Source organism: Neofelis nebulosa, chromosome 18, assembly GCF_028018385.1.
Source record: "Neofelis nebulosa isolate mNeoNeb1 chromosome 18, mNeoNeb1.pri, whole genome shotgun sequence".
NCBI classification, from domain to species: Eukaryota; Metazoa; Chordata; class Mammalia; order Carnivora; family Felidae; genus Neofelis; species Neofelis nebulosa.
This window is the reverse complement of record NC_080799.1, coordinates 15472666-16049381: the sequence shown is the minus strand read 5'-3', so window position 1 is coordinate 16049381 and position 576716 is coordinate 15472666. Positions and strand designations below refer to the sequence as shown.

The following is a 576716-nucleotide window of genomic DNA, read 5'->3' as shown; positions in this document are numbered from 1 at the left end:
CGGATATCTCTTAACCTTGAGCCTCTTCCTGTATTTTCTTGTTTTTCTTTCTTTATTTTTTTTTTTAAAGTTTTTTTTTTTTTCCAACGTTTTTTTTTTTATTTATTTTTGGGACAGAGAGAGAGCATGAACGGGGAAGGGGCAGAGAGAGAGGGAGACACACAGAATTGGAAACAGGCTCCAGGCTCCGAGCCATCAGCCCAGAGCCTGACGCGGGGCTCGAACTCACAGACCGCGAGATCGTGACCTGGCTGAAGTCGGACGCTTAACCGACTGCGCCACCCAGGCGCCCCTGTTTTTCTTTATTTTATTTTATTTTAAGGTTATTTATTTATTTTTGAGAGAAAGAGAAAGTGCAAGTTGGCGGAGAAAGAGAGGGAGAGAGAGACCACTCAAGCTCTGCATGGTCAGGAGAGATCTCATGAAACGTGAGATCATGACCTGAGCCGAAACCAAGAGTTGGAGGCTTAACCAACTGAGCCACCCAGCCTCCCCGTTCATTCTTTTTGTTTAATGTTTATTTATTTTTGAGAGAGAGAGAGAGCATGCATGTGAGTGAGCATGAGTGGGGGAGGGGCAGAGAGAGGGGGAGACAGAGGATCTGACAGCACAGAGCTGGATGAGGGGCTCCAAAGCACAAACCGTGAGATCATGACCTGAGCTAAAGTCGGATGCTTAACCGACTGAGCCACCTAGGTGACCCCTCTGCCTGTGTTTTCACCTCAAATTAATTCATTCTCCACACTTCAGAGTGATTTTACTGAAATAAAACCTGATCTTGTCATCCCCCGACTTAAATTCTTCAAATGGGCTCATATTTTTTACAGCAGTGGGTTCCTGCATCCCCATCAATAAAATGTTTTTGATCGTGCAACCACAATATATGAATATAAAATATATACAAAAAGAAGAATGTAAATGGCCAAGGTAAAAATAAATATAAATAGAAGTTCTAGCATTTTCTTTCTATCCCTCAGTAGTCATTTTTGGAATCTCCTGGGGGAGCATTTGCCTACTCCAGATATCACTAATTAATTGGACAAAAGAATTGCTTAGCTTGACATACAAAGCCCTCATGATGACTCTTATTTGACATTAAAACTGGACTTAAAACTTGTGCCACCTTCTTTACGTTTCCAGTTGAAGTTGGAGACTTCTGTCCAAGATCCCATAGTCCTTTTTTCATATTTTTTTCCATACCAGTTTTCATCAGTGGCAGCTTCAGAATCTCCGCCTCAGACAACTTAGAGGCAGAAATTGGGTGGGGGTGGTTGGGTTTGGAGGGGGTTGCAGCTACCTGACTTGTCTTGAAGTTATGACACACCCCTTTCACTTAGATTATAGTGACTTAGGTTTATTCGACATGACTTTAGTGAGGGCTGTTAAATAAAGGTGATGAGGGTATCGAAACTTCTCAGCACCCACCTCCTGGCAAATCTGGGAGATTGGTGCAGGACTGTCAGGGTCTGTTAACAAAGAGCTCATCAGGAGGAAAGAGCACAAAGGCACAAATGTCTGGTTCAAAAGTGATGGGCCAGGGTCAAGGAAAAGTAAGTCTGAGAGGTCTGCTCAGTATGTTCCTTTAATCATCCATTTTCCTCCAGCACACAGTCATATTAAACTTGCTAGACAGACAGATGGGATCAGACCTTGCAAAGTCTTACAGGCCATGGCGAGCCATTTGGGATGTATAATGGAATGCCTCTGGAACCAGGGAATTCATGTTTTACATATACCACTCTGTGGAAACTAGATTGTTGGAGGGACAGGTGGAAGTAGGATTAGCTTTGTGTGGATACTGTGGCAGCAATGGGGTCTCAGGTGGGCCATGACCCTGGCAACCATTGCTACACTGGGCCCCACAATGCCAGAAGACATAATTAAGAACGTGCATCGGAGGAAGATCCAATGGAGTAGCCAAGAACACGTGTGATACATGCCCAGGGCAACTCAGGATTTTATAGCAGATGGAGTTCCCAGAAAACAGGTGTGTAGGAGCAAACCCAATGGCATTCTCCTAGGGCCATGGTGGTAGCCTCAGTTTTCATCTCCAGGCTAGAGTTAGCATGGCCTGGGAGCATGGGTTACGCTTTTGTTGCTATTTGCTTTCATCTGTCATTAAGAATTTACTTTTTGATTTGTGTATATATATCACACAAACATTCATTGTGGAAGGGATATTTGAATACCTAGAAATTGATAAGCTCCCTTGGGCTTTTGAAACCATCTTAGAACAAACACTAAAGAACAAAATAACATCACTAATGAAAGTGGACAGAGAGGACCATGAGTCAATAGTACTTTGCACTTCAACCACTTGCCAGCAGAGCATCTCAAAGGGCTGGGTATATCTGAATATCATATCTTTCCACACAGAACAGAAGGTCTGTAATTACTACTTCTCTTAAGACCTAAGTATGACCCTTTTCAGGGTGAAATCAGCAGCTATTTCCCAAATCACAGAGATAATGAATAATAGCTTTGGTCAGGAAATGGGTTATTGCATTTGGCTTGTCATAACAAGTTCCTGATCTGGGCAGATGGAAATGTGTGTATGTGAACATTCATGTGCACACAGTGGGGGTGGGGAGTTGAGTTTGATAAAACCACCAGGAGGCAGGCCAGTGGGAGGGACACTGGCTTTGGCATCAGGGCAAGTTCTGACTCTGCCTTTACTAGCTGTGTGACTCTAGAAAATTAACAAATACCCATGGACCTCAGTTTCCTCTTCTGGAAAATGAATTTATAATTCCTACCTTGATGAGTTATATGTGGCTTAGATTATCCAATATGTGCAAAATATCTAGTGTGTAATAGGTGCTGAACAAATATTATTGCTTGTAACTCTTAATATCTGCTTTCATTAACAAATTTTTAGAATGACTATTGTTTTTAGAAAAATAATTTGTAATTATATAAAATTCAAGTCATATACAAAAGTTCAAAGGAGAAAGTAACAAATCATGAAATCTCCTACCACCAACCGGCCCACCTGCCAAATCTGTCTTTAGCATTAGGTGATAATCATTTCATACCTCTTTCTGTGAAAATATGTAGTTTAATAGATATATAGACAAATAGATAAAAACAATTTTACATATTTTACATGTATTTTAAATATATATCTTAACTTTAATTTTGCTTGATATAGCAGAAGCTAATGAAACTAAAGATAGGGGATTTTCTGAACTTCAGATAAATGCTTATGCACAAGTGATATTTGTTTCTTCAAGATTCATTTAAGGTTATAAAAAAGATAATGAAAATATGATTATTCTTTTTAATCTGCAGCTTCCATTTTAGCTCATATGTGCTTTATTTCCTGAGTTGGTGTTTGAGAGTTTGTGCTTAATGATTTTATACTTGGATGACATCTTTATGAGTGGAATATTCTAGATTCACTGTCTGTTTCTTCTTCTCTTCCTTTGAGCTATGACTCTAGATTTCCTTTCAAGTTATGACTTTAGTATCACCTGGGACTGGCTGTGGATATGGATAGCTCTGAGCCTACCTGAAGATTCTTCTCATGTGTAGGTCATGCTTTCCTGCCCAATAGCTTAGCCAGGATTGGCTCTGGGCCAGTCATTCTATATTAATTTTTCCAGGTATATGGTGTGCCCTTTGACTGCTGATTACATTCTTTTATATCTCTGCACACTTTTCCTGTTTCATGTTTTATGTTCTCTACCTCGGGGCCACCGGTTAACAACCTGGATTGTCTCTTTGTAATTTTCATAATCAATAATTTGGGAGGAGTGCTTTAATCTTTCTTTTATCCTCTAAATTCACTATGGTTATCTCAGGATTAATTTTTATTTTTGATCATGTTGAGTCTCTTCCTTGTTTCTAATTGATTAGATTTTAATAGTGGTATTTTGGTCTCTCTTGCTTCCTTGCTTAGGTCTATAATCTTCCTTTTTATCTCATTCTGTGGTATTGTTTTCTTATCCTTGTGCTCTTATTTCCTAATTAATCTGTAGTGCAAAGCACTTTTAGGGGCACTTTCTTCTAAAATGAGGCTATGTTTTCTTCCAAATAGGGTCCTAAATGTTGTAGCATCTCTAGGATTAGTCATCTTGTCTGACTACATCCTTTGGATAGGTGATTTCTTCTATCCTTGACTTTGGATGCTATGTATATGTTAATAACTGGCATATTTATACCTTAAGAGTATACCATCTCTTGAACTTAAATTAAATTTCAATTGATTCCTTGCTATTTCCACTTGCATATCTAGTATGCATCCCAAAAGCCAAATGTCTTATAGAGAACTCTTGGTTTTCATCTCCTGCCTCCCAGTCACTTGTTCCTCCCTCAATGTTCTCCATAGGAGTAAATGGCACCAATACTCATCCTGTTGTTCAAACCAAAGGCCTGAGTCATCCTTCTTGTGCTCCACATCCAACCCACTACCAAGTCCTGTTATTTGTACCTCCCAAATGTGGCCTAGTATTCTGCATGTCTTTCATCTCCAATCCATTGTCATTTTTTCCTGAATAGTGCATTGATGCCTAGCTGTTCTCCCTTCCTCCACTGTTGTCCCCATATAATTTATTTTCCACTCAGGAACCAGGATGTAGTGGTTTAAATCATGTCTGAAAATTCTTTGACACTCTGTCATCAAGAGGTGGAATCCATTTCTTTTTCCCTTGAACATGGACTTAGTCACATGCCTATGACTTCCAAGTCCAGGTCATAAAAGATGATATGACTTCCACCTGGCTCTCTCTCTCTTGGCATTGTTTCTCTAGCAACTCATTTTCCATTACTTAAGAAAGCCCAGGCCAGGGGCGCCTGGGTGGCTCGGTCGGTTGGGCCTCCGACTTCGGCTCAGGTCCGTGAGTTCAAGCCCCGCGTCGGGCTCTGTGCTGACCGCTCAGAGCCTGGAGCCTGTTTCAGATTCTGTGTCTCCCTCTCTCTCTGCCCCTCCCCTGTTCATGCTCTGTCTCTCTCTGTTTCAAAAATAAATAAACGTTAAAAAAAAAAAAAGAAAGCCCAGGCCACATGGGCAAGTTACATGTAGGTGTTTCATCAGAGCCCCAGCTAAGGTCCCAGCTGATAGCTCACGTTAACCACCAGGTATTTGAGCCAAGAAACCTTCAGATGACTCCAGTCACAGTCAATATTTAAAGACAACTACACCAGGGGCGCCTGGGTGGCGCAGTCGGTTAAGCGTCCGACTTCAGCAAGGTCACGATCTCGCGGTCCGTGAGTTCAAGCCCCGCGTCAGGCTCTGGGCTGATGGCTCTAGGCTGATGGCTCGGAGCCTGGAGCCTGTTTCCGATTCTGTGTCTCCCTCTCTCTCTGCCCCTCCCCCGTTCATGCTCTGTCTCTCTCTGTCCCAAAAATAAATAAAAAATGTTGAAAAAATAAAAATAAAAAATAAAGACAACTACACCAGAGACCTTGAGCAAAACCACCTAGTTGAGTCTAATCAGCCTCCAGAATTGTGAGACTAATCATGAATGTTGTTACTTTACACCACTAAGCTTAGGATGGTTTGTTATACAGCAATAGATAACTGATATACAGAGTGACTTTCAAATATAAATGATATTATGTCAGTCCTACACTTGACAGCATTTACTGGTTTAGAATTCAGTTACATAAAAATAAAATAAAATAAAATAAAATAAAATAAAATAAAATAAAAGTAAAATAAAAACAAGACCAAATCCTAGATCTGGTTGGGCCTGTCCTCTTCTAACCCTTGCCTCTTGTTCATTGTGCTCCAGCAAAAGGGTTTCTTTTCTGCTCCTATAAATACCAAGTATTTTTCTTCCATAGGACCCTGGCACATGCTCTTCCCTGCATGAAATGGACTTCCATGCTATGGTTAGATCTTTCTTGTCTCTCAGGCCTCAGCTCAAGCATCAGCTCTACAGAGGATTTCTCTCTCATCTTGTCTAAAGAAGGAACTCATTCTCCTTCCCGTAATATCACCCTGCTTAGTTCCCTCAGAGCATATATCACATTAAAAAGTTAGCTTGTTATTTATTTTTTAAATTGTATGTCCTCCTCCCCAAATTAGGACCTAAGCACCATATGGCAGGAGTCTCATCTTGTTCATTCTCAGAATGTAGTTGGCACATATTAGGCATACAATAAATGTCTTGAGAATGAATGATTATCAATGGAGGGAGATATTGGGATTTGCCACCTTTATATGGAGATCCTACCTACCATTGAAACATTTCATCTGATGGCATTTCCTATTATTGAATCTGAACTAATTAAAAGGGATTAACCTTTCACTGGTTATCATCAATCACTCTTTTCTCATTCATTCATTCATTCATCAAGTACAAGATTCCTTCTCCCAGAAGGTGAGGGTAAGCAAACAATAAGCATTAAAGATATAATGTAAGGTTAGGATATGATAAGTCTATGAAGAAAAAGCAGGGCAAGGGGATAGAGAATGAGGGCGTACTGCTTAGAGGAAGGGTTAAGAAAGGCCTCTCTGACAAGATGAATTGAGCAAAGACTTGAATGAAGTGAGAAATGGAGTCACATGAAGATCTGAGAGTCTTCCAACACAGAGATCAGCAAGTACAGGGTCCCTGAGAAAGGAATGTGCCTGATGTGTTTGAGAAACCACGGAGAGACCAGTGTGGCCAGAACAGGAGAGAGAGGCAGAAGATGACTTCAGAGGATCATGGGGGCCTGTCAGAAAGAGTTTCTGAGCCCCTAGTAAGGTCTTTGGTTTTTATTCTAAGAATTTTGGAGGTTGTTGGATGGTTGAGTAACTTGTCTTTGTTTTAAAGAACATTCTAGCTGCTTGTTGAGAAATTGAACATGGAGGGACAAGAGAGGGAGCAGGACAATGAGGAGGAGCTACGTCAACTTCCTTTGATCACTCCAGGCCAAGTTTTGAGCAGGGACTCTGAGAAAATATGACCCAGCCCCAGATTCCTTCACCTTCACATTCAGTGCCTGGGAAGGCCCAGTGGGGTCAGGCTGTGGAGGCTTCTTGGGAAATCACTGGCTTCTCAAACCAATATCTTCATTCATTCCTTTGATGTTGGAGACAATGCCTGTCTCTCCTACTACATCTGCTCCATCCAATTGCAAAAAGAGTGGAGTGTCTTTAGCTCAGGAGTGTGTGTTGCTCAAGAGTTCACACAAAGAGAAATCATTGTTACAGGCTCCCAGTTGAAGTGTATTAGTTATGACTCAACGTAGCCCTTGGGCAGCAGTGGATTTCTAAATAATGAATGTTCCTTCAACACCTCTTTCCCCAAGTTTGTCAATGAAACCCACACTTTGAGAGGGACAAGAAATGGAAAAGAAAGGACAAGAAACCAACCATACCGGTCTGTATAAACACCAAGTTCCTTAAAATTGTTTCTGCTTTCTCTAATAACATTTAATTGAGCTTTTTTTTCTTTTTCAGTTCCTTTGACCTATGTATGTTTTTTTTTAATTTCCAAAATTTTTAATTTTTTTAAATGTTTATTTATTTGTGTGAGAGAGAGAGACAGACAGACAGACAGAGCATGAATGGGGGAAGAGCAGAGAGAGAGAAAGAGACAGAATTTGAAGCAGGCTCCAGGCTCTGAGCTGTCAGCACAGAGCCAATGCAGGGCTCGAACCCACGAACTGTGAGATCATGACCTGAGCCAAAGTTAGGGCACTTAATGGACTGAGCCACCCAAGCGCCCCTCCAAATGGGGGGTTTTCCCTCTCAGTAAATTTGAACATTGTCTATTCTGTCATTGAATGAAGCATGTATTTTACATTTGGGAAACTATTTTTAAATTATTGGATTATAGAAAGGAATGGACAAGAGTGAGGCAAGGTAGACGAGGGTGTCACTAGGGCTGTGTCCCTCTGTTCCTTGCCACCTTCTTGGTCCCCTGTCCCCCACCCCAAGGACCATTCTCCCAGCATGCTTGTTAAATGGTATATTGTGCATAATGAGGGATTACCAAATGAGATATCCAAAAGGCATAATTCTTTTCTTCATGGAATTCATTTTATTTAATTTGTTTACCCATAAAGTTCATTAAATGTGTACATTATCTGGGGGCTTCTGAATATCTACACCAACTGTTAAACACGATGTGAGCAGAGTCTTAAAACAAGCTTCATTTTGTAACCGTGAAGACACGCAGCCAGGGCAAGTGAGTTGTCCATAATCTGGCAGCAATCTGGAGAACACACAGCCCTCTGCAGTCACTTGGTCAGAGTGTGTTGACTGGCTGCGTGGTGGCACTGCCCCTCTTTCATCTGCCAGCTCAGTGACTGAAGCCTCATGCCAAACCTGGCCATCTAACCCAGGGACCTGGGAGCCCTCTTTTGATTTTCCTTTCATGCTCCCCACCTGATATGCTTGCTCTCCCAGTCCTATTTGATTGTACCTCTGGACCACGTCTTCTGTGTGCCTCCCTCTCCTTCATCCCACAACCACTGTTTCAATCTCGCTATCATCATTTCTGTCCCAGAGTACTCCTAGGTAGTGTCTTTTAAACTCCTTCTTTTAATCAAAGAGAGCTGTTATCAAAACAGCTAAATTTAGACACTTAGTATCATCACACACTGACTTTTAAGTGATCCAGGTAGCATTTCTGAATGTTTAAAATGTTTAGGCAATCTAATTACTGTATAACCCCAAGAAGACACAATTTGACTCCTAAATTCACTGAGTGGTATGCATTAAGTATGTACAGCTTTTTGTATGTCAATCATGCCTCAATAAAGTGGGGCTAAAAAAAGACACAACTTTAGAGAAAACAAACTATATAGGCACCCTTTTTCATTAACTTTAATCGTTATTAACTTACTTCAACCGTGATCTCATTAGGCCATAATGAAAATGATCATTTGTAACTCATCGGATTTGCTTAGACCCAAGCGCTATTGCTAATGTATTTTGCTATATCTAGAAGTGGAAAATCATTTTCTCTTTCCACTTTGCTTAAGTTGCTTCACAGCATATTTAGTTAAGCTTCATTCTGGTTCACCAGAACAAAGGCATCCCTGGCTGCCCTGGTGTGAATGCTCGCATTGTCTGACTTTATTGTGTCCTATTTCCGTGGGGAAAATTCCAGAGGTGGTGGGGGAGCAGACTTTACCAGCTCACAGCTTTCCTCCCTAACTAAATACTTGAGGAACAGGCATGGATTTAAGAATATGAGAGATAAGCCAAAGTAGGGCTGGAATCCTTTCTTGTGCCAATTATAGAATTGGAAGGGAGAGCAGAGAAGCAAAAGCATGGACCTGCCCCCCAACTTTCTTGAAGACTTACCCAGTTCTCACCAAGTCCTTCTTTCTCTCCTTCCTCCCCTGTTTCCCTCTCATCTCCTTTTTTAGGTGTTCTGGGAACCAAAGGGAAGAGATACTAATCTTATTTCCATAAGCAATTTTTTTTTTTTTATGGAAGGGAGTCCAATAAACACTATTTCTGATTAAAAAAAAAAAAAACCTGCTCAGCTCTCAAAATGTTGCTTTCTTCACTCTCCATTTTTTTTCCTTTTCTTATCTCTCAGCACTCAATTTCATGGAACACCTCTGGATACAAATTTCCTCCTTTGACTCTTGGGTCTTTTCAATGTGCTGTCTTATATTTCCATGTTGTTTATTTTGCATTTGGAATTAAAAGCTGTTTCATTTGGGCTGAGAGAAAGCATAAAGAAAAGCAGATGAATTATTTCTGTCTCCACTAGAGTTAACATCAACTATCTTTTCAGGTTTCTCCCCTATCCCACCTGTTCCATGAGAGTTGGCCAGTTGTAAAGTTTTATACTGAGTAGGAACAGTCAATGTTCTCCTCAGGTTTGAGTGTTTTTCATTTACTTCAAGAATAAAGTCACTTTCACCTCTATTTGATGAGCCTGGTCTCTATTCACCCAACTAGGAAAAGTACATGTGTTTTTTCTGTCCCCTCAGGCCTCCGAGGAAAGAGTTTGGAGCAGGGCCAAGCTATCCCAGCCTTTGCCCTCAATTGCACACAGAGTGGAGAGTCTCTTAGCTCAGGAGTCTGTGCTGCTCAAGAGTTTGCATAAACACAATGTTGAGAAATACCTCTTGTGGAGTCGGTGCAAAAGGCAAAGGACAAACTGGTTGCCCCCTGAGATAGAGACATTACCAAGCTGGCTTTAGTTGTTTCATATTGGACCCCCTGTGAGAATAGCTGACCTAAGTGTCACTCTGCTCTAATTACTTGGTGAGTTACTTAAGTCTCTTTGGAACCCAATTTCTTCAAAATTAGGGATGACACCACATGTTCCCTAAGATCCTTGCATCTTGGCTATTCTATGAGTTAATTAGTGAGTTTTGTTTCCAATAAGCACACACCCAAAATAGTGCTGTGGTTCTCAAGGTAGGCCTTATGTGAGTTCCTATAATCTTGTAATCACCCAAAATAAGGGAGGAGTATTCAAGGGAAAAGATCCTTCCTTCCCTCCCTCCCTCCCTCCTTCCTTCTTTCCTTCCTTCCTCCCTCCCTCCCTCCCTCCCTCCCTCCCTCCCTCCCTCCCTCCCTCCGTCCCTCCTAGCTTTATTGTTTTCTGATAGTTTATAATTACTTTCTACAATCTTTTCTCTTTTGAGACTAGAGTTGACATTTACAAATAGCCATTTGAGCTAGCTCTTTGAAGAAGTGAGTGATCGAGCATGATGCCACAACCTTGGCTACAACAGTTTCCCAGAGAGCAGTCTGTGAACTCTGAAATGCTGTCTGCCAGTCATGAAGCCACAGTTCACACTTCTTGCCAAATTCAAAATTCCATATGAAAAATATCCTTAATGTCAAAGGAGTAAAGCACTAGGGCCTTCTCTTCCTTTTAATCTGTTTATTGTCTTAGTTCTGAAATTTTTAGCTGCTGACTTTGATGTCTGTTTTGGTAATATTCAATACTCCCACTACTTTTTTCTTTAAAACTTACTGACTTGTCCAGCTTCTTAGGAAGATCTTTTGTGTTTTATATGTCAACATATATAAACTAATAACTGGAGAAACATTCTACATGTTCCAGGTTACTTTAAAATTAGACCAAATCTTTATTTACAATTTACTTTTTAGCTTTCATCAAAGCAGTTAACCATTAAAGAGAATAGAATCTTCTGACCTTTCCACCATTTTCATGGGTTATAGCGTGCCTCTTGGGCATGGATGAATGTTATAGGCAGGTGGTTTCTAGCCCAGTATAACCAGGATTACCATTTCTAACTACACCATTGTGCAGATGTAGAGTGAAAAGCTACTTGACAGGGAGCTATATTAGGAATTCAGGCAACATGCAGATGGCTGGATTTATTGGGCCCCTTTCATTTCAATCAGAAAATTCTATACTTCTGTGGTTCTGACCCTTTTCCTACCTTCTACATACCCCTGTTTTTGCAGGCAGCTTCTGACGTGCCTCCCAATAATCTTGCCTCCTGGCATTCACTCCCTTGTATAATGCCTTCCTCTTAAGTATAGGCTGGACCTGGTGAGTTGCTTCTAAGGAACAGAATACACAAAGGTGATGCGATGTCACTTCTAGGACTAAGTTACAAAAGATTGGGACTTCCATCTCATTAGCACATTCTTTCTTGCTGGCACCCTCTCTTGCTCTTTCTGCTTGCTCACTCTGATAAAGCGAGCTGCCATATGGAGAGGAACTGAGGGTAGCCCGTGGACGACAGCTTCAGAGAATTGAGGCCCTCAGTCCAACAACCAGTGAGGAAGTGAATCCAACAATCAGAACAATGTAAGGGAGCTTTGAGGCAGATCCTTCTGCAGTCATGCCTTCAGATAAGACTGCAGCCCTGGCTGACAACTTGATGAAACCTTGTAAGAACCCAGAGAGACAGGACACAGCTAGGCTGTGGGTTCCTGGAAGCCTGGACTCCTGTCTGATAGAAACTCTGAGATGACAGGTATTGTCATTTAGGCCACTAAAGATTTGACAGTTGGGGGTCATCTGTTGTGCAGCAGTAATAACCAACACTTCATCCAGGACTATCAAGAACCCTCAGTCTCTCTCTCGCTCTCTCTTTTTCTTTCTTTTTAATGTGTATTTATTTTTGAGAGAGAGAGAGAGAACAAGCAGGGTAGGGGCAGAAAGAGAAGGGACAGAGGATCTGAAGCGGGCTCTGTGCTGACAGCAGAGAGCCCAACGTGGGGCTCAAACTTATGAACCGTGAGATCATGATCTGAACCGAGGTTGGATGCTCAACCAACTGAGCCACCCAGGCACCCCAAGAACCCTCACTCTCTTAAACTTGCTTCATCTACCAGGACTCCTTTCAGTGTGTCAAGTGTTTCATTTACAGATTTAATTTTACTGAAATTTGCTATCAAAGGGGTTGGACTCAGTCATCTCAAAAGATCCCCTCACCTATAAAGTTCAGAGTCAACTTCTTTGCTCCAAAAAAATAATCACTCACTTTTCATCCTCATGAAATAAGAAGGGTTAATTGGCCACAGTTGCTGGCACAAGACTAACTGGCTGGCTGTAAGAGGGCTGCTGGTGCGAGTGGGTTCAGGAGCAGGGTGAGCCGTCATGGCCCCTGCAAGCTCCTCTCACTTCCACCCTCTGGAGAAGCTCTGGTCCTCACTGCCAGCCACCCCCTCCCCACTGGGAGGGCTCCGACTCAAAAGCTTACCGTTTGTTCTTATTGTGGTTCCTGTCTTGTAGCATTATAGATATTTCTGTGATTTCTTTTTTGTTTCTTTTGAAAGGACACTTGAACTTATAGTAAAAAAAAAAAAAAAAAAAAAAAAAAAAGTGCCTGAATTCTCCCTTCTCTTCTTCCTTTGAGGGCACTGAGACAGAGACAGTTTAAGTGGCAGCCAAGCCCTGGACTCCTTCCTTCAAATGGTAGGGCATTGTTAACCCTGAAGTACCTCACTGGGAAATGAACTTTAAGCCTCCCTTAGAATGGTGACAATGATAGGGGCACACCCTGGATGGCCTGACATCTCATGCTGCCGCCTAAACCCTGCAGAGATGTGTGAAAGTGACACTGCTGGCTTGAAATTCTTACCTATTTCCTTTTCTCTTATTTTCCTTCTTTTCTGTCCCCTTCTCCCTCTCTTCATACCACCTTCCTATATCACCTGCTATAGGCAAAGGCATTAAAAGAGGGTTTTTTGTGGAGGGAGGGAGCCTGGGTGGCTCATTCAATTGAGCATCTGACTTTGGCTCAGGTCATGATCTCCCAGTTGGTGGGTTCGAGCCCCATGTAGGGCTCTGTGCTGACAGCTTGCTCAAAGCCTGGAACCAGCTTAGGATTCTGTGTCTCCTTCTCTCTCTCCCCCTCCTCCAATTGTGCTCTGTGTCTCAAAAATAAATAAATGTAAAGATTTTTTTTAACTTAAAAAAGAGGGTTTTGGTTTTGTTTTTTATTTTTTCTGTTTTGTTTTTACAAAAACCATACTGATATACCTCAATTAAAAACAAACAAACAGGGGGGCCTGGGTGACTCATTTGGTTGAACATCCGACTCTTGATCTCAGCTCAGGCCTTGATCTCACCTCAGGGTGATGAGTTCAAGCCCCTTGTTGGGCTCTGTGCTGGGTGTGAAGCCTTCTTAAAAAAAAAAAAATATATATATATATATATATATATATGTAGAGAGAGAGAGACAACATATATATATAGAGAGAGAGAGACAAACAACAAATTCCAGAATTCTTTCTCTCTCAGCCCCAGGCATTCTAACAAGCTTTCATGATCCCCATTTTGAGGTTACAGTCTGTGTCCAGGGCCTGGTTGACAGGTTCCCTAGGGTACAGTGGAGGTTGTTGTGGAATAACAGATTTCCTGGGGCTACACGGGCCTGGAGATAAATGGAAGGTCACATCGACAGTCATGAATACGTTAAATGTCTCTCTGGGTCTTACTCTCACCTGCTGTGGTAGGATCGTCCTTCCACCATTAAGGCCAGTCTCCTAAGAATGTTTTACAGGTGAGAACTGGCAACTTTGCTACCCCAGGGCATCCAATGCATTCTTCCCCAGCCCCCACCTCCCAGCCTTGGTCTTCTTGGTTGATATCCACAGCCCTTTGACAGGACTTACCCCTGCTGGGCCAGTGGGACCCTTGTAGACATTGGTATCCCTGTGGAGAGTACTGTGCCCTGAAGTCTCTAGAGTTAAAAATGTTTAAAAGTGCCAGTATTGGTCAAAGTCTTACGGGCAAGCATCATATCAATTCAGGCTAATTAAAAAAAAAAAAAAAAAAGGAACGAGGAGTGCCTGGGTGGCTCAGTTGGTCAAGTGCCTGACTTAGGCTCAGGTCATGATCTCATGGTTCATGGGTTCAAGCCCTGAACTGGGCTCTGAGCTGACAGTGCAGAGCCTGCTTGGGATTCTCTCTCTCCACCCCCTCCTCGCTCAAAACAAATAAAGACAGAAACTTAAAAAAAAAAAAAAAAAAAAAAAAAAAGGAAAAGAAAAGGAACTTCTTGTTAAAATGATATTGGATAGTTTTCAAAATTCCTGGATAACCAAAGAAAACATGATGAGGATGTCTCTAGACAGAAACAAACGTCCAGATCCTATCTGGGGGCTATTTCAGTGAAGAGATCCCTCTCCAAGATGCCCTGGCTGTACACCCAGACTGTCCCACTGACACCAGAAATCTGTCACTGTCACCTCCAGAAGAAATGACATGGAGATGCTGCCACTGCATCTACTTCCTGACACAAGGCCCGTGGGTCTCCCCCATACATTACCTCCAGCAAAGCTGAGAAAAGCAAATGTCTAATGTTTTCAGCTCTTTCAGTGGGAGGTGGGCTCTGTCTCCTTAGGTGGGGATTGCCAAGTGTAAGAGCACTTTAGATCCTGGGTACCCCTGGGTGAGAATAGATGTCGACCGCAGTGGGGCTACATCCACTTGACACTTGAGTCCCCCAGCCTCCCCTGAGCCGCACTGACATTTGTGTACCAAAGTGAATGGTGTGGACCCCAGTGCCCATAGAATCACTTGTGAGAACTGCTTCTTCAGCCTGAGCTGTGAAGTCTGACTCCTGGTGACCTCTGTATGCCCCTCCTCATCTCCTCTAAAACACCTGCTGAAATCTGTTCCTGGAAGGGCTATCTCGCCCATCCAGGGTAACAGGCCCCCCACCACAGCCTAAATCAAGGAAATCATGAAAACTCTTTCCTAAATACATGGAACATTTTGCCTATTTTCTAAACAAGCAAGTGGTTGAGGGGGTCCTGGTAGGTATGACAGAGTATCCCGGCAGGCAGAGCTGGGATTTAAATGTGTTCCGTGTCTGGGCCTAAGTGGTTCCCTTCCTCCCAAATATCTATCTGCATCTACTGACTTGTATGGGGAGACTCTGGGGGAAAATCAACTTCAGTCTTGTTTACAATTTACAACTACACTTGTCGGGACCAATGGAAGGAGACTATGGAAACTACCATATTCCTCATGGCACCTGGTGTGATAGCCACATGTTTAAACAGGGCCAGGGTGAGGAGGAAAGAGGAGGTGTATGCAGGAAACAGCCCTGGGTCTGATGTCAGAACCCATTCTAGGAGTGTGTTTTGTTCCAGGGAGAACAGCCATGTCTGTCAGTTGAGAAAAGGTTTTACTACAATATGCCAGTTTAGGGCCCAGGCAACAGTGTTCCAGCCTCCACAACTTAGCATAGTACTGAGGGAGGGAGTTGTTTTGTTTACTTGTTTGATTCTGTTACTTGCTTCTCAATGGACATTTGTGGTGGGGGGAATCAGCAGGTATTTGCCCCTCAGGTATGGGGTGACAGAAAGAGGCGGGGGGGGGGCAGGTCACTCAGAGGTGACTCCTTTGTGGAAATGTTGGGCTGCCTGCTAGAGTTTGGGATTGGTGGCAATAATGCTGCTGAGGCAGTGGCAGCAGTGGATTGCTGCCAGTTGGTGTGGGGTCTATGCACTGGAATATCTGAGAATGTGTGGGGACCGGCGGCTGCAGGGTCTTGGCTCAGCCAGCATGACACTAGCAATGGTGGAAGATTTACAGACAGTGAGGGTGTTTCAGGGAAATAGAGGCCAGAGGCAGTGGTGTATTTGGTCTCAGAGAGGCAGTTCTGAGGACCTGTGGGGCGATGACTGCACAGTGCCCATTCAGTAAGCAATAGAAAGAGTGATGATGATAATGGTGATAATAATAGGTAGTATTTATGGAGCATGGTGGCTACTATTCTAAGTGCTTTCCATGTATTTCTTCTCTTAGTCCTCACTGCAACCCTAGTGAGTAGATATTTTTATCATCGTCCGTCTACAAGTCAGGCTTGGACAGGTTATATGGCAGATTGCATTTTCCAAAGATGGCTGCCACAATATGTCCTAACCCACGTGTTATTTTGCAGTGTGACTTTGACCCTCCTACCATTGAAAGATGGGGTCTATTCTCCTCCACGTGAATCTTGATCAGGCTTCTGAATCTCTTGTAACCTATGGAATGCAGCAGAAATGAAGCAATGTGACCTCAAAGCCTAGGTCACAAAGGAGATGCACTTTCCACCTTCTTTACAGAAATACTTATGCTGGGGGTGCCTGAGTGGCTCAATCAGTGAAGCATCTGACTTCGGCTCAGGTCATGATCTCATGGTTCATGTGTTTGAGTCCCATAAAGGGTTTGCTGCCCACTTCAGATCTTCTGTCCCCCTCTCTCTCTTCCCCTTCCTTGTTCATGCTCTCTCTCTCTCTCTCTCAAAAATGAATAAACATAATGTGGCAATAATGTTTATTCATTTTTTTAAATTTTTTTTTTAACATTTATTTATTTTTGAGAGAGAGAGAGAGCACGAACAGGGGAGGGTCAGAGAAAGAGGGAGACGCAGGATCTGAAACAGGCTCCAGGCTCTGAGCTGTCAGCACAGAGCCCGACGCGGGGCTTGAACCCACGGACCGCGAGATCATGACCTGAGCCGAAGTCGGATGCTCAACCGACTGAGCCACCCAGGCGCCCCTGTTTATTCATTTTTGAGAGAGAGAGAGAGAGAGAGAGAGAGAGAGAGACAGCAAGCATGAGCGGGGGAGGGGCAGAGAAAGTGGAGACAGAATCCAACGCAGGCTCCAGGCTCTGAGCTGTCGGCACAGAGCCTGATGCATGGCTCAAACCCACAAACCATGAGATCGTGACCTGAGCCGAAATTGGACGCTTAACTGACTGAGCCACCCAGGTGGCCCAAACATTCTTTTAAGAAAGAAATACTTATCCTTGAACCCTGAGCTACCATGGAAGCAGTCTGACTGCTGTGAGGCCACCATGCTGTGAGGAAGCTCAAACTTACCCACAAGGAGTGACCACATAGAGAGGTCCTGAAACTACATGAAGAGGGAGAGATATCCAGCAAACCCCAGCTCCTCCACCCCCTGCTATTCCAGTTCCAACCACTGTCTGATTGTAACCACATGAAAGACACTGAGCCAACTCAAACCCTGCTGAAACTCCCAACCACAGAAACCATGAGAAATAATAAAATGATTGCTGCTGTTTTAAGCCACTAAGTTTTGGGATAATTTGTAATGCAGCAATAGATAAATAACAACTTGCCCACAGCATGTAAGTGGTGAGGCTGAAATTTGAGCCATCAGTCTGTTGAACAAAAAACACACATACACATGAAGGCACTTTTTTGAGATCTCCGGATATATACCTGGAGAGGAGAACTGATTCTTGGATAATCATCTAGTATTCAAATTTCACAAGATCCATTTATAATTTTATTGTGAAGTTGTTTGTACCTACAAGTTGAGGAGGTCTGAGATGTTCGAATTACATAGGAAAGTCAGATTTAAAAAATAGCTATGTCTGTTTCCTCTCTAGCATGTGAATGACAAGAGTCAAAAATGCTTCTCAAAGACTCACCCTAGAGGGGAGGGGCTGGTTAAAAAATGCTGATTCCCAAGTGCCACCTGAATCTCTGAATCTGAATCTCTTAAAGGTAGGACTAGGAATCTGAATTTTTACCACCTCTCCAGGTGATTCTTAAGTACATTAGAATTTGAAAACAGCTGCTCAACAATATCACTTAACCTGGAAACTATTCAAGGTGAGGCTTACTAAAATGCCCTCCTCAGGAAAATCATACACTCCCCAACCCTTCAATCAATGTTACTGCCTGAATTTGCCTGATCATAAGGATCACCTGGAGGGAGGTTTCACAAAAGTGCACATTTCTAGGCATCTTCTCCGATGGGAATCAGATATGAAGCAAAGCCCAGGAATCTGCATTTTGCATTAGTTGTTAAATGTTCTTCTAAGTAACTACACAATTTGATGTGTTTCATGTAGTTATTGGAATACAGATCAGTTAAATTTGGGATAGCATTTACCCAAATGATAATCTTAGTCTTCAAATAGCAGTTTATTTTAAGCCATTGCTTTTGGGAAAACTTTCACTGAATGCTGCATTTTTCTTTTATACATAGAGACAAAGATTAAGATAACAAGAGTTAGCATTCATTGAGCACCTGGTGTGGGTCAGTACCATGTATTTAAACCTTCCTCAAACCCTCTGAGGCAGGTATTACTGCCACCCCCATTTTATAGATGAAGATACTGAGGCGAAGGGTGATTAAAGCTTCAATTCCAACCTATGCTCTTAACCTACACAATCCTGCCCCTCTACTCTTATTCCAGACCAATTCCTTTGATGCTCAAAATGTGCCTTTATTCAACACTTTTGGAAATGTATTTCTTATATAAAAGAGGTTTACCTTGTGTTGTATCCAACTCATGGCCAAAAAGTTGCTAGAAGTCTCCTTGTTCCTAAACACCGAGGCATCTTCTAAAAAATATTTTCTATACCAGCAAGAAAAGATCACCAACACAATTATTAAATAAAGTAAAGATTTTTGTTAATGATTTTTTGATAATTTATTCTTGGGCTTCCTGTGAATTGTTGAGTTCAGAGTATCATGGGAAGTCTCTAATCAGGAAACAAAATTATAAACATTCATAAGAGTTGTGTTTGAAGACAGCTGCTTTTAACACATGGTTCCACTAAGAATTCGATACCTTGGCAGGGTTAATTTATTATGTATTTTGCTTTAAACAGAAAGCATGCACATTGATTAGATCAAAAGTATTCTTGCTCTCATATAGCAAGGAGAGTGTATATAAGAAAAGAAAGTGTGGTGTGCAGGGACAGCCAGGTACTGCTGGCATGTGGCTTCACTGCTGGCTGTGATATGGTCTGTGAGCAAATTAACTCACCTCTTTAGGGGTGGCATTTTAGCTTCCTCAGAGAATCTCAGAAATCCTTAGGGAGGGAACCCTATAGAACCAAGACTTGCTGCACTCGTACAGATTGAATATTCTTGGTGATAGAATGCGGGAGAATGCAGAGACATTTAGGTTAGCCAAGCAAGATGAAAAATGGTCTGGAAATGGCCATGAAAAGGAGAAAGATGCCCCAACCCATCTCCTGCTGTGTCTATGGGGAAAACATTGATTAGGTCACAGCAGGTTTCCAGTGAGAGACTAGGTTTGGTGCATAAGAGAACTGGAGAGCTAGAAGGAAAAGAATGTGTTTCAGTTACTTTTTCTGCATAATGTATAACCCCAAAGATTTAGAGGCTTAAAACATAATCCTTTTTTTTTTTTTTTTTTTTTTTTTAATGGTTCTGGTATAGTTGACCGGATTCGGCTAGGTGATTTTCACTTGGGTTGCTCATGCTGTTAGTATGGTTGGGACTGGAGTTATCTCAAAGCCATCTTCAGTCCCATGTTGGGTGACTAATATTGGCTGTCAGCTGAGACCTGGGGCTGTTGGCTGGGAGATCTAAGTGCAGCCTCCCTGTGTGGCCTGGACTTCCTCCCAGCGTGGTGACTGGGCTCAAAGAGCAAACATTCCAAGAAGACCATGAAGAAGTATCACCTTTTATGATCTAGACTTGGAAATACAGAGGGTCACTTCTGCCATAGTTACAGACCCTCTTGGCTTCAAAGGAACACAGACTCAACCTTGACAGGAGCAGGGTCAACATCACAGAGAAAAGTGTGTTGCATGGGGGAATCTCATTGCAACCATCTTGGAAAATACAATCTGCCACAGAGGGTGTGTACAAAGAGCAGAATATTAGAGCTCAAGAATTCAGAAATCTGGACGTTTGAAAGGATCGCAAAGGCCGCTCCTATAGGCAATTTAGGTGGAATGGAAGCAAAGGTCATCAGAGTTGAGGGAGATCTGGGACAATGAGTCAGGGTAATTGCATGGCCATTGGATGGACACTGACATCCTCAGGAAAGCTAAGGGCTTGAGAGAGTGTGATAAAAGCAGAGAGAGCAAACAAAATCTTCTGAGTTTTGCCTTTGGGTCTGGGATGGTAAAGAAAGTAATCTCTGTGGGGAGGACTTCTCTTTTATGTGGGGAAACATATTTGCTGTGGGCCTATTTTTTTGTGCAAAGACACTAATGGTTAACATTTTTACAGTACTCATTCATTCATTCAAAATGTACTTCCTAAGTACCTACTCTGGTCAGGTCTGTCTTAGATGCTGACATAGATGCTGATACAGTGGTGAACAAAATAGACAAAGATCTCTACCCTTGTGAGGCTTATATTTTAGTGATAGAGACAAACATAAAAGAGGTTTTTTGTTTTAATGCTTAGTTCTTTGTCTTGAGAGAGAGATAGAGAGCAAGCAGGGGAGGGGCAGAGAGAGAGACAGAGAGAGAGAGGGAGAGTGAGGATCTCCAGCAGGCTCCACACCATCAGTATGGAGCCCAACGTGGGACTTGACCCCACAAACCATGAGATCATGACCTGAGCCAAAACCAAAAGTCGGTTGCCTAACTGACTGAACCACTCAGGGGCCCCTAAAATAGTTTCTTTTCTTTTCTTTTTTTTTTTTTTTTGAAGAATAATGCACATTATATTATACAGTGATAAATACTAAAGGAAAAAGTCCAAATTCTCTGTGCATCTTAGATCATAGCACAGGAGTTAAGAGCATGGATCTGGGAACCAGACTGCTGGAGTTTGAATCCCAGTTCTGCAACTTATTAGCTGTGTGATTTTTGGCAGGTTACTTAGCTTTTCTGAACCTCAGTTTCCTTATCTGTACACCATTGAAAACAATAGTTTTTGCATCAACAGTTGTCGTCAGGATTAAATGAGCTAATACAGTAAAAGAACTTAGAACAGGATGACAGGGACAGGAGGCCCGGAGGGGGAAGTCACAGGCTTCAGAGTTCCTCCTGAAGCTCAGGGACCAAGCTTATCCTATCAGTCAGGGTACCTGTGCTGGGGTTCATAGATCTGGGGAGGAACAGATCTCAATGAAGACATGTCACAGGGGCCTCAGGCTGCCCCAGGGTAGTATGTGGGATGGCAGCGTGCAGATGAAATCTCAGCAGACTTCAGGATTTAACCCTGGGTTCAGCCTAGTTCAGACCACAGGGAAATATCTGTTTTCACCTGGATGCAGAAACAAGACCTTGGAACTTAGTTATACTGATAGAGTAGAATGGAAGGGGAGAGGTAGTGAATAATCCATTCATTGCATCCTAGTAACAAACAGAGCATCCAAGTGAAATTGAGAGGTGGTTTCCCACAGGGGAGCTACATAGGTGGAAAGCGGGAGACACCTGAATCAGACAGGCCTAGGTTTTAATTGAAGCCCTCCCCCCGCCTTTTTTAAAAAAAACTTCCAGTTAGTTAACATACAGTGTAATGTTAGTTTCAGGTGTACAATATAGCGATTCAACACTCCTGATACGAAGTTCTACCTCTTAAGTAATAGGGCGAGTTACTTAATCCTCTCAGACTTACTTTTCTCCTGAAAACTGGGGATAATGATACCTACCTTATACAGATCGTATGAAGTTTAAATACAACATATCAAGAGGCCGACAGTGTCTAGCTCTTAGATGTGTGCTCAGTGGATGGCTTCATCGCCTAGTGAGACAGCGGGTCATCCATGTACATAGGATGTTTACTGGTCCACTCCTCATCATTTAAAAATGAGCATTTCCTCTGTACTGGCAGTTATGAAATGATATCAGACTCTACTATCCCTTGAATGAGAAAATGACACATCCATCCCCTCTCAGTAGGACACTTACTTTCAGTGGTGTTTTCCTGAAGGGTCCTGGGAGGCTTGGGCTTTCACAGATCCTGCTATAGAAAGATTGCTGGTCAGCTACTTCCAGTACTGTCCTGCTATATCCTTGCTGTGACCTTTTCCCAAACAGAAAACGTAGAGTCTAGCGTTCTAACTCAGCAAAGCTAGTTTGGGGTCATGAACAAGCTTATGAAAACCTTTTTGGATTTCTGGTTCTGGCATGGTAGATTGAGCCAACACAGAAAATGCAGAAATATTGGATAAAACATGCCGGGAAAAAAAGCTTAACCACATAGCCATGCTTGGCAGGAAGAAAGGCACATCTTCAGGTGTTGATGAAAGATAGGCCTTCAAACCAGCCCAGGGATGGAACTGCAGTGGCCCAAGGGGATGTGGCCATGGATGCAGAGGCCCCAGAAAGCAAGGTGACGAGCTAGAGCAGAGATCCCTGCCAAGCCTCCATGAAAGGGAATGGGGAGGGGTGCCTGGGGAACTCAGTCGGTTAAGCCTCTGACTCTTGATTTCAGCTCAGGTCATGATCTCGTGGGTTCGTGAGTTTGAGCCTCGAGTCAGGCTCTGTACTGACAGCTCAGAGCCTGGAGCCTGCTTTGGATTCTGTGTCTCCCTCTCTCTCTGCCCCTCCCCTGCTCGTTCTCTCTCTCTCTCTCTCTCTCTCTCTCTCAAAAATAAATAAACATTAAAAAAAATTTTAAAAATAGAAGGAATCATACAATACATAGCCTTTTGTGTCTGGGTCTGTCTTCTTTCATTTAGCATGTTTTCAAGGTTCATCCATGTGGAAGCATGTATCAGTACTTCATTCCTTTTTTTTTTAATTAATTATTTTGAGAGAGAGAGAGAGAGAGAGTGCACGTGCATGTGTGCACATGCACGCACAAGTTGGGGAGGGGGAGAGAGAGAGAGAGAGAGAAAGAGAGAGAGAGAATCCCAAGCAGGCTCCTTGCTGTCAGCACAGACCCCAATGTGGAGCTCAGTCCCACAAACGGCAAGATCATGACCTGAGCCGAAATCAAGAGTTGGACACTCAACCGACTGAGCCACCCAGGCACCCCTATTTCATTCCTCTTTATGGCTGAATAGTAATATTCCACTGTATGTACATACTACATTTTGTTTATCCATTTATCAGTTGATGGACATTTTTGGCCATTAGGAATAATGCTCCTATGAACACTCATGGATAAGTTTTTCTGTGCACACATGTTTTCAATTCTCTTGGATATGTGCCTAGGAATGGAATTGCTGGGTCACATGGTGATTCTATGTTTAACATTTTGAGACACGTTTTCCAAGTGGCTACACCATTTTACATTCCCCACCAGCAATGTATGACGTTTCCATCTGTGTATAAATTTTGAAGTTTACATTCTTGAATTGGAAATCAATCTCCCAGAGTTTTGCCCACCAGCCAGTGAAGACCCTGGCTGTCTGCTGGTACTGCGGAAAGGCTGTTGAACAGCTCTACCTGCCTGGGAGCAGAAGACCTTCCTCTGTACAACAACAGGGGCTCTTCTCTGTGAGCCCTCAACAGGAACACCTAGCTTCCCACACAACAGCCTCACCTAGCTTCCCACACAACATGAGCTCTGTGAGGCAACGGCTGTTGCTCATCTTCTCTATGGCTCCAACCCTTGCAATTGTTCCTGGCACGTTGTAGGTACTCAATAAACATTTGTGAAATAAGTGAATGGATTAGCCTCCTACTTTGTCTGCCTCGTTCCCTCTTCATGCATTTGAGAATATCACTTTTTCATTCTTTGGGAGGACTGCTCCTTTACAGAATCTCCTGTGGGTGTGTGGGTTTGTCATAGCCAGCACTCTTTCTAGCTACAGGGCCCATGAGTGACCTAAGGCTGGTCAACCTGGAATTCTTCATCGGGATTTTTAAAATTGGATTTAAGGGATGGCAGGCAGTTCCCTTCTGGTAGGAGAAAACAAAGATGCAAGATGGAGGAACCAGTAGCCACTTTTCCTTCCGAATGCACACAGCTGGCCTGAGAGAACAAAATCAACACACAGAGGTGGGAAGATGGGCAGAGAGAGTCCTGATGGGGTTTGAGTCCCTGGCCTGGTGAACTGAGTTTGTATTACCAGAATCCTCACTATTACAATAGAGGTGGAAAAGCCTTCCAGGAGAAAGAGATATCTAAGCTGTGAATAAGTAGGAGTTTGACATTTCCAAGGTGAGAGGTAGTGGAATGTATGCAAGGAATTCACAGTCCCTTCTCTTTTTTTATTTTTTTATTTTTTTTTAACGTTTATTTATTTTTGAGACAGAGAGAGACAAAGCATGAACGGGGGAGGGTCAGAGAGAGAGGGAGACACAGAATCTGAAACAGGCTCCAGGCTCTGAGCGGTCAGCACAGAGCCCAATGCGGGGCTTGAACTCACGGACCGCGAGATCATGACCTGAGCCGAAGTCGGCCACTTAACCGACTGAGCCACCCAGGCACCCCAATTCACAGTCTCTTCTATTGTTCAGCAACAAACACAATTAAAAAAAGACAAGTTCAGTTGGTTGAGCATTTGACTCTTGGTTTCAGCTCAGGTCATGATCTCACAGTTTGTGGGTTCAAGCCCCACATTGGACTGTCTACTGTCAGCATGGAGCCTTTGGATCCTCTGTCCCCTGTTCTGCTCATATGCATGTAATTTCTCTCTCTCTCTCTCAAAAATAAACATTTAAAAAAAAAGACACAGTGTGGCAGAGGATATCTCCAATACACATATGGACTCGTATCCACAATATATAAAGAACTTCTATAATCCAATAAGAAAAAGACAGACAACATATTTTTTTTCTTTAAGTGGGAAAAAGACCTGGGTAGGCACTTCACAAAAGAGAACATTTATGTACTCAATAAGCATATGAAAGGTGCCCCAATTCATCAGTCGTCAGCAAAGGCTATTTTAAAGCCATAATAAAGGGCACTCGGTGGCTCAGTTGGTTAAGTGTCCAATTCTTGATTTCAGCTCAGGTCATGATCTCACCGTTTGTGGGGTTGGGCCCCACATTGGGCTCCTCGCTGACAGCACAGAGCCTGCTTGGGATTCTATCTCTCCCTCTCTCTCTGCTCCTCCCCCACTTGCATTCTCTCTCACACACACACTCTGTCTCTCAAAATAAATAAATAAACTTAAAAAAAAAACACAATGAGCTCCCTCCAGAGAACCACCAAAATGTGTAAAACTAACAGCATTGGCATTTCCAAGGGTTGGTGAGAACGTAGAGTATAAAGAAATCTCAGACATTGCTAGTGGGAGTTTTAATTGGTATAACCACTTTGGAAAACCGTTTGGTAGCTTGGTGGCCCTAGTGATACACTGTTCAGATCTCCCTTCAAGAGAGCCTGCTGCAAGGAGGCTAGTTGGCCAATAGCTCCAGCTGCCACACTTTTAGACCCACCCCAGTGTTCATGCTGAGGCCATGCTTTTTTCAGGCTGCTCCCGGCCCGTGACTGTGCATGGCAGAGGTCCTAGTTCCAGGCCATCCTACACTGCACACAGCTCCTATGATGGACAGTTTGTACACTGGGCTCCCTGTGAGCCTGGCTGAGACTGTGGAGTTTTCACAGCAGTCAGATCTGCACTGTGGTCTGGAGGTTCCCCATGTCTACTCTTCCTCCCTCTCTCCTTTAGCCTTCACGGGCAAGGCCCCCTGGAAATGTCTTGCATATCTAATTCTACCCTGGCATCTTCTTTATGGAAGACCTGAATTGACAGAGGCAGTAATTACTAATTCTGTCTGACTCTAATCCCACTCATGGGGTTATTACCAATAGAAATGAGTGTTTATGTCCACCAAAAGACGTTTATAGAATGTTCATGGCAACTTCATTCATAACAGCTAAAACAGGATAAATGTCTATCAACAGTGGGGAGAGAATGGACAAATAAAACTGTGGTTATTCATATAATGGACTATAACACAATGAAAAATAATAATAGCTATGCGCAATTATTAATAATAAACCTCATAGACATCATGATGAGTGAAAGAAGCCAGATAATCAACAGATCTCATCAAGTCAGGAAAGGGATACAGAAGGAGAGAGGTTGCAGCAGAATGAGTCCACTCAGATTTATGGAAACCACTAGAGAGAGTCATGATTTTTTGAGGACTGTGGTAGACAGCCTGTAAGATAAACTCCCAGTGATTCCCTCTCCTGGTTTCCATGTTTTTGTGTAATCCCCTCCCTTTCATTGCAGACTGAACCTAGGGACTAGCTTTCTTTTTTTTTTTTTTTTTTTTTTTTACCTCCCAGCTTTATTATGATATAGTTGAAATGTAACATTGTGTAAGTTTAAAGTGTACATGATTTGATCATTTTGTGATCAAATTGATTGTGAGATGTCCACCGCAATGAGGTTAGTTAATGCATCCATCACCTCACATAATTTGTGAGTATTATGTGGTGAGAACATTTAAGATTTACTCTCTTAGCAACTTTCAGGTATATAATACAGTATTATTAGCCACATTCACCATGTGGCACCTTCGATCCCCAGAACTTATTCATCTTATAATTGGAAGTTTGTACCCTTTGATCAACATCTCCCCATTTCCCCTAACCTCTTGCGCCTGCCAATCACCAATCTATCTGTTTCTGAGTTTGGCCTTTTAAGATTCTACATACATGGGAGATCATATAATATTTGTCTTTCTCTGTCTGACTTATTTCATTTACCACAATGTCCGCAAGATTCATCAGTGTTGTCTCAAATGATAGAATTTCCTTCTTTTTTATGGCCGGATAATATTTCATGGTATATATAATACCACATTTTCTTTACCCATTCATCCCTGATGGACACTTGGGTTGTGGACTAGCTTCTAAGTAATAGAGTAAGTAAAAGTGATGGGCTGTCTCTTCTGAGATTATATTACAACAAAGACTGTAACTTCCATCTCCCTCTCTTATCCCTTGTCTTAGGGGAAGATAGCAGCTTTTTATGGAGGGGTACATGTAGCCAGGAACTAATAAAGAACCAGAGGCCTGTGAATGGCATTTGAGTGAGCCCGAAAGAGGATTCTCCAACTTTGAGATGCCTGCAGCCCTGACTCACGAGTTGAATGTGAGAGACCTTGAGCCAGAGGACCTAGCAAAGTGGTACCCGCATCCCTGCCCCACAGAAATTGTGAGAAAATAAGGGATTTTTGTTTTAAGCTGCTAACGTTGGGGTAATCTGTTACCAACAAGGACATTGCTTGTTACTCAAAATCACTATGTAAAGCTCCTGAAATCTCTGAGAACTGAAACCAGGGAAAAGCTGGCCATCCCCAAGAATGGTGTGTTTCTTTCTTCTTAGAGACCGTGAGAATCACACACACATGTTCTCCTTTTAGTTGTGATCACCAGGAAGCTCAGAGCCAAATTTATGGTTCAATCTTAATAATTATGCAAGACTCTATGGCCTGCTTACCTGTGTTCTTACTCCTGGTCTTTCTTTTTATTCTGATTTATCTTTTTCTTTTTCCTGTTTTTTTAGTTCGTTTTTATATTTTTCTATATTACATTAATTATGTTAACCCATCTCAAGTTCAACTTACAGAGAGGCAAGGCATTCATAACTTTGTTGTTTTTGTCATAAATAATTTAAAAAATATTTAAGTTTGCACCTGTTGAACACGGAGGTGCTTGGAGGTTGTGGGGAATATCAGGTAATGGAAGCATGGTTCTTGAACTCCAGGCATTGGCCCGGGTTAATGTGGATTGGGTCCAAAAATATCAAATGATGACAAAAAAGGAAAAAGGGATGGCAATGATCGCCACCCCCCAGGGGGAGGGGCCAAGGGCTTACTCAGTCACACGTGAAATTTATTATTCGCTGCACCCAGTCCCCTAAAGCCCTCAGGCACCTCACCGCCCTCATGACCCCTCCCCTCCCCTCACCCCTCCCCTCCCCTCCCCTCCCGGAGCCCCGCCCCTCTTTCCTCTGGCCACGCCCCTCCACTCTGCCCCGCCCGCCGCGCGCGCCGCGCCGCCTCTGTCTCCTCCTGCCCGCCCGGCCTCCCGACGGTTGCGCGCTCCGCCCCCTCCCGCCGCGCCCGCGCGCGCCTTCCCCGCCCCGCCGGGCTCTCTCCTTTCGGGGCGGTTGGGCCGCGCGCCTGTGGGGGCGGGGCCCAGAGGAGGCGGTCGAGCCAATGGGGCGCGGCGGCGGCGGCGGTGGTGGCGGCGGCAGCGGAGGCGGTGGCGGTAGCGGCGGCGGCTGGGTCGGGCCCCGACGGGCGGCGGCGGCTGAGGTGGAGGCGGAGGGAGGCGGCGGCGGCGGCGAAGGAGGCGGCGGCGGCGGCGGCGGAGGGGGGAAGATGGCGGCGCCCGTCCTGCTGAGAGTGTCGGTGCCGCGGTGGGAGCGGGTGGCCCGGTATGCAGTGTGCGCCGCCGGGATCCTGCTCTCCATCTACGCCTACCACGTGGAGCGGGAGAAGGAGCGGGACCCCGAGCACCGGGCCCTCTGCGACCTAGGGCCCTGGGTGAAGTGCTCTGCCGCCCTTGCCTCCAGGTAGCCCGGTTGCGGGGAGCGGGCCGGGAGCGGCCGTGCGGGGTGAGGGCGGAGGCTGGGGGTGGGGAGCGCGCGGCGGGAGCTCGGGCCTGGGGGGCGGCGGGGACCGGGCCGCGGAGGGACCGACGGCGCTGCGAGCCTGGCCGCGGCCGGGGGCGGCGGCCGGGGGCTCCGGCCCCGGGGACGGCCCGAGTTCAGGCTCCCGGGGTGGAGGCGGCGGGGCCGCGAGACCGGCGAGGAGGGATGAGGTGGCAGAGTGCAGCCGGGAGGCCGGAGCGGACCGGGAGCAGTTGGGCCGGCTGGGGCCGGGCTGGGAAGGAGCGAGAGGGGTTCGCGGAGGGTGGGTCCCGGCCGGCTTGACAGATTTCCTGGTTCTCGCCGGGGAAGGCGGGTCGAGCGTGTGGGACCCTGCCGTGGGAGCGGTGAGGTCAGTGTCCACCCCTCGTCCCGGCTCGCTGCAGCCGGAGGCTGTGCGGCCGGCGTGGGCTTGGGTTGCATTTCCCACTGTCTTCTCAGTGCTAGGACAGGTGTTTCTGTGGTCAGGCCTCTTTGTACTCTATAGCGCTAATGAGAATTTGCAGACTTTTGAGACGGTGACATTTGTAGGCAAACACGAATTTGACCCTACTCTGGAAGAAGATACCGGCACTTAACATATCTGATTTCTTGGATTTCCCCTCGTATATTTCAGTGTGCCTGAGAGGGGGAATTGGCCTGAGTTTGGGTCTAGTTTAAGCTTCATTTGAGTAAAAGGGAGTATGTCATGTGTAGTGGTAGTGTTTGGAGCATTTGGTGACTTTTAAACGTTGCTGATTAGTATAATGGGATACCCATAGAAGATTAAAAATACACGCCTTGCCTAAGTGGAGGGATTGTTTTTGTTTTTGTTTACTGATAACTTTAGGTTTTTTAAAATGTTGTAGTGATTTATCTGTTATATTTTATTTTCTGCGTTAGATTTTCCAAGGCAAGTTACTTTGGAAAAAAAGAGGAATTTACATCTTAAAGTGGCGGCTTTTTTTTTTTTTTAAATTAGTGAGGGGGGCTCATTAAAAGTAGCAAAAGTGAAAATGATTTCAGAATTGATAGGTTACAATTTTTATAAAGACATACGATGCTTAGTATTTGCATTTCTTAACAGTAGTCATATTTGAACAGTTTCTTCCCCTCCTGTTGATCCGTAATTGCTAGGTAGATGGTAATGTATAGCTCACTAGTTTATTTTGACCTACATATTGGTGATTACATGAAGAAGCAAGCATGGGAGTTTGTCTTGTTACTATTTACAAACTGCAGGCAGCCAGTCTTTTCCAGTTAGACAGCTCTATCTCATTTGCCCTTAAAATCCTGTTGCGTTAGTGAGAAAATAGTCATCATTATTGCTACATTAAACACAGTGCGTTTAAAATGTAGATATTAGTTAACAGTTAAAATATATCAATGTGACAAAAGCTAACATTTTTGATTGGGTATTTTGAACCAAGTTAATAGACTTAATAGACTCAGCGTCTCTTTGAGAGCCACTGAGTGTATTTTATGCAAACATTTTTATGTTATTTTCACTTCCATTGGAAAGGACTTTTACACTTAAAAGTAGCTTGCACCCAGAGTTAGTTGAATAAATATATAGTGAAAAGACTATCCAGCAGTATATTTTAAGTAATTTTTAAAAAGAAGAAATAAAAATAACTTTTGAGGGGCGCCTGGGTGGCGCAGTCGGTTAAGCGTCCGACTTCAGCCAGGTCACGATCTCGCGGTCCGTGAGTTCGAGCCCCGCGTCAGGCTCTGGGCTGACGGCTCGGAGCCTGGAGCCTGTTTCCGATTCTGTGTCTCCCTCTCTCTCTGCCCCTCCCCCGTTCATGCTCTGTCTCTCTCTGTCCCAAAAATAAAATAAAAAACGTTGAAAAAAAAATTTAAAAAAAAATAACTTTTGATATTAGGTGAGTATGGAGTTTAGGCAGAATTATTACTAGTTTTAGATTTTGCAAACACTGTAGTCTATAATAAATTTAACTGGGCCTTTTAACATGTGGGCATGGAAAGACTGCTTTATGTTACCCAAACTGTGTGGTTAAGTTCTTAAAATTGATTTTCCTTTGAGAAGGCATGTTTTGAACCATGTAATAAGTGCAGACTCTAGGTATTTTCAGTTATATGTCATTTAAGGTCCATGTTTTTGTGCTCTTTTTTAAATTTTAATAAAGCACCATAAAGTAATATAAAAGTAAGACTAAAAATAACTGGATCTTAAAAACCATAGTTTTAAATGTGAATTTAATACGTTGTTATTGCAACTAACTTTTAGTTACATAAAATAAGTTTGATGCTTGCTAAAGGAGGATAGGTAAGAAATAAAACGTGGCTAACAAAAGGAGTAAATAACTTATTTGCCTTATACACAATAAAATTATTTTCAAGAAATTTATCCAGTTTGATCAGCCTGTTTATAAACTGCTTACAAAACTATGTGTGTGTGTGTATATATATATATATATATATATATATATATATATATATATATTTATGTGTGTATACCGTGTGTGTGTGTGTGTGTGTGTGTGTGTGTATTCAATGGAGGTACAGAAATTTGGAAATTAAAGTGGCTTGAGTCTGATTTATAGACCAATTTTTTTTGTATATAGTTAGAATAAACATTGTTAAAATTTTTTATTTTTTCAGAGAGGCTTTAAATAAAATCAGATTATTGGAGACCTCAAGTAATTCTTTTTCTTTGACTTAATTGTTGATTGCCACTTAGTAGAGGTATTAAAAATGTGACTATTTTAGGAAAAGGAAGTCTGAGCCCGTGTTAGAATGAGTAGAATTGCAGATAAAAGATGAGGAAAGTTACCTGATGAATCCTAAAGTAAGCCCCCCCCCCCCACCCAGTGTTAACTCATGTGACTTTGGATTGCTAAATCCCACTTTATTCTCATTTTTCAGTCCTTCAGTGTCTTAATCCAAACAGAATAGAGATTAAAGAGAGAATTTTAGGTGGGGATGTATCTGTGTTTATAAAGTCCTCTAGTATTTAGGAAGGCATCATTGTCTTAAGGGAATAGTTTCCAGACTTTGGATTTCAAAGGAAATTATTGGGGCACCTGGATAGTTCAGTTGGTTGAGCATCTGACTCTTGTTTTCATCTTGGGTCATGATCCCAGGGTCATGGGATCCAGCCCTGCGTTGGGCTCTGTGCTGAGCATGGAGCACAGCCTTAAGCCTGTGCTTAAAATTCATTCTCTCTCTGTCTCTCTCCCTCTCCCTGCCTCCCCCTCTCCTACTCCCCCTCCCCCTCCTTCAGCCCTCCCTCCCACTCTCCCTCTTCCCCTCATCCCTGAGTGTGCTCTCTTTCTCAAATAAAAATTAAGCAAAAAAAAAAAAGAAGAAGGCACCTGGTGGCCCAGTTTGTCGGGCATCCGACTCTTGGTTTTGGCTCTGGTCATGATCTCAAGGTTTTGTGGATTCAAGCCCCACGTGGGGCTCTGCACTGGCAGCAAGGAACCTGCTTGGGAATCTTTCTCTCTGCCTTTCTCTGCTACCCAACTGCCCCCCCCCCCCCCGCGCTGTCTCTCTCTCTCACAAAATAAATAATAAACTTAAAAAAAATTGTTTTTAAAGAAGAAATTATCCACCACCACCCCAAATTGGGTGCAGTGGAGTTACTAATTTTTGTTTTGTTTTGTTTTGTTTTGTTTTGTTTTGTTTTGTTTTGTCAGGTGTAGCCAATAAAAACAGTAACATATCACTAGCTACATTCACTATCATTTTATTTTAAAAAAGGATATTTTTGGGGCACCTGGGTAGCTCAGTCGGTTAGGCGTCCGACTTCGGCTCAGGTCATGATCTCACGGTTCGTGAGTTCGAGCCCTGCATCAGGCTCTGTGCTGACCGCTCGAAGCCTGGAGCCTGTTTCGGATTCTGTGTCTCCCTCTCTCTCTGACCCTTCCCCATTCATGCTCTGTCTCTCTCTGTCTCAAAAATAAATAAACGTTAAAAAAAATTTTTTTTAAATAAAAAAAAAATTAAAAAGGATATTTTTGGGGCGCCTGGGTGGCTCAGTCGGTTGAACGTCCGACTTCAGCTCAGGTCACGATATCGCGGTCCGTGAGTTCGAGCCCCGCGTCAGGCTCTAGGCTGATGGCTCAGAGCCTGGAGCCTGCTTCCGATTCTGTGTCTCGCTCTTTCTCTGCCCCTCCCCTGTTCATGCTCTGTCTCTCTCTGTCTCAAAAATAAATAAACGTTAAAAAAAATTTATAAATAAATAAATAAATAAATAAAAAAGGATATTTTAACTCAAATAATTTGAGAGGACAGAATTTCAGAATAAAAGACCTCTAAATTGAATCATTTAGGGGCACCTGGGTGGCTCTGTTGGTTGAGTATCCACTCTTGCTTTCAACTCAGGTCATGATCCCAGGGTCATGGGATCAAACCCTGCATCAGGCCCTGCTGAGCCTGCTTCAGATTCTCTCTCTCCCTCTGCCCCCTCCCATACCATCTCTCTGTAAAGTAAAATGAAATAAGATTGAATCATTTAGCTTTATTAAAAAGTTTCCTTTCTTATTATTTTTCCTCATTTTTATACAAATCAGTAAAAAGTCTGTTGCAAACCTGCACCAGCCTTCCAGCCAACATTAAGTAGCCCCTGTTTTGTGCAGAGCTCAGATCCAAAGATTCTTGGTGGGCTCCTAGTTCTGCTGCTTGTTAGACTGTGACCTCAAGCTGGTCACTTACCTTCAGGGAGCCTCCATTGCTACATATGGTAAATGGGGCTGTTAAAACCTGCTTTGCCAGAGAATGGTGGGATTAACAATGATAGGAGGAATGAATACCTGGATAGTACCTGGAATAAATTATATACTCAATTATGGCTGTTGCCATTGATTGGAGATGTTACTTTTTTTGCAGTATCTGATAATAAATGCCTTTAAGTAATGTAAGTTGTTTGTTTAAGGTATAGTCATTTGTGTATTTAAAAAAAATTTTTTTTAATGTTTATTTTTGAGAGACAGAGACAGCATGAGCGGGAGAGGGCAGAGAGAGAGAGGGAGACCCAGAATATGAAGTAGGCTCAGCACAGAGCCCGAAGCGGGGCTGGAACTCACGAGCCGTGAGATCATGACCTGAGCTGAAGTCGGACGCTCAACTGACTGAGCCACCCAGGTGCCCCAGTCATTTGTGTATTTTTTAAATGTAAATTATTATACTTTATTGTTCCCTCCATGCCATAGTATAAAGACTTAAAGTCCATTTAAAACAATTTGAGAAGCATGGCAAGAGAAACAATATGATATGCAGAATATTCTTTATAGGTATTTTCTGCAAGTTACATTAGACCCCCTTCTAAGAAAGGTTTTTTTTGTTAAGAATAATACAAGTTATCTTTAAAGATTAATAGGCTTGGCAATTCTACATTTTTAAAAGCTGTAAAATAGTATTTGAAAGCCATCAACTCCTCAAAAAGTTGCCTTTTGCAAAATGTTGGTTTAGTACTCCTCTCATGACAGAAAAAAAAAGTAGTAGTGCCATCTACTTACTACCCCTTTGTTGAAATCTTCCTTTTTTTTTTTTTTTTTAAAGTAGGCTCTACTGCTCAACGTGGGGTTTGAACTCATGAGCCTGAGATCAAGACTCACATGCTCATCCAGGCACCCTGAGATCTTACATTTTTAGAATAGAACCTTGAAGCTTTTGGTGCTCCTCGCTTTGTCCACCTAGACTCAGAGGTTAAACAATTTGCCCAGGGTAACACAGTTACAGCAGATTGGGACTAGAAGCCTGGCTTCCAGAGTACTTGTTTAGAGACCCCGCCTACATTTTTTTTCAGTTAAATTCTTGTATAGATAATGCATTTGCTGCTTCAGATTCAAAGATACTAAGCATATATGGTGAATAATCTCCTTCATAACCCTGTCACCCAAACATGCAGTTGTCCTCCATCAGCAACTGTGAAACTTTCCAGAGCTTTTTGTGCACATACAAGCATAAATATGACCGTATTATTCTTCCCATTTTTATTTTATTTATTTATTTTAAATATTTATTTTAAAGAGAGAGAGCACAAGTGGGGTGGGGATGCAGAGAGAGAGGGAGACAGAATCCGAAGAAGGTTCCAGGCTCTGAGGTGTCAGCACAGAGCCTCATGTGAGGCTCAAGCTCATGCTCTGTGAGATCATGACCTGAGCCAAAGTCGGACGCTTAACCAACTGAGCCACCCAGGTGCCACCCCCATTTTTAAACATAAATTATCATATTATATATTCTGATGTGTACCTTACTTTTTGTTAGCATTCTTTCCATCACATATTTTAAGTGCTTATATTCACATTTGTTATGTTGTTATTAATTGCTGATATGTAAAAGAAAATTTGTTCTAGTAGTTTGTTTTGACTGATATGAACCTAATAAATAAAATATAGGTTCTTATGTTACTATTGTTTCTTGGTATGGAAATTTCAGAAGCAGTACAGACTTAGAGTACAAGAGGAAAGGAGGCATATCCACAAAGGGTGACCAGACTGCCATGCATTAGAGATAACTGTGAAAACTTAAGATAATACTTACTGTGTGCTAAGCAGTGTTCTAAATGCTTTACTTGTATTATTTAGTTCTCATAACAGTCCTATGAGGTGCTTTTATCACTGTTTTACAGATGAAAAAACTGAGGCACACAAAATACAAATGAAACTTGATTTAGATAATACGATGGCAGAGGCCTGATTCTAACCCAGGCAGTCTGTCTCAATATTAGATTGAGTGATCTAATATTGACAGAGTGATGCCCATATCAGCCAAATTTTTAAAACTATGCCAACCTTGGTGCCATTTTTTTTTAACATCTGTATGCCAAAATGCCTAGTGTTTGTATTATAGCTTTTACTTTTTTAGAGCAATTTTTTTAGAAAAGTAAGGACATTACTATGGAGGTATGGTATATAAGAAGTTGTTTCTGGAGTGGTTGCCTTCTAATCCTCAACTTGTGAAGATAAGGAGTTTGTCACACTTAGTGAACAGGTATGCAGTGGGGTGAGCTATCAGGAAGACTTAACATAATTGCCAAGGAAAGGAAGATAAAGGGCATTTAGGCACCAGAGGCGGGGAGGGGAGAAAGTTAGTTTGAATTCGTACTAGGGTGGGGTAGCCCTTTCTGAGAGAGATGTTGAGTCATGGACCGACTGTACATGGAGTCAGGAGAATTGGGCCTGGGGTGTGGTGCTGGCTAAATCACCATACAGAAGTAGGAATTTAACAGGGATTCATTTCCTTGACAATTTGGAAGACTTTAGGGAACAGTATTGGGAAAGGCAGAAGACGGTGGCCCTTTGGGGGGACTAGCAAGTGGCCATATTTGGATGTAACATAGACCCACCTGGGTTGGGAAAGGACTGGAATCTAGAGCTTGTCCCGAAAAATGCAAAACCAGGCATTCTTATAAACCATGTGTTCTTGCAAACTTGGACAAAACTTAAAAGCACTGAGCCTTGGGTTTCTCTTCTATATAGTATTTGTATTCAGTTGCACTAGATTGGTATTAGATTATCCGTTTTCAAAATTCATTCCCCAAACTCCTAGTTGTGTGGTGGTGCAACAGGGATTTCATAAGCATTTGATTCACATTTTAACATGTTAAACTTTAAAACATTATAAACATTTATATATACTCAATTGCATAACATGCTAAATTTTTTAACACAGTAGAGACCACTGATTTATACTGCCAGGTTATCTCACAGGATAGTTATGCTAGGTGAGAAAAAGTACCAATCTTAAATAGTTGCATACTGTATGATTGCATTTATATAGCATTATTGAAATAACAAAATTATAGCAATGGAGAACAGATTAGTAATTGCCAGGGAGTTCAGAATGGGGGAAGGGATGGCTTGGTTAAGGCAGGTAGCTTGAGGGGAGCCTTGTGGGGAAGGAACAGTTCTGTATTTCAGTTGTGGTTACACGAAGCTACAAATGTGATAAAATTGCATAGAAACACACACATACACAAACATGCAGGTAGTGAAATCTCAGTAAACTCTAGATTGTACCCAGATTAGTTTCCTGGGGGTACCTGGGTGGGTCAGTAGGTTGAATGTCCAACTTTGGCTCAGGTCATGATCTTGAGGTTTGTGGGTACGGGTTCTGTGTTGGGCTCTCTGCTGTCAGCATGGAGCCCACTTTGGATCCTCTGATCCTTCCCTTTCTGCCTGTTCCCTGCTCTTTCCTCTTTCTCTCTTTCAAAAAAAAAAAAAATAGATTAGTTTCCTCATTGTGATATTGTACTATAGTTATGCAAGATATTAACCAAGATATAAAGTTTGGAAAAGTGACCTGGGGACCATTCTGTGCATTTTTTGCAAATCCCTGTGATTTATAGTTATTTTGAGATAAAAAGTAAAAAAGAAGAGGGGGAAAGTAACATGTTTAGAATATTTGAGGGAAAATAAGCAAAAGGACAAAATTAAAATTATCCTAGGGCAGTTGGGTGGCTCAGTCGGTTAAGTGTCTTACTCTTGATTTTGGCTCAGGTCATGATCTCACGGTTTGGGGGATCAGCCCTGTGTTGGGCTCCATGCTGCGGGTACAGAGCCTGCTTGGGATTTTCTCTCTCTCCCTCCCTCTCTCTCTGCCTCTCCCCTGCTCGTGCACTCTCTCTTTCTTAAAAAAAAAAAACATTAAAATTATCCATAAGACCACCATTCAGGATAACAATCCTTATAATAGAGTTTCTTGCTTTCTTTGTGTATATACTTGAATTCTAAAAAATACTATTGATTAGAAGAATTACAGCTATATATTGGTAATTTTAAAAATTCAGGCCGGTGCTTGTTTGCTCATGTAAAATTGTATCAGCAAATTCACTATTACGGAACTCTTATTGCCTTATACTATTACATGTGACTGCTTTATGCATAATATGTCATGTCATCATTATTACATATTTTAAGATTTATTATTAGAGATTTAACTTAGGAATGTTCTTCTACTTAGACTTCTGGACAGGTATAATAAAATCCTTAGATAGCATTAACGTACTATTAAAAAAATGACAAAAAAAGTCTTTATCATTTGCAACTGCTAATCTCTTTGGATCGGGCTTTTCTTGATACTGTGCAATCAAAACATAACAAGTCTGACTGCCCCAATCATCCATAATTTAGTTTGTGTTAATCAGAACACCTTCATTGTAAATGTTATAAACTTGAGCTTTTAAAATATACTGATAAGGGGTGCCTGGCTGGCTCAGTCAGTAGAGCATCAGACTCTTGATCTCAGGGTTGTGGGTTCAAGCCCCACGTTGGGCGTGGAGCCTATTTAAAATAAATAAAATAGGGGCGCCTGGGTGGCGCAGTCGGTTAAGCGTCCGACTTCAGCCAGGTCACGATCTCGCGGTCCGTGAGTTCGAGCCCCGCGTCAGGCTCTGGGCTGATGGCTCGGAGCCTGGAGCCTGTTTCCGATTCTGTGTCTCCCTCTCTCTCTGCCCCTCCCCCGTTCATGCTCTGTCTCTCTCTGTCCCAAAAAAAATAAATAAAAAATGTTGAAAAAAAAAAAAAATAAAATAAATAAAATAAAACACTTAAAAAGCTGTAAATACTTAAATAAAATACAGTGATAGAATGAAATACTACTTTAATCTGTTTCTCATTATAGATCCACATAAAATTTCATTTGGAAAAAATTCTTTTACTAAGAATTTTTAAAACCATTAGATTATAAGCTATAAAGTTGCTTTCATTATGAGCATCTATAACTTAGGGGAATTTCAAGGATGCTATTGTCACTGTTGTGTGATTATTGACCATTTTAAAAATAGTCATTGAGGAGCATCTGGGTGGCTCAGTTGGTTAAACGTCCGACTTTGGCTCAGGTCATGATCTCAAACTTCAGAGTTCGAGCCCCTGCATTGGGCTTTGCACTGACAGCTCAGAGCCTGGAGCCTGCATCAGATTCTGTACATCTCTCTCTGTCTCCCTCTCTCTCTCTCTTTCTCACTCTCTCTCACTCACTCTCTCTCTCTCTGTGTATGTGTCCCTCCTCTGCTTCTGCATGCTCTCTCTCTCAAAAAAAAATAAATAATCATTGTATTTGAGAAGTAAAATAGTGGAAGATCCATGACAAAATATGAATTAAGGTGGAGTATACTCAACTACACTGTGTTTTAGAAGTTTGATTTATTTCTGCTTGTGCATTGTGCTAAAAATTACTATCACAGACTTCTATAGAGCAAGAGTACCTGGATTGAAATCTTAGCTGCATAACTTGATCTCTCTTTTGTCTCAGTTTCCTCTTCATAAAATGAGGGTGACAGTAGTGTTTAACTCAGGATTATTGTGAATATGAAGTGTACCAATGCACCAGTATCTGTAAACAGTATAGCACCTGGCACAAAAGTAAATGCTCATAAAATGTAGCTATTGTTTTAAAACATGTTTTTTTTTCTTTCATTAATCTTGTTCAGCAAAATCTGTAGCATCCCAAGGTGGTTGTTTTTTTTTTAACTTTCATATATTTTGTTTGAATTTTTTTTCATATTTAGCTCCTTTAGTTTGAATGGAATATACTTTTGTGTGTGGTGTGAGGTAGGGATCTAACTTTTTTCTAAATTGATAGACTTTTGCCTAACTCCCAATTTATTGACTTGACCATATTTGAAGTACCACAAGAATTTCCTTGTATTCTATAGGGCCTCTTTCTGGATTCTCAGCTCTGTTCTAGTGACATGCTGTCTGTGTTTCCACACATTTCCATTACTATAGTCCCCATCTGCCCTGTGGTTTTAAATAGTAATTTGATATCTGATAGGGCAAATATGCTCATTTTAAAAAATGTTTTGGCTATTCCATCTCAGGTGAATTTTAGAATTTATTTTGATGAGTTCTAAAAAACATCCCAATGAGATTTTGATTAGAATTGTACTTAATTTTTAGATGAATTTGGGAGTCAACCTTTACTCAAAACTTCCCATCAAGTAACATATTGTATCTATTTCTGGAGTTACTAATCTGTTACCATTTTAACCTAGATGCCCATTGTGGTCTTGTTTTGTATGTGATTTATGTGGTGCTGTAAATTGAGAAATTTTATGATGGTATTCCTGGTCATGGATCCCAGGAACAATTTTCTCTAGTCTGCAACCACTATTTTCAAGTCTGTAGGCTCCCCAAGGAAGAAATTTATGTTAAATATTTGTACTTACAAATGAAAAACTAAAATACTTTGCATTTATTCTTAACTAGGACTTGGGTACCAAACTCCCAAGACAAAAGAATGTAATGAGCCCAGCTGGGTTCATGTGGAATTTTTTTTTTTTAATCCAGTTAGTCTTAAATTGTTTCAAACTAAAACAGGCTGTGATATGGACCCCTTTCATCTCCCCAATTCTCAAACATGGCTAGATTTTTCCTTTGTGATGTGAGCAAAGCCTGCTCTAACTCATTCCTATCAGTGCCCAGGGCTGTGTAACCAAAGCGCACATTTGCTTTGGCTGACTGCTGATCTGGCCTTGGCCACACGCCTCAGGCCTTTTCTGCCCAAGTAGTAGGTTTGGCCCTGGCTCTCACTTAGAGAAGAGAAACCCTCTTGAGGGCTTCTCATACTACTCTAGTCATGTAGAAGAAGCAGAAAAGTGAGCCTGTACTCGTGTGCTGAACTTTTAATGGCGATTCTACCCAGTATCACACAGACCCTATCAGTGCTCTCAAATCTGTCCTCTTCCTTCCTGAGAATCAGGGAGAAAGAACAGTGAGAAGGGCCTTGATTGCTCACTTCTAAAGATAACATAGAAACTTTCAGCCATTCTCAGAAGCATTGGTTTTTCTCTTGGGTTGTTGTCTCAAATCAAACAGAAAGAGGTGGAATAAAAACTGGCTTGCTGAGTATTGCACATAAGCCATATTCTCTCTTAAGTATGCATCAACCTTATTACTCATGAGACGTTCTCTTCCCTTGCTTAATGGTTCATGACATGTTCTTGATTTTCCTCCTACCACTTGGTTCCTTCTCAGCTTTCTTTACTGGCTTATCCTCCTGCAATTACCCATTATGTTGGTTTACCAGGAATCAGCCCTACCCTCTTGTTAGTCTTCTTTCTCTAAACAGTCATGTCCGTGTTCATGGCATCACTCACAGATGAACCTAAAATTTCTATCTCTAGCCTGGAAATTTATGTCTATAGCCTCAAAATTTATATCTCTCTTTTGAACTCTAGATCTGCATATCTAATTGCCTGCTGGACATCTCTAGTTAGATGTCTCCAAAGTGCTATAAGTTAATGTGTCCAAGATTTAATTAATATTCTTACCCTGAAAATGCTTTTTCTGATCCCAGTGAAAGGCATCACTGCCCCAGCAGTTGTGCAAGTCAGAAACCTGGGAGTTGTCCTTGGTTGTTTCTCTACCCTCCCCTCCCCCACCAAATCCAATCAATCACCAGGTCCCATTGATTTTTTTTTTTTAACCTTTTTTGTTCTGATTTGTAACATACATATGGAAGAGACCTTGAGCTGTGCATCTTTTTAAAAAAAAAAAATTTTTTTTTTTAACATTTATTTATTTTTGAGACAGAGAGAGACAGAGCATGAACGGGGGAGGGTCAGAGAGAGGGGGAGACACAGAATCAGAAGCAGGCTCCAGGCTCTGAGCTGTCAGCACGAGCTGTGCATCTTTTTTGACATAGTAATGACAAAGCATAACCCTTGTAACCAACATCCAGGTAATCAAATAGACTATTGTCTTCAGAAAGCCCTCCCTTAACCCCCTCCTTATCAAATATACTCTTCCTCCTTCTCAAGAGTAACTAACTTCTGTCCTGACTTTTATGATACTCACTTTCTTACTTTTCTACCTGAGGTTGCATCTAAACTTGGTTTAGTTTTTCCTGCTTTTTGAACTTTGTAAACGGTTCCATTTAAATGGAACCATTTAGTTTGTATTCTTTATTCTGGCTGCTTTCACTCAACAGTATTTTGTGAAATTCATCCATGTTTTACGGAGCTAGAGTTTAGGTATCATTGCTGACTATTCTGTTATACAGATACATCACAATTAACTTATTCACTCTTTTTTTGGATGGACATTTAAGTTGTTTTCACTTTGCAGCAATTATGAATAATGCTGCTATGAACATTTTTGTGTGTCTTCAATTTTAGTTGGTAATGCCAGACTGTTTTCCAAAGTGATTGCAATAATTTAGATTCCTACCAACAATGTATGAGATTTCCTGTTGTTCTACCTGTTTGTCAGGTGTTGGAATTATCAGTCTATTAAATTTTATTAGCCATTCTGGTATATATGTAATGGATTTTTGTGGGTTATTGAGGTGTATTTCAGTAAAATGCAAAAATCCTAAATGTACAACTTGAAAATTTTTTTATATATGCATGTGCCACTACTCAGAAGAACATTCCTATCGCCTCAGAAAGTACTCTTATGCAACTTTTCAGTCAGAAGCTGTTATTCTGACAATACTGTTTTTTTAAAAATTTTTTTATGTTTATTTATTTCTGAGACAGAGAGAGACAGAGCATGAGTGGGGGAGGGGCAGAGAGAAAGGGGGACACAGAATCCGAAGCAGGCTCCAGGCTCTGAGCTGTCAGCACAGAGCCCGACGCGGGGCTCAAACTCACAAACGTGAGATCATGACCTGAGCCGAAGTCGGTCGCTGGACCCACTGAGCTACCCAGGCGCCCCCTGACAATACTGTTTTGACTTCTATCACTGTAAATTTACTTTTCCTATTCTTGAACTTCATGTAAAAGGACTCCTAACAGTATGCACTCTCTTGTGTCTGGCTTCTTTTGCCCAGCATAATAGCAGTTCATCCAAGTTGTTGGTTTTATCAGTTATTTTTTTATTGCTTAGCGCCATTGTATGATTTTACACACACATGCACACACACACACACACACACACACTCACACTCAGTGTATTTTTGGGTCATAGGGTAGGTATTTAATTTTGTTAGAAACTATAGAACAGTTTGCCAAAGTGGTTGTTCTATTTAACGTTCCTATTTGGTTTTAATTTGCATTTCCCTAATTACTAAAGGGGTTGAGCAGCCTTTCCTCTGTTTTTTTGTTGGCCATTTAGATATCTTCTCTTTGAAAGGCTCATTAAAGTCTTTTGCCCATTTTTTTTTTTACCTGGTGTTCGTTCTTTGTCTTATTCATTTTAAGATACATATATATATACATATTTATATGTATATATATGTGTATATGTATATACATGTGTCTATACATGTCTATGTTCATGTATATTTTTTCAGATAATCTGTGTTGTGTATATTCTCTTCCACTCTGTGGCTTGCTTTGCCTTTTCATTTTCTTAAAAGTATGTTTTGATTAACAGAAATTATTAGTTTTAACATAGTTAACCTTCTCCTTTATAATCAGCTTTTTGTATCTTGGTATTGAAGATATTCTCTATAAAGATATTTTCTCTTACATTTTGTCTTTCACATTTAGGTCAACAATCTATGTGAAATTTTTTTTAATTGTCTCTAGACAAAAACTGTCTCCTTTTAAGCCAGATGTGACTCTTCACTAAGTTTTTGTTTTGGAAAATAGTGATTTTTCATAAAGAATTTATTTTGTTAATATGTAATGGATTTCTTGTTATTTTTTTTTAATTAAAACATTTTTTTTTCTTAACATTTATTTATTATTGAGAGACAGAGAGAGAGCACAACCAGGGGAGGGGCAGAGAGAGAGGGAGACACAGAATCCGAAGCAGGCTGCAGGCTCCGAGCTGTCAGCACAGAGCCCGACATGGGGCTCAAACTGCGAGAAACTGCGAGATCATGACCTGAGCCGAAGTCGGAAGCTTAACCGAGAGAGCCACCCAGGCACCCCTCTTGTTATTTTTAAGTGAACAAATATTTCAGTTTTCTATTTTAATTTCAAATGTGATAAATATAATAGATAAAAGCACATGAACTGAAGCTCTTTAGAATCTCAGGTTTGAGAGTTACTGTGTAGCTTTATAAATCTTGATAAATAGTAAATAATAAATCTTGGTTATTTTTGGCTCCTTGCATTTGTATATACATTTTAGAATCGGGTTGTAAGATTCTACAAGAATACTTGTTAGGATTTTGATTGGAATTGGCATTGAATAAGTTTAGGAATAATGGAAATATTTACACAGTTGCATCTTCCAGTTCATGAACATTGTCTGTCAGTGTGTTTTGGTCTTCTTTAATTTTTTTCTCAGTAATGTTTTGTAGATTTCTAAACAGCAGTTATGCACATCTTGCTAACAGAATTTTTAAAGTGAAAAAAGTCTATATCAAAATACATTAAAAAAAACCCAAAACATTTAACAAGAAGACAAAGGGTATCTCTGAAAAATGTGAAACTTCACTGAAGGACATAAAATAATTGAATAAATGCTGAAACATAACTTTTTCTTAGGATAACTGTCACATTGGAAAGATATCATTATCCCTGTAGACTGTCATATTGCATATTGCTAAATACACTTTTGCGTCTTGTCATTTCTAAAATTGAGATATGCCTTGGGGTGCCTGGGCTTAACCTGGGTTGATTAAGCGTCCAACTTCGGCTCAGGTCATGGTCTCGTGGCTTGCGAGTTCAAGCCCTGTGTAGGGCTCTGTGCTGACAGCTCAGAGCCTGGAGCCTGCTTTGGATTCTGTCTCCCTCTCTCTCTCTGCCCCCGCCCCACTCGTGCTCTGTCTCTGTCTCTCTCTCTTAAAAATAAACAAACATGGGGCGCCTGGGTGGCGCAGTCGGTTAAGCGTCCGACTTCAGCCAGGTCACGATCTCGCGGTCCGTGAGTTCGAGCCCCGCGTCGGGCTCTGGGCTGATGGCTCGGAGCCTGGAGCCTGTTTCCGATTCTGTGTCTCCCTCTCTCTCTGCCCCTCCCCCGTTCATGCTCTGTCTCTCTCTGTCCCAAAAAAAAAAAAAAAAAAAAAAAAACGTTAAAAAAAAATTAAAAAAATAAAAAATAAAAAAAAATAAAAATAAACAAACATTAAAAAATTTTTTTAATTGAGATATGCCTTAAAATTGAGGATACCTTCTAGTCACTTCTGGCCATGTGGTAGTGGTGAAGAAGTTTTATTTATGAACATCTTAACCAGTTTATTTTACTTATATTCCTTTCATTATAAGCACAATTCATATGCATATGCTAAAAGAGCTATTTTAATAAGCCTAAAAGAAAAATCCTCAGTCACAAGGCAGCATTATGTCAGGGTAGCAATGTCCTTTTTTTTAGGGCTACATAAAATTGTACATCTTACATTGAAGGTATTTTGGAGTTGATCAAACATAATTTGTAAATTCAGTGTAATCCCAGTTAATATTTCCACAGGCTTTTAAAAAACATGATTCTAAAGTTTATATGAAAGAACACAAATGGAATTTATTATAAAATACGAAAATCAGTAATTCACGAAGGAGAATTAGTACTGTGAAAGTCAGGGTTCAAGCTGAAGTGATTAAGCATGCTGGAGCAGGTAGGTTATCCCCAGAACAGAGCTGAGAGTAGTGCTGTGACCTCATTTATAGAAATGTCACAGGTAATGAAGGTGAAAACAGTGAATTCTTCGATAAGTAAGTAGTATTGTGTTAGCCATTTGAGAAAAAAGAAAGCTAGCTTGCCATCTCACTTAAAAAAAAGAAAAGCTTTTATTGAGATACAATTCACAGATAGGAAAGTACACATATTTTGGGAATGCAAGCTGGTGCAGCCACTCTCGAAAACAATATGGAGGTTCCTCAAAACACTAAAAGTAGAACTACCCTACGACCCAGCAATTGCACACTAGGCATTTATCCAAGGGATACAGGTGTTCTGTTTCGAAGGGACACATGCACTCCCATGTTTATAGCAGCACTATCAACAACAGCCAAAGTATGGAAAGAGCCCAAATGTCCATGGATGGATGAATGGATAAAGGAGATGTGGTATATATATGTATGTATACACACACACACACACACACACACACACACACACACACACACAATGGAGTATTACTCAGCAACCAAAAAGAATGCAATCTTGCCATTTGCAACTACGTGGATGGAACTGGAGGGTATTATGCTAAGTGAAATTAGTCAGAGAAAGACAAAAATCGTATGACTTCACTCGTATGAGGACTTTAAGAGACAAAACAGATGAACATAAGGGAAGGGAAACAAAAATAATATAAAAACAGGGAGGGGGACAAAACAGAAGAGACTCATAAATATGGAGAACAAACTGAGGGTTACTGGAGGGGGGTGTGGGAGGGGGGATGGGCTAAATGGGGAAGGGGCACTAAGGAATCTACTCCTGAAATCATTGTTGCACTATATACTAATTTGGATGTAAATTTAAAAAATAAAAAAAAAAAGGAAAGTACACATATTTTAAGGGGCCAATATTTTTTATGTATCTGTACATGTGTAACAGGATCTGTCAGCTAGATCAGGAAATAGACTCTCTAGCACCCCCAAAGTTTCCCTTATATTTGCCTCCTAGTCAGTACCAACCCCCTTGGTGGTAATCGCTTTTTGGGCCTCTAGCCATCAATTAGTTTTGCCTGTTTTTGATCTTCAAATAAATCAATATATTAAGTCTTCTTTTGTGTCTCATTTCTTTCGCTTAACACTGTATCTATGAGATTTATTTATGTTGCATGTAGCAGTTCTTTTTTATTGTGTAGTATTGTGTTAATATGCCACACTATCATCGATAGAAATTTTGGTTGTTTACTTTTTTTTTTTTTTTTGCTAAAATGAATAAAACTGCTTAGAACACTCTTGTATGTGTTTGTTGGGTGTTAAGTACTCATTTGTTCTTGGAATTGAGTGGAAGTGGTGGGTCATAGGCTACATATATGTTTAATTTTAGTGTATATTGCCAAACTGTTTTCCACAGTGAGTATACCAGGTTACATTCCCACCAGCAACATATGAGAGTTCCAGTTGCTCTAAGTTTTATAAAATCTCAGAAACCATAAAGAGAAAAAGTTGATTAATTTGCATAAAGACAGACAAAACCTATGCATGGCAAAAACTAGCATAAATGAAGTTGGAATGCCAAAGATAAACTGGGAAAAAATATTTGCCGTGCATCATTTTCAAGGAGCTAATTTCCTTTAAAGAAAAGGAAAAGACAGGAATCCTTTTAAATAAATACAGGAAGGACCAACATCTCAACAGACGAGTGGGCACAGTACATTCAAAGACAGTTGAAAATAGGGGCACCTGGGTGGTTCAGTCAGTTAAGCATCCAACTCTTGATTTCGGCTCAGATCATGATCTCATGGTTCTTGAGTTCGAGCCCTGCATTGGGCTCTGCGCTGACAGTGTGGAACCTGCTTGGAATTCTCTCCTTCTCTTCTCTCTCTCTCTCTCTCTCTCTCAAAACAAACTTAAAAAAAGACAGTTGAAAATAAACACAAATAGTTCTTAAACAGGAAATTTCAGCCATAATAAGAGCAAATTGAAACTATATTGAAAACGTTTTTAATGTATTAGATTGGCAAAGATCAAAAATTTTGATTAACTTGGCTAAGATGTAGAGAAGTATCAAGTTCCATATAGTAATGGTAGGATTCTAAACTCTGAAGAGCAGTTTGATAATATCCATTAAAATTAAAAATGTATGTACTTCAAGAGTAGTAAGCATAAATAAATTATGATGTGTTTATACAATAGAATATTACAGAGAACAAGAATGAATGAGTTACAATTTACACACAAAAATAGATGGTTCTTACAACCATAATGGCGAGTGAAAGAGCCAGATAAAAATACAAGTTCCAAAACACAAAATTAAAGCTATGTTGTTAGAAGTCAGAGTAGTGTTACCTCACTGAAAAGGAACACAAGACAAGCTTTTGGAGGCGTGTAGTGTTCTATATCTTAATGTGGGTCCTGGTTACACAGTTGTGCTTACATTGGGAAAATTCATCAAGCTTTTGTGTACTTTTCTGAGTGTATGCTATAATTCAATAACAAATTCTAAGTAGATAATAGCATGTATATACACAGTCATAATGCACATACCCCCTTTTTTTTAGCAGTTCTTTTCTGTGCTTATAAACACGAATACATACATATACACTCTTGTATGTGGCAGTTAAGTTAATTCATTGCCATGCTTATTATAACAAAAGTTGGGACAAAATCTGGTTACCAGTCAGTGAGGAACTGGTGAAATAATTAATGGTAATGTAATAGAGTGAATGAATAGCAGCTCTTAAAAAGTGAAAGGGAGTTCTTTGTGAACTAATTTAGAAACATCTCTTAAGATGTTTTTAAAAGACCAAGCAAGGTGCATGAATGATATATGTAGTATGCTAATACAGTTGACCCTTGAAAAACATGGGGGTTAGGGGCACTGACCACCTGTGTAGTACAATTTGCATTTTTTAAAATTGAAGTATAGGGGTGCCTGGGTGGCTCAGTCGGTTAAGTGTCCGACTTCGGCTCAGGTCATGATCTCACAGTCTGAGTTCAAGCCCCGCATCAGGCTCTGTGCTGACAGCTCAGAGCCTGAAGCCTGTTTCAGATTCTGTGTCTCCCTCTCTCTCTGCCCCTCCCCTGTTCACGCTCTGTCTCTCTCTGTCTCAAAAATAAATGAACGTTTAAAAAAAAAAAATTGAAGTATAGTTGGCATGCAGTGTTACATTTAAGGTATTCAAAATAATCCACAATTCTATACATGCAGTTACACTCTGTCACCATACAACGTTGTTGTAATATTATGGACTGCATTCCTTTTGCTACACTTTTCATCCCTGTTTGTGACTTTTTTTTATTACTGAAAGTTTGTACCTCTTAATTCCCTTCACCTGTTTCGCCTGTCCCCTCAACCCCCCTTCCCTCTGGCAACCACAGGTATGTTCTCTGTGAGAATTTTTCTGTTTTTGTTTGTTCATTTGTTGTTTAGATTTTTCCACATATAAATGAAATCTTGTGGTAAATTTCTCTGATTTCACTTAGCATGATACCCTCTAGGTCCATCCATGTTGTCACTAATAGCAAGATTTCGTTCTGTTTTATGGCTGAGTCATACTTCAGTGTGCATATATACCACATCTTTTTTATCCATCCATCCATCCATCCATCCATCCATCCATGGGCACTTAAATTGCCTTCAGCTCTTAGCTATTATAAATAATACTACAGTAAATAAGAGTGCATGTATCTTGAAACTAGTGTTTTCATTTGGGTAAATACCTGGCAGTGGAATTAGTGGATCATACAGAATTTATAATTTTTTGAGGAAAACTGTTTTCCATAGCAGCTGCACCAACTTACGTTCCCACCAACTGGGTGAGGGTTCCCTTTTCTCTGCATCCTTGCCAGCACTTGTTATTTCTTATGTTTTTAATACTAGCCATTCTGACTAGTATGAAGTCATTGTAGTTTTGATTTGCATTTCCAGTGTGTAACTTTTGACTCCCCCAAAACTTAGCTGCTAGTAGCCTACTGTTAATTGGAAGGCTTGCTGTGAACATAACATAAACAGTGAATTAACACATATTTTGTATATTATACAAATATATAAGCTAGAGAAAAAATGTTTAAGAGGAAGAGAAAATACATTTACAGTACTATACTGTATTCATCAAAAAAATTTTATTATGACTAAATCTGCAAAGTTCAAACCTGTGTTGTTTAAGGACCAACTGTATTTTGTGTGGGTATATTTTTTAAGTCATTTACATAAAAAGTATATAAATAGAATATTTCTGGAAGTATAGAAAAATATATTAATGCTGGCTCTCTGGGGAGAAGTTGGTGGCTGGGGAACAAAATGGGAGATACTTTACCTGAATACTCGTATACTTGTAAATTTTAAAAATTTTCATAATGGCAAAGTGCACATAATATAAAATGTACTGTATTAAGCATTTCAGGTGTACAATTCGGTACTCTTCATTTAATTTTATTCACATCATTGTATAACCAGTATCCAGGACTTAAAACAATTTTTTTAAATTTATTTTGAGAAAGAGAGAATCCCAAGCAGGCTCCACACTGTCAGCAGAGCCCGAAGTGGGGCTCAAACTCACAAACCATGAGATCATGACCTGAGCCAAAACCAAAAGGCTGATGCTTAACCAACTGAGCCACCCAGGTGCCCCCAGAACTTTTCAAACCCATTAAACAGCTCCTCGTTTCCTCCTCCCCTTTACCTCTGGCAATCACCCATTCTACGTTGTGTTTCTATGAATTTGACTACTCTAGATACCCCATAAAAGTGGAGTCATAAAATATTTGTGTGTATTTTTGTGACTGGCTTATTTCACTTAACATAATGTCCTCAAGGCTCAGACATCGTATTTTGTGATCTTTGAATTCTGTACCTTGTTCATTTATTACCGATTTTTATTATTTTTTTAATGTTTATTTTTGAGAGAGAGGGAGGTGGGGTGGGCAGAGGATCTGAAGAGGGCTCCACATTGATAGCAGAAAGGCTGATGCACGGTTCAAACTTGTGAACCGTGAGATTGTGACCTGATGTGTGTCCAATGCTCAGCCGACTGAAGTGCCAGGCTCCCCTATTACCTATTTTTAAAGGAGCATTAGAATAAAAAGGTAAGACTTTATCATTCAGAGCTGGTTAATTATATGTAAAAAGTTGGTAGTGTGTATTATTCACATCAACCATCATTTAATGCCAGTTTTGTCAGCAAAACAGATTTATACCATAGTGCCATTTAAAGTTTTATTTTACTACATATTTCTCCTTGTTTTCATGTATAGGTATCAACCAGAATAGAGGGTCATTAAGTCCCCAGCCTCTTGACTCTCAGTCTGCTCAGTACAGTAGTTTTTCCCCTGGGCTCATTGTCCAACTTTGGCCCTTTCCTCAAAGTCTACCTCTTTACCCCTGGCACAACCTGGTTCTATGCCAAGGGGATTGCTTCCTCTTTGCAGATTTCTCCTGTATCTCTGACCTAGAAAAAAAAGGGGGGGGGGATCTCATTCTCTAGCTATTCAGTGCTGCTTAAGATCATTATTCTAGAGCTTTCTGCAGTAATATTGTTTCCCATGAATTGAGAATCATTTCTGTCAGGATTGTTGACTGAGTGTGGGGACAGAGGAACAAGTTGAAATGACTGAAGTTTATGAGAGGACTTTGTACTATTAAATAGAACAGAGAAGGACAGGCAGGCTCTAGGTGGAAGATATGTGACTAGTCTTTAAATATGTATTGGTTTGAGATGCTGGCCTATATTGGTTTGAGATGCTGAAGCTGTGAGCTGGAAGTGGGGATTTAGAAAATAAGTTTTCATTATAAATTTAGTGTATGCCAATGTGTGTGTGTTTATGTGTGCCTGTGTAGAAAAGGCAGAAAAGTATATAGAAGAAAAAATTATCCATAGAATAGATTATCATTCTTAACATTTTAACTGAATTAACTTCTGGGTGTGTTTATTTGTTTTGGTTACATGTTATGAGAGTATATGTATGAACTCTCACATTTTAAAATGGAGTTGAGATTTTACATTTTGTGTTCTGCTTTTTTTCTTTGTATTCTGTTCATGAATGAAAAAGTCCAGAGCCAGTTACATGTGATGCTTCTCTCGTGTTAAAAGTCAGCAGCAAAAGAAAGAGGCCATAAATGAAATTGTAGGCCTTGTTGAAATCACACATGGTGAGAATCCTGCACAGATGGAAAAAGATAATGTGGCAAGGACAGAACTTTGGAAATTTGCCTATATTTGGGGATTCAAGAATAAGAAATCATAGAGAAGCAGGAGAATTAAGAGTTTAGTGTCAAACTAAGAGTGGAACAAATTCCAAGAAAAAAAGGAGTAGTTAGCATTGTTAGGTACTAAAAAAGAGAGTTCTGGATGAATACTTTAGATAAGAAATTGTGAAATCACTAGTTGATCACAAAATTGATTCTGTCCAGCAACGATGGAATGTCAGGGACTGAATTTACCTTGCTATTTTAAACAACTGGAAAGTCAGTATATGAAATAACAATTTAGAGACATTGGATAAGAGGCAACACGGCTGTGATCACTGAAAGAAGAGAAACGAATTTACCGAGCTCTGTTGTTGCCCCAGTTTCTTGTTGGGAGGTGTGTTTTAGGCTGCAGAGCTGAGAGGGGAACCCAAATAGAGCCCAGTGGTTTCCTTGAGTTGAGAAGACAGAGATGGGAGTTGGATGGGGCAAAGGCAGCTCTCATTTGTGGGGCACAATGTAAGAGAGGAGAAGTTGCCCAGAGAACCCCAGAGATATGCGGGTGTGTACCCTTGAGTCTGGTTGAGTACTGATCTTCACATGCATAAGAAGAAACTACCTGAAGCCAAAAAAAGAACTCCACTGAAAAATAGTAGGCTGAGACTCACACAAGGTTGGGAATAGTGTATGTTCTCACTAGCCAAAGTATATGTAGGACATCAAAAAGATATTGCCTTGGTTATAGGGCTAAATTAGCCCTAAATAAAGGCTGCTCTGGACCTGCCCTACCAAAGCATAAAAGCAAGCCTTGGAGGATCCAGATGATTCCAAGAAACTTAATTGTGTTCTGGAACAAAAACAAGCACTTTTTAAGGGAATATAGCAGAATCTAGTACCCCAAACATAAAATTCACAGTGTCCCTGCTGTCCAATTAAAAAATTGCCAGGCAAGCAAAGAACCAGAAAAATAAGACCTATAATTAGAAAATAATCAGAAAAATAAAAAAATGGAAATAAACCCAGAGATGATAGAATAAAAAAGATCATTAAAGCAGCTCTTTTAATAGCTCTATTTTTTTTTTAATGTTTATTTTTTGAGAGAGAGTGTGAGCAGGGGAGGGGCAGAGAGAGTGGGAGACAGAGAATCTGAAGCAGGTTCTAGGCTCTGAGCTGTCAGCACAGAGCCTGATGTGTGGCTCGAACCCACCAACTGCAAGATTATGACCTGAGCCAAAGTCAGAGGCTTAACCGACTGTGCCACCCAGGCACCCCTAAAACAGCTTTTTTAAATATGCTTTATATGTTCAGGTAGGTAGAGGAAATGGTTAACATAATGGAGAGATATTAAAAAGACCTCAGTATAACTTCCAGAGATGGAAATGGAGTGAAAAATATACTCAAGGGATTAGCAGCACATGAGGCACCAGCAGATCAGTGAACGTGAAGATGTAACAGTAGAAACTGTTCAAAATGCGACAGAGAAAAAATGTGAGGAAAAATTATCAGATCATCAATGTCTAGAACAGGAACAGTAGTCAGGAACAAGAACAGTCTAACATACGTGCATTGGAGCCCAGAAAAGAGGGAGGGAGGAGAACAAAAGACATTTTTAATAATGACCAGAAAATTTCCAAATTTGATGAAAATTGCAAACCCACAGATTCAAGAAGCACAACAAATCTCAAGGAGAATATGTATAAAGGAAACCACATCAAGATACATCATAATCAAATTGCTGACCACCAGTGATAGGGCACAATCTCAAAAGCAGGCAGAGAAAAAAGACACATTATGTAGGGTAACAAGAATGTCAGCAGATTTCTTATCAGAAATTTAGCAAATCAGAAGACGGTGGAGAGAGATCATTAAAGTGCTTAAAAACAAACAAACAGAACTGTTAGCCTAGTATTCCTTATCTTGGAAAATACTTTTCAGAAATAGTAGTGAAATAAAGACTTTTGAACAAACTCATGCTGAGAGTATTTGTTGCCAGCAGACCTGTACAACAAGAAATGTTAAAGGAAGTTATTCAGGCAAAAGATAAATTATTTAAGATAGAAATATGGATCTTTACAAAGGATTGAAAAGTACCGGAAGTGGTAAATGTGGGGTAAATATAAAGATATTTATTATTAATTCCTTTAAATGGTAATTGAATTGAGTGACTAACAGGTATGGTGTTTACGTTCGGAGTGCTGGAAATGTTCTGGAATTAGTAGCTTTAAAAAGATACTTGGGGGGCACCTGGGTGGTTTAGTCGGTTAAGTGTCCAACTCGATTTTGGCTCATGGTTTGTGGGTTTGAGCCCTGCATGGGCTGTGCGCTGGTGGTGCGGAGCCTGCTTGGGATTCTCTCTCTGTCCCTCCTCTGCTTGTGCTCTCTCTCAAAATAAATATTTTGAGGGAAAAAAGATACTTGGTTTTTAAAGCAAAAGTAATAATGTATTGTGGATCTTGTAACATATAGAAGTAAAATGTATGACAACAGCAAAAAGATGGGAGGAAAATGGAAATAATATGATTAGAAAGTTCTTAAATAATACATGAGTTGCTCTTTATCTGCTATGGGAAAGCAGCCTAAGTTAAAGGTAATATAAAAATACAATGTAAAACCTAGAGTAACCACTAGGAAAATTAAATAGAATTATAGCTAATCAAGTAATTGTGGAGATGGAATCCTAAAAAAATTCTCCGTTAATCCAAAAGAAGGCAGGTAATGAGGGGAAAGAGAACAAAATACAGTTTGGACAAACAGGGAACAGCAAGATGCTAGACTTAAACATAGTCATATCAACCTGTCATTACATTAAATGTAAATGGTCTTGAAAAGCTTTGCAAAGTAAAAGAGATAAAAATTACCTCTATTAATATTTTAGTGCACTCCCAGTTGATTTTTGTTTATAAATATGTATGTGTACACATGCATATTCATCCAAATGTCTATACATAAGTATGTGCTGGGTTTTCTTTTTTTTTTTTTAAGAAAAAAAATTGAGGCCATGCTCTTCATTTCCATTTAAGTTTGAATCACGAGCATTTTGACATATAATAAAATATTTGAAAAGAGCTTTTAATGTCTGTATAGTATTCCACTGAATATCCAAAATGTAATTTGCTTCATCCTAGATAATTTGCCATTTAGGTTGTTTTTCAATTTGCCATTTTAAATAATACTGTGTTGAACACCCTTGTACACATTTATGTAAATCTTTACATCATTGATTATTTTCTTAAGCTAGATTCCTAGAAGTGGGATTGTTAAATTAATCTTTAGAAAATTGTGCCTATTTACACTCCCCCTATAGTGTATAGGAGTGCCAATTTAACCTTTTCCTTGTTACATGCCTAGTATTAAACATTGCCAATCAGATTGTTTTCTAAACTGTAACTTGATGCTTATGGGATACTTCTTTATCTTTGAAGTTTGAAAATTCTGCCAATCTCTGCATTAAATTTAGCTAGAACACAAAATGTGTACATTTATTTTTCCTTCAACTACCTTCTCTCCTTTGTTCTCTCACTTTTTTTCCCTTTTTCCTTCCCTCTCTCCCTCCTTCCTTCTTCCTACTTTAATAGTTTAGTTTTCATTTCTTTGGTTATTACTTCAGCTTTATTTGTTCTAGAATATGAACTTTTCCATATCACTCTTGTTCACTATTGCCTCCTTGGTGCCTGGCAATAGTTTCCTGTATGCTCAATAAATTTGTTAAAATAATAAATACTGTTTTTTTTTTTCTTTCTACAACTATTATTGGTAAGGTTGATCTGTGTAATATTTCTAAGATTTTTTTTTTTCATCTTACTAGTCTGTTTTGTCCTTTTTGTTGTTCTATTATTGTGGGATAATTTATCCATTTATTGTTTTATGTCACTTTTTGTTTGGTAGTAGTTTATCTGCCACTCACTACTTCTGTTGCTGTTTTAAATTTGGCAAGTCATGTTATTCATCTTTGAAAATCTTTTCATCTCTATTAATCCTTTCCCCATATGCAGAATTTTCTGAGATTCTTTAAAAATATTAAGCTCTATGCATTTTATTACTTTCCTCTCAATTTATATCAACTATTTGAGACTCAGATTTTATATCTGTTTTTCAGCTCTAGGGTATTTAAACTTCACTGTGTAGTACATTTTAAAATACATTAGGGCTGGGAAAGAAAAGAAAATGGAGTATTAGTATTAGTATTGTTATTTGTTCCCTTACTTCACTTTGACACAATTAAAATGTGGAATCACAGGCTTTTAGTAGTACAAAGTTAGGGCTCAGGAGTTTTTATTTGCAAAGATTATTATGTGGGAGGATTCTGGACAGCATCTACTTTTTTTGAGAGAGAGAGCAAGAGCAGGGGAGGGGCAGAGAGAGAAGGAGAAAGAGAGAATCCCAAGCAGCCTCCACACTGTCAGTGCAGAGCCTAATGGGGGGCTTGAACTCTCAAACTGTGACACCATGACCTCAGCTGAAATCACAAGTCGGACGGTTAATCAACTGAACCACCCAGGCAGGCGCCCCTAGACAGCCTCTACTTCTTCAACTACTTTTTGAGACCCCAGAAGGTAGAGAACTGGTCAAAGAAAAAGTAATGAAAGTTTGAATACAAAATACCTATTCTTTAGAGGACGGCAATTGGGAACTTGAGAGAATTGGTTATTCCTTTCTTTAATTATTTATACTTTAGAATTTTGACCTGGGAACCCAAAGATGAATGAGAGTTCCTTTTCTCCTGAAGTCCAATTTAATGCCAGACACAGACGATATAAACAAAATAAGTAAAACAGTAGTGGTAGTGGTGTACCAGAAAGTGAAGGAGATCCATAATTTGCGGTTTACATTTTCTCCTGAGAGGTCAGCAGAGACTTTTGCAGAATGAAAGAGATTTGAGATTGCATTTTGGAGTGATACCATTTAACCTGTGATGAATAAAAAAGTTACAAAGCAGTGCTTACATTTTTTTTTCTAGTTGTAAGAATCCTCGTATAGGGATGGAAAACAAATCTTAATGTATTGACTCAAGATAGGTGATTTGAAGGGAATGGGACTGAACCTCAGTTTTGTGCATGTAGCTGCTAGAATTCTATTTCTTTTCACATTAATGTGAAATTAATCATTAAAACCTTAAGTTAAAATGGAGGTTTAAAATTTTTTCCCTTCATACTTGAAAACTATTTATGGTAGCAATAATTCTGATGGCCTCAGGTATCCTCTTCCCAGCACTTATGTCTTCAAAGAGTGGCTTAGGGGTACGTAGGTGGCTCAGTTGGTTAAGTGTCCAACTCTTGATTTTGCCTCAGGTCATGATCTCACAGTTCGTGAGTGTGAGCCCCGCATCGGGCTTTGTACTGGCAGTGCAGAGCTTGCTTGGGATTCTCTCTCTCTCCCTCTTTCTCCTGACCCTCCCCTGCTTGTATTTTCTCTCTCTCCAAATAAGTAAAACGTTAAAAAAAAAAAAAAAAAAGAGTGGCTTAGATTTGCTTTCATGTTCCTGAATAACCCACAGTACATCTCCCAGTGTCCAGTTTTAATTACTGGCAATATATGCCACTGTGAATACCACTATTATTTTTAAATCATGGGGGGGAAGGTCTAATATTTTCATTGATATTAGCTAGCCTAATGATCTACAGATCTCTGAACCAGGTGTTTAATTATTTTTCAAGTTCAAATTTACTTACACTTCAGGGAGTCTAAGGTTACAATCAGAACATGTTGATATTTACAAAGACAATTTTGTTCAGTTTGTTAATCTCAGCTGGGGAGGTTTTGCTTTTAAGAGAATCCTCATCAGTTTCTTTTTTCCATTGGAGACAGTAGTTTCAGTGGCTGAAATGCTGGATTAGATATGAAAATATGCTATAGTCCAGGTTCTCTTTATTTACCGTAAAAAAGAAAGCAATGTGTCAGACCTGTGAACTCCTCTGATAAAGGGAAGCCACAACTACTCTGCATATGAATACCAACAACCGGTTAAGACATTTTTCTGTATTTGGAAACTTTCAAGTTTCCAAATATTTAATAATTTAAGTTTACTTCAAGTGTTGGTAAAATTTCAGTTAATAGAGATTCATTCAGGATTTATGTGGATTTACTCTTGACAGAAACTCGAGATACAAGTAGCTACTTAGTCTAGCCCAGTGTTTTTCAAACTGGTAGAAGATGAGTTTTTAAAATTTCCCATCTATTATGGACTGATAGTTTACAAAAAACATTTATCAAAAAATAAATGCAAACAACACATGCTAAATAAAAGGTCAAGTAGTTTATGCAACTGACAAAATTGCATTTTAATAGTATAATCAGTAAAATAATGTGAAGAATTATAAAAACTGTGCACGTATAGTCAATTACTATGGTAAATTTCTCTATTACACTCTTAACTTTATGTTATTTGGTAATTGTATCTAAAGTTATGAAATAGAAGTGTGCCTGGTTGACTCAGTCAGTGGAGCATGCAACTGTTGTGAGTTTGAGCCCCATGTTGGGTGTAGAGATTACCTAAAAAAATAATAAAAATAAAGTTATGATAAATAGCAGTTGGGTATTTTATTTATCTTAAAGTTTATTTACTTATTTTGAGAAAAAGAGAGCACGAGCAGGGGAGGGGCAGAAGTAGAGGGAGAGAGAATCCCAAGAAGACTTTGCGCTGTCAGCACAAAGCCCACTGTGGGGCTTGATCTCATGACTGTGAGATCTTGACCTGAGCTGAAATCAAGAGTCAGACACTTAACTGACTGAGGCACCCAGACACCCCAGCAGTTGGGTATTTTAGACACCTAACATATACCTTGAACAAGCATTGTCTTATCAGTACTTAAAGTTTAAATGTGACAAATGAGCTTTGTCTTGCTTGTTATCTAGGTTGGATTGAAGTTGGCAGTACTTTCAGATGATGACATAGGGTTAAACTGTTGCTATGCTTTTATTTAATAGTACTCGAAAGTAGGGATTTGTGGGGTGCCTGGGCGGCTCAGTCGGTTGAGCATCTGACTCTTCATTTCAGCTCAGGTCATGATCCCAGGGTTGTGGGATCAAGCCCCACATCAGGCTTCACGGTAAGTGTGGAGCCTGCGTAAGATTCTCACTGTCTCTCCCTCTGCCTCTCTCTCTCTGTGTCTCTCTCAAGAATAAAAATAAGGGGTGCCTGGGTGGCTCAGTCAATTGAGTGTCCAATTTTGGTTCAGGTTGTGATCTTGCGGTTCGTGTGTTCAGGCCCTGCATCGGGCTGTGTGCTAACAGCTTGGAGCCTGGAGCCTGTCTCAGATTCTATGTCTCCCTCTCTCTCTCTGCCCCTCTCTCACTCATGTTCTGTCTCTCTCAAAAATAAAATAAAATGTTAAATTTAAATAAAAATAAAAAATAAAATGTGTATTCTATTAAAAAATAAAGGAGAGAACATGTTAATTATGTTGGTGGGATTAGAAGAAGTGATCTTAAAAACAGTTTCATCAAGCTCAGAATATTCATTTAGAATTTAACCAAAAACAAGTGATGCTTTATCTTTCAACAGTAGTGAATTCCAGCAGTTTATGCTGTCAGTGGTTAAATTATCTTTAAATGAAAGAAATAGGTTCGGTTCTATTACATTTCCTATCTGTGGATCTCATTTGGATGGAAAGTTAAACTTCAAAGTGTTCTGTTACATTTATAAATCATATGGTGATAATCTATAAAAACTTCTTCCAAGGAAACTTTTGTTTTTCGCTTTATCTCAACTGCCATTGAAAAGCATGTTGCATTTCTTCCTTGTAAGGAAGGCTTAAGATCATTAAAAGTACTGAAGATATTATACAACTTGGTTATCCAGTGCCATCTTTGAAAAGTGGAATGAAACTTGTTTTTTATCTCACAGAAAACACTGAGTTTGTAATTTCAACTTCCCCCCAGTAGCCAGTGTTTTAACATTAACATTGTTTTAACATTAATCCATCAGTAATCATTTATAAGATACATCTTTATTATTACATAATAAAATAATCTTTGATGCTTTACATTTTCATGATTTTTATTAGGACACTAAACCCGCTGTTGAGTTAAACTGACTTTTTGTGTAACAAGATTTTGTCAACAGAAGAACCAGTGTGTTGATTTACTTTCTGATGCTTCTTCATCTGGAAAATTACTCCAGAATGTTTTCTTGTCATATCAGTTGTGCCATCAGAACATTGTTCTCTGCAAAACTCCAGATCACTTTTGTTGGCAATGTAATTCTTCATAGTTTTATCCAGTTCAAAGCTCTGATTGTGTTTGCTGGCTATTCCACTGAGAGCAAGAGTTCTTCCTTCATATTTAAACAACATATTAGCAATATCTGTGCACTTGTCCAGGTACAATGAAAAATACTTTGCAAGTATTGTTTTGTAAATTGGTTCTTCCAGATCATTAGTTTCTAAATGTGGTAAGTTGTGCTAGCTTTGAAAAATACAGATTTACCCAATATTTCCAAGGAAATATTTTTGATTTAGTTATTCTCTTGTTTCTTAACGATCGTATTTACCATTTTAGTTCTAACAGTCCAAAGTGCTAGGATAGGAAGCCTGTAAAACAAACATTTATGGATGAAATACTGAATATCTGCTTCTGTTAGCCTTTTAAATTCAGTGCTCTTTCTTTCAAGTAATTCTTTTGGTTTTGAACTCATTTTTGTGCACATTTTATATATAAACACTCCTTAAATTTAGATGGTTTTGTTGTTCCATTAACCAGTATATCTCTGCAGTTAACATCCTGTGATGTTAGCACTTCACCATCAATTATGGCTACAAAACTGAACTCATTCTACAAGGGATCATACTCCTGATTGAAAGTAGGCCTCAGCTAGTCTTCATCTATTCAGAACCACTTCCTTCATTCTCATTTCGTTTACTGCCACTGGTGCATTCAGAAAAGATGTGTCTTTTCCACTAAAAAGATGCTGAAAAATCCACTGAAGCTTGTTCAGTAAATTAGGTTACAGTAATCTAAATTTCACTTCTCTAATTTAGCTAATTATGTTAAATAATAAAATAAAAAGCCGGCTTGATTAAGATGAAAATGTTCATAAAATTAACTAGTTATGAAAATGAATAAGCCTGTGCATTTTCTCTAAATTTTATACACCTTCAGGTAGCTGGCAAGATTACCTTAAAATCTCACAGGTAACTTGATTCTATGCTTGACTAGCACATGTAATGCCATATACAACTCACCACATGAGTTTGTCCACACTTGGATCTGTCTGTATTCTGTTCAACAAGACAATCCACTAATGCACTTTGATGTCATGGTAATGTTACACTTCTGTAAAAGTTTCTAAGTGCTTACTTTCAGTTTCTGAATTGATCTCAACATGAATCCATAAGAGAGTTCATAGACCACCACTGGTTTGTGATCCATGCTTTGAAAGTCAGTGGACTAGATGATTGTATTGCCCGCAGTAAAGCTGTAGGCTTTATATGCACTAGTATTTAAGTCTATAGGAAATAACCGGTTTCACTGTATCTGTTAAAAGGATTTGATACTTACTATATGACACAACAGAGCACATTACACAGTATTGGGGTATAATTACATAATAAGATAATACTACAGTAAAAATGCCTTATTAGAAACAAGAAATATAACATATTTAGTCATTATTACATTAATTTTCAAGTATTTTACAGTGCATTCACGAAACAGTATGCAGGCATTTACAGGGTTTTGTGGGTTTTTTTAATGTTTATTTATTTATTTTGAGAGAGAACACGAGCAGGAGAGCAGAGAGAAGAGAGAGAATCCCAAGCAAGCTCCACACTTAGTGCAGATCGTGACCTAAGTCAAAATCAAGAGTCTGACGCTTAACCAACTGAGCCACTCAGGCACCCCGGCATTTATAGTTTTAACTGAAATTTCAGATTAAAGTGTTCTTATATACTTATGAAGTGTGAACTTGCTGATATAAGTTATTAGTGATAGCGGAGCTGTAGAGCATTGTTTCTTCTTCAAGGAGCCATCAGAGACAACATACTATGTGGTATAACTTGTGACTTTCCAAGTCACAAGTGCTTACAGCTGATCCTTTCCAATGCACAAGTATCCCCATGCTTCTGAACTGGCTCCACTGGGTACCTGATTTATGTAATGGATCAATGACAATAACACATCATCTTACAAAAAATTTCAAACATACAGAAAAGTTTAAAGAGTTTTTTACAGTGCCTGTATATTCACCAATTAGATTCTACCACTAACATTTTACTATGCCTGCATTATACATTATACATGACTATACAAATATCCATCTCTCTATCCAACCATCACTGAAAAAACCCTAAATACTTTAGCATGTATATCATTAACTAGAGTTCACTGTGTGTTTGTAGTTTGTTTTCTTTTGAGCTAAAATACACACAGTGCAACACACTGATCGTATATGTTCTCTGAGTTTTGACATAAATACATACACCTTTGTAAGCCAAAATTCTGTTAAGATATAGGGCAGTGGTACTCAATGAGTGGCGATGTTGCCTCCCAGGGGACATTTGACCATGTGGAGATATTTTTAGCTATTCCAACTGGGCATGAGAAGGGTAGGGAAGTACTGACATCTAGTGGGTAGAGTCTGGTCACAGCTGTCAGTAGTGCCACTTTTAAGAAATGCGGATGTGGAACATAACTATAACCCCAGGAAGTTTTATCCTGCTTCTTACTGTTAATTATAAACTACTATATTACTATACGTTATAACGTATGTTATAATTGGCTATACATTTTTTCCCCTTGGAGGTGATATTTGAGAAGATTCTTCTTTAAAAAAAAAAAAAAACACAACAAGCAGCATAGTTGTGGTTTCACTCCAACTGAAGTTCAAGTCTCCAAAGTTCAACAAAACTGATCCTTGACAGCTCAGAGGGCCACGTCATTTGTTTATTAGTCATTGATTGATGAATTGAGTCATTTGTCAAAGGGTACTTGGTGATGTCATTCAGTGTCATGACTTTAAATACCACCCATGTGCTGACGGCTCTCAAATTTTTATCTCTAGTTTAAACTGCAGACTCCTCTAATTGCCTATCTGACATCTCATCACTTGGATACATAAAGGGCAGTTTAAACTTAATGTGTCCAAAACTGAATTCTCCCTCAATTCTCTGTCTCTCCAAAGCCTTCTCTTTACCAGCTCAGAAGATACCAACTTCTGTTTTCAACTGCTCAAGCTGAACCCTTGGTATCATCTTAGACCATTTTCCTTATCTCACACTGCACATGCAATTTGTGAGCAAGTCTTGTGTGGCTCTCTGTACTTCAAAATTTATGCGAGGTCTAACCATTTCTCACCATGGTCTTTTTGGGGGATTATTGTAGTAGCCTCATAACTGGACTCCTGATTTCCACCTTTGTCCTTCAGACTGTTTTCAACACTGCAGCCAGAGTGATCCTTTTAAATTATAAACAGTGGCGGGGCGTCTGGGTGGCTCAGTCCGTTAAGTGTCTGACTTCGGCTCATGAATTCAAGTCCCGTACCGGGATCTGTGATCACAGCTCAGAGCCTGGAGCCTGTTTCGGATTCTGTGTCTCTCTCTCGCTGCCCCTCCCCTACTCACACTCTCTCTCTCTCTTTCTCTCTCTCAAAAATAAATAAACAGTAAAAAAAAAAAAAATTAATATAAACAGTGGCCACACCCACAAATTTCATTGAGAGTAAAAGCTAAAGTCATAATAATGGCCTAAACATCCTGTATGATCTGCTGCTACCCTTGCCCTGATGTTTTTTGACTTTGTCTCCTATTGCTTTCTTCTTCCTTGTCTTTCCTGGTCTCCTGTTGCTCTCCCCTTCAGTTTGTTCCATCCATGCTTTCTTGACTGTTCTTCAAACTTGCCAGGTGGGCATAGTTTGCTTTCTCACCTCACTGACTTTAAATTTTAAACATAATTTTTTCAGCCCCACACTCCCCTTTCCCTGCCTTGTTTCTGTTTCTCCCCATCTGATGTATATATTTTACTTGTTTGCTTGCCACTCCTTCCATGAGAATGTAAGGCATAGAATTTTGTCTGTTTTGTTTGTTGTATTCGGAGCCCCTAAAATAGTACGAGGCACATGGTGGGCACTCAGTATTTGTTAAGTAAATGACTGTACACTGTGCTAGACTGTGGGTAGTCACAGTGAGGGATCCCTCCCATGGAGCATAGACTCATGGGAGACACATAAATGTATGTGCAGAATCCAAGAAAAGCTCTCAAGGAAGGAGCTTGGTTGTATGAGAGTAAAAACCCTACGAAGCTGACAGGAGGGGTGGGGAGGCTTTTCCCCCGTCAAGGGTCAAAAGCTGGGATCTGAAAAATGAACATTAAGTAGCTTCTGTAAATGGTGTGCTTTTTCTCATTCTTGAAATTCTTTTTCTCTTTTTTTAATTAAAGATGGGTCTTTCTAGGCATTGATTCCTTTTATTAATCTTTGAGTTGTGCCATTATACTTATTTCTATTTCACTGACTATATTAGTTTCTTTTACTTTGGGGAGGTTTAATTTGCTTTTATTTTTCTAATTGGTTGAGATTCATATTTAGGTCACTAATGCATGCATTTATGGTTAAAAATTATCTCTATACGTACTGTTAGCTAAATCCCACAAGTTTTGATAATAGTGTTTTTAGCAGATATGTTAATAGACCTTTCACATGGTTAATTTAATTACTGGTATATGTGGATTTAAAAATAATATCTCACGATTTCTTTTTCTCCCACCAATTTCTTTCTCCTCTTAGATTAATCAATTCTGGTTTTTGGTTTTGGAGTTTTTTTGGGCTAGTCTATGTAATGAAGCCTCCATTAAAAATCAAGAAAGACTGGGTTCAGAGAGCTGCTGGGGCTGGCAGCTGGCCTCTGAAGTTGAGGTTGGAGGCGGTCTTGAAGGATTTAGCCCTTAATCTATGGAATCTGGAATCTCCACATCTTGATGGAATTGAGTTGAATTCTCAGACAGCTTGCTTGCTTGTGTTCAAGAATTGCTTGGTTTCGGGGCGCCTGGGTGGCGCAGTCGGTTGGGCGTCCGACTTCGGCCAGGTCACGATCTCGCGGTCCGTGAGTTCGAGCCCCGCGTCAGGCTCTGGGCTGATGGCTCAGAGCCTGGAGCCTGTTTCCAATTCTGTGTCTCCCTCTCTCTCTGCCCCTCCCCCGTTCATGCTCTGTCTCTCTCTGTCCCAAAAATAAATAAATGTTGAAGAATTGCTTGGTTTTGTGGGGGATAAGAAGCCCCCTGCCCCAGATTGGAATTGGGCATACCAACATTAAAGTGATGTTGCACCTGGGTGGCTCAGTCAGTTAAGCATCCAAATTCGGCTCAGGTATGATCTCGCGTTCGTGAGTTTGAACCCTGCATCGATCGAGCTCTGTGCTGACAGCTCAGAGCCTGGAGCCTGCTTCAGATTCTGTGTCTCCCTCTCTCTCTGCCCTCCCCTCCCTACCCCCCCTTGCCCCCCCCCTCGTACTCGCTCACTCTCTCTCTCTCTCTCTCAAAAATAAGTATTAAAAAAAAAAAAAAGGACCTGTCCATTCTTTTTTGGGGGGTGGGGAGAGTTCAGAGGGGGAGAGAGAGAAAGAAAGAATCTTAGGCAGGTTCCACACCCAGCACAGAGCCAGATGTGGGGCTTGATCTCATGATCATGAGATCCTGACCCGAGCCAAAATCAAGAGTCAGCCCTCCAGGCACCCCTAAGACCTGCCCATTCTTTTAATCATGGTTAATCACTAGCTTAATTGCCAAATCTAGAAGGTACTTTTCACTTTGTATCTTACTAATCTTTTCCTTGGGATTTGATATTGAAGACTGTTTTCTTCCTTAAATTCTCTTTCATTCACTCCTCTTATACTCTCTCCTGGTTCTCCTATTGCGCTAGCCAGTTTTCAGTCACCCTCATGGACTCCTTCTTTATATAATCTTTTTCTAAATACTCTCCCAGGGTACCTGGGTGGCTCGGTTGGTTAAGCATCTGACTTTGGCTCAGGTCACGATCTCATAGTTCATGGGTTCAAGCCCTGTGTTGGGCTCTGCGCTGACAGCTCAGCCTGGAGCCTGCTTCAGATTCTGTGTCTGCCCCCTCCTCTGCTTGTGCTCGCTCTCGCTCCCTCGCACTGTCTCTCTCTCAAAAATAAATAAACATTTGGGGCGCCTGGGTAGCTCGGTTGAGTGTCTTACTTGGCTAAAGTAGTGATTTTGAGGTTTGTGAGTTCAAGCCGGGCGTCGGGCTCTGTGCTGACAGGTCAGAGCCTGGAGCCTGCTTGGATTCTGTGTCTCCCTCTCTCTGTCCCTCCCCTAATCACACTCTGTCTCCCTCTCTCTCTCTCAAAAATAAATAAACATTAAAAATTTTTAATATTAAAAAAATAAATAAACATTTAAAAAACTCTCCCTGAGCTATCTTTTTCATGGCTATTGTTTTTAGAACCACACTGCTAAATCCAAATTTTAAACCCATTTATAAATATTTAGATTTTTATTTTGGGCCTCTTATTAAACACAACTATCTGTGTGGCTCAGAGATATGTGTAAACTCAACATGTTAAAAATAACTCAGGGGCGCCTGGGTGCCTCAGTCAGTTAAGCGACCAGCTCTTGATATTGGCTCAGGTTATTATCTCACGGTTCATGAGTTTGAGCCCTGTGTTGGGCTCTGCACTGACGGTGAGGAGCCTGCTTGGGATTCTCTCTCTCTCTTTCTCTCTCTGTCTCTCTCCTCTTTCTCTCTCTCAACATAAATAAATAAACATTAAAAAACAAAAACAAAAACCTAACTCAGTCATCCACTGTTCTTCCTCCTGTGTTGTCTCATGAGTGACCTCACCATCTATCCAGTCATTACTCCCTCACAATTCTGTTGTCAAATCTGTCCATTTTTCTTCCTGAATTTCTTTTGAGTTCATCTTTTGTGCTCTTTGTCCTAGTTCAGACCTTCACATTTCATGGACACAGCAGTCTCCTAACTGGTCTTATCTTTCGGTTCTGACACCCACCCACCCCAATCAATCTCTGCTGTGTACCAATTACCTTTTAACCCTCTTAAGCAGAATTAAGCTCTCTTCACTTAGATACATAGGTACTTTACAGTATTTCTGTGTTTCTGAATATGACTTTTCCCCATTCTTTAAAGACTAAGCTTCTTGGGGGTAGATACTCTGATTCATGTGTTCTCCGTCCAACTTCACAACTCCTACCTACTGCTTCAGATACCACCTGCTTGGCACATATGTATTTGATAAAATATGAGTAATTTCCAGGTAAACATAATGGCTTTTATGCATGTGTTTATCTCTGAACCCTCAGGAACCCCCAAGGAAATGAGAATAAAGGAATAAAAGAAATTGTATAAAACTACAAGGACAGAAAGAATAGGAAAGTAGACACAGCTGTAAGCGCATCCCTACCTCTAGCGGTAGGAGACTGGTGGAATTTTTATTTTGTACAGAAATTTATTTTCTAGGTAAAATATGTACAGATACTGACATTCAGGGACCCTTACTGATACAATTGGTAACTCTTTGCCTAATTATCTACTTATGATAACATATAATGTTGACAAAACCACATCCAATAATAGAAATTCCATTCTGCGTTTTGAACTGAATTAATTTAAACTTACATACAGTGAAATTCCCTATTTTGCTTACACTTTGTTGAGTTTAAACAGATGCACACAGCCAGGTGCCCACCAGTCCCATCACATCAGAACAGTTCCCTGTTGAGGTCCACACTTCTCCATCCCTAATCCCTGGCAGACATTTATCTATTCTCTGTCTTTATAGTTTTACCTTTTCCAGAATATCATTTAAGTGAATTTTATAGTATCCAGTCTTTGAGTCTCATTTTGTTAACTTATTATAATGTATTTGCAGTTTCATCCAGGTTGTTGCATATAAAACATGGATATATGTTGCATATATCCTTTCATTTTATTATTGAGTGATATTGAGTGATTGGTTTGTTCAACCATTTATCTGTTGAAGGACAATTGCGTTGTTTCCAATTTTTGGCAATTATAAATAAAGTTACCATAAACATTTGCAAACAAATTTTTGAGTGAGCCTAAGTGTTCATTTCTCATGGATGAACAGGCAGGATTGCTGGGTCACAGACACGTGTATGTTTAACTTCATAAGAAACGAATCATTTCTTTTCCAAAACAGCTGTACCATTTTACATGACCGTCAACAAATGTACGAGTTCCAGTTGCTTCACATCCTCATTGGCACTTAGATGTGTATGCTTAGTTTTGTTATATTTTGTTTATTTGCCATTCTGGTAAGTATGTATGTAGTAGTGTGTCATTAGATTTTTAATTTGCCTTTCTTTAATGACTGAAGATGCTGAACATCTTTCCATATGTTTGTGTGCCATCTGTATATCTGGTGATGTTTTTATTTAAATCTTTTGCTTTTTCTTTTTTGATTGAGTTGTTTGTTTTCTCATGGTTGAGATTTTAATGATCTTTATATATTCTGGATAAAAGTTCTTTACCTGATATGTAATTTTCAAGTATCTTCTCCCAGTCTCTAGTTTATTTTTTCATTTTCTTGACACTATCTTCAGGACCAACTGTTTTAAGTTTCGAAGTCCACTTTGGTAATTTTCTCTGTTGTGAATTATGCTTGAGGTATGAGATAATGGGTTAAAGTTCTTTCTTCCTCTCTTTTCTTTCCTTTTCTTTCCTTTCCTTTCCCTTCTTTTCTTTTCTTTTCATTCTTTTCCTTCCTTCCTTCCTTCCTTCCTTCCTTCCTTCCTTCCTTCCTTCCTTCGCATATCCATGTTTAATAATCCCAGCACCATTTGTTGAAGATTTTTTTCTTCATTAAGTTGTTTTTGTACTTAGGTAAAAACCTCAATTGTGAAAAAAACAAAAACATCAATTGTGTCTGTTTCTGAGCTCTGTATTCTGCTCTGCTAATCTGTATCTACCTGTTTGCCAGTACTGTCTTGATTACTATAGCTTTAGAATATCTTGAAATTAATATGTATTCTCCAGCTATATTTTTTTCTTAAACAATTTTTTTAAATGTTTATTTTTGAGAGAGAGAGAGAGAGAGAGAGAGAGAAGGTCAGCACGAGTGGGGGAGGGGCAGAGAGAGAGGGAGACAGAATCTGAAGCATACTCCGAGCTCTGCACTGTCAGCACAGAGCCTGAAGTGGGGCTCGAACCCACAAATCGTGACATCATGCCCTGAGCCGAAGTTGGGCACTCAACCAACTGAGCCACCCAGGCGCCCCTACACTCTTTTTCAAAAATGCTTTGGCTCTTCTAGTTCCTTTACCTCTCTGTATAAATTTTTGTCACTATCTACAGAAAAAATCTCACTGGCATTTTGATTAGAATTGCATTGATTCTATAGATCAGTCTGAGGAGAATTAACATACTATCCATGAAGATCACCCAAATGAGAACAAGTAAGGTGTCAGCCACCATTACTTCCATTTGGTACAGACTCAAAAGGGAATCTAAAAGGAAAATATAAAAGCTTTTTAATGAAAAAGAAAGCTTCAGGTTGTCCTTGTTGGAAGTTGTTGGTATGGGGAAGCTGGAAGCTTGCCTGACTAGCAGTGGGGCATCCTATGTGATTGGTTAAGGGAGCGTATTTGGTTTTCTCTGGTTGGTCCTAAATTGGAAGTGGAGGCAAAAATTAGAGAAGCTGACAATTATTGATCAAGTCCTGGATGTTTGGAACCAGTCAATGGCCCTAGAAGTTGTGGTTTGGCTTCCTCAACTAGTTGCTGCAGAGTTTGTAGGTCAGAGTTCTATTTTTGTATTTGGTCTATCATCTTTTTGTATATTTATCCTCTCGCTTAGGATTCCATGTAGACAGTCATGTGGCCTGCAGGTAGAATTTTATTTCTAACTTTCTAATCTGTGTGACTTTTATTTTCTTCCATAATTGTACTGACTAGGACTTCTGCACAATGTTGAAAAGGAGTGGTGAGAGCAGACTTTGCTTTTGTTCCTGATCTTAGAAAGAATTTAGTCTATCCCTGTTGAATGTGATGTTAGCTGTAGGGATTTTTTTTTTTTAATATATATAAATAACCTTTATCAGGTCAAAGAAAATCCCTTCTCAGTTGCTGAACATTTTTTAAAATCATGAATGGATGTTGTAGTTTAGCAAATGCATTATCTGCATCTATTGAAATCCTCATGTGATTTTTCTTCTTTAGTCTGTTAATATGATGAAGCACACTGATAGGTTTTTCAATGTTGAACCAGCCTTGCATTTTCAGAATTAATCCCATTTGGTCATGATACATTATCCCTTCTTTTTATTTTGTTTTATTTTTTTTATATATAATTATTGTCAAGTTGGCTAACATACAATGTATACAGTGTGCTCTTGGTTTTGGGGGTAGATTCCATGATTCATTATTATTATTTTTTTTAATAGGCTCCACATCCAACGTGGGGCTTGAACTCACAACCCTGAGGTCAGGAGTTGCATGCTCTACCAACTGAGCCAGCCAGGTGCTCCCATTATCCCTTCTGTGTATTGCTGGATTTGATTTATAATATTTTGTTGAGGATTTTTGTGTCTGTTTTCATGAGTGATTCAGGTCTATGGCAGTTTTGTTTCTTTTAATATTTCTTGTAATGTTTTGTCTGGTTTTGATGTCAAGGTAATGCTTGCCTCTAATTAATGAAGTTGAGAAGTGTCCCATTCTCTTCTGTTTTCTGGAAGAGATTGTATCGAATTTGGTATTATTCCTTCCTTCTATATTATCTAGAATTTGCCAATGAAACCATTTAGACCTGGAGTTTTTGTTTCGAGGAAAGATTTTAAACTATTAGTAGAACCATTCAGATTCTGTTTTTTCTTGAGTGAGTTTTAGGATTTGTGAATTTCAAAGTATTGCTCTATTTGTAAATTGTCAAATTTATGGGCATAGAGTAGTATTCCCTTATCCTTTTAATGTCTATACCTGTCTGTAATGATATCCTCTCTTTCATATCTGATATTTTGTGTCTGTGTATATATCTCTCTCTTTCCTTGTCTCTCTCTTTTTCCTTTTATGAACTGTAGCTAGTGGTTTATCAGTTTTTTGTTTTTTAGTTTTTTTTCTATCAGAGAATCAGCTTTTGATTTCATTTAGTCTTCCTGGTTTTTTTTAATTTTTTTTTTTAATGTTTACTTATTTTTGACAGAGAAAGAGAGAGAGCATGAGCTGGGGAGTGGGTAGAGAGAGAGAGAGACACAGAATCTGAAACAGGCTCCAGGCTCTGAGCTGTCAGCACAGAGCCCGACGCGGGGCTCGAACTCACAGACCGTGAGATCATGACCTGAGTCAGACGCTCAACTGACTGAGCCACCCAGGCGCCCCAGTCTTCCTGTTTTTCTGTCTTTACTTTCATTGATTTTTGCCCTAGTTTTTTTTCCTTCCTTCTTTTAATCCTACAAATTTCTCTCTAAGCACTACTTTAGCTGCATACCAGTGCTTTTGATATGTATGTTTTCATTGGGTTCAAAATATTTTCTAATTTCCTTAAGACTTTTTGATCTGTGGATTTTTGTTTTTAGAAGTGTGTTAATTTCCAAATAATTGGTGACATTTTTCAGGTATATTTCTGTACTGATTTGTAGTTTAATTCCCACTACGGTCAGAGGATATACTTTCTATGGATTCAGTTATTTTCAATTTATTCAAGTTCGTTTACAATGTTCGTTTATGTTTTGTTTACAGTATGGTTTACCTTGGTGAATGTTCTATGTGTATTTGAAAAGAACATGTATTCTATTGTTGGGTGGAATGTTCTATAAAAGTCAAATCAGGTTGGTTGATTTTCTATTCAGGTCTTCTATATCCTTTCTGATTTTCTGTTTGTTCAATCACTTACTGAGAGATTTGTTGAAGCCTCTAAGTATAATTATGAATTTATTTATTTATTATTACAGTTCTATCACTGCTGTATTTTGGGGTTCTCTTATTAGATGCTTACACATTTAGGATTGTTTTGTCATCTTGGTTAAATTGACACTTTTAACATTATATACTGTCTCTTTTTATACCCTGATAAGTTCCCTTGTTCTGAAGACTACTTTTTTTTATGTTAATATAGCCACTCTAGGTTTTTTTCCCCCCTTCATGGTAAAATATACATAACACAAACTTTACCATTTTTAACCTTTTTAATCTAGCTTTCTTGATTTTTCTAGATTCCTGTTTGTATGACATATCTTTTTTATCTTTTTAGTTTTAACCTGTGTTATATTTAAGTGATTTTCTTTTTTTTTTTTTTTAATTTTTTTTTTTTTTCAACATTTTTAATTTATTTTTGGGACAGAGAGAGACAGAGCATGAACGGGGGAGGGGCAGAGAGAGAGGGAGACACAGAATCGGAAACAGGCTCCAGGCTCCGAGCCATCAGCCCAGAGCCTGACGCGGGGCTCGAACTCACGGACCATGAGATCGTGACCTGGCTGAAGTCGGACGCTTAACCGACTGCGCCACCCAGGCGCCCCATATTTAAGTGATTTTCTTATCGGCAGCATATACTCAGTCCTTTTTTGTTCTTGAATTCACTTTGACAATGCCTGTCTTTTGATTTGGTGGGAGGATGATTTTTTTTTTATTGAGGTATAATTGACATATATAACATTATATTAGTTTCAGGTGTACAACATAATAATTGATGTGTTCAGACTGTTTAGTTTTTTAAAAAAAATTTTTTTTTTTTTTTTAACGTTTATTTATTTTTGGGACAGAGAGAGACAGAGCATGAACTGGGGAGGGGCAGAGAGAGGGAGACACAGAATCAGAAGCAGGCTCCAGGCTTTGAGCCATCAGCCCAGAGCCTGACGCGGGGCTCGAACTCACGGACCGTGAGATCGTGACCTGAGCTGAAGTCGGACGCTTAACCGACTGAGCCACCCAGGCACCCCCAGACTGTTTAGTTTTAATTTAATATTTGATATGTTTAGATTTAGGTCTACCTTTTTTTTTCCCCCTCTTTGTACCCTCTCTTGTTTTGCTCATCCATTCCCAATTTCTTATCTTTTTTTGGATATCTGGATGCTTTTATATTTCATTTTAACTTCACAATAGGCTTTTTGTTTATATCTCTGAATTATTTTTTAGTTGAATTATTTTTTAGTGGTAGTTGTAGAGATTATGATATACATAATCTTTCATATTCTGTTTAGATTTAGTATTTAATAACCAAGGAGAATATGGAAATTTTACATCTATAAAGGGACCTTTATTGTCCCATTTGTTATAGTTGTCATGTGTGTTTCATCTACATATATTGAACCCCCCCGCCCCAACAATGTTATAACATTTGTTTTCAGTAGTCTTACATATTTTAAAGAACTCATAAGGAGACTAATAATCTATTATGTTTACCCAAATGTATACCATTTCTGTTCTCCCCTCCTTCATTTCTGAAGTTCCCGTGTTTCCCTCTCGTATCCTTGTCCCTCAATGTAAAGAACTGCTTTTAGTATTTTTCTTAGTACAAGTGTGTGGTTAATAAATTCTTTTAGTTTCCTGCTTCTGAAATGTCTTCAATTATCCTCGATCCCTGAAAGATGCTCTTGCTGGATATAGAATTTTTGGTTGATAGTTCTTTTTGTTTCAGTACTTTAAAAGATGCTTTGGTGTCATGGGCTTCTGGCTGCCTCAGTGGGTGGCACTTGTGACCCTTGATCTCAGGGTTGTCAGTTTGAGCCCCACGTTGGGTGTAGAGATTACTTAAAAATAAAATCTTAATAAAAAAAAGATGCCTTCAGTGTCTCCTGAATTATTGTTCCTTTAAGGTAATGTATTATTTTTCTCTGGATGCTTTCAGGAGTTTTTTCCCCTCAATCTTTGGTTTTTAACGTTTTTTTTTTTTTTTTTTAATTTATTTTTGGGACAGAGAGAGACAGAGCATGAACGGGGGAGGGGCAGAGAGAGAGGGAGACACAGAATCGGAAACAGGCTCCAGGCTCCGAGCCATCAGCCCAGAGCCTGACGCGGGGCTCGAACTCACGGACCGCGAGATCGTGACCTGGCTGAAGTTGGAGGCTTAACCGACTGCGCCACCCAGGCGCCCCTCAATCTTTGGTTTTTAGCAGTTTATGATGTGTCTGGGTGTGATGTTCTTGAATTTATCAACTTTTTCATGTTTACCCAGTTTTTCAAGTCTGTAAATGTTTATATTTGGCTAAATTTGTGGAGTTTTTACCAGTATTTCTTTGTGTGTGTGCACTTCAGTCTCTTCTAGGTTTCCATGACATGACTGTTAGACCTTTTCTAGTGATTCCTTCTCTGCTGAGAACTTTTACCTTTCCAGTCATTTCTGGTTACTTTCACCTTGTGGAATATAGATGTAAGTGTTTTAAATCTTATACTGGTAATACCTGTGTTATTTTAGGCTTGACATCTATTAATTATTTTTTTTCCTTGAGAGTTAGTCACTTTTTTTTAAATTCTTTGTACGTTATGTCATTTTGGCATGTTATTTTAAGTGTATTTTGAATATTATTTTGTTAGACTTTGGGTCCTGTTAAAGATCTTCTGAGATGCTGATGTTTGTTTTGGCAATTAACTCAATCAGATTAAGACTACAGGTTCTGTCTCTCCCACTATAGACGAAGCTTTCCGTGTTCTCCTGGTTGAGTTTCCCTTCACATGCCACACTCAGTAGTTAGTTAGTCTGCACCTTGAGTGGTGGTTTATACAGTAGTTTAGTTCTCAAAGACTTTGCTATGCTTCTTTGGATCTGTTCCATGCTGCATCTCAAGGATGATTCTGGGACTTCTGTTAATTCCTATTCAGAATTAAGGGTCCCTTATTTGGCTTGCTCTTTGCTGGGATTCTCTTCCTAATCTCTGACTCCCAGTGGCCCCTTTCACAATTCCTCCTGCTGAAAAGACAGGTTTCTCACAGAGAGCCTTAGCCCTTCTTACTGTTATACGGTTCCACGTGACTGACTTCACCCTTGGGGTAAAGCCATGAGAGAAAAGAGAAAAATTACAGGATTCCTCCCACATACTTAAGACCACAGGGGCCCCTTTTCTTCTTTTTCCAGACAGAGGCTTTTCTCTCAGAATTCAAGGTATCTCAAACCATGCCTGAGGTACAGCTCTCTTGCTTCCCTTTAGGCAAGACCAGGAGGGAAAAATTAAATGTGAAAACAAACTTGGTAGCTCCCACATTCTCCAACTCACATGGGTCCCTTTTACTCATCCTTTGGCCAGAAAGTGGGGCTTTTTTATTATCTCTTCCCATGGACAATTCCACAACTTACACCACCCTCAGTTCAAAAGAAGAAGGTAAAGGAGGAAAAACCCTCAGAAAATTCCACCGTTCTGGTTTTTATTCAAGTTTTGACCTTTCTTCTCTATCCACTGGCTATTTTTCCTTTTTAGGATCCTCAGGTAGTTGCTCTCTGTATTCTGTTCATTTTTTAGTTGTAATCAGTAGGGAAGAGAGAGAGAGGCTGGAATAGCCATATTGTATTCTGTCCAGGGCTAGAACTGACATTCATATTTTTAATGCCTTGGTCTTACAAGTGAATTGACAGTTAAGGATCCTCATACGTTTGAGAAAAGTCTCCAGTATGAGAGATGACACCAAGGAACTCAGAAGAAACTAAATGAAGCTGCCAAGAAGTAAACCTAAAATAAAAATCGATGGTTTTATCTCATTAGATCTAATAAGTGGTATCTTTAAACAAAGAAGATTCTATTTATGTAAATGAATAATCATAGGATAGGAGAGAACACTTAGAAATTAAACATATGGTAGCAGTAAATTTAATAAGTGAATTTAATAGAAGACTTGGAAGAGTTACATCATGTTAATCTCCAAGAAAATGGAGTAAAAGGAAAAAGAGATGGAAAATAAAAGAAAGGGGTAAAAAAAAAAAACAAAAAAACCCTAGAGGTTCAGTTTAAGAAGTCCACATTTGGCTAAGTGGTAATATGTGCAAAATTTCTGGCATTGAAAAACATGAATTTGTACATTCAAAGGGCCTACCAAGGACCCTTCAAAATGAACAACTTAAGACCTATATCAAGGCACATCCTTTGTGAAATTAAAAAAAATTTTTTAATGTATATTTATTATTGAGAGAGAGAGAGAGAGAGACAGACAGAGTATGAGCATGGGAAGGGGCAGAGACAGGAGAAGACACAGAATCCGAAGCAGGCTGCTGAGCTGTCAGCACAGAGCCCGATATGGGGCTTGAGCTCACCAACTGTGAGATCATGACCTGAGCCGAAGTCGGATGCTCAACTGACTGAGCCACCCAGGTGCCCCTGTGAAATTTTAGAACATCAGGATTAGGGGCACCTGGATGGCTCAGTTGGCTAAGCGTCCGACTTCGGCTCAGGTCATGATCTCACAGTTGGTGAGTTCGAGCCCCACATCAGGCAGGCTCTGTGCTGACAGCTCAGAGCCTGGAGCCTGCTTGGGATTCTGTGTCTCCTTCTCTCTCTGCTCCTCCCCCATTCGTGCTCTGTCTCTCTCTATCAAAAATAAATAAACTTTAAAAAGTTTTTTTAGATCAGTAGAATTAAAAAGAAGTTTCTTAAAAGTCTCATAAAGGAAGAAAAACGACATATTCAAGGGTCAGAACGGCAGCAGGTTTTTCAAGGACAATGGCTTTAAAACTCCTGAGGGAAAATTATTTTTAATTTATAATTATATACCCCCAAAACTACCAATCCACTCTGATGGTAGAAGAAAGATATTTTAAGACTCCACATCTCAGAAATGTTACCTCCAGTGTAATATTTTCTCAGGGAAGCTACTAAAAGATTGTTTCACCAAAACAAGTGATTAACCAAGGGCAAAAGGGAGATCTAAGAAAGGTTTGAGGTAGGGAAGAGATTGGAAGTTAGGATGACAGTCAGTATGTGTGTGTATGTGTAGAGAGAAGGAGAGGGAGATGGAATAAAAAAGCAAATGGGGTAAAATAACAGTAGGTGAGTCTTTCTAAAGAATATATGGGTGTTCTTTGTTCTATTTTTATTTTTGTGACTTCTTATAAGTTTGAAAATATTTCCAAATAAGTTTTTAAAAACTTAAAAAATAAAAAACATGTTAGGGTGTCAAAAAAAAGGGATAATATTGCTCAGAAGGATTTTGGAAAATTAATGATGGTGGCATAGAAAAAGAAAAAATAAGAATGAATTATTAACTCCAGGAAAAGCAATTTTTGCACAAAAAGAAATGTAATTATAGTTTTAATAGAATTTCTGATATAATATGTTACTGAAAAAAATGCATTTCCTATGGAATTGAACCTTAAAAATACCAAGACTAGGAATTTATTGCTTAAAAGTGACTTAACATCAAATAAAAGAAAATGGGAGTGGAGACTCCTGGAAATTAAGTTTAATACACTTGTGGGTAGTTTTCTATATGTAAATGATACTTTGATCAAAAGTACATTTAAAAAGTACATTTCCCAGGGCTTATGGGAAAACAAGGGATGGGGTGGACCATTCAAAACCTGTGTAAATGTAACCAGATGATGAAGAGAAAACAACAATAATCCTAATTAAAATACTGACAGAGTTCAAAGAGTTGTTAAATTTTACATAAATAAATAAAATATGGTCACTGTAAGACTTCACCTTGGGGGTGGAGGGAAGAAATGTGAAGGAAGCTTGCTGGCTGAGAATATAAGGAAGCGCCACAGCAGCTGAATTACGGAGACAACAGTAAAACAAAGATTGTGGAGAACCACACACTAAGCAATGTCATGAAAGCCAAAGGCCAGACCGTGGTATGGACTGTATTTCTCTGTGGCTTGCTGCATCATTGAATAGATTATCTGAAAAGATCATTTGAATGTGTATACAAAGAAATTTCTGGGTAAATACCAAAGAAACCACTAAAATGAGTTGAAAGTGCTTGCCTCTGAGAAGGGTGACTCCAAGATCAGAGAACTAATATCATGAAAACAAATTTAAAAAATCTTACCAAATGAGAATCCAAGTCTTCCATCAAGTTCCTCAGAAATTTTTATAGTAGTAATCACAAGTATTTTTTTCACATATGGTATTACCAGATACCATGCTAGGCCAATACAAGGATTGTCCCACTGTTGTGCATTTTCCAGGATCCATTTTTCCTTTTTAGTGGTTTTTGACCCTTTTGGGTTCTTGAGATAATGTGAAAAAACAGACCTTTCATCCTGAAAAAATTTTAAGTTTTGTTCCACACCTCGTGTCCACAGTGGCTTGGGAATGAGGCCCTTTCCTGGTACAAGCTGGTCATTTCCTCAAAAGAAACTTTGACAAAGATTTTCTAAACCCAGACATTAACTTCTTTGTTTCTCTGATTTTTGTGTTCCATTGTTATTTAGCTTTAACATCTGGATGAATGTAGATATTTATATGGTACCTTTTCCTCTGAAAAATTGTTACTAAATTGATGATGTATCATAACCCATGATTTTAGAATGAGAGAAATATCTTTTTTTTTTTTTTTTTTTTTTTTTTTAATCTTCACCCAGGGCCATCTTCCTCCCATGAACCATGCTGTTAACTCTCACAACAAAATGGTAGGAGAGGATGTTCTAGCTCTTGTTGAAGGGCCTCATCTTTGATTTGCTTGGACATTGGGCTTTACCTGAAACTTTACTATCAAGGGGGCTTGTTTCTGTCAGAGGAATGGGTGAAAAATTACCAGAGCAGTTGTAAGTGTTTGGGGTACCAGAAAAAAAAAAAAAATAGCAAACAAGCTTTATATGGCAAGAGGTGGAAGCAACCCAGTGTCCCTGAATGGACGAATGGATAAACAAAGTATGGTATACACAGAAAATGGCATATTAGTCAGCCTTTTATTTAAAAAGCAAAGAAATCGTGTCACATGCTACATGTATGAACCTTGAAGGAACTGCACTAAATAAGCAGTCACATAAAGCCAGGTACTGTGGGATTTCACTTATATGAGGTATCTAAAGTAAGGTAGTCAAATTCATAGAAACAAAATGAAAAGGTGGTTGCCAGGGACTGGGAGGAGAGAGAAAAGCAGAGTTGCTTCAGTTTTGCAAGATAAAAAGGTTCTGGAGATGTTTCACAACAATGCAAGCATATTTAACATTGCTGAACTGTGCACTTAGAGATGGTTAAGGTGGTCAATTTAATGTGTGTGTGTGTGTGTGTGTGTGTGTGTGTGTGTGTGTGTTACCACAATTAAAAAAAATAGGAGCGCCTGGGTGGCTCAGTTGGTTAAACATCCAACTTCGGCTTGGGTCATGATCTCGCAGTCCATGGGTTCAAGTCCCACATCAGGCTCTGTGCTGACAGCTCAGAGCCTGGAGCCTGCTTCAGATTCTGTATCTCCCTCTCTCTCTGCCCCTCCCCTGCTCCTGTTCTCTCTCTCTCTCTCTCAAAAATAAATAAACATTAAAAAAAAAAAAAAAAAGTTTAGTCTTAGTTGCAGCTTTGTTCAGATAGATCCCAAAGAAGGAATCCAGAAGGGTCTGATCTACAGATGCCCAGTTCCTTCTTGTAAACTGATCAGTCAAACAAGTTTTTGCTACCAGCCTAGCAAGAGATAAGTGAGGGAATGGGTCAAGAGGCAGGAAGTATTGCTGAAATGGAGGTCTCTCCATGTGGAAATTTGGTGATTAAATTTAGTACACATACTTAGAACTCAAATATCTATGTATTTGTTGTATAAAGAGAATTTTTCAATTGCTATTATTAAATTGTATTGTTAAAATATAATGGTAAAAGCAAAATCATCACACATTACAAAGTTTAAATACCAAAGAAAAAAGCAAATGATTTCCAATATATAAATAAGCAAATAAATAAAAGTCATCAGAAGTTTAAAACTTGTGAATGTAATCCTAAAATTTGTATGGGACCATAGAAGACCCCAGGGCACCCAGGTGGCTCAGTTGGTTAAGCACTTGAGTTCCGCTCAGGTCATGATCTTGCTGTTCATGAGTTTGAGCCCCACATTGGGCTCTCTGCTGTCAGCACTGAGCCCACTTCAGATCCTCTGTCTCCTTCTCTCTCTGTCCCCCAAAATAAATAAACATTAAAAAAATAATTTTAAAAAAAGACCCCAAATAGCCAAAGGAACCTTGAAAAAGAAAAACAAAACTGAAGGTGTCACAATTCAAGACTTTAAGGTACATTAGAAAGCTGTAGTGATCAAAACAGTATGGTACTGGATTAAGATAGACACATAGATCCATAGAACAGAAGACCCAGAAATAAACCCACAAATTACATGGTCAGTTTTTGACAAAGGAGGAAAAAATATACAATGGGGAAAAGACAGGTTCTTCAACAAATGGTGTTGGGAAAACTGGATAGCTACATGCAAAAGAATGAAACTGGACCACTTTCTTACACCATACACAAAAGTCAACTCAAAATGGATCAAAGAGCTACATGTGAGACCTGAAACTATAAAATTGTAGAAGAGAGCACAGGCAGTGATGTCTCTGACATCAGCTGTGGCAACATTTTTCTAGATAGGTCTTCTGAGGCAAGGTAAATAAAAGCAAAAATAAACTTCATCAAAATAAAAATCTTCTAAAAATAAAAAAAAAAATAAAAATCTTCTGCGCAACAAAGGAAACAGCCAACAAAACTAAAAGGCAACCTAATGAATGGGAGAAAATGTCTGCAAATGACATCAATAAAAGGTTAGTATCCAAAATAAATAAAGGATTTATACAACTCAACACCCAAGAAATAAATAATCCAATTTAAAAAATGAATAGAAGACATGAACAGACATTTCTCCAAAGAAGGAATACATATGGCCAACAGACACATGAAAAGATGCTTAACATCACTCATCAGGGAAGTGCAAATCAAAACTACAGTGAGATATCACTGTCAGAATGGCTAAAATAAAAAACACAAGAACCAGCTTTTGGCCAGGATGTGGGGAAAAAGGAACCCTCTTGCACAGTTGGTAGGAATGCAAACTGGTTCAGCCACTGTGGAAAACAGTATGGAGGTTCCTCAAAAAGTTAAAAATAGAACTGCCCTAAGATCCAGCAACTGCCCTACTGGGTATTTACCCAAAGAATACAAAAATAATAATTCAAAGGGATACACGTACCCCTATGTTTATAGCAGCATTACTTACAATAGCCAAGATAATGGAAGCAGCCCAAGTGTCCATCGACAGATGAGTGGATAAGGAAGATGTGGGGTGTGTGTGTGTGTGTGTGTGTGTGTGTGTGTGTGTGTGAAATGGAATATTACTCAGCCATAAAAAGGAATGAAATCTTGCCATTTGCAACATGAATGGGGCTAGAGAGTATAATGCTAAGCAAAATAGACCAGAGAAAGACAAATACTATATGATTTCACGCATGTAGAATTTAAGAAACAAAAAAAATGAGCAAAGGGAAAAAGACAAACCAAGAAACAGACTCTTAACTATAGAGAACAAACTGATTGTCAGAGGGAAGGCAGGGGGTGGGGGGGATTGGGCAAAATAGGTGATAGGGATTAAAGAGTACAGTTGTGATGAGCACTGGGTGATGTATGGAAGTGTTGTATCACTATATCGTACACTTGAAACTACTATAACACTGTATGTTAACTACACTGGAATTAAAATTAAAAACTTAGGGGCGCCTGGGTGGCGCAGTCGGTTAAGCATCCGACTTCAGTCAGGTCACGATCTCGCGGTCTGTGAGTTCGAGCCCCGCGTCAGGCTCTGGGCTGATGGCTCGGAGCCTGGAGCCTGTTTCCAATTCTGTGTGTCTCCCTCTCTCTCTGCCCCTTCCCCGTTCATGCTCTGTCTCTCTCTGTCCCAAAAATAAATAAAAAACGTTGAAAAAAAAAATTTTTTTTTTTAAATTAAAAACTTAATAAAAAATGACCAACAAGGGGTGCCTGGGTGGCTCAGTCGGTTAAGCATTCAACTTCAGCTCAGGTCATGATCTCGCAGTCTGTGAGTTCGAGCCCCACGTCAGGCTCTGTGCTGACCGCTGAGAACCTAGAGCCTGCTTCGGATTCTTCTGTCTTCCTCTGTCTCTGCCCCTCCCCTGCTTGTGCTCTGGTCTCTCTCTCTCTCTCTCAAAAATAAATAAACATTGGGGCGCCTGGGTGTCTTGGTCAGTTAAGCGTCTGACTTCGGGTTAGGTCATGATCTCACGGTTCATGAGTTTGAGCCCCGTGTCGGGCTCTGTGCTGACCGCTCAGAGCCTGGAGCCTGTTTCAGATTCTGTGTCTCCCTCTCTCTCTGCCCCTCCCCTGTTCATGCTCTGTCTCTCTCTGTCTCAAAAATAAATAAACGTTAAAAAAAATTTTTTTAAATAAATAAATAAATAAAAATTAAAATAAATTTTTTTTTAATGACCAAAAAGATCATCATTTAAAAAAAATGAGAACATTTTTTTTTCTCAATTGGTTAATATCCCACCTCCTTCCATAAATTACTTGGGGCAGGTCTGGGATAAGTAAAATAATAGAATTGTGATTATAGATGGGACAAGGAGAAAATGGTTAGAAACTAAGATAAAGCCAGGAATAAAGTTAGCACATAAAATGTATCTCATATAGTTCCATATAGCTTTTAGAAGTGGGGGAAAACTCAGTATTTTCAAATGTCCCAACTTGAAAAAAATTCACCAAGAAGTTTTTAAATTACAACCACCCTTAGCAGTTTTAAGGGTCATTTATGAAAATCTGTTCTCATTGACCTTTCCAAGGAAAATAATCTTACATAATGTCAGTCTACTTTGTGAGTTGACTTGCTAACACTTATTCCATCGTTCATCAAAGTTTATTAAACTTTATCATATTCAAGTAATTAAGTGATCGTTCTGTTTGGTTGAAAATGCTAGAATGTTGGGGCGCCTGGGTGGCGCAGTCGGTTAAGCGTCCGACTTCAGCCAGGTCACGATCTCGCGGTCCATGAGTTCAAGCCCCGCGTCAGGCTCTGGGCTGATGGCTCGGAGCCTGGAGCCTGTTTCCGATTCTGTGTCTCCCTCTCTCTCTGCCCCTCCCCCGTTCATGCTCTGTCTCTCTCTGTCCCAAAAATAAATAAAAAAAAAAATGTTGAAAAAAAAAATTTAAAAAAAAAAAAAAAAAAGAAAATGCTAGAATGTTAATTGTACTTTATAACTTAATGTGACGTAAGGGAAACGCCGTAGCACTGTGATCAGGAAGACCAGAGATCTAATTTTGGTTTTGAGGTTGGATTCCTACCTAGATAGCCAGGTACTTACTGCTTGTGGTAAAGAGGAGTGTGGATCGACAGGAAGGAACTAACAGAACTTAATTGGGGAGATGGGAAGACTCTCTGGTGTTGGAATGTTTGGGTTTTGTTTGTTCATTTGTTTGTTTAGGAAAGGTACTTAAATTCACCTTTCACACTATTAGTGAGTATACCAGAATTAGTATACCAGGACTACTCAGATGTATCCAGGAGTAGTCAGGTGTTCCATTCATCAAAATTACAGAAAAGTTGGGGCGCCTGCGTGGCTCAGTCGGTTAAGCGGCCAACTTCGGCTCAGGTCATGATTTCGTGGTCCATGAGTTCAAGCCCCGCGTTGGGCTCTGTGCTGACAGCTCAGAGCCTGGAGCCTGTTTCGGATTCTGTGTCTCCCTCTCTCTGACCCTCCCCTGTTCATGCTCTGTCTCTCTCTGTCTCAAAAATAAATAAACGTTAAAAAAAAATTTTTTTTAATTACAGAAAAGTTAAGATTTGTGCATTAAAATTTAAAAAATAACTAAAAATCATCATGAGTGGTGTGTGGGTAGAGGTGGAAATGAAACAAAAGAGGTTTAATTTTGAAGCTGGGTGATGAGATTACATGGATTGTTCTGTTAACTTTGCATCTGTACATTTAACGCGTTCCACAATAAAATGTTTCTTTAAAGCAACATTCTAGTCTACCATATTAGAAAATCAGAAGATATTTAGAATCCAGAAGTCAAGAAATAGCCATGTAAGCATATTATTTAGAAATGTGGAATTAAATAGGGAAAAAAGGTTAAAAGATATCAAAATGGTTGCCTCTGGGGGTCAGAACTGTGTGTGGAGAGGGCTGGAGTATGGGGTGTCTATTTTGTAAGACTTTCAGTGTTATTTGATTTTTAAACCTTATATACGTATTACTGTGATAAGCCAATATATTCATTCTATGGATTTCTGCATTGTTTTCAGGAAAAAGATCGACATGATCCTATGTGAATAATTAGAGATCAGTGTTTGGAATATGTAAAAATTCTGTTTGCCGGTTATAATTTTGGCAGTGTGCCCAATTATTTCCATTGCCAAAGGTGGTGATTTACATTTGAATTCCTACTTCAGATGAGTGGGGCTAAGAAGTTGATTGCATATAGTTTCTTCCGTCTGCTCTTGCTCTCCTGCAGTTTGTTTTTTACACAATAGTCAAGAGCGATCATAAATAAGCTTATATTACTCTCCTATTTTAAAGCCACTGAATGCCCTCCCATTGCAATTAGAATAAAATTCAAACTCTTCATCATGGCCTATAAACAAGGCCATAAATGATGTAAATGACTGGGTGCCTCATTCTCTTGCCATTCTTCCCTCATCCTGTGTCAGCCTTGATGGCCTTAGGACACTCATCGCTCATTCCTGCCTCAAGGCCTTTGTACTTGCTGTTCCTCTTGAGATTGGCTGCTTTTCATCATTCAGGATTTAATTCATTCAGGATTTTAGTTCCTGGAAAAGGCCATCTCTGACCATCTAGCTAGAATAGCTCCCTCGACCCCTTCTCCGTCTAGAGCTGAGTGGTACTGAGTGTGGTCCTCAGACTAGAAGCTTGAGCTGGGAGTTGTTTTGTTTTGTTTGGAAACACAGAGTCCTAGGCCCTAACACAGACCTGCTAAAGGAAAACCTGCATGTTAATGAGACCCCAAAGTGATCATATGCACTTTTAAATTTTCAGAAGCTCTGGTCTCGAATAATCTCCCGCCTCACTTTTCCCACATATCTGTTAATGGTTTCATCCGTTTCTGAAGATAACTTTGTCATTTGTTCACCTGTTCACTACTTCTCCTCCCTAAATGGAATAAGAGTTCCACAAGGGCACCACCTCTTCTGACTGGTTCTCTCCTGGATTCCAATGCCTGACCCATTATCTGCACCTAGAACATGCGCAATGAGTATTTGATGTGTGAAAGAATACAGAAACGTGGAGATTATTTTGTGTTCCTCAAAGTGTGTAACTCTGTACAGTAAAAATCTTCAGGCTCTCACTTGCTTGTAAAAAATATATATATTTTTAAAGTAGGGTGATGGGGGCTCCTGGGTGGCTCAGTCGGTTAAGCGTCCGACTTCGGCTCAGATCATGATTTTGCGGTTCATGAGTTCATGTCATGTGCTGACAGCTCAATGCCTGGAGGCTGCTTCAGATTCTGTGTCTCCCTCTCTTTCTGCCCTTCCCCACTCACGCTCTTTCTCTCTTTCTCTCAAAAATAAACATTAAAAAAATTTTAAAATAGTGTGACAAATAAAGAATCACTTATTTATCCTTGTCTTCAGGTAGTTTGTTTTCCAAACCAAAGTTTAGGTTTTATTGAGTGCTTTGCTATGGACTTAAAACCATTAGTGTTTTCTTTCTGGTATTTTAAAAAGCATGCTCGTAGTTAAAGTTATCTTCAAAAGTTTTCATCCGAAGTAAATGTTAGTTTGATATTTGAATCAAATTTTATTAGATCAGAAGTAATCTTTTTAAAAAATAGGAAAATATGATTCTGAAAATGCGAAGTGAAATGCAAAACTTGAGGTTAAACTGCAAATAAAAACAATGGAACAAATAGTATGTCAATTTTTTACTCTTGAGGTATATGTATGATTCTAGGAAGGGCCTATAGTTTCTGCTCTTGTTCTACATTTAAAGATGTGTTCCCAAGATACATTTCCTATTGCGTATCCTGGTGAAATTTGTCAGGAAGCAACACTGCAGTAGTCTACAGACTTTGAATGAAGAAATAGGGCAGCTTAAGTCAGTGGCTTTCGACGGGGGTGGTTTTGTCCCCCTCCAGGAACATTTGGCAATGGCTTAAGACATTTTTGGTTGTCGCAACTGGTGGGTTGTACTACTAGTACATCTAGTGGGCAGCGCCCAGGGATACTGCTGAACACCCTGTCATGCACTGAACCGCCCCCAACTGTAAAGAATTCTTTAGCCCAAAATGTGAGTGGTGCTGCTGCTAGGAGGCTCTGGCTTAAATTGAGAGAGCCCTTCCTCTGCAGATACTAATGCCATCAGAGAAAGAGTACTTTGAGGGTGCCTAGGTGGCTCAGTCAGTTAAGCGTCCAACTTTGGCTCAGGTCATGATCTTGCAGTTTGTGAGTTTGAGCCCCTCGTTGGGCTCTGTGCTGACAGCGCGGAGCCTGCTTGGGATTCCCTCTCTCTCTGTCCTTCCCTGCTCGTGCGTGTGTGCGCTCTCTCTCAAGATAAGTAAACATTTAAAAAGAAAAAGAGTACTTTATCCTACCTTTTGCATAAGAGAATATATAGAAATAGGCAACTTAGAGATTCAGATGGGTGTATTGGCATGGCATTCTCAAGTAATTTTATATTTTTAAAAATAGGAGGACTCAAAATAGGGTTATTGGTTTTCCTTATTTTACAGATGGGGTCGAGGATTTGGTCTTTTGGGTTCCATTTTTGGAAAGGATGGTGTATTAAACCAGCCAAACAGTGTCTTCGGACTTATATTTTATATACTACAATTATTACTTGGTAAGTATACAGCAATACAAAAATAAGTTTGTTTTGTTGTATTCCATTTAGTACTTTGTGTCTTTTCCCTGAAATGTCTTTACATTAAATAAAAGCATGTTAATGATAGAACCACTAGTTTGCAGTACATTTTTCTGTTGTGAAAATTTGGCTCCCTAAGATTTTGATGATGCTGATGCTGAACTTGGTATCTGTTGGTGTTTAATCAAGGATGGCAACATCCCATAGTGTCCAGAAAAACCAGTCCCAATCAGAGAACTTATTACTCCAGTCTTCCCTGGAAACTTTTTTTCTTATTACTTTATATACTGTGTGGTTACTTAAAACCATTACGCACTGAGAAAACATTAACAGTGAACCATGTGCATAATTTCATCACCTTTACACCTCCACTATTCCCATTGCTTTCTGTTCTTTTTACTTAATTTTATGTGAATCCTTATGTTGTTTCTCCTTTTCAGTTTTTTGTTGTTGTTGATAACAAGGTTTCAATTTTTTTGTGCTCTTTAACACTGTGGTGATCAACATCGTTTAAAGACCCCTTCACACACACCTCCCTCCTTGAATTAGTTCTGCAAAATAAATTTCCAAACATGAGATGGAGGAGTCAAAACACATAGATTTTTTTTTTTAATGTTTAAATTTCTAATTCAGTAGTTACAAAGTACAGCCATTATTACATTTTAATTTCCTTACATTGTCACTTTTGTTGATGGGATCCTGATAATAGTCCATTTCCATATTTGTTAGAAACATTTTCCTCATTCTTTTTCCTTTTTTATGTTAGTTTTGGTGAATTTTGATCATATGAAAATTTTTTATGTTTTTAGAGTTAAATCTATCCATTTTTATCTTTGGGCTTCAATTGTTAATATTCTGCCCTATTATCTGCCAGCTCTTTTCTGCTCTTCTGTCTAGCTGAAGTTGATTTGTTATGAGGCAAATTGTGAATCTAAGTTTTCTAAATATTCCTTATCAAGTTTGCCCTGTTCTATATCCTATAGAAATACAAAAATATACACAAGGATATGCACAGCAGTACAGTTTAAGATAGCAAAAGAATTGGAAGCGTTCAAACGTAATGGCTGAATAAATTAGGTTACCTCCATACTAGAAAATACTATGTAGCCATTTAAGGAAAAAGTAGGTCTACATGTATATTCTGGAAGGATCAAGACATAGGTTAGTGAAAAAAGTAAATTATAGTATAATAGATACAAGTTTATGTTATATATATGCATGTGAATGCATAGGAAAGGGTCTGGTGGTTGGAGGCCAGGAGTGAGATTTTTATTTTTTATTCCATTTATTTTTTCTGTTTGGATTTCTAAAGAAGAATCTATAAATCCAAACATATAAGCCAAAATTAAAATAGCCCAAAACATGCTTTTGACTATGTTAATTTTTGGAGATAGAGATGGAACAAATTTCTATTTATAATATTTGATTTGTGAATTTCCTTATATATATATTTTTAAATCATATGTATCCTATGTATCTTTTCTGTTCACAATTTTGTGCATTCACATGCATTTTTAATGTCTGGAGGCACATCGAAGGCATATGTGAGCACATTTAACAGTTTTCCAGAGCACATCATCTTCACTCCCTTCTAAGGTGTTTGAGAGACAGCATTTTTAATTTTTCCATAGGTAATACATTCATGAGTTCAAAAGTAAAAAAAAAAAAAATTAAAATGCTGTCCAGCGTAACGCCTACCTCACCCCTCATCCCCCTCTGCCCACTTCCTACTGCCTTTCATGCCCAACTGGTATCTGCTTATTGTTGCTGTAGAGTTTCGCAAGGCATATCCAAGAAAATACAAATATATCATCTTAATTTTCCTGCTTTTAAAATATAAAAGGCAGATGCTATACATACCGTTCTATATACTCTGCTTTCTTTTTTGCTTGACTAATACATTGATAGCAGTCCACTAAGTGTCTTCATCCTTCCTTACAGCTGCAAAATATTCCATTGTTTGATAGTACTGTCATTTATTTAGAGTTACAGCACATTGTAAATTCCACTGGGAATTGTATCCCAAGCCACCAGCCTACATTACGTTATGTTAGGACAGGTTTGGTACAATAGTACTTAACCAACAGCCAGTATTTATGGAGCATTCGAAGTGCTTTGTACCTATTAGCTCCTTTATTTATCTTTTTTTTTTTTTTTTTTTTTAACTAAGCTCTAAGCTCAACATGGGGCTTGAACTCACAACCCTGAGATCAAGAGTTGCACTCTCTACCAGCCAGGCGCCCCACCTATCAGCTCTTTTAATCCACACATCAGTATTAGGAGGTAAAAACGATTATTATCTCAAGGAAAAGAGTGATGGAGGAAGTAAATAACAGTTCGTATCATTCTGAAACTCACTTTCTTTTTAAAATTAATGTGGCAGCATTAATTTTTGAAGTTTTAGACATTTAGCATCGATGACGGTAGCAAACTGTTTAAGTAAAGGGCCAGACAGAAAGCCATCTAGGCTTTGCTGGCTGTCGCAGCTACTCAGCTCTACCACAGATGTTACCTAAATGAGTGAGTGTGACTGGGTTCCAGTCAGTCTTTATTTACAAAAGCAGGTGGCCAGGTTGGCCAGTCCCTCACTGTAAGTAATCCAATAGTATCTTAGTCTTGAAGAGTCTTATGAGAGGTCATACTTTAGTACTGACCAGTCCTGTGGGCAAGTCAGGCCTTTATGGTGAGACTATAGCCTCCAGGCAGCTTCTCATTCAACAGGAGGTGGGGATTTCAGCTCCTTAATTAACTTCTTCAAACCTCCTACCACCAATTATTTTTTCCTCTTTGTGTTTTCCTCGTCCGTTAGTTGTTGGGTAGGAGGGTAGTGTCAAATGCTCTAACTCCTCTGTCCTTGAGAATAAGCACACACGTTCTCATTTCCGTTAGCTGTGGGAAATTACAAAACAATACACGTGAGGATGTCAGCACCGAGAGCGCCCTGGTTTAGTGCACATAACTGCCTTTTTTCTTGATCTGCTTTGACCCACATGTGGCCGACTGGCCAAACGTGGTTTCCGTTATCTTCCAGGCTGAGCCCTTTCTGAAATGTTTACTACACTTTTTTTTCCCCTTCTTCAGCAGCATATTGGTATAATCATCTCCCATTTCGGATTTTTGATAAAATTTTTTTTTTTTTAATTTTTTTTTTTTCAACATTTTTTATTTATTTTTGGGACAGAGAGAGACAGAGCATGAACGGGGGAGGGGCAGAGAGAGAGGGAGACACAGAATCGGAAACAGGCTCCAGGCTCTGAGCCATCCACCCAGAGCCTGACGCGGGGCTCGAACTCACGGACCGCGAGATCGTGACCTGGCTGAAGTCGGACGCTTAACCGACTGCGCCACCCAGGCGCCCCTGATAAATTTGATCTACACATGGAAAGCAAATTTTACTTCCCACACATGGGGAGCCTCCAGTGCGAAGGCCAGGGGAAGCGTGTCCTGCTTGGGAGAGAAGGTTGCGGTCCTCACATTCCTTTATCCATTAGGAGGGGGTGAGACTGTCAATTTTACAGACTGGCTCATTGCATAATGTGATTACAAGACTGCATATTTTCTTTGCATGACTTAACTAAAGCTAGTTTATGGTAGAAGTGATACTTCACCTAGAATACTGACACATCAAAAACACTGCAGCTATAAAACTGGTATTCTGGGGGCGCCTGGGTGGCGCAGTCGGTTAAGCGTCCGACTTCAGCCAGGTCACGATCTCGCGGTCCGTGAGTTCGAGCCCCGCGTCAGGCTCTGGGCCGATGGCTCGGAGCCTGGAGCCTGTTTCCGATTCTGTGTCTCCCTCTCTCTCTGCCCCTCCCCCGTTCATGCTCTGTCTCTCTCTGTCCCAAAAATAAAAAATAAAAAATGTTGAAAACTGGTATTCTGTGTGCAAAAGTCACCCTGCATAATCTTAATAAAATAGATGAGTAACTTTCGTTCTCAGATTCCATAGCATTTTGCAGTAAAATCAGTATTGCCACGCTGCAGCAAATCATGGAGTGCTAGCTTTTAACTCAGAAACTTTCTCGCCATTGTCAAGGACTGATGGAGCCACACGTCTCTTTCTCTTGCAGGCATGACAGCAAGTGCAGTCGCAGCTTTAATCCTCATGACGTCCTCCATCGTGTCTGTGGTGGGGTCATTGTACCTGGCCTACATTCTGTACTTTGTGCTGAAGGAGTTTTGCATCATCTGTGTCATCACATATGTGCTGAACTTCATTCTTCTTATCATCAACTACAAACGACTAGTTTATTTGAATGAGGCCTGGAAACGGCAGCTGCAGCCTAAGCAAGACTGACAGCCTGACCAGCTCCGGACTGACGGCCTGAAGTTCCCTTTTCCATTAAGTTTATTTTGCAGCGTTTTTTTGTTTGTTTGTTTGTTTTTTGTTTTTTAATTCTTCACAACAGACACTTTCCCTGAGAATCTTAAACTGATTTTATAAAATCCTATAAATTAGAAGGGGCCCTAGCTATTTTGTGTCAATCTTCATTTTAAATATGGATACAAAAAAAAAAAAAAAAAAGGATATGCCGAGCCAATCAAAGACAAGCTTTAACTTTACTTTGAAAATGTTTCTGAAATAATAAAATGTAGCCCTAGCCCCCTGCCCTTGATTGTAAAGTGAGCAACCATTGCTAGTAATTCTCTAATGTGTATAAATTCAATTTCAGGTATAACAAATGTGATCATGACATGAAAATATTTTAGAATAGATACTGTATTAAATATTGCCATGTTTACAATATGTAATATGTTTTTAGCCGATGGATTTAAACATGTAGATTCAACTAGAATCCATTTATGTGATATTTGTAAATAAAGGTAGAAATATTGGATCCATCCCTGCAGAACTTACTGTACAGTTTAGTTGAAGTGTAGCGATGAAGAATTGTCAGCTCAACGTTGACCGAAGAAATAGTGAAAATAGTAAGTCCATACAGAGCATCTTGTGAAAAGTACTGACAGCTGTGGGTCCAGCACTGACAGCAAAAATAATAGGGTAGTTGGTTCCCTTTCATCTCCTTCCTCAGAAAGGAAGAAACTAAATTTGGACATTCAAGTCAAGCCTGTGTCTAGTCATAAAACTGGATTGATTATAACCTTACCAAAATGAGTCATGTGACCAGACCTTCACATCCAAGGCCTTCAGGACACTAAAAATGGGGAAATGGGTAGATTTCTTTGGAGAAAAGCTGGAAATATTAACATGGCATTTTTAGGAAAAGTCTCTTACAGCAGTTGAATTTTCATGCAGATATTCTTCCTTAACATCGGTGCCAGTCGACCAAACAGTATTAGGACCTTGAAATAACCAGTATAAGCCCAGTTGCTCCAGAGTAGGATTGCTCTTGGGTAGCTCTGTAGTATTTCCTGTTTAATTCTGCACTAATTGGATGTCTAGTTTCTAATTGTTTTAGAGTCCATACTAGATTTGTAAATTTTAGGGCTGACACGCTGCTCAGTTTGCATAACCGGGAGTAGTACGGGTAGAAATATCTGAAGGTAAAATACACTAATGGTGTCACTACTCCTTCTAGTAACTACGCAATGCATAGGTTTTAAGAGTGATTTGAATAAACCCAAATGAAAGTGTGACAGTATGTTTCTATGGTTAACACCTTATATCAGAATGTTAAAAGTGCCTTCTGTCTTAAATCTCAAACCAAATATTTTGTGTGTTGAACTTGGGCAGAAGTGTCCTTCCTTCCTCTTACCATGAAGTAGAAAGCCTGCATCAGTCTATAAAAAGGTTCTGTACAATCATTTTGTTCCTTAGATTGAGAAGTAGTAGCAATGTTTTTGCTTCCAGTTAGATTAATCATTATGTTAAAAATAGACCAGTGACTTTTCTTTAATAAGCCTTCTTTTTGAAGGGAGGGGACAGGCTCTGCTCTGTAAACCGTACTGTGTAGAGTCAGCAACTGTTCAGCAGTTTCCAACTAACTGTCCTAATTGATGCAATGTATTTTTCTGGCCCAAGGCAGGTATAAAATCTGAATTGTAATGAACTTCCAACGGGTTTTAACAGGTTTTGTGAAAGTTGAATTCAGATTTCAAGGCTGTTTTCCCATGAATGTGAATATTTCAATGCCTGTTTTATTATGTGTGTATTGTTCTTGTTTCTAGTTAAAGAACTCTAGAAAGCATTGATCGGATGTCTGGTGTTTGTGGAGAAACAAGTCGTAATGTTGGAGAACTTGTACAATGAGGTCACCTTATCGCAGTGCTTCCCGGTCTGCCAGGCAGTTTGCTGCTTCTTTCTTCTAGGCTAGAATGGAAAAGGTTAACAGTGAAGACTTCTGTGGTATATATAACACTGGTTGTGCTAAATAAGTTCCTCATGTCCCAATTTCAAACGGATTTTCATCATATTTGGTATCAATCAGCAGAGTATAGTTAAAGCTTGTCTTGATGTTGTGTTCTTGCAAATGTCAACTCTCATGTGATAAAACGTAAAAACGTTCAGCCAGACCCTTCAAGATTTTCCTTTGCTTTCCTAAGCCTTGGGGGAAACACCACTGTTTCAGTTGTACAAAAATTTTTTGCCACATTCCTATGAGCCCAGTAGAATTAATCTCTTTGTTTTCTCACTGAGTGATGAAGGTGTGCCGCCTGAAGTAACAGCAGGGTAATGCCAGTATGTCAGTAAGTAACAGGACCCCAGTGGGTGCTGGGATATTTTTGCCCTGGAAGAATTTAGGCTCCCCTCTACATCCTCTCTTCCACTCCAAGAAGGAGAAAACACCATGCTATAAAATTTGAGGATCGTTACGACTTTTTGAGACTATTTAAAACACTGCGACATTACCAGCCACCGACATTGAAGAACAAACTGCGGGGGGGAAGGGAGAATTGGATTTCTGTTTTTTGCAGTTACTCCATGCTTCTTGGTTTTGGGAATAAGTTCTTTGTAACAAATGAAGCCTCTTATTTACTGTGTAGTCATAGCATTTGAAGAAATGAGAGAAGCTGTGGTTAAATAAATTCTAGGTGATTTGGAGGATTTCATTCAGTTTTGCATTTCAGCTAGGTGCTTTCCAGGAAGGTAAACTGGTGAAATAACTCAGGTTTAACTAGCTGTGTGCCAGGAATTACTTTTCCTTTATGTATGTCACCTCTCTTTAAATCTATTACTTTTAAAGATGTTGAAAGCATTGACTGTTTCATACAGAGATCTGCCATTTGGTACAAGAGATCTTTGGACCCTACTAAGTAGGATATAGGACCAAGACTACAGTGAAATTAAATCTAATTAAACCTAAATTGTTGGCTTTTGTTTGTATTTCATTTATATCTTTAAGATTATCAGCAAAAGTGCAAAGTAATCTTCAGCAATTGCTTTGTAACTGAGATTAGAACCACTGCTTAACGTGAGTGAATGCTGACAGACCTTGTCTTAAAAATCTCTATTGGACAAATGCCAACAAGAAATTCACTATCATTATTGGCAACCTATTGGGAAGGAATACCTAACCTGCAACCTTTGTCCTCATGGGTTTTCCCCCGAGATATAAGCATTGGTGGAACATTTCTATTCAGACATTTTAGGCAGCACTAATGATTCCTAATCTGTGAGAACTACCCTTCAATCAAACAAAAGGGGCAGGGGTGGGAATCCAGGCTACTTGGTTTTTTTGTTTGTTTGTTTTTTACAAATAATTAGCCCAGAAAAGGTGAAATGTTTTGTTATAAAACTGTATTAAGCATGGCCTAAGTATTAGGTGTATGACCTGTATAGTATGTTCCATCGAAAATATTTATTACTAGTGCTTTCAGCTCTGGAGTAAACATTCATTTAAAGTGGAGTTCACTGGGCAGACTTCCCCTTTAATATAGATAGAAATATTCTTTACCAGAGATTTAGGACACAGTTTTGCTAACTGGTAAAAACAAATGTAAATATGTAAGAATGTTTATTTGTTGCACATAACTTTTTTGGTATAAAATAAATGTAGACGTTACCTGTGGAAGCTGTACGGCCATCCTTCTTACACTGCAGTATTACATTTCAAACAAAAAGCTGCAATGAATCCAGTCTTCCTACAAACTATTCTTGAAGCTGATACTGTAACTTCGTTTCTACAGGTGTCCTGAGTTGATTCTTTTTCCCTTAAATTAGATGTAATTTATAGAAGACACAGGCAGAAATCTTAAGAGATTCCAGTACTGGAATGCGTGTGGGCTCATGATATATACGGCTGTCAAGAATTCATGAGAAAGGAATTAGTGCTTAGAGTTCTATAAGCACATGCACGTGCTGATCAGATCTTGCCCACGGCTTTACTTCAGCTCCCCCTGAATGCTCCACTCAGTCCCCTAAAAAGGTAACATCTGCAAGGAAGATGAATCCATTTAAAATATAGTTCAGCCATATTTTATTGAATACAACAAACGCGTTCTCTAGAACCTCAGGATTTAGGAAATGGACCTTACCACTAACTTGTAAAACATTTAAGTGTTTAATTTTTTTTTAATGTTGTTAAGTGAAGAGTTCTGTGTTATTCCTTGACATTAAATGGAACGCAAAATTTGATTTCCTTCAAGGAACTTAAGTTCAGTGGTAACAAAACAAGCATGTAACCCCCAGAACCCCTAACTTCATATCTGAACCAACAACACCTGCATTTCTTAAAAGTGGCCTAAAGATGGCCACTAAAAGAAGGTTCAGTTATCTTCACTGTCTTTCCTGGAGTTTGGAAAGAAAGGATACAAATGGGTATGTGTTGAGACATGTGAATCAACCACAAGTGAAGTGAATCAAGTTCTGTATTAAGAACTGCTTTGGTTCATGGTCCTCCATTTGACTGGACACCAAAGGGAGCCTTTTTCCAAACCATTGAGCTTTATTTATTTTTTAACGTTTATTTATTTTTGAGAGAGACAGAGCATGACCAGGGGAGGGTCAGAGAGAGAGGGAGACCATGCTGACGTCACAGAGCCCAATGCGGGGCTCAAACCCACGAACTGTGAGATCATGACCTGAGCTGAAGTCGGACACTCAACTGGACATGAGCCACCCAGATGCCCCTTTTTTTAAATGTTTATTTATATTTCAGAGAGAGAGAGCAGGAGAGGGACAAAGAGAGGTGGGGAACAGAGGAACTGAAGCAGGCCCTGTGCTGACGGCAGAGAGCCCAATGCGGGGTTCAAACTCCCAAATCATGAGATCATGACCTGAGCCAAAGTCAGACATTGACTGACTGAGCCACCCAGGCGCCCCCACAGCATTGAGCTTTAAACCAGGACCGATACTGCCATCTTGGAATAATGTACCTTACTTGCCTTAACGGAGCCTCTGGAAGAGGAGGAGGAGTGATTCCATAAGGAATAAGACCATCCTCTAGGAGCAAGACAGGTGGCATCATCCAAAAGGACAAAGCCCTAGACTACTTGTCTGTAGGCCTGACCTCTTTAAGAGGGTCTCGTCACATTCAGTGGAGTCAGATATGAAGGGACTAATGGGCCTTTATGCTCCTCTGTCCATTTCTGTCAAGACTAGACTATGGCTGGGGTTGGAATAATGTCCTGGAAGAACTGGTAAGCTCTGAGCTCCCTTCTGATCCAGACATTCTTCATCTCTTACCTTTCTTATGCTTATTTGTCAGCTTAACTTGGTGGAAATTGGTACACAGACCTTGTTGATTATTCCAGTAACATCGCTTTCTGTAAATTCACTGGGACGTGAGCTCATCTGTGAAGCTGAAGAAGCAGTCGTCTCTTCCTCACGCGCCTGGTTCGCTGCACAGGCCCTGGGGCCTGAGGGCTGCCAGGCTAGTCCTACGGAAGTGCCGTCTGCACCCAGCAACTCCGGCCGTGGTGTGAGTGTGGAAGCAAGTTTCGCAAGAGTCCGTACACAGTTAAGTTTGTGAAAACAGCCTAACACATAAGAATTTCAGATGCTTTCCAGCAATACAGATCATTGGATTTATGGATGGTCACTTTTAAGGCAACTCTTTATTCCCACATTACGAAAGCTTTTATTTGCACCTCTGACATTCCCTTCTGGTAAATTAGTACAAAATCCGGGCCAGAAACTTCCCAGTCAGCCATGCACAGTCCAGGACTGCTGTGGAAGTCGCCCCTTACTTGTGGAGGAGGGGCTGCTATCTGCTCTTGTCAGCAGAGGTAGCTCTTGCTTTAAAGAGTAAATGGGCTGTTTTCCAAACACTGTGACTTCACAGCTGACCAGGGATACCTGGTTTCATTGGCAAGTTTCCAGTATCTCTCTCGCAAAAGGAACGCTGCCCCTTTTGGTTGTCTCTGGCGCGTGAAGATCCCCTTTTTATTCCCCATTACTCTCTGCGGTGCTAAAAACAAGGCAAAAAGGTATTTCAGATGACTTCTGATGGGCCAAACAGGAACCAACCTAGAGACAAGCTGGGCATGAAACAGAAATGTCCTTTTCTATAAAACTTAGGATTGCTTGGTCTGAAGTGGCCACTTAATGTAAGGCTAAAGATTTAACCTGCTGCTCCCCCAAACAGCTTAGCTCCCTGGTATATTTTTGTTGTTGTTGTTGTTGTCTCTTAGAGGAAAATCTAAAATTATTTTTCTTTTATCTGCAAAATAAGGTTTGAAACATGAGCACCCAGCTGCCCGGTAATGAGAGTGGGGACTGAGCCGGAGTTACCCTGAGAAAGGCCTGGGCTTTTCTAAAGAGACGGCTCTCCTAGTGGGAGCTGGGGTCCTGACCAGGCAAGGGTGCCTCGGTGGGATCTACCAGATTTCAAAGCTCTCTCAGGCAGACTTCCGGCTGGGTTCCAACTGCCAGTGGCTGGTCGGCTGCTCTGCAGCAGCTGAAGCCGGGAAGGAGGCAAAGCGGGCCACAGGCTCCCAGCACACCTTCTCTCCACCTCAGGTGAAACCACAGCTTCCGTTGAACGGGAAGGTCTTTCCACGAGAAGCAAATGCCAGGCACTGCGCCAAGCACTGTATCACATGAATTCCTACGTCGACCCGCAGGAGGCTCATCCCCACTTACAGGCTTGTGACAGGGTCAGATCATCTGTCCACAGTCACACAGCTAATTTCTTACTACACAGAGCCAGCGCATCCATTCACGAAACCAGACTTCAGGAGCCGTCGATCTCACTTGCCAGAGAGAGGCTTGAGTTCTTGCTCCTTTTACTCTACCTTCCTCTTTCCATTCTAATTTTTCATTAAACTTTCGCCTTCCAAAGACTTGTCCTTCCCTGTGAATAATAGGTTATAAATCCCACTACTACCAAATCCTTCCTTACCTCCCCAAATCGCTATGCTAAGTTTATGGGATATCAAGAAACCAGTAACATCTACAGGTATAGAAAGAAATGGGATCCACGATGAATGGCACTGAAGTGGCCCTCACATCTCCCCGCCTGAGAAAGAATGCGGACGGTATTCTCTCCGAAGACTTTCAGACCCTCCCACGTTCCAAACACTTTGACACTTGCATTTGGTAAACCTGCCTTCTACGAGTGAACGATGTAAAACACACCAAAATATACTAAGTTTCCCGGGCTTTGTACCGTACTCTGGAATAATAAGTGTATCCCACGTGAATCCAATGCTAGGTCCACTTTTTCCACACACTGTTGTGAAACAGACAGAGGCAAGTTGGTCGTTTTTGCCTCAAGATAATACATCCTCCGTTTGCTTTTTTACCATGAAATGATCTGGGAAGCAGGCAAGTGATTGCTGCTTGCTAAACTAGGAAATCCTCACGTAGCTTACACTGATTAGAGCTTTCCCCCTCTTGTTTCCACTGCTCTTACAGAAAATGTCCTGAACTGAAAGGCCAACCTGAAAAAATGAGGAACAGTACACTCCACAAACCCAACTGCCACTTACACTGGTTAGTCATAAAATCGGCAAAGTTCCAGATGAGCTCTCCGACCACGTATTCTTTGCGTTTTTGATCCAGAACCAAATGATACTGCTCCAGCAGACCTTTCTGGTATTCCTCGCTGAACATCAGAGGTGGGTCCTGGAATTCAAGGCAAAGAGTGAAGTTAAGAGGCAGGACTGGCAGAATTGTAAATGGTAGATAAAAATAAAGATCCATGTGACGTGACCAAAATACCCGTCTCCACGGTGGGCTGCAGTGACTGCAGGACTCGGGCGCGGGTGGAGATACAGCCAGGCTGTGGCGTAGCCCAGAGTAAAGAAAAGGGATTGTTTAAGGAACCTTAATTAGGAACTGCTTTATTTCTAAGCAGAGTTTGATATTTTATCTTCCATCTCTATTCACCGGTGCAGCCTGAAAGCTGAGCTACACTGGAAGTAAAAATGACTCTTCAGATAATAAATTTAAAACTCACATTTTAAGTAGCTGCCAGCTGACGATTTGAGAAATAGTGTGACTCACTTGAACTCAACTCGCATTCCTCTGTATCTGGTCTGGGTGAGCAGCTGCTACTTAGCACATCCATCCATTCGACAAATAATCATTTAGTATGGATGGAGGCTCTGGTGATGAAGTGACAAGCAAGAAAGGCGAGTGTCCCTGCCCCTGCAGGCTTTATACTCTGACAAGAAAGACTCAAGGTGTTAGCGTAATGAGGGTAAACGGGGGTGACTGGCAGAGTGCAAAGCCACAGCCAGGGGGTGGTTAGCGGTGGGGCTGAGAAGGGCCACGCAAAGCTCCCTTGAGGAGACGTCAAGGACCTGACAGGTGAGAAGGGTCCTGACGAACGAAGGCAGAGGCCACATCTGTGGACTCGTTCAGTACCTGGTGAAGAGCGCCTGTGTGCTGTGTACTAAGATATAATGACCTTTTAGAGGTTCTTGGGACGGTCTGTTTTCATCCCATGGCAATTTGAGGGGCACTCAAATCTTAAACGTTCAAGGATAGAGCTTTTCAGTCACTTTACAAGAGAACAAAGCCCTATAGGCCTTGGCTTTCTTTTCCAAAGAAAAGGATAGAAATGCTATCGAGGACACACTGGTAATGTAACGGTACAACTGAGCCAGGTTTTGTTCCAGTTCCAAAGTTGTATATGTATATGTTCTTACTTTGTTTTAATGGAAACAACCCATTAGACAACTGCATTGTCTAATTCTTAAAACCGAATTAAACTAAGTCAACTCAGTCATAACTAGTCATATTTCAAGTCCTCAAGAGTCACGTGTGGCTGGTGGCTACCCTCTTGGACAATGCAGAAACATTCCATCACTGCAAAGGGTCCTATCAGCACTAGATCTAGACTGAGTTTCTTAAACATTCAGAGTTGGTTACCTTTTCAAAAACGGAGAACTGATGTACATATACGTTATCTTCATAAGCTATTTTCCCTTACTTTACCAGTTTGTAAAGTGGCATTCTGTGTAAGCAAGATGAATTTAAGGGTATGAACAGAATAATATAGCACATAGAGATAGCTGTTCAACATACCAAGGATAAGCATGTTAAGAAAGGTGTGTCAGGCACCTGGGTGGCTCAGTTAAGCGTCCAACTTCAGCTCAGGTCATGATCTCACGGTTTATGGGTTCGAGCCCTGTGTTGGGCTCTGTGCTAACAGCTCAGAGCCTGGAGCCTGCTTCAGAGTCTGTGTCTTCCTCTCTCTCTCTCTGTCGCTTTCTCTGTCTCTCTCTCTGTCCCTCCCCGACCCACACTCTGTCTCTGTCTCTCTCTCAAAAATAAACATTACGGGGGCGCCTGGGTGGCTCAGTCGGTTAAGCGTCCGACTTCAGCTCAGGTCACGATCTCACGGTCTGTGAGTTCAGGCCCCGCGTCAGGCTCTGGGCTGATGGCTTAGAGCCTGGAGCCTGCTTCAGATTCTGTGTCTCCCTCTCTCTCTGCCCCTTCCCCATTCATGCTCTGTCTCTCTCTGTCTCAAAAATAAATAAAACGTGGGGCACCTGGGTGGCTCAGTCGTTTAAGCGGCCGACTTCGGCTCAGGTCATGATCTCACGGTCCGTGAGTTCGAGCCCCGCGTCGGGCTCTGTGCTGACCGCTCAGAGCCTGGAGCCTGTTTCCGATTCTGTGTCTCCCTCTCTCTGACCCTCCCCTGTTCATGCTCTGTCTCTCCCTGTCTCAAAAATAAACTTAAAAAAAAACAAAAAAAAACGTTAAAAAATAAATAAATAAAACGTTAAAAAAAATTTTAAAAAAAGACACAAAGGGAAATTGCTTAAAAAATAAACATTACAGGGGCGCCTGGGTGGCGCAGTCGGTTAAGCGTCCGACTTCAGCCAGGTCATGATCTCACGGTCCGTGAGTTCGAGCCCCGCGTCAGGCTCTGGGCTGATGGCTCGGAGCCTGGAGCCTGTTTCCGATTCTGTGTCTCCCTCTCTCTCTGCCCCTCCCCCGTTCATGCTCTGTCTCTCTCTCTGTCCCAAAAATAAATAAAAAACGTTGAAAAAAAAAAATTTTTATAAAAAAAATAAATAAAAAAAAATAATAATAAACATTACAAAAAAAATTTTTTTTTAATGTGTCAACAAGGAATGTGGTACTTGTGACAGTAGAGTGTAAGGAAGCTGGGTAGGGATGAGAGGCTGGCCGTGCTTCAAGAACCCACATGAAAAAAATCCCCAAGATAAAGCATCATATCTTTGGGAAGGAAATGAATAAAAGAGAGAGAGAGAGAGAGAGAAAGAGAGAGAGAGAGAGAGAGAAAAGCTAGTGATTAAATCTTCCTCCGGGACACCTGGGTGGCTCAGTTGGCCGAGCGTCTGACTTCAGCTCAGGTCATGATCTCATAGTTCGTGAGTTCAAGTCCCGCATCAGGCTCTCTGCTGTCAGTGCAGAGCCTACTTCAGATCCTTTGTCTCTCTCTCTCAAAAATAAAAAATAAACAGAAAAAAAAAAAAAAACCTTGCTCCAAGATTTCATTCATTTCCTTAACAATTATTATTTAGCACCCATTGAAGGCCGGACACTGCTGAGGGCTTGGGAAGCACTGATACATAGGATTCAGTCTCTCTCTTGGAGCCCACAGTCTGGTCAGGGAGGCGGCCAAAGAGATAATGATGGCACCCAGTGAGAAACGCTGACAAAGACCAGGCAGAAGGAGCAGTTTCCTCTGCCTAGGGCAGGCGGGTAAACCTCACCAAAGAGGGGACGTCTGAGCTGAGATGCGAACAGAGTAACAATCCCGTAGCCAGTGAATGTGGTGCTACGTGGGCATTCCAGGCAGAAGGAACAGCCCACACCAGAGCAGGAGCCAACAAGCACAGCGAAAACAGCCCAGGAATGAAAGCAGAGGACGACCTGGGAGAGGGCAAAGAGCAAAGGACGTTGACTGCCCCGGCCAGGGCTGGGGCTTTAGCGCGGGGGAAGCCAATGACAAGGCTCCCAAGATTCGGATTCGCTCAGGAGACCACTCGGGCAGCTAAGGGAGGCTCTTTGGAAACAAGGCCAGTAAGGAGGACCAAGCAAGCGAGGCGGAGGCCCGAGTCCGGCAGCCGCGAGTGTAGAGGACAGGCTGGTGTGAGCCAGCACTGCATGGAGATCATCAGGACAAGTGAGGGGTGGGAGAGGAGCACATTTCCAGCTTGGGGAAATGTCCGAGAGTGAAAAAATAAACGATGTTCTACACCACTTACCTGGTGAAACCCTGCAATGGTGTCTGCTCCGTACTCGCTCTGGATTATTGGTTTCTGATAGGTCCTATACCAGTTCTCAAACTGGGTTGCCAGCTGCAGCTGAATCACCTCCATGTGACCATAGTCATGATACCAAGAGTAGTAACTATTCACACAGATGACGTCCACATACGGCGCCTAGGGTGAGAGCATTAAACTTGTTCACGAACCAAAAGACTGTAAGAGCATTAGGGCTCACAAACTCAGGGGGCTCTTCCGGCACAGGAGGCAACAGGGGGCTGCAGAAAATGATCTAGGTGCTCCCACGTGTAGCAGACCTAGAAGTGACCTGAATAAGGCAAGTCTATAATCCTGGGCTGACGCTCTTGACCTGGCTGTAGCTGGGCTCTGGAGAGACTGAGCGGTAGAGCAGACGCCCCATGAGCCGGCCGCGGCGCCAGCCCGGGGCGGTGGCACTCCTGTCACTGGGCTTCCCTTACCTGGGAAATGTTCCCAACTGAAGGACAGAGGCGGTTTTTTTCCCCCACAAAGGTCTTGGCGAACCATGTCATTCGTGAGCTGGTGCTGGGGCCACAGAGTGGCCGAAAACTTCCCTCCTAGGAGGGCAGCGGCAATGATGGGCGGGACCCCTCATGTCTACAAGTGCGGTGCTCAGGACTGAGTGGCGAGGGCTAGGCCAGCCAACTGTCCGGCCTCTCCTATCACCAGAACACAAGCCAGTCTCGAAAGCCTGTACTGGGGCTGATGTGGTCCGACCTTCCCAAGCGACCGAGCCCCTTTCTAAACTGTGGCTGAAAGCAGCGGGCAGAAAGAGGGAGCTGGGGAAGTGGCCACGGGTGGACACTTGCACACGGACCACACATCCCACTAGGTGAGCCTGGCAACCCTCTGTGGCCCAGGCACTGGCTGCCCCATCCACACAGAAGACGAGAACGAGGATATGCCACTTGGGCTCTGAGGACATCCGTGCCTGCCTGTGCCATGCTGGCGTTTGGCCACAGTCTTTATGCTTCTTTGAAGGGGCTGTTCTCAAAAGATGGCAAGGGAAACACCAGGGCTACGAGCCTTTGGTCGCTCATGTTAAAAGGAGTGTTGCCAGTTCATTTTGTACATTGCGTTCTCTCCTCCATTCTCTCTGCAGATGTTTTCTCTTTCTGTAGTGCTTTCCTCTTAAGGACTGGCCTTCAGTTCTCTGGTGAAGACACATTCTCTTGCTGCCATGTTCTATCTACAGCCTCAGTGTAACCCTGCGCATAGTTTCCGAGGGGCTGCTGCGCCAGGGGGTGGGGAGGGATGTGTGTGGTCCAGCCAGCCAAGTGAGCCTGTCTGACCCTTCGATTCCAGTCCAGTCCAGATTGCCAGCCTGGACTTATTAGATCAGCATCTAGGCATCTGTACTTTCAAAGAGCTTCTCTGAGTGGTTCTGACAACCAGCTGGGTTTGAAAAACACTGGACAGTGACAACTTTAAGCTCCCTTAAACCTGTGCCACTTTAAAAGCATACTAAACCGCGGAGCATCAAACCCTGACTCTGACCTGAGAACGCACGAAACCTCCCTGTGCCCAGCCTCCTTGGACTGAGAAGCCATACTGCTGGGCAAACAAGCAGCTAGTTATCTTTAACCTGAAGACCATCCAGGGACGCGTCTGGACCTGGTCCTGAGACCATCCAGGAGCTCAGGGCTCCTCCCAGCAGCCTGTGTTAGCAAGCATCAGAGCAAGGCGAGAGGACAGGCAGGGAAGAGAAGTGGCACGGAGACCCCCAGGCTCACCCCCAGGTCTGCTTCATAGTTGGAGTTGGTCACAAAGGTCACGGGCCGGGAGGGATCCAAGGCTTTGGTGTGAGCAATCAGCGTCCTGTCCACAGAGGGCAGAAGACACAGGCTCATCAGTCTGGGAAGGGCCCTCATACAGCCATCTTTCTCTCTCTCTCTCCACCCTGTCTCACAGCCAAAAACTAAAGACAAAACCCTTCCTCCCTCCTGACCTTGAAGACTCCTTTCGGTAGGCAAACACGGTCTTCTAGCCTTAGATCATGTTCCTTGGCCTCTTTCCTTCTCGCTCCCCAAATCCCACCCCCACAGAGGGAAGGCCACCCTCACAGCTGGGGTCCTTGGGCTGGGCTGGGCTGGGTGCTGCCAGAATCTCGGAAAAACCTCTTGAAAACAGGGAACGGGTGGGGCGTGGACCAACGTGGACGTTAATTTAACGAGTAGAGGATGTGTGCGAGGAGGCGGGCTGTGTGTGCACTGGGCACTCACTGGAGACTGGAACAGGAGCAGTGGGACCAGACATTTGCACGGGGAAACGCTATGCTGCCATTACAAGGGGGCAGTACAGGGCTCTGAGAGACAATAGCAGGGCACTTAACTGACACTGGAGAGTCACCCCCATACTCAGAAGAAACAGCATTTCGTCTCATTCACCAAGGAGGAGCTGCGGAAAGAGGCTCCCAACAGAGGGCCCAGCCTGCGCTCGGGGCTCAGCCTGGGGACCCGTCACAGGCCACCTCAGCACAGGTCACTCCGTTCACTGGTCAAGCTTGCTCCTCTGCTCCCCGTCCCCACAGCTGGCTTCCTTCTCCATGACACTCTTCCCACCCTGCTCTCCTCATACGAAGGCTGCGGTTCCTCAAGCCAGAACAGCACCCTTCACCTCGAGTCCCAGAGCCACACTCTGAAACAACCTGTGTGCCTCCAGGAAGCTTTGAAGCCTCGCTGAGCTCCTGATGCCCAGGCAGCTCCAGCCATTCCCTGGCCACCTCCCTACTGCACCAACGATCATGCATCACCTTCTCTCCACCTCCCAGAAAGCTTGCAGACACCCATTCTCGGACACCTGCGCTTTCTGCCCCACAACAAACTTCTGTCTCCCAGCCCTGGCTCACACAGGCCTGTGCCCCAAGGCACCAGGCTGCACGTTCAGAGCTTTGCCCAGTGGGCCTGCTGCTCAGAGCCCCGCATCTTGTAGCTACGGCTCAGCTCACAGCACTCCACGACACTGAATGGCCTCTGCTGCCTCTATAGCCAAGCGAAGTGATTCCCCTCTGTGGGCCAAGTTACAACTGCATGATTGTAAGAAAGACAAGGAACCAAGGACCACCCCCACCCTGAGGTACTAAACCCTCCCACTGCTGGAAGCCACCCGTAGGTGTGGTTTCTGTCCACTGCAATGCCAGGGTGGGGGGAGCCTACCGGCATTTAGTGAATGGGACCGTGAACTTTTAGATGGGCTGATCCTGTCTACTAATGTAACTTAAAACAGTCAGAACGTGCATGTCATTGAAAAACCTGTGTATAATTATGTGCCTACATAATCCAGTTTCATAAAGCCACTTTACAGAGATGAACCCAAAGCATCACCAAGTGGTTCTGGCAGGTGTAACATGCACTAAATTTCCCAGGAATGGAGATAACATAAAAACTGAGAGAAGACTCTATTTGGTTTGGCTTGGAACTTTACCTAGAGTGAGTCACCACTTCATAAATGCACAGCAGTGAAGGAAACACCGCCGGTGGCATCAGTCACCAAAACGATGCCCCCACTGTCAGCATCTGTAGCTGCATTCTCAGGCGGTTCCACATCTAAGTGCAAGCGTCTGACCCCTTCACTGGCTCTTCTGGGGAGTTGGCTCATGCACTCACGTGTAATTATATAAACGACCGTCCTCTATATCATAGTTGGGCCAGGCCACTGTTCTTTTCAAAACCTGAAGTTATGTGTCTAAGTCACTCTGTGCAGAAGTTAACTCCAGGGGTGCCCAGGGTGGCTCAGTCGGTTAAGCATGTGACTCTTGGTATCAGCTCAGGTCATGATCTCACGGTTTGTGAGTTCAAGCCCCCTGTCAGGCTCCGTGGTGACAGTGCAGAGCTTGCTTGGGATTCTCTCTCTCTCCCTCTCTCCGTCCCTCCCCCACTTGCACGCGCTCTCTTAAAATAAATAAACCTAAAAAAAAAAGTTAACCCTAGATCTCATTTCAGATGTGAAAAAGGGACACTGGGGCTCAGTGGGTTGAAATCACAAGTGGTGGGTGTGTACTTGGTGCCCTGCAGTGACCATGTACGGAGGCACCCCCACCTGGGCTGGGAGTGGGCGCTGCCTCTCATAGCACATGCCTGCCCCAGAGCCAACCTCAGCGCTGCCACCCAAGGCTGACCCAGACCAAAGGGCTGAGGTCTCACCCCTGACCCCACCCAGGGCAGAGGGAGCACTCACTTGAAGTAGTAGCCGGCAGGTTTCAGGAAGGAAGCGGGCTCATTGGCCACAGACCACATCACAACAGCCGGGTGATTCTTGTCCCTGCGCACCAGCTCCTCCATCACCTCCAGGTGGTGCTGCAGAGACACGTTGCTGTAGCTCTCGCTGTGGCAGAGGGAGGAAAAGGAGCCGTCAGCGCCTGCGCCCCCGGCAGGCTGAGCAGGGAGGGCGGCGGGCACTCACACCAGCACGATGCCCACACCGGGACTCTCGTCGATGACCACGATCCCATAGCGGTCACAGAGCTGCATCACCTCCTCTGCGTAGGGGTAGTGGCTGGTGCGGAAGGCGTTGGCCCCGAGCCAGAGAAGCAAATTGAAGTCCTTCACCAGCAGTGGCCAGTCAAAGCCCTTCCCTCGGATCTAGGGGAGAGCACAGTCGAGTGATCCTCCCTCCCCTGTCCCAGACGCACTTCCGTCTGGAGCCAGGCCCCGGAAGGGTCACCCCATTAGCCCTCAATCTGGCACAAGGACAGGCCCCATCAGGCCCCATCCGGCAACTGTTTCAAGCAGTTTGCTTCACTGCTCTGAGTCACCCTCAACTGCTTCAGGGGTCACGCGGAAGACAGTGGTGAGCAACAACTGTCACAGGAACCCAGAAGCCACGACTCACATCTGCATCCTCGTGCTTGTTGACCCCGTGGAAATAGAAAGGTTTCCCATTGATGAGGAACTGGTGCTCTGTGACAGCCACCGTGCGAATCCCCACGGGGAGAGTGTAGAAGTCAGACACAGACCCAGCTGCCATCTGCGCGGTCAACCTCACCTGTGAAAGCCGAGCACCGGTGTGAGGCATCCGTGCTGGCCTGAGCCCCACACAGCCCACCCTCCAGCGCGAAGGCCCCTCGTGAACCACAACGGCCAACGTCTGGGACTGCACGCAGAGAGATGCAGAAATTCCCAGCTTCTGCCATTAACAAGGAGGAACATTCACCCTGCCCCTGGTGCCTGCTCTTCAAAACTGGGCCTCCCTACCAAGCGGTGAGAAAATCAGACCGGAAGCTCAGAGGACCACGTGTACCTGACTACCTGTCCTGCACCCCCTTGGAAGCCAAGGCTGCTGGGTGGGGGCAAAAGACCTCGTTACCTCCAATGAGTACAGGTAGGCAGGGTGCTCATGCATCAGGTATGGCCACCAGAGTTGGGCATTGGGCACCTGCAGCTGGCCCCGACCCCCTGTCCCCTGGGCCACGACTTTGCCTTCCTCATCCAGAAGACGCACTTCCAGTTGAAAGTGTTCACCGCCTTCAACAAAAATCTGGTAATCCACCAGCCCTGCAAGAGACAAGGAAGATCAGACCAAAAAGGGAGGGACATGATCTGGGTCACACAGAGAGCCTCCTGCAGCCACCACTCTGAGGAGTCCTCAGCCAACAACTGTTTATTTCTGGAGCCCAACCTGCAGTGAGGGGAGATGAGGCGAGGGCAGCACAGTGGGAAGGGACACAGATTCTCATGAATCCTAAGCGATTCACCCTGAGCTATGATTTTACACAAGCCCCACTTCTCCTTGGGCTTCGTTCCCTCACAAAATGAGGTCAGACCAGATGAATGATTTCTGCTGCCCGTGCCAGTTCAGACAGGCTGGATTTCAGCTCTTTTTGGGCAGATGGGAAGCCCGAGGGGGAAGAGATGCCGGCAGAGGCTTTCTCCTGGAGCATCTTTCCAAACAGGGAGCAGAGCCACTTGGGGCCTGGCTGAGGGAAGTTCCTGCAGGGAGCCCTTACCAGTGTCTTGGTCCACGCTGGTGCTGACAGTGATGTCATCGATGTAGGTGGCAGGTGTGGTGTAGAGGAGCACGGGCCGATGCAGCCCCGCGTAGTTGAAGAAGTCAAAGTTTATGTTCTGGACAAAGTAACCCTTGGGGTACCTAGGATGGGAGAACAATGGCCAACTTGGACCTTGCTCTGATACTCTGACCTCAGCTCACATGTCTCCCTGGCCTCCCAGAGCCAGGGCCTCACCTCTGCTAGGGCCACCCTGCCCCTAGTGGGAAGACCAGTCGGCAGGGTGGGGAGTGGGGTGGAGGGGGGAGCAGGGTGCCGCTCACTTGGAGGTATCCGTCTGGTGGAGGATGGTCCCTGGCGGCAGAGTGTGGGGGGTGAGCGTGTTGTTGATGGCAATGGTAATGCGGCAAGAGGCCAGGGGCCCACTCTGTACCAGCTTGCTGATGTCAGCCTCGAAGGGGAGATGGCCCCCCTCATGCTCTGCCACGTGGACCCCATTCACCCACTGCAGACAGAGAGATACGGGGAGGGAACAGCAAGTCAGGGCAGCCATCGCAGACACTCCCTCACACAGAAGTGTCATATGTGGGGGCTCAGGGCCCCGCCAGCCACCCCCGCCTCAGGAATGGAGGAATGAAGCTCTAGCTAAACACATCAGGCAACCTTCCCCCGACCCAGGGCACCAACCCCAGTGTGGGACATGGGTGTACCCCCCCCAGTCCACCCCAGGAGGCAGGCTGTCAGGTGACCCCTGGGAACCACACACCTCAAGGCAGCCCCAGGCTGCTCAGCAACTGCACCTGACCACTCGCCCTGCCCGATGCTTGTTGTACTCACCACAATGGCATAGTAGTGGGCGCTGCCAATCCTCAGCACCACTCTGGTGCCCAGGTCCTGAGTCCATCGCTGGGGCAGGGTCGCCTCCAGCTCGTACCACACCCAGCCGACAAAGCTGCGCAGCTGCCTATCCTGGCCCACGTCATTGAAGCTGGAGGGAACCGGCATGTCCAGGGTGGGGCCCGACTGAGGAAAGAAGGGCTGGGATCAGGTCCAGACCACCTAGGAATCGAAGACCAGGACCCAGGCAACCCCCTTCCCCAGGGGCCACGTCCCCCAGCCACCCGGCCTGCAGGAAGAAGGCTGGGTAAGATGACTTCTCCTGGGCCCCGGGATTCCAGGCCACCCCACCATTCTTATTCTTTGCCAGCAACTGACTGATGCCGTTTATGGGTCTCATTTAATTCGCACAGCTCCACGGAGCAGACAGCGGTCACTCAGTCACTCGATCAACGGTGTACAGTGAATACCTACAACGCTGAGCAAGGTGATCGGCTCTATGAAGAGAGTGTGGAGGGTGGCAGGGATGGTCAGGGAAGGCCTTTGGGGGCCCATGGGATACTGCCTTCTGACAACCTGGCAGAACTGGGTGAGCCTGAGCCTGACAGGGCATCCCCTGAACATCTCCAGTAGATGTCCTCTAGGCACCAGCAGGACAGCTCAGTGAGCCTGGAAGCAGCCTGGGGAAGACCTTCCTGACATCCTGTCTGTGGGATTTCCTCTGTCCCTCACAGCTGTATCCCAGGGTCTGGCACAGCCCTGCATGTAAGGGACTCAAAAAACGTTGGCTGAATGGATCCATAACTTGGTAAGAGATCCTCCTGCTAGCATGGTTTGTGTCTGGGGCTGGGGGGCAGCCAGCTCCTTCTCAGGGCAGTCTGTGGACAGGGGCGAGCCCAGCCCACAGCCCAGGCAGAGGCAAGAGGATCTTCTGTTCAGACCAGACCCTAAGAGGAAGACAACCGACTGCCCCGGGGAGGAAGCTGGTGGGGGCAGGGGCTCCTCTGCTGAGGAAACTGTGAGTGGGGCACAAGCCCGGCACCCAGTTCTTCCTCCCCTGGGGAACGGATGGCAAAGACTGAGAAAAGAGGATCTAGGGGAGAAGAGAGGGCCAGTGGGCACACAGGCCCAGCACCACTTCCCGCCGACACCACCCAAGTCAGAGGGGAGAGCCGGGAGGAGTCCTTGGCCAGGTGGGTGCCAAGTCCTTCGCGCCAGGGCAGGGCTGGTGCCAAGACGCCTACACCTCCTGTCCTCCCGCCCCCGAGCTCGGTGCCAGCGCCGCGAGCCTGTCCGGCTCAGCCAGTCTCACCGAACCGGGCTGGAGCAGAGGCCTGCCCCGCCGCCCCCCGGACGTCCGGGCCGGCCCTCCACCCGTTTCCTCCCTCGCAGTCCCTCTCCCCGTCGTCTGATCCCACGCCTCCAAAGCCGTCCAGCTTTAACCTCCTCCTGGCCGACAGCTCCGAGACCTCAGAGGAAGGCTCCCTGCCCACCTACCCCGCTGGGCCCGCACCTCGCGCAGCGGCGTCCGGTACCACTGCTGCTCGAAGCCCTGGCGCCGGTTCTCGGAGAAGTCGGCGCGGAAGCTCCAGAGGCCGTTCAGCTCCTTGCGCTCCCGCGACGGGCTCTCCCGGGGGTAGAGCATCCCGCCCCGCAGCGCCAGCCCGCAGGCCCAAAGCAGCGGGCCGAGCGCCGCCCAGACCGCCGCCGGCCCCCGGAGCATGCTTCGCCCGTGTTAGCTCACAGCCAGCCGCTTACCGCCCGGCTCGGAGCGGCGCTGGAGGCGGACGGGGCGGTGCTGGAGGCGGACGGGGCGGCGCGCGAAGTCACGTGCCCCACCTGAGGCCTCCCACGCCATTTTGGTTGAGGGCGAGTTCCCGGTCCGGAGGAGCTCTGGGGCCGCAAGGACGCCACTGTCGGCTGGCCACAGGGCCGCGGCGGGGATGGGGGTGGGCCGGCGGGGAGCCCGAGGTTAGGCCCTCAGGGGAGAGGGACCCCGAGCCTCCAGCCCCCGTCCTGAAAGGCAGAGGTCCCCGGCTCTGCGCCCGCCCCGCCGCCTTGTCCTCCCCGGTCCGACTGCTCCCCCGCCCGGGGCGGTCGGTCCGGGGCTGCGGCCAGAGCGGGACCCAGGGAAACAGCCGGACAGCCCGTGAGCCCAGGCGAAGTCTCTGCGGTGCCTGGTGGCGTGCACCCCGCGGCCGTAGCCTTGACCGTGGGCCTCCACCTACCGTCACCTGAGCCCCAAACCTCTAACCAGAGGCTCAGGGCTCCCAGTTGGTGTTGTGGGATCATAAAGATGCAAGGAGAGGAGGCTTATGGCCCCAGTAACCTGGTCTAGATAAAATTGTTTGTACAGTTACCTGATTCTTCAAATTACTATTTTTTTTACTTTTTGCTGATTTTATACTTAACAAAGCAACCTAATAATGGGCCTTCATACTGCCAACAGAGTCCCCAGAGTAGTAAAAATAAAATATATTTTAGGAGCTGACAAGATTTAAAGGGTTTTTTTTTCTCACAATATAAAAACAAGAAAAGTAGGATGCAAAAGTACATACAGTATGATCAAAATATTGTATCCGCAGAAATACAGATAGATGTGAAGCATTACTGGTGTTATAGATAATTTCCATTTTGTTTCTCATACTTTTTTGATTTTTTTGAAATTTCCTGCAATGAACATAACATTATTCTTTTAATCAAACCAATAAATGCTTTTTTAAAATCAAACAGGCAGAGGCGCCCGGGTGGCTCAATTAAGCATCAGACTTCAGCTTAGGTCATAATCTAATTTGGTGAATTTGAGCCCTGCATCAGACTCAGCGATGTCAGTGCCAGTGCGGAGACTGCTTGGGATTCTCTCTCTCCCTCTCTCTCTCTGCCCCTCCTCCATGTTCTCTTTCTCAAGATAAATAAATAGGGGCACCTGGGGGGCTCAGTGGGTTAAGTGTGGGACTTTGGCTCAGGTCATGATCTTGTGGTTCATACATTCCAGCCCCACATCCAGCTCTGTGTTGTCCACTCAGAGCCTGGAGCCTGCTTCAGATTCTGTATCTCTCTGTCTCTGCCCCTCCCTTGTTTGTGCTCGCTCTCTCTCAAACATCAATAAATAGGGCTACCTGGGTGGCTCAGTCAGTTAATTGGTTGACTCCTCATCTGGGCTCAGGTCATGATCTCATAGTTAGTGGGTTCAAGCCCCACATCAGGCTCTGCGCTGACAGTGCGGAGCCTGCTTGGGATTCTCTCTCATTCTCTGTCCCTCCCCAGCTCTCTCTCTCTCTCTCTCTCTCTCAAAATAAATAAATCAATTATAAAACAAATCAATAGATAAACATTTAAAATTAAAAAAACAAATTTTCAAAAATATATTTTTGAAAAAACAGGCAAAAAATAAAAAATTAAAGGTCTATTGTCTCCTAAAATTAATAAATTGATTTTTCATTTACCCTTCAGCTTTAATACAAATTGATTTTCTACCGTCTAATGGGGAAGAGGACAGAGAACTAATGAAAGGTGAACCTGAAAAACAGACCCTGGTGGGTAAAGCCCATTGGCCCAATTTCCTCTCCTACCCCACCTCCACCCCTAAGTTTTTGGTCTTGTATAAATATATGAGCCTGGAGATGTAAACTTGGAAACTGGAGATGTAAATCCTTTGAGGATTTATGTGGTCACCAAAGAAATGAAGGCAGGTAGAGAGCAGATCCAAAGATGTATCTAGAGACATCCCAAAATTATGAGTATAGGAATAGGAGAAATGAGCAGGTCCCTATCTCTTTGAGGATAAATTCAAACCCCAAAGCTTGGTTTGTCAACCATCACACCCGTTCCTGGCCCTCGATTCCTGCACACACCATGTTGCTGCATGACTCTGCCTTCGCTCATGCCCTTCCCTCTGCCTTCATTCTCTTTTTGTTTGTTTTTTGTCTTTGTGGGGTTTTTTTAAATTTATTTTTGTAAATTTTTTTTTTTCAACGTTTTTTATTTATTTTTGGGACAGAGAGAGAGACAGAGCATGAACGGGGGAGGGGCAGAGAGAGAGGGAGACACAGAATCGGAAACAGGCTCCAGGCTCCGAGCCATCAGCCCAGAGCCTGACGCGGGGCTCGAACTCACGGACCGCGAGATCGTGACCTGGCTGAAGTCGGACGCTTAACCGACTGCGCCACCCAGGCGCCCCTTAAATTTATTTTTGAAAGAGAGAGCAAGACAGAGTGTGAGCAGGGGAGGGGCAGAGAGAGAGAGAGAGAGAAAATCTGAAGCAGGCTCCAGGCTCTGAGCTGTCAGCAGAGAGCGCAATGTGGGACTCAAACCCATGAACCTTGAGATCATGACCTAAGCTGAAGTTGGACACTTAACCGACTGAGCCACCCAGGCACCCCTCTCATTCTTTAATACCCCATTCAGACAGCTTTATCCTCACACCCCTTTGGTCTCCAAGACTCTCCCTGCTCACACAAACTCACTGTGCAGTTCGGCCCGTGGCTCAGCCCCTTCTCCGTCCTACTTCTTGTCCCTGTGAGTAGCCTCCCCATCCTGGGGCTCGGTTCTGTGATCTACTTGACTTTAGTCCTTTCTTTTCCCATCGTTGCTCATATACTGGACCACACTCTAGACTCTTTATTTCTGAAACCCCACTGCCTCTGAGGTTCCATCCAGAACACAATCTCCTCTTACCTTCACCATCCCCATTCACTATAAACTTGCTCCTTTACCACACTGAAGAGCCATCTCTTCTGCCCACCCCATTTTTCTGGATCTAGCAGTCCTCATCTCATTCTTTCTGGAAGCCATTCTTCCACCAATGCTCTGCCTCTCCCTGGGGTCACCTGCCACTCCATAGCTGTTCTTTTGGAGCATCTCTACCTGGCCTTCCCATTTGTCTTCCTCACTTGCTGCCCCCACCCACCTCACCCTCGAAATCTTCTTCTCCCCAGCCCCTAAACCTGATCTGGGAATGAGACCAGCTCCCTCTTTGATGTTCCCAAATACAGGTGCACAAACTCTTTCTACTCTAAGGACTCATCTGCCAGAAGGAGAACGTTAGCCTAACTAACAAATGTAGGCAAGTTACTGAGTTTCAGCTCTCTTGGGCACTGGTTTCTAGTTCCTGCTCTTATTTCTGAGGCTTTCCTCCAAATATTTGTCAGAGAACTTGTCTGAATTGGTCACCAGATGATGTAGCCCCTCAACCGCCAGCGAACAGTTTGGAAATCTGAAGTTAATGTTTATTTATTTATTTTGGGGGTGGAGAGAGAAGAGGGGGCAGAGAAAGAGGGAGGGAGAGAGAATCCCAAGCAGGCTCTGCACTGCCAGTGCAAAGCCTGACTAGGGGCTTGAACCCATGAACCGTGAGATCATGACCTGAGCCGAAATCAAAAGTCAGACATTTAACTGACTGAGCCAGTTAGTCACCCCCAGAAGATAATTTTAAACAAGAGAAATAAGGGGCAGGTTCTTCTCTGACACACCTAATATAAATTAGCACCCTCTCCAGTCACCTTCTCACATCTCCCTGATTTATCCCTGACACTGGTCATAGTCTGAAGTGACCTTGCTCCTCTCTTTCTCTGAATACCTGTGGTAGACTGAATAACCATTCATTGACAGCAGCATCCTTCCCTGGGGGGATGGGTTTACTTTCCCACCCCCAGGACCATGCATAGCCACATCATGTGCTTTGGCCCGAACTGTCCACACTGATACACATAGCTCTAGTTCACCCATTTTAATTGCTGGAGAAGATTCCACTGTGTGAATACACCACCACTGATTTTGCCCTTTTCCTTTTTTTTTTTTTTTTCAAGGTTTGTTTATTTTGAGAGAGACAGAGACCATGAGCCGGGGAGGGGCAGAGTGAGGAGAGCAGGCTCCTAAGCAGGACCCTGCATTGTCAGTGCAGAGTCCATCCAGGGGTTCGGTCCCACGAACCTCAAGATCATGACCTGAGCAGAAACCAAGAGTCAGACATTTAACCCACTGAGCCACCCAGGTGCCCCTGCCCTTTTCCTATGCAGCAATTAGGCTGTTTCCATTTTGCACTTTCACAACCAACTCCACGCCGTCCATTCCTCAGGTGGTTCTTGATCCTGCGCTCACATGCAAGACTGCCCAGCTGCGTTCTAGGAATAGAGATGTGGCCTGGCGGCCTGGTGGGTCTGCTCATCTTCCCCTTTACTGGGCATCCTGAGGGCCCTCCATGGGGCTGGTACACATGGGTGCTTTCATTTCCTGCTGCCCCACAGAAGGGAAGTGCTCGGCCACCAGCTCTGCCCTTGACCCAGGGCAGGTCCCTGTGGCTCCCTATTCACCACTTCTGCTTGTGTCTGGTTCACAAAGAGGCCTCGCTTACTTTAATCTTGACTAGATCTTTCCGGGTCTGTTTCTTTTTGTGCTTTATTCACCGGTATTTTGTATCTGAAACATGGAGTCATTTTGCTATTTGACTGTAGGTTTGTCTTAAGCTACTTTTCTGGGCATTTCTCCCATCCCTCAGCACACTTCTGCTTATGTACCTGCCTCTTGGGCCCAGAAATACTTTCCCAGGCTTGTCTTGGAGGCTGTAGCACTGTTTGGGCTGATCTCCGGGTCATCTTTCTAAGCGTGGTTCAGATGCCAAGTCTTTCATTTCCTCTCCCTTTTCCTTCTTCCTGGGATGGCAGCTGTCAGCACATTTGTACTCAGGGGGCAGTACTAGAGTCCTGGCTGTCTGGCTTTAGCCAGACTGTGACTTTCTGGCAGCTGACTCTCTTCCTTGTCCCATGACTACCATCACATGGTCCCTGACCCCCAAGTGAGAGCCTACAGAGCATCACTGGGGCAAAGGTGAGGTGTGTGTGGGTGCCCACTGGATTCCTATCACTTGATGACAATAACAATAGAAATCTTGTGAGCAGGCATTCTGCTAAGGGATCCTTATGGCTCCGGAAGACTATAAAATGACTATTCTGTCTCTATCACGGATGAGGAAATTAAGGCTCAGAGAGGTAAAATGACTTACTCAAGGTAATACACCCAAAACTACATTTACCATTGTTGATGGCACATTCACTCCTTTTCCCAAATTACCCTACATCCAAAGGACTTTCTGATGTCTAAGACGGAAAATACTAATGCTTTCCCTTCGTGGTCGAGTGCAGCAACACAAAATGTCCCTGCAAAGATTGTATGGTCACAGCTTTGAATTTAATAAGCAAGTCACAGGATACTCAGCTGATCAGAGCACAAGTCTGAGACTTCCTATTTTGCTCCCCAATAGATAAATTTTATTGCATTTAAACATTATCTCAAATAGGTCCTGGGACTCATTTGGCAACTTCTTGTTTCTGTAGCTGAACGACCTCAGATCTTTTCATCAGCCCACCAATCATTTCCTTTCTAAGAGACAGATAACATCTAAAATTTTTCTGATAGCCTGTGATTGATTAACTGCTGTAGCTTGCTGAATCAAAGAAGCTGAGTTTGGTACAAGTTCAATGCCAGTAACTTTCTGGGCTTAAGATACTGAACAAGTAACACTGGGCCTCACTTACCCAGCAGATTGATTTTTTTCATTCACGAAAAATCAGATTTCAACAAGAGACCCACCCTCCTGAATACAGATATAAATGGGGGAAGTGAGCACACACAGACCTCCTCCTAATGGAAACCCAGTGGAACACCCTTGATCATGTGCTATATTTGACTACAGACTATGTGAACTGTCACCAGTTTCTCTTTGTCAACCCAGAATCTCCTGCTTTTCTTTCCAAGGAGGCTGATTTCTAAAGTGATGAGGTCCCTCCACAGGATTCCTCTGGGCTTTCACAATACCTGGTCTTTCAGAGTGATAACATTTCTGGAATGTGGACAGTCTGGCTAGTGATAAATGGTCCCCATTCTTGCAGTGGATTCAGCAAAGAGAGCTATCAGCACAGAGCCCAGCGTGGAGCTTGATCTCATGAACCGTGAGATCATGACCTGAGCTGAAATCAAGAGTCGGATGCTTAACTGAACCACCCATGCACCCCCTGATGTTTATTTTTTTTAACAGCTTTATTGAAATAGAATTCAAACACCACATAATTCATTAATTTACAGTATACAATGCAATAATTTTTGGTATATTCACAGATGTGTGTGACCATCATTGCAATCAAGTTTGGAGCATTTTCATCACCTCAAAAGGAAACTCTGTGCTCTTTGCTTTCTATCCTTCTATCCCTCCCATCGAGTCCTAAGCAACTGCTAATCTATTTTTTGTCTAGATTTTGTATAGATTTGTCTATTCCAGATGTTTTATGTAAGTTGAATTATATAATATGTGGTCTTTTGCATCTTTTTTAAAAAAAATGCTTATTTATTTTTTAGAGAGAGACAGTGGGTGAGGGGCAGAGAGAGAAAGACAGAGGATCTGAAGCAGGTATACCCAGACAACAGAGAGCCCAGTGTGGGGCTTGAACTCATGAACTGTGAGATTATGACCTGAGCCAAAGTCGGATGCTTAACCAACTGAGCCACCCAGGCACCCCTGGGCTTTGCCTCTTAATGTTTGAAAATAAATGTGTCTATATTATAATCCTGCTTTGTGAATTGAGAATACGAAATCAGTGTTTTTAGGTCTGTCACTTTATACATTTTTTTCAAGATTAGCAGAACATTACAGAAAATATGGAATCACATTTTCTCCTCCCTTCCCTAAAAAAAATGCCCAGAGGCGTTTTTTGTTTTGTTTTGTTTTTTCTTTAAGAGTTCACTCCAGGGGAAACAAAAGGAAGAGGAGGAAAAAATAACAACCCAGGGAGTCAGGAGGTTTTGAACTTGTATTGAAGTTCTCGCTATCCAGGTCCTTGATCTCCAGGCTCTGCCTGCTGTGGGGTCTGAGTTCACCTTTGAGGAGCAAACGTCTGGGAGATGGGTCAGGGCTGCCTCCTCTCCCATTTCCAGACTGCAGAGCTGCTCTGCCGATAGGAAGGATGCTTGAGGACATCCCAGAGATGGACTTTCAAAGGGGTAAGAGTAGAGAAAAGAGATGAATGTCCCGTTGTCTGGAGGAGGGAGCATTTATCAGAGCAAGGACTGAAGATGGAGCAGTTGCCAACAGCCCAGGCCAGCTCTCAAGCCTGGCTCGGGGAGCCATTGGGTACTTCAGGGTGCAGGGGGCATTCTTCAAGGTCAGCCACAGGACAGGCATCAGCTAAGGCAGCGAATGAAAGCTCTGCTTGGGTCCTGACCCTGAGGAGGGAGCTTGTCAAACTGATCCACTCCTTCTGATTTCACCTTTAGGGAAGATCAACCAGGTCCCTGCTCCCACAACAGTCCCTTTCCTTAGCAAAAATGACAATCCCTAGTCTCAAATATTGGGCAGGAAGCATACAACTCTAGGACATGATCCAGAAGTGAGCGGCTGAACTCACGGAGTTCAGTAGATGTTCTAAGGAGGAGGGTGGCTCTGGAAACCTCAAAATCCAAATTCTACTGGGTAATGTCAAATGAGTGGGGGAGGGGGAGTCGTTCTGGCTGAACTGGAGCAGATGGGAAACAGAAAACAAGGCAAACAGGTCCAGTGCCGTGTGGAGACCTGGTTTACAATAAGAAGACAAGAGGGGGAAACACAAAAACAGGCTAACGTGATCATAAGAGGCTTTGAAGTTGTGTTTGGAACAAGAACATAGTGACTGGCTGCCTGCAGCTTGTCTTATTTCCACCTCAGCTGTCTGGGAAAGTGATCTTCAGATTAGAAATGGAAGAATAGGGGCACCTGGGTGGCTCAGTCAATTAAGCATCAGATTTCTGGTCTTGGCTCAGATCATAATCTCATTCATTGTTTTGATGGAGCCCCACATTGGGCTCTGCACTGACAGTGAGGAGCCTGCTTGGTATTCTCTCTCTCTCTCTCTCTCTCTCTCTCTCTCTCTCTCTCTCTGCCCCTCCCCCGCTCACTCTCTTTAAATAAATAAACAAACAAACTTAAAAAAAAAAGGAATAGAAGAATAAATGTCAGTAAAGGAATCTGAAAGCCCAGTGTAGTGGGTTGAATGTGCCTCTCCCCACTTCAAATTCATATTCACCCAGAACTTCAGAATGTGACTGTATTAGTTTTCTAGGGTTGGTGTAACACACTATCACTCTAGCAAATTTCTCATGGATTCTTTGGGATTTTCTAAATACAGAATCCTGCCATTCATGAACATAGTTTTATCTCTTTCCAGTTTGGAGGTCTTTTATTTCTTTCTCTTGTCTAATTCACTGGCTACAATATTGAATAGCAGCAGTAAAAGCAGGCATCCTTGTCTTGTTCCTTATCTTAAGGGAAAGGCTTTCAGTCTGTGAATATGATGTTTACTGTGGGTTTTTCATAAATGCCCTTTATCTAGCAAATAATCAACATTAAAATTTTCTTGTCCATAATGAGATATTGTATACGCAGAATGCCCTAATTATTAATAAGCCAATGTATTGTGATACCAATAAAAAAGATTATTGTAATTGTATAAATAAATACATGCCCTTTATTATGTTTAGGAAATTTCCCTTTATTCCTACTTTTGAGTTATTTATTTATTTATTTATAATTTGATTTGAGAGAGAGGGAGTGTGCACGTGTGCACACATGAGCAGGGGAGGAGCCAAGGGGAAGAGATAGAGACAAAGGGAGAGAGAGAGAGAGAGAGAGAGAGAGAGAGAGAGAGAGAAAATCTCAAGCAGGCTCCACACTCAGCACAGAGCCTGATGCCGGGCTCAATCCCAGAACCTGGGATCATGACCAGAGATGAAATCGAGAGTTGAACACTCAACTGACTGAGCCACCCAGGCGCCCCACCTGAGAGGTGTTTTTTTTTAATGTTTATTTATTTTTGAGAGAGAGAGAGACAGAGTGCAAACAGGGGAGGGCAGAGAGAGAGAGAAACACAATCTGAAGCAGGCTCCAGGCTCTGAGCTGTCAGCACACAGACCAATGCGGGGCTTGAACCCACAAACCATGAGATCATGACCTGAGCTGAAGTTGGACACTTAACCGACTGAGCCACCCAGGTGTCCCGGAGTTTTTTTTTTTTTTTTTTAAATCAAAGTATAGTTGACAAAAATATGGAACGCTTCACAAATTTGCATGCCATCCTTGCACAGGGGCCATGTTTAGCTTCCCTATATCACTCCAATTTTACTTGTCAAAGCAAACATAATTTTTCTGAGAGTTTTTATCATAAAACAATGTTGGATATTGTCAAATGCCTTTTCTGCTCCAATTAAGATGATCATATGCTTTTGTCTTCATTCTATTAATGTGATGTATCACATTGATTGATTTTCTTACGATGAATCACACCCTTGCATTTCTGGGCTAAATCTTACTTGGTCGTGGTGAATAATTCTCTTAATGTGTTGTTGGATTCAATTTGCTAATATCTTGTCAAGAATCTTTGCATCTATATTCATAAGGGACATTGATCTGTAATCTTCTTTTCTTGTGATGTCTTCATCAGGGTAATGCTGACCTCATAGGGTGAGTTAGGAACTGTCTTTTCCTCTTCAATTTTTTGGAAGAATTTGAGAAAGATTGGTGTTAATTCTTTAAATATTTGGTAGAATTCACCTGTGAAGCCATCTGGTGCTGGACTTTTCATTGTTGGGAGCTTTTTGGTTACTGATTCAATCTTTTGCTATAGGTGTGTTCAGATTTCCCCTTTCTTCTTGAGTCACTTCAGGTCATTTGCATGTTTCAAGGAATTTGTCCGTGTCTTCTAGGTTATTTAATTTGTTGGTGCACAACTGTTTATAGTATTCTCTTATAATCCTTTTTATCTCTATAAGCTTAGTAATAATGTTCCCATTTTCACTTCCGATCTTAGTTACTTATATCTTGTTTTTCTGTGTAAGTCTATGCCATGGTCTAAAGATTTGTGTTCCCTCAAAATTCATATGGTAAATCCTAATGCTCAATGTGATGGTATTAGGAGGTGGGGCCTTTGGGGGTGATTAGGTCATGAGGGCAGAGTCTTTTTCATGAGATTACAGCCCTTATATAAGAGGCTTCAGAAAGCAACCTCACCCCTTCTACCATGCAAGGATACAATGAAAAACCTGTGACCCAGAAGAGGGCCCTCATCTGACCATGCTGGCACCCTGATCTTGAACATCCAATCTTCAGAGCTATGAGAAACAGACTTGTTTTATATAAGCTATCCACTCTGAGGTGTTTTGTTCTAACAACCTGACCAGACTAGGATAGTCTTGCTGAAAGTGTATCAATATTGTCGATCTTTTCAAAGAATCAACTGTCTGCTTCAATGATTTTTCTCCTCAATTTTTTTGGGGGTGACACAATTTAACCCATAGGAATGGCTCTATTTGGACACAGGGTCTTTGCAGATATAATTAGTTAAGATGAGGTCATATTGGATTAGGATGGGCCCTAAATCCAGTGACTAATGTCCTTCTACATTCCCACCAACAGTACTGAAGTGCCTTCAACTTTTCCACATTATTGTCAACACTAGCTATTTTATAGGTTTTGATAGTAGCCATCCTACTGGGTGTGAGATGGTATCCAATTGTAAGTTTTTTTTAATGATTATTTATTTATTTTTGAGAGATAGAGAGGAAGAGCACATGCTCATGCACATGCACACGAGTTGGGGAGGGGCAGAAAGAGAGGGAGAGAGAGAATCCCAAGAAAGTTCAGCCCAGAGCCCAACATGGGCTTGATCTCACAAACTGTAAGACCATGACTTGAGCTGAAATCCAGAGTCGGATGCTTAATAGACTAAGCCACCCAAGTGCCCCCCACCTCATTGTAGTTTTGATTTGCATTTCCCTATTGATTAGTGATACTAAACATGTTTTTATGTGCTTATTGTCCATTCGTATACTTTATTTGGATAAATGTCTGTTCAAGGACTTTGCCCATTTTTGAATCAGGCTGTTTGTTTTCTTGTGGTTGAAATGGAGTTAACTATAGCCTCTGGATATTATTTTCTTAACAGATACATGATTTGCAAATATTTTCTCCCATTCTGTGGGTTACTTTTTACTCTGTTGCTAGTGTCTTTTGGTGCACAAAATTCTTAAATTTTTATTAAGTCAATCTATTTTTTTCCCTTTGGCATCATATCCAAGAAATCATTGCTAAATCCAATGTCCTGTAGCTTTTACCCTGTGTTTTCTTCCAAGGGTTCTGGGTCTTATATTTAGGTCATAGATCCATTTTAGTTCATTCTGTACATGGTATTCAGTAAGGGTCCAATTTCATTCTTTTGCACATGGATATTCAGTTTTCTCAGCACCATTTGGTGAAGACTATCTTTCCCCACTGAATGGTTTTGGCACCTTTTTGAAAATCGTTGGGCCATATATGTGAGAGTTTGTTTCTGAACTCTGTTCTGTTACTCTATATGTCTGTCTTTATGCCAGTATCACACCGGGTTTTTTTTTTTTTTTTTTTAATGTTTTTTTATTTTTGAGAGAGACAGAGTACGAGCAGGGGAGGAGCAGAGAGACAGGGAGACATAGAATCTGAAGCAGGATCCAGGCTTTGAGCTGTCAGCACAGAGCCCAATATGGGTCTCGAACCCACAATGGTGAGATCATGAGCTGAAATTGGATGCTTAACTGACTGAGCCACCCAGGCGTCCTCACACTGGTTTGACTACTATAGCTTTGCTGTAGGTTTTTTTTTTTTTTTTTAATTTTTTTTTCAACGTTTTTTATTTATTTTTGGGACAGAGAGAGACAGAGCATGAACGGGGGAGGGGCAGAGAGAGAGGGAGACACAGAATCGGAAACAGGCTCCAGGCTCCGAGCCATCAGCCCAGAGCCTGACGCGGGGCTCGAACTCACGGACCGCGAGATCGTGACCTGGCCGAAGTCGGACGCTTAACCGACTGCGCCACCCAGGCGCCCCTGTAGGTTTTGAAATCAGGAAATATGACACCCCAACTTTTTTCCCCCCACAATTGTCTTGGTTATTTGGGGTCTCTTATGATTCCATACGCATTTTGGGATGAGTTTTTCTATTTTTCTAAAAACACGATTTGGATTTTGACTTAAAAATTGTATTAAACATGTAGATCACTAAGTGTCCATGAACTTGGGATGTCATTCCATTTTTTTATGTCTTCTTCAAGTTCTTTCAGCAGTGTTTTGTAGTTATAATTGTACAAATCTTTCACCTCTTTGGTTAAGTTAATTCATATGTATTTTATTCTTTTTGATGCTGTTGTAAATAAAATTTTCTTAATTTCTTTTTTGGATGGTTCAGTGTTAGTGTGTAGGACTGCAGTTGGTATTTGTGTGTTACCTCGTATCTTGCTAATTTCCTGCATTTATTAGTTCTAATAGTTTTTTTTTAATTTTTTAAAATATTTATTTTTGAGACAGAGAGAGACACAGCATGAACGGGGGAGGGTCAGAGAGAGAGGGAGACACAGAATCTGAAGCAGGCTACAGGCTCTGAGCTGTCAGCACAGAGCCCAACACGGGGCTCGAATTCATGGACCGTGAGACCATGACCTGAGCCAAAGTCGGACGCTTAACTGACTAAGCCACCCAGGCGCCCCAAGTTCTAATAGTTTTTTAATGAAATCTTTAGGATATTCTGCATATATGGCAATATTGTCTGTGAATAGAAATAATTTTATGTCTTATTTTCCAATTTGGAAGCTCTTTATTTCTTTTTCCTGCCTGATGACTTCTAGGATTATGTTGAAGAAGTGGGCATCCTTTTCTTGCTCCTGATCTTAGAGGGAAAGCTTTCCATCCTTTTACCTCTGCATATGATGTTTGCTGTAGGTTTTTCATATATGGCTTGTATTATGTTGAGTTAGTTTCCTTCTATTTCTAGTTTGTTGAGTTTTTTCAAGTGCTTTCTCTGAATCTATTGAAATAATCATATGAGGTTTCTTTCCTTCATTCAGGTAATATGGTATATCACACTGATTAATTTTTGTATGTTGAACCATCCTTGCCTTCTAGGAGAAATCTCTCTTGGTCATGGTATATAATCCTTTTAATATGTTAATATTACTTTCAGAACTGTGGCATATTGTATTTAATTTAAAAAGGGGGGATTTCTTGAAGGAATGGTCAACACTGTCTAGAATCTCAGAGAGGTCAAGTAGGATAAGGACTGAGGGATTTAGTTATTAAGAGGTTTTTGTTAAACTTGTGCATGAATGTTCTTTTTAAAATTTTTTTTTAATGTTTATTTATTTTTGAGAGACAGACAGAACTTAAGCAGGGGTGGGGGAGGGAGAGAGGAAGACACAGAATCTGAAGCAGGCTCTGAGCTGTTAACACAGAGTCCAATGTGGGGCTCAAACCCACAAACCATGTGATCATGACCTGAGCTGAAGTTGGATGCTTAACTGGCTGAGCCACCCAGATACCCCTGTACATGAATGTTCTTAGTGGCACTATTCATAATGGCCAAAGGGTGGAAACAACCCTTATGTTTATCATTAATGGTTAAACAAAATGTTGTATATCATAAAATTGAGTATTATTCAGCCATCAAAAGGAATGAAATTCTGATAGATGCTACAATGTGGATGAACCTTGAAAACATTATGCTAAGTGAAAAAAGACAGGCGCAAAAAGCCACATATGATATGATTCCATGGATATGAAATATTCAGTAGACAAGCCAATAAAGACAGAAAGTAGATTAATGGTTTCCAGGGGCTTGGGGGAGATGTTCAGATCAGGTTAGGAGGTTGAAGAAGGTGTGAAAGCTTTGGTCTAGGTGCCATGGGGAGAGGAGGGAAAGTTGAGCAAAAATAAGTGAAAAATTGAACATTTGGCTAAGCTTTTAGGCCCAATCTTGCACATTCAGATGCCACAGGAGTTGGTAAGAGATTGGTGTTACTGAGAACAAGGTGAGTTTGTAGAATTTCTGTGGGTGATGTGGTGGCTGATAGCAGGATGCTGGTGAGCCTACTGGTGAGACTGGAAGAAACAAAAAAATTTCGAGAAAGGGAAGAAGATGAGTTCCACAAACTCTAAATAAACTGAAAGCATTGAGTGCAATATCTGGTCCACATAGAAAATACTTTTTTTTTTAAATATGAATTTATTATCAAATTGGTTTCCATACAATACTTATTTGTTAGAAATAATAGTTGATTATTTTGGAGGGGTGTCAGTTTTTTTGAGGTATAATTCACATATCATACAATTCATCCCCTGTATTGGTCAACTGTCTTTAAGTTTTTATTTATTTATTTTTGATGTAGAGAGGGAGAGTGCACGCGAGTGGGGGAAGGGCAGAGAGAATCCCGAGCAGGCTCCACACTGTCAGCACAGAGCCCGACAAGGGGTTCAGTCCCACAAACTGTGAGATCATAGCCTGCATCAGATGTTTGACTGAGCTACCCAGCTACCCTTGGTCAACTATTTTTTGACCAGCGTACCAAGATAATTCAATTGGGTATGAATTGTCTTTTCAACAAATGGTGCTCAGACACATAGATTTCCATATGGGAAAGAATGAAGTTGGACCTTTTCCTTAATACTAAATACAAAAAGTAACTCAAATCCTAGTGCACATGAAGTGATCTTTCATTTTGGTTTTTATTTGTATTTCCCTAATGATTAATGATGTTCAATATTGCTTAGTGTGCTTATTGGCCATTTTTGTATCTCCTTTGGAGAAATATCTCTTCAGATACTTTGCCTATTTTGGGGGCGCCTGGGTGGTGCAGTCGGTTAAGCGTCCGACTTCAGCCAGGTCACGATCTCGCGGTCCGTGAGTTCGAGCCCCGCGTCAGGCTCTGGGCTGATGGCTCGGAGCCTGGAGCCTGTTTCCGATTCTGTGTCTCCCTCTCTCTCTGCCCCTCCCCCGTTCATGCTCTGTCTCTCTCTGTCCCAAAAATAAATAAAAAACATTGAAAAAAAAATCTTATTCAGATACTTTGCCCATTTTTAATTCAAATAGATAAAATTAAAATAAAATTCAACTTATTGTTGAATTGTAAAAGTTCATTTTATATTCTGGATACTAGACCCTTGTCAGGTATATGATTTACAAATATTTTCTCCCATTTATGAATGTCTTTTCATTTCCTTTGAAGCACAAAAGTTTCTTGTGGGCTTCCTTTTGAGGTGATGAAATGTTCTAAAATTGATTATGGTGATTATTGCACAACTCTACCAACATACTAAAAGCCATTAAACCGAACACTTTAAAAGTGTGTCTTATGGCATGGGAATTATATCTCAATAGTGCTATTATTTTAAAAAATAAAGGAATGAATGAGTAAAAGGAGTGGAGAATGTGCATTTAGAAAAAGAATTGATAGGGGAACCTGGATGGCTCAGTCGGTTAAGCACACAGCTCAGGTCATGATCTCACAGCTTGAGTTTGAGCCCTGCATTGGGCTTTGTGCTGACAGCCCAGAGCCTGGAGCCTGCTTCAGATTCTGTGTCTCCCTCTCTCTCTGTCCCTCCCCCATTTGCGGTCTCTCTCTCAAAAATAAACATTAAATAATTTTTTAAATAAAAAAAAGAATTGATAGATACTGGGACCCAGTATAGTTTCACCTAAATACAAATCCCATAAAAATAACTTCATCTCCCTTTTTGATAAAGTTTTTTATCAGAATTTTTGATAACGTTCTTAATCCCTTTTAGACCTGGGTGAGGGAATGCTCTAACAAAGGCTATCTGGATTTCAGTAAGATATTTGAAAAATCTAGAACAGATGACAGCATTACTGATCTCACAGTTTGTGGGATAGAGGCCCGTGTTGGGCTTTGTGCTGACAGCATAGAACCTGCTTGGGATTCTCTCTATCTCCCTCTGTCTCTACTGCTACTGCTTGAACTTTCTCTCTCTCTCTCTCTCTCAAAAACAAATAAACATTTAAAAAAAGTAAGCTGGAAAAAGTTCTCAGATTATATGCCATAGGGCTTCAGTCATCTGCATTACTTTCATCATCATTTTTATTGGTGATTTCAGAGGAGAAAAATAGATAAAATCCTGATCAAACTTGCAGGAGTCAGAGAACCAAGCCAACTTTGGATGAATTCTACAAGGGAAAATTTTAGTTTGTACTTTTTCAAATAATTACAGAATACAGGAGGAGACATAGTTCCACAGTGCTCATGTAGAACATAACTCTGGAGTTTTGACTTTGAGTCTACCTGCTTTGTGGTAGATGTGAATGCAATCTTGGTTCAAAAGAACAGTAATCATATGTTCTGGACATCAGTGGCTGCTAAACCCACAGCCACTGCTCCCCTCTTTCCTTCCTTGCAGACCTGGACTTTGTTCAGAAGACAACAGGCTCAGGGATGTGGGGCCTGCCCCAATCCACAAGGGATGGTTAAAGTTTAGCGTAAGAGCCAGTAAGACAACCTCTTTCCCTTTTGCAAGGAACTTGCTTTCTCAGCATTCCTTGAAGCTAAGAGTATAGAATCCAAGAGAGATAAATTGAGGTAAGAACTGTTAAGCAGGGGCACCTGGGTGGCTCAGTGGGTTAAGCAGCCGACTTCAGCTCAGATCATGATCTCATGGTCTGTGAGTTCAAGGCCTGCATCGGGCTCTGCACTGACAGTGTAAAGTCTATTTGGGATTCTTTCTCTCCCTCTCTCTCTGCCCCTCCCCTGCTCACAGGCAATTTCTCAAAATAAATAAACTTAAAAAAAAAAAAAAAAGAACTGTTAAGCAAAAAGGAACTTGATAATTTGGGAAATTCTCAGTCTATCTAGATTGCAAAAGATTCTGAAATTAGAAGATTCACTGTCAGGCAAGCATGCTTTAGGGAGAAAACCTACAGTGTGGCTGAACAACCTTTTGCTAGTGCCTGGAGATCAAAAGACCAGAGCACTCTGGTGTGAAGAGTGCTCTTTGAAGAGATCTGGCACATGATTCCCAGATCCCCTCAGATGTCTCAGCAGAAGCCAGGAATAGAGATGTGATTATCTAGGAAAGATCTGTAGAGAAATCCCTTGTCTCATGAAGTGAACTCCCCTGACATATACAAAGCTCTTGAGAATGTTACATCAGCAAAAACGCTGCTAGCAAGGCCTAAAAGGAAAAGAGAGAAAAGGAAATTAAGGAAGGCTTTCTGATTTTCCTCAAACAGGAAACAGGGTGATATATTTACAAGTTACTCAACGGTAAAGATGTGCTACCCTTCAAGAAAAAGGAACGGTCATTCTGCAGGTGGTGGTACAGGCCCAGGGCGCAGAGCTTAAGGGCAGAGAGGATTACAGGGATCCCCTGCTTTTCAGAAGTTTGCCTTATGCCACTTCACTTTTAAGTTTATTTCTTTTGAGGGAGAGAGCGAGTGGGGGAAGGAAGGGCAGGAGACAGAGAATCCCACGCAGGCTCCTCGCTGTCAGCACAGAGCCTGACTCGGGGCTCAAACTGAAGAACTGTGAGATCGTGACCTGAGCTGAGATCAAGAGTCAGAAGCTTAACCGAGTCACCCGGGTACCCCTATATCCAACTTCGCTTTTATGGAAGACCTACATTAGTACCTGTTTTCACTAACCAAAAGAAATCCAAAGATTTTTGCTTTCAAGAAGGCAAAAAAAAAAAAAAAAAAGCAAAATTAGCATTTTGTTTTGCTGTGAGCCATTATAGAGGTAGCACGTACCCAGAGCAGTGAGAGTGGCATCACCAAGCTCCTTCCCCAAGAACTACACTCAGCATCTCAGCATCGAGCCACCATAGCATTGAACTGTGTCTATGAGCATCTGTGCTTTGCCTTGATTTATTTTGGGCATCCATTAGCAAGATATGTGGTAAGGTATCAGAATAGCCTAGGAGAGGTTATTTTGGGGGCCCTGAGAATGATCAAAAGTTTTACCTATAAATTAATAGTAATTGCTTTATCACTTTGTAGCATTTTGGCTTATGAAAAGTTTCATAGGAACACTGTACTTTCAGAGACCAGGGAAAACGTATATTCGCAGGCCGTGAAACCTAATGGAGTGTTCTGGGTTGGACTGCAAAATTGCTTGGAACTAGTGATTCCTTTTTCCCTTCCATTTTCTTCCTTTTCAAATTGAAATGCCTCTAACTATTATCTTATGCTTAAACAAGCGTTATATTCTGGGATTAGATTATTTGTTTCTTGAGTTTGTATGTGTGAACTCTAATCCAAACCACAATCATAAGAGATTCACAGATTCATGGATAGAGAGGAATTTTGCCCCAGGATGGATCAGACCCAGAGTCTCACCGTATCTAATTTAGATGACTTAGGTAATGAGATATGAGACTTCTGAGCTGATAAGATTTAGAACTTGCATTGAGGCTATAAGGGGTTGAGACTTTGGGGGAACATAGAATGGAGTGAATGAATGTTTTGCATGTGGGATGGACATTAATCCTTGAGAGCCAGACAACAAAATGTAGTAGACTGAATGATTCCCCAATGTCATAATCCCCAAAATATGTCACCTAACATGGTAAAAGGGACTCTGCAGATGTGATTAAGGATCTTGAGATGAAGCAATGATCTTGGTTTATCCAGATGGATCCAGTAAAATCACAAGGGTCTTTATAAAAGGGAGGCAGAGAGGTCAGTCAGAAGATGCGACAAAGGAAGCAGAGGGTCAGAGTTAGAGATGGCAGTTATGCTGCTGGCCTTGAAGGTGGAAGGAAAGGGCCACAAAGCCAAGGAACACAGATGGTTTTTAGAAACTGAAAACTACAAGAAAACAGATTCTTCTTTAGAACCTCTGGAAAAAAAAAAAGCATAGCCCTGCTGACCCTTGATTTTGTCTCAGTAAAACCCATTTCAGACTCTGACCTCACAAAGTGTAAGATAAATGTTTATGTTGTTTTATGCCACCGTATGGGGTAATCTGTTACAGCAGCAATAGGAACCCAATACAAGGTCACACTGAGCTTTGGTGTAAATAGCCAGTTGGTGCCAGAATAGAAAGAGGCGGACACAGGGCGTAACTCAACCACGTATGGACAGTCTGGAGAAAAGTTACACAAATTCTTGCTCTCCCTGGGACAGGAGAGACTCCTTCTTTCTGGTCAAGTTGGACCGCATGTGTCTAGGCTCACATGTGGAAGGCTGATTCCAGTTAAGGAGAAACTTTTAATAGGAGTGTCTGAATGTAAAGCTCCCACTTTAGATTGGGGTGTGCCCCACTGATGGAGGTGGTATGGCAGGAAGTGTTCCTTGCATCACGGGTATTACAGTATATATTATAATTACTATTTTAATCCTATCTGCTGTTTGATGGACATAAATCCCTTCATTTCTGAGACTAGATTTTAGGCATTCTCTGGGTCAGCACTTGGACTCTAGCATGTGCAACAAGCATCTGGTGAGTTTGTTAAAATGCAGGTTCTGGGGCGCCTGGGTAGCTCATTCGGTTAAGCGGCTGACTCTTGATTTTATCTCAGGTCATCGTCTCAGGCTTCGTGACATCGAGCCCCACATCAAGCTCTGTGCTGACGGTGTGGAGCCTGTTTGGGATTCTCTCTCTCTCAAAATAAATAAATTACCATTTAAAAAATAAAATAAAATAAAATGCAGACTCTGAATCAGGTCAAGCTGGGACCCAGGTGGGGTGCTGGTCTGTAGCAACTCTGGGTAACAAGATTCTAGAGACCAGTGATTTTCAAAGTTGAACGCACATCAGAATCACCTGAAGGCCTTATGAAAACAGCTGGGCCTCACACAGAATCCGATTTAATAGGTTTCATTAAGGCCCGAAAGTCTGCATTTAAAATTTTTTTTAGTTTTTTTTTTCTTTTTTGAGAGAGAAGAGAGGGGAGGGGCAGAGGAGGGAGACACAATCTGAAGCAGGATCCAGGCTCTGAGCTGACAGCACAGAGCCCACCGCAGGGCTTGAATTCACAAACCACGAGATCATGACCTAAGCTGAAGTCAAGACACTCAACCGACTGAGCCACCCAGGCACCCCTGAAAGTCTGCATTTTTAAACAAATCCCCAGATGATGAGTTGGGGAGGAGAAACCACACTTCCAGAGCCACTATTCTAGAACATTCTGTGACCCATGGCTTTGGCCTTTTTTGGAATTTGGTGTTGTGTCCCCACTGCTGGAGTTTTGGTTCTTTAGTTTACCGTGTTTCCATTGCTCCTGGAAACACGTGGGAGGGCTTATTCATTCTTCCTTGAGTTTAGCTTTGTTCTTAATAAAACATAAATTTCAGACATTTCTTACCAGGATTTTGGTGAGGTCTCTGCCGGCTCTGGGGACTCACTGCTATTGAACATCTACTGTGTGCCAGGCCTGGCCTCCGGCCCTTTGCAGACCAAATGTAAATCTTTGACTGCAACACAGGGTAGGCTCCCCCTATCTGTGGCCCTCACCTCATGGTCAGTGCTGGGAGTTTATCTGTACATTACTCTCTAGGGTGAAGGAGACATCTTCACCTGTGTATGAAGCTCACCTAGTGCGTGGCATCACACGCTACCTGGATGACTGATTTTACCACCAAATACATCATTCCCCCCCACGAGAACACAGGACACCCTGTAATCATGCCTGATTGTTCAGGAAAGGGTGGGTGAGCACGGGGAGAAGGTGAGCAGGGGAGCCTGGGGGACACTGGAAGGAAGGACAATGAACAAGGACTGAGTTAACCAAGCCCATCAGGTGCCACCAAGGTTCCAAGGAGGCCAAGCCTTCCAAGACACCCTAGACGGGAGGTCACTGTGTTGTCCTGCGGTGAAGGGTGTGGGGCCCAAGCAGGGTAGGGGCTCTAATGAGGACAATCCCCTCTCCTCCGTCCCCACCCGTGACTCTGTCATCCCTGCCTATTTTCTCCACTATCTTGATGGCCCCCGCTGCTCGCTCAGCAGACCCCTGGAAGCCTGCTGCTGAGGGAGACAGGCTAGGCAGGACACGAGCAGCAGTCTCCTCTTGGGCCCACTTTATTTGGGAGCAGGGTGGGGAGAGCTCTAGGCCTGCTGGGCCCGCAGCAGTGCTCGCACCTGGCCGATCTGCCAGTCGACACTGGCACGCGCCGTGCCACCCAGGGCAGCATATTGTTCCACACTGTGGCCGTAGTCCCACACATGGCTCACGTCGCCTGAAAACAGAGGGCTGGGGGAAGGAGGAGGAGATGGGCCAGGGCCCAGCTGGGCCACCGGGGGCCTCAGGGGCCCAGGCCCACCTCCTGGGAGGCAGCAGAGGGAAGGGGGCTGTACCTGATGGTCTGTAGCTCCTTCAGCGACAGCTGGTTGAGGGCCACCCCCTTGGTCTCTGCCATGAACACAGCTTTCCCAGAGGCCTCGTGGGCCTGGCGGAATGGCATCTGGGGGAGCCAGGGCGAGGGCGGCACTGACTCGGCCTTCCTCTGCTCCCTGTTCTGTCCATGTCCTCCCCTACGACCCCCAGCCCCAGCCTGGGCAACACCCCCATCTCCTGGCCCCACCCCCACCCCTGCCACTCCACACTTACCCCTTTGCGGACCAGATAGTAGGCGAGGTCAGTGGCCAGCATGTCAGGACTAAGAGCCCGTGCCATGTTCTCACGGTGAATCTGGGGGACGCCAGTGGTGGCGGTGGTGAGTCCTGGGGACCCTGGGTGGCGAAGCTGCCAGCCTCAGGCCCAAGGCCTACCACCACCCCCATTAGCCAGGATGTCCCCAGCCTTGGGCAGATCCACTCTGATCCAGCCTACTCTGCCCTCTCTGCTTGAGCCATTTTGTCATCACTATTGATAATGTTTCAGTGTGCTACTAGGGGTTGCCGGCCCTTTTTTGGAGTCCTTAGCTTTAGCACACATCAGAACCACCAGGGGGATGTATAAATCGCTGGGCCCTACCCCCAGAGTCTCAAATCCAGGAGGTCTGGGGTGGGACCTAGGATTGCATTTCTATTACATTCTCAGGTGCTGCTGAGGCTGCTGGTCCCGGGACTACAGTTTGAGAAACACGGCTTTGAGACACATCCTGAACTATTTAAGAATGAAATGATACGATGGGGATTTGCTTAAAAATAACGAGGTGGTGGGTAGTGGGTAAAGATAGCCAAAGCAAAAGCAGGCCATGAGTTGATTATTGTTGAAGCTGCACGTTAGTCCATAGGGGTTCATTATATGTTCTCTCAACTGCGCATCCTGAAATTTCCCATAGTAAGTGATGAAAAAAGAAATCTGGTCAGGCCAGTTGATGGGACCCCTGGAGTCTAACCCAGTTCCATTCTACTGTAGCTAGCATCTTTTGTCACTTCAGTGTTCCCAAGGGCAGGAACAAACACATACCCACCTCCCCCTGCCTCAGATCTCCTGGACACATCAACTCTCATCTCCTCTCAAGACGGCCTCCTGGCATGCCCATCCCAGAGTGTAGGGGCCGAGGGGAGAGAGGGGGTGGCTTGCCTGCAGTGTAGAAATGACGCCAGTGGCCACTTGGAGGACGGCACTCATGGTGTCTGACACTTCAAATACGGCTTCCTTGTCCTCCTGGGAGGCACGTGGCAGGAAGTGAGAGCCCAGCAGCCTTGTCCCCCACTGAGGCATGCCCACTGCCTTCCACTGGGAACACTCAGCACCTCGTACAACCCACACCAGCAGGGAGGAGAGAGCTCTCAAGGGCAGTCAAGGGCTGGGTACATAGGACAGAAGGTGGCAATTCTGTGAACCCCTGCCTGGATGTGCCAGGGCCCTGAGAACTGGGATACGGTATATGTGCAGCATGTGGATGGGCCCCTCATCCACAGCCCCAGCCTCGTACCTGTAGGTCCTTGTTGTAGGTGCTTGGAAGTCCCTTGAGTGTCATCAGGAGCCCAGCACACTGAAGGAAGAATGAGAAGCAGGAGGCTGGACCTCAGGACCCTCCGGGTCAGCCCAGAGCCTTGCCCCCACTCCCTGCCCTGCTCACCCGCCCAAACACGCGCCCCGCCTTGCTCCGGATCAGCTCCAAGCTGTCTGGGTTTTTCTTCTGGGGCATCAGGCTGCTTCCGGTGCTGGGGACAGAGATGCTGAGGCTGAAAGGGCTCCCCTGCCTCTTGGCTGGTGTGCTGGCTGGATCAGGGGATGTCCAGCAGCATGCAGTCCAGGTGTGCCCAGGGGGTGGCAGGGGGAGGAGGGAAGCCGTGTGCCAGGTGCAGAGCTGGGGTAGGGCAGGGCCCGGACTTACCTATAAGCATCTGAGAGCTGCACAAAGCTGAATTCCTTGGTGCCATAGAGGATGAGATCCTCAGCCATCCTGCTGAGGTGGGTCATGCACAGTGAAGCCCAGAACAGGAACTCAGCTTGTGAGAGGAAAGGGAGAGCAGGCCTTCTGGTCACCAGGCCTCTCTTGTTCCTCACTCAGTCTGGAGAATCCCCAGGTGGGACCAAACTTGGGGTGGGAGGAGGCTAGAGGACAAATTAGAGCACAGTGCAGGGGACTGGCCCCAGGGGACAAGCGGGCTGGCCCCCAGGACTCACCCACAAAGTCTCGCTCACTGGTGGCATCCATGCTGTTGAGAGTGATGGCCCCAAAGTTCAGTTCTGGAGGACAGGGAAATGAGGAAGGCAGTAAGGCTGGGCTGGAGGGAAAGAAGGAGGGAAAGTACTCTACCCCAAACCAGGTTGCCCAGCCACCCCCTCCTTAAGACCCTTTCAGGGAGGAGAGTAGGGAGGGGCAGGATATGGGGGTTGGGTCCCAAGAAGTAAGCAAGAGCCCTGACTCTGCCCAGCACAATGCACCCTGGCCATAGGCCTTCTCTGGCCTCTCTAGCCTCAGTGTCCATAGGTAATAAATGCAGTTTTCAACTAGACTCCTGCCCTCTCCAAGTGTGTGTGGGACCTGGCAGGTGCTGAGGGGGATCTCCCTGGGGAGGAGGGGCAGGCACCTCACCTGCTTGGAGCAGCTCACGGTCCACGCCCAGAGGGTTGCCTGCAATGGCCCCACTGCAAAAATAGGCGATTCCAGGTGACCAGGGCTCCTGGCAGGCAGGCCCTGGCACATACACACTTGCACACCCAGAGCCAAGCCCTGGTTGTCAGGGCTGCCACCGAGTCAGTACGGGTGACAGAACACTTGTCCCCATGGCGGGGAAATGGTGGGCTGTGGGCAGCTGGACGGCTCTCTGGAACCTCTCTGGAGGTTAAGCTCTGACATACTCACTAGCCTGGTTGTCCTCATCTTAGAGAGAGCTGGGGGGGGTGGGGTTCCATGTAGGGTTCCCTCCCTTCCACAGAGGAAGAACCCTGGACAGGGAAGCCAGTTACTTGCCTTTCTGTTCTCCTCTGTCTTTCCTGGTCCCTCCTCTTCTGTGGATCCCCAGGGACCATGTGACATACCAACCACTACCCCCAACTAGGCCCTCAGAGCACTGGGGCCTCACTCACCTCCCCAGGGGCAGGACATTGACTCGCTTCTGTACCTCCAACAGCCTCTCAGAGTCTCTGGTCAGTGCCACGGCATGGCTGTAGGAAGGCAGGGGGCAAGAGGGTCAGGGCATCCTGGGCCCTCCTTTCCATCACAGCCCCTCCATGATGCCCCACCCACCCACCCACCCACCTCAGGATCCAATGGCTCCAGCGAATGGGCTGAGCCCTCTGCAGGTGTGTATACCCTGGGAAGAGGACGTCACGTTCCCTGTGGGGGAAGAATAAGGGCAGGGCCTGAGGGGTACAGGAAGTTCAGGCAAGGACTGCCTGTGACACCTGGGACCCTGCAGGCCTGGCCCCTACAAGGAAAAGCAGGGCAAGCCTACCAAGGATCTGCCTGCACAAGAAAGCAAGGGATCTCCTGGGGACAAACACATCATAAAAGAAGCAGCCAGAAGTGGGGCGATCCAAGGACTAGGCCAGTGCCATGGGGCCTCCCAGGAGTAGGACTTTGGCTTAGGACCAAAGGTGATTAAGTCTTCAGTGCTGAGCAGCGGTGAAAGCAAAGGAGGAGACACATGGTGGGTACCCCGTGGCGGGGAGTCATGTTTGTGGGCACTCAAGAAGCTCCCAAGGACTCTAGAAGAGCCAGGGGCACTTTAAAGTGGGTAAGGCAGGGACACACGGTTCTGGCTTATTTTTGTTTTTAATAAACAGCTTTACTGAGATATAATTCACATACAATTCACCCATTTAAACTTTACACCTTAGTGTACAACCACATCAACTTTAGAACATTTTCATCATCCCAAAGAAGAAACCTTGTAGTCATTAGCAGTCACTCCCTATTTCTCCCAGCACCCCCAGGGTGACGGTTCCTATGCCCTTGTTTTCCCCCAGGTGGTAAGGTCTGTGAAAAAGAGGTCACAGGGAGCTGGGAAAGAGGAAGGGTTAACCCTATCTCTGACACCAGGTAGGGCCTTCTCGGCAGCAAAGTAGCCAGGTCTGCAAGGAACAAAGCCAACGCCAAAGACATGAGGCCACAGAAGCCAAAGCTTGGGATGAGGCCATTGGGAAGCAGCTTTGGGGATGGGGGGGTGGAATGAGGACATAGGGCATAGGCAGGCTAAAGAGTGACCGTGGCTGCCCCAGGCACAGCCAGCCCCCTTCCTCAGGCTTCAGGGCACCTGCCTAGTGCCTTAGCCTCCTGCTTATGAAGCCGCAAAGAGTGAGCTCGCCCTGCCTGCTGAGCTTGGCTGGCATGGGAGTAGCAAAGAGCAAGAAATGCCCCCATTCCTGGCTGCTTGCCTCACTTAGTCTAGGAGTTCCAGGATGCCCATGAACCCCAGGCTCTCCGACCCTCTTCACCTCTGCCACCTAGATCTGCCTGTCTTAGGGGAGAGGAGCCCCCGGCTGCCCTCATGCCCCTCTCTGCCACCTGGGTGTCCATGGGAGACTCACGCCTCTGCCCGGTCCACCATAGTTCTGATGAGCTCCCAGAGGAGGGCGGAAAGTTTAGAGCAGTTCTGTCGCATCCACAGCCTGAGGTCTGTGACCACCTGTGGGGAGGAGAAGGCAGCACTCAGGGAGACAGATGTGTTGCTTCGCTGGGGAACCAGACCACTGCCAAGCCCCAAATCTGCCTCCTGGGTCCCCCAAGATTGGGAAGGCATGGGGCACGGGGCAGAAGAGCTAGCAGCACCTGGTCATTCCGACTTCGTCCCGTGTGCAGCTTCCCTGCAGTCTCACCGATGAGCTCCTGGGGGTGGAGGGAGGCACGGGGTCAGGGTCTGCCTGCTCGTGGCCCAGTGGGGTCAGCCCAGGCACGCCCTGGTTCCTCCCTCCCTACTCCTGGTCCCTGCCGTCTCTGCCCAGGCTGCCTGTTCTGGGGTCTGGCCTGCACTCTACCAGTGATGAAAGGAACAGAATGATGGCGCTTATGCTCCAAGTGACCAAGGGCCAGGTGAAGAGGGGAGGCCAGGGGAACCTGAGGGGGTCGTACCTTCAGACGCCGCTCATTGGCCGTGTGAATATCTTCATCATTGGGGCTGAGTTTGAAGGTGCCCTGAGCCCACTCCTCAGCCACCTGTAGCAGATGGCAATGATCCCAGGGGCCAGGCATCCACAGTCAAAGGGCCCCATCCCTGGTTGCACTCCCACTCTGATCACTGACTGTCTCTGTATAGGAGCTGAGTCCTGGGGGCGCTCCACAGGAACAGTGAGTGTTCCACAGGGGGTGCAGTCACCGCCCCCAAGGGAGCAGCTCTGGCCCAGCCCTCCCTCCCCCATGAGCCATGGGCATTAAAGGATGAAGAGAGACAGTTTAAAGGGCACCTCGACATTTAATCACAGGAAATGACGTGCATGGAGAGCACTGTAACCTGTGCTCAAGACTTGGTAGGGGCCTGGGACCACAGGGAGGAGCTCTAGGATGGCCCTTAGGGTGGAGAGAGTACCTTGTCAAGTCCATGGAGTATCTGGTCCATCTCAGCCTTGGTGAGGAGCCCCGCCTTTTCCAGGCCCCGGCTGTAGGCCTTGCTGCCCTGCACATCCACCTCCCACAGGTGCCGGTCATAGGCAATGGATGAGTTGAACTTCTCCATGATGGGGTCCACTGCTCCCACAAACCGGCCACCCCATAGCTTCCCACTCTGGCCAGGAGAGCAGGAGCAGTTAGTGTCCTCCCCACCCTTGAGGATAGTGCCTCTCACAAAGGGCCTGCAGGAGAGTTATGAAGCCTGATGGCAGTGGGAACCAGCAGGCAGGGTTATTCTCACTGGACAGACAAGGAAACTGAGGCTCAGAGAGGATCGGGAACTTGCCTGAAGTCACTCAGGGAGTCAGTGTGGGAATGTGGCTGGACACTGAACTTAGGGTTCTTTCCTACCATGTGACACTTCACTAAGGAAATGATGGCAGGGTACAAGACACCCTGAGACCACAGCAGAGTTTCTGGGACCTTTTGTCACTGACCAAGGGGAGAAGTCACTCTGGAGTCCAGAGTCTGAATCCAGCTGATATTCCAGTGCTAACGATAAGAATCCTGGCTAACATGTAGTGCATTCTCACTGTGTTCCAGGCATAACTTTAATTGCTTGGCATGCGCGGACGGAAACTCTCTGAAGCAGGTACCAAGTGTATCCTTGGGGAAACAAGGGGAAAAGCAAGGCACAGAGCAGTTACACGGCTTGCCCTTGCTGGGTGCGGTAGGGCCAGGACTGTGGCCCAGCTATCTGCAGCAGAATGCAGGCTCTAAACCCCACATTCCACCAGAGCTGCTCTGATAGCCGTGATACCCTGAACTTTTGTGGCAGGGACAGGCAAGAAGCACCTGAGGGGCCCCATCAGACTCAAAAGACCAGCATCTCTTTACCACAGCTTGGGGTGGGGCCTAAGATCCCAACCCCCACCACTTCCTTGGAGAGCACCTCTGACACATTTGCTATCATTGGCTTTCTAGAAGGTCACTAGCTGACCTTCTGTCCCTCCAGGAGCCAAGGGCAGAGGGGTGGGACAGAGACACCTCTGTTTTGAAAGAGGGCATAGGCCACAGCATATGACAGATGGGGGAGGGGTACAGAACACATGGGAGCTGCTTTAGCTCCCAAAATGCCAAGGATTAGGAGAGTGTTCCCTGGGTGAAGGTAGGCATGTCACTTCTCCGCCAACTTTCCTGTGGAGGGGGAGTTTATAATGGCCTCTGGGGACCTATGTCCTCCTCTGTCCCCCTGCAATGTCCAGGACCTCTTCCAGCCACCTGATTGTGGGTATGTTATACAACCTCTCTAAGCCTTGGGATTACTGCTCTATAATATAAAGTCAAGAGTAGTACCTACCTGATAGACTTGTGAGTATTTCATTAGATTAAATTTACTAAGCTCATACATAGCACAGTGCCTGGCACCCAGTAACCTCTCTTAGTAAGGGAGGGGCTGAGGGCCGCTAGAGCCAGGCGGTGCTTTAGAGCCACTCCTGGTTCTTGTGTGCACCATGGGGGCCTCCACTGTGCTCTGGCCCCAGACTGTGAGCTGACCTCTCACTGCCCAGCAGCCTTGGCTGCCAGAGGACTCTGACCTGTAGCAGCAGCCTCCACCCCCCTCAACCTTTTGAGCCAGATCCATCCCTTACCCTCCAAGCCTAGATCTCCACAAAGCACCACGTGGGTCCTGACTAGTGGGGCCAGCAGGCCAGGGCCAACCAGCCAGGACTGAGAGCCAGCCCACCCCCCTCAGCCGGGAACCTGGCACTGCCTCTTCCAGCAGGCCTCTGGACTCCCTGCCTGGGTTGTTAGTAATAACAACTACTTAACAAGTGGGGCTGCAGCCAAACCAATTAGTACCAACCCACGGGACGGCCTGGGGCCAGCAAAAGTCACCTGATGCTCTGGTCTCCTGAAGGCAGCCCACTCTGTATTGGGGCCAAGCTCCCACCCCACTGGCAGGCTTAAAAAGACCCCAGATGGAGGCCAGAATGAGGTGCCATCATTTGGGCTCTGAAGACGGGGGGTGGGGGGTGGGTGGCGGGGGGGGGGGGGGGGGGTGGGGTAGGGGGGAGGGGGCCTAATGTGCGGGGAGAGAGCACTCCTCTAAGCTAGGACACATCAAGGCCAGAGTGATACCTTTGGAGCAGGACTGCTTGAGGTTGGAATGAATGAGCAACAGCCAATTTAGAATGCACAAGGGAGGGGCCCCTGGGTAGCTCAGTCAGTTGAGCTTCGGCTCAGGTCATGATCTCATGTTCATGGGTTCGAGCCCCGCATCAGGCTCTGTGCTGACAATTCAGAGCCTGGAGCCTGCTTTGGATTTTGTGTCTCCGTCTCTCTCTGCCCCTCCCCTGCTCGCACTCTGTCTCTCAAAAAATAAAATGAAACATTTAAAAAAAAAAGAATGCACAAGGGAAATAACCTGTTGTTACTGTATCTTTAGCCACCATTTATTGAGCACCTACTATAGTCCAAAAACTTGGCCCTGTGCTAGGCATTCTACATATGCTATTACACCCTCCTATGAGGTGGGCTGGGAGATCAAGTGACTGCTTCAGAAACCAAATTTGTTTGCCTCCAAAGTCCAAGCCCTGATCCAGAAACTAGCAGGGCAGGCATTCTTATCCAGTCTATTCAAATGGGCAAACTGAGGCCTAGAGAGAGGAAGTGACTTGCTAGCTAATGAGGACCAAAAAGGACTGGAACCTAGATCTCTGGTTTCCCAGGCTCCAGGTTCCTTCATTGGCATCAAGCAAACAGCCCCTTTCACCTGAAGGGTTCAAAACAATGACCTCATGATCCAGTACCTTACAGAGGGAGGTGGAAATCTATTATTATTCCCATTTGCCAGATAAATCAACTGAGGCCCAAGGAAAAGAACTTGTACCTAGGACTCCTGCCACTCAGTGGTCAGGAAGAGAACCCAGGAGTCCTCTGGCTCTAAAGAGGAGAGGCCAGTGAGACAGGAAGCCACCAGGCACTGGGGCCACTGGGGCCACAGGGCATGGTCCCCTACCTCCTGGTTCTTTCCACAAGCCAGAGTCATGTGGACTCTGCCAGGTAATGACAATTGCTACAACAGGAGAAGGGGCGCAGGGTGGGGACTGACAGAAGGACATCCGGAAAGCAGGAATGAAGAGGTGAGGAGGCTGAATCAGTGGGCAGCTCCTTTCTTGCCCCCTCGCCGGAAGCGCTGTCAGGCCAAGGCCACCTTCCCTAGCAGTGTGGGTTGGTGAATGCCACACAGGCCCCTGGGGAGCGGGGAGGGGGAGAGTAGAAGTCCGCGCAAAGATCTTTCCCAGGCTCTAGCAAGTGCTCCAGGAAGAACCCACCGCCTGGAGCCAGAGGAGACAATTACCGGCAGGGTGGCTGGCGGCGCGTCCGACATAGGGAAATCCCGTGTGCAGGTCACGGGCCCTGGCTGGGTCCCAGAGCGCCCCTCCCCCTCGTTTGGAGACTCGGAGGACCTGGGTCCCCGAGGTCCCACTCACCTCCGATGCCATGTTGGGCGGTTCCTCGTCGTTCAGGAGCCTCGGTCGTCCGGGTCTGGAAGACAAGCCGGGACTGACGACCTCCTCCGACCCCTGGGTGGAGTCCCTCGGGCGGGGCGGGTTCTGGGCTCCGGCGCGGCGTTTGACCCAACGCAGCCCGTGGGGAGGCGGACGTGGGCAGTGCCTAGGGCGCGCGCCACGGTCCTCGGCGTCCTCCGCTCCGCCCGCCGCGCGCGTCCCTCCCGTCCCGCCTGCCCGGCACTCACCACCTCCTGGCCGCGCGGTCACCCTCTAGCCAGCCACCTGGCGGGGTTTTTCTGGCCCAAGGAGCGTCAGCCCCTGCTCGGCCCTTGCCCGCCTCCTGGCGGCGGCCGCACCAATCCCAGGCGGCCTGGCGAGGTGGGCGTTGCCTCCACCCTCCAACACCGGCTGTGGGCGGAGCCTTCTCTGGAGTCGCTTGGGGTAGAGCGGCCCCCAGGGCGGGGTAGGGGCAGTGAGGGTGGTGCCCGAGCGACAGCGCTGAGGGCAACAAACTGTGCCAGGCGTTGGAGACAGTAGGCTAGGCCTAGCAGGCTCACAGGATACATAAGGTGAAAAGGCCTGCCCGATCATTCATTCATTCAACAAACACGTGCCTGGCACCTCAACTCGTTGGGCCAGGTAGAGTTAGACCCTGAAGAAAAAGAAATACCTGCCTCAAGAAGCCCTGACAAAGCTTGGACAGGTGTTCTGGGAGCATTTAAGGCAGCGTGGAAAGGGTGTCTGCTTGGGGTTCCCAGGGAAGATTTCCTTGATCTGATCAACTATTCAACAGAAACAACAAGCTGGCTTCTAGGCGCTGGTGGCACAGCATCCAATTTCTGCCCTGCAATGGCTTCTGGTGATGTCCCCTGAGTTGGGTCTTGGAAGAGGAGAGTTAGCTCCCCAAAGAAGAGGATTAGAAGTTTCCCTGCAACGAGAGTAGCCTGGGCAAAGCCTGGGAGGCCAGAATGTGAATAGCCTGCTTGGAGAACAGGAAGCGGTCAGAGTGGCTATAACAAAGGGGTGGGGTGGGCAGGAGCGGTGGGAGGTAGGTTGGGGCAAGATTACGAAAGGCTCTGAATGTCAAGAGAGACAATTTGGTCTTGGTCCTGTAGATCATAGAAACCAACAGATTGGAATCACTTGCAGTTCCTAGAATGTATCAGGCTGTTTCAAGCCTTCTTAAATGCTCTTTCTTCTGCTTGGAATGCCCTTCCTCCACTGTCTCACTATTTCCCATTTATTCACTGGTATTCTAGCCAAGCATCATCAATGTCATCAATGTCAGGGAGATTCCCAGATGACCCAGATATCCAGCTCTGTGGTCGCACTGGATCCTATAGGTGCATCTAGTAGTCTTTCCCTAAATTGGGAGCACTGTAGTTGTGAGTTCTGGGTTTTCTTCCCTACCCAACTGAGAGCTCCTTGGAAGCAAGGCCTCATCCCCTTTATCCCTGTGACCCCCCAGCCATTTCCTGTCTTCTCCCACAGAAGTCCCATAACTGGGCTGCATCAGGCCACAGGTGGACCGAGATGTGGAAGCCCATGAAACCAGCTCTGAGCCATGTGGTCCTCTAAACTGCAACAGCATTGTGGCAAGTCCCTGGGATCTACCTGCTGGGGTCTGAGGCCTGACATAGCTTCCTGGGAGGCCAAGTGTGAAAGCCAGCAGTACTCTGCAAACATGAGCTCACATCCCTGAATATCAGGCAACACGCAGGGACCAACGCTCTGGCAAATGAACTGAGGCTGGAAGGAGTCAGGGAAGACATCTGGGAGCAGGGCTATAAACACAATGCATAACACAGGTAGTACTGTAACTATAACACCTAACACAGTGGCTCAACTGGTGCCAGACTGTGCTAAAGCCTTTACACGATCGATCTTCCTTCACAACAGTCCTGTTTATAGATGGAGAGGCTGAAGCTGCAAAGGGTTAGGGATTAGTGAACATGCCCCATGGCAACCAGTTAGAAGGAGACAGTCTGGCTGCCCACACATGACAGAAGAGAGACTGTGACCCCAGGTTTGCTTGCAGCAAATAGCAAGCTTGTCCTGTGTGGAGGTCCCTGCAGGGTTGGGGAAGGGAACTCAGGAGAAGGAGGAAGACAAAGAGGTAGCATGAAGGCTTGTGAAGAAAAAAACCCAGATGAATCAAAAGAGTCTGCAGCTAAAACCCTGACTGTAGACACTAAAGTGGGCATGACCCTTTATATGGAGGAAATGTCCTTGGCACTTAGGACTCATGAGAGCAGAGCAGCCAAGTTCTCTTAGAAAAAGCTGAGATCCCCGAACAAAACCTCGGGGAGCCTGAGAGAGGCTCAGAGAAATGTGCCTGCCAGTGGCCAGTCTATAATCAGCTCAGAGAAGATGGATAGGAAGGACAGGTCCTCTCTAACCACCAGGAGGCCTTCATCTGCTACCTGTAGTCCATAGAGAGGTCAGACAAGGGATCTGAAGAGTGACTATCTCAGACTTTCAAGAGACAACATTCAGTCCATACAATAGTCTAGCCACTCCTGCCCCAAGTAGGCCGTTTAGGGGACCCTAAGGTTGGTGTAGGAGCATGACTAGAAGGAAGACTGGGCCTTGGGTCATGGTGGAAATCAGTTGCAAGAGCCATATTCTTGGGGGCCTCTTTGATGACCAGCAGACTCAGCTTCCCTTCAGACTTCCAGAGTGTGGCTGCTAGAGTTTGGGAACCGGGTGAGTCCATTCCAAGGGAATTGCTAGGGTTGCCTAATCCTATAATGCAACAGAAGTGGTAACTGAGATTGGATCAAATTCCCAAGCCTTAATAAATGAAGCCGCACAAATTCACTGCCAGAAGACCCAGACTAAAAGAAAGGCTAAGGGAGTTCTTCATGCTGAAGGGAAATGACTTAAGATGAAAGCTTGGGTCTACAGGAAGGAATAAAAAGCACCAGAAGGGGCATCTGGGTGGCTCAGTGGGTTAAGTGCCCGACTCTTGATCTCAGCTCAGGTCTTCATCTCAGGAAAGCCCCACATTGGGCTCCATGCTTAGCATGAAGCCTACTTAGAAAATAAACAAACAAACAAACACCAGAAAGAGCAACTATGTATTGAAGACTTTATTCACTTTTCTTAATTTCCTTAAAGACAAATGAGTAGGGGAGCCTGGTTGGCTCAGTTGGTAGAGCGTGCAACTCTTGATCTCAGGGTGTGAGTTGGATCCCCATATTGGGTGTAGAGATTACTTAAAAATAAAATATTAGAAAAATAAAGACAAATAACTATTAAACTAAAAATAATAACAATGTATTGTTAGTTTTATAGCAAAGTGGAAGAGGATACTAATGGAATTATACTGTTGTAAGGTGGTTATGTGATACATGAAAAGATATACTAATATCAATTCTGGGCAAACTGGAGTAAGTTAAGGATTCATAATGTAATCCTTAGAGCAACCACCAAAAAAAGATACATCTAAAAACCTAAAAGATGAGATAAAATGGAATATTAAAATATTCTTGATCCAAAGGAAGTCAAGAATAAAGGAAACAAATACAGATAGAAAAAAATAAGATAATAGACTTACACAACTGTATTAATAATTACATTAAGTGTAAATGGGTTAAACACTTCAATTAAAGGCAGAGATAAAAGGCAGAATGCACTTAAAAAAAAAGTAAGATCTGGGGCACCTGGGTGGCTCAGTCGGTTAAGCGTCCGACTCCGGCTCAGGTCATGATCTCATGGTCCGTGAGTTCGAGCCCCGCGTCGGGCTCTGTGCTGACAGCTCAGAGCCTGGAGCCTGTTTCGGATTCTGTGTCTCCCTCTCTCTCTGCCCCTCCCCTGTTCATGCTCTGTCTCTCTCCGTCTCAAAAATAAATAAACGTTAAAAAAAAAAAATTTAAAAAAAAAAAGTAAGATCCAACTGTCTGCTGCGTACCAAAAAAATCACTTAAAACATAAAGACGTAGACATAAAGACATAAAAGGGATGGAAAAGATATACCATTTAAGCACTAATCATAATAAATCTGGAATAGCTGTATCCATATAAGACAAAGTAAACTTTAAGGCAAGAAATATTACCAGAGATAAAGAGGGTCATTATATAATGATAAAATTATCAATTAATCATTAAGTATTAACAATCCTAAATGAGTATGTTCCTAAAAACACAGCTTCAAGGGGCGCCTGGGTGGCAATCATATTAGTTAGCATTCTCCCGATCTATCTATCTAATCTGTTTCTGTCTGGCTTTTCTCACTCAGCATAATTATTTTGAGATTTATCCATGTTATTACATGTATCAATAGCTCAATTCTTTTTATTCCATTGTATGGATATGCCCCAGTTTGTTTATCCGATGTCTGTTGGTGGACATTTAAGTTGCTTCCAATTTTTAGCTATTACAAATAAAACATGCAGGTACAGGGGCGCCTGGGTGGCTCAGTTGGTTAAGTGCGCGACTCTTGATTTCAGCTCTGGTCATGATCTCAAGTTTGTGAGTTCCAGCTCTGCATCGGGCTCTGTGCTGACAGTGAGGAACCTACTTGGGATCCCCTCCCTCCCTCTCTCTACCCTTCCCCAGCTTGTGGTCTCTCTTTCTTTTAAAATAAATCAATAAAACTTTAAAAAAACTCATGGCAAGTCTTTCTATGCACATATGCTTTCATTTCCTTTGGATAAATACCTATGAGTGGGATGTCTGGACCATATGGTAGGTGTATGTTTAATTTTTAGGGACTTACCAAATAGTTTTGAAAAGTGTCGTACAGGTGTACTTTTCCCACCAGCAGTATATGAGAGTTTCAGTTCTGAACATCCTTGTCAACACTTCAAATGGTCAGTCTTTTAACGTTAGTCACTCTTATGGGTGCATAGTATGTTTCATTAATGCTTTAATTTGCATTTCCCTAATGACTAATGCTGAGCATCTTTTCATGTGGTTATTTGCCATCCAAGTATTATCTTCTTTGGTGAGGCACTATCTTGTTTTTTCTTTGTTTTAACAGCATTTTTCTTGGAGCAAAAGTTTTTAATTTTGATGATACAAGTCCCTTATCAGATGTATGATATATGATCTGCAAATATTTTCTTCCTATTCTTTAGATTGTCTTTTCACTTTCTTGTTCGTATTGTTTGTAGCAGAAATGTTTTTAATCTTGATGAAGTTCAATTTATCCATTTTTTTCTTTTGTTGCTTGCACTTTTGGTGTCATATCTTAGAAAATATTACCTAACTCAGTCATGAAGAGTTACTTTGTTAATTTTCAGTTAAAATTTTCTGTATGGTGTGAGTTAGGCATCCAATTTTATTATTTTGTATGTGAATATGCAGGTTTTTTTGTACCATTTGTTGAAAAAAACTATTGTTTTCTCCCCTTGAATTATCTCGACGCTCTGGTCAAAAATCAATTGACCTAAATGTAAGGCTTTATTTCTGGATACTCCATTCTACCCCATTGACCTGTATGTCTACTTTATGCCAGTACCATACTATCTTGATTAATGTAGTACCGTGGCAAGTGTTGAAATTGGAAACTGAGTTTTCGAACTTTTTTCTTCCTTTTCAAGATTGTTTTGGCCATTCTGGGTCCCTTGTATCCTCATATGAATATTATAATTAACTTGTCAATTGCTGCAAAAAAAGGTCAGTAGGGATTTTGATAATGACGTATTGAGTCTGTAGATCAATTTGGAGAGTACTGATATTTTAACAATATTAAGTCTTCCAGTCATGAACACGGGATGTTTCTAATTTAATAAGATCTTATTTAATTTCCTTCAGTAATATTTTGTAATTTTCAGGGCACAAGTTTTGCACTACTTTTAATAAATTCATTCCCAACTATTTTATTCTTTTTGATGTATTATAAATGGAATTGTTTTTCTTAATTTCATTTCCCAACTGTTCACTGTTAATATATAGAAATACAATTGATTTCTATATATTGATCTTGTATCTCAAAATCTGTCGAAAATTTTTATCCAGCAGTTTTTTAGTGGATTCCTTATGATTTTCTACATACAATGTCATGTCATCTGCTAATAAATAGTTTTGCTTCTTCCTTTCCAAACTGAATACATTTTTTTTTTTGCCTAATTGCTCTGACTAGTCCCTCCAGTACAATTTTTTTAAATGTTTATTTACTTTTGAGAGAGACAGAGACAAGAGAGACAGAGCACAAGCAGGGGAGGGGCAGAGACAGAGAGGGAGACACAGAATCCAAAGCAGGCTCCAGGCTCTGAGCTATCAGCACAGAGCTGGGTGTGGGGCTCTAACTCAGGAACCATGAGTTCATGACCTGAGCCAAAGTCAGAAGCTTAACCAACTGAGCCACCAGGGTGCCCCCCTCCAGTACAATTTTGAATAGAAGTGATGAGAGTGGACATCTTCATTTTGTTCCTGATCTTAAGAGGAAAGCATCCAGTCTTCTACCACTAAGTATGGTGTTAGATGTAGGTATATTCATTTCCTAGCATGGCCATAAGAAAGTACCACAAACTGTCATGGCTTGAAATAACAGAAGTTTATTCTCTCACAGTTCTGAAGTCCAGAGTTTGGAATGAAGGTGCCGGCATGGCCATGCTTCTTCTGAAGGCTCTAGGGAAGAAGCCTTCTTTGCCTCTTCCCAGCTTCTGGTGATTCCGGCCAATCCTTGGCATTCTTTGACTTGTAGTTGCACCATTCTGATCTCTGCCTCCATCTTTACATGCCCTTCTTTCCAGTGTCTCTTCTACGTCTTTGTATCCAAATCTCCCTCTCCTTTTCTCTTAGAAAAATACCAGTCATTGGATTTAGGGCCCGCCCTAATCCATTATGACCTCATTTTCACTTGAGTACAATGCAAAGATCCGATTTCCAAATAAGGTCATATTCACAGGTCCTAGGGGGGCTGGGACTTGAATATATTTTTCCAGGGGGATGGGTGGTGGTGGCATAATTCCATCCACTACAGTCAGGTTTTCATAGATCCCGTTTTCTCAGGTTCAGAAAGTTCCCTCCTATCCCTACTTCATGGTTATTTTTCTTTAAACCATTGGTTATTTTTTTTTAAATGTTTATTTATTTTTGAGAGAGAGAGAGAGAACACAAGTTGGGGAGCAGCAGAGAGAGAGGGAGACACAGAATCTGAAACAGGCTCCAGGCTGAGCTGTCAGCCCAGAGCCTGACACGGGGTCCGAACCCATGTACCATGAAATCATGACCTGAGTCAAAATCCGATGCTTAACCAACTGAGCCATCCAGGTGCTCCACCATCAATTACGTTTATAGAGATTTAAATAGTAAAAAAAGGACGCCTGGGTGGCTCAGTCAGTTAAGCATCCGACTTTGCCTCAGGTCACAATCTCACAGGTTGGTGGGTTCGGGCCCTGCATCGGGCTCTGGGCTGATGGCTTGGAGCCTGGAGCCTGCTTCGGATTCTGTGTTTCCCTCTCTCTCTGCTCCTCCCAAACTCATGCTCTGTCTCTCTCTCTCAAAAATAAATAAACATTAAAAAATTAAAAAAAAATAAATACTAAAAAAAAATCTTATCTATTTACTTATGTAGTTAGCATTTCCTGTGCTTTTTATTCCTTTGTGTGGATCCAGATTTCTATCTGCTATCATTTTCCTTTTGTCTAAAGCATTTCCTTTATTTTTCTGTAGTACCAGTGATGAATCCTTTCAGGTTTTGTACATCTGCAAATGTCTTTATGTTACCCTGTTGTTGTTTTGAGAAATATTTTTCCCACATATGGAATTCTGAGTGGACTTTTACCCCCAGTATTTTAAAGATGTCGCTCCACTGTCTTCTCATTTGCATTGTTTCTGATGACAAATCTGTCAGCCTTATTTTTGTACCTCTGTATGTAACATGTCTTTTTTTTCCTCTAGCTGTTTTATATATATATATATATATATATACACACACACACACATATATATTTATATATATAATATATTACATACATACATATGTGTATATGTATGTATGTAATATATTATATATATATTTACATATGTATTTATATATAATTTTTAGAGACAGAATGCAAGTGAGGGAGAGGGGCTGGGGGGGGAGAGAGAGAGAGAGAGAGAGAGAGAGAGAGAGAGAGAATCCTAAGCAAGCTCCATGCTCAGTGCATGGGGCTCTATCCCACAACTCTGGGATCATGACCTGAGCCAAAACCAAAAGTGGGAAGCTCAGCCGACTGAGCCACCCAGGCGCCCTTCCCTCTAGCTGCTTTTAAGATTTTTTTCTGTATCATTGATTTTGATACACCTTGGTGCAGTTTTCTTCATTTTTCTTGTGCTGGAGATTGTTGAGCATCTTAGGTCTGTAGATTTATAATTTTTAATATTAAGAGATCTTTCCACCCTCTTCTTTCTCCTCTTTTTTAGATACTCCAATTATTTGTACATAAGCATGAAGTGTCCCACAACTCATTGATGCTCTTTTATTTTGGGAGATTCTATTTCTTTCTGTGTTTCATTTTGGATGGTGCCTATTTTTATGTCCTTAATTCACCAGTCTTTCCATCTATAATATCTAATCTCCTGTCCATCCAATTCAGTATCTCCAATCTTGTAGTTTTCTTTCCTTTTCTTTTTTTAACACACAGCTGTTAGTGCATCTTTAAAATATCACAAAGAAGTCTGAAAAATCTGGCATCTTGTGGTTTCTGTAGCTGAACTAACTTAGGTCTTATTCATTAGCCTGCTGAACTTTTTCTTTCTCAGAAACAGATACCATCCAGAAATTTTCTGATATCCTTATTTTTAACTCTTGTGGGTTGCTGAATCAAAGAAGCTGAATTTGATGTAAGTTCAATGTCATTTCCTTCAAGAATTAACTCATCTTTCTGGGGAGATACTGAACAGGCAATGCCTGACCTCATCTGAACCCAGCAAACAGATGTATTTCATATTTCAACAAGAGAACCATTCTCCTGAATAACAACATTGATGGGAAAGTGAACATACACATGATGTGGGAAACAAAGACAGAAGGAAATGGCAAATAAAATTAAATTTCCTTATAACCTGCAGCCTGCTGGCTAATACTTGAGGCAAGCAGAGGTTTCTCCAGGAACTCCCTGCTATCTTAATGCTAATGCTTTGCCAGAAGGAAAACCAACCTTAGCTTGACAATAGCTAGGCCTCCAGTATCCTGGGAGTCTTCTTTAGCATATGAAAATCTCATTGGAAGCTTCACCTTGACTTTACCTCCCCCAACTCCCTATTAGATAACCAGTTTCTTTTCATGGTCTTGCGGCAGCTCTTCCTGCCCCTGGGTCCTGTCCTGTGCTTTAATAAAATCACCTTTTTGCACCAAAGACATCTTCAAGAATTCTTTCTTGGCTGTCGGCTCTGGACTCCACCACCCCACCATCACCCCCAGAAAAACTCAACACATAGACTTCATCTTGTAATGGAAACACTTTAACACTCTCGACCATGTGTTTTGTACATGACTACGATAGCGTGAACAGTAGCCACTTCCTTTATATTTCCCCACCATTTGTCAACTCGGAGCCTCTACTTTTTCTTTCCAAGGAAACTGAGTTCTACATTGATGTAGTTGAAGTCCTTTCACAGGTTTCCTCTGGGGGCCTTCACAGTAACTAATAGTATAGCCCTTCAGAGTGATGTCAATGTTTTCTGGAATGCTGAAGGTCTGCTTGAGAATGATCTTCCTTCTCATGGTGGATGCAGCAAAAAAAACAAAACAAAAAACAAAACAAAACAAAAAACCCTCAATTATTTTAGTTTTCAACTCTAGAAGTTTGATTTGGGCTTTTCTTAAAAATAATGTTTAGTATTTTTTTGAAAGAGAGAGACAGAGCGTGAGTGGGGGAGAGGCAGAGAGAGGGGGAGACACAGTATCCCAAATAGGCTCCAGGCTCTGAGCTGTCAGCACAGATCCCTACACGGTGTTCGAACTCACAAACCGTGAGAACATTACCGGAGCCAAAGTTGGACACTTAACCTGAAAAGGAAAGCTGGTGAATGCAAATAAAAAGGGCCAGCCAGATTTCCAAGGCCAGAAACTCCCTTTGCATGCCTTTGACTTCTGCAATCTAGCTTGCCTCTTGCATCATCTAGCAGACAGGAACCAGAAGCTTGACTATACTAGTCCCGCCCACCCGGAAGCACATATGTATAAAAGATCAGTAAAACCTGAGTGGGATGCTCAGCTTTTGGAGATGAATCACTGGGCAGGCAGCAGTCTTTTCTGATTCCCTAAGTACTGTCGCTTGTCCCTTCCTGGGCGCCAAGTATTTGCTGTAACAAACCGACTGAGCCACCCAGGTGCTTTACTTGTTGGCCATTTCTGTATCATCTCTGGAGAAGTGTCTGTTTATGATAGGACAAGATAGGATTCAGTAGGCAGAGAGGGAAAGATTAGGGCCTGAGGTCCCTGAGTGAGGAAAAACACCTATTTTGGAACAATGCTGGGAGTGTCTGACCACAGCAAACCCCCTCAGGCATAAGTTTCTCTTAAGAATGTAACAGACCCCGCCTACTCTCCCTAGGTTTCCCCTCTGGAATTTGACCAAAGACCTAAGTATGGCCATAGACCACCCCTCATACAATGGAAACGAGCCAATCGGGAATAGACAACCCAAGACCCAGAGTTATCAAGCCAATAAGGGTAGAACCTGAGAAGGAACAAGGGGGAAAGGACAGGGGAGGGCTGACCAGTGATGAGGTTTTTTTGGGTGATAGTGGGGTTAATGGGGTATGAAGTCAACAGCCAAGAAAAAATCCTTGAAGATGTCTTTGGTGCAAAACGGTGATTTTATTAAAGTATGGGGACAGGACCCATGGGCAGGAAGAGCTGCCCCAGGATCATGAGGAGAGACTGGTTATCTACTATGGAGTTAGTGGGGGTGGGGGTGGGGTGGGGAACTCAAGGTGAAGTTTCCAATGAGATTTTTTTTCTGTTTATTTATTTTTGAGAGGGAGAGAGAGCATGAGTAGGAGAAGAGCAAAGAGAGAGAGACACAGAATCCGAAGCAGGCTCCAGGCTGTCAGCAGAGTCAGATGCAGGGTTCGAACTCCAACAGATCATGACCTGAGCTGAAGTCTGATGCTTAACCTACTGAGTCACCCAGGTGCCCCTCCAATGAAATTTTCATATGCTAAAGAAGACTCACATGATTCTGGAGGCCTAGCTATTGTCAAGCTAAGGTTGTTTTTTCCTCTAGCAAGGCATTAGCATTAAGATAGCAGGGAGTTCCTGGAGAAACCTCTGTCTGCCTTAAGTATTTGCCAATGGGCTGCAGGTTATAAGGAAATTGAATTTTAGCTGCCATTTCCTTCTGCCTTTGTTTCCCAATCAACCAGAACGTTATAAAACAAGGACCCTTGACTATAGTCCTCAGGCATTTACTTTTGAATGTCCCCTCTCTGTAAAGAGAGCTTTTCTACTATTCTTCCCTTCTAATCTTAAACTCTGATAAACTTTTGCCTGCTGCACAGTTTCTGTCTACCTCTTCATTCTTTGAAGTGGTGAGACAATGCATCCTGGGTTTTGTGGCAAAAAAATCCTGCAACACATTCAAGTCCTCAACTTAGCTTTTTGAGCATATGGAATAGTTATAATACACGTTTTAATGTCTTTCTCTGATTTATTAATCTGTTCATTATCGGTCACATTCTTGTTTCTTTACACATCTAGTGGTCTTTGATCAGATGCTAAACATTGGATCTTTATCTGGTTAGGTGGTGGATATTTTTGTATTCTGATAAATCTTTTTGAATTTTGCTCTGGGATGCAGTTAGGTAACTTGGAAACAGTTTGATCCTTTTGGGTTTTGCTTTCGTTAGTTGCTAGACAGGTCAGTAGTGATGCTCAGTCTAGAGCTAATTATCTCCCACTAATGAGAGAAGACTTCCCTTAATACTCAATGAATTATAAGTTTTCCCATTCTGACTGGCATGAATAAGCATTGTTTCCTTTAATCCTTTTGGATTGTTCTTTCCCCATATTCAGATACTTTCCTCACATGCATGCATTGATTCAGTAACCCACTGAATACTTGAGGACCTTCTGTATATCTTCGGAGTCCTCTGTGTAGCTCTCTTCTCTCCGTTACTCTGTTTTATGAACTCTAGAGGCCTCTGTCTCTCGCGGCTCCCCACGTTGCCTTCTCAACTCAGGGAGTCTGCCAGACCCTGCCTCAGTTCTGCCTCCCCACATCATGTCCAGAGAACTTTCTCCAAATAGTAACCTGGATGATTATAAGGCTCCCTTCTTTTATTTCCTGTCTTTCCGAAATCATCATCCTTCATTGAAAATCTTTGTTTCGTGTATGTTGTCTTTTTAATTTTTTTGTTGTTGTTTCCTGTGCGACGATAAGTCAGGTCCAACTGACTCCATCTTGGTCAAAAGCAAAAATCCTGTGGTTGATATTTAATACAAAAGATAAGGGTGGGGGGCGCCAGGGTGGCTCAGTCGGTTAAGCGTCTGACTTCAGCTCGGGTCATGATCTCACGGTCCGTGAGTTCCAGCCCCATATCTGGCTCTGTGCCGACAGCTCAGAGCCTGGAGCCTGCTTCGGATTCTGTGTCTCCCTCCCTCTCTGAACTCTCCCTGCTTGAGCTTGGTTTCTGTCTCTCTCTCAAAAATAAATAAACGTTAAAAACAAAAAAACAAAAAAACAAAAGATAAGGATGGTGGAGTCAGACTTATCTTGGTTTAAGTCCCAGCTCAGCCACTGGGATGTAATTAATTAATTATTATAATTAATTAAGATTATAATTAATTAAAAAATTAATTAATAATAAACATAATTAATTGTGCATTGATTAATTAAGCATTAATAAGCATATTGATAAGCACTTATTATTATTATCCACTTATTAAGTGGAGGGAAACTTCTATATCCTAATGCCTTTCTGATTTTTTTTAATGTTTAAAAGACATCTATTTTTTTTTAAGTTTATTTTGAGAGAGAGACAGAGCACATGAGTGGGGGAGGGGCAGAGAGAGAGGGAGAGAGAGAGAATCCCAATCAGGCTCCACACTGCCAGTGCAGAGCCTGATGTGGGGATCAAACCCATGACCTCAGCCCAAGTCAAGAGCTGGACGCTTAACCAAATGAGCCACCCAGGCACCCCTAAAAGACATCTAAAAGTCAATATGTTCAAAACTGAATCCCTGATCTTCCTTCCAAATGTGGTCATCATTCTGTTGAATGGCAACACCATCCGATTGCTCAGACCAAAAGCCTTAGTGTCATCCTTCACCCCTGCTTTTCCTCCTACCCAAATCCAGCCATATAATCCTGTTGGATCTATTTGGAATTACATCCAGAATCTGATAGTTTCTCCCTACTCCACTGCTTCTTCCTGGACTGAGCCACCATGCACCATGATATTTTGCCTTCCCATTCTTGTCCTTGCTTCCACCCTTGCTCTTCTAGGATCTCTTCTCAACACAGGTGGCAGAGAGATCCTTTTATAATTTAAAGTAGATCATGCCATTTCTCCGCTCAAAGCTATTATTCGAGGGCTCTGCATTTCACTGAGTGAAAGCCAGTGTCTTTCCAGTGGCCTAGAACTCAGTGACCTGCCCTGCTCCCTCCTTCCTTATACCTCTCTACCCTCCTCTCCTGTGACTCTCCTGTCACTCAGCCACTCTCTACTCCAGCCATACTGGCTTCCTGTGTTCTTCAAACATCCAGGCATGTTCCTCTGTGCTTTATGCTTCCTTATACTTCATACTTCCTGCTGTTCCCCTTATCTGGAATGTTGCCCCAAGTCTCCCCATGTCTCACTTCCTCACCTTCTTCATGTCCCTGCCCACCTGTCACCCTCTCACAAAGTGAGAACCTCCCTTAACTGCTTTGTTTAAAGGAGAAATTTGCTTCTCCTTCTTTCTCTGCCTTCTCACCTTTATTTTTCTCCACAGCACTTATCACTCTCTGACTTGCTATGTTTGTTACTGTTTGTTTATTTACAGTAGTCCCTGCACACTAGAATGTGAACAGGGATTTCTGTCTGTCTTATTCTTTAACCTATTCCAAGTACCTAGATCATTGAAGGAACACAGTAAGTATTCGTTAATTGAAAAAAACGATGAATAAATGAGTAAAAATATCTAGCTTGTATGATTTGTTGTGAGAATCTGAGTTAATGATATATACACAGTTCAAGACTGGATCTTACAGCTACATAATCAGCATTCAGTGCATGTGTTGTCATTGCTATTATTGACAATAACTGAACTCCCAGGAGAAGAGAGAGACAAGGAGGAAAGGGAGAGCTTCTTACTTCATCACGCCTCCTGAGCATCATCTTAGGAAATTCCAAGCACAGACTCCTGCCTGAGGAAAGTAAAAAATGTTAAGGAAACAATTTAAAGGCAGGCTGAGGTGTTCTCTCTATATAAATAGGGCAATAAGCAAATAACAATGAGAGCTAATAGCTCTGTGTGCCAGGCACTTGCTAAACACCTTACATATTGGTTATCTCCTTAAATCTTCACAACCAGCTCTTGTGGCCTATGCTATAATTACTCCCATTCTACTGATGAGGATACTGTGTCTGGGAGGGATTGAGTGACTTTCCCAACAATACCCAGCTAGGAGGTGGCCGAGCTGGGAATTGAATCCCAACGGTCTGGCCGCAAAGCTCATGTTATGTGCAGGACAGCAATAACATTGGTATGCCAAGACGTTGATTCATCAGAAATTAATTACCTGAGGGATCAAGTTAACAAGAACTTACCAATAGGAGCACAACTAAATCTTTTTTTTTTTTTAAGTTTATTTATTTATTTTGAAAGAGACAGGGAGAGGCAGGGAGAGAGAGAGAGAGAGAGAGAGAGAGAGAGAGAGAATCCCAAGGAGACTCTGCACTGCCAGCACAGAGCCCAACGTGGGGCTTGAACTCAGGAAATTGTGAGATCATGACCTGAGCTGAAACCAAGAGGGTGACACTCAACCGTGAGCCACCCAGGTGGCCCGGGACACCACTAAATCTTAAATGACAATCAATTGTTTTTCCAGTCCCTGTGGTGAATACAAAAGTTGCACAAGTAGTCTTGAGGCCTGTGGGTTGCTGTACTCTTCATTTGCTGAATTAAGATTGACCATACATACCTGGTGTTGAGTATGCGGGAGACAGCCTGAAAGAATGGTGTGAGGCTTGACAAGAGCCCAATCTCACTAGCTCTTCGTGGAGACAGCTGTTGGTGGCCCAGCCTGGCCAGTGGACTCACTCCTGGCAGCACTTTAGAAGGACTCAAGTGGCAGTTAACTATTCTGGAGTACACTTTATGACAGGTTCTGAGAGTCAGAGGAGCCAGGGTTGAATCTAAGCCACAGTGCTCCTTGAGTGTAGCCGCAGGTAAGTACTTACCCTCTTGGAGGTTCAGTAAAAAGGGAATAATGATACCCATGCCTTGAACATTGAGTGAAGAAGAAATCATATACGTATAATGCCTGATTTATGCTAAGTACTCAGTGAATGGTAGTTGCCATTATTAATAAAGGAAGGCCTAACGGGCCAGGATGATGCTAGTTTGAAATAATAATAATAATTAGGACAACTATTTATTCAGTGCTTTTCACATTCAAGGTACTTGAACATGCACATCAGTTATCTATCACTGTGTAACAAAACATCCCAAATTACAAAACAACAACTGCGATAATTATTACTTTCGATCATTCTGGAGTTTGAATGGGCTTAGCTAAGAGGTTCTGGCTAAAGGTTTCTCATACAGTTGTATGGACCTGGAGTCATTTCAAAAACTTCTTCATCAGTCACAAGTCTGATGCCTGGGATGGGATGATTCAAATGGCTGGGGACTGCAACAGTTTGTATAATTGTATGATCTCTCCATGTGGTGCCTCCAGCCTAATGGTGTGAAGGTAGCTACACTTCTTATGGGGTGACTCAGGACTTTAAAACCCACGTCCTGAGAGAGAGTCAGATGACAGCTGCATAGCTTTTTCTGCCCCAGCCTCAAAAGTCATGTAGTGTCACTTTCACTGCCTTTTTTTTTTTTCTTAATTAATTTATTTTGAGAGAGAAGGAGAGAAAGTGCACATGTGCTTGAGATCAGGGGAGCAGAGAAAGACGGAGAGAGAATCCCAAGCAGGCTCCGCACTGTCAGCACAGAGCCTGATGTGGGGGTTCAATTCACGAACTGTGAGATCAGGACCTGAGCCGAAATCAAGAGTTGGATGCTTGATCATTGAGCCACCCAGGTGCCCCCCTTCCACTGCTTTCTATTCATTACAAATGAGGCACAAGTCCAGGCCATATTCAAGGTGGGGGGAATTCGTCTCCAGCCCATGAAGGAAGAGTGTCCAAACAATTTGCAGACATGCTTTAAAACCGCTGCATGTTTATCATCACATTTAATCTTCTTAGAAGGTAAACACAATTATCGCTACTTTACAGGTAGGGAAATTTAGAGGATTAGATGCTTAGAAGATTAAGTGACTTGCCCCAACTCATAAAGTTACTAGGTGGTGCAGACAGAATCCAAACTAAGGCCAGCAGTCTGACCCTAGAATCTGTGTTCTTTTTTTTTTTTTCCTCCAAATTTTTAAAATTTATTTTTGAGAGAGTGTGAGTGGGGGAAGAGTAGAGAGAGAGGGAGACAGAGGATCTGAAGCTGGCTCCACGCTGACAGTAGTGAGCCCAATGCAGGGCTTGTACTCACAAACCATGAGATCATGACCTGAGCTAAGGTGGGATGCTCAAATGACTGAGTCACCCAGTTGCCCCTAGCATGTGTGTTCCTAACCCCTATGCTATGTAAATCACACTAGACAAAAGATAGAAAATATGTAGGATATTTGTTCATAAGCTCTCTTATGTAGTACTTCCTAAATACCAGCACTTTTCAGAGAACTATGTAAGCGCATGGTAGAGGCCCCAGGTCTCAGGCTTAGGTTGCCTGGGCTGGGAATGGGGGCTCACTGACACCAAGGAGCCTCCGGAAAAACATTCCCTCCCAAGAGTGCAGAGTGAAGGCTCCGGCTTGGTTGAAAGGCAGAGAACTATGTGTTACATTATTTTTTAAAATTAATTAAGGGGCACCTGGGTGGCTCAGTCGGTTGAGCTTCCGACTTCGGCTCAGGTCAAGATCTCACGGTCGGTGAGTTCGAGCCCCGCGTCGGGCTCTGTGCTGACGGCTCGGAGCCTGGAGCCTGTGCAGATTCTGTGTCTCCATCTCTCTCTGACCCTCCCCCACTCATGCTCGGTCTCTCTCTCAAAAATAAACAAACATTAAAAATAAATTAAAACAACAACAACAACAAAGGGAACACCTGCGCCCCTATGTTTTAAAAAGATAAATAAATAAATAAAAAATAAAATTAATTAATTCAGGGGCTCCCGGGTGGCTCAGTCGGTTAAGTATCCGACTTCGGCTCAGGTCATGGTCTTGTGGTTCGTGAGTTCGAGGCCCATGTCGGGCTCTGTGCTAACAAACAGCTCAGAGCCTGGAACCTCCTTTGGATTCTGTCTGTCTCTCTCTCTCCCTCTCTCCTGCTCATGCTCTGCCTCTCTCTGTCTTTCAAAAATAAATAAATGTTAAAAAAATTAAAATTCATTCATTCATTATTCATTCATTCATTAATGAAACTTACATCCAAGTTAGCATATAGAGCAATAATGATTTTGGGAGTAGAATCCAGTGATTCATCCCTTATGTATAACACCCAGGGCTCATCCCAACAAGTGACCTCCTTAATGCCCCTTGTCCATTTAGCCCATCCCCCCACCCACAACTCCTCCAGCGACCCTCAGTTTGTTCTGGTATATATATCTGGTATATATATATAATACTCCATATATACTCCATATACCAGATATATGGAATATGGAGTATATATGGAGTATTACTTGGCAATCAAAAAGAATGAAATCTTGCCATTTGCAACAGTGTGGATGGAACTAGAGTGTATGATGCTAAGTGAAATTAGAGAAAGACAAATAGTATATGACCTCACTTATATGTGGAACTTAAGATACAAAACAGATGGACATAGGAAAAGGGGAGGAAAAATAATATAAAAGCAGGGAGGAGGGCAGAACATAAGAGACTCTTAAATATGCCTTACATGCTGACTGTCCCTGTACCTGGCCCCACAGACTCCAGCAGCCAGGGAATGAAAATAAGCTAAAGTAGCCTAAGACATCTGCAGCAATGGTGTCAGGTAGGAGGCCAAGCCTCAGCACCTGGGGACAATTGCACCTTGCTCTGCTGCCATCACTGCAACAAGTTCAGTGGCAGCCACAAGAGAGGGTCCCAGAGCTCTGCCTGTGCTCACGTGTGTGTGTGTGCATGTGCACACACATGATACCGTGAGACACCTGGATCTATCTAGGAGTCATTTGAGGGATTTTTGGGATTGGGGACAGTGAAAAAGCAAGACAGTCTGCATAGAATAAAGGAATTGTATGGGAGTTTATTCGTTTTTCATTGCTGCTATAACAAATGCCCACACAACTCCCACAGATTTATTATCTCATATTTCTATACGTTAGAAGCCTCACGTGGCTCTTACTGGGTTAAAATTAAGGTGTTGGCAGGGCTTCAGTCCCTTCTGGAGGCTTAGTGGAGAATCTGTTTCCTTGCCTTTTCTGGTTTCTAGAGGCAACCTATATTCCTTGGCTCATGGCCCCTTCCTCCAGCTTCAAAACCAGGAAAGTTGCATCTCTCGGACTCTTCTTCCATCGTTACACCTTCCTCTAACTCTGTCAACTGGGAAAGATTCTCCTCTTTAAAGGGACCCATGTGCTTAGGTTGGGCCCATCCAAATGATTCTGGATAGTCTTCCCATCGTAAGATCTATAACCTTGATCACATCTGTAAAGTTCGTTTGGGCGTATGTGGTAACATATCTTCAGGTTCTAGAGGATTAGGGTTGGGACATCTTTGGGGGACCATTATTCTGCCTAGCATATGGAGAGACTCCAGGAAAATGCCCTTGAATGGGGCTGGCCACTCATTCCCACCCCACTCTCCAAATCGTGCACTGCCGTGTAACTCATTTTCTTACTCACTAGAAGCCTTTAACTCTACTCATGTCAACTGTTCCAAGGTAAGGTGGGTAGTGAAAGGCTTCATGACTTTTCCAAGAAGGTGGACGGTATATCCACAGTAAGGGGAAGTAGATGACATCCATACGTCATCATATACTTAAAGCTTTCTTCGTTCAAAATCTTATTTCCTTGCTTTGGATTTTTGGGAGATAATAGGTAACATTTTTTTTCATGCTTGCCAGATGCTATTCTAAACACAACAACTCTGTAAGGTAGGTACTGGATTTAACTCAGTCTGGGTGGCCACAGAGCCCACATCTATAACTACCACACATGACTGCCTTATTCCTGTGGGTCCCCAGGAATACAACCCATGATTAGAAGTCACCACGGGTCTACAATTCCTGCTCCTGAGATGCTAAAAATGATCACAACCTCGCTGGGCTTTGTCAGTGTTTCCTTCAAGGCCTTGACCATAGGCAAACCTTCTGTGTTCATCCTCATTGCCAGCTTGAGGGTCCAGGACTGTTCAGACAATGGACAACAGCCATTTCAGCAGAGGACTGAACACTGCATGGGATTTGCCTCAGAAGAATGAAAGTTTCGCCTGGCCTCTCTCCCCTACACTTTCCACTTTGGTGCATCTAAAGTATCTAGCGCAGAACAGGGAGGCATCCCGGTTGTTGCAGGTCCTAAAACTGAGAGGTAAAGTTGGGGTAGTGCCGGCGCACATGGGTGTTGGGAGTTGGCCAGAGAAGAGGGAGCACCCTGGCTTTGACACGTTGTAACTCGTTTCTGAGCTTCACTTTCCTCTGTGTGAAATGGGCTGATCATTGTACTTAACTCTGAGAATTCCTGAGGGAAGTAAATGAGAGCATACTAACGCACACATCCTCATGGAATCTTGAGGGGATTAACTAGCACACCCTGTGAAGAGCTGAGATCAACTCGGTGGCACCTGGTAAGCACCAAGTAAGTCTTTCTATTCTGGACTCTCCCTGGGTGACTTAACCTCAAAGACTTCAACCTCAACTACTTACACCTTCAAAAGTTTTTGCTAGTTTCCTTCTGAGCTCTAGACCTCACAGCTCTGTGTTCAACAGGACATTTCCCCATGGAAATGGGGCTTGCTCATGCTCCGGGCCTTCGTATATAGTACATGGTCCTTCCTAAAAAGCCAGCTGTTAAGAAAAAAAAAGCCATTTTCTAGGTTTTTATACTTTGGGTAGCGAAGAATGAGACTCCTTATGCAGTCTCAGGTTAGGAGAGCTACAGGGAGGCCCTGAGTGGGGACAGGCTAGGGAGGAGTTTCAGTCATTGACTAGCCCAGCTTTGTTGGCTGGATTATTTCATTGCACAAGGTCCTTTTGGGCAGCCTTCCCTTGGGAGAAAGGGCCTCACTCCTGATTACTTGGCTGCCCTTAGAGAATAGGCAGAGTGACTCCATAGGGTCCTCGAAGTCTTAGGGTGGCTTCCCTTGGAGAACCTGGAGCTTAGCTATTTTATCATGGGGCCCTCAGAGGTACTGACCCCTCTTCTGTGGGAGCCCATCCCTGAAGCCTTGGCTTTGGGTGCTCCTCCCCACAACCAGCTCAAACACTCCTGGCTTTGAGACGCCTCTCCACCTCATTAGTCATTCTCTCCTCTGCTTCATCGCGTGTAAACACTGTGTATTATAGTTGTTGATGTCCAGAGCTGGTTCCCCAACTAGGCTGTCAGCTAGCCAGGGCGGGAGGTGTGGATTATTCATATTTGTATCATCACCACTAAATGGGCCATCGCTACATATTTGCTAAGTGAATACACAACAAGCATCGTTAGTGCTGCTTTGTGGGGCCCACTGGCCTTAAAGAAGTTACAGGGGACCCTCTACACAAATCAGACCAGCTGGGTCTAGGGTGGCATTTACTTACCTGCTGATTTTTTAAAGTAAATTAGTTGTTTTTAAAATAATATTTTTAAAAAATTTTAATTTTTTAATATATTTTTGAGACAGAGAGAGACAGAGCATGAGCAGGGGAGGGGCAGAGAGAGAGGAGACACAGAATCTGAAGCAAGCTCCAGGCTCTGAGCTGTCAGCACAGAGCCCAACGCGGGGCTTGAACTCACGGACTGTGAGATCATGACCTGAACTGAAGTCGGATGCTTAACGACTGAGCCACCCAGGTGCCCTAAAATAATATATTTTTTTTTAATTTTTTTTTTTAACGTTTTATTTATTTTTGAGACAGAGAGAGACAGAGCATGAACAGGGGAGGGGCAGAGAGAGAGGGAGACACAGAATCGGAAGCAGGCTCCAGGCTCTGAGCCATCAGCCCAGAGTCCGACGCGGGGCTCGAACTCACGATCCGCGAGATCGTGACCTGAGCCGAAGTCGGACGTCTAACCGACTGAGCCACCCAGGCGCCCCAAAATAATATTTTTTATAATTTGAAAATAACACGTGCATTGAAAAACATTTTTGAAGTTCTGAGTGTGTAAAGTTAAATGCTAAAAATTCCTCTTATTTCTCTTCCAAACTAACCCCCACAGGCAAATACCAGTAAAACACTTTTTCGACAGCTTCATTGATACAAAATTCAGATACCATACAATTTGCTTATTTAAAATTGTATACGCAGTGTTTTTTGATATATTCACAGGGATGGACAACCATAACAACATAATTTTGGGAAATTTTTATTTCCCCCAAAAGAAATTCAGTGTCCATGTGCTTGCTTTGGTAGCACATATACTAAAATTGGAAAGTTCAGTGTCCATTAGCTGTCACTCCCCATCCCTAAGCAACCACTAATCTACTCCCTGTCTGTATAGATTTGCCATCCTGGACATTTCATATAAATGGAATCATATAGAATGTGGTCTTTTGTGTCTGGCTTCTTCACTTGGCATGTTTTTTTTTTTTTTTTTTAATTTTTTTTTTCAACGTTTTTTATTTATTTTTGGGACAGAGAGAGACAGAGCATGAACGGGGGAGGTGCAGAGAGAGGGAGACACAGAATCGGAAACAGGCTCCAGGCTCTGAGCCATCAGCCCAGAGCCTGACGCGGGGCTCGAACTCACAGACCGCGAGATCGTGACCTGGCTGAAGTCGGACGCTTAACCGACTGCGCCACCCAGGCGCCCCTCTTGGCATGTTTTTGAGGGCCATCCATGTTGTAGCAGGTATCAGTACTCAATTCCTTTTTTTGCCATAACACATTTTATTAACCAATCATCAGTCACTATTAACAATTTAATACACCTCCTACAGTTGTTCAGATGGCCTGAATTTGAATCCCTAGTGGACAAGTTCCTAGATGACTGATCTTGGGTAAATCATAATGTCTTCAAGCCTGCCTCAGTTTCCTCAATATTAAAATTTGAATAACAAAAGAATTACCCCAGAGTGTCATAGTTGTATTGTCACAGTAATTAATATTTGCTGAGCACTTACAATGTGTCTGGTACTTTATAAAGATTACCAAACAGACCTATGATTTACATAAGAGGGAACTGGGGTTAGGAGAGGTTAAGTAATCTCCCAAGGTCCAACAGCCTCTAAGAAAGTGATGGAGGCAAACAGAATCACAGGCCATCTGACTGCAAAGCTTGCACCATTAACTGTTACTGTAATGGAATAACAAAGTGCTTAGTAAGTGCCTTGCAAAGAGAATGAATTTAGCAAATATTAACTGATACAACTATTAAAAAAGCAGAAAAAATTAGCAATTGACATCTCATTAAAAATTTTTTTTTTAATGTTTGAGAGATAGAGACAGAGCATGAACAGGGGATGGGCAGAGAGAGAGGGAGACACAGAATCTGAAACAGACTCCAGGCTCTGAGCTGTCAGCACAGCTGATGCAGGGCTGGAACTCACAAACAGCAAGATCATGACCTGAGCCAAAGTCAGACACTTAACCGACTGAGCCACCCAGGCGCCCCATACATATCTTTTTTTTTTTTTTATGCTTATTTATTTTTGAGACAGAGAGCGAGCAAGCAGGGGAGGAGCGGAGAGAGAATCTCAAGCAGGCTCTGCACTGTTAGCACAGAGCTGAATGCTGAACGTGGGGCTTGATCCCACAGACCATGTGATCACGACCTGAGCTGAAATCAAGAGTTGGACACTTAACTGACAGCCACCCAGCCACCCTGCAATTGACATATCATTTAAAGACACTTGCTATTGTTAATATTTTGGCTATTTCCTTCCAGTCTTTAAGAACTATTTCAGACATATCCAAAGTTTAGAAGATAATGAACCTTCCATGTCTGTTTTTTTTTAAGACATAAAATATAGTACATTAGGTGGCTCTACCTCATGTGCCCTTAGGTATTTTTTCCCTGTGCATTTTTCTTTAGATTATTAGAGTAACACCACATCATTTTCTATCTTTTAATTAAAAACCCTATCTTAAGCATTTCCCCTAGTGTAACAAATATGCTACATGATTTCTTATGGCCGTATATATAATACTGGGTGGCTGAAACATGATTTATCAATTCTTCATTGATGGATATTCAGGCTATCTCCCTGAAAAAAAAAATCACTACAAAACCACCCTTCTTCAAGCATCTGATAGTTCCCTTTAGATAAATTCCTAGAAAGGCTGGAAGGTCAGAGTCTTACCCTTACAGCTTTTTAAAAAAATGTTTATTTTTTTATTTTTGAGAGAGTGCGAGTGAGCGCTAGTAGGGGAGGGGCAGAGGGAGAGGGGGTCAGAGGATACAAGCAGGCTCTGCGCTGGCAGCAAAGAGCCTAAAGAGGGCTCGAACTCAGGAACTGTGAGACCATCACCAGAGCCAAAATCCACGCTTAGGGACTGAGTCACCCAGGCACCCTTACAGTTTTGTGTGTGTGTGTGTGTGTGTGTGTGTGTGTGTGTGTGTGTGTGTGCGCCAAATAGCTCTCAAGAAGAGTGATAACGAGAAGGGAGGCTGAGGGTTTTTCCCTTTTAAGACGTTTTATTCAATTACAACATACATAAAAGTGTACAACTCACTGAATTTTCAGAAACAGAACACATGGCGCCACACCCAACATCAGGATCATGAAACAGAACATTTCCAGCAGCACAGAGCCGCCTTGCGCCTCCACCAGGCGTCCCTCAACAGTTTCAAGCCCCGCAACGTGAAATGCACAGAAGTCTGGCTGCATTGAGGTCTCCGCCCCGGTCCGCCAGGTTCCCGGCATGCAGCGCGGCGATCCCGACGTGCCCCGCGGCGCGCGGAGCCGGCTACCCGGTGAGCTGTGAGGAAGGCGGGAGCGGTGGCGGTGTACCGTGAGGCTGCGTGTGTGCTGGCGGGCGGAGGCGACAACGCGGGGTCGACATGGAAGTGTAAGTCATCCAGGGCGCGTTCCCGGGCTCGCGCAAGTGTCCACAGCTGGGGACGGCTGGGTCGAGGGGACCCGAGGGCGCGGGCATGGAGCGCACCTTGTACGAGCGTGGGAGGGGGGGTTGGGGAAGGCTTGGGGCGGGAGGCGGGGAGGAAAGGGGACCCTCGCTCTGCCTCTCGGAACCTTCGACGCTACTCCCACCCTGTGCTTGGGACGCGGGGCCCAGCGTGGCTTGGCCTGACGGTCTATCAGTGTGCCTGCTTCCTCCATCGTTCATATCCTAGCGTGACCTGGTTCCCAATGGGGAGCTCAGCCCGGTGTTCCGGCGGGGACTTAGACGGTGTAAATCCCTGAGTCCGCCCTGGGGGTACCTGCAGGAGAGATGGAGAAGTGCTGGATTAGAGTTTGGGGCTTACCTTGGGGAGCCCTAACTGGGAAGAAGGCCTCTCCGAGTTTGCCCAGCTGTTCGCCTTGCAAGGGAAGGGGCGGGTTTTCTGGGAAGAAGGAAGTGCTGGAGCTAGGACTGGGACCTCAGAAACCTTCGTGTGTATGATGTTTGCTTATTGTGCTGCGTGCAGATGAAGTTTTTGCTGCTGCTCCGCATGTGGGTTTTTCCATGGTTCACATTAACTTGTAGGTATACCCATATCGTGTTCTCTTTGGCATTGATTATTTAATACTCACATTTTCCTTTGTGTTGTTTTGCTTCATGTTTAATGGTCATGTATACTACTATTTTTTCAGATTTTTAAAAAACACAACTATATATATGTAACAAATGAAAGCTTCGTGAAATAATACTTTTACTGTATTCAGTACACTGTTCTATTGTTTCTTATTAAAAAAGAAGGATGGGGCACCTGGGTGGCTCAGTCGGTTGGGTGTCTGACTTCAGCTCAGGTCATGATCTCACAGCCTGTGAGTTCGAGCCCCGCGTCGGGCTCTGTGCTGACAGCTCAGAGCCTGGAGCCTGCGTCAGATTCTGTGTCTCCCTCTCTCTCTTCCCCTCCCCTGCTCATGCTCTGTCTCTCTCTCTCTCTCTCTCTCTCTCTCTCTCAAAAATACATAAAAACATTTAAAAAAATGAAAAAAGATGGATGACCCACTAAATTGATTTTGCAGTTCCTTAATGGGGCTTAATCTACATCTTGAAAAACATTCAGATATATTACTGTAGCCCAAGCTATTACCAATTTCCCCCTCTTTACTAGAGTATTCACTGTCATTAAACAGTCCCGCTTTAATTTATCCATCTTTAAAAATTCTTTGTCCCCATATTCCTGCCCACTTATTGCTCCATTTCTGCTTCCCCTCAGAACAAAACTGCTTAGAAGTGTTTTTACACCCTCATTCTTAGAAGTGTTTTTATTCCTTCATTCTCAGTCTGTTGGGCTTTTATCCACACCAATCTATAGAAATGGTTTTGTGATGATTATCTGAGACCTCCATCTTGTCAAATTCAAAGGTTGATTTTCTGCCCTCAATCTTCTTGATCTCTTAGCAGCAGTTGATACAGAAACTGTCAATTGTACTTTAAAAACAAAACAAAACGAAAAACTCTAGAAACTTGGGCCTTGCAACATGCTGTCTGCATTTTCTGCTACATCAAGGACTGCTTCTCAGTCTCCTTTCCTGGTTTATCCTTCCTCCCTTGCTTGGCTTAAATGTTGCAGTATCTTACGGCTCAGTCCCAGGACCTCTTTCTCTTCACACCCTCCCCTTGGTCATTTTACCCATTTATATGCTGATGACTCCCAAAAGTGTATTTCTAACCGTTTCTCTCATCATCCATCCAATTGCTTAGTCCAGAAATCAAGCCCTCCTTCCTCACCCCTAAATCTAGTCCATCAGTGAGACCTGTCATCTCCGCCTTCAGTATATTTTGTATACAGTTACTTTTCACCATCTCCATAGCTAAATGTAGTCTGTCATCTCTGGTCTAGATTAGTAGCCTTTGGCTTCCACTCTTGTCCCCCCCTCTTCTGTTTTCCAGTCAGCAGACAGAGTAATCTTAAAATATTAATTGGATCAACACATCCCCTATTAAAACTGTTCACTTTCTGTTGTACTAAGAAGAAATCCACATTCCTTACTAGGACCTATATGACCCTGTATAACCTCACCTATTCACCAACCCTCTCTTGTGCTACTGTCCCCACCCCTAAACACACACACTTTCCACTGGCAGGTAGTTTCTGTAATCTTCCAAGCCCTTTACTATCTCAGGACCTTTGCTTTACTGTTCCCTCTGCCTGGTATACTTTTCTCTCTGTCCTGCTCTCTCTTTATCGTTTTGATAGTTCAAGTTGAATGTTGCTTTTCCTCTTCAGTCAATCTAAAATAAGTCCTTTTGTCTCTTACAAGCACCATAGTTTACTTTTCTTTTGAATAATTACAAGTGGTAATAATAGATGTATGTTTACCTGTTTGGTGCCTTGTCTCCCTCCTGAGAACGTTCCATGAAGGCAGGGACGCATGCATTAGACATTCAGCAGATAGTTGTTGAATTAAATAATATAACAGTACTTCATTAATTTGATAATTTAATTAAAAATTCATATAATTGAGTTAGCTAGTTTCCTAATTGCTGAGCATTTTCTGATTTTCCTAAGTGAAATGGTTTGAATCAAGAGTTTTTTCTCCTAAAGCAACCTATCCATTTCTCCCAAGGACTCATTGACTTATTAACACTAGTCAAGAATTTTGCAGTGAGCGATTTATGGGAAAGTGAGGTTCCCAGAGAGTGGAAGGACCCCTGAAATGGAAAGGTCTGGAGGCCTAACTTTAGTTCCTGCCTGGCCACCAATATGAGGTATGATCTCTGGCAGGTGTGGTCCTTAGCATCTTTAGCAGAAGCCTGAGTCTCTACGAGGACAAACATTGTACCTCTTTCCGGCATTCCTAGGACCTGGAGGGAGGAGGCATGAAAGGAAAACTTCTCTGAGTTTTTACTACTTTTTCCCCATCAGTTGATGAGTAAATACTTACTGAGTGAATAATACATGTAGACATACACTATAAGTTTTTTTTTTTTAAGGTGATGAATATTTATGCTTTATTTGATTGAGTGCTAGAATTTAAAAAATAAAAACTTGTTCACCCTCATTTGGATACATTTTCCTTGGGTAAAAAGTTACAAAATATTCATAGGAAAATTGACTATTGGTATATATAAGGTATTTGCTATTTGGGTAACTTTGTCTAATGCCTTGGGATTGTTTATATACCTGGAAAGCTTTGTGTTCACTCTTTTATTCTTGAATTTAATATACATAGGGAAAATGGACTATCTTCTCTATAATCCTTTTGAGATCATGTCAGAATTCCTTCATTTTACAGCTGGAAATACTGAGATTTAGAGAAGTTGGCCGAACAGGTCCTGTAACAGGACTGGAAAGAGGATATTTTTTTGCTAGCTCCCGAGAGAATGCTACAGATTAAACAGTTCATTGACTTTGAAGGCTGCCCAGTTTTCTTGTACTTTAGTTTTTCAGAACATGACTTGAATCAAAGGTTGAACATAGGAGAATTTGAGCAGTTCTGTTCATCATTGCATGCGTAAATTAACTGTGTGGCAGTTAAAAGGTGCTGTTTGCATGTGTATGTGTGTTTCTAAAGAAAGGTCTGCCAATAGATCATTTTGTTCTGTTTATTCAGAATTCGATTTTCCAAAGTAGTTGTTTGCATCCCTTAAATGACTCAGCAAGTTAAGCAAAATTACACATTACATTTCAAATAGCAAGTCAACTTCAGTCAACTAATTCATTACTTAAGGAGATTAAGTAACTCCTACATGTAAATATAGATTCAAACAATCTTTAAAATTCACTTGGAATATTTGCTTTAAACATCTGTAAATAAAATCAGTACTAGTTTAAGTCCTTTAGGAGAATATGAAGTTTTGTGTAGGTGGGGAGTTTCTAGAAGTCTGAATGCTTGTGAATGTATTACATAATACTGAAGTGTAAGTTATATAGAGAGCAGACAATTCCTGCTCAGTAGAAACAATGGCTTATAAACATATAATTGACAGATTATAGTTACCCTAAAAAACATTGGAGGAAAATGCATTTTATGTCCTTAATTATAAGTTATACTACTGTCTTTTTTTTTTAACATTATAGAATTCTTTAGTTTTACATTTCCATTTTTCTCAACTTTTTAGTTTGAAAAATTCCAAACCCATAGAACAGTTGCAAAAAGAACACCATAAATACCTTTATACCCTCTATCTAGAGTCACCGTTTGTTAACATTTTGATATATTTGCCTAATCTCTCTCTCTCTCTCTCTCTCCACACACACACACACACACACACACGCTACTGAATCATTTCAAAGTTGGAGATATCGTGTCATTTTATCCAGTCATAAAAATGTATTCTATTTAACTGCAATACCATTGTCACAACCAGGGAATTTAGCACTGATGTACCAGTATCATTAAACTACAGCCTATATTAAAATTTCTCCAGTTGTCCCAACAATGTCATTTTAGCTGGATTTTTTTTAACCACCGATTCAAGATCCTTTCAAGAATCATACATTTTTAATTGTCATACAACTTGTAGTTGTCATAGTTCTTTAATCTCCTTTAAGAACAGTTTCCTAACTTGTTTTTGTGACATTGACATTGTTACAAATGACATTGATATTTGAAGAGTCTAAACCATTTGTTTTAAAGTATGTTCCTTAACTTGGATTTGTCTGGTTATATCCTCATGACTGGATTCAAATTAAAAATTCTTTGACAGGGTTGCTGTAAGGGATGTGTCTTTCTCAGTGCATCGCATCATCATTGGTGCTATTAAATTAGATCATTTGATTTAGTTGATGTCTGTCCAGTCTTGCCATACCCTGGTCCCAGCAACCTGCCACTTAGTGGTGGTTATAGTAGGATAAAAGCTGTTTTTTTTTTTTTTTTTAACGTTTATTTATTTTTGAGACAGAGAGACAGAGCATGAACGGGGGAGGGGCAGAGAGAGAGGGAGACACAGAATCGGAAACAGGCTCCAGGCTCTGAGCCATCAGCCCAGAGCCTGAAAAGCTGTTTTTAAAAAATTTATCAATATATACATTTCATTCAGGAATTGAAATGAACATAGTCCGTTTTATAAAAGGTAGATATTATTATGCCCATTGACATTTTAATTGAATAAAGGAAAGCCCAGCACATATTGGCATTTACTCTATTAGTATTTACTGGGTAAAAAAATTATTTATCTTCCTAATATAAGAATAAATTAATAAGTCAGCTTCTGCCAACCAGAATCTCTAAGATGTGGTACTTGTTTAAACATCCATTGTTCTCCTGGCCCCCAAACACAGGTTCATTAAAACACATGTACAAGAGAGTGTCTCTCCTTTGTATATTGGTTTTAGTAAAGACAAATGATGTTCTTTGGCTTCTTGCATTAACAATATCAGCTCAGGCAGTGGGGCAATAACTTGAAATAGCCAAGGACAAATTTCCCAAGGCATGGGATAATTCTCCATGACAGAGGAGAGGCCATGATTTGGAAGTGAAGTTGTAACAGTGACACCTGACCCCTTAGCCTTGAGGAAAAATAACATTTGTATTATTTTCCAGTCTGTTCCAGCAAGGGATCTCTTAGTTACAGTGTATTTTAGGACAAACAGGGAGTTTTAACTCAATTTCAAGCAAAGATAGGAAAAAGCCTAGTGGGCTGACTTCTTGATTGAGTAGGCAGAGATGACATGTGGTTTCACTTGTCGTTTTCAGTTTGGTTTTTTTTTTTTTTTTTAACATTTATTTATTTTTGAGACAGAGAGAGACAGAGCATGAACAGGGGAGGGTCAGAGAGAGGGAGACACAGAATCTGAAACAGGCTCCAGGCTCTGAGCTGTCAGCACAGAGCCCGACGCAGGGCTCGAACTCACGGACCGCGAGATCATGACCCGAGCCGAAGGCGGCCGCTTAACCGACTGAGCCACCCAGGTGCCCCTGTCATTTTCAGTTTTAAGTGAAGCATATCATATACACTGATTCTGCATATCCTTCTTATGTTAGATTACTTTTCAGTATGATATTCTTTGTGACCTGAGTGCAATTGTGGTTACTTGGGCAAAGCAACACTTTTGTGAAATCTCAGCTATTTGTTGAATGACCAGCAGCATTTGGTAAGGTTCACATGTTGACTTGATTAGAGCTGACGTCACTGTGCTGCTGACCAAAGTCCCAGGTTGGACCCTTATGGTAGCCACCTGCTCGTTTTGCGTTATTGATTGACTAGGGAAATCACCCACCTCTTTGGCCCACGTTTTTGAAATTTTATGTGAGCATTTTCATTACACAGCTCTGCTCCTGGTTTAGTAACAAACTGTAGTCTTTATTATACATTATGTCAAGTCCAGACGTCCTCCTGAATTTGTAGGATTCTGCATTACCGATTTCTATTTGTCCAGTCTCATTTTTCTTTTTTTTTTTTTTAATGTTTTTTTATTTTTGAGACAGAGAGAGACAGAGCATGAACGGGGGAGGGTCAGAGAGAGGGAGACACAGAATCTCAAACAGGCTCCAGGCTCTGAGCTGTCAGCACAGAGCCCGACGCAGGGCTTGAACTCACAGACCACGAGATCATGACCTGAGCCGAAGTCGGCCGCTTAACCGACTGAGCCACCCAGGAGCCCCTCAATTTCATCATTTATAAAGAAGGAGTCCTAATAATTCCTATATCACAGGGTTTTTAATGAGAAATCAGTGAAGTAGTATCTTTAAAAACTAATAACCTTCCACTAAGGAGGATCTTAATACCAGGAATGAGGCTACACTTTAAAAATTTGTTGTCTCATTTCATCCTCCTAATAGCTCTGTGAGGTAGGAAGAAGTTATGGTTGTAACACAGGTAGTGGTAATAGATGGCATTTTGAGTACTTACTGTGTTCTAGTACTTTACATCTTTCAGTTTAATCCTGTAAATAATCTTATGTGGTTAGTACTATAATTGTCATTTTATGGGTGAGGAAATTTAAGCACAAAGAGGTTAAGTAACTTGCCTAAATTCACAGAGCTCTAATGTTCGGTGGAGCTGGGTTTAGAACCCAGGCTGTACTTCTAGGTACTAGTTTAGCCCCATTTTTTATTTTAAATGGGGAAGCTTAGGAGAGTTAATAAACTCCCTAAAACTCCCATACCTTATAAGTGTCAAAGCTAGAATGTGAACCCAGATTTTTCAGGTTTCATAACTGTGTTCTTAATTATCACACTATACTGCCTCTGGACTGTTAAAAACAGTAAATACTTCTGATGTGGTATTGTAGAATGGCTTGATTTTAATTGAATACAAGTCACATTGCTGTGCTCACTCATACATGAAAGATGACATTTGCCTTGATCACAGGGGTACCACGCTTTTGACCACTACTTGACACATGAACTCTACTTGTTGAATTGATACAGAAGATGAACGCCTTTGTGGATATCTAGCAGGATTCCTGACATTGCTGGGATTCCCAGCAGCAATGTTAGTGTTAATGATTCCATTTCTGGGGATTCAGCAGGAGGACTTGCCTGCCCAAGATGTTGATAACTGGTGGGAGTTAGATCGTACTGGGGAAAGGACGTGGCTGTGGGATGAGACAGCACTGTTTCTCCAGTTAATTCTAGCACCCTCACTGTTTATTGACACCCCTTTCCAACCCTCTGGTTTTGCCCCATGTTCTTCCCGCAATTAACTTCTCTCCCAGATGACTGACTTAACTTCTGCCTACGTAGACTAAGGGTAAGCATTGTGTTTTGGTCACCTACTTAGTAATGGATATGTGATATACTGTGGCTGTAAAGAGGGAAGTTTGCTCTGAAATTGTTCATTGCCAGCTAAACCAGTAGGACTTAGGACATTCTCAATTTTAGGTTTATAGTCCCTAAATTCCTGAAGTGGACTACTGAATCTTGACACAGGTATTTTACAGATATTTAATTTCCACAAAGGAATGTGTGCCTAGACTGACAACAATTTACTTTATTTTCCAGGAAGGATGCCAATTCTGCTCTGCTCAGTAATTATGAGGTAAATAGCTTTGAAATAAATTATTGTAGTTTCCTCTTTGGTAGTTTGTCCTCTGCTTCTGAAGATTATTGAATTAGTTTTAATTAAAAATGACTGAATTCATTTGGATTTTCCACTTTAAAATAGGACAGATGGCACCATCTGGTGGACCTTGGAATTATTATAAGCTTGGTAAATTATACATGGTAATTCAGGGAAGCTGGGAAGACTTTATAGTAGGCAACCTTCCCCAAATCCCAAAGATTTTAGATTTTCATTTTGTATGCCTTTATGGGATGGAAGCATCTATTCGGAACTGTTTTCTGTCTGTGAAAGTTTTCCATTGAAATACTTAATGCCTTTTCCTAATTACCACTTTTTGCCTATAAAATGCTTTTATGTTATTATTTTGATCCCCATAATAGTCTCATAAGTATTAACACCATACTGAAGATGAGTGCTTAGTTGATGCACCATTATGAATAATTTAGTAGGAACTAAAAGATTTGAAATCTGGGGACTTGAGGGTTGGGTTGCTGAAGAAAGGGAGGAAAAAAAGGAAAAAAGTTGGTGAGAGGGAGGATAATAACATTATTTATTTTTGCCTACTTTCTATTTTGCCTGTGTCTTGTTTGGTACATCTGATAGGTTAACTCTGGGTGTAGAAAGAACGATTCATACATTCACGGTCAATTTTTCATTTTCTAGAATATCAATTCATGAAAACTCTAGGAGATTGGAGTTTCCATTGTGTGATATAGAAGATAGTGGAATTAACACAGTTGGCCATACTCCTTCCTTAAGTTGTTGCTGCTAATAATAGGAAGGAGATGGTTGTGAGTCAAGCCATCGGCTTTTAGGAACTTCCTTGTCCAGTTTGGATTCTGCTGGGTATTTGGGTGTTTTATCCATTGGGGAAACATTGCATTAATTGGAGCTCATGACACTATTGCTGAAAAAATAATGACAGGTTGCATTGTATGTAGTATGCTCTATGAGCCTATACTTCCCTCAGTTCTCTGGCATAATCTCTAAAACAGGAAAGCTATATCTGCCCCCCCCCCCCCCCCATGCTCCTCAGCGCTAACACACGTTTTTCCCTTGCTGGGAGAGTTTACTTCCAACGTTCTATAGCATTATTATTATTTTTTTTATTTTTATTTTTGGTAAAATTTGTATTTAACTCTTGCCTCATAATTTTTATTTTTCAGATATAAATTTAGTAGATTTTCATTTCATTGAAGCAGAATCCTGTTTTTTTTAAAAACTTAGTGCAAAAAAATTTTTTTTAGGTTTATTTATTTATTTTGAGAAAGAGGGGGAAGGGGAAGGGCAGAAGGAGAAAGAGGGAATCCCAAGCAGTCTCTGCACTGTTAGCATGGAGTCTGTTGCAGGGCTCAGTTTCACAAACCAAGATCATGACCTGAGCCGGTATCAAGAGTTGGATGCTCAACCAACTGAGCCACCCAGGCGCCCCTATTTGAGGAACTTTTTGAGGAACCTCCGTACTGTTTTCTATAGTGACTGAACGAAATTACATTCCTACCAACAGTGCACACAGGTTTCCTTTTCTTCACGTTCTTGCCAAAACTTACTCTTTCTTGTCTCTTTGGTATTAGCCATTTTAACAGGTGTTAAGTGATAGCTCATTTGATTTTTTTGATTTGCATTTCCCTGATGACTAGTGATTTTGTATCTTTTTTATGTGTCTGTTGGCCATCCATATATCTTCTTTTGAAAATTGTCTATTCTGCTCCCCTGCCCATTTTTTTTTTAATTTATTTATTTAAAAAAAAATTTTTTTTTCAACGTTTTTTATTTATTTTTGGGACAGAGAGAGACAGAGCATGAACGGGGGAGGGGCAGAGAGAGAGGGAGACACAGAATCGGAAGCAGGCTCCAGGCTCTGAGCCATGAGCCCAGAGCCTGACGCGGGGCTCGAACTCACGGACCGCGAGATCGTGACCTGGCTGAAGTCGGACGCTTAACCGACTGCGCCACCCAGGCGCCCCTCCCCTGCCCATTTTTTAATCAGATTGGTTTTTGGGTATAAGTTCTTTATATATTTTGGATATTAACTTTTTATCAGATAAGTGATTTGCAGATATTTTCTCATCTAGTAGGTTGTTCATTTTGCTGATGGTTTCCTTTGCTGTGTCTTTTAGTTTGATATAGTCCTACTTTTTTATTTTTGCTTTTGTTGCCTTTGCTTTTGGTGTTAAAAAAAAAAAAAATCATCACCAAGACTGATACCAAGGAGCTTACCTCCTTTGTTTTTTGTAGGAGCTTTATGGCTTCAGGTCTTACATTCAATTCTTCAATCCATTTTGAGTTAATTTTTCTGTGTGGTTATGTGGTAGTGGTCCACTTTCATTCTCTTCCTTTTGACCAGTTTTTCCAGTACCTTTTTTTTTTTTTTTAAATATGAATGGATACCATTTAATCTTTAAGGCAATATCTGTTTTTTTTAAGTTTATTTTTATTTATTTTGAGAGATAGAGAACAAGTGGGAGAGGGGCAGAGAGAGAGGGAGACAGAATCCCAAGCAGACTCCGTGATGTCAGTGCAGAGCCCAATGTGGGGCTCGAACTCCAAGAGTCTGACTCTTAACCCACTGAACCACCCAGGCTCCCCATCCCAGCACCATTTATTGAAGAGACTGTCTTTTCCCCATTGTATATTCTTGGCTTCTTTGTCAAAAATTAACCACAGGGATGCCTGGGTGGCTCAGTCAGTTGAGTGTCTTGCTCTTGTTTTCAGCTCAGGTCATGATCTCGTGATTGGTGAGTTCAAGCCCCTTGTCAGGCTCTGAGCTGACAATGCAGAGCCTGCTTGGAATTCTCACTCTCTCCCTCTCTCTCTGCTTCTCCCTTTTGCGTGCGCGCTCTCTCTCTCTCTCTGAAAATAAATAAGCTTAAAAAAAATTAAGTAACTACATATGTGTGAGTTTACTTCTGGACACACTGTTCTATTCCATTGATTTATATGTCTGTTTTTATGCCAGTAACAATACTGTTTTGATTTCCGTGGCTTTGTAATATAATTTGAAATCAGGAAGCATGATGCCTCCAGCTTAGCTCTTCTTTCTCAAGGTTGCTTTGACTATTCAGGGTCTTCTGTGGTTCCATGAAAGTTTAGGATTGTTCTGTGAAAAATGCCATTGGAATTTTGATAGAGATTGCACTGAATCTGTAGATTGCTACAGATTGCTTCTTTCTGGTAGTTCATTATTATCATGTATACATGCAATAGATTTCTGTATATTGATTTTGTATGCTATAACCTTACTGAATTTATTTTTAGTTCAGTTTTTTGGTAGTCTTTAGGGTTTTCTATATATAGTATCCTGTCATCTGCAAATAGTGACAGTTTTACCACTTTCTTTCCAATTTGGCTGCCTTTTATTTATTTTCTTGCCTAATTGCTCTAGCAAGGACTTCCAATACTGTGTTGAATAAAAGGAGCAAGAGTGGGGCACCTGGGTGGCTCAGTCAGTTGAGCATCCGACTTTGGTTCAGGTTATGATCTTGCAGTTTGTGAGTTCAAGCCCCACATCAGGCTCTATGCTGGCAGTTTGGAGCCTAGAGCCTGCTTTGGCTTCTGTGTCTCCCTCTCCCGGCCCCTCACCCTCTTAGGATCTGTCTGTCTGTCTCTCTCTCTCAAAAATAAACATTTAAAAAAATAAAAGGGGCAAGAGTGGCATCTTTGACTTCTTCCTGATCTTATAGGAAAAGCTTTCAGCTTTTCACTGTTCAGTATGATGTTAACTTAGGGCTTGTCACACATGGCCTTTACACATTGGGTATGTTCCCTCTCTACCCACTTTTTTGAGAGTTTTATCATAAATGGATGTTAAAATAATTTTTTTTAATGTTTCATTTTTATTTTTGATAGTGTGAGTGGGGGAGAGGCAGAGTGAGAGGGGAATAGAGGATCCACAGTGGGCTCTGTGCTAATAGCGGTGGGCCCAATGTGGGGCTTGAACTCAAAAACCAAAGATCATGACATGAGTTGAAGTCAGATGCTCAACCAACTGAGCAACCCAGGTGCCCTGGATGTTGAATTTTAGAAAATTCGTTGTCTACATCTATTGAGATATCATATTTTAAGAAAGTTTACTTTCAAATATTAATATATTTTTGAGATCAGAGGAAATTAGTGATATGGTGTATATTAATAAGGAAACATTTGAAATATTTCAGTAAACTAATGAATTTGGATTACTTGACTTAGATAAAAGCATTTTTAAAATTTTTTTTTTTTCAACGTTTTTTATTTATTTTTGGGACAGAGAGAGACAGAGCATGAACGGGGGAGGGGCAGAGAGAGAGGGAGACACAGAATCGGAAACAGGCTCCAGGCTCCGAGCCATCAGCCCAGAGCCTGACGCGGGGCTCGAACTCACGGACCGCGAGATCGTGACCTGGCTGAAGTCGGACGCTTAACCGACTGCGCCACCCAGGCGCCCCTAAAAGCATTTTTAAAATGTCAGATGCTTCTCAGACTCATATTTGCTCTAATGAAGAGTTAAGGGGAGGGTTTGAAAGAAAAGACGTAGTATTCTGTTTATCCTTTAGAATCATTGACCTTGAGGGGTGCCTGGGTGGCTCAGTCCGTTAAGCTTCCGACCTTGTTGGTTTTGGCTTGGATTGTGATCTCATGTTTCGTGAGTTTGAGCCCTGAATTGGGCTCTGCTCTGACAGTGTGGAGCCTTCTTGGGATCCTCTGTATGCCCCTCCCCTGCTTGCTTGCTCCCTCTCTCTCAAAATAAATAAATAAATAAATAAAATAAACTTAAAAAATCATTGCTCATGAAATAGATACATTTCTCACATTTACTCATAAAAATCTTTTATCACTTCCCAGGTGTTCCAGTTACTGACTGATCTGAAAGAGCAACGGAAAGAAAGTGGAAAGAACAAACACAATTCTGGGCAACAGAACTTGAATACTATCACCTATGAAGTAAGCCTAGGCTTGTTGAGGGGCTACCGAAACTAGCATTGAGGGGTTGGTTTATTCCAGGGATGACTGGCCACCAAATCATGACTGACTCTTACTGATTTGAGTAGTTTTACTCTAACCCAGTTTTTATTCTGTTCATGCAAGTGGAGGAAATTTGGCCAATGGTGAGGTTAGCCAATGACAGAGTTAGAGGGAATAGTGAAAAAAAAAAGACTGTCCTCAATTCTAACACCATTTGCGAGTCAGGGATCCCTAAGACCACCCTTGGGTTCAGTAATTTACTGGAAGTACTCAGAACTCACTGAAAGCTATTACATTCACAGTTATGGTTCATTACATGGAAAGGATACAGATTAAAATTGACCAAAGGAAGAAGCATATGAGGCAGATTCTAGGAGAAATGCCAACACAGAGCTTCTATCCTCCTCTTATGTGGGTGGAGTCAGAAAATGTTTGTCCTCTAATGTGGGTGGAGTCAGAAAATGTTTCTCTTGAAATCAGTGTGTGATAATACATACAAAATATTGTCAACCAGGGAAGCTCAGCTAAACTTCAGCTTCCCAAATTTTTTTTTTTTTTTTTAATTTTTTTTTTTTTTTCAACGTTTTTTATTTATTTTTGGGACAGAGAGAGACAGAGCATGAACGGGGGAGGGGCAGAGAGAGAGGGAGACACAGAATCGGAAACAGGCTCCAGGCTCCGAGCCATCAGCCCAGAGCCTGACGCGGGGCTCGAACTCACGGACCGCGAGATCGCGACCTGGCTGAAGTCGGACGCTTAACCGACTGCGCCACCCAGGCGCCCCCCCAAATTTTTATTTGAGTTCTGTTATATAGGCATGATTGAATGATTGGTTGCCCGTTGTAGTTCATCTCAGCCTCCAGGTGCACTGATTCTGCATGACCCAAAGCCTCCACCCTAAGTCACATTGTTAAGACTATTCATTATGACATAAGACCTCCAGAGAAAGATACTCCTATTAAGTATAACATTGCCTCTCAGAAGCTGAAGGCAAAGGCCAGACCGTCTCTTTGGGCAAAGCTCAATTCTCTCTCTTTCTTTCGCCTTTCTTTCTTTCTTTCTTTCTTTCTTTCTTTCTTTCTTTCTTTCTTTCTTTCTTTCTTTCTTTCTTTTTCTTCCTTCCTTCCTTCCTTCCTTCCTTCCTTCCTTCCTTCCTTCCTTTCTTCCTTCCAACGTTTATTTATTAATGAGAGAGAGAGAGAGAGAGAGAGCATGAGCAGGGGAGGGGAAGAGAGAGAGGGAGACACAGAATCTGACGCAGGCTCCAGGCTCTGAGCTGTCAGCACAGAGCCCGACGTGGGGCTCGAACCCACAGACTGTGAGATCATGACCTGAGCTGAAGTCGGATGCTCAACTAACTGAGCCACCCAGGTGCCCCAAAGCTCAATTCTTTATTGCACAAAAAGTGATGTTTTTTATTGTAAAAAACTTAGGAAGTACCAAAAAGGATAAAGAGGAAAGCTAAAGTAATTTATAATCTAACATCTAGTTGACATTTTGCTATGTTTTCTTCCAACCTTATGCTTTATCCTTAAAAAAGAAAGTTTAAGCTATTATATTTGTTATATATGATGTTTGATTTTTTTAATAATTTTTTTAAAAGTTTACTTTTATTTATTTTGAGAGAGAGCAGGTTGGGGAGGGTCAGAGAGAGAGGGAGACAGAATCCCAAGCAGGCTCTGCCTGATAGGGGTCTCGAACTCATGAACAGTGAGATCATGACCTGAGCCAAAATCAAGAGTCAACGCTTAACCGGCCGAGCCACCCAGGTGCCCCTGTGATGTTTGATTTTTATATCTGTCATTTTAATTTATGTTTTGGCTATTTCCTTTCAAATCTGATTTTGTCTTTATAAAGGGTTTAGTTTTTATTTTTTTTAACTTTTATTTTTTTGACATTTTATTATTCTTTTTAAAGTTTATTTATTTATTTTGAGAGAGAGAGCAGGGGAGGGGGCAGAGAGAGAATTCCTAGCAGGCTCCACACTATCAGCACGGAGCCTGATATGGGACTTGAACTCATGAACCGTGAGATCATGACCTGAGCTGAAATTGAGAGTTAAGGATGCTAAACCACTCAACGCCAGTCAGAGTGGCCAAAATGAACAAATCAGGAGACTATAGATGCTGGCGAGGATGTGGAGAAACGGGAACCCTCTTGCACTGTTGGGGGGAATGCAAATTGGTGCAGCCACTCTGGAAAACAGTGTGGAGGTTCCTCAAAAAATTAAAAATAGACCTACCCTATGACCCAGCAATAGCACTGCTAGGAATTTACCCAAGGGATACAGGAATACTGATGCATAGGGGCACTTGTACCCCAATGTTTATAGCAGGACTCTCAACAATAACCAAATTATGGAAAGAGCCTAAATGTCCATCAACTGATGAATGGATAAAGAAATTGTGGTTTATATACACAATGGAGTACTACGTGGCAATGAGAAAGAATGAAATACGGCCTTTTGTAGCAACGTGGATGGAACTGGAGAGTGTGATGCTAAGTGAAATAAGCCATACAGAGAGGTTTCACTCTTATGTGGATCCTGAGAAACTTAACAGAAACCCATGGGGGAGGGGAAGGAAAAAAAAAAAAAAGAGGTTAGAGTGGGAGAGAGCCAAAGCATAAGAGACTGTTAAAAACTGAGAACAAACTGAGGGTTGATGGGGGGTGGGAGGGAGGGGAGGGTGGGTGATGGGTATTGAGGAGGGCATTTTTATTTACTTTGTTATTTTAGGGGGAGAGGGGCAGAGAGAGAGAGAGAGAGAGAGAGAGAGAAAGAGAATCCCAAGCAAGCTCCATGCTCAGGGGCTTGATCTCATGATCCTGGGATCATGACCTGAGCTAAGATCGAGTTGGACGCTTAACCAACTGAGCCAACCAGGCACCCCAGGATTTAGTTTTAATTATCTTTATCTTTTCAAAGACAAAATTAAACCTGGGTTAAGTTACCATAATCCCTTTTAAGGAATTTAAGGGGGAGTTTAGTACGTTTGTCCCCATTCCTCCCTGTCTGGTTTTGTTCATCTAATCATGTGTTTGAAATCCCATCATTCATTTATTCACTCATGTTCTTTTACATTGTATCGTTCATCCATCTCTAAAAAAAAAAAAAAATGAAATGTTTGTAATTAGTTTTACAGCCAAATTTCAAGCTGTCAGGTGCTTTTCTGCATGCTTAAATTAGTCTAAGCTCACTGCCACTCTATTACATACTCATTAAGCTCTTGCTTTTAATATGTGGTACCTTAAGGAAAGTTGTTGTGGTGTTAAGTGTTTTGAGACTGTTTATACTTGAGAATGTATTTCTTGTGTTTTTAATGTGAATGACCCCTCATCTGACTATGGAGTTATTGGGCTCAGCCTTCAGTCGTCAAGGCTCTGTAGGTATTACTTGGTCTCTTATTGTTTGTCGTTGTGGAGGAGTCTGAGACCAACCAGATTTTTGAACTTGAGAGAAACTCTTAACTTATGAGGTTACTGTTTACTTTACAGGCTTGAAATTCCTTTCAAGTTATGTCTAGGTGGGATTCTCTCTTTTAAAAAAAGTAAGAGCCTTTTATTTTGAGATAATTTTACAGAAAAGTTATAAAGATGGTGTTGAGAGTTCCCATATGTCCTTCCCCCAGGTTTCCTTGATGTTAACATTTTATTTAACCATGGTACAATGATCAAAACTAAGAAAATTACACAAACATTTTATTCAGATTTTCTCGGTTTTTCCATTAATGCCCTTTTTCTGTTCAAGGATCTGATTCAGGATGCCATTTTGTATTTAACAGGTTAAATGTTAGCATGTCTCCTTATATCCTCCCGTCTGTAAGGGATCCTTAGTCTTTCCTCAGTCTTTCCTCATCTTCCATGCATGACCTTGACACTTTGAAGAGTACCAATGCAAGTCTTTTATAGAATGTCCTTCAGCTTTGGTTTGTTTGATGTTTTCTCATGATCAAACTGAAGTTACAGCTTTTGGGGAAGAATGCCACAGAAGCGATGTGCCCTGCTCAGTGTGTGATACAGGGTACATGATATCAGTGTCTTGTCACTGGTACTGTTAACTGAGATCACTTGATTACAGTGGTATCTGCCTGGTTTCCCCACTGTAAAGTTACTGTTTTTCTGTTTACACTTCGTATTCATTAGAAAGGAGTCACCAAGTCCAGTCCATTGAAAGGCACCTCTTGAGGGGCGCCTGGGTGGCTCAGTCGGTTAAGCAGCCGACTTCGGCTCAGGTCACGATCTCGCGGTATGTGAGTTCGAGCCCCGCGTCAGGCTCTGTGCTGACTGCTCAGAGCCTGGAGCCTGTTTCAGATTCTGTGTCTCCCTCTCTCTCTGACCCTCCCCCGTTTGTGCTCTGTCTCTCTCTGTCTCAAAAATAAATAAACGTTAAAAAAAATTTTTTTTTAAATAAAAATAAAAAAAAAAAGAAAGGTACCTCTTGAAGGGAAGGGTATCAAAGAGTTTGAGGACATATATATTAAAACTATCACAGTATTAATAAATATTTGGGGAAGATGCTGTGAGGCTATGCAAATATCATATTTCTCCTTAAGCTTTTGCCCATTGATTTTAGTATTCATTGGTAGGTCTTTCCTGCAGTAATTATTACTGTGGTTCAATTGCCTGATGGTGATTATTTCCCTCATTCCTTCCATATTTAACACATAGAAATCTTCTGTAACAAACAATTGTTCCTTCTCATCCATTTATTTATTTACGTATATCCGTATGGATTTGTGACTATTTTATTCTTTGGGTTTCATGTCTTTAAAAAAATTGTCTGAAGGGGCTCCTAGGTGGCTCAGTCGGTTGAGTGGCAACTTCTGCTCAGGTCATAATCTCACGTTTCATGAGTTCGAGCCCCACATTGGGCTTGCTGCTTTCAGTGTGAAGCCTGCTTTGGACCCTCTGTCCTCCTCTCTCTCTCTGCTCCTCTCCCACTTGCACTCTCCCTTAAAAATAAACATTAAAAAGAAAAAAGAAAAAAATTGAAATATAACACAATTGTCAGATTGAGGTTTTTCTTTTTTTTTAAGATCAGGAAAGCTTTCTTCCTGAATGTCATTCATTATTCCTGTTCTAGCTACTGATTTTCTTTTTGAGGAATTCCCATTATATGAAGATTAACTCTCCTGAAGGCATTTTTTAATAGAAGATTATCTTTTATTTTTATTTAATATTTTTTTTATTTTTGAGAGAGAGTGAGAGACAGAGTGAGCAGGGGAGGGACAGAGAGAGAGGGTGACACAGAACCTGAAGCAGGCTCCAGACTTTGAGTTGTCAACACAGAGACTGATGTGGGGCTTGAACTCACAAACCATGAGATCGTGACCTGAGCTGAAGTTGGACACTTAACCGACTGAGCCACCCGAGGCACCCCTATAGAAGATTTTTTAAACAAAATTTTACAATACTAAATTATAACCATTGTCTTCCCTTTTTCTCATTCAGATTTTTTTGTCTTATGCATTTTCTTTTTAAAATTTTTTTCGTAGACATTAAAATATATATCAAAAACACCATGCAGGCACCAGAGTCCTGAGATTGTCAGAGAGTTTCTCACAGCAATGAAAAGCCACAAGTTGACCAAGTAAGTAAAAATTATTTTAACTAGGAAAAGTGTGACACATAATGAAAATGATAGCTTATAAAAACCATCCTGAGCATTGGTGTATTTCTATTTAGTTGGGTTTTGAATCATAATTAACACACAGTGCTCTTTTACAGTAGGATCATGGTATCATAGACCAGACAGCTAAGACTTAGACACAAGTGTCTTTCTAGAGCCAGAAACAGAATGTAATGTAAAAAATCTTTCTTTGTTTTTTGTTGTTTTTTTTGAATCCCAGTTCTATGAGCTGCCCCATAACCCCTTTCTAGCACTCAGGCCAAATTGGTTAGAAATGAAGTTCACAAATTACAGTGCTCTTTATAAAGTTGATCAGTTAAGTCATTTGGCATTTGTGTTTACTTGGGGCAAAAATGGGTTGATCATATTGTCTTCCAGGGGCTTGATTACTTTTCCTGGTTACTTTCTTTCTTTCTTTTTTTAAATAGGAATTATAAACATCATTAAAAATTGGATTAAGATTAGTTTATATGAGAAGAATACTAGCCCTAGTCTTTTAGAATTAATACCAGAGCTGATAAATCCCAAAAGCCGTTGTCATTCATTCAGGATAATTAATAATTTTCTTTTGGGGGAAACATTGGTGTTATTTCAGACACACGGGGGCTACACTGTCAATAAACTAAGTGACTTCTCTTGCCTCTCCAGGTGAACTCTGAAGGCAGTCCTCTTTCAAATGTGTGTTTGTGTGTATATACTTTGTTTTTTCACTTGTGGTAAAATTTATCATCTTAACCACTTTTAAGTGTGTAGTTCATTAGTGTTAAATATATTCACATGTTGTGCAACCAGTATCCAGGAGTTTTTAATCTTACAAAACTGGAACTCTGTACCAATTAAATAACTCCCATTTCTTCCTCACCCCAGCCCCTGACAATCACTGTTCCATTTTCTGTTTGTATTCTTTTTCAAGATGATTTGGATTGTTTAGGGTCCCTTGGGATTTCCATATGGCTTTTTCTATTTCTGCAAAAAAATGTTATTGGGATTTTGATAGGGATTATGTTGAATCTGTAGGTTGTTTTTGGATAGTATTGACATCTTAACAGTGTAAAGTTTTGCAGTCCACAAACATGGGATTTCTTTCTATTTTTGTCTTTAAATCTTTCAGCAATATTTTATAGTCTTCAGTATACAAATCTTTTACCTCCTTGGTTAAGTTTATCCCTAATTATTTAATTTTTTTCAGTGCTGTTGTAAATGGAATTGTTTTCTTAATTTCTTTTTCAGATTGTTCATTATCAGTGTATAGAAACACAACTGGTTTTCATGTGTTAATTTTTGTATCCTGTAACTTTGCTGAAATTGTTTATCAGTTCTAACAGTTTTTTGTTGCATCTTTAGGCTTTTCCACCTATATCATAGTGTTGTTTGTGAACAGAGATAATTTTACTTCTTTTTCAGTTTGCATGCTTTTGTGTCTTTTTCTTGTTTAATTCCTCTGGCTAGGACTTCCAGTACTATGTTGAATAGAAGTGGTGAAATCAGGGACGCCTGGGTGGCTCATTTGGTTAAGCGTCTGACTCTCTTTCGGTTCAAGTCATGATCTCATGGTTCGTGAGATTAAGCCCTATGTCAGGCTCTGCACTGATTGCCTGAAGCTTGCTTGGGATATTCTCCCTCTCCCTCTCCCTCTCCCTCTCCCTCCCTCCCACCCTCTGTCTTTCTCTCTCTCTCTCTCTCTCTCTCTTTCAAAATAAATAAACTTAAAAAAAAAAAAAAGTGTGAAAGCAGTCATCCTTGTCATCTTCCTAATCTTAAGAGGAAAAGCTTTCAAACCCTTGCACCATTGAATAGATGTTACCTGTGGGTTTTTTGTATGTGGTCTTTGTTATGTTGACGTAGTTTCCTTCTATTCCAAGTTTGCTGAATATTTTTATCATGCAAGGGTATTGAATTGTGCCACATGCTTTTTCTGCAACAATTCAGCTGATTAGGTGGGTTTTTTTTCCTTCAGTTTTTAGTGTGATACATTACACTGATGGATTTTCACGTGTTGAGCAGTTCTTGCATTCCATGAATTAATCCCACTTGGTCATTGTGTGTAATTCCTTAATATGCTGGTTGGGTTAATATACTGTTGAGGATTTTGCACTAACTTAAGTGATACTGGTCTATAGTTTTCTTGTGGTGTCTTTATCTGGCTTTAGTATCAGGGCAGTCTTGGCCTTATAAAATAGAAAGTGTTCCGTCTGCTTTAATATTTTAGAGGAGTTAGAAGATTCAGTGGGTTTTTTTTGTTGTTGTTGTTTATTTTTTTAATATTTGACACACTGTATTCTTTATTTATTTTAAGTAGGTTCCACGCCCAATGAGGGGCTTGCACTCACGACCCTGAGATCAAGGGTTGCATGCTGTACCAACTGAGCCACCCAGGTGCCCCTGAGAAGATTTGGTGGTAATTCTTGGTTAAATGTTTGCTAGAATTCACCTGTGAAACCATCTTGTCCTGGACCTTTCTTTATTTGAGGTTTTAGATTATTCATTAAATCTCCCTACTACTTATAGTTCTGTTCAGATTTTTTATTTCTTCATCGAGTCTTGGTAGATTGTGTCTAGGATCATATGTATGTATTTTTGAGGGAAGATTATTTACTTGTTACCCAAAGTCATTCTTGTTCTTTGATGTATTATAAGCTTTAAGCTTAGAAGCTTGTAATGTTTGTGGGGGGGGCGGTGGGGATCAGAGAAGATCTTCCTTATTAAAAGCCAGTATGAATTATATCGGATGAACCAGGGAAGTTTCACGTCTCTACCTTACATTCCATTTACACATTCCATTTATTGAGTCCATTTAATGTTCGTGCATTTAACACTCTCATTTAATTGTAATTTTCATAGCAGCCCAATGGACTGCTGTTACTGTATAGACTCTACTGCAGATGGGGATATTTGAGTTCGTTATTTCAGCTTTCTAGTTTAACTTTGTCCTTTTTGGCTGTCTTTGCTTTTGGTTCCTGAATGATAAAGTGCTGTTGTTATTCTACCTGTTATGATGAAATCACTTCATTCCAACTGATCTAAGTAAATCAGTCTGTCACCTGAGTTCTCATTTTTTTCTCCAAACTCTTTTAGTGGGGAGGCCAAAATGCAAGAAAGTAGACTTTGTGAGAGCACCTAACGATGTAGTCAGTTGAAATTATTCCTTTAGTCTAAATGCTTTTTGGCCATTACAACCTTTAATATTGATAAAACAGATTTGAAGCAGGTTGTGTTTACAATGAAAAGAGCAGAAGCTGAATCCTCACTGGTGTTGTGGCTTTATTGCCTGCCATTGGTACACAAATATTATGGTTAATATTTGTGGTGTTTGAAGTAGTCAGGGGTGCCTGGCCTTTTTTGGTAGCTGAAAATTATTTTAAGAAATACACAAAATCAGGGGGCCTGGGTAGCTCAGTCAGTTGAGTGGGCCAACTCTTGGTTTCGGCTTGGGTCATGATCTCATGGTTTGTGAGTTCAAGCCCCACCTTGGGCTTTGTGCTGATAGTGCGGAGCCTGCTTGGGATTCTCTCCCCTTCTCTCTGCCCCTTCCCTGCTCCTCATGCTCTCTCTGTGTCTCTCTCAAAATTAAAAAAAAAAAAAAAAAAAAAAAAAAAAGAAGAAGTATTCATAACCAGATGGTTCAGAAATTGGAGTTTAGCTCTGAGAATAGACTAACTTCCAATGGAAATGTTTCTATAGAATATGAGGGAAAGGGAAGGTGAGAAGACAAAGTCTAAGTGTAGGAAAAGTAAGGCTTTGGCTATTTTATATAAACTGCCTCACTTAATCCTGACAGCCAACTCAGTGTTTTACTGATTACTCAGTAAATCTGAGTGTTTACTCAGATTAGTGGGCTGAGGTTGAGATAAGTTACATATGTGCCCCAGATCAGTCACAGAGTGAGTGGTACAGCTTACCCAAAGTTTCATGTTGTTTTTCTGAGAAAGCTAGTTAAGTGTGTGTATAAAGATAGTAGACCCAGTGAGCCCTGTGGTTGTCCTTGTTTGGGTGTTGAGAAGGAACTTTTTCTTCTGGGGAAAAATAACATAGCTACTCTTCCAACAGCCTGTCAAGAAAATTTTTCACTCCCAGAAATTTTAGAGTAACACTGGATTCCTATAAATATTTCTTTTCAAATGATTTATCTTGTCATTAATATATAAGCAATTCATGTGTATGGCAGATCAGTTTCATCACCCCCAGAAATTATCTCCTTATGTCTTTTGTAATTAATGCCTTTCCCTGTGCTCAGTGCTTGGCAGTTGATCTGTTTTTTTTCCTATGAGTTTGCCCTTTCCAGAAATCATGTAAATGAAATAATGTAGTATATAGCATTTTGAGTGTGTCTTCCTACATTTGCATACTGCATTTGTGCTTTATCCACATTGTTGTGCATTTATTCCGTTTTATTGCTAAGTAGTATTCCAGTGTATGGCTATACTGCAGTTTGTTTATTCACTCATCAATTGAAAGACATTTAAGATGTTTCCAGTTTTTGGCAATTATGCAGCTACTGTAAACACACCATCTGTGTTTTTGTGTGAGAATAAGTTTAACTCTAAGAAACTGCCAAACTCTTTTCTAAAGTGACTGCACTATTCTGCATGCTCTCTAGTCAATGTAAGAGAGTTCCACGAGTACTTCGTATTTTTAGTAATTTTTATTTTAGCTGTTTATATTGGTTTGAAGGGGTATCTCATTGTGGTTTTAATTACATTTTCTTGGTAATGAATGAGTGTTTTATTTTACATATCTTGGATGAAATGTCTATTTAAATATTTTGCCCATTATTTTGTTTTTATTACATAATTTTGACAGTTCTTTGTATATTCTGGATATAAGTCTTTTGTTCAGTATGTAATTTGCAGATATTCTGTCCAATTTGTGGTTTGTCTTTTCATTCTCTTAACACTATCTCAGAACACAAGGTTTTGATGGAGTCAAATTTATCTATTCTTTCTTCTCTTATGCATCCTGCCTTTAATATTTTGTGTAAAAACTGCCATATCCAGGGTTACAAAGATTTTTCTCTTGTGTTTTCTTCTAGAAATGATCCATTTGAGTTGATTTTGAGGGTATGTTGTGAGATAAGGGTTGAGATTCAGTGTGTGTGTGTGTGTGTGTGTGTGTGCGCGCGTGCGCCTGCAAATTTCAGTGTTTCAATAACATTTGTTGAAAAGACCACCCTTTCTTTGTTGAATTGCCTTTGCAGTTTTGTAAGTCATCTGTTGATACTGTCACTTCATTCTGTAATCTGTTCCATTGATCTATGTGTCTCTTCTTTTGCCAGTGTCACACTGTCTTAATCACTGAAGCTTTGTAGTAAGTGTTGAAATCAAATAGTATAAGTTCTTCAACTTCGTTCTTTTCAAAATTGTTTTGGCTTTTCTGGTTCCTTTGCCTTTTTATATAAATTTTCAAATCATCTTATTGATATCTAGAACAGATCCTGCTGAGATTCTGATTGGGATTGTATTACATGTATATATCAGTTTTGAGGGAGAATTGATATGAATATTGAGTCTTCCAATCCATGAAAACAGTGTATCTCTCCATTTATTTAGGAGTTTAATTTCATTCATCACTGTTTTTGTGGTTCAGCATACAGGTTCTGCACAATTTATTAGATTATACCTATGTATTTAATAATTTTTGGTGCTATTTTAAATAACACTGATTTCTAGATGTTCATTGCTAATGTAGAGAAATACGCCTGATTTGTCTGTATTGATCTTATGCTGTACAACCTTGCTAAATCCATTTACTAATACCAGGGGCTTTTTTATTTTTTAGCACGTTCCTTGTGATTGTTCTGTGTAGACAATCATGATATTTGTGGATACAGACTTTTATTTTTTTCAAATCATTTTGCCTTTATTTCTTTTTCCTGTCTCATGCTCTGGCTAGGACCATGATGTTGATGTATGATGTTGGACAGGAGTGATAAGAGCAGACATCCCTACCTTGTTCCTGATGTTATGGGAAGGCTTTCAGTTATTTACCAGTAAGTACGTTAGCTTAAGTTTTTCATGGATGCTCTTTACCAGGTGTAGGAAGTTCAGTTTGGTGGGATTTTTTATCATCACTGGATATTGAATTTTGTCAGTTGCTTTTTCTGTGTCTGTTGAGGTGTTCATATGGTTCTTGTTCCTTAGTCTTTAAAAATGTGTCTTTTTGCTTTTTGGCTATATCTTTTCATATATTTTGCTGTAGGGATAGCAATCTATATACCTATTCGTTTACAGTCAGGATAAAGTTAGTATTTTATCACTGTCAGTAAACTATATGTAAGACTCTTAACTTCTCCCTTTTATGTTGTATTTATTATATCTACATCATTGAAATTAGTATTTAGCTGTGTTTCAACATTTACTTTATATACTTTTACATATTTTAAAGAATTTAGGAGGATAAAATAGTCTTTTATGTTTACCCAGAATTTTACCATTTATTTTGCTCTTTATTCATTTCTTCTTTTTTTTTTTTTTTTTTAAATGTCTGTTTTTGAGAGAGAGAGCACATGACAGGGGAGGAGCAGAGAGAGAAGGGGACAGAGAATCTGCAAGCGGGCTGTGTGCTGAGCTGTCAACACAGAGCCTGACACAGGCTCAAACTCACAAACCGTGAGATCATGACCTGAGCCCAAGTCGGACACCTAACCTACTGAGCCACCCAGGCACCCCATTCTTCATTCATTTCTGAAGTCCCATGTTTATTTCTCATCATTTACTTCAGCCTGAAGAACTTCCATTAACATTTCTTTTAGAACAAATCTGCTGCTACGAATTTTCTTAGTTTTCTTTCAATTGAGAATGTTATTTTCTTTCATTCCTGAAGGATAGTGTCATAGGTTAATTGGTCTTTTAGCACTTTAAAGATGTTATTTCAGTCTAACTATCACGATTTCTGATGAGTAATCTGTGGTCACGCAATGTGTAATGTATTACTTTCCTCTAGTTGCTTTTAGTATTATTTCTTTTCTCTGGTCTTCAAAAATCTGATTTTGATTTTTTTTTTAAGTTTATCTTTGCTGAGCTTCTTGATTACATAAATTTTTGTTTCTTACCAAATTTGTAAGGCTTTGAACCATTATTTTGAAGTATTTTTTTCTACCCCATTCTCTTTCTCTTTTCTTTCTGGAACTCCAAAGACAACTGTTAGAACTTTAATAATGGTTCTATAGGTTCCCAAGGCTCTGTTCTTTTTTTTTTTTTATGTTTATTTATTTTTGAGAGAGACAGAGTGTGAGTGGGGGAGGAGCAGAGAGAAAGGGAGACGCAGAATCCGAAGCAGGCTCTCCACTGTCAGCACAGAGCCCCCCACAGGGCTTGAACTCACGAATGGTGAGATCATGACCTGAGCTGAATTTGGATGTTCAATCGACTGAGCCACCCAGGTGCCCCACAAACTTTTTATTATTTCCCAAATAATCTATATGCTTGTCACTCTTAGCTCCTTAAGTGGAGTATGTCCAACCCTGTTGACACAAAAAGCTCTGGACAACAAAATACAAATAGGGGATCAGGACTGGGGAGAAAGAAAATGATGTATTGCTTTTCCTCTAGATCTACTTTGATTGTCACTTGCAGTTTCAGCTCCACTGCACCTTGTCACATGACTGTATTTTCTTCTAACATGACTGTTGATCAGTAAAGACCACAGAGCAGTCCCATTCAGGGGAACCTTCTGCAGTGATAGAAATATACGTCTGGTCTGTCCTATACAGTAGCTTTTAGCCACTTGTAGCTGTTGCTCACTGGAAATGTGGCTTGTGCAAAGGAGGAACTGCATTTGTAGAGTCATTTAATTTTAATTAAATGTAGGTAGGAGTAGCCGTGTGTAGGTGGTGGCTGGCATTATAGCAGGATTCTCTCACAGAGAGTCGTGACACTGAAGCTTTTCTTTCCAGGAAGCAACTTTATTCCTGCCAGCACTGCTCAGTTGGGTTCGTACCCGAAGAACTGAGCCCCACGTGGCGTAGTTTTTTTTTATATATTTTTTACTTCTTTGTCTCCCATATATGGTAACACACAAACATGCAGTCTGATTAAGTGGTCTGATGTTACAAGGTCGTGGGGGATGGTGTCACGTACGCATATAGCCAGGTTGCCTTGAGGTTTTTTTCCTTAGGGAGGGACCCTACCACATTCCCCCTTTTGATGCTGTTTTGGGTCAAAGAGCATCATCTTGGTTTAGAGGTTTATATTTTTATAACATCATTACATGAGTGGCTATCTTTTTTTTTTTAATCATGGCCTTAGTGAGGCTGGAGAAAGAACGTACTACCAGTGGAGCTAATAAGCAAGGTAGGATTAAGCAACCTCCCAGAATTAGGAGGATAATTTTTATGAGAGTTTTGAATCCCCCAAAAGTTGAAAACCATTTTCCAAATAACTCCCTGGGGTTTTAACCGTTTCAGGTCTGGATGGGGACATGAACAATTCTTTTTATTTGATTTGTGATCTCTTTTATGACTTTTGTTTTCCTTATTTCTCTGTAGGCAGCAGTTGCGTAGGTTAAACTTTTCTGCCAGAAGCAAGCAGGTAATCTAAGGCCAAGAGATTATGATAGATAGGGCTTTGTGTATTTTGGCTTGCTACTTGTCTCGTAAGTTAAGAGCTCTGGCAGTTTTATTGGTTGTAATTTTTATAACTGCTTGTAGTCTAATTATGCAGTTTAGCATGTAAATGGGAGTGTGGTAGCCCAAGGACCCATCCTCTGCCCGGGTGGCAGGACCACCATACTGGATTATACGCTCAGGAGGCCATTTATCGTCTTTTTAATTGCCAGTTTGTAAGGCATGCTGCTTTTTTTGGAGTCTCGCTGTCCCCATACACTTGGATTTCCAAATGTTTTTCTCTGGCAAGTGGGAGCAGGAAGAAAGATGGATGAATAGTTTCCAGCACACATGACCATGACCAGCCTGAGGGAAGTACTATATAGGCTGTCCTTTCATATATCTAGTATAGTCCACCTGGAGTTTGCCATTTGATGGCTGCGTTGACACTGTCCCAGGCCTCTCAGAGATGAGAGAAGTTAGACAAGGGGTGGGGATCTGTCTTAAGGTGATCTGGAGTCCCCCACCATGGGGTTTTCTGGCCAGTTGAGTTATAAAATCTTTGGCATAGGCATGTTAAGTTTTTAACAGAGATGACGATGAACTTTTTCCCCACCAGGCAAGACAGTTTTTCCCAATAATTGAGCTTTTGAGGAGCCAAACCCTGGTAGTAGGACTGGGGTATTTTGTTTTACTATAAGATTGGTGGGGATCTAAATTTTCTAGTCTCTTATGGCCATTGTTTCCCCATGTTGGTACCAACGAAGTATCCTATCCACAAAAGGAAGGTGAGTGCTAACAGAAAACTCTCGCCACATTTTTAGCTGGCTGGAGCAGCCTTGGCCAAGCCTATGGCAAAGAGTAGAGCAAGGTGCCAGGGAAGGCTGCCTCACCCATGCTCTGATGTTCGTATCTCCAATGGCAAAGGAGGTGGAAACACGTGTCTCCGAATCCCGGGCGTGAGCCCCCAAGTAATGGAGAAGGATTCTTGCACAGAGAGTTGTGACACCGAGGCTTTTCTTTCCAGGAAGCAACTTTATTCCTGTCGGCACCACCCAGTTGGGTTCATACCCGAATAAGTGAGCCCTAAACGCCATGTGGTGTGGTTGTTTTAATATATTTTTTACTTCTTTGTCTCCCATATATGGTAACACACAAACATGCAGTCTGATTAAGTGGTCTGATGGTACAAGATCATGAGGGATGTTGTCACATATGCATATAGCCAGGTTGCCTTGCGGTTTTTTTTTCTTTCCTTAGGGAGGGGACCCTACCACAGCATGTTGGGCAGTGCCATTTTATAATACCTCCTTTTAATTGACTTCATCTCACAGGCATAGACAAAATTCAGTGTCCTTTACAAGTCTTTTGCTGAATGATTCTGAAGCTTGATACACTGAACTTTTCCTGGGGGAAAAGTGGAAAGGCCATCCTCCGATTCAGATCTCCTCTTATGCCACCTATATTCTCTCCAACCATCCTTTAGTGGCTGAGGGTGCTTCTGGCAACATTTCAACTCTTGTGTCATCAGGCCTTGTCTTTGAAACCTCAGAACTGAGAATCTGGTTTGCTGGATTCCCAGAAATGTCTTTCCCATCAGAGCAGCCATTTTAACCGAAATGAGTCCATTGAATGGATTCTTATTGAGAGGTGAGAGAGTCTGAGAATTTGGTGCCAAACACCTTTAGAAATTATGAAACCAGTGTCTTTCAAGTGTGATACAGGTAATGCCATGGTGAGTGAGATGATTTTAGGTGGTACAATAATATAGTTTGATGTACTATTTTAATTTCATTAGTTAAACTTAGTTTAATGTGTACTTTTAAATTAATATTTGCATGGTATATCATTCTCTATTTCCCTCATATTTTATGATGGTACTTATACTCACTAAATGATATAGTCTGGGAAATGGCATGGGGAAAGTAGATCACTTCACCCCTCCACCTCCCCGCCTCCCGCCCAATTTTTTGTTGTGGTAAAATACACATAACATAAAATTTACCATTTCAACCATTTTTAGATGTACAGTTTCGTGTATTAAATACATTCATAATATTGTGTAGCCATCACCACCATCAATCTTCATAACTCTTTTCATCTTGCAAAACTGAAATGCTATACTCATTAGACAGTAACTCCTAATTCCCCCAACCTCCTGCCTCAGCCACTGGTTTAACATCCTAAAATTATAACACTTTAATTTGAGTTTATACTAGTTTAACTTCAATAACATACAAAAATTCTGCTCCTTCCCCATCCTTTTCAGTTGCTGATAAAACAGAATCACATCTTTGTACATTATATGCCCCAAACATAAACTCATAAGTATTTTAAATCATCTTGAATTTTGTAGAAAGCAAAAAGTGGAGTTACAAACTGCTGTTACCATAATACTAGCCTTTATAATTGTCCATGTGTTTACCTTTATGAGGTTCTTTCATTGTTCATGCAGCTTTGATTTACTGTGTAGCCTTTCACTTCATACTGCACAACGTTGTTGAGTGATTCTTCCAGGGTAAGTCTGGTTTACTTAGCATTTGTTTCACAGGAAATGTCTTAATTGTTTCTTCAGTTTTGAAGGATAGTTTTTCTGGATATAGGATTCTTACTTGAGAGTTCTTTTTGTTTTAGCACTTTGAATATTTTGGCCCACTGCCTTCTGGCCTTCAAAGTTTCTGATGAGAAATCAGCCCTCTCTGGCTTCAGGAAGCTGTATGCAAGCTGCTGCAGGAACGCTGATGCAGCCAATCCAGTAGAATTGGAGGATGGGTAGCTGGCACTGTGCCAAGGTCTGAAATCGACCAAAATTAAGTTTACTTTCCAAGCCTTAGCCTGGAAGTTGTAAGCTTTTAACGGGCTCCAGAATTCCAAAATAGTTACATCAGACAGATCCTACCAGTACAGGTGTTGTCTAGATGGGGAGACAGATTCCTGGTACCTTCTTAGAATCATCTCTGTTCTTTTTCTTTTTTTCTTTTTTTTTTTTTAATTGAGGCTTTATATTTTTACATCACTTTTAGGTTAACAGCAAAATTAAGGGGAAGATACAGAGATTTCCCATATACCCCTTCCTCAACAGGTGCATAGCCTCCCTCCCATTATCAACATCCCCCATCAGATTGGTAAATATGTTACAATCGATGAACCTCCATTGACACATCAATATCACCTAAAGTCCATAGTTTACATTGGGGTTCACTCTAAGAGTTACACATTCTGTGTGTTTGGACAAATGTATAATGACTTGTATCCACTGTTGCAGTGTCCTATAGAGTGTTTTCACTGACCTAGAAATCCCCTGTGCTCCACCTATTAATCCCTCCCTCCCCACACATAACCCCTGGTAACCACTGTTCTTTTTACTGTCAGAAATGTAGTTTTGCTTTCAGAATGTCATGTAGTTGGAATCATACAGTATATAGTTTTTTTCAGATTGTCTTCTTTCACTTAGTAACATGCATTTTAAACTTCCTCCATGTCTTTTTATGGTTTCAAAGCTCATTTCTCTATAACAGTGAATAATATTCCATTGTCTGAATGTACCACAGTTTGTGTATCCATTACCCACTAAAAGACATCTTGGTTGCTTCCAAGTTTGGGCAGTTATCCAAAAATCCTGTTATAAACATTTGTGTGCAGAGTTTTTTGCCGATGCAAGTTTTCAGCTCCTTTGGGTAAATACCAAGGAGTGCAGTGGATTGATGGTAAGAATACGGCTAACCAAGACTGTCTTCCAAAATGGCTGTATCTTCATCCTCACCATCAATGAAAGAGTTTCTCTTGGCTCCAGTCCTCACCAGCATTTGATTGTTAGTGTTATGTTAGTGTTCTGGTGATGTTAGTGTTCTGGATTTTGGCCATTCTAATTAGATGTGTAATGTCTCATTTTAACTTGCATTTCCTTAATGACATAATGTGGAGCATCTTTTTGCATGCCTCTTTGCCATCTCTGAATCTTTTTGATGAGGTATTTGTTCAGGTCTTAGCCATTTTTCAATTGGGTTTTCTTATTAAGTTTTAAGAATTTGTTGTATGTTTTGGACATCAGTACTTTATCCTGTCTTTTGTAAATATTTTCTCCTAGTCTGTGGTTTGTTTTCTCATTTTTCTGATGTTGTGTTTCACAGAGCGAATGTTTTTATTTAATTTTAATGAAGTCCACTTTATTAATTATTTCTTTCATGGATCGTGCCTTTGGTGTTTTAGCTGAAAAGTCATCACCAAATTCAAGATTATCTAGGTTTTTTGCTGCGTTATCTTCTAGGACTGTTTATAGTTTTGCATTTTACATTTAGATCTAGTTGTCTATAGACCGTTTTTGTCTAGCTGGTGGAGAGGCAGATTCCTGGTTCTTCCCGCTCTGCCATTTTCCCTGAATCCTCTCTGTTCAGTTTCTTTTTTTCCTTTCCCTCTCCCTCTTTGTTGTTCAAACAAGATACTTCATACTGATCTAAGTTCACAGACTCTTGTGTCATCTCCATTTTGTTTCTAAGCCCAGCCAGCAAATTTTTTATTTCCTGCATTATGTTTTTTAGTTTTAAAATTACTGTTTGTTTATTATTTATAATTTTTGTCTCCTGAGGACTTCTAATATTCCATTCATTTTAAGAATATTATTATAATAGTTACTTTAAAGTCTTTGATAATTCCAGTGTATGGGTTATTATAGGTTTGGTATCTGTTGATTATCTTTTCCCTTGAGAATGAGTTGTATTTTCTTCTCATTGAGGTAATTTTCTATTATATCCTGGACTTTTTGAATGTCATATTGTTTAGACTCTGGGTCCTGTTAAAAGCCTCTGGGTAATGTTGTTTTTTTGTTGTTGTTTCTTTTAGCAGTCCATCAACCCAGTTAGGTTCACACCTCAAGTCTCTTGCCTTCCATGGGTGAGGATTTCAGTGTCAGTTTAGTTTTTAAAACCTTTGATCTGCTGCTTTAGATCTTTTTTGCAAATGAGACGAGTGGTGGTTTAACTTGTTCACTCCTCAGTGAAGAGCTGAGGCTGAACCTAGGGTTTGTGCTGATGAATGTTCAAACTTAGGAGAATCCCCTTCTCTAGGTCACTTCTCTGGCATTGCCGCCATACTCTCTGACCTACTTGAGCCCCCTCTTTTGGTTCTCTGGCCACAGTACTGGATTTCTCTCACAGTTTTAGCTGCCCACATACAGTTGTTACTGGTGTTACTTTTGGGGCAAAACAGGGAGAAATAAAGAGGAAGGAGGGGGAGATATTAGTTGGCACTCTGGACCATTGGGACTCTCCTCCTGGCTACCTTCGCTGCCAGGCCTCCCTGAGGAGTTGCCCTTGTGTTGTGAATTTCAGATTACTAGGTTGCAGGGGCCCCTTTTTCCAGTCTTATGGCTGGAAAGATGGAATTTCTCTTGGAGTTTCAGCTGCTTGTGGAGCTACTGCCATAGTTCTGAGGATCAAGGCTGTGAAAGAAAAGAGAAAACAAAGCGGAAGAAACTCACATCCACCCGCCACACCAGCTAGCCCTTCAAGTTTTGTTTCTCTGCCTGGTCCACCTACTTCTGTATGCTTTTCCGAGTCCTTAGGTTATTCCTTTTGTAGTCTGTCCTGTTTTGTTTTTTTTTGTTTTTTTTCATTTTTTGTTATGATCAGCAGAAAGATTGGCTTTAGTGGTCTCACTCTATCTTGTCTATAACACAAGTCCTGATTATTGATTTTTAAGATCTCTTCTTAGCTGTTTATCAGTCTGGTGTGTTGTTTCCCCATCCCTACATCTTTTCTGCTACAAAAATGTACCTGGCTACCATTTGACATATCCATAAATGAGGTGCCTGGCTGGCTCAGTAGAGCATGTGCCTTTTGATCTCGGGGTCATGAATGCAAGAGTTGGGCATATAGTTTAATCTTTAAAAAAAAGAAAAGAAAGAAACGCACAAATGGGAATTGTCTTGCAAGCTGATTCATGATTGGACATAATCTATGTAAATTTAAAACAGATTGTAATATTCAGAGAAGTGTCTTTTTTCCATTTGTGATCCTAAATTGGATTTATAAATTCCTTTGTGACCTTTTGGTGCCTGCCTTTCATTAAATGGTTTATTATTGGGACAAATCATGTGCCAGGGTTTTTGCATAGGTTATCAATGACTGCAAGAAGCAAAAGCTGCAGGCAGTGTTGTTCTACAAACAACCAGTAGAGGGGGCTGGCAGGCTTCTTTCTCTGTAGCTGGGGCTTGACTCCTGGAGACAGTAACCAACCATTGCAGCCCTTTGGCTTTCATTGGCCTCAGTACTTAGGGCTCAGAGGGTTGCTTGCCATATGCCGTGGAGACCTGGACTATCTTATGCTAGCCAGGGTGGTTTAAGACAAGAATCACATTTGTAACAGAAACTGCTTAAGTGCTTTTTAATCCTTACATCTGCATATTCTCTAGTAGAGTTTTTCTCTACTATTCTCTCAGGGAGAGGAGATTCAAGAGAATAGCCTTGAATTGTCAAGTTCTCATGGTCCAAAACTGAGCTTTATTAATTTAAATACCTCCACTACTAGAGTCCTTGGGGACATAGAAGGAACTATGTTTTATTTTACTTCATAGCTTTATTCAGCAAAATGGTAGTAGTGAGACTCAACTTGAAGTCACTTTAAAACCAAGTCCTATGTTATTTTCTTTTTTTCTTTTTTTTATTTTTTAGTGTTTATTTTTGAGAGAGAGAAACAGAGTGCGAGTGGGGAGGGCAAGAGAGACAGGGAGACACAGAATCCGAAGCAGTCTCCGGGCACTGAGCTGTCAGCACAGAGCCTGATGCAGGGCTCAAACCCTTGAACTGCGAGATCATGCCTTGAGCCAAAGTTGGACGCTTAACCGACTGAACCACCGAGGTGTCCCAAGTCCTATGTTGTTTTCTATAGCATGGTTACCCCACCCAAAGCATTTGGTTCCTTAATAATTTAATTTTTGCTTGAGGCATTTAGTTCTTTTTTAAATTTTTTTATTTAAAAATTTTTCTTTAATGTTTATTTTTGAAAGAGAGAGAGTGGGGGAGGGGCAGAGAGAAGAAGACACAGAATCTGAAGCAGGTTCTAGGCTCTGAGCTGTCAGCACAGAGCCTGACGTGGGACTCGAACTCATGGACCATGAGATCATGACCTGAGCCAAAGTCGGACGCTTAACTGACCAAGGCTCCCTGAAGCGCCTGGCTTGCAGCCCCAGGTCTCATCCTGAGATTCTCTCCCTAAGATGTACAGCTATGTCTGCCAGGAATAGAAGAAGAACTTGCCATTGAGACTCAGCTTAGGTAGGTTTGTAAATAACTTTGAGTCCCTAAAAGGAACTCTTCTGTACACAGATTACTCTTGGTGTTTGGCAATGTATTTGGGAAATGTACTTCTGGCCAGCAAAGCTCAGAGTAGATGGATGGGTTGTCAGGTTTCCCTAGTTTCTGGAGTTAGCTTGTCTGCTTTCAAAGCATGAAATCCTGCCCCAGGTCTTCCCAGTGATCAACAGTTTTCACTTCTTCTGAAAGTCAGACCTGCCTTAGCTCTTTCTTTAATTATCCTCTACCTACATCGATCTCATGGCAGCTTTGTCTCTGTTTTAGGGGATACAAAGATGAATGCAATATAAGGCATAGTAGGGATGACCCTCAGGTTTCTGGACTGGGTGTTTGCTTCTTTACCAAAGTGAAAAGTACAGAGAATGGAGCTGGTTTGTTGGGAAGGACAGACCACTTTGGGATGTGCTGAGCTTGAAATGTGTCTGAGGGGTTTAGGTGGAGATGTCTAGGTGGCATTTGGTTACAGAGATCTGGAGCTCAGATCACATAACGTGAAAACACGGACTTATTGGCTAAAGTCTATAGTAGGGGACACGATTATGAGGTTTGGATGAGGAACTCAGTAAGCGGTCAGGTGAAAAATGGCACCATGGAAATGTTACAGAAGAAAAAACCTAGAAAGAGATGAAGAAGGAATAGTCAGACATGAGAATCAGAAAAGAATGGTGTCGTGGAAGCTGCAGAGGTAGATAATTTTAAGGAGGGAGTGATCAACCATGTTAGATATGGCAGAGACAAGGTCGGAGAAGCGTCCCCTAGAGTTGTCAATATGGAGGTCATCAGGCCCTTTAGCAAGAACAGTTTTGGTGATCAGTTGGGACAGGAGCTAAAGTGCCATGAGTTGAAAAGTGAAGGGGAGAAAGTAGAGACCATAAAAACTGGCTTGGTGATGATGTGAGGGGGATGTTTGTAACCCCCATCCCTTCACACTGGAACCTGTAGTGAGTGTGGTTCTGTGGTTTTGCTCCTGCAGTGTTCAGCTCTTTGGATGTAGGAGCAGAGAACTCGCTTGGTTGGTTTAACTCCACTTCTGCTTCACCGAGAAAATTATCCAAAATTAACTCCTTTCCCTTCAGACCCCCTCAGATTTGCTTTTTCTTTTCCACATTGCTGCGGTGTCAGTGGAACGTGAGCCCCTTTGCTGAGACTTTCAACTTTGTTTTTCCCTTTCACTCCTATAATTTTGGTCTCTCCTTGTGCTTATCTCCTTAGCTGGCAAACATGTTCTGGGGCCCCCCAGAACCTACCCTTCTCAGGCTGTAACTGCTTTTTTACTTCCACCTGTCAAGAGGTTATTTTGGTCTGTGATGTGGGGCAGAACCAGACCCGTGGCTGTTGTGAACAGCAGAGGTCGGTCTCTAACAGCCAGCTAATCTGTGCAGCCTCGTGGGAATCGAGCGTGGCCTCAGACCTTGCGTTCTCCTCAGGCTGCACCTGTAGTGATGCTTCATCTGACTACTCGGAGCTGTGTTGTTTGAGCTTTGTGCATCCAGGAGCTGCTGCAGTCCCCACTACATCAGCTGCTTTTCCTGACCACACTGTGGCTTTTGGCCCTTTAGGTTCCACAGCCCCTGTGGCTTATTATCCGCTTGCTCCCATCTGTCTGCCTGATTCAACAGTGCCAGTGGAAGGAGCATATTTTGCAGGGACCAGATTCAGAGCTGGGGCTGCTCTGGCAACATTCCTCCTCCACCCCCAGGATGCCTTCCCAGTGCTGCTCAGACTTCTTCATGGTGGCATAAATGGTGGCTCCAGCATCTGGTGAGGAACCAGTCCACTGCTACGCCAGGAAAGACAGCACAGATCATATGAACCTCATGTTTCACTTTAGACACATGTTGGGTGTCTTTCTGGTGCTCAAACTTTTGGGCACTTTTCAGATTCCGTCAGAGAGCACTTAATGGTAGCGGTACCTCCGTGAAGCATTTTGATGTAGAGGAGGTAGCCATTCATAAAAAAACATGGGTAAAGCAGCCCTAAGGATCTTCCTTACATTCCTCTGGAGTTATACGGTATCATGCTGGTCTTTGCTTTTAGTAATGATCTACCAAATTAGGTTTGCAGGGAACTTTCATCTTCCTGAGAATTAAAGTTGCCAAATTACTCTGATTGGTCTTTCGTCTCCTTTAAGTCTTTGATTTATACTACATGTTATAAATGAAACGTGTTAGTTGTCTGACTTTGCCTTTCCATCCTTTGCTCCACATCCCACCCTCAAACCTAGTCTTTCATTCCCTCCTGCCCATCTCCATTGAATCGGTGTTGTAGAACAGAAAGCCATTCGGGCTAACTTCCTTCTCTCTTGCACATGTCACTTGCCATCTTTTAACTGGTCTTTCACAAGGATCCTCTGAAAAACCCTCTGTGCCCCAAGCACAGACTCCATTGCTTTTACTTTTGCATCTGCCTCTTGGACCCTCGTCATATGTTGTTTCATCAGACACAGACCAAATCTGAATTTGCTTTGGTGCCAGAAGAGCTGACGTTCGTTTGAACAAAGAATATCAATACGAACTGTACTGAAAACAACAGTTCGTTTAAAATCTGAGGGGCAGTGGAGAGGATGCCTTTCAAAAGCCTAATAGCTTTCAAGTCAAATATAGGGGAGTTTTCAGATCAAAATTTGGTTCCCATTTGTTGTTAGATTGCCTGATGCTGCCACTCATGGCTCCCAAAAATTTCTAAGCTGCATTAACGGGGTCATTATCGTAAATGCCTCACTTCCAAGTGACTTGATTCTGGTGAAATCTCATTAGGATTAAGAATGTTTGAATTGTGGGGCGCCTGGGTGGCTCAGTCTGTAGAGCATCCGACTTCGGCTCAGGTCGTGATCTTGTGGTCTGTGAGGTCGAGCCCTGCGTCGGGCTCTGTGCTGACAGCTCAGAGCCTGGAGCCTGCTTCATGTTCTATGTCCCCCCTCCCTCTCTGCCCCTCCCCCACTTATGCTGTCTCTGTTTCTCAAAAATAAATAAACATTAAAAAAAAAAAGAATGTTTGAATTGTTAATATTTTGTATTTTGTTTTCTGAGATTGGGTTTTATTTTAGCTTACAATTTCAGTTCACCTAAATTTTGTGTTCTGTACATGTGATGTTTGACTATCCATTATTATTATGGAAATTCTCAGTGTGGTGTGCTTTCCTTGTGGATTTTTTTATATTAAAAATGTAAGATAAAGACCGTTTTTGAAGATTTTAATAAAGTGATGACACCACATTAAAAAAAAGTTTATCTTCTCCACAGTTACTCCTCAGCCCCCATAATCCAGTTGTCATCATGATCGTCATTCCACCAAACTCCTTGCACAGGCCACCAGTGCCCTCTTTTTTTTGGCAAATCCAGTGGCTTGTATACAGTCAACCTACTTTCCCGTCTTCAGTATGTGACATTGTTGCTAATACCCTCTTCCTGGAACTTTTCCCTAACACCACTCTCCTAGGTTTTCTTTGTCTCTGCTCCTCCCTCCCCTCCTCCCCCTCCTCCACCTCCTTCCCCACCTTCTTCCCCACCTTCTTACCCTGACCGTTGAACAGAGGCTTTATGGTGCCCTGTCCTGGGTCTTCACTTACTCTGTAGTTAGTTGATCTCTGCCTGTGATACCCACTCCCATGGTTTTGCCTAACTCCTTGCTAATATGTCCAGCTCTGGTCTTTTTCTTTTTTTTTTTTTTAAATTTTTTTTTTTTAACGTTTATTTATTTTTTAGACAGGGACAGAGCATGAACGGGGGAGGGTCAGAGAGAGAGGGAGACACAGAATCCGAAACAGGCTCCAGGCTCTGAGCTGTCAGCACAGAGCCCGACGCGGGGCTCGAACTCACAGAGTGTGAGATCGTGACCTGAGCCAAAGTCGGCCGCTTAACCAACTGAGCCACCCAGGCGCCCCTGGTCTTTTTCTTTAGTTCTAGATCACACTAAGAACTAAAACTAGACAAACAGCTGGACCGAGACCTCTTTGTTCTTCCAAAACCACACAAACTCAATTCAGATTTCAAGTAATATATTTTTGCCAAACAGGCTAAGAACATGACAATGAACCCTGACTCTTCTCTTTCCTTTACCCTGCTCTCACCCAGCTAAGGCAGTTGTCGGATCCTGTTGACTATACCTCGGGGTGACCAGAGCATCTCACAAGCCCAGCCTCTCATTGCCAGCCTTGCTGCCGCTACCCAAGTTTATGGCCTCTTATTCTCACCTGCGAGCGTATCACTTCTTTCCTTGGTTCTTCCCAGTGTCCAGAGAGTCATATTCAGCCTGTTGGTAGTTGAATCCCCATGTCGTCTTGTCCTGGATGACTCAGCCTTGTGTCCCACAGCCTCTCAAGCCACCATTTCCTAAAATTCCATAATTTTTGTTCTTCTGGCCATTTACTTATGCCGTTCCTGCCCTGCCTGGCCATTTCTTCTCATCATTTGCCTAGAAAACCTTTCAGGGCCCAGGATGAGGGTTTTCTCCCATGTGAAGTCATCTTCGAGTCTAGAATAAATGTTGAGGGATTATGAGGAGTAGAACTTAACTACAAGTGCCTTAATGATGACTGCCATTTGTGGGGAAATTGCTGTGTGACAGTCATCATTTTGAATACTGAATACTAGAAGCAGATGGTTAAGAACACGAGCTTTGATGGCAGAGTCCCAGCTCTGCCATTCACTAGCTGTGTAACCTTGGGCAAGTTATTTACCATCTCAGCCTCTATTAAGTCTGAGGGTTCAATGTGCTTGCCATATGGGAAGTAAGCAATAAATGGTAGCTGCTGGCACTATAAACGGAAAGATGTTCATCCCTCCTAACCCCCTGGTGAGATATTAAGTTCTATTGTCATTCCTGTTTTACAGATGGTGAGACCGAGGCTTAGGGAGGTTGGGTAATGTGCTGCTTCTCCAAATGTGGCTGTGGGCATGTGGCTTATTCATCTGTTTATTTCACAATGTCTTTAAGCTCAATAAATATTTACAGAGTTGAATTGAAAGATGAATCTGGAGCTCCTGGGTCCGATTGAGAGGGAAATTTAGAATTGTCACCTACAGAGGGGTGGTAATTGAAGCTGTTCTTTTTTCTTTTAAGTCCTATCACCTTTGAGACTCCACACATTTCAACCACCTCTTTACCAATGAGCCAGCTGTTGCCTTGTAACAGGAGATAATTATTACCATCAACTGTTACTTACGGTTTTTGTTAAAATTGGCTTGTATTTGTCTTCTTTCCCCAACTGAATTGTAAACTCCTTGTGGTCAGAGGACTGTACCTTATACTACTGTGCATTAAACCCTGTTCTCTCCTAGCCCTGTTTTTTGTTTCTAAGATAACAAGTCAAATCTGACATTTAATATTAATCTCAAAAATGAATTCTCAGGCATTTTTAAGTGATACCGACCAACCAAGGTTATTTTATTAATCTTTCTTTACTTTCTGTTATCTGGATTAAGAAAACATTATTTTCTTCACATTTTCCGGATAAAATTTATTAAAACTGCACCTCTGCTATTTGTTACATTTCTTTCAGTCCACACCCCTGTGATCTTTAGGATTCTAATACACATTTGTATCCTCCCAAAAGTCTCCGACATAGGCTCTCCTATTCCCATTCTCTCATTTTACAGTTGAAGAAACGGAGGGCCAAGTTCCAGGTGGTTCTCCCATTTGTTATCTGACACAGTGTTCTCTAAACAGCTTGGTCAAGACTCAAGATTTTGAGGGGAATAAGAGTTTTAAATGCTTTGTACTTTTCTTTTGACAGAGCTGAAAAGCTTCAGCTGCTGAACCACAGGCCTATGACTGCTGTTGAGATCCAGCTGGTGAGTGAAGGAGGCCTGAACGTGAGAGGATTGGTTTCTGGGTCTGAGAGGGAGGAAGGGTGATAAAGGCTGAGAACGGACAAGACTGGAACTGCCATTTCTTGAAAAGACTGCCCAAATACCCTATTTTATAAGTGAAAGGAGACCTCACCAGTTGGATCCTACTTAGTATGGACTTGGTGAAAGTAGAAGACTGGACGAAATTTAATTCTTTCCTTCGGGTTTGGGCCTGTGACTTGGCAGCTCTTTGTCTCCCTTGATGTCCTACCCCATTCTGACCACTGCTTTCCTGTAGGAGTTATTGCCAACCAGATGTTGCATAAAAACAATAGACTCACCATGACTCTGGCAGGATTTCTCTTCCCTGACTCCCACCCTTCGATCCCACTCTTCCTGTTTCTGTTCTTGGTTCACGGAGCACATGTGTACCTTCCCCACATGCGCTCTTTCTCTCTCAGCCTCCTGGCCCAGTCTTCCAAGCCAGAAGCCTAGAAGACATTCTCTCCCTTTGATTCCATATGCACTTTGTCCCCAGGTTCCATTGCTCCTGTCTTGTTCTCTCTTCTCTCCCTCCGGCACTGTGTTAATTTCTGTCATTTCTCAGTGCAGCTCTTGGAGTTGTTCTCTCATCTTCCCTGCCTCAGCGTGCCCCCTCCAACCCACCTTCTACATCACTGTTGTGTTTTTTTTTTTTTAACTTTTTTTTTTTTTTAATTTTATTTTTTGAGACAGGGAGAGACAGAGCATGAACAGGGGAGGGTCAGAGAGAGGGAGACACAGAATCTGAAACAGGCTCCGGGCTCCGAGCTGTCAGCACAGAGCCCGACCCAGGGCTCGAACTCACGGACCGCGAGATCATGACCTGAGCCGAAGTCGGCCGCTTAACCGCCTGAGCCACCCAGGCGCCCCTCTGCATCACTGTTAAAACCACACACTTGATCATCTTGTTTCCCTGCATAAGATCATTCATTGGAGCTTCATCACTTGCACTGTCTGCACAGCAATCACAGTATCAAGCTCTAGAATTATGCAAGGCAGCCAGAGTAGAAGCCACACGTGGTATAAGGAGAATGTGAAAATGAGGCCCAGTGAGACAAACCGCGTGGTTGCTGTATTAATTGGTGTGCGGGGGCAGTTTCCCTCTCCTGTAGAGGGCAGAGAGGATCGTTAAGCTACAACTATTAGGCCATTTAACTGCCAGTAAAAAAAACAAAACAAAAAAAACTGATTGGAGAATTAACAAATAGGAACAAAGGAGTTTGCAGAGTCAGTTTTAGAAGTACTTACCTTTGTCATATTTGCTTCAGAAAAGTGTGGAAGAAAGTAGCCAGAAATACCTATGATGTTTAGATTGCTTTAAAAGAACCTTATTTTTAAAGGGTCATGGGTTATTTAATTTTGGACTAAAACTTTTATTGACTTCCCAGTGTTGTTTCTGTCCTTGAAAATGCACCCAAAATTAAATTAGAAAAATTCCTTCCATAAAGGGTGACTTTCTGGGGGAACTGGCCTTGAGGCTAAAAAGAGATCTTTTTTTTTTTTTTTTTTTTTTTTTTTTGTACCCTTATTCTGGTGCTTTCGACTATGTTGGAGATTCAGCTTAGAAAAGAACAAACAAATCAGCAAGAAACTAATCCGTGTCCCTCTGGGTTAAAGATCACATGTCGTGTCTCCTCCAACTTTAATCAGCAACATATGTTATTCATGGCTTAATGACAGATGGAGAGAGAAGATGAGGAGGGTTAGCGTGACCTCATCTCAGAGCCAGTAGAAAGCTCTATCATTACTTGGGACGATTAGCTGTTATTGAGAGTGCCTGCTATATTCCGGGGCTTTGTGTAGGCCACCTTTAACACCCTCACCATAGTCTTGGCTAACGAGCGGCTAATTGGGTCTGATTCAGAAGGCTTACTTTTTCCTCCAAGCCATATGCTTTTACAGTGTGAGAAGAAAGATGTGTGTGGAGTCCACTCAAATGTTTATTCTCTTCTTTTCACAGATAGGTAGTAGGTCTTGATAAAAACTATGTATATTTCCCAGCAGTCGGACCATTTTGTAGCCAGATTTTCCCCAGCCTGGAGTTTGGCCACAAAGGGTACAAAAACATTTACCACGGCTTGTAGCAGTATCTCTTCTCACAAGAGGAGGATAAGAAATGAGGTCTTCACACCGAGTGGAAAGTGCAAAGGACTTGAGAATTTCTCCGCATTAACTTTACAGCCATTTATTCTCCCTGCATCCAGAAGTAATGTCAGCATCCACCATTTGTTAGTATTCAGTTTTGGAGGCTGAGGCTTCTTTTAGTTATACCTCAGCCATGGTTTGTTGTGATCCTCAGATCCACAGACCTGCTGTCTGTGAGGAAATGAGGAAGCCACCAGCTTCTGTGATTTCTGCCATGCCCTGGTGTGTACATTTATTCAGGGCAGTTTGTGAGCTCTCTAGACTGAAGACAGGACAGCGAACCCCGTGACCTCATAGGCCACTATCCTGAACAAACTATCATATAAGTCTGTTAAAAGGTAGGGATTATAAAATGTTTTGGAATATATAAAATTTTATGGCTTATGAAACACTGTAATATATGTTCTCTTTTAGTCCTTACTGTTGGTGTTACTTTCATTTCACATTAGAGAATAATTGAAATTTACAGAGGTTAAGTGAACTTTTCTGGGTCAAAGAGCTAGAAGTATCTGTAGTTACTAGATTTTAGTTGTTTTGGGGAAAGTAGGAAGTTAGACTTGGCAGCTTAGAATGAGAAACAACCATTTTTGGAGTATAGCAGCCCAGTTTGACAGCCCCTAGGGAATTGATACGGTCTTTGTCTGTGATAAAAATTTATTGCTGACCCATCTGCAAATACTTTGGTTTTTGACATTTCTTTTGCCTTTATATTCCGAACAATTTGAAACCTTGAGTGTTTGAGAATAGTGAGATCGTTCTTTGTATTTCTTTATTTGGGCTCAGTTTCTTCTGTGTTGGGAAGAAAAGGTGAGGAGTAATACAGTTAATATCATTTTACCTTAGTGATCCAAGAAGGCTTAGTAAATTTTTGGTGTCTGCAAGTTTCTTTTTCGTGTATATGTATTTCATTTTGCTTAATGAAGTTTAGGTTTTCTTCCTGTGACTAGGAATCTTGGTTTGAAAAGGAAAGTTCCTGACCCTGAGGGTTTGTGTGCTGATGAAAGCTTCTACTCTTGGCAAACTTGGCAAAATTTGAAAGCTCATTAGCCCTGTTGTCATGAACACGCCTAGTAGACACCCGATCATTGTTGTATCTGCCAAATCCAGAGACAGGGACGTAAGAAGGTGCCTTGTTCAAGTCTTCTCTCTTTGGTTTTCTAAAGATGAAGGCCTCTCAGAGGTCATATAACTAAAACTCAACTCAAACCAGTGGATTCTAGTTTACATCTCTGAGAGAGGAAATGATAGAAACCTCCTACTGGAGGGCATGGTGTTCCAGAAAGAGGTGGAATTCAAAGTCAAAAGACCTTGCACTATTTACTGTGAGACCCAGATCAGGTTTTGTTTATAATGCTAAGCCTCTACTTACTCATCTGTAAATTGTCCTGACTTTATGGACCACATGTTTGAGAAGCTCTGGTGGCAGTGATTCTGGGAAAGGCCCTGTACAAATACTGGTGGGAGGCTGTCCCTGTTCTGAGACTAGTCTAAATCCTCTTTCCCATTCCCCTGAGGCAGGTAGCAGTTCATAATTAACCACCTACACTAATTTATAAATTTGGAGACATTCTTCTCTCAGCTGGAGATCATCTTTTCTTAGAATTGAATAATCAAATCCTATATATCCCATTTCTTCCTCCTTCATATTTTGGAGACAGTCTATGTTAGATTATTTCCTTTCATGTCCTAATTTTGCATGTCTGGTTTAAAAAATAGGATTCTGGGGATTGTTTCTTGTTCAGTAAAGGTTACATTTTACAGAGCCTTTTAATCTTTAGGAAATGGTCATTTTATTTGACAGCATGATGGGAAGTAGCCCCATTGGTTCACTTAGGATCTTCTCCACCCTAGAACACCCAGGACTATTCTCTAGTTACAGAAGCATTATAGAAGCAACGATGTTTTTCCACGAGTTTGTAGTATGATCTTGGACACATCACCTGGCTTTATTAGCTTCTGTACTGTTGTCAATAAAGTCCGGCAGTCAGACCGAAATCCTTTTCAGGATTGTAAGCCCTGCCGGTCATCTTGCTTTACGTAAATCTGCTAGGATTTCTTTCTTGAATTCCTCTTGGTCTTAGTTGCCAAATTTCAGAGATTGCTGTGGGGAAATGCCACAGAACAGAACCCTGGACACCTTTAGCTGTTTGTGATTGACAGCTAGTGCCACTATGTGAACATGGTTAAGACTGCCTATGTATTGCTGTTAAAAACACTGTTGACTATTTTGTATTCCTTAATATCATTCATTAATATATTGAGAACTAGAGGGGAGGCTAATAAAACTGGCTCAGAATTGTGGACCATCTGTGTGTAGATTTCTGGGACACGTCAAACTGGGCTTTAAGTGGACCTTTGGTGGAGCGGCGGGGGATTGTTTCCCAGCCGTCACTCATCAGACTGTTGTTCCACATTCCAGGAGATGACCAGGACCACGTGGTGTGTGCTTGATTGATTGTAGGTGTTTGTGTTGGGGAGGCCCAGCATGGGGCTCTCATTCTGCCCTTTGCCATATTGTTGTGAAGGCTGAAAGAAATAACAGATATGAAGTGCTATGTGCAGCGCCAGGCACATGAGCTCCCTGAAGAGCTGTTAGTGGTGGTGGGAGTGGGGATGAGAAAAAGTAGATAAACCATTTGGCACACAGTGGGCAATCATCAAATGAGTTGTTGATACAATTCATAAGTCACAGCCGTGCTTATTGTGAAATACAAAAGTATATAAAGTGCCATTTCACTCCCCAGGGGTGTGTTTTCTTTGCACATACAGCATATTCATGTGTGCATGTGGATGGGTAGAGAACTGTTAGGGTTTTCTGTTTCTTTGAAGAAAAATGCTAACCTGCAACTTACTTTTTACATTGACCCATTTTGAGCCATCACATGGGAATTGGATCTGGCTTCTCCCCTCTGTTGGAGCCAGGGTGGAGAGGACCTGGAGACCTGAGGGGGGCTCAGGAGCCAGGCCTAGAGCTGTGTGTGCCAGAGGCCAGCAGACTGGGAACAGCATGGGTGGAGGAGGGCAGGAGTGGACCCCGCCTGTGCAGCTCCTCCATAAATAACCCCTGGAGGTTTTCTTTTCTTCTGCAGATAGTAGAAGAGAGTGAAGAACGGCTCACGGAGGAGCAGATCGAAGCCCTCCTCCACACCGTCACAAGCATTCTGCCTGCGGGGCCAGAGGCTGAACAGAAGAAAAATATGGATGACGTGACAATGGATGAAGAGGACCCAGCATAGAGGAGCACAGCTGGCCCAACCACCTCATGAAGCTGAAAGGCCCAGCAGCCATTTCCCAGACATTCAGAGGATTGTTGATTTGGTTGTACCCTCTATCCCAGCAGGCCTGATTTCATGGTTAGTTGGATAAATCACAAAAATAAGCTAAAAAGAAGTACTTGTGCCTCTGGGAGATGAAACATAGTGAAGACAGGCTGAGGTTGTCAGGGCAGAGAGCTAAAGAGAGGAGGACAGAGCCAAAGAGGACAATGACTGTGGAACCCTCTGTGGTCAAAATATTTCTTCTGTGGCCTTTGCCACAGTTGTGGGAAGGCCCCCATACACAGCTGGTAAAGTACTTTGTGTTGCCTTTGATGGGCTGTGTCCTAATTAGTTTCATCTGCTTCCCTAGGAGCTTCCCAAGCAGGGGCTCTGAGCACTGTTGGGATGAGAGCAGAGTTAAGAGAATCCCGTTAGATGACTAGAAACTCCCAGAGCAGCAGATAGTTGCTTTAGGTTAAAATGAGCCACTGAACTTGGCTTACCTCAGAGGAATCTTTTCCTTGAGAACATTGGAGATAAGAGAACAGCCTGGCCAACCCTTGATCGGGTCTGAAGGCTTGTTTCCTTTGCTGGCAGGGGTGGTGTTTACCAGCTCACACTATTCAGTCTTAAATGTTAGGTTACCGACCGGCCCATTCCAGTTGAAAAGCGGCACTCCAGACTGAATGACAGCTCAGCAGAAGAACAGCATTGGCCGCCTTTCTAATGACCTTCAGTTTCCTGCCCTGAGACAGGAGCCCTGAGTAGACACCTTTGTGTCAAGTCTGGGTGAACTTCATTTGCATGATGGGCAAATTGTCTGCATCTTTTGAAAGGGGTCAGTTATATAGCTCTTCATGGATAAAATATGGAGAAACCAGAGGTTGGTTCCTAAGAATTTGAATTTGTTAGCTGTTGCAAGGGTGTATCAGTTTTTTAATTTAAAATATTAGGATAATTACCATGTGAAGAACTTACTGATACTGAGGCTTTGGAGAGTTCAGTAGCTCCAGATGTGTGGTTGCCCTAATCCTAGGAATGTTGCTGAAAATTAATTTTCCACATTCGCTCTGCTCCTGACTTGGGGAAGAAAATGCCCACAGACACTAATTTTCCAAATTGGTACTTATTTTGTTGTGAGATTACATATTTTCAGTGCTGCTGTTAACTGGATGATTTCCCACCCCCTTGCAATTTCCAGGTTATTTCAACCTCCCTACCACCCCTGCCAGTTGCACTCATGTCTTTCTTAACCTTATCATCTGAGGATCACCTGAGATGTGTTTACGGGCAAAACTGGAATTCACAGGGCATTTATATTGAAGTCTCTTGTCTGTATTGGGAATTTTACCAGGAATTGTTGATTTTTCTTGTCAAGGCATCACATGGGTACCTATGCCACTGTTTCATTTTAACTGTGAGTGTGTTTGATGTGTTTTTTAAATGGATTAACCTAATTAAAAATAAATTGTTTCCAAGTGACCACCAATTTTTGGTATTTTTATAAATCTCTTAAGAGTTTGTTTTGCCATGGATAGAAAGTGAAATCTGGGGCGCCTGGGTGGCGCAGTCGGTTAAGCGTCCGACTTCAGCCAGGTCACGATCTCGCGGTCCGTGAGTTCGAGCCCCGCGTCAGGCTCTGGGCTGATGGCTCGGAGCCTGGAGCCTGTTTCCGATTCTGTGTCTCCCTCTCTCTCTGCCCCTCCCCTGTTCATGCTCTGTCTCTCTCTGTCCCAAAAATAAATAAAAAACGTTGAAAAAAAAAATTTAAAAAAAAGAAAGTGAAATCTGACTTGAAAGCTAAAATGTGTGATTTTTTTGTTGAAAAAAATCTATTTAGGTCTAAATTCTATTTTATATTGCAGGAAAATTTTACATTTCTGTATTTGGGGCCTGAATTTAACCTGTTTTTGATAAAGCCAGGCAGGCTCTGGAAGGCTTAACCTTTATAGGAAACGTATTCTGTATAATATTCCTGCCACATTGACAACATTTAAGAATTAAGATACTTTACGGAGTGGACCAAGATGGTGGCTCCTGTGGATCTGGAATTGAAGAAAGCCTTCACAGAGTCAAGCCAAAGTTATTGACACTCAGCAGGTGAAGCTTGCAGACCTACAGATTGAACAGCTAAACAGAATGAAAAAGCATGCACATCTTACAGGTACAGAGATTATGACTTTGATAGAGGAGACTAACATGTATGAAGGTGTAGGAAGAATGTTTATTCTTCAGTCCAGGGAGGTAATTCACAATCAACTGCTAGAGAAACAGAAAATAGCAGAAGAAAAAATTAAAGAATTGGAACAGAAAAAATCCTACCTGGAGTAGAGTGTGAAGGAAGCTGAGGACAACATCCGGGAGATGCTGATGGCACGAAGGGCACAGTAGGAAACCTCTAATGAAAGCTTCCTGCCCCCTTCCATTCCTCGCCAGGGCAGAGGGGCCCGTGTGGGGAAACATCCTCTCTTCTGCCCTGATGGACTTCTTATTTGAGTGATCTGGTGGCCCTATGCTTTCTACTTCACCCTGATCCCCTCTCCGATCCTGGCTTTGCCTGCCACCCTTGCCCAGGATACTCTTCTCCCCTGTGGGTGAGTCACGAACTCCCAGGAGAGGCAAGATGGGAGCCAGGACAGAGAGGGGAGCTCTGCCCAAACCTATTCGTTATGCTGGTTAGACCAATAAAAGGCATCTGTCCACCCCCCGCCCCCCACCCCCGCAAAAAAAAAAAAATAATAATAATTTACGTACAAAACTTAACCAGGATCACATCTAGGAAGGAGAGCTGGAGAGTCTGGGAATTTTACTTTCCATTTTACATCTTTCTGTGTGGTTTTAGTTTTTGACCATGTGACAGTTTTATTCTTAAAAAAAAAAAAAAAGTATGTCCATTTGTTTATTGTTTATTGGCCTCTGTGAAAATTTCTGAATGTGTACTTGACAGTTGAATTATGTCCCAAACAGAGGCTGACACCCAGTCCAGTCACCCAAGGAGAGGCAGCTCTGAGGGCAACTGGAACAGGCACATGATTTTTAGTTCAATCTGTCTTCCTTTGTTATTCCAGACTTTCCTAGGCTCTTAGTTTTGTTTTGTTTTGTTTGTTTGTTTTTGAGGGGAAAACCCTAGTTTTTGACCCAGGAAGATGTTTTAGTTATCTGTCAAGATACTTCTGAGCTTTTGAAAAATCGACTCCCAGTTACAGGTTTACCCAAATACTTCTCTTGCCCCCTTTTGCTTAAATGTTGCAGTGTGATGCACTGTCCCCTCTGAGGACTTCCCCTTTATTCCTAAAGTAATGGGTACCATTTCCCTAAGTAATCATTGTGTGACTGTACCATTTCTCAAGAGGTTATAGCCTAGTGAGAGGTGAGTAAATTAATGCTCCAGATATTCTTTGCTAAATTATTTTCTCCCCTGAAACTAAATTTAACACCCATTTGTGTAAATGGATCATTTCCACAAATGGATCATTTGTGTAAATGGATCAGTAAATTGTAAAACACATCACATACTCTGAAAAAAATTATCAACCTTATTTAATTTTACAATGAATAAAGGAGATAAAAGGAAGTAAAACTGCCTAGGTATCCTTTTATATATTTTTTTTAAATTCAGGGGTTTTGAGTATATCACAAGGTTGTACAACTATCACTCCTGCCTAATTCCAGAATCTTTTTCATCATCTCCAAAAGAAGCTCCATACCCACTAGCAGTCACTTTTCATTCACATTTCCCCATAGCCCCCTGACAACCACTCATCTTTCTACTATATATTTGCCTATTCTGGTCATTCCATATAAATTAAATCTGACTTCTTTCATTTAGCATATTTTCAAGGTTCAGCTATGTTGTGCCATTCCTTTTTATGGTGGAATAATGGTTTGTTGAATGGATGCACCGTTTTTTATCCATTCATCAGTTGGTGGATATTTGGGTTGTTTCTTTTTTTTTTTTTAACGTTTATTTATTTTTGAGACAGAGACAGAGCATGAACGAGGGAGGGTCACAGAGAGAAGGAGACACAGAATCTGAAACAGGCTCTAGGCTCTGAGCTGTCAGCACAGAGCCCGATGTGGGGCTCGAACCCACGGACCATGAGATCATGACCTGAGCCGAAGTCGGACGCTTAACCGACTGAGCCACCCAGGCGCCCCTATTTGGGTTGTTTTTGCTCTGGCTGTTACGAATATGCTGTTGTGAACAAATTTTTGTTGACCTGCGTTCCTCTCTCTCTTGCATATACCTAAAAGTGGAATTGTTAGGTCATATGATAACTCCCTTTAACTGTTTGATGAATTGCCACACTGTTTTCCATAGCACCTGCACCATACCATGTTTCTACCGGCAGTGCATGATGGAATCCAATCTCTCTCTTGTTTTTTTTTTTTTTTTAACGTTTATTTTTGAGACAGAGAGAGACAGCGTGAACGGGGGAGGGTCACAGAGAGAGGGAGACACAGAATCTGAAACAGGATCAATCTCTCTCTTGTTTTTGTCCCTCGTATTGATTATAACCATCCTAGTGGTTGTGAAGTGCTGTCTCAGTGTGGTTTCGATCTGTAATTTCCTAATGGCTATTAAAGTTGAGTATCTATCTTTTCATGTCCTTACTTGTGGATATTTATATATTCTTTGAAGAAATGCCTATTGAGGGGCGCCTGGGTGGCGCAGTCGGTTAAGCGTCCGACTTCAGCCAGGTCACGATCTCGCGGTCCGTGAGTTCGAGCCCCGCGTCAGGCTCTGGGCTGATGGCTTGGAGCCTAGAGCCTGTTTCCGATTCTGTGTCTCCCTCTCTCTCTGCCCCTCCCCCGTTCATGCTCTGTCTCTCTCTGTCCCAAAAATAAATAAAAAATGTTGAAAAAAAAATTAAAAAAAAAAAAAAAAAAAAGAAATGCCTATTGAAAGCCTTTGCGCTTAAGAAAAAACATTGTTTTTTCAAGGAGTTTTAGATTCACAGTGAAATTGAGCAGAAAGTACAAAGAATTCCCATATAGGCCCTTGCCCTCCTTGCCCCCCCCCCCCCCCCCCCCGCCAACAGCTTCCCCTATTAACATCTGCATTAGTATGGTATGTTCATTAAATTGATGAGCCAATGTTGATCTACTTTTACTACATAAAGTCCCTAGTTTACATTAGGGTTCATTCTTTGTGTTGTACAGTAGAGAGTGCAGGAGTGCATGCATAGACTGGGTTTTGACAAGTACATAAATCTATTATGCTATTATCAGAATATTTTCTGAAAACACCTTGTGCTCCACTGTTCATTTCCTCCCTTTCCCCAAATCCCTTACAATCACTGGTATTTTTACCGTCCCCATAGTTTTGCCTTTTTCAGAATGTCATATAGTTGGAACCGTAGAGGATGTGGCCTTTACAGATTGGATTTTTCACTTAGCAGTAGGTGTTTAGGGTTACTCCATGTCATTTCATAGCATGATAGCTCATTTCTTTTTATTACTGAATAATATTCCATTGTCTAGATGTACCAGTTTGTTTACTATTTCACCTACTGAAGGTCAACCTGGGGTGCCTGGGTGCCTCAGGTGGTAAGTGTCTGTCTGTTGATTTCGGCACAGGTTGTGGCCTCGCGGTTCATGGGATGGAGCCCTGTGTTGGGCTCTGTGCTGACAGCGCAGAGCCTGCTTGGGATTCTCTCTGTCTCCCTCTACCCCTCCCCCACCCACACTTGCTTTCTCTCAATTAATAAACTTAAAAGTCGTCTTAATTTCTTCTGGGTTTTGGTAATTATCCAAAAAAAGCTGCTATAAACATTTGTGTCCACATTTGTGTGGCAGAAGTTTTCAGCTCATTTTCGTAAATACCAAGGAACATAATAGCTGGATCATAGGGTAAGAGTATGTTTTTAGTTTTGTAAGAAACTGCCTTACTGTCTTACATAGTGACTGTACCATTTTGCAGCAGTGAATGAGAGTTCTTTTTGTTCATGTCCTCACCAGAATTTGGTGGTATCTGTGTTTTAAATTTTGGCCATTCTAATCTGTAGTGGTATCACATTGTTTTAAATTGCAGTTCCCGAGGGCGCCTGGGTGGCGCAGTCGGTTAAGCGTCCGACTTCAGCCAGGTCACGCTCTTGCGGTCTGTGAGCTCGAGCCCCACGTCAGGCTCTGGACTGATGGCCCGGAGCCTGGAGCCTGTTTCCGATTCTGTGTCTCCCTCTCTCTCTGCCCCTCCCCCGTTCATGCTCTGTCTCTCTCTGTCCCAAAAATAAATAAAAAACGTTGAAAAAAAATTTTTTTTAAATTGCAGTTCCCGAAAGGCATAGAACATTCATATTTTTACAAGTTTAGCTGTGAGATGTTGATGTGAGTCAGAGTCAGAAGCTTAACCGACTGAGCTAACCCAGATGATCTCTTGCCCATTTTTAAATTAGGTTGTTCTCTTTTTGTTGAAATTTAAGTGGTTTTAAAAATATATTTTGTAGGGGTGCCTGGGTGGCTCAGTTGGTTGAGCATCCGACTTCAGCTCAGGTTATGATCTCGCGGTTTGTGAGTTCGAGCCCCATGTTGGGCTCTGTGCTGACAGCTTGGAGCCTGGGGCCTGCTTCAGATTCTGTGTCTCTCTCTCTGCCCTTCCCTCACTCACACTCTGTCTCTCTCTCCTTCAAAATAAATAAACATTGAAAAAAATTAAAAAAAAATAAATAAAATATATTTTGTATACTAGACCTTTATCAGATAAATATTTTGCAAATATTTTCTCCCAGTCCATGACTTGTCTTTTTATTCTCTTAACAGCCTTTTACAGAACAAAAGTTTTTAATTTTAATGAAGTCCAACCTGTCCTTTTCTTTCATGGATCATGGTTTTGATGTTGTAACTAAAAAGTTATGAAGCCTAGGTTGTCATCATGAAGTCACCTAGATTTTCTCCTATGTTATGTTTTGGAGGTTTATAGCTTTGTATTTCACATTTAGGTCTGATTCGTTTTGAGTGAATTTTTGCGAAAGATGTGAGGTCTGTGTCAACTTTTATTTTTTTGGCATGTGAATATCCAGTTGCTCCAACACCATTGGTTGAAAAGACTGTCCTTTTCTCCATCCAATTGCTTTCGATCCTTTGTCAAAGATCAGTTGACTCTCTTTGTATGGTTATTTTTGGCCTCTATTCTGTTCTGTTCCATTGATTTATTTGTGTACTCTTTCACCAATATCACTCTGTCCTGATTATTGATTGTAGCTTTGTATTAAGTCCTGAAGTCCTGTGTCAGTCCTTCAGGAGAACTTAACCCTTTTTTAATTGAGTTGTCTTTATTGTTGAGTTGCAAAATTTCTTTATATATTTTGGATACTAAACCCTTTCAGATATATAATATATAATTATTTTCTGTAATTTTTTTGGTGTTATTTTCACTTTCTTGATGGTGTCCTTTGAAGCACATTAGGTTTTAATTTTGATGAAGCCCGATGTATCTTTTTTCTTTGGTTCCCTATGACTTGGGTATATCGTATCTAAGAATCCATTGCCTAAATCAAGATCGTATTTACTCTGTAACTTCTAAAAATTTTATACATTTAGGTCTTCATCCATTTTGAGTTAATTTTTATATATGGTGTGAAGAAGGGGTCCAACTTCACCTTTTTGCATGTGAATATCCATTTGTCCTAGTACCATTTGTTGAAACCTATTTCCCTCCAAGTATTCTGTCCCTGAAAAGAAAGTGATTACTAAGTTTCATCAGTCAGGTCCTATGGACTACTTAGTTATTTGTCATCTTGGGCCCTTATTAAATATGATAATTTACAGCAGCCTCTAGCCCCTTTAGACTTCACTGTATTGTTGAGAAGAGGGGTCTGCAAACTGTTTTGTAAAGGAGCAGATAATATTTTAGGCTTTGTAGGTCATAGGATTACTGTCACAGCTATTTAATTCTGATATTACAACATTAAAGCAGCTATGGATAATTTATAAATAGAGGACTGTGACCGTTCCAGTAAAACTGCAAAACCAGGCAACAGGCTACTATTTGCTGATCCCTTGTTTAGATGGTTCTGGAGTCATGAGGTCTTCAGCGTGGCTTATTTTTCTGCAAGACATCTGGGATTTTTCTATAAATGCTACAAGGGCTGCCATGCCCAATCCTGCATGATACAGAAATCTCATGGAGTGTGTTTACTTTTGACTGCCTTATCTACCGCATGCAAGGAGGTTGCCTTAAGGATTCTGTGCTTCATCACAACTACTATAATTTTGGGTATCTAGTTCAACAAAGTTTTGTTGAACACACAGTATGTGCCAGGATCAGTGCTGTATATTTTGGCCACATAGTCAAGCCTCAAGCTGCATATTGCCTACAAGATACTAATCTGTCTGTTTCCTCTCTGATGTATTGTGTACCCTGCCTGTGCTTAATATCCTAAAGTACTTTTTCTTTACATCATATCATCAGCTCAAAAATTGGAAGTCTTTCTATAGCACTGAGAATAAAAATTCTGTAGTGACATCAACAAAATGGAGGGCTAGGAAGCTCTCGTTCTCCCACAGAGACCATGAAAACAACCAAAATCCAGCTAAAATGAGCTTATGGGAGCTCAGGAAAACAGTCACATCTACAGTAACCAAGTGAATGTCAGATCAAGAAAAAGCTACATTCAAAATGGTAAGAAAATTCATGAAAGTTTTGCTTACCCTTGTCCCTCCACCTCTGGGCAATCTCAATCTGGCAGTGGCAGCAGCCCATTTTCCAACACCCTCCCTCCCCCACCTGAAACTGAAGGGAACAGAACAAATCTTACTTGCAATGTTCTAACTTGTCTGGGGGCTGCCTAAAGGACTAGTTTCTTTTCCCCATAATTGGAGTTCTGCAAAGGAAACGTGGCAGAAAGTGGCAGGAACTGCTCATAACATCTATAGAAAGACTATGATTCACAGACATCTGGGGCAAGACATTGAAGGTGGAGACACGCAATAGATAATCTGAGGCCCCAAGGAGAAATTGGAGTGAAACTGGGAAATGAAGACATAAAAGCAGCATGTATAGGGAGGAGCTGTAAACAGGTACACAAATCCAGGTGAGATGCAGGCTAAAACACCTGAAGACTTAGTTTTCTCCTTTGATCCCGAAGCTCAGAACATATCCTACTAATTAGTAAAAGAATACACTGGTCTGCAAAGACTGGGAGAAGTGGCTGTTTTTCACCTGCCCAATTTTCTACCAAAGAAAGTAAACACAAGAAGCAGGATAACCTGCGCCTATTCAAAAGAAGAAAATGAAGTGGCAGGAATCTTCCCTGAAGAAATGCAGGCATCAGAATTATTAGATAAAGGCTTTAAAATAACTGTGAAATATGCTCAAGCGGTTAAAATGAACAAAAAAACTAAAGGAAGTTAGGAAAACAGTAAATCAATAAAATGAGAACAGTAACAAAGAGAAATTATAAAAAGGATCCAAACAAACTTTGGAGCTGAAAAACAATAATAGGAAATTTCATTGTAAGGGTCAACAACAGATTTGAGCAGACAGAAGAATCAGCAAACTTGAAAGTAGCACAGTTGAAATTACCTTGTCTGAGGAGCAAAAAGAAAAAGAATGAAGAAACAAACACCTTGAGGGACTTAGGGAATGTCTTCAAAAGGACAAATATCAACATATAAGAGCACGACAAGAGAGACAAAGAGAAAGAGATTATATGAAGAAATAACAGCCAAAAATTACCCAAATTTGAAGAAAGGCAATGTAAAGAGCAAAAATTTAAATTCCCAAGTAGGAGAAACCTCAAAAGACCCACAGCAAGACACATTAAAATCAAACCATAGGAAGACAGAAAACAGAATGGAAACCAGCAAGAGAAAGGCGGTTTGTCACCTACAGAGACCCTCAACAATATTATCAGCCACTTTCTTAGCAGAAACCTTCGAGGCCAGAAGGGAATGGGACAATGTCTTTAAAGTGTTGAGAGAAAAAAACCCCAATGTGAATTCTATACCTGGCAAAATTGTCCATCAAAACAAGAGAGACCCACCTCACACCCATTAGGATGGCTTCTATCAAACCAAACAGAAAATAACAAGTGTGGATTAATTGGAACCCTCGTGCACTGTTGATGGGAATGTAAAATGGCTTAGCAGTCCAAAAACAGCAAGACACATCCTCAGAAAATTAAACAGTATTACCATATGGTCCAGCAATTTTCCACCTCTGGGTATATACTCAAAGAATTAAAAGCAAGCTCTCAAAGACATATTTGTACACCCATGTTCATAGCAGCATTATTCACAATTCCCTAATCAAGGAAGCAAACCAAGTGTCCATTGGCAGATTAATGGGTAAACAAAATGTGGTATACACACTCAATGAAATACTAGTCAGCTTTAAAAAGGAAGAAAAATCTAACACATGGTACAACATGGATGAATCTTGAGGCTATTATGCTAAGTGAAATAAACCAGTCACAAAAAAAATACTGCATGGTTCTACTTATATGAGATACCTAGAATATAGCCAAACTCATAAACACAAAAGTAGAACGGTAGTTGTCATGGACTGAGGGGAGGAAATGATGGGTTACTGTTGTATAATGAGCTTACAGTTTCAGTTTTGCAAGATGAAAAGAGTTCTGGAAATAGGTTGCACAATAATGTGAATATATTAACACTAATGAGCTGTACACTTAAAGTGGTGAAGATAGCAAATTTTATATTTTTATCACAATTTAAAAATATTTTGGGAGGTGCCTGGGTGGCTCAGTCAGTTGAGTGACCAACTCTTGGTTTCAACAAAGGTCATGAGTTCATGTTTCATGGGTTCAAGCCCCGCATCATGCTCTGTACTGATGGTGCAGAGCCTGCTGGGGATTCTCTCCCCCTCTCTCTGCTCCTCCCCCTCTCATGTTCTCTCAAAATAAATAAACATTAAAAAAATATTTTTAATGAGGGAGAAATTAAGACTTTCCTAGATAGACAAAAGCTGAAGGAGTTTATTACCACTAGATCTGACCTACAAGAAATTCTCAGGAAAGAACTTTAGGTTGAAATGAGAGGACTCTGGGTAGTAATTCAACATCATATGAAGATATAAAGCTCTCCAGCAAAGGTAAATACAAGGGCAAATATAAAAACCAGTATTGTAATTTTGGTTTGTAATTTTGTTTTTTATTCTTTTTATAGGATTTAAAAGAGAAAAGCATAAAAAATCATAAGCCTATGTTAAAAGGTGCCCATTATACAAAGATGTAATTTGTGACATCAGTAACATAAAGTGTGGAGAGGGGTAGAGATAGAGCGGTAAAAGTGGTTTTGTTTGTAATTTAAAAAAATGTTTTAAATGTTTGTTCATTTTTGAGAGAGACAGAGAGAGACAGAGCATGAATGGGGAAGGAGCACAGGAAGAAAGGGAGACACAGGATCCAAAGCAGGTACCAGGCTCTAAGCTGTCAGCCCGACTCGGGGCTTGAACTCACAAACTGAGCTGAGCTGAAGTCTGATGCTTAACCAACTGAGCCATCCAGGTGCCCCCCCCCCACCTTTTTCTTTTAAAATTTTTAACATTTATTTATTTTTGAGAGACAGAGACAGAGCAAGAGCAGGGGAGGGGCACAGAGAGAAAGGGAGACACAGGATCCAAAGCAGTGGTTTGTGATTTAAATTTGTATCAATGAAAATAGATTCTTATAACATTAGGATGTTATGTATAATCCCCACGATAACCACAAGTAAAATATTTCAGAACTACACAAAAGGAAATGAGAAAGGAATTAAAATATGTCACAAAAACAATAAAAATTGGGGCGTCTGGGTGGCTCAGCCGGTTGAGCGTCCGACTTCAGCCCAGGTCATGATCCCAGGCTTCGCGGGTTTGAGCCCCATGTCGGGCTCTGTGGTTCAGATTCTGTGTCTGTCTCTCTCTCTGCCCCTCCCCTACTCTGTCTCTTGGTCTCCCAAAAATAAACAAACATTAAAAAAAATTTTTTTTAAAACAGTAAAAGTCAACTAAACAAAAAGGAAGGTGGCAATTAAAGAAACGAGGGACAAAAAAAGCTATTAGACATACAGAAACAAACAACAAAAGGGCAAAAGTAAGTTCTTCCCTATCAGCAATCACTTTATTTTTTAATTAATTAATTTATTTACTGTTTAATTTACATCCAAGTTAGCATATAGTGCAGCAATGATTTCAGGAGTATATTCCTTAATGCCCCTTACCCATGTAGCCCCCCCACCACAACCCCTCCAGCAACCTCTGTTCTCTATATTTAAGAGTCTCTTATATTTTGTTCCCCTCCCTGTTTTTATATTATTTTTGCTCCCCGTCCCTTATGCTCATTTGTTTAGTATCTTAGATTCCTCATATGAGTGACATCATATGATATTTGTCTTTCTTTGACCAATTTCGCTTAGCATGATACCCTCTGGTTCTATCCATGTAGTTGCAAATGACAAGATTTCATTCTTTTTGATCACAGAGTAATACTGCATTATATATATATATATGTATATATATATACCACATCTTCTTTATCCATTCATCCATCGATGGACATTTAGGCTCTTTCCATACTTTGGCTATTGTCGATAGTGCTGCTATAAACATAGGGGTGAATGTACCCCTTCTAAACAGCACACCCGTATCCCTTGGATAAATACCTAGTAGTGCAATGGCTGGGTCATGGGATGGTTCTATTTTTAATTTTTTGAGGAACCTCCATACTGTTTTCCAGAGTGGCTGCACCAGTTTGCATTCCCGCCAGCAGTTATCAGCAATTACTTTAAATGTAAACAGATTAAACTCCTTGACTTAAAGGCACAATTTGACAGAATAGATTTTTAAAGCATGATTCAACTGTTCAGCGCTGTTTCCAAGTGACTCCCTTTAGATCTAAGGACACAAATAGAGTAAAAATGAAAGGATAGGAAAAGATATTTCATGCAAATAGTAACCAAACAAGAGCAGTAGTGAACATACTGATATAAGACAAAATAAACTTTAAATTTTTAAAAGATTATAAAAGACAAAGATATATTAATAAAAGATTCAATACAGCAAGAAGATATAACAATTAAAAACATGTGTGTACTTAATAACAAAACATCAAAATATTTGAAGCAAAACTGACAGAATTGAAGAGAGAAATAGATAGCTCTAGAGTAATAGTCGGTGATTTCAGTGCCACTTTCTTTTTCTTTTATTTTTTATTTTTTAAAATTTACATCTAAATTAGTTAGCATATAGTGCAACAATGATTTCAGGAGTAGATTCCTTAGTGCCCCTTCCCCATTTAGCCCATCCCCCCTCCCACAACCCCTCCAGTAACCCTGTTTGTTCTCCATATTTATGAGTCTCTTCTGTTCTGTCCCCCTCCCTGTTTTTATATTATTTTTATTTCCCTTCCCTTATGTTCATCTGTTTTGTCTCTTTAAAAAAATTTTTTTTTTAATATGTATTCATTTTTGAGAGAGAGAGACAGGGTGTGAGTGGGGAAGGGGCAGAGAGAGAGGGAGACACAGAATCTGAAGCAGGCTCCAGGCTCTGAGCTGTCAGCACAGAGCCCGACATGGGGCTGGAACCCACGGAATGCAAGATCATGACCTGAGCTGAAGTCGGATGCTTAACTGACTGAGCCACCCAGGCGTCCCCATCTGTTTTGTCTCTTAAAGTCCTCATGTGAGTGAAGTCATATGATTTTTGTCTTTCTCTGACTGACTAATTTCACTTAGCATAACACCCTCCAGTTCCATCCACGTAGTTGCAAATGGCAAGATTTCATTCTTTTAGATTTCCAAGTAATACTCCATTGTGTGTGTGTGTGTGTGTGTGTGTGTATATATATATATATATATATATATATATATATATATATATCACATCTTCTTTATCCGTTCATCCATCGATGGACATGTGGGCTCTTTCCATACTTTGGCTATTGTCGATAGTGCTGCTATAAACATGGGGGTTCATGTGTCCCTTTGAAACAGCACACCTGTATCCCATGGATAAATGCCTAGTAGTGCAGTTGCTGTGTCGTAGGGTAGTTTTATTTTTAGTTTTTTGAGGAACCTCCATACTGTTTTCCAGAGTGGCTGCACCAGCTTGCATTCCCATCAGTACTGCTTTCAATAATGTTAGAACCCCAGACAGAATCAATAAGGAAATAAAGGACCTGAACAATACTATAAGCCAGTTGAACATAGCAGACATGTAGACACTACCCAACAGGAGCAGAATACATAATTTTTTCAAGTACACATGGAGCATTCTCTAGTAAACACCATAGGTTAGATAGGCCACAAGACAAGTCTTAATACATTTTTAAAACTACTGAAATTATATAAAGTATGTTGTCCTATTACAATGGAATGAAATTAGAAATCAGCAGAAGGAGAACTGAAAAATTCTCCATTATGTAGAAATTAAATAACACAGTCTTTAAAAACCAATTGGTGGGGCGCCTGGGTGGCTCAGTCGGTTAAGCGCCGACTTCGGCTCAGGTCACGATCTCGCGGTATGTGAGTTCGAGCCCCGCGTCGGGCTCTGTGCTGACTGCTCAGAGCCTGGAGCCCGTTTCAGATTTTGTGTCTCCCTCTCTCTCTGACCCTCCCCCGTTCATGCTCTGTCTCTCTCTGTCTCAAAAATAAATAAATGTTAAAAAAAATTAAAAAAAAAAAAAAAAAAACCAATTGGTCAGGGCACCTGGGTGGCTCAGTCGGTTAAGCGTCTGACTTCAGCTCAGGTCATGATCTCACGGTTGGTGGTGTTGAGCCGCATCAGGCTCTGTGCTGACAGCTCAGAGCCTGCTTGGGTTTTCCTCCCTCTCTCTCTGCCCCTCTGCCAGTCATTCTCTATCTCTCTCTCAAACTAAATAAAAATAAACTTAAAAAAATAAAATCCTTAAAAAAGAAGTTATACTAAGTGAAATAAGCCAGACACAAAAGGACAACTGTTACATCATTCCACTTATACGGGATACTTGAACAGCCAAATTTGTAGAGGTAAAAAGTAGAGTGGTAGGGGCCAGGGGCTGGGCAGAGAGGGAAATGGGGAGTTAACTATTTCATGGGTACAGAATTTATTTGGGGAAGATGAAAAAGTTCTGGAGATGATGGTGGTGAATGTACTTAATGCCACTGACCTGTATGCTTAAAAATAGTGAAAATGGTAAATTTATGTTATGTGTATTTTACCCCAGTAAAAACATTTTTTTAGAAAACCAGGGTATGGAAGACAGAAGAAACAGATATGTTAACAAGAAATATTGGTGTAGGGGCGCCTGGGTGGCGCAGTCGGTTAAGCGTCCGACTTCAGCCAGGTCACGATCTCGCGGTCCGTGAGTTCGAGCCCCGCGTCAGGCTCTGGGCTGACGGCTCGGAACCTGGAGCCTGTTTCCGATTCTGTGTCTCCCTCTCTCTCTGCCCCTCCCCCGTTCATGCTCTGTCTCTCTCTGTCCCAAAAGTAAATAAAAAATGTTGAAAAAAAAAATTTTTAAAAAATAAAAAAAAAGAAATATTGGTGTAGTTAAAACTGAGCACCACTTTGGCTCTGAGCCTCCTGGAACCAAGAGAAAAGATGTATTCCTCTCACAGTGCCAAGAATGTGCTGAATGGTTCAGTAGTTTAATGGAAACTATTGCACTGGTTCAAGTTATAGCAGCTAAAATTCTGAACTATATACACGCATAAGTAGATAATGATAGTAGAAAGTTAAATATTGAATACAAAAATACATAGACCAAAATTCAGAGATTATGATTCTTTGGTTAATAGAGGAAACAAGGATTTTTAGAAAGTAATATGTATTTAGAGTCTTCATTTTCTGTCCTATAGATTAGTGATTTTTACACTGTATTCTATTCAACCCTTAAATTACTAAGAACTTTAGAAGCCAATTCCTGGATCTCAAGATCAGACAAAAGAGTAGGATTGTAATAGGCACCCTTTCCAATACAATCAGACCAATCATGCTTCAGATTTCCTCCAGAATAGGGTCATATTACTGTAGTTATATGTTGAAAACCACTTAAGAGAATATATCCTTGAATTAAGATTGAAATCTTATTACTTAGGAGTATAAAGCTCAATATTTTGTTTGTTTTTAGAATATCAGGTGTACTGTTTGCCTAAATAATATTAAAAAGTAAAACTGTATATTAATATGCAATGCATGCATGTCTTTGAAAAACATTAAAGGTATTTTATTTTGCTACTGTGACCAAGGGAAATTAAGATTTAGAAAAATATAGATTGTAGTATCGTTCGTTCCAAAAATGGTTCTCGGCATATGAAATACAAAAATAATTTAGAGTATCTCTGTTTTTAAAGGCACTCATAGTCCACTGAGAGATAATATGCTGGCTCTTCTAATACTGCTTAATAAATACCAAGAGAAAGGAAAACATACTATGGAAACACATTGGGAGGGGCATGTAACATGGAGATTGCTCCAGGAAAGAGGGAGTATCACAGAAATTTATGTAGAATAAATAAAACCTTTGAACTATCTCAAATGTTGAGTGGAAGTTAGCCATGTATTATGGGTTGAATTGTGTTCCCTACAAAAAACATATTTTGGCGTTCTAATATAGTACCTCAGAATGTGACCTTATTTTGGACATAGGGTTCTTTACATAGGTAATCAAATTAAAATGGAGTCATTAGGGTGGGTGCTAATCCAATACGCTGAAAGCTTTATAAAAGGGAAATTTGAACGCAGAGATACAAGTACAGAAAAGATCATGTGAAGAGACACATGTGGAAGATAGCCATGGACTGCGAAGCAGAGAGCTCTTAGAAGAAACCAATCCCCTTGACATCTGTAAATTGGTGAATGTAATTGATTTGGGACTTCTAGCCTCCAGAACTGTGAGACAATAAATTTGGTGTTAATTCTTTTTTAACAAAAAGGATAAAAATCTAAGCATTTAACCCTAGCATTCTAGGTCATTCCACAATCTGTCTCTTGATAAAATTTCCAACTTTATTAGTCCCCTGCACAACTCTTCATTCCAGCTGAATGGCTTCACTCATTTATTTTTAAAAAAATTTTTTTTTCAACGTTTTTAATTTATTTTTGGGACAGAGAGAGACAGAGCATGAACGGGGGAGGGGCAGAGAGAGAGGGAGACACAGAATCGGAAACAGGCTCCAGGCTCCGAGCCATCAGCCCAGAGCCTGACGCGGGGCTCGAACTCACGGACCGCGAGATCGTGACCTGGCTGAAGTCGGACGCTTAACCGACTGCGCCACCCAGGCGCCCCAATTCACTCATTTATTTACTCAACAAGCTTTTGAGTGTCTACCATGCAAGGCTTAGAGCTGAGTAGTGAAGTATAACATGACTCTGACATCCAGAGTCTGTCTAAAGGAAGTTTTATATTCTAGGGGGAGAGATGCTAAATGACCAATTTCACAACTCACCATTTAATTATAGCTATGGTAAAAATTGGAAAAACAAAAAAAGGAAATAGAAGACCTGACCCAGTCTGGGAGAATCAGGGAAGGTTCTTGGAGAAAGTAATGTTTGGACTTGAAGGATGAGATAAGTTGGGCAGTAAAGGAAAGAACATTCCTTGAAGAGATGTTTGTGTTTTCCCGTCTCTATGGTTTGTGTACGTGGTGCCATCTGCTTGTACTACATGCTTTCCTCAAGAATCCAGATTCTAACTCAAAATTTGGCTCATATCCTCCCTTCTCCAGAAAGCCCTTCCTGATCATCTTTATGCTGAAGTATTCTCTCCTCGCTATAACCTGGATACGTTTGTTGGTTATTAGTTATAAGCCGTGCATGGCTTTGTGATGGTTTCACAATTCTTGCCTGGCCCTGTTATATAAATTGAGAAGTCATCCTTGATTCCCGCCTCCATCCAGTTCACTAGCAAGTCACTTCTGTTTTAATTCTATGCAGAATTTTCTGAGAAGACAATGATTAGAGGAGTTGGTTTAAATAATCATAACTTCTTTCTATTGTAAAATAAAACACAGCTACAGCTACTAAAAAAAAAAAAACCCATATAAGTCATGTGAATTATAAGGGGATACATTATAAAGAGAACTTATAATTATGATTAATAGCTTAATGAATTCTAACAAGAACACCCTTATAACTAACACTCAGGTCAAGAAATAAAACTCTGCCAGTCACTCAGAAACCCTCCTTTCACCCTGTCCCAAATACAATTGCCTTCCTCCTGCATAAAGTGTCCACAATCCTGAACTTTACGGCAGCCACTTCACTGGCTTTCTTTACAGTTTTGTTACCCAAGTGTGCATCCCCCACCACAATAGTTTTCTCTTGCACTTTTGTTGTTTTTTTTTAAACCTACCTTTTACGCTTCTTCATCTACAGGATCTCTCACCATGCTTTTCTTTTTCTTACAATCTCATGGTCAACATCCCAGTTTGTTTGACCTACAGAGTCCTGGATTTGCTGGTGGCATACTCATGGTGCAGTTGAGCTTGTGCCTCTGTCTTATGTTTTTCCAACCATTTAGCAACTGGGTCCAGAGACTTGGTCAGATTCAGGGTTGATCCCTTTGGCAAGACTCGAAGTGGTATCGTGTTCTTTCAGCAAGGGGCATTATAGTGTCTGCATTGTCTGTCTGTGATATTAGCAGCTGTTGATGCTCAGTGCCTGGATCTATTAATTTGCTGGGGGTTGCACGATGGTGGTATTCTAATTCTATCACTTTTTCTTTCTTTATGAAATGGAATGTTTTTATAACGAGATATTTTTCCTCATCTTCTATTGGTTACCCATTTTGGGGAAATATAATTACAAATCAGATCTCCTGCCAACACAGAAATTTCCTTCTACAAAATATAGGCAAGAGAGGAAATGGTTTCATTATTGAATAAGCATTTAACCAGACTGCAGTGCACATAATAGCAATCCATCAAGGAGACTGCAAAGAAAAATAAATCTGCTTGTATACAGCCATGGATGTAAAATCCATTACATACATGTTAATTGTCTTAATCAATTATTTTTATTGATTAAGTTTTATTAACAAAAATAAAACTTCTCTCTTTATGACAAGCAGGATGTTACACTATGGAGCCAAGCACCTAGGCTTAAAATTCCAAAGAGACAAGTTCACATTTCAAGGAGATGGCCTCCAAGAAAGGCATTCCTGGTATGAGGTCTATTTAACTTTTTTTATAATTTCAGGTTTTCTAAAAGAAAACGAAATGCTTTTTCTTTTTCTAAAAGAAAAAGAAATGCTGAAAAGAAGGAAGAAGGGGAAGAAGGAAGGGGAACATTCTCTTCTTTAAGCACCAGCGGTTTAAAAAATTTTTTTTTTTTTTAGATTTTTGTTTACCCTACACTAGGGTAGGGAAAGCAAGATACATGTTTGAATCTTTCCTTTTATTTGCCTATTTTCAAAATAATGACTTGGCTCCTAAATATCCTCCAAAGGTGACCAGTTAGTTTTGTTTGTTTTAAGCACCATTACTAACCCAGGGGCCTAACCCATTATTGATGGGTTTCAATCTACACAATCATTATCCTTAGTGCGGCTCAAATAGTCCTCTGGTCCACGGGGGCCTCTTCAAAGTTGGCTCCTGAGTTTCTCTGAGAGCTGCCTTGTGATCTGCTATGCGAAGAGTTCCAGGCTCATCTTGTACCTTTCCTACCCTTGACTCCTTTGTTTCTTCAAAAAGCCCTGGTTTCTTCTAGGGCAAAATGGTATTTCAAGATCATCTATGCAGTGCCACTGGATGGTCATTGTGTCTACCTCGCTTCTAGGCCTTTTCGGTCAACAAAGCTAGGAATTTAGATACAAGTTGTGTTGTAAAAGGGAGGTAAAATACACAAAATATATACATACACGAACATATTCATGCTAGGATGATATGTATATATGTAAATCTTAAAAGATAACTTCTGAGTTCGTCCTGATGCTACTTCCACTTGAGATTCGGGGTTTTTACTTAAACTCTTCTATAGGATAGAATCAGAATACCGCATAGTTATTTATTTACTTTATGCACCTTAAATATATAACAATCTCAGAATAACAAAACTAATACTACCACTACCGATGTGATGACTGAAAATACTTAAATATATTTTGTGTATATGCTTTCCCTTTTACCCTGCATTATAATCACTCTATACACACATGACCGGAAGTATAACTGTCACTTCTTCTTTTAACCTTTATTTAGTCTTAGTTCCACAGCTGACTATACATATCTATAATGCTCCTCACCATACCTTATGTTGACATTGCTCTAGTTTTGGTTATGCTATGTTCATACCTCTCATTTTGGTTATCTGGGACTGTTCTTTAGCAGATTCTTCAGTAAGAGTTCATGGAAACAATACGAATGTTGATAATAGTACATGCTCTTTACATTTAAAAGTGAGTTTTTCTGGGGTGTCTGGGTGGCTCAGCCGGTTAAGCTTCCGACTTTGGCTCAGGTCATGATCTCACGGTTTGTGAGATCGAGTCCTGCACTGAGCTCTGCACTGAGTGCAGAGCCTGCTTGGGATTCTCTCTCTCCCTCTCTCTCTACCCCTCCCCCACTCTCTTTCTCTCTCTCTCTCTCTCTCTCTCAAAATAAATGAATAGACATTTTTAAGAAATTATAGGGATGCCTGGGTGGCTCAGTCGGTTAAGCGTCCCACTTTGGCTCAGGTCATGAACTCATGGTTTGTGGGTTGGAGCCCCACGTGGGGCTCTGCTAACAGCTGGGAATGAGGAGCCTGCTTTGGATTCTGTGTGTGTGTGTGTCTCTCTCTCTGTCCCTCTCCTGCTCATGCTCTGTCTGTCTGCCTCTCTCTCTCTCAAAACAAACATTAAAAAAAATTTAATTATAGATACGTATCTTGATTTTTTATATTTTTCTTGATTTTTATATTTATCTTATTTACTTGGTTCATTTCTCTACTTCAGAGACTTCTATGTTCTTTTTTTTTTTTAATTTTTTTAAACTTTTATTTATTATTGAGAGACAGACACAGAGCATGAGCAGGGGAGGGGCCAAGAGATGGAGAGACAGAATCTGAAGCAGCCTCCCGGCTCTGAGCTGTCAGCACAGAGCTGGATGCGGGGCTCGAACTCACAAACCGCGCACAAACCGCGAGGTCATGACCTGAGCCGAAGTTGGACGCTTAACCGACTGAGCCACCCAGGCGCCAGGGGACTTCTATGTTCTGTATTGGCTCTTCTTTGCCTGTCTACATATTTGTCATTTTCACTCAAACCATTTTGTTCTTTTCTATCAGACTTCTTTACAATTAAAAATGATTTTCCTCCCAGGGCATCTGGCTGGCTCTGTCAGTGGAGCACACAACTCTTGATCTCGGGATTGTGAGTTTGAGCCCCATGTTGGGTATAGAGATTACTTAAAAATAAAATCTTAGAAAAAAAATTGGGGGGGTGGGGGCACCTGGGTGGCTCAGTTGGTTGAGCATCTGACTCTTGACTTCGGCTCAGGGCATGATCCCAGCGTCATGGGATTGAGACCTGCATTGGGATCTGTGTTGAGCACGGAGCCTGCTTAAAATTCTCTTTCTCTCAATCCAATCCTTCCCTGCTTGTGCACGCTCTATCTCTCTCTAAAATAAAAAAAGAAAGAAGAAAAAAAATTTTTTAACATAAAAAAATTAAGAAAATGTTTTTCTCGGGGCGCCTGGGTGGCTCAGTCGGTTAAGCATCCGACTTCGGCTCAGGTCATGATCTCACGGTCCGTGAGTTCGGGCCCCGCGTCAGGCTCTGTGCTGACCGCTCAGAGCCTGGAGCCTGTTTCAGATTCTGTGTCTCCCTCTCTCTCTGCCCCTCCCCTGTTCATGCTCTGTCTCTCTCTGTCTCAAAAATAAATAAACGTTAAAATTTAAAAAAAAAGAAAAGAAAAGAAAATGTTTTTCTCCCTTCTATTTCTCTTAAGACAATTTTTTATTGTGTTTATTTGCTCTTGTGTTTCTTCTAATTTACTTTTCATTTCCCCCCTTTGTTTCCAATTCTTTACTCATTTCTAGGATTTTCTAATTTGTTTTACTATAGTTCTTTCTTGTGTTGTATCATTTTGTTAATAATTTTAGATAGCAGGTACCTGGGTGTCTCAGTCAGTTAAACATCCGACTTTTGATCTCAGCTCAGATCTTCTTCTCAGGGTCGTGAGTTCATGCCCCACGTTGGGCTCCATGCTGGGCATGGGGCCTACTTTAAAAATTTTTGTTTTGTTTTGTTTTAAGCTGGTTTTAAAATAGCAGGTTACAGGGGCACCTGGCTGGCTCAGTTGGTAGAGCATGGAACTTTGATCTCAGGTTCATGAGTGTGAGCCTCACATTGGGCATAGAGTTTACTTAAAAAATAAAATAGTAGGTTACAATTTGAGCTGTTTTATGGGCAAAATGTTATTCTGCTCTTTTTCTTTTTTTAGTAATGACTTTGTATGAGATTTTATCTTTACCTTTTCTGTTTATTTTATGTGAGATTAGTTTTCTGGAGGTTTTAGAAGGAGTTGTGTGGTTCAGTATGGTTTTTCTAACTTCACAGAGCTCCCTCTTTTGTTTTTATATAATATTAAAAAATATGATGGCTTGCCAACTCTGTTTCCCTCCCAGATCAAGGACTGGCAAAGGCCACCTGTTTTTATAAAGTTTTATTGAAACCCAGTCCTGCCCAATTTTTTTACATATTGTTTATAGCTGCTCTCAGGCCAAATCAGCAAAGCTGAGGAGTTGCAACATGAACCCTCAAGCCAATAAACCAAAAATGCTATCACCTAGCCCCTGATTTAGACCTTTTCTTTCTTTGTCTCTATTGCCTCTGTTCTGCTCAATTTTGATTTGACTCCCAGCAGTGTCTTCTCAAAGTCAGGCCCTGTCCTAGAAGCAAGACCCTACCAGTCAGTTTTGAGAGTTCACCAGGAAGTGGACTGACTCAGACCTTAGCACCCCTTGCTCACATTTTTTAAACTGTGGTAAAATATATATAACATAAAATCTATCATTTTAAACATTTTTTAAGGTTAACAATTCAGTGACATTAAGTATATTCACAATATCATGCAGCCATCACCACTGTGTATTTCCAGAACTTTTTTATTATCTCAAACTGAGATAATCCCCCTTCCCCTAGTTCCTGGTAAACTTTATTCTACTTTCTGTCCCTATGAATTTGTCTATTTTAGGACTTCAGGTAAGTGGACTCATACACCATTTGTCCTTCAGTGTCTGTCTTATTCCACCAAACATAATGTTTCAAAATCATCCATTTTGTACCATTATCTGAATTTCATTCCTTTTTGTAGCTAAACAACGTTCCATTGTATGTATATACCACATTTTCTTTATCCATTCATCTGTTGATGGGCACTTGGATTGTTTTCATCTTTTGGCTATTATGAACAATGCTGGTATGAATATTGGTGTACAAGTATCTATTTGAGTCCCTACTTTCAATTCTTTTGATATACATCTACGAGTGGAATTGTTAGATGATATGGTAATTGTATTTTCAACTTTATGAAGAACTGTCACGGTGGCTTTTCCATTTTTCCATAGCAGCTGCACCATTTTATATCCTCACCAGCAATGTATATTGGTTCCAGTTTTTCCACACCCCTGCCAACATTTCTTTTTTTCCATTTTGTTTTTGGTTTAATCATAGCCATCCTAATGGGGTTGAGGTAGTATCTCATTGTGGTTTTGATTTGTATTTCCCTAATGATTGATGGTGAATATCTTTTCATGTGCTCATGGAGCATTTGTAAATCTTCTCTGGAGAAATGTCTACGCAAGTCCTTTGAATTGTGTTTATTGTTGAAGGAGTTCTTCATAGACTCTGGATATTGACCTCTTATCAGATAGAAGATATATTACTCCCATCTGTGGGTTGTCTTTTCACGCTTTTGATAGTGTGCTTTGATTATTTTCCCTTTTTAAATTAATTAGTAAATTATGCAGAGCTACTTTAAGATTATATGAAGATCCTCTTCCTCATCAAACTTTCCATCATCATCTGTTGATTCTTTCTTGAATCAATGACTGCTATTTTTGAGCCACCAACCCTGCCCCAGATACTGCACTGGCTGCTTTCATGTACATTATCCTTATGTGGCAGGTGTCATTGAAGCTGAAGAGGTGAAACAGTGGCCAAGGACACACAGCTAGTAAGCAGCGGAAATGGGAGGAGACTCCAGGAGCTAGAGTTCATGTGCTAGAGCTGGGGAAGCAAGTGTTAGCTGAAAATAGTAGGGAACTCCAAGCATCAGGTCTGTTGAGCAAGCCTGTTTCTGATGCTTCTTTCTTGCGTTTCCTGAACACTGCCTAACCTAGAGAGAGTGTAGGGCAGGCATGCTTCAGGGCCAAGGACTGTGACATGCTGGGTGTGTTCAGCAGTCAGGTGCCAATTCCATCCACTGTTTGCAGCTTCATGGGTCACTACATATCTGCAGGGTCCTGTGGTATGGCGGGCTCAGTAGCTGGGTTGAGAGAACCAGAAGCCCCAAGTTGTCCTTTGACATGATGGGGCGGCGGGGGTGGGGGGGCAGTCTTAGTAACCTGGCAGGTTCTGGGTTAAACATCCCCATTCTTTGGGCTCTTGTGGGACCTTAGCTGGGAGAACCAGAACATAGGCAGGGTGGGGTCCTGGGGTAGGGAGCCAGAGCCCTGAGTCATAGGGTGATCGAGGAGTCAGGGCCAGGGCAAGACATGCTGAGCCAGAAAATCTGGAGGAAAGCCATGGTCTGAATGCTGGGAGGAGGGAGAACTCACCAGATATAGCCGAGGTCACAGGAGAGGAGGCAATCAGGGTTGGAGCCTAAAACAGTTCTAGAAGGTAAGGATCACATGAGGCTGGTATGGGAGATCTTGAACCTATGTCTGGAAATCTCCAGTGATAGAGGCTTGTTCTCAGGGCTGACAGTGGTCTAAGCCTAGTAGATTGGCCTAGTCAGGGGATGCATAAGCCCAGGAGTATACATTAGTCATGGGTAGCCTGTTGGATCAGACTTTGTGGTGAACATTCACCTCTCCTACAGGCCTCTCAGGCCCATACCCGCCTCAGTTTTCGGGGGCTCAGCCTCTGTGTCCTATTAGCTGCAGTCACCTAGCCCAGCTACTCATCTGCTATGATCACTCACGCCCCAACCCTCTTTTTGGACGAAAACTGCATTCTACAAGACCTTTGCTCTAAGAGACTTTCCATGCAGGGTTTTTGTTTTTTTGTTTTTTAGCCATCCAGAAAAATAAAAGCAGCACAATATAAAAATACTTTTCACTGAGCCATCTTAAAGTGAGTTAAGTATATCAAGGCCCTTTACCCCTAAGTAATTCACTATATAATTATTGCTGTTTTTTTCTCCCTTGCAACTAATAAGCAGTGTGGGAACGTCATGCAGATATTGCCTTCTTTATCGAAGATCCCCCCCTAGATTTAGCATCCACTGATGATTCTTGCCTAATCCAGCTTTACCATGATGGTTGCAAAACAGTGATTCCACATTCCTTCCACATTTTCCATTCTGCCCTCAGCATTTTCCAGTAAACAAAAGAGCTTCCTTCTCTCGATTTATATATTTGTGGACTCTTTTTTTTTTTTTTTTTTAGGGATTTATAATTTAATTCTTAGTTCTTTTGGTGTTCGAATTGTCCCAGACTTGCCAGTGAGAACCCCTTCAAGCTGTCTCGTAGGTCCATGTGGACATAAACCCACTCTTTAAAAAAGCATGTCCTTACTTGCTGGTATAACAAGGGATTCCAAGCGTTCTTTATGCCAGCCTGGAACTCAGCTAGTTCTCTGAGGACCCTGATTCGTTTAGTGGTGAAGGTCTCAGAGATCAAGGTCAGAGAATTTGGTGCCCTCAGTGCTCCTGGAGTGTCCTTTCTTCTTGGCTCTCTCAATGGACAGAGTCAGGAAATATATGCGGGTATACCTGTATGTACATATATGTATGCATGTTTACACAGTCATAGATGTGTGACACAAACATGCATATACAGATCTTAGAAATCATGAATTTACACTAATATACCCTCAACAAGGTTATTTCTTGCCTTCCCCATTCTTTATTTGTATATCCCTTCTCCTTTTGTGAGAATCCTGGCTCCCATTTGCTCAGTCCTATGTTACATCTAAAATAGTTTATTATATTGGGGCTCCTGGATGGCTCAGTTAGTCAAGCATCCGACTCTTAGCTTCGGCTGAGGTCATGATCTCACGATTTGTGAGTTCGAGCCCCATATCAGGCTCTGCGCTGACAGTGCTGAGCCTGCTTGGGATTCTCTGTCTCCCTTTCTCTTTGCTTCTCTTTCTCTCTCCCTCGCTCTCTCTCAATAGCAGCACTTTCAACAATAGCCAAATGATGGAAAGAGCCTAAATGTCCAGCAACTGACAAATGGATAAAGAAGATGTGGTTTATATACACAATGGAATACCACCTGGTAATGAGAAAGAATGAAATCTGGCCATTTGCAGCAATGTGGTTGGAACTGGAGGGTATTATGCCAAGTGAAATAAGTCAGTCAGAGAAAGACAGATACCATATGTTTTCACTCATATGTGGATCTTGAGAAACTTAACAGAAGACCACGGGGGAGGGAAAGGGGAAAAAGAAGAGTTACAAAGAGGGATGGAGGCAAACCATAAGAGACTCTTAAATGTTGGGGACAAACTGAGGGTTGATGGGGGGTGGGGGAGAGGGGAAAGTGAATGATGGGCATTGAGGAGGGCACTTGGGATGAGCACTGGGTGTTGTATGGAAACCAATTTGACAATAAACTTTAGTTTAAAAAATCCAAAAGTAAACAAATATTTTTTTAAAATGCTTTGAAATAGTTTATAACATCTATAATGGTTTCTGAATTGTTTTTCCCACACCATTACAAACAGCAGACCTAGTAAACACAGTTCAGGATTTGTTTGCAATTCTTCCCCTCCACCATACTCCCCGTCCCCAACTGAGGGAATAGAGTCAAATACTGTGTTAAATTACTTCAAATTCGTTCATTTTCTCCTGTTCAGTGTGATCATGGTACTTTTTTGAAATATTAGTTTACTTGTTTTAGTTTGCTTTTAGTTTTAATTTACTTCCTTTCCATTTTTTATCGACTTAATTTTGTTTTTGAATATGTGGGCTATTAGCATGCTTTCAAAAGTCAAAGCTATATAAAAAGATATGCTCAGAGAAATATCATTTCCATCTATTCCCCTCCACCCCTGTAGGTAACCAACTGCATTGTTTTCTTGTTTGTCCTTCTTGTGTTTTATTTTGTAATAATAAGCAGATATATGTATATTTTCTTCTTTCCCCTTCTTTCTCATGCAAAACATAGCATACTACATATGTGTAGTATAAGAAATATATTTGGTCTTTGTTCCTGGTTCCTGGCACAGAGCTCCTGAAATCCTTAGAATTTCCTGAGTGATGGCAGTGTCTTTAGTTACTCCTAAGGAGCCCCTTTTGGGGCACACCTGACTTTAGGCTAATGAGGTGACAGTGTGGGCCCCCTAGATAGCTTTAGGATGGGGCTGGTCACCAGAAAGACCAAGTGATTAGAGGGTTGGAGCTTTCAGCCTCATCCACTGACTCTTGAACAAGAAGATTCAATGAACTTTCTGGCTGGTGAACACAGCCACATGCCAGAAGGGTATCACCTCCCAGTTCTATGGAGATACAAGCTCTTGCTCTCAGGACCCTTCTAGGCCCCAACCTACATACTTCTTCATCTGGCTGTTCATCTGTATCCTTTAAAATAAACTGATAAACATAAATAAATCTTTCTCTGAGTTCTGTGAGCTACTCTAGTGAATAAATGGAATCTGAAGAGGAGTTTATGGGAAACTCCAATGTATAGCCTGTTAAAAGCACAGGTAAAAACCTGGATTTGTGATTGATGTCAGAAGTGGGGCAGTCTTGTGGGACTAAGGGGGGGGGGCAGTCTGATGCTCTCTCCAGGCAGATAATGTAAAAATTGAGTTAAAGGCCACCCAGGCAGTGTCACAGATTAGTGCCACAGTGTCACATTGCTTAATGTGGGACAAGCTACTCCATATATGGAGTACATAAGTATTCAGGGTATTGTGTAGTATAAAGGAAAACAAAGGTTTTCCCTTCATAATATGCTTTTCTGCAATTAAATCTCTTTGCTTATCGCCTGGAAATCATTGTATCTCAGTCCACAAGAGTCTTCCTCGTTCTCTTACTCCATGAGCTCTTGTATATGCCAGAGTTTATTCACCCAATCTCCTCTGCTTGGACATTTAGGTAGTTTCCAGTTAATATTAATATTGCAATGAAAAACCTATGTATTTGTATTATTGACAGTATATCCTCGTATAAATTCTTAGAAGTGGGATTGTTGGGTCAAACAAAAGGTATATATTCCTTTTCTATGGCTGTGTAACAAGTTACCACACACTTAGCAGCTTAAAACAACACCTATTCATTAGCTCACGGTTCTGTAGATCAGAAGTCTGGGCAAGCACGTCTGGGCTCTCTGCTCAAAATATAACAAGGCATAAACCAAAGATATTGACTGTGATCTTATCTGGAGGCTCTAGAAAGAATCTGCTTCCAGGAAAATTCAGTGGCAGAATTCATTTCCCATTTTGTTGTGGGCATTCATCTTCTACCAGCCTCCCCCTTTCCTTGCCACATGACCCCTCCAACTTTAAACCAGCAACAGTGTGTTGAATTGTTCTTGCTTGGAATTTGACTTCTGTCAAAGGCAAGCAAAGCCGGAAATTAGTTAAAGCAGTAAGGACAGATTTTAATCAGTAACAGCTATTGCAATAGGGAAAAAAGTCCAATGTGAACCGAACTCAACTCTGAGCTTTCTCAGGCAGACATTTTAAGAAGGGCTAGGGTTATCCTAGGGATGTGGCCTTGAGCTGGTAGAAAGTATGTTAGTGTCTGTTGAAGTCTGTGTAGGCTAATGCTGAGATAGGTCTTTTAGTTTTAATTTACTTCCTTTCCATTTTTTATCGACTTAAAGGTCAGTGAAGAAGAGGGTTCAGAGGAGCTTGGCCAGAGTTTGGTCAAAAAGGGAATCTTTGAGACACCTTGGTGGCTCAGTTGGTTGAATGTCTGACTCTTGATTTTGTCTCAGGTCATGATCCCAGGGTTGTGGGATCAGACCCAGCATCAGGCTCTGCACTGAGCATGGTGCTTGCTTGAGATTCTCTGTCCCTCTGCCCCTCTCCCCCACTTATACATGCTCTCTCTATATATAAAATTAAAAAAAATTTTAACAAGGGGATCTTTGTCACTACTTCTGCTGCTGCCAAAGAAACTGTGCATTTAAGTGGGCTCGTGTGATCAGATTAGGCCCCCTTGGATAATGTCCCTTTTGCCATATAGCATAACATAGTCATGGGAGTTACACCAAGGAGTGAAGGTTATAGGGGCCATCTTAAAATTCCCAGCCCTCCTTCCAGCAATTTTCCTCGCCAGCCCCTACCTGGATCATACCTGAACCAAGAGGTCTGAGCTGTTTGGGGTTCCGAGCAATAACTCAGCCTCTGGTTATCAGGAATGGAGAAGAGCCTTAGACCCAACAGGAACGTCCTTGGTTCCACAGTGTGGAAGCAGTGATGGAGGCTATAAACAGTGTCTTAGAGAATGAGGGTAGGGGCACCCTCTTAAGTTATCTTGAGTAAAGGACTGTTCTGTGGGGCGAATCCCATCTGCAGTTTTGTGCAAGAACATACACCCGCCTCACATGCCCTTTAATGTTCATCATGGTTTCAACCTCCTTGGAGTGACTTGGCCCTTGCTCCTAGAAGCCATTCCGGTGTGAGTGGCTAGTAGGAGCACAAGCTCTTGGTCAGATAAATCCATACTCTGCCATTTACTGGTTGCAGAACGTTGAAATTACTTGGCTGCTTTGTGCCTTGATTTCTTCACCTATGAAATGTGAATGAATAGTAGTAGCTACCTCCTGGGACAGTTGGGGGGGAATCAAATAAAATCATGTTCATAGAATGCTAATACATTCTTGGCACACAGTGAGTGCCCAACAAATGTTAGCTGTCTGAGTTTATCACTCTATCTGGCTTCATTCATGGCTCCATACCCCATGTTCTTCTTGGCTTTCCTGTGGTCCTTAGTGTTAGCCTCTGGATTCTCTCAGCATAGTAGCTCTTGGTTCCCACGTGTCCTGTCCTGGAGCTTGGGTGCTGCTAAGGGTAGAGGCCTAAAAAAGAAAGTACCCTGCATGCCACACATCTTCTTCAAGACATCCAAACAAGAAGCAACCTCCTATCCCTCGGGAGCCTTGCGTGCCACTGTCTGTCTCCCTGCTTGACTCAGTTCCAAACAAGTCTTGAGAAAAGGCATCTCTTCTGTTAATCTATTGTTATGTAACACAGTACGTCGAAACTTGGTGGCTTCAAAAACCGTTTTGTTTGTATCATGATTTTGTGAGTTCAGGAGAGGGCTTGGTTGGGTGGTCCATCTCTGTCTGATCCGTGCTGGGGCAGCTGGGGCTGGAGGATTTACCTCCAAGATATCTTGTTCAGTCCCATACTGAGCACTTCCACATGCTGGTCTCATCCTCCAGGACCTCCAGATGCTCGGGTTTTTCACAGCATGGCTGTTGAGGACAGTTGGACTTCTGACAGAGAAATTGGCTCCCCCATTCCCAGAGGCCCAGGTGGACCCTGTGAGGCTTCCTAGGAAATGCACTCAGAGTTTGAGAACATCATCTCTGCTGCATTCTTTTGGCCACACAAGTCTCCAAGGCCAGATCAGATTCTTGGGGAGGGGGATTAGATTCTACCTCTCAGTGGGTGCAGCAGCAAAGAATGTGTGCAGGTTTTAAATCTATCACAGCAGCTCATGAGTGGAAGCTAAAACCCACCTGGAACCCAGCTGCGAAGGAGCCTGGGAAATGTCGTTTTAGGATTTCTAGTCTCTGCAGCATAGAAGGAGAATGGGACACAGGAAAGAGGCTGAGGCAGTCAATCTGCTGTATCCATCACAGTCTCTTGGCGTTCAGTGGCGTCTTGGATCAGATTCTACAACCAGCTTCTTTTCATCCTTGGTACCAGCATCCTTGAGTTCAGATGGGAATTGGGAGTGATCAATCAGTCCCTCAACCTAGCCTGTCCTTTAGGTCAAGGCTTTACAATTTTTTTTAAATTCTTTTTAATGTTTATTCATTTTTGAGAGAGACAGAGACAGAATGCGAGTGGGTTAGGGGCAGAGACAGAGGGAGACACAGAATCCAAGGAAGGCTCCAGGCTCTGAGCTGTCAGCACAGAGCCCGACGCGGGGCTCAAACTCACAGACTGTGAGACCATGACCTGAACTGAAGTGGGACGCCCAACCGACCGAGCCACCCAGGTGCCCCAAGGCTTTAAAATTTTTTTAACTGAGGGGCGCCTGGGTGGCTCAGTCGGTTAAGTGTCCGACTTCAGTTCAGGTCACGATCTCGCGGTCTGTGAGTTCGAGCCCCGCGTCGGGCTCTGGGCTGACGGCTCAGAGCCTGGAGCCTGTTTCAGATTCTGTGTCTCCCTCTCTCTGACCCTCCCCCGTTCATGCTTTGTCTCTTTCTGTCTCAAAAATAAATAAACGTTAAAAAAAATTTTTTTTTAATAAAAAAAAAATTAAAAAAAATTTTTTTTTTAACTGAGGGACACGTGGGTGGCTCAGCCAGTTGAGCATCACACTTAAGTTCATGTCATGATCTCGAAGTTCATGAACTCAAGCCCCACATCAGGCTCTCTGCTGTCAGATCCTGTCTCCTCTCTCTCTGCCCCTCCCCTCCTTATGCTCCCTCTGTCAAAATCAATCAATCAATCAATCGATCATTAAAAAATTTATTTAAAGGGGCGCCTGGGTGGCGCAGTCGGTTAAGCGTCCGACTTCGGCCAGGTCACGATCTCGCGGTCCGTGAGTTCGAGCCCCGCGGCAGGCTCTGGGCTGATGGCTCGGAGCCTGGAGCCTGTTTCCGATTCTGTGTCTCCCTCTCTCTCTGCCCCTCCCCCGTTCATGCTCTGTCTCTCTCTGTCCCAAAAATAAATTTAAAAAGTTGAAAAAAAATTTTATTTAAAAAGTTTTAATTTTTTTTAACTGAAATAGCAAAAAATATAGCTTATATCAGTATATGGACAAATATATGTGACTGAAATAAAGGTTTCATTAAACAATCCTTAACTTTATTATGTGCAGTGTTCTCCTGATTTTCTACTGTATTCTCTTTTTTAAGCAAAATTACTAGTTGTGCCCCCACTAAATTAATTTCATGACTCACTAATGGGTTACCATCCACAGTTTGAAAAGCACTGCTGAAGCTACCCTTCCATAGGGAAAGGAAAACTGAGGGGGGAGAAAATGGGTCAGCAGGAAAAAAATTATATAAGAACAAAAAAAGAAAATATTTCCTCAAAGGAGACTTACTTAATTCAACAGAAATGTAGTCAAGTATATCATTGTTTCACAAGTACTCATCCCCTTCCCTGTGAGGTAATGATACATACCCCACCTCTTAAGCCTTCCGTTGAGAGGCTTGGCTGTGGGACTGCCTTTGGCCTTTGGCATGCGAGCAGGCACGTCTCATATCATGTCTGAGCAGGAGCTCTAAATGCAGTTGCATGGCTTGGCTTGGTCTCTGGTGATTCTGCCCTCTGCTAGAAGAACAGTACGTTCCAGATAGGTCTGTTCCTTCAGCCTGGGTGCCAGAGTAAGTTAAATACACGGAGCCAAAGTGCAGCCTACTCTCAGCCCTCACATAAGAAACTGCTATTTGTTATAAACCACTTAGATTTGCAGTTGTTTGTTACTACAGTAAAGCCGACTAATCTAAGAAGCAACTTAATGAGGGGCATCTGGGTGGCTCAATCGGTTAAGCGACCGGCTCCTGGTTTGGGCTCAGGTTATGATCTCATGGATTTGTGAGTTTGAGTCCCATGTTGGGCTCTGTGCTGACAGTGCAGAGCCTGCTTGGGATTCTCTCTCCTGCTGTCCCTGCCTCTCCCCCACTTGTGCTCTCTCCATCTCTCTCAAAATAAATAAATAAACTTACAAAAAAAAAAAAAAAGAAGCAACTTAATGGAAAAACAAACAAAAATCCAAAGCACTCGTTTGAACATTTAAACCATACAGAAGTATAGACAGTAAAACAGAGTTCCCCTTCACCAACTCCCTGCTCCTTCAGGAGGTCGTCTTTGATAACATTTTGGTTCATATCTATTCAGAGAAGCAAATTTTTGAAATGGCTGTTTTCTAACTTTGAGATAAAATCAGCACATAATTGTCCACAAATAAAGTTTTATTGAAACACAGCAGACCTATTTTGTTCATGGCAGTTTTCACACTAAAACAGCAGAATTGAGTATTGAGACAGAGCCTGTAATACCTAATGTACTTAACTATCTGGCTCTAAATGGAAAAAATGTGCCGGCCCTTGGTCTAGGTCCACCAAATACTAACATTTGGCATTTTGCAGCTTTTGTTTTTATTTCTCTTTCATCTATGAATTTTTTTTCTAGACCACTTAAAACAATGTATAGATCTCATGACCCTTTGTCTATATTTCAGCATGTGTGTCCTAAGAACAGGTTTACTCTTCTCCACAAACCACATCATAATTATCACACCCAAAGCATTTAACATTAACACAATTCTAATAACTACTATTCAAAATCCCCCCAAATTGGCCTGAAGGTGTCCTTTCTAGCCTTTCCACCGTCAATTCAGGATTTAATTAAAGAGTATACAGTGCATTTAGTTTTCATGTCTTGTCAGTTGCTTTTGATCTAGACCAGTTCCCAGTCTTTTTCGGCTCTCATGGAACTGTCATTTTGGAAGAGTCCAGCCAGGACAGCTGTTCAGGTCATCTCTCTGGACTTGTCTGTTTTTTTGTCACTCGGTATTTGATTCAGGTTAATCATTTTCATTTTTGGCAGAAATTCTACATAGATGATGATGTGCTCTTATCAGGAGGCCCATGATGTTACTTGGCCCAACTATTTGTGATGTTAAATTTTGTCACTTGTTTATGCAGAGTCTGCCAGATTTCTCTGCTGTAAAGGTCATTTTTTCCCCTTTGTAATTAGTAAGTGATCTCTGGGGAAATTCTTCGACCTGTACGAATAACCAATTCCCTAACAGCCTTTGCTCTGTGGTTTTAGGCTCTGTCGATGATTCTTTCCTGAATCAATTGTTGTCATGGAGAATGGTCTCCAAGTGATTTTAAAGTACAGCCAGCATTGGGAATCGCTAGACCAGTGCTTCTCAATCTGTGTTTACAAATCCCCTGGGCATCTGGTTAAAAGGCAAATCAACTTCGGCAGGACTGGGGTGGACTGAGACTAAGCATTTCTAACGGGTTCCCAGGTGTTGCTGGTCCACATGGACCACACTTTACATATCAAGGGTCAGTCTAGCCTCTAGACAACAGCTACAATTATGGATACGATACCTTCCTTCCCCAATTTAGTTTTGCCTACTTGTTAGTCAAGACTCTCAGTTACAAACAACAGAACACACTCTAGCTCAGAAAAGGCATGTATTAGTGGGCATTGGGCAACTCTCAGAACCATTTAGGAGCTTGGAGCTGAGCTCCCAGGAACAGTGCCAGACCACATTGCAGAACTGACCTAATGAGGGAACCAGTCTTCCCACTGCCAGGCACTGAGCCCATCTGCGCTCATGCCAGTGATGCAAACCAACTGCACCCACAGCTGCCACCAGCACCAATGCTACACGTGTGCCTGTAACTCTAGTGCAAGTTATTGCCAGCCCCCCAAACTGGATGTCTGCTGTCACCCTCACCAGCAAATGGATTCCACAAAGAGCCCGCTTTCTCATGTTCATATTTCTGCACCAAAGTTTCACACGAGTATGTTAGATTGCTGGAACCTAGGTCACATGGCCATTCCCTAGCTGCAAGGGAGGCTGGGAAATCATGTTTCCTGGCTTCTCCCTTGGGGGAGGGGAATAGGAAGGATTCATAAGGCAAAAAATGCTCAAGAAGGCCCTCCAAAACATGACAAATGTCCAATACAGTTATTTGAAAGAACAAATACAGTAAGTGCTGAGAAATCTATGAAGAATAAGAATAGTTATAAAGACTTCCCCTCTTATATGGAAAAATACATTGTAAAACTGTAATAGTGTGTGATATTAGAATGAGAATGGATAGATAAATCAAGAAAAGACTTAGATCCAGATCCTCACACTTTATATCAAAATTAACTGATAGTTTTGAGTTAAATTGATTTTTTCTTAAATTAAAAAAAATTTTTAACGTTTATTTATTTTTGAGAGAGAGAGACAGAGACAGAGTGTGAGTGGGGGAGGGACAGAGAGAGAGAGGGGGACACAGAATCTGAAGCTCCCGGTCTGACCTGTCAGCACAGAGCCTGATGTGGAGCTTGAACTCATGAACCGTGACATCATGACGTGAGCTGAAATCTAGAGTTGGACGCTTAACTGACTAAGCCACCCAGTAACCCCTAAATTGATTTTTTTTAACCCATTAAAATACTAGAATAAAATAGAGTAAAATATTTGTCAAATTGGAGGGAAACAATTAACTGTGAAAATAATGTGCAATAAATACAACAGGCAACATGTTAATATCTTTAATATATAAAAATTCACATAAATTAATTTTTTTAACTGCTAAGAACTTTTAACTCATTTACCAATAGGATATATCTAGACAGTTCACCAAGAGCCAAATACAAATGGCTAATGACATACAGAAAATTTTCAACCTCACTGGGAATGAAAAAAAAGATAAACCAGCACACAGGTATAATTTTTTTAAAAATCTATTGATAGAAGGGGCACCTAGGTGGCTCAGTTGGTTAAGCTTCTGACTCTTAATTTTGGCTCAGGTCATGATGTCACAGTTTGTGAGTTCAAGCCCTGCATTGTTGCTTGGGATTCTCTCTCTCCCTCTCACTTTGCCCCTCCTCACACATTTCTCTATCTCAAAATAAATAAACATTAAGATATTGATAGCAAATTATATATAATATATAAATATACATAATATATTTATAACACACACATATAATATATAATATATAATCTTAGCTCCACCCCAGTCCTGCCAAATCTGATTTGCCTCTTAACAATATGCCCAGGGGATTTGTAAACACAGGTTGAGAAGCACTGGTCTAGTGATTCCCAACGCTGGCTGTACTTTAAAATCACTCAGGGGCCATTTAAAACAATATTGATGTCCATTTACATTCTCCATGACAACAATTGATTCACATGTCATATATATATATATATTTGTTATCTCTTTCTCTCTTAATAAGAATATCCAGTCTTTTTTTTTAAAAATTTTAATGTTTATTTCTGAGACAGAGAGAGACAGAGCATGAGTTGGGGAAGGGCAGAGAGAGGGAGACACAGAATCCGAAGCAGGGTCCAGGCTCTGAGCTGTCAGCACAGAGCCCCACGCGGGGCTCAAACTCATAAACCGTGAGATCATGACCTGAGCCGAAGTCGGTTGTTCAACCGACTGAGCCACGCAGGTGCCCCACGAATATCCAGTCTTAATGAAATAAAGAATAGATGGATATTTTCACACATTGCTTATATGTAATAACCCTATTTGGAGAAAAACAGGGCATTCAAAAGAATATTTGGTATTCAAAAGAATGATGACTGCAATGGATTGAAACACATCAAGAATATAATAATCTAAGCATTCCTACTACTAAAACACAAAAGCAAAACATTATCTTTTGAACTTCTAGGATACCAATTCATTCTGCAAGTTGGTAAAGGAAGAAAAGAATTAAGCATTTATCCTGCCTTTCCTTATCAACTCTATTTTGGGATACCCAAATTGCTGATGAAAGAAATTTCTTCTTTTCACAGAATTTCAGCAAAAGGAATTATAGGATTAGAAAATCACTATTTACAATACCTAATGAAGTAATAACTTTAGGCAGTGATTATCAGTGGCTGTTGAAAACATTTGGTGAAATAAGCAGACTGACAGCTTCTGGACCCACTGATCAATTTTAAGATCATACAAAGGGACAACCAGATGTTGGTTGATGTGATGTAATAGGCAGCATATCATTCCCAATGAAGTATTCATGCAAAAAAAAATTCTTTTAGCTTAATCAAATATCTCTAGAATAACAGAAAATATGGAGGCTAGAGAAATGTGTGAAATGTCATCATAAGGATGTGGTCAACCAAATCCAGTTTATGGGGAGTTTACAAGAGTGAAAAGTTAAGACATATATCAACCAAGACCTTCTTTGGATATTGATTTGAATAAATCAATATAATTTCAGACAATCAGGGGAGATTAACATAGACTGATTGTTGGATGATATTAATGTATTATTGTTCATGCTGTTAATTATGATAATAAAATTGTGTTTATGTTTTTTAATTTTAATTTTTTTAAGAATTTTTTTTAAACATTTATTCATTTTTGAAAGGCAGAGAGAGACAGAGTGCTAATGGGGAAGGGGCAGAGAGAGAGGGAGACACAGAATTTGAAGCAGGCTCTGGGCTCCAAGCTGTCAGCATGGAGCCCGATGCGGGGCTCAAACTCACAGACCGCAAGATCATGTCCTGAGCCAAAGTCAGCCAGCCAACTGACTGAACCACCTAGGCGCCCCATGCTCATGTTTTTTAAAAATCCTTATCAGTTAGAAATACATACTAAAAATGTTCATGTTAAAGGAGAGATTAAAATACTTCAGGGAAAAAAACCTTGGGATGAGGAATAGATACATAAAAGAAGAATGGCAAAATCTTCATGTCCATGGGATGCATTATACTCTTTGGTGTTTCATTGTTTAAATTTCCACAGTAAGGAGGTAAAGAAAGCAAAAGATCTTTCACCTTGACTTTGTAATTCTACTCCAGACAGCCCATTGTCAGAAAATAATTTAACATATAGGAAAATTCTTTACGCATAAGAATATCAATCCCACGAGCATTATGAATGCCAAAATTACAACAACCTAAATGTCAAACAACAGGGCCACAATTTTATCAACTAGATATGTCCCTTAAGGGACTATTATGTGACCATTAAAACACATGTTCATGAAGACTTGTAATTATATGACAAAGTGCTTGTGTGGAAATATCAAGTTCAAAAAAATAGGTCACAGGATTTTATATAAATTAGTATACCAGTCAGCTTTTGCCACATAACAAACCACTCCAAATTTAGTCACAAAGGTCACTTAAGTATTTATTATTTCCCTTGTTTTGTGTGTCTGGGTATTTTGCAGATGGGTCTGGATAGTCTGGGATGGCTCATTCTCACATTTGGCGGCTGGCAGGCTGATTGGTCTAAATGGGACCCATGTGGGACCGTTCATCTCTATTCCACGTGATCTCTCATCCTCCAAAAAGCTAGCCCAGTCTTCTTCTCACAGCACTTTCATGGGCCCAAAGAGCAGCAAAAGAACAAGTGTCAATGTGTGAGCACTATTCATGCCTCTGATTGCCTCACGTTTGCTAATGTCCCGTTGGCCAAAGCAAGTCAGGACAACCAAGCGCAGAGTCACCATGGTGGGGTGGTGGGGAGGAGGTGAGCAAGCTGGAGGTCTTTACTACAAGATTCTACTACAAGTATGGTCTCATCTATGATTTTTTTAAATACGAAATTTATTGTCAAATTGGTTTCCATACAACACCCAGTGCTCATCCCAACAGGTGCCCTCCTCAATGCCCATCACCCACTTTCCCCTCCCTCCCACCCCTCATCAACCCTCAGTTTATTCTCAGTTTTTAAGAGTCTCTTATGATTTGGCTCCCTCCCTCTCTTTTTTTTCTCCTTCCCCTCCTCCATGGTCTTCTGTTAAGTTTCTCAGGATCCACATAAGAAAGAAAACATATGGTATCTGTCTTTCTCTGTATGACTTATTTCAGTTAGCATAACACTCTCCAGTTCCATCCACATTGCTACAAAAGGCCAGATTTTATTCTTTCTCATTGTCAAGTAGTATTCCATTGTGTATATAAACCACAATTTCTTTATCCATTCATCAGTTGATGGACATTTAGGCTCTTTCCATAATTTGGCTATTGTTGAAAGTGCTGCTATAAACATTGGGGTACAAGTGCCCCTATGCCTCAGCACTCCTGTATCCCTTGGGTAAATTCCTAGCAGTGCTATTGCTGGGTCATAGGGTAGGTCTATTTTTAATTTTCTGAGGAACCTCCACACTGCTTTCCAGAGTGGCTGCACCAATTTGCATTCCCACCAACAGTGCAAGAGGGTTCCCGTTTCTCCACATCCTCTCCAGCATCTATAGTCTCCTGATTTCTTCATTTTGGCCACTCTGACTGGCATGAAGTGATATCTGAATGTGGTTTTGATTTGTATTTCCCTGATAAGGAGCGACGTTGAACATCTTTTCATGTGCCTGTTGGCCATCCGGATGTCTTCTTTAGAGAAGTGTCTATTCATGTTTTCTGCCCATTTCTTCACTGGGTTATTTGTTTTTCGGGTGTGGAGTTTGGTGAGCTCTTTATAGATTTTGGATACTAGCCCTTTGTCCGATATGTCATTTGCAAATATCTTTTCCCATTCCGTTGGTTGCCTTTTAGTTTTGTTGGTTGTTTCCTTTGCTGTGCAGAAGCTTTTTATCTTCATAAGGTCCCAGTAATTCATTTTTGCTTTTAATTCCCTTGCCTTTGGGGATGTGTTGAGTAAGAGATTGCTACGGCTGAGGTCAGAGAGGTCTTTTCCTGCTTTCTCCTCTAGGGTTTTGACGGTTTCCTGTCTCACATTCAGGTCCTTTATCCATTTTGAGTTTATTTTTGTGAATGGTGTGAGAAAGTGGTCTAGTTTCAACCTTCTGCATGTTGCTGTCCAGTTCTCCCAGCACCATTTGTTAAAGAGACTGTCTTTTTTCCATTGGATGTTCTTTCCTGCTTTGTCAAAGATGAGTTGGCCATACGTTTGTGGGTCTAGTTCTGGGGTTTCTATTCTATTCCATTGGTTTATGTGTCTGTTTTTGTGCCAATACCATGCTGTCTTGATGATGACAGCTTTGTAGTAGAGGCTAAAGTCTGGGATTGTGATGCCTCCTGCTTTGGTCTTCTTCTTCAAAATTACTTTGGCTATTCGGGGCCTTTTGTGGTTCCATATGAATTTTAGGATTGCTTGTTCTAGCTTCGAGAAGAATGCTGGTGCAATTTTGATTGGGATTGCATTGAATGTGTAGATAGCTTTGGGTAGTATTGACATTTTGACAATATTTATTCTTCCAATCCATGAGCAGGGAATGTCTTTCCATTTCTTTATATCTTCTTCAATTACCTTCATAAGCTTTCTATAGTTTTCAGCATACAGATCTTTTACATCTTTGGTTAGATTTATTCCTAGGTATTTTATGCTTCTTGGTGCAATTGTGAATGGGATCAGTTCCTTTATTTGTCTTTCTGTTGCTTCATTGTTAGTGTATAAGAATGCAACTGATTTCTGTACATTGATTTTGTATCCTGCAACTTTGCTGAATTCATGTATCGGTTCTAGCAGACTTTTGGTGGAGTCTGTCGGATTTTCCATGTATAATATCATGTCATCTGCAAAAAGCGAAAGCTTGACTTCATCTTTGCCAATTTTGATGCCTTTGATTTCCTTTTGTTGTCTGATTGCTGATGCTAGAACTTCCAACACTATGTTAAACAACAGCGGTGAGAGTGGGCATCCCTGTCGTGTTCCTGATCTCAGGGAAAAAGCTCTCAGTTTTTCCCCATTGAGGATGATGTTAGCTGTGGGCTTTTCATAAATGGCTTTTATGATCTTTAAGTATGTTCCTTCCATCCCGACTTTCTCAAGGGTTTTTATTAAGAAAGGGTGCTGGATTTTGTCAAAGGCCTTTTCTGCATCGATTGACAGGATTATATGGTTCTTCTCTTTTTTTTTTTGTTAATGTGATGTATCACGTTGATTGATTTGCGAATGTTGAACCAGCCCTGCATCCCAGGAATGAATCCACTTGATCATGGTGAATAATTCTTTTTATATGCTGTTGAATTCGATTTGCTAGTATCTTATTGAGAATTTTTGCATCCATATTCATCAGGGATATTGGCCTGTAGTTCTCTTTTTTTACTGGGTCTCTGTCTGGTTTAGGCACCAGAGTAATACTGGCTTCATAGAATGAGTCTGGAAGTTTTCCTTCCCTTTCTATTTCTTGGAATAGCTTGAGAAGGATAGGTATTATCTCTGCTTTAAACGTCTGGTAGAACTCCCCTGGGAAGCCATCTGGTCCTGGACTCTTATTTGTTGGGAGATTTTTGATAATTGATTCAATTTCTTCGCTGGTTATGGGTCTGTTCAAGCTTTCTATTGCCTCCTGATTGAGTTTTGGAAGAGTGTGGGTGTTTAGGAATGTGTCCATTTCTTCCAGGTTGTCCAATTTGTTGGCATATAATTTTTCATAGTATTCCCTGATAATTGTTTGTATCTCTGAGGGATTGGTTGTAATCATTCCATTTTCATTCATGATTTTATCTATTTGGGTCATCTCCCTTTTCTTTTTTTTTTTTTTTTTTTTTAATTTTTTTTTTCAACGTTTTTTATTTATTTTTGGGACAGAGAGAGACAGAGCATGAACGGGGGAGGGGCAGAGAGAGAGGGAGACACAGAATCAGAAACAGGCTCCAGGCTCCGAGCCATCAGCCCAGAGCCTGACGCGGGGCTCGAACTCACGGACCGCGAGATCGTGGCCTGGCTGAAGTCGGACGCTTAACCGACTGCGCCACCCAGGCGCCCCCTCCCTTTTCTTTTTGAGAAGCCTGGCTAGAGGTTTGTCAATTTTGTTTATTTTTTCAAAAAACCAACTCTTGGTTTCGTTGATCTGCTCTACAGTTTTTTTAGATTCTATATTGTTTATTTCTGCTCTGATCTTTGTTATTTCTCTTCTTCTGCTGGGTTTAGGCTGCCTTTGCTGTTCTGCTTCTATTTCCTTTAGATGTGCTGTTAGATTTTGTATTGGGGATTTTTCTTGTTTCTTGAGATAGGCCTGGATTGCAATGTATTTTCCTCTCAGGACTGCCTTCGCTGCGTCCCAAAGTGTTTGGATTGTTGTATTTTCATTTTCGTTTGTTTCCATATATTTTTTAATTTCTTCTCTAATTGCCTGGTTGACCCACTCATTCTTTAGTAGGGTGTTCTTTAACCTCCACGCTTTTGGAGGTTTTCCAGACTTTTTCCTGTGGTTGATTTCAAGCTGGCCTGAAAGTATGCATGGTATAATTTCAATTCTTGTAAACTTATGAAGGGCTGTTTTGTGACCCAGTATATGATCTATCTTGGAGAATGTTCCATGTGCACTCGAGAAGAAAGTATATTCTGTTGCTTTGGGATGCAGAGTTCTAAATATATCTGTCAAGTCCATCTGATCCAATGTATCATTCAGGGTCCTTGTTTCTTTATTGACCGTGTGTCTAGATGATCTATCCATTTCTGTAAGTGGAGTGTTAAAGTCCCCTGCAATTACCACATTCTTATCAATAAGGTTGCTTATGTTTGTGAGTAATTGTTTTATATATTTGGGGGCTCCGGTATTCGGCGCATAGACATTTATAATTGTTAGCTGTTCCTGATGGATAGACCCTGTAATTCTTATATAATGGCCTTCTTCATCTCTTGTTACAGCCTTTAATTTAAAGTCTAGTTTGTCTGATATAAGTATCGCTACTCCAGCTTTCTTTTGGCTTCCAGTGGCATGATAAATAGTTCTCCATCCCCTCACTCTCAATCTAAAGGTGTCCTCAGGTCTAAAATGAGTCTCTTGTAGACAGCAAATAGATGGGTCTTGTTTTTTTATCCATTCTGATACCCTATGTCTTTTGGTTGGCGCATTTAATCCATTCACATTCAGTGTTATTATAGAAAGATACGGGTTTAGAGTCATTGTGATGTCTGTATGTTTTTTGCTTGTAGCGATGTCTCTGGTACTTTGTCTCACAGGATCCCCCTTAGGATCTCTTGTAGGGCTGGTTTAGTGGTGACAAATTCCTTCAGTTTTTTTTTGTTTGGGAAGACCTTTATCTCTCCTTCTATTCTAAGTGACAGACTTGCTGGATAAAGGATTCTCGGCTGCATATTTTTTCTGTTTAGCACACTGAAGATATCATGCCAAGCCTTTCTGGCCTGCCAAGTTTCAAAAGAGAGATCAGTCACGAGTCTTATAGGTCTTCCTTTATACATGAGGGCACGTTTATCCCTTGCTGCTTTCAGAATTTTCTCTTTATCCTTGTATTTTGCCAGTTTCACTATGATATGTCGTGCAGAAGATCGATTCAAGTTACATCTGAAGGGAGTTCTCTGTGCCTCTTGGATTTCAATGCCTTTTTCCTTCCCCAGTTCAGGGAAGTTCTCAGCTATTTTTTCTTCAAGTACCCCTTCAGCACCTTTCCCTCTCTCTTCCTCCTCTGGGATACCAATTATGCGTATATTATTTCTTTTTAGTGTATCACTTAGTTCTCTAATTTACCCCTCATACTCCTGGATTTTTTTATCTCTCTTTCTCTCAGCTTCCTCTTTTTCCATAACTTTATCTTCTAGTTCACCTATTCTCTCCTCTGCCTCTTCAAGTCGAGCTGTCGTGGTTTCCATTTTGTTTTGCATTTCGTTTAAAGCGCTTTTCAGCTCCTCGTGACTGTTCCTTAGTCCCTTGATCTCTGTAGCAAGAGATTCTCTGCTGTCTTCGGTACTGTTTCCAAGCCCAGCGATTAATTTTATGACTATTATTCTAAATTCACTTTCTGTTATATTATTTAAATCCTTTTTGATCAGTTCATTAGCTGTTGTTATTTCCGGGAGATTCTTCTGAGGGGAATTCTTCCGTTTGGTCACTTTGGATAGTCCCTGGAGTTGTGTGGACCTGCAGGGCACTTCCCCTGTGCTGTGGTGTATAACTGGAGTCGGTGGGCGGGGCCGCAGTGAGACCTGACGTCTGTCCCCAGCCCACCGCTGGGGCCACAGTCAGACTGGTGTGTGCCTTCTCTTCCCCTCTCCTAGGGGCGGGATTCACCGTGGGGTGGCGTGGCCCGTCTGGGCTACTTGCACACTGCCAGGCTTGTGGTGCTGGGGATCTGCCGTATTAGCTGGGGTGGGTAGGCAAGGTGCACGGGGGCGGGAGCGGCAGGCTTAGCTCGCTTCTCCTTAGGTGATCCACTTCAGGAGGGGCCTTGTGGCAGCGGGAGGGAGTCAGACCCGCTGCCGGAGGGGTGGCTCCGCAGAAGCACCGCGTTGGGTGTTTGCGCGGAGCGAGCAAGTTCCCTGGCAGGGACCGGTTCCCTTTGGGATTTTGGCTGGGGATGGGCAGGGGAGATGGCGCTGGCGAGCGCCTTTGTTCCCCGCCAAGCTGAGCTCTGCCGTCCGGGGGCTCAGCAGCTCTCCCTCCCTCTGTCCTCCAGCCTTCCCGCTTTCCGAGCAGAGCTGTTAGCTTCTGACCTCCCAGACGCTACGTCGCGCTTGCTGTCGGAACACAGTCCGTCCGGCCCCTCCGCTTTTGCCGGCCAGACTCGGGGGCTCCGCTTGGCCGGCGAGCCGCCCCTCCGCCCCGGCTCCCTCCCGCCGGTCCGTGGAGCGCGCACCGCCTCGCCGCCCTTCCTCCCCTCCTCCGTGGGCCTCTCGTCTGCGCTTGGCTCCGGAGACTCCGTTCTGCTAATCCTCTGGCGGTTTTCTGGGTTCTTTAGGCAGGTGTTGGTGGAATCTAAGTGATCGGCAGGAGGCGCGGTGAGCCCAGCGTCCTCCTACGCCGCCATCTTCCTATACCATCTGGATGTCTTCTTTAGAGAAGTGTCTATTCATGTGTTCTGCCCATTTCTTCACTGGATTATTTGTTTTTTGGGTGTGGAGTTTGGTGAGCTCTTTATAGATTTTGGATACTAGCCCTTTGTCTGATATGTCATTTGCAAATATCTTTTCTCATTCCGTTGGTTTGCCTTTTAGTTTCCTTTGCAGTGCAGATTTTATCTTGGTGAGGTCCCAATAGTTCATTTTTGCTTTTAATTCCCTTGCCTTTGGAGATGTGTCAAGTAAGAAATTGCTGAGGCTGAGGTCAGAGAGGTTTTTCCCTGCTTTCTCCTCCAGGGTTTTGGTGGCTTCCTGTCTCACATTCAGGTCCTTTATTCATTTTGAGTTTATTTTGTGAATGGTGTAAGAAAGTGGTCTAGTTTCATTCTTCTGCATGTTGCTGTCCAGTTCTCCCAGCACCATTTGTTAAAGAGACTGTCTTTTGTCCATTGGACAGTCTTTCCTGCTTCATCAAAGATTAGTTGGCCATATTTTTGTGGGTCCAATTCTGGAGTCTCTATTCTATTCCATTGGTCTATGTGTCTGTTTTTGTGCCAATACCATACTGTCTTGGTGATTACAGCTTTGTAGTAGAGGCTAAAGTCTGGGATTGTGATGCCTCCTGCTTTGGTCTTCTTCTTCAATATTACTTTGGCTATTCGGGGCCTTTTGTGGTTCCATACAAATTTTAGGGTTGCTTTTTCTAGCTTTGAGAAGAATGCTGGTGCAATTTTGATTGGGATTGCATTGAATGTGTAGATAGCTTTGGGTACTATTGATATTTTAACAATATGTATTCTTCCAATCCATGAGCATGGAATGTTTTTCCATTTCTTTATATCTTCTTCAATTTCCTTCATAAGTTTTCTGTAGTTTTCAACATACAGATCTTTTACATCTTTGGTTAGGTTTTTTTCCTAGGTATTTTATGATTCTTGGTCATCTATGATTTTTAAATCTGTGTATTGGAGCACCTGCGTGGCTCAGTCTGTTAAGCATCCAGCTTAGGCTCAGATCATGATCTCACATGGGTTTGAGCCCTGCATTGGGCTCTATGCTGACAGCTCAGAGCCTGGAGCCTACTTTGGATTCTGTGTCTCCCTCTCTCTTTGCCCCTTCCCCACTCATGCTCTCTCTGTCTCTTGAAAATAAATAAAAACGTTTAAATTTTTTTTAATAAAAAAAATAAAAACTGCATATTAATAAAACCAAAAGGAACTGTCAAAATGTTAACAGTGACCCTTTCTGAGTGGCATTTTTCTTTACATTTTAATATTGTGTGGCATGTTCTAATGTGTTTGTAATAATATGTTTTTTTTTATCATGGGAAAGTATTAAGTTGAAAGAAAGAAAGGAAAAGAGAGAAGGAAAGAAGAAAGAGAGAAAGAGCATAGGGGGAAGAATTGAGGGAGGAAAGGAAGAAAGAACTCCTAAAACTGATTTACAGCTGGAAGGCTGGTTGCTTTCCAGGGACCGAATTTTCCCGAATAGTGAAGCTGGGACATGCAATAAAATCTGAGTGGTGTCTCTCTCTGTCTCTCTCTCTCTCTGTCTCTTCCTTCCCCCCCTCCCTCCTGGGTTGTTAGAATTTCAGAGGGCCACAAATAGCATCTAGTCCAGTTATTTTCTTCAGTGTCCACTTGACAAGACTTCTGCTCTAAGTCTCTATGTGTTGGGGCCTTGGCTTCACCCCACACTTTGGATGGTCTATTCCAATGCATGCTCTGATGCAGGAGAAGAGCTGTGCTCATGGGAGACTCCTTTGGTGTGCAGCAGGATGGGGTGGGAGAAAGGGCAGCAGGATCTCCTGATGTTGCAGCTGGTACAGTCACTTAGAAAAGTCTGGCAGGTCCTGAAATACCTAAACATTGAGTCACCACATGACCCAGCAATTCCACTCCTAGGTACTCACCCAAAAGAGATGAAAACATATATCCCCACAAAAACTTGTACACAAATGTTCGTAGCAGCATTATTCACAATAGCTAAAAGGTGGAAACAATCCAATGTCTGTCAGCTGACAAGTGGCTAAACAAAATGTAGCATATTCAGGGTCGCCTGGGTGGCTCAGTTGGTTAAGCTTCTGACTTTGGATCAGGTCATGATCTTTTGGTTTGTGAGTTCGAGCCCCACATCAGGCTCTGTGCTGACAGCTCGGAGCCTGGAGCCTGCTTCAGATTCTGTGTCTCCCTCTCTCTCTGCCCCTCCCCTGCTCATGCTCTGTCTCTCTCTGTCTCAAAAAATAAATAAAACATTAAAAAAATTTTTTTAAATAAAAAACTTTTAAAAATGTATCATATTCATATGATGAAATATTATTTGGTTATAAAAAGGAATAAAGCACTAATTCATGTTACCATGTTGGTGAACCTTGAAAACTTTGTGCTGAGAGAAGCTAGTCACAAAAGACCACATATTATATTATTCCATTCATTTGAAATGTCTCTAATAGAGAAATCTATGGAATAGATTAGTGTTTATGACTAGGAAGAGATGTGGATGAGGAGTGAGAAGTAAAGGGTACAGTGTTTCTTTTCTAGGTGATGAAAATGTTCTAAAATTGATATGATGATTCTTTTAGTGTTCCCAGACCCAATTCCAATGTGCGTGGGGGAAACACTTTGGACACCAACAGGACACCAACAGGATGTCTCTAGTGACAAACACTACCTGGAGATTAGATTCCAACAGGTTAAGGGCTCAATCCTGTACAATTGCCCCCCAGCCCCCATTTCAGATGCTAGTTGCAAGCCCCAGGCTGTTACCTGTGCTTCTAACCCACTACGAGTTGAAGGTTCTAACAATCTCAAGTTAATTAATTTGCTAGAGCAGCTCACACAACTCAGGCAAACACTTAATTTACTAGCTTATTAAAGGGTGATAAAGGATACAAATCAACAGCCAGATGAAGAGACACACAGCGGGGGACTGAAACTTCTACCCCTCTAACCACATGGTTGGTCCTTCTGGCAAACAGCCCCTACCCTTGGGTGGGGTCTAAAAATGTTGTGTTCATTAACATAACAAAAGACACATTTATGAATTTCAGCACTTAGGAAATTCCAAGGGTTTTGGGAGCTGTGAGCCAGGAACTGTGGATAAAGACCAAACATATCTGAGAAAAATATTTTGGTCATCTGAATGACCAAATTTATATTTCTTATAAATCACAACATTGCAGTGATGGTTGCACATCTCCCCCGAATATACGAAAAACCACTGAGTGGTATGGGTGAATTGTATGCTGTATGAATTTTATCTCAGTAAAGCTGTTCTTAAAAAGAAGAGCTATGATGATAGGGGCATCCATATGGTCTGTGACAGCAAATCAAGGGAAACCAGAAAAGGGCCCGATCACTCCAGGTGAGGATGGTCAAGGGAGGAGTGTTTCAATGAGGCCTTAAAACCTAACAGGAAGGAGGGCACCTGGGCGGCTCCGTTGGTTAAGCATCTGACTTCGACTTAGGTCATGATCTTACAACTTAGGAGTTCGAACCCCGTGTCAGGCTCTGTGCTGACAGCTCGGAGACTGGAGCCTGCTTTCGATTCTGTGTCTTCCTCTCTCACTACTCCTCCCCCACTTTGCACCCCCCCCCCCCCCCCCCCCGCCAAGAATAAATGAACATTAAAACCTAATGGGAAGGAAGAGGAGGTAAGAAGATTCTCAGGGTGAAGATTGCGATCTGGAACACAGGAATACAGGTGGGAAATTGGGGAACGTGTTGTGGGTGGCTAACTTGTGAACACTTGGGTGAAACAGACAGGAGAGGGTAACAGGAACATTCTTGTTTGAATGCTACTGCTGTGGGCTGGCTTCAGATTTGTTAAATATTTAAAGCCAGCTCTTTGATGCTTGGGTACTTTAGGGAATTCTCTGAGGAACTCCTTTCCTCAATCACTGGGTATAGGGCAAATGCACATCTCCTTCTATAAAATTCTCTTCAAAAAAAAAAATTATCTTAATTCCCAACATTGAAGCAAAGAATTAAGACGAAAATAACTACTTTTCAGAAACCTTATACGTTTTGCATTTGGTCTAGTCTAGCATTTTTCAACCTTAGAGCCACAGACGTTTTGGGCTGGCCAGTCTGTCGTGGGGGCTTTCCTGTGCACTGTAGGACGTGTAGCAGTACAACTGGCCTCTACCGGTTAGATGGTTAACACCATCCCTTTCCCCAGTTGACCACCAAAAACATCTGTAGACATTTCTCACTGCCAAATGTCCCCTAGGGTGGGTAGTGACAAAATTGCCCCAGATTAAGAACCACTGACCTAGGCCCTTGCTACTGTAATGCCTGAAGTTCCAAAATCTCCCACAAAAGACCACCAGAGTCGTAAGTCAAAGCCAAGCGGCAAGGGTCGTTTATTGCAGGTTCGAACCTGGTCCTCTGCGCACTCGCCGGTGACACAAGAGGCCACGATTAGGGTTGGTATAGCGTTTTTATAGACAGAGACAAATAGCACAGGGGAGGTTTTTACTTTCGGTGGGAGGAAGAAAGGGGGAAGGGGGTAGGTGAGGAATGTGCTAAGCAAGCAGGTTTACAGAAGCGAGAAATGCCGGTTAGTTTGTATACACTCATTCCATTACATATCAGACTACATTTAGGAAGTTTTACAGCCCATTCTACAGCGGGTTACAATCAGGAAAGGTCTCACAATGCTCATAGCAAACAGCAAGCAAAACGGACTTCTCAGCAATTGTATTTCTTATCAAAGATCCATAATAAGCAGAAAAGAGAACCTAGCTTTAAACTAAGGCAGGGCTGTCATTTGGATTCAAAGCTGTTCCTTTCATTCCCCCCTTTTCCTTGTACCTAAAGAGCCAATCTTGGATCTTCAGTTTTCGATTTGTAATGTCTCGAGCGGTTGGTACTGAGTTCGTAAGACCATTAATTGTACAGCATTGAACCTGTCTTGGACAAAATTAATAATTTTGTTTATGATGCAGCGGCCTAATGTGAGAGCGAGAAGTAGAATGGCCAGAGGCCCGAGTAAAGCGGAGAGCAGGATAGTATTATAGACTTCCTGGGTTTTTAAATTAGAAACCTCCCAAGTTAAAGTATAGGGTATGTGGGGGTTGCCTGCAATACTTATGAGTCCGTAGGAGGTGAACAGGAGCACGCTAATGAGTGTTCCTCCGATCATTGTGGGTCCAGAGCTGCAGCAACAGTCTTGGTATGGGACACCCAGGCCTTTGGTCTCAGCCGGTTTTCGGGGTCAGGTTTTCGACGCAGAGTCAATTTTAAAGGATGGGTCTTACTCTGGTCAACCGTCCAGGCAGTGTTGGCTTCCGGCACGAAGTCTTCTCGAACCGCAAAGGGATCAGCTGGTCGGGCATGGGTGTAATGGATCCAGGTAGCAATCCCGTCGACTTTGAGAGCAGTGGGTGTGGTTAGGATCACAATGTAGGGTCCCTTCCACCGTGGCTGGAGGGTCTCTTGCTTGTGTCTCCGCACGTATACCCAATCTCCGGGTCGGTAGTGATGCGGCTCAGGAGGGGGCCCGTTCTCATAAATGGCTCTCAATCTGGGCCAAACTTCCTGGTGGGTGTGCTGGAGTTCCCTCAGGGAAATAAGAAGTTTATGATCATCAAATTCAGTTAACACATTAGACTGTAGGTTGGGAATTATGGGGGGGGGGGGCACTCCATACATGATTTCAAAGGGGGTTAATCCCAGTTTGTAAGGGGAGTTCCGCACCCTGAACAGAGCGTAGGGGAGTAAGACTACCCAATTAGCGCCAGTCTCTATGGTCAATTTAGTTAAGGTCTCTTTTAGAGTTTTATTCATTTTTTCTACCTGTCCTGAGCTTTGGGGTCTATATGCACAATGTAGTTTCCAATCAGCCCCAATAAACTGCACTATCCCTTGTATTACCTTTGAAATGAATGCTGGTCCGTTGTCTGATCCTATTAGGGTAGGGAATCTGTACCTGGGTATGATGTTTTCTAACATTTTCTTTGCTACTACCTGCATAGTCTCATGCTTGGTGGGGAAGGCCTCTGTCCATCCTGAAAAGGTATCTATAAACACTAACAAATATTTATATCCATATTTTCCAGGCTTTACCTTGGTGAAGTCTACTTCCCAATAGGCTCCCGGCCTGGTTCCGCAGGTTCTGGAGCCAGGGTTTTTCCCGTGGTTGGCGGTGTTAGTTAATTGACAAGCTTTACAGCTAGTAACTATTATTAAGTCTTGCATTTTTCTTGTGCCCATATGAGTGGCTCGGTGCATCTTGGATAAGACTTTATTTTTCATTTCTTCTGGGAGGATTATGCTACAGTCTGCTGCTCTCCACCATCCGTTAAGGCACTGAGTTAAAGGTAATTTTTGGATCCAGTTTAGGTCTTCTTTAGTGTAGGCGGGATTTTCTGGTAAACTAGCTGAACCGGGGTCTGGTAGGGTGGTCATTAAAGCACAGTCCACCTGTAAGGCCGCCTCTCGGGCCACCTGGTCAGCCAAATTATTTCCTCTGGCCACCGGTGTGACCGGTTTTTGGTGGCCTGGGCAATGTATGATGGCTAGTCGTTTAGGCAGCCAGAGTGCCTTTAAAAGAGCCAATATTTCTTCTTTGTTTTTGATAGTTTTCCCCTCTGCAGTTAACAGTCCCCTCTCTCTGTATATAGCTCCATGTGTGTGGGCCGTAGCAAAAGCATATCTGCTGTCGGTATACTCGTTTAGTTTCTTGTCTTTTCCCAAAGTCAGTGCCTTGGTTAAGGCCACAAGTTCAGCTCGTTGGGCAGAGGTGCCAGCTGGCAAAGGCTCTGCCTAGTCTCGATTTCAGTTGTGACTGCTGCCCCCGCGTACCTTTGACCCTGATGTACAAAGCTGCTGCCGTCAGTGAACCAGGTAACCTCGGCGTCTGGCAGCGGGTGATCCTGTAAATCTTCCCGAACTCCATGAACCTATGCCAATATCTCAGCGCAGTCATGGAGGGGAGTATCCAAGTCCGGGTCTGGTAACAGGGAGGCAGGGTTTAGTGTTCGGGGGGGAGCATAAATGATTCTGAGGGGATTTAATAATAGTCCCTGGTAGTGAACCAGTCGGGCGTTACTTATCCATCGGTCAGGAGGTTGTTTGAGGACTCCCTCGATGGCATGAGGGGTTGTAACATGTAACTCTTGTCCTATAGTTAACTTATCAGCATCCTTTACCATTAGAGCTGTAGCAGCGATCATACGGAGGCAAGGGGGCCAGCCAGCCGCTACTGGGTCTAGTCTTTTTGAAAGATAGGCAATGGGCCTGGGCCATGGACCAAGGAGTTGCGTTAGCACTGCTTTGGCTACACCCTTGTTTTCATCTACGAAGAGATGAAAGGGTTTGGAGACATCGGGGAGCCCTAAGGCTGGCGCCGACAATAGGGCGAGTTTGATTTGCTGGAAAGCCTGCTCAGTTTTCTCTGTCCACTCAAAGGGCGCCTGTTCTCGGGTGACCAGGTAAAGAGGCTTAGCTATCTCGGTGAACCGAGGTATCCACAAGCGGCAGAACCCGGCCGATCCCAGGAATTCTCTTACCTGCCTTCGCGTTGTGGGTCGGGGGATGCGGAGGACGGTTTCCTTCCGTGCATCAGTGAGCCATCGTTGGCCTTCTCTTAACAGATACCCCAAGTAGGTTACCTCGGATCTGCAAATTTGGGCTTTCTTTGCTGAAGCCCAGTACCCCAGGGCACCAAGTGTCCGGAGGAGATTTTTGGTGCCTTGCAAGCAAGCTTCGGCAGTCTCAGCGGCGATTAAAAGATCGTCAAAGTACTGCAAGAGAGTCACTTTGGGGTTTTGATTCCAGTACTCACCCAGATCCTCGTGAAGTGCCTCATCGAACAAGGTGGGTGAGTTTTTAAATCCTTGGGGGAGCCGGGTCCAGGTGAGTTGCCCTTTTATGCCTCTCTCAGGATGGGACCACTCGAAGGCGAAGAGCTCTTGACTTTTGGGGGCCAGAGGCAGGCTGAAAAAAGCATCTTTTAAATCAAGGACAGTATACCATTGTCTTTCTGGGCTGAGGGCACTTAGGAGGGTATAGGGGTTGGGTACTGTTGGGTGTATGTCCATGACTCGGCGGTTAACTTCTCTCTGATCTTGTACCGGACGATAGTCCGCACTGTTAGGTTTTCGTACAGGGAGCAGGGGGGTGTTCCAGGCTGAATGGCAGGGACGCAAGATGCCTAAGTCTAGGGGGTGATGGATATGTGGCGTGATGCCATTTCTGGCCTCCATTGACATCGGGTATTGTCGGACCCGAACTGGATCTGCCCCCGGTTTCAGCTCTATGAATAGAGCTGGGCGATGTTTAGCCAACCCCATACCCCCGGTTTCAGCCCATGCTCCTGGAAACTGTTGGAGCCAGGGCTCTATGTTTTGACTTTGTGAGGGTGGCCCCTGGTGGAGTCGATATTCATCTTCTAATCTTAGAGTAAGTGTGGTAATGGGTTGGTTGTGAGGGCCAGTCACTTGGGGGCCCCCTGGCGTAAAATGAATTTGGGCCCCCATTTTAGTGAGTAAGTCTCTTTTTAATAAGGGGCATGGGCTGTCGGGGATGACTAGGAAGGAATGGGTGACCTTTCCATTTCCTAGGTCCACAGTCCTCTGGGTGGTCCAGGGATATTTTTTATTCCGGTAGCCCCTTGGACCCAGGAAGATTTTTGAGAAATTTTTCCATGGGGCCTGATCAAGACCGAATGTTGTGCTCCTGTGTCAACTAGAAATTGAACTGGGTTCCCCTCCACTTGTAGCGTTACCCTAGGTTCGGGGATGGGATCCGAACCCCGTCCCCCCTATTCTGCATCTTGAGTGAAGAGGGCGGGTGTGGTTTGTGGCTGCCACGGTTTTTGATCATGACGTGGCTTTTTCTTTTTAGGGCATTCTCGGGCCCAATGGCTTTTTTCTTTGCAATAGGCACATTGGTCCTTATCTAGGGGCTTTTGGACAACAGCGGCCAGGACTTTGGTCATTTTCTCGGTGGCTTTAAGTTGCCTGTCCTTTGGGGCGCCTGGGTGGCGCAGTCGGTTAAGCGTCCGACTTCAGCCAGGTCACGATCTCGCGGTCCGTGAGTTCGAGCCCCGCATCAGGCTCTGGGCTGATGGCTCGGAGCCTGGAGCCTGTTTCCGATTCTGTGTCTCCCTCTCTCTCTGCCCCTCCCCCATTCATGCTCTGTCTCTCTCTGTCCCAAAAATAAATAAAAAATGTTGAAAAAAAAAAAAAATTAAGTTGCCTGTCCTCTGGAGTCTCTCTATTATTAAGGACGCGCTGGGCAATGCGGAGTAAGTCCTGAATCTGTTTTCCCTCCAGGTCCTCTAGTTTCTGGAGTTTCTTTTTAATATCAGTGGCTGCCTGATTTACAAAGGCCATTACAACAGCAGCTTGATTTTCAGGGGCCTCGGGGTTCATGGGGGTATACTGTCTGAAGGTTTCCATTAATCTTTCTAAATAAGTGGCAGGGCTCTCTGTCTTACCTTGTATCACTGAATACACTTTTGCCAAATTAGTGGGCTTGCGTGCAGCAGCCCGGAGACCCGCCATTAGAGTCTGGCGATAAATGCGTAGCCGTCCCCTACCTTCTGCCGTGTTGTAGTCCCAGCCATCCTGTGGGGGTCAGGTCAAGGGAAAAGCTGCATTAATGAGATCAAGGTTAGCAGTGGGTTGGCCGTCATCTCCAGGAACCAGCTTTCTTGCTTCCAGTTGAATTCTTTCTCGCTCCTCGGTGGTGAACAGGATTCGGAGGAGCTGCTGACAATCATCCCAGGTGGGTTGGTGGGTAAACATAACGCTAAGAGACTTATTAAATCTTTAGGGTTGTCAGAAAATGAGGCATTCTGGGTTTTCCAGTTATATAGGTCACTGGTAGAGAAGGGCCAGTATTGAAGTCGGGGGTTCCCCGTCTCATCGGGAGGCCCTATTGCCCGTAAGGGTAAAGCTACGGTGGAGTCAGGAAGGCGGAGTCCTGGCTCATGTGGGGCCCGCCTACGGGTATGTCCGGCGGCCCTTGGACTTTGCCCCCACTAGGCTTGGGCGCGGGTTGAGCCTCCCTATTCTCTAGTTCTCCTATGGGCTGGGCTACGGGAGGCTCTGCCGGCGCAGCAGGGATAGGGGCAGCTTGCGGAATAAGAGGAGGAACCTGGTAAGGGGGAGGGTCAAGGGAAAGTAAATCTCGGTTGTCGGGGAGAACAGGGGGTGCAGTTGGAGTTGGCGGCTTGGGAGGGTTGATAGGTTTAGCCGCTAGGATTTGGCATGACTCTGCTATTAAGGAAGAGGCCATCCAAGGAGGTGGGTTTTCTACTAAATCTTGCCACACCAGAATATAGGGAATCTGATCCGAGTGACCTTCTTTCCCTGGTAGGAAAATTTTTTATTTTACTTTAAGGACCACAGGGAGGCAGAAGGTTCCCTCTGTAGGCCAATTGACCCCAAAGGTGGGCCATTCAGAGCGGCAATAGGTGATCAACTTCCTTTTGCGAATGTCTAGGCTTAAGTTGTGTCCTCTAGCTTTTACGTCCCTGAAGTTGGCGAGAAGGAGGGAGAGAGGGGTGCTCTGCGTTTGGCCCATGTTATGATTCTGAGGAAGAGGAGAAGAGAAGGGGGCGGCACGGAGGGGGCCCTGAAGCGGCTGAAATCAGCGATGGAGTTCGCACAGGCGACCTCCGAGGGTGAGACCCCTGGCGGCCTGGCTGGGCCCCGGGCGGAGGGGCGGGAGGGAAAGCCGCAGGCAGCTGAGGAAGGAGGAAAGAGGAACAAAGGATGGAATAATTAATTCTGATCAGCCGAAAAAACACTTAATTCCAATAAAACATCCGACGCACGAAAGAAAAACAAGAGCCAACAAGAATCTCTGACAGTGGTTTCAACTTTCTGGGGCCGTCTCGGCCAGCCCAACAGAAAGGGTTATGGCTAGGACGGTGGTTATTACAAGGGCCCAGGGGTGACAATACATTTAGACTGACATAGAAGCACTCGCGTACTCGCCCGTCCGCATCCCTCGCGGGAACTTAGGTGCCTCTTAGCATGGGCGGGCAGGTATAAACCCCCTGCTTGGATCAAAATAAATTTTGACCGCCTTAAGCCGTATGAGGATCACCACGGAAATTGGGTTAGAGCCCACTCGAATCCCGTAGCTTATGCCGTGGGACTACACATAGGGTAAGTCAGGCGCGTGCCCCTGACTCCCAACAATCATTCCAGTCGATTTAACAGACAGACACACAGACACACATCACATCAAAATACGGGTAACAATTGGCATGCCTAGATGGTTTTTTCTTTTAGACGCCTAGAGATATTTCTTAGCACTCTGGAAGTTCATAGAGAAAATGAAAGTATTTAGTTCGCAGGCGCGTTGGGCATAAGCAGCCCACAGAAAAGAATCCTGATGGGCCAAAAAGGCCCCCCGATGGACCAGGAAGGTCCCCTGATGGACCAAGAAGGTCCCCAGATGGGCCAAGAAGACCCCCAGATGTCAGTGGACGTCTCCAACTGACCCCGGCCGGGTGCCCTATAGCGCGTCCGCCAGGGTCACACCAGCTTCCAGACAGAACCGGTTCTCCAGAGAAGAAACACAGATCAGAGAGAAAAGAAAGAACGTTAGAGCCGGCTTACTTACCGATCGGAATCAAATACGACCCGTTGACCAGAAGTCTGGTGGGCTCTGGGGAGATCTCGGTGGGACCTCCAAATGTAATGCCTGAAGTTCCAAAACCTCCCACAAAAGACCACCAGAGTCGTAAGTCAAAGCCAAGCGGCAAGGGTCGTTTATTGCAGGTTCGAACCTGGTCCTCTGCGCACTCGTCGCCGGTGACACAAGAGGCCACGATTAGGGTTGGTATAGCGTTTTTATAGACAGAGACAAATAGCACAGGGGAGGTTTTTACTTTCGGTGGGAGGAAGAAAGGGGGAAGGGGGTAGGTGAGGAATGTGCTAAGCAAGCAGGTTTACAGAAGCGAGAAATGCCGGTTAGTTTGTATACACTCATTCCATTACATATCAGACTACATTTAGGAAGTTTTACAGCCCATTCTACAGCGGGTTACAATCAGGAAAGGTCTCACAATGCTCATAGCAAACAGCAAGCAAAACGGACTTCTCAGCAATTGTATTTCTTATCAAAGATCCATAATAAGCAGAAAAGAGAACCTAGCTTTAAACTAAGGCAGGGCTGTCATTTGGATTCAAAGCTGTTCCTTTCACTACTCACAGTATGGACCAGCACCATAGGCATCATCTGGGAACTTGTTCGAAAGGCAAATTGTCAGGCCCCACTCTAGACCTGACGAATGAGAATCTGCACTTTAACAAGATATAATTTGTACGTTCTTTGACGTGAGAAGCCTGGTCTACACGCTCTGTAGCCTCTAATGTATTTTGGTGACTCAGGTGAAATAAACATTTTTAACATAAAAAGAAAAAATATCAAGGCCACGGCCTAGACTTATTGGCACAGTGTTTTGTTTTGTTTTCTTTTTTTGCACTGGCCCTTAACTTGGTCCTTGCATGAGAATCTCCATGACCTTTCTCAAACTATATGAGTTCAGGCCCCAGATTTTCTGATTTGATGGGTTCAGCATGGGGATTCAGGGTCTATGAATTTTGAAATGTCTCTCCAGGTGATGTGTCCCCAGTTAAGATCCTCTAATCTAATAGTACTGGGTCCATAGCTGCATCATACCAAATCAATTTTTCAAACTGTAAAATTTCTTGAGATAAAGTCATTGGATAAGAAGTGTGCCCTGGCCATATTTCAGAAACACAGGGGAAATGGGGTCATATTTGGATTCTGGAAGTGGATTTTTTTTCTGTGGTCTCCAAACCCAGAGGAGTGTGGTCTCTGGAAGTGCTCAGTTGCTGAAATCCCCTCTCTTGCCTCAGGATCCAGGGAGCTGCACTTTCTGTCATCACAGCCTGCATTGCACACACCCCTGCTGAAACTTTGGCCATCCAGCTCAGGCATAGCTTTCCTTCCAAGAATACCCAGGCTTGCTTAACTTCCTCTGTCCTCAAACAAGAATGGCTGGAAAAAGTGACAGGGCAGGGTTTCTTGGAAAGCAATCTGGCCTGCATCAGCACTAATGATTAAAATGTGTCCTCTTGTGGCTAGTCCCCAACAGACAGCACATTCCTAAGCTATTTTAACTCATCAGTTTGGAAATTCTAGAGTTCCTGTCCTCGGTTCTTGAGGTCTGGATCTTTTTTCTCCTGGAGAACACAGACACCACTGACTACAGTGTTCTATAAATCCCATAGAGCATCTGTCTATCTATGTATCTAGCATCTATCTATCTATCTATCTATCTAGCATCTATCTATGTATCTATCATCTAACAACCTGTATCCAGATATAGATATCATCATCTAGATAGAGATAGATAATTGTAGAAATATTTCTATTACAAAGTTATATAACCTTGAATTAGAAAGTTTAGAATGCACTAAAACTTTTACAATCCTGTTAAAGTTTAGTGGTCAGAACTTCCTTGGAGTTGTTACGGTAACGTAGGAAATGCCAAGAACAGGCTGCCTTGGAGAATCTTGGGAAACTTGACTGGCTTCATTATGCTTCTCAGGCCCATGGAAGCAGGCCACAGAACATTTCAGGCCCTGTCCAGAGGCAAGAATTTTCCCAATGTCTACAAGGTCTTCTGTTATCCTACATAAACTGATTTTTTTTCCTTCACAAATAAACACAAAATTAACTAGTTTCAGTATGGCAGACATCTGACTTGAAGCTAAGTCTTCACCAATTTTGTCCCACCTAATCATTCCCACTTTTGTCACAATCGCATTAAGTTTATGAGACCTTTGCTTTTTAACACCAATCAATACCTATTCAATTAAACATTTAAATAATGACATCAACTGCTATACTGATAATGATGACAATTGATGATGCTGAAGAGGGACTGTCGGCAGCTACACAACACCCTCATGAGTTAGCCTGAAATCATCCTGAGTTGGCTGGCATATAAAAGTTCAAATTTGGCCTTTGAAAAGTGTGTTGGGTCTGTCTGTACACCATGCATTCAATGTATGACAGTGTAGACTGTTCAGGATTGGACTTAGGCAAGGTTGAGAACCATCTGTATATATAGGACACATCCTTTCCCCACATCACATTATCCAAAATTCTTCCCTTCTGTTTCCTTGAAATTCGGAACCTTACCCTCTGCCTCATGGTGTATAAGGTCGTTGTCAAGAGAGGCAAAAGTGGTGCAAATATTTAGTATTTCTCTTGGAGTCCCATCCAGTGCCAGCATCTTATTTTGGGAACATCTTAACATCTTGGTGGTAGCATTTGCCATTTAGACCTGTAACAGCCCTAAAATGATCATATGGGTAATCTTAATGACAAACATGGTCATTAAATTCTAACCAAAGCTTGGCATCCAAACATAAAAATAAGACAAGTGCTTACATTAGATAAATCCTGCATAAAAAAAGAGGATAAGGAATACCACTTCTGATTATCTATCCCAAGCAGAGGCATGTGTTAGAGAAGACCTGTGTTAGAGAAGACTCTGTCTAAGGGCATCCGAAGGAATGAACTGCAATCCAAACTGTGAGCCTGTTAAAGACAGGTGCCCAGTCTGGCTTACCTGAAATCTATTTGAGAATACCTCTTTTAAGTCTACTAAACTCCATTAGTTCGATTCTTGGTTGCAAGTGGTAGAAACCCAACTCAAACTAGTTTAAGTCTCAAGATGGATTTATTATAAGGGATAGTGGACTCTTGGGACCTATGCATTTTCTCTTGGATCATGGGTCTCTTGGAATCCATAAGCATGAATGCAATTGGGCCTCAAGAGCTATATGGAGTCAGAGACTCAAATACCACCAGCTTCTCTGTCTTCTCTCTGTGCATCTCTAAGTTTCACCTTTTTTTCTCAACAATGCATCTGCTTCCAATCCTCCAGTCTACATGATCTGAAACGTGGTTACAGAGAGCACCTAAAATTTATGGTTTTACAACTTCAGACACAAAAGAAAATGTATTTCAATTCTTTTTCAGTCTCTGGTCCAAAAATCCATGAGAATTCTTTCATTAGATCAGTTTGGGGCAGGTGCCTTACCTTGAACCAATCAGCTATGGGCAGGGGACAGATCGCATAAGAATTGGGCAGCCTGAAAGCAGAAAGGAAGGGGCAAGTGCAGCAACTAGAAGGTAGATAGTGCCAGCCAGTCATTCCCATATATGTCCACTGAACCAACAATCCCACCTTTTTGATATCTTCTTTTGCAGTCATTAATCCATGTGTGAGTCTTTTTTTTTTTTTTTTTTAATGTTTATTCACCTTTGAGAGACAGAGAGAGACAGAGCATGAGCTGGGAAGGGGCAGAGAGAGAGGGAGACACAGAATGTGAAGCAGGCTCCAGGCTCTGAGCTGTCAGCACAAAGCCTGACGCGGGGCTCGAACTCACCAACTGTGAGATCATGACCTGAGCCGAAGTCGGACGCTTAACTGACTGAGCCGCCCAGGCGCCCCTAATCCATGTGTGAGTCTTAAGAAACATATCATGTTCATGGATTAGAAAACTCAATATTATAAAGGTTAACTCTCCTCAAGTTGATTTATAGATTAGACATAATTCTTATTAAAACTCAACATGTTTCTTAATAGATCTTGGCTAGCTGATTCTACATTTACATGAAAGTGCAAAAAGCCAAGGATAGTCAGGATACCGGCCTGTAGTGGAAGGTCTAGTCTGTACTGAATGAGCCATTTCCTACTCACTCAAGATAAGACCTTTAAAAAAAGTTAGAAAGAAAATACTCTGTAGCTCAATCCATGTCATTGCAAATGGCAAGATTTCATTCTCTTTTATGACTAATATTCCATTGTATGTACACACCACATCTTCTTTTTTTTTTTTTTTTTTAAATTTATTTTTGGGACAGAGAGAGACAGAGCATGAACGGGGGAGGGGCAGAGAGAGAGGGAGACACAGAATCAGAAACAGGCTCCAGGCTCCGAGCCATCAGCCCAGAGCCTGACGCGGGGCTCGAACTCACGGACCGCGAGATCGTGACCTGGCTGAAGTCGGACGCTTAACCGACTGCGCCACCCAGGCGCCCCTCACACCACATCTTCTTTATCCGTCTACCAGTCGATGGACACTTGGGCTGTTTCCATAATTCGGTTCTTGTAGATAATGCTGCTATAAACATTGGGGTGCATGTATCCCTTTGAATTAGTATTTTCGTATTTTGGGGGTAAATACCTACAGTGCGACTGCTGGATTGTAGGGTAGTTCTATTTTTATCTTTTTGAGGAAACTCCATACTGTTGTCCACAGTGGCTGCACAAGTTTGCATTCCCACCAACAGTGCAAGAGGGTTCCCCTTTCTCCACATCTTTGCCAACACCTGTTGCAGAAATATAATTGGGGTTCAACTGTTCTTTTATAAACCAGCGACTTTTGCATTACCGTACCCATTTTATGTATGAAAATTTTAAAACAAAAGCTTTAAGATCTCTGTGATGTCTGTATGTTTATGTCTGTCTATGTATGCATATTATAGATGTGTGATATTTTTCTACTTCTGTATGGTGTTGCTAAAAAGTAATTTGTAAAGAGCTCTATTTAATTGGCTTAAAAACAAACAAGCACTGGAGCACCTGGGTGGTTCAGTTGGTTGAGTGTCTGACTTCAGCTCAGGTCATGATCATGGTTCGTGAGTTTGAGCCCCACATCGGGCTCACTGCTGTCAGCATACAGCCTGTTTTGGATCCTATGTCTCCCTCTCTCTCTGCCCCTTTCCCACTCATGCTCGCTCTCTCTCTCTCAAAAATAAATAACACATTAAAAAAAAAAAACAATCAAGCACCATATAAATTAAGTATATTCTCAGAAATATAAAAACAACCTCAGTGGTTTTCAGGTTCATATGATCTAGGATAAGTCTTTAGTAAATAAAAACTGGTTGAAGTTTGTTGGTTTAATTAAAATAGGTGTGTCCTTTGAATTATCAGCATTAAGTATAACACTTTTATCTAGGTTTACTAAAAGACAAACTCATGTTATCTCTGTTACAGAATTTATCAGCAAGAAAAATGGCTAACTTTTGTCTAGTGTCTCATGAAGTTTTCATGTATGGTCTAAGCATGATTGCAGCAGCAAGTGATTTAGATAGACATAAATGAGATAAGAGTTATTAAGTGAATTTTTCAGCAACTGTTATGTTTTATGGTATGTCTACTAACATAGTTTCCCCAAATCTTTTTGGTAACTTGAAACTTTAGAGTTTTGCTGAGTTAAGTTAAATGATGGATCATTGAATATCTAGAACACTGTCAAATAAGATAAAATAATAAAACATTAATTACTGGACATAGGTTTACTTACTTTTGGCTTCATTTTTTTTTAAAAAAATGTTTAAACGTTTATTTATTTTTGAGACAGAGAGAGACAGAGCATGAACGGGGGAGGGTCAGAGAGAGAGGGAGACACAGAATCCAAAACAGGCTCCAGGCCCTGAGCTGTCAGCACAGAGCCTGATGCGGGGCTCGAACTCATGGACTGCAAGATCATGACCTGAGTCGAAGTTGGACACTCAACCGACTGAGACACCCAAGCACACTTTTGGCTTCCTTTTACAGAGAAACTAAATATATTTGGGTCTATTAGTAAACATGTTCGTGCCATACTGGAAAATTTACTAGGAACAAGAATATACTCCTAGAAATTATGAAATATATTTATAAATTTGCCAGTAATGGACAATTGTTTTCTTCCTAATTTTCACTATAAATTAAGGTTTTTAGGGGTTAAAAATTCTAATATGTTAATTAAAAGTAATAGAAATAATAAGGGAAACATCTCTGTATAGAAGGAAAATAGAAGTGTATTTTCAGTAAGTAAAGTATGAGGAATAGAGATGTATTTTTGTTGAAGGAAAAGAAAGTAATTTTGTCCTAAAGTAAAGCTGATGGTTTCAGAATGAGAAAGAGAACAAAGGGCAAACTAAATGGACATAGAAAGTTGTAGAAGATTTGTGGAAAAGAGATCTTGGGAAAGGAATTTTATATGTGGTCAAACTGGCTAATATTGAAATGGATTTAATTAAATTTTTAAAATTTTAATTAATTTTAATATCAAAAGTACACTGGTACAAAATTAGAATTTGGGTTCTCTCTGTTAAAAAGGCAAACTTTTTCTTAGAATATTGGTCTGCTCTCAATAAGAAATTTAAACAAAGGTGTTGGGGTTTTTTGCTTGTTTTTTTGTTTTGGTTTTTTATCTTTTAAGTAATCTGCCTAGAAAGAAAAAATTTTGGGTTTTACCGAAGTAATCTCAGGGTGCCTTGGTGGCTCAGTTTGTTTAGCATCCAATTCTTGATTTCGGCTCAGGTATGACCCCAGGGTCATGGGATTGAGCCCCTTGTGGGGCTATGCTGAGTGTGGAGCCTGCTTAAGAGTCTCCCTTTCTCTCTCCCTCTGCCCCTATACCCTGCTTGTGCTTTCTCTCCCTAAAATAAATAATAATAATAATAATAATAATTTCCTGTGTTTTATGTTATCTTTATCAACATGTCTTTGATTATTCAAGTAAACCTACATTTCTCAATATTAAAAGGGCTAAGTTTTGTTCAGACCTATGTAACCTTCTGTATTTGCCTTTGACATTTTTTATTATCACTTTGATTAAATGGATAATTAAATATTATTTCATAATGCTCTGTGATCCTTTTTAGTCAAGTGCCCAAAACCTTTTGATATTTTAAAATAACTTCCCAAAATCTAATTCTAAATAAAGTCTTTTTTCAACCTCCAACTAACTGGGATTTTTCAGTGGGTCCCAGGAACATCTCAAAAGGTTTGTTCTCAGAGCATCTGGGTGAGTGAGTCAGTTAAGCGTCCGACTCTTGATATTGGCTCAGGTGAGATCAAGCCCCACATTGGGTTCTATACTGGATGTGGATGGAGCCTGCTTGGGATTCTTTCTTTCTCCTTCTCTCTGCCCCTCCCCTGCTCATACTCTCTCTCCCTCTCTCACAAAATAAATAAACATTAAAAAAAAAAGATTTGTTTTCTCTCTTTATAAAAAAAGAGATACAGGGGCGCCTGGGTGGCGCAGTCGGTTAAGCGGCCGACTTCAGCCAGGTCACAATCTCGCAGTCCGTGAGTTCGAGCCCCGCATAGGGCTCTGTGCTGACAGCTCCGAGCCTGGAGCCTGTTTCCGATTCTGTGTCTCCCTCTCTCTCTGCCCCTCCCCCGTTCATGCTCTGTCTCTCTCTGTCCCAAAAATAAATAAAAAACGTTGAAAAAAAATTAAAAAAAAAAAGAGATACTAAACTAATTAGGATTATTTGATATATTAAATTACATGGGGGGGGAGGCGCCTGGTTGGCTCAGTTGGGTGAACATCTGATTTTCATTGCTGTCAGCACACAGCCCTCTTTGGATCCTCTGTCCTCCTCTCTCTCTGCCCCTCCCCTGCTTGCACTCTCTCTCTCAAAAATAAATGAACATTAAAAAAAATAAATTACTTGGTAAGTATTATTAAGCAAAAAGCAATGCTTCTGTCAATATAAGTGTTCTGGAAATTGTTTGAAATTCCTAGGAATCTGATATGTCCTGGTATAATGTTATTAGTAATAATTCTAATTATCTCAAGATGTTGTGTCACAGAAATAACCAAATTTTCTGGTCAGTAGTGAACTCTCATCAGATCTTTAGCAATGGGTATTTTAAAGTCTTTTATCATTTACAGACAATTATTGTTTTATCCTGACACTTTTGTAAAAGTGAGCCTCATGGAAAGGACTGTACCAAGTATTATTAACTACCAACACTGATGCCAAATTATAAGGTGTTGAACCTTGGGTGCATATTTCACAACTGAAGAAGGCTCCACCTTACATCTGGTCCTGTGCAAACGCTGGAGACCTCAAAATCAAATTGCCTCAGAAGAGAAGTAGGTGACATTGAGGTAGACTGCTTCTTTCCAAGACATCAGATCAAGACCATTTCTTTCCATTTCTCTTTCCCTATCTAATTATCTTTTTTCTTTTTTTAAAAGTTTATTTATTTTGAGAGAGAGAGAGAGAGAGAGTGACATGCATGTGAGTTGGGGAGGGGCAGAGAGAGAGTGGGAGAGAGAGAGAATCCCAAGCAGGCTCCACACTGTCAACATAGAGCCCAACTCAGGGCTTAAACCCACAAACTGTGAGATCATGACCTGGGCCGAAATCAAGAGTCAGATGCTCAGCCAACTGAGCTACCCAGGTGCCCCTAACCATCCTTTTTTTCCAATTCTTACATCATGAAACGCCTTATGATTCTTTTGTTCACCTTTTGCCTTGCTCTGGCCTGGAAGGGAAATACCATTGTTTACATATTTCAGACATTGCAAAGGGAGATAATCCAACTTCCAAACGTCCATTGGATTTGCCATGGTTCTGAAGATTCTGTGGTTTTGCCTGTCACAAACTTCTTCCTGATTTCCAATGCCTCAATTTCCCTACAACAAACTCAGCTTCCTCTCCATCATCTTAGGCTCCCTAACCCTGGGTGTCTATTTCCCTGTCTCTGGTTCAAAACCCCAAACCTGGGAATCTTGCATCCAGGCTCTTACACAGAAAGGTACACAAGGCAAGAATAACCAAAATAACTTCTTGTGTGGTCTACAGATCCTCAAGTTTTACTGGCCTCTATGGCTGTCACCTTTCTAGTCCTGACGACAGACCCAAACAGGAATTATCAAGAGACATTCAATGATTCAAAGTCTCTTCCTTTGGCAGATCTTTCTTCTCCTGGTTAGGAGTAACTACAGATGACACTATGGTCAAGAACCTCTCTCTTGAAGATGTTGCAGAATCTGCTACTGAAGCAGTAGGTGCCCAACAACATTCCTTAGATTCTCTGGCCGGAGGATAGCCTTTGATTATCTTTTAGCTGAGCAAGATGTCTGAGCTATGGCCGACACCAGTTGCTGTGCCTGGAAGAACGCTTTTTTATGTCACTGGAAGCTACATAAAATCATTGAATAATCCACTTAGCTTACAAAAGTGACCCTTCAACGTCTTTTTTTTGACTTCTCTGATTTTGATTGATTTGAGTCTTGGGGACCATGGCTCTGAAGTGCACTTCAGATATTGGGAGTTAGTCTGTTTACAATAATCACAATTATCTCCTGAGCATACTGCATTCTCTCAGAAACTTTATTTATTTTATTTTTTTTAATGTTTATTTATTTTTGAGACAGAGAGAGACACAGCATGAGCAGGGAAGGGGCAGAGAGAGAGGGAGACACAGAATGTGAAGCAGGCTCCAGGCTCTGAGCTGTCAGCACAGAGCCCGACGCGGGGCTTGAACTCACAGACCGAGAGATCATGACCTGAGCCGAAGTTGGACGCTTAACCGACTGAGCCACCCAGGCGCCCCTCTCAGAAACTTTAAATACATGTTCACAGCTGGTAACCACCAAGCAAATGACCTCCCTAAGACTAGAACATCAGAAAAGGAGCAAAGGGAATGGCCGACTTAAAGAATGTGAACCAAAATGCTGTGACGAATGAATACCACACAGAGAATAAGCAGCTTCAGAGTGGTAGCTGGGAACAGCGCTAATGCCTTACATTTTTATCACTGCTCTCAGACTGAGTCTGATCAAAGGGGGGAATTGTTGAAAACAAAACAACATGCCCCAAATGGAATCGATTATTTTAATCCCCACAAACCAAGACTTAACTTAATTAGTTTTGGTTCTTCCAGAAATGGAATATTAAATCAGTTAGTGAGAAATTACCTGGTCAAATCAGTTAACAAGGCAACCTGCTTCATAGTCTCCTGCCATCCCCTAAAGGATTGCCACAACCAATCTGCTTTTTGCTAGTATAACTTCCTTGTTCCTGTTCTCTTCTGCCTTTTGTCTGCTGGCCGATTCATGAATCATTGAATAAAGCCAATAAGATATTTGCAATTTACTCAGGTGAATTTTTTTTAAGTTTATTTATTTATTTTTGAGAGAGAAAAAGCATGAGTGGGGGAGGGGCAGAGAGAGAGGGAAAGAGAGAGAATCCCAAGCAGGCTTCACACTGTCAGTGCAGAGCCTGATATCGGGCTAGAACCTATGAGCCATGAGATCATGCCCTGAGCTGAAGTTGGACACTTAACAGACTGAGCCACCCTGGTGTCCCAAATTTTGTGGGTTTTTTTTTTTTTAACATTTATTTATTTTTGAGACAGAGAGAGACAGAGCATGAACGGGGGAGGGGCAGAGAGAGAGGGAGACTCAGAATCGGAAGCAGGCTCCAGGCTCTGAGCCATCAGTCCAGAGCCTGACTCGGGGCTCGAACTCACCGACCGTGAGATCGTGACCTGAGCTGAAGTCGGACGCTCAACCGACTGAGCCACCCAGGCGCCCCCAAATTTTGTGTTTTTTTAACAGAAAAATATTTGTGTCTAACTCCTCATCTTCTCCCAACTAGTGAAGGGTAAGGAGTTTTTCAGTATCTGGAAATAATTGCACAGAAGTTAAAACTCCAGACACTCTATTTTTTTGGTATTTATTTATTTACTTATCTGTTTATTTAAAGTTTATTTATTAATTTTGAGCAAGAGAGAGAGAGAGAGAGAGCGCAAATGAGCAGGGGAGGGGCAGAGAGAGAGAGGGAGAGAGAGAATCCTAAGCAGGCTCTGCACTGTCAGTCCAGTCACAAATCCTGAGATCTTGACCCGAGCCAAAATCGAGTCGGACACTTAACTGACTGAGCCACCCAGGCGCCCCTTATTTATTTTTAAGTTTTTCTGTTAATCACCCGGTGCTTATCATGACAACTGCACTTCTTCATCCACATCACTTATTTCACCCATTCCTCACCTTCCTCTCCTTTGGTGACCATCAGTTTGTTCTCTATGGCCAAGAGTCTGTCTTTTGGTTTGCCTTCCTCTGTTTTTCCCTTTGCTTATTTGTTCTGTTTCTATATGAGTGAAATCATATGGTATTTGTCTTTTTTCTGACTATTTCCCTTAGCATAATACTCTCTGTCTCCATCCATATTGTTGCAAATGGCAAGATTTCATTATGTTTTCTGGCTGAATAATATTCCATTGTATATATATACCACATCTTTATTCATCAATCAACGGACGCTTGGGCTGCTTCCATATGTTGGCTATTGTAAATAATGCTGCTATAAACATTGAGGTCCATGTATACCTTTGAATTAGTGTTCTTGTATCCTTTGGGTAAATACCCAGTAATGTGATTGCTGGAACATAGAGTAGTTCTATTTTTAACTTTTTGAGAAACTCCGTACTGTTTTCCAGAGTGGCTGCACTAGTTTACATTCCCACCAACAGTGCAAGAGGGTTCCCCTTTTCTCCACATCCTTGCTAACACCTGTTGTTTTTGTGTTGTTGATTTTAGCCATTCTAACACGTGAGGTGATAGCTCATTGTAGTTCTGATTTGCATTTCTCTGATGATGGAGTGATGTTGAACATCTTTTCATGTGTCTGTTGACCATCTGTATGTCTTTGGAGAAATGTCTGCCCGTTTTTAAATTGGATCATTTGGGGGGCGCCTGGGTGGCTCAGTCGGTTGGGCATCTGACTTCGGCTCAGGTCATGATCTTGTGGTCGCGAGTTTGAGCCCCGTGTCGGGCTCTGTGCTGATCGCTCAGAGCCTGGAGCCTGTTTCAGATCCTGTGTCTCCCTCTCTCTGACCCTCCCCCCATTCATGCTCTCTCTGTCTGAAAAATAAACACTAAAAAAAAAAAAAACTTTAAATTGGATCATTTGGTTTTGGAGCATTGGGTTGTATAAGTTCTTCATATATTTTGGGTGCTAACTCTTCATTGAATATGTCACTTGCAAATATCTTCTCCCATTCTGTAAGTTGCCTTTTCGTTTTGTTGATTGTTTCCTTCACCATGCAGAAGTTTTAATTTTGATGTAGTCCCAATGGTTTATTCTTGCTTTTGTTTCCCTTGCCTCAGGAGACCTATCTAGAGAAATGTTGCTGGGGCCAATGTCAGAGAAATTACTGCCTGTGCTGTTTTCTAGGATGTTTATGGTTTCAGGTCTCACATTTTGATCTTTGATCCATATTGAGTTAATTTTTTGTGTATGGTATACTAAAGTGGTGCAATTTCATTGTTTTGCATGTTGCTGTCCAGTTTTCCCAACACCATTTGTTGAAGAGACATTCTTTTTCCCATTGCATATCATTTGCTGCTTTATCAAAGATTAATTGACCATAAAATTGTGGGTTTATGTCTGGATTTTGTACTCTGTTCTATTGATCCATGTGTCTTATTTTTGTCCCAGTACCATACTTTTTTGATCACTACAGCTTTGTAGTATAAGTTGAAGTTTGGAATTGTGATGCCTCCAACTTTGCTTTTCTTTTTTTAAGATTGTTTTGGCTATTTAAGGTCTTTTGTGATCCATACAAATTTTAGGATTGTTTGTTCTAGTTCTGTGAAAAATACTGTTGGTATTTTGATAGGAATTCCATTAAATGTGTAGATTGCTTTGGGTAGTATAGACATTTTAACAATATTTGTTCTTCAAATCCATGAACCATAAATGTCTTTCCATTTCTTTTCTTTTTTTAAATTTTTTTAATGTTTATTTATTTTTGAGAGAAAGAGAGACAGAGTGTGAGTGGGGGAGGGGCAGAGAGAGAGGGAGACACAGAATCCGAAGTAGGCTCCAGGCCCTGAGCTGTCAGCACAGAGCCCCACACAGGGCTTGAACTCACGGGCCATGAGATCATGACCTGAGCAGAAATCAAGAGTCAGATGCTTAACCGACTGAGCCACCCAGGTGCCCCTAAAGGATACTTAATTTTCATTAAATGAATTTGTTAATAATTTATAGATTTATAATATATAATTTGTGATAATACTTTGACGTTTTATGATATGGTTATAAACTTTTGTATTTGAAATTTATTTCAACATGTAGTTTAACTTTTTAAAAAATATTTGAGGGGCACCTGGGTGGCTCAGTCAGTTAAGGATCCGACTCTTGATTTCAGTTCAGGTCATGATCTCATGGTTTGTCATATCAAGCCCTGAGGAGGGCTCTGCCCTGACAGCATGGAGCCTGCTTGGGATACTCTCTCTCCCTCTCTCTCTGCCCTTCCCCTACTCACGCACACATGCACACAATCTCTCTCCCTCTCAAAAATAAAAACTTAAAAAAGTGTTTTAATTCCTAACACTTTATACAAAAAGAGTACAGCCTATATATACATTTTTTTTTCTCTTTTTAAATATGTTTTATATCTTAAGGGATTGACTTCTGCAGTTGTGGGGGCTGGCAAAGTAAGTCTGAAGTTCGCAGCCAGGCAGGCAGTCAGGAAGGGAAGGTCATGAGCAGGCTGGAATTCCACATACACAGGTGGAAGCTTGTTCACAGACAGAGGGAAGGAAGATCCAGAGGGAATAGATAAGAATTGTGTGAATAACGAGGAGAAATTGTGTAGGCTACCAAATGGCTGCTGCCTTCCTTCCACCCGCAGACTGCCAGGCAAGAATATTGCTTGTAGCCCACACTAACTAGGATCACACTAGAAAGAGAATTCTGGGCTCTGTAGTTAAGCCTAGCTGAGTTGCCGCATCACATACCCATCACACTTGTGAATGCCAGTTTCAGTAGGTAATGCTGTTATGCCCAGAATTCGTGATCCCCAAAGACCACCAGGGAGCCGAGTCCGATGCAAAAGCAAAGAGCCTTTATTTGAGCTAGCTTGAGCTCAATCCCCTACCTGAACCAACACAGCAGTGAGATACCAGAAAGAGAGAGAGAGCGGGTTTCAAAAGCACAAAGGTTTTATAGGGATCATGGCCTCAGCTGATTGCCTGGGGAAGGATAGAACAATGGCTGCCAAGGTGTGGTCCCAGATCAGCGATTATCATCGTCACCTGGATCTTGTTAAAAATGCAACTGTTGGGCCTGGTGGTTACAGACCCACTGAATCAGAAACTCTGGGGGTGGGGTTCCGCAATCTGTGTTTGAACAAGTCTTCCAGGAGATTCTGATGCACCTGAAGTTTAAGAACCACTGTGTCTGAGGATCTGTAACATGTTTGGCCTCAGTGTATACAGAACATTTCTCACTGGTCACCTATTAACCATTGGCTGTCAGCCTTGCTGTGCTATATAAATACCTAGCACCAAACACCATCCCCAGAGACTCTGATGAATTGGTTTGGGGAGGGGTAAAATGCTCCCAGGTCATTCTAAGCCTGGACAGGGTTGAGGGCTCCTGCCTCTGGCCCCTCCCTGAGAGAAGCCCTCCCTCTTCTACTCACACTTTCCACGCCTTTCACACTCCCCTTCCTCCCACCTCAGACTTCGGAAGAATGCATCAATCGGTAGCTTGCTTTCTTAGAAAACATAAGTTACTCAAGGGGAGGAGGCGTGGTCTGAGGTTTGAGCGGGAACCTCTTTCTGCGGCCATGTCAGGGACATAGTCACTAGGCGACTGGCCTAGGTCTGCTCTTTCAATGCCATGATATATTCATTAGTCTCACCTTTGTCTGTACATTATTGCCAACTTCTGACCCTCTGCTTCCTGCACTTGCCTCCTGTGGGCAATCTCTCTTCCCCCCATCCAGCCTAGTGTTTTTTGTTCTCAGAAAACTGGCATAGGTGTGTATTCTGGCCTTCTCTGGCTGTTTTAAGGCCCAGCTGGGCCCATTTGTTCAGACTCCTCTAACTCACACCCCAGAACTGCATGTCCCTCCATAACAGTATTTGTTCTTTCAGAAATGGGATTCACCCCTGCTCACAAATGTTTCACTTAATCAATGATCTGCTGTTTAAAAATTTTTTAAATGTTTATTTTGAGAGAGAGAGAGAAAGGGAGAATGAGTGGGGGAGGGGCAGAGACAGAGGGAGACACAGAATCCAAAGCAGGCTCAGGCTCTGAGCTGTCAGCACAGAGCCTGCCACAGGGCTCAGACTCACAGACTGTAAGATCATGACCTGAGCCAAAGTCAGATGCTTAACCAACGAAGCCACCCAGGAGCCCCGATGATTTGTTGTTTTAAAAACCACTTTGCTGGTACTTTGGTTATTTACATCAATGCCTTCACACTCCTTTGCTGCCTATGGCCTAGAATTTTTGAATTTAGTTCTTCTGGGAGCACTGGGCCTGTACGAGCCTGGAGTATTCTGCATTTTTATTTTTCTCATTGTGTGCATGTAAATATTTTACCGGAGTGTAAACCAGAAGTGGGCTTGCTGCCTTGTTCACTGTTGTGTTTCCTCTGCTCCACAGGGCCTGGCATGTAGCGGGCACTCAATCAGTATGTGACAAATGAATGAGTACCGAATACATGCACATTTCTGTAAAGCATGTTTGTACAATGTGTAAATCTCTGTGTAGGTATTAGTGTGTGTGTGTGTGTGTGTGTGTGTGCGTGTGTGTGTATTTGTTGTGTGTTGAAGAAAAATATTTGGGTAGCCCCAAAGGGCCATTAGAGACTATTTTAATGACTTCCAGCCATGAGTTTAGAATTCGTTCAGAGAAACATTTGGAAAATTACCATTTGTGTAGAATAGAAGAAGAAAGTACATGGATCCATCTGTAGTGGGATCCATCTGTCATGGTGCCTCCTGCCCCGAAAGATATGTATGAACCCCCAGAACCTGTGAATGTGACCTTACTCGGAAAAAGGGTCTTTGCAGATGTAATCGAGTTAAGGATCTCACTATGGATCAGCCTGGATTATCCAGTATCTGCAGGATCCTGCCTGAAAGCCAATGACAAGTTATCTGTGAAAGGAGAGGGGCAATGTGACCGCAGTGGCAGAAATTGGAAGATACAGTGAAGGAAGCCACGGAATGCCTGCAGCTACCAGAGGCTGTACAGGCCGAGGAAGGTGTCCCCCTAGAGGACCTGCTGAAGGAGCACGTCCTACTGACACCTTGATTTCAGACCTCTGACCTCCAGAACTGTGTGAAAATAAATTCCTGCTGTGTTAAGCCACTTGGTTTGTGGTGATTTGTTATGGCAGCCGCAGGAAGCGAACACACTTTCTGTTGGGCATACAAGAGCTTATGGCCAATTTATCTGGGGCCATGTGCGTCCTGTGGGTATGCACACCCACGTTCCACCCTGACTGCCAGCACAGGGTTGTGTACAACAGCACAGCAAATATTTGCAAGGAGTGGAGCAAACAGGCAGAGGGTGTATGGGGGAGCCTGGCTGGGAGGGCCAGGCAGGGCCCAGAGATCCAGAACCCTTCAGATTCACTGGGCCCCTGGAAAATTTCCAGAAATAATATGTCTGAGGCACTTCCCCCTGGGAATTACCAGGGACCACTAGGGAATAAGGAAGGAAAGGATGGTTTTTCTGCTTCCTGCAAACTGGTCCCTTTCCAGAGCGTGATCCTATGAAGGGCCAGCCCCACTGTGGCAGCCCTAAGGGGCCTGAAGCACACTGAAGGGTGAGGGGGGTGCGTCGCTGCCTACTTCAGTGAGCTGCAGCTCAGGTCCCAGCGTGGCATTCGGAATGCCTTCATTGCCTTCTGCTTAGTTTCCTGTCCTGGTTGCTTTTCCTTCTCTGTCCAATCTGGCTACAGCCTCAGCCCCTGGGCGTCGGCCAGCTCCACTTTCCTTGAATGACTGGCAAAAACAGCAGGGCCAGGCAGGAATCACCATGAGACAGGGAATGGGATATTTCCACAGTCCCTGAAATACTAAGTAGTTTCAACAGATTACTTGTAACTTACAAAGGGAAAAATGTTAACTTCACAGTGGAGAAACCTAACTTAACCGGAAGTTAACACTGACCTTGTGTGCCTCTTGCTATGATGGCACTTCCCTTTGGGGTGTTCCTGACCCCCAAACAGCAGACAAACTCAGCTTGAAGGTATTTACAAATAACTAGTATGCCTCAGAAGACAGAGAAAGGGTGAGGAAAGAGACAAAAGTGACATAACTAAAGGCAACACGCAGATTTGAAGGAAAAAAAATAGCTGTAAATGTAGCCGGGGCACAGGGGTGCAAGAGCTTGGCTCTGGGGTCCCAAACAGACGGGCTTCAGCCACGTGCCACTGACAAAGGCAGAGACACAAGTGGCCGTGAAACAAGAAAGGGATTTATTTCAGTGAGGCTACCACCGAAAGACAGCTTCACTAGCATCTCAAACACTGTCTCCAAAGTGCCAAAAATACCTCCAGGTTTAAACGAGGAAAATATGGGACAAAGTTCGGTGGGTACCTGCAGGTGGGCAGTGAAGATCAGGTCGATCATTGTCTTGGGCTCAGTCACAGGCAGGGTCTTGCTGGCTCAGTCCGGTCTTTACAGCTCTAGCAGGTATTTTCGGTTCCCATCAGGGGATGCTTTGCCTGCAAGCTCTTTTGCCTGAGTTCAGAGATAAACTGGAAAGAAAAACCTAATCAATTAGAAAGTAGAGACTGAGGTCAAAATGGAGGTTGTTGAAATCCTCTTTCATAAAGGACATTATTGGGACAATTTAGAACTTTGAATATGGACTGTATATTACATACATTAGATAAATTTCCTTCACTGGATCAGCGAATAAGACAATGTCCTTGTTTTTAGGTGACACCTATGAAGTATAAAGGAACATAAGACACAGTGTCTGTAATTTGTTATCAAATGGTTCAATAACAACAATGATAATTACATACAGATAGATATCCAACAAAGGTAGCAAATGTTAACAATTGGAGAATCACCAGTTGGACACTTGGTAAAGGATATATATATATATATATATATATATATATATATACTGCAGTTAATTGTACTCTTTTTAGCCCTTTTTTATGTTTAAAATTTTTCAAAAAAAACACAAGAGGACTTTTTGTCTGTAAATTACAGAACAAAGTGAGGTGATGATTCTTAAGGGAAACACTGTCCCATCATTCAATTTAATCCAACTCAACAAACATTCCAAGGCCTCTTATGGGGCCAGAAGAGCGTTGGGTGCCATGGGGAATATGCACCCTCATCCAAGTGCCTTCCTGTCTGCTAAGGGTGAGGGAGGAGAACCAGACAAATACACAGAGAATAAAAATGCAAAATAGAATAGGAAGAATTTCTTTTTTTTTTTTGTAAATATAATTTATTGTCAGCTTGGCTAACATACAGTGTACACAGTGTGCTCTTGGTTTTGGGGGTAGATTCCCATGATTCTTCGTTTACATACAACACCCAGTGCTCATCCCAACAAGTGCCCTTCTCAATGACCATCACCCATTTCCTCCCTCCCCCAACCCTCCCATCAACCCTCAGTTTGTTCTCTGTATTTAAGAGTCTCTTATGCTTTTCCTCCCTTTCTGTCTGAAACTATTTTTTCCCCTTCCCTTCCCCATGGTCTTCTGCTAAGTTTCTCAAGTTCCACATATGAGTGAAAATGTAGGATATTTGTCTTCCTCTGACTGACTTATTTCACTCACCATAATACCTTCCAGTCCCAACCAGGTTGCTGCAAATGGCAGGATTTCATTCTTTGTCATTGCCAAGTAGTATTCCATTGTATATATAAACCACATCTTCTTTATCCATTCTTCAATTGATGGACATTTAGGCTCTTTCCATACTTCGGCTATTGTTGATAGTGTTGCTATAAACATTGGGGTACATGTGCCCCTATGAATCAGCACTCCTGTATCCTTTGGATAAATTCTTGGTAGTGCTCTTGCTGGGTCATAGGGTAATTCTATTTTTAATTTTTTAGGAACTTCTACACTGTTTTCCAGAGTGGCTGTACCAGTTTGCATTCCTACCAACAGTGCAAGAGCATTCCCATCTCTCTACATCCTCTCCAGCATCTGTTGTTTCCTGAGTTGTTAATTTTAGTCACTTTGGTGGTATCTCAATGTGGTTTTGATTTGCATTTTCCTAATGATGAGTGATGTTGAGCATCTTTTCATGTGTCTGTTAGCCATCTGGATGTCTTCTTTGGAAAGCTGTCTATTCATGTCTTTTGCCCATTTCTTCACTGAATTATTTGTTTTTCGGGTGTTGAGTTTGGTAAGTTCTTTATAGATTTTGGATACTAATCCTTTATCCATATGCCATTTGCATATATCTTCTCCCATCCCATCAGCTGCCTTTTGTTGATTGTTTCCTTTGCAAAGCAGAAGCTTTTTATCTTGATGAAATCCCAATGGTTCATTTTTGCTTTTAATTCCCCTGTCTTTGGAGACGTGTCAAGCAAGAAATTGCTGCGGCTGAGGTCAAAGAGGTTGTTGCCTGTTTTCTCCTCTAGGGTTTTGCTGGCTTCCTGTCTCAGATTTAGGTCTTTCATCCATTTTGAGTTTATTCTTGTGTATGGTGTAAGAAAGTGGTCCAGTTTCATTCTTCTGCATGTTACTATCCAGTTCTCCCAGCACTATTTGCTAAAGAGACTGTCTCTTTTCCATTGGATAGTCTTTCCTGCTTTGTCAAAGATTAGTTGGCCATACATTTGTGGGTCCAATTCTGGGTTCTCTATTCTATTCCATTGGTCTATGTGTCTGTTTTTGTGCCAATACCATAATGTCTTGGTGATTATAGCTTTGTAGTAGAGGCTAAAGTCTGGGATTGTGATGCCTCCCACTTTGGTTTTCTTTTAAAACATTACTTTGGCTATTTGGGGTTTTTTGTGGTTCCATACAAATTTTAGGATTGTTCGTTTTAGCTTTGAGGAGAATGCTGATGCAATTTTGATTGGGATTGTATTGAATGTGTAGATTGCTTTGGGTAGTATTGACATTTTAGCAATATTTGTTCTTCCAATCCATGAGCACGGAATGTTTTTCCATTTCTTTGTATCTTCAATTTCTTCATAAGTTTTCTATAGTTTTCAACATACAAATCTTTTACATCTTTGGTTAGATTTATTCCTAGGTATTTTATGGTTCTTGGTGCACTTGTAAATGGGATTGATTTCTTGATTTCTCTTTCTGTTGCTTCGTTATTGATGTATAGAAATGCAACCAATTGGGGCGCCTGGGTGGCTCAGTCGGTTAAGCGTCTGACTTCGGCTCAGGTCACGATCTCGCGGTCCGTGAGTTCGAGCCCTGCATCGGGCTCTGTGCTGACTGCTCAGAGCCTGGAGCCTGTTTCAAATTCTGTGTCTCCCTCTCTCTCTGACCCTCCCCCGTTCATGCTCTGTCTCTCTCTGTCTCAAAAATAAATAAACGTTAAAAAAAAAGTTAAAAAAAAAGAAATGCAACCAATTTCTGTATGTCGATTTTGTACCCTGAGACTTTGCTGAATTCATATATCAGTTCTAGCAGCTTTTTGGTGGAGTCTTTTGGGTTTTCCATGTAGAGTATCATGTCAACTGTGAAAAATGAAAGTTTGACTTCTTCTTTGCCAATTTGGATGCTTTTATTTCATTTTGTTGTTTGATTACTGAGGCTAGGACTTCCAACACTACATTAAACGACAGTGGTGAGAGTGGACATCCCTGTTGTGTTCTTGATCTCAGAGGGAAAGTTCTCAGTTTTTCCCCATTGAGGATGATATTAGCTGTGGGCTTTTCATAAATGGCTTTTATGATGTTAAGGTATGTTCCTTCTATCCTGACTTTCTTGAGGGTTTTTATTAAGAAAGAATGCTGTCAAATGTTTTTTCTGTACCTATTGACAGGGTCATATGGTTCTTATCTGTTCTTTTACTAATGCAATGTATCACATTGATTGATTTGTGAATATTTAACCAGCACTGCAGCCCAGGAATGAATCCCACTTGATCATGGTGAGTTATTCTTTTAATATACTGTTGAATTCAATTTGCTAGGATCTTGTTGAGAATTTTTGCATCCATATTCATCAGGGATATTGGCCTGTGATTCTCCTTTTTTGTGGGGTTTCTGTCTGGTTTGGGAATCAAGGTAATGCTGGCTCCATAGAAGAAGTCCAGAAGCTTTCCTTCCATTTCTATTTTCTGGAACAGCTTGAGAAGGATAAGTGTTAACTCTGCTTTAAATGTCTGGTAGAATTCCCCTGGGAAGCCATGTGGCCCAGGACTCTTATTTATTGGGAGATTTTTGATAACTGATTCATTTTTGTTTGTTTGTTATGGGTCTGTTCAAATTTTCTATGTATTCCTGTTTGATTTTTGGTAGTGTGTGGGTGTCTAAGAATTTGTCCATTTCTTCCAGGTTATCTAGTTTGTTGGCATATAATTTTTCATAGTATTCTCTGATAATTGTTTGCATTTCTGTGGTGTTGGTTGTGATCTGTCCTTTTTCATTCATGATTTTATCTATTTGGGTCCTCTCTCTTTTCTTTTTGAGAAGTCTGGCTAGGGGTTTATCAATTTTGTTTATTTTTTTTTAAAAAAACACAGCTCTTAGATTCATTGATCTGTTCTGTTTTTTTTTATTCTATATTGTTTATTTCTTTTAATCTTTATTATTTCTCTTCTTCTGCTGGCCTTGGCCATTCTGCTTCTAGTTTCTTTAGGTGTGCTGTTAGATTTTGTATTTGGGATTTTTCTTGTTTCTTGAGATAGTCCTGGATTGCAATGTATTTTTCTCTTAGGACTGCCTTTGCTGCATCCCACAGGGTTTGGACTGTCATGTTTTCATTTTCATTTGCTTCTATATATTTTTTAATTTCTTCTTTAATTGCCTGGTTGACCAATTCATTCTTTAGTAGGATGTTCTTTAACCTCCATCCATTTGGGTGTTTTCCAAACTTTTTCTTGTGGTTGATTTCAAATTTCATAGCATTGTGATCTGAAAATATGCATTGTATGATCTCAATTCTTTTATATTTATTGAGGGATGTTTTGTGACCCAGTATGTGATCTATCTTGGAGAATGTTCCATGTACACTCGAGAAGAAAGTGTATTCTGCTGCTTTTGGGTAATAAGTTCTGAATATATCTGTCAAGTCCATCTGGTCCTGTGTATCATTCAGGGCCCTTGTTTCTTTATTGATTTTCTACCTAGATAATCTGTCCATTGCTGTAAGTTGAGTGTTAAAGTCATCTGCAATAACCATATTCTTACCAATAAGATTGTTTATGTTTATGATTAATTTATTTATATATTAAGGTACTTCCAAACTGAGGACATAAACATTTATGGTTATTACCTCTTCTTGATGGATAGACCCTGTACTTATGATATAATGCCCTTCATCTCTTGTTACAGCCTTTAGTTTAATATGTAGTTTTTCTGATATAAGTATGGCTACTCCAGCTTTCTTATGACTTCCAGTAGCATGATAGATGATTCTCCACGAATGGGAAGGGTTTCTTAAGAAAAGTATAATGTAGGACACAGTCACAAAGGTCACAGAGATGAGACACTTCCGAATGGAATTGGTGTTTGCAATGTTTGAAGGTTGGCTGAATTTTCACTGGCAGAGCTGGGATGAGGTCAATGCAGGTAGAAGAATGTGTATGAGCAAATGAACAGAAGTGGAGATCTGAGCTTACTGGTGGTGAGCAAGTCTTGAGTGCTTCTGTTAAGTAGCAATGGGAAAGGCAACGCAGTCATCTACCCTCTTAGGTTCAGAGGCTGGGGCCTGAGGATTAAACTGACAACAGGAGAAAAGGTTCATTATTGCCCAGGCACAAAGGAGCCAACAAAGGAAGTAGTCGTCTTCTTAAATAGTTAAAGGTTTATATTCTGGTTTTTTTTTTAAGTGTATTTATTTTGAGAGAGAGAGAGAGAGAGAGAGAATATGAGTGAGGGAGGGGCAGAAAGAGAGGAGAGAAGAATCCCAAGCAGGCTCCACACTGTCAGCACAGAGCCTGATGTGGGGCTCGAACCCACCAACTGGGAGATCATGACCTGAGCTGAAACCAAAAGTTGGATACTTAACTGTATCCATTTATTAAGTATGGGCCACCCAGGCACCCCTTAGGTTTATATCCTTAACTTCATAGGGGAAAGGGGGAGGATTTGGGCTTCTAGGGGCAGCAAAGTCTGATAGGTTAAATATACAGGAGAAACTAATGGAAAATGAGGGTGATAGAGTAAGGTTTACTATTCCGATTCAAGAGATGAGGAGGTGATGAGTTAACTCCACATCGTTCTCCTCTTCCTGGTAGGATGGGGGAGCATCTTTACAAATGAAAATTTCCTTTGAAAAAGGGAAATTTACACCCTGTTTCCAGCAGAAAGGAAGAGGACGAACAACTCAAGTTTTCTGCTTCTTGATTGCCTTCACCTCAAAATACTCCTTAAGCCACAGTGGCAGATTCTGAGGTGGCGTTTTCTGATCTCCTTCACATGTAATTGAATGCCAGGCTCTACATTAAACTAGAAGCCAATAAGGACAGCAGGGTCTGACTTGTTCATTGCTGTGCCCTCAGCAGCTAGAACACTGCTTGGTGGAAGACATTAGTAAATATGGGCTGGAATCCCCCAGATCCTGCAGGGAGTAGCATATCGTTCCAAGAAGCTGATTGCCCTGGGAAAGAGACCTAGGCAGGTGGCAAGAAGCTGGAAGTCTCTGCAGCCTATTTAACTGGGGAAGGAAACCCAAAGCCACAGGAGAAAATGGCCCTCTTGAATTAGGTCACGGAGGCCTGCCCAAGCCGAGTGCAGGACAAGTCACTAGGCTTGGCAGATGTTCCTGGTCTGCACTGGTGTCAGTAGTCAGCATCCGTGGGCACAGGCCTATTCCCTAGTGCACCTCCCGCCTGAGGCCCCTCTATTCCCTGGAGCCTCTCTCCCCTGAAAGTCAGAGACTTGCCTAAGAGTAGAGGCAGATCCCTGTAGCTACTGCAACCCATACCCCAAAGCACTCAGCATCCCTAGCTTAACCTAAGGCCCTCAACCTGGACCTCTGACTCAGGGGTTCTCGAACCAGGTAGGCCAGTAGAATTTATCTGGCAGCTTGTAAAAAAATGAAGTGTAACTTACAGAAAAGTGCACATGTGAGTATAGTTTGATGGATTTTCACAAAGTGAATAAACTGGGTTAATTTCCAGGTCAGGAAACAGAGTATCAGTGACTAGCCTCTCTCAAGTCCCCCTGATGCCACCTCCCAGTCGCTACTCCAGTCCCTGTCTGCCCCCCGGGGTGAGGAGACCCTTCCCCCAGGGCTTCTGCTCGATATAACTGATGAGAGGCTTGGTGTCTAGCTTACAAAGCTGCACAGGTGGTTTATAGGCACAGCGAGGCTTGAAAGTCACTCCTGGAAGTCCCATAATCTCTTTTGTCATAAGTGGGGCTAGAAGATGCTTTGCTCCTGTCTTCGGCTCAGCACCAGCAGCTGTCTGGCTGGGTTTACCCATGGAACAGTGGGCATCTCCTGTATCTAGGGTTTGCAGAGCACGCCGGTAGTAGCTCCTGGGCTCGGGAAGCCCAGTTGGTTGGTTCCAGCCTGGGCATGTGGCCCTCGCTCCCTGGCAGGAATTCCATGAAGAGGTATTTTTGGAAGGTGCAGGAATTCTGTAGCCATTTGGAAAATGTCTGCTCATAGGCTGTGCTGGATTCTCATTTTAAAAATGATGATGTGGCTGAGGGGCCTGACCTGGCCAGTTTTCCTAGAGCTAGGGGTGGGGAAAGAGAGGAGGCATGCTCTTTTCTTTTCCTTTTCTTTAACTCGTATCACCATTTTCTTTTTTGTCTCAAATCCCTCTATCTCCCAAGCTTCGAGAGAATTGTGAGGTGTCTCCTGCAGCACATTAGCCCTTTGATGCTATTTGCAGGTAAGTGTTTCATTTTGTCCCAGGTCAGCCAGGGCTTTGGGGTCACTTTAGGTTGGGTGAAAGTTTAATTTAACTCTCACGTCCCTTTCAAGGATTTTTGCCTCTGGAGCCCACACTCTGAATCTCTCTGCCCTCCCAGGGAGGACCCTGAGTGCCCTCCTGTTCTCTTCCCCGTGTCCCCCCCCTCTGCTTTGCCTTGGTGGCCTTCGTTGACAGCTGCAGCTTTTGCTCTTTCTGTGTCTATTCATTCACTCATCCATTCACTCAGTGCATGTGAGGCCCTGTGCTGGGGACAGGACAGAGGGCTGGGCAGACCCAGCCATCTCCTGTCATTACCATTTCTGTCCTTATCCTTGAGACCTCCTTTTGTCCCCAGCTCTCCACTCCCCACCCTTTCTCCCACAGCCATACGCATGCCTCTGAGAGATCCAGGCTCCTTCACCTTGAACTGCAAAGGTAGTGTGTCGTCTCCATTCTGTTTCCAAACCCCTTGCTCCTGACCCTCATTTCCAGCTCCCTTGGACTCAGAGAGAGGATAATAAAGTGGGACCTGGCATGCTTCTCTTCTCCTATTTTCCATTTCTGAGGGCCTCCACCTCCCTTCCACCTCTCACCTCGGCACCATCCTCTCCCCATGCCAGATTCCAGAATGGCAATGCCATGAAGGGAGATCTGCTGCCTTCCAGCAGATCTGGAACCAAACCAAAGCCAACAATCCCCCCAGGTAGACGTGGTGGAGGGCTGTGCTGCCTGAACGTTGCTGGGTGGGGTGCACGGACTTTCCTTGCGGGAGGTGAGATTACTGTGTTAAGGAGTCCTCACCCTGGGCCAGGCCTTCCCAGGAGATGAATCCCCGAGGCGGAAGCTGTGCAAGGCTGGCCTTACAGGGCAGTGGCTTCCAGGCTGTCACTGGCTTCCAGGCTGTCACTGGAGGTGCCCACCTCCTCCCTTTCCTTGGGGCTGTGGGGGCTGCCCAGGCTGTTTGGAAGAAACAAACTCTGAGTCCTTTGAATTGCCTGTGGATTGGTCGGGGTGACGCTGTCCATGCCCTCAGGGGAGCTTATCTGAGGAGAGATCACCTGAAGGAGGTAAAGCTGGGGAGGGAAAATAGATACAGCTTGTTCAGAATATGCGTACCGAGTACGCGGCTTAAAAAATTACACAAAGCAATATACATGTCATGAGAACCAGATGTTCATATAGGCTTCAGTGGTGAGTTTTGCAGAAGAGGGGTTTTTAAATTCTGACTTTATTTATTTTAAATAGGTAATCCAAGCACATGACGCAAAATTTCAAAAAGTGCCAAAGTATATAGATACAGTGAAAAATAAGTCTCTTTCTCGCTCCTGTCCCCAGGTCCCTCAGGTTTCCAGCCAGAAAGAGCCACTGCTACAGTTTACTGTGTGCCCTTCCAGAGGTTATTTCTGAAAATCATAGGCATGCGTGTGTACTTTTAAAAATTGCAAATGGGCATATTATATACACTGCTCTTAACTTTGTTCTTTTCACTTAAGAGTGTACTTTGAAGCTTTTCTCTTTTTAAAGTTTATTTATTTATTTGGACAGAGAGGGAGAGAGAGTGTGAGCTGGGGAGGGGCAGAGAGAGAGGGAGAGAGAGAATCCCAAGAGGGTCCGTACTGGCTTGATTTTACGAATTGTGAGATCGTGACCTGAGCTGAAATCAAGAGTCAGATGCTTGACAGAGTCATCCAGGTGTCCCTGGAGTCTTTTTTCTTAAGATATACTACATGGATTGGAGGTAGATTTAGAGAGCAGAAAAACTTGTTTCCAAAGGGCTCTGAGCTTCACTTCACTTCAAGCAGCTCCTTGCTTCTGGCTACTTTCTACAGTGTGGCTCTTGGGTCACCTAAAGCTGTCTTGCTCAGGGAGACATCCCATCACATGACAGGAAGGAAGGTCAACCTCCCTGCCAGATTTCACTGAAGGGATTTGTGTCCCGTTCTTACCAAAGTCCCGTCTAGAATTTGTTCTCACAGTTTAATAGGTAAGATACAAGCACCATCCCTCACCTGGCTACTCAGTTTTCTTTTTTTTTTTTTTAAGTTTATTTATTTATTTTGAGAGAGAGAGAGAGAGACAGAGAGCAGAGAGAAAGGGAGAGAGAGAATCCCAAGCAGGCTCTGTGCTGTCAGTGTGGAGTCCAACGCAGGGCTCTATCCCACAAACCATAAGATCATGACCTGAGCTGAAATCAAGAGTTGGACACTTAACTGACCAAGCCACCCAGGCGCTCCTCAGTTTTTCTTCAGGTCTTGTAGTTGGGTGAAGTATTTTGGGGGCCGTATGAAGGGTCACCTCAGTTGCAATTCTGTTTTGTGGAGAGGGACTGGCAGCGGCTCCAGGCCATGGTAAACACTTTTCTTGAAGGGGTCTAGAATGCAGGAAGTGGAATGGGGGACATAGCCCTTAATTTGTTGAAAGATTGGATTTGGGGGGCAGCCCTTGGGTCTATCTATAATCACTTTGAGGAGTGCTATCTCCTTCCTTCCCTCTCCTCTTGCTCTCGGCCTGCTAATCTTGCTCATTTTCTTTGGCTAAGCTTTGTAATCCTAGTGGTCCATTTCTTCTGCTCCAAAGCAGCTAGGGACAAATCTGAGCATGTTCTTCATCAGATTTAAATGTTCCAGGGGCACCTGGGTGGCTCAGTTGGTTAAGCATCTGACTTTTGGTTTCGGCTGAGGTCATGATCTCATGGATCATTAGTTCGAGCCCCATGTCCGGCTCTGTGCTGACAGCAGCAAGCCTGCTTGGGATTCTCTCTCTCCCTCTCTCTGCCCGTCCCCTCTGTGCGTGCTCTCTCTCAAAATAAATAAACAAACAAATGTTCCAAAGAAAATTTTCAGGGTAGGTATTTGTTTAAATTTCCTCAGATCAAGTTGCTTACAAGATTTTACTAACTTGGGACACCTGGGTGGCTCAGTTGGTTAAATGTCCAGCTCTTGATCTTGGCTCAGGTTGCGATCTCACAGTTTGTGACATGGAGCCCCTCGTTGGGCTCTGTGCTGTCTTCATGGAGTCTGCTTGGGATTCTCTCTCTCTCTTTCTCTCTCTGTCAAAATAAATAAACTTTAAAAAAAGATTTTGCTAACTGAATAAAGAGAAAACAAACTTAGATATGCTGAGCCCTTGTTAGAGAGGCACCAGAGCCAGGAGCTTTCAGAGGTTTGTTATCTCATTTTATTTATTTATTTTTAAATGTTTATTTTTGAGAGAGAGAGAGAGCAAGTGAGGGAAGGGCAGAGTGGGGTGGGGGGAGCAGACAGAGGATCTGAAGTGGGCTCCACGCTGACAGCAGGAAGCTTGATGAGGGGCTTGAACTCACGAACCATGAGATTATGACCTGAGCCAAAGTCAGCTGCTTAACCAACTGAGCCACTCAGGCATCTCTCATTTTGTTTTTTAAAAATGTAACAGCTTTGGGGTGCCTGGCTGGTTCAGTTCATAGAGCATGTGACTCTTGATCTTGGGGGTGTGGGTTTGAGCCCCATGTTGGGTATACAGATTACTTAAAAATAAAATCTTTAATAAAAGTAACAGCTTTACTGAGATATAATTCATCCCCTATTTAAAGTACACAATTCGGGGTGCCTGGGTGGCTCAGTCGGTTAGGCGTCCGACTTCGACTCAGGTCATGATCTTGGGTCCGTGAGTTCGAGCCCCGTGTCGGGCTCTGGGCTGATGGCTCGGAGCCTGGAGCCTGTTTCCGATTCTGTGTCTCCCTCTCTCTCTGCCCCTCCCCCGTTCATGCTCTGTCTCTCTCTGTCTCAAAAATAAATAAACGTTAAAAAATATATATTTTAATTTTTTTTTTCAACATTTTTTATTTATTTTTGGGACAGAGAGAGACAGAGCATGAACGGGGGAGGGGCAGAGAGAGAGGGAGACACAGAATCGGAAACAGGCTCCAGGCTCCGAGCCATCAGCCCAGAGCCTGACGCGGGGCTCGAACTCACGGACCGCGAGATCGTGACCTGGCTGAAGTCGGACGCTTAACCGACTGCGCCACCCAGGCGCCCCAAAAAATATATATTTTAAAAAAATAAAGTACACAATTCAATGGTTCTTAGTATATGCACAACACTGTGTAACCATCACACAATCAATTTTAGGACATTTTCATCAATTGCCCCCAAAGGAACCCCATATCCATTAGCAGTCACTTCCCATTTTCCTCAGCCTCCTCAGCCCAAGACATTTACTAATCTACTTGCTGTCGCTTTGGATTTACCTATTTTGGACATTTTTCTATAAATGGACTCATATGTTATGGGGTCTTTGTGAATATTTTCTTTCACTGAGCATAATATTTTCAAGATTCATCCACATTGTAGCACATATCAGAACTTCATTCCTTTTTTTTTTTTTTTTTGAAAGAGAGAGACAGAGAAGAGAGCAAGTGGGGGAGAGGCAGAGAGAGAGGGAGACAGAATCCCAAGCAAGCTCTGCCACGTCAGCGCAGAGCCTGATGTGGGGCTCGAACTCATGAACGGTGAGATAATGACCTGAACCAAAATCAAACGTCAGAGGCTTAACCGACTGAGCTACTCAGGCACCCTAGACTTCACTCTTTTTTATGGCTGGATAATATTTCATTGTATGGATATACTAAATTTTGTTTATTAATCAGTTGATGGACATTTGGGTTCTTGTCACTTTATCAGCTATTATGAATAATGTTGCTATGAGCATTCATGTACAAGTTTTTGTGTGGCCTCACATGAACACACCTGCAACTCTCTGATACATATTCTATAGATCTCATTCCGCAGGTAGCAAAACATTCCAATATGGTAGACAGGAATTTTGAACAAAGATGTTAGATTCCTGAGCCCATGCTTTTTGCAATCTATGTTCTGTCCTTCAAGAAGAGGATATAAAGCAATCAAAGCATTTATTTCAGGGAGACATGGAGTCCACTGAAGTTGAAGTTGTGCTCTGAATTTCAAGGAAGCAGATCAGGCTTATAAAAGCAAAAGCCACAAGGTTACATAACTTTTTTTTTTTTTTTAATATTATGATTGTTGCTAGCAGACCTTAAACTTAAAATCTAATGCATGATTTACTTTTTAGCTACCAGGTGTTAACATTTTCTCTTTCAGTCCAAAGTGGAAGGATGAATGGGAGGAGACAGTGGAGTTGACACTGACAAGTTGCAATTGACAAAAGTCCAAAGTTCAATGGACAAAAGTAAAACGTTTGAGGTATTCCCAGAATTGCACTAGGCAAAAAATTTCCTCAATGTGCTCTAGACTCTATTGACAGTGACCCTTTGGCAATGCTTACTTCATTTTGAATCTTGTTCCACAGTTTATAGAAGTGAAATAATTGCTTTGACAGAATCTGGTATGGATATGTCAGTTCCTAACTGACATAAACATGAACTCTTAATTTTCAGGTGGGAAATGTCAGCCCTCTCCACAACGTTTGTCTTCCCTTTGCCTCTTCTCCAATCCCAGCTTTCACTTCTTTCTCTCAAGTATCAGTTCCCCATCCCTATGGTTGGGACAGAATCTCCAGTCACTCACTTACACTTTTTGTGTGGAATGCAATATTGTGTGAATTTGATATCTGTTCTTGAGTTATATCTCCTATGAGATGAAAGCTCCTCCGCCAGCAGCGGCCAGAGGGGTGGTATCTGAAGCAGTGGACATGCAAAAAGAAGATTTCTTGGAAAAGCTCCTTTTCTTGTCCGGCGGCAGGGTTTCACCGATGAAGGCTGCCCACGTGGGGGTTAAGGCGGCGTGGTCCGCACCCCTTGCGCAGCTCCCCTCCAGCCAGGTCAAGTGCGCCGTTGCTAGGGCAACAACCCGTCCGGGCAGGTGGCTGCTCGGAGCCCTCTCGCGGAGCGAGCACACGCAGGGACGCAGAGGCGCCCGTCCAGCCGCGACGTCAAACCCATCCCGCCCTTCAACGCCTGCAAGACCCGGCGCTATTCCCAGTACCACCTCCCGCGGGCGGCATCTAGGGAAACCCACCAATCACAGAAGCCGACACATCTCCCGGGCCGGGCGTGCGGCAACCAATCGTGGCACACTTGTGATCCCAGGCCCACACGAGAGGCTGGCGGCAGGGGCTGAGGCAGCCACGGCGGGAGTCGCTGCTGAGGCGGCTGCGGGCGCGGGTCGCGTCGGCGCTGCTCCGCGGGGCCGGGCCGGGCTGGCAGCAGCTGGCGCCTGGCGGTGAAGGGGGGCTCCCGGGGCGGGTGGAATGGCCCCCACCTAGGGCAGTGGGAGAAGCGGCTGAGCGCAGGATGCTAACGAGGCGGCGCGGCGGCTCCTCACTCAACCCAGGTAAGGGGAACGCTGCGCTCCCTGTGGCCCGGCTCGGAGCGCCTCCCCGGCCCCGCTGCCTTCCCGCCGCCGCCCACATGGCTCCGGGCCCCGGGCGGCTCGGTCCTGACATCCCTTGGCTGCGCGTCACCTCCTGCCCGCACGTCTCCCCATCTCCCTGCGGGCAGTTGTCCAGCCCCGCCCCCCGAGCGCGGCGCCCCTCGCCCTGGCCTGCCGGCTCCTGCACCCACACCCGCTCCCCTTCCCCCAGCGCCTGCGTTTCCCGGTCTCCGCTTCGCAGTCCTCCGCCTCGTCCCCGCCGTGGTCATCCCCCCGCCGCCCCCTCCCCTCTCCGTCCCCTCCCCTTTCGTAGCGCTGGCACCGTTTCCCAGCCCCTGCAGTCCTTTGGGGCGCCTTCCCGGGATGAGACCCACCTCCCCACCCCACCCCTCGCCCGCCGCCCATCCCGCCGGGATCAGATCAGACTTTTGCCTTCACTTGTACCCCGGCTTCGCTTCCACAGACTCACCCTCATGCCTGCCCCATATTGCCGTGTCCTCCGTACCTTCCAGTCGCCCCCCATCCCCCCCATGCCCCTGGGTTTTGCCCTTTTGCTCTCAGATGCCTTCCTTTCCCAACTCGCCTCTTTTTCCCTCACTTTCATCAGCCACGGTCACTAACACTTCTTTTCCTTTACACTTAAACCTTCAGACACTCTAATACCCTCCTGAACGCCAGATCCGTAGTTTGAACATCATAATTCGTCTTTCAGTGACCTGCACGCATAACATGTAAAGTGTCTTGCCCAGAGCCTGGCACACAGTAGGCCTGCCACATAGTGGATGCTCGCGCGTGTTAGTCTCTTCCTCCTTCAGGTCTCTGTACTCTCCAGATGGTCGTAGCAAGAGGTTCAGTATCCGGAGGGATTCTTCCCGCTCCTTGAAGAGTGGTGCGGTAGATGGCAGGACAAATTAGTGAACTCCGAGTGTGAGAAAGAGATTAAATTGTCAATTATTTACTCACTGTATATATTCAGGGGGAAAAAAAACCAACCCTGAATTCTGCAATCTTTGTGTTAAGTATTGTTTTATATTAATGGGCTTTGTAAATGATTCTTAGGGAGCCTCAAATATAATCACTCCCTTATCACCTCCCACCTTCAATCAGCAGTGTTTACCTACTAGCCAGAATACAGCGTTGTATGTAAGAAGTATTTCACTTGTTTCTCTCTCAGTTGGATAGTCCAATCCTGCAATGAATTTTCATCCTTTAAGAGCTTAGAGGAATCAGGTTTAGAATTTTGGGAATCAGCTCTTGAAGGGATCAAAAATGCTTAGGAGCGAAAGTTCTGACAAGTGCTGTAGGAGTGAAAGTAATTATCCCTCACTTTCCCAAACACTCTGGCAACCCAAGGAAGTAGCTACAGCCTTGTCTTTTTTTTTTTTTTCTTTCTTTTTTAAGAGTGAAATAAAAATGTAACTTTTTAGAAGTATAAAAACAATGTTACTGGCTTCAAGCATTCTTGCTGCATGTGCTCTGATGGTCTCCAAGTCAGGATGAATCAAACAGTTGGTTTTTTCTGCTCCTAGGATCTCCAGAGCAGACTGGAGAAAATCATGTAAGTGAGCTGCTGATGCTGTTCTAAACTTCTGGATTCTGACTTTACTCTCACTGGCTGGAGATGCTTTGACTTTCCCCTAGGCTAATCTTATGTACTAAAACCTAAATGGCTGTTTGTAGATTTTTACCATTCTCCTCTCGGTGTCCTACTGGATGTTTTTCATTGCTTATTTTGCAATAAGCAGAAAATTCACAGAAGAAATTGGTGAACTTCAGCCCTGACTACTAAAATTCTATCATTTTTCTGTGTGCCTATGCCTATCTGATTTCTGATCTCCTTTCCTTTTATCAAAGAAGGGTCCTCCTTTCTAAAACTAACATCTTTGATCTCTGCATTGTCATTTTTTACCTCAGCCTGCGTACATGCTCAGATTTCCACCTTCCAAAACAAAAACAAAAACAAAAACAAAAACCTTCCCTTGACGCTTCCCTCTTTTTCATTTTCTCCGATTAACATGATATTCACTAGAGTTTCGGTTTATGTTCTTTTCTCTAATTTCCTTGTGTGATTATACCTCCTTTCATGGCTTCAAATAGTGCTGTATTTATGGTTTTCAAAGATGTGTATTTGGTCCCCATTTTTCTTGAATTTCAAGTGTTCTTTATTTTCATTTGTCTATTGGAAAGCTAAACTTGGATAGTGAATGCTCCAAACTTGGTTATCTTTTCCTTTCCCTTCCCTTTACTCACATAGCTCCCTCAAGCACATATAAACATTTCTTGTTCCGTTTTAGGCCTTCATCCTAGAAACCTTAGAATCCTCTTCTCTCCTCACAGTAACTCTGTTATAGCTCATATTGTTTCTACTTGAAATCTTTTTCTTTCCTCATTGCCAGAAGATTGGTTGAAGCCTGGGTTATGTTTTTCTCAAATGGAGTTGGTCATTTTTAACCCAGGCACTACTTTATGAAACCACCTGGATAGCTTTTAAAGGGTAAGGATGAGGGGATGCAGGCTTCCACAGAGATTCTGATTCAGTCGATTTGCTCTGGGACCAGACATTGTCATTTAAAAAATGCTTCCTGGGGTACCTGAGTGGCTCAGTTGGTTAAATGCTGGACTCTTGGTTTCAGCTCAGGTCATGATTTCGTGGTTCTGAGCTCCATGTCAGGCTCCGTGTTGATGGTGCACAGCCTGCTTGGGATTCTCCCTCTCTGCCTCTCCCCTGCTCTCTCTCTCAAAAAAACAATTTTTTTTTTAAGTTTATTCTTGAGAGAGAGTAAGACAGAGCATGAGCAGGGGAGGGGAAGAGAGAAGGGGAGACACAGAATCCGAAGCAGGCTCCAGACTCTGAGCTGTCAGCACAGAGCCCGATGCAGGGCTCAAACCCATGAACCGCGAGATCATGACCTGAGCCAAAGCCAGACGCTTAACCGACTGAGCCACCCAGGTGCCCCCCAAACCCCGCTCAAAATAAATAAACTTAAAAAAAATTTTTTTAATTAAAAAAAAAACATGTTTCCCATGTGACTGTAATGTGCAGCTAGGGTGGAGAACTAGGGGGAGAGCTTAAGAGGAACTGATAGAACCCTGAGAACTATAGTATTTAACTATAATACTATAGTATTTAAAAATCAGCATAAATGTCACTTTGTTGGCGTGGTTAGTTGCTTACTTTCCTGGCACTTGGTAGACATACCTATTATAGTACATATCATTTTATTTAAATTATTGCTCGTGGGCCCATTTTTCTCATGACTAGGAGTTCCTTGAGGTCTAGGATCACGCCTGAAGGTAAGCTATGTCTCTTCTACACTACTCACAACACTTCTGACACCAAATATGTGGGCTTTCCCTTTACAATTCTCCGACCCTCCAAACACCAACTGGTGTTCTATAATTTAACCCAATTATGGCACCACCTACCTAGAGTTAGTGCAGATCCCACACATTAAGACTTTAGCCTCTGCCTGTCCTCCTCCCCGCCCCCCCCATGCCAGTTGCAAGTCCCAGGTCATGACCTGTACTTCGGTCTAACTGGCTGTAAACTGGGGCTTCCCACAACCCAGGTCAGTTATTTGCTATAATGGCTCACAGAACTCTGGGAAGCTCTTACTTAACCATTACCTGCTCATTAGAAAGGATATAACTCAGGAACAGCAAATGGAAGAGATACCTAAGGCATCTCTTGTGGGAAGGGGTATGGGACCTCCATGAACTTCCATGCCTTCTCTGGGGGCACCATCCGGGCACATCCATGTGTTCACCAATCCAGAAGGTCTCTGAATCCCTTCAGTTAGAGTTTATGGAGGCTTCATTATGTAGGCATAATCATTGGTCGATGGGGATAAACTCTATCTGCAGCCCCTTTCCCCCATTCTGAGGTCAGGGGTTGGTTCTTCTGGCAACCAGCCCCCATCCCCCAAGATATGGTTGAAAGGGGCTTATTATGAATAACAAAAGATGCTCCTCCAACCCCATCAAGAAATTCCAAAGGTTTTAGGAGCTCTGTGCCAGGAGCCAGGGATGAGGACCTAATATATACTCTGTTATGTGATTCTTATATCACAGTATGGTAGTACCTTATTTATTTTTTTGTCACTGCCTTGTACAGTACTTAGTATATTTTACAAACTTGATAAAAAATTAGTTCAGTGAATCAGTTGGTAAATAATGTGAAACAGATCTTGAATTTACAGTTTTGCAAGATGACCATCTGTTTCTTTCTTGGCTGCTTAACAGGTCACTAGTCATACTTGCATAGTCATTCTTGTTTAAAAAAAACCACACACACACACTCTTTATAAATTAGAGTGGATTAAGATAAATATTATTTGCTCTTAGGATTTGGCTTTTAAGATGGTTAAGCTGTTACATGATTATAGAGGTTCATTCAGGACTTCCTCTTTAGGAGATACTATTTCTGGGGCGCCTGGGTGGCTCAGTCGGTTAAGCGTCCGACTTCAGCTCAGGTCATGATCTTGCGGTCTGTGAGTTCGAGCCCTGCATCGGCTCTGGGCTGATGGCTCAGAGCCTGGAGCTTGCTTCTGATTCTGTGTCTCCCTCTCTCTCTGCCCCTCCCTGTTCATGCTGTGTCTCTCTCTGTCTCAAAAATAAATAAACGTTAAAAAAAACAAAATTAAAAAAAAATAGACTTTATGGATGGTTGAGACATAATGTATCTTCCATCTTTTTTAAACAAATAGCTCTGATTTTAGGCTCATAAGCTTTGGATTTTTCAAGTAGAACAGAACTGTTAAATTGATAAAAGATCTTGAATAGTGGCAGAACTATTTCTTTTTAAGAGAATTAAGGAAATAGGGAAGCCATCTACATATATGAATCTCATTGGCATTGGTGATGGTGAGGGGGAAATCGGTAATTCCCAAATATTTAATTACTATTATAAGAAAAACTTGTAATTGCTCATATAATGGTACTTGTATACTTTGTAATAAGTTAGAATTAATATTTAAACAATAGAGTTGTCTTCTTTTGTTCTTTAGTTTTCTTAAGATTTTCTTGCTATTTCTGTTTGTAGAATTTGTGATGGACAGTTCTTTACTTTTAGCACTTGAAAATATTGTGCCACTTCCTTGACACCTCCATGATTTCAGATGAGAAACCCTCTATCGTTGGAATTCGTGTTTCCCTACAGGTGACGTATCCTTTCTCCCTGGTTGCTTTCAAGGTTTTTTCTTTGTCTTTAGTTTTCATAAGTGTAAGTATGATATATCTTGGCATGAATTTGTTTGAGTTTATCCTATTTGCAGTTCTTTTAGGTTTTTGAACTGTTAAGTTCATGAGTTTTGCCAAATTTTGGATGTTTCAGCCATTTTTGGAATAATTTATTAGCACTCTTTTTCTCCTTTCTTTCTCTGTGAGAATACAAATCTTAGAACTTTTGTGATTGTCCTACAGTGCGGGAGGCATTATTTTTTTCTCTTTTGTTTAGATCTCTTCACTTTTATTGTGCTGCTTCCAGTTTCAGCTTGACTCATTTTTGCCTCTGTTGTATTCATTCTGCGATTGAGCCCATCTAGTGACTTTTTGTGTTGGTTATGTTATTTTGCAGTTCTGTAATTTCCATTTGGTTCTTTTCTGTATCTTCTATTTTTTTTTAAGATTTTTTATTTTGTTGTTTGTTTCAGTTGTATAGCTCAATGCTCATTAAAACATGATGGCTGCTTTAAAATTCTTGTCAGGTGGGGCGCCTGGGTGGCTCAGTCAGTTAAGCCTCTGACTCTTCATTCTGGCTTAGGTCAAGATCTCACATCATGAGTTGGAGCCCTGAGTCAGGCTCTGTGTTGGCAGAACAGAGCCTGCTTGGGATTTTTCTCTCTGGCCCTCCCCCACTTGTGCTCTTGCTTTCTTTTTTTCTCTCTCTCTCAAAATAAATAAACTTAAAAAAAAGTTTAAAAAAATTCAGATCCTTGTCAGGTAATTCTAACATCTGATTCATGTGTGGTATTAGTGTTTGTTAATTGTCTTTTATTTATTCAAGCTGTGTTTTCCTGGTTCGTGGTATGATGATTGACTTTTTATTGTATCCTAGACATTTTTGATGTTTTGTTGGAGACTCTGGATCCTATTAAAATTTTCTGTTTTAGTAAGCAGTCACCCTAAGAGGTTTAGTGTGTAGGTCTTAGCCTACTTTTTTTTGGGTAACAACTTGAGTTATAAATCACATACCATACGTTTGCCCATTTAAGTTATAAGATTTTTTAGTATATTTACAGAGTTGTGCATTCATTACTACAATCAATTTTAGAACATTTTCATTACCCCACAGAGAAACTGTGCACTCCTTACCTGTCACCCCCAACTGTCCCATTTATTATCCCCTCCATCTCTAAGAAATTACTGATCTATTTTCTGGCTCTGTAGATTTGCCTATTCTAGACATTTCATGTAAATGTAAAAATATAATATGTACTCTTTTGTTACTGGTTCACTTAGCTTAAGGTTTACAGTGTTCTTCCATGTTGTAGAATGTACCGGTATTTTGTTTCTTTTTATTGCTGAATAATATTCCATTTTATGGACATACCATTTTTTTTTTAATTCATTAATCAGTTAATAGGTATTCAGATTGTTTCCACTTTTGGCTCTTATCAGTAATGCTGCTATGAATATTTTTGTACAAGTTTTTGTGTGGACATGAATTGCTGGGTCATATGGTAACTCTAGGACTCTAAGTGTAACATTTTGAGCAATTGCCAGACTGTTTTCCAAAGTGGCTGCCCCATTTCATATTTCTGCCAGCAATGTATGAATGTTCCAATTTCTCAAAGTCCTCCTTAACACTTGTTCCCTGACTCTTTGATTATAGCCATCCCAATGGGTGAAGTAATACTTTGGGGCTCCAGTTGCATTTCCCTGATGGGTAATGATGATGAGCATCTTTTCATGTACTTTCTGGCTATTTGTATATATTTAGAGAAATCTCTATTCCTTTGCCTATTTTAAAATTAAGTAGTCTTTTTATTGTTGTGGGATTTCTTTATAATTCTAGATACTTACCAGTTATATGATTTGCAAATACAAATATCCCATTCTTTGGGTGTCATTTAACTTTCTTGATGGTACCCTTCGAAGCACAAAGGTGTTTAATTTTGATGAAGTTCAATTTATCATTTTTCTTTTTGTTGCTTGTGGTTTTTGTTTTGTTTTGTTTTGTTTTGTTGTTAGGCTCCATGCCCAATGTGGGCCTTATGACCCCAAGATCCAGAGTTGCATGCTCCACCTACTGAGCCACCCAGGCGCACCCTTTAGGTTTCATATTTAAGAAACCATTGCCTGATTCAAGGTCATGAAAATTTAATCTTATGTTTTCTTCCAAGAGTGTTATAGTTTTAGCTCTTACATTTAGGTGTTTGTTCTTTTTTTGTGAATTTTGTATATGGTGTGAGATACGGGTCTAACTTTATCTTTTTGCTTATAGATATTCAGTTATCTCAGTACCATGTGTTGAAAAAAACCTATTCTTTCCCACTTTTAATTGTCTTGGCACTCTTACCTAGTTGGAATTTGGTAGGGATTGCATGGAACCTGTAGATCAATTTGAGGAATATTGCTATCTTAACAGTATTAGCCTTCCAGTCCAAGAACATGAAATGTGTTTTCATTTATTTAGATCTTAAATTTCTTTCAATAACATATATAATCTCTTCTAGTTTTCCATGTTCAAGTCTTGCATTTTTTGGTAAAATTTGTTACTTAATATTTTATTCTTCTGATGCTATTGCAAATGGAATTGTTTTCTTAATTCCATTTTTGTATTGTTATTGTTAGCACATAGAAACACAGTTGAGGGGTGCCTGAGTGGTTGAGTCAGTTGACCATCTGACTCTTAATTTTGGCTCAGGTCATGATCTCAGGGTCATGGGCTCTACGCTGGATGTGAAGCCTGCTTAAGATTCTCTCTCTCTCTCTCTCTCTCTCTCTCTCTCTCTCTCTGCCCCTCCCCTGCCCAAAGAAATACAGTTGAGTTCTGTACATTAGTCCTGTATCTTGCAACCATCCTGAACTCATTTAACAGTTCAGGATTTAAAAAATCCTAGTAACTCATTAAAAAAACTATAATCTGATAGTTTTTTTAATGAGTTATTAGGATTTTTTAAAAAATATGAGGGAGAGAGAAAGAGAGAGAGAGAGAGAGAGAGAGCATGTGCATGCATGAGGGGGGAGGGGCAGAAAGAGAGGGAGACAGAATCCCAAGCAGGCTCCATGCTGCCAGCAAAGAGCCCGATGTAGGGCTTGAACCCACAAAGCACAAGATCATGATCTGAGCTGAAATCAAGAGTTGGACGCTTAACCAACTGAGTCACCCAGGCACCCCAAATGAGTTATTAGGATTTTATATATACATGATATGTCATCTCTGATGAGAGATAGTCTTACTTCTTCCTTCTAATCTGGATGCTTTTAAATTTATTTTTCTTGCCTAATCGCCTTGGCTAGAACCTGCTGTACAGCAGACATCCAGTCTTGTTGCTGATCTTAGGGGGTAATCATGAAGTCTGAAGTTAGCTGTGGGTTCTTAGATGTCCTTTTTCATGTTGATGATGTTCTCTTCTATTTCTGACTTATTCCTTGTGTTTAGCATGAAAGAGTGTTGGATTTTGTCAAGTGCTTTTTCAGTGCCTATTGAGATGATTGTGTGGTTTTTGTCATTTATTTTATTAATATGGTGTATGACATTACTTGATTTTCATATGTTGAAACAATCTTACATGACTGGGACAATCCACCTTTGGTCATGGTTTGTGATCCTTTATATATGTTTCTGGATTTGGTTTGTTGGCATTTGGCTCAGTTTTTGCATGTATATAGATAAATATATCTTTGTAGTTTTCTTGTAGTGTCTTTAGTTTTGGAATCAAGGAAAACTGGCCTCATAGAATAAATTGGGAAGTGTTTGCATTTCTTCTATATTTTGGAAGATTTAAGGATTGGTGTTCATTCTTAAGGTTTGGTAGTATCCACTAGTGAAGTCATTTGATCTTAGACTTTTCTTTGTGGAAAGCTTTGATTACTAATTCAAATCTTTTTACTTGTTACAGCTTGATTCAGAGAATTTCTTTGTGAATTGATTTTAGTACTTTGTGTCTTCAAGGAATTTGTCTACTTCATGTAGTTACCTAATTTGTTAGATTACAATTGTTTATAGTATTCTGTATAATTCTTTAGAATATTTTTTGGGGCGCCTGGGTGGCGCAGTCGGTTAAGCGTCCGACTTCAGCCAGGTCACGATCTCGCGGTCCGTGAGTTCGAGCCCCGCGTCAGGCTCTGGGCTGATGGCTCGGAGCCTGGAGCCTGTTTCCGATTCTGTGTCTCCCTCTCTCTCTGCCCCTCCCCCGTTCATGCTCTGTCTCTCTCTGTCCCAAAAATAAATTAAAAACGTTGAAAAAAAAAAAATTTAAAAAAAAAAAAAAAAAAAAAAGAATATTTTTTATTTATGTAAGGTTGGTAGTAATTACTGATTTTAGTAATTTGAGTCTTCTTTTTTGTTCTTGTTAAATCTAACTAAATGATTAATTCTGTTGATCTTTTCAAAGAACCAACTTTTTATTCTGTTGATTTTCTTTATTCTTTGTTCTCTATTGTATTTGTTTCACTGTAGTCTAATTAATTCCTTCTGTCTACTGGCTTTGGATTTAAGTTACTCTTCATTTTCTGGTTTCTTAAGGTTAACAGGTTGTTGATTTGAGATCCTTTTAACTTTTAAAGTTTTAAACTTTTAAGATTTTATTTTTTAAATTTACATATAATTGACATATTGTGTAAGTTTAGGGTGTGCAACATATTGATCTGAGATTTATTTTTAATATAGGTATTTACAGCTATAATTTTGCTTATCGCATAGCTCTTGGTGCTTTTGCTACATCCCATAAGTTTTGTGTTTTTTTATCTCAGTATTTCCTAACTTACTTTGGTATTTCTTCTTTGGCTCATTGGTTATTTAGGAGAGTGTTGTCTAATTTTCACATATTTGCAAATTTCTCAAGTATTTTTTCATGGTATTTTCTAAATCTATTGTGGTTGGAGAATATACTTTGTATGATTTTTATCCTTTGTATGATTTTTATGATTTGTTTCATGGCCTATCCTAGAGAATGTGCACATGATAATGATATGTGTGTGTGTGTAAATACATACATACATACGTATTTATGTATGTATTGTTGCTTACTGTTGCAGCCTGCAGTCTTGTAGGTGTTTGCTGAGTCTACTTGGCAAATCTCTTTACTTGATCTTTCGTCTGATTGTTTTATCCATTATCAAAAATAGTATAATGAATTCTCCAAATATTATTGTTGAATTGTCTGTTTCTCCCTTCAGTGCTGTCAATTTTTGCCTCTTGTGTTTGGAAATTCTATTTTTAGGTGTATGTGTATTTATAATTATAACTTCTTTATGGATATCAGGTCTTATAAAGTGCCTGTTGTTGCTAGTAACAAATTTTATCTTAAAGTGCATCACATGTGATGTTAGTTTAGCTACTCCAGAGACTTTTGGTTATGGCGCATGGTATATCTTTTCCCTCCTTTTGCTTTCAGCCCATTTGGTCATTGAAACTAAAGTATATCTTTTAGGAAACATATGTTTGAATGACTTTTTAAAAAAGTTTTTATTCAAATTCCAGTTAGTTAACATACAACGTAGTATTCGTTTCAGGTGTATGATATAGTGACTCTCACCACTTCCATACAATACCCATTGCTCATCACAAGTGCACCCTATAATTCCCGTCACCTATTTATTTTTATTTTTTGGGAGAAAGCATGAGTGGGGGCAGGACAGAGAGAGAGGGGGACAGAGGATCTGAAGCAGGCTCTGCATTGACAGCAGTGAGCACGATGTGGGGCTTGAACTCACAAACTGTGAGATCATGCCTGAGCCAAGGTCAGATGCTCAACCGACTGAGCCACCCAGGTGCCCCTCCCCATCACTTACTTAACCCATTCCCCCATCCGCTTCCCCTTTGGTAACCGTCAGTTTGTTGTCTATAGTTAAGAGTCTCTTTCTTGGTTTGTCTGCCTCTCTCTCTCTTTTTTCCTTTGCTTGTTTGTTTTGTTTCTTAAATTCCACACAGGAGGGAAATCATATGTTTCTTGCTTTCTCTGACTAACTTACTTCACTTAGCATAATACTGTCTAGGTCCATCCATGTCATTGCAAATGGCAAGATTTCATTCTTTTTTATGGCTGAGTAATACTCCATTGTATAGATATACCACATCTTTATCCATTCATCAGTCGATGGTCACTTGGACTGTTTCCATAATTTGGTTATTGTAGATAATGCTGCTGTAAACATCAGGGTGCGTGTATTCCTTTGAATTAGTATTTTTGTATTGTTTGGGTAACTGCCTTGTATTGTGATTACTGGATTGTAGGGTAGCTCTGTTTTTGTTTTGTTTTTTATCTTTTTGAGGAACCTCCATATTGTTTTCCAGAGTGGCTACGCAAGTTTCCATTGACACCAATAGTACAAGAGGGTTCCCCTTTCTCTACATTGTCACAAACACCTGTTGTTTCTTGTGTTGTTGATTTTAGCTGAAAGGTGTGAAGTGTAGTTTTTTTGTTTTGTGTTGTTTCATTTGAGAGAGTTCCTGAAGGTGGGGAGGAGCTCACCCGATGCAGTACTTGAACTCATGAACTGTGAGATCATGACCTGAGCCGAAGTCAGATGCTTAACTGACTGAGCCACCCAGGCGCCCAGGTATAGTTTTGATTTGATTTTCCCAGATGATGAGTGATGTTGAGCGTCTTTTCATGTGTCTGCTGGCCAACTGTATGTCTTCTTTGTAAAAATGACTATTCATGTCTCCTGCTGATTTTTGAATTGAATTATTCATTTTTTGGGTGTTGAGCTTTATAAATTCTTTATATACTTTGGATACTAACCCATTATTGGATATGTCATTTGCAGATATCTTCTCTGGTTCCTTAGGTTGCCTTTTAGTTTTGTTGACTATTTTCTTCACTTTGCAGAAGCTTTTTATTTTGATGAAGTCCCAATAGTTTATTTTTGCGTTTGTTTCCCTTGCCTCAGCAGATCTCTCTAGAAACAAGTTGCTACAGCTGATGTCCAAGAAGTTCCTGCCTATGTTCTCCTCTAGGATTTTATGGTTTCAAGTCTTGCATTTAGGTCTTTCATCTATTTTGATTTTATTTTTGTGTTTGGTATAAGAAAGTGGTCCAGTTTCAATCTTTTGCGTGTTGCTGTCCAGTTTTCCTAACTCCGTTTGTTGAAGAAACTGTCTTTTTCCCTATTGGATATTCTTTCCTGCTTTGTTGAAGATTAATTGACCATATAGCTGTGTGTTCATTTTTGGGTTTTCGATTCTGTTCCAATGATCTATGTGTCTATTTATGTGCCAGTACAACAAAAATAAAAAGCTCTATGGTCTCCATTGAGGGTGATATTATCAGTGGTTTTTATATATATGCCCTTTGTTATGTTGAGGGATGTTCCTTCTAAACCTACTTTGTTGAGGGTTTTTATCATGAATGGATATTGTACTTTGTCAGATGTTTTTTTCTGCATCTATTGAAATGATCATATGGTTCTTATCCTTTTTTTTATTAATGTGATGTGTCACGTTGATCAATTTGTGAGTATTGAACTGGTGTTGCAACCCAGGAGTAAATCCTACTTGATTGTGGTGAATTATTTTGAAATGTATTACTGGATTTGGTTTGCTAGTATTTTATTTATTTATTTTTAATTAAAAAAAATTTTTTTATGTTTATTTATTTTGGAGAGAGACAGAGACAGAATGCGAGTGGGTTGGGGCAGAGAGAGAGGAGGCACAGAATCTGAAGCAGGCTGCAGGCTCCAAGCTGTCAGCACAGAGCCTGACATGGGGCTCGAACTCACGAGCTGTGAGATCATGTCCTGAGCCGAAGTCTGACGCTCAACCAACTGAGCCACCCAGGCACCCCAGTTTGCTAGTATTTTATTAAAAATTTTGCATCCGTGTTTATCAGGGATATTGGCTTGTAGTTCTCTTTAGTGGAGTCTTTCTCTGGTTTTGGTATCAGGGCAATGCTGCCCTCATAGAATGAGTTTGGAAGTTTTCCTTTTTCTTTCTTTTTTTTCTTTCTTTTTTTTTTAATAGTTTGAGAAGAATAGGTATGAATTTTTCTTTAAATGTTTGGTATAATTCCACTGTGAAGCTGCCCTGGACTTCTGTTTCTTGGGAATTTTTTTGATTACTGATTCAATTTCTTTGCTGGTTATCAGTCTGCTCAACTTTTCTATTTCTTCCTGTGGTAGTTTTGGTAGTTTATATATTTCTAGGAATTTACCTATTTCTTCCAGTTTGTCCAATTTATTGGCATATAGTTTTTCATAATATTCTCTTATAATTGCTTGTATTTATGTGATGTTGGTTGTTATTTCTCCTCCCTTACTGTGGTTTTATTTATTTGGGTTCATTCTCTTTTCTTTTTGATGAGCCTAGTTAAGAGATGCAAGCAGAACTGGGTGAGTGTGTGTGTGTAGGGGGGTGTTGGAGCCAGGGAGTGATGAAAGAAGAGGCTAGGGGCAGGTAAGCGCTGGATCTGGAAGGATTTTATATGTTATGGCGAGGATTTTGTTTTGAGAGAAGTAAAGGGCTTGAAAGGTTTTAAGCAGGGGAGTGTCATAAGTATATTTGCATCTTAGATTACTTCTGAAACAGGATATTGAATGAACTGACTGAAGGTCAGAGAGTATCAGTTATTAGGCTATGGAGTTACGCAAGTGAGAAAATATGAGGGTGAGGATTAAAGCCATGTCAGGAGGGGAAGAAGAGAGAGGGAGAATAGATTCAAGAGACACGAAGCGAGAAAAATTGACAGGACTTCACAAGTTACCATGGAGAAGTTAAGGGAGAAACTATGTAAAGTCTCCCAGATATTTATCTTGGGCATCTAAGAGGAATCGGCTCATTTACCAGTAGAAGAAATAGAAGAGGGGGAGAAATTTACTAGGGAAGATGTGTTCCATTTGGTCTTCTTAAATTTGACTGCCAATGAAACATCTAGATAGAGTTGAGTTGTGCTTTGGCCTTTGAATGATCAGGTTGAGATTTGGGATGCAGGCCTTGGTTGAAAATAGAGTTGAGAGGCATCAGAATGTAAGTAGAGGATAGCTGTAGATGAAGGAGGATGAGTGTGGGAATGTGGATGAGGGAACCCAGCACCATAAATTAAACAATTGTCAGTGTTCTGTGATGTTTGCTTTTGAAACATATCAAATTTGTGTACATAGTTGAGGCTGTTTTTCCCTGGGCTTTCTATTTTGTTCCACCAATGAATCTTAATACCATAAGTTATAATAGCTTTGTTAATACTTTAATATTTGTGTGTATTCTTTCCCAAACTCTTGGAAAAACTATTTTTTCTACGTGCTATAAATTTTGTAGATTCAGCTTAAAAAGTCCTGTTGGGATAATGATTGAAATTGCAAAATTTTTTATGACTTCCAGATTACTTTGTTTGTGTTTATTTGTATCTCCTTGCTTCATTTTTGACATTTGTTGAAAATTTGCTTTGTTTCAGATGACTCTAAAGGTATGTTACGGAGATTTGAGAAGATTTCACTAGGTGTTTATTATTCATCTGTATTTTCTTTGCTTTATATTTTATCTGATATTTATGCACTCACTGCATGATGATGTATTTTAATTTGTACTTTAAAGGAGCTTGTAATCTACTGAGGGTAAACTAACCACAATACAGTGCATGAGTGTGCAAACCAACATGTTGTTCCCAAGTGCCTGAGGTTACAGAACTTGGAACAATCTATTTTGGGGGCGAGGGAGATAGGAAAAGAACACTGAGGAGGTGTGTATAAAAGGGAGAATAGGGCATAACCTAGGAGGCAGCAGGATGAGTAGAGGGCAGGTATGGAGGTGTTTTGTGTGGAGTGAGAGTGGTCCTGAATGGGGCAGGCTGCATGGGAGGAGAGCTGGGAAGTGAAGTTGGAAGATGAGGAGGAGCCAGTGTATGAAGGGTGCCACAGGCCTGTGGTCTTTTTTTGTTTTTGTTTTTTTAAATGTTTTATTTTTATTTATTTTGAGACAGAGAGAGAGAGAGAGAGAGAGAGAGATGAATCAAGTGGGGGAGGGGCAGAAAGAGGAAGAGAGAGAATCCCAAGCACGCTCTTCACTGTGACTGTGGAACCTCACACGGGGCTCGATCTCATGAACCATGAGATCATTACCTGAGCCAAAATCAAGAGTCAATTGCATAACGGACTGAACCACCCTGGTGCCCCCCCCCCTTTTAATTATTGAAGTATAGTTGACATACAATGTTATATTAGTTTCAGATGTACAACATAGTAATTTTTTTAAAAGTTTTTATTCCAGTTAGTTAACACACAGTGTTGTATTAGTTTCAGGTGTACAGTGTAATGATTGAACAATCTATATATCACCCGTTCCTCATCAGGACAAATGTATTCCTTACTCCCCATCACCCATTTAACCCATCCCCCAACCATGTCCCCCTTGCTAACCATCAGTTTGTTCTCTATAATTAAGAGTCTGTTTCTTGATTTGTTTCTTTCTGTCTCTGTTTTTATCACAACATAGTGATTTGACAGTTCTATGAATTACTCAATATTTACAATGATAATGCTTACAATCACCATCCATTCCCATACAATGTTATTACAATATTATTGACTGTATTCTGTATGCTGTACTTTTTATCTCTGTGACTTATTTATTTTATAACTGGAAGTTTCTGCCTCTTGATTTCTTTCACCTATTTTGCCTATCTCCCAACCCCCTCCTCTCTGGCAACCACCAGTTTGTTCTCTGTATTTATGATCCTGTTTTTGTTTTTTTGTTCAATTATTTTTTTACATTCCATGTATAAGTGAAATTTTATGGTATTTATCTTCTGACTTATTTCACTTAGCATAATACCCTTTAGGTCCATCCACGTTGTTGTAGATGGCAAGATCTCATTCTATTTTAGGACTATTCCATCACACACACACACACACCCCTAACACATACATACATACATACATACATACATACATACACACACACACACATACATACATACAGGGGTGGCTCAGTCGGTTTAAGTGTCAGACTCTTGATTTTGGCTCGGGTCATGATCTTACTGTTTGTGAGTTTGAGCTCCGCATCAGGCTCTGCACTGACAGTATGAAGCCTGCTTAGGATTCTCTGTCTCCCCTTCTCTCTCTCTGTCCCTTCTCTGCTCACACACACACACAGACTCTCTCTCTCTCTCTCTTTCTCTCTCTCTCTTTCTCTTTCTCTTTCTCTCTCTTTATTTCTTAAAATGCATAAACATTTTGGGGCGCCTGGGTGGCTCGGTCGGTTAAGTGTCTGACTTCAGCTCAGGTCATGATCTCACCGTTCATGAGTTCGAGCCCCGCGTCGGGTTCTGAGCTGACAGCTTGGGGCCTGGAGCCTGCTTCGGATTCTGTGTCTCCCTTTCTCTCTGCCCATCCCCCATTCATACTTTGTCTCTTTCTCTCAAAAACTGAATAAAAAGTTAAAAAAAATTTTAAAAATGCATATTTTTTTAAATTAAAAGATATATTCAAACATGTATGTGCACACACATATATATACATACATGCACACATATATATGCACACACGTGGTATATATATCTTTTCCATTCATCTGTTGATGGACTCTTAGGTGGCTTTCATATTTTGTCTCTTATAAATAATGCTACAATAAACATAGGGGTGTATATATCTTTTTGAATTAATGTTTTCATTTTCTTTGGATAAATGCCCAGTAGTGGAATTACTGGATTTATATGGTATTCTACTTTTAATTTTTTTGAGGAACCTCCATTCTGTTTTCCACAGTGGTTGCACCTATTTACATTCCCAGTAATAGGGCATGAGGGTTCCCTTTTCTCCACATCCTCACTAACACTTGCTTCTTGTCTTTTTGGAATAGCCATTCTTATTGATGTGAGGTAATATCCCATTGTGGTTTTAATTTGCATTTCTCTGATGATTAGTGATGTTGAGCATCTTTTATGTGTTTGGTGGCCATCTGTATATCTTCTTTGGAAAAATGTCTACTCAGGTCCCCTGCCCATTTTGTGATAGTTTGTTCTTTTTGGTGTTGTATTGTATATGTTCCTTTTATATGTTGGGTATTAATCCCTTATTAGATATATCATTTGAAAATATCTTCTTCCATTCAGTGCATTACCTTTTCGTTTTGTTGATGGTTTCCTTTGCTGTGTAAAAGCTTTTTATTTTGGTGTAATTCCAATAGTTTATTTTTGCTTTTGTTTCCCTTACTTACAGAAACATATCCATGAATATGTTGTTGCTAAGGCTCATGTCCACAGGATAAATGCCTGTTTTTCTTTTAGAAGTTTTATGGTTTCAGGTCTCACATTTAGGTCTTTAATCTATTTTGAGTTTATTTTTGTGTATGGTGTAAGAAAGTGATTCAGTTTCATTCTTTTGCAGGTAGCTGTCCAGTTTTCCCATCACCATTTATTGAAGGCACTGTCTTTTCCCCCTACTGTATTCTTGCCTCCTTTGTCATAGTTTAATTGACCATGTAAGCATGGTTTTACTTCTGGGCTCTCTATCCTGTTCCATTGATCTGTGTGTCTGTTTTTGTGCCTGTACCATACTGTTCTTATTAGCATAGCTTTATAGTATATCTTGAAATCTGAGATTTGTGATACCTCCAGCTTTGTTCCTCTCCTTCAAGGCTGCTTTAGCTCTTTGGGGTCTTTTGTGGTTCCATACAAATTTTAAGATTGTTCTAGTTTTGTGAAAAATACTATTAGTATTTTGATAAGGATTGCATTAAATCTGTAGATTGCTTTAGGTAGAATGGACATTTGAACAGTATTAGTTCTTCCAGTCCATGAGCATGGCTGTATCTTTACATCTGTGTTGTCTTCAGTTTCTTTCATCAATGTCTTATAGTTTTTTTTAAATTTTTTTTAACGTTTATTTATTTTTGAGACAGAGAGAGACAGAGCATGAACGGGGGAGGGTCAGAGAGAGGGAGACACAGAACGAAACAGACTCCAGGCTCTGAGCTGTCAGCACAGAGCCCAACGCGGGGCTCGAACCCACGGACCGCGAGATCATGACCTGAGCCGAAGTTGGCTGCTCAACCGACTGAGCCACCCAGGCGCCCCATTGTCTTATAGTTTTTAGAGTATAGGTCTTTCACTTCCTTGGTTAAAATTATTCTTTTTGATGTAATTATAAATGTGATTATTTTCTCTTCCTACTAATTGTGGTTAGTGTGGAGAAATGCTACAGTTTCTGTGTATTTTGTATTCTACAACTTTACTGAATTCATTTATTCTAATAGTTTTTTGAGGGAGTTGTTGGGGTTTTCTATATATAGTAACATGTCATCTGCAAATGGTGACAGTTTTACTTCTTTTTCACCAATTTTAATGCCTTTTATTTCTTTTTTTTTGTCTGATGGCTGTGGCTAAGACTTCCAGTACTATGTTGAATAAACATGATGAGAGTAGAAATCTTTGACTTATTCCTGATCTTAGGGGAAAACGCTCAGTTTTCCACCATTGAGTATGATGTTAGCTTTGGGTTTTTCACATTTGGCTTTTATTATGTTGTGGTATGTTCCTCTAGATCCACTTTGTTGGGAGTTTTCGTCATTAATGGATGTTGTATTTTTTCAAATGCTTTTTCTGAATCTGTTGAGATGCTCATGCGGTTTTTATCCTTCCTCTTGTTAATGTAATATATCACATTTAAAATTTTGTGAATATTGAACTGTTTTACATCCCACTTGATTGTGATAAACGATTCTTTTACTGTGTTGTTGAATTCAGTTTGCTAATATATTGTTGAGGATCTTTACATCTGTGTTCACTAGAGATATTGGCATGTAGTTTTCTCTTTTCGTAGTGTCTTTGCCTGGTTTTGGATCAGGGTAATGCTGGCCTTATAAAATGTATATGGGATCTTTTCCTTTCTCTACTATTTTTGGAATAGTTTGAGAAGAATAGGTGTTAAGTCTTCTTTAATCATTTGGTAGATTTCATCTGTGAAGCCATCATTTGGTGAGAGTTTTTGATCACTGATTCAGTTCAAATTTTCTACTTCTTCATCACTCAGTTTTGGAAGATTGTATGTTTCTAGGAATTTATCCATTTGTCCTAGGTTGTTTGTTTGGTTGACATATAATTTTTCGTAGTAACTTCTTATAATCCTTTGTATTTTTGTGGTGTTTGTTGTTATTTCTTCTCTTTCATTTCTGATTTTATGTGTATGAGTTTTCCTTTTTTTACTTGATGAGTCTGGCTAAAAGGTTTATCAATTTTGTTTATTTTTTCAAAGAACTAGCTTTTTGTTTCATTGATCTTTTCTATTTTTTTTTTTTTGTCTTGATTTCATTTATTTCTGGTGTTTATTATCTCATTCCTTGTATTAACTTTGGGCTTTGTTCTTTTTTTCCTAATTCTTTAGGTGTAAGTTTAGATTATTTGAGAATTTTCTTGTTTCTTGAGGTAGGCCTGTATTGCTGTAAATTTCCCTCTTAGAACTGCTTTTGCTGTGTTCCAAAGTTTTGGACCATTGTGTTTCCATTTTTATTTATCTCCATGTAATTTTTATTTCCTCTGATTTTTTCACTGACCTACTGGCCATTTGGTAGCATGTTGTTTACCCTCCCTGTGGTTGTATTTTTTCTAGTTTTTTCCTGTGATTGATTTCTAGTTTCATACCATTGTGGTTGGAAAAGATATTTGATTTTGTTTTAGTTTTTTAACATTTATTGAGACTTGTTTTGAGGCCTAATGTGATCTATCCTGGAGAATGTTCCATATGCACTTGAAAAGAATGCGTGTGTCCTGCTGTCTTTGGATGGAATGTCCTGTATATATCTGTTAAGTCTATCTGGGCTAATATATCATTCAAAGCCACTGGGTTTTGTTGTTGTTGTTGTTGTTTTAATTGATTTTTTTGCCTGTATGATCCATTGATGTAAGTGGAGTGTTAAAGTCCCCTACTAGTTTTGTGTTACTCTCAGTGTCTCCCTTTAGGTCTGTTAATATTTGTTTTCCTTTTTTTTTTTTTTTAAGAAATAACTTTTTGAAAAAAAAATTTCAGGTTTATTTATTTTTGGGGGGAGGTGGGTGGGGGCAGAGATAGAGGGAGAGAGAGAATCCCAAGCAGGTTCCACACTGTCAGCACAGAGCCTGATATGGGGCTTGAACTCACAAACCATGAGATGATGACCTGAGCTAAAACCAATAGTCGGACACTTAATTGACTGAGCCACCCAGGGCCCCAATATTTGCTTTCTTATTTAGGTGCTTCAGTGTGGGATGCATGGATACTTAAAATTGCTATATACTCTTGTTGGATTGATCCCTTCATCATTATGCATTATGAAGGACAAATGTCCTTCTTTGTCTCTTGCTACAGTGTTTCTTTTACAGTCTCATTTGTCTTATATATCTATCCCAGCTTTTTTTCCCGCCCACTTCCATTTGCATGGAACATCTTTTTCCATCTCTTCACTTTTAGTCTGTATGTGTCTTTAGGTCTGAAGTGAGTCTCTTGTAGGCAGCATATAGATAGATCTTGTAGTTTTCTCTGTTCCTGTTTATTCTTGCTGTCTTCCCTTGTAGTTTGATGGCTGTCTTTAGCGTTATACTTGGATTTCTTTCTCTTTTTTTGTGTGTATCTGTCATAGGTTTTGGATTTGTGGCTGCCATTGGGTTCATATATAACGTCTTATGTGTATAGTAATCTATATCACATTAATTGTAGCTTAAGTTTGACCATTCTGAAAACACTAAATTTACTACCTCCTCCATGTTTCATGTATATGGCATGTATTTACATCTTTACTAATATTTTATCTTTTCAAAGATAAAGTAGTTTTCAGATAACCATTGTGAAAGCACTAAACTTACTACTCCCTGTTTTTCATGTATATGGTATATTTTACATCTTTACATCTTTTACTAATTTCTGTAGATATGATTGATTTTGCTACTTTTGTGGTTCAGCCTCCATACTGATTTAGTAAGTGATCAATCTACTCCTCTTATTATGTCTGTATTTACCTGTGAAATTTTTCTTTTCTTAGTTTTCTTAATTCTGATTATAGCCTTTTCTTTCCATTCAAAGCATTCCCATTAATATTTCTTGTAAGGCTGGTTTAATGGTGATGAACTTCTTTAACTTTCGCTTTTCTCTTGTTATCTCTCTTTCAATTCTACATTATAACCTTGCCAGGTAGAGTATTCTTGGTTGTAGGTTTTTTCCTTTCAGCATTTGGAATATATCATGTCACTCCCTTCTGGCCTGCAAAGTTCCTGCTAAAAAATCAGCTGATTGCCTTATGGGGTTTCCTTTGTATGTAACTGTTTACTTTTCTTTTGTTTCTTTTAATATTCTCTCTTTTAATTTTTGCCATTTTAATTATTATGTGCCTTGGTGTGAACTTCCTTGGGTTCATTTTGTTTCAAGCTCCTGTTCTTTAAAAGCCCTGTTATATACATTATCCCCTTGACTCCACTTCCAGCAGCACTGTGGGAAAAAAAAAGACAACTTGCAGGTATTCTTCTATATTTTTGCATTTTTTCTCTAGTCTTACTTCTTTTTATAACTTATACTGTGTGTGAAAAGAGTTTGATTATCATCATCCCCATTTAAGGGATGAAGAAACTGGTGCTCAGTGATTTAAGTAGTTGTATAGGTTTTTAAAAAAGTGGATTTCAGACTAGAGCCCAGGTCTTCTAAAACACTAGGCTTAAAAAAATTTTTTTACATTAATTCAATGCTATCTATCATCTTTTCTTTTTTTAATTCTAAAAGTTAGGAGATTAGTAGAAAAATTGTGTAACTGAATTAGAGTATGTAATTTGAGCAAATTTGCTTTTTGTGTATGTGTTCCCTCTCCAGGGTAGTTTAAATAGATGAGAAACATGAGTGAAGAATCTGGAAGAAGAATGGTTAGTTTACAATGACCCTCTGATATGCAGATCTGAGAAAGTTGGAATTTGGCAACTTAAACTTTCTATTTTGTTTTACTTCATTTAACCGTTTATTATGAAAATTTTCAATCATATCCAAAAATAGAAAATTATATTGAATCCTCAAGTACCCATCACTCAGCTTCAGGTTATTAACTCATGGGACCTGATTTCATATATAATTCCTCTCCCTACTCACACATCTACATTCAGATATTTTTGAAGCAATTCCTAGACATTTTATTTAATTTGAACCATTGAAAATGTTATATGTGAGTTTAACTTGTGCTCTTATGTCTATTGTCATAGGCATTTGGTCCAGTTCTTAGTATTCGACCAGCTCTTTTCCTTCTTGACTATGGGATTTATTGAAAACAAAATTCCAATACACATCTTCTTTAGGAAGATGGGTCCCAGTAAAAGATCGTCAGCTGCATGTACTGTATTTTTTTTTGCCATTTGCCACTTGTTGTCAGTGGTTCTTGTGGCAGACCCCAATGGGTAGCTAGAAAAAGGTGTTCCCATTTGGCATGCTATGAGCTGACATAAGAATTGGTCTTACAACAATGGTTTGTTTATTAGAAGTTTCTGCTGAATGGCAAAGCTGTAATTCAAATTAACCCCTGGACACATATTAATTGGCAAGTTTGAACACATGATAAAATTATGTTTCCTTTTGCTAAAAATCTTAGAGAATGGAGAAACCCACTCTAGAACGGACTCTAGACAGCAGGCAAAGTAGAATTGGCTGTTGCTATTTGCTACGTTGGTTGATATCATGAATAGGCATAGGAAGAAAGGAGCTAATAAGTAACAATGTAAAAAAGGTTTTAAGGGAATGTTACTTTAATTTGGACATTTGCTCATCATCTCTTTGGACCTAGTATGTGGCCACCTTCCTGATTCTTAAAGCAGGGTGTGATGAATGTACTAATGAGTGCATGTACCTGGGCCTGTGTGTGTGCACTGAGTTTTGGCACAGCCTGATTACCGACCTGTATACCTATTTCTGTTGGCTGAGAACTGTTTTGATTAGAAATCTCTATAAAATTTGCAGAGATCTGAGTAGGGAAGAATAGTGTCACACTCTTTTCTTCTCTAGAGCATTATTTCTGGGATTCTTTCATTTGGCTTGCTGAGAAAGAGCAGTCCTATTAATAGTGATTTTTCAGATATGTTTGTTGCAGTGTTTAATGCTTTTTCTTTCCCCTGGAGATGAAAACAAGATGAAACTTTTTAGTGTTCCCTCCAGCTCAGCCTCAGCTCTGTAAATGTCCTAGTTGAGAAAATATTGATACTGCTTATTTGAAAATACAGCAAAATAGAGTTTAAGGTAATGGACAAAGGCTGGTGTGTGTGTGTGTGTGTGTGTGTGTGTGTGCACAGTGATTGACTATATGAGAGTAATAGTCAGACCAGCTTTTGCTCTACTTTCTATTTAAATTATAGGGCTACGTTTTTTTTTTTCTTTAATTTATATCCAAGTTAGTTAGCATATAGTGCAATAATAATTTCAGGAGTAGAATCCAGTGATTCATCCCCTACATAGAACACCCAGTGCTCATCCCAACAAGTGTCCTCCTTAATGACCCTTGCCCATTTAGCCTGTCCCCCTACCCCCAACCTCTCTAGCAACCCTCAGTGTGTTCTCTGTATTTAAGAGTCTGGTATGTTTTGTCCCCCTCCCTGTTTTTATATTTTTTGCTTCCCTTCTCTTAAGTTTATCTGTTTTGTATCTTAAATTCCACATAAGAGTGACGTCGTGATACTTGTCTTTCTCTGAGTAATTTTGCTTAGCATAATACCCTCTAGTTCCATCCACGTTGTTGCAAATGGCAAGATTTCATTCTTTTTGATTGCCAAGTAATATTCCATTGTAAATATGTACCACATCTTCTTTTTCCATTCCTCTGTCCATTATTCCATTTGGGCTCTTTCCATACTTTGTTGTTGATAGTGCTGCTGTAAACATTGTGGTGCATGTACCCCTTTGAAACAGCACACCTGTATCCTTTGGATAAATACCTAGTAGTGCAATTGCTGGGTCATAGTGTAGTTATATTTTTAATTTTTTGAGGAACCTCCACACGGTTTTCCAGAGTGGCCACACCAGTTTGCATTCCCACCAGCAGTGTAAAAGGATTCCCCTTTCTTCTGCAACCTCATCAACATCTGTCATTGCTTGAGTTGTTAATGTTAGCTATTCTGACAGGTGTAAGGTGGTATATCATTATGGTTTTGATTTGTATTTCCCTGATGATGAGTGATGTGGAGCATTTTTTCATGTGTCTGTTAGCCATCTGGATGTCTTCTTTGGAAAAGTGTCTATTCATGTCTTTTGCCCATTTCTTCACTGGATTATTTGTTTTTTGGGTGTCGAGTTTGATAAGTTCTTATAGATTTTGGATACTAACCCTTTATCTGATATGTTGTTTGCAAATATCTTCTCCCATTCCATCGGTTGCCTTTTAGTTTTGCTGATTGTTTCCTTCACTGTGCAGAAGCTTTTTATCTTGATGAGGTCCCAACAGTTCATTTTTGCTTTTGTTTCCTTTGCCTCTGGAGACATATTGAGTAAGAAGTTGCTGCGGCCAAGGTCAAAGAGATTTTTACCTGCTTTCTCCTCTAGGATTTTGATGGCTTCCTGTCTCATGTTTAGGTCTTTCATCCATTGTGAGTTTATTTTTATGTATGATGCAAGAAAGTGGTCTAGTTTCATTCTTCTGCATGTCACTGTCCAGTTTTCCCAGCTGGAAACTGTCTTTTTTTCATTGGTTATTCTTTCCTGCTTTGTCAAAGAGTAGTTGGGCATAAGTTTGTGGGTCCATTTCTGGGCTCTCTGTTCTGTTCCATTGATCTATGTGTCTGTTTTTGTGTACCATGCTGTCTTGATGATTACAGCTTTGTGATACATCTTGAAGTCCTGAACTGTGATGCCTCTAGCTTTGGTTTTCTTTTTCAGGATTGCTTTGGCTATTTGGGATCTTTTCTGGTTCCATACAAATTGTAGGATTCTTTGTTCTAACTCTGTGAAGAATGCTGGCATTATTTTGATAGGGATTGCATTGAATATGTAGATTGCTTTGGGTAGTATTGATGTTTTAACAATATTTGTTCTTCCTATCCATGAACATGGAATATTTTTCTATTTTTTTGGTATCTTCTTCAATTTCTTTCATAAGGTTTCTGTAGATAGGGCCAATTAAAAAAATTTTTTTAATGTTTATTTTTGAGAGAGAGAGAGCACAAATGTGGAAAGAACACAGAGAGAGGGAGACACAGAATCAGAAGTAGACTCCAGGTTCTGAGCTCTCACCACAGAGCCCGATGCGGGGCTCAAACCTATAAACCGTGAGATCATGACCTGAGTGGAAGTCGGATGCTTAATTGACTGAGCCACCCAAGCACCCCATGGGCTACTTTTTAAAAAAAGAATGAGGAGAATTAGTACCAAGATGTGATTAGAGACCTCATATCCACATCTCTCTTCTAGAGAAATGTACCTCTCAGTTTGATTGGTTTACTGATACTTTTTGGAGGCTCATTATATGATATGACTTCATGCTCTATTAAGCATGCTGTGATAGGGGACAAGACATATCTCTGAATTTCAGAGCTTAAAATGTTTTGGAGCAAGTAAAATATACATGAAAAAAATTAGAAGCAACCTTTGAGTAGGTAAGATTTAGAGAGGGGCGCCTGGGTGGCGCAGTCGGTTAAGTGTCCGACTTCAGCCAGGTCACGATCTCGCGGTCCGTGAGTTCGAGCCCCGCGTCAGGCTCTGGGCTGATGGCTCGGGGCCTGGAGCCTGTTTCTGATTCTGTGTCTCCCTCTCTCTCTGCCCCTCCCCCGTTCATGCTCTGTCTCTCTCTGTCCCAAAAATAAAAAAAAATTAAAAAAAAAATGTTAAAAAAAAAAAAAAAGATTTAGAGAAGTGATGAGAAAGATGTGCTATTAGGGCTTCCTTTTGTGTATCTATAAAATGAGAGCATTGGACTAAATGATCTAAGGGCCCCTCTTAGCACTGTTGTTGTATGATTCTGTGATTCTCCAAATTAAGAAACATGCATAGAGGGAAAAGTAGGTTTCATAAGCTTAGTGAGGAATATGAGAATATTTCCAGGAAAGCCCAGATCCCTTTCTTTACGTTTTTAGTATCCCTTACAAGGGCTTTGACCACCATCTTACTTGATTTCAAACATCTTGAAGGGGATGTAAGACATACTTTTCCCCCTCAAATGTAGTTTAAAGTACAATAAAAATGAAAAGTTGGAAAGAATCACCCCAAATTATGTTGACACAATTATCAAGTATACTTGGATATGTGGTAAGACTTTGCTTCCCCCAAATTATCCCTTAGTAAAGGAGTTGACTTCATTTTCATCCTTATGGAAGTTCTAATGTTAAGAGGTGCCTTCTCAATTACTTTGAACAACAAAACTATTAATTTGTGATAATATATTGGCCTGACCTCTGTCAATGCTATTTTTGATGCCAATAGAGATTTCTTGACAAAATCAGTAGAAAAAGAAATTTAACACAGATTTAGTGTTGGATGTCTTAAGCCTTTTCAAGACTATTTTGGAAAACAGTAGTAGGCTGTGAGCAGAGGAATGATGTATTCTAACTAAATTTGAAAAAGATCCCTCTCGCTGTTGAGTTGTGAATAGTCTGTAGGGGGCAGGAGTAGAGGTAAGGATACCTTTCTGTATTTCTGGTAAGAAATGCTGGTGGTGCTAGTGAAATGTTGAGAAGTGGTCAGATTGTGACTGTATTTTGAAGATAGAGCCAATATAATTTTTTTCTGATTTGGGTGTAGGATATGAGGAAATTAATCAAATATTAATTAAATATTTTAAAATCAAGCATATCCCACACTCCTATTCCACACACTTTGACCTAGCAATTCTTCTTTTAAAAAATTAGTCTAAGAAAATAATCACATGTGCAAAGAAGTTTGTTTAATTTTTTTTTTAACGTTTGTTTATTTTTGAGACAGAGAGAGACAGAGCATGAACGGGGGAGGGTCAGAGAGAGGGAGACACAGAATCTGAAACAGGTTCCAGGCTCTGAGCTGTCAGCACAGAGCCCAGTGCGGGGCTTGAACTCACAGACCGCGAGATCATGACCTGAGCTGAAGTCGGACGCCCAACCGACTGAGCCACCCAGGTGCCCCAAGAAGTTTGTTTATACAAGAATATTATCACAGATAACTATAGAGAACTGGCCAAATAATTGTTGGTAGCTCTGTAAGCAGAAAGAGTTCGGGGTCCCCAGAGAAAAAACATAACGTTTGTGACATAAGAGAGGTCATTTTAAGCCCCTAGCTATCTTCCCCACCCCTCACCCCCAAGGTCAGTGCCCTACTTGCCCAAGCACACTTTCCTGGACTTTCTTGGAGAACTTTCTTGAAGGTTAGAATTACAAAGAAATACAAAAACCTCAGTAGTTAAAGATTTTAAAGGAACAAATGGAATGCAAAAACTAACAGTCTCTACTAGGCCAGGAAATAGCCTAACCATTTCAGAGACAATAAATCAGTAGTAAAAACTTACAGTGCTGTTTCGTAAGTAAGCAAAGTCCTGCGTTTTTTTCCTGAGATAAGGAGCCCAAAACCCCATCTAGTTTATACAGGCTCTCAGAGCATATCCAAAGCCCCTCCTCTGACAATTCCCTCTGCTTCATTATGTTAAAATCTCCATCCTAGGAGGAGTATGAGGTTCATTAAATGTAACATAGGATGCATGTATAGAACTGTTCTCTAAGTACCTGTATGAAGTCTTATGCCTGCCTTTACATTTGATGACAGAACTTCCTTTTCTGAATATTCATCCTATCCCTAAATAAAAGGAACTCACTGGGGCGCCTGGGTGGCTCACTCCGTTAAACATCCAACTATTGGTTTTGGTCATGATCTCACAGTTCATGAGTTTGAGCCCCACATTGGACTCTGCACTGACAGTGTGGAGTCAGCTTGGGATTCTCTCTCTCCCTCTCCCTGCTCTTGTGCAGGCACACTGTCTCTCTCTCAGAATAAATAAATAAACTTAAAAAAAAATAAAAACCAAAAAAAAAAAGGAACCCACTCACCCCTGCTCAGGGATTCACTACTTTGGAAGTTATGCTCCCTGATCTCTTTATTTGCTGCAAATAGTTTCCTTTGTGTAATAACTCTGTACCTGGTCTCTACCTGTAACTTACCAGAGAGCAAACCCACATTGGTTTAGTTCTAGATCCTTTCAGTAAAGTTATTAGGCAGCCATTAAAGTGACTTACAAGTATGTTTCTGGACATGGAAACATGTTAACATATTTCTGGGTTTTGTCTTGTTAGGTATTTTACTGAGAATTTGGGGTATTTTAATGGGAAGTTTTACTTCCCATTGGTTACTGCTATAGTAACTTGGAGCTCTGTCATGTTAGCTTTGGGTTGGTGAATATTTTGTATCTGATATGTGCTTAGAGAAGATTTCAGAGAGGTAGTTATCTTGTTTTTATACAGTTGAATTTTAAATTGTTGCACAAGTTATTTCTGAAAGAAGTTGATTCATTTGTTACATATTGAATTCTGACATGTATCAGAGGTTAAGTTAAATGTAATTTAAAATGCATGTAGTACAGGGGCGCCTGGGTGGCTCAGTCGGTTGAGCGTCTGACTTCAGCTCAGGTCACGATCTTGCGGTCCGTGAGTTCGAGCCCCGCGTCAGGCTCTGGGCTGATGGCTCGGAGCCTGGAGCCTGTTTCAGATTCTGTGTCTCCCTCTCTCTGCCCTTCCCCCGTTCATGCTCTGTCTCTCTCTCTCTCAAAAATAAATAAATGTTAAAAAAAAAAATTAAAATGCATGTAGTACTAAATTTTACCAAAAAGCTTTGCCATTTTAGAGTGATTTCTTAGCGATTACTGCTCTTCTCTCATTAAACATGCATTACACACCTACCACCGCACAAACAAATGGAATGTGCTAGAGGAATCATTCCTGTATAATTATCTAAAGTGAAACCAACCGTTATTAAATTGCATCCCTAAGAGCACTTCTCTTTGCTTCACTAAGTAAGTTTTGTTTGCTTTGTTCAGATTTAAATGAATTTTTATTTCATCTCAGTGTTCATAAAATGGAAAACATGAAACAATTTTCCTAAGATCATTTCTTTGCTCTTCTCAGTAAAACCCATTATTTATTTAATGTATTCCTATTACCACTGAATTTATCACCAGTAAATAATTCTTGATCAGAAACATTAACTAGAAGATTTAGAATAAAAAATTCTCCTGTTTTTGGTGTTCGATCTTTCTTTGGTGTTCATTATTCTTCCCCGTCCCCCATTTTTCTTCTCAAATTTCTCCTAAAATTTTTTTTGTTTAAAAATTTTTAATGTTATTTATTTTTGAGAGAGAGATACAGAGTGTGAACTATGGAGGGGCAGAAAGAAAGGGAGACAGAATCTGAAGCAGACTCCAGGCTCCGAGCTGTCAGCACACAGCCCAGTGTGGGGCTTGAACTCATAAACTGCAAGTTCATGACCTTAGCTGAAATCAGAGGCTTAACTGACTGAGCCACCCAGGCACCCCAGTTTTTGTTGTTGTTGTTGTTGTTGTTGTTGTTTGTTTGTTTTTGTTTTAAAGATTATTGTATAGTAAAATAGATTTTTTCTTTTGATGCATAGTTCTGTGAATTTTAATACATATATTTATTCATGTAACAACTACAGCAGTCAGGAGACAGAATAGTTCTGTCATCTCAGAAAACTCTATATCCCTTTAAAGTTAACAGTTTTCTGGCATCCAGTGATCTATAGTTTTGCCTTTTTGAGACTATTTTATAAATAGGAATATTTTTTGAGATTGGCTTCTTTCATTCAGCATGCATAATACCTTTGGGATTCACCCAAGTTGTGTGTATCAAGAGTTTGTTCCTTTTTGTTGCTGAGTAGTATCCCAGCAATGGATGTACCATGGTTTATCTAGATTTACACATTGAAGGACATTGGGTTAGTTTTCAGTTTTTGGTGATTGTGAACAGGGCTACTATAGACATTCACATGCAGGTTTTATGTGAACATAGATTTCACTTCTGTAGGATAAATCTCAGTAGTACAATTATTGGGTTGTAGGGTAAGTATGTTTACATTATTAGAATTTACAGAACACCTTTTCAGATGTATCATTGTGTATTCCTAGAAATGTATGAGTTCAGTTGCTCCTCATCTTTATTACCACTTGATATTGCCAAGTGTTTTTTTTATTTTAGCCAGTCTATTAAGTGTATAGTGTTTTTTTTAAAAAAAACCACAATATTATTGAGATATAATCCACATAGCCAAAAAATTCTCCACAGTCTAGGTTTAGAACATTTTCATCACCCCAAAAAGAAACTACATAGTAGTCACTTTCATCTTCCCTCTCCCCTCAGCCCCAGGCAACTACTAATTTTTCTGTCTACAGATTTGCCTGTTTTGGACATTTCATATAAATGGAATCATATATGATCTTTTATGAGTTGCTTTAATCAATTAGAATAATGTTTTCAAGCTTTGTCTCCATTGAATTCTATATCAGTACTTCACACCTTTTATGGCTGGATAATACTCCATTGTATGGATATACCATATTTTGTTTATCCATTTATCAGTTGGTAGACATTGGGGTTGCTACTTTTAAGCTATGAATAATGATGCTGTGAAAATCTGTGTACAAGTTTTTCTGTGAATACATTTTTAGTTCTCTTGGGCGGAATTGCTGGATCATATGCTAGCTAGTTCCACATTTGCCCTTTTGAGGACCTGCCAAACTTTTCTAAAGTGGCTACACCATTTTACAGTCCCACCCACCAGCAGTATATGAGTATTCCAATTTTTCCACATTTTCATCAACACTTGTGATCTGTTTTTGATTGTAGCCATCTAATGGGTATTAAATGCTATCCCATTGTGGTTTTGATTTGCATTTTCCTAAAGAGATGATATTGAACATCTTCTCAAGTGCACATTGACCATTTATATATCTTCTGTGGAGAAATGTCTATGCAGATTTTTTGCCCACTTTTTATTGGGTTATTTATCTTTTTCAAAAAAAATTTAATTTTAAATTTACATCCAAGTTAGCATATAGTGCAATAATGATTTCAGGAGTAGATTCCAGTGATTCATCCCCTATGTATAATACCCAGTGCTCATCCCAGCAAGTTTCTTCCTTAATGCCCCTTACCTATTTTAGCCCATCCCCCCTTTACACAGCCCCTCCAGCAACCCTCAGTTTATTCTCTGTATTTAAGAGTCTCTAATGTTTTGTCTCCCTCCGTGTTTTTACATTATTTTTGCTTCCCTTCCCTTATGTTCATCTGTTTTGTATCTTAAATTCCACACGAATGAAGTCATATGATATTTGTCTTTTTCTGACTGACTGATTTTGCTTAGCATAATACCCTCTAGTTCTACCCACGTTGTTGCAAATAGCAAGATTTCATTCTTTTTGATTGCCGAGTAATACTCCATTGTGTGTGTGTCTGTGTGTGCACATCTTCTTTATTCATTCATCTGTCGATGGACATCTGGACTCTTCCCCTCCTTTGGCTCTTGTCGATAGCACTGCTATAAACATTGGGGTGCGTGTTTCGAAAGAGCGCACCTGTATCCCTTGGATATGTACCTAGTAGTGTAATTGCTGGGTCATAGGGTAGGCCTATTTTTAATTTTTTGAGGCACCTCCACACTGTTTTCCAGAGTGGCTGCACCAGTTTGCATTCCCATCAGCAGTGCAAAAGAGATCGTCTTTCTCCGCATCCTTGCCAACATCTGTTGTTGCCTGAGTTGTTAATGTTAGCCATTCTGACTGGTGTGAGTTGGTATTCATTGTGGTTTTAATTTGTATTTCCTTGATGATGAGTTCTGTTATTTATCTTTATTGTTGAATTGTAACAGTTCTTTATATATTCTGGATAGAAGTCCTTTATTAGATACGTGATTTGTATATATTTTCTCTCATTTTTTGATTTGTCTTTCACCTTCAGAATGGTGTTCTTTGAAGCACAAATGTTTTTAGTTGTGATGAAGTCTATTTTATCTGTTTTTAATATGTCTCTTATACTTTTGGTCTTGTATCTAAGAAACTATGGCCACAAAGATTTACACTTGTTTTCTTCTCAGAGTTTTATAGTTTTAGCTCTTACATTTAGGTCTCCAGTTCATGTTGAGTAAATTTTTGTGAACAGGTGTTCAACTTCATTCTTTCACATGTGGATATCCAGTTTTCCCAGCACCATTTGTTGAAAAGGTTGCTCTTTCCTGACATCAAAGGATGCTCAACATCATGCATCGTCAGAGAATTGCAAATCAAAACTATAATGAGATATTACCTCACACCTGTCAGAATGGCTAAAATTAAAAAAATAACACAAGAAAAAATAAGTGTTGATGAGCATGTGGACAAAAAGGAACACTTGTGCACTATTGGTGGGAATGCAAACTGGTACAGCCACTCTAGAAAACAGTATGGAGTTTCCTCAAAAAGTTAAACATAGAACTACCCTACAACCTAGTAATTGCATTACTGGGTATCTAACCCCAAACTACAAAAACACTAATTCAAAGGAATACATTCACCCCATGTTTATAGCAGCATTATTTCCTCTAGCCAAGATATGGAGGCAGCACAGTGTTCATAGATAAATGAATGGATAAAGAAGCAGGAGATACACACACATATGCACACATACACGTGTGTGTGTGTGTGTATATATATATATATATATATATATACACACACACTGCACACATACAGATACAATGGAAAATTATTCAGCCATAAAAAATAATGAAATCTTGACATTTGCAACAACGTGGATGGAGCTAGAAAGTATAATGCTGAGTGAAATAGTCAGAGAAAGACAAATACTGTATGATTTCACCCATATGTGGAATTTAAGAAACAAACAAACAAAGGAAAAAACAGAGAAACCAAGAAACGGGTTCTTTTTTAAAAAAATTTTTAATGTTTTTTATTTTTTCTTAGAGAGAGAGAGTGGGGAAGGGGCAGAGAGAGAGGGAGACACAGAATTTGAAGCAGGCTCCAGGCTCCAAGCTGTCAGCACAGAGCCTGACGCGGGGCTCGAACTCATGAACTGTGAGATCATGACCTGAGCCGAAGTCGGACACTTTACCGACTGAAACACCCAGGCGCCCCAAGAAACAGATTCTTAACTGTAGAGAACAAAATGATGGTTACCGGAGGGGCTGTGGGTAGGGGATAAGGTGAAATAGATGAAGGGGATTAAAGAGTGTACTTATCATGATGAGCACTGAGTAATGTGTAGAAGTGTTGAATCACTATATTGCACTCCTAATGCTCATATAACACCTTTTGTTAACTGTACTGGAATAAAAATAAAAAATGTAATTAAATAAAAAGAAAGAAAAGAAAAATCAATTGACCATAAATGTAAAGGTGTATTACTGGATTTGTGATTCTGTTCCATTCATCTGTATGCTTGTTTTTATGCCAGCACTACATTGTCTTCATTATTGTAGTTTTGTAGTTAAGTTTTGAGGTTGGGAATTGTGCATATTCTAGCATTATTCTTTTTCAAGATGGTTTTGGCTAGAGTGAGACTGTATAAATCTGAATAGGATTAAGTAACTCCCTGCTTAAAAATCTTTAAATCAGTCACATCTGATTGCATCTATCATAAAATTTCATATCCCTAAACTGATCCACCAGATTTACAATCTGACCCCTACCCATCTTTCCAGTTTCATCATTGACCTGTTTTTCTTGCTCACTGCTTTACCTAGCTCCTTAAAAGCTTTAAAATGCCTTTCCATTGCAAGGCTTTTGTATATCCATTTGCTTTTGCTTAGAATGCTCTTGTTTTCACTTTACCTAATTCCTACTCACTGTTCAGATCTCTATCTAAATATCATTTTTAAAATGTCGTTTTTCTTTTTCATTCCATTTTCTGTGTTACTTTCTTTTCTCTCCATTGTTTTCTTCCTATCTGCCCCCTTTTAAACTGAATATTGGTATAACATCTTAAGTGTGTCTTCTATATCATGGATTCTGTTTTTTGCATAGATATTTCAATGCTATGTTGCCACCAATGTTCCTTTTTTTTTTTTTTTTCTTTTTTTTAAAGTAGGCTCCATGCTGTGCATGGAGCCCAATGCAGGGCTTGAACTCACGACCTTGAGATCAAGAGCTAAGCTGAGATCAAGAGTCAGATACTTAACCTACTGAGCCACCTAGGAACCCCACTACCAGTGTCCTTAATTAATGCTTTTTTTTTTTTTTTTTTTTTTTTTTTTTGCAGTCTTTTCGTATTAAGCTGATCTTTTAATCTCAACCTGTTCTCACTTTGTGGTTCTTTGTTGCAGCTTTATAATGAAGTACTGTGCCTGGTACAGTAATATATGTTCAAATATGTGACTAAAGGAATGAATACATGAGTAAACAAAAACCAGGTCTTGGTGTAACCTACTGAGACTATCAAAATATTTTTCTATGGAAGTATTCCTTTAAAACCCAAAAAACATAAAGCCTGGCTATGTTGAGGTATAACTTATGTACCCTAAGACTTATCCATTGTAAGAGTGTAATTCAATGATTTTTAGTAGATTTTATAAGGTTGTGCAAGTCTCACAACAGTCCAGTCTTAGAACATTTCCATTACTGCAAAAAGTCCCCTCATGCCTATTTGTCATTAAATTCCTGCTTCTACCTCCTGCTTTCTGTCTCTATAAATTTGCCTTTTATGGACATTTCATATAAATGTATGCTGATGTAGCTCAGATACACACACACACACACACACACACACACACGTAAAATTATTTGCATTTTTAAGCATGGCTTTCTAGGGGTTGCCTTCCTGTCAGCACAGTTCATTGGACAGTGGTTGTGCTCTGATATCTTAAGCCAGTGCGACTTTTCATCTGCCAGTGGATCTGCATATGGGTAGAGGAGCACATTCAAAGTTGAGGCCATTTTCAAATCTGCACTGGTGTTTAAGGACTGACAATTCCTTTTGTGTCTCCTCTGCCTCCATGCACCTGTGAGCTGGCGTTGAGTTTGCCAGTCATGATTACAAACTGAGACTACTGGAGCTGTTCATCCTCCTTGCTCACCTGCCACCTGGAACATCACTTACACTGACAGCACAGCTGAGAGTGTGTGTTATTCACCACTCCAAAATGAGTGACTCCCTTTGATCCTGGGAGCAAAGCCATAGTCTTCATAGTTTCCCTGCCTTGCCCTGCTCTGCAGAACCTCTGTCCTGCTAAGTGAGTGGATGGTGGGGTGGGAATAGTCTTAGGCAAGAATGTCATAGACTTTCATTGTTCTTCCTCAACATTTAGCAGTTTTTCAAACATAGATGCTGCTTAGGTTGTTGTATTCCTTTGTTGATTTCCAGAGGACTGATGGGGTTTCTGTCAGCTTCATCTTGCTTAGTTTGGGGGGAGAATTGCCTACCTTCTCACTAGTCCGTAGCTAGACGTCCTGCCTCTCAGGAGGTATTCTTTTTTTAGCATAGCTAGTCCTTTCCCCAGGTGTACTTACTGTTAGGAGACATATAAGGAAGGGAGAATTTTTAAGGAATTAGCTCATGTTATTGAAGTGCTGGCATTTCTAAAATCCACAGAGCAGTCTGGCCGGTAAGACTTGATGTTAGCTTTGAGTCCAAATTCTGCAGGGCAGCAAGCTGGAAATTCAGGTACAGTTTCTGTGTTACTGTCTTGAAGAGAATACCTTTTTCTTCAGAAAACCTGTCTCTTCTAAGGATTTCAGTTGTTGGATGAGGCCCACTCATATTATCAAGGGTAATCTGCTTTAATCAGAGTCTGTTGATTTCATTGTTAATCATATCTAACAAAAACCTTCACAGCAGCATCTAGACCAAACTAGTGTTTGGTGTTTGACCAAACACTGGGCACCATAATGGCTTAGTTGACATATAAAATTAACCATCACACTTGCCCTCTGAGGATTCAGGGCACATTTTTTTAGTCTAGGTGTAGTCTGATTGCTGTCTGCTTTGTAGTATATATCCTTGCTCCAGCTAAACTAGTATTTCCATACTATGTGTATTTTACATATACATAGTATATATATTTTGCATAGTATATATGTTTTACATACATGCCCTTGCTTCTACACATCCACACCTTGGTCATAGTGTATCTTCAGCTTAGAATACTCTGTGTATCTAAACCTTCTCCGTTCTTCTGAAGGCTAGATCACAAACACACACATAATTGTCTTTTCACAGTACACACCAGTTCTCCTGAACTACTTTTTGCCTAAATATGCTGTGTTCTGTCATGCCATTGTGCTTTTGCACACAAGTTCCCACTGCTTAGAGTACCTCTCCCTCTTATTTTCTATAAGGCTTTTATAGATTCCTCTGGTGGACTTATGTGCTCCTTTTCATTATACTCTTGTTGTTTATATCTACTAAGGCACTGATTGCATTTTGTTGTCATTGTTTGCATATCTTTCTGTCCATGAGACTTTGTTTCCTGAGAGCAAGAGTCAGTGCACTGCTGTCGTTTTCAAAGCTTATCCTCAGCCACATCCAAGTATCTGGCCTGTAGTATCTAAATAAATAATTTGTGGAATGAATAAACTAAATCTATGTTAAAGATTTGGAAGTTGTATATTTCTTCTGTAATTTCTCTTTAGGGTAGAATGTGGAGATAATGACTTCTTGGGGATGAAGCAAATCTGAATACTAGAGATGAGCCTTGGGTTAGACCTCAAACATACTTGGTCATATTAAATATTTGCATAACCCACTGATAGATATAGTTTTATTTATTTTTCCATTCTGTGGAAGGTACAAAGCTTCAGAATTGTCACATTAAGAAATGCTGTTTCTGATTAGAAATGATTTATTTTTGCTTGCACTTGTGTATACTTGTGTTCTAAGAATATCACAGTATGTAAGACAGCTTTAGCTTCTTTCTAGCCAGAATGTAATGGTGATCACTGATGACTAATTTGTGAACAGTTTTAATGTGATGATAAAATAGCTTTTTCCTTTTCTCACTAGATGTTGATCATCTTTCTGAAGTAGAATCTCCATGGCCTGAACATTTTCTGAAAATTATTTTGAGCAGAATATCTATTTAATAACAAGATAACTACATCAAGATGGTTGGAAAACTGAAGCAGAACTTACTATTGGCATGTCTGGTTATTAGTTCTGTGACTGTGTTTTACTTGGGCCAACACGCCATGGAATGTCATCACCGAATAGAAGAACGTAGCCAGCCCCTCAAATTGGAGAGCACAAAGACCACTGTGAGAACTGGCCTGGACATCAAAGTGAATAAAACCTTTGCCTATCACAAAGATATGCCTTTGATATTTATTGGAGGTGTGCCTCGGAGTGGAACCACACTCATGAGGGCCATGCTAGATGCACACCCTGATATTCGCTGTGGAGAGGAAACCAGAGTCATTCCCCGAATCCTGGCCTTGAAGCAGATGTGGTCACGGTCAAGTAAAGAGAAAATACGCTTGGATGAGGCTGGTGTTACTGATGAAGTGCTGGATTCTGCCATGCAAGCCTTCTTACTAGAAATTATTGTTAAGCATGGGGAACCAGCCCCTTATTTATGTAATAAAGATCCTTTTGCCCTGAAATCCTTAACTTACCTTGCTAGGTTATTCCCTAATGCCAAATTTCTCCTCATGGTCCGAGATGGCCGGGCATCAGTACATTCAATGATTTCTCGGAAAGTTACTATAGCTGGGTTTGACCTGAATAGCTATAGAGACTGTTTGACCAAGTGGAATCGTGCCATAGAGACCATGTATAATCAATGTATGGAAGTTGGCTATAAAAAATGCATGTTAGTTCACTATGAACAACTTGTCTTACATCCTGAACGGTGGATGAGAACGCTCTTAAAGTTCCTTCATATTCCATGGAACTACTCAGTATTACATCATGAAGAGATGATTGGGAAAGCTGGGGGAGTATCTCTGTCAAAGTGAGTAGAAGTTGTTTTTTGGTTTTTTTGGCCCTGTGTTCAGGTAGTAAAGGTGTGTGTGAGTGTGTGTGTGTGTGTGTGTGTGTGTGTGTGTGTGTGTCTGTGTGTGTCTGTGTGTGTGTGTAAACTACAGAACGTGTTTCTGGAACAGATATAACTTCATCAGTGAGTTTTTTAAAAGATTTTTTTAATGTTTATTTATTCTTGAGAGAGTGAGAGAGCGTGAGTGGGGGAGGGGCAGAGAGAGAGAGAAGAAGACACAGGATCTGAAGCAGGCTCCAGGCTCTGAGCTGTCATCACAGAGCCTGACATGGGGCTCAGACCCACAAACTCCGAGATCATGACCTGAGCTTAAGTGGGACACCTAACCTACTGAGCCACCCAGGTGTCCCTTTCAATGAGTTGTTTTAAAAATTCATTATAGGCCCTTTCATTTATTTAATTCATTTGTATTTTTATGAATTGTGGTTCTTATTTATTTGATAGAAGCCAGCCCAATTTATAGCAGTGAAAGGTATTTTTCTTTAATGTCCATCATTCAATTTTAGCGACTCCTGATTTCTAATTTCTAGGTAGTTTTATTAATAACAATAGTCGACTTTTGTGTGGATTAAGGTTAATATGAGGAGAAGCATCTAATGTTGGTGAGCAAGTGGTGAATTCTAAGCATTTTGGAATTTTTAGTGATAGAGAAATATAAAGACTAAAATGATCTAACCCAGTCCCTTCATTTTACAGGTAGGAAGACTTAGTCAGAAAGTAAAAATGATTTACTCAAATTGAGATGGGAAGGCCAGGATTAGAATCTGTGCTTTGGTCTCAATGGGGTAGTGCCATTTTCCATGGTGTTTTATAACACATAGTGCTTCTTTTGTCATCTGATGGATCTTGATTTTTTTAAAGGGTAGAGAACTCCAAAATTTGGAAGCTCAATCCATAATCCATACAGGAAGTTCCTTAGATTCAAATACTTCTAGAACTATTGCATTTTTCTTTCTTTCTTATGAAATAGTGACTGGGGTGCCCTGACTTGATCTGACAACCTGATTTGATGACTTATATACCTAGAATATGGATATAAAAATGGAAACTACTGTTAAATTCACATAGCATATTTTTATGAGGAAGAAGTTGGGTGTAACTAAGTTTTATTTTATTTCTTATCTTTTTCCATTCATAAAAGTAATATGTACCTGCTGTCAAAAAAACCCCAAAAAACAAAAAGCAGTGTACTTCCCTTCTGTACCCTGCTTTTTCCTACCAGGGAATATCTTCTTGATTTCTTTTTTCAATGTATAGAACTTGTGCAGTGAGTATTGATTCCTGATGTAGATAATTTGAAAGGAGCAGCTGCATTTCTGCACCTAACTTACAGGTATGGTGATAAATTATTAGGTATTATCACTCTACTGGCTCTGGGTTCTGTTTATTGATTCAAAGAGAATTATAGCCATAGCTAATGTCATCGCAGTTTATTGTTCTTTTCATATAATAGACCATAACTAATTTCTAATCACTTGTATTCGTAGGTTAGCATTTCACTTTGTGTGCTTGTATGTTGGCCCAGAGATTCTGTTGCTGGCTCCTTCTAGTAACACAAAATAACGCCAAACCCCTGCACTCATGCCATCCCTAGTCTCTCCAAGGAGGGATTAAGGAGATATGCTCAAGGTAAATTTTGGTGGAAATCAGGACAAGATCATTTTACATATATAATTACTATGTTTAAGGCAAACATGAATACCAAGGAAATTCATAGAAATTACAAACAAATGGATTTTAGAAGGGGAAGAGACCTTACTTAACATTTAGCATACAGAATGGAGGCCCAGTGAGGTTCTGTGCTTTTCCAAGAATCATACGTGGCAGAACCATGACTAGAATTTCCAATGCTTATTCCAAATTTCTTGCTATTATATGAGTTTTTTTAAATTAAGGAATACTGGGGCGCCTGGGTGGCGCAGTCGGTTAAGCGTCCGACTTCAGCCAGGTCACGATCTCGCGGTCCGTGAGTTCGAGCCCCGCGTCAGGCTCTGGGCTAATGGCTCGGAGTCTGGAGCCTGTTTCCGATTCTGTGTCTCCCTCTCTCTCTGCCCCTCCCCCGTTCATGCTCTGTCTCTCTCTGTCCCAAAAATAAAAAAAAAAAAAAAAAAAAAAAAACGTTGATAAATTAAGGAATACTTACATATCAAATGCACAGATATTCGGTGTACAATTTGATGAATATTTGTATCTGTATACACTTGTATAATCATCATCTGTATAAAAATACAGAAAATTCCCAGTACCCACTAGGCTCCTTCATGCTCCTTCTCAGTTAACATCCTCCTCAACCCAAAAGTAACCACTGTTTCATCCTCTGTCACCAGAGGTGCTATGACATTGTATATGAAGTTCAGAAATAGCCTTGCTTGTTTTTGAACTTCCTATAAATGCAAGCATGCCTATTTATTATTTTTTGCCTGGTTTCTTTCATTTAACATAAGATCTACCCATACCATTGTATGGGTTGATTTTTTTCATTGCTATGTAATATTCCAATGTATAGATATAACACAATTTATCCATTGTTCCTTTGGTGAACATTTGGTGTTTCCAGTTTGGGGCTATTATGGATAAAGTTGCTAACACCATTCCTGTACATTACTATTGGTGGACATAAGCATTGATTTTTCTTGGGTAAAGAAAAATGAGTAAAGTCACTGGATCATAAAATATCTCTGTATCTCTATATTTATATGTCTTTAACAGATGCTTAATTGTTTTTCACAGTGTCTGCACCAGCAATGTATGGCTATAGTATGCACTTATGTATTATAGTTGCTTTGCATCTTTGCTAACAACTTGTATTCTCAGTCCTTTTAATTTTAGCAGGGCTACAAGTATTTTTTAAACTTAAAAGCAAAACAAAATAACAACATTTGAATTCCTTTTTGAAACAAATCCTCCCAGAGTTCCAATGTAAAACAGATAAAAACAGAGCTGTTTTGTTTGAGGCAGGTCCAATCTAGGCTGTACTGCTTTTAAGGCTGAGTCTCTGTTCTCAAAAAGAGCTAATTGGGAGATGAGGCAGAAACATACAGAATTATTCCATTAATAAGTACCAAGTTGTAAATATCTCATATTACTTGAGAGTTGTGACCATAAGGAATTCATAGCCCAGAGTCAGTCATCCTGTGTGCTTTGCTTTCCTATAAACGTTTTTATTCTGGGGAAATTGTTTAAAGTCAGTATTTTAATATTTATTTTTGTATTATTTAGTACTAAAATATGGAAAATATTTATGCAGTTTTGAAGGCTTGAAGATATCACCAGATGGTTCAGGATCATATGCAGAGATTGTTGAAGACAGTGATAAGGAAAGCCTTCACAGTTCTACCTGCCTTATTTTGTTAACTATGAAAGTTAAGCTTTCCTTTGCTTTGCTTAGGAATTTCCAGTTGTTTTCAGTTAGAGTGGTACCTCTTGCCTGCCTGGTCATTTCCAGTTACAGTAGGGGCATAGGGTAATCATCTGCTAGTATATTTAAGAGTTCCTCTATGAAAGAATTTGGTGGAAGAAAGCATTCTTTCATTCTGGGATGGTGAAGGGAGTCTTCATTAGAGACTGCTGAATATAGGATGGGCTTTTTTTTTCCTTTTTTTTTTTTTTTTTAACTGAAAATAAAAGCCAAGTAATGAGTCAGGAAGGGATGAAAACAGATTCTTTGACTGGCTGATAAGTTTAGTTCTGCATTAAGGTACAACCATAGAATTTTAGGTATACTATTTATTGTGTTTTTAGATAGTCATTTCAAGTTCAGTAGAACTAGTTTCTCCAGTGATTGATGTTGTTAACGTTGATGTTTTGAACACTGTGTTCTATTTTAATAAATTATTCACCCATACTCTTCAATTTCATATTAAATTGAGCTATCGTCTTGAATATGATGGCTCCAAAATATGATAGAGAATTCACTGATTGCTTTTATTTCTTCCAAACTAATAGAGGATAGAAAAAAAAAATGAGACATTTCTAAATGTCTTTTTGCCTTTCAAGAAATGTTTGTACAGCAAAGTAGAGGGGTATACATTTTAAGGGAAATACCTTATGCGAATTCTAATAGAATTTTCCAAGAGATTGAATATGGAGTAGGATTTTGCTGATTAGTGAATGGTATCTACTGCTGATGCCTGCTTCTCCAATATTTTGAGTAGGAAATGGAAATAAAGTTTGAGGCTATTTACATTAACTTCTCATGAATTGTGGAATTTTTGTGGAATTTCAGTAATTTCCATCTGGGAACATTCAGGAAGTTACTAGAGTATACAGCATTGTTCCTGCTTTTAAACTCATTGTACCATAAAATTGCCTGGAACAAATAAAAATCATCAATAACAATAACAAAACAATGCACCATCGTATACTTAAAGGTGACCAAAATAAAACAGTATCCTAGGATCAGTAAACAAGTTTATTAGGTCCAAAGAGCAAAGTCAGAAAACAAAACAAAGCAAAATATAATGGTAACCCTTAAACCAGAACCAAAGAACCACAGCTATAATTCAGAGACAAGTTATCTGCTTTTAGGGCAGAAAAAAAGATATGTAACTATTAAGCACAAATAGGTTAGAAGGAAAAAAAAGCAGCGGTAGGTAGAAGAGAACAAATAGGAATACAATAATTGACAGTCTCTGAATCTTCTAGTAAGTGAAGCAGAGAGAAAACTAGAAGTCAGATCCAGAACAAAGTATTAAATAACAAAAATTCAACGGAGTAAATCTTAAAGATTTAATTAGCATTATTGATCAGTTCATGAATCAGGCAGAATCCCATCTAGCAAGTAGAGGGGAATTCCAAAGGGCTACAGAAAAGGAAAGGTTTTTAAAGGTAGAAAGCAAGTGGAAAAAAGGAAATTATTAGCAAAGAATCCATTGTTATAGACAAGGTTGCCCTCCTAAGGGGAATGGAAGGGGGTCTATCATTAAATTTATAAGTTCTGACCAGGAAATTCCCATTTTGACTGGTTAAAGGTTACATTTCAGGGGGTGTGAAACTGCAGTTAGATTAGGTATTAATTCTGTTTTTTTTTTTTTTATATAAGAACCAGTTTAATTTGTTCTTTGCCTCTCTGTTGTCATCGACCTTAATTAGGTTGATTTGATATTGAACAAAAGGACCTCCACCAAACTTAACATACATAGTCTTATCACAGTTGGATGTAAGCACACAAAGATGGGCTTGGTTCCTGTCAGCTTAATGTGCTAGGTCATCATGAATTAGGGCCATCTTCAATGACTCTTGTAAGGAAGTATAAACATCCATTACACCTCCAGCAGCAATGACCCCCTCTGTAACCCTTGCATTCTGCTGACCATAACTTAGTCTTATGGCCACATATAAAAGGCTAGGGAATGTGTCTTTATTCTAAGTGACCATGTGCCCAACCAAGAGTTGGTGTTTCTTTTACCAAGGGGAATAGACTGGATATTGGATATTGCAGCTGAATCTTGAGTGCCCTCGGGCCTCTGCCTCCACACCGCTTGGCAGGTGGGGGGGGGGGGGGGCGGCGGGGACAGTGGGGAGGGAAGAGAGGTATTAAGTCTTGGTTTACTGACTTTGGAGCCTTCCTCAATCCAGTGACACCATTTTGGGCTTGTGGTTTTCTTTTTAAAACAATCAAATAAATAGGTGAGAGCAATGAAGACTGTTTTTGGAAATGGAGATACTCCTAAGTAGAATAGTTATTAAATTTAGAATATTAAATTTCTTCTTAGTGTTCAAAATGGAATTTAGTTTAGAAATTAAAATTTTTTATAATATAGGATCAATAGGGAAGGATAACAAAATGTCCACCTGAGAATTTTCTGAAATTGAAAGATGGGAAGAATATTATGAGCAAGTTAAGAGAAAGACAGGCTATGTTCATGCAAATGATGATCACTTCTATAGCATGTAAAATTAATAGCATGCAAATTAGGATTACAACTCTAGTAGCTCAGATTAAAATATCCCAGAATAATTTTGTAAATATTATTTTTTTAATTACTTTGGATTACTTATCCTTTGTGAAGGCAGTAAACCTAGCTTTATAAATCTGGTTGTGAATTGAATGTTAGCTAACAGAAATATTTTTGTAGTTGTGGAAATCGCTGTTCTTCTATTACAAATGGAAGAGATAAGTAGCTGAGAAGGGTAACTGCATAAACAATGAATGCAGATGACAGCAAAACAGGTTGCAAAAGAAAAAGAGCAGAGGAAAAATTGTATTTCAGAAAATTTTAGTGAAGAATGTGAAGAAACAGAACAAGAACGTTAATAAAGCACAGTGCATACTTTTCTTGAAGACTATCACATTTGATGGCAAAAAGCAGAAATTGGGTATTAGATCACTTATTAATTTAGATTAAGTGTCTTTTCAAAAAATAAAGATCTAAAATAACCATGGTTTTAAACAAAATAGTGGCTGTTACATAAAAGAAGGCAGACCGAGGCTGGTTTGGAAGCTCTGTAGTCATCTGGCATTTAGGCTGCTTCCAGCTTTTGGCTCTTTCAGCCCCGTGGTTCAAGTTGGAGTTCCAATCATATCATCTGTGTCCTTAAGTAGCAGAACAGGGGATACACTGGGCAAATAAGAAGGTGAATTTAATATTTTTTAAGGGCATTTCCCATGAATTTCCTTCGTTCCCTTACATTCCAGGTAGCCCCTCTCCTTGCATTCTACTGGCCATAACTGAGTCTTATGGCCACATATAAAAGGCTAGGGAATGTAGTCTTTATTCTAAGTGACCATGTGCCCAACCAAGAGCTGGTGTTTCTTTTACCAAGGGGAATAGACTGGATATTGGGATAGGCAGATAACAGTCTCTGCAATTCACTGAGTACCTACTACGTGCCAGATACAGTGTTAAGGTCTCTGTCTTAAAGGTACACATGATCAAATAGCAGATACAGATTCATAACAGTACAATGTTAAGTATTATGGGAAACTAAGAAGAGGTAATGTGTGGTGTTCAGGAAGGCCTTCCTGGAGATTGTGGTATCAAACCGAGAAATAAAGTCGTGTTTCTTGACCTTGGCACTATTCACATTTTGGGTCAGATAATTCTTTGTTGTGGGGGTTGTCCTGTACGTTGTGGGGGTTGTCCTGTACATTGTGGGATGGAGCAGCATCCCTAGTCTCTACTCAATAGATGCCAGTAGCAAAACCCCTCCCCACTTTGTGACAATCAGAAATGTTTCCAGACATTGCCAAATGCCCCCTGTGGAGGCAAAAAACGCTCCCCATCTCCCCTCCTGTTGAGAATCATTGACCTAAAGGATAAGTCAACAAATAAAGGAAAGAGCATTCAGTTTTAACTTGCAGGATAAAGTGCTCCTTTGGTGAGCCATGGCTAGAGTGCTGTAGTTGTTCCTTGACTATCTAGTGTCTTTCTCTTCCTTAGCCAAATGAGCCATCAAGAGATATTACTCCTAGAAGCAGCCTGTGTCTAATTCTAGCCCTACAGTGTCCAAAAAGAAGAGATGGGTTGGAAGGCTTCTTGTGACATGACTCCTGGCCCAACCTAGGGGCCTAGGGGCAGGCACAAAAAGACTTAGGGAACAACTGGTCCCTGTTACACCGGACCTATGGACCCTGCCCTTCCACCATACAGTGAAAGTCACATACACACAATCTCACCTGGGCCCAGAATGTTTAATAGCCTAATATAATATAACCTAATATAATTTTTAAAATACAGTAAAATAAAACAAGGCAGTAGTCACTTGGAAGTTACAATATGGACAAATTCTCAAAGAAACATCTAGGGTCGCCTGAGTGGCTCAGTCAGTTGAGCATCTGACTTTGTCTCAGGTCATGATCTCACAGTTCATAGGTTTGAGCCCCACATTGGGCTCGGTGCTGACAGCTCAGAGCCTGGAGCCTACTTAAAATTCTGTGTCTCCCTCTCTCTCTGTCCCTCAAAAATAAATAAATATTACAACAGTTAAAAAAAAAAAGATGAGAAACATCTCAAACTGTGGTATTTATGAGGACTATAGGCAGTTTGGTGTTGCTAGAAAGTTCATTTTCAGGTAGGACGTAGTGGGAAACAAGGCTTGAGAGAGTTGGTAAGGATCAGGCTATGGAGGGCCTTATATTTTATGCTAAAGATCTTGAATTTTATCCTGTAGACCAGTTGCTTGCAAACTTCTCTTATTAGTGGGACACTCATTTAAAATCTCATGAGGAACCTTGGTTTCTAAAGTACCTAGAAGTGGAGTGGGTTTGTTTGAAGCAACATTTAATTCTGCTTGTATTTAACAAAACTGAAATGAAACTCATGGAATTATAAAATTTCTATTTTGTTTTTAAAAGAAAAAATTGATTACAGTGTCCTCCAGAATGTATAGAAATGATAAAAATTTGGGTATTATAATCGTTTCTAAGAACACTCAATAAGTATAAGTTTGACTTTATTAAAAAAGAAAATTCAACTGAGTAAATTTGAAGATCTAATTGGCTTTATTAAATGATTCTTCAATCAGGCAGCATCCCATCTAGCAAGGAAAGGGGAGCTCCACTGAGCTACACAAGAGGAAAGTTTTTAAGGCAGAGAGAGAGCATAAAATAAAAAGGAATTTATTTGCAAGGAATGCATTGTTTAGGCAAGGTTGCCTTCCTAAGAGGAGTGGAAGGGGTCTGTCAATAAATTCCTAGTATTGACCAGGAAATTCTGTTGACTGGATAAATGTTACATTCCTGGCAGGTTGAAACTGCAGTTAGGTTAGTTATTAAGTCTTGGTTTCCTGACTTGGGCTTTAACCTAAGTGGCCCCATTTCGCGCCTGTGGTTTTCCTTTTAACAATTATTCTGCCTCTTTTGATCAGACTCTCATCTTAACTGAGAGATATGATCAAAATTTAAGGCATTAGCACCACTCCCAGCTACTACTTTGTAGTTCTTAGCAGCTTTTGTTGATCCTTTGTGTGGCATTCACAGGTCAAAACATTTTTGCTTTATCACTACTTGCTCACCTAAAAGATAATCAAGGGCTATTTTTTATCAAGAACAACTTTGGCCAGAGTCTAAAGATACCTTTGTTGGGGAGCTATTACTTTAGTAGCAGATTCCACAACAATTTAAAAATTAAGGAGAGGGGCGCCTGGGTGGCGCAGTCGGTTAAGCGTCCGACTTCAGCCAGGTCACGATCTCGCGGTCCGTGAGTTCGAGCCCCGCGTCAGGCTCTGGGCTGATGGCTCGGAGCCTGGAGCCTGTTTCCGATTCTGTGTCTCCCTCTCTCTCTGCCCCTCCCCCGTTCATGCTCTGTCTCTCTCTGTCCCAAAAATAAATAAAAAATGTTAAAAATTAAGGAGAAGTTCCTTATCATAGCCTCATTTACTTTTATCCCTAACCAAGGAAGTAGGGACCTGCCAAAAGGAGTGAATTCTGAATCATGAAAGCCACTTTTCAACTCACAATGTGAAATCAGGGGAGTCGACCAATAAGTCTTATTTTGCTTGTGAAAAGTTAGGGCTACAGTTAGATTTTCTTCTGGCTGAAATAAAAAGTCGTTCTAACTTCCAGAGGTTAACGCCCTTAGCAGTGGTCTGAGAGATGAAAATGAGGGGATTATCTTTCCAGGCCAGTAGCAGAGTAAAGGAAAGGAAAAACAAAGGGTTTCATGTTCTGTTAAAGTAGGAAGTCTTGATCCATCATCTTGGGTGGAAGCAGTCTACCTTTGTGTCAGCTACTTCTCTTCCTTGTGATTTGATTTGGAGGTCTCCAGTGTCTGTACAGGACTAGCTGTCATGTGGAGCCTGTAGCTGTGTGATGTATACTCAAGGCTTAACACCTTCTAGTTTTGCAGAGCAGTGTCAGTGGCCAGGAGCACTGGTAAGGTTCTTTCCAGTGGGGCTCAAGAGCGGTTTTGCTCTGATGTTTCCAAAGTACCTAATCATCAGATTAAACTGTGAGCTTTCTGCACAGAGCCTGATGCGGGGCTCAAACTCACGAACTGTGAGATCATGACCTGAGCCAAAGTCGGATGCTTAACCGACTGAGCCACCCAGGCGCCCCTCCAGTAGTCTTAATTACATTTATTAGAATTCTTAATTCTTAGAAACCTTAATTTCTAGTGAAAGCTAATAAGTAAACAATTGTAAACTGTTAATACAAGCACTCTTCAGATTTGCAGATTTATGAATATATTTTATAATTTCTAGAAGCATAGGCCTTTTTCATTTTTCCAGTGCAGCACTAACACATCCAAATATCTTTTAGTTTCTCTAATAAGAAGCCCAAAGTAGTTAAGCCTGTGTTCAGTAATTAATGTGGTATTTTATTGTATTTGGAAATGATCTAGATATGTAAAGAGTTTATCATTCAGCCTAATTTAGCAAACCTTAAGGTTTTAAGGTTACCAAAAAGATTTGGGAAAACTATTTAAGTAGACATAAATGTTGCTGAAAAATTCATTTATAAGCTTTTGTCTTGCTTACGTATATTTACTTGTTTTTAATAAATATGTTTAGATTACCCACGAAAAAACTTCATTAAACATTTGACAAAGACAGCCATTATCCCAAGCTATTATTTTTTTGTTGGTAGATCTTGTAAAAGATAATATGAATTTATATGGCTAATACGAATTTATGTGGCTAATAAGCTTAGGTAGAATAAAAGTTTTATATTTAGTGTTGATAACTCTAAACATGTCTGTTTTAATTAAACTATCAGCCTGCAACTTGTTTATATAGAGAGTATTTTTTTTTCAGATTACGTGAACTTGAAAAACATTTAGGTTAGTTTCTGGTTTTTTTTGAGAGCTTTAGAATGCTCAATCCTTATAAGCACTTGTCTTCAAACCAACTAATTAGAGCCCTTCTGGGCTCTAATTCTGGATAGCAATACTATCCAGAGACAGCACAATATCTCACATTTATAACATATTTACAAACAGACAAATGCAAAGACCTTATAATTACTAATATTTGTGGAGAAGATTTTTAAAATTTATATTTGTCCCTAAATTTATCTTAAGGAGACTGCTAGAGTTTAGGAGCCCTTTTAGCAGTTTGTATTCTATTTTATTTAATTTTTTTTAGCAGTTTGTATTTTATTTTATTATTATTGTTTTTAAATGTTTATTTTTGAGACAGAGACAGAGAGAGACAGAACATAAGCAGGGGAGGGGCAGAGAGAGAGGGAGACACAGAATCCAAAGCAGGCTCTCCAGGCTCTGAGCTATCAGCACAGAGCCCAGTGCTGGGCTCGTGACAGCTTAGAGCTAGATGTGGGGCTCAAACTCATGGATTATGACCTGAGCTGCAGTCAGATGCTTAACCGAGTCACCCAGGCACCCCACCAGTTTGTATTTTAAAAAGACCTTTTCCCCTTTTTTTCCTTCCTTTAGAGTCATATGATTGTGGGCTGTGTTTATAACCCCAAGAGACCAAAGAATATTAAGTTTCTCCAAGATGGACTTTGCTTTCCTAAGGCCAAAAATTTATAAGGCTTTTGAGATAAATAAGGAAAATTTGGGGATTGGTAAAGAAATAGATTAATTTTGAGTTGCTTCTGGGGCTGACTTTTGTTTTGTAAGCTTTGTAAGATTTGGACATTTGCTTTCAGTTCCTCAAAGACTTGGGTTGTAACTTAGATGACATCATAGATTGATCCACCTATCCAACTACATTACCCTTAATTTGTTTCTTTCCCTTTGGGTTCAGAGTTTTTAATTTTAAATATTTCTGTCAGTATTAAATAACCCCTCTTGGGTGTAAGATGGGCCCCAAAGAGGGTAAAGGATGTTACCTTCCCCAAATCCAGAGTCGCTGCCAAAGATAGCCAAAAGAAAGAACCAACAACTTATATGTCCAAGGCAGGTAGAAAGCCAAGCCCAGTTGAGTAAGCAAGAAGACAGTAGCTATCCCTGAGAGAGAAAGATCAATCAACAATGGGTTTGGATTTGGAAAGGAAGGGATAATATGAAACTCTGTTTCCCTCTTACAACTGGGCATTACTGATAGATTCAGAAGAACTGATTCTGATAAGAATTTTCACCCTTCCCTGGTTTCTGTCAGTTTTTCTAGGATACCCTCTGCAGACTCTGGTATCTACCAGAGTTTCCTCTTGTCTGTTTAAAGAAATAATATAGCAGTTTACCGGAAAATTCCTCAGTTTCATTGACTCTGGGAGGGGGTCTAAATGGGGTCCCTCCTTTGAAGGTGGGGTTGTCTGTAAGGCCATTAATTTGGAAGACTTTTGTTTACGGTTATGTAGTCTTTTCAGAGTGGAAAACAATTCAGACAGGATTAGTGGATAGACTACTCAAAGGAGGAATAAGAGGAGCAATGGGAGTTATAGGCTTGTTTTAGGTCCCTTTTACATTAATTTTTCTCTAGGCTTTTGCAATGAATTTTTCAATGAAACTACTTTGGAATTTTGGAACCTTTTGGAGGCCTCTGCTTGCCCGTTAAAATAGGTGTCCCATTCTGAATGCTTAATTTGGGAACCCTTTCAAGTGCACTTTTTTTTTTAAGTTTATTTATTTTGAGAGAGAGGAAGAGGAAGGGAGAACATGAGTGGGGGAAGGGCAGAAAGAGAATCCCTAGCAGGCTTTTCACTGTCAGCACAGGGCCTGACACTGTGGGCCTCAAATTCATGAACCACGAGATCATGACTTGAGCTGAAACCAAGAGTCAGATGCTCAACCGACTGAGCCACCCAAGCACCCTTCACGTGCACTTCTTAGGTGATCTTATCTAGTTGGAACGTTCCCCATCATGACCACTGTAATTCTAGGTTGTTTGACTAAAATTTTGCCATTTCTGTATATATTCAGTGCACCTAGCACCATAGTTTTTGGACATAAAATAAGCAAGTGTGCCAGAGGTGGTACACTTGACTCTAGAATTTAAGGATTTCATTAGCTAAGTCTTTACATAAAACCAGACAAACAAATGTGCACCTTAACACACCAGTGGTAACCAGAGGATTACCTTGGGCTGGCCAAGAGAAGATCTTGTGTACCACGAGTACTAAACCAGTAGACTAAACCAGCATATTCTAGTAAATGGGGATTTCAGACTGGAACTGGGGAAGGGATTCCAGCGTGAAATTGTGGACTGGGCTATGGACAAGGGCTAAGGACTGGTGCTCTGTTAGAGCCCCATGTCAGTCTAGGCTGACCAGTTAACCGTGGACTGGAAAGCCAATTAGATCGGTAGCTTGACTGCAAAAAGAGTAGAACTCCAACCATGAAGGACTTACCAATGGCCCTCAGAAATGGCAGGAAAGACCGTGAGCTCAAAAGAGTTCGCAGGATACCGTGCCAGTGTTTTTTGTTGTTACTGAATGCCATTGGAAGTTTGCTTTGCATCCCACTGCTGCCATCAAATATGTTAAAAAACAAGATTCAGCTGAGTAAATTTGAAGATATTACTGGCTTTTAAAAATGATTCATGAGTCAGGCAGCATCCCATCTAGCAAGTAGAGGAGAGCTCCACTGAGCTACACCAGAGGGAGGTTTTTAAAGGCAGAGAGAGGGCATTAAAAAAAGAAGAAAGGCATTTATTAACAAGGAATGCATTGTTTAAGCAAGGTTGCCTTCTTAAGGGTAGTGGAAAGGGTCTTTCAGCACATTCCTAGAATTGGCCCAGAAATTCTGTGTTGACTGGTTAAAGGTTACATTCCTGACAGGTTGAAACTGCAATAGATTAAAGTCTTGGTTTGACACCATTTTGGGGCTTTGTTTTTCTTAACAACTTTTTAGGGTATAAAACATAGAGGATCCCTCTATCATAAAATTAAAAAAAATTTTTTTTTAATGTATGCCTGTTTGGGAATGTATTTTCAGATGAAGCATAGGTTAGGGGTGCCTGGGCAGCTCAGTCGGTTTAGCGTCCGACTCCTGATTTCAGTTCTGGTCATGATCTCACAGTTTCGTGAGTTTGAGCCCCACATGGTTTCTGCACTGACAGCTCAGAGTCTGCTTGAGATTCTCCCTCTTTCTCTGCCCCTACCCTGCTTGTACTGTCTCTGTCTCAAAAGAAAGAGAGAGAGAGAGACAGAAACAGAGAGAGGGAAAGAAAGAAAGAAAGAAAGAAAGAAAGAAAGAAAGAAAGAAAGAAAGAAAGAAAGAAAGAAAGAAAGAAAGAGAAAAAAGGAAGGAAGGAAGGAAGGAAGGAAGGAAGGAAGGAAGGAAGGAAGGAAGGAAGGAAGGAAAAAGAAAGAAAGAAAAATGAAGCATAGGGCAAATTTGATGTGTAAATAGAGTAACCTATGAAATTGACTGTTGTCAAAGAAAAATAAGGCATATTGTAGGTATTACAACTAGTGCCTATTCAGATATTATTGTCTTCTACCTTTTCTGAATTCAGAACAGCGTGATCCTCTGCCTCTTTTAAATTACCTGACTGATGAGGGATAATTTCATTATTTTTGAAAACATCATTACATGCCATCATTGCTCAAAATCATCAAATGTCAGCCCTATATTAGAATCACTTAAAGGACCTTTGAAAAGACCCAGAGTTTCTGATTCAGATCTGTGATAAGTCCAAGAATTTGCGTTTGTAACAGGTTCTTAGGTAATGCTGATGTCCTGGTCTGGAGATTTCACTTTGAGAACCACTGCCTCAAAATTGTTCTATGTCTTATGTTGGCTTCATATGCAGACTATGACTTTTTTACCCCTTACCCTCTGGGCCCCCACTACACTGAAATAATTGTATCTACTCAAATATACCATACTGCTCATTGTATTGTTCCTTCTGCCTGTAGTACCTTCCTCACACTTCTTCATCTGAGCGACGCAAGTTGCATTGCAGCATTCAGCTCAGATCTGTCTTTCCTAAGGGTCTCTCTGAGATCTCCCTCTGTCCAGTGAACTTCCTGTGTCTTCAGGAAATGCCTTGGCGAATGGAAGAGTTCAGACTTTGAAGCTGATTAGATTCGTGTTTAAAACCTTTCACTGATACTAACTGGCTTTATAACATCCGATACACTACTGTTCTTCTCTGTGTCTCTGTTTTTTAAACTATAAAATGGAGAAGATGATGATGATAATGATGATATCATCCAAAATTTACTGAATATCTGTTGTGTGCTAGGCACTTTGTTAAGTTCTTTACATGCATTACTTCACTGATGTTTCATATTTATCCTTTCATACTTACCCATAGGTACTTTCAAAACCATTTTATAAATAAAGGACTATGTCTCTCAGAGAGGTTGAGGAGCTTTTTCTCACTCACAGTTGAAAACAGGTAAGCTAGGGCATGGACCAAGTCTTTCTGTCTTCAGGAACGGTACTCTTAATCTCTATGTTATATTTAGTTTACAGGGCTTTTGAGTAGTAAATAAATAATGAGTGTCAAAGTGGCTAGTCACAGGCTTTTGAGTCAGATGAACAGAGATTTAAATTCCAGCTCAATCCTTTATTAGTTGTAATAATAAACCCTGGATGAGTTTCTTGATTTTTCCAGTTCTTAGTTACCTCATCCTCCCCCTTTCCTTATCCTAGAAATAGAGATGGTAATAATATCCAATTGGGATGGTAATAATACCCACTTCATAGGGTTGTTGTGAGGATTAAATTAGAATGACTATTAACATTTAGCCCAGGGACGCCTGGATGTCTCGGTCTACTTGGGCTCAGGTCATGATCTCACGATTCATGGGTTCAGGCTTCACATCAGGTTCCCTGCTGACAACTCAGAGCCTGCTTCAGATTCTGTCTCCTCTCTCTACCCCTCCCCCACTTGCTCTGTCTTCTCCATCTCAAAAGTAAATAAACATTAAAAAATTTTAATAAAATAAAATTACTATCAAGCCTCTAGCATAGAACCTGGCATAAATGGTCCTTATTATTAGAATATTATTTTTATAATATTATACATTACATATGTATAATAATCTAATAATAACTTGTGCTCTCTTAGAAAAAAAAAAACAACTGGGAAACTAGCACAGTCAAGTGCGTAATGGACTTTTGTTAATGTTATCACACATTCTCCTGTAGGCTTGTTTAGGGTAGAGATAGTCTTAACTCATGAAATGTTTGTCTAACAGAACAAATTGGACACCTGATTTGAACAACCCTAGTGGGGAAACTGACATGGCAGGTGGGGAGTTTTAGCATTACAATAGCAGTATTTGAAACTACTTGTAGATGTCTGATCTTTCCTTGTCATATTTTTCCTGTTTTTGTTTGTTTAGTTTGCCTGTTTATGAACTTTACATAAATGGGATCATAGTCTGTTTTCTTCTTTCTTGCATGTGCCTTTCCTTCTTTCCTTCCTTCCAGTCCTCCCTGTCTTCTTTTTCTTAACATTATCTTGAGATTTATTTTTAGATGTATAGCTATCATCAGTTTGGTTTTATTGCCACAATACTATTCTGTGATATAGCTTACTTATACGTTTATGCTATTGATGAACATTTGGGTTGTTTTTGGTTTGGAGCTACGTACATTTTTTAAGGTGTCTCCTTTCAAGAGCTTCTCAAAAAATAAACACTTAGGAATAGAGTTGGTAGAATCATGGAGGATATGATGTTCAACTTCACACAGTAATGCCAGATTTTTTTCTAGGGAGTTTGCAGTGGTTTACACTGCCACTGTCATAGTATAAAAATTCCCAAGGATCTGTATCTGTAAGTCTGGCTTTTTTTTTTAAGTTAATATTTTATGTTTATCTTTCATTTACATACATGTATGTAGTTTTAAACTTACATGTACATCTGCACCAAATATTTAGGTAGTAAAATTAGGATCTTTTGGTGCACAGAAATACAATGCATTTTACAACCATCTTATTTAATTATGTAGGGCAGCCTGGTTTTTTAATTTTCTGATTGGGTAAAAGTAAATGGTGCCTTACTGTGATTTTAATTGCTAATTCTCTGATTAAGGGAATTTGAGTACCATATATGTGTATGTGTGTGTTTAATTTTAATTCCAGTAGAGTTAATATACAGTGTTGTATTAGATTGGGTATACAATATAGTGATTCAATAATTCCATACTTCATCCAGTGCTCATCATAAGTGGACTCTTAATCCCTTTCACCTATTTCACCCATCCCCCCCACCCCCCACCCAACTTCCCTCTGGCAACCATCAGTTTGTCCTCTACAGTTAAGAGTCTATTTTATGGGGTACCTGGATGGCTCAGTCAGTTGAGTGTCTAACTCTTGATTTTGGCTTGGATCGTGATCCCATGATCCCTGAGCATGGAGCCTGCTTAGATTCATATTCTCTCTCTCTCTTTCCCCTCCTCTGACCATCTAGCCTGCTTGCTCTCTCATTCCCTCTCAAATTGAAAAAAAAAAAAAAAAAAAAAAGAGTCTGTGTTTTGGTTTTTCCCTTTTTTCCTTTGCTTGTTTTGTTTCTTAAATTCCACATATGAGTAGAATCATATGGTGCTTGTCTTTCTCTGACTGAATGACTTCACTTAGCATTATAGCCTCTAGATCCATCCATGCTGTTGAAGATGGCAAGATATTTTTTTATGGCTCAGTAATAATATTCCATTGTATATATATTCTACATCTTTTTTATCCATTCATCTATTGATGGACACTTGGGCTGCTTCCATAATTTGGCTATTATAAATAATGCTGCAATAAACATAGGGGTGCATATATCTTTTTGAATTATTGTTTTGTATTCTTTGGGTAAATACCCAGTAGTGGAACTCCTGGATCATATGGTAAGTCTATTTTCAATTTTTTGATGAACCTCCATATGCTTTTCCACAGTGGCTGCATTAGTTTGCATTCTCCACATCATCAACAACAGTTGTTGTTTCTTGTGTTTTTGATTTTAGCCATTTTGACAGGTGTGAGGTGATATCTCATTGTGGTTTTGATCTACACTTCCCTGATGATGAGTGATATTGAGAATCTTTTCATGTGTCTGTTGGCCATCTGTATGTCTTCTTTGGAGAAATGTCTGTACAAATCTTCTGCCCAGTTATTAATTGGATTATTTGGTTTTTGGGTATTGAGTTGTATAAATTCTTTATATATTTTGAATACTAACCCTTTATCAGATGTGTCATTTGCTAATATCTTCTCCCATTCTGTAGGTTGCCTGTTAGTTTTGTTGATTATTTCCTTCACTGTGCAGAAGCTTTTTATTTTGAAGTACTCCCAATAGTTTGTTTTTGTTTTCTTGCCTTGAGACATATCTAGAAATATGTTACTTTGGCCAATGTCAGAGAAATTATTGCCTGTGCTCTTTTCTAGGATTTTTATGGTTTCAGGTCTCACATTTAGGTCTTTAATCCATTTTGAGTTTACTTTTGTGTATGGTGTGAGAAAGTGGTCCAGTTTCATTCTTTTACATGTAGCTGTCCAGTTTTCACAGCACCATTTGTTGAAGAGATGTCTTTCTCCCATTGCATATTCTTTCCTGCTTTGTTGAAGATTATTTGACCATATAACTGTGGGTTTATTCTGGGTTCTATTCTGTTCCATTGATGTATATGTCTCTTTCAGAGCCAGTACCATACTGTTTTTTTTTTTTAATTTTTTTTAATCTTTATTTTTGAGAGAGAGAGAGAGAGTGTGTGTGTGTGAATGGGAGAGGGGCAGAGAGAGAGGGAGACACAGAATCTGAAGCAGGCTCCAGGCTCTGAGCTGTCAGCACAGAGCCCGACGTGGGGCCCGAACTCTTGAACCGTGAGATCATGACCTCAGCTGAAGTCGGATGCCCAACCGACTGCGCCACCCAGGCGCCCCGCCAGTACCGTACTGATTTAATTACAACAGTTTTGTAATACAACCTGAAGTCTAGAATTGTGATGCCTCTAGCTTTGTTCTTTCTCAAGATTGCTTTGGCTATTTGGGGTCCTTTGTGATTCCATACAAATTTAGAATTGTTTGTTCTAGTTCTGTGAAAAATGCTGTTGGTGTTTTGATAGGGATTGCATTAAATCTACAGACTGCTTTGGGTAGTCATTGTCATTTTAACAATATCTGTTCTTCTAATCCAAAAGCATGGAATGTCTTTCCATTTCTTTGTGTCACCTTCAGTTTATTCATCAGTGTTTTATAGTTTTCAGAGTACAGGTCTTTCACCTCCTTGGTTAAGTTTATTCCTAGGTATTTTATTATTTGGAGTGAATGGGATTGTTTTCTTCATTTTTCTTCCTACTACTTTATTATTAGTGCATAGAAATACAATGGATTTCTGTATATTGGTTTTGAATCCTGAGACCTTACTGAATTCATTTATCAGTTCTAGTAGTTTTTGGTAAAGTCTTTAGGGTTTTCTAGATATAGTATCATGTCATGTGCAAATAGTGAAAGTTCTTTTTCTTTCTTACAAATTTGTATACCTTCTATTTCTTTTTCTTGTCTGATTGCTGCAGCTAGGACTTCCAGTACTGTGTTGACTAAAAGTGGTGAGAGTGGACATCTTTGTCTTGTTCCTGATTTTAGGGGAAAAGCTCTCAGTTTTGCACCACTGAGTATGATGTTAGCTGTAATTTTTTCACATGTGGCCTTTATTATGTTGAGTTATGTTCCCTCTAAACCCAATTTGTTGAATTTTTTTTATCATGAATGTATGTTGTACTTTGTCAAATGCTTTTTCTGCATCTGTTGAAATGATTGTATGGTTTTTATTCTTTCTCTTATTGATGTGACATATCATGTTGATTGACTTGTGGATATTGAACCACACTTGCATCCCTGCAAGAGCACCTTATATTTTCAGTGGCCATTTGTGGTTCTGTTTTGTGAAATGCCTGTTTATGATCCTTGCCCATTTTCAGAAGGGTAAGTTTCGTTGTTTTCTTTGTGACAGCCTTTATCTGATATATATGTTGCAAACTCCTTGTCCCAGTAGCTTGTCTTTTGACTTTGTTTATAATCTCTTTTGATGAATGTAGATTTTAAAGTTGTTGCATTTATCAATCTGTTCTTTCATGGTTTGAACCTTTCTGTGTTTTGTAGTGAAATTCTTCCTCACTGTAAGGTCATAGAAATAGTCTAACATATTTTTCTAAAACTGAACAATTTTTTTCTTTCACATTAATTAGCCTGGAATTTATTATTCAACATGGGATTTCTTTTGTGTGTGTAAGATACAGATCCATTTTTAATTTATTTCCATACAGATGACGAGTTTTCTAGAAAGTTGTTGTTCTAGTGATGTGTGGTACCAAGCTAGTTTAATATTGTGTTTACATGTATGTATTATTCTGTTAGTGAGATCTCTTCAATATTACTCTGTTTTAATTATTATTGTTTCTCAAAAATGTCTTAGGGCAAGCCCCCTGCTTCATTCTTGTTCTCTCGGAAGGTCTTGACTATTTTTAGCCCTTTTTCCTCCATATTAATCATACCTAAATTTACACTGAATCTGTAGATAGACCCATAGCCATCATTATATTAATTAAGCCTTCCTATCCATGACACAGCATGATTCTCCATTTATTTAGGTTTTTGGCATCTTTTGATGGTATATTATAATGTTCTTCATAAAAGTCTTGTATTTCTTTTGATTAATTTATGATTAAGTGCCTTTTTTCTTGTTAATGTAAATGTGTTTTTAAATTTCTGTTAGTTGCTCTTGTATAGAAATTCAAATGGCTTTTATATACTTACATCCTGAAGTTTTCCTAATGTCTTATGTGTTTTATGTGCCTGTGCTAGGACTTCCTATAGTAACAAGCAACCTGTTTTATTTTTATTTTTTTTCAATATATGAAATTTATTGTCAAATTGGTTTCCATACAACACCCAGTGTTCATCCCAAAAGGTGCCCTCCTCAATACCCATCACCCACCCTCCCCTCCCTCCCACCCCCCATCAACCCTCAATTTATTCTCAGTTTTTAAGAGTCTCTTATGCTTTGGCTCTCTCCCACTCTAACCTCTTTTTTTTTTTTTTCCTTCCCCTCCCCCATGGGTTTCTGTTAAATTTCTCAGGATCCACATAAGAGTGAAAACATATGGTATCTGTCTTTCTCTGTATGGCTTATTTCACTTAGCATCACACTCTCCAGTTCCATCCACGTTGCTACAAAGGGCTATATTTCATTCTTTCTCATTGCCACGTAGTACTCCATTGTGTATATAAACCACAATTTCTTTATCCATTCAGTTGATGGACATTTAGGATCTTTCCATAATTTGGCTATTGTTGAGAGTGCTGCTATAAACATTGGGGTACAAGTGCCCCTATGCATCAGTACTCCTGTATCCCTTGGGTAAATTCCTAGCAGTGCTATTGCTGGGTCATAGGGTAGATCTATTTTTAATTTTTTGAGGAACCTCCACACTGTTTTCCAGAGTGGCTGCACCAATTTGCATTCCCACCAACAGTGCAAGAGGGTTCCCGTTTCTTCACATCCTCGCCAGCATCTATAGTCTCCTGATTTGTTCATTTTGGCCACTCTGACTGGCGTGAGGTGATATCTGAGTGTGGTTTTGATTTGTATTTCCCTGATGAGGAGCAGCGTTGAGCATCTTTTCATGTGCCTGTTGGCCATCCAGATGTCTTCTTTAGAGAAGTGTCTATTCATGTTTTCTGCCCATTTCTTCACTGGATTGTTTGTTTTTCGGGTGTGGAGTTTGGTGAGCTCTTTATAGATTTTGGAAACTAGCCCTTTGTCCAATATGTCATTTGCAAATATCTTTTCCCATTCCGTTGGTTGCCTTTTAGTTTTGTTGGTTGTTTCCTTTGCTGTGTAGAAACTTTTTATCTTCATAAGGTTCCAGTAGTTTATTTTTGACAAGCAACCTGTTTTAAAACAGTGGTTGTTGACTTAGGCCAATTTGCTCCCCTGGGGGATGTTTGGCAGTGTCTGAAATATTTTTGGTTGTTACAGTAGTTGGGTGGTGGCACTATTGGTATCTAATGGCCAGAGCTTGGGATGCCACTAAATATCCCACAGTGCACAGGAAAACCCCCACAACAAAGAATTTATCAATTTGAAAATGTCAGTAATGCCAAGGTTGAGAAACCTTAAGATAATTTTTTTTATTGTGAAAAATTTCAAATACAAAAGTCAAATGGTGTACAGAACCCTCATGATCACCAACAATTATCAACACTCTTTGTTTCCCTACTTCTGAATTGTTTTAAAGCAAATCCAAGTTAGCATATCATTCCATCTTTTATGTAAGACTGACACACTCCCTACTGTGCTAAAGAGCTCAGTTTCATTCCATCTTTTTTTTTGTAATAATCATTTATTTCGTTAAGAAATATCAACAGTTTTAAATCAGACATATACAAAAACACATCCTGAATGTAATCTGCCTTAACTTTTTTCCCCTAATATAATAAAGTACTTTATGTTATGTTACTAGTTCCTGTGAAGACATAGTCAATGAGTAAAATGGTTAAGATTTTGGTTTCTTAGATAGTCCTGGGTTTGAATGCCAGCTCTGCCACTTAACAAGACGTTTTGAACCTAGAAAAGTCACTTTGAGTCTTGCTTTATTTCTCATTTGAAAGGTTGCATTTACAAAAGAAAATGTAGAGCCATTCTTTTTTTTTTTTTTTTTTTTTTTTTTTTCTCAACATTTTTTATTTATTTTTGGGACAGAGAGAGACAGAGCATGAACGGGGGAGGGGCAGAGAGAGAGGGAGACACAGAATCGGAAACAGGCTCCAGGCTCCGAGCCATCAGCCCAGAGCCTGACGCGGGGCTCGAACTCACGGACCGCGAGATCGTGACCTGGCTGAAGTCGGACGCTTAACCGACTGCGCCACCCAGGCGCCCCAAGCCATTCTTGTAAAGAATAGAGATGAACAGCCAGAGGAAGTAGTACATAGGGCAGTGGGGTCCCGAAGGGTCTCAAGGACAGGAATTTCTGGCCCCATGAAACTGGGGTGTTCCACCTTCCAGCAGGTAGATATGTTCAGCACCCTGGAAGCTCCTCAAAGTGTAGTGATTTCAACAGCAAATATTGGGGCGCCTGGGTGGCTCAGTCAGTTAAGCGTCCTGACTTCAGCTCAGGTCATGATCTCACGGCTTGTGAGTTGAAGCCCTGCATCGGGCTCTGTGCTGAAGCCCTGCTTCAGATTCTGTGTTTCCCTCTCTCTGTCCCTTCCCCGCTAGTGCTGTCTCTCACTCAAAAATAAATAAATATTTTAAAAAATTAATAAAACAGCAAAAATTTGTTATATCATAGTTTCTATGGGTCTGGAACATAGGCGTGGTTTAGCTGAGTCTTCTGGCTTAGAATCTCTCACAAGGTTGCAATCAAGGAATTATTCTACATTCAAGTTTTTAAATTATTTTTGCAGTGAAGGCTATAGTTATGGATTTATTCTGTGTGGTAAGGATCTATTTTCCAGCTCATGTGGTTTATGGCAAAATTAATTTCTCCATAGGTTTTGAATGGAGCCCCTCACTTCCTTGCCATAAAGCTGTACAGTTACAACATGGTGGCTGATTTCTTCAGGCCAGCCAAATGAGAAGAGCCAGGGAGAGTGAGCAAGAGGGAAGTCATATCTTTTATTAACCTAATCTCAGAAGTGACATCCTATTACTTTGGCCTTAAGTACTAGAAGCAGGTCCCTAGTTCCAGCCATAAGCAAGGGGAGGATTAAAGGAATACCAGGAGGTGGGAATCTCAATAGCTCATCAGTCTGCCCTCTAGCTGCCAATGTCTTATTTCCCTTGCATATGCAAAATACACCTCCACCTCCCAGGCACCAAAAGTTTCATCGCCTTATAAGCTCCAAGTCCAACATCTTGCTGTCTAAATCAAGTCTAGTTGTATATGAGGTTCCTGGGTATAATTTGTTAAATATGGGTCCTTGAGTACAGTTGCTCTCAATCTGAAGATCTATGACACTAAAGATACAGTTATGCCTCCTGGCAGTGTGCTGTGGTGGAACAAGCATAGGATCATAGACATTCCAGTTGAAAATGGGGGGAAATAGGAAGAAGAAAGAGGTTTTACTTGTCCATATCAATTCTGAAATCCGTCTGTAAAAATGTAAGACATTCTTTGATAAGGTCTCCATCAAGTAGAAACAATTCTAGGAATTCTTCTCCATGTCTATCTGCCTCCTCTGGGCTCTTGAGTGATCCTTCCTTTGTCATGAAAGATCGCACATGTTTTATAACTATGTGGTTTTATTAGTCTACTTCCTTTTTATTTATTTATTTATTATTTTTTTACTTAAAAAAAAAAGTTTAATTTTGAGATAGAGCACGAGCAGGAAGGGACAGAAAAAGAGTGAGACACAGAATCAGAAGCAGGCTGCAGGCTCTGAGCTGTCAGCACAGAGCCCGACGTCAGGCTCAAACTCACAAGCTGTGAGATCATGACCTGAGTCGAAGTCAGAAGCTTAACCGACCAAGCCACTCAGGCACCCCATTATTAGTCTACTTCCTGCCAGAAGAACTTTGGAAATCCACTGCTTCTTTTCCTTTTGTATGATTTGTCTTTCAGTCCAAGTTGGCAGTATTTGTGCTGACAAACTTTTCTCAAAAACTTTATGGTTCTCTATAAATCTCATTGGGGTTCATTTTATTGGATAATAGTTATACCTACAGATTTCTTTGGGATAAACACTTCTTTGCTTTGGGCTCCTGCTGACATGGCTAAGGGATAATGTGCTTACACTTCTTAGAGACCTTATTGTTCATTTGGGAGGGCCCGTGAGACACGGCCTTAATATGTTTAAAGAATTCTTTTTGTGACTGAGTTATTGGAAGCAGCCTGCCACAGAGGTTCCATTTTATGTAATCAGAGTACTCATGTGACTTTTTTATCCTTTAAGGTACTAATGGCAGTAAGTTACATTAGTAGATTTCTAATGTTGATTTAACCTTGAATTTCTGGGGGGAAAAAAACACCTCCCAAATTGGTCATGATTTATCAACTGATAATTAGTACTGGATTTGATATGTAATTTTTGTTTTAGGATTCTTTTTTTTTTCCCTGAGAGAGAGAGGGCACAAGTGAGCAAGGGGCAGAGAGAAGGAGAGAGAGAGAGAGAGAGAAGCCCAGGAGGGGCAGAGAGAGGGAGAAAGAGAAGTGGGGCTCACCTGAAGCGGAACACGAGCTCACCTGAGGCAGGGCTCAAACTCACAAACTGTGAGATCATGACCTGAGCTGAAGTCAGATGCTTAACCAACTGAGCCGCCCAGGTGCCCCTGTTTTAGGATTCTTAAAAAATGTTTCCATGTGTATTTTATGCTGATTTTTCCCCAGTTTTATTGAGAAATAATTGACATAAATCACTATATATAAATTTAAAGTGTACAGCATGATCATTTGATTTATATACGTTGTGAAATGATTACTGTAATAGTTTCAGCTAGTATCTTCATGCAGATACAATAAAAAGAAAAGAAAGAAGAAAGGAAAAAAAAGTATTTTTTTTCCTTGTAATGAGACTCTTGGGATTTACTCTTTTATCATCTTTATTGGTTTACATTTTTATATCTATTTCATGAGTGGTAATGACCTATAATTTTAATTTTCAGACAATCTATATCTGGTTTTATTATGTAGTTGTACTAGCCTTACAAATTATTTGCAGAGTGTCTCCTCCTATTCTGTGCATCTTTTGATTATCTTTTCCCTCAATATTGGATTTTTCTTGGTTCTCTGTATTTCAGTAATATTTGGAGTTATGTTTTCAGTCTCAGATTGCTGTTAGAATTCTCTAGAAAATGATTTTTTTGTTTTTGTTTTTTGGTAGGCAATCAAGCTGGCTAGGTTCTAACCAGTTTGTCTCACTTTCTGTGAATGGTGTTTCCAGTATCAGTTTGGTTTTAAGACTTTGTTGTGCTACTTTGGGTCTTTTGCGTCCACAAACCAATTATGACTTTAGAGATTTGGTAGCAGTTTATTCCATAGTGTAATTCTCAAAGCCTTTGCGTCCTTCATTCTCTCATAGGTGTGATTTGGGATTTGTACTGATTCGTATGTACAGTTATGGGAAACTTTCTCTGGCTCTTCTCTTCCCTGGATCCTCCCTCCCCCCCCCTCCCCCAACACTCCATGGATCCCACAAGCTACTTGTCTTGTTATTCTGGCCAGAAGTATGGGTTTTTCTCAGAGCTTTACCTACCTGCACTCTCACTATGCATTTCTGCATGACCTGGTGCCACCTTTAGGGCAAAGAGGTGAGATAAAACTGTCAAAAAATAACAAGGGTGTTGCATATAGTCTTTAGACCCCAATAATCCCTTTTCTTAATTCTTTCTTGCCTGAAAGATGGGGTTTTGCTTAGTTTTTGCTATTCACATTTATGCATAGATAATATGGACTTAAGGATTTTTATTTTAGTCTAAGGATTTATTGTTTCTAAGTTTCATTTGAAAAAAAAGTCTAATTTTTGGAAGAGTTTTTATTCTGTTCAGTGTAAATTGCCGGTAATTTTCTTAGTGCTTTGGAGATATTATTCCACTGTCCTTGAGGTGCCTGGGTGGCTCAGTTGGGTTCAGGTCATCCGACTTGGGTTCAGGTCATGATCTCATGGCTTGTGAGTTCGAGCCCTGCGTCGGGCTCTGTGCTGACAGCTCAGAGCTTGGAGCCTGCTTCTGATTCTGTGTCCCTCTCTCGCTCTGCCCCTCCCTCGCTCATGCTCTGTGTCTCTAAGAATAAATGAAACATTAAAAAAAAAAATTATTCCACTGTTCTTCCAGTTGCAGTTGTTTCTCTTGAAAAATCATCTAATTGTCAGCAATTTTTTTAAATTTACATCCAAGCTAGTGTGATAATGATTGCAGGAATAGAATTTAGTGATTCATCACTTACATTTAACACCCAGTGCTCGTCCCACCAAGTGTTCTCCTTAATGCCCCTTGCCCATTTAGCCCATCCCCCCACCCCAAACCCTCCAGCAACCCTCAGTTTGCTCTCTGTATTTAAGAGTCTCTTATGGTTTGGGGCGCCTGGGTGGCGCAGTCGGTTAAGCGTCCGACTTCAGCCAGGTCACGATCTCGCGGTCCGTGAGTTCGAGCCCCGCGTCAGGCTCTGGGCTGATGGCTCGGAGCCTGGAGCCTGTTTCCGATTCTGTGTCTCCCTCTCTCTCTGCCCCTCCCCCGTTCATGCTCTGTCTCTCTCTGTCCCAAAAATAAATAAAAAACGTTGAAAAAAAAAAATTAAAAAAAAAAAAAGAGTCTCTTATGGTTTGTCTCCCTCCCTGTTTTGATATTATTTTTGCTTCCCTTCCTTTATGTTCATCTGTTTTGTATGTTAAATTCCACATATGAGTGGAGTCATATATTTGTCTTTCTCTGACTAATTTTGCTTAGCATAATACACTCTAGTTCCATCCACGTTGTTGCAAATGGCAAGATTTCATTCTTTTTGATCACTGAATAATATTCCATTGTGTACATGTACCACATCATCTTTATCCATTCATCCATTGATGGACATTTGGGCTCTTTCCATACTTTGCCTGTTGTCAGTAGCACTGCTATAAACATTGCGGTGCATGTGCCCTTCTAAACAGCACACCTATATCCTTTGGATAAATACCTAGTAGTGCAATTGCTGGGTCATAGGGTAGTTCTATTTTAATTTTTTAGGAACCTCCATACTGTTTTCCAGAGTAACTGCACCAGTTTGCATTCCCACCAACAGTGCAAGAGGGTTCCTCTTTCTCTGCATCCTTGCCAGTATCTGTCATTGCCTGAGTTGTTAATTTTAGCCATTCTGACAGGCGTGAGGTGGTATCTCATCATGGTTTTTATTTATATTTTCCTGGTGTTGAGTGATGTTGAGCATTTTTTCATGTGTCTGTTAGCCATCTGGATATCTTCTTTGGAAACATGTCTATTCATGTCTTTTGCCCATTTCTTCACTAGATTATTTGTTTTTTGGATGTTGAGTTTGATAAGTTCTTTATAAATTTTGGATACTAACCCTTTATCTGATATTTCATTTGCAAATATCTTCTCCCATCGGTTACCTTTTAGTTTTGCTGATTGTTTCCTTCACTGTACAAAAGCTTTTTATCTTGATGAGATCCTAGTAGTTCATTTTTTCTTTTGTTTCCCTTGCGCCTGGAGACATGTCAAGTAAGAACTTGCTGCAGCTGAGGTCAAAGAGTCTTTTGCCTGCTTTTTCTTCTAGGATTTTGATGGCTTCCTGTCTCATGTCTAGGTCTTTCATCCATTGTGAATTTATTTTTATGTATGGTGTAAGAAAGTGGTTCAGTTTCATTCTTCTGCATGTCACTGTCCAGTTTTCCCAGCTAGAAACTGTCTTTTTTTCATTGGATATTCTTTCCTGCTTTGCCAAAGATTAGTTGGGCATATGTTTGTGGGTCCATTTCTGGGTTCTCTATTTCTGTTCCATTGATCTATGTGTCCGTTTTTGTGTCAGTACTATGCTGTCTTGATGATTACAGCTTTGTAATACATCTTGAAGTCCAGAATTATGATGCCTCCAGCTTTGATTTTCTTTTTCAGGATTGCTTCGGCTATTTGGGATCTTGTCTGGTTCCATACAAATTGTAGGATTGTTTGTTCTAGCTCTATGAAGAATTCTGGTGTTGTTTTGATAGGGAGTGCAGCCCCTTTTTTGTTGTTGTTGTATGCCATTTCCTGACCATATTATGATCTCTTTATCTTTTGGGTTCTGTGTTTTTACTACTATATTTTGTGAGTAGGTGAGGATTTCTCTTTTGATTTATCTGGCCTGATAAAGTTCCTTTGCAAATATTGGAGGGTTTTAACTACAATTCAATTTTTTAAAAGATGAACATCTAAATTACTTCTTCTTGAGTGAGCTTTGTGTCTTTGAAGGAGTTTGTCCATTTCTTTAAGTTGTTGAATCTGTAGACATAAAACTGCTCATAATATTCTCTTATTGACATTTTCATATCTCTGGAATCTGTAGTGATCTGTAGAACCTCTCATTCCTGAAATTGATAATTTCTGCTTGGAGTTTGTTGAGATTTTTAGGTGTGTGGGTTTTATAGTTTCTATTAAGTGTGGGAAAACTTGGAAATTACTTCTCCAAAAATATGTATTTTTGTCTTTCTTCTCTCCTCTCCTTTGGAGACTCCAATTAGAAATATATAAAATTGGGTGCCTGGGTGGCTCAGTTGTTAAGCATCTGACTTTGGCTCAGGTCATGATCTTACAGTTCATGAGTTCAAGTCCCACATCAGGTGAGCTTAAGCCCCACTTCAGGCACTTCAGGTGAGCATGAGCCCAGCTTTGGGTGAACACAGGTCCCACTTTGGATGAGCCCTGCTCCTCTCTCTCTCTCTCTCTCTCTCTCTCTCCCCCTTCTCCCTTCTCCTCCCCTCCCCTCCCCTCTGCCCCTCCTGGGATTCTTCTTCTTTCTGCCCCTTGCTCACTTGTGCCCTCTCTCTCTCTCAAAAACAAAAACAAAAACAAATATATATATATATATATATATATATATATATATATATATTTATATATATATATATAAAACTGAAAAAATATATATATATTTAAATATATATATAAATATAAATATTAAATATATATTAAATATATATATTATATATATAATAATAAATATATATTAAATATATATATATATTTAAAACTGAAATTCTTCCAGAGCTCACTGATGCTCTTATAAAATTTAAAAGTAGATTTTTAAATTACTATTATTATTATTTTTGATGTTTATCCATTTACTTTTAGAGAGCACAGCCTGGGAGGGACAGAGAGAGAGGGAGACACAGAATCCAAAGCAGCCTCTAGGCTCTGGGCTGTCAGCACAGAGCCTGATGTGGAGCCTGAACCCACAAACCACGAGATCATGACCTGAGCCCAAGTTGTTCTCTTAACTGACTGAGCCACCCAGGTGCCCTGACTTTATTATTATTGTTTTTAATGTTCATTTATTTATTTTTGAGAGAGAGAAAGATAGAGCAGGAATGAGGGAGGGGCAGAGAGGGGGAGAGAGAGAATCCCAAGCAGGCTCTGTTCTGTCAGTGCAGAATCAGACACAGGGCTCAAACCCACAAACCATGAGATCATGACCCAAGCCAAAACCAAGAGTCAGCTGTTCAACTGGCTGAGCCATCCAGGTGCCTCTAGACTTTATTTTTTAGAGCAGTTTTGGGTTCACAGTAAAATTGAGCAGAAAAGTGCAGGGAGTTTCTTTATATTCTTGGCCCCCATGTATGCACAGCTTCTGCCACTATCAAAATCCCGGACCAAACTGGTACATTTGTTATAGTGGATGAGCCAATATTCATACATCATTATCATCCACAGTCCATACTTTACAGTAGGGTTCCTTCTCATTGTTCATTCTATAGATTTTGACAACTGTATACTGTCAAGTATCCACCATTACAGTATTACACAGAATAGTTTCACTGCCCTAAAATCCTCTGTGCTTCACTTTTTTATCCCTCTCTTCCCTCAGCTCTTGGCCACCACTAATCTTTTTACTGTCTCCATAGTTTTGCCTTTTCCAGAATGCTATATAGTTGGAATTATATAGTATATAGCCTTTTCAGATTGTCTGCTTTCACTTAGTAATATGCATTTAAAGTTCTTCCATATCTTTTTGTTTTAATTTTTTATTTAATGTTTATTTTGAGAGAGAGAGAGAGAGAGAGAGCGAGAGCAAGTGGGACAGGGACAGAGATTGAGGGAGAGAGAGAGAATCCCAAGCAGGCTCTGCATTGCCAGCACAGAGCCCAATGCAGGGCTCAAACCCATGAACCATGAGATAATGACCTCTGAAATCAAGAGTCGGACACATAACCAACTGAGCCACCCGGGCACCCCCCTCCATGTCTTTTCATGGCTTGACAGCTCATTTCTTTTTAGCACTGGATAGCTTAAAATTTTTAATCTATCTTTTCAAAGAAAGATTTGGTTGATTTGGTTGATTTTCTGTACTGATTTCTTGTTTTTAATTTCATTAAATTCTGCCGTAATTGCTTTGATGCTTCTTTTCTGAAATGTGTATTCGATGCCATAAACTTCCTTGTAAGCATTGTTTTCACTGCATTGCACGTATTTGGATAAGTTGTATTTTCATTTTCATTTAGTTTAAAATATTTAAAAATTATTATTTGAAATATATAAAAATATAAAAATATTTAAAAACATATTATTTAAAAGTGTGTTGTTTAATCTCCAAGTATTTTGAGTTTCCCAGCTATCTTTCTGTTATTGATTTCTGGTTTAATTCCATTGTAGTCTGTAAGAAAATACTATATGACCTCTATTCTTTTAAATCTGTTTTTATGGCCTAAATGCGATCTATCTTGGTGTATGTTCCATGTGAGCTTAAGATACATGTGTATTCTGCTGTTGTTGAGAGAAGTAATTTATAAATGTCAGGTATATCAGTTGATTGATGATGTTTTTGATTTCAGCTATATCCTTGCTGATTTTCTGTCTGGAGGATCTGCTTATTTCTGATAGAGGTGTGTTAAAGTCTCCAACTATAATAATGGACTTACCTGTTTGCACTTCTATCCTTTGTTGCCTCACGCCTTTGACTCTTGGTTGTTAGGTGCTTACACATTAAGGATTGTTAGGTCTTCTTGTAGACTTGATCCCTTTATCATTAATATAGCTACTCTGCCTTTGATTGGTGTTAATATGTTATATCTTTTTCCATCTGATTACTTCTTATCTGTATGTGTCTTCGTATTTAAAGTGGGTTTCTTGGAGCCAATATATATAGTTGGATCTTGTATTTTGATCCATTCTTATAGTAATTGTTTTTACAATAATTTTCTTTTAATTAGTGCATTTAGACCATTGATGTTCAAACTGATTTCTTTTTTTCAAATTGATTTCTGATATAGTTGGATTAATGTCTACTACAAATGTTACAGCCTTCTTTTTTTTTTTTTTAATGTTTATTTTTGAGAGAGCACGGGAGTGGGGCAGAGAGAGAGGGGACAGAGGATCTGAAGTGGGTCTGTGCTGACAACACAGGGGCTCAAATGCATGAACCAGTGAGATCATGACCTGAGCTGAGACCAAGAGGTCGACACTTAACTGACAGAGCCACCCAGGCGCCCCTAAATGTTACTGTTTTCTATTAATTGCTTTTGTTCTTTGTTCCTATTTTTGTTTTTCACTCTTTCTGCCATTTGTGGTTTAGATTGAGCATCTTATATGATTTAGTTTTTTCTCCTTTCTTAGCATTTGAGTTATACTTAAAAAAATTTTTTGTGTATGGTTGCCCTTTTGTCTGCAATATACATTTACAACTAATCCAAATCCACATTCAAGTAACACTACACCACTTCATTGGTAGTGCAAGTGCCTTATTATAACAAAATATTTGTCTTTTCTCTGTCCTTTGTATCATTGCTTTCATTCATTTCACTTATACATAAGCCACATACTCAAATACACTGATGCTATTATTATTTTGAACAAATTCTTATCTGTTAGATCATTTAAGAATAAAAAATGAAAGTTTTGAATTTACTTTCACTTATTACTTCTCTAATCCTTTTCCTTTCTTTATGTAGATCCAAGTTTCTGCCCCATTCTAAAGAACTCTTTTAACATTTCTTGCAAGGTAGGTCTTCTGGCAACAAATTCCCTTAATGTTTGTTTGTTTGTTTGTGAAAGTCTTTAATTTCCCCTTCACTTTTAAAGAATAACTTCACAGGATACAGAATTACAGGTTTGTGATTTTTTTTTTCTCTCTCTCAGCACTTTAAATATTTCATTCCACTCTGTTTGCCTGCATGGTTTCTGAAGAGAAGTTGGAGGTATTTCTTATCTTTGCTTAGGCAAGATGTTGTTTCCTCTGGCTTCTTCAAAGATTTTTTTCGTTATCTTTGGTTTTCTGCAATCTGAATATCGTATGCCTAGGTATAGTCTTTCTTTTCTTTTTCATTTTCGTTTTTTCCCCCCCCTTTTTGCATTGATTCTGCCAGATGGCCATTGATCTTCCTGGATCCATGGTTTGGTGTATATATTAATCAGGGTTTTCCAGAGAAACAGAACCAATAGGATGGTGATATGTATATTTCTATTTATATATGTAAAGAGATTTATTCTGAGGAATTGACTCATGTAATTTTGGAGGCTGAGAAGTCCCAAAATCTGCAGTTGGCAAGCTGGAGACCCAGGAGAGCAACTGATGTATTTCCAGTCTGAGTCTGAAGGCTTGTGAACCAGAAGAGCTCATGGTGTAAGTTCCAGTCTGAGGTCAGAAGTTCACTCTTACTCAGCCTTTTTGTTCTATTCAGATCTTCAATTAGTTGGATGAGAGCCACTCACATTAGGGAGGGCACTTTGCTTTACTCTATTGATTCAAATGTTAACCTCATTCAAAAACACTGTCACAGACATACCCGGAGTAATGGACTTAATGTCTGGGCATCCTATGGCCGAATCAAGTTGACACATAAAATTAACCATCGTAGTATCTGAGATTAATTTGGGGAAATTCTCAGTTATTAATGTTTCAAATATTTTTTCTATTCTTTTTTGGCTTTCTTCTCCTTGTATTCCCATTACACGCATGTTATACTTTCCACGTTTCTTGGATATTCTGTTTTATCTTTTCAGTCTTTTTTTTTCTCTCATTTCTATTCAGTTTTGGAAGTTTCTATTGACATATCTTCAAGCTCAGAGATTCTTTTCTCAGCTGTGTTCACTGCTAAAGAGCCCATCAAAGGCATTGTCCACTTCTGTTACAGTGTTTTTGACCTCTAGCATTTTTTCTTTCTTAGAATTTATATCTGTGTGCTTTATAGTATCTTCCTGTTCTTACATGTTGTCTACTTTTCCCATCAGAACCCTTAACATATTAATCCCTGGTCTGATAATTCCACCATTCCTGCCATATCCAAATCTGGTTCTGATGCTTGTTCAGTTTCTTCAAATTGGTTTTTGCCTTTTAGTATGCCTTATAATTTTTTGTTGAAAGCCATGCATGATGTGCTGGGTGATGGGAACTCTGGTGAGTAGTTCTTTAGTGATGTGGTGCTATGGTATCGGGGGAGGGGGGCATTCTGTAGTCCTAGGAGTAGGTCTCAGTCTTTTCATAAGCTGGTGCCCTTTAGCTGTGAACTTCACAGTACCTTTTAGTTTCATCCCCCCTCTGCCCCCCTTATGCTCTGTCTCCTAGGTTGGACAGGATGGCTGGAGAGGACTGGAATTGAGTATTTGCCTCTCCTTAGGTCAGTTAGGCTCTGGTAAATTAGTTTCTTTTGAGGGCAGGCCCCATTAAGAACCAAAGGCTCTGGCATATTTCTCCTGTCCCTGACAGAAGCAGGAGGGGATTTTTCTCTGATTTTTACAGTGAGAACCTGGAAGTACTCCAGATGGTAAAAACTCGCAAAAGTGTGGGGTGCCCCCTGGAATCTTTAAGTCATAAGTTTGCCTACTCTGAGCCTCTAGCAGTTTGTTATGGTTCAGGTTTTTCTGCCCCAGTACTGCTTTCCCCAGAGGCTTCTGCCTATAAGTCTGGTAAGTCATGCTTCTTGGTATCTGCCTGTCTGTCTTTCCAGTTTGGGGGCAGCAGTTTGCCTTGTGACTTGATCTAAGAAGAGTTTGTTCAGCTTTTTACTTGTTAGGATGGAAGGGGGACTTGGACTTCCAAGCTTCTTTCATGTTTGACCAGGAACTAGAAGAGCTCTTTTTATTTAAAACATTTTTTTTCCTCTGTTTCATTCTGGATGGTTTAATCGCTTTGTCTTTTAAGTTCGCTAATTTTATCGTTTGAAATCTGGGTAATCTGGGGCGCCTGGGTGGCTCAGTCATCTAAGCATCTGACTTCAGCTCTGGTCATGATCTCACAGGCATTGGGTTCTGTGCTCTCAGTGCAGATCCTGCTTTGGATCCTCTGTCCCCCTGTCTCTGCCTCTCCCTTGCTCTCTCTCTCTTCAAAAATAAATAAACGTTGAAAAAAAAAAGAAATATGTGATCTGCCATAACTATCTTGTTTATTTTTCAACTCAGAATTTTCATAATTCACAATTTGATTTGGGCCTTTTATATCTTCTGTGTTCCACTATGTGTGTTTTTGCCACACCTCCAAGCAGTTTTCCAGTTCTCAAAGGACACTGATTAAGTATCCCACAAATTTCACTCAATTCTGGCACTGTCTCTCTGGGAAGTGTCATGTCACTGGACCCACAAGACCGCTTCCTCCTCAGGTGCCAGTCGTAAGTCTACGTTGTCACCTGTGCTCCTGGCTACAAATTGGAGGTTCCCACGTTCCCCTCATTGGATCTATTAATTTGCTAGAGCCGCTCACAGAACTCAGGAAACCAGTTTACTTATTCTTTATTACAAAGGTTATTAAAGGATACAAATGACCACCCAGATGAAGAGATACATAGGGTGAGGTCTAGAAGGGTCTTGAACACAAGAGCTTCTCTTCCTGTGGAGTTTGAGGTATCCACCCTGCAGGTATATGGATGCATTCACCAACTTGGAAGCTCTCTGAACCTGTCCTTTTGGGCTGTTATGGAGACTTCATGACATAGGTGTGATTGATTAAATTATTGGCTATCAGTCTCCAGCCTCTCTCCCCTTCTAGGAGATTGAGGTGTGCAATTGAAAGTTCCAACCCTCAGATCACACGTTTGGTTCCCCTGGCGACTAGCCCCCATCCTTTGAAAACCTAGGGGCTTTCAAAAATTCACATCATTAACAGAAGGAAAGACACCGGTATTCCTCTGGTTACTTAAGAAAGTCTAAGAGTTTTAGGAGCTCTTTCACAAAATGGGTGGTGAAGACCAAACCTGTATTTCTTATAAATCACAGTGTCACACATGTCTTGTATACTTGTATAACTATTCCATGAGCATATTGCATAGCTTTTAATGTGTTTATCTGTTACTATTCTAGTATCTCTGCCAGTTTTGGTTGATTATTTTTCTTATGTGTTGTATTTTCCTGCTTCTTTGCATGCCTGATAATATTTGATTTGATGCCAGATATGGATTTTACTTTGTTGGGTGCTGGGTATTTTTGTTTTTCTATAAATATTCTTTAGGTTTATTCTGGGATGCTATTAAATTATTTGAACAGCTTGATCTTTGTATTTTAATTTTCTGATTTGTTAGTTAAGTCTGAAGAAGTACTTCGTCTAGGAGTAATTATTCCCCAGTCTTGAGTCAAAGACCTTCCTGAGTACTCTACCAATATCTGATGAAATAGGAGTTTTTCCATTTCATGTGGTGGGACCAGGTACTATTCCCAGCCCTGTGTGAGTCCTAGACGCAATTCCTTGTTATTATTTCAGATAATTCTTTCTCCTTCGCAGATCTCCAAATTCTCTCTGTGCACCTTTCTCCTCTTTGATTCTCTGCCCTTCAAACTAACCACACAGATTTTCTCTGACTTGAAACTCCCATTTCCTCAATTTGGGGAATCCACTAAGCTCCACTTGGGTTCCCCTTGTACCACAGCCTGTAAACCTCTGAAGGGAAGATCTGGGGCAATCAGAAGGCTTACCTTATTTGTTCCCCATCTCTCAGGGATCATTGCTCTTTAATTCCTGATGTCCAACATTTGAGCTGTTTTGTCATGTGTTATGTGGAGTTTTTTTAAATTGTTTCAAATAGTGTTTCCCACTGTATTATTTTAAAGCATTTTACTTATAGGTATTTTAGTATGATCCTTTAAAAGAGAAGAGCTCTTTATTTTAATCTCAAGTCTTTTATATTGCTTAGACTGATCACCTGTAGTCACCACTGTATCTCTGAGTTCATGAAATATTTATAAATTCATGTGCTAACTTGCTGTATTTCCCAGTGTATCAGTTTTGTCCTGTAACAATCATTTGATAGATCAGTGGCCACCTTTAAATTGGGGGCAACTGATAACTATCTGTTTTCTCCTTTTCCTACTTTTTTATGTTGTCCTGGTTCCAGAGGCATATAACACCTTGATTTTTTTTTTTTTTAACTAGAAAATCTCTGTGGGACTCATTCTGAATTAAGTGTTTGTCATTTTCATACATAAAAAAACCACATTTGATACATCTATTTTCCCCTAATACATATGTTGTCAAATTGGGTTCATATCCTGGCTTTACCACTTACTAACTGTGGGGCTTTGAGCCATACCTCTTTATGCTTCAATTTCTTCATCTGTAAAATGGTGATAATTTTGGTGCTTACCTCAAGTGGTTGTTGTGAGATTTTAGTGAATTAACATATGTAGAAATCTTAGGACAATGCTTCGCATATAATAAGTGCTATAAAAGTACATTAGCTATTGTTATTCATACCACTACCACTACTCCATCTATTACTAGTAGTATACATGCAGGGAGAGAACCACCTAACCTTTCTTAGATTACATATGTTGACAAAGAATAGGTGACTGTGTGTAGTCTTGTTATGCTGAGTCCTTATTGATCTCTGAGATATTGGTATCCCTGTCCACCCGATTTCCGCTTGTCCCGCTGATATGTGCTGCTGCATTCTACAGCCAGTTAAGTCATGATCTCTCCTTCTAGCTCCACCATGGTTCAGTGGTTCTCCCTGCTGCACTGGCCCCCATCTTGACTCATATTAACCGTGAGAGGTCTGGCTATCCTATTTGGACAGTAAGACCTACAGCCCTCAGCCATAGAATCTCTTTGCCTTCCCTAGGGCAAACCCCTTTCTCATAGTATTTTTGCAGTTAGTAAAATTCTGCTAAGAACCCTCCGTTCCCTGGGGCACCTGGGTGGCTTAGTTGGTTGAGTGTCCGACTCTTATTTTATTTTATGTTTTTTGAGAGTGTGCACGTACAAGCAGGGGAGGGGTGGGAGGAGGGGGGGGATATGAATATCAAGCAGGCTGTACACCTAGCCCCATGTGGGGCTCGATTTCATGATCCTGAGATCATGACCTGAGCTGAAATCAAGAGCCAGACGCTTAAACTGACTGAGCCACCCAGGTGCCCTACCTCTGCCAGTTTCTTTAAGGCATAATGGCAGGTGTGATACAGGGAAAGAGTAACCAGCTTCCTGACAAGGAAACACAGGTTGGGAAGTATTTTAAAAAACTATTATGTTATTGGGGCGCCTGGGTGGCGCAGTCGGTTAAGCGTCCGACTTCAGCCAGGCCACGATCTCGCGGTCAGTGAGTTCGAGCCCCGCGTCAGGCTCTGGGCTGATGGCTCAGAGCCTGGAGCCTGTTTCCGATTCTGTGTCTCCCTCTCTCTCTGCCCCTCCCCCGTTCATGCTATGTCTCTCTCTGTCCCAAAAATAAATAAAAAACGTTGAAAAAAAAAATTAAAAAAAAAAAACTATTATGTTATTAAATAAATTACAATTCTGGGGTAGAGGTGGGGTTGCCAATTTAGATAGAGAACAAGGAAGGTTTCTCTGAGGTAATAACATCTGAACCTTTTCAAGGCATTTTTCTAGTATTGACAAAACTAGCATCAAGAATACTTGTGAACAGGGGCGCCTGGGTGGCGCAGTCGGTTAAGCGTCCGACTTCAGCCAGGTCACGATCTCACGGTCCGTGAGTTCGAGCCCCGCGTCAGGCTCTGGGCTGACAGCTCAGAGCCTGGAGCCTGTTTCCGATTCTGTGTCACCCTCTCTCTCTGTCCCTCCCCCGTTCGTGCTCTGTCTCTCTCTGTCCCCAAAAAATAAAATAAACGTTGAAAAAAAAAATTAAAAAAAAAAAAAAGAATACTTGTGAACAGATGCAAAAGGCAGGTTCCTTCATGCCTCCTTCTTCCTCTCTTGCAGTTAGTATATTGTTTTCTACAGTACTCTCTCCTGTCCCAACTGCCCAGTTTTAGGCTAGGTCTTTGTAATACATTTATGTTTACATATGCTTATTTTTGTCAATATACTGTCTTAGGTTTCAGAAGCCAAGAAAACCTAAGGCAATTTTTGTTCAAGCCAAACTACCAGTATCAGAACTACCTGAAACACTTATTAAAATTGCAGCTTTCTGGGGGCGCCTGGGTGGCGCAGTCGGTTAAGCGTCCGACTTCAGCCAGGTCACGATCTCGCGGTCTGTGAGTTCGAGCCCCGCGTCAGGCTCTGGGCTGATGGCTCGGAGCCTGGAGCCTGTTTCCGATTCTGTGTCTCCCTCTCTCTCTGCCCCTCCCCCGTTCGTGCTCTGTCTCTCTCTGTCCCAAAAATAAATAAAAAACGTTGAAAAAAAAAAAAATTTAAAATTGCAGCTTTCTGGACTCTACTCCAGTGTCATAATTACTAACAATTTCATGTGGAAATTACTGAAATCATATTACTTGAGTGGAAACATTTTGTCTTAGTTATCCTGATAGCCACACAATAATATAAACTCTAAACAAATGTTTGAGTTATTGGGAAACTGGGGGTGATGCATTTTAAAGTGGCTTTAAAAGTTTTGTTATTTTGAGATGATGTCAGCAAAAATGGCAGAGTCAAGAAATCTGAAATTTAATATTTTTGATGTTAATTATTTTTTAATATGAAATTTATTGTCAAATTGGTTTCCATACAACACTTAGTGCTCATCCACACAGGTGCCCTCCTCAATGCCCATTACCCACCCTCCCCTCCCTTCCACCCCCTCATCAACCTTCAGTTTATTCTCAGTTTTTAAGAGTTTCCCTCTCTTTTTTTTTCCTTCACCTCCCCCATGGTCTTCTGTTAAATTTCTCAGGATCCACATAAGAATGAAAAACATATGGTATCTGTCTTTCTCTGGATGACTTATTTCACTTAGCATAACACTCTCCAGTTCCATCCACATTGCTACAAAAGGCCAGATTTCATTCTTTCTCCTTGCCAAGTAGTATTCCATTGTGTATATAAACCACAATTTCTTTATCCATTCATCAGTTGATGGACATTTAGGCTCTTTCCATAATTTGGCTACTGTTGAAAGTGCTGCTATAAACGTTGGGGTACAAGTGCCCCTATGCCTCAGCACTCCTGTATCCCTTGTGTAAATTCCTAGCAGTGCTATTGCTGGGTCATAGGGTAGATCTATATTTAATTTTCTGAGGAACCTCCACACTGTTTTCCAGAGCGGCTGCTCCAGGTTGCATTCCCACTAACAGTGCAAGAGGGTTCCTGTTTCTCCACATCTTCTCCAGCATCTATAGTCTCCTGATTTGTTCATTTTAGCCACTCTGACTGGCGTGAGGTGATATCTCGGTGTGGTTTTGATTTGTATTTCCCTGATGAGTAGTGACGTTGAGCATCTTTTCATGTGCCTGTTGCCCATCCGGATGTCTTCTTTAGAGAAGTGTCTATTCATGTGTTCTGCCCATTTCTTCACTGGATTATTTGTTTTTTGGGTGTGGAGTTTGGTGAGTTCTTTATAGACCTTGGATACTAGCCCTTTGTCTGATATATCATTTGCAAATATCTTTTCCCATTCTGTTGGTTGCCATTTAGTTTTGTTGATTGTTTCCTTTGCAGTGCAGAAGCTTTTTATCTTGATGAGGTCCCAAGTTCATTTTTGCTTTTAATTCCCTTGCCTTTGGAGATGTGTCAGGTAAGAAATTGCTGAGGCTGAGGTCAGAGAGGTTTTTCCCTGCTTTCTCCTCCAGGGTTTTGATGGTTTCCTGTCTCACATTCAGTTCCTTTATCCATTTTGAGTTTATTTTTGTGAATGGTGTAAGAAAGTGGTCTAGTTTCATTCTTCTGCATGTTGCTGTCCAGTTCTCCCAGCACCATTTGTTAAAGAGACTGTCTTTTTTCCATTGGATATTCTTTCCTGCTTTGTCAAAGATTAGTTGGCCATACTTTTGTGGGTCCAATTCTGGAGTCTCTATTCTATTCCATTGGTCTATGTGTCTGTTTTTGTGCCAATACCATGCTGTCTTGATGATTACAGCTTTGTAGTAGAGGCTAAAGTCTGGGATTGTGATGCCTCCCGCTTTGGTCTTCTTCTTCAATATTACTTTGGCTATTCGGGGTCTTTTGTGGTTCCATACAAATTTTAGGATTGCTTGTTCTAGTTTCGAGAAGAATGCTGGTGCAATTTTTATTGGGATTGCATTGAATATGTGGATTGCTTTGGGTAGTATTGACATTTTAACAATATTTATTTTTCGAATCCATGAGCATGGAATGTTTTTCCATTTCTTTGTATCTTCAATTTCCTTTATAAGCTGTCTGTAGTTTTCAGCATACAGATCTTTTACATCCTTGGTTAGGTTTATTCCTAGGTATTTTATGCTTCTTGGTGCAATTGTGAATGGGATCAGTTTCTTTATTTGTCTTTCTGTTGCTTCATTATTAGTGTATAAGAATGCAACTGATTTCTGTACATTAATTTTGTATCCTGCAACTTTGCTGAATTCATGTATCAGTTCTAGCAGACTTTTGGTGGCGTCTATCAGGTTTTCCGTGTATACTATCATGTCATCTGCAAAAAGTGAAAGCTTGACTTCATCTTTGCCAATTTTGATGCCTTTGATTTCCTTTTGTTGTCTGATTGCTGATGCTAGAACTTCCAACACAATGTTAAACAACAGCGGTGAGAGTGGACATTCCTGTCGTGTTCTGATCTCAGGAGGAAAGCTCTCAGTTTTTCCGCATTGAGTATGCTCATGGAATATAATATTCCATATTAGCTGTGGGCTTTTCATAAATAGCTTTTATGTTGTTTAAGTATGTTCCTTCTATCCCAACTTTCTTGAGGGTTTTTATTAAGAAAGGGTGCTAAATTTTGTCAAATGCTTTTCCTGCATCGATTGACAGGATCATACGGTTCTTTTCTTTTCTTTTATTAATGTGATGTATCACATTGATTGATTTGTGAATGTTGAACCAGCTCTGCAGCCCAGGAACGAATCCCACTTGATTGTGGTGAATAATTCTTTTTATATGCTGTTGAATTTGATTTGCTAGTATCTTGTTGAGAATTTTGCATCCATATTCATCAGGGATATTGGCCTGTAGTTTTCTTTTTTTTGTTGGGTCTCTGTCTGGTTTGGGAATCAAAGTAATGCTGGCTTCATAGAATGAGTCTGGAAGTTTTCCTTCCCTTTCTGTTTTTTGGAACAGCTTGAGAAGGATAGGTATTATCTCTGCTTTAAATGTCTGGTAGGATTCCCCAGGGAAGCCATCTGGTCCTGGACTCTTATTTGTTGGGAGATTTTTGATAACTGATTCAATTTCTTCACTGGTTATGGGTTGGTTCAAGTTTTCTATTTCGTCCTGTTTGAGTTTTGGAAGTCTGTGAGTGCTTAGAAATTTGTCCATTTCTTCCAGGTTGTCTAGTTTGTTGGCATATAATTTTTCATAGTATTCCCTGATAATTGCTAAATTTTTTTAATGTTTATTTTTGAGAGAGAGAGAGAGAGAGAGCATTAGTAGGGGAGGGGCAGAGAGAGAGGGAGACCCAGAATCCAAAGCAGGCTCTAGGCTCCAGCTGTCAGCACAGAGCCCGACGTGGGGCTTGAACTCATGAATCATGAGATCATGACCTGAGCCAAGTCAGGTGCTTAACCGACTGAGCCACCCAGGCACCCCAAGAAATCTGAAATTTAGCTCTTTCATTAAAAGCAACAGAAAAGGGGTGCCTGGGCGGCTTAGTCAGTTAAGCATCATCCACCTCTTGGTTTTAGCTCAGGTCACGATCTCATGGGTTGTGAGTTCAAGCCCTGTGTTCTCAGGCTCTGCACTGACAATGAGGAGCCTGCTTAAGATTTTGTCTCTGTCTCTCTACCCCTCCTCCACTCATGCTGTCTCTGTCTCTCTCAAAATAAATAAATAAACTTAGGGAAAAAACGCAAGAGAAAAACTGACAAAAACTGTTAGAATCAACTTTTCAGAACTCTGGTAATTAACCAAAGGTTTGCAACAATTTGGGGAATACTTATTCATGCAAAATAGCTGAAATTCAGTAAGAAGAGTGAGCTTGTGGCATTTCAGTATACTCTAGTCTCATTCCCCATTGTTCAGATCAGCTGAGCCTGTGTTCAGTCTCAGTGCTTGAGAGAACAGACCTGGTTCTCAAAGAATTGTAATTATTTGTTTTGCCTTGGTTGGAGGCTACCTGGAAGACTGACTCAAAACTCTTGTCTTTATTTTCCTGACTCCCAACTGGCTAAGTGTTAAAGCTACCGGGAGCAGGAAGAGCAGCATTTATCAAAAACATTTACAAGCAAATTATTTTATTACTGCTACCTGAGGCAGTGGAAAACAGGTGGGGCAAACAATACACAAAAAAAGCCTTGATTTAGGTGTCCTTGGGGCTTTGAAAATGCCAACGTGTCCTTGGGTATATAGAAAGCCATGCACTTGGGCAGGACTGTGTGTGTGCCTAGAGAAGACCTGAGAGGGCCCTGAGCTCACACCTCTGGCTCATCTTGGAGGTCTGTGGAACTAGGAAGTGAAGGCTAAGACAGAGTTGTGAACTGAGTGAGTGTTTAAGGTATACCCCCAAACCCACAGAGTACCTCTGCAATGAATGGGAGATTTTTGGGTTCTATGCGTTTAAAGAAAACTGTCCAAGCTAACAGAACAGAGATCAGTGACTATACACAGCAAAGAATATAGACTATACCTTTACAAAATTGGTTTTGAAGAGTCTCTAAGCAAACAATTACATAATAAGCATCAGTGATGAGAAACTTTGGAAGCGAGAGAATCTGATCTGCAGAATTGTTACAGTATAATATTCAATATGTTCAGTGTTCAACAAAAAATTATGAGGCATGCAAATAAACAACGGAAAAATCATCAATAGAAACTGCTCAGAAGAAGCCTGGATATTGCACTTGTAGACAAAAACTTTACATCAGCTATTTGAAATAGTTCCTTAAGGAATTAAACCATGTCTAATGAACTAAAGGAAAGTATGAGGGAGTATAATGTCACCAAGATGGCAGACTAGGAGATTCTAACCCTCACTCCCACACAAAAATAATGATAAAGTCAACTATCACAGACAAGGATAATCCTGGGGAAATGCTGGGCTACAGTTAGGGGGCTGCAGTGAACCAGAGGAGTGCAGACACTGGAGATGACTGCATAAATGGGATAAAAAGCATTCTGCCTGCATTGTCCCATCCTTCAGGTCAGCAGGGTGTTAACAAGGAATTCCCTTGGCCTTGAATTCCCCTCATTGGGAAAGAGGGAGAGTGAGGGACCTCAGCAACTCTAGTTACTGCTACGGAGGACTCCTGTGTTCTTTGCTGATGCAGACCCCAGCAGCTAGAGCTTCCTCATACCAGAAGTGCTACATCCCCTGGAAGTGGAGCTGCCAAGTACTTCCCCTTCCATCCATGAGTTAGAGCTGCCCCTCTCACTTCCTAACTCCAGTGCCCCCCATGATGGCAAACTTGAGCATAGCTTCCAGCACACACTGGTACCACTGAACACCCATCCATATGTCCAAAGGATTATGAGGCCACCATAGCTGCTCAAGTGCATCCATGTAACTAGGTGCTTGCCATAGCTGCACACATGCAACTATGGGACCAGGTGCCCTCATTTGCCCCAGAACTGGCATACCCCCACATCTGGTCTTGGAGCTGCTGTACACCTCACCCAACTGATGACTTCACATCTCCTCATAAAGGACGTCATTCCCTAGCTAGGCCATGAAGTTTGGAAGGGGTGACTGCTTCTTCAGATGCAAAGACAGTCATGCAACAGTGAACATGAAACCACCAGAAAACACAATAACCCTTTAGGCACTGGCTCCAAATAAATGGAGATCTATGAATTGCCAAAGAATTAAAAATAATTGTTTTTAAGAATGTGATGAGCTACAAGAGAATATAGATAGACAATTCAACAAAATCAGGGTAGCAGTACATGAACAAAACAAGAAGTTCAACAGAAATAACAATCACTAAAAGGAAGAGTCAAATTCCGGACCTGAAGAATATAATGTGTGAAATAATATAATAGAGGTCTTTAACATCAGACTCAATTAAGCAGAAGAAAAAATAAGTGAACTCAAAGACATATTTGAAATTACCCAGAGAAGGGAGAATAAAGAATGAGGAAGCCAAGGGATTCATGGGACACCATCATACTAAAATAAAATGTATATGTGTTATGGGGGTCCCAGAAGGAGAAGAAAGAGAGAAAGGGACAGAAAGCTTATTTAAAGACATAAAGCTGAAAATTTCCCAAATCATGCGAGGGAAATTGATAATCCAGATTCATGAAGCTCAGAAGTGTCCCATCAGGGTCAACCCAAAGAAAACTACACTGAGGCATATTACAATAAAATAATCAAAAGTCAAGGACATTGTATACCTTAAACTTATACAATGTTATATGTCAATTTCAATTAAAAAGTAAAAGGAAAAAAGATTAAAGGGTAAAGAGAACTTTGAAAGCATCAGAAGAAAAGAAAAGTGGTTCATCACTTACAAGGCACCCCCATAAGAATATCAGTGGATTTCTCAGCAGAAGCTTACCATGCCAGGAAAGGGTGGGATGATATATTGAAAATTCTGAAAGAAAAAACTGCCAACCAGGAATTCAGTGTCAGGCAAAACTAACCTTTTAAAATGAAAGAGAGATTAAGTTTTTCCCAGACAAAAACTGAGGGAGTTCATCACCATTAGACCTACCTTACAAGAAATGTTTAAGGGAGTTCTTTCAATTGAAATGAAAACAAGCTAGACAGCCATATGAAAGCATAAATCTCATGGGTAAAGGTAAATATATAGTCAAGTACAGCACCAATGTAATATTGTAATGGTGGTATATACATTACTTTTAATCATAATATAAAAGTTAAAAGATGAAAACATTAAGAACAAGTAGAATGATGTCTAGTCACAAAAGCATGTTAATTGATACACATTATTAAAAGATGCAAACTCTGGGGCACCTGGGTGGCTCAGTTGGTTAAGCGTCCAACTTCATCTCAGGTTATGATCTTATGGTTCATGAGTTCAAGCCCTGCATTGGGCTGTCTATTGTCAGCACAGAGTCTGCTTTGGATCCTCTGTCCCCCTCTCTCTCTACCCCTCCCTCCCACCCCCCCCACCTCTCAAAATAAACAATTTAAAATATTTTTTTAAAGATGCAAACTCTGACTATAAAAAAAAAGTATGCGTGAAGGGGAGTGTAGAGTTTTTGTATATGACTGAACTTCAGTTGTTGTCAACCTAAAACAGAAAATAATAGCTACAAGGTAATTTTATGGAATTCTTGTAACCACAAGAAAAAACAAAAACCTATCATAGATACTTAGAAGATAGAAAAAAACTCAAAGGAAACCATTACATAAAACCATCAAATAACAAAAGAAGACAGGAAGAGATGAAGAGGGGAACAAAACAATAGCAGAACAGCAAAAAATAGCAATAAGTTCTCACCTATCAAGAATTATAAATGGAGGCACCTGAGTGGCTCTGTCGGCCTGCAAGGGAGTCTTAATAAGAGTAACAGCTTCCTTTTCTTTAGAAACCATATATTCCTGGGTGCCTGGGTGGCTCAGTTGGTTAAGCATCCAGCTTTGGCTCAGGTCATGATCTCACATGATCTCAGGTAAATTCGAGTCCTGCATCAGGCTCTATACTGACAGCTCAGAGTCTGGGGCATGCTTCACATTCTGTGTCTCCCTCTCTCTCTATTCCTACCCCACTTGCACTCTGTCTCTCTCTTAAAAACAAATAAACATTAAAAAAATTATTTTTTAGAAAAGTTAAAGCAAAGTATGAGAACAGTGTCTTCACCAAATAGAGGATAAGAATAAAGAGATGGAACTATAATAAACCAGATGGGAATTCTGGAGTTGACAATAAATAAGATGAAAAATTCGCTCATTAGGCCCAAGAGATTTGAACTAGAAGAAGAAAGAAACTAGCAAACTTATAGATACATTAATTGCTACTATCCAATCAGAGAAACAGAAAAAAAAAAATGTATGTCTGTATACACACACACACACACAACCTGTGGATACTATCAAATGTATTAACATACACATAATGGGAATCCTACAAAGAGAAGAGATACCAAATGAGCAGAAAAAAATAAAAACATGTAACTACTCATCCAGGAAGTTCATCGAACTCCCAAGTAGGATAAAACCAAAGAGATCCACACATAGACACATCATCGTCAAACTTCAGAAGACAAAGAGAATCTTTAAAGCAGCAAGAGAAAAGGATTCATGGCCTACAAGGGATTCTTAATAAGAGTAACAGCTTCCTTTTCATTAGCAATCATGGTTTCCTGGGTGGCTCAGTCAGTTAAGCATCTGACTTTGGCTCAGGTCATGATCTCACACATTGGGCTCTCTGTTATCAGTGCAGAGCCTGCTGAAGATCCTCTGTCCCCCCCCCCCCCACCGCTTGCTCTCTCTCTCTCAAAAATAAATAAACATTTAGAAAAAAAAAGAAGAAGAAACCATGGATTCCAGAATGCATGAGATGCATATTCACAGTGTTGAAAGGCAGAACTCAACTAAGAATTCTTTATCTGCCAAAACTGCCCTTCAGAAATGAAGAAATGAGACAATCTTTGCACATAAAAAGCAAGAGAACTTGTCAGCAGTTGATCTGCCTACAACAAATGCTTCAGGATGAAATGAAAGAACACTGGACTTGAATCTATATAAAAATTAAAGAAAATGGGTAAAGTCCCATAGGTTGACTCAGCGCTGGCAAGATGGTCCTTAGAAAAAGGAAGTCTTTCAAAGATCACTTGCATCACTTCTCTCCACTTTTCAGGAGTCCTGCTGTTTTCCTTCATCCAGCATACAATTTTTTAATAGATTAATGAAGTGAGATCTTTTCACCATTCTAATTCTGCATAAAAAATAAGTAAATAAAAGAGTGGGCTTACCATTATTAGTCAATAGGAAATGCAAATTAAAACCATAGTGAGATACACCTACATATGCACCACAATGGTTAGTATTAAATGGTTGGACAATACATAGTGTTGGCAAGGATATGAAACAACTGGAATTCTTAATGTTGGTGGGAGTGTAAACTAGTATAGCCACTTGGGAAAACTACTTGTTATAGCAAATATGCTGTTGCAGGATTTTTTAACCAGAGTTTGTTGTCTCCTGCTTTGAAGAATGAAGAGGTCAACACAACTAAAATCAGCAGGCAAAACTTTATTAGAGTATAAGATCAGAAAGTAAGAACAGTATGAAAGCTCTCTTTACAGAAAAGGGGCATTCGAAAGTGAATGCCCGCAACTGTAGGCAAGGGACTTTGTTTTATGGGGTTTTCTCGGCCCTGTTCCTTCCCCCTCGTTCCTTCTCAGGTTCTACCCTTATTGGCTTGCTAATTTTAGGTGCTGGGTTGTCCATTCCTGATTGACTTGATTCCATTATGTGAGGAGTCAGACTATGGTCCTACCATTTCACATATAACGTAAGTTTTATGATTTACTTATTTTAGTTAGGTATTTTGCTTGTCAAATTCCTAAGGGGAACCTGAAGGGGAGTAGGTGATGTCTGTTACATTTTTAAGAGGAACTTTAGGCCTGAGGGAGTTTGCTCCTGGGTCAGATGCTCCCAGCAGTGTTTTAAAATATGTGTTTTTCCCCACCCAGTGACCTTAGGTCCTAACCTTTCCCTCTCTGCCTATTTTATTCTATCTTTCCCTGTCACAATGCCTGCCTACCTTCTGACCTATCAAATCTATTCCAACAGCTGGAAGCAAAACCAAATGCTTATCAATAGGAGAACAGATAATGTGGTATCTTCACGCAGTGAGCTACAGACTACTCTGCAAGAAAAAGGGCTAAGGGCAAACTGCTGATACACAAATGTTGAATCTCACAAATAGGCTTTGCATAAAAAGCTAGACACAAAAGAATATATAATTTAAGTTTCCATTTGTATAAAGTTTAAAAATCAGGTAAAACTGATCTATATAATAAGTAGAATACCATTTATCTTATGGGTACTGACTGGCGTGTCGCACAAAAGAGCCAGTTTAGAGGCTGAGAATGTTCCCTGTCTTGTTCTGGATGTTGGTTCCATGAGTATATACATAAAAATTTTAATTAAATGCTGAAAATAAGTTGCTATTCTTGAAGTTCTGTTTGTACTTTATGTTATGTGAGATAGTTTAAGATCTTGAAATATGTGTCATTACTCTGTCCGTGTTGTTCAAATCAGGGATAAATAAAACTATGTAATTAAATCACTGGAAGGAAATTCAACCACAGTTTCATTATTTATAAGTACTAAAAGTCTTTTTTTTTTTTTTTTGGTCTTCATTAAAGTATAACATGTTAAAGTAATTTACCTTTGAGGTGAAAATATAAATTTAGGTTTAATAATGAATCTGATGATTATCCTATTTGATTTTAAGCAGTGTTTAAATATTTGGTCATATATGCTATTCTTGAAATCCAGAATGGGCTAAGGGCAATTATTACCGACATTTAACTAGCTTGGTTCTGTTATTTCATGCTGGAGGACCACAGTAGAATGAACAAATAAGTGAACTTTTGAGAAATAAAGTGTCAGTGTTTTCACAACTACTTGTAGGCTGTAAAAAAGAAACGAAATCTGTTCCTTGCAAAGAATGCAAGTCTGGCCAAACACCAAGATGTTGCTGCATAGGGAAAATAAAACAACCAGAGACAAAACCACAACAGAGCTGCTTTCATCCCAGAATGTTCTAGGACCTAAAGAACTTAAGGACTGAGACATAACCAGACATAGAGGAGAGGAAGGGTAATCAAGGGAGGAGAGAGAGTCTATTTTTTTTTTTCCTGACCTTGTATTAACTGTTATTCTAAACCTAGAAATGCTGATTTCATCTGAAAAATCAGAAACAGATTTGTCCAGTTTATTCATTTATTCAACAAATATTTATTGACCTTCTGCTATGTTCCTTAGCACATTGTAAGCACTTGAGATACAGCAGCAAATGAGACACAAATCCTGCCCTTATGGAACATATATTGAGGGTGAGGGGTGGGGTAGGAATGCATTATTCCTAACACACATTATACATGTTGCAGTAAGCCTATATTAGGTAGTTACTTTTCTTCTTTAGCCATAGTTTAGTTTTCAACCCATGGAACCTCCAGTTGAATGCTATTTAAGCCCCATTACCCTTTCTAATGAGACCCTCCTTTGTTCTTAAATAATAAGATCTTCTTGCCTATGAATCAGTTGGTTTGTCTTGATAAGTGGTAAAGAATAGGGTTACAATTAGACCCAAATCATATGGGAATTTAGGACAGTGGTATCATATGCAAAACAGTGCAGTAGCCCCCACCCTTGCCTACAGTTTTGCTGGTCAACCACAGTCTAGAAGCAGATAATCCTTTTGGCATGTCATCAGAAGGTCAATTGTAGCCTGATGCTGGTTACAATGTTGTATCACTCACCTCACTTTCTCATCACATAGGCTTTTTATCATCTTGACATCATTGCAAGAAGGGTGAATACAGTACAATCTAATATTTTGAGAGAGAGACCACGTTCACATAACATATATATACATTGTAACAATTATTCTATTTTATTTTCAGTTATTTTTGAGTATATATTTCAGTATATTTTTGAGAGAGAGAGAGAGAGAGAGGCAGAGCTCCAGCAGGGGTGGAACAGAGAGAGAGGGAGACACAGAATCTGAAGCAGGCTCCAGGCTCTGAGCTGTCAGCACAGAACCTGATGTAGGTCTTGAACTCAAGAACTGTAAGTTCATGACCTGAGCCGAAGTTGGACACTTAAACGACTGAGCCACCCAGGTGCCCCCCCCCCCCAAATTTATTTTAAATAAATAAAAGGCACAGATGATTCAAAAGTTAGAATTGTTTCTAACTCTTAGAGCACAGATGAGTCCAATGCTATTTAAACTCGTTTAGGTCAGGGGCGCCTGGGTGGCTCAGTCGGTTAAGCATCCGACTTTGGCTCAGGTCATGATCTTGCGGTATGTGAGTTCAAGCCCCACGTCGGGCTCTGTGCTGACAGCTCAGAGCCTGGAGCCTGTTTTGGATTCTGTGTCTCCCTCTCTCTCTGACCCTCCCCCATTCATGCTCTCTCTCTATCTCAAAAATAAATAAACGTTAAAAAAAATTTAAAAAAAATTTAAAAAAATAAACTAGTTTAGGTCATAGAAAAAGATGGAAAACTCCCCTGTTCACTTTATGAAACTATGATTTAATGTCAGAACCCAGTAGAAATTATAGAAAAGACAACCTCAGAGTTTTCTTCCCATATTGATGCTACAATCATAAATCATAAAGTCATAAGTAAAATATTAGTAAGCAGAATTCAGCAGTGTATTAAAGATTGATAAGTTTTTATGACTAATTTTATTTCAAAAATGAATGGTTCATATCAGAAAAATCTGTTAACATCATTCATTATGTCAATAAATTAAAACCAAATGATCATATTATTTAATGCTGGAAGGCTCTTGGTAAAATTCAATTGTCATTCATAATACAAACTGTTAAGGAATAAGAAAAAACTACTGAAACATAATAAAGACTATTTGTTCACTTAACATGTTGAGTACCCATTGAGTACCCATTGCATTAGGGTTATAGCAGTTAACAAAACATACAAAACAAATAAAAATAAACCCTTTCTTCATGAAACTTACATTAGCATTTGAGAGTCAATCCATTAAAACATAGGCAAGTTAAATGCCTAGTTTGTCAGATGGTAATGAGTACTTTAGAGAAAAATAAAGCAGAAAATAGGTTGTTGCCAAGAGCTGGGATATAGGAATAGTAGGGAGGTCCTCATTGGTAAGGTGATACTTCTAGCAGAGACCTATGAGAGAGCAAGAGCAAGTGAACAAAATACAAAAAAAATGCTGCCCTCATGGAGCCTACAATCTAGTGGAAGGAGAAAAAAACAAAAAACAAAAACTGTACTAAATAGGAAAATCGTGTATTAGGATAGTAGCATTTATAAATGCTGTGGAAAAAGAAAAATCAGAGGAGATAAAGGGGATAAATAATGAGGGGACTTTTTAAATTAAAAAAAGTTTTTAAGTAATCTCTACCCCCATTGTGGGTGCTCAGACTTGGAACCCCAAGATCAAGAGTCACATGTTCTACTGACTGAACCAGCAGGTGTCCCATGGACCAAGGGGTTTTGAGGGGCAGGTTATAATATTACATAGAGTGATCAGAGTATTCCTCATGAAGGTGAGATTTAAGGATATCTTGGAGGTGAAGGAGTTAGCCAAATGGTATCTGGGGAAAGAATATTCCAGGCAGAGCAAACAGCCACTATAAAAACACCAGTGAGGAGCATACCTAGCCTAGGTAAGCAATCACAATAAAGTCAGTGGGGCTGAAACAGAGTGGACATAGGAGAGTGTAGAAGTCAGATTAGGTTACGACCACTGTAAGGACTATTTAAATATTAGTTTTGGGGGGACGCCTGGGTGGCTTAGTCGGTTAAGCATCTGACTTCAGCTCAGGTCATGAGCTCACAATTTGTGGGTTTGAGCCCCACATCAGGCTCTGTGTTGATAGCTCATAGCCTGGAGCCTGCTTCAGATTCTGTCTCCCTCTCTCTCTCTGCCCCTCCCCTGCTCGCACTCTGTCTCTCAAAAATAAACATTAAAAAAAATTAGTTTTGGGGCACCTGGGTGTCTCAGTCAGTTAAGCGTCCAATTCTTGATTTCCACTCAGGTCATGATCTCATGGTTGTGAGATCAAGCCCCCACATTGGGCCCTGTGCTGGGCGTGGAACCTGCTTGAGATTATCTCTCTCCTCTCTCCTGCTGTCACGTGCACACTCTAAATTAATTAAATAAAATAAAAATCAGTTTAATGAATTTTAATAAGGCAAACACCCTTATAACTACCATCCATGTCAAGAAATTGAACTATGCCAGTCAATCTAGAAGCCTTTCTATGGATCCTAATCTCAAATCTCATACTTTCCCCAAAACTATGCACTAATCTGATACTTTTTTTTTTTTTTTTTTTTTTTTTTGGGACAGAGAGAGACAGAGCATGAACGGGGGAGGGGCAGAGAGAGAGGGAGACACAGAATCGGAAACAGGCTCCAGGCTCCGAGCCATCAGCCTAGAGCCTGACGCAGGGCTCGAACTCACGGACCGCGAGATCGTGACCTGGCTGAAGTCGGACGCTTAACCGACTGCGCCACCCAGGCGCCCAATCTGATACTTTTAGAAATCACTTCCTGATGTTTCTTTATAGTTTTATCATCCAAATACACATCCCTATATACTATAATTTTACCCATCAAAAATAATCTGGCGTGTATTTAAATTCCTTTTAATCTATAGATTTCCAATGCTCAATTTCTATCATTACCATACGCTGTTTTTTGAAGAGCCCAGGTTATTTGCTAGTAAAATTATGTATAATCTGAATTTTGCTGATTGCAAAACTTTTGCAATTGGACTGCTGATTATCCAACATATTATTCTTAATTCTGTGTTTCATACAAATTGGTAGCTGAATCCAGAGGTTTAATCATACTCAAGATTTGATTTGGCAAGGCTGTTATGCATAGTTGTCTTACCTTTTGTGATTTTAGCAGCCATTAATCCTCAGTGCCTAGATTCATCAGTTTGTTTGACCTTGCAAAATTTTGATAATCTAATTCTGATTTCTTTTCTATATATTATTTGAAAAATTTTTATAAGGAGATACATCCCTCCATCTACTATTTGGTTACCTGGGTTTATGGTCCACATAGGGAAAAGTCATGATAAATACTTGATTCTTAACCTTTATTTGGTAGTTTTCAAGATAATGAGTCGATTCCTTTTCATATCTTTCCAAGAGACTAACTTGAGATTTCAATCTGTTGTAAATTATTATTTTTGTTAAAGTTCAAATTGTCCCATCTCTGGCCCACTAGAAGCTTCTTCAGATTGGCTCCTGCAGACTTTTGCCATGACCATGGGAGTGTCTCATAATTTCCTAGCTATTGGTATGAGAAGATATTACAGGCTCAGCTCAGATCAGGAATGAGCCATTTCTTTAATATGCCCTAGTTTCTTTTAGCAGAAAATGTTATTTTACTACTTTTGTCTGGTGAGGCTATCCCAGTCCTTTGTCAGTGCCCCCTAACTATTTTGGTTGTCTGAAACTCATTTTCTAGTACAGGGGTTGGAAACAATGGCTTACCACCTGTTTTTGTATGGCTTATGAGGTAGGAATGGTTTTTACAAAATTTTAAAGAGTTGTAAAAATTAAAGAAGAGGATGTGCAACAGAGACTGTGCCTTGATAGCCTCAGATAGTTGCTATCTAGTCTTTTACAGAAAAAGTTTGTTGACTTTCACTCTAGTAGCTTTTTCAGAAAGTGTCCATAGAAGTAATATTCTCTGATTAACTTTGATAACAGCTGTTCTATGTCATTTGTACATGAAAGTCAGTTTTTCTAGATCTAAAGTTCTTGGCTCAGTTTTCTTCCATGTGCATGTTTAATCGCTGGCAAAAAGTTTTGATGTTGTAAAGTCTGATAATCTAATTTTGATTCTTATTCTTTATTACTTTATTTTTCTACTATAAGTCACATGCTTATTTTGCCTAGGTGCTCAGTGGATTTTTTCTTTTGAAGTCCCACTGGATTACATCTTGACGTTGGCCGTTTTAAAGCAAATATTTATTCTTGGTTAGATCATGTACTCTGTCAACATATACTTGGGGAAAAAAATGTAAAGAATGCTTTCTTTGGAGGAGCTTGGAAAGATGGCGGGGTAAAAGGACCCCCAAGCTCACTCTGTCCCACATTTTCAACTAGATACCCTCCACATCCAGCGTAACAAACTGGAGTGATCTGAAGACTGGCAAAACAAACTCCACAGCTAAACATAGAGAAGAAGCTGCAGCTGAAAGGTTAGGAAGGTCAGAAAGGCAGAGGGAGGCTGCCCGCAAGAGGGTGGGAGCTGTGTGCATGGAGAGGGCAGAGAAATGGGCCCTTGCACCAGGGAGCTCACATGGGAAGACAAATCCCTAAAATATTTGGCTTTAAAAACCAGAGGGGCTGAATTCCATGTGTTTATAAAACCAGTGGTACTTGGAGCCTGGAGTTTTAAAAGTCTGCTGAATCAGCACAGAGTGAGCCAGGAGGGTGAGCAATAGCTCAGTTGCTGCCCTTAAAAAGACAGCAGCCTGGATGGAGAGGGAACATAAAAAAGGCAGTTTACACAATGTGGGGGAGCTGGGGGGGGGGGGGGGGCAAACAGGAGACAGATCTGTTCATACTGATTTCAGAACATGTTGGGGGACTTTACTGAAAATGAGGGAGCTGGCAGGCACCATTTTCCTCCCTTACCCCCCAGGATAAACACAGAGCCACCAGTAAGAGGCACTTGTATCTCACCTACTAGCAGTGTGCCATGCCCAAGAGTTTTCCTGAGTACTTGCCCACTCCAAGCTTGCTAACTTCGGCCCTGGGCTCAGGGAAAATTCTGTTAGCAAAAGACCCACACCAAAACAAAATGTAATTAAATTCACAAAATATAGTGCTAAAAAAAAAAATCTTTAAAGCAGCAAGACAATAGAAGTCATTAACTTACAAGGGAAAACCCATAAGGCTAGCAGGAGAATTTTCAGTAGAAACTTTGTAAGCCAGAGGGAATGGCATGATATATTCAAAGTGTGAAATGGAAAAAATCTGCAGCCAAGAATACTCTATCCAGCAATGCTATCATACACAATAGAAGGGGAGATAAAGAGTTTCCCAGACAAAAGCTGAAGGAGTTCATGACCACTAAGTACCAGCTTTGCAAAAAATATTAAAAGGAACTCTTTGAGTGGAAAGGAGAGGCTAAAAGCAGCAGTACAGAGGTAGGAAACACAAAAGCAGTAAAAATGAATATTTCTGTAGAAAATAAGGAATTCACAAAAAAAGGTATAAAATATAATAACATATACCTAAAATATGGGGAGGGAGGAGAAAAGAATAGGTTCAAACTTAAATGACCTCCATCTTAATATAGACTGCTATATACAGAAGAGGCTGTATACAAACCAAATGGTAACCATATATCAAAAACCACTAACAAATATGCAAAGAATAAAGAGAAATAAATCCAAATATATCACTAAAGAAAATCGGCAAACATGAAAGAATGAAAGACATGAAAGGATCAGAGACAATCTCCAGAAACAACCATGAAACAAGTAATAAAATGGCAATAAATACATATATATCAATAATTGCTTTGAACGTAAATGAACTAAACACTTCAATCAAAAGACACAGGGTAACAGAATGGATAAAAAAACAAGACCCATCTATATCCTGGCTATAAGAGACCACCTGCAAATTGAAAGTGAATGGATGGAGAAACATCTAGCATGCAAATGGATGTCAAAAGAAAGCCAGAGTAGCAATACTATGTCAGACAAAGTAGACTTTAAAACGATTGTAACAAGAGACAACAAAGGACAATATATAATAAAAATGAGGACAATCCAGTGAGACGATATAGCAGTTATAAATATTTATGCACTGAACGAACATAGGAGCACCCAAATACGTAAAATAGTTAACAACAAACATAAACTAATTGATAATAATACAGTAATAGTAACACCCCACTTACATCAATGACATCTAAATACGAAACAATGACACCTAACTACGAAACAATGAAGCAATGGCTCTGAATGACACACAGGAGCAGATGGATCTAATGGATATGTTCAGAACATTTTATCCTAAAACAGCAGAATACACGTTATTTTCAAGTGCACATGCAGCATTCTCCAGAATGGATCACATATTAGCTTACAAAACCTCAACAAATTAAAGAAGATCAAAATCATACCATGCATAATTTCTGACCACAACACTATGAAACTAGAAGTCAACCACAAGAAAAAATCTGGAAAGACCACAAATACGTGAAAGTTAAATAACATGCTACTGAACAATGAATGGATCAACTAGGAAATCTAAGAAGAAATTAAGAAGTACATGGAAACAAGTGAAAATGAAAACACAATGGTCCAAAAACTCTGGTATGCAGCAAGGGCCTCTATGAGGGAAATTTATAATAATACAGGGCTTCTTCAACAAGCAAGAAAAATCTCAAATAAACAACCAAAACCTAAAACCAGCAGAAGGAGGGAAGTAATAAAGATTAGAGTAGAAATAAATGATATAGAAACTAAAAAATAATAGAAAAATAATAGAAATAAAAACAATCATGGGGTGCCTGGGTGGTTCAGTCAGTTAAGCATCCTACTTCAGCTCAGGTCATGATCTCACGGTTCGTGGGTTTGAGCCCCACATCTGGCTCTGTGCTGACAGCTCTGTGTGTCTCCCGCTCTTTCTGCCCCTACCCCACTAGTGCTCTGTCTTTCTCAAAAATGAATAAAAACGTTAAAAAAAATTTTAAATAAAAAATCATAAGACAGCATTATGAAAACTATATGCCAACAAATTGGACAACCTGGAAGAAATGGATAAATGGATAAATTCCTAGAAATATATAAACTACCAAAACTGAAACAGGAAAAAATAGAAAACTTGAGTAGACTGATAACCAGTAAAGAAATTAAGTAATCAAAAAACTCCTAACAAACAAAAATCCAGGACCAGATGGCTTCACAGGCAAATTCTACTAAACACTTATTTTTAAAAATTTTTTAAAGTTTATTTATTATTTTTAATAATCTCTACACCCAATGTGGGGCTCAAACTCACAACTCCAAGATCAAGAGTCACAGGCTCTTCTGACTGAGCCAGCCAGGCACCCCTCTGCCAAACATTTAAAGAAAAGTTCATACCTATTCTTCTCGAACTATTTCAAAAAATTGAAAAGGAAGGAAAACTTCTGAGTTCATTCTCTGAGTCCAACATTATTCTGATACCAAAGCCAGATACAGATACCACTTAAAAAGAGAACTATAGGCCAATGTCTCTGATGAACATAATTGCAAAAAATCTCAATACAATATTAGCAAACAGAATCCAACAATACGTTAAAAAAATCATTTGCCAAGATCAAGTGGGATTTACTCTTAGACTGCAAGGGTGGCTCAGTAATCACAAATCAATCAGTGTGATACACCACTTAATAAAGAATAAGAACCATATCCTTTCAATGGACACAGAAAAAGCATTTGACAAAGAACACTATACAGTCATGATAAAAAAAACCCTCAACAAAGTAGGTTTTAGAGGGAACATACCACAACAAATAAAGGCCATATATGAAAAACCCATAGCTAACATTATACTCAATGGGGAAAAACTGAGAGCTTTTCCTCTGTGGTCAGGAACAAGACAGGAATGTCCACTCTCACCGCTGTTATTTAACATAGTACTGGAAGTCCTAGCCTCAGCAGTCAGACAACAAAAAGAAAAGGCATCCAAATTGGTTAAAAAGGAGTTAATCTTTCCCTATTTGCAGATGACATGATATTATATGTAGGAAACCTGAAAGACTCCACCAAAAAACTACTAGAACTGATAAATTCAGTAAGGTCCCAGGGTATAAAATCATTTTATTTATTTTTTAATTTTTTTTAATGTTTATTTTCAAGGGAGAGAGAGAGAGCGAGCACACACAAACAGGGGAGAGGCAGATGGACGAGGGAGATACAGAATCCGAAGCAGGCTCCAGGCTCTGAGCTGTCAGCACCAAGCCTGACACAGGGCCTGGACTCACGAACCGTGAGATCATGACCTGAGCCAAAGTTGGACACCCAACCAACTGAGCCACCCAGGTGCTCCCAGGATATAAAATTATTTTAAAATGGAAAACATTGAACTCTTTTAAGGCATTATTCTATTTCACTTTTAACTTCTTTTAAGGGTATCTGTTGTATTGAGTTAATAACTCTTGCCTTCCTTCAAGCTTAGTCTTCATTTATGAAATGATTTTTTTCATTTCTGATTTTTTCCTGAGTTCTAGCATTTCATTTCTGAATTATTATAATTATGATTTATGTTGTTATTGCATGTCTTGTATCATTGTCTTAATGTCTTTTAGCTTGTTTTAAAATACTAAGTTATAGGAGCACCTGGGTGTCTCAGTAATTGAGCATTCAGCTTCTGCTCAGGTCATGATCTCACAGTTTGTGAGTTCGAGCCTCACATCAGTCTCTCTGCTGTCAGCACATAGCCCACTTTGGATCCTCTCTCTCCCTCTCTCTGCTCCTTCCCCACTTGTACTCTGTCTCTCAAAAATAAAAAATTAAAAAAATGAAACGGTAAGTTATAATTCTAGTATGTTTTTGAGCTGGTTTTTTTGGTTGTTTTTCATATCCATAGGGATGTTATTCTCATTCTGTTTTTTCTTGTAAGAACTTTGTATGAGATTTGATCTTAACTTTTTTTGTCCATTTGTACATGAAAATAGTTTTCTTGAAATTTTCAAGGAGTAATAGTTCAAGATATGTTTATATATTTCACAGATCTCTTTCTGTTTTCTTTGGAAGATTTTAAATAATGTGGTGGTTTACTTTTTGATATTTCCTGGCTCTCTGCCCTATTCTCAATCATATTCTCAATCTTCTCATTCCTTTGTCTCTGACCCTATTCTGACTCTACTCTTAGAACTTTCTGTTTAGTGCGGTGCCCTGTCCTGGAAAGGAGCTATGGCTCCTTGGCTGGTTGGTTTCAAGAGTTCATGTTTCCCAGCCTTCTCTGACTCCTTTCAGAACTTAACCTTTGTACTCATCTTCAGATTTGGGTGACACCCCTCCCAGTTTCAACTATATTCTAAAATAGATCTGGTGTAATTTTCAAAGTACAGTTGATCTTTGAGTAACATGGGTTTGAAATGTGCACATCCACTAATACATGGACTTCAATGATATATTGGGAAAATTTGGGGAGATTTGTGACAACTTGAAAAAATTCTCAGACAAACCATGTGGCCTGGAGATAGTGAAAAAAAAATAAAAAGTAAGGTATGTCATGTGCATAAGATATATAGGTACTAGTCTTTTATCATTTACTGTCATAAAATATATACAAATCTATTATAAAAAGTTAAGTTTTGGGGTGCCTGAGTGGCTCAGTCGGTTGAGCATCCAACTTCGGCTCAGGTCATGATCTCATGATTCGTGAGTTTGAGCCCCACATCAGGCTCTGTGCTGACAGCTCGGAGCCTGGAGCCTTCTTCAGATTCTGTCCCCCCCCCCCCCCTGCCCCCCCCCGCTTGTGCTCTGTCTCTCTCTGTCTTTCAAAAATGAATAAACATTAAAAAAAGTTAAGTTTTACCAAAAATTATGCCCACAGACTTAGAGACTGTACATATTTTCATTTTTTGATGGCTAATGTTGGAAATACGTATAATATCTACAGTGTTTTATATCATGTACAATGATATTGATGTAGGTATTGATAGATAATTCATAGATGAATAAACTTACAGTATCATAAATAGTGCATTTTTTCTTTCTTGTGATTATTAAAATAACATTGTTTTCTAGGGGTTCCTGGAAGGTTCAGTCGGTTAAGCATCTGACTTCAGCTCAGGTCGTGATCTCGCAGTTTATGAGTTCAAGCCTGGCGTCCGGCTCTGTGCTGACAGCTTGGGGCCTGGAGCCAGCTTCTGATTCTGCATCTCCCTCTCTCTCTCCCTCTGCCCCTCCACTGTTCACACTCTGTCTCTTTCTGTCAAAAATAAATAAACATTTAAAAAAAATTTTTTTAAATAACATTGTTTTCTCTAGCCTACCTTATTGTATCACTTTACAGTATAAACTACATGTAATGTACAAAATACGTGTTAATTGACTTTTTATGTTATCAGTAACTCTTCCTGTCAACACACTATTAGTAGTTCAGTTTTGGGGAACGCCAAAGTTATACAAGAGGGATGCCTGGCTGGCTCAGTTGGTAGAGCATGTAACTCTATCTCAGGAATCATGAGTTCAAGTTCCACATTGGGCACAGAAATTACTTAACAAAAGTAAAGAATTATACAAGGATTTTCAAGTGCGTGGACATCAGCAACACTAAATGCCATGTTGTTCAAGGGTCAGTCTTGTAAATGTCTTTTCGATGCCCTGTTGCTACCTTCTCCTTCCTCCCACTCATTTCATGTAGGTATTACCATTATGTTATTGTTTCCAACCACTTGTATTTTGGGGTCTGTAGGGCAACTTTGTCACCTAATTTTATTTTAAATGTTTTTCTTGTTTTTTTTGCTCTGCTATCTGGTTTCTTGGTTTTCGTGGATGATTTGACAAGTTTTAAAAACCTATTCTTGTGGTTTCTCAGACTCCCTCTCATTTTCAGGCCTTGGACTTAGAATACCTGGGGAGGCACTGCAGGATTTTGAACAGAGGAGTGACACAATCTAACTCTCTCTGGTATATGTAATGTAGATAGACCACAGGATGTGAAGGAAGAAGCAGGGTAGCTAGTAGAATATTGTAGAAATCCAGGCAAGAGATAATGTTGGCTTGGACCAGGGGAGTAGCTGTGGAGTTGATGAGAAATGACCATATTTGGATATATTTTTGAAGTATAAATTGATAAGATTTTCAGATGGATTAGATGTGGCGTTTGAGAGAAAGAGGGTAGTCAAAAGACAGTTCCAGGGTTTTTTTATTAAATTTTTTTTCTGTGTTTTTTCATTTTTGAAAGACAGAGAGAGACAGAGGTGGGCAGAGAGAGAGGGGGACACAGAATCTAAAGCAGGCTCCAGGCTCCGAGCTGTCAGCACAGAGCCCAACGCGGGGCTCAAACTCACGAACTGCGAGATCATGACCTAAGCTGAAGTCGGATGCTCAACCGACTGAACCACCCAGGCGCCCCAAGATAGTTCTAGTTTTATTTTATTCTGCACAGCCAGAAGAATGGAGTGGTTTTCAGATACAATTGGGAGGGCCATGGGTATAGTATTTGGGGATAAAATCAGGAGTTAAGTTTGACCTGTGTTGAGCTTGAGATAGTTATTAGACTTCTGCATGGATCTTTGCAATCCCACTATTCCATGGACTGAAAAAGAAAGACATTGCTTATTATAGAAAATTGGAGAATACAGAAAAGTTAGATAAGAATATAAAAATCACAATCACATCACGGTCATTGTGAGCATTTTGATATGATTCTGTGAGAATATATAACACATCACAAAATTGCATTTCTGTTGTGTACACAGTTTTTTAAGGTTTATTTATTTTGAGAGAGAAAACAGGAGAAGGGGAGAGAGGGAGAGAGAGAATCCCAAGCAGGCTCTGCACTGTCAGCACAGAGCCCAACATGGGACTCGGTCTCACAGACCATGGATCATGACCTGAGCCGAGATCAAGAGTCATCTGTTAATTGACTGAGCCACCCAGGTGCCCCTAAATCCACTTTCACAAGACATAACCTAAGCATTTGCTAAGAGTGAAATGGTCTTTGAAAACATGACTTTTAATGGTATTTCATCTTTTGTTTTAGTCTAATAAGTCTAACCATATGGATTATATACTCTTACCCATTCCTTTTTGCCTGTCCATTCTAGCCCTGATGCTTCCTTTAGTCCAGAGAATTTGGTTTCCTGTAGTAGTTGCTGTGTATCATAATTCATACCTGTGGTTTGGCAGCCTGCCTGGTTCAAGAAAGATCCATGCTTTTAAAATGAGTGTTTTGGAAGATTATATTCACCTCAGTCATTTCAAGATTTTGGCGTTGTCCCCGAGGACAGGTGCCTTCTACTATGAGCACTGCAGAGGGAAGTGAGCCTCGATGCCTAGGACTGGGGGAGAATCTGCTGATTCACAGATATCTGGCCTTGCAGCGCTGTTCCCAGGCTGTGGGTGTTGAGAAATCCCAGTCTAGCAGGCACTATGTGTTAAGGTCCCAGTGAGACTAGTGGTATGGTAACTAATTTATATCCTAGTACGATTAGGCGTAAGTGGTGGTTAATTTCTAGAAAGACTGAAGAAGTGAAGGGAATTTAATGAACTGCATGCAGCCTGCAGGTTGTTGTTCTCTAGGAAAGAAAATCAGGCTTTCTGAACGAAGCTCATTTCTCTCTAATAACTGTATCCTTTTGAACAGAGATCAACAAACTTTTTCTGTAAAGGACCAAGTATTTTTGACTTGACAGGCCATACAGTTTCTGTTGTAATATTCAGCTCTGACTTACAGCAAAAACAGCCATAGACTGTACAGAAACTTGTGGATGTGGCTGTGTTCCAGTAGAACTTTATTTACAAAATAGGCAGCAGAGCAAATTTGGGCCACAGTTTGCCAATCTCTGCTTTTGAAGAATGTTTTTTAAAATTGAGTATTAGTGGCTATTATCCTCCGTCTCTGAGGATCAGTTTTCTTAGATCACAAAGCTAGATCACACAGGCCCAACTTCCAGGTCTGCGTTCTCCCACTGCACCTTGCTGCCTCATAGAAAAAGGCAAACGAAACAGCTAGAGCCCCTGGGAAGAGAGGACAGGTGAGTCTGAAGAGCTGATTTGGAACTAAGAAGCAACTCTAAAAGTTTAATTGTAGAAAGTTTGTGTGGCTCATGAGGCAGTGACCTCCTGGAGGATTGGGACCATACCCACCCTCTCGTTTTTTATTTATTTTCTATTTCATTCTATTTTTTTTTTTTTATACTGTAGCTCAACAAATACTCTTTTGAACCTGGTAAGTGCAAAGTAAACACTATTTTTTATTTCTTTTCTTCCTCTCACCTTCCCCACCCAAGCAGCTTCAATACATTCTTGGCTCTCCACTTTCTAAGTGTACCAGGTCTCTCCTGTGTGTAAAAGTTGATGGGGTCCTTCTGTGATGAGGGACAGCACCCGAGACTCCCCCACACAGACCCTACGTGCCCTTAAAATGCAGTCTCAGATTACAATTGACAGTTTTTTTCTATGAAGAGCTAAATACTAAATATGTTAGGTTTGGGGAACAAGATGGTCTTTACCTCAACTACTCAACCCTGCCATTGAAGAGCAGCCATAGATAATGTGTAACAAATGGGCATGGCTGTATTCCAATAAAACTATGACATTGAAATTTCATATGATTTTCATGTGTTAAGAAATATTCTTTTGAGTTTTTAAAAACCATTTAAATATGTAAAAACCATTCTTAGCTTGAAGGCTAGACAAAAACAGGCAGTGGGACTGAATTTGGCCTGTGGCCCATACATTGCTAACCCTTGCCTTAGCAGCTTGGCAATTTGCCCTGATTCATGTCCCACCCTAGGAGAAGAACGGCTTAGTTGTGTTATCTGGAATCACTTACATAGTTTTTAGCTTTTGTCATTACATTTATTATGCTGCATATTAATCATATGTATTTGTTTTTCTCTCTTACTGGACTCTGAGCTTCTTGAGAGGAGGGCCATGATCTAGTCAGTCATTTTTGCATCCTTGGTATCCACCACTTGACCTGACACATAGTGGGTATTCAGAAGATGTTTAATTTGAATTTTAACGATCAATAAATAAAAAATGTCATTACTACTGAAACACTAGAGAAACACCTGACTGATAGGTAGTAGGCCTTCCCAAGTTCTTCCCTTTAGCTGCATGTGGTGCTAGTGGATCTTTGGACTCAGTGGTTACATAACAAAAACCTTTCCAGATTCTTTCATTTTAGAGTTCTGTCACTTTCAGACAAGGGATGGTTGTACTTTAAATTATTACTTTGATCATAATGACAAACAATGGCTTTCATGTTTCTTATGAACAGTGCTATAATCTGGATGAAAAAACAATAATAGCTATTGTTTATTGAGCATATACTACATTCCAGTCTCTTAGTGAACGCTAGTGTTTCTTTAGGCTTCTGGTAACTTTCTGATTACCATCAATTTACCTCTTTTTCTGGGTTCTATACTCCTAAAACAAAACAAAGCAACAGCATTGTAATGCTTTTCCTCCATACTACCTACTGTAATGAGTGATAACACTGTCTACTCTGCCCTTCACATCTAATATGAATTCACCTAGACTCCATCCCCTCTTCCCCATATCTAATTGGCCACTAAGTCTTATCAGTGTTTTTTTTAATGTCGAGTTTTCCTTCTACTTCTATCACTTGCTCTACTGAATTAATAATTTCTCAAGTTTTCCAATATATAGTTAAACATCTTTACTAGTTTTTCTGACCTTACCCCGTCCCTCAATCTGCCTTACCCATAATTATCAGCATTGAATGCTTCTAGCAGTAACCTAATCATGTCAGTCCCATGATTAAAACTCTTCTATCATTCCCATCATTTTCAAGATAAAGTCAATTCCCCAGTCATGACATACAAGACCCTATGTGTGACTCCAGAGCTTAACACACACATGTTTCAGAACTCAGAAATATTTGGACCTCAGAAAGGTCATATAATGTACATAATATTGTAAAATACCCTCTGCTTATTCTGTGTCAGCACTGTGTAATCATACACATTAATATTTCTTCATCAAAGAGTTTGGTTGTTTATGCCAACTAGAATAATGACTATAAATAGATTCCTATCAGTTCAGGTCATGTTTTGCTGCCAGATGAAGGCAAGAAACTGTTTACTTTTTAGAGTTTTTTAGATCTCAGAATTTGAGATAGGAGATTATGGCCCTGTAGATACCCAGTGGTCTGCTAGAGCTGACTTGCCCTGGCTGTCAAGAGCCCAGTTTGCACATCTCTTCTTGCCTCTGCAGTTGGTGAGGCACATTGGTAGTTTGAAATCAGCCATGGAAGGTATGGTATTTATGCCATGGACCTCAGTAAATGCAACAAATCATGGCTTTTCCCCTCCCTGGAGATCAGGTTGTTAAACATTACCAGCAAAGCATTGTATATATTCCTAATATATGTATAGTATATTTGTGTATTTCTACCATTGTGGCAAACCAACTTGCTCACACTACGCAGTAAGGAACAAAAGAGTAAAGTTTTCAGGGAAACACAGAATGTAAAAATTAAGAAGATCAATAAGAGAAACTGGGAAAAATTGGAGCTTTGGAACCAGAACTTCAAATTCTAACTCCACTTTTTCCAGGCTGTATGACCCTGAATAAATCACTTATCTGGATTTCAGTTTACACATTTGAAAAATGGGGACTGATATATTTCTCTTAAGGTTGTTTTAGGGATCTATAATTAGATATCACATGTAAAGCCTAACATAGGATGAATAGAAAATGTTATTCTTTGTTTACTATAAGCCTTATTTTTCTGGAGATGTTTATTTCTGCAGACATGACTCCCATTCTCTAACATTGCTAATGCCCCCACAGAAAATATCATGCAGTTTAGCACTTGTATGTTTTCTGGTTAGTTCATCTTGTGTCAGTTGATCTCCTTATAAAAATGATCCTTGACTTTTCTTGAGCATGTCTGTCTAAACTAAATTTACGGGCGTTCCCCCCCCCCCCCATGAAAAGCTTTCAGTCATTCACTTAATAAACATTAATTGAGCATCTATTACATGTTAATGTGCTAGGTGCCAGTGATAGATTAACAAGACATAGACCCTCCTTATGTTTCGATGGAATGATAGTTGGGCAAGGAAGCCAACTGTTTAAGTGCAGGGAAATTGGGAGGTTTTGTAATCATCTGGGTGAGATGTGATGGTGATAAGAACTGAGGTAGTGGCAGTAGGAATGAAGGAGAGATGTCTTACTCAAAGATAAAAACTGTAGAACTGGATAACTTGGGAGTGATCTTGCTTTCTTTCTCCCTGCCCCATCTGAGATCTCTGGCTTTGCCTTATGGATAGGTGGTGGTGCCATTTATCAATATAAGATGTACATAAAAGGGATCAGATCTTGAGCAGAAGATGATGGGTCCCGTTTTAGACCATCTTAGTTTTGAGGTGTGTGTGGGGTATATGGGTAGGGTGACCATATTTATCATTTACTTAAAATTACTTGAATTTATCATACAAACTTGAACATTTATGAGAGTGAGTAGGATGTGCCCTTAATATTGAAGCTGGGGCAATATTTATAAACTGGACCTGGCCTGGAAAACCCAAGGGTGTCAAGAAAAGATCATTAAATATCAAGCCATACAGGGAAAAAGCATAGAGTAGAAAGAGCAGTGGGTTAAGTGGAGTCCTGAAGAAATTTTTAAGAGAGGGAGGAAATGTGATCATTGAAGCAGGAAGGAAACTTGGAGCTAGTGGTCTCACAGAATCCCAGGGAATAATCATTTTATTTTCTCTTGTCTGTTGTTTAGGAGTAGAGCCCCTTTGAAGGATTCATCATCAGATGCAGACCTCTCTGCAGTGAGAGGTCATGTACATGTTAAACATATACCTGTTAAAAAGGGGTTTTTACCTTTTATTAGAATACTAATTTGAATGACTTAGTTATTATAAAACTCTCTTAAGCACTTTTGTTTTGCAGTCATTTGGCCAAAATCTGCTAATTCAGATCCAGTTTAAATCTAGGTGTTATTTTATATTTATTTTATTTATATTTATTTATTTTATCCTAAGAGTATGAGTTATTTAGTCAAATATGTAAGTATAACCACTACAAGCACAAAGTAAATCTCTAGGTCAAGAGATAGAACACATTTTTTTCTGAAATACTGAAAATCATAAACAGCACTTCTTTTCCTTCCTTATAAAAAAGTGTTCTTCAGGAAGTCAACAGAAAATAGAACAGGGGTGCGCCTGGGTGGCTCAGTCAATTAAGCATCTGACTCTTTTTTTTTTTTTTAATTTTTTTTTTTTAACGTTTATTTATTTTTGAGACAGAGAGAGACAGAGCATGAATGGGGGAGGGTCAGAGAGAGGGAGACACAGAATCTGAAACAGGCTCCAGGCTCTGAGCTGTCAGCACAGAGCCCGACGCGGGGCTCGAACTCACGGACCGCGAAATCATGACCTGAGCTGAAGTCGGCCGCTTAACCGACTGAGCCACCCAGGCGCCCCTAAGCATCTGACTCTTGATTTCAACTCAGGTCATGATCTCATGATTTCCTGAGTTCGAGCCCTGTGTCAGGCTCTGTGCTAACTGCAGGATCCTGCTTGGGATTCTCCTTCTCTCCCTCTTTCTCTGCCCCTCCCTTGCGCTTGCTTGGCTCTCTTTCTCTCTCTCTCAAAATAAACTTTAAAAAAAGGAAAAAAGGAAAAATAGAACAAATGAATATTTTGCATTCTTAGTGAATTACTTTCCTCCTAATATTTTATTATGAAAAATTTCAAACATACAAAGAATTGAAAGAATTACACCTACTAACTATAATTAATATATTGCTGTATTTGCTTTATCACATATCTCTTTGTCCATCTGTTTATCCCTCTAGTCATTCATCTATCCATCTTATTTATTTATTTGTTTGTTTGTTTAATTTTGATGCCTTTCAAGTAAGTTGATTGGCTGTTTTCCTAAGAAATCTTAGCTTTATTTTTTCTGGATGTTGTAATTTGTACAGATGTTTTCAGCTGACCGTTTTTCTTGTTTCTAGAAATATGAAGTTGCCAATAATAACTGTCAAACTTAGAACATTAAAAAAAAGCCTGGTAAATAGTGTCAAGCCCGATTAGTGTCTTCTTTCTCAATAGATTTATAACTGAGACACTTATAATTGTTAAAGTTATCAAAAAGAATTTCCATTGGTCTTTTAATATTATTTATTGGTATTCTAAATAAATACTTATTCATACTGTATTGTTTTCAGAGTGGAGAGATCTACAGACCAAGTCATCAAGCCAGTCAATGTAGGAGCGCTATCAAAATGGGTTGGGAAGATACCCCCAGATGTTTTACAAGACATGGCAGTGATTGCACCCATGCTTGCCAAACTTGGATATGACCCATATGCCAATCCACCTAACTATGGAAAACCTGATCCCAAAATTCTTGAAAACACTAGAAGGGTAAGTGAGAGTTTTTAAAATGAATTGAGAAAACTGAATATGGAATTTGGGTCCTGAGCATTTTTTTCTCATTTTGCTTCTTATTTTTTGTGATCAGAAATTTATTTTAAGTTTGAGAAATTCTATTTGTAGAATGCTTTATCATGAGAACTCTTCCTGCATTTTAAGGGTAACTGTGGCTCTTCCCAGGAAGTATGGGGACAGTTCTTTAATCTTTTTTGTGCAGTTTCTAGGAATGGTGCTGATTGTTGGGGAGATTTATTCTCATAGCCGATTACCACAGATGTGCTGGAAATACCAGAATTATTAGTGCCCTCACTTCTAGGATTTTTTTTTCCTTTGAACCTAATAGCTTACTTTACTTGTAAACCTTTGCTTAAATGAGGCATGATTTCTTGATACTTGAAAACCGAACACTGGCTACATCAGAAGAATTATTACAGAGGTGTAATAAGCAACCTTGCGATTGAAAGTTGTATTAAAGTGTAATTACAGCTTTTTCTCTTAATAAATTATGCTAACATCTTTATAAAATATTGTTTCAGACAAGCTGAAAACTCAGCTAATCTGAATATATACATTTCCGAGTGTAATTTATTGCAAATCAGACCTTAATGTATTCTTTTTTTATTGTGGTAAAATATACATAACATTACATTTACCATTTTGACAATTTATAGGTGTGTAGTTCGGCGGTATTAAGTATACCCACGTTGCTTGTGTACTTGCCGCCACCACCCAGATGAAAAAAGTTCTGGAAGTTCATCTTCCCAAACTGAAACTACACGGTCATTACTCATTCCCTCTCCTTCCAGCCCCCTCTGACTCTACATGCATTCTTGTCTGAGACTGCAGTTTAAACAACACAGCTATGTTAGTGTAAGTTCACTGATAGGCTGTTTGATTTCAAGATGAAAATTCCTTGCTTTTCTCAAGTATTCTCTTGCTTGTGTCAGTGTCCTTCTCTCTCTGCAATCTTAAATCATCTCTTTATTCTGTCCTTCTTTTGATACCTTTAATTGACAAACACACTTACATTTCATGAGGTTAATTTCCATGCAGATTTTTTTCTCTTAAGGATTATATACTTTCATTTTCCTTTTTTAGTTTATAGTAGCTATATAGGAAGAGCTATCTGTCTTCTTATAAACCATCATATATACAGGCAGATCTTCTTACATAATCTTTATCCTTTTTTATGATTTCATATCTACAAACATTTTATTATAAAAATGTAAACTTATACAACTTATAAAATTAAAAAGATAAGAGAATAAAATTCGCCTCTGTTACCAACTATACACACACCATTCTTATTTCTATGGTTTTCCCTTCCTTCCCTGCTTATTGTATAATGTAAGATAGCATTGTTTTATAATCTTACTTTTGCGTGCGCGCGCACACACACACACACACACACACACACACACACACACACGATTTTGTATCCAGCCCTTTCCTCCTAATGTTCGTTAGCATGTTGCTTTTTAAACATAATTTTTCATGGTTACATAATATATTACCAGATGAGCTACCTCAAATCCTTTCTGAAGCACAGTAGTAGGTCAGTAAATGAATGAACAAATAAAATATATTTCCCTAGTATATGTCCTATAATTCATTTCACCATTTTCCTTTTGTTGCTTACAATTTTGTTTGACAAATTATATTATAGTGAACATCTTTGCACAAAATACATTTTTTGGTACAAATTACATTTTCGTCTCTTTTTGTTTTGTTTTTTATTTTTTTAGAGAGACAAAGAAAATGCAAGTCAGGGAGAGGGTTAGAGGCAGAAAGAGAGAGAATCCCAAGCAAGCTCTATGCTCAGCATGGAGCCCAGCCCGATGCAGGGCTTGATCCCACAACCCTGGGATCATGACCTGAGCAGAAATCAAGGGTCGGACACTCAAATGAGTGAGCCACTCAGGCACCCCTAGTGTCTTTTTCTAACGTAGACTAAAAAAAGTAGAATTAAACCAGGTCCAAGTATCTGAAATTTTTTAAGTTGCTTGATACATGTTGATAATTTCTTTTTAATCTTTTGGACTATCCATATAATATAGGTAATTTTATTTTTGATTTTTGCTGATTTTAATAGGTTTCATTGATTAATGTAGCTGAACATTTTCCAGTTATTACCTACATGTACACATTCTTTTATGAACCATCTCTGAAGTTTTAAAAAGGTTTACATTCTGCTAAAGATGAAGTACACATCAATCTAGCATCCATTATCATAGTCCTTGATAATCTCTTGATAATTGGTAATTCCTAGCTTTCTCTTTTGTATGATATCAGAATGTTTTTTATAAACCAGAAATATGTACAAATGATGTTTAGAGGTTTTCCAGGCAATAGACACTATAGTTTTCCTACATGCAAGTTGACTGGCTACATTATCCTTGGTCTGCTTGAAAGGTTGGGAAGAATGCTGTGGTTTGAATCCATGTGACTAGAGAATTTGTTTCATACACATCTGTGGCTTTTTAAAGGGTTTCTGAATTCACACTGGATAAAAACCTTCCTCCCCCATCTCTATTTCTAAAGTGACAAATAATTTTGAGCCAAAAAAAGATAAAGTGTGAACTATAATTGCATTTTTGAGCACTTCATGATAATGCATACAAGCTGGCATTCCTGTTTTGTGGGGTTGGGTTTCGTAGCCCTTCTTGTAATCCAAATCCTATGTTTTTTCAAAGCTTTTTTGCCTGCAAAAATTCAGATGCTATTATATGCAGCATTGATGATCATGAAGTTTCCTAAAGTAATGCTTAGAAAGTGATCTTTGATTGTCAGATGTGATGTGAGAATGGCTCCAGAGAAAGAAGATGGCTCAGGAGATTGTTCCCTTTATTTATGGGATGGGAGTGGGAAGAAATTCACATTTTGACCAGGAATATAGAATCCAAAGCTCCAGGACTAAACGTGCTGGTTTTCATACAGTTCTGGGTAGCCTGGAAGTATTGGTCTCTGAGTCAGCATATTTTGGGGACATGTTGCCCAATTTTGAATAGAAAATCATGTGCTTGGTGGTTGCTGTGACTCAGAGGGTAAATTGGAAATTAAATACTAACATATTCCATACTCTTTCCCATCATAGTCTCTAATCCCAAAATTGTGGCACATTTAAGTAAATAGTGCCCTCTATCTTTTTAGATTTATAAACCTAATTGAGAACATGATGAAATGTATGGATTCCTATCTTAGAAATACCGACACATAGATACACAGAATTTTACCCACAATTTCAGTGAATTCATAGATGTCCCTGAAGCCCATCAGATTAAGGACTTCTGTTTTGTGGCCTCCTTAATCAAACTCATCCACTCGTGTGGCTTTTATTTTTTTTTTAATGTTTATTTATTTTTGAGAGAGAGAGAAAGAAACATAGTACAAGCGGGGAAGGGGCAGAGAGAGAAGGAGAGACAGAATCTGAAGCAGGCTCCAGGCTCCGAGCTGTTAGCACAGAACCCAATGCCGAGCTTAAACTCACAAACCGTGAGATCATGACCTGAGCCAAAGTCAGACACTTAACTGACTGAGCCACCCAGGCGCCCCTTATGTGGCTTCGATTACAGCCTATTTGCTGATGATCATAAATTTGGTATCTCCTAGTGGTTTTCTTTCCTAAGCTCCGAGCTCCATATTTCCATCTGCCATTTGAATCCTTCCACCTACGTGCTCACAGAGACCTGAAACTTGGTGACCAAAATTGAACTTATTTACCAAACGCATTCCTTGGTAGGAAGAAGCTCGATGGAGTTGTTCATTACACTGAGTAGGAATCTAAAGTAGGGGTGAGATAGGATATGATCATCTATACTTGAAGCATCTATGAGTCACTGAGCAGGTAGGAGGAACAGAGTCCTCAGGGCACATGAGTCAAGCCAGAAAACAGTTTAAAGACCTTGTACCTAAACCTGAAGAGAGAGCTGAAAAGCAGATCAAAGTATAAATGGAATATGCGTTGGAAACCTGAATAGACAGTACTAATGCAGAGCAAATAGTCAAATGGAAAAGCAGATATCAGGGTGTAGAACCCACAGTTGCAAGCAAGAAGGAACTTGATATAAGGCATAGGAACTGTTAGTAGAAGTGTTAGACATTTTTGCTTGCCCGTTCCATCTTTTCCTGTAGTAGGAACTATCTCTTAAAAAATAAACTAAAAATTCCTGATATTAATTTTTCCAGACTTTCTTAGAGGTGGGATAAGGATGTGGCCAATTTTTACTTAGGCAAAGCTATGTAAGGAGATGTCTTTTAGAGTTTTCTGGGAGACATTGAATTTTCTGGAAAAAAAATAAAGAATTCTGTGAAAAGAGCTCATCCTTTCCCTCCTGCTTTTTGAACACTGCTATGGAAGAACATTATGCATGGCTGTGCTGCAGCCGTCTTGAGGTTGTAAGAGAAGGTATCACTGATACCCTGAAGATGATAAAAGGAAGACAAGGAAAGGGCCTGAGACCCTTGATTTCTGAGCTACTGAGCACAGCTCAGGAATGACCATTCACTTCACCTCTGGACTTCTTATATGTTTGAGCTACTTTTAACCAGTTATTCTGTTATTGTAGCATTAAGCAGTAACTAGCAGTTAATGCTAGTGGACTCCTACTCTTCAGTGTGTAGCAGGAATAAAGCCCACCCAGTGAGGCAAGCAGAGGGAGTCCAAGAGAGTCTGGCATTATTTGAAGTCCTGGTTCTGGCTGTCTGTGAATATCATCTTCGACTCTGCTCTTGCCACAGTTATGTGAGACATCGTATAATTCACATCCAGGAAAAATTCCCCCTTGGACTCCTTTCCTTTAATTGGGCTTCTGGGCCATTGTAGGAATATTCCAACTAATACTATTCTTGGTGAATTTGGAGGATGATAAATCTTTAGCTATTCCTCATTTCCTTGATTTTTTTGTACTTAAATTTTAGCTGTTTTAGTTAAAAGAATACTTACTCTTTTAAAATTTTCATAGACCTTCAAAGCAACAACTGTAGAATTAAGTTCAGTTCCTTAATTTGGCTTCCCTCCCTGCCCAAGAGTTTTGCCTTGACTTTGAAAATAGGCAGAATTGTTTCCTTAGGGCATTTTATGAAGAATATATGAGGAAGTTCAGAGTTGTACATTTTACCATCTCTCAGAATACTTCAGTCAGCGTTTAGATGTATCATTTTAAGGCTTCAATTATTAAACAGCTAATAAGTAAATAAGTGCTCTAGGCATAACACCTAGTTGCTTCCGAAGAAGCAAAGATGGGTTTGTATACAGGAAGAAGATGTAGGTATTTAGAAAAGACATGACGTAGAAATAATAAGATCATGATAAGATGACAGAAAATTTTCCATTGTGTTTTAAAGGCATAAGAACTGGGGGCACCTGGGTGGCTCAGTCGGTTAAGCATCCAACTTTGCCTCAGGTCATGGTCTCACGGTTTGTGAGTTTGAGCCCCTTGTCAGGCTCTGTGCTGACAGCTCATAGCCTGGAGCCTGCTTTGCATCTGTGTGTCCCTCTCTGCCCCTCCCCTGCTTGCACGTTCTCTCTCTCTCAAAAATAAATAATAAACATTAAAAATTTTTAATAAAATAAAGGCATAAAAACTGGTCTTAGAAACCCAGGAATTTGTCCACTGGGTCAGTCTAAAATCTGAGACTACCCCAAGGGAGTAGCCACAGCAAGACTGTGCTCTTTGTGACTCATCATTCAAAGTCAAATCTTGTCTCATTCTCTGTCACCATTTTGGCACAGTCATTCATAAGTGTATACCAATAATTTGTTTTCTGCCAGAAATCCTCTTGGGGGTAATGAGTTTCATGCATCCATATTTGCTTTTTTGCTGTATAAAATGAGTCATCTTCTTTGTTTTTCTTTTTTTTTTTTTAATTTTTTTTCAACGTTTTTTATTTATTTTTGGGACAGAGAGAGACAGAGCATGAACGGGGAAGGGGCAGAGAGAGAGGGAGACACAGAATCGGAAACAGGCTCCAGGCTCTGAGCCATCAGCCCAGAGCCTGACGCGGGGCTCGAACTCACGGACCGCTAGATCGTGACCTGGCTGAAGTCGGACGCTTAACCGACTGCGCCACCCAGGCGCCCCCATCTTCTTTGTTTTTTACTTACCTAGATCAGATGTCAAAGGAGCCCCTTTGTTGTGTGTACAAGTCATTTCTGATTTAATACATTTAAACCAGCTTTAACATCAGTTGTTTTCAGGTGTGACCCTATCTGAAGGCCTGTGAGGAATCCAGTCTCTTAAACAAAAGAAGCAGGTTCTGGGGCGCCTGGGTGGCGCAGTCGGTTAAGCGTCCGACTTCAGCCAGGTCACGATCTCGCGGTCCGTGAGTTCGAGCCCCGCGTCAGGCTCTGGGCTGATGGCTCGGAGCCTGGAGCCTGTTTCCGATTCTGTGTCTCCCTCTCTCTCTGCCCCTCCCCCGTTCATGCTCTGTCTCTCTCTGTCCCAAAAATAAAAATAAAAAAAATAAAAAAAAAAACGAAAAAAAAAGAAGCAGGTTCTGTCGTTCCTCTCATTTTTCTCTTTCTGCCTTCATTAGTGAGACCACCTTTTGAGAAAGAGAACATTTGCAGCCAAGAGGTTTGGTTGGGTAGCTATTTACAGTTTCCCTTGGAATTTTATAGAAAGAAACCAATTCTCTTTATGTCAATTAATACATATTGTAAACATTCAGAAATGATTGTACTAAACAATAATATCTAACTCTTAGACGATTCACATCTATGATGGGAATATAATAAACCAGAATAATTAGAAGTCATTTTTTTACCCTGTGCTCCTCATCAGGGGAAAATATGGGAAAAGACACTTCTAGGCTAACTTGGTATCAGATTTCCAGTGCCTGAAACAGCTTTTTCCAATTACCATTTTTTAAAATGTTTATTTATTTTGAGAGAGAGAGAGACAGCACACAGAGGAGGGGTGGAGAGAGAGAATCCCAAGCAGGCTCTGTGCTGTGAGCACAGAACCCTTTGATCTCATGAACCGTGAAATCATGACCCGAGCTGAAATCAAGAGTCAGATGCTTACCAACTGAGCCACCCAGGTGCCTCCTGGCCTTTTTTTTAAGTTTGTTTGTTTGTTTGTTTGTTTGTTTATTTATTTATTTATTTATTTATTTATTTATTTATTTATTTATTTATTTTGAGAGAGAGAGAGCATGCGAGCACACACATGAGTGGGGGAAGGGCAGAGAGAGAATCCCAAGCAGGCTCTGCTCTGTCAGCACAGAGCCTGACACAAGGCTCAGACCCACTAACTGTGAGATCATGACCTGAGCCAAAATCAAGAGTCAGTCACTCAACCAACTGAGCCACCCAGGCACCCCTCCAATCGTTTAAAATTCCATAAAGAAGGGCACCTCGGTGGCTCAGTCAATTGTGTCCAACTCTCGGTTTCAGCTCAGATGATTGTCTTACAGTTCGAGAGTTTTGCCCCACATTGGGCTCTGCACTGATGCCATGGAGCCTGCCTGGGATTCTCTCTGTCTGCCCTTACCCCCTCAAAAATAAATGAATAAAAATGTTTAAAATTTTTAAATAAAAATTCCTTAAAACTTTAATAAAGAGGAACAAAGATATGAAAGAGCTTTATGCTAAAGAATGGGGAAATTTTCCAATAATTTCATCATTGATTACATTGAGAACCACATTTATGTCACTTCCTTTTTTTGTTTTGTTTTGTTTTTTAATGTTTATTTTTGAGAGAACATGTGTGAAGGGGAGGGCAGAGAGAGAGGAAGATGGAGGGTTCTAAGCAGGCTCCCCACAGTCATTGCAGAGCCTGATGTGGGGCTGGAACTCATGAACTGTGAGATCATGACCTGAGCTGAAGTCAGACACTTAACTGACTAAGCCACCCAAGCACCCCTCATGTCACTTCCTTAATCCCAGCTTTACCAATGGCCACAAAGAAGGCAAACCAAGGATTGGACTCACCTTTACTATCCATTTCTAACTCCAGATTGAAAGGGCTGCCCTGACTAGAAAATGAAGAAGTTAGAGTTGTTAGCTGGTCTGCAAAACATCCTAACCCTGGTATCTCTCCCCTCTTTCTATAGTCACTCTGTCTTTCTGTATCCATTCTCAAGTCACAGCTCCAGGTAAACAACATATCTGGAGTATAAGGAGCATGTGATAAAGGGCAGAACTGATGCTAAAAAAAAAAAAAAAAAAAAAAAAAAGTCAAATTAACATAGAGACCACACTTGGGGTGTTCTTCTAGAATGAACATTGAAAGGACAGAGATGGAAATGATAGGTAGAAAAAGTACGCATATGAAAGACAGAAAATTGAAAATTAACCAGTGAATAGAAATCTCCAAAGGAAAAATCAGAAGAAATGGAGCAGAAGCATCAATCAAATTTGTCATTGTAAAGAAAGTTTCTAAGGCTGAAAATGACCTGAAGAATAAAAGGGCTTACCATTTTCTAAAGAACATATGAAAAAAACATGTCGGTACCATATTTGGTGGTATTTCTAAAATTTCAAATATTGGGGGGGGGAACCTACATATAATGAGACAGAAAATAATAGGTTACCTACAAAAAAATAAAAACTATGCTGATGGCAGAATTCTCTTTTGCAGTACTGGATGTTAGAAATAATGGAGTAATGGTTCTTAACGTGCACATAGTCTATGGTATCTTTGAACTCCCTAAAATAATGTGCAAACTTATGTATGTCAATGCAAATTGATTTTCCTGGAAATAGAATCAATATCTTTCATCATATTTTCAAGTGTAACAAAGAGTGTTAATGGAGCAATATCCATAGCACTTTTTCCTTTGAAATAATTTAAAACAGAGAGAAAAGTCGCAAGAGCAATACAGAGAACTCCTGTATATCCTTTCTCAGATTTAGTCATTTTGTATCTTTTGGCCATAATTCTGTCCTTCACCAACCTCCCCCTACTATTACTACTTCTCCTCCTCCTCTCTTTTGCTCTCTGTATGTGTATAAAATATATTTACTAGGTTTACTTCTGTTTTCTCATTTTACAATAACACACATATACACACTATATTGTATTATGTTATTTATTCATTTATGACTTGATATATTGTATACACCATGCCCCTTTGCTTTTAATATTTCTTAAGAGTGAGGATATTTTCTTACATAACTTTGGTACAGTTCTCAAATTCAGAAACCTTCACCTTGACATAATGCTTTTATCTGATTTATGGTCTGTATTTCAGTGTTGTCAATTGTCCCAGTAATGTATTTTCTAGTTTTCCCCCCCTACCAGTATAGGTTTTGGTCTAAGGTAACATATTGTGTTTAGTTCCATGTTGTTGTTTCAGTTCCCTTTAATCTGTAACATTTCCTCATATGTTTCCTCATATGTTCTGTCTTTCATGACATTGACATTTTTGAAGAATTGAGGCAAGTTATTTTATACAGTGTCCCTAACTGTGGGTTTGTCTGATGTTTCCTCATGGTTAAATCAGACTGTACATTCCCAGCAGGATACTAGATACATGGTTTTGTTTCATTCTTAAGGAATCATATCTGGAGGCATATGATGTTCGTCTGTTCCTCCTTGGGGATGTTAATTTTTCTGTTTGTGAAGGTGTTTTTTCCAGTGTTTCCACTCTACATTTATTATTTTCTCCCTTTCAATTAAAGCAACTTTACACTTTAAGACTGTGTGAATATCTTGCTTTTCATTAGACTTTTCAACCTAGATTTAGCAACCACTGATGATTTTTGCCCACAGCAGTCTTTATTATGATAATCACAAGATGCTGATTTTTCCAACACTATTACACTCTCCATAATTCTGCACCTACTTGTATTTGTTATGATAGTGACAGGAAACAGATGGCACACTTTAAAGAGTTTAGTCAACAAGACTTTATTGAAGGGTTGCTTTACTGAAATGTGGCCATGGTTAAGAGTCAACAAGGAATGAGAAAGGGCCAATAACTAGAAAGAAAGAGAAGCCATTACCACCCGTAGGCCTGCAGAGAGGCCTTGCCACTTGCCACTGTGGTGAAAACCTGGAGGAACTGCACTTGGATGCCGTAGCTCCTGAGGAAAGCAGCCACTGACAGCACAGAGAGACAAGATAGAGGTTTTGTCCACCATGACGGGTTTGTCTATTTCTGAAAGAGAGGAAGGACAGAGAGAGAAACAGAATCCGAAGCAGGCTCCAGGCTCTGAGCTGTCAGCATAAAGCCCAATGTGGGGCTCGAACCCACAAACTGTGAGATCATGACCTGAGCTGAAGTCAGATGCTCAACAACTGAGCCACCCAGGCACTCCAGGTTTGTCCATTTCTTCATGAAGTTGTCAAAGTTTGCTTTATTTTGAGGCTACTTTATTGGGAGCTTACAAGTTTACAATCATTACCATTTCCTGGCAAACTGAGCACTTTATCATAATCTAAAGATTCTGTCACTAAAAATGCTTTTTGTCTTACAGTAGAGTTGCCAGATAAAATACAGAATGCCCAATTAAATTTGTATTTCAGATAAACAACAAATAAATTTTAGTGTATGTCCTAAGTAATGTTAAAAACTATTCATCATTTATCTGAAATACAAATTTAACTTACATAGTCCTCGGTTTTGTTTATTTTCACTAAATTTGGCAACCCTATCTTTAAAAGACTTTTTTTTTTTTTTTTTTAGTACTTATATAGCTACCCTGACTTTGGTTGTAACTTCCCTTGTATGTCTTTTTCTATTTTGTAAATTTCAACATTTCTAAGTCTTTATGTTTGAATGGTTTCTTAGCCTGTAGCTAGAATTGTATTTAATCTGGCAAATATCCTTTTTCTAGCAAGTTTTCTACATTTATTAGGATTACTTTATTATTATTATGTTTATTATGTTTATTATGTTTATTTATTTTTGAGAGAGAGAAAGCACGAGCAGGGGAGGGACAGAAAGAAGGAGACAGAATCCAAAGCAGACTCCACACTGGCAGCACAAAGCCCAAAGTGGGGCTTGAACCCATAAACCATGAGATCATGACCTGAGCCAAAGTCAGATGCTCAACTAACTGAGCCACCCAGGAGCCCCTGTCCTTACTTTTTAAAACTCTATTTTCAAGTATTTTCTTATTTTCCCCACTTCTTTTGTGTTCTAGCTATCTCTCTTTTTGCTTGATTTTTAAAATTCCATCTTCCCCTCCTGCTGTTTTAGAAGTTAGACATATATTCTTTTGTTAGTCTTTAAGTATTACTGTCCAAGCTCTACTTAATAAAATGTAAAGCTGTTTGATATTTTAAATCTCCACATAAATATTTACCCTTAGATAACCACCCTTTTAATGCTTTTGCTGTTACTGTTGACTATTTCAGTTCTTTTTTTTAACCCCACTTGTTAGAATCATTATTATTATCTGTAGACAATATTTATTTATGTTTATGTACATGTTTACCACTTGCCTTTTTCTTGAGTACTTGCATCTAAGATCTTTATCAGGTGGGTGTCCCTATGTATATATAGGGAGATACATGTACATACACACAACTGTACTATTTTACTACAATATATCTAACAGTGGCTTTTTTCTTTTATTTATTTGGCTCTGTGTACCTATTTTAGGCAAATCCCTATATTTCAATACTTCTGTAAAATTCTCAGCCATTTCTCCTTGAAAGTTGTGTTTCTTCCATTTTCTCCAGTTTGTCATTGGACTCCACAGTTAGTTGAATATTAAAATGTTTCATTCTGCCCTCTAAATATTTTAACATCTCTTTCATGTTTTCTGTCTTGTCTGTCTGCTATGTTCTGGGTAATTTCTTTGGATTCATTTTCTAATTCTCTCATTCTCTCTTCATCTGTTTCTATTCTCTTTAACCTACCCAATACATTTTAACTTTAACAGTTATATTTTTGGCTCTTTTTAACCTGCCTGCTATATTAAAATATTCTCTTGTTCCTTGCTTATTTTTTGAATATGTGTATTTTATGACATTTTAAAGAAGTGTTTATTTATTTATTTTTGAGAGAGAGCATGCAAACAGGGGAGGCGCAGAGAAAGGAGGAGACAGAGAACTCCAAGCAGGCTCTGCGCTGTCAGCACAGAACCTGATGCAGGGCTCAAACCCACAAACTATAAGATCATGACCTGAGCCAAAATCAAGAGTTGGATGCTTAATCAATTTAGCCACCCAGATGCCCTTATGGTAATTTTTAAAACATCAGAGTGATCTTGGGTGTTTCAACTACTGAGAAATTCCTAGATTTCTTTTTTTTAATCAACCATTTATGTCCACTTTCTTAGAGACATAGATACCATCCCCAAATTTTCCTATATTCTTTTGTTTTTGTTGAATGAGAGTAGTTGAATTTGATAGAAGTTCAATGTTGCTTTGTTCAGACATTCATTTTGGGGACTTGAACTCTTGGATGAACATCAGTGGCCTTCATGTGAACCTTCATGTATTTTTCACCTAATATATTTTGCATTTTAACAAATGACACTTTCTCATAAATAATAAATTGATAGACGAGAGTGTACAAAGGCTTCATATTGTAGCAAAAATCTATTGATCATGTTTCATAATTGAATGAAGGTTGTGCAGGCTGTTGCCAGTTTGTTTCTGCTAGCTATTTATTTATTTGTTTATTTATTTATTTAATATAGTTTATTGTCAAACTGGCTAACATACAGTGTGTAAAGTGTGCTCTTAGTTTTTGGGATAGATTCCCATGGTTCATCGCTTACATACAATACCCAGTGCTCATCCCAACAAGTGCCCTCCTCAATGCCTATCACCCATTTTCCCTCCATCAGCCCTCAGTTTGTTCTGTGTATTTAAGAGTCTCTTATGGTTTGCCTCCCTCCTTCTCTGTTTGTAACTATTTTTTTCCCCTTCCCTTCCCCTATGGGCTTCTGTTAAGTTTCTCAAGATCCACATATGAGTGAAAACATATGATATCTGTCTTTCTCTGACTGACTTATTTCACTCACCATAACACTCTCCAGTTCCATCCACGTTGCTGCAAATGGCAGGATTTCATTCTTTCTCATTGCCAAGTAGTATTCCATTGTATATATAAACCACATCTTATTTATCCATTCATTAGTTGATGGACATTTAGGCTCTTTCCATAATTTGGCTATTGTTGAAAGCACTGCTGTAAACATTAGGGTACATGTGCCCCTGTGAATCAGCACTCCTCTGTCCTTTGGATAAATTCCTAGTCGTGCTATTGCTGGGTCATAGTGTTCTATTTTTAATTTTTTGAGGAACCTCCACACTGTTTTCCAGAGTCGTTGTACCAGTTTGCATTCCCACCAACGGTGCAGGAGGGTTCCTGTTTCTCCACATCCTCTCCAGCATCTGTAGTTTCCTGAGTTGTTCATTTTAGCCACTTTGACTGGTGTGAGGTGGTATCTCAATGTGGTTTTGATTTGTATTTCCCTGATGAGGAGTGACATTGAGCATCTTTTCATGTGTCTGTTGGCCATCTGGATGTCTTCTTTGGAAAAATGTCTTTTCATGTCTTTTTCCCATCTCTTCACTGGATTGTTTTTCAGGTGCTGAGTTTGGTAAGTTCTTTACAGATTTTGGATACTAGCCCTTTATCCGATATGTCATTTGCAAATATCTTTTTCCATTCTGTTGGTTGCCTTTTAGTTTTGTTGGTTGTTTCCTTTGCAGTGCAGAAGCTTTTTATCTTGATGAGGTCCCAATAGCTCATTTTTGCTATTAATTCCCTTGCCTTTGAAGATGTGTTGAGCAAGAAATTGCTGTGGGTGAGGTCAAAGAGGTTGTTGCCTGCCTTCTTCTTTTGGGTTTTGATGGTTTCCTATCTTACATCTAGGTCTTTCATCCATTTTGGGTTTATTTTTGTGTATGGTGTAAGAAAGTGGTCTAGTTCTATTCTTCTGCATGTTGCTGTCTAGTTCTCCGAGCACCATTTACTAAAGAGACTGTCTTTTTTCCATTGGTCACTCTTTCCTACTTTGTCAAAGATTAGTTGGCCATACATTTGTGGGTCCAATTCTGGACCATTGGTCTATGTGTCTGTTTTTGTGCCAATACCATACTGTCTTGATGATTACAGCTTTGTAGTAGAGGCTAAAGTCTGGGATTGTGACGCCTCCTGCTTTGGTTTTCTTCTTCAATATTACTTTGAGTATTTGGGGTATTTTGTGGTTCCATACAAATTTTAGGATTCTTTGTTCTAGCTTTGAGAAGAATGCTGGTGCAATTTTGATTGGGATTGCATTGAATGTGTAGATTGCTTTGGGTACTATTGATATTTTAACAATATTTACTCTTCCAATCCATGAGCATGGGATGTTTTCCATTTCTTTGTATCTTCTTCAATTTCCTTCATAAGTTTTCTATAGTTTTGAGCATACAGATCTTTTACATCTTTGCTTAGGTTTATTCCTAGGTATTTTGTGGTTCTTGGTACAATTGTAAATGGGATCATGTTTTAACCCAGAGATGCTTCTTTTCCTTTTCAAGGAGACAGTAAGTGTACCCCCAACAGCCTCCTTCCTGCCCCTCCAAATCATTCCCTCCTCCTTTCTAACCATAACTTCTGTCCTGAATTTATAATGGATTTGATTTTGCTTGTTTTTAAGTTTCATATAAATGGAGTCATACAATACATATTGAGGAAAGAAAAATCAGTCTGTGACAAACAGGAACTGATCACACACAGCATCTAGGCAACAGTTTATTAAAAGCTGGCTTTGTGCTCACCACTAGGACATGCTGGTCTCCTATTTGATATAAATGATCTTGGGGCGCCTGGGTGGCTCCGTCAGTTAGGCATCCGACTTCGGCTCAGGTCATGATCTCACAGTTCGTGAGTTCGAGCCCCGCGTCGGGCTCTGTGCTGACAGCTCAGAGCCTGGAGCCTGCTTCACATTCTGTGTCTCCCTCTCTCTCTGCCCCTTCCCTACTCATGCTGTGTCTCTCTCTGTCTCAAAAATAAATAAACATTTAAAAAAAATTTTAAAAAAATGATCTCACAAAATACCAACATTGGACAGTATTACTTTTTAACCATAATGAACTGAGAAAAGACAAGACCCCTTGATACTTTTGTCTAAGCATGGAGAAAATTACGGTTACTTTGCAAACCACAGAATATCAAATATCCATCTCTTGTCTAATATGAGTGACTACTGCTTTCTTACCAATAATCGCTTTAGTCTTGCTTCTTGTCTGCCTTCCTCTAGGTACGATAAAGTCATAGAATCATCCCTTCTTGTTGGCAGCACCCAATCCAGAGCAAACTCCTTAATCATGTATGGTTTCCAGTGCTCTTTTACTGAGACACCCCACATTTTCCCATGATGTGGGTTTGTCCTTGCTTGAAATAAGTAATAAACTCAGCATGTTCAACTACAGCTATATTTCTGGTAGTCTTTTGCTTGAGGGCACTGACAGTATTCATTTTTGTCTGGTTTCTTTCATGTAATATTTATGGGATTCATGTTGGATTTCACAGTGGTTCATTTTTGTTATTTGATGTTATACTTTGATTATATAACTATTTGGACATTTTGGTTGTTTGTAGTTTTAGGAATGTTTTAATATTGATATTAAATATCCTTGTGGGGGCGCCTGGGTGGCTCAGTCGGTTGAGCAGCCGACTTCGGCTCAGGTCATCATCTCACGGTCCGTGGGTTGGAGCCCCGCGTCAGGCTCTGTGCTGAAAGCTCAGAGCCTGGAGCCTGTTTCAGATTCTGTGTCTCCCTCTCTCTGACCCTCCCCCATTCATGCTCTGTCTCTCTCTGTCTCAAAAATAAATAAATGTTAAAAAAAAAATTTAAATATCCTTGTGAATTTCTTTAGGTAAAAATGAATATACATTTTTGTTGAGAATATTCCTGAGAGTTATGCTAGGAGTTGCCAAGACTACTCACAGTAATCCATAATTCTTATACTCACAGTTACAGTTGGTTACCGAAAAAGGATACAAAGTACAATCAGCAAGGGGAAAAGGCACTTAGGATTGAACTCCGGAGGAAACCAGGTGCTATCTTCAAATGTCCCCTCTAATGGAGTGACATAGGATATGCTTCATTCACCTAGCAACATATGTGACAGCACATACGGATTGTTGCCAACCAGGGGGCTCACTTGAGCTTTTGTATCCAGGGTTTTTACTGGGGATTGGTCACAGGCATGTAGTGCCTGCATGACTAGCTTCAGTTTCTCATGCTCCAGACCCTGCAGAGAAAAAGCAGGTGTTCACCATAAATAAATTATTAACATAAACTATCTGCTCATACTGGTACAGCCTGGTCCAATTGTGCGCAAACATTATAGACAGAACACTCAAAACTCAGATCCAAGAGCCAACCAATAGCCCTGAAAACAGACCTTTCATTGGAATGTGCACCATGTGAGCAACCTGGGCCTGCTGAGTTAATCTTTTCCTTCACAGAGTAAAAGTGATGGGTCAAAGGGTATTTGTATGTTTAAATTTAGGAGATAATGCCAAAGAGTTTTCCAAAGTGATTATACCAGTTTGTCTCACCAATGGATGTATGAGAATTTCCCTTGTTGCACATTGCCAGTTGTGGGGAATAAACTTAGGAATTCCCTGAGCCTGCACCGATGGGCTAACAAGGCATAAAGAATTACAGAGCCATAGAATGCTCACACCCAAGCTTGGGTAAACAAGATTAGGCCCCCAGAATAGAGTCGGGGGGGGACAAAGGCCCCCCAGAATAAAGTAAGGGGGGAAAAGTCCCCCAGAATAGAAAGGGGGGGGGCAAAGGCACCCAATACAAAGGTATATTAGGTAAGCATGATTCAGAGTGTTCAGGGTGAAAGCACCCCCCAATTTAGTACTATAGCAGAAAGCTGCTTTCAGAGGAAGGAAGGACCAAATTAGGTAAACAGGTAAATAAGGCTATAGACCACTGTGCTGCGGGTGATGCTGCCCAGAGCAGAGCTGATTAACAAAAGAAAGGTGCCTTGTTAGCCCATCAGTGCAGGCTCAGGGAATTCCTAAACTTATTCCCCACAGCATTTGTTAGAATCAATCTTTTAAAATTTTAGTGTTTTCTTGTAGATGCACAGTGATGTTTCATTATGGTTAAGATTCATATGTACTTAAAAACTAATGAGAGTAAACACTTTTCCATATGGTATTTGCAACTGCACTGTTTTATAAAATGCCTAGTTAAGTCTTTTACCCTATTTCCTACTGAATTATTTGCTTTTCCCTTAATGATCTTCAGGAATTCTCTACATATTTTTATGTACAGTTTAATATGTATTTCACAAATCCTCTCTCACTTACCTGACTTGCCTTTTCTCTCTCTTAAGTCTTTTCAAGAATAAAAGTTCTTGGGGCACCTGGGTGGCTCAGTCAGTTAAGCATCAGACTCTTGACATCAGCTCACATCCTGATCTTGGCCATGGTGGAATCAAGCCCCATGCCATGCTCCTCACTGAGCTTGGAGCCTACCTGGGATTCTCTCTCTCTCCCTCTCTCTGCCTCCCCCCCCCCCACTTGCACTTTCTCTCAACATATATAAATAAACATTTTTTTAAAAAAGAATGAAAGTTCTCAATTTTAATCCCTAATCTGGTGTCTTTGCCATTAGTTTAGTGTTTTTGTTATATCATTGAATAAATCTTTTTCATAATCCAAGGCCATGAAGATATTCTTTCTCTGTGTTATATCTGAAAACATTAATGCTTTACCTTTCTAATTGAGGTCACAACCTACCTAGAATTGACATTTTTTATTGTGGTAAAAATGCATAACATAAAATTTATGATTTTAAACATTTTTAAATGTACAGTTCAGTAGTATTAAGTATATTGACATTGCTGGGGCGCCTGGGTGGCTCAGTCGGTTGAGCATCCGACTTCGGCTCAGGTCATGATCTCACAGTTTGTGGGTTCGAGCCCTGCATCAGGCTCCTTGCTGACAGCTCAGAGCCTGGAGCCTGCTTCAGATTCTGTGTCTCCCTCTCTCTCTGCCCCTCCCCCTCTCATGCTCTGGCTCCCTCTGTCTCAAAAATAAATAAACATTAACAAAAAATTAAAATCCGTAGGGCACCTGGGTGGCCCCGTCGGTTAAGCATCTGACTGCGGCTCAGGTCACGATCTCACAGTTTGTGAGTTCGAACCCCAAGTTAGGCTCTGTGCTGACAGCTCAAGAGCCTGGAGCCTGCTTCCAGTTCTGTGTCTCCCTCTCACTCTGCCCCTCCCCCTCTCACACTCTGTTTCTCTCTCCTTCAAAAATAAACAAACATTTTTAAAAAATTTTTTAAAAAGTATACTGACATTGCTAAGAAACAGATACTCAGAATTTTTTCATCTTGCAGAACAAACTCTATCCGTTAAACAACAACTCCCCAGTTCTCCCTTCCCCCCTAGCCCCTAGCAACCACCATGCCACTTTCTATCTTTGGATTTGACTATACTTTAAGTACACAATATAAGTAGGTTATACAGTTGTGTCTTTTTCATGACTAGTATATTTCATTTAGCATAATGTCCTCAAGATTTATCCATGTTGTAGCACATAACAGGATTTTCTTTTAAAAACTGGATGACACATTTAAAAAAGGGCAGGGGGCGCCTGGATGGTTTGGTTGGTTAAGCATCCAACTTTGGCTCAGGTCATGATGTCATGATTCGTGAGTTCGAGCCCCACGTCTGGCTCTACGCTGACAGCTCAGAGTCTGCTTTGGATTCTCCGTCTCCTGCTCCCTCTCTCTGCCCCTTTCACACTCATGCTTTCTTCCTCTGTCTCAAAAATAAGTAAAAATAGGGGCGCCTGGGTGGCTCAGTCGGTTAAGCGTCCAACTTCAGCTCAGGTCATGATCTCATGGTTTGTGAGTTTGAACCCCATGTCAGGCTCTATGCTGACAGCTCAGAGCCTGGAGCCTGCTTCGGATTCTGTGTCTCCCTCTCTCTCTGAACCTCCCCTGCTTGCTCTCTCTCTCTCTCTCTTTCAAAAATAAACATTAAAAAAAAATTTTTTTTTAATTTTTTTTTTTTGTAACATTTATTTATTTTTGAGACAGAGAGACAGAGCATGAACGGGGAAGGGTCAGAGAGAGAGGGAGACACAGAATCCGAAACGGGCTCCAGGCTCAAAAAAATTTTTTTAAATAATAAGTAAAAATAAACATTAAAAAAACTGGATGAGGGGCGCCTGGGTGGCGCAGTCGGTTAAGCGTCCGACTTCAGCCAGGTCACGATCTCGCGGTCCGTGAGTTCGAGCCCCGCATCAGGCTCTGGGCCGATGGCTCGGAGCCTGGAGCCTGTTTCCGATTCTGTGTCTCCCTCTCTCTCTGCCCCTCCCCCGTTCATGCTCTGTCTCTCTCTGTCCCAAAAATAAATAAAAAACGTTGGGAAAAAAAAATTTAAAAAAAAAAACAAAACTGGATGATACTCCATTATATCTACATAGGACATTTTGTTTATCCATTCATCCATTGATGGACATTTGGGTTTCTTCCACCTTGTGAATAATGCTGCTATGAACATGGGTGCAAATATCTCTTTGAGACCCTGCAGGATTGCTGGATTATATGGTAATCTTCTTTTTAATTTTTTTGAGGAACTGCCATACTGTTTTCCATAGCTGAGTCATACCATTTCATAATTACATTACAGTATACAAGGGTTCTAACTTCTCCACATCCTTGCCCACACCTGTTATTTTCTGGCTTGTTGTTTTTCTCTGGTAATAATAATGGGATTACTAATGAATGTGAAGTTATGGCTCATTGTGGTTTTGATTTGTATATCTCCAATATGTAGCTATATTGAGAATCTTTCCATGTGCTTTCTGGTCCTGTGTATATCATCTTTGGAGAAATGTCCAAGTCCTTTGCCTATTTTTAAATAAAGTTATTTGATTTTTTATTGTCAAGTTCTAGAAGTTCATTATATGATCTGTATATTAAATCCTTATCAGATGTATGATTTGTAAATATCTAGGTTTCTTTAGGCATGTTATTTTGTTCCTTTGTGGGCCTTATTTCCTTGTTTCTTTGTATGCTTCATGGTCTTTTGTTGAGATTTGTAATTTTGAAAAAACAATCACCTCTCCCATTCTTTATGGATGGGCTTCATGTAGGGGAAGATCTTCACTATCAGTCAGCCCAGCTAAATATCTAGGACCTCTCAAGCCTTTTCTAACTAACCAAGGCCACTTTTGCAGTCTACAACAGGGATGATTTCAAATTATGTATCATTTTTCTATAACAGGCTATTCCTCCTTTTTTAAAGTTTATTTTATTTTGAGAAAGAGAGGGAGAGAAGGAGAGAGAGGAGGGGGGGGGGAGGGGGAGAGAGAGAGAGAGAGAATATGAGAGCCAGGGAGGAGCAAAGAGAGAGGGAGAGAGAAAATCCCAAGCAGGCCCCATGGTGTGAGTGCAGAGCCCAATGCGGGGCTCAGTCTCATGAACTGTGACCTCATGACCTGAGCTGAGATCAAGAGTTGGATGCTTAACCAACTGAGCCACACAGGTGCCCGTAAATATCTATTTCTTCTATGTCAGTTTGTTTAGTTTTCCCAAGAGCTTGTCGATTTCTTCTTTAAAAAAAAAATGTTTATTTTTGAGAGAGCATGTGTGCAAGCGGGAGAGGCGCAGAGAGAGAGGGCACAGAGAATTCGAAGCAGGCTCTGTGCTGACAACAGTGAGCCCAGTGCAGGGCTCAAAAACTCACAAACCGTGAAATCATGACCTGAGCCAAAGTCGCTTACTCAACCAACTGAGCCACCCAGGTGCCCCTAAATATATATTTCTTTTTACATCAGTTTGTTTAAGTTGTGTTTTCCAAGAGCTTGTCTATTTCTTCTAATATTGCAAATTTATTGGCAAAAGGAATCCATAATAACCTCTTAATTACCTTTTAAAATATTGAGGTGAAACTCAGACCACAGTTAACATTATTAAAGTGTACAATTCAGTGGCATTCAGTTCATTCACAGGGTTATAGTTACCAACTCTTTCTGGTTTAGTATTTTATATAGCCTCAAAATAACCTTTAAGTAATCATTCCTCATTCCTCCTTCTCTCATCTCGTTGGGAACCACTAATCTGCTTTCTGTCTCTGTTAGTATGTTTTTGCGGTTCATGTGTCCTTTTAAAGCTTAATAATATTCCATGGTACATTTTTTTAAAGTTTATTTATTTATTTTTTACAGAGAGCAGGGGAGGGGCAGAGAGACAGAGAGACAGAGAATCCCAAGCAGGCTCTGCACTGACAGCGCAGAACCTGACTCGGGGCTCAAACTCACAAACTGTGAGATAATGACCTGAGCCAAAATCGAATCAGACACTTAACCAACTGAGCCACCCAGGCACCGCCCCAGGGTACATTTCTACCACACTTTATCCATTTGTCCAGTGATGGACATGTGGCTATTCTGAACAATGCTGCTATGAACATTAATGTACAGTTTTCTGTGTAGACATATATTTTTATTTCTCTTGGATATATATCTAGAAATGGAATACCTGGGTAATTTGGGTATTTTATGTTTAACTTTTTGAGGAGCTGTCAAACTCTTCTCTACAGTGGTTGTGCATTCTACATTCCCATCAGTAACACACAAGAGTTCCTATTTCTTCACCTCCTCATCAGTGCTTGTTATTTCCCTTTAAAAACATTGTTGAGGGGCTCCTGGGTGGCTCAGTCAGTTAAGCATCCAGCTTTGGCTCAGGTCATGTTCTCATGGTTTGTTGGTTCGAACCCTGCATCGGGCTCTGTGCTGACAGCTGAGTCTGGAGCCTGCTTCAGATTCTGTGTCTTTGTCTCTCTCTGCTCCTCCCCTGCTCATGCTCTCTCTCTCTCTCAAAAACAAATAAACGTTAAAAAAAAATTGTTGGGGTCCCTGGATGGTGCATTTGGTTAAGTGTTGGACTCTTTATATCAGCTCAGGTCTTGATCTCAGGGTCATGAGTTCAAGCCCCACATTTAGCTCCATGCAGTGCAGGGAGCCTACTTAATAAAAATAAAATTTAAAAATTCTAGCCATCCTAGCAAATGTGAAGTGATACCTCATTGTGGTTTTGATTTGCATTTCTTTAATGACAAATGAATTTGAATATCTCTTCATGTACTTGTTTTCCACTTGTATATCTTTGGAGAACTGTCTATTCAAGTCCACTGCCCATTTTTTATTTTTTTTGTTGAGTTGCAAGAGTTCTTTATTCTGGATACCAAACCTTTATCAGAGGTACCATTGCAAATATTTTTCCCATTCCATAGGCTGTCTTTTCCTTTTCTTGATAATGTCTTTTGATGTACAAAGGTTTTAATCTGTGTGTATCCAGTTTGTTTTTCATTTGTCACTCATGCTTTTGATGTCAAATCTAAGAATCCATTCCCATATCTGAGGTAATGAAGATTTACTCCTGTTTTCTTTTTTTTTTTTATGTTTATTTTTGAGACAGAGAGAGACAGAGTGTGAGTGGGGGAGGAGCAGAGAGAGAGGGAGACACAGAATCCAAAGCAGGCTCCAGGCTCTGAGCCTGACATGGGGCTCGAACCCACAAACTGTGAGATCATGACCTGAGCCGAAGTTGGATGCTCAACGACTGAGCCACTCAGGCGCCCCTAATCCTGTGTTTTCTAATGATAGTTTTTAATTTTAGTTTATATATATTGGTCTTTTATCCATTATTAGCTAATTTTCATATATGTAATGAAGCAGGATTCCAACTTCATGTTTTTTTACATACCCAGTTGGCCCAGCACCATTTGTTAGAGAGCTTGTTCTTTACCCCATTGAATGATTTTGGTACACTCGTGAAAAATCAGTTGGCTGTAGATGGTGGGTTTATTTCTCAAGCCACAGTTTCATTCCATTGGTCCATATGTTTGTCCTTGTGCTAGTACCAGTGTTTTGATTTTTACAGCTTTGGAGTGAGTTTTGAAATCTGTGTGAGTTCTTGAGCCTTGTTTTTCTTTTTCAATATTTTGGGATTCCAAATGAATATGATGATTGGCTCTTCCATTTACACACACACACACACACACACACACACACACCCCTACACACAAAGCCATTGAGATTTTGATAGGGATTGCATTAAATTTGCAGATCACTTTGGGGTGTAGTGCCATTTAAGAATACCAAGTCTTCTGGGGTTTCTGGGTGGCTCAGTCGGTTAAGCGTCCAGCTTCAGCTCAGGTCATATCTCACAGCTCGTGAGTTCAAGCTCCACATCCGGCTCTGTGCTGACAGCTCAGAGCCTGGAGCCTTCTTCGAATTCTGTGTGTCCTCTCTCTGCCCCTCCCCTGCTCATACTCTGTCTCTCTCTCAAGAATAAATATTAAAAAAATATATTAAGTCTTCTAATCTATGAACATGAAATGTTTTTTCAAGTAATTATGTCTTCTTTAATTTCTTTCATCAGTGTTTGGTTGTTTTTACTATACATGTCTTTTACTCCCTTTAAATTCATTCCTAGGTGTTTCTTTTTTAGATTTTTTTAATGTAGGTGTTTTTTTTTTTTTAATGCTACTATACATGGATTCTTAATTTCCTTTCTGATTATTCATTGCTGGTGCATCTAAACACAACTCATTTTCATATGTTGATCTTTTACCCTGCAACTTGCTGAATTTGTTTGTTAGTTCTAGTAGCTACTTTATGTATATGTGGATTCTTTGGGATTTTCTGCATGTAGAAATATGTCATCTGCAAATAGAAACAGTTATATTTCTTTTCCAAATTGGATGCCTTTTGTTTCTTTTTCTTGTGTAATTGCTCTGGCTAAGCCTTCTCGTAGAGATTGAATAAAAGCACAAAAGTAGGCATCCTTGGAGCATCTGGGTGGCTCAGTGAGTTGAGCGTCCAACTTTGGCTCTGGTCATGGTCTCACGGTTTATGGGTTCGAGCCCTATATTGGGCTCTCTGCTGTCAGTACAGAGCCCGCTTCAGATTCTCTGTCTCTTCTCTCTGCCCCTCCCCTGCTCATGCTCTCTCAAAAATAAATAAAACATTAAAAAAACAAAGTAGGCATCCTTGTGTTATTCCTGATCTCAGTGGGAATCTTTCCGTCTTTCACCATTAAATATGATGTGTTGGGTTTTCATAAATACCCTCTATCATGTTAATGTTACAAGTAATGATACATGTTACTTCTACTTCTAGTTTACTGAGTGTTTTTATCATGAAAAGTCTTAATTTTTTTCTAATACTTTTTCTGAGTCTGTGGAGATAATCATGTGTTGTTGCTCTAATTTTCCATTCAGCAGAAGTGTATTACCCACTAGGTGCCAAATGAGATGAGCTAAGGATAAATGAAATATAGTCTTTCCTATTAAGGTAGTATCACTGAGGAGAGAGGCATGGAAAAAAATAATTCCAAAAGTAAAGTGATTGATACTATAAAAAGGGTAACTAAGTACTCTGGAAGATTAGAAATTTGAATTCAATTTGGACTTCACAGTGGTGCTGTTATTTTAGCTGAGTTTTAATAGTTAAATAGAGGTTCACCAGCCAAGACAAGTCTCCAAAGAGGGATTTCAGTCAGAGGGAACAGCCAGAAAAAAGGTAGGAGAACATGAAGCTATGTTGGGAATGGCAGATTGTTGTTTGGTGATGAGATTTGACAAGGAGTTGTAGGAGGGGAAGCTGGATGGTAAGGTTGAATGAAGTTAGAATGGCCTTGTGTACATTAGTTAGAAGGCCTTGGGCCTTCAGACTGGGCATGACAGATATACAGCAAGGCAGTCACTTGCTCATATGTGCACTATAGCCATATGGATTAGAATGAGAAGAGGCTGTAAACAAGATTTAAAAACATATATTTCAAGCATATAGTATAACTGTTATTGGTTTTAAATTTTTTTTCTTTTCCTTTCAATCCTCTCTCCCTCTTGTTTCCTCGTTAGTGCTTTCTTGTGTTAGGCTCTGTTATATACCATTCCCAGAATGCAACAGGTGACAGGAGAAAAAAATATATAGAACGGTATGCTACAACCATCAGAATTGGAATTCTGTTAAGTTTTATATAAATATATATTGTACTTCTTTTGGAGTCATCAAAAAAAATTTTTTAAGTGAAGCAGTAAAAGGCTCTTTTGAAAACACAGAAATACTTGAGCTTAATTTTCAAGACTTTGTGTTGCTAGAAAATAAATGATTAGCCATAAAAACATCAAGTTTATTTTCTGTTTTGACTGGCATTTGGCCAACACTAGAATGGATTTCCTGGTAATTTGGTTTGAGAGATGACTGCTTTACATCATCATTGATACCTGTAAAGCCAAACATAGGGCTTTGCGCATCAATAAATGTCTTCATTGTTGAGTTATTCAATTTGAATTAAATTATTTGAACAATCCAAATCTTCTGTTTGTATGTCCTAATTACTATGCAACCATTACAGATAATCTCAATTAAGCTCTTAAATTATAAAGCAGTGTAGTATTGTTGCTGCAGTATGTAAACAGTTACCATTAACTAGAATCCAGTGGTCAGTGACCTCATAATCAATTATTACTTTGTAGAATTTCTCTTCAATACTGTCATGAGATTAGTATTCCCTAAAAGCATTTTCTACTTTGTTTAATAATTTTTCCAGATTAGGTTCAAAGAGATACAAATTTCAGAATTCTTAAAATGTCTTTTAAGCGTACATTCTAATTTAAAGTACTTTTGATCAGAAATTTGGTGACATATATTGATATTTATTATGAAGCCTCTGGTATTATCTGGAAAGTAATTATTTCCTAGTGAAGGAAAGGGATGAATGATAAAGATTAAAAATAGTAGCTTTTCACTGATGGAAGCACAGTCTAGTCCAATAATTCTCAAAATTTTTGATGCCAGGACCGGAATAATTAAAAATTATCAGACTCTAAAGAGCTTTTGTTTGCATTATCTGTGTGTATATCCCAGTATTTTATTAGAAACTAAAACTGAAAATTTTAAAAATATTTTAAATTCACTTAGAAATAACAAGAAATCTATTATATATAAACATAATATAGCCTAATTTTATGAAAAATAACTACTTTCTGTAACAGAATTAGAAGAATATTTTACATTTTTGCAAAATCTCTTCACTATCTAACTTGATACATGGATTTTCATATCTTTGTATTCAGTGTTTTCAATATCAGGTACCTTTTCCAGGTACCTTCTGGAGAGCTGTACTGTAACACTAAAGAGAGAATTGGGTGTTCACTTTATGAAATCCCTGAAAGGGTCTCAAAACCAGTTTGAGAACCTCTGGTCAATTTCAAGCAACCATGAAGTGTTAGTTTATTCTGGATTAAAAAGGATGTCTGGCAGATGTCAGTATTTTTTCTGATGTAGATACTAAAGTGGAAAGAAGTTTGTATAATCTCCCTTCCAGACTTCAGGAGACTTAACCAAAATAAATTTGTCACTTTTTTTTTAATTTTTTTTTTTACATTTATTTATTTTTGAGAAACAGAGTGAGACAAAGCGTGAGTGGGGGAGGGGCAGAGAGAGAAGGAGACACAGAATCTGAAGCAGGCTCCAGGCTCTGAGCTGTCAGCGCAGAGCCTGATGCGGGGCTCGAACCCACAAACTGTGAGATCATGACCTGAGCCAAAGTTGGACATTCAACCAACTGAGCCACCCAGGTGCCCCAAGTTTGTCACTTTTAAAATGTTTCTGGAGTCTAGGCTACTCTCAGGCATGTCCCATGTGTTGTCTCAACATTCAGACTTCTTTGATCTCATGGCACCTCTATAGCAACATGTGGCAGAGGAAGAGAGAGACTGAGCGTGGAGAATCGCGCATAGTCTTTTTTTTTTTTAAATTTTTTTTTAATGTTTCTTTACTTTTCAGACAGAGCACGAGTTGGGGAGGGGCAGAGAGGGAGACACAGAATTCGAAACAGGCTCCAGGCTCTGAGCCGTCAGCACGACCCTGATGTGGGGTTTGAACCCATGAACCGTGAGATCATGACCTGAGCCTAAGTCAGACACTTAACCGACTGAGCCACCCAGGCGCCCCCGTGCATAAAGTCTTAAGTGCTTCCTCTTAGAAATGTCACACATAGTTCCTCTTTGTTTGCTAGTAAAAGCCATGCCTGATGTCAGGTGGTCCTGTCTAACTTCAACAGATCAGGAAGTACAGTCCTCTCATGTGACAGAGGAAAGGAGGACTGAATATATTGGTGAGCAGTACAAATGCTTACCACTCTCTTTGAAATGATGTTTTTTTTTTTTCAACTTTTTTTTTTTTTTTTTTTTTTTTTTGGGACAGAGAGAGACAGAACATGAACGGGGGAGGGGCAGAGAGAGAGGGAGACACAGAATCGGAAACAGGCTCCAGGCTCCGAGCCATCAGCCCAGAGCCTGACGCGGGGCTCGAACTCACGGACCGCGAGATCGTGACCTGGCTGAAGTCGGACGCTTAACCAACTGCGCCACCTAGGCGACCCTGAAATGATGTTTTTAAGGAACATTAATATAAATACCTTGAGCACAAGGACCTTGTTCACCACAGTGTGATGAGCACCTAGGTCAATATCTCTTATAACCAAGAAATACTTGCTGAACAAGTAAGTGAGAGGAAGACATTAAACTTCCCCAATACAGTAAGCAGTAATATTTTCTAATTGGCTATAGATATAAAAGAGTACACATTGAATTTACCTCTGATGAGAAACCATTTGCTTTTCTTATACTTAGCAGTTTATTATGGTCAATCTTTGGTAAATTTGGATGGTTTAATAATAGCATGCCAAATTCTTCCTTTGCAATGGACTAAACTTTTAGTGGATAGTCAAAAAAATATGAATTAGCATTTTTAAGTCTGTCATTTATAGAAATAAAAGGTTGATATACATGCTATAATATCTATGCTACCATTTACCATATGATTTCATTCTCCCACTATTTTTTTCTTCCCAAAATATGAAATTTAGCTAGTGTAGCACATTTCAATCACTGAATCAATAGAAATTTTTGAGAACATTGGGAAGCAAAACTGACAAAAATCTTTGCTTTTTTCCCCCAGAAAATAGTAATGATTATAGCAAATAAGGAAACTATATATTATTAGATGATAACTTCTTTGGGAAAAATAGAGCAAGGTTAGGGGGATTGAGAGAGTTGAATGGTGAGGAAACAGGTTACAGTTACACACAGAGGAATCCGAGCAACTCTTATTAAAAAAAAAAAAAATGTCTAAGCAAAGACATCAAGGTGGTAAGGGAATTTCCATCCAGATACCTGGGGGCAAACCTGTACAAGGTGGAGGGAGTAGTCTGTGCAAAGGCTTTCAGGCAGGAGAACACCTATTTTGTCTGAGGTATTACATGTGGGTGGAGTAGAGCCAGTGAATCAGAGAGATTAGATGAGTCAACCTTCAGCCTCTGCTTCTAGTCACTAGGTGGACAGTTCTGGTCTAGTCTCTTTGTCATGGAAATTCCTGTCCATCCCCTTGGCTCTGAGACAGTTTTTTATTTATTTATTTATTTTTTTTTTAATTTTTTTTCAACGTTTTTTATTTATTTTTGGGACAGAGAGAGACAGAGCATGAACGGGGGAGGGGCAGAGAGAGAGGGAGACACAGAATCGGAAACAGGCTCCAGGCTCTGAGCCATCAGCCCAGAGCCCGACGCGGGGCTCGAACTCACGGACCGCGAGATCGTGACCTGGCTGAAGTCGGACGCTTAACCGACTGCGCCACCCAGGCGCCCCGAGACAGTTTTTTAAAAATAGCTTCAGGGGGCACCTGGATGACTCAGTCAGTTAAACATCTGACTTCAGGTCAAGTCTCATGGTTCTGTGACTCTCAGCCCGGAACCACTTCAGATTCTCTGTCTCGCTGTCTCTCTGCCCCTCCCCTGCCCTCAAAAATAAACATTAAAAAATAATAAAAACATATACACAATGGTTTTTAAAAATCAAAGAATTCTGTGAACAATTATTTAAAAAAAATAAGTAACAGCCTCGGGTTGAAAAGGCATAACTCATAATTTAGTCTTTGTCCCCAGGCTTCTCTCTTTGTTTATTGGAGAATTCTTAACAGTACCTCGAAAAGCCTACATTAGGCTTTTTTTTTTCCTTTGCTCAGTTTTATCTCCTTCAAGTCTTCTACCTCACTGTCTCTGCATACACTTACTTTAGCTTGATATCAGAATTTGACTTTTTCAATCCTAAAAATGCACAAATTAGTGTACCCTCAGTCAGTTTCAGTTTGCTCTTAACAGAGCTGTATTTACTTTCAAAAATTTCTTGATTATAGGATTTATTGAAGGCTAGAAAATTTAGTTAACATATACCAACATCGGGACTTTAACTTACAGTTTTCCCTAACATTGTATATGGCCTCCATAGGCCCATGATCAGTGTCCCAAAGGTACAGTATTTGATAGTTTAAGCTAAAGGGACTGAAACCACTATAAGAATTCTCAAATTTCCTGTTTGATCTTGTGGGGTCCCTACTACTCTCTGATGATCCTCAGAGATCTTAACTTTATATTACAGTTTCTCATTCCTGATATGACAGTCTTAGTTTCAAGCAACAGGAACCAACTCAGGCTGATTTAAGCAGAAAGATAACTTATTAAAAAGGTGTAAGGTGACATGAGAGTCCATAAGTAGGTCCTGCCATTTATGGTTAGCGGTTAATTGTTTTTCAAAAAGAATGCCAGGACAATTCAATGGTCTTTTCAACAAATGGTGCTGGGACAACTGGATGCCAACATGCAAAGATTGAAGTTGGATCCATTCTCTTTTTTTTAATTTAATTTTTATAATGTTTAATTGTTTTTGAGAGAGAGAGAGACAGAGCATGAACAGGGGAGGGGCAGAGAGCAATGGAGACACAGAATCCGAAGCAGGTTCCAGGCTCTGAGCTGTCAGCACAGAGTCCGACGCCAGGCTTGAATGCACAGGCCATAAGATCATGACCCGATCTGAAGCTTGATGGTCAACTGACTGAGCAACCCAGGCGCCCCGATCCCTTCTTTAATATCATAACACAGAAATTAACTCAAAATGAGTTACAGACCTAAATATAAGAGCTAAGCCTATGAAACTCATAGAGGAAAACATAGGAATAAATATTTATGGCCTTAGATTTGACACTAGTTTTTTAGATACGACAGCAAAAGCATAAGGAAAACAAGAGAAAAAAATAGGAAAATTGGACTACATTGAAATTATAAACTTTTGTGCTATAAATGATATCATCAAAAGAGTGAAAAGACAACACACAGAATGGTATCTAGATAGTATCTAGAATATATAAAGAACTCTATGATTCAATAATAAGAATTCACATCACTCAGTTTAAAAATGTCCAAAGAGAGGAGAGGGAAGATGGCGGCGTAGGAAGACGCTGGACTCACCGCGCGTCCTGCCGATCACTTAGATTCCACCGACACCTGCCTAAAGAACCCAGAAAACCGCCAGAGGATTAGCAGAACGGAGTCTCCGGAGCCAAGCGCAGACGAGAGGCCCACGGAGGAGGGGAGGAAGGGCGGCGAGGCGGTGCGCGCTCCACGGACCGGCGGGAGGGAGCCGGGGCGGAGGGGCGGCTCGCCGGCCAAGCGGAGCCCCCGAGTCTGGCCGGCAAAAGCGGAGGGGCCGGACGGACTGTGTTCCGACAGCAAGCGCGACGTAGCGTCTGGGAGGTCAGAAGCTAACAGCTCTGCTCGGAAAGCGGGAAGGCTGGAGGACAGAGGGAGGGAGAGCTGCTGAGCCCCCGGACGGCAGAGCTCAGCTTGGCGGGGAACAAAGGCGCTCGCCAGCGCCATCTCCCCCGCCCATCCCCCAGCCAAAATCCCAAAGGGAACCGGTCCCTGCCAGGGAACTTGCTCGCTCCGCGCAAACACCCAACGCGGTGCTTCTGCGGAGCCACCCCTCCGGCAGCGGGTCTGACTCCCTCCCGCTGCCACAAGGCCCCTCCTGAAGTGGATCACCTAAGGAGAAGCGAGCTAAGCCTGCCGGTCCCGCCCCCGTGCACCTTGCCTACCCACCCCAGCTAATACGGCAGATCCCCAGCACCACAAGCCTGGCAGTGTGCAAGTAGCCCAGACGGGCCACGCCACCCCACGGTGAATTCCGCCCCTAGGAGAGGGGAAGAGAAGGCACACACCAGTCTGACTGTGGCCCCAGCGGTGGGCTGGGGACAGACGTCAGGTCTCACTGCGCCCCGCCCACCGACTCCAGTTATACACCACAGCACAGGGGAAGTGCCCTGCAGGTCCTCACCACTCCAGGGACTATCCAAAATGACCAAACAGAAATAACAACAGCTAATGAACTGATCAAAAAGGATTTAAATAATATAACAGAAAGTGAATTTAGAATAATAGTCATAAAATTAATCGCTGGGCTTGAAAACAGTATAGAGGACAGCAGAGAATCTCTTGCTACAGAGATCAAGGGACTAAGGAACAGTCAGGAGGAGCTGAAAAACGCTTTAAACAAAATGCAAAACAAAATGGAAACGACAGCTCGGATTGAAGAGGCACAGGAGAGAATAGGTGAACTAGAAGATAAAGTTATAGAAAAAGAGGAAGCTGAGAGAAAGAGAGATTAAAAAATCCAGGAGTATGAGGGGAAAATTAGAGAACTAAGTGATACACTAAAAAGAAATAATATACGCATAATTGGTATCCCAGAGGAGGAAGAGAGAGGGAAAGGTGCTGAAGGGGTACTTGAAGAAATTATAGCTGAGAACTTCCCTGACCTGGGGAAGGAAAAAGGCATTGAAATCCAAGAGGCACAGAGAACTCCCTTCAGACGTAACTTAAATCGATCTTCTGCACGACATATCATAGTGAAACTGGCAAAATACAAGGATAAAGAGAAAATTCTGAAAGCAGCAAGGAATAAACGTGCCCTCACATATAAAGGAAGACCTATAAGACTCATGACTGATCTCTCTTTTGAAACTTGGCAGGCCAGAAAGGCTTGGCACGATATCTTCAGTGTGCTAAACAGAAAAAATATGCAGCCGAGAATCCTTTATCCAGCAAGTCTGTCACTTAGAATAGAAGGAGAGATAAAGGTCTTCCCAAACAAAAAAAAACTGAAGGAATTTGTCACCACTAAACCAGCCCTACAAGAGATCCTAAGGGGGATCCTGTGAGACAAAGTACCAGAGACATCGCTACAAGCATAAAACATACAGACATCACAATGACTCTAAACCCGTAACTTTCTATAATAACACTGAATGTAAATGGATTAAATGCGCCAACCAAAAGACATAGGGTATCAGAATGGATAAAAAAAACAAGACCCATCTATTTGCTGTCTACAAGAGACTCATTTTAGATCTGAGGACACCTTTAGATTGAGAGTGAGGGGATGGAGAACTATTTATCATGCCACTGGAAGCCAAAAGAAAGCTGGAGTAGCCATACTTATATCAGACAAACTAGACTTTAAATTAAAGGCTGTAACAAGAGATGAAGAAGGGCATTATATAAGAATTACAGGGTCTATCCATCAGGAAGAGCTAACAATTATAAATATCTATGAGCCGAATACCGGAGCTCCCAGATTTATAAAACAATTATTCATAAACATAAGCAACCTTATTGATAAGAATGTGGTCATTGCAGGGGACTTTAACACCCCACTTACAGAAATGGATAGATCATCTAGACACACGGTCAATAAAGAAACAAGGGCCCTGAATGATACATTGGATCAGATGGACTTGACAGATATATTTAGAACTCTGCATCCCAAAGCAACAGAATATACTTTCTTCCCGAGTGCACATGGAACATTCTCCAAGATAGATCATATACTGGGTCACAAAACAGCCCTTCATAAGTTTACAAGAATTGAAATTATACCATGCATACTTTCAGGCCAGCTTGAAATCAACCACAGGAAAAAGTCTGGAAAACCTCCAAAAGCATGGAGGTTAAAGAACACCCTACTAACGAATGAGTGGGTCAACCAGGCAGTTAGAGGAGAAATTAAAAAATATATGGAAACAAACGAAAATGAAAATACAACAATCCAAACGCTTTGGGACGCAGCGAAGGCAGTTCTGAGAGGAAAATACATTGCAATCCAGGCCTATCTCAAGAAACAAGAAAAATCCCAAATACAAAATCTAACAGCACACCTAAAGGAAATAGAAGCAGAACAGCAAAGGCAGCCTAAACCCAGCAGAAGAAGAGAAATAATAAAGATCAGAGCAGAAATAAACAATATAGAATCTAAAAAAACTGTAGAGCAGATCAACGAAACCAAGAGTTGGTTTTTTGAAAAAATAAACAAAATTGACAAACCTCTAGCCAGGCTTCTCAAAAAGAAAAGGGAGATGACCCAAATAGATAAAATCATGAATGAAAATGGAATGATTACAACCAATCCCTCAGAGATATAAACAATTATCAGGGAATACTATGAAAAATTATATGCCAACAAATTGGACAACCTGGAAGAAATGGACACATTCCTAAACACCCACACTCTTCCAAAACTCAATCAGGAGGAAATAGAAAGCTTGAACAGACCCATCACCAGCGAAGAGATTGAATCGGTTATCAAAAATCTCCCAACAAATAAGAGTCCAGGACCAGATGGCTTCCCAGGGGAGTTCTACCAGACGTTTAAAGCAGAGATAATACCTATCCTTCTCAAGCTATTCCAAGAAATAGAAAGGGAAGGAAAACTTCCAGACTCATTCTATGAAGCCAGTATTACTTTGATTCCTAAACCAGACAGAGACCCAGTAAAAAAAGAGAACTACAGGCCAATATGCCTGATGAATATGGATGCAAAAATTCTCAATAAGATACTAGCAAATCGAATTCAACGGCATATAAAAAGAATTATTCACCATGATCAAGTGGGATTCATTCCTGGGATGCAGGGCTGGTTCAACATTCGCAAATCGATCAACGTGATACATCACATTAACAAAAAAAAAGAGAAGAACCATATGATCCTGTCAATCGATGCAGAAAAGGCCTTTGACAAAATCCAGCACCCTTTCTTAATAAAAACGCTTGAGAAAGTTGGGATAGAAGGAACATACTTAAAGATCATAAAAGCCATTTATGAAAAGCCCACAGCTAACATCATCCTCAATGGGGAAAAACTGAGAGCTTTTTCCCTGAGATCAGGAACACGACAGGGATGCCCACTCTCACCGCTGTTGTTTAACATAGTGTTGGAAGTTCTAGCATCAGCAATCAGACAACAAAAGGAAATCAAAGGCATCAAAATTGGCAAAGATGAAGTCAAGCTTTCGCTTTTTGCAGATGACATGATATTATACATGGAAAATCCGACAGACTCCACCAAAAGTCTGCTAGAACTGATACATGAATTCAGCAAAGTTGCAGGATACAAAATCAATGTACAGAAATCAGTTGCATTCTTATACACTAACAATGAAGCAACAGAAAGACAAATAAAGAAACTGATCCCATTCACAATTGCACCAAGAAGCATAAAATACCTAGGAATAAATCTAACCAAAGATGTAAAAGATCTGTATGCTGAAATCTATAGAAAACTTATGAAGGTAATTGAAGAAGATTTAAAGAAATGGAAAGACATTCCCTGCTCATGGATTGGAAGAATAAATATTGTCAAAATGTCAATACTACCCAAAGCTATCTACACATTCAATGCAATCCCAATCAAAATTGCACCAGCATTCTTCTCGAAACTAGAACAAGCAATCCTAAAATTCATATGGAACCACAAAAGGCCCCGAATAGCCAAAGTAATTTTGAAGAAGAAGACCAAAGCAGGAGGCATCACAATCCCAGACTTTAGCCTCTACTACAAAGCTGTCATCATCAAGACAGCATGGTATTGGCACAAAAACAGACACATAGACCAATGGAATAGAATAGAAACCCCAGAACTAGACCCACAAACATGGCCAACTCATCTTTGACAAAGCAGGAAAGAACATCCAAGGGAAAAAAGACAGTCTCTTTAACAAATGGTGCTGGGAGAACTGGACAGCAACATGCAGAAAGTTGAAACTAGACCACTTTCTCACACCATTCACAAAAACAAACTCAAAATGGATAAAGGACCTGAATGTGAGACAGGAAACCATCAAAACCTTAGAGGAGAAAGCAGGAAAAGACCTCTCTGACCTCAGCCGTAGCAGTCTCTTACTCGACACATCCCCAAAGGCAAGGGAATTAAAAGCAAAAGTGAATTACTGGGACCTTATGAAGATAAAAAGCTTCTGCACAGCAAAGGAAACAACCAACAAAACTAAAAGGCAACCAACGGAATGGGAAAAGATATTTGCAAATGACTTATCAGACAAAGGGCTAGTATCCAAAATCTGTAAAGAGCTCACCAAACTCCACACCCGAAAAACAAATAACCCAGTGAAGAAATGGGCAGAAAACATGAATAGACACTTCTCTAAAGAAGACATCCGGATGGCCAACAGGCACATGAAAAGATGTTCAACGTCGCTCCTCATCAGGGAAATACAAATCAAAACCACACTCAGATATCACCTCACGCCAGTCAGAGTGGCCAAAATGAACAAATCAGGAGACTATAGATGCTGGAGAGGATGTGGAGAAACGAGAACCCTCTTGCACTGTTGGTGGGAATGCAAATTGGTGCAGCCGCTCTGGGAAAGCAGTGTGGAGGTTCCTCAGAAAATTAAAAATAGACCTACCCTATGACCCAGCAATAGCACTGCTAGGAATTTACCCAAGGGATACAGGAGTGCTGAGGCATAGGGGCACTTGTACTCCAATGTTTATAGCAGCACTCTCAACAATAGCCAAATTATGGAAAGAACCTAAATGTCCATCAACTGATGAATGGATAAAGAAATTGTGGTTTATATACACAATGGAATACTACGTGGCAATGAGAAAAAATGAAATATGGCCTTTTGTAGCAACGTGGATGGAACTGGAGAGTGTTATGCTAAGTGAAATAAGCCATACAGAGAAAGACAGATACCATATGGTTTCACTCTTATGTGGATTCTGAGAAACGTTAACAGAAGCCCATGGGGGAGGGGAAGGAAAAAAAAAAAAAGGAGGTTAGAGTGGGAGAGAGCCAAAGCATAAGAGACTGTTAAAAACTGAGAACAAACTGAGGGTTGATGGGGGGTGGGAGGGAGGGGAGGGTGGGTGATGGGTATTGAGGAGGGCACCTTTTGGGATGAGCACTGGGTGTTGTATGGAAAAAAATTTGACAATAAACTTCATATATTAAATAAATAAATAAATAAATAAATAAATAATAAAAAAATAAAAAAATAAAAATGGGCAAAGAGGGGCGCCTGGGTGCCTCAATTGGTTAAGGTCTGACTTCAGCTCAGGTCATGATCTTGCAGTTCATGGGTTCGAACCCCACATTGGGCTTTGCACTGACCGTGCCAAGCCTGCTTCAGATTCTCTGTCTCCTTCTCTGCGCCGCCCCTGCTCCCTGTCTCTCTCTCTATCTCTTTCTCTCTCAAAAATAATTAAAAAAAAATAAATATATAAAAATGGGCAAAGATTTTGAGTGGACATTTCCCTAAAAAGATACAGAAGTAGCTAAAAAGCACATGAAAAGATGCTTGATGGGGCGCCTGGGTGGCTCGGTCGGTTAAGCGGCTGACTTAAGCTGACTTAAGCTCAGGTCATGATCTCGTGGTCCGTGAGTTCGAGCCCCGCGTCAGGCTCTGTGCTGACAGCTCAGAGCCTGGAGCCTGTTTCAGATTCTGTGTCTCCCTCTCTCTGACCCTCCCCCGTTCATGCTCTGTCTCTCTCTGTCTCAAAAATAAATAAACGTTAAAAAAAAAATTAAAAATTAAAAAAAAAAAAGATGCTTGATATCATTAATCATTCGGGAGATGCAAATCAAAAGCACAATTAGATACTACTTCACATCCACTAGGATACCTGTAATGAAAATATATGGGAAACAGTATGGTAGTTCTTCAAAATATTAAACATGGAATTATCATGTGATCCAGGAATTTTCTTTCTGGGCATATACAAAAATGAAAGCAGGTACTCATATCTGTATGCCAGTGTTCATAGCAGCATTATGCACAAGAGCCAAAAGGTGTGAACAGCAACTTATTGTCCATCAGCAGATGAACAGATAGATAAAATGTGCTATATACATACAGTGGAATGAAATTCCTTAAAATGGAATAAAATTTGATACATGCTACCACCTTGAAGACAGACATTATGCTAAGTGAAATAGCCAGACAAAAAGAACAAATGTTGTATGATTCTATTTATTTAGGGTACCTAGGAAAGTCAAATACATAGAGACTAAAGTAGAACAGTGGTTATCAGGGGCTGGAGGAAGGACGGAAAGTTCTTGAAATGGATAGTGGTAATGGTTGCACAACAGTGTGAATGCGCTTAATGCCTTAAACTATATACTTTAAAATGGTTAAAATGGTATGGAACTGGTGAATCACTTACAGTGTTCACCTGAAACTAATATAACACTGTATGTTAACTACACTGGAATTAAAATGGGAAATGTTATTATATATATTTTACCACAATAAAAACAAAAAAAATATTTAATAATGTGTTTCCAAGTATGTGGAGATATTAGTATCCTCATACACTGCTGGTGGGAATGTAAAATGGTGCAGTCACTTTGGAAAACAGTCTGGCTGGGATTTCCTCAAAAAATTAAACATAAAATGGACAAAGGCCTTAATAGATATTTCTCCAAAGATTAATCCAAATGGCCAATAAGCATATGAAAAGATGCTTGCTTTCAATTATTTTATGAGACAATCAGCTGTGTCCATAAGAGAAGCCTGAGGAGAGGCTCGGGGAAAACTAGGTGTATTACAGGTGCTTACAGGTCCTAGAGAGAGAAGGCATGGCATCCCATGCAGGGCCTTGTGGAAAGGCTACCAGGGTGGTTAGGAGACTAGAGGGGGGGAGGGTTAGGCCAGAGCCTTTATTGAGGTTTGTAAATGAAAGGCAAGAAAGGGCAGGGTGAACAGTTTAGGATTAGCTAGTTTAACTTATTTCAGTGGTATTTGGGCCTTGGGGTGGTCCCACTTACCTGGCACCTGCCCCAGGAGGATTAAGGCAGAGGAATAGTGTCTTTTGACGCACCAGGACCAGATAGAGGAGATATGGCCCTGGATTGACTAGTTTGTATATCAGAGACATGCTTCGGGCTCGGCCCTTTCCTGTCTGTAAGAACTAGCTAGTCCTGGAGGGGCAATCTCTTTCCAGACAGAAAGTTGTTTTGGGGGCGGATTTTTTGCTTGTTGTTGTTGTTGTTGTTGTTGTTGTTTTTATGGTGCCAAAATATCATAATATGCAGAAATTAAAAATAATTATAACAGACTGTTCAATATCACTAGTCATTAGGGAAATGCAAATCAAAACCACAACAAGGAACCCCTTCACTTTCATTAGGATGGCTATTACAAAAAGGAAAAGGAAAAGAAATTACAGGTGTTAGTAAGGATGTGGAGAAATTGTAAACCTGGTGCATTGCTGATGGGAATGTAAAATGATCCAGCCACTTTTGAAGTTCCTCAAAAAGTTAAACATAGAATTACCACATAACCCAGAATTCCACTTCTAGGTATATACCCAGAAGAATTGAAAGCAACGACTCAAAACAGATATTTATACACCAATGTTCAAAGCAGCATTATTCGCAGTAGCCAAAAGGTGGAAACAACCTATATGTCCATTAATGGATGAATAGATAAATAGGTGGTGTATACATACAATGGAATATTATTCAGCCTTAAAAATGAATGAAATTCTGATACCTGCTACAACTTGGATAAAAATTGAAACCATTATGCTAAGGGAAATCAGCCAGACACAAAAGAACAAATATTATTTGGGGGCGCCTGGGTGGCTCAGTCGGTTAAGCGGCCAACTTTGGCTCAGGTCTTGATCTCACGGTCAGTGAGTTCAAGCTCCTCGTCAGGCTCTGTGCTGACAGCTCGGAGCCCGGAGCCTGTTTCAGATTCTGTGCCTCCCTCTCTCTGACCCTCCCCCGTTCATGCTCTGTCTCTCTCTGTCTCAAAAATAAATAAATGTTAAAAAAAAATTAAAAAAAAAAGAACAAATATTATATGATTCTACTTATGAGATGGATGGGACAGGCAAATTCATAGAAATAGAAAGTAACATAGAGTTTATCAGGGGCTGGGCTATGATTCCATTTCCATAAAATTCGAAGTTACTCTTACTGGGGGAGAGAGACACATTATGACTAGAGGTGGCACAAGAGGAGCTGCTGAGTCATTTTCTGTTTCTCAATCTGTGTTCATTCTATAAAATGTCAAGAGCTGTTCAGCCATAATTTGCACATTTCCCTTGATATGTTATACTTTAATTAAAGTCTACTTAAAATTGGGGAAAAAAGATATCTGTATTTCAGAGTTTAACAACTGATAATTTATTAAAAAGGTTGACTTGATTAAGCACGTGCATTGGTGGTTTCAGCCTTGATTCCTCGTTCAGTACTGATGGAATCAATCTATTTAACAGTCTCAGAAGGACTGTACAGGTCAGTGAGTCACTTATGGATCCTCATCTGAAAACAATCCCAAGTCTTAGTACCTTCACCGGAAGAGGTTTTCTTGTAGTGATTCTCAGAGTCTTGGAAGACTTCCAAACCGATCCTTTCACTTTGAGATTCTTTTCCTTTGCACCTCTGATCAAGTTGGCTCATATGTTCTCCAGAGATTTTCCATTAGCAGCTGGTTAGAGTGATTCTAATTCTGTGAATCACCACCTCCGCTTCCACGGGTATCTTCCCATGTCCTTAGAAGCCATGGCTGTGACACAGCTTCCTGACCAACTGGTTCCTGGGAGAAAACAGGGGGGAGGCAAGAGCCAGGCACTCAGAGCTCTGCAGTAGCTACCACTATGTCTTCCTCAAAGAAAAGAGTTCAGCTTTTAAAGGCTGAAAAGATAGCCATTTTCTCCTCATCTTGGAATCATCTAAAAATAATAACCATAACAAGAAATGGAGACACAGGTGCTTGGTTTGACACTTGAAGGAATCCGCTGCCCCAACTAAGAAGACACAGAGGAAGAGCAACAAATGCAAGGGAGAGCAAATAGAAATGAGAGGGACACATTGGGAAAAGACATTGAAGATGATCAACAGATGCAGTGAAGGTCAAGTAAAGGTGAGGGGGACACTCGGTGTGGACACTTTCGGCAAGAACACGTGTTTCCACAGAATTGGAAGCTCTGAGGGCAAAACCAACAGTCCCTTTTCTGTAACAAGAACAGTACACAACCAAGGGCCAGTACTTCCCTAGTCAGGACTTGACAGGAAATATCATGAAGCAGGGAAGGTGGAGACTGAACACAGACTATAAGCTATTTCCGTACAATACTGTCTGTTGTGAAGTAGGTTGAAGGAAAGAGTCAGCAATGAAAGCAGCCCTACAGTGTGGATCTTGGTTAGTTGTTGAGAAATGAAGGTAAAAAACCCAATTCTCATGTACAACCTGTGTCATAAGGCCCTGGACCTTCCCTAATGTGAATCTCTTGTAAATATTTGACATATGAACAACTCCCCTCTTTCAATAATGAGTAATACATCAAAAAGGAATCCACACCAGGGGCGCCTGGGTGGCGCAGTCGGTTAAGCGTCCGACTTCAGCCAGGTCACGATCTCGCGGTCCGTGAGTTCGAGCCCCGCGTCAGGCTCTGGGCTGATGGCTCGGAGCCTGGAGCCTGTTTCCGATTCTGTGTCTCCCTCTCTCTCTGCCCCTGCCCCGTTCATGCTCTGTCTCTCTCTGTCCCAAAAATAAATAAAAAACGTTGAAAAAAAAAATTTAAAAAAAAAAAAAAAAAAGGAATCCACACCAGAGGAAAATTTGACCAGCATATAGCCATGAGTATTTTTTAATTAATGAAGTAATCCCCTTTTAAAGATTATTATGAATGGGGTACCTAGCTGTCTCAGTTGATGGAACATGCAGCTCTTGTCATGAGTTCAAGCCTCACGTTGGACGCAGAGCCTACTTAAAAAAATATTAATAATTATGCTGAAAGAGATAATGAAGCAAGGGCAAGTGTCTGTTAGCTTCACCTATAGAGAAGATTTATCTCCCAACAAGTCTCATGAGGTAAGGCATTTCCCAGATGTAGAAAAGAGATTCAGATCCGGCAGCCAAAAAGAGTACAAATACCTCTAAATGGAGACTTAGGGGAGAAAATTGTGCACATCACATGCACGCACACACACAAGGTTTGGACTCCTTTTCACTGAACTCAGCAGTTCTCGATCTCCATTTAATTAAACAAGATTTTACCTTTGGCTTTAAGGAAACTTTGAACCTTGTCTTTCTGCCACAACAGTGATATCTTACTCTTAAACCTAGTTTAACTGAACATCTTAACAGAGTGAAGGTGTGCCATACTGCCTTATTCTTAATCTCCCATTTTCTTTATAGGGTGCTTCTTCTCTCTAGAGAATATCATTGTCCTAGCTTAGCTTTCCTTTTTTATCATGACCATTTAAAAAAAAAAAAAAGAAGGGGGCAGGCGCATGGGTGGCTCACTCAGTTGAGCGTCCGACTTCAGCTCAGGTCAAGACCTTGCAGTTCATGAGTTCGAGCCCTGCATCGGGCTCTGTGGGACAGCTCAGAGCCTGGAGCCTGCTTCCGATTCTGTGTCTCCCTCTCTCACTAACACTCTCTCTCTCTCTCAAAAATAAATAAACATTAAAAAATAAAAAAATAATAAAAAAATAAAAAAGGAAAATGAGGCAAAGCTCTTATATCTGTAATTTGATTTTTTTCTCGAATGGTCTTCCAGGCAAGAAAAAAATATTGTGATTAGAAGTTTTGGAAGATGTACTCTCATCTTTCTCTTATTGAAGCATTGCTAATATTGGGGCCAGGGAGAATTTCTTAGATTTTCTACCATTTTTTCCCTTTGCTACCTGTCACCAAATGCGTTCCTTTATGAACATTTTAAAATGTAATTGAGCAAAAGAGAATACTTTTGTTATTAAGCTATCTAATGTTTTTATCAAATTGTAATGTTAGATGCTTAAATTCTTGTATTTCAAAGAGTAGGATTGAATAGCATGACACAGTGAAAGACAGTCTTCTATCAAGTAATAAGAAGTAGCCTTGATGGTTCAGCAGGTTCAAATCAGGAAGGTCCCATTAGAGTTATTTTTTCTACCTCTCTGTGTTCAATCTCAACTGTAAGTTGGCCTCAGAAACTATTCTAAGTCCCTCATCTGTAAAAATGGAGACCACTATGAAAGGATCTCATTTATTTATTACTTTTTCATCCAACTATCCATTTGTACCTGTATCCAGGATATAAGGATGATTGACTCTGTCCCTCTCCTAAGAAGTTTGGTGAAGATGGATTTGTAATTAGCTGTAATTCAGTGTGATAACTGTCATAAAAGTAGGGCATTTAGGGTGCCATGTAGGCACAGTGTTGACTGTACTTGTGTGCATTAATTATCATTCAGTGTCCCTGAAAACTTGGTTGGTACCATTACCTTTGAATGGAAATGATTAGCATCTTTGCCTGATAGGTGTCCTATAGTGAAATGATACAATTTCTTAAGCAATCTGCAAGCTAAAAATTTTCCCCCAGGAAATCAAAGCCTTAATGCTAAATTTGCTGTATTTATACAGCTTTGTATAATGGAAGTGGGTGCCTATTTTACAGTTACTACGCTTTCCCAATTCAATTCACATTCCAATCCATCTTATCAAACTTCAGTTAAGTCAATACACTGAAACAGTTCTTTTTTTTAGTGTCTATTTTAAGAGAGAGAGAGAGAGAGAGCCAGCATGGGGAGAGGCGGGGGGGAGGGGGGGTGGTGGAGAGAGAATCCCAAGCAGGCTGTGTGTGCAGAACCTGATGCAGGGCTCGATCTCATGAAATGTGGGATGATGACCTGAGCCAAAATCAAGAGTCAAATGCTTAACCAACTAAGCAATCCAGGCACTCTGAAACATTTCTTTTTCTTAAAAACATTGTTGGAGTAGAAGATCATGCTTTGAGGTGATTAATTTTTTTCTTGATATAGAAAATATTAATAACATTTATCTAGTTGTTTCTAGGCAGCACAAGACTATTGAACTCTCCAAGAATCCAGTCTGAGATTTTCCAAACTGCCAAAATATTTTAAGACAAATGAGAATATGTAAACATACATGTTATCAACTGTTTTATATTTGTGTTTTAGAGATAATAAGTCTCTAATGAGCCACCAGAGCCCAGTGGGATTAAAGATATAAATTTCAAAATCTAGATTCCTTCCTGTATTATCATATCTGGCTGGAGTTGTGTTTTCTCTGAATGTGAAATTTCTCAAGAGGGATGCTTATTACATTATTAAAAACAATGAATTATTTTACGAAATAAATAATAGAAGGCAAAGCATAGACCAATGATGAAAGTTTGTCATGAAGGAAGGATTGTGATTAATTTTGCACATTTGAGTAGATTTAGAAGGAGGATGGAAAGAAAGAAGAAAAAAAGGAAGGATGGATTATATTATAGAGGTTACAGTGGGTTTACTTTAGAAAGAAGGAGGAATAAGTTAGATTTGAGTTTATAGTGAAATTTGAATTCACAACCAGGGGTGGTGAGACTAAACTTTGTGCGTACACGCACTCTCTCTCTCTCTCTCTCTCTCTCTCTCTCTCTCTCTCACACACACACACACACACACACACACACACACATTGAGAAGAAAATGATGAACAGAAGCAACACAAAGTGTGCACTGCCTACTACAGTGCTTACTTGGCACATAATATGGTCATTATTACATGTTTTTGGAGATTGTTTAAATTCTCTTATTTTGAAAGAAGGGTTTTTTTTTTCTTTTTTAAAAAAAATTTTATATTTTTAATTTACATTTGAAAGAAGGTTTTGAGTTAAAGCAGAGATTGGTTGGCACTTTACAGCCTGCAGGGCAAATCTGGCCCGCTATCTGCCTTTGTAGATAAACTTTTATTAGAACTCACTATGCTTGTTTATTTATATATTGTCTACATCTATTTCTGCACTACAGCAACAGAATCAAGTAGTTAGGAAAGTGACTGTATAGCCTACAAAGCCTAAAATGTTTACTTGCTGGCTTTTACAGAGTGGGTTGCCAACCCCTCAGTGGAATCCTCAGTTTCAGCCCCATACACAGACTGTATATTTCTTATGCTCCACTGAGCTTTGTAAGGTTAATATATTTGTTGTGTTGAACATTGTTTTGAGCCCCTGATTTTCCCCAACTTTTTCTTACTTACAGAAGAATTTGAAGAACATCTTATACCTTTAATGTAGCTTCATTAGTTAAAATTTTGCCATATTTGCTTCATCTGTTCTCTCCATGTACATTACACATACATGCATTTTCTGCTGCTGCTGCTGCTGCTGCTGCTGCTGCTGCTGTTGACTTATTTGAAAATTACAGATATTGTGCTTCAGCATACCCCTCTAAGAGTAAGAGCATTCCACTATATAACCTACTGTTTTAAAATTTAAAGACACATGTATGGGCTTTTTGTTTGTGTGTAAGGGCTATACAACTGTCTTTCTATAGCACCTTGTTCACCTCTGTGTTCCCATTTATAAACTGTAGAAATTCTAAGTATTATCTATTGCTTACTTGTAGCCTGAATAACGAATGGCCCCCTAAAGATTTCCATGTCTTAATCCATGAAATCTGTGACTATGTTCCCTTACATGGCAAAGGGGACTTTGCAGATGTAATTAAGGAATTAAAAATGTATCCTGTATTATCTGATGGGCTCAATGTAATCACAAGCGTCCTTGTAAGAGGGAGGCAAGAGAGTTAAAAGCAGAGAAGGTGATAATCAGTGAGAGAAATGTGACAGTGCCATAACTGCTGTCATTGAAGATGGCAAGGCTAAGAATTTTCACACCCAGTTTCAAAGCCATAAAGTCCTGGCTTTTTTTTTTTTTTTTAAACAATCCTTTCCTCAATTTCTCTCTCCTCTTGCTATATTTCACTATAATCATCAAGAAGAAATTCCATGACACCTTCAGTGTTTTGCTTGGAAATCCCCTTACTGGACCACCCAGTTCATTTGGCTCATTTTCTACTTTGTGTGTAACTGCAAGTGACAGGGTTACTGAACTTTGTTTCTACATAACAAAGATCCCCCTGCCTCCAGTTTCTAATCAGATGTTCCTACCCTCCTTAAAACCTCACAGGGAGCCTCCTCAAAGTCCAAAATCTGTCAATTTCAATTCATGGCAATTTAGGCTTTTATCACTGCTCTCCTTACAGTCCTTATAGCTACCTCCTACTGCCCAGTTACAAAACTGCTACCACATTTTAAGTATTCGTGATAATAGAACCCCACTCGTGACACCAGAATCTGTTAGTTATCTCTGGCACTTTAAAATTTAGGGTAGTTAGGCACTCAAGACAGCAAACATATTCTCTCACAGTTTCTGAGGATCAGGAATCCAGGTGCATTTTGACTAGATGCCTCTGGTCTAGGCTCATCATGAGGTTGTAGTCACACTGTCAGCCAGGGTGGCAGTCCTCTCAAGGCTCAATGAGAAGAGGTTCCCTTTCCAAACTCACTCCTGTCACTGTTGGCAGGCCACAGGTCTCCAAATCGGTTGGGGATATCTGTTCTTTGGCACAGAGACCTTGGCGTAAGCCTATTCACGACATGCAGCTGGCTTTCCTCAGAGCAAGGAAGCAGAGAGCAAGAGAGATTCCCCAAGACAGAAGAAACAGACTTTTTTTTGACCTAATCTCAGAAATAACATGCCATCATTTTGCCATATTCTAGTTGTTAGAAGCAAGTCACTGGGTCTAGTTCACACTTAAAGGAAGGGGATTCCACAAGTCATGAATACCAGGCAGGGAACATAGGAGCTCAGCCTCAGAGGTTGCTTAACACAGATAACAAGGCATGTGTGTCTCAGAATGTGCCACAAACACTTTCAGGGTGAAAACAACTTAGAGAAAGCTTAATATTCTCTGTAAGATCAACCCACATTCAGAATTTGGCTTCATAGAGAGTTTCTCTTATAACTTGTAAAAACTTGACTATCTGAATGAAATCTTTGAAGAGCCAGTCATTCTAGAAAGGCAAGTTTCTAGATAGATCTGTCCCATTACAGACCAAATCTTTTTTTTTTTTTAATTTTTTTTTTTTAACGTTTTTTATTTATTTTTGGGACAGAGAGAGACAGAGCATGAACGGGGGAGGGGCAGAGAGAGAGGGAGACACAGAATCGGAAACAGGCTCCAGGCTCCGAGCCCTCAGCCCAGAGCCTGACGCGGGGCTCGAACTCACAGACCGCGAGATCGTGACCTGGCTGAAGTCGGACGCTTTAACCGACTGCGCCACCCAGGCGCCCCTACAGACCAAATCTTAATTAACAGTTTGGTGTAGAAGTCCTTCTCTTTTTGATCACATACTTCCTTACCTGCTTAAAGAAATTACTGATGATAATATGAAATTTTATTTCATAAAAAATCATTGTATGTGTTGTAAAGAGAAAATGCTGGCCTTCTCCATAGGATATAGAATTGTTGATCCCTTTCTTAAAGGACTCAAGGCTTTCTGTCTGCCTTTATTTATTTACTTAATGTTTATTTTTGAGAGGCCTAGTAGGTGCGCATGAGTTGGGAAGACGCAGAGAGAACAGGAGACATGATCTGAAGCCAGTTCTGTGCCGAGAGCAGAGAGCCCGATGTTGGGCTCGAACTCACCGTGAGATCATGACCTGAGCTGAAGTCCGACACTTAATCGACTGAGCCACCCAGGCATCCTCCTGTCTGCCTTTTTATAATTTGTCTTCTTTTATTTGTCACTTCCCAGCATTGCCTGCCTGTTTGCTGTATCTAACCGCTATAGGTTGAAACCAAATAACTTAGGTTGAATAAAACTGTGTGTGAAGGAAAAGGGACCTGTGGAGGGTTGAATCTGCAGTCTGCAAGCCTTAACTGCTGCTAGCTGCTCGCAGACTTTTGCTTACACCTTAATTGTAAATTGTTATATTATATATATATATATATATATATATATATATATATATATGTATATATACACACACCCACACACACCCACACACACACACAGACACACACACACACATATATATATGTGAGGCTGTCATATTAGGCTTAGATGTTCAGTTCCTAATTAATTTTATGAGAAAGCTGAAAGTGGGGTGCCTGGGTGGCTCAGTCGGTTAAGCGTCCAACTTCGGCTCAGGTCATGATCTCATGGTCCGTGAGTTCGAGCCCCACGTCGGGCTCTGTGCTGACAGCTCAGAGCCTGGAGCCTGTTTCAGATTCTGTGTCTCCCTCTCTCTGACCCTCCCCTGTTCATGCTCTGTCTCTCTCTGTCTCAAAAATAAATAAACGTTAAAAAAATTTAAAAAAAAAAAAAAAGAAGAAGAAGAAGAAAGCTGAAAGTGACCTGAGGGCAAATAATAAGAATTGTGTATTGCTTGTACTTCGGCCAATTTCCTGACCTTCCTGTTTCCCTGCTTGGGATTCTCTTTCTGCCTCTCTCTCTCTCAAAATAAATAAATAAACTTTAAAAATTAAAAAAAAAATTCTTTTCCAGTAGTGATGTGTTCCTCTATTCAGCAATTCCATAAATACTAGTTTGCAGCCTCCAGCCATAAGATACTTACCTGGACTTCAGAGAATGTGCATACTATGGGTGTACCATCATACATGGAGAACCCTGACCAAAAAAAAGCCAGCTAAGGAAGCACATCTTCATATACAGAACTCCAGTCAACTTTTTGTTGGTTTTTTTTTTAATTTTTTTTAGTGTTTATTTATTTTTTTTTTTAATTTTTTTTTCAACGTTTTTTATTTATTTTTGGGACAGAGAGAGACATAGCATGAACGGGGGAGGGGCAGAGAGAGAGGGAGACACAGAACCGGAAACAGGCTCCAGGCTCCGAGCCATCAGCCCAGAGCCTGACGCGGGGCTCGAACTCACGGACCGCGAGATCGTGACCTGGCTGAAGTCGGACGCTTAACCGACTGCGCCACCCAGGCGCCCCTAGTGTTTATTTATTTTTGACAGAGAGACAGAACATGAGTGAGGGAGGGGCAGAGAGAGAGGGAGACACAGAACCTGAAGCAGGCTCCAGGCTCCGAGCCATCAGCACAGACCCTGACGCGGGGCTCGAACTCACAGACTGTGAGATCATGACCTGAGCTGAAGTCAGACGCCCAACCAACTGAGCCACCCCAGGCACCCCTCCCGTCAACTTTTTGTTCTGGATGTTTGCAGAACTTCTCTAACATGAAAGAGAGAAATGCACTGGATGTTTGCAGAATTTCTCTAACATGAAAGAGAGAGACCAAAAGAAAGAGAAAAAGGGATCTCAGAGGAAATAAAAACAATGTAATGAGAAAAAGAAAATGTAAATGGACTATAATTAATGTTCTTGTAGAAATAAGATGAAGAAACAAGAACAAGATGGGGGTTTTTAAAAAACAACAGGAACAGAGAATTTAAAATTTTGGAAACTAAAAATATGAAAGCTGAAATTTAAAATCAGTAAAAGAATTAGAAAAACAAAGTTGAGAAAATCTCTTAGAAAGTAAAGTAAAAGGACCAGCAGATGTCTTGGAGAGAAAAAAAAAATTGGAGGCTTTATTCAGGTGGTCCAACATTTGACTATTGGAGCAAAAGAGAAAGAGTGATGAGGAGGAAATTATTAAAGTTGTAATAAAAGGACATTTCCAGGAACAGAAGCACATGCATCTCCAGTACCACTGAGTGAAGAAAATGAGCCTCATCCAGGCACATTATCATAAAGTTATAGAACACTAGGGATAAAAAGAAAATTCTTAAAGCTTCTAGTGTGAAAACAAAGGTCACATAGAAAGGACCAGGAATTAGAAGGTATCAGCCTTGCGGGTGCCTGGGTGGCTCCGTCAGTTAAGCCTCTGACTTCAGCTCAGGTCGTGAACTTGTGGTTTATGAGTTGAAGTCTTGCATCAGGCTCTGTGCTGACAGCCTGGAACCTGCTTTGGATTCTGTCTCGCTCTCTCTCTGCCCCTCCCCACGTATGCTCTGTGTCTCTCTCTAAAATAAACACTAAAAAACTTTAAAGAAAAGAAAAAAGAGGGGCACCTGGGTGGTTCAGTTGGTTAAGTGTCCAGCTTCAGCCCAGGTCATGACTCATGGTTCATGGGTTCCAGCCCCGCGTCGGGCTCTGTGCTGACAGCTCAGAGCCTGGAGACTGCTTCAGATTCTGTGTCTCCCTCTCTTTCTGCCCCTCCTCTGCTCACACTCTCTCAAAAATGAATAAATGTTAAAAAAGAAAAGAAAGAAAAGAAAAAAGAATATAAGCTTTGTCAACCCAAACGTGGGAAGCTAGAAGACAGTGAAGCAATGCCATAATTTCAAAGAGAAAATTATTTATCTGTAATTATATAACCAGATAAACTTTCAATCAAGTATTAAGATAAAATAAAGGTATTTTCAGGGACATCTGGCTGGCTCAGTCAGTGGAGCTTGTGACTCTGGATCTTGGGGTTGTGAGTTAGATCCCCACGCTGGGTGTAAAGATTACTCAAAAATAAAATCTTAAAGACATGTGCAGACATGCAATATCACAAAAGATTTGCTTCTTATATATGCCTTTTCAGGAGGCATACTGAGGGGTATACTCCACCAAAGATGAAGGATTAACCAAGTAAAGGGAAGACCTGGGCAAGGGAATGGGAATGAAAACCAGAGAGGTATGGAGAATATACCAGATGACAGCAAAGGAAAATTCCAAGATAGCACCTGAGCAGGAGACCTAGAGAACAAGTAGTCCAGATGGAAGTAAACCAAGTGTTTCAGAAAGGATATTTTGTGAAAGGGGAAAAAAATGGAAGAGGGAGACGTAAATGCCAAGAATCATAGATTACCAAGAGCACAAGTCTCCCACTAAAGACAGTACTGCTAGGAATACATAAACTGTAAATGATGAATTGCCAGAGGCTTAGTGAATTTTTCCTCCATAGCCCCACAGGGTAAAGATAAGAGAAAAATCCCCTGGCGCTCTGACAGAGGGAAGGGAAAAGTAACCATCTTAAAATATGCTTGGGGGATACTCTCTAACAACGGCTTGCCCTCAAAGTAAACTATTTTACCAAAGTCTAAGCCACTTAGGGGAAAGGAAATACCCAGCTCCGACCCCCTCTAGTTTTTCTGTCTTACCTAAAGGGGTGGGAGGGGAAGCTGAGAAGCCCTTGGGCAGGTTCCAGCCCAGGCACACAGACTCACTAAAATACTTAGATGGAAACTATGGGGTTATAGAATAGTCTCCTCCACCCCGCAAACACACACACCCTACCACCACACCAGTCAATATCTTGTATAATGACAGTGGATTACTACTAAAAGAGATACAATGCTCAGAGTCTGTTTTTAAAGGAAGTCTCTAGGGAAACCTCAAAACAACAAGAAGTTCAAAAACAAGGACACTTGAAGAAATTTTAGCCTCTGATAGGTACTCCTTCAACAAACAGTAAACATAGGCTGATTCCTAGCCAGGTAAGTGTAAATCCTCACACTGAAGGCGTATTTACCACAGTCCCTTTTACCCAGTACATCATGTCCACTTTTAACCAAAAGGTGACAACGTGTGCTAAAAGTCAAAAACACAGTGGAAGAGACCATAGAAAGCATTCAAACTGGATTCATACATGCCAGAGATTTTGGAATTATCATACGAGGAATTTAAAATAACTATGATGAACGTGCTAAGGATTTTGATGGGAAAAGTTGATAACATGCAAGAATACCTGGATGCAGGCACAGATAGAAACTAAGTAAGAATCTAAAGGAAATGCTAGAAGTCAAAGCCACTGTAACAGAAATGAAGAATGCTTTTGATGACTTATCGTAGACAGGACACAGCCCAGTAATGAAAAAGAATCAGCTTGCAAAACTGACATTTAAAGAGAAAAATGAATGAAAGAGAACAGACTATCGAAGAACTGTGGGGCAGTTATAAAAGACGTAATATATGTATAATAGGAATGCCAGGAGGCAAAGAAAGAAAAGGAACAAAAGAAACATTTAAAGTAGTGATGGCTGTGAATTTTCCAAAATTAATAATAGACATCAAACCATAGATCCAGAAAGCTCAGAAAACACCAAGCAGGATAAAGGCCAAAAAATCTACACATAGGCATTATCATAGTCAAATTATGGGAAATTGAAAACAAAATCTTGAAAGAACCCAGAAGACAAAAGCACCTTACCTGTAGAGTAACAAGGATAATATTGGATTTCTCCACAGAAGCCATACAAGCAAGAAGAGAGTGGAGTGAAATATTTAAAGTGTTGAGAGTGCCTGGGTGGCTCAGTCGGTTGGGTGTCCGACTTCAGCTCAGGTCATGATCTCACAGTCTGTGAGTTCGAGCCCCGCATCGGGCTCTGTGCTGACAGCTCAGAGCCTGGAGCCTGCTTCGGATTCTGTGTCTCCCTCTCTCTCTGCCCCTCCCCTGCTCATGCTCTGTCTCTCTCTGTCTCAAAAATAAATAAAAACATTAAAAAAAATTTAAGTATTGAAAGAAAAAAGTCCACCAACCTCAGGTCTGCAACCAGCAAAATTATCCTCTGAAGGAGTAATACTTTCTCAGACAAAATTGAGGGACTTTGTCACCAATGGCCTGCTTTGTGAGAGATGATAAGCTCTTCAGAGAGAAGGAAAATAATATAGGTCAGAAATTCAGATCTAGAGGCACCTGCATGGCTCAATCGATAGAGCATCTGACTCTTGATTCCAGCTCAGGATTGAGCCCTACATAGGGTTCTGTGCTGAGCATGGAGCCTGCTTGAGATTCCCTCTCTCCCTCTCTCTCTCCCTCTGCCAGCTCCCCCGCTCACATTCTCTCTCTCTCTCTCTCTAAAAAAGAAAAACTCAGGTGCATAAAGGAAGAGAAGAAACGTTAGATAAGGAATAAATGGAGGTAAAATAATATCTTTAATTTTTCTCATTAATTGACCTAGCAGATAACATTTTATTTAAAATAATAGCAACAATATAGTCAGTGATTATAACTTCTAGATAAGTGAAATGAATGACAGGAATGTACAAGGGGTGGGGAGGGAGGAACTGGAAGTAATCTTATTTATTTACACTACTTGTGAGTTATTACAGTGTCATTTGAAAGTAGACTTAGATTAGTTGTAAATGTATATTGCAAGCTCTAGGATAACCACTGAAGACATTTTATTTTAACATTTATTCATTTTTGAGAGACAGAGACAGAGTGTGAGTGGGGGAGGGGCAGAGAGCGAGGGAGACAGAATCTGAAGCAGGCTGCAGGCTCTGTCTGAGCTGTCAGCACAGAGCCCGATGTGGGGCTTGAACTCACAAACTGCGAGATCATCACCTGAGCTGAAGTCAGACACTTAAGCGACTGAGCCACCCCAGTGCCCCTGAAGACATTTTAAAAAGAAGTATAATTGACATGCTTAGAGAGGAGAGAAAATGGAATCACATAAAATGCTGAATTAAAACTAGAGAAGGTAAAAAAGAGTAGAAGCGAGAAAGTCCAAGGGCAGCAAAAAGAAAATAGTTGCAAATATCATAGGTATTAAACCAATTGTGTCAGTAATCACATTAAATGTGAATGGGCTAGGGGCACCTGGGTAACTCAGTGGAGTGTGCGACTCTTGATCTCAGGGTTGTAAGTTTGTAAGTTCGAGCCCCATGTTGGGTGTAGAGATTACTTTAAAATATATATATATATTATATATATTTATTATAAAATATATAATATATATTATATATAATATATAACATATATTTTATTATATTTCATATAAAATATATATTATATATTATATATTATATAAAATATATATATACAAAATATATAAAAAATATATAATATATATAATATATATATATATGGATGGTCTAAATTAGGAGAAGTATCTACTTCCAGAGTGCATTAAACACAAAACCCAACTATATGTTATCTACAAGTGTGTTATCTACATATAAGTTACTGCAGGTATGATACTGTGATATAAGAACTATATATGCAGTCCCCAGCTCCTAGAACAGAGCTCTTAAAACCCTTGTAGTTTCTGAGTGATAAGGGTGAAAGGAGCATCTTTTGTTATTCATAGTAAGCTCTTTTCAAGCACAACTGAGTTTAAAGAATTTTTTTTTAATGTTTATTTTTTTGAGAGAGAGACAGAGCACAAGTGGGGCAGGGGCAGAGAGAGAGGGAGACACAAAATCTGAAGCAGGCACCAGGCTCCGAGCTGTCAGCACAGAGCCCGAAGCAGGGCTCAAACTCACGAACTGTGAGATCATGACCTGGGCCAAAGTTGGACACTTAACCAACTCAGCCACCCAGGCGCCCCAAGCACAACTGAGTTTAGATTATTGAGTTACTTTATGGGCCCTTAGATAGCTTCAAGATGGGAGCTGGTTGCCAGAGGAACCAACCATGTGCTTAGAGGCTTGGAATTTCCAGCCCTACCTTCTCTAGATGCAGCGAGGAAAGAGGGGCTGGGGACTGAGTTGATCAACAACTGGCCAATGATTTAATCAGTTGTGCCTAAATAATGGAACTTCCATTAAAACCCTAAAAGAAAACAAAGGAGTCTAGAGAGCTCCCAGGTTAGTGAACACACCCATGGACTGGAAGAGTGGTATACCCCATACTCCACAGAGACAGAACTTTTTGCCCTCAAGACCCTTCCAGACCTCATCCTACATTCCTCTTGATCTGGCTGTTTGTATCCTTTATAATAAACCAGCAATCATGAGTGAAGTGTTTCTCTGAGTTCTGGGTATTATTTGAGCAAATTATTGAACCTGAGGAGGGGATTGTGGGAAACACTACACAGGAGGCCTGGACTTGCATCCTTAACGTGTGGAGATCTGTGCTAACTCTTGAAAGTAAGGATTTCTTGGTGTGAAGAAAAACCCTACAATGGTATCAGAAGGACTGTGAGTAGAGAAAATAGTTTTCTTTTTTAAGTTTGTTTTATTTACTTTTTGAGAGAGAGAGAGAGCACACAGGAGGGACAGAGAGAGAGGGGGAGAGAGTGCAGAGTCTGATGCAGAGGCTCGAACTCAATGACCATGAGATCATGACCTGAGCCAAAATCAAGAGTTGGATGCTTAACAGACTGAGCCACCCAGGCGCCCCAGTTTTCTTTTAACAAGAAATTGTAGATATAAAGACACAGATAGATTAAAAGCAAAGGGATAAATAAAAGATATACCATGATAGCACAAATAAAAGACAGCTGGAGGAGCTTTCAGACAAAGTAAAAGATACTGTTAAGAAAAAGAAAAGCCACAGATTGGAAGAACATTTTTGCAAAACACATCTGATAAAGGACTGACGTACAAAATAAGCAAATTCTTAAATTTTAGAAACAATTCAATTAAATAGGCAAAAGGGGTGTCTGGGTGGCTCAGTCGGTTAAATGTCTGACTTTGGCTCAGGTCATGATCTCATGGTTTGTGGGTTCAAAACCTGAGTCGAGCTCTGTGCTGCCAGCTCGGAGCCTAGAGCCTGCTTCGGATTCTGTGTGTGTGTCTCTCTCTATCTCTGCCCCTACCCCATTCATGCTCTGTCTCTCTCTCAAAGGTGAATAAATGTTAAAAAAAAATTTTTAATAAAAAAAATGGGCAAAAGATCTGAATGGACAATTTGACACAGAAAATATATCACTGACACAACTGAGCATATGAAAACATTGTATGTCCTTAGGGAAATGCAAATTAAAACAAGATACCGCTATACACCTACTAGAACGGCCAGAATCCAGAACACTGACAACACCCTAAGATTATGAGAATGCAGAGGAACAGGAACTCTCATGCATTGCTTGTAAGAGTGCAAAATGGTACAGCCACTTGGAAGATAGCTTGGCAAGTTTTTTTTTAATGTTTATTTATTTATTTTGAGAGAGAGTTGGGGGAAGCAGTGAGGAGAGGGAGAATTCCAAGCAGGCTCCACCTTGTCAAGACAGAGCCAGGTGCGGGGCTCAATCTCACAAACCTCAAGATCGTGACCTGAGCCGAAATCGAGTCAGACCCTTAACCGACTGAACCACCTAGGCATCCCCTAAAATGTTTGTTTATTTAGTTTGAGAGAGAGAGAGCAAGGGAGGGGCAGAGAGAAGGAGAGAGAATCTCAAGCAGGCTCCACACTGTCAGCACAGGGCCCAGTGCTGGACTCAATATCATGAACTGTGAGATCATGACCTGAGCCAAAATCAAGAGTCGGCTGCTTAACCAGCTGAGCCACCCAGGCACCCCCAGCTTGGCAGTTTCTTATAAAACTAACCATATTCTTACTGTATCACTCAGCTGTTGCATTCCTTGGTATTTATCCAAATGAGTTGAAAACTTCTGTTCACACAAAACCTATACACAATGTTTCTAACAATTTTATTCATAATTGCCAAAACTTGTGAGCAACCAAGATGGCCTTCAGTAGGAGAATGGATAAATAAACTACTGTATGTCCAGACAATGGAACATTATTTAGTAATTTAAATAAATGAGTTATCAAGCCACAAAAAAGACATGGAAGAAACTTAAATGCATGTTGCTAAATGAAGTCAATGTGACAAGACTACATACTATGTGATTCCAAGTCTATAATGTTCTGAAAAAGGCAAAACTGGGACAGTAAAAAGATTGCATGAAGGTAGGGGGAGTAAATAAGTGGAGCGGGGCAGGGGGTATGATAATGGAACTATTCTGTATCTACTGTAATAGTGGATATGTGTCATTATGGAATCATCAAAACCCATAGAAACTACAACACAAAGGCCGAATCCTAGTGCAAACTAAAGACTTTAATTAAAAACAGGGTATCATTCCTAGTTCATTAACTGTAACACGTACCACAGTAATGCAAGATTTTAATAGGGGGAGCTGTGGGGGAGAGAGGACATATATGGGGACTTTACTTTCTGCTAGTTTTTCTATAAAGCTAAAGCTGCTCTAAAAACTATAGAGTCTACTAATTAAGAAAAAGATGAGGTTATTACTAACTCTAAGACAACAACAAATTTGTGTAAGAAAATGTAAATAGGTGATATTTATAGTGTCACAATAATGGAAACTTACAGAATGTGACTTTAACCAAAACTTATTATGTAATTTTTGAGAGACTAGAGGAAAGGAAGTATTACTGGTCTGATATCCTCATCTCTCATAGTAGAAAGTCTGCGTAACAGAAGTTTACATCCGTGATCCAATCTGAAGGCATTTCCTCCCCTTTGGCACCCAAGTCCATCTCCTCATATATCCTACATCATCAGATTTTGCTCTCTAGTGGGATCTTTGCCATCAACAAACAAATATGCCCTTAGTTCTTCTATCTTAACACACACACGCATACACAACATACTTCTTGATTCCAGTTGCCCTGCCACTGCCATTCCTTTCTTTGGTTCCCTTTACATCAAAACTGAAATTTTCTGTACTCCGTTTCCGGTTCCTCTCCATTCTCTGTCTTACAGCCACTTCATTCAGAATTTTACAGCTACCATTCTATTCGTTCTTGTGAAGTTGATGGTGACTTTCATGTTGCTGTATCGAGTAGTCAATTACCATCGGAACTCCCAGCATCTTTTGATGCAATTGATTACTTCCTCCTTGATAGGTTTCCTTCACTTAGTTTTAAGGACATCACTTTTTAAGTTTTCCTTCTGTGTCATTGGTTGCTTCTTCACAGTCTTATTTGCTGGTTCTTCTTCTTCTTCCTGACCTCTGAATGTTAGAATGCCCCCATATCTCAGTCTTAAGTCCTCTGCTGTTCTTTCTCTACCCTGAGCCCCAGGCTAGCATATCAGGTATCAAGGCTTTAAATGCCATCTATAAGTTGATAATTCTCAAATTTATATATCCCAACCCAGACTTCTATGAACTCCAGGCTATATATCCAATTGGTGACTTGACATTTTCATTTATTGTCTAATAGACATGTCAAGCTTAATATATCCAAAACTGAACCTACTGATCTTCCCCCTGAAAATATTCTGTAGTCAGAACATTTCTCAGCTGTGTTAATGGCAACTCCATATTTCCCTTTGGTAGTTACTTAGGCCACAAACCTTGGAATTATCCTTGACTCCGCTCTGCTCTCTCACACCCTACATCGAGTCTGTGTAATTAGACATAATTAGAAAAATAAAAATCCACACACCCACCACTTCTCACCACCTCCTTGTCATCCTCTCCTGTCTGGATTACTACTGTAACCTCCATACTTCTATCCTTGGCCCTTGACAATGTAAACAGAGCAATTATGATGATTCTTTTACTTTATTTCATTTTATTTTTATTTTAGAGACAGCGTGCAAGCAGGGTTTCGAAAGGGGCAGAGGGAGAAAGAGACTCTTAAGCAGGCTCCATGCTGAGCATGGAGCTCCCAACTCTGGGCTTGATCCCACGACCCTGGGATTATGACCTGAACTGAAATCAAGAGACGCTCAACCAACTGAGCCACCCAGGTGCCCTACGAAGATCCTTTTAAAATGGAAGTGAATCATGGTACCTATTAGCTTCTCATTTTACTACATTGGACAAAATACTTAATTTCTCTGTGCCTTAATTGCTTCATCTGTAAAAAGGGAGTAAATAATACCTCCCTCAAGAGATTGTGGGATTCAGTGAGATCATACATATGAAGCACTTACTTAACATTAACCTGAGACAATAATGTTTACCTGCTGTTCTTAGTATTTTTATTTCCAGTGCACCCTGCAAATCAGGAGCCTACTTTTGTCTCCTCATCATTCCTTCAGGGCTTAAGGTGGGAGGGTTCTGTAGGATTGTTTGGATCTGAGTGCCTAGCTCATTGCTGTCAAGTGCAGTCCTCACTCTGTTAGTACCAGAGAATAGTATGTCCAGAAACACCATTCATTTAACCAAAGGAAATTCCATTCCTAACTTTTCTGTTTTTATAAGCAATGTGGTGCTTCATTTCTGCACTAAATGGAATTACTTTGTCAGTAAAAGTGTTCTTTTTGTCAGCACTAAAGTTTCTGTCTTTTGAAGCGTTTGTTCCCTGAAGGATAATCAAAGGAGGCATCTTCCCACGTAACTTTTTGATTGAGCCTTTTATCTGATGTCTTATCCTGACCGCTTTTTGGTTTTTTATTACATTTGTGACATCATATATTCAGGGGTGTTTTTTCTCCTTTCATGCAAGCCTTACCTTTCTGGAACTGTCAGTTCCTGGAAGACACCTATAATACTTGATGTTCCCACTCCTGTTTTCTGTCATGCCTTGCTGGTTTTTACAGTGAACTGAAAAGGGAAGGGAAGATTCAACCGTAAGATTTGCTAATGGTAATAAAATACAAACAGCATGTTATAATGAGACAGTGCTGGGTAGGGCCCTCTGAGCCTCACTCTGCCACTGACTGGCTATATACCCCCTGGGCTTTCAGTGAACCTCCTGCTTGAATTCTAGCAGAGGAGGCTAGCTGAAAGAGAGGAGAGTCGGTTTCTGAGTCAGAGGATATGAAGAATATAACAAAAGTTTCTTGGGGACCTAACCCACTAACTGGAAGAGGGACTGGGGCAAATCAGACTTGTTCTGGTTCAGTAAAGCAGCCAGGGCACAGACCATAAGCCTGAGTAGCTTATGCCCCAGGGAGTTTGTGGGACACAGTTCCATGAATAGAAGAAGAAGGAAAGACACCTGGGAATCTGGTGAAAAACAAAAACAAAAGCAAACAAACAAAGAAAAAACCCCATCCTATTGGCTTGAGCCCCTGTGCTAGATATAGTGGATGCTTGCAGGCATGCATAGTGGAAGTCAGCATTAACATGCTACACACAGCTCCAGGGGCTTAAACACTTCCTACATCAGAACTCTGGAACAGTAATACAATGTTATAGTCAGTTACATCTCACTAAAATGGGGGTGGGAGGGACATGGTGCAGGAAGCTGGAACAATCTATGGACTGTGGTGTTAGGGTAGAACAAACAGGACTCTTACATGCAGATACTTCAGGGAGCATCTAGGCCCGACTAGGCCCTGCCCACCCATCCCGTGACCTGGGACCATTTGAGGGTATGAAAGAGGCGATGGTAGCTTTTGAAACAGTCCTGGTAGATGCAGTGTTGTTATCTGGCACCCGCTGTATCTTCCAATGTGATGCATCTCTGAGGAAATACCTTATCCAAAAGTCGGATATTTCTGTTTTAATTTTTTTAATGTTTATTTTTGAAAGAGAAAAAGAGAGAGAGAGTGCATGAGCAGGAGAGGGGCAGAGGGAGAGAGAGAGAATCCCAGGCAGATTCCTCGCCACCAGCACAGAGCCCAACTTGACTTGAGGCTCAAACCCAGGAACCATGAGACCATGATCTAAGCTGAAATCAAGAGTCAGACACTTAACTGACTGAGCCACCCAAGCACCCCTGATATCTCTGTTTTAATTTAGGCTTCTTAGGACTGTAGCAGAAACCCCAAAGAATGAAGCAGGGTTTAGACATTGCAGAGAAGAGGCAAAAAGTACATTGATTCTCTGAATTTCAGAAGGAATGCTGCTACTTTTAGAAGTGGATCAGTCCTCACCAGGTAAAAATCCTTTAGGTCTGTAAGCTTTAGGATTCACCATTTAGGAGATTTCTTTGTGTTCTGAGGGGCTACTCAGTGACTCTCTTCCTAAGAACCATCTGTAGTTTCTTGCCATACTTTGTCAAGTTCAGCAATTACCTAACTTTGGATACTGGAGACCTTCTTTACTTTTGATTGACACTAATAGCTCCCAGGTTTTGTTTTGTTTTGTTTTGTTTTGTTTTGTTTTGTTTTGTTTTGTTTTGCTATTGCAGTGTTGAAACAAACATCTTTATATTTAAAGACTGTGTACGTGTGTGTGTTAGCAGTAGGTTTTTAGCAATAAGTTACTGACTTAATTTGTTCAATTTTATTCTTGAAATATAACATACACAGAGAAAAGTGCACAAATCATAACTCTATAAATGATCACAAAATGAACGTAGCTTCATAGTTGCTACTCATAATATCGAGACAGAAAATTCCCAGCATCCTGGAAGCCTCTTTCATCTCCCTCCCTCCCTCCCTCCCTCCTCCCCAGAGTGAACAGTATCCTGATTCCTAACATCACAAAATTGTTTCTGCCTTTTTACAAACTTTAAAATACAGTAAAACCTTGGATTGCGAGTGACTTGTTCTGCAAGTGTTCCACAAGATGAGCAAACATTTCTAATAAATTTTAACTTGATAAACGAGCGATGTCTTGCAAACATCACATGATCACAACTGAGCCAGTGGTTCTTCTCTCTCTCTCACTGTCACTGTGGGATTGTGGGTGATCATCTCCCATGCTCAGATGCTCAGTCTCAGGCTGCAGAGTTTGGCAGAAATCAGTGATGTTTCAGAACATTGGAAGGTGCCCACAACTGGCACTAGTGTATTTTTTGCCACTTCAAAGCACCTGTGGACAGTCCTTTGCTTTTCCAGACAAGAGTAGGCTTAGGAATGCTTTGGCTGCATTCTAAGTCAGGCTGCCTGCAGATCTAGACCCTTTCCAGTTACATTAAGTACAGTCCATGACAAGAGCTTGGTGCTGTACTGTAGTCAACATCCGTGCGAGCATATACAGTGGCCCCCGTGCAGAAAAAGATTCCATCGAACCAAGAGACAGAAGTGATTCCATTAGTGATAGTGAAAGTCGTCCTACACAATAACCCCCTCCTCCCTTGTCTCCCTCACACCAGCCACGAAGGTTTTCAAAGGTAAGTGCAGGTTAATTGTTTATTTTTCTTTATATTTTGTATTTTCTTTATTATTTTGTATTATATTACCGTATTGTAATCATTTTTATATGAATATTTTGGGGTTGTAGAACAAATCATATGAGTTTCCATTATTTCTTATGGGGAAATTTGCTTTGATATACAAGCACTTTGGATTACAAGCATGTTTCCAGAATGAATTATGCTCACAAACCAAGGTTTTACTGTATTTTAAATGGAGACATGTATATCACTTTTAGGCATCTGGCTTTTATCCCCCTTGTCATTATGTGTTGGGAACCATTGATGTTATTGTCATAGCAGTAGTTAATTTTTCTTAATTGCTACTCAGTGTATCATTATATACTACATTTATTTATTTATTCATTCTAATTGCATTGCTTGCAATGCCACCTTTGTCGTAAACCAAGTATTTGTATACAGGGGTCTGTTTCTGCGTTCTTCATTCTGTTCCATTAATATATTTGTCTGTGCTTGTACCAAAGCCTGCCTTTAACTTAATTATATATATATAGAATAGAATATATATAATAATTATAGCTGTATATGTGTGTGTGTTAGCTGTATAATTGGTTTATTTATAGCTGTATAATATAGCATCTTAATAACTAGAATAAGTCCCCTACTTTGTTCTTTTCAAGATTACTTTGATTATTTTTGGCCCTATGCATTTCCTTAGAACTTTTATAATCAGTTTGAAATTACCCCTGCCCCCTCCATCCAAAATAGTATGCTAGAATTTTAGTCAGAATTCCTTTGTTGAGGAGAATGAACATCTTTACTATATTGAATCTTCCAGTCCCTGAGAATGCTATTTCTATTTATTTGGTTGTTAATTTCTCTCAATAATGTTTTATAGTTTTCTGTGTAAAGATCTTATACATCTTTGTTTAGATTTATTCTTAGGTATTTAGGGAGTTTTTTGATATTGTTATAAATGATACTGGTTTTTATTTTTATTTTTTAATGTTTATTTATTTTTAATTTTTTTTAACGTCTATTTTTGAGAGACAAAGAGCACAAGCGGGGAAGGGGCAGAGAGAGAGAGAGAGAGGGAGACACAGAATCCAAAGCAGGCTCTAGGCTTTGAGCGTCAGCACAGAACCTAACACAGAGCTCGAACCCATGAACCGTGAGATCATGACCTGAGCCTAAGGTGGACACTCAACGGACGGAGCCACCCAGGTGCCCCTTTAATGTTTATTTTTGAGAGAGACAGAGACAGAGTACTAGTGGGGGAGGGGCAGAGAGAGAGGGAGACACAGAATCCAAAGCAGGCTCCAGGCTCTGAGCTGTCAGCACAGAGCCCAGTGTGGGGCTCAAACCCATGAACCATGAGATCATGACCTGAGCTGAAGTTAGATGCCTAATTGACTGAGCCACCCAGGAGCTTGTCTGTTTTTAAAATTATTTCCATACACGTAATTTTATATCTTGATAAGAGTTAAGTTTTTAATTGAGATTTTTGAAGTTAAAAGTGTATGATTTCAGAATCATCTAATATTCAAAATATTATGAGGGTATAGGGCACATTAAGAAAAGCAAATTTGGAATAAATCTAGAGTTTGTAAGGGTGGAGGTTTCAAAAGGAAATCAGGAGGAGTCTGTTCTTAAGGTGTGTGAATTCTGTGTTGGTTGCTTGAGAGAGATGGCCCAGGGCTTGCTTTCTCTCTCAGCTAAAATGATTGGAGCTTGGAATGTTGGGTGCTTATTTTCTTGTTCAGATACTCTGAGCCCTCCCTCTCCCAGCCAGCACTCAGGCAAAATGTAGAACAGGGGGGGCCAGAGTACATGGGAATTTCAGTCAGTCCTTCAATGCTAGCTGGTTTTGAACCGACAGGCTTCCTCCCATTCTAAAACTGACCAGGACTGAAGCAGTAAATTCATCCACCATCAAGCCCTGCCAGCATCCTGAAGTGAGGATGACAGTATCTGTTTCCTTAAACTCACACTTGGCTTTGTTTTTCCAGGTCTATAAAGGAGAATTTCAGCTACCTGAATTTCTTAAAGAAAAACCTCAGGTACTGTATCTGCTTCCTCTTCTTAATGTGATAGATAAGCTCTTGTGTTGAAGCGATCTTTTTAAAGAGTGCTGTGCTGGTCATAGAAAGATTGGCCTCTGATAATTGTTGGTTTTAACAGTCTTACTTTTTAACACAGTCTTACTTTCAGATAGCTCACTGTCTTCCAAAATTAGGGAAATGCTTTATTGATAACTAAAATCCAAATGTTTGAGGTCACTTACAAGCTATATAGTATTCCACATATAAGGAGCCTGCCTTGGTGAATCTGCTCCAGCCTTCTGATATCTAACTTGAAATAAAAATCTACTCTGTTCTTATATACATCCATGCCTTTTAACTTGTCTTATTGAAGATTTGTGAATTCATTATATACACATCCATCAGCCCTCAACTACAAAGCCCCCAAGTTGGGAAAGGATGGTGAGAATTTGAAGATTCTAACTTTTCCTTTTTAAAAGATTAATAAAACAGATCCAGAGTTATCCTTGTAATGTCATGCCCTCACCTAGTTGGGTTTCAGTATCATTTCTTGAGTTGAAGAGAAACAGGCATGGTTGCAGCTGACACAATGTACCTGAAGTAACCCACAGAGTATCCTGCATCTGAACATCATCTGCCTTCCTATATCGTGGTGGGGGAAAAATTGTTAACTCCCTCATGAGCCCAGCAGAAGACTTCCCTTTCTAGCCTAGTGATATGTGTTGCCTCCAGGCTTCTGCTCTCAGTAATTAGCTTGGAATTAGGAAATGAAGACTCAGCACTGAACTTAGTTTCTAATATCTTTCCAGATATGGGTTGATGAGGGAAACATACCACCTCACAGACTGTGTGAAGTCGTGTCGCCCAGAGCAAGCCTGGAGCGAATGGGCTGGGCTCTCTAAGAAAGCTGTCTTAGACAAGAAAGAAATCCTCGTCTAATAACAGTCAGCCATGAATAGTTGATACCTTTTACTTGAGAATTTCAAACTACTTTCAAGGCATGTTCTTATTAGCATCTATTTAGTTTTAATCCACCCATGCATTCATTTTATTTATTCAACAGATGTTTACTAAATTTCTGTTATGGGGAGAAGTTGGAAAAGTCCTCAAGAGTCAGAGGAAAAAAAAAATTTTCTCAAGGAACTTCTGATCTCCCCAAAAGACTGTGACCAACTTTTGCAGACAAGGGAGCACAGGGCCCTGAGCCTAGGCTGGGCATGATGTCCCAGAAACCTGGATGGATTCATGAATAGGCCATCACTCACTTGCAGGCTGTGGCATTTAGAGCCAGAGAATAATCCAAGACGCAAGTCTTAAAAGAATGTCAAATCCAAAGACTGTTTTGCATAAAAAGTTTGAAGGAGTCAAGAAAGGGAATTTGAGGCTAAAAGGGATACCTCTGCTTCACAGCATACTCAAAAATCATTTCCAGACAGATTATAGACCTAAATGTGACAGGCAAAAAGTAAAGTTTTAGGAGACAATAAAGGAGAACATCTTCATGACCTTAAGAGGGAAGGATTTCTTAAATCATAGAAAACACTAATCATTAATTTTAAAATGGATAACTTGGACTCCATTAAAATTGATCATATTTACTTATTATTAAAAAGCATCATAAAAAGAGCAAAAAAGTATGCCTTAAGTGGGATAAAATAATTGAAGCAAAGGACTCCTCTGTAGAATATGGAGGGTTCCTACAAATCAGTTAAAAAAAAAAAAAAAACTGCACAAAAGGCTTACAGGCATTTCACTCACCTTATTCTGGTTAGTTTAATGCATCATACACACATACTTAGAAAAAGGGCTGTAAAAGACTTTGACTTAACTAATCATAAATGATAAAACTGAAACCCACAGAACCCTCAGGTTTGCTATTCAGCTAAAAAGGCTCACAGAACTCTGCAAAGCACTGTATTTGCAAATATAGTTTGATTTTAAAGGATACAAATCAAGATCAGCCAAATGAAGAGACATGTAAGACAAGGCCTGGGAGCGTCTCAAACACAGAGCTCTGCCCATTCGCCGTGGAGTCTGGGTACTTCTCCTTCCCAACAGCATGTCCATGTGTTCACCAAACAGGAAGCTCCACTGGTCTTTAGCATCCAGAGTTTTTATCGATATCTCATTACATAGATGTGGTTGATTGAATCATTGGTCATGTGATTGAATTCAATCCCAGTCAATGTCCGCTACCCAGGGGTTGGGCTGGCGCAGAGTCCCAGCTCTCTGGTGAAAGGTTTGGTCTTTCTGTGACCAGCTTCCATCCTGAGTTATGTCGTCTCTTAGCATAACTCAAGTATGATCCAAGGAGCTCCTGAATTAACAAAGACATTCCTGTTACCTGGGAAAATCCAAGAATTTAGCCTCCCTACCAGCAACCAGGGACAAAGGCCAGTCAAATTCTTTATTATACAACAGTTGCAGACTGAGTTCATTAGAAAATCTGTGATCAGAGCCTGCAAACTACACCTGATATTTCAGTGGGAGCAGTCACTTTTCATGCTGACCAACTTCAAGGACTTTAAAACATCTTTTGCTTCCTTTGACAGACTGAGGAAGTGGAGTAGCAGAGCCAGGAACCTCTTACATATATGAGGTGAGGGTTGGGGGGACATTCCTGGGTCTTTGGGTTTCCCTGCTTAAGCTCTCTTAGGAGGAGGTGTGGCTGGGGTGGGTGGAGAGCACAGCTCTGGAGTCAGTCGGCCTGGGTTGGAATCTTGGTTCTGTGGCATTGAGCAAATTGCTTCTCTGTGTCTTACCTTCCTCATCTGTAAAATGAGGACTAATAAATAAGATTATTAATACATAAGAGAGTAGTAGTAAGAATTAACCACAATAATGTCTACAAAAAGCTTGGCACCTAGTAAGCGCTCAAATAGTGTTAGCCGTTATTTTTAATAAAAGGAGGGGCTTAAGATGATAAAAATAACATTTTCTTTTAATATGAAAGGGATCTGGAGACCATTAACCCCAATCACCTATTTGCACATAAGGAAACTGATCCTAGAGAGAGAGCAGGTTGTTTGTCAAAGTCACATCACAGGAAGGTGAAAGCCAAGGCTTCTTCCACCACCCTGTGGTGCTTTCATTTGGAACGTGAAAAACTTTTTTAAAAATGTGATTTTTTTCTTACAGTCTTACTTGTTGTTTTACTTTTATTTATATAATAACAGTGGATTGAGTGCATACTCTATACCAGGCATAAAGTATCAAGCATTTTGGGGCGCCTGGGTGGCTCAGTCGGTTGGGCGGCCGACTTCGGCTCAGGTCACGATCTCGCAGTCCGTGAGTTTGAGCCCCGCATCGGGCTCTGGCCTGATGGCTCAGAGCCTGGAGCCTGCTTCCGATTCTGTGTCTCCCTCTCTCTCTGCCCCTCCCCCATTCATGCTCTGTCTCTCTCTGTCTCAAAAATAAATAAAACATTAAAAAAAAAAAAGTAAAAAAAAAAGTATCAAGCATTTTATATATGTAATATAGAAATGACATATTATATGACATATACTATATAATTTATATAATATGATACATTCTTTCAGGTTTCAAACCACTCTGGCAAGTAGGTGGTATTATTCCTGTTGTACTGATGAAATAATTGAGATTGAATAATTTGAATAAGAGATTTTTATGACTTGCCAGGTGTTAGTGGATAATAGACAAAAAGCACATGAACACTGCTAAGCCATGTCAAAATCATGGATGGCAGCGAGCTAGTAATATTAATGAGTTTCAGGATTTATGAATGCCTTTTTCCTGAGGAGCAAATGCTAAATGTTAGACATATACTCTATGGACTTGAATAACTGCAGTTATCAAGCCTTGGATAATTTTGTTGATCCAAGATACTTTAAAATCTATAAATTCCCTCCCTGAAATACACACACAGGGATTCGTTTATTGACCAGCTGTTTTACAAGACAGAATACAATGTGTGTTGACTTCAGCCTTCGAGTTGCCTCCACAGCATCATTTCATCCTTGCATTGCTCAGTGCGGCCTGTAGGTGCCCATATACAATGAGAGGACTCAGAAGAAGCGAGGAAGACAAAGCATCTCAGAACAGATGATAGTCTTTCTTCTTGTCTTTTGAAACCTTTTGACATTTGAATATGACAGTCACTGTGTTCTCTAAATCTTCCTTTAAAGAACGTTGGTCTCCACTTTTTTAAAACGAAGAGTCAGCATGTTGGACCCTGAACGTGCATCCCTACCAGTGCCCCCGCAGTAGCTTCAATTGCAGATGACAGTTGCAGTCACTTAGAAATGGGCAGGAGCAGCCCTTGCTTTGGCTGCCGTCTGCTTGTTTCGCGTACCCAAGCTACTGGCAGGCATCTAAAAGCATCGCAGACTGAGGGAGAGTGTGTCTCTTTGGTCGTCCTTCTGAGGCAGCTGTTCTTGTAGTTATCTGTCCTCCTCCCTGTCTACCTGGCTCACACCAGGACCACAACTGGAAAGGAGGCAGTATGGTGCAGGGGAGAGCAAAGTGTGACTCCACACCTATAACCAGATTCTATTTGTTTGCCCTAGGGGAGACTGCTGCCTTTTCAACAGAAGGGAATTTTCTAGGACTGACCGTCCCCTGCTGAGATCAGTGGAGCGTATGTACCATGGCCCGCATCTCCTGTTCACTTGCCAGGCTCTCCCCACTGAGAGGGTGGGAAGTCGGTATACATTTGGGCCTTCCTGAGTGATCTGCTCCCTGAGTACAGTGCTCTTGATCCTAATTACGTGCACAACCCTGTGGATACGAAGTCCAGAGGGAACGTGTGCTTTCTGTTAAAACTGCTCTGGTCCTCGTCTTTTCTTACCAGATTCCAAACTTTTGTTTCAAGGGGAGGGTTTTAAAATGGGATTCTATAAGCAAAAATTGGGCAGTTTCATCTTGGAATAGGTTGTCTGTACATGTTCTAATGTTTTGTAGAACACTTCCTGTTTAAATGTATTGATGTGGATAATATTAAATATCTTAATTATTTAAATAATTCATTGTATTGTTTTTGAGAAGTTGAGGAATTACCGTATACATTTACAACTTAATGACTTTTGTATTTTATTTTTCAAAATAAAAGCTTTAAATGTGTGAAGCATTCTGGTGGTTTACATGTTTTCATTACTGTGATTTCAGAGAAGCAGGAAGCCCTTATCAGAGAAGCCAATGTTTCTTCAGTTGGCTGTATTGTAGATAATCCCTCCTATGCATCAAAACTTTTTTCAATGAAGTTTTTAATTTTAATTCCAGTAGAGTTAACATACAGTGTTATATTAGTTTCAGGTGTATAATACAGTGATTTGACAATTCTGTATGTTACTCAGTGCTCATTAGTGTACTCTTACCTATTTCACCCATCCCCCCACCCACATCCCCTTTGGTAACCATCAGTTTGTTGTCTATAGTTAGGAGTCCGTTTCTCGGTTTGTCTCTCTCTCTCTTTTTTTCCTTTGCTTATTTGTTTCTTAAATTCCACATATGAGTGAAATCACATGGTATTTGTCTTTTTATGACTCAGTTACTCTCCAACTCCATCCTTGTTGTTGCAAATGGCAGATCATTCTTTTATATTTCTGAAAAATATTCCAATGTGTGTGTGTGTACCTATGTGTGTATATGGATACCACATCTCTATCCATTCATCAATTGATGAACACTTGGGCTGTTTCCATAATTTGGCTGTAGCTTATAAGTAATGCTGCAATAAATTCTGCAGAGGCTGCACCAGTTTGCATTGCCACCAACAGTGCAAGAGGGTTCCCCTTTCTCCACATCCTCGCCAACACCTGTTGTTTCTTGTGTTGTTAGTGTTAGCCATTCTGACAGATAGATGTGAGGTGAAATCTCATACAGTTTTGATTTGCATTTCCCTGATAATGAATGACATTGACCATCTTTTCATGTATCTGTTGGCCATCTGAATGTCTTCTTTGGAGAAATGTCTGTTCATGTCTTCTGCCCGTTTTTAATTGGATTATTTGTTTTTTGGGTGTTGAGGTGTATCAGTTCTTTATAGATTTTGGATACTACACCTTTATCAGACATGTCATTTGCAAATGTCTTCTCCCATTCAGTAGGTTGTCTTTTAGTTTTGTTGATCGTTTCCTTCACTGTGCAGATGCTTTTTATTTTGATGAAGTCCCAATAGTTTATTTTTGCTTTTATTTCCCTTACCTCAGGAGACAGATGTAGAAAAATGTTGCTATGACTCATGTCAGAGAAATCACTGCCTGTGTTCTCGTCTAGGAGTTTTATGGTTTCAGGTCTCACATTTAGGTCTTTAAAGCAGTTTGCGTTTATTTTTGTGTATGGTGTGAGGTGACCCAGTTTCATTCTTTTGCATGTGGCTGTCCAGTTTTCCCATCACCATTTGTTGAATGAGACTTTTTCCTATTGCATATTCTTTCTTCCTTTGTTGAAGATTAATTGACATGTATCATAACATCTTTTTTTTATTAAAAAAATTTTTTAAATATTTATTTATTTTTGAGAGAGAGACAGACTGTGAGCAGGGGAAGAGCAGAGAGGGAGAAACAGAATCCGAAGCAGGCTCCAGGCCCTGAGCTGTCAGCACAGAGCCCGATGCAGGGCTCGAACTCACGAACCATGAGATCATGACCTGAGCCGAAGTCAGATGCTCAACTGACTGAGCCACCCAGGTGCCCCGACACATATCATAACGTCTTAATGAAGATTTTGCTGTAATTGATTTCATAAAGACCTGCTATCATTTGTCCTAGAGTCCTGTTCTATTTCTATGCCTGTATGCTGTATTTAAGGACAGAGAAGTTACTGTTACCAGCTGTTTTCTAGAAGCCAGTGTTATACAATACAGAATGACCAGATAATAATAGTAATCTCTATTTATTGAGTGTCTTCTATGTGTGAGGCACTGAACAAGGTGTTTTATGTGTTTTCTTATCCCTCGCCTGAAAATCTGCATCCTCTGGTCTTATCCATCAGTAAATAATATTTTCTACCTAGTCACTCAAGCCAGAGACCTAAGAGTCTTTTCTTTCCTTTTGTCCCCCCACATATAAGATCTTTGATTCTACCTTCAAAATATTTCTTGAATCCATCTACTTTCCTTCAGCTCCACTGCCCCCATCCTCATGTAAGACAGCACCACCTGTCACTTAGACTGTTGCAATAGAGAGCCTCCTGAACAATATCCCCATTCCTACGTTGCCCCCCTCAAATGCTGTTTAGCACATGGCAGAGTAATGGTTTGACAATATACATATAGATTGGACCCTCCCCACTTACCCTCTCATTTAGAATAGAACCCAAGTTCTTGCCATGATCCAGCCACTGCCCCTCTCGCTCCTTGTTCTCTAGGGTTCTTTGGATCTCACAGAAGCACACCAAGCTTTTCCTGCCTCTGCACATATTATTCCTCTCTCTGGAATATTCTTCCCTTTGCTTTATGCCGGAATGCCTTCTTCTCAGTTCTGTGATCTCGGTAAATTCTATTTCCTCAGAGAGACTTTTCCTGGCCCCTTGAACTAAAAAGTAGATGCCCTTCTTGACTCTCTTCTTTTTAGTATCACCTTATCAGACTTTGCAGTTTTTAGTCTGTTGACTGTTTTTTAAATTATTATTGTCAGTCTCATATACTAGATGGTAAGTTCCTGGAAGACAAAGACTATGTGTTTTCTTGTCCATTTTTGTATCTCTGACATCTAGCAAATTGCCTGGCACATTCCAGGAGCCCAGGAAAATATTCGGTAAATGATTAATTCTCTCAGAAACCTCTGGCATATCATTTTACAGATGAGAAAACAGGCTCAGCCAGGTGGTGTCCCCCAGACAAGGCCCCTTAGCTAGTGCCACAGTGGTGGCCTGGCACCTCGGCCCAAGCCTGGCCTGAACATCCTTCTCTCCAGTCCACTCCCCTCAGACCTGTCCCCTTCAACTGAAAATGAATACTGCTGCTTGGGGCACCTGGGTGGCTCAGTCAGTCGAGCGTCGGACTCTGGCTCAGGTCACGATCACATGGTCCGTGGGTTCAAGCCCTGCGTCGGACTCTGTGCTGACAGCTCAGAGCCTGGAGCCTGCTTAGGATTCTGTGTCTCCCTCTCTGTCTGCCCCTCCCCCGTTCACAGTCCTCCCCCACCCCCCCTGGAAAATAAATAAACATTAAAAAATTAAAAGAAGACAATAAATACTGCTGCCATATCAATCCTTTGTTCGGCAGTGTGCCTTCAAGCACTCCTTTGTTCAAAAGCCTTCTTTGATTCTCTAATGCTTAACACGTTACATCTAAACTGTTCTGCCTCCACTGTGTGGCCTCACTACTTTGAGTACAGTTCGCCTCCTGCCTGTCTCTGTCTCCTTACACTTCTTCACTTTCTGCTTCTCCCAGATGCCTGTAAACCCTCTCCCCTCTCCCTGGAAAATCCCAGCCTCATTAAGGGCTCAGCTGTCTTCAGTGCCATTTCTCATTACTCAACTGCTCCAACCTCCAAATAGTAACAAAGTCAACCTCAGCTTAACATAATATTTTTTTTGTTTTTTGCTTATTTCCTGTGTTAGTCTTATGTCATTACCTTTGTAGGGAGGAGGCCACATACTCCTCTAGAGCCTATCAGAATGGGAGAGGAGGACATTTTCAACTCTAACCCAGCCTGACTCCAGTACTTGCCCCAAAGGAGATGTGATTTTTCTTCCCCACACCTGCCCTCCCCTGGAGACTCCGTTGTTACAAGCGGGAGTGTATTGGAAAAGGAAAAGGGCAGAGAACTGCTGCACAAAATAGCTGACTCAGGAAAGAGGCAACCACGGCACACTGGCCTGAAGAAACAGATGCTGTGCTGTTTCCATCCCTATTGACGTTCCTTCTTCCACAAAGCTTGCTTTCTTTCTGGCCCGAGCACATTTCTTTTGAGCCCTGTGAAGAAAAGCATTTCTGTTTCTTAGATCACATCTATGAAGATGACTTTGTGAAATGTTGTGATTTGGTGACATCAAACGGAACTCCTGTCGAACGAATGAAAGCTGGCTGGAGTAAAATTTGAAAGGAGGTAACAGTAAGGGACCAGGTAGACGTGTGGCCCATGACTGTCAGAGAGCTTCCTGGAGGAAGCAGAGCCATTGGCCACAGACAGCAAGTGAACCCGCAAAGCCAGAGAGAGGCTAGTGTCCTCAGTGGCCACGGGAGGAGCTTGGAGAGAGCATCAGCCATGGAGAATCATAGAATTTAAAAAAGAGGGGAAGAAAACCTTAGTAATCACTTAAGTAATCAGTCTAGTAATACTTATCAAGAGCTTGGTGTGGTCCAGGCCCCATGCTAGCCATTTTACATGTTTAAACTTCTTTAATTTTCATAATTACCATCTGAGTTACTATTACTACCTACATTTTACAAACATTGGCTCAGGGAGTGGGGGGGGGGGGGGGTAAAAGTACCTAGTACAGCTAGTGACAGGATACAAACATAGACAACCTGGCTCCAGAGTCTACACCCCAACCACTACTCTGCATCTCAATAATCATCTTTATACTAGAATAGAAACTTGCCATTGAGTTGCAACTGTTTTAAGGACCTCCCTTGTACTTAGTAATTTGCTAGGTATAATTGGGTAGTGTGCCAGGAAGTATAGGCAGATTACTGCCCTTGGGAATTTATGGTCTTGGTAAAAATCAAGAAAAATGCAAATAAAACAATTATTTCAGGTTCTAACAAAATATATACAGTATTGCCTACCAAAACCTGGCTAGTAGATGATAGATAAGTATTGGTCTAGGAAAGACACCACTCAGTGTTACCCCCAGATTTGTATTTCGAAAGGAACTATAGAAAGGCTGTCTGGGCTTTTCTCTGGCAAGGTCAGTATTTTCAGCATTGAGTTCCCTTTCCTGCTTGTCAGTCTCCACTGCAGTCTTCTGCAGGGACTTTAGGTCTTTGTGTAAAGCAGAGCACTCCTTCCTTAATTATTCTGAATTGGGCAAAAGAGGTAATTTTATTCATTTTAGGTTTAAATCCTAACAAAGCAGTTCATTGTTCGAATATTGGGTGGGTGTGTATCTGAGAGACAAAGTAGTTTTGTTAGAGATAAAAATAAATGACTTTGATTCTTCCTTTGGGGTTGGTTATTTCCAAAGATCCAAAACTGAATCATTTTCACAATAAAACCACTGTTTTTGTTCTTCCATATTGTAGAAATGGCTTTTAAGGCCTTACCCTGAGAAAGCCTAAAATGCCCTCTATTGGCCAAACATGGAATGACTGCTGAACGTTCAAAAAAGTTTTCAAGTTGAAAAAAAAATAAGGAAAATGTGTATCATGCATGTGTGCTTTGCATGTGTGCGAAGCTTTCTCTACAAAACTGCTCATTGCAATATAGTTTGTGAAAACAAAAAAGTTGAAGCAATCTAGCAAAAGGGGTATGGGCTAAATGAATTATGGTACATCCACAAAATAGAACTCAGCTAATATATATGGTATTGTAGAAGAAGACTTAACACAGAAAAATGTTCATATTACATTAAGTGAAAACTTCATATCACAAAGCTGTTTATTATGATCCCATCTTTATCATCTAAAGGACGAATAGGAAACTAAATAGAATAGCTAAACCGATAGACATCTGAAAGGACGTGTGCCAAAATGTTCAGTGTTCTCAGTTCGCAGTTCTCTCTTGGTAGTGGAAGTGTGGGGATTCTTGTTTTCTTCTTTCTTCTTAACTCTCTTTTCTAAACACAATCAATAGGAATTATTTTTGTAAAATAAGAAACAATAGTGAGTTATTTTATTTATTACTACGTTCTTGGATATTATTAGCTTCTTATAAAAGAGACATGGAGAACATTTACAGGAAAGATTTCAGAACCTCAGTGGAATGGGCAGCTTCATGTGATGCCATGTCACTAGTGATTTATTTATTTTAGTCTACATTCTTTCCAAGAAGGTCACCATCTCTAAATGAGAAATCATCCTTGTGGTCCAGAACTAGTTTGGTGCTTCCATATTCTGGGAGAAGAACTTTATCTCCAACTTCCGGGCTAACTAGTTGAATCTCTCCACCCTTCCCTGTAGAGCCTGATCCAACAGCTACTACTGTTGCCTGCAGTGCTTTTCCTTGAGATTTTTCTGGAAGCATAATGCCTCCTTTTGGTTACAGTTTTGGCTGCACTCCTTGCAACTAAAACTCAAGGAGGGGAAGAAACTTTCTAAATGCCTGTCCTGCGGTGACTCTAGCTGCCGCACCTCCCACTCTGCTCTCATGCCACTGCCATCACAAAGGGACCCCCCCAAAACACTGTTTTTTAAAAGAAATCAAGAGATGGAACCCCGTAATCCTACAGTTAAAAAAACTGGGATCTCGAGTAGTGAGATGTAAGTGGTGACTTACCCAAAGCTACACATCTGGTTACACTCAACACTGACCTTCAGTTTCTCTTCTAGTGAGTCTCATTATTTATCCAGTTCTTCTGATGAAAAGTTAGTAATTTTGATGCTCTGACACTTGGCTATCGATTGTTCTTCACAAATGAATCATTGAGACTTGAATCAGAAATGAAGCAGACATGAGCTATTAGGACATTTATATGGAGCACATTTGAAAAGATCACAATGCAGTTAGGATGGATTTATTTCTCTTATACAGGGTTTGGCAAACTATAGCCAGTGAGCCAAATCTGGCAACACCTACCGTATGTGTCTTACCTATGGCTGCTTGCTCTCTACAGCTGCAGGTAGAGTAGAGACAAACTATATGGCCTGCTAAGCTGAAAATGGTTCCTACCTGTCCCTTTACAGAGAAGTATGCAAACCCCTGCTCTTACAGATAATTTAAATCCTATCCTGCCTCCAGATATTTAAATATTTCACTACACCTTAATGTCTCTAGCTAACCAAAAGGACTCTCAGCTGGCAATTCCACACAAATGTCAGAATAATCATCAGAGCTAGAAAGTCCCCAAATGGCAAGTTGTTTTTCCCTGATACCCTTTTCATGCCTCCGAGAAACAACAGGCCCTTCCCAGCCTCAACCCCAACAAACTCTCTGAGTGGGTGGGGACGCCTAGGAGGACAAAGACTGTGGAATGGTGGTGGAGAGGCCCAAAGAGAAGGGCACATTAGGAAACGGTACATTTTCTTAGGGTGCAGGGGATTATATTTCCAGCTAAATTCTTTTTCCATTTGGTGGAATCATGTTGAGGTGACATATTTAAGCTGGGAAGTGCTTGAGCCTGAAATGATAGACCGATGAAAATGCCACACAGGGGCACCTGGTGGCTCAGTCGATTAAGCACTGGACTCTGATGTCAGCTCAGGTCATGATCTCAAGGTTCATGAGATCAAGCCCTAAGTCGGGCTCTGCCCTGACAGTGTGGATTCTCTGTTTCCCTCTCTCTCTCTCTCTGCCCCTCCCCCCTTTCTCTCTCTCTCTCTTTCTCAAAATAAATGAGCATTAAAAGAAAAAAAAAAAAGAAAAGAAAATGCCACACAAACTGGGCATGAGGTGGGAGGGAGAATTGGGAATGTGGCTCCAATATACTCACCCACCCATGGGATTTGACCATAATGCTTCAGAAGTGACTGGAACCAGCCTCATTTAGAGACATAAGGGGTGAGAAAGTAATATGCAATAGTAGGTAGGACAACGATGGGCCCTCAAACCACATTCATAAAACACTGTGGAATTCTCATGTTATTTCTGTATCTGTTTCATATGTTATTTTTGTTTTATAATTAATAATTGAAAATATAAAACAAATTCACCAAAAGCCTACATGCAAGGAGCTTGAGGTGAGAGCATTTCAGGGCCCATGTCCTCTTGCAGTGAAGATGTCCATGGTTACCAGTATACACCCCAAACCAAAGAGCATTCCCTTAATGTTCACTCTGGATAAGACTCCTAGGCCTTCTCACAACATGAGGGGAGCTCCTTCCCACTAGCCAAGAGTGATGGCATTCTAGAATTCCCTACCTCTTTGATATTAATAACAGCAATTCATGCCCCTGTATACTACTAATACCAATAAAAGACAAGAGGAAGAAATATATGGAGAGGTAATAGTTTGAATGTGATCACAGCACAAATTCCTTTCAGCATTCATCTATTGAGTCCCTACTATGTGTCATGCATTGTACTGGACCTTGTAGATATTACAGGGAGTAGTAAGACACCAAAATGGACGCCCCCACCCTGCTTTTTTGACTTCCAGGAAGGTAGATATTGGGAAGTCTGCTACAGCCACAGCAAAAAGGAAAAGTTTTAATGCTTCCACATTCAAGCTTGCCTCCCAAAAGAGCAAGAATCATGGCTTCTGACTCAGTGTTCACTTTTCCTCCTCCAAACCTCAAGTGCTTTGATCTGCTTGGTGAAAGTTAGGTCACTCGTGGAATCCAGGATACAAGGTACTCTGGGGAAAGTAGCTTTTAGATTTTAAGCTTCTAGCATTCAGTGAGCCACACTTAAAAGGGATCAGAAAAGATGTGAGAAAGACAATCTAAACATCAGTCACATTTACCAAAGCGGATGATAGGAAGAGAAGTCCAGGCTAAGAAATAGCAGTGGTTAATCAACAGGGTACACCAGAGGCTTGGGGAGAGCTGAGCTGGGGTGAGAGCAAGTGGGCCATTAGCCAAGCTTTTGTGCCGTGGGAAGCTCTTGGCAAACAACCTCCTCCTCAAGGCCAGGAGAGCAAGGGAAGGCCAACCATCTAACTTCATCCTCTCAGTCATGATGTTTCTCCCTTTGTGCCAGTGGATAAGAAACAAGGAGTTGTGGGGCACCTGGATGACTTGGTTGGTTGTCTGACTCTTGGTTTCAGTTCAGGTCATGATCTCACAGTTCGTGGATTCAACCCCCATGTCAGGCTCTGCACTGACAGCTGCGGAGCCTGCTTGGGATTCTCTCTCTCTCTCTCTCTCTCTCTCTCTCTCTGTCCCTCCTCTGCTCACTCTCTATCTCTCTCCCTCAAAATAAATAAACATTAAACAAGGAGTAGAGAGAATTGGGGGAAATAAGGAAGGATGGAAACACTTGGTGGAAAAATGCTGAGTTAGGTTTTTAACATGGTAAATTCGAAGCACCCTTAGGGACATCCAGTTAGAGATGTCAAGTAGTCAGTTTTATGTACAATAAGGGTATAAAGTTCAGGAGAAAGAGCTGTGTTGGAAATTTAAATTTGGGAATCGTTAACATATAGACTGTGGTTGAAACCATGGTTGAAACCATACCTTGAGAGTATATGTAGAATAGGAAAGAAGCAAGCCAAGGGCTAATTCTGGGATCCAATGGCTCTGAAGAGGTAAGATGGTGAATGAACCCTGCAAAAGAGACGGGAAAGAGATGGAAAGGAAAGGAAAGGACAGGACAGGAAAGGCTCATGGAATTCAAAGGAGGAGGGGGTTTTAAAAGACTCCACTGTGGTATGATCTAGAGAGTTCAAGAAGGACAGATGGTTGGGCTTGGCAGTTAGAAAGCCATGCTGATCCTGGGGAGAGGAGTTTCAGTGATGGGTGTGAAACCTACTCTGCAATGGGGATAAGAAGGAAATAGAGGAAACAGTATGGACACTTGTGAGAATACTCGCTACCATGGGACAGAGAAAGAAGGTGTGCTACCTAGAGAAGGATGCAAGATTGAAGAAGAATTTTTATTTATTATGATGGGAGAAACTGGCACATAATATAGGCTGCAGCCAAGAAAACCATACAGAGGAAGAAACCAAAAATTCAGGAGAGAGAAGGGTTAACTTATAGAGCAAGTACAAGTTAGAGCCTCCTTGGGGAGATTTAGCCTCAAACCCAGAGGAGATGGTTAAGTTGAGGGTGAGATGGTAGGAAGTTGAGGAAGTTCTTCATGCCTGATAGCTGCATTACTCTATGCAATAAAAGCCAAGTTTCCATTTGCTGGAAGGAGAGGAGATATCTTGGAGTGCAGAGGGGCCTTGGAAACAGTAAGTTTGGAAATAGAAAAGGAAGCTGACTGGGATATTGACTGGATTTATTGTGGTAATCTTTTTTGCAATTTATACAAACATTAAATCATTATGTTGTACACCCAAAACTAATATAATGTTATATGTCAATTATATCTCAACTAAAGAAAAAAAGAGGGGTGCCTGGGTAGCTCTGTCAGTTAAGCATCCAACTCGATTTTGGCTCAGGCCATGATCTCGTGGTTGAGAGTTCGAGCCCCACGTCAGGCTCTGCACTGATAGCATGGAGCCTGTTTGGGTTTTTCTCTCTCACTCTCTCTCTCTACCCCTCCCCTGTTCATGCGCTCGCTCTCTCTTGCTCTCTCTCAAAATAAGTAAACATTAAAAATAAGAAAGGAAAGAGCTAACTAGAAGAAACACATGGACAGATGGCCCAGTGGCACTGCATGAGTTAATCATGCATTTATAGTGGTATCTAAATTCATATGGTGATGGCACTTATCCAGAGATAGAGCACAGAAGGCTGATGGGTTAATCTCATGGGTTTTGTCCCTTGGTCAGGTGCTGGCAAGGGAACACAGGAAGACATTCCCTAGGGAGATGTTTAGATGGATACATGGGGTCATGGTAGGATAGGGGAGAAAATAAAATCAAGTGATTTTATTAGCTACCTGAGAAAAAATGGTGAGAGGGCAAGGGCCCATCAGTCTTAAGGAAGTAGAAAAGCAAATAAACCAGTTTTGGGAGAAAGATAGAATCTAGAGATCAAAGATCAATTTATTGGAGTTAAAACTTGGAAGGTGGAAGACTTCTGGGCACTAGCAAAACTCCTCCACAGAGTATTTCCACTTTCCCCCCCCCCACTCTTTTCTCTTTCTTTCTTCCCATTTTCCCTTCACTTCACTCAGAACCACGCTTTTTTTCTTCACTCCTCTCTGAAACAAGAATACCTTTAAAGAGCTTTAAATGGAGGATTGACATGATTTGATATGAAATGTTCAGAGCAGCAAGAGACATTAAAATAAGATTTGTAGCAGCACTGATTGATACAACACTAGGAAATAATTAAATACTCATCAGTGGCATGGATAACGCTGCCTTTAGTCTAAAAACAAAAATTAAGCTGCATTGCTCAGTGGTGTAGACAGGGGTAGTTAAACTTGGAAAACAAGGAAATGATTGTCAGAAAAGTAAAGATGCTGGTGACCTCTGGGAGAATGGAGGTTGTCTTCAGCAGGGAGGACCCTTGGAGTATGTGGGGACTGGTAATATTCTAGTTCTTGACTGAGGAGTGGTTTTATGGGTAGCTCCTTTATAATTATTCTTCAAACCGTACATATATAGTTTTGCACTTTGCTGTATCATATATCCTAACTAAAGAGAAAACATGCATGGAATGATACATACCATATATAGGAGAGGGGGGGATGAAATTAGGGAGGCATGTGCAGATACAATTGTGTTTGTGATATTGCATTTCATGAGCAGGGAGCTAAGTATTATCTATAATTGTTTACGTGTCTAAAACATTTAAATCAAAATGAAAACTGAAAAGGTGATATGGAAAAGAAGATGGATGCTTTTGCTTCTGTTTTCATTTCCTTTCTGGTTGTTAAATTATTCAGTAAGTTAGAATCAGGAGGGAAAATTCAGTAGCTGAATCAGTACTCTGGAGATTTGCCAGCATTCAGTTCTTTTTGTTAGGGAGACATGGAGAATAGAATCCAGTTACTAATCTCAGGGCTTGATCTCAGGCCTGTTTGGTTTACTCTTGGAGAAGTGATCCCAGAGTACACCTGCCTGTATTCTGACAACAGCCCCCACCTCTGCATGAGTATGTGCTACTCATCCCATCCTTCTCTTAAAGGCTCACTGACCCTTCCCTGCAGCCTTCATGTGAACTGGCCTGGAAGTCATTCCACTGTTGGGTGGGAATAGCTGCTGCCAGCAAAGTGCCCTGCTTTCCCAGAAAGCCTGTTCCAACCCCTTCCCACTCATTCAGCAAGTCTTCATGCCAGGCTGCTGACCTTGGATCCAACCCACCCCCCCCGCCCCCCACCCCGCCCCGCCAAATGTGTAAACAGAAATAACTGGGAAACTGTATTACTAAAGGAAATCCTCAGCAGAAATGGAAAATGAAAACTCCAACACATTCAGGATGCAATGTAAAACTAGTTACACATGGATTTCCCTACCTCCTGAGCCTCTGGGTCCCCCTTCTCATTCTCTTTATACAGGCTTTCCTTAAGGAGTTGGAAAATCTGTCTTCCTGACTCAATTCTGTGGTTTTCTCACATGGATTCCTAGGGTGAGGAGAGGCCGCCTGGGAGGGTGGAGAAATGGAAGGAAGCTGGTCCAGGTAACTCCATGTTGAGTGAATCGGCCCAGGATCTGCTCAGACTTCTTGTTAGGTAAGATAATAAAATCCTCATTTAAGCCAAGTTTGGTCGCAGTTTCTGTTACAGCTGAAACGTCCTAATTGTCATGGGACAGGAAGAGGAAATTTTGTTATACATGTCCTTGGGAAGGGCTGGAGAGAGTAGTGATAGATAAGAGAAAGCCTCAAGGGGCCCTCTTTAGGGCAGTGCTACTCCAAGTGTGGTTCATGCACCTGCAGCATCAGGATAACTTGGGAGTTTGTCAGCAGTGCGAATGTGAGGGCTTCACTCCAGACAGACCAAATCAGATTCTCTGGAGGTAGGACTGGGACTCTGTATTTTAACAAGGTCGCCCTCCGGTGATTTCGATGCAACTGATGTGGGAGAAAACACTGACCTGGAACACTTCTCCACCTGGGAGTGTGATTGGTCCAACAGAGGAAGTGCTGTGTGTGCCTCTAGCTCATTGCCCACTTCTCTGAAGCTGTTCCAGTCTTCTAGGTCTCAGTTGCCTTTTCTGTCACAGCAGTAGGATCAGATGAGGAACTGGGTGTCAAAATGGTTTGAAAGAGCTCAGAGCGTGATGCCTAGGAGAGTCAGTCCCTGAGCTGACCCAGCCCCTCCCAGGGGACACAGCCTGAGGCTGCAGACAGTATGTCAGCTTCTTTGGGTGGGGCCTGTGTCCATCCGCGGAGGAACTGGCACGTAGAGAATGGAGAGTCACTGTCATTTTTAACTGAACTCAGGTGCTCTTATTTTGAGGTTTCTTCTTTTCGGGTTCCTGCATGAGTCCATCAGGAAGGACTGGAAACCCAGGTTTTGCCCTTGTGGCCTGTGGAGGGTCGCCCGATCGCAATGCTGCCCCTCCTCTCTCACAACCTCAGCGACCTCAGCCGTCCTCCCGCCACACGCTCCGCATCCTCAAGACGTCCTCCCGCCACCTCCACTGAGGTGACCTGGTCCTCCCCTCCTACGGATTTCCCCGGCCTTGGACGCCCAAGGAGACACAGAACCCACTGCCCTGAAGATAGAACAGCTAGTTCGAGAGCCCTGCCTCCTGTCTAGTTACTAGGCGTCGACTCCAATGCGGGAGCCACCCTCCGAGCCAACGAGGAGGGTCCGCGTAGATGTGGCGATCTCGCGCGCCGCCCTGTGCGCCGGGCGGATAGCGAATGGAAGGGGCGCGCCCGCTGGCCTGAGGACCAATCAGAGCACGGCAGGCAAGCAGGTCCGGCTCCCAGTGGCCACTCGGGCGCAGACTCAACGCGTTGCCTGCTCTTGGACTGGACAAGCCTCCTGCCAGTCAGGGGCGGAGCAAGAGGAGCCTCGGCCAATAGCGGGAGGCGGCCGGGTCGGGCCGGTGGCCCTGCGGTCCGCGCGGTGGTCCGTGAGCCCGTTGGCGCTGAGGGAGTGGCCGCCCTCCGGCTCTCGCGCTCTGCGCTCTCCACCCCCCCCCCACCCCGCCCCCGGGCCCGCCCGTCGGCCGCGCCGCGTCATGCCGGGCGCTTCTCGGCGCTAGTGCCCGGGGCCGCCGCCTCCCGCCCGCCCGAAGCCGCGCCCACTGTCCAGAGCCAGAGGGATGGTGGTAGTCACGGGGCGGGAGCCAGACAGCCGTCGCCCGGACGGTGCCATGTCCAGCTCCGACGCCGAAGACGACTTTCTGGAGCCGGCCACCCCGACGGCCACGCAGGCGGGGCACGCGCTGCCCCTGCTGCCCCAGGAGGTACCCGGGGGGCGGGGGGGCGTGGGAAGGGGCGCAGAGGGAGAAGCAGGTGCCCGGCAGAACTGACCTTGGGGTGTGAGCAGCGCCGAGGCTGGGGTCGGGGGGGCGGGGGGGGGGGGGTCGGGCTGAGGGCGGCGCCAGAAGAGCCGAGCTGCCCAGCCCACTCATCCTCCCGTAAAAGGCACAGGTGTGTCTTCCTGTCCCCGGGGGGCACCTGATCTCCCCACCCCACGCCCCCCTCTTTCAGTGTTCACTCACTGCAAGGTTGGTTTACTCCCACCCCTAAGTCCCATCCTTAACAACTAGAGGAGGGAGGGTAGTCTGTGGGAAGGGAACCTTGGAGCCCCAAGAGATGAGAGTGTCTTCTAGAAAATCAGGGAGGAGGCCTTCGTGGTTGCCCAGACCCAACCTCTAGCTGCCCAGAAAGTGGGGTCAGGGACTCTGTGCAGATAAGAAGCAGGCTAATTAATAGATGTGTCCACACTCACCTGACACCTCCATGGCTTTCCTTCCCACTGGTCTTGATGTGATAACAGTATCACATTTAGAGCTGAAATGTCACTCAAGAGAAGGGGAAAGAGGAGGGAAGGTGGGGCACTGCTGGGAGCTGAAGAGGGAGACAGAAGGTAGGAGCTAAGGTAGTGCTGGATGTGGGGGCCTGTGGGGTGTGGAGGAATCCTAGGAGAATGGACAGCTCCAGAGGGGCAGGGCTGGGCTGGGGGTGGCTCTTCCCCTGGGGATTAGAAGCCTGTGCCTTCGACATCATGAAACAGAACAATGAGCACAACTCGAGAAGTACTCTTTGCATTTGCGGGGGGGGGGGGGGGGGGTTTGCGGGGTGGAGCCGTTAGAAACACTGTGGTGCTTACTTTTCATGCACTGTCATTGGGGAAACAATGGGGTTTGAGACAAAGAGGCAACACCCAGAGACTGTAGGCCAGCTCCCCCCCAGATAACATTGTTCCATGTGAGATCCAGAACAGTTTTTGGTTGCTTTTGCCTCTGTGCCTCAGTCTTTTCAGCTCTACTGTGGAGCAGACACTTGGATTGGTATGAAGATATCCTTGGAAAAGGTGTAAAGAGCTCCAGAAATGTAAAGCATTCTTATCTCAAAATATTTGAGTCCTTGCTATGCACCTAGAATAGTTTTATTGGAGCTATAGACTAAGTAGAAGGCATTTGTTATCCTTTGGTTGCAGAGGAGTAACAGTGCATACGCACAGAAGAACTGTACATAACCTTTCTATTTCATTCATTCACTCATTCATTTAATGCACACTTGGGTCTTTGCTGCTTGCCAGGCACTGCACTAGGCTCTGGGTAACTTTGATTTCATGTATTTTTATCCTACTTTAGTTCACAAAGAACTTTTAAAAAGTTGATATTATTTTACTTATATGTGAAATCTAAAAAACAAACAAAAAAGCCAAAGCATAAATAGACCCATAAATACGGAGCACAGCTGGTGGTTGCCAGAGGGCAGGAAGGGTGGAGGGATGGGCAAAATGGGTGAAGGGGAGTGGGAGGTATTTGCTTCCAGTTATGGAATAAATAAGTCACGGGGATAAAAAGTACAACATAAGGAGTACAGTCAGTGAAATCATAACGGTAATAAATGGTGGCAGGTGGTAGCTACACTTGTAAGCATACCGTGTAAAGACTTAACAAATCACGGTGTCATACACCCAAAACTAATGTAACGTTGTGCGTCAACTACACCTAAAAAAATGTATGAAAAAAACCTGGAAGGCTGGGGGAAAGGACTATCTGGATAAACATACACTGGAGCCTTAGAGATGTAATATTGAAAAGTATGCACTCGTACAAAATTTTAGTCAATCTGGAGGTTGTGGGAAGATTAGAGAGAACTGGCTTCATTTCTTTAAAACCACAAGCAGTGAAAGATATTCCCACTCTCCACCTCCCCCAAAAAAGGTCCTGAGTATTTTAGGGAGACCCTAGAACGTCTCCTGGCAAATCTATACCATCATTCCCTGTTCTTCCCCCTGCCCTTGCCTCCGGAACCTTAGCTGGATGGGGGACTGATCTCACTCTACAGATTAAGAAAGAAGCAGTGAGGTACAAAGAATGAGGAGTGGATGCCTGGAATTGTTCCACAAACACCTATGAGCCCTGCTGCGGGTGGCCTCATGATTAGTGAACAAGATGCCGTCCCTGCCCTCAGGAAGCTTGAGGTCTAGAAGGGAGAGCTGACAGAGGAAAATAACTGCTGGTGTACCGTGCTAGGCGAGGAGGGTGTGTGGTCCATGGTGAAGGCACGATGGAGGGAATGTTCAGTTAACTCTGTCTTGGGTGCATGTGAGGAACAATAGAGCAGAAATGCTTACAGAATTGGGAAACTTAAAGAGAAGCTTTTATTTTATTTTTTAAGAAAGAGAGAGTGTGCGCATGTGCACACAACTTGGGGACGGGCAGAGGGAGAGAGAATCTTCAGCAGGCTCCACACTCTGCATGGAGCCCAGCGTAGGACTCCATCTCACAACCCTGGGATCATGACCTGAGCTGAAATCAAGTCAGCTACCTAACCGACTGAGCCACCCAGGCGCCCTGAAGAGAAACTTTTAGAATGCGCGGATGCTGCTAACCTGTATGGTGCCTTGGTGTGTATTAGAGAAAGGACACACAGCTGGGCTAGCAGATCACTCTCAGATCGGTGTCCTTGTGCAGTGAACAACATACACCACACATGGGGCAAATGCATTTGCTAGATGGACAAAGGGAGAGTGGAAAGAACATTCTGGACAGAGAAGACAGCATGAGCAAGGGCATAAAAGTGACAAATTCAGGAAGTGGAAAGGAGGACAATGACGGCTTTGAACTCCAGAAGAGCGATAGCAGAATTGGGGTGGGAAGGCCTGATTTAATGGCTGTGGGTGGGGGGGGAGTAGGGGGGGGACTTGGCAACTGATGAGTGTGGGGAAAGAGAGGAGAGAGAAGAACATTCAGAAAGACTCCTGGATTTTAGCGTTGGATGACTGAATGGTGTAGCACTAATAAGACCCCAGAAGACCACAATCAGAGCAGCCTCTGTTCTCATTCCCCAATGCCTGGCTGAAAGTGCCGGTGGTTCCTTTCCAGTTTCCTGAGGTTGTTCCCCTTAACATTGGAGGGGCTCACTTCACCACACGCCTGTCTACCCTGCGGCGCTATGAAGACACGATGCTGGCGGCCATGTTCAGCGGGCGACATTACATTCCCACAGACTCCGAGGGCCGGTACTTCATTGACCGGGATGGCACCCACTTTGGGTATGTTTCTCCCTCTATGATCAACCTTATAGTTCTAGTAAGTAGGACCTGGGCTTCAATATGGGGCTTTGGTATCTTCCATTAATACCCAGAAAAGAAAATAGCAAATGTACTGATGGAATTTAATAAATGTGTTTATTGAATTGGATCAAAAGCCATAGTATCTTTCCCAGAGGAGACAAGGACAGCCAGAGAGAGCCCAGGTGCCACACACTGGCTGGATGTGATGAAATTGGAGACCAGGAAGTTGTCATCTGTATGGAATAGGTGTGATGCCACCTATAGGCAGGGGAGCCCCAAAACAACTTCTTGGCGAATATCCTCAGATTCAGATTCTGGGTCTCCACATTGCCATTAGGGAGGGACATGGTGTATGACCGTGGTTCTCAGACTTTCTTTGATGGTTTAAAACAAATGAACAAAAAAGGTGAAGGAAGGGCCAACATATGATTGCCATCTTTTAATTTTGCCAAGAAAAGCCTTTAGAAAAAAACAAACAAACACCTTCAATTGTGACTGTCATTTTAACGCTAAAACACAGAAAGACACAATCTCAAAAAAGAAAATAGCCCTTCCCAAGGAAGGACTTCTGATACCTTAACACACAAACAATTTAAAGACTTTATGTTTTAGTTTCCTTGCTTGTGAAATGAGAAATAATTACAGCTGCCTCACAGGCCTGCCATGCCGATTACGTAAAGAGCCTTGGTGTGACCCCTCACCGGGTCCTTCCAGAGCATGTGGCTGAAGCTCTTTGCCCCTTCAGTCTAACTTTGGAGATGACTACAGAACTAACATGATTCTTGACCTTCAACACATTGGCTAAGGAGTCAGAAAGTCTCCAACCACTACGTATCTGTGCTGGCCTCCCAAGTAGGATCGCCTGCACTGGGAGAAAGGTCATTTTTATCCTCAGAAAGGAGCCTCTGGTCATGCAATTTGCTTTGAAGCATCTGGGTTTCCCCATTGGGCTGTCAGCTGCCTCCAATGCTGAGAAAACAAAGTGTCACATCGCTCTGCAGAGCTATAAAAAGATTTTTGTTTGCAGGCTGTTTGGGGGAGGAAAGTGCTGGCCCCAGCTGGCAACTCCCACAGCACTCTTAGCTGGGCCTTGCCCTGGGGTCATGTTTTTCAGAGCAGACCAAGGTTTGCTTAAGATCCTAGAGGACTAATTTGGGAAGGGGTTGTGGGGAGGAGGAACAGGCTTTGGCTCTAAGCTGATGTGCCCATGCCCAGGTGGCCATAGCTGGAGAGGGTCAGAGCTGGGCCAGGGCGTGGCAGAAAGCAGGATATTGTGGCATTTATCCTCAGGCTGCTAGACTCCAATGGTCTGTGATTCATCATCAGCAGATGAAGTTGCTTAAAGACTCAGAGAAAATAAAATAGGGGCTCAGGGCATTTGATCAGGTACATTTCTCTGCTGGGGCAGCTCATGTATCCCTAGCACCCACCAGGGAGGCTGCTTGGGTCACCACCTGGGGCAGTTTCCTACTGTGATCAGTGAATAACACTTTGGACTAGAGTCTGGACCACTGTGGGTGTGGACTTGGAGTCAACCATGACTGCATCTGGGCCTCTGCTAGCTGTAGCTCCTTGAGTAAGGGTATTCTTTAACCTCTCTGAGCCCCTCTTTTTCTTCATTTAAAAATGGACCTAAGATGGCACTTAAATGTCATTGAAGGGATTAAATGGGGTAACACACGAATAGTAGCTGACCCAGACTAATACTTTGTGAGTGTTAACTGCCATTACATCATGGTCATAGACAAACTATTGAGGCAACATCTTGATCTTGGGGTTTACTCACATATCTTTACAGAAGTAAAGACCTTGCCACACTTAACTGGCGATGGATCTGATTATGATTATTCTTAGCACCAAAGAATCTGAAGATGGAATTAAAAGAACTGAATTTTTATTTTAAGAAAATGCAGTATGTGATTTTATTCATTCGAGAAACCAATTTGTCCAGGTGTTCAGGGTAGCATTTGCTGTCCATATAGCTACAAAATAAGATGAATGGCAAAGAAATATAGAAAATGGGGAAGGCTACTACATTGCTAGTGGAAACATAAAATGCTACAACCATTTTGTTAAGCATGCGCTTCACCTTATGACTGAACAATTCTCCTAATATGTAGCCAAGAGAAGTTGGTGCATGTGTCCACAGAAAGTCTTATACAGGAATGTTCATCACAGCTTTACTCATAAGAGCCCTAAACTGGAGACAACTCAACTGTCCATCAGCAGGAGAATGGGGTTAAATCAATTATAGTAGATCCAGCCACTTACATGAGTTTTAAGATGAGGCAAAACTAATCTTTGTTGATAGAATTCTGGGATTGAATGAGAAGAGGCAGAGGGAAACTTTGAGGAGATTGAAATGTTCTGTATCTTGGTCTAGGTGGTGGTTATAATAAAACTATACAATTAAGGTTTGTACATTTGAAAAAAAAAGATTTGCACATTTGTTGCATATTAATTAGACCTCAATTTAAATATATATGTCTTAAAATAAATAAATAAATATATATATATATATATATATATATATATATATATATATATATATATGTCTTAAGGAGCCTAGAATATGTATGTTTCCATTATTCCTATATATACCCAAAAATAACAATACCTAATAAAATAAATATACCTAATGATAATTATAAATGTAATAGTGATGATACTGATAATAACAGCTATTAATGCTTATTGAGGACTTACCTTGTGCCAGGTATTTTCTAAGCACTTTTTAATCATTTAATCCCTTTATACCATTACAAGGTAGTTTTTAAATTTTCCCTCATTTTACAGATGGGAAAATCAAGGCACAGAGAGGTTAAGTTCACCTCTCCAAGGTCACACAGCTAGTAGTCTGGTTCCAGACTCTGTGCTCTAACCACTATGTGACACTGCCCAGATCCATTAGCTCCTTCTCACCAACCCTCTTTCCTTCCTGCTCAGAGATGTGCTGAATTTCCTGCGCTCAGGGGACCTGCCACCCCGGGAGCGTGTACGGGCTGTGTACAAAGAGGCTCAGTACTATGCCATCGGGCCCCTCCTGGAGCAGCTAGAGAACATGCAGCCTCTGAAGGGGGAGAAAGTGCGCCAGGCGTTTCTGGGACTCATGCCTTACTACAAAGGTGAGGTGTCAACTGCCCAGGGTGATTGAGGTGTGGGAAAGGAGGGTCGCGAGGCATCTGTGTGTGCATAGGTCGTCACCAGGAGAGGTGGGTCTAAGATGTATCTGTATTACTCAGGATCAGAGAGATTTCTGCTTCCCCTTCTGCTCTCCCCTCCCAGTCAAACTGGGAAGATTCAGGTTCCATAGGGCCCACTTTTCCTGTGACATCATCAGATCACATTTCAAAAGGATTATCCTCATTCTATCCTTTTGGTTTCTTTTGCCTTGGAGATCCATGATCCCTGTTTAAGTTTGTGCCTTTCACAGGCCCAGAGTCCCTTCCCCAGGATCTGCCTCTTCCCTGTTGGATCATGCCTTCACCGGGGCTCTCTCTTTGTGCCCTGACGCTGCCTTGCCCACTGCCCCCCGACCTCCTGACCCCTGTCCCAGTGATGGGTGCTGTGTTCACCCCCCTAGACCACTTGGAGCGGATTGTGGAGATTGCCCGGCTGCGTGCAGTACAGCGGAAGGCCCGTTTTGCCAAGCTCAAGGTCTGTGTCTTCAAGGAGGAGATGCCCATCACCCCCTATGAGTGTCCGCTTCTCAACTCCCTGCGCTTCGAGCGGAGTGAGAGTGATGGGCAGCTCTTTGAGCACCACTGCGAAGTGGATGTATCTTTTGGGCCCTGGGAGGCTGTGGCTGATGTTTATGACCTACTGCACTGCCTGGTCACGGACCTCTCAGCCCAGGGCCTCACTGTGGACCATCAGTGCATCGGGGTGTGTGACAAGCACCTCATCAACCACTACTACTGCAAGCGCCCCATCTATGAGTTCAAGATCACATGGTGGTGAGTAGCCCGGGTAGGGAACAGAGTCCTATCAGGGAGGGTGTCCATTCCCCTTAGTGGCGCTGGGAGTAAGATCCCTGGAAGGGATACTGACTGCCCCAGACCTGCTGAGGTGAGGACCAAGTCCTGAGGCACAGCTCCAAGGGGACGGAGGTCTCCCAGCTGTACCTCGGGGTCAGGCTCAGGGCCTGTGGCCCACAGGGACCTGGTGCCTGGATTCACCTGACCTCTCCTCAAGGCACAGCAGTCTCTGCCTGAGGCTTAGGGGTCTGGGTAGCTAGGGCTTGACCAGAAAGTCCAGAGAGGTTTTGTCACTCTTGTTCTTGCAAGAGAGTTTCTGCCCTTTTTAGAGCCACGTTACCAAACTGTTGTAGGCATAATCACTTCCTCAACCCTGTTCACGTATCCCTTCCTTGTGCCTAGTGTATAGGTATGAACACAGAATATGATGGGGGGTTTACCCAGGTAGCCGCCCCACAGCCCCTGGCTGAAGAAGAAGCATCTTCTCTCCCTCTTCCCCCAGGGATAGTTCCATGCTTTGTTTTAGGATGTGGAAAGACTCTTCCTCCTGGAACATATTCTTCACCACTTTTTGGAGATGTAACCATAGTTGCCAAAGCCATGTACCAGGTTGGCCTTAGAAAAGCACAATGTTTACAGCCCTGCCTTAGGGCCTTGGCTTCTCCTACCTTCCACCAACCTTCCTTGCTTGAAGGGTTATCTTCTCAGGGCTGTAATGCAGATTTCAGAGGTTCCTTTTGAAGATTTCCCTGAATCGAGCAGACAAGTTGCATAGATCTTCTGTTATCTTTGAGATGTAACATCCTTTCTAGAGGCTCAGAATACCTCTTTGGCTGCCATTTCATGTGTTAGCATCCAATTTGTGGTGAACCTCCTTAGATAGAAACCCCCTGTGTTTTTAACCCTATTGCTTTATCCTGCTAATGTTCTCCTAGGAGAGTGTCTGTTCTGAGGAGGCAAAGAAAGGGTTGGGTGGGAGGCACAGCTATCCCGGGAGCTGTAGGAAGATAGCAGCACTTCCATCGTGTTTTACTGTCCCCATTTCAGAGACAGAAAAACATTCACAAGGCTCTGTTCCCACTGCATTTCCTTCTTGCTCCATGTGCAGACGAGGGTGGTCAGTCGGATGTGGACACACATCCCCTAAAGGAAGAGCCATGCAGCACCAGTAATCGGAACGTAACATTTCTGTGCTGCATTAGAGACTTCTCCATGTGATCGTGATTGTGCTTGATTGTTCCTGGGTGTTTTGTAGAGAGATTTTTTGTATATAAAAAACCAGTGAGGGGGCGCCTGGGTGGCGCAGTCGGTTAGGCGTCCGACTTCAGCCAGGTCACGATCTCGCAGTCCGTGAGTTCGAGCCCCGCGTCGGGCTCTGGGCTGATGGCTTGGAGCCTGGAGCCTGTTTCCGATTCTGTGTCTCCCTCTCTCTCTGCCCCTCCCCCGTTCATGCTCTGTCTCTCTCTGTCCCAAAATAAATAAAAAAAAAAAAAAAAAAAAAAAAACCAGTGAGGACAGCCTCATTGGTCTCCGTCCTGTGAGACCAATGGTTGGTGATGCAGGGAAGGGGTAGCTAAAGATGTCTGTATCCTTCTAAGGAAGAGAAGGCCAAGCCTTAGGACCTTGGCAGAACTCCTTCATAGGGCAGTGACCTCCTGGCCCTCTGTGGCAACAGGGATTCCAGGGCATGGTTTTGCACTCTTACGTTGTGTTCTTATATGGTGGAACAGAGGTATAGAATGAGATCTAAGAGGAAAGTATACAGTCAGTTGTTCAGGTTCCAAGGTATGCATCCCTTCTATTGTTCTCATCCACAGATGAATCATCACTTTTCTGGAGTTGATTTCCCTGCTTGAAACTTAGTCCAACAGCATGCCTCTTGTCTTGTTCTAACAGAAGTCTTTCATTTAAGTTGCTCCAGTTGGTGTTACTGCCTAATACAGATTCATTTTTAGACAGACACTGAGGCAAGCTATTCAGGAGAAAGGCAGTATGAGTAGAAAGCAGACAATTAATCCTAGTGCTTTCAGGAATCTGGCCTTGGCCCTGTCTCTCTCCCACCCTTGTCACAGAGTATCACAGTACTTGGTTATTTAGAGTCCATGCACGTAGGATGGAGTGATTGGTTTGCTCAAAAACAATCCCTGAAGACAAGCTTGGAGCTGCAGAGATGCTGCACAAGGACACTGTCCTTGTGCCTCTTGCTAGAGACACCCCTTTGGATCTGCTCTGCCCCTGTGTTCTCACAGTGGTGTGTTCTGTGCCATTGTGGGGGAGACAAGGCGCTGGGCCAGTAGACCAGGCAGCGCAGGGATACTGGCAGCCAGCTTAGAGCTCTTTCTAAACAAAGTAAAAGAATTCAGTGGCCCAATTTGGCCATTCTCTGGTGAGAAGCCAAGGCCAGGCTGAAAAGTGCTTTTGGATGTGGTGGTTGGTGGTAATGGCCTCCAAATAAAGGTCATATCTGAGGAAGAGACTTCTCCCAGTTGTATCCTTTCTCAACTCTAACTGGTCAACTCTAGAGCATAAGAACGGTTGGGTTAGGAAGGAGGGCCCCAAAGGATGAACACTTCTTCCCAATCAAAAGGGAGTATATTTTCATAGCATTCTTGTGCATCGTGTTGATGGGTCAAACCAAAGTGCCTGCCTTTGGAGCTTCCATTGTGTTTGTGGGCACCTTTTCTCCCAGCTGTCATGCTCACTGGTTGGGAAGGTGAAAGTTTTAGGATACAGGATCGTGGGGTGCAATAGCAGCCATAACAAAATTCAATAAAAATGAAAAAGTTAACTAATGGCACAAAAAAGATTGAAGCAAAACCACAATGAAACACATCACACCATCCCAGAAGGGGGAATTCTTTGGGTAGCACTCTAAATAGAAGAAATACAGGACTCGTCACCACCCTTATTCTACCTTCGGTTAATTCACAAGGCTGTCCAGTGCTTATCACGTGGCAAGGAGTCAACTGTGCTCTGAAAGTTTCTATTCTTTCTTCCTGGGGCTGAGGATATTCTGGGAGCTGTCTGAAGCTTGTGCCTCAGGCTGGTCAGGTGACCTTATCTTCCTGTTCTGGGTTGCTTGTTGGAAGACTAGGAAGAATGACATTTCCAAACCACAAAGTGGGGTGAGCCTCAGTGTGCAGTCTTGGCCTCAGCTGGATTTTGAAGAGGTTAAGACAAATGACAACAACAACAAAAAAACGAAAACTACTCACACTGATCCCAGTTAGAATTTCAAATATCCTTCTGCATACCTTCTGTCCATATTTGATTCTAAGTGATTAAGCTTTCTTGGGCACCATTTTGCTGCGACTCTTTCATGAAGGTAGTGGCTGCCTTGTGATCCTTAAAAGAGGGAGGCTCTATTCATCAGAAGCCAGAGTGTGAGAGACTGGGGTGGGAGAGGCACTTTTTGGAATTCTGGAAGAATCATACGTGTATACATATGTTAATTGGGAGAAGGGTGGGTGGGCAGGGGTTGAGGAGGAGGGAACAAAGACTGGGTATAGGAACAGGTTGCCTCTGGAGTATGGGAGGTCACCTGGGTCCATTGTCTTCCTTCTGTACGGTGTTGGGTTCGTGTACATGGTATAACATTTCCTATGTTCGTTCACTCCCTGTCTGTGAGCGCTTTGGTGCATGGAGCCTCAGTACCCTCACGTGGCATTAAAGTAAAGAATTAGAACCTGGGTGCTGTGCCTTTCTTTTTTAGAGACTTACTCTCATCCCTCCTCTGCCCCCCACTGTGCGAGCAAATCACAGACTATGTCTCGATTTCTGCTTAGAATGTGTTATATTTTTAAATACTCAGCTAAATAAAAGAGGCTCTTTCCTGAGACCAGCCCCTGAACTTCTGCCCTGACTTGAAGTTAGAGGGAGATGGGCACCATGAGCCCCTTCTGCAGTAACTGTAGCCTTGTCTCTGTTCCAGGTAGGAGTGTGCCCACCCAGCCTAGGCTTTGCCCTCTTGTGTTGAGAGGTCTTCAGGGGAAGAAGATACCACAGTTGCACGGTCACTGTGTGGCTAACAGCCATGTCAGGTGGTTCTGAAAGAAATCCCTCCTATCATGTCACCACTTCTTTCAAGGGCGAGATAAATGGCTCTAAGCTTATGTAAGCCTTAGTGGTCGAGACCCTTACTTGAGGAAAATGGGTATAAGTTGCCCTTCCTCTGAAAGCAGAGTTTGACACCTTCCTGGCTAATGAGTGTCCTCATCAGGATGCCCCATGGAGTCACTTAATGGAATCACTTTCACGGAAAGGTGAGTTCTGACATGCTGGGTAGCTATGCCACCCTCCAACTGCTTCCTTAAATCTCTGATTATTCTGACTTTTAAACAAAAGCACTGCTGCATTACCTGTGCCAAATGTATTCCCTGACCTAATTACTGTGCACACAATCACATAGTAATGATACACTAATAATACTTAATAAGTTGGAAACTGAAGCTCATGGAGACATAATTGCCTCAAGGGCAGATAGCTAGTAAATGGCCAAGTCAGGATTCAAAGCCAGGGCCCTTTTCGGAAATCCTCACAGGTGTTCAACAGAGCCCTCCCTTCTTGTCAGTGGGACACTGACAACAGAGCTCAGTGTCCCACCTCTGAGACTCAGGGCTTCACCCTGCTTCAGTCTGTGCAGATTTTAAAAGCAGATACTCTAGAAGTCATATTAGAAAACTTCCTTGGATGCGTAGGTCTTAAGTAGTCCCTGAGTATTAAGGAGCTAGCTGGGGTCCCCAGTGTGCCTCCCTTCTTAGTAAGGGGCACACGTTTGCTAGATGGAGAAGGACCCTGCTCATGGGCAATGAGTGGAGGTCAGTAGTGGCTCTCTGGCTGGATCCTGGGTATGGCAGGATGATCCGGGACAGCTTGAGTAAATCAGACTCTTGCAGCCTCCTGGCCTAACCACACAGATGCAGCCTGATCATGTGGGGAGTGTGCCTGAGGCCGCGGCCCTCCTTCAGGGACCCCTGGCATCAAGAGAGTAATTGAATGTGAGGCTCTTTAGTGTGGCTCGGGGGATGCTGTGTGCCTGGCTTGGGACTTACGACCCTTAGATCTGGGTCTCAGTTCTGCCTATTTGTTCCTTTGTCATCATTTTGAAGATGATCTCGTCTTTCATTTTGATTTGCTTAACTTCTAGCATTTTGCTCAAGCTTGTGTTCACTTACCTTTAACTTCCTGTCCTTTGACTCCTTACCATTTTGTTTTTCCTTTCATGTACTTTATACCGTTCTCTATTTTTTAAACATAATTTTAAACTTTATTTCTAACATAACTTTAAAATAAAGTGCCTATATGAATAGGATGCCAATGAGCATCTTGTTCTGAGCAAGGGTAATTATGTGCCTTTTTTCCCTTCTCCAGTCGTTTCTACAATGATCTTACTAGCTGTGAACATTAGGCATCTCATTTCTCCCTTAGATGAATATCTTCTTCTAAAGTCTAAATATAAGGAAAAACTGATGGTGTTATTACAAAAGTCGTAGATCTGATGTCCAAGCTTTTACCTCCCCCTCCACAAAGCTCCCTTCCCAGCATATACACACAGTAACAGTCAGTTGAGCCTTAGAAACGAGGCAGCCCCATTCCCGATTGCTAAGGACTTCTTCCGTCACACACTTGTTCTTCCTGAGCATTGACATAATCTGAAGATCCTGGGATTCTACCACCTCCAACCACCTGGAACCAAGTGGAAACAGAACTGTTGTGCACCAGGAAAAAAATCCAACACAACTGTAAGAAGGCTGAGTTGAACCATCTTGAACCATCCAGAAATACTTCATAAAAGGGGCCTATAATCAGATTGTGATGCACCTTTCTCACCCTTCTGTGATCTCAGTAACAAACTGAATCACCCTTCCACAAACCATGACTTTTAGAAGATTCTCTTAATGTATTATAGACCCTGTTTTTGGGTTTTTTTCCTATATTATGTGACCTTGGCAGATGGCCTAGCTCCAGTAGATCTTTGGAATAGATGTATACATACTTCTCTCCTTTATTAATAAAATTAAGAAATAGAACCCCAAAAGCACCACAAAACTTGGAGCTTGACCTCCGTTAAAAGAAATTTATAAGTTAAGAATTTAGTTGAAATCTTTATACTTTTGTTATTTTTGTAAAGGGATTGGATGGTATCCTGAGTAGGTTTAAGTCCCTAGAATGTTATCATGAGTAGGTTTAAATCCCTATAAATTCCTTTTTTAGTGTGTTTTTCAACATTACATCCTTATCTTCAGCTCTGCCTCTGCTTACTCTGCCCCAGGGACCCATCTTTGTGTGTACGTGTCATGGGTGCCTACTGTCCCTACTCTTACAATGTCATCTCCATCTCTCCACCCCCTCCACCATCACCACCCCTCCCCCAGCTCACGACTGTCCTGTCTTTGGCATTTTAAAGCTGGTTGCCTACTTCTGGCCCTGCCTCATCCAGCATTTGGTAGCCAGCCCTGGCAGTGATGCTTTGTCCAGCACTGCCCCCCAACTTCTCAGTCAGTTAGGTGCTCTTTGCACTGAGGTCCCTGACTTTCCAGTTCAGCTTTTTCACCTGGCTTGGTAGGATTGAAAGAGCCTTTTTTCAGCCCTTGTCTTGAAGCTCTGTATCTATTTCCACAGTGGCAGCAGAGTGTACTTGCAGGACCCCACTGAACAGATAAGTTAGTTTCACCCTCCTCTACCCTTGGAAGGGATAAGCAAAATACTCTTCCTGGAAACTATGTTCACCAAGAACTTCCTAACGAAGATACGGACTTCCCTGGTGAGCTGACCACATCCCTATTGGCCGAAATGAGGAGGCATTATTCACTTGGTGCTCCCAAAAGTCAAGGCAGAATGTATCTGCCCCCAGACATATTCAGACAATGTTCCACCCAGATGCTTAATTTTATACTTCCAAATGCAGCTCTATTTGGAAACTTCCGTTGGTTCAGAGAGGCAGAGGAATCCTCTCTGAGGATTGAGGACATTGAGGAATCCACTCTGTAGTCACCTGCAGGGATGACTACATAGACTGGACCACTTAGCCTAGAGGATTCCACTTACATAGGCTGGACCTTTAGCCTAGAGGATTCCACTGAGATGGGGTTTATTGTCTGATTTTGAACCCTGTCAGTGCTGTTCCCTGCTGGGATGGCAATCCTGACTGCTTTATAGCAGCAGCACCCCCTGGGACAACCTAGATTTGTAGATTGAGATCCAGAGGCAGAATTTCCAGATAGCCCAACCAGAGTATCCTCATGATAATGTACAAGAAAGTAAAGTTTTTTAGGTGGAAGGCTCTCCAGATACTCAACTTTGCCCCAGGATTTCTGGGATTTATAGGCAGTAACCATTCATTCATGATCCTCAACTTCCTCACTGGATCATCCTGTCTTTTTAGGAAGGAGCTTCACCTGATCCTCACTAAGGACCCAGAATTCCAATAGCTAAAAACCCTTTTCTCCTATCCTGGTCTTATACCACCAAGACACACTTCAGTGCCTTGGTAGGGGTCAGAAGGAGGCACAAGCATGGGTAGCCTCTGTCCCTTGTTTCTATATCTCCATGATGCTGGTATTGGCAGGCCAACAACCTTTGTAGGTGTGAGAGTTGCCATATAACCAACAGATTCAAGGTCTAGAGATGGCGTGTGAAAGAACCCCTTAAGGGATGTCTGTCTGCAGGAGCCTGGAGTAGTCAAGGTGAAACTGGGAGCTTTGTCCACACAGAGAGGGCAGGCCATGTTTTTCAAACATCTTGACTTCAGAAGGTGCTCCATTTGCAAGACCACAAGAAAGAGGCCAGCAGAGCAATTCCGGCTCTGGTTGCAGCTGACTGAGAAGCCATTGCAAGCTGCAGGTAGGTACCCACATGCAGCAGAAGCCAGCCAAAACCCAGCGCCTGCCAAAGTGGACACAAAAAGGGACTGTCTGCCCTTACGATGGCTGACTAGGGTGACAGGAGAGGAAACTGAACACAGGTGCTTCTGCTCCATCCTGTTGCTATCCCTTGTGCCTTTATATCCCACCCATTGAAAATGGAAAATAACATAGAGAATTCTTGGCACCTTATATTTGACACATCAGTCTAGGCTGTCTCCTCCTTGCATGATCTTGCCTGAAGTGCAATGAGTCATTTGTGTTAGCCAAGAGAAAAAAAAACATGCAGTTATCTGAACAATTTATATCTTTAATATAAATAACTATTAATTATAATAGGATTGGAGTAACGAGGGATTGGCAGTAGCGAACTATAAAGAATATAGGAATAGCACACGTAGGAGCAGCCACTACCCCCAGAGCTGACATAGAGAACACTCCTCCCAGAGCTGACATCCAGACCTTTTTGGAGAGGGCGTAGCCATGGCTCACTGAATGGTAGAGAAGTCACTGGGGTGCTATGCTGGTGGAACTTGCTGGAAATCCACCCTCTAGGGTGCTGGCAAAATCTGTTCAGAGAGGTGTTCTGCCAGAAGCACTCCACGGAAAAACCACCCGAGGCGAGTGCTGGGGAAAGCTGCTGGCCTTTTTGTGCCGTTGACTACCATGCACTGCAGGAGCTGGGTGCTGGAGAGGCGGGGCTGGGAGCAATCACACCAGAACCGGAAAGGAAAACGCCTTTCTCCTTGGCAACATCTCACCAATGTCCTCTACTAACGAAGTTTAATATCACATGAGTTGGCAAAGGAAAAAATATTCAAAGGTCCCAACCCAAGTTTTGGAGCTGAGAGGCAGTCAGTAACTGGCCTATCTATATACACTGATGACTCCCAAATTTATACTCACTCAGGCCTCTTTCCTCAGCCTCGAATTATACATCCAATAACCTGCTAAATATTGCTACTTCAATACCTATTAGCCATCTCAAGCTTAATATAGCCAAGTGGAATTCTTTACTTCCTCTTCCCACCCCAAACATCTTCATTCCATCTTCTCTATCTCAGGAAATGGTACCACCATCCACTCAGTCAACAAAAACCTGAGAACCGTCTTTTTTTGTTGTTGTTTAATGTTTATTTTTGAGACAGAGAGTGTGAGCGGGAAGGGGCAGAGAGAGAGAGAGAGACACAGAATCTAAAGCAGGCTCCAGGCTCTGAGCTGTCAGCAGAGAGTCCGACGCAGGGCTTGAACTCACAAACCACAAGATCATGACCTGAGCCAAAGTTGGAGGCTTAACCGACTGAGCCACCCCGGCACCCCAACGTAAGAGTCATCTTGAACTCCGCTCCTTACCTCACCTTGTACTGCAATCCATTGCCAAGTCTTGAATCCATCTTCAAGATTATCTTGAAAACATGACAAATTCACTTGTCTGAATCACCATCATCTCTCATCCTGCATTACTACAAAGACTTCTCGGCTTAATATGGCCCCTGATTATACCTCCTCCAACCTATTTTCCAAGATAGTCTTGAAAGGGTTAATTAGACCTGCAACATGCCTACTTAAAACCCTTTGCTTTTAGAATGGTCTTTCCATGTTTGATCTGGTTCCTGTGTACCCCCAGCTTCATCACTCCACACTACTCCTTTTTTCCTGTCTTCTGCTCTGCACTTCTTTCAGTTCCTACCTCAGGTTTTTGTGATTGGCATTTCATCTCCTTGGAATGCCTTTTCCCCAGCGCTTCTCATGGGCTGGCTCATTTTTCCATTTTATGTTCCACCTCAGTTGTCACATATTCAGTGAGACCTTCTCTGACTATGCCATCTACAGTACACTTCCAGGGGTGCCTGGGTAGCTCAGTTGGTTAAGTGTCCAACTCTTGATTTTGGCTCAGGTCACGATATCACGGTTCATGGGGTGAAGTCCTACATTGGACTCTGTGCTGATGGTGCAGAGACTTCTTGGGATTCTCTCTCTCTCTCTCTCTCTCTCTCTCTCTCTGTCTCTCTCTGTCTCTCTCTGTCTCTCTCTCCGCCATCAGATTTTGGACTCACCAAGCCTGCACAATCACATGACTCAATTCTTTAAAATAATTCTTCCTATATATACTATATCTATTCTAGTGTACATGTACCTCTCTTCTTCTCTTTCTCCCTCTATCTATACGAATATTTTTTTCTAGAATTTACTTATTTATTTATTTATTTATTTATTTATTTATTTATTTATATTCTAGAAAGTGATACACATCCTAGGAGAGTATCTACCTATCTGTCTGTCTTTTATTTTTAGAGAGAGAGAATGCAAGCAGGAGAGAAGGGCAGAGGGGGAGAGAAAGACAATCCTAAGCAGGCTCCATTCAGTGTGAAGCCTGACACAGGGCTCAGTCCCACAACCCTGGGTTCATGACCTGAGCCAAAATCAAGAGTTGGACACTCAACCAACTGAGACACCCAGGAACCCCTATATATCTATATTTAAATCTAAAAGTAGCATACCACATGTTCCATCACCCTACTGTTCTCATTTAACACTGTCTTTTGGAGATCTGTCCATTTCATTACATATAGAGCTCCGCCTTTCCCCCCCCCCCCCTTTAAAATTTGATAGTACAGTTGATGCTTGATCAATGCAGGAGTTAGGTCACCAACTCCCTGTGCAAAAGAAAATCCACATGTAAATTTTGACTCCCTCAAAACTTAACTAATAGCCTACTGTTGACTGGAAGCCTTATTAACAACATAAAGAGTCAATGCACATGTTGTGTATGTTATATATACTGTATACTGTTTTCTTACAATAAAGCAAACTAGAGAAAAGAAAACGTTATTTAAGAAAACCATAAGGAGGAGAAAATACATTTACAAAACTGTCACGTGCTCGCTTCAGCAAGCACATATACAATACTGTCACAAAAATCTGGTTAAGGTTATGGACAAAATGGTGCTGCCAGTGCAGGTCACTGCTCATCAAGTACAGCCCCTGCTCTGCTCTATTCCTTGGTGTGGCCTACAGAGCCAAGTGCTACAGAAGTTTCAGGCAGAAGAGGAAAGGAGGATAGCAGCTGAGGAGAAAAAGAAGCAGGATGAATGGAAACACATTGAGAGAGAACTGGCAGAAGCCCAAGATGACAGCATACTAAAGTGAGCCTGCCTTTCTCTGGAATGGTATGGATGAATAAAGCTTTCTGTGTTGTGTGATTCTCGAGAAAAAAAAAATCTGGTGTAGACTACATCAAAATGAAAAGCTTCTACACAGCAAAGAACACAATCAACAAAACTAAAAGGCAATGTACTGAATTGGAGAAGATATTTGTAAATGACATATGCAATAAAGGGTTAGTATCCAAAATATATAAAGAACTTATACAAATCAACACCCAAAAAACAAATAATCCCAGAAAACAACAAATGGGCAGAAGAAATGAACAGACATTTCTCCAAAGAAGACATCCAAGTAGCCAGCAGACACATGAAAAGATGCTCAACATCACTCTACACTATTACTATACTCATTATTATATTGTAAGAATACTGTATGTAATACATAAAACATATATTAACACCTATGTATGTTATCAGTAAGGCTTCCCGTCAACAGTAAGCTTTTAGTAGTTCAGTTTTTGGGGAGTCAAAAATTATATGCAGAGTTTCAACAGTAGGTCAGTACCTCTAACCATCAATCACATTGTTCAAAGGCCAACTGAGATGGCTTATAACCCACTGAATAAAATGAGAATCCATGAATTTATGTTGACACAAATAAATATATAAACGAAGTAGACAGGAAAGTTCTTTTTTCAATGTTTATTTATTTATTTTGAGAGAGAGATGAGACCGGAAGCAGGGGAGAGGCAGAAAGGGGGCGCAGGGCAAAGGATCCAAAGCATGCTCTGTGCTGACAGAGAGCTGGATGTGGGGCTCGAACTCATGAACTGCGGAATCATGACCTGAACCGAACTCAAATGCTTAATGAACTGAGCCACCCAGGTGCCCCAAGGAAAGTTCTTAGAGTAAAACGTCAGCTAATAAATATAGAGGAAATGATGGGGTAGAAAATCTACATTTAACAACCATCATAATTATAACTGATGATGGCAGGGGCACCTGGGTGGCTCAGTCGGCTGAGTGTCCGAATTCAGCTCAGGTCATGATCTCCCAGTTCTTGGGTTTGAGTCCCGCATTGGGCTCTCTGTGCTGACAGCTCAGAGCCTGGAGCCTGCTTCAGATTCTGTGTCTCCCTCTCTCTCTACCCCTCCCCTGCTCGCTCGCTCGCTCTCTCTCAAAAATAAATAAACATTAAAAAACATGTTATCAATGGATTCTAAAACTGATGGATGAACTTTGGAAGAAAAACAGGTTTTAACATAGTCTTAAAATATCTCCCTACAAGTTACTAATTTCAAAGGTAAAAAATGGTAACTTTACAGTGCAGACACCTGAAAGATTCCTCATTGATCATGTAACCAAAGTCAACATTAAACAAAGGACCTGTCCTGATAAAGACACATTATTTATATGATTTCTCTGCCAAAATGAATAACTTGAATCTAATCATGAGAAAACATTGGACAAACCCAAATTGAAGGACATTCTTCAGAATGACTGTCTTACACTTTTCAAAAATGTCGAGAGCATGAAAGACGAATAAAAATGGAAGAACTATTCCAGATTAAAGAAGACTAAAGATAAATGACAATTAAATGATCAACCAGGAAAAACTATAGCTATAAAAGTGATTCTTGGGACAATTGATGAAAACTGAGTAAGGGCTATAGATTAAGTAGGATTTTATCAATGTTAACTTATCAGATGTTAATTTTCCTGATTTTAATGATTTTGCTTTGGTTTCTAAGAAGATATATTTCTTCTTAGGAAATACACACTGAAATATGTAAAGTCAAGAAGCATGATGTCTGCAACTTAGTCTCACATTCTTCAGGAAAACTGTGTGTGTGTGTGTGTGTGTGTGTGTGTGTGTGTGTGTGTGTGTGTGTAGAGATTGAACAAATGATAAGATAAAGGAAATGAGGCAAATATACAAATTCAAGAAGCTTAAAGAATTCCAAGTAAGGTAAATTCAAAGTGATCCTCACCAAGACACATTACAATCAAACTGTAGAAAGCCAAAGAAAAAGAATGTTGAAAGCAGCAAGAGAAAACAAACTCATCACATATAAAGGATCCCCCGTAAGAATATAACTGATTTCCTATCAGAAACTATGGAGGCCAGAAAGAAGTGGGATGACATATTTGAAGTGTTGAAAGAGAAACTTGTCAACCATGAATTCTATATCTGGCAAAACCATTCTTCAAGAATGAAGGAGAAATTCATCCCCAAATAAACAAAAGCCAAGGGAGTTCATTACTGGTAGACCTGCACTATAAGAAATGGAGGAGCGCCTGGTGGCTCAGTCAGTTAAGTGTCCAACTGTTGATTTTGGCTCAGGTTACAATTTCACAGTCATGAGATTGAGTCCTGCATGGGGCTCTCTGCTGACAGTGCAGAGCCTGTTTGGATTTCTCTCTCTCCCTCTCTCTTTGCCTCTCCCCTGCTCATACTCTCTCAAAAATTAAATAAACATTTAAAAAATGACTAAAGGAATCCTTCAGATTGTAAAGCAAATGACACTAGACAGTAAGTTGAAGCTACATGAAGAAATAAAGAACACTGGGAAAGGTAAATGCCTAGGTAGATGTAAAAGCCAGTATTATTGTGCTTTGGGTTTGTAATTGCTCCTTTTTCCCCCTATATGATTTAAAAGGCATATACATAAAACATTAATTATAAACCTGTGTTAATAGGTGTACAATTTATAAAGATGAAATCTGGGACAATAACAATAAAATGAAAGGGACAGAGATGTATAGGTACAGAATATATACTATTTTAAATAAGTTGGTATTATTCAAACTAAGTTGTTATAAATTTAAGATGTTAAATTGTAATCCCAAAGCTAACCACTAAGAAAATAAATTTTAAAATATACAGAAAGGAGGGGCGCCTGGGTGGCGCAGTCGGTTAAGCGTCCGACTTCAGCCAGGTCACGATCTCGCGGTCCGTGAGTTCGAGCCCCGCGTCAGGCTCTGGGCTGATGGCTCGGAGCCTGGAGCCTGTTTCCCATTCTGTGTCTCCCTCTCTCTCTTCCCCTCCCCCGTTCATGCTCTGTCTCTCTCTGTCCCAAAAATAAATAAAAAACGTTGAAAAAAAAAATATACAGAAAGGAAGAGAATCAAAATGGTAGGCTACAGAAAAAGAACTAAATACCAAAAATGCAGTAATGAAAGAATTGAGGAACAAAACAATATGTATGACATACAGAAAACAAGTGGCAAAGTGGCAGAAGTCATTCTTTATTAGTAATTACTTCAAATGTAAATGGATTTAACTCTCCAATTAAAAGAGATTGGCAGAACCTGTTTTCTTAAAAACTCTATATGCTGTCTATAAGAGACTCACTTTAGATCCAAAGACAAAGAGGTTGAAAGTAAAAGGATGGAAAAATGTACTCCATGCAAAGAGTAACCAAAGGAGAGTTTGGGGAGGCTATACTATTAGAATAGATTTTACATTAGAAAAAAAGGTTACAAGAGACAAGAAGGACATTATATACAGAAAAATATTTAATCCAACAAAATGACATAACAATTATAAGCATATATGCATCTAATGTCAGAGCACCAAGTACATATATGAAACAAAAAGGACAGAATTAAACGAGAAATTATTGACAGTTCTACAATAATAGTTGAAGACTTCAGTATCCCACTTTTAATAATGGATAGAGCAACCAGAGACAAGATCAATAAGTAAAGAGAGTACTTGAACAATATATTACAATCCAAGTATACCTAACAGACATATATAGAACACTTCACCCAACAATAATAGAATATACATTCTTCTCAAATGCACGTAGAGCACTGTCCAGAGAAGAACATTTTTTTTTTTGCCAGAAAACAAGTCTTAATAAATTTTGAAAAATCATATAAAATATCTTTTATGATCACGATGGAACAAAACTAGAAATCAGTAACAGAAGGAAAACTCACAAAATCGTGAAAAAGATTTTTAAATGCTCTCAAATAACCAATGGTCAAAAAAGAAATGACAAAGGATATCAGAAAATACTTTGAGACAAATGAAAATGAAAACACAACATATAAAACCTAAGGAATCTACTGAAAGCAGTGCTCAAAGTGAAATTTATATCTGTAGACATCTGCATTTTAAAAAGTCTCTAATTAATTACCTAATCATACACTTTAAAGGAATTGGAAAAAGAGGCACACACTAAACCAAAGATAGCAGAAGTAGGAAATAAATATTAGAGTGGAGATAAGTGAAATAATGAATAAGATAACAACAGAGTATAGAAACTCAACAAAACCAAAATTTGTTTTTTTAAAAGATCAGAAAAGCTGACAAATATTTAGCTACTGTTAGTGTAAAAAGAGAATGTTCAAAATGCCAAAATCAGAAATGAAAGAGGGGATATTACTACTGGCTTTACATAGATGAAAAGGATTATAAGAGAATACTGTGAACATATGTACACCAACAAATTAAATAACCAAATGAAATGGACTAATTTTCATAAATATAAAACCTACCAAATCTGAATCACAAACAGAAAATCCAAATCTATAACTAAGGAGGAGGTTGAATTAGTAATCAAAAACCGCCCGAGAAAGAAAAGCCCTGGACTTGATGGTTTTGCTGGTGAATTCTACCAAGCATTTAAAGAAGTAATAACAATCCTTCTCAAACTTTTCCAAAAACTCAAAAGTGAAGGCAGTGCTTTCTAACTCACTCCAACTCATTCATTGCCCTGATATGGAGCCAGACTATAGGAAAAGAAAACTATTGACCAATACCCCTTATGAATATTGATATAAAAATTCTCAACAAATTTAACAAACTGAGTTCCACAGCATATTAAAAGGATTATATACAGTGGCCAAGTGGGATATATTCCTGGAATACAACAATGGTCTTAAGAGAATAAAGGGGGAAAAAAACTATCTTATTTTCTCAATTGATATAGAAAATCTTGTGACACAATGCAACACCTTTTATGATAAAACACTCAGCAGACTAGGAATAGAGTGAAACTAACTCAGTATAAGAAAGCCACATACGAAAAGCCCACAGCTAACATTCCACTCAATGGTAAAAGACAGAAAGCATTGCCACTAAAATCAGGAATAAGACAAAGATGCCTGTTTTTTTTCCAATTCTATTCAATATAGTATTGGAAATTCTAGCTAGAGCAACTAGGCAAGAAAAAGAAATAAAAGGCATCCAAATAGGAAAGGAAAAAGTAAAATTATTTCTGTCCAAAGATACGATTTGTATGTAGAAAACCCTATATACACCGATGTATGTTAGGATTGACAGGGAAAAAAAACTATTAGAAAAAATAAATTGAGCAATGTAGTAGTACAAAATCAACACACAGAAATCAGTTGCATTACTATACATTAACAATAAGCAACCCAAAAGAAATTAAGAAAACAGTTCCATTTATAATAACATTAAAAGGAATAAAATACTTAGGAATTAATTTATTTAAGGAGGTGAAAGACTTGTACAATGAAAACTATAAAACATTGCTGAAAGAAAGAAGAGATAAATAAATAGAAAGACATCTCATGTAAACTGGGTTGTTGTTGAGTTTTAGGAGTTCTTTATATATTCTGTATAAGAATCCCTTATCAGGTAAGTCATTTGCAAATAGTGAGTTACTTTATATTCTGTTGACTGGCCTTTGATGCATGAAAGTTTTAAATTTTGGTAAGTCCAATTTGTTTATTTTTTTCTTTTATTACCTGTGCCTTTGGTGTCATATCTAAAAAATTATTGCCAAATACAGGGTTATGAAGCTTTTCAACTGTGTTTTCTTCTAAATTTTATATCTTACATGTAGGTGTTTGATCAATTTTTAGTTAATTTTCATATATATGTTAGGTAAGGACCCAAATTCATTTTTCTGCCTGTAAATTTTATGTTATCTATATTTCACAATAAAAAAAAAATAGGGGCATCTGGGTGGCTCAGTTGGTTAAGTGTCTGACTCTTGATTTCGGCTCAGGTCATGATCTCACAGGTTCATGAGACTGAACCCCAAATTAGGCTCCATGCTGACAGCAGAGAGTCTGCTTGAGATTCTTTCTCTCCCTCTCTCTGCCCCCCACTCAAAGAAGATAAAGAAATAAACTTTAAAAAATGTTCAAAAAAATTAAATCTTAAAGACTATAATACCCTTTCATGATAAAAAACACCCAGTAAACTAAGAATAGCAGGGAACTTCCTCAACATGATAAAGGCCATATATGAAAAACCCACAGTTAACATACTCAATGATGAAAGATTGAAAAATTTTCCATTTAAGATCAAGAACAAGACAAGGATGCCTGCTTTTACCACTTTTTTTTTTTTTTTTGAGAGAGAGAGAGAGAGAGAGAGAGAGAGAGAGAGAGAGAGGAAACAAGCAGTGGGGGCGGAGGGGAGGGAGCAGAGAGAAGGGGACAGAAGATCCAAAGCAGGCTCTGTGCTGACAGCAGAGACCCCAATGTGGGGCTCAAACTCACAAATCATGAGATCATGACCTGAGCTGGACGCTTAGCTGACTGAGCCACCCACGCACCTCTCACCACTTTTATTAGTATGTTTTCATTTTTGGGGGGGTAGATTCATCTTATCCGACCCTTCTGTGGAATCTCTTTCCATTAATCCCTTTGCTTTCTCTCTCTCCTCTTAGCTTCCACATTACTCCTCTTTTGCAGTTTTCCTCTTGCTTCTATTTTTTTCCCCACTCTTCTTTTGCTCTTTTCCTTTTGACCTACCCCAAGATGAGTTTTTAGCCCTCTTTTATCTTCACTGTTTCCAATGGGACAGAGTAACATAAATTCAAACACAAAATACACATAAATTGAAATAAAAAGTAATACAATGAATATCCATATGCCTATCAAGAACTAAACCACTAAATTCAAACTAAAGCATTGCTTCTTTGGTTAAATATAACTTTGGTGCCCCTTCCAGTAGCCTCCACCCCACCTTCTCTCAGAGGAAGAAGGTGTGTGGTAGTTTGTCCCACTAATGACCCCAATGAGTCAGACCTACCAGTGTCCTCACTTTTGCTAGTCCCTTTCAACATTGACCTAGGGGTTAGCCCCTTACTTATTGTGTCCATTACCTTTTGATCTCTTCTTCCTCCCCCTACTTCAATCTGCTACAGCTACATAGGTTAGAGGTGTCAAGAGGGCCCTTGCACTTGTTCCCAGTACCCAGCACACTTGCCCAAATATTTGCATACCAGCATAGCTAGCTCCTTTGCCCTTTGTTCAGGGTACTGTCTCAGCCAGGGCTTTCCTCTCCACTCTAAAACTGCAAACATTTAGATTGCATTTTCTGTGCCTCTTCCTTGCATAATTTTTAATTTTTTATTCATAGCAATTATCACCATCTTAAGTACTACTGTAAATAACTTGTTTATTGGCTCCTCCCTCTCCTCTAGAATGTAAGCTTCTCAGCATACTTTTGTTTTATGTGCTTTATTTTTTTTTATTAAAAAATTTTGGGGGGGCGGGGGCGGCTGGGTGGCTCAGTCGGTTGGGCGTCAGACTTCAGCTCAGGTCATGATCTCGCGGTCCGTGAGTTCAAGCCCCGCGTCGGGCTCTGTGCTGACAGCTCAGAGCCTGGAGCCTGTTTCAGATTCTGTGTCTCTCTCTCTCTCTCTGACCTTCCCCCATTCATGCTCTGTCTCTCTGTCTCAAAAATGAATAAACGTTAAAAAAAATAAAAAAAAAATTTTTTTTTAAGTTTAGTTGTGAGAGATAGAGACAGCACCAGTTGGGGAGGGGCAGAGAGGGGGAGACACAGAATCTGAAGGAGGCTCCAGGCTCTGAGCTGTTAACACAGAGCCCAACAGGGCTCAAACTCACAAACCATGAGATCATGACCTGAGCCGAAGTCGGTCACTTAACCGACTGAGCCACCCAGGTACCACTTTATGCATTTTATGCTCTCTATCCTCAGCCTAGCACACATTAGGTGTAGAGGAGGAGAAAAATTGTCTCTCTACCCTTCTGAGTTCTTGGCTGAGACCTCTGAGGTAAAAAACAGATTAACAAGAGAGAAGCACATTGAAATTTATTAATACATATACCTCATATATACATGAGAGATAACGGGACAAGATTTAGAATGCCAACTTAAATACATTATCATGTAGACAAAAGAAAGGTGTGTGTTGGGGTAAGGTGGGTAGCTAGCTGGAGGATCAGTTAATGGGAAGTGATCTGGGAAAGAAATGCAAACAAGCTTAAGGTTTGCTACGCAGATTTAAGTTAGTGTCTTCTCCATTGATGAGTCCCTTGTGATTTAGCCATCCTCTTCTAGGTACGGGGAAGGAGACATCTTTACAAATGCAGATTTCCTTTATAAATGTACATTTCCCTTACAAAAGGGTATTCATTTTCAGAGCTTCTCTGGCATCCACTTTCTCAAAATAATCCTTATGCCAAAGAGGTACGTTTTTGGATGGCATGTTCTGCTATCTCTAAGCATTTAGAAGAATTTGAGGAATGAATCAATTTCCATTTTGCAAATGATGAAAAGAGACAGAAATTAGGCAACCTGTCCAAGATCACAGAGGCAGCTGTTAGCAAAGCTGGGATTTCAACTCAGGTCTACCTTCCAGATCCAGTATAGTTTTGTTTTTTCTCTGTTGTGGCGGCACTTTATGCCGTGGATGGCACCCAGGATACAGAGGCAGCTGCTGTTTCCAACATTCCTGAAATGGTAATCACGGGAACTGGATTCCGTTTAAGACTCGACCATTAATACTAGCTAACGATTATTTAACCTCGTGGGTCTCAATTATGTTTAGCTGTAAAAACGGCTTTTAGGTCAACCAATCTCTTTAAGGTCCTTTAATTCGAACACTAAAATTCCTGACATCCGTAATGTGATAGGTAGGATTCATTGGCTTTTCAAGCGGCCTCCGTCTCCCATTCCATGCTGCTACAGTGGCCCAGGGCCCGACAGCACCGCAGGAAGCAGGCTCTGAAGAAGACAGGGCACACCGGCTGCTCCGTCGGCTCCTGAACGCTGCAGGTCGGCACTGCAGGGCTAGCCTGGAGGCCGCCCTCTTCTCCTAGACCTCCGACACTGCGGGCGCTGTCAGTCACCCCCGCCTCCGGCTCGCGCCACCCAGCGCGGATTCCCAGAGGACCCGCAACAACACCCTCCCACTCCGCGCCCCAGGACCCGGAAATGACGTCTGTGCGTGCGTGACGAGCGCTCGCGGCTCCGGGGGCGGGGCGTGAGGGAGGGAGGGCCGGCGAGAGGGCGGGTTGTGGACTGGCGGAGCCGGGACCCACTCGAGCTACCCGCGGAGAGCGGCGGCCCGACGCCAGTGGAGCCGCAGGCCAGGTACGGAGCAGAAGGACGGGGGCCCAGGATCTCGGCTCTGGGCGGCGGGGCGGCGGCGCCGTCCGGGCGGAGGCTGCTGGGTCATTCACCCGTGCCGTCTACCCGGCCGGGGCCGTTTCGCTTCGGTGCTTCCAGCCGCCGTCGGTCCCAGCCCGGGGCCCCGCGGCGCGGCCCTGACCGGCCCCAGGCGGTCGCGGGCCGCCTTAGTCCTCGTCGTGCTGAGCCTCCCCCTTTCAAGCGTTCGTCGCCAAGTTCTGTACGGCCCGGCCCAACTCCGACGGATAGACGCTTGTCATTTCCTGGCCGCCTCCTGCCACCCGTCCACCCCTCGCGGGATGGCTTCCTTTTGGCCGGCTTCCTCTTCACTGTCCAGCCCGTGCAGTTGGAGGGGACACCTGTGGTGGCGGCCCGTCGGCTCGTGCCCTAGGTCCCTCGGGGGTCCGTCCGGGTTGGCGGCCCAGACCCAGAGAGCAGCCCGGCCTTGGCAGGGGCTCCGGGGCTTCAAGAACCCGCGTCGTTCTTGGGGAGGAAAGGTCCCGGAGCCGGGAGGGTGCAGTCTTTGGTGATGCGGGGACTTGAACACCGGTCCTAACTCTCGCGCCGTGGTTGAGGGGGAAGTTGTGGGCCTGGAGTTAGGAGCAGAACTGGTTTAGAGGAGAGCAGAGGTGATGCCCATCACGGAAGTTTAGTCACAGGGAGGGAGGGACTCAGCTGCTTTAGAGAGTAGGTCATAGACATCTGGTGGTGCCTCAGCGCTGGTGACCAAGTCCTGTCGTTGGGAAGTGTGTCAGTGGGCTCTGATGGGCTCCTTTTACCCTTTAGATTAGATGTGAAAATTGTCAAGACGAGTTGACAGCATCACCAGGGGAGTCGTTTTTTTAATATGAAGACTTACTTTTGTTTGTGAGATTAAAACATAGTTGTACTTTTTTTTTCTGTAAACTTGAAACTGCTTTTTAAAAAAGCCTGTTAATGTAAAATAGTTAAAACAAGAAAGTTTGCCTGACGGGTAAGATTTGATTGTATTGTTAATCCATTTAATGACAAATAATGTTACTTTGTAAGAGTTACTGGTTGTTGTGCGGAAGATTAAACCGAGTTCAGGATTTGAAATTTCACCGATCTTCCAAGCAATCATGTTTCTTCTCTCTAGAAGTTAGAGAGGGACAATAAAGATACTTTCAATACGGTGTGGTAAATAGAGCTAAGACAGAGCGTGAGGAGGGACACTGCAGGGTATGGAGGGTGAAGAAAGATAATCAGGGAATACTTTATGGAAGTATCTTGAAGCACGATAACTTTGAAACTAACAAGGTTGGGTGGGAATTTTAGGGATTGGTTGGAATGTGGGGGTGGGACAAGTAACAGGAGAATAGGCCAATAACTAACTACTAGGAGATGGTTTTTGAAAAGTAAAAAAGTGCAGGGCAGAGATTCAGGAGCTGATGACGACAAAACCGAGGAAGGATTTTAAGGAGGGTCTTTTCATGATTAAAATGGAATTTTAGGTAGATCTTACACACACACACACACACACACACACACACACACACAGACTGCTGCTATTTGGCTGATGAAGACTGTGTGGGCCCAGTGTGGTGCTTGATTATGTGCTCATTAAATGTTTGAACTGAGTTGTTTGCTCATTTGCTAGTTGTTTCATTGTGTAAAAAGTGTCCGACCCTGCTAATTTGTAAGCTTCTATAAACAGGAATTCTCCTTCTATCTGTTTGCATTCTCAGTCCGAGCTGGGCATTCACAAGTGTTCTATGAGTACTTGTTAACTTGATGAGAGTTCATTGATTTCTGATGTTGGTTTCCAGTGGGAAAAAAAATGATCAGTACTTATTTTAATATCTACATAGAGAAGAACTAAGATCTTGTTTCATTTACTTGTGTCAATCTTTGGAGACAGAATTTCATCTTGACTATGAATTTAATTTTTGGCACGTGTGTTTTTATTGTTTGCAAAGTATACATCTGTAGCAGAGATGACCTATCCCTAAAATGGAGAAGAAAGCTATGTGACACACCTGTCTATTCTGTGATTCAGAATACAAATGCTGTTAAGTGGCTTTCTTAACCCGTAAATAAAGTTCTCACACTAAAAGCAAGAGTTTCACAGTAGAAGTCAAACATTTTGAAAGTCTTATTAAATGCTTATTTTTGTCATAAAGCATCGTCGAAACATTATGTATATTTCATATGACTGTTATGATTGGAAATAATTTAGAGTATCATCGGATAAACAGGAGAAACAACAGTGGACTTACCTTCATCCCACTTGATATTATGTAACTTATATTTTATTTGCTTGATATTTGAATAAAGCTCCTAAAATGCTTTTAAGAAAAAGCTGTACTCTTATGATGCGGCTTCCAAGTTACGCTGTGAGATTCCTGTGTTTGATGAAGTTCCTATTGGTGGGGTAGAAAGTATAATTTTTATTGTACAGTAGAACCTTTTTTCATGTTTCTGGTAGCATAGCTTCCTTGTTTATGGTCACTAGGAGGGCAAAGAACTGTAATTATCATCAGTTAGATAAGTACGTGGTTAGAAGTCAGAAGTTATGATCAGAGTATGAGTTCATGAATGAGTTAAATTGCACACACTAAGAGTCTTAAGCTTTTTATTTTCCTCAAATGACATCATTGCTAAAATCCCTGAAAGAGGGCTGTAGCACAATGCCTAAAGCAGGAGTGTAGCAGGAGTCTTTGGGGCCCTGAATTCCTGAATTCTGTGTGGTCTCACCTTAAGGTATGGTTGGCAGCATCCTCTGTGCCAGGCACAGGGCAGCACAGAAGGAATTGAAGCTCCTCCTTTTGAATCATCTTTGAAGCTAATCTCTCTAGTTCCCTTTATTCAGAATAAATCATTGAAATTGCATTTATGGTGATTTGGTCTGTGTTTTAAAATTAAACATGACTTTGGAGGGATTTTTACATGAGATATATTTGTAATTTTCTGTGTGCTTCAAAGTTAAAAATACATAATGAAAGTTTTATTTTTGTAGTTCCTGTTGTTAGAATTTCCTAATTTTAGACACAGTATTTGCAATATTTCTTTCTTTCCTTCTTTCTTTCTTTCTTTCTTTCTTTCTTTCTTTCTTTCTTTCTTTCTTTTTTCGAGCACAAAAAAAAGGTAATGCCTTTAGAAATTGAACTCATAAAATGCTTATTACTGGAAGAAAGTATCTTATTGTGCTGTAATGTTTTTTAAATGGAGCATGTCATTTACTTATATCACATCGTGTTCCAGAAAGGATTCATAATTACTTACAAAGATACAACATGTTATTGAGAACATACAGAAATAAGGAGCTGATGAATTTAGCACGGAGGGAGAAAAATTAAGATGAAAACTGAGGTCTGTAAGATCTTCATTCAGATGGAATGAGATATGTGCACAAGGTACTTGGACTGAAATCTTAAGTATTTGTTAGAGGGCTACAAATTTGACTCTGCCTTTTGGTAGCCTATTCAGAAAGCGATATAATCAGTTGTATAATTCAATGATCATAAGATAAAAGACCAGTTTCTCTTTGGATTCCCAGACTCCTTGTATTGACAGATTTCTTAGCTACATCCTTAAGTAAATAACAGCATGCATTTCTTTTTTTTTTTTTTTTTTTTTTTCCACGTTTTTATTTTTTATTTTTTTTGGGACAGAGAGAGACAGAGCATGAACAGGGGAGGGACAGAGAGAGAGGGAGACACAGAATCGGAAACAGGCTCCAGGCTCTGAGCCATCAGCCCAGAGCCTGACGCGGGGCTCGAACTCACGGACCGTGAGATCGTGACCTGGCTGAAGTCGGACGCTTAACCGACTGCGCCACCCAGGCGCCCGATAACAGCATGCATTTCAAAGGGCTGAATTGAGTTTTACTTTTTTTTTTAAATTTTTTTTTAATGTCTTATTTTTGAGAGACAGAGACAGACAGACACAGAGCGTGAGTGGGAGCGAGGCAGAGAGGGAGACACAGGATCCAAAGCAGGCTCCAGGCTCTGAACCATCAGCACAGAGCCCAATATGGGGCTTGAACTCAGGAACCACAAGATCATGACCTGAGCCAAAGTCAGATGCTTAACTGACTGAGCCACCCAGGTGCCCTCGTTTTACTTTGTTTTTTAATTAAAATTCTTTGTTGCCTCATTGTGTAGGTTGATGACAAAACATAATTCAGTAAAAGCAGTTCTGGTGCTGGCAAAATAATGTGATCTAAGTATGTAGATTTCTACAGTGATTTAATTTAAGGATCTGTTTTAGATGCTCTAGATAAGTAGATGGGGACTGTACATTCTTTAGGTTCTCTTCCATAAATATTTTGTTTCTCAATGGAGCTTTTTGTTATAAAGTTATCAGCAAATCAGGGATTTGAGTTTGTGCTTCCTGACAAGTCCCGCAAGTACATTTATTTTTTATGTTGTCGTTTTATGTTGTCTAATCACAGAGCCATATTTTTCATGGGGAGTGTGAAAATGGAGGAGTCTGACAAGGACGACTACTTAAATGAAAGTCACCTCACCTCCACATACAGATGGACTTAGGGAATACCAGACACAGACCTAAGATTCATTTCTGGAAGTAGGTTTGGGGTGTTAGCTCCAGCATAGAGTTCAAATTTATCAAGTGCTAGCATGGGCCAGGCACTGTGCAAGTAATAAGCCCTTGACATGCATTATCTCAATGTTGTCCTTTCCCTTCACCCTCCTTCTTAAAAATATAAAGAAATGTGGTTCAGAGTAGTAACTTGTTTCAGGTCATACAAGAGGTGATGGAGATTTGAACTCAGGTAGTCCGACCAACTCAGTGGTCTGCACCTAACCATGACTTTATATTAACCTGCAGCAGACTGGACCATGAGCTCCCAAGGTGGGAACAGACATATACAGTTAATAGAGGTAAGCACATTGGCAAGTATTGGAACCCACCATTACAAAAAGGCCTTTCACAGGATCTTCCTATCCAAATAATGGTCAGGGAGGTACAACTTCAAGTCATTTGGCTGTACTTTGTAAAGTTGGGGAGTGGGGAGTCTTCTAAGCATCAATCGGGATTGGCAGAGTGGCGATATTATGTGTTTGTTTGCATCTCAAATGCATATATTTTTTCTTTGTGTCTGCTTTGAATTTATCTCAAGATCAGGAAAGTCACAATGATATTTATAAAGATAGTGGACCATTCTAGGAAAAGAGATTTGTATTTAAATTTTAGAGTAAAGCTTAAGCTGGTGATCTCACTGCTGTGATTTGAGATGAACTTAGGTTATAGTTTTGTAATGCCATTACTAGGTGTATGTGTTCTTAACTCTCATTTTGTTCTGTTAGGAATTGTATTGCATTAGAGTTGTACAGATAAGTAAACCATCATTTATTGTGCATTTTCATATGTAGCTGTTTCAGGTAATTCCAGATTGTTTTGTTTTGTTTGAAGTATTAGAATACAGTTCCTATAGTATATTGTAAATTGTGACCTAGCCTCTGAAACTAGAGAATAGAGAACATCCTTATTCACCTTTCATCAGTAAACAATGGGTGGAACTGTTGTTGCCTAAATGTAGTTATGTAACGTAATGGTTCCTTAATTGCATTTCCATATCACTTTTGACATTGTTTTTTAAACATGTTCCTGAAAAATAAGTTGGGCTAGTGACCACAGTTTTGAATAGGATATTATAAGAAGAATGCAAATAAAAAATGTGAAAAGATGGGGCGCCTGGGTGGCGCAGTCGGTTAAGCGTCCGACTTCAGCCAGGTCACGATCTCGCGGTCTGTGAGTTCGAGCCCCGCGTCAGGCTCTGGGCTGATGGCTCGGAGCCTGGAGCCTGTTTCCGATTCTGTGTCTCCCTCTCTCTCTGCCCCTCCCCCGTTCATGCTCTGTCTCTCTCTGTCCCAAAAATAAATAAAAAACGTTGAAAAAAAAAAAATTAAAAAAAAAAAAAAAAAATGTGAAAAGAAAAAATAAAACTGTAGGCTGATGAAATAAAATGTCTAAAATCCATTATAATTAGTGTCTCCGGAAGTAATATCCTTGGCTTCTACTTAGCAAGATGGATTATATCTTTATATTAATTAATTAGCCATTGCAGTTGTTCTCGTGGTGTGGGAAGTGTATATAGATGTTATTATTACTCTAGGGCTTTGAATGTTGTGTAGTCATGGGTGGACACATCTTAAGTATCACTTATGAGGAATAATCAGATGGCAAAGTGTTTTCATACCCTGTGCTAACTGCTGATGTTCTTTGAATATCAACTATATGTGGACACAACTTTCTCCAAAGAGCCTACTTTTGTTCTTGGACATACTTGAGAACAAAATTGCAGATACTTTTTGTTGTTACCCATAAGAAGTTATGGGCTATTTCTTTGAAGAAGATCTTGTCAATCCCTGTATGGGCTACCAAAAAAGAAAGAGAGAGGGAGGGAGGAGAGGGAAGAAAATTTTTGTCTTTCTAGTACTTTGGTCTAGTAATTGAATAAATAAGTTAGAAAATAAAAATCTCAGCTTACTATTTTATTTATATGTAAATAAAATAGGGCTTGAGAAATAAGCTGAGATCTTTTGAAGTTTAAAGTTCTTAGATTCTAACAGAAAAGCTAATCAGGAGGTTGGATTCTAGGCCTAGCCAGTTCCAGCCCCAAACAAAACCACTAATTGTTATGATGGTGAGTCTGCCATTTAGGTAAGTATAATGCAAAGATTTCAGTTTCATGCTTCAATCAACACTTGAGCTATATTTGGAGAAGAAGAATCTGAGTTGTTTTTTTTTTTTTTAAGTTTTGTTTTTTCCTTTTTCTGAGGGTTTAATTTCAGGAAGTCTAGTTTTTATAGATATGAATTTTATAGATATGAACCTTATCAAACTACTCAGTCTAGTAAACATTTTATTACCCCAGAATATCTTCTGATCTTTATTAAAGTTTGTTTGTAAAACTGTCTACCTTTTATTTTGTGGTAAAAAAACTGTTTACTAGTTTAAGCATTTCAGAATTCACATAAGGTATATGCATGAGGTTTGTTTTTCATTTTTTTGGAGAGAGAATGTGCGAGCGAGCGTGCGCAGGTGGGGAAGGGGCAAAGAGAGAGGGGGACAGAGAATCTGAAGCAGGCTCTGCACTGACAGCAGCGAGCCTGGTGTGGCGCTTGAACTCACGAGATCACAACCTGAGCCAAAGTTGGATCCTCAACCGACTGAGCCACCCAGGGGCCAAGAAGTCTGGTATTTATGCTGTATGTTAATGTGTAGTTCTACCCTTTGAGCTGCCATAGATTTTTCTAAAAAGATTAGAAAATCTTTTAGTTTCTGAAAACTGCAGCAGTTGTTTTGCATTGGCCTTCAAGGTCGTTGGTAAGAGTATGCTTCTTAGCTCCCAGTGATTACTAATTTCTGACCACTTTGCTTACATTAGAATTTTCTTGGTGGATTAGCACTGTTATCTTTTAATCATTAGTAGTGCTTTTTGCCTTCAAGTCCACTTTGTATATCAGTATAGCTTTACTAGCTTTCTTTTGGTAAATGTTGCATGCTGTATATTCTTCCGTCCTTATAATTTCTGTTTTTTTAAATTTTGTCCTTGAAAGCATCGTGATGATTGAATTTAGGTTTTTTTTCTTTAGTCTCTTTTAGTATTTAAATTAGAATATTTAGTCCATTTTCACGTAATGCGATTGTCACTATATTTCGTGTTAGATCTGCCATCTTTTGGTAAGTTTTCTTTTTGACTCACCAGTTTTGTTCCCTTTTCCTTTTTTCTTGCCATCTCTTGGATTATTTTTTTTTAAATTTTTTTAATGCTTATTTATTTTTGAGAGGGAGAGAGAGAGAGAGAGAGAGAGAGACAGAGTGCAAGCAGGGGAGGAGCAGATGAGAAAGGGAGACACAGAATCCAAAGCAGGCTCCAGGCTCTGAGCTGTCAGCACAGAGCCCAACGGAAGGCTCGAACTCACGAACAGTGAGATCATGACCTGAGCCGAAGTCGGACGCCCAACCGACTGAGCCACCCAGGCGCCCCTCTTGGATTATTTATTATTTAATTATTTAATATTTTCCCTATAGTAATTGCTTAGTTACACATTCTCTCGCTATTCTTTTTGTGATTATGCTAGCAATTGTAATATATACCCTTGACTTACTGCAGTCTAATACAAATTATAACTTTTATCACTTCTCCAGTAATGCTAGAGCTTTAGGTACTAACTCAGTTTGTCGTTTTCCTGCTTTGTTGCATTATATAATCAGTATTTGTGTGGATTTACTTACATATTTACTGTTTCCATTACTCTTCGTCCCTTCCTGTATGTATTTCTGTGTTTCTCTTTGGGATAGGCTAATTTTTCTTCCCATTTGAAGAGTTCCCTCTGGTATTTCTTCTAATGCAAGTGGGCCCATAATGAATTGTTTCAGTTTTTGTTTGTCTGTAAATGTCTTATTCTGCCTTTATTTTTAAAGGAAATAGTCACTGAGCACCACATTCTAGGTGGGCATTTTCTTTTTACAGCACTTTTAAGAGGTCATTCTGTTGTCTTATGGCTTTTATGGTTTCTTTGAGAATTTAGCTGTTAGTTTTATTGTTGCACCTATGAAAGCAATGTGCTTCTTTCCCACTGGTTACTTTAAAAAGTTTCTCTTTGTTTTTGATTATCAACATTTTAAGTATGCTATATCTGTGTGTGTGTGTGTGTGTGTGTGTGTGTGTGTGTGTGTGTGTGTGTCTTTCTGCTTTTAGGTTCCCAGAATTTCTTGGATTTGTGGGTTGTCTTTTCATCAGTTTTGAAATTTTCATTCTTTCCTTTTATTTATTTTTTTAATTTTGTTTTAAAGAGAGAGAGCACATGTGGGAGCAGATGAGAAGGGCAGAGGGGGAGAGAGAATCTTAAGCAGGCTCCACACTCAGCACGGAGCCTGACGAGGGGCTTGATTCGTGAACCCATGAGATCATGACCTGAGCCGAAATCAAGAATTGGACAGTCGACTGACTGAGCCACCCAGGTGCCCTGGTTCTTGCTTTTAATATTGGTTCTGTCTTATTCATTCTTTCCTCTTCTTTTGAGGGACTCCAGTTACATATTTGGTAGACTTTTCCACAGTGTTCCCCATTCTCTTTACACTGCCCTCCTCCTGCCCCTGTGTTTCCTAGTAGTTTTTCTCTCTGCTTCTGTATGGATGTATTTTATTGACTTGGGTTCCAGTTTCTAATCCTCTCATCTGCTAGGCCTGGTCTGTTGTTAAATCTACCTTTTGAATTTTTAATTTTAGTTATTATACTTTTCAGATCTAGCATTTCAGTTCAATTCTTATAGATTACAATTCTCAGTTGAAATTCTTCATTTTTAAAGTATGTTCTTACCCTCCTTTTTTCACCTATTTTAAATTTATTTTTTACCTATATTTTTAAATAGGGAATTTAAATAGCTATCATTATTTAAAAGTCTTTCTTTTTTTTTATTGTTTATTTTATTTTTTGAGAGAGAGAGAGAGACAGAGCATGAGCGGGGAGGGGGAGAGCTAGAGAGAGACAGAGACAGAATCTGAAACAGGCTCCAGGCTCTGAGCTGTCAGCACAGAGCCCTATGCAGGACTTGAACTCACAAACAGTGAGATCATGACCTGAACTGAAGTTGGACACTTAGCCAACTGAGCCAACCCAGGTGTTCCTAAAAGTCTTTCTTTTGGGGCGCCTGGGTTGGCTCAGTCCGTTAAACATCCAGCTTCAGCTCAGGTCATGATCTCATGGTTCATGAGTTTGAGTCCTGCATCAGGTAAGCTTGTGCCCTGCTTCTCCCTTGCTCCCTCTCTCTCTCTGCATCTCTCCCTCTCTCCCTCTTTTCCTGTCTCCCTGTCTCCCTCTCTCCTTGTTCCTCTCTCCTTCTCTCCCTCTCTCCCCTCCCCCTCCTGGGATTTCTTTCTGTCTCTAAAAAATTAAAATAAAATAAAAAGTCTTTCTGTTAACTCCATTGTCTGGATCATCTGAGCATCTGTTTTTTTCTTTTTGGCTTTTAGTTAGGTAAATGCTGGGTGTTGTGAATAAAATGAAGCTCCAGATGATGCTGTTCTTTTTTTTTTTTTTTTTTTAAGTTTATTTATTTATTTTTGAGAGAGAGAGAGAGAGCACATCCCAAGCAGGCTGTGTGCCATTGGTACAGAAATCAAGAGCTGGTCACTTAGCCAACTGAGCCACCCAGGCACCTCAGTGCTATTGTTTTAGAGAGGAAATGTCTCCTCCCTTTTGCTAGCCAGGTAGAGTAGGGACTTATCATCTAATCCTTTTAGGGACTGAGCTAATGGTTGAGATTGTGTTGATGGGTTGATAAGGCTAGGTTTCCTTCTGGTTTGCCTTTACCACTACCATCTGGGGCTTCCAACTGATAGTTTAGTGAATTCACAGGCATCTCTTCCCCTGGTGGTTTCTATGCTGTAATCTTTGTCTCTTGAGAACAGTGAGATTACTGAAAATTCCACTCTTTTTTTTCTTTAAAGATTTTATTTTTAAGTAATCTCTACACCCAACGTGGGGCTTGAACTTACAACCCCAAATCAAGAGTTGCATGCTCTACCAACTGAGCCAGCTGGGCTCCCCTGAAAATTCCACTTTTGATTTTCAGACGTTTTCAGTTTTGTTTTGAGGTCCTCTCTGTGCAGCTGCAGAACTTGGTAAATGTCCTTAGGGAAAAACCAGCCTTGTGTTAGACCTTTCTGGCTCTTTGACTCTCCACTTTCCCTGGGATTTTGGCTCCTTGATTCTTGCCTTTGTTTCATCTCTTCCACAAGCTCTCATGGTTCCTCTGTCTGTAGTCTGGATTCTCAGCCTTTTGCCCCAAAATCAGCAAATGTACTTGGTGAAAAAGTGGCCACAGAATGTCACTTTGTTTCTCTACCATTCGTCTCTTTTTCCAGAATCCAGAGGCTTCTAGTCTTGATTGCTTCATCTGTTTTTTGATGCCTTTAAACATTGATTTAAAAAATGTATCCAGCTTTTTTCATTCTCAGTAGGAGTGTTGGTCTGCCACAAGCTACTCCATCGTATTCAGAAAATAAATTCTCCCACTAGTAATGAAATCATGAGAAGAAATTAATCTATTAATAATTGTTATGCTTACTTTATCACAGTGGTTCTCCAAGAGTAATCCTTAGCCACATCACCTGGGAACTTCTTAGGAATGTAGATTCTCTGGCCCTACCCCTGACCTCCTGAATCAGAAACTGTGGGTCGGGAGCCAGGAAGTACTCTGTGCTTTAACAAGTCCTCCATGTGCTACTGATGCATACTAAAATTTGAGAACACCTGCTTTGTAAGTTAGTCATTTTGCTGTTTAATTTTCGACTCTTACCTGCAGTGGGCCCTGGAGAGTGTACATGGGACAGAAGTGAAAGAAAATGGTCTATGCAGGTACTTTGTTGGTCTTCTGAATAAATAATTTAATAAATTTAGGAACTATGTATGGATTATTCACTCTGTTCCTGGCAGAACAGTGCTATGCTGTGTCTGTGTATGTGGAATGGCCACATAAGCAAGTTATTGTAATAGAGTGTATTATAATAGCTATATATATAAAATGCTGTAAGAACCAGAGGGATAGAATTAATCTGTCAGTGGGCAAAAGGGAGTCAGATGCTATTTGAACAGGATGGAATTTGAAGGTGGACTACAAGAGGGTTTTCTAGGCTTGTTCATAAATAAGATGACAGTGTAATTTATTATCCAGAGCAGATGACTTTTGAGAATCAAATGGATGCCTTTTCGCTAGGACAACAGGCATAAGCCAGGACTGTTCTCATGAACTGGGAGGGAGATGTGATTATCCAGTTGATAAAGAGCAAGTGATGCTGTGAACCCATAGTTCTCTGTTAACTTGTGGAAACCTCATTTCTTTCAATTATTTGTTTACGATTACAGTTTACAATTCTTACTGGATGATTTTTATAGTTTCCTAGGACTGCTATAAACAAATGGGGTGGCTTAAAACAACAAAAATTTATTCTCTCATCATTCTGGAGGCTAGAAATCTAAAACCAAGGTGTCAGCAGGGCCGTGTTGTCTCTGAAGGCTGGAGATGCTGGCTGGTTGTCTTATAGTTCCTTGGCTTGCAGCCACATCACTGCGATCTCTGCCTCTGAGGCCATGTGGCCTCTGTGTGTATGTGTGTGTGTCTTTCAGGGCCTTTTTGTAAGGACACCAGTTATTGGATTTAGGGACCACCCTAAATCAGTATGATCTTATTCTGTAATTACATCTGCTTATTTCCAAATCAGGTTTCATTCACAGTATTGAATTCAACCTTTTTTGGGGACACAATTTAACCCACAACAGACAGTATGGTTTTAGCTTTTGAAAATTTCTGCAGATTAATTGGATTAAATTTTTATTACACACAAGACACTTCTCGGAGGCTTAGAACATAATACAGATATATAATTCATTGCGCTGGCTAATAAATCTGAATAAATGCATTTTCCATCCAGGCAGTTAGTTGCTTTTTGTATTTCTCTTATGATATATGTGTGTGTATCACTTTGCTCAGCCACAGCAAATGGCTGAGGGTGAAATGGCTGCAGCAAAGCTAAACTGAGATCGAACTTTGAGAAAAAACAAAGCTGTTAGTGGTTGAAAGCATGTTATGTGTTGCAGTTTGTTGCTAGTTTGAGTAGAGTTAAGCCAGAGAATGTTTGGTCATTTACTTATCGAGTAAACTCGCCTTTTGGGGAATTGGCTGCTGCCATGGAAGAGAGGATGGAGCATAGAAGGAAGTAGACCAGAGCAGCCAGTTTATTTGGTGTGCAAGTTTGAGTTGTTAGCCTGGGCAGTGGCATGCTCAGATTGGAATCATAATTTCACTTATCTGGAGAGGGTGCGACTTAATACAATAGAAGATTGTTGTCAAGAGCTCATTCTGTAAGAATGTTGCTCTGCCGGCTTTGCTCATTCCAGCAGTATAAACTCTACATTATATTTCATGGGTTTGATTACCACTTGGAATTATTTGGGCAGGCTAGTGTTTGGATGCTTTGTTTTGTTGTATTTAACATTGGAACTGTGCCACTGCTTCTCTGTGTGGTATTTACATTCATTTTGGAAGCAATGTATTTAATGATACGAAAGTTAGTGAAACTTGGATATAGATTTGAAATATTAACTCTTTGATTAAAACAGTGGTGTCTTCATAACATAAAGTGACGGACTAAAAGATGACATAAAAAGAGCACTTATAAAGAGAAAAAAAAGATTATATGTCAACTATACTTCGACTGAAAATAAAGGAAAAAAGATGACACAGAAAAATGAGCAAAAAACACAAATGGTTAAATTCTTCAAAGAAGATATGCTAATGACCAGTAAATATTAAACATGGTTTAGGAAGCGCATATTAAAACAAGAAATGATTTATTTTTTTGCCTTTCAGATGGACAAAATAAAGATTAGTCATATAGTATTTATTTATGAGTTTCCAGGAAAGTAGATTCTCTAATACACAATAGGTGGGAATGTAGATAGACACAGTCATTTTGTGAAGCCACTTTGGTAGTATATATCAAAATTTTAAATGCAGAAATCTTCACAGGCTCCTGGGTGGCTCAGTTGGTTGAACATTAAACTCTTGATTTCAACCTCACGGTGTGGGATCAAGCCCCACATCAGGCTCCATGCTGAACGTGGAGCCTGCGTGGGATTCTCTCTGTCTCTCTCTCTCTCTTTCTCAAAAATAAATAAACTTTAATAAAAATAAAATTCAGAAGCCCTTTGACATTCTGTTTCTGTTTCTCAGAAGCTTTTCATGTTTTGTGATTGGTCTACTCGTATCCTTCTCCTGCATATCAGAGATTTACAGTTTCTTTTTATTCATATAATTTTAAATATGATAAAATACTTCATTGTCCTATTTTCTTAAAATATTTGCCTATTTTCTTTTTTTAAATATTTATTTTGAGAGAGAGAGAGAAGGAAAAGAGAATCGCAAGCAGGCTCTGCACTGTCAGCACAGAGCCCAGTGTCGGGCTCAATCTCACGAACTGTGAGGCCATGACCTAAGCTAAAATCAAGAGTTGGACGCTTAACAGACTGAGCCACCCAGTTGCCCTTGCCTTTCCATTTTCTAAGTGGGCCTTTTAAAAACTAGATAGAAGTTTAAATTTGTGTATTTGAATCTTTTTCTTTTTAAAATTTTGCTTCAGTTTTTAAGCTTAAATAGCCCTTAGTCCTTTAAAAGTTTCGTAAGGTGCGATTAAATCAGTTAAGTGTCTGACTCTTGATTTTGGCTCAGGTCATGATCTCATGGTTCATGAGTTGGAGCCCCGCATAGGGCTCTGTGCTGACAGTGCGGAGCCTGCTTGGGATTCCTCTCTACCGCTCTCTCTGCCCCTCCCCTGTGTGCTTGCACACTCTCTCTCTCCCAAAATAATTAAATAAAATAAACTTTAAAAAAACGTCTTTTGAGATTTTATTGTCATTCGTAGTAAACTTGAAATGTTTTAAACATTTGCCATTTATATATTTAATTTCCTCAGTAAAAATTGGTATGCCTTACCTTACCAACTACCTTAGCTTTCTTTAGTTCTCAATATTTATTGTAAATCATGTAATTTTACTATTAAAGTATTTCCTGGGTGGTTTTACATTTTGATACTATTGTGAATGGGATCTTTTTATGTTTACAAACTTGTTATTGTTAGACTATTGTAAGAGTTCCATAGATTTCATTTACACATATTTAGCTTGTTTTACATAAATACAAATTTTTATGTGATTTTGTAATTCTAAAATTAATTATTTCCTCATTGTTCATAGTGTTTTAAATTCTTCTTTCAGGCCTTCTAGATATATAGTTATATCTCCCATATACTACATAGCAGGTGCCAAAATGACTGAAACTTTACTTTTACTTTTGTAAAGTGCCTGTCATAGAGTGTAAATCAGTGTATAATTATTTGTTAAATAAATGAGTGATGAGTAGAGAAAGCACTACAAGAATATAGTGAATGTCTCTGGGTGATGTTTTGACTTTCTTTCTACTTTATTTTCTACTTGTCTATATATATCAGGTTTTATAGAGTAAGCATCTTATACTTCCATAAGTGGAGAAAATCAAATTTCAGGAAAAAAGCTTAGCTATTAGTTTTATTTCTTAACTGAGGTCAAAGGACAGTGTATCATTTTAGTAGAGTTGATTGGAAGTTTCTTGTAAATTGCAGCCTAGAGGAACGGACTATGAGAACATAGCACTGAACCCAAGAACAGGAAGTAGGACTCTCATAAGGAAAATAGTGGGAAGCTACTCAGATCCACAAAATGTTTTTTTGTTTTTGCTGATTTTATGAGATCAATCTGGCTTTATGCAGAGTCTTAAGGAAGAACACACCTAACTCTGGGATTTGTATTCCTCTGTCCTTTTTTTTAGTGTACCTCAACCCAGATTGAATACTAGCCTGGGGGCAGAACTCACAGGGCTCTCCATTGTCTCAGCAGTAGAGATCATTTTTACTCTGTCTTCTCTAATGTAGTGGGCCAGTTGAATTATGCATTTTTTATGCCCAGGTTGCTCAATAAAAGCCTGCTTATTTGAGTGCAGTGCTCAAACAGGATCTGGATATGTCCCTCTGGCCTTCCTCTTGGGTGCAGTGGTGGTGGCAGCTTGCCTCTGGATTATGGCTCCACTGATTAGGGAGAGAGAGGTCTTTCTGTGCGGGAAAGACAGAATGGAGTCTCAGGCGGTTGATCCCCGTATGTTTCTCCATAACCGAAGGGGATATGCTGTTTACATGTCTCTGATGTCTAATGTAGGTGTGTTGACTGTACCTGCTTTGCCCCACTGAAACAGAGCTATCATCACCACTACATAGCCTTTCAAATCACGGCATGCACTTCTGGCAGTTCACTTGCTCTCTTTGTTTTCCATATTTGGAAATAACCTGAGTTATCACTGTTTAACTGTCTCATATACAGTGGTTCAGTCATACGTGTTGTCATTTAAAATTTAAGTGGAATTTTTTAAACCTCTCTAATTGGAAATGACAGAGTAACAGGAAGTTGCAAAGATAATACAGAGAGGCCCTGTGTACTCTTTGCCCAGTTTTCCCCAAAGGCTACATTTTACATAACTATAGTATACTCTCAGAACCAAGAAATTGACATCTGTCGTTTGTGTGTGTATAGCAGTTTTGTGTCACGGTCAAGATACCGGACTATTCTGTAACCACTAAGAGCTCTCTCATGCCACCCCTTTATAATCATACCCTTAGTCCCCAACACTCCCCCCAAGTTTGGTAATTTGATGGGATTCATAGAACTCCTGTTCTCCTGGTGATGTTTTATAGCCAGGTGAGAGGATACAAAGCAGGATCAATAAAGGAAAACAGTGCACTGAGCAGAGTTTGGAGGATACCAGGCCTGAGTCTTCTCATGAGTCTTCTCCCAGTGGTGCATTTGATCCCCCAGCAACAAATTGTAGCAACGCGTGTGAGGTATTTTCTGTTAAGGAAACTCACTTATGCCTTGAATTCCAGGGTTTTTTATTGAAGTTTGGTCACATAGGCACAAGTGCCTTCACAGTATGACCACAGTTAATGCGACTCCGGATCCCCCAGAATGAAAGCAGGTGTTCACCATACATCACACTATTTGCGCAGACTGTCTAAAGTGTGGTTCAAAGCCCCGAGCATACAAAACATAATGACACTTATGACATAAAGACATAAAGACTTCCATTCCCAGAAGCTGACCATGAGCCAGTACACAAGCAGGCCTTTCTGAGAATGTGCACGATTTTTGAGCAACTCAGGCCTGGTTGGTTAACTCTTTCCTTACCCTGCCTTGTTCAATATAGGTAGGATATAGAGCAATAATGCCAGCGTGGAGGTGAGAGTTGGGGATTTGGGGGAGGTACTACTTTAGATAGAGTAACCAGGGGAGGTCTTCCTGACAGTGCGATGTGAAAGCTAAGACCTACAGTAGGAGAGAATAATCACCATGTGAACAGCAGGGCACACAGCCCTGGGCAGCATTAGAACACATGTGCAAAGGCTCCCAAAAAGAGATGTGGAAAAGAGGCCTGTTAGTTTTCTGTTGTTGCCATAACAAATCGCCACAAATTTAGCAGCTTAAAACAATACCCATTTATTATCCCCAAATTCTTAAGGCAGAAGTCCTGCCTGGCTCAGCTGGGTACTCTGTTAAAGATCTCAAGAGGTCAAAATAAAGGAGTCAGCCAGCCTGGGCTCTTTTCTAGAGGCTGTGGGGAAAATCTGCTTCCAGATATACTCATGCTGGCAGAATTTAGTCCATTTTGGTTATAGGACTGAGGTCATTCTCAGCTTCTAGAAGCCACCCACATTCCTTGGCTTATAGTCGCTCCACCTGCAAAGCCAATATTGAATCTCCGTGACTTCCATCCTGCCCTCCTCTGTTGAGTTTCACAGGCATACCTTGCTTTATTGCACTTTGCTTTATTGAGCTTCACAGATACCGCATTTTTTTCACAAATTGAAGGTTTGTGTGGCAACCCTGCATTGAGCAAATCTGTCCGCGCCATTTTGCCAGCAGCATTTGCTCACTTCCGTGTTTCTGTGTCACAAAAATCTGGTAATTCTGGCAATATTTCGAACGTTTTCATTATTATTTGTTATGGTATCTATGATCAGTGATTACAATTCACTGAAACCGCAGATGGTAGTTCGCATTTTTTAGCAATAAAGCATTTTTAATTTTAATTTTTATTATTTTTTATGTTAATTACTTTATTAAGTACATAAAATGTAGCAATTGTAAGTCTACAATTAAAATAACTATGTATACATCAGTAAAACTACCACTCAGATACTGAACCTTTTACATATGAATGCCATGTTATTTACCACATAAAGCTTAAATCCTACAGTTTTATACTTTGTTATAGCTAAAACTCTGATAAAAACGTTGCTCCTACTTCAATTTCTAGGACTTTGTTTCTTTGCTGTTTTTCACATTTCCTCTCCAATCCATAAAACTGGTATATTCTAATTTACCTGTAACCTTATCTCAGTGTCAAATTTGCATTTTTAATTTTTAGAATTGAACACTAAATGGACTACAGTATAGTGTAAACCTAACTTATATATGCACTGGGAAACCAAAAAATTTATTTGACTCACTTTATTGTGACATTTGCATTATTGTGTGGTCTGGGCCTCAACCTGCAAGATCTCCAAGATATGTATTTTTCAACGTTTTTTTATTTATTTTTGGGACAGAGAGAGACAGAGCATGAACGGGGGAGGGGCAGAGAGAGAGGGAGACACAGAATCGGAAACAGGCTCCAGGCTCTGAGCCATCAGCCCAGAGCCTGACGCGGGGCTCGAACTCACGGACCGCGAGATCGTGACCTGGCTGAAGTCGGACGCTTAACCGACTGCGCCACCCAGGCGCCCCTCCAAGATATGTATTTTAAAAATAACTTCATTGAAGTATAATTCACATACCATAGAATTCACCCATTTAAAGGTTAAACAGTTCAGTGGCAACCGTCATGACATCCAACTTGAGAACATTTTCATCCTCTCAAAAAGAAACCTCATACTCTTCAGCTATCTCCTTTATTCCCACCCTCTCCCCCTTAGTCCTAAGCAACTGTAATCTATTTTCTGTCTCTGTAGATTTCCCCATATGAACATTCATATGAAGGGGATTATATAATACGTGGCCTTTTATGACTGGATTCTTTCACTTAGCAAAATGTTTTCAAGGTTGATCGTGTTGTGACATGTATCAGTATTTAATTCCTTTTTATGGTCAAATACTCCATTGTATCGATATACTACAATTTCTTTATCATTCATCCCCTTTTGGCTATTATGGATAATGTTTTAAACACTTGTGTACAAGTTTCTGTGTGGACATATGTTTTCATCTCTTTTGTGTATACACACACACACACACACACACACACACCTCTTGGAGTGGAATTGCTGGGTCATATAGTAACTCTCTGTTTAATTGCTTGAGGAGATGTCAGACTGTTTCCAAAAGCAGCTGCACTGTTTTACATTCCAGGCAGCCCTGTATGAGAGTTCTCCACATCCTTGCTAACACTTGTTATTATCTGACTTTTTTTTTCATCATAGCCATCCTATTGGATGTGAAGTGGTATCTCATTGTGGTTCCGATGTGCATTTCCTTGATTAGTGATGTTGAGCATCTTTTCACATGTTAGTTGGCTATTTGTATATCTTCCTTGGAGAATTATCTATGCAAGTCCTTTGCTAATTTTTCATTAGATTATTTGTTTTTGTTGTTGTTGAGCTACAGGAATTCTTTATGTATTCTGAATATTAATCCCTTAGCAGATACATGGCTTGCAAATATTTTCTCTCATTCCATACAGGTTGCCTTCTCACTCTGTGGGCTGTTTACTTTTCCATGCAGAACATTTTAGGTTTGATACAGTCACATTTGTCTGGTTTTCCTTTTGTGGCTTGTGCTGGTTTTGGTGTCATAGCCAAGAAATTATTGTCAAATCCAATGTCATGAAGTTTTTTCCCTGTGGTTTCTTCTAGGTGTTTTATAGTTTCAAGTGTTACATTTAGGCCTTTAGTCCAATATTAGTCCTTTCTTAAAGTGTTGTATGTATTATTGAGAGGGAAATAAGAAATGTTTTCTTTTGGATGACTGTGTCAAGAACTTGTTTGCTTTATTTTTTTTTTAAGATTTTTATTTTAAATAATCTCTGCACCCAGTGTGGGGTTCAAGCCCATAAACCCAAGATCAAGAGTTGCATGCTCTACCAATTGAGGCAGCCTTGTGTCCCAGGAACTTGCTGTCTTTAAACTCTTTCCCTCCCTCACAGCCTTCCTTCCCTCCCTAATAGCTTGAAGACTATGGACTCGCTCATATTTTTGTTCTCAATTCCTGTGCTGACAGAAGAATGATAGTGCAACAACACTTTCTTTTTTATACTTGATTAGCAGAAAGAAGATGAGCCTGAAGTCTGAACGCCGTGGAATTCACGTGGATCAGTCGGAGCTCCTATGCAAGAAAGGATGTGGTTACTATGGCAACCCCGCTTGGCAGGGTTTCTGCTCCAAGTGCTGGAGGGAGGAGTACCACAAAGCCAGGCAGAAGCAGATTCAGGAGGATTGGGAACTGGCAGAGCGGTAAAAGGACTTACCTAGGGGTGGTTTAACAGCGATACACTTGGAGATATAGCTCAGTCATTGTCAAAATCCATTTTTCTCCCCTGTTGTGAGCTATCAGCGAGTCAGCTTAGTGTTAGAAGTGAACTTTTTCTCTTCTTCTTCTCAGTCAACACTTAATGAATAGCTTTCAGTGATTTCTTCATTTTATCTTTGTCTTGTAATTATTTCGTGTTTAGAGTGTGTTAGACTGAGTTCTTTTAGATAGATAAAATAGACTTCTCAGAGAAGAAGAATGGAGATACACAGATTTCATGGTGAACATTAGCTGATGTACCAAGCACATGGCTCTCATCAGGCATCATTTTTTTCATTCTTTTTTTTTTTAATTTTTTTTTAATTTTTTTGTTTATTTTTGAGTCAGAGACAGAGTATGAGCAGGGGAGGGGCAGAGAGAGAGAGAGAGACGCAGAATCCGAAGCAGGCTCCAGGCTCTGAGCTGTCAGCACAGAGCCTGACGCGGGGCTCAAACTCACAGACTGAGATCGTGACCTGAGACGGAGTCGGACGCCCAACAGACTGAGCCACCCAGACGCCCCTCAGTTTTTTCACTCTTAAAATACATCCAGCATAGCTCCTGCCATGGTGATAAACACATAATAGTAAAAACTTTTTTGATTTGTATATAGAGCGTGTGCATTTTGGAAATTTAACTGTTTCTTAAAAATGAGGTTTGTTAGTCCAAAGTAGTTTATATTATCCAGAAATATGATTATGATAAAAACTAAAAGATGGAATGGCTGGTGAGTATAGAGATGAATAAAATGCCATGAATGATGTTAATCTCTTGCCAAAACATTCTAGAAACAGTAAAACTTCTCCATAAAAGAACATCAGACTGAACTCTGACATCTTTTGCTAGTTTTTTAATACCTAATCATCCATATTTGTTGAGTGACTACTTTTCTAGCATCTGTGGTGAACTTGGAGAATTATAATGCATACTCACTGCTTTCAGTAACTCTATGGTCCAAAAGAGAAAATATAGAACATTAAGTATTTGCTCAGATTTCCCACTGCACTCCTGAACATCTCAGTAGCTGATCCTGTTTCATGAAGAAAGCAGCTTTCTCCCCTCTCCACAGCGAAATGTACTCCTATCTTGATGCTGACTTCTGTTTTGTCTCGGAGAGAGGTGTGTCCTTATTCCATTCTCAGACTAACACTTCTGCCTATGACTTCATGGCAATTTTTTTCTGCTTCCGTTTATGACCTTGCTTGAGTTTTATTACAGCACTCCTTCTCAAATTTGAACAAGCATGAGAATCACTTATCAAAACAGGGATCACTGGACCTCATTTTGGAGTCTCTGACTTTAGTAGGGTGGGAGTGAGGTCTGGGAATTTGCATTTCTAGCAAGTTCCCAGGTGATGCTGCTGGGCTCAACATATAGAACCATTGTTCTATAGATAGCTCTTTAGATTTATTATAAATACCTCAAATACGATGGACCTGGTCCAGGGTCAAATTTCTTTCTTTTATTTACTCAATCCCAACATTTCCTCCTACCCTTCTTCTGTATCAGTTAATGACATCACTATTTTATTCAGTTAGCTAAAAAATATTGGGAGTCATTCTTTTTTTTTTTTTTTTTTTAATATATGGAGTTTATTGTCAAATTGGTTTCCATACAACACCCAGTGTTCATCCCAAAAGGTGCCCTCCTCAATACCCATCCCCCACCCTCCCCTCCCTCCCACCCCCCATCAACCCTCAGTTTGTTCTCAGTTTTTAAGAGTCTCTTATGCTTTGGCTCTCTTCCACTCTAACCTCTTTTTTTTATTTTCCTTCCCCTCCCCCATGGGTTTCTGTTAAGTTTCTCAGGATCCACATAAGAGTGAAACCATATGGTATCTGTCTTTCTCTGTATGGCTTATTTCACTTAGCATCACACTCTCCAGTTCCATCCATGTTGCTACAAAGGGCCATATTTCATTCTTTCTCATTGCCACGTAGTACTCCATTGTGTAGATAAACCACAATTTCTTTATCCATTCATCAGTGGATGGACATTTAGGCTCTTTCCACAATTTGGTTATTGTTGAGAGTGCTGCTATAAACATTGGGGTACAAGTGCCCCTATGCATCAGTACTCCTGTATCCCTTGGATAAATTCCTAGCAGTGCTATTGCTGGGTCATAGGGTAGGTCTATTTTTAATTTTTTGAGAAACCTCCACACTGTTTTCCAGAGTGGCTGCACCAATTTGCATTCCCACCAACAGTGCAAGAGGGTTCCCGTTTCTTTGGGAGTCATTCTTAATTTCTCCTTTACACCACTTATCTGACCAATAAATAGAATTTATTCCAGCTCAAAGAAGTTTCTTGAATTTCATCCTTTCTTAGTTTCCAGATCTATATTTTCTCACTTAAATCTTTGTATAATATATTCTTAATTATTGCCCCTCAAGTTATCACATAGCAACCTGCATTATTTTTTTAAAGTACAGATCTGATGATGGTCATTTATTGGATTTACAGTCTTTCATGGTTCCCCACTACATGATAAAATCTAGGATTATAATGGGCTCAGTAGTCAAGGTTTCTTAACCACCTGGTCACACCGGTGACTACGCTGATCTTGATCTGCAAAGGAAACCATATGCCTTCACATTTGTAGTTCCCTCTTCCTGGAATGCCCTTTCACTCAGTGGAACCCTATTCACCTCTTAAGACCGGTGTAAATAGCACCACTGTAAAACCTTCTTTGTCTCCTCCAGCAGATTAAGTTGTTCTTTCCTATGTTCTCATAGCAATTAGGTTTTACTCTACTGTAGGAACATTATATACTTATCTTTTTCCTTTTCAACCTTGAGCTTGTTAGGGAAAAGGACTAGAGTTCCTTTTATGTAACCTTAGTATATTGTTAAATGAATATGATCTATGGAGAAGGTTCCTTTTGAAGTCTAGGAGTGTGTGGGATAGTTTCATTCAGGCACTTCAGACCTATTTGATATGTTTAGCCTCCATTTCTAAAAATTCAAGATCTCCCTGCAATTCATTGAGTAATAGCTTCAGATACAAGGAAAACTTGGAGGATGTCTGGCTCATTCTTAATCTCTCTTGAATTGCAGACTTCAGCGGGAGGAGGAAGAGGCCTTTGCCAGCAGTCAGAGCAGCCAGGGGGCCCAATCCCTTACATTTTCCAAGTTTGAAGAAAAAAAAACCAATGAGAAGACCCGCAAGGTTACCACAGTGAAGAAATTCTTCAGTGCTTCATCCAGGGTTGGATCAAAGAAGGGTAATTTTCCTTGTTTCTTCTGTGCTCAGATGAGATACAGAGTAGACCCACAGTGCATGTGGGCTCTGCTTTTTAATTTCTGTAAGTTGTTCAGTGGACATCAACCCATATTTGAAACCAAAATTGGGTTTAAGGGTCACACAATACATGAAACCAAAAATCTCTTTGGTTGGAGGACATTGTGTGTTAGAGAAACCTGTTTATTACTCTATAGGAGGAATGAAGAAAGTTGAAATGGGTAGTTTTGTTTATAAAATTTATTCCCATCCAAATGGCTATCTTTTTGGATGTTTTATTTTTTATGCCTTTAATTTTTGGATTCTGGCTTATTCTGCTTTGTATAATATCCTTACTTAACGATATCTTGTCAGAACTGACTATTTCTAGGCTTAAATTCATCTAAGAAAGAGGTTTTCTGAGAGTTTGAGAGACAGCTTGCATCTTGAAGAAATATATAGAGAATATAAAGGAGAAGGTTTGCTTTAGGCGCTTGGAGGGGTGAAAGTAACCCATAGAAGGCATTTTCTGGTGCATGATTTGTATGTACATTATCTTTTTCATCCGCTTCTTAAAATGCTGTATACCCCGCAAAAGGATTGTTGCTAAAGTTACACATGTTCTACCAGTCAGCAGACAGGCTAGTTGAAGTGGCCTAACTGGAAGCAAGAAAGAATGTCTGTTGTCAGCTTTGTCTTTGAACCTTTATGTTGGTAATCAGAGTTATGCAGTAAATTTGAAATGGTGATGGAGACAAGACTGATGCTATCTGAAGAGATGTTCTCTTGGACAAACCCTGCCATCTGGGGTAATTGTCAGGAGGTTTTTTTGTCTGCCTAAAGGCACGGAAATGAGTAATAATATCACACCTTAAGATCTTTGCTGGCCTTGAGTGCCTGGGTGGCTTAGTCGGTTAAGCCTCAGACTTTGGCTCAGGTCACAATCTCACAGTTCATGTGCTCGAGCCCCACTCTGGGCTCTGCACTGACGGTGCGGAGCCTGCTTGGGATTCTCTTTCTCTCCCTCTCTGCCCCTTCTGTGCTCTCTCTGTCCCTCTCAAAATAAATAAACTTAAAAAAAAAAAAAAAAAGAACTTTGCTTGTCTTTCAGATTTAATGGTGTTGTTTGTTTTATTAAAAGAAAAGGTTGCTGGGGTGCCTGGGTAGCTTAGTCGGTTGAGCATCTGACTTTGGCTCAGGTCATCTCACGGTTAGTGAGTTCAAGCCCGCGTTGGGCTTTGTTCTCTTAGTGCGGAGCCTGCTTTGGATTCTCTGTCTCCCTCCCTCTCTGCCTCCCCCCTGCCCCCAAAATAAAGAAACATTGGGGCGCCTGGGTGGCGCAGTCGGTTAAGCGTCCGACTTCAGCCAGGTCACGATCTCGCGGTCCGTGAGTTTGAGCCCCGCGTCGGGCTCTGGGCTGATGGCTCGGAGCCTGGAGCCTGTTTCCGATTCTGTGTCTCCCTCTCTCTCTGCCCCTCCCCCGTTCATGCTCTGTCTCTCTCTGTCCCAAAAATAAATAAAAACCCTTGAAAAAAAAAAATTTAAAAAAAAAAAATAAAAAGAAGGAAAGGTTGCTTATTACCAAAACCACAGCACTTGTCTTTAATAAAAGCAAATCTTTAAATAGTCTTTCTGTTCACATGATTAATTTGAAATTGTTTCTTGGTCGGCTGTCACTATAGCAATTTTCTCTATTGTAATTAGAATGGGAATAATCAGGACCTATTAGAGATTAAATGAAGAACGTATTTGACTCATGCTTTATTTATTAGGAGGTAGTATAGTATGGTGGTTAAGAGCATAAACTTTGGAGTCACCCTTTTTTGCGTCTCAGCTTTGTGATTTACTAGCTGTTGTGACCTTGAGCAAGCTAATTTCTTTAAGCTCTGTCTATTCTGAGGGACAGTAATACCTATTGTAGGCACGTCTTCAGAATTAAACAAGCTGATCCAATTAAAAGAGTTCAGCACAGTGCCTGACACACTAAGTCTCCAATAAATGTTAGCTAGTTAAAAATACACATTGTTTGGGGCGCCTGGGTGGTTCCGTCGGTTGAGCGACCGACTTTGGCTCAGGTCATGATCTCACGGTTTGTGAGTTCGAGCCCTGTGTCGGGCTCTGTGCTGACAGCTCACAGCCTGGAGCCTGCTTCCGATTCTGTGTCTCCCTCTCTCTCTGCCCCTCCCCTCTCATTCTCTGTCTCTCTCTGTCTCTCTCTGTCTCAGCAATAAATAAACATTAAAAAAGAAAAAAAAAATACACATTGTTTGGGGCACCTGGGTGGTTCCGTCGGTTGAGCGACCGACTTTGGCTCAGGTCATGATCTCACGGTTTGTGAGTTCGAGCCCTGTGTCGGGCTCTGTGCTGACAGCTCACAGCCTGGAGCCTGCTTCCGATTCTGTGTCTCCCTCTCTCTCTGCCCCTCCCCTCTCATTCTCTGTCTCTCTCTGTCTCTCTCTGTCTCAGCAATAAATAAACATTAAAAAAGAAAAAAAAATACACATTGTTTTTCTGATTGAGTAATCGCTACTCGTAAGGAGCTCAAGGGTATTGATCAAAACCATTCATTCCTATTTAGCTTAAATTTTGTTTTTTGCTTTGGGAAAGTCTCATTAACCTTATGAATTTATGATATAGAGTGAAATGGTAAACTATGACAGCAGATGAAATAGTAAAGAAGTTCTAAAGCCATTGGCTCTAACTGCCTCATTTTACAAATGACAGTATGAAAGCCCATAAAATATTAGCCCAGCTTACTCGAGGTCCTGTAATATGTTGCTTTATGAGAACTCAAGTCTCCTGGTTCCATTTTTTTTCCCATTATATCCCTTGACCTCTAGCATATGTATGTGCATGTATATCTACATCTGTATGTATAGCTACGGATAGATATTTAATGAGGTTTCTGTTCCTGAAGAACTTAATAGTCCTACACATTCAGTGACTCTCCTTGACACTTTAAAAAAAATTGTATCCTAAGAGTGTGTAAAATGTGCATTATTTTATGAAAGAAGATTTGTACTTTATTATTTTTTTTAAAGTTTATTTGTTTTGCGAGAGAGAGCACAAGTTGGGGAGGAACAGAGAGGGAGAGAGAGAATCTGCACTGAAAGTGCAGAGCCCGATGAGGGGCTCGAACTCATGAACCGTGAGATCATGACCTGAGCCGAAATCAAGAGTTCAGACGCTTAAGCCGACTGAGCCGTCCAGGCACCCTGATGATTTGTACTTTAAAAGAAACAATCCCAAGTTATTTTATTTAAAAAAAATATTTAGCCAGTATACTTCTTAGCTTCTTTTCACATGATAGATTCTTACCTTAGATTTTTAATCTTTAGTTGTTTCTGGTCTGTAGAAAGCATATGGGGATAAAGACCTCAAAGTATTGAAAAAAGATTAATGTGTATGTATTACAAAAGAAGATTCTGTTTGATCTTCTGTTTCACAGACTGCTTACATAACTTTGCCAGATGAACTTTTTGCATTTCAGACTGATTATTTGGGCTTTGCATGTGGATAAGGTTAGCCTATTACTAAATGTGGTTTTAATTTATTGAGTCTCTACTAAAATAGACCTTTTGTGTTCTGTATTCTTTATTTCACTTCATTAATACACAATGCCTTTGCTCTTGATATTTTTCTTGCTTCCATTGGTGGCATGAAAGAAAGCTCTTAAACCAAGGAAGGTTGGTTGTAAACAGAACATAAATATGGCCTTCTAAGGAGTTTGAAGAATATTTAATATCCTGTTAAGAGTTGGGTTGCCTTTCAGAGAAAGTTAATGGAATAGCTTGACTGTAAAGACTCAGAAAGTTTATTTAGAGTTTTAAAATCTCTAAAGTAAGATTGAGTGAGCTGTATTATAGCTTACACAATAAATCATAGTTGGTTGGCCAAGTTGAAATACTTGCTCACACATTTTAAAAGTCCTTTTTTTTGAGAGCTCAACTAGATGTTGTTGCCCTGAGTAGAATCTTGTACACGTCTTTCACAAACTAATCTAAAGGCAGTGCTCATAGGAAGAATATCTTTTCCATTTTTAGAACAGAAACATACCAATTTTTCCACCCAGACCTTAGATTCTAAATATTAATCTTCACTAAAGTGAACTTGAGGGTTCCTTGGAGAAAAGACTGATTCTGGAGCTGGAGCAGGGGGGCCGCCCAAAATTTGGGGACATGTAAAAGACCCAGCAGCCATCTTCTGTGGATTTCCACTGGTCAAATTTGAGTATTAAGTAAGGACAATAAATGGAGTATACCTGAATAAAGTAATCCACTAGTCCTTTCAACTAATAAAATAGATAAATGATTAAATAAAAGAGAAGAGATAACTCTTTTTTACCATGGGATGTTGACTAGTAAATGTGGAAGGAGAGATGGAGATAAGAAATCACCATTTTGCAGTCATCATACTAAGAATTGATTCAGGCAGATTTCACCAGTGAATGTTAAATCTGAGGTGAGAGAAGTTTTCTGAGGAACAAATTATGAGCATGATCTCAAATTAAGTCCCACAGCTAATTTATTAATTACAAATAGAGAAATGGCAACTATGTAATGATGGGAAATGGACCTTATGTGCCTCCAGATATCCTTTGAGAAGAACATACCATGAATTATGTTAATACTTAAGCTGAAATTTATAACCTGAATCCAGTCATGAGGAAAGAAGAGAGAAACCCAAACTGAGGGGCATTCAATAAAATGACTTGCCTTTTTATTCTTTAAAATTGTCAATATTACAAAAACAAAGGAAGGCTAGGAGCCCTTAGAGGTTAAAGGGAGACTATGTGTGACCGCCAAACGAAGATGTGACCCTCCATTGGATCCTATGTAAGAAAAAAACCCACGCACTTTTTTTAGTAACTGTACTATAGTTATGTAAAAGCATATCCTTGTTAGGAAACGCTCATATTCAGAGATAAAGAGCATGGGAGGTGGGAGGGAGGGGAGGGTGAGTGATGGGTATTGAAGAGGGCATCTTTTGGGATGAGCACTTGGTGTTGTATGGAAACCAATTTGACAATAAATTTCATATATTAAAAAAAAGAGAGAGAGATACAGAGCATGCTATATACAGTCTACCTGAAAATTTAGAAAAAATAATAGAGATGTAGCAAAAGGTTACAATTTCATGAATCTGAGTTAAAGGTATAAAGAAATTATTTGTAACAATCTGGCAGCTTTTCTGTAAATTTGAGGTTATTTCAAAATAAGTTAAAAATAAAACTATAATCCTCCAGCATTCAGTGCTGTCCCAAGATGTCCCAGATGCTAGTTAAATAGAAGCATAGTGTTGATTACATCATCTGAAAGATCACTAATAAATTGCTACTTTAATCGTGAGGGCCTGTGTGGCACTTAGATGAAACTGAGGTAATGATTCCCCAAGTTGAATTTAGAACTGATTTTATAATTGTGCCTGTTTTCTGATTTTCATTGATAAGGATTATGAGAAATTGTTTCCCCATTATCGCATATTTAGTGTCTTTTATTCTTTGACACCAACTGGGTGTCCCAACAATTCAGTCCTTTTTTTGACACTACCCAGAGTCAGCACAAAACCCACAGGTTAAGGGCTCAGTTCCACAAGACTGTCTCCACCCTAAGAGGCCAGCTGCAGCCCCCATGAGTTGGGCACCCATACTCCTGACCAACCATCTAGAAGTTGGGGATTCCCACAGGCCTCTTCTCAGATTTGACAATTTGTTAGAATGACTCACAGAAGTCAGGAAAACACTTCATTAATGCTTATGATGTATTACAAAGACTACAACACAGGGCTAGCCAAATGGAAGAGTTGCATAGGGCAGGGTATAGGGGAGCGGGCACCAAGCTGCCATGCCCTCTCTGGGTGTGCCATACAGCCAGCACCTCGTTGTGTTCACCAATGTGGAAACTCCCCAGACCTAATCCTTCAGGAATTTTTATGGCAACCTCATTTCATAGGCATGGTTGATTAAATCGTTGGCTGTTGGTGATCAAAAATGTCCATCCCCTCTGCATTCTGAAAGTCAGAAGTCAGGGGGTGGGTGGGACTGAAAGTTTCGAACCTCTAATCGCAGAGTTGGCTCCTCTGGTTCCTATAATATTCTGCTGAGTTGCCCCTATTGATTTTTTTTTTTTTGAATAATCTGAGAAACATGGGATTTTTCAGTAAAATTTTTAACATTGAGATATAAAATGTTTTTCGTCCTAGAAATGGTGTTAATCATCTTTACTACATGATCATGTCCTTTTTTGATAACTGGCATATTCAGATTGTCTTTACTCTTTCATACCTATTCTTCAAACAAATTTAGTGAAGATTTTGCTTTTACAGGTTTACTTTATATATCAAAGACCTAACTGGATTTAGTGTGATCTGCCTTTGCAGGCAGCTTTATGTAGTAGATACTGAATTGCTACTCAATGATTTGCTTAAAAAGGAATAAATAGATGCTGTAATAATAGTAGGGACGTTATGGTGTGGTTGTAAAGAACCCGGGCTTGGAAATTAAGCAGATCTGGTCTCAGATTTCAGCTTTTCCTCTACTTGTGTGACTTGAGGCATATAAGTGACTTAACTTCTCTAACCTCAGTGTGTATGTGGCTTAAAATGGTAGATATTATTATTTCATATGATTTCAGGAATCTAAATTTTTAAGGACTAATGAGAATATATAGTAAAGCACAGTGTCTGCAATATGGAAAATTCTTGAAAGAGCTGTAAATATTGCCAATATAATTCAAAAGCATATGTTATTCTGCTAGGAAGACTTTTTTTTATTATTGTTTTTAGTTTTTATTTAAACTCCAGTTAGATAACATACAGTACAATAATATTGGTTTCCGATGTACAATATAGTGATTCAATACTCCCATACAACACCTGGTGCTCATCACGACAAGTGCACTTCTTAATCCCCATCACCTATTTAACCCATCCCATCCCCCACATCCCCCCTGCTAACCATTAGTGTGTTCTCTATAATTAAGAGTCTGTTTCTTGGTTTGCCTCTCTCTCTCTCTTTTTTCCCTTTGCTCATTTGTTTTGTTTTTTAAATTCCACATATGAATAAAATTGTATGGTATTTTCTTTCCCTGACTTATTTTACTTAGCATGATATTCTCTAGCTCCATCTTTGTCATTGTAGATGGCAAGATTTCATTCTGTTTTGTGGCTGTGTAATATTCCATTGTGTGTATGTATGTATATATGTATATGTGTGTGTGTATCTTTTTTATCCATTCATCAGTTGATGGAGACTCGGCCTGTTTCCATAATTTAGCTATTGTAGATAATGCTGCTATAAAAATTAGGATGCATGTATCCCTTTGAATTAGTATTTTTGTATTCTTTGGGTAAATACCTAGTAATGTAATTGTTGGATTGTAGGATAGTTAAGTTTTTCAGGAACCTTGCTAGGAAGACATACATTCATTCATTCATTCATTTATGTATGTATGTATGTATGAGAGAGTACACACGCAGGGGAGGGGCAGAGAGAGGTGAGAGAGAATCCCAATCAGGCTCCACACTGTCAGTGCAGACCCCACCACGGAGCCCTTTCGCGTGAACCATGAGATCACGACCTGAATCAAAATCAAGAATGGGTCACTTGACCAACTGAGCCACCCAGGTGGCTCCAGTTAATAATCTTTTAAAGAAATTTTACTTTAATGAGAAATTGTTTTTTTATATTTGCCATTGCTGATGTTCTTTGTTCCTCCTGGCTGTTTGGAAGTGAATTATTCCCAGTCATGTGTGCTCTGGGGATTGTTATTGTTCTGCCTGCTTCTTTATGCAATCTTGGGTACTTTCTCACATATACATGCAGTACTCCCTCAAAGACTCACAGGAATCCCTCTGCAGTTACCTGGAATTTTTTCTCTGCAGCCCCATCCTCTCTGTATTTTGCCATGCAATTTCTAGCGACTTTGGCCTCCCTCAGCTCTAAATGATGTTTCCCAAATTCAGTAGGTCTGCTAGGCTCTGTTTGAGTTGCCATGGCCTAAAAACTCTCTGTGCAGCGAGCTGGGGTACTTGGAAGACTTACCATATTTGTCTGCTTCTCTCAGGGGTTACCCTCCCATCCACCTGTTGTCCGATGTCTGAAAAGCATTATTTCGTGTATTTTGTCTGATTTTCTAGTTGTTAAGGGAGTAGGGTGAACCCAACCCCTGTTATCCCATCATGACCAGAAGTGGAATTATCAGATTGAGTGAAGGATCAAGCTAAGTGTTAAAGAACTTTTTATTTCTTTTTTCTTTTTAAAGTTTTTATTTATTTATTTTGAGAGAGAGCACACATGTCCATGCGGGGGAGGGGCAGAGAGGGGGGGGGAGAGAGAATCCCAATCAGGCCCCACACTGACAGCGCAGAGCCCAGTTCAGGGCTCGAAGTCATGAACCATGAGATCATGCCCTGAGTCGAAACCAAGAGTCAGGTGCTTAACCTACTGAGACACCCAGGCACTCCTTAAAGAATTTTTTCTAATCATACAGACTGTTGAATACACCTTTTGGTATTCCATATTGGTAAAAATGTTTAGAAAGGGTGCTTCCAGTTTTTGTTCTAAGTTAGATTGTACCTGATTAATTTATTTGCTTAAAAAAAAATAAGTAGTACATTCAAATGGCTACAAAATAAAAGGTGTATGGTCCCTCACCCATCTAGTTCCCAGCCATCACCACCATTGTTCTCCCGTATTCAGACAACTTTTGTCATTGGTTTCTTGTGTATCCTTAGGTGCTTTTCTTCATTTCTAAACACATATATTTTTATTATATATACTCTGTTCTATATTCTTATTCACATACTGTTGTTTTTTGTTTTTTGTTTTCACTTTAGCAATATGTTTTGAGAACTCTTTTTTTTTTTTAGTACATGAAAAGTACTTTATTTTAAAACTACATAGTATTCCCTTTTATGGATTAAACCACAATTTATTAGTTCCTTAGTGGTGTGCATTGTGCCATTTTTAGTCTTGCTGTTATAAGCAGTCCTAAAATGAATAGCCTTGTATATATTTCATTTTGTACATGTGTGGTTATATCAGAAAATTTCTGAGAAATGGAATTATTGGGTCATAGGATAAATGTATTTTTAATTTTGATGATTATTGCCAAATTGCATTTCATTGCAGTTGTATCATTTTACATTCCCACCTCCACAGATGAGAATGCCTTTTTACCCCATACCCTCATCAACATTCAACATCAGATTTGTGTCTGTTCATTTTTAAAATGGCATCTCATAGTAGTTTCGATTTGCATATTTGTTACGAGTGAGACTGAGCATGTTTCCTTTGTTTAAAATACATTTAGGTTTCTTTTCTGTGCAATGTTAGGATTCCTTACCCATTTTCCTGTTGAACTGTTATTTTTTTTTTCTTCTTTATAGGAGTTACTTTACATTAGGGAGAGTAGCCCTTTCTTTGTCTGTGATAAAGCTTACAAGCATTTTTTCCAGTCTGTTGGTTGACTTTTGACTGATAGTGTTTTTAGCCATAGATATAGTGGGGTTTTTGTGTGCTTTTTTTTTTTTTTTAATTTTATTTTAATGTGATTTTAGGGCTTCTATAGTTCGAATCATAATTAGGAAGCAGCTGATAATCTGAAAGATCTGCAAATACTTGATTTGAAAAGATAACTATAATGTGCAACTTTGTTCTGCTAACTACTTAATAGTACTGTTGGGAGGAGAAAGGGTGTTTTCACCCTTACTTTGAACATAAGTCCAACAATTTAAGTACCTCATTGGTTTGATCACCAGCTATGTGATGATACAAGAGAGGTAGAATCTTTACTTCACCATAGTTAATAGTATATTCTTTTAGGTAGTCTACATGTGTTTGTCTCACTTGAATAATCCAGTCTTCTATTATCTGAAAACTTTACTGCAACTTCTTTATTGAAATATATCTCAGGTACTAAGGTTCAAAACATAAGATGATAGGAAGTTACTCTGAGTAAGCAGGTAACAAGTTGATTTCAGTATCTTCAGAAGATACTTTCTCTTCCTAATGATCTTTCTTTTTATGTATAAAAGGGAACTGTGGGGATATGAGTCATTTAATTCCTTACAGTTATTGGATTAGCAGTTGAATATCAGGAGGCTAGAATGTGATCAGAGAGCGCCTACTGTATTGTAGCACTGTTATCTTTATTCTTTAAAGGTCCCATTTGAAGAGGGGAAAGAGGTGTGTGGCCACTGATTAGACAGTGTTTTACTTATTACTTTGCTTACCTCTTTGCTGTTCGCTCTGTCATGATTGCTATGTTGGATGCGTTCTTGCACTTAGAGCAGTATGACTTGAAAAATTTTTTTTGAAAACTTGATTATGGGTCAGGAATTGTTAGTCTCCACATAAACAAATGAGCCTTTGCCTTTTTGAGAAGTAGAATGGATTTGGAAGAGTTGTCTCACATCTTATAAGTCACCTAACATTTTTGTGCTTCTCCTGATTGTTATTTTGCTAATTGACTAGTTTTGTAAATTCATGCAGTCTTTGAGAAAGTTGTTCAAGATAGTGCCGCCATTTCAGTATTTATAATTAAGTATATGCGTCAAAGTATGATATATTTTGGCTAAGAAAATATTAGTAGAGCAACTTTTATTTGAATGGGAATATCTTTTAGATTGTGTAGTTTTATCTGCTTGTACTTCCTCGTCATAAGATAGATTGAGCTTACTTTAAGTGGTCCAAATATTTAAACAGAATTTAAATTCAAGTTTAACTTTGATTAAGCATAATTTAAATAATCAAGTTACATAGTTTAAGTAATTCCATGCATGGATCTTCTATGTAATGAAACTTACTATGTTTAATTTTCCCAGCAGAAATTCAGGAAGCAAAAGCTCCCAGTCCTTCCATAAACCGGCAAACCAGCATTGAAACGGATAGAGTGTCTAAAGAGTTCATAGAATTTCTCAAGACCTTCCACAAGACAGGCCAAGAAATCTATAAGCAGACCAAGCTGTTTTTGGAAGCAATGCATTACAAAAGGGTAGGTTGAGAGTAACCACTTAGAAACATAGAGTTTTGGTTTTAGGAAAGGTCTTAGAGATAATCTAGTATAACTTTGTCATTTTACACCTGGGAAAATCAGGATCCAGAGATGTTAAGTTACTTACCTAAGAGATGTCACTGAACCAAGTTAAAACCCAACTCCCAGGCTAGTACTTTTCCACTGCAACTCAGTGGTATTTGGGTCATCTTTGCATGGAAAGTCTGACATCGAAGCCACTTGTATTGTGTACTTTAGTAATAAGCCTTCCTAAATTGTCACCTTGTATGTAGTTTAAACCACTAAGGGAACATAGTAGACCTTGAACTCTAGGTAGCAGTAGTTAGGCCAATAGCATTCATTTTAGGGTTTTCTGTTTTTGTTTTGTATTTTGTTATAAAATACCTCTCCTTGATCAGGTGGGAGAAGGGAAAGCCAGACTTTAGATGTTGAAAGGGACCTTAGCAACTATCCAGTTTCAGTCCCTTTTGTTTTATAGATGGGGAAGGTGGGAGCCTGAGAGGATGAGTGACTTGTCAAGGTTACACAGTTAGATTTTGCCAGTGTCAGAACTAGAACTTGTGCCTTCCACAGGTGTCTCTTTAACCTGCAATTTCTAAACTGTAATCTCAATTGCAGTAATTTTTTTTTTTTTTACGTTTATTTATTTTTGAGACAGAGAGAGACAGAGCATGAACGGGGGAGTGTCAGAGAGAGAGGGAGACACAGACTCGGAAGCAGGCTCCAGGCTCTGAGCCATCATCCCAGAGCCCGACGCGGGGCTTGAACTCATGGACCGTGAGATCGTGACCTGAGCTGAAGTCGGATGCTTAACCGACTGAGCCACCCAGGCGCCCCTCAGTTGCAGTAATTTATAAGACTACTTGTAAAGGGACTCATTTCTGTAAACAACAATCAATTTATTTGTAACATTCTTCACCCATTAAACTCAGAATTAGCTCTAAAAGTCCCTTCTGGACAGTGAGGAAGTCTTAGGAAAAGAGAATAAGAAAAGCAGCAAGGTGATTAACTGCTTAGCTGTATTTCAGCTGTGGTCACTATCACTAGGCTAATAAGCAAACAGCTTCTGCCAAAATACTTTTTAAATATTGAATTCAGTTAATAAGGGAGAAAAGAAGCTTTCTCTCTTGTTTTTTGGTGTGCAGTTATACTGAGAATAAGCAGTCCTGTTTTCTCCTCAGAGTATTTGTAAGCAGGGGTGCCTGGGTAGCTCAGTTGGTTAAGCATCTGACTTCAGCTCAGGTCATGATCTCATGGTACGTGAGTTCGAGCCCCGCGTTGGGTTCTGTGCTGTCAGTTCAGAGCCTGGAGCCTGTCTTCAGATTCTGTGTCTCCCTCTGTCTCTGCCCCTCCCCCACTCACTCTCTGTCTCTATCAAAAAATGAATAAACGGTAAAAAAAAAAAAATTTAAAGCATTTGTAAGCAGATAGTAACATTTAAAGAAAGCATATATCATTGATGGGTTTTTTGTTTTGTTTTGTTTTTGTAACATTTATTTATTTTTGAGAGAGTGTGAGTTGGGGAGGGTCAGAGAGAGAGGGAGACAAAATCTGAAGCAGGCTCCAGGCTCTGAGCTGTCAGCATAGGACTGGATGTGGGGCTCAAACCATGAGATCGTGACCTGAGCCGAAGTTGAAGCTCAACCGACTGAGCCACCCAGGCGCCCATAATCATTGATGTTTTGAGTTAGAAGCAGTGATAGACTTCCTTAGTATGGAATCTTCAGAGGTCATGTGGTATACAACTTTCATTTTTTTTTAATATATAATTTATTGTCAAATTAGTTTCCATACAACACCCAGTGCTCATCCCAATAGGTGCCCTCCTCAATGCCCATCACCCACTTTCCCCTCTCCCCCACCCCCATCAACCCTCAGTTTGTTCTCAGTATTTAAGACAACTTTCATTTTTTTAGCCATAAATAAAAACTAAGCCTTTGTAGTTATTTATTCTTTTTTTCAAAATTTTTTCTAATGTTTATTTATTTTTCAACGTTTTTTATTTATTTTTGGGACAGAGAGAGACAGAGCATGAATGGGGGAGGGGCAGAGAGAGAGGGAGACACAGAATCGGAAACAGGCTCCAGGCTCCGAGCCATCAGCCCAGAGCCTGACGCGGGGCTCGAACTCACGGACCGCGAGATCGTGACCTGGCTGAAGTCGGACGCTTAACCGACTGTGCCACCCAGGCGCCCCTAATGTTTATTTATTTTTAAGAGAAGAAGACGATGTGAGTTGGGGAGGGGCAGAGAGAGAGAGAGAGAGAGAGACAGAATCTGAAGCAGGCTCCAGCCCTCAGCTGTCAGCACAGAGCCCAGGGTGGGGCTTGAACTTGGGAACGGCAAGATCATGACCTAGGCCGAAGTTGGACACTTAACTGACTGAGCCACACAGGCACCCCTGTAGTTATTTTTTCTTTAGTCCATACAGAATGTTTACAGGATATTCATACTATTTTGGCCTAGAGACTACAGTACATATAGCATATATACTGTGTAATGCTATATTTTAGAAAAACAATAAGCTCATTTGATCAGCTCATCAGAACTGATTTGTTCATTTTTCTTTTGCTCAGAACTGTAACGTGCCCTTGTTCTGTAATAATTTAGTTGACTTTTAAACCAATATACTAAAGTAAAACAGTAATTAACTGGGGCAGAATACCATCATGCCTAACTGTTTTCAAGGCATCACTAACCCGTATCTGAGAACTGAATGTGGCCTCAGATTCCTTCCATTTGAAGAGCCATTGTGCAACAGTTTTCTGTTTCTACACTAGCACTAAGTGTTCTGTGGCTAAGTGTCCAAGTCTTAGGCAGGTATGTGCCACAATACCCCTGGCACATACCTGATATTGAACAGATATTTGTTAAACTGAAATGTCCAGCGCTTCTCCAGGAAGCCCTTTTGCCTTTGGCTGCAAGTTAAATGTCCTTTTAAATAAATAAAACAGTTTTTATACCAGAATGAACCAATCTTACCTAATAAGCTTCAAATCACTTAATCATATAAATTTCTTGAGAGGATCTGATTGAGTGCAGTTGGGGATAGTTGCTGAGGTAATGAAGTGTGTGAAAGGTGTCCTCTGTACTCAGGTAACCAAAACTCAAAATCTTAACTTAGGCTTAGACTTAAGGCTCAAAAAACTTAATTTAATGTTAGTCTCACCAAGTAGACTTTCTAAGTCATCTTATTCTAGTGACCTATACAGTATGAAAATTCATTTCCTATATGTTTGAACCCACCCTGTTGACGTTGCCATTAACTGGTGATTCTTTCTTCTGTGCCCCACAGTAGCAGTCTTCCCCAAATCTCTGAGGTCCAGAACAATGGACCGCTCTTGCCCACATCTTTTTCTACTGCGTTCCTGTTTTCTCCAATCTGAGTGTATGTCAGTGGTGAGCAGCCTTTTCCATATCTGGCTCAAGTCTAGAAAATTAAATATTTACAGAATTGCATTAAAAAGGTTGGGTTTATTTTCAGCCATTTTATCTTTATCACAAAACACCTCATCTGCACTCAGAATTTTTTTTTCTTTTTTCAATTTCCTCATCCCAAAAGGATGTCTCTTTGGGATGAAATTTCATTCAGTCCTTACATAATTCATACACACTGCAGTAATACAATGTAATGCTTTACTGTTCAACAAATATTGTTGGTTGCTCAGACTCTTCTGAAGGTGGTTTATTTTGTCATTTTTTCTGTTTGGTTAATCTTATTAGCTACTTAAAATATATATTTCTTATAGTTCCTTTTCATATTATTTAGAATAAGAGGTATTTTTATTGCAAACAAAATAGGCAGCTACATCATTAACACAAAATCCATTTATATTTATGTTGTCATCAGCCACTTTTCTCTTCTTAGAAGTCATCATAGCAAGAATTTAAATTTTACTAAGAAAATGACTGATGGGGGACTGGCATATACAGAAGAAGCTAAGAAGATTTTATAAGGTTTAGTGCTTTAAACTTCTTATCATTACAAAAATAACTAGAATTTAAGAATCTCACTGTAAGAGCCAAACTTCAGATAGGTCTAAGAGTGGCCATGGATTCTGGATGTATAGGGTCACCAATGAAATGAAGGATGTATGGGTTTCTTTTTGTCATTCGGACAAAGCCTTTTTATGTGGCCAGGGTAATTTTAAAGTATTATATAGAGCCAACTTTCAATATTAACCTTTTCCATCATAACTAGAAAACCCTATTTTCTAACTTAGTAAGATCCCTTCCTTGGTGAAGTTTTTTTCCCATAAGTTTATTTATATGAAAACATTTTCAAAACACAAAACAGACTGCAGTTAAATCAAGAAGTTTCTTTTGCTGCCCCAAATGTTTAAATCCTGCCATTGTTAATTATTAATAAATCACTCAGAAGCACTCTCCCCTATTCTGAAAGTGGAGCCTACTCTATTTTTAAAATTGGAGCTTATTATACCCTCTACTTCCTTAAAATACATACCTTCTAATTTATTAGATATTGAATTAAAGCTTCTTGATAAGTGAATTTTGTGGATTTCTCGATGCATTATTTTTTTGAGAGGGAGAGAGAAAATCCCAAGCAGGCTCCATACCCAGCATGGACCCCCATGCAGAGCTTGATCTCATGACCACAAGACCACAACCTGAGCCGAAATCAAGACTCAGCGCTTAACTGACTGAGCCACCCAGGTGCCCCTCAATGCAATTTTAAAAACAAGATTCCTTTATTAGCAGTCATTCAAATATTCTTTTTCCTTACTAAAGAAGCAGTCAAGCACAAACGTAAGACCTTTTGTTACTTTCATCATTCTTTTCCCAAGCATTCATTCTATAAAATGCTGATATTGGTTATATTATATAAACTTAAAATTTTTCCCATGTCAACTCTCTTGAAAAACTATTTTTCTAAACCTGAATGAGGAGAAAAAAATTACAGTTTACAACATAGCTGTATCTTCATTTATCTTCTCTTTCCAAGAATAAATAGAAAGCTAGGTGTCCTCCTATACCTTAAAATGACTTCACTATTCTAGGGGTGCCTGGGTGGCTCGGTTGGTTATGCATCCAACTGTAGATTTTGGTTCAGGTCATGATCTTGCAGTTTGTGAATTCAAGCCCCATGTCAGGCTCTGTGCTGGCGGCATAGTGCCTGCTTGGGATTTTCTCTCTCCCTCTCTCTCTTTGCCCCTACCCCACTCACATTCTCTCTCTCTCTCTCTCTCTCTTTCTCTCTCTCCCTCCTTCCCTTCCTCCCTCCCTCCCTCTCCCCCTGCCTCTCTCTCTCTCAAAATAAATAAATAAACATTATAAACAAATGAATACACTTTATAAATAAACTTTTTTAAATGTTTATTTATTTTGAGAGAGAGAGAGAAGCAGGGGGAGAGGGAGTGGGCTCCATGCTGTGAGCACAGAACCCAATGTGGGTCTCGATCCCATGAACCATGAGATCATGACCTGAGCCAAAGTCGGACACTTAACTGACTGAGCCACCCAGCTGCCCCTAAATAAATAAACTTTTAAAAATGATTTCACTATTCTAAACCATATATGTGTGCAAGGAGTAGTTTGACCTGCCGTGTATTTACTGTTAGGAGAGCAGAGGTTTGTATCCAAGGCAAGGAAATTTTAATTAACAAAATAGGCTTTAATCATGATTAGAAAATTGGGGAGCTGGGCTAGGGGAGAAACCCAGGACTCAATTTTAAAGTTAGATGAGAAGTGAGGTGACAAGACCGTGGGAAAGCATCTGAGCTGATAGAATCTGTAAGTTGTAAGAACTGAAAATAGATAAAAGGTTGAATTGATAATTATGTTGAAAGTGATGAGTGAATAAAATAAGAATGTATCATAGAAGAATATAGCGATATGTACGAGAAAACTTAAGACATTAGCAAGGGGAACCGTGATGGCTCAGTGGGTGAGGCTGGCTCCCAGCTTTGGCATCGTCTCTCAGGCCCTCTCCTGTTGTGCACAGCTGCAAAACAAAAAGAACAGTGCCCAGAATAGAAGAGGACACGGGTCAAAATGGAACAGAAGAGAGGTATTTCCTCTACAGAGAGGATAGTCATGGAAGAGAGAGTCATTAGAAGAGCAACTAAAAGAGTGTACGGAAGAATAAAAGCAAGATTTGGCAGATACAGAGAACTTTTTGCCAAGGAGCCAAAAGTGGTGGAGGAGGCATAATTATATGGTATTTAGGAATTCTGCGAGGACTTGCTAGAGGTTGTAGGCATTTTAGAGAAAGCAACACAATGTGTGTTCCAAGAGAAAAAAATTAAAGATGATAACCCTGTAAAACCTATAGAAGAGCCCCATAATGACAGAAATCCACATCCAGAAGATGTTCAAAAATCATGGCTTACTCAAATGAAACCAGTTGTGGTTCAAACTGAGCCAGGTTTGACCCTACAGATGTGAGGCTTTGTTCTGCATTCTTTTTGAGGGGAAAGAGCTGGGCACAGCAGTGCTAGTTAACAAGGCTGATGGCCCACACCAGGACCTACCTTGGTGGGCATGGTGAAAGGAGCTTAGCTGCCTCTAACTAGCTGCTATAACTCTTGAAAGGCTGATTCGTCTTTTCTCATCCATGAGTACTTTTGACCTTTCCCCAAACTTTGTTGGAAAAACCCAAGTGGCTAAGCACACAATTCAATTAACGAACTCTAATTCAGGAGTCTGTTCGTTGATTTTTAAGATTCCATGTTTTGTAGTTTCACATACTTAGAGAAGAAGCCACTTGGACACTGCTAGTCCTCTAGAGTATCATGAATAATGCTATGTTTGCTGAAATTCTGGTGACATCAAAGTATCTTAAATGAATACAGTGTCTTCTAGAATCCTGTGGGGTTACTTGGCCGTGCCTCGCTGCACTGTGGTTCTTTCGCATCTCACTGTGTAAATGAAAGGCAAGAGTATAAACATTTTTCTTGCTAAAAAAATTTAATGCTGACCTTTGTGAAGAACATATGTGAGCTCATTTGTAGTTACTAACTAACCAGGTGCTAAAAATGATCAACTACTGGCTTTACCTTAGAGATGTGAAATGGACATAATGTACCTTAACAATTCTCACCATCTTTATTTTGGCAGTAATTGGATTTGACAAAAACCAATTACTTTTGCTCTGTTTTGTTCATCTAAATGTAGAAATGTTTAAATCTGTGTTCAACTAGCTACTAGTGACCTCAGGGTATATTCCCTAGTAAGATGGACTATCTCAAACTATGAGAACCACATGCTTGGTCTACTTTAAATGTTAATGTTTAATTTTAAATTTGTATTTAAGAGGATTGAAGCACCAATGTGTTTATTTTCCTTAAAAAAATTATTGAAGGCAACAGAAACTGGCAGTACAAAAAATATGGACATCGAAGCTAAAACCTAAATAAAGTCAACAGTTAACTGCAGTACAAAAGAAACTTAACCCAGAAAACAGATTATGGAGTTCTAAATTCTAATGATGAGATGTGCCAGGTGAACTACATAGAAAACATGATTAAGGAAATAGGCAAAGATTTTCAAAACAGAGTGAAAAAAAAAAAAAAGATTTCAAGCAGACAATTAAGAAGGTATACAGAATACCTCTCCGTATTAATAGTCAAAAGAATACACCCACTTGTCAAACTTTCAAACAAAACAGGAAAATTTTTTAGGAAAAAAATAAAATGACTTTACACACAAACATTATAGAAAAGATGATCCCAGTCAATAGTTTGAAAATACTTTAGGAAAAGTAGACTTTGGTAGACTGTAATTTTTCTTAGAAAACTGAAAAAACATTTTGGAATTTTGTAGAACCTAAAAATTTACCAACACAAACCTGCTTAGCTCCTTTGAGAAGAACTGTGAAGGATCTGAGATTTTCGCTACTCTCAAGTTAACAAATTAGCCTGCCATCATTCCATGGATACTGGCAGAAGCCATGAGTCCCCTGGGTCAGAAAAGAAGGCCAGTTTATTACTCACAGCAGTAGCCATATCTAGAGTATATTAGCCTTTGCACCAATTCCCTGAGTGTCAGTTCCCACAGGGTAATGCAAAGACCAGGTAATGCCTGTGCTTGCAGTGAGTAATGTTAGATAAGAGGATGTTTTAAACTTGTCTGACCTTTGCCTCAGATGGAAATGTTATCTTTATTATACTGGACAATAAACAGTCTACCCTTTTACTTGAGGGAGGTGCTATCTCTGTCTTCCAAGGCTATTTGCTCTTTAGCTATCCTTGAAAAGATAGTGCAGAACAAAATCAGTGACTCTCCTCACAAGATCTGTAGAAATAGAAGAAATCTATGTAGAATTGTCTCCGAGTGTTTTTACAGATTACAAAGAGAGGGGCAATGATAAATGGTCACATTTATTTCTTCATTCAACTAATTGAGCAATAGCCCTATTCCTGGCTCTGTTGTAGGAACTGAGGATATTGGTGGTCAACAGTCCCCTCACGGAGCTCACATTTTAGTGGCGAAAATAATCAACAGATTTGTAATATAACATAGTGGTAAGTCCTACAAAGAATCTGAAACAAGATAAGAGGACAGAGTAGCAGGGGAGTTCTTGTAAATTGTAAAATAAACAGTCTAATGTAGTGTAAGTCTGTGTGATATAAATAGAAATATAAAAAGAAATTTTCTGAATAGTAACATAGAATTGCAGTGATTGTGTGGAGCCGGGGGAGGAATAGGTGACTCACTGCCACTAGCAAAACAGGCCACTTAGGCCTTGAAAAGGAGGTCACAGCGTTTTTACTTAGAAGTGAGTACCACTGGGGCACCTGGGTGGCTCAGTCAGTTCAGCGTCTGGCTCTTGATTTCGGCTTAGGTCATGATCTCACAGTTCATGAGATCGAGCCCTGCGTCGGGCTCTGTGCTGACAATAAGGAACCTGCTTGGGATTCTCTCTCCCTCTCTCTGCCCCTCCCCTGCTTACTAGCGCACGCTCTCTCTGGCTCCCTCAAAATAAATATTTTTTTAAAAAGTGAGTACTAGTAATCATAAGAATCAATGTACTGTGGTTTGTTCTAAGTATTGAGATATGGTGCAAATGAAAGGTAACCATGTCTGAGGCACCTAGGAGATAAAAAAGAATAATCTATTGCAGAAAGTGCATAAACTGAAAGAATAACAAGTAAAATTATAGCATGCTAAAGGAAAATTAAAATATTACTGTTAAGATGTTAAGTGAAGCCCCCATATTATAAAAATAAAATTAGATTTATAGTCTTCATAATAAAAAGTTTCATCTCACAAACTCCATAATGATAGTCCTTTTGTTAATTTAAACATAGTCTGCTTATTGAAAGGATTTGAAAAGATTTACAAAATGATTTAAACTAAGAATAGGAGAAGAAGGGACTAATTTGATGGTATTTAGAATTTACAAACATGTTCTTATGGACACATTCTTCATGTAGCTGCTGCTTATAATTACCCACATGAAAGTCCAGGCATAGTATTAAAACTAGTTTTCTGAAGAAATATTACCAGTGGACTTAAAATTGCTCAGCCCATGGATCTATTTGTCTGGTTATCTACTTTAGTGCAGGGATGAAGCTTAGAGAATTTACAATATAAGTTTCATTGATCAATTCATAGACAAGGGCTAGATAGGAAGCAAAAAATTGAAGTCTCGTTGGGAAGCAGCAGTATGGAAAGCAAAGCCACGTATTGGACAAACTGAGCATGCTCTGATAGAGTCCCATCCTCCAGCAGCAGGAGGAGGTGGGTAGAATCAGGACTTTTCTCACAGAGTAGATGTGATCTGCTCAAGTTCAAACCCCAGAGCATGGAGACATCCTGTCTCATTGAGCTTTACTAGAAACGTCGTTCCTATATCACATAGATATTAGTATGAAATAAGAATACTTACTGCTACAGTATACCCATACCTATTTCGAGAGAATTGTGGAAGGTAGATGCAATGAAAAGGAGAAGTGAAGGATTTATCATGTGGCCCATGGCACTTTTTGTCCTTCTGGTTTTTAATTCTCATAGAATATTATGATTACTTATTTGCGTTCAATCTTCCCATTCAAATTGAATGCCTTCTGGGCATTTTATTAATTTTGTTTTTAATACCTTGTCTGGTACAGTGGCTAGCAATTCTGATCATACAGCAAGTGCTTTTTGAGTGAATAGAAATAAAATTTCCATGAAATTTAGGAAAAATGATCTTCTCAGGAAAATCTAAGCGTACTAATAGCGGTGTAAATTTATCGGCATAACAAGATAAATGCATAAAGTTCAGTTACAGTATGACATACTGGTGATAAAAAGCTAAAGAGCCTAGCACAGTATTAAAAAATAGTAATTTGGGGGACGCCTGAGTGGCTCAGTCAGTTGAGCGTCCGATTTCAGCTCAGATCATGATCTCACAGTTCTTGGGTTCAAGCCCTGCGTCGGGCTCTGTGCTGACAGCTGAGAGCCTGGAGCCTGCTTCAAATTCTGTGTTTCCCTCTCTCTCTGCCCCTCCCCTGCTCACGCTGTGTCTCTCTCTCAAAAATAAACCTTTAAAAAATAGTAATTTTTAAATATAATAGCGATAAATAGCATTAAATATTAGTAAAAGTCTAATAAGGAAAGTTAGTTCATACAAAGATTTAAAAGACTAAGGATTGTTGGGGCGCCTGGATGGCTCAGTCAGTTAAGTGTCCAACTCTAGATTTCAGCTCAGGTCATGATCTCATGGTCGTAAGGTCAAGTCCCATGTCAGGCTCTGCACCGATAATGCTAAGCCTGCTTGAGATTCTCTCTCCCTCCCTCTTTCCCTCTCTCTCTCTCTCTCTCTCAAAGTAAACAAACATTTAAAAAATAAAAGACTAAAAATAGTATCTTGGATCTAGGTAAGAAAAATTTAAATTACAATGTTATATTCTAGAAAAAAAAGCAAATATATAATCTTTTTGTGTGGTGGGTCTGGGAACAAGAATTTGGTAGGAGAGGTTTCTAAATCTAGCAGACTTCAAAATGTATCCTAAAATGAAAGACGTCACAACTAGGTGAGATTTTAATTAAAAAATTAAAATATAGGACAGTGAAATAAACCAGGGATTCCAGAAATAAATTCAGTTTCTCAGGAGCAACTGGGGGAACAGAGGGAGCAGTGTTACTTTTTACTTACTATCTGCTACTGACAAAGGGAAGTTTGTATATAGATTACTTACAGTCCATATTTCATACTTGCACCTTACATTTCAGAGTTAAACATGAAAAAACTTAGAAGTAAATTAGTGAAGTCGATTAGGATATTTATTTGTGCTGGAGAGATACTTATTTCTGTGGAGAAATTTAAAACAGTTTTCAAGCTGCAGTTGAACTTTTTAAATATTGTTCTTAAGGATCAGGTAAAAGGTTTAGTGGTATTCACTTTTTAAAAGCTGTGTAACGTAAAATAAAAGGTAGAATGGAAGGCAGCACTGGAAAATGGTGGTAAATACAAATGAAAGCAACATTTCAAAACGTCTAAAGTTTACTTAGTACCAAGTTCTTGCTTAGACAAGGGATCAATTTTAATTCAGCCAAAGGACTCTTCTGTAAATACCTAGTTAAGAAAGCAGCAGATGCACTGTGAGTGCTGTGAGGCCCACAAGGCTGTTTGGACTAAGGGAATGAAAGACTGCTCTTAGAAGTAAGGTATGAACACAGCCTTCCTCGGACAGCTGTTGGAAGACTGGAGAGGAGTCAAAGTAATGCAGACAGAGAGTAACTTTATAGTGTTGGAGAGGTGGAATAGCCAAAAGCAGACCTCAGAACAATTGGGTAACCTGGCAGGGTAAGCGGGAAGGAGGGAGGGGTGGTGATTCTGAGTGCAGGCTTCAGCATTCATCTGATGGACAACCATTGGAAGTATGACGCTCCGATGATTAATCTCATTCTGTGCTCAGATCTGAATCTCAGATGATCAGTTGGACTGTGGGGTGCAGGATAGATTGAAAAGTGAGAAACGTCAAAGTTGGGGAGAGCAGCTATACTCGAGGGGAGGGTTGCTGAGGCCCAAACCAGGAAAGGACACGTGGGAGGGACATTGTAAAAGGCAGAACGACACGATCTGGACCCTAACGCGTCTTTCGGGATTTAAGCCAGTGACAGGGTCTGCATGCTTTCACCAAGGCCTTATGGGCCCTTGCCGGCATGCTGTCATTGGCCTGCATAGAGGCAGGCTGTGAAAAACGGTCCTGTGGAATTTGTCCTGGGCCATGATCATGCCCTTCTACAGTGAGTCTTTAGGAGAACCCTTGAGAGAAATTTCTGGGTTTGGTGTCAGAATTTCACCTGAAGGGTTCGTTTGCATTTATATTTTGAACACCCAATTATGTGACTATTTTTGTCTTGGTGTTGATTGCTAGAAAGTTTAGTTAGAGACTAAACTGGACTGACTGGACTAATTTCTCTGTCTTTAAGGACTACATTTTCTGTTGTTCCTGCCTCTGTATTCTGTTTCTCTCCATGTTTTGTGTTTCTTCCTATCATCTTCTAGTTGTTTTTAAGTGTTTATTTATTTATTTTGAGAGAGAGAGAGAAAGAGAGAAAGACAGAGTGCAAGAGGGGTAAGGGCAGAGAGAGAGGGAGACACAGAATCTGAAGCAGGCTCCAGGCTCTGAGCTGTAAGCAGAGCCGACACAGGACTCAAACCCATGAACTATGAGATCATGACCTGAGTCAAAGTTGGACCCTTAACCGACTGAGCCACCCAAGCGTCCCTATCATCTTCTAGTTAACTGTGCTAAACTGTGTTTATATTTTTTAATGTTTATTTCTTTTTGAGAGAGAGAGAGAGAGAGAGAGAGAGAGACACAGAGTTCGAGCAGGGGAGGGGCAGAGCGAGGTAGACACAGAACCCGCAGCAGGCTCTAGGCTCTGAGCTGTCAGTACAGAGCCCGATGCATGGCTTGAACTCATGAACTCATGAGCCACCTGGGCTCCCTGAACTGTGTTTATATTTTATGTAGACTTTATTCTTGAAAAGAAAGTAGGGAATAAGTATACATATTATACCACATAATGAGTAAACCCAAATAAAAATTACGAAGACCATTATTGTAGGGGCCCTGGAGAAATAAATACACATACATGGCTAATGACTCTGCATTGGGAGTTTCTGAGGATTACAATCTAGCAGTAGATACTTAGAGATACAAAGTTGTTCATATTTATGAACTGTTAATGTCACTCTTGAAAATGTATCACAAAGAAATAACCCAAGAGAAACAGTCCACACAATTGTACATAATAGTGAAAAAAAGAGAGGAGCCCAAACGCACAATGGTAGAGACTGGTTAAATACATCATTTAATATAATGGGATGTGAGAAAGCCACCAAAAATGATTAAGTAGATCAGATAAATAGAAATGCACATAAGTGTGTAAATTATCAAAATATGCATTATACCCATGTAGGAATACATATATACACCAAAAGAAATAAGAGGTCATGGGGTGTTGTAAATAACATTACAGGACAGACTTTTCTCTTCTACAGGGTTATATAATTGGTAGGTACTTTTGAGATTAGCACCAATTAAGGAGTGGATTTTGGAAACTTTATAAAATTTAGAGCTTTATGCGTGATCTTTCTTCAGCTACCAAGCAACCTCTTTGTCCCTTTTTTTCAGGATTTAAGCATTGAGGAACAGTCAGAGTTTACTCAGGACTTCTACCAGAATGTGACTGAAAGAATGCAGACTCGTGGAAAAGGTAATACTTTGGTAGCCAGCCATTAAGGGATTGCTGGTCAGTTGTACAGAGTCTGACCTTTGAGTCTTTTAGAACTTTCTCTGTTTCTCTGATGGCCTGGCTGGTTTGCCAACTCTGTCCTATAAATGACTCCACTGACATCCTGGTAGCTGGTCTTATCCTTAGAGTGTCTTTCAATACCACCATGTGTATCATTCCAAAGTAATCACAGCAGTTGGGTCATTTATTGAACAATGTTTAATAATTCCATTGGGGCAGGGGCAGAGTCGATTAAAACCCATTTAGGAGGCTTCTAAATGAAACCCCCATCTTGGAATCACCATTATGGTGAGTCATTTTTCATGATTATGTATTCCTCAGATGGGTAGGGGTGGAATAAAAATTGAGAATCAGTGACTTAGAGCTGTAGGGTTTTCGAGATTTTCTTGAATTTGACTTCCATTGATGTTGGGTTTTAGGATATACTTAGCATACATGTATAAATGAGAAATAAGCCCCACCTGTACACCTCCAAATCTCCAAGGTTTTGTAGTAAACCTCAGAAAAAATGGAAGAGTGGGTTGCTGTCATTCTGTTTTGGGAATTTCAAGTGCTTTTCTAATGTAGCAATAGTGTGAGCCATGCTGAGGTCTTCCCACTTGGCAAGGCATACAACCTATTAGGTCCCGCCAAGCAGCTTAGGTTAGAACTGGCAGTTCTGTGAGAGGCAGTCCCAAAAATTGAGGTTAAGTTTTTAAAGGGTATTTTTTATTTTTTTATTTAAAAAAATTTTTTTTAAATATGTATTTATTCTTGAGACAGAGAGAGACAGACAGAGCATGAGTGGGGGGGAGGCAAAGAGACAGACACACAGAATCCGAAGCAGGCTCCAGGCTTTGAGCCGTCAGCACAGAGCCTGACGCGGGGCTCGAACTCACAAACTGTGAGATCATGACCTGAGCCAAAGTCAGACACTTAACCGACTGAGCCACCCAGGCGCCCCTAAAGGATATTTTTTAATGTAACATCTTGTACTTTTGTTTCTGGGTATATTTAATGTATTGACTAGTAAATTAGTTTTCTGCTATGTCGGAAAAACTATGAAAACATATTCTTAATTTAAACTGTCCATCCCTGGATGAGCACTGGGTGTTGTATGGAAACCAATTTGACAATAAATTTCATATATTGAAAAAAAAATAAAAATAAACTGTCCCTCCCTCTGTTGAGCTTTTGTGTCCATTTGGATATTTCAGTGCCTCCGGAAAAAGTTGAGAAGATAATGGATCAGATCGAAAAGTACATCATGACTCGTCTCTATAAGTATGTGTTCTGTCCAGAAACTACCGATGATGAGAAGAAAGATCTCGCTATTCAAAAGAGGATCCGGTAGTTGGTTGTTTTGCTTTGTCTTGTGTTTACTACCTACCATGGGAAGAACACACTGTGGGAGAACAGAGCACTTGCATTTCAAACCTTGAGAGCAAATAACAGCAAAGGGACCTGCCAGCCTTAGCACTGAGCTTCTTTGTGGTGTCAGAAAGACAAGGAATATGGTAAATTGCTAGGAGGAAAGGCCTGAAATCACCTTCTTGCTTATCCTTCTGACTCCAGCAGCTTTAGATGAGAAGCAGATCCAGTGTTTGAGATTGTTTCAAAATCTCCAGAACTTCCAAGGAACAGGTGGAAATTTCATTACTTCTCATTGCTTCGTCCTGTCTTGTGAGGCAGGAAGTTAAGCTGGACATACCCATATTAAGGTGTCATTATTCCCCACCCCCACCCCACCCCCGCAACCAGTGGTGCTCCTTATTTAGCTGTTCCTCCAATTACATCCTCCCCCTAGCACTGGGTTGATAACACTTCCCAAAGTGCTTAATCTTCCATGGGCAGTAGAGTGGGCTCTATTCCCCCAGGGCTCTATTCTGGTGGCAGTGAAACACTTAGGAAATAGGCCATCTAAATGTGGGAATAGGTCTGAGATTGGTTGTGCACAGGTGTTTCTGGAGGAGGGGCCCTAGGAATCCAAACGGTGTTCCCAGACAGTGGGGCTGGTAATTGGTAGATCTGTTCTTGGTAGTGTCACCCCAGAAGTGAGGACTTGGTATTGGGAAGGTGCCACATGGAGCCAGAAGGAGCTAGATGGGCTTTGGACTGACATGCAGGGTGAGAGCATTTGTCAGACAACCGGTGAGGGTCAGCAGCAGAGTCTCTGCTGGGAAGCTAGGGTGTGGCCAGGAAATTCAGTGATTCAGACTAGGGCGACACACACTCTTGTTGACCTCTTACTCAGTCTCATAAGTTGAAGGCAGAGCCTAAGTGGACATTAAGGGTGATGGACAGTGAAGAGAGGAAGCAGCAGATTCTTCTCAGATCTTTATCCTCAAATATCTCTTCAGCCTCAGTATAATCTCATTTCAACCAGTAAAGTTGTCTTCTGCTTTCCTTGTGATAAGTGCCGAAGAGAAGCCTCATTTAAGGATTCTAGTTACTTCAGCTCAGCCCCTAATATGTTCAGCAGCGATATGCTTGGGCCTACGATGGCCTCATTAGTCAGTGGTGTCCCATATTTCCCCTTAACTGAAGGGCATGACAAGACAAATGGCTGCAGTCTATTCTTGGGATTTTTACTGTCTTTCCCTCTTTGTAGAGCCCTGCACTGGGTCACACCTCAGATGCTTTGCGTCCCTGTTAATGAAGAAATTTCCGAAGTATCTGACATGGTGGTGAAAGCAATCACAGGTCAGTGAAACTGAGAGCTTTCTTATCTGGGTGTTTCTCCTTGAAGTTAACATAAATCCATACTTAGGTCAGTGAGCAGCCAGACAGTAAGGTATATTGGAATGTGGGAAAAGCCTTTTGCAAGAGTGCTAGTTTTATAAATAAAGCATTCACATTAGCAGGTAAACTACATTTCCCCTTTGTTTTCTGTGACCAGGGTCTCTTATTTCTTGGGCATTGAACTAAACCAAGGTCAAATGCAGCTAAGGCTGATTTCTTAAAACTCAATGGCATTTGTATATTCAAGATAATTTTAGAGGGAGGAAGGGAGTTGGTGGTACAAGGTACTCCCCGAGCTGAAGTTACATATTAAAATGATGTCTCTCTAATTGGCTAATTAGAGATGTGCTTTGGATTATTTTTCTGGTTTGTCTAAGAAGTAAATGAAGTGCCCTGAATTTGTGGTTCCAGCATCCTGGACAGGTCCAGGCACCTAATAAGGTTTCTGTTTCTTAGTCATAGGAATAGCCCAGCAGAAATAGCCCATGAAAATTTTAAAAAAGCAAAGAACCAAAACAAATTGCTCCTACTAGAGAAGACATCCAACCTTGGCCAGCTTCTCCTCAATTAAGAAGAGTCGGAAAGACTTGCCCATTTAGAGATTGTTAGTGAAATTCTGCTGGGAAAGAAAGTTAGTTGCTCAGCTGCTCTTAGCAGTGTTGGAGGCAAACCGTTAGGTAGGCTCCTTTGGTTGTAAGAATTAGAGACTCACTCATGTTACAGGAAGAAATAGGGGGTTACTTAAGAGATTATCAAGGTAGGAAAGGAAGCCACACTCTCACGGAAGCTTAGCTCCACAGCCCCTCTGGGGACTGGGATATCTGCTGTTAACATGATTCTTGCACTCTTTCAGGTTCTGCTTCTCTTTGTATATCTCTGCATTTTAACTCCTGTTATTAAATGAATTGTTTTCTGTAATTCCCCTTGCAGAGTCTAACTGGCCTAGCTAAATACTGTCATCTTTGTTGTTCAAAGCTTTTCTGCAAGGCTGTGTTATAGGCTTCATGAATTGACTCCTTTGGGTCAAGGCCCACCCCCACTCCTACCTTTTGCTCAGGGAACATCATAAGAGATTGAAGGTGAGAAGCCTGGATATGGACATTGTACTTGTGTTTTTTCCCAAAGACTCTTACCAAGTTCAAGACCAATTGGTTTATGTTTAAAGTACTTCAAAGGAGTTTACGTTTGGGACTCTTTTCTGAAATGCCATAGGATAGACCTTATAAAACCAGAAACTACAGGAGCCAGACCATTGTTTGCTTAAGAATAGAACTAAGAGGATTTTAATACATCAACAGTTTGTTAATAGAATTTGAGAGATGAAACTTTTTTCTCTCGTCATCTGAGTTGGAGTTTGAAGAGGTATTTTAGTAGTAGAAATTTGGCCACAAGATTTTATTTTATTTTTTAATGTTTACTCTGAGAGAGAGAGAGAGAGAGAGAGAGAGAGAGAGGAGGAGGAGGAGCAGTGAGAGAGAGAGAATCCCAAGTGGGCACCACACTGTCAGCACAGAGCCTGATGTGGGTTGGAACCCACAAACCATAAGATCATGACCTGACCCAAAACCAAGAGTCAGACACTCAGCCAACTGAGCCACCCAGGCGCCCCTGGCCATAAAATTTTAAAAGCTTTCTTACTCTTCCTCATCTTAACCCCCATATCTTGCCAGTCCAAGTACAGATACGTTCTGCCTCTATGAGGGCCAAAGGTTCTAATGATCACTGTGTTCCTAATCTGAAATTGTTAGCCTAAGTACAGGAGTCCCAGAGAGGACAGTCTGTAACAGTGGTCTTAAATATGGAGACATCAGTTAAATGTCTCTACATTGTCCCAGGTGCTACCAATCAGCACTGTCAGTTTTGTTGATAAATATACTGAATAAGGCATTTTCCATTTCAGTTGACATCTGTCATCTAGAAGTGGAGGCCACGGATGCTATTAAACATCATGCAAGACAGGACAGTCCCCTACAAAAAAAAAAAAAAAAAAAAAAAAATTATCCAGTCCAAAATCTCATTAGTGCCAAGGTTGAGGAATCATGACTTGGGCCTACAGCCTACTTTGTTTACAAAACTTCTTGAACGATAAATCTAAGACTTCTGCTAAGATGGAGGACCCACCCTCAGCCTGTCCTTCCTACTGACTACAAGTAAAAGCCCTGGATGGCAGACACAAAGCAGTTATCTGAGGATTCTGAAAAGTAAATAAGAGCAGACAGATTAGGGCAGGAAATCATTGCTCGAAGAATTAATACAGTGGTGAGTTTCCTGTTGTTATTTCCTCCCGGATCTCCTCCTTTAGGCTTTAGAGCAGTGCAAATCATGGAACTAGCTACAAAAGGGGGAGGGGGGGGTCCAAAAGAGTTCCCCCCCCGAAAACTTCCTTCAGACTAAAGGATTCTGGAAGAGGGGTTGCTGCAGGACAAAGAGTGTGACGGAAATCTATACCCCCTTCCCTCTTTACTTTTTTTTCTTTTCCCTTCCCTTCTCTTTTTACACTCTTGGCCCTCCCTCTTGGCGGTGGCAGCTACACATGCATCCAGATAAAAAGTAATTCACTTTTATTTATTTTTTTTTAAGTTTTAAGTAATCTCTGCATCCCACATGGGGCTCAAATTCATGTCGCCAAGATCAGGAGTGCCATGCTCCTCCAACTGAGCCAGCCAGATGCCCCATTTGGCTCAGTCAGTAGAGCATCTAACTTCGGCTCAGGTCATGATCTCACGGTTTGTGGGTTCGAGCCCCACGTCGGACTCTGTGCTGACAGCTCAGAGCCTGAAGCCTGCTTCGGATTCTGTATCTCCCTCTGTCTCTCCTCCTCCCCCGCTCACGCTCTGTCTCTCTCTCTCTCTGTCTCTCTCTCTCTCTCAAAAATAAATAAACATTAAAAAAAACCAAAAACTTAAAGAATAGGACCACCTGGGTGGCTCGGTCAGCTAAGTGTCTGACTTCGCCTCAGTCATGATCTCACAGTTCACTGGTTCCAGCCCTGTGTCAGGCTCTGTGCTGACAGCTCTGAGGCTGGAACCTACCTCGGTTTCTGTGTCTCCCTCTCTCTGCCCCTCCCCTGTTTGCATGCTCACGTGCACACGCATTCATTCTCTCTCTCTCTCTCTCTCTCTCTCTCTCTCCCAGAAATAAATAAACTTTAAAACTTTTTTTAAACAAAACTTAAAGAATAAATAATGAGACAGTGGTTTAAAATGAGAGAAAGGTTTAAAATAAAAAATAAAAGCCAACAATAAAGGTAGAAAGCTAAACAGGATAAAAACAGTAGTAAAAACAGTTCTTAAAAAGTCTTAAAAATTTTTTTTTCTCAATGTTTTTTCTTGAGAGAGAGGAGGGGGGAGGAGTAGAGAGAGAGAGAGAGGGGGAAACACAGAATCTGAAGCAGGCTCCAGGCTCTGAGCTGTCAGCACAAAGCCTGATGCAGGGCTCAAACCCACAAATCGTGGAGCCAAAGTCAGACGCTTAACTAACTGAGCCACCCAGGCACCCCCCTGCCCCAGATCTTTTTTACATACATTCTACTCAAATAGAAAAAGAAAATAGTTTGAGACATAGTAACAATAATTACAACCCATCATTAAAAGAGTAAAGGAACTAAACCATAAAATAAGCAAAAGCATACAATAGACATGTATGTACAGGGACTAGAAGCATTAGGAAGTTAAAATACAGCCTCTGCACTGTCGGGTGTTTCTGTCCCATACCATTAGTCTTCCATGGCTGGTGGTCCATGAGGATTCCTCCCAGTAACCGACCTCCGGGATGAGAGCTGGGAGCAGAAAGAACCGTGACATGCGCCATCACCCCACCTAAATCAGAAACTTTTGTTGCTGCTGTTGACCAGAAATTGCTTTCAAATTAACCTGCCTCAGCTCTCTTCTTTCACGTTGCTCCAGATGGCAGGCAGAAACGCCTATCCAGAGGCGCACTCCCTCCTTCCTCTTCTGTTGTTCTAGTGGTGCTGAACTCCTCCCCACCTCCCGGTCTTTGTGGCACAGAGCGTCCATTTGCAAGAGCCTAGCACTTAGTGGTAGTTTGGGGCAGTGAAGTAATTTTTCTCTGAAGGGAATGAATGAGAGTAAATGTATACCCTTGCTTTATCCCCTGTGCTAACTAGTAGGTTATAAATGTCATAAAAGTGCTGTAGGTGTTTGTAGCTGGTGGAGATTTATATGCCGTGGGGACTGGCCGCTATGGACTATACATGTGATAGATTTTAGCAGCTGTATTTTTATATCCAATACAATGGTGCTTTGTATAGTACCCACCTTTCTAAAAAGCAGTAGGCTTCCTAAACTGACTTTTACAGTGTATTAGAGGAACAGAAGCAGGAAAAACGCTCTTAATTCTCCAAGGAGCTCATAAGCAGTTCACCATTGTGATTAAAGGCATGTGTTAGAGAATCAGACTTGAATCTGCCCTCTGTCACTGGCTGTCTATATAATTTTGGGCAAATTATGGAACTTCTCTGAACCTCAGTTCCCTTCCTACAAGTAGTATCCATTGTACAATCTGAGGATGGAAAAGAAATAGGCTTGTGGAGCACAGAAATAATGCATATAATGCCTGGTCTGTGGTTCTGTGCCTGGTTACACATTCTGTAATGATGAGCTAGTGTTTACAGTTTCTGTGGTCAAAGTTTTTTATATACTAAGTTACCTGGTGGAGAAAGGGTTAACCTCTGTAATTTGATAGACTAAAAAATGATTATTCTAATACTTCTTTTGTGTAATCATTTTCTCATTGGAAGCAGTGTCTTTTCTGCTTTATAGATATCATTGAAATGGATTCTAAGCGTGTACCTCGAGATAAGTTGGCCTGCATCACCAAGTGTAGCAAGCACATCTTCAATGCCATTAAGATCACCAAGAACGAGCCAGCGTCAGCCGATGACTTTTTACCCACTCTCATCTACATTGTTTTGAAGGGCAACCCCCCACGCCTTCAGTCCAATATCCAGTATATCACCCGCTTCTGCAACCCAAGCCGATTGATGACTGGAGAGGATGGCTACTATTTCACCAATCTGGTAAGGATTTGATTTCCTGGAGTTACAGAGAGGAACCGTGAAGGTATTTATTTTAGGGATGTGACACATCACTCACAGGCCTGTGACAGTTTACTGCCCGTGAGTTGAGGAATCAGTAAAGCTAAAGAGGCTTGCTTGCTGTCACATAGCACACGTGACTGGGCCGGGCAAACACCCCACCTCTCAGTACTTGACCAGAGATTGTGATCCTCTTACAGAAGACACGATAGTCACGTGGAGGAGTGTCTGGTGCTGTTGGCCATCACTTCCCCAGGTCCTGGTTAAAAGGGGCATTCACTTAGTTGGGTTGTTTCAACCATGAATAAATCAGATCATGGACTTTGACTTCTTTATTGAAAGACTTAAGAATTATTTTTTGCTTTATTTCTATAAATGATCTCTTAGAACTGAATCCTGAGATTTTAGGCAAGGGTCAGTCTAGAGGACGTGAAATGATTTTCGACTGTTGTTAACCGTGCTGATTGATTCTAGCCAAGATGGCATTAAAATATGTGTATCTAAGTTGTAAGGCTGAATACTTCCTTTTACTGACCACTTAACTTTTGTTTGTTTGCTTGAGACTAGATTTACTAATGGATTTGAGCCTCAGAATACCTTATGTGCCTTCTTTCCTGGGTAGGAAGTTGTACAGGGTGATAGGGAGAGGAAACCAGGTTACATAAGGCAGCATTTCTAGTAAATTGTCTAAAAAGACAATTGAATCTAAAAAGACAAGCTTGAATCTCCCAAGCTTCCAGAAATTTGTTGTGATTTTTTTTTTTTTTTTTCAACATTTTAAATTTATTTTGGGACAGAGAGAGACAGAGCATGAACGGGGGAGGGGCAGAGAGAGAGGGAGACACAGAATCGGAAACAGGCTCCAGGCTCCGAGCCATCAGCCCAGAGCCTGACGCGGGGCTCGAACTCACGGACCGTGAGATCGTGACCTGGCTGAAGTCGGACGCTTAACCGACTGCGCCACCCAGGCGCCCCGTTGTGATTTATTTTTAAATGCTAAATATGTATTCCCTTTTGTTCCTGATTCTGTATTTTGTTTTCCTTTAAGTGGGTTCCCAAAAGTGTATAAATTTCCAGTGCTTCAAAACCTGGACCTGCCCCGGTTAACCTCACCCTCAGCCATGGCATTCAGCTGTTCATTACTGTTGTTGTAGCATCTGGGGATGTGGTTTGCAGGGAGTTGGGAATGCTCTTTTTCTTTTTTCAAGCTCTTATGAAATTCCAGTTAGTTAACATGCACCGTAATATTAGTTTTAGATGTAGAATTCAGTGATTCATCACGTACAACACCCAGTGCTCATCCAAGTGCACTCCTTGATACCCATCACCCATTTAGCCCATCCTGGGAATGCCCTTTTTCAAAATGATGCTTGTTCCATTATTTGCAGTATTTTTTCATCCTCCCAGACACATGGTGGTTTAACTATACTCCCCCAAAAGTTTAAGTAGCTGAAGTAAGCATTTCTTAACATAAGTGAAAACATGCACTTGACTGCCAGGAAGAGCCTTTTGGATTTAGTTCTTTATCTAGAGAACATGAGAAAGTGTGGAAAATCCCTGAGAATTATGAAGATGGAGACGTGGCTGGTAGTAGAGAAATGAGCAGGGCTGGGAGGTGTTTGAGGCTCGTCCTGGTGGTCAACAGTGGAGGCTGCTGGCTCACCTTTTCCCTGCAGCTTCCCAGCACCTTGACCTACAGCCCTGTTAGCACCTGATGTCTCCGTCCTCTTGCTGATTCAGAGTCCGGCTTCTGATCCCTCTGCTCCAGTGAAACTGCTCCGGCAGAAGTCAAATCCCATGAAAACTGTCAGCCTTCATCTTACTTCTTTAACATTCTTGGTAACTCTTTTGTTCTAGAACTTCCTGCCTTTGGATCTCAGAGTTCCACTCCTTACTTGTCTCCTTGTGAGCTTTGTGTCTTCTCAAGTTGGGTTTTTCCGTGGGGTGCTGTCCTCTATGCATCTCTCTCCCTAGGCTGTCTGCTCTGGTCGCAGCTCTGCTGTCATCTGCACAGTGATGACACACACACGTCACCTGCTTGCCCTCCTGCTGAGCTCCACTTCTGGCTATTTATTGGGCCTCAAATTTAATTTTTTCAAAACTAAACCTACTTCCCCACCAAATGGTTTTCTCCTTTCTCATATACGCTGTTTCCACTTGGGGCAATAGCATCCATCCATGCCAGGAATGTTAGAATCCTCTTAGATTCCTCCTCTCTCCAGGGACTGCAGCACATCCACGGACACCGTGGGCACCTGTATGGCAGGGTCAGATGGGCCCATTCTTGTCAGATGAGTCCATTGTAGTAGATTTGCTAAATATTCCTCAAAAAGATGATTCCCTTTTTTATGTGTAATAATGTTGGATCCTGGGAATGAGTTCTCAGAAGAAATTCTGAGTGCTGCCCGTTTCCCTCTGTTTATATTGCATGTCTTTCTTGTGAAAATAGTTTTTTAAGAAAATGCGAAAATTCATTTTCTTTGTCAAATTAAATCAATATGAGAAAGTATAGCCAACAGATGTCTGCTTCACTGAGCATTTGCCCAAGGATTCTGTACTAATAATTGCTCCCGCTTGTTCATTTCTTACTGCCGACCTGTGAGCTAAGCACGTTACACGTGCTGGATTGCTTCATTCTCACAATAAATCTGGGTGGTATTTCCCGTTTTACAGATACAGGAACCCCAGAGACAGTAGGTAACTTTCCCCAGGCTCACAGAAACTCCTGGCCAACATATGACGGAGGAGACAACTCAGGTTGCTTGATTTCAAAGCCTGTTCTTTCAACCACTTGACGTTAAAGCACCAAAGGTCCTTAGAGGACCAGAGGTCTGTGTGCCACACCAGTACCTGCTGATGTGCCCAGTAGCTGGCCAAGCCCTGAGTGAGCATTGTGGGGCTGGCAGGACCTCAAAGGGGAATGGCTTTATGGGACATGTTCCCCAGTCACTTGCCCCTAGAGCTCCCAGTCCCAACAGTGGTTCCTCTTCCCTGCAACATGGCAGGGAAGCAGAGAGTCTCCGAGTTTGAGGAATCATTCAGTTTTTGTCCACGGGAAACTCTGTAGCCAGTGTGGAACAAACACTGAAGGTGCCTCCCCCAACATTTCACTCTGTATAAGACCCCTAGACCTTTGAACAACCCAAGGAGAGGACTGAATTTCTCACAGACCCAATGGGAGTTGGCAATGCAATTCTTTTTTTTTTTTTTCCTAAGGAAGAAATGTATTATTTCAGGTGGGAGTATAAGGAAACATGATTGGGACGCCTGGGTGGCTCAGGTAAGCATCCAGCTCTCGATTTTGGCTCAGGTCATGATCTCATGGTTGTGAGGTCAAGCCCCACATCGGGCTCTGTGCTGGGCATGGAGCCTGCTTAAGATTCTCTCTCTTTCTGCCTCTCCCCTGCTTGGGTGTGCTCACACTCTCTCTCCCTCAAAATAAATGAGTCAATAAAAGGAAGGAAGGGAGGGAGGGAGGGAGAAAAGGAAGGAAGGAAGGAAGGAAGGAAGGAAGGAAGGAAGGAAGGAAGGAAGGAAGGAAAAGAAAGAAAGAGAAAGAAAAACAGATTTGCTGTGAGTTGTTAATTTTGTTTTGTTTGGTTTATTTATTTTTGAAAGAGTGCAAGCAGGGAAGGGGCAGAGAGAGAGGTACAGAGGATCTGAAGCAGGCTCTGCACTGACAGCAGGGAGCCCAACGTAGGGCTTAGACTCACAAACTGTGAGATCATCACCTGAGCTAAAGTTGAGGCTCAAGCGACTGAGCCACCCAAGTGCCTCTGAGTTGGTAATTTTTGAAGCTGAAGTCCATGGTGGGTCATTACCTGTTTTTTCCTACTTTTGATTCTGTTTTTTTTTTTCAACGTTTTTTATTTATTTTTTTGGGACAGAGAGAGACAGAGCATGAACGGGGGAGGGGCAGAGAGAGAGGGAGACACAGAATCGGAAACAGGCTCCAGGCTCCGAGCCATCAGCCCAGAGCCTGATGCGGGGCTCGAACTCACGGACCGCGAGATCGTGACCTGGCTGAAGTCGGACGCTTAACCGACTGCGCCACCCAGGCGCCCCTTGATTCTGTTTTAAATTCACCATAATAAAAGGATTTAAAAAGATGTATTTGAATATTTGTACCTTTCCCCTTATGGCTATAGTAAATAACCTTCTGGTTTTTTCTAGTGCTGTGCTGTGGCTTTCATTGAGAAGTTAGATGCTCAGTCTTTGAATTTAAGTCAGGAAGATTTTGATCGATACATGTCCGGCCAGACTTCTCCCAGGAAGCAAGAATCTGAGAATTGGTCTCCTGATGCTTGCTTAGGGGTTAAGCAAATGTATAAGAACTTGGATCTTCTGTCTCAGTTGAATGAACGGCAAGAAAGGATCATGAGTGAAGCCAAGAAACTTGAAAAAGACCTCATAGAGTGGACAGATGGAATTGCAAAAGAGGTTCAAGACATTGTTGAGAAATATCCACTCGAAATTAAGCCCCCGAATCAATCTTTAGCAGCTATTGACTCTGAAAATGTTGAAAATGATAAACTTCCTCCACCATTGCAACCTCAAGTTTATGCAGGATGATAAATATTTACATGGGTAGTATTTATTTGAGCCTAAATTGTAGCTAGCCCTTACTACAGTCCATGATTGGGATCTAGACTATAACTTAATGCTTATAAATGCCAGAGCGTTTTTAAAGGTACAGTTTGTGGGGATTGTTCTGTTTGTTTTGTTTTGTTTTGTTTTTCCTGGCAGGGGAAGCTTAGTAAATAATAAAATACTATTTATTTGAGTTACTGAAATAGATTCATTTAAGGCTTATGTGAAAGTTTTGTCTAAATCTATTTTTTGTCCATGATTTTCCTACGTGCTTCCTCTGTGGCATTCACTGTGGTTTGGATTTGGGTAAATAATTGCCTTTAAAGGATAAAACAAATGAATGCTACAAAATGTATGGTACCACTCTTCTACAGTTTGAAATAATTTTATAATTGTAAAGATAGAAGATATATTGATAAGTAAATATGTAAAATTGTAAATATGTAAAAAAAAAAAAAAAAAGGAATGGTGTCTCCTGTGCATGGCGTTTCATGCGTTAATTTTTTTAGTTTAAAATGAAGTATATTGAATGTTTGCCTTTAACACCATTTTATTTGGTTTGCCCCACTTAAATGAATCTAGAAACGTTAGACATACTCCCCTGAAGATATTGACTCCATCTTTAACAATATGTTAGCCTAACTTTGAGGTTCTGTATAATCAGTCAGAGACTGTGACACCATTGAGGTTCAGAATAATTTTTAGGTCGTATAAAGTTACTGTTCAAGATAGTCATTTGAAGACTTTGAACCATGCCTCTTGCACCGTCGTCCTCCACTCATTCAGGAGGTATTTATAGAGGTCTTCATAAAGGAGCTGGTCCTGGGTCTAGATCAGAAGACAGGAGTGAACGGGCCTCCACTGGCGAGAGCCGATGGGGAACTCCTCAGAGCTGTAGCACCCTTCTTTCTGCCTCCGTCTGCAGCAGACCTTTGACTCTATGGGCAACCCAGACGCATGTCATATAAACCTCTTTCAGGGTTTCTCCACCTCAGTGCTACTGACATATGGGGCCTGAGGACTTTTTGTTATGAGGGCTTCCCTGTGCATTACAGGACGTTTAGCAGTATTCCTGGCCTCGATACCCACTAGACACTAGTGGCAACCCCCACAGTCGTGAAAAATCTCCTCCAGACATCGCCAAATGTTTCCAGGGTGGAGTGGGCGCAAATTCGCCCTCAGTTGAGAACCACTAATCTATTGTGTAGACAAGGAAGCTGTCCTCCTTGTGGTTAATATGATGTAACCAAAGAATATTGTATTAAATGCACAGTGCGGTCAACTGATACTGAGGCTTTACAGCCACTGGCAGTGTGGAACCGTTTTAATCCTAACGGAACCCTTCATAACCTAAATACGCCACGTATGATCCTCCTTCCAGTCAGTGATTTCTATAGATTATCAGCGTACCTGTGAAATTGTGCATAATTCCAGGGCATCGTTCTGAAACAAGGTCACATGACACAAGCAGTATCTCAGTATCTTCCTAACAGTGTACCACACAGATTTGTAGTGCAGTAATTTTGGAATAAAACTAGGGTGAGTATAAAACTCTGTATCCTTTACTTAAATTTCCCCGTAAGAGCCATGAGGTTGACATACCTGTTGTCATGAAGCGCTAAAGGCGTGAAGCAGTTAACCGAGTCAGCCGATCACTGAGCTCATGTGGAGTGCGAGGAGTTACTATCCGATGCCAGTGAGAATCTGCACTTAGAAACCCGAGCCCAAGTGATTTTTGTAGAAAGCTTTCCCCCTTTTCCGTTGTTCTTTTCTATGTACTTTCTAGGTGCTAATCCAGGTATACACACTCTGAATTCTCCTGGGAATATATACAGTTCTTTTAGTCTTGTACATTATGTTTGTTAAATAAAATGTGCATATCAGCCTCCCACAAAAACTGTCTTCTTTTGATTTCTTGCATATCTTTAAGGGAAGCTGTTGAATTGATTTCTTTGTACGTGTCTCATATTAGTTGAATTCTGTAGATAGGAAATCTTGCCTTAGGTAGAGGCTTATATTTCTCTTAAGTTGGCATCAACACTGTGGCCACATTTTCTGTTTTCTCAACAAGAGAGTATCGCTATTTTATGTACTATAAATGTGATTGGAATAAACCTTTGGAACGGAAACCCATATTAACAGGGTCTCATGACCCATCCCTCTTTCAGCTAGATTGAGTTTTAGTTCTTTATTTTAGGAAAAGATACATTACTAATATCCTCATGTTGCAAAGTTTTCCGTTTTAAGCCACAACCGTCAGTATCATACTTAAAAATGAAGCATTGGAGACATTCCAGTTAAAATCAAGAACAAGAGAAACATGTTTGCTGTCACTACCATTAGCGCTTTTCTGAAAGTTTTACCCCAGGTAGTCAGTCTTCAAACAGAAATGAAGGGGGCTTAACCTAACCTATGTAGAAATGTTCTAACCTCGTGGTTGAGGCTTGCGGTTGGCTTTGAAATTTTGGCTAACACGTAGACATTAGTTCTTTGGCCTTGGGCAAGTCTCTGCTCTTTCACATACCCAATCTGTGAATCGGGTGTGACGATCACACCAGCTTCAAGGGCTTCTGGGGATT

At 41.0% G+C, this 576716-nt stretch overlaps 8 protein-coding genes, 2 long non-coding RNA genes, 2 other non-coding genes and 2 pseudogenes across 26 annotated transcripts; 8 read left to right on the top strand and 6 right to left on the bottom strand.

Moving 5' to 3' along the window:
* Positions 1-9365: 9365 nt before the first annotated feature.
* Positions 9366-16404, bottom strand: LOC131501386 (uncharacterized). 2 transcript variants are annotated; one of them, XR_009256776.1, is made up of 4 exons: positions 16308-16365; positions 14009-14076; positions 11331-11443; positions 9366-9615 (listed from the first exon to the last, which is right to left on the bottom strand). It is a non-coding gene; the product is annotated as an uncharacterized LOC131501386 (long non-coding RNA). The 2 variants fall into 2 exon arrangements; XR_009256775.1 differs by lacking the exon at positions 14009-14076 and having other exon boundaries at positions 9368-9615; positions 16308-16404.
* An 11747-nt stretch (positions 16405-28151) lies between these two features.
* VKORC1L1 (vitamin K epoxide reductase complex subunit 1 like 1) lies at positions 28152-93796 on the top strand. Its single transcript, XM_058711437.1, has 3 exons — positions 28152-28520; positions 85693-85802; positions 89894-93796. Exons 1-3 carry the CDS (start codon positions 28162-28164, stop codon positions 90118-90120), a joined length of 696 nt encoding a protein of 231 aa, XP_058567420.1. The 5' UTR covers positions 28152-28161; the 3' UTR covers positions 90121-93796.
* TRNAK-CUU (transfer RNA lysine (anticodon CUU)) lies at positions 37747-37819 on the top strand. The gene has a single exon. It is a non-coding gene; the product is annotated as a tRNA-Lys (tRNA).
* Positions 93797-95761: 1965 nt separating the features above from the next.
* GUSB (glucuronidase beta) lies at positions 95762-109954 on the bottom strand. Of its 2 annotated transcripts, XM_058711435.1 has the most exons (12): positions 109688-109954; positions 108175-108360; positions 107661-107842; positions 107338-107480; positions 106698-106885; positions 106224-106376; positions 105795-105973; positions 105570-105716; positions 103127-103211; positions 101355-101531; positions 97656-97791; positions 95762-96133 (listed from the first exon to the last, which is right to left on the bottom strand). In XM_058711435.1, the coding sequence occupies exons 1-12, from the start codon at positions 109895-109897 to the stop codon at positions 95964-95966; spliced, it is 1956 nt and encodes a 651-aa protein (XP_058567418.1). In that variant the 5' UTR covers positions 109898-109954; the 3' UTR covers positions 95762-95963. The 2 variants fall into 2 exon arrangements, with proteins under 2 accessions (XP_058567418.1, XP_058567419.1); XM_058711436.1 differs by lacking the exons at positions 107338-107480; positions 107661-107842; positions 109688-109954 and having other exon boundaries at positions 108175-108241.
* A 9281-nt stretch (positions 109955-119235) lies between these two features.
* On the bottom strand, positions 119236-119341 carry LOC131501752 (U6 spliceosomal RNA). Its single transcript, XR_009256880.1, has one exon. It is a non-coding gene; the product is annotated as a U6 spliceosomal RNA (small nuclear RNA).
* An 11664-nt stretch (positions 119342-131005) lies between these two features.
* Positions 131006-140745, bottom strand: ASL (argininosuccinate lyase). Of its 2 annotated transcripts, XM_058712076.1 has the most exons (17): positions 140652-140745; positions 140386-140440; positions 136869-137063; positions 136415-136498; positions 136115-136171; positions 135874-135971; positions 134603-134680; positions 134431-134508; positions 133937-133989; positions 133525-133587; positions 133232-133346; positions 132974-133058; positions 132827-132886; positions 132472-132555; positions 131551-131631; positions 131298-131404; positions 131006-131193 (listed from the first exon to the last, which is right to left on the bottom strand). In XM_058712076.1, exons 2-17 carry the CDS (start codon positions 140395-140397, stop codon positions 131049-131051), a joined length of 1395 nt encoding a protein of 464 aa, XP_058568059.1. In that variant the 5' UTR covers positions 140398-140440; positions 140652-140745; the 3' UTR covers positions 131006-131048. The 2 variants fall into 2 exon arrangements, with proteins under 2 accessions (XP_058568059.1, XP_058568058.1); XM_058712075.1 differs by lacking the exon at positions 140652-140745 and having other exon boundaries at positions 140386-140641.
* Positions 140746-164572: 23827 nt separating this feature from the next.
* On the top strand, positions 164573-211895 carry CRCP (CGRP receptor component). 7 transcript variants are annotated; one of them, XM_058712079.1, is made up of 9 exons: positions 172392-172442; positions 172694-172730; positions 177576-177674; positions 181191-181243; positions 183191-183285; positions 185621-185722; positions 189214-189310; positions 204908-204965; positions 210239-211895. In XM_058712079.1, the coding sequence occupies exons 7-9, from the start codon at positions 189231-189233 to the stop codon at positions 210383-210385; spliced, it is 285 nt and encodes a 94-aa protein (XP_058568062.1). In that variant the 5' UTR covers positions 172392-172442; positions 172694-172730; positions 177576-177674; positions 181191-181243; positions 183191-183285; positions 185621-185722; positions 189214-189230; the 3' UTR covers positions 210386-211895. The 7 variants fall into 7 exon arrangements, with proteins under 7 accessions (XP_058568060.1, XP_058568063.1, XP_058568066.1 ...); XM_058712078.1 differs by lacking the exon at positions 185621-185722 and having other exon boundaries at positions 172393-172442; XM_058712080.1 differs by lacking the exons at positions 172392-172442; positions 172694-172730; positions 185621-185722 and adding an exon at positions 164575-164702.
* Positions 211896-212188: 293 nt separating this feature from the next.
* LOC131501081 (prefoldin subunit 1-like) lies at positions 212189-214089 on the top strand (annotated as a pseudogene).
* A 45612-nt stretch (positions 214090-259701) lies between these two features.
* LOC131501593 (uncharacterized) lies at positions 259702-264828 on the bottom strand. Its single transcript, XM_058711907.1, is given in 6 exon segments — positions 259702-260626; positions 260951-261843; positions 261846-263678; positions 263681-264039; positions 264278-264648; positions 264739-264828. Coding segments are annotated over 6 exon segments (3957 nt in total). The 3' UTR covers positions 259702-260215.
* Positions 264829-297710: 32882 nt separating this feature from the next.
* Positions 297711-472180, top strand: TPST1 (tyrosylprotein sulfotransferase 1). 2 transcript variants are annotated; one of them, XM_058710767.1, is made up of 7 exons: positions 297711-297956; positions 303037-303153; positions 335033-335978; positions 404261-404459; positions 467062-467112; positions 469647-469693; positions 471621-472180. In XM_058710767.1, the coding sequence occupies exons 3-6, from the start codon at positions 335134-335136 to the stop codon at positions 469662-469664; spliced, it is 1113 nt and encodes a 370-aa protein (XP_058566750.1). In that variant the 5' UTR covers positions 297711-297956; positions 303037-303153; positions 335033-335133; the 3' UTR covers positions 469665-469693; positions 471621-472180. The 2 variants fall into 2 exon arrangements, with proteins under 2 accessions (XP_058566750.1, XP_058566749.1); XM_058710766.1 differs by lacking the exon at positions 303037-303153.
* Positions 383153-384909, top strand: LOC131501067 (uncharacterized). Its single transcript, XR_009256623.1, has 2 exons — positions 383153-384129; positions 384411-384909. It is a non-coding gene; the product is annotated as an uncharacterized LOC131501067 (long non-coding RNA).
* A 5606-nt stretch (positions 472181-477786) lies between the features above and the next one.
* Positions 477787-479041, bottom strand: LOC131501592 (10 kDa heat shock protein, mitochondrial-like; annotated as a pseudogene).
* Positions 479042-485811: 6770 nt separating this feature from the next.
* KCTD7 (potassium channel tetramerization domain containing 7) lies at positions 485812-498476 on the top strand. The gene is made up of 5 exons (XM_058710765.1): positions 485812-486078; positions 489178-489347; positions 492315-492493; positions 492952-493324; positions 497277-498476. Exons 1-5 carry the CDS (start codon positions 485935-485937, stop codon positions 497278-497280), a joined length of 870 nt encoding a protein of 289 aa, XP_058566748.1. The 5' UTR covers positions 485812-485934; the 3' UTR covers positions 497281-498476.
* A 15073-nt stretch (positions 498477-513549) lies between these two features.
* RABGEF1 (RAB guanine nucleotide exchange factor 1) lies at positions 513550-576034 on the top strand. 5 transcript variants are annotated; one of them, XM_058710764.1, is made up of 9 exons: positions 513550-513651; positions 533581-533769; positions 536881-537047; positions 547871-548037; positions 561650-561731; positions 562967-563099; positions 564361-564452; positions 569273-569529; positions 573721-576034. In XM_058710764.1, exons 2-9 carry the CDS (start codon positions 533591-533593, stop codon positions 574117-574119), a joined length of 1476 nt encoding a protein of 491 aa, XP_058566747.1. In that variant the 5' UTR covers positions 513550-513651; positions 533581-533590; the 3' UTR covers positions 574120-576034. The 5 variants fall into 5 exon arrangements, with proteins under 5 accessions (XP_058566747.1, XP_058566744.1, XP_058566745.1 ...); XM_058710761.1 differs by having other exon boundaries at positions 547868-548037; XM_058710762.1 differs by having other exon boundaries at positions 513552-513651; positions 533584-533769; positions 547868-548037.
* Positions 576035-576716: the final 682 nt, after the last annotated feature.

Coding starts and splice junctions, on each gene's coding strand:
- VKORC1L1 (XM_058711437.1), top strand. CDS start 28,162: ATGGGGCGCGGCGGCGGCGGCGGTGGTGGCGGCGGCAGCGGAGGCGGT. Junction 28,521..85,692: donor TCTGCCGCCCTTGCCTCCAG/GTAGCCCGGTTG, acceptor CTTATTTTACAG/ATGGGGTCGAGGATTTGGTC. Junction 85,803..89,893: donor TATACTACAATTATTACTTG/GTAAGTATACAG, acceptor TTTCTCTTGCAG/GCATGACAGCAAGTGCAGTC.
- GUSB (XM_058711435.1), bottom strand. CDS start 109,897: ATGCTCCGGGGGCCGGCGGCGGTCTGGGCGGCGCTCGGCCCGCTGCTT. Junction 108,361..109,687: donor ACCGGACGCCGCTGCGCGAG/GTGCGGGCCCAG, acceptor TTCTTTCCTCAG/TCGGGCCCCACCCTGGACAT. Junction 106,886..107,337: donor CAGCGTGGACCAAGACACTG/GTAAGGGCTCCC, acceptor TGTCTCTTGCAG/GGCTGGTGGATTACCAGATT.
- ASL (XM_058712076.1), bottom strand. Junction 135,972..136,114: donor GACGAAGTCGGAATGACCAG/GTGCTGCTAGCT, acceptor TCCTCCCCACAG/GTGGTCACAGACCTCAGGCT. Junction 134,681..135,873: donor ATGGTGGACCGGGCAGAGGC/GTGAGTCTCCCA, acceptor CTTCCCCCACAG/GGAACGTGACGTCCTCTTCC.
- CRCP (XM_058712077.1), top strand. Junction 177,675..183,190: donor TGAATACTATCACCTATGAA/GTAAGCCTAGGC, acceptor TTTTTTTCGTAG/ACATTAAAATATATATCAAA. Junction 183,286..204,907: donor AAAAGCCACAAGTTGACCAA/GTAAGTAAAAAT, acceptor TTCTTTTGACAG/AGCTGAAAAGCTTCAGCTGC.
- TPST1 (XM_058710766.1), top strand. CDS start 335,134: ATGGTTGGAAAACTGAAGCAGAACTTACTATTGGCATGTCTGGTTATT. Junction 335,979..404,260: donor GGGGGAGTATCTCTGTCAAA/GTGAGTAGAAGT, acceptor TATTGTTTTCAG/AGTGGAGAGATCTACAGACC. Junction 404,460..467,061: donor TTCTTGAAAACACTAGAAGG/GTAAGTGAGAGT, acceptor TTGTTTTTCCAG/GTCTATAAAGGAGAATTTCA.
- KCTD7 (XM_058710765.1), top strand. CDS start 485,935: ATGGTGGTAGTCACGGGGCGGGAGCCAGACAGCCGTCGCCCGGACGGT. Junction 489,348..492,314: donor CGGGATGGCACCCACTTTGG/GTATGTTTCTCC, acceptor CTTCCTGCTCAG/AGATGTGCTGAATTTCCTGC. Junction 492,494..492,951: donor ACTCATGCCTTACTACAAAG/GTGAGGTGTCAA, acceptor TCACCCCCCTAG/ACCACTTGGAGCGGATTGTG.
- RABGEF1 (XM_058710761.1), top strand. CDS start 533,591: ATGAGCCTGAAGTCTGAACGCCGTGGAATTCACGTGGATCAGTCGGAG. Junction 548,038..561,649: donor AAGCAATGCATTACAAAAGG/GTAGGTTGAGAG, acceptor CCTTTTTTTCAG/GATTTAAGCATTGAGGAACA. Junction 569,530..573,720: donor GCTACTATTTCACCAATCTG/GTAAGGATTTGA, acceptor GGTTTTTTCTAG/TGCTGTGCTGTGGCTTTCAT.